General features: G+C 44.7%; 20 protein-coding genes and 3 long non-coding RNA genes across 57 annotated transcripts; 11 read left to right on the top strand and 12 right to left on the bottom strand.

The window, feature by feature from the left end:
• Window positions 1-1,485: 1,485 nt before the first annotated feature.
• On the bottom strand, window positions 1,486-6,799 carry Fip1 (Factor interacting with poly(A) polymerase 1). Its single transcript, XM_076425406.1, has 4 exons — window positions 6,538-6,799; window positions 5,182-6,093; window positions 4,708-5,051; window positions 1,486-4,613 (listed from the first exon to the last, which is right to left on the bottom strand). Exons 1-4 carry the CDS (start codon window positions 6,715-6,717, stop codon window positions 4,493-4,495), a joined length of 1,557 nt encoding a protein of 518 aa, XP_076281521.1. The 5' UTR covers window positions 6,718-6,799; the 3' UTR covers window positions 1,486-4,492.
• A 921-nt stretch (window positions 6,800-7,720) lies between these two features.
• LOC143209589 (glyoxalase domain-containing protein 4) lies at window positions 7,721-9,503 on the top strand. Its single transcript, XM_076425429.1, has 6 exons — window positions 7,721-8,090; window positions 8,180-8,229; window positions 8,315-8,580; window positions 8,643-8,798; window positions 8,876-9,051; window positions 9,124-9,503. The coding sequence occupies exons 1-6, from the start codon at window positions 8,001-8,003 to the stop codon at window positions 9,229-9,231; spliced, it is 846 nt and encodes a 281-aa protein (XP_076281544.1). The 5' UTR covers window positions 7,721-8,000; the 3' UTR covers window positions 9,232-9,503.
• Window position 9,504: 1 nt separating this feature from the next.
• LOC143209570 (uncharacterized) lies at window positions 9,505-19,353 on the top strand. 4 transcript variants are annotated; one of them, XM_076425379.1, is made up of 10 exons: window positions 9,505-9,644; window positions 9,707-9,789; window positions 9,917-10,174; window positions 10,292-10,369; window positions 10,443-10,523; window positions 10,596-10,694; window positions 10,767-12,243; window positions 12,463-12,877; window positions 13,838-14,080; window positions 18,802-19,353. In XM_076425379.1, exons 2-9 carry the CDS (start codon window positions 9,741-9,743, stop codon window positions 14,069-14,071), a joined length of 2,691 nt encoding a protein of 896 aa, XP_076281494.1. In that variant the 5' UTR covers window positions 9,505-9,644; window positions 9,707-9,740; the 3' UTR covers window positions 14,072-14,080; window positions 18,802-19,353. The 4 variants fall into 4 exon arrangements, with proteins under 4 accessions (XP_076281494.1, XP_076281492.1, XP_076281495.1 ...); XM_076425377.1 differs by having other exon boundaries at window positions 9,902-10,174; XM_076425380.1 differs by having other exon boundaries at window positions 9,605-9,789; window positions 9,902-10,072.
• Window positions 14,860-18,758, bottom strand: LOC143209598 (uncharacterized). Of its 5 annotated transcripts, none has more exons than XR_013009118.1 (5): window positions 18,516-18,758; window positions 18,201-18,353; window positions 17,553-17,694; window positions 16,833-17,444; window positions 14,860-16,748 (listed from the first exon to the last, which is right to left on the bottom strand). It is a non-coding gene; the product is annotated as an uncharacterized LOC143209598 (long non-coding RNA). The 5 variants fall into 5 exon arrangements; XR_013009117.1 differs by having other exon boundaries at window positions 16,833-16,897; window positions 18,516-18,701; XR_013009116.1 differs by having other exon boundaries at window positions 16,833-16,897; window positions 17,553-18,353; window positions 18,597-18,756.
• A 1,110-nt stretch (window positions 19,354-20,463) lies between the features above and the next one.
• Window positions 20,464-33,688, top strand: LOC143209577 (uncharacterized). 3 transcript variants are annotated; one of them, XM_076425401.1, is made up of 7 exons: window positions 21,120-21,254; window positions 22,375-22,402; window positions 24,575-24,688; window positions 27,090-27,185; window positions 27,920-28,844; window positions 32,012-32,441; window positions 32,922-33,688. In XM_076425401.1, exons 1-7 carry the CDS (start codon window positions 21,135-21,137, stop codon window positions 33,153-33,155), a joined length of 1,947 nt encoding a protein of 648 aa, XP_076281516.1. In that variant the 5' UTR covers window positions 21,120-21,134; the 3' UTR covers window positions 33,156-33,688. The 3 variants fall into 3 exon arrangements, with proteins under 3 accessions (XP_076281517.1, XP_076281516.1, XP_076281515.1); XM_076425400.1 differs by having other exon boundaries at window positions 21,120-21,344; XM_076425402.1 differs by lacking the exons at window positions 21,120-21,254; window positions 22,375-22,402 and adding an exon at window positions 20,464-20,662.
• Window positions 33,373-38,681, bottom strand: LOC143209575 (DNA mismatch repair protein MutL). The gene is made up of 7 exons (XM_076425390.1): window positions 37,684-38,681; window positions 37,362-37,625; window positions 37,136-37,297; window positions 35,438-36,473; window positions 35,020-35,123; window positions 34,775-34,898; window positions 33,373-34,681 (listed from the first exon to the last, which is right to left on the bottom strand). The coding sequence occupies exons 1-7, from the start codon at window positions 37,744-37,746 to the stop codon at window positions 34,332-34,334; spliced, it is 2,103 nt and encodes a 700-aa protein (XP_076281505.1). The 5' UTR covers window positions 37,747-38,681; the 3' UTR covers window positions 33,373-34,331.
• A 129-nt stretch (window positions 38,682-38,810) lies between these two features.
• Pnt (ETS transcription factor pointed) lies at window positions 38,811-201,197 on the bottom strand. Of its 8 annotated transcripts, XM_076425391.1 has the most exons (11): window positions 200,998-201,197; window positions 193,131-193,240; window positions 180,251-180,458; window positions 89,789-89,905; window positions 79,269-79,472; window positions 73,803-74,063; window positions 44,862-45,065; window positions 43,312-43,620; window positions 42,907-43,182; window positions 42,525-42,822; window positions 38,811-42,098 (listed from the first exon to the last, which is right to left on the bottom strand). In XM_076425391.1, exons 2-11 carry the CDS (start codon window positions 193,233-193,235, stop codon window positions 42,035-42,037), a joined length of 2,046 nt encoding a protein of 681 aa, XP_076281506.1. In that variant the 5' UTR covers window positions 193,236-193,240; window positions 200,998-201,197; the 3' UTR covers window positions 38,811-42,034. The 8 variants fall into 8 exon arrangements, with proteins under 8 accessions (XP_076281506.1, XP_076281507.1, XP_076281513.1 ...); XM_076425392.1 differs by lacking the exon at window positions 193,131-193,240; XM_076425398.1 differs by lacking the exon at window positions 73,803-74,063 and having other exon boundaries at window positions 200,998-201,196.
• Window positions 201,198-201,620: 423 nt separating this feature from the next.
• LOC143209594 (ATP synthase-coupling factor 6, mitochondrial) lies at window positions 201,621-202,715 on the top strand. The gene is made up of 4 exons (XM_076425439.1): window positions 201,621-201,773; window positions 202,109-202,256; window positions 202,357-202,487; window positions 202,558-202,715. The coding sequence occupies exons 2-4, from the start codon at window positions 202,114-202,116 to the stop codon at window positions 202,569-202,571; spliced, it is 288 nt and encodes a 95-aa protein (XP_076281554.1). The 5' UTR covers window positions 201,621-201,773; window positions 202,109-202,113; the 3' UTR covers window positions 202,572-202,715.
• Window positions 202,716-202,807: 92 nt separating this feature from the next.
• Window positions 202,808-211,222, bottom strand: Dnapol-epsilon255 (DNA polymerase epsilon catalytic subunit 1). Of its 4 annotated transcripts, XM_076425363.1 has the most exons (18): window positions 210,927-211,222; window positions 210,738-210,858; window positions 210,434-210,652; window positions 210,133-210,365; window positions 209,830-210,070; window positions 209,445-209,761; window positions 209,008-209,254; window positions 208,398-208,950; window positions 207,878-208,319; window positions 207,578-207,815; window positions 204,889-207,507; window positions 204,650-204,816; window positions 204,180-204,468; window positions 204,000-204,101; window positions 203,662-203,933; window positions 203,457-203,589; window positions 203,182-203,393; window positions 202,808-203,117 (listed from the first exon to the last, which is right to left on the bottom strand). In XM_076425363.1, the coding sequence occupies exons 1-18, from the start codon at window positions 211,010-211,012 to the stop codon at window positions 202,808-202,810; spliced, it is 6,801 nt and encodes a 2,266-aa protein (XP_076281478.1). In that variant the 5' UTR covers window positions 211,013-211,222. The 4 variants fall into 4 exon arrangements, with proteins under 4 accessions (XP_076281478.1, XP_076281479.1, XP_076281480.1 ...); XM_076425364.1 differs by lacking the exons at window positions 210,133-210,365; window positions 210,738-210,858; window positions 210,927-211,222 and having other exon boundaries at window positions 210,434-210,574; XM_076425365.1 differs by lacking the exons at window positions 210,133-210,365; window positions 210,434-210,652; window positions 210,738-210,858; window positions 210,927-211,222 and having other exon boundaries at window positions 209,445-209,741; window positions 209,830-209,973.
• A 1,134-nt stretch (window positions 211,223-212,356) lies between these two features.
• LOC143209597 (uncharacterized) lies at window positions 212,357-216,252 on the bottom strand. 4 transcript variants are annotated; one of them, XR_013009113.1, is made up of 5 exons: window positions 216,013-216,247; window positions 215,698-215,850; window positions 215,050-215,191; window positions 214,330-214,941; window positions 212,357-214,245 (listed from the first exon to the last, which is right to left on the bottom strand). It is a non-coding gene; the product is annotated as an uncharacterized LOC143209597 (long non-coding RNA). The 4 variants fall into 4 exon arrangements; XR_013009112.1 differs by having other exon boundaries at window positions 214,330-214,394; window positions 216,013-216,196; XR_013009111.1 differs by having other exon boundaries at window positions 214,330-214,394; window positions 215,050-215,850; window positions 216,094-216,252.
• A 169-nt stretch (window positions 216,253-216,421) lies between these two features.
• Pnn (desmosome associated protein-like protein pinnin) lies at window positions 216,422-219,122 on the top strand. 2 transcript variants are annotated; one of them, XM_076425425.1, is made up of 5 exons: window positions 216,422-216,701; window positions 217,027-217,222; window positions 217,290-217,463; window positions 217,531-217,825; window positions 218,225-219,122. In XM_076425425.1, exons 1-5 carry the CDS (start codon window positions 216,541-216,543, stop codon window positions 218,539-218,541), a joined length of 1,143 nt encoding a protein of 380 aa, XP_076281540.1. In that variant the 5' UTR covers window positions 216,422-216,540; the 3' UTR covers window positions 218,542-219,122. The 2 variants fall into 2 exon arrangements, with proteins under 2 accessions (XP_076281540.1, XP_076281539.1); XM_076425424.1 differs by having other exon boundaries at window positions 216,423-216,701; window positions 217,024-217,222; window positions 218,225-219,102.
• A 6,889-nt stretch (window positions 219,123-226,011) lies between these two features.
• On the bottom strand, window positions 226,012-237,142 carry LOC143209586 (uncharacterized). Its single transcript, XM_076425426.1, has 3 exons — window positions 236,924-237,142; window positions 227,461-228,111; window positions 226,012-226,615 (listed from the first exon to the last, which is right to left on the bottom strand). Exons 1-3 carry the CDS (start codon window positions 236,940-236,942, stop codon window positions 226,158-226,160), a joined length of 1,128 nt encoding a protein of 375 aa, XP_076281541.1. The 5' UTR covers window positions 236,943-237,142; the 3' UTR covers window positions 226,012-226,157.
• On the top strand, window positions 226,012-237,336 carry LOC143209593 (uncharacterized). Of its 2 annotated transcripts, XM_076425438.1 has the most exons (9): window positions 226,012-226,346; window positions 226,438-226,640; window positions 229,372-230,156; window positions 230,222-230,307; window positions 233,358-233,611; window positions 233,678-233,840; window positions 234,247-236,100; window positions 236,211-237,110; window positions 237,197-237,336. In XM_076425438.1, the coding sequence occupies exons 8-9, from the start codon at window positions 236,872-236,874 to the stop codon at window positions 237,210-237,212; spliced, it is 255 nt and encodes an 84-aa protein (XP_076281553.1). In that variant the 5' UTR covers window positions 226,012-226,346; window positions 226,438-226,640; window positions 229,372-230,156; window positions 230,222-230,307; window positions 233,358-233,611; window positions 233,678-233,840; window positions 234,247-236,100; window positions 236,211-236,871; the 3' UTR covers window positions 237,213-237,336. The 2 variants fall into 2 exon arrangements, with proteins under 2 accessions (XP_076281553.1, XP_076281552.1); XM_076425437.1 differs by having other exon boundaries at window positions 236,211-237,243.
• A 451-nt stretch (window positions 237,337-237,787) lies between these two features.
• On the top strand, window positions 237,788-240,095 carry LOC143209596 (uncharacterized). The gene is made up of 3 exons (XR_013009109.1): window positions 237,788-238,768; window positions 239,133-239,208; window positions 239,286-240,095. It is a non-coding gene; the product is annotated as an uncharacterized LOC143209596 (long non-coding RNA).
• Window positions 240,096-240,123: 28 nt separating this feature from the next.
• Pbp49 (proximal sequence element A Pbp49) lies at window positions 240,124-242,932 on the top strand. 2 transcript variants are annotated; one of them, XM_076425415.1, is made up of 6 exons: window positions 240,124-240,141; window positions 240,811-241,067; window positions 241,137-241,326; window positions 241,396-241,665; window positions 241,737-241,981; window positions 242,046-242,932. In XM_076425415.1, the coding sequence occupies exons 2-6, from the start codon at window positions 240,871-240,873 to the stop codon at window positions 242,314-242,316; spliced, it is 1,173 nt and encodes a 390-aa protein (XP_076281530.1). In that variant the 5' UTR covers window positions 240,124-240,141; window positions 240,811-240,870; the 3' UTR covers window positions 242,317-242,932. The 2 variants fall into 2 exon arrangements, with proteins under 2 accessions (XP_076281530.1, XP_076281531.1); XM_076425416.1 differs by lacking the exon at window positions 240,124-240,141 and having other exon boundaries at window positions 240,926-241,067; window positions 241,154-241,326.
• LOC143209574 (protein O-mannosyl-transferase Tmtc4) lies at window positions 242,351-246,035 on the bottom strand. Its single transcript, XM_076425389.1, has 11 exons — window positions 245,771-246,035; window positions 245,464-245,689; window positions 244,936-245,119; window positions 244,680-244,859; window positions 243,901-244,361; window positions 243,442-243,822; window positions 243,259-243,366; window positions 243,002-243,143; window positions 242,817-242,931; window positions 242,578-242,760; window positions 242,351-242,506 (listed from the first exon to the last, which is right to left on the bottom strand). Exons 1-11 carry the CDS (start codon window positions 245,799-245,801, stop codon window positions 242,370-242,372), a joined length of 2,148 nt encoding a protein of 715 aa, XP_076281504.1. The 5' UTR covers window positions 245,802-246,035; the 3' UTR covers window positions 242,351-242,369.
• Window positions 246,036-246,792: 757 nt separating this feature from the next.
• Window positions 246,793-324,909, bottom strand: LOC143209588 (protein FAM76A). Of its 2 annotated transcripts, XR_013009108.1 has the most exons (10): window positions 324,314-324,909; window positions 323,680-323,744; window positions 323,380-323,593; window positions 323,175-323,311; window positions 322,748-322,994; window positions 321,884-322,121; window positions 257,966-258,140; window positions 249,591-250,031; window positions 249,408-249,505; window positions 246,793-249,341 (listed from the first exon to the last, which is right to left on the bottom strand). XR_013009108.1 is itself a non-coding variant. In XM_076425428.1 (8 exons), the coding sequence occupies exons 2-7, from the start codon at window positions 324,407-324,409 to the stop codon at window positions 321,888-321,890; spliced, it is 993 nt and encodes a 330-aa protein (XP_076281543.1). In that variant the 5' UTR covers window positions 324,410-324,533; window positions 324,604-324,906; the 3' UTR covers window positions 320,454-321,243; window positions 321,884-321,887. The 2 variants fall into 2 exon arrangements, 1 of the variants encoding a protein (XP_076281543.1); XM_076425428.1 differs by lacking the exons at window positions 246,793-249,341; window positions 249,408-249,505; window positions 249,591-250,031; window positions 257,966-258,140 and adding an exon at window positions 320,454-321,243 and having other exon boundaries at window positions 324,314-324,533; window positions 324,604-324,906.
• Blimp-1 (PR domain zinc finger protein 1) lies at window positions 281,331-319,260 on the top strand. 4 transcript variants are annotated; one of them, XM_076425374.1, is made up of 8 exons: window positions 281,331-281,964; window positions 306,137-306,349; window positions 307,656-307,775; window positions 308,246-308,371; window positions 308,459-308,585; window positions 308,899-310,815; window positions 312,066-312,407; window positions 312,954-319,260. In XM_076425374.1, the coding sequence occupies exons 2-8, from the start codon at window positions 306,143-306,145 to the stop codon at window positions 313,112-313,114; spliced, it is 3,000 nt and encodes a 999-aa protein (XP_076281489.1). In that variant the 5' UTR covers window positions 281,331-281,964; window positions 306,137-306,142; the 3' UTR covers window positions 313,115-319,260. The 4 variants fall into 4 exon arrangements, with proteins under 4 accessions (XP_076281489.1, XP_076281488.1, XP_076281487.1 ...); XM_076425373.1 differs by lacking the exon at window positions 281,331-281,964 and adding an exon at window positions 302,999-305,986; XM_076425372.1 differs by lacking the exon at window positions 281,331-281,964 and adding an exon at window positions 303,000-304,481.
• Window positions 324,910-326,573: 1,664 nt separating the features above from the next.
• Ttv (exostosin glycosyltransferase 1 ttv) lies at window positions 326,574-336,086 on the top strand. Of its 4 annotated transcripts, none has more exons than XM_076425386.1 (9): window positions 326,574-327,487; window positions 328,925-329,987; window positions 330,064-330,265; window positions 330,340-330,459; window positions 330,651-330,881; window positions 330,955-331,221; window positions 331,308-331,558; window positions 331,882-332,011; window positions 335,865-336,086. In XM_076425386.1, the coding sequence occupies exons 2-9, from the start codon at window positions 329,104-329,106 to the stop codon at window positions 335,934-335,936; spliced, it is 2,157 nt and encodes a 718-aa protein (XP_076281501.1). In that variant the 5' UTR covers window positions 326,574-327,487; window positions 328,925-329,103; the 3' UTR covers window positions 335,937-336,086. The 4 variants fall into 4 exon arrangements, with proteins under 4 accessions (XP_076281501.1, XP_076281499.1, XP_076281503.1 ...); XM_076425384.1 differs by lacking the exon at window positions 326,574-327,487 and adding an exon at window positions 327,593-328,500; XM_076425387.1 differs by lacking the exon at window positions 326,574-327,487 and adding an exon at window positions 328,507-328,650.
• Window positions 336,087-336,265: 179 nt separating this feature from the next.
• Cda5 (Chitin deacetylase-like 5) lies at window positions 336,266-427,984 on the top strand. Of its 3 annotated transcripts, none has more exons than XM_076425383.1 (16): window positions 336,266-336,772; window positions 403,895-404,069; window positions 408,513-408,608; window positions 410,834-411,179; window positions 411,919-411,965; window positions 412,257-412,402; window positions 412,525-412,697; window positions 413,218-413,267; window positions 413,877-414,014; window positions 415,345-415,386; window positions 417,499-417,692; window positions 424,038-424,263; window positions 424,909-425,038; window positions 426,025-426,332; window positions 426,423-426,621; window positions 427,666-427,984. In XM_076425383.1, exons 1-16 carry the CDS (start codon window positions 336,721-336,723, stop codon window positions 427,828-427,830), a joined length of 2,487 nt encoding a protein of 828 aa, XP_076281498.1. In that variant the 5' UTR covers window positions 336,266-336,720; the 3' UTR covers window positions 427,831-427,984. The 3 variants fall into 3 exon arrangements, with proteins under 3 accessions (XP_076281498.1, XP_076281496.1, XP_076281497.1); XM_076425381.1 differs by having other exon boundaries at window positions 415,342-415,386; XM_076425382.1 differs by lacking the exon at window positions 424,038-424,263 and adding an exon at window positions 420,618-420,843 and having other exon boundaries at window positions 415,342-415,386.
• Window positions 427,985-429,434: 1,450 nt separating this feature from the next.
• LOC143209592 (uncharacterized) lies at window positions 429,435-430,187 on the bottom strand. Its single transcript, XM_076425436.1, has one exon. The coding sequence runs from the start codon at window positions 430,157-430,159 to the stop codon at window positions 429,599-429,601; it is 561 nt and encodes a 186-aa protein (XP_076281551.1). The 5' UTR covers window positions 430,160-430,187; the 3' UTR covers window positions 429,435-429,598.
• A 2,669-nt stretch (window positions 430,188-432,856) lies between these two features.
• LOC143209273 (uncharacterized) lies at window positions 432,857-446,725 on the bottom strand. The gene is made up of 17 exons (XM_076424688.1): window positions 446,615-446,725; window positions 443,848-444,138; window positions 443,283-443,433; window positions 442,467-442,610; window positions 442,198-442,404; window positions 441,774-442,048; window positions 440,257-440,537; window positions 440,030-440,164; window positions 439,301-439,453; window positions 438,983-439,221; window positions 437,705-437,900; window positions 437,472-437,645; window positions 437,215-437,406; window positions 436,159-436,400; window positions 435,847-436,097; window positions 434,359-434,479; window positions 432,857-433,156 (listed from the first exon to the last, which is right to left on the bottom strand). Exons 2-17 carry the CDS (start codon window positions 443,934-443,936, stop codon window positions 432,866-432,868), a joined length of 3,141 nt encoding a protein of 1,046 aa, XP_076280803.1. The 5' UTR covers window positions 443,937-444,138; window positions 446,615-446,725; the 3' UTR covers window positions 432,857-432,865.
• Window positions 446,726-456,104: 9,379 nt separating this feature from the next.
• Hb (hunchback) lies at window positions 456,105-461,483 on the bottom strand. Its single transcript, XM_076425308.1, has 2 exons — window positions 461,219-461,483; window positions 456,105-460,015 (listed from the first exon to the last, which is right to left on the bottom strand). Exons 1-2 carry the CDS (start codon window positions 461,389-461,391, stop codon window positions 458,140-458,142), a joined length of 2,049 nt encoding a protein of 682 aa, XP_076281423.1. The 5' UTR covers window positions 461,392-461,483; the 3' UTR covers window positions 456,105-458,139.
• Window positions 461,484-464,575: the final 3,092 nt, after the last annotated feature.

The following is a 464,575-nucleotide window of genomic DNA, read 5'->3' as shown; positions in this document are numbered from 1 at the left end:
TGCCCGTTGGTTCTCCAGGACCTGAAGGGCGGCCTCGAACAGGAAGTAGAGTTAACATCCACGGGAATGGTGCGCCCTGATATTAAGACTGATGTACAGTTGCGCGCTATTCTCATCGCGAGGTATCATCTCGTCATTTATATCCACCCCCGCGTCACACACACACACACACACAGAGCCATACATATACACATACAGAGACTCGGACAAATAGATAAAACATTTACACGAAAAAGAACAACATATGCAAACTCCTCGCGTACACGCAAACAGACAACCCTTCCGCACATTCGCCACAGCCACGGACATACACCACCACGGACTCGCAGGGCTAATTGAACATATATATATACACACATCGTATATATTTGTCAGATATATGTCATATATGTATGCGTACACACTCGTTCGTCACGCCGCACTGGCTCTTACCACCCTCGCACGCTCGTCGGACGATGATAATATTATATGAGATCTACACAATGTTTGATATACATATTAGAAAGAAAAAAAGAGATATATGGATCGGGACACGCGATCCGCCTCGCGGACGATTGATCGATCGATTTTCATTCTCTCGGAGAACGATTAAAGGAAAGGAAAAGGCGTCGCGTCGGGTAAATCGTAAGTTGTAATATATATGTAAGAGTGTAATAAGGTGTAATGTAAATTGTTTGACGTTGCGTTGTACTCGATACCGTTCGGAGGAGAGGCGTGAAATTACTTGTGATAAGTTCTGAGCGATTTTTTCTCGTTGCTTTTCTCTCATTTATTTGACGGTTTTAATTTCTTTTCCTTTTTTCTTTTTTTGGTTCCCGCGAGTTTTATCTTTTTCTTTTTTTTTTTTTGCATTTTTCGTTTTCGCAGCTTTCGCGGAAGGCTCTCTTCTCGTTCGCTTGCCTTTCTCTTCTGATCTCCTCTCACACGCGGCGGATAATAGTCGGTTTTTTTTTTCGTTTTCTTTTTATTTTTGGTTATTGGTTTTCTTTTCGGCGATCGAAGAGAGTTTCGAAGAGCCGCGGCCCTCGATCCGATCCGATCCGAGGAGAGTCCGAGGAGCCGCGGGCAAAATTTGTCGCGAGTCCGTGCGCGCGCGCGAGCAATGTACGAGCCGGTGATGCTTCTGGGACACACGGTAGATATCACAGAGGGATATAAAAGAGCAAGAAAAATGTATTCCATATTAGCGGATAAATTAGATAAGTGGGACGGACAGGCATACGGATTAAAGAAAAAAAAAACTAAAACTAAAAGAATTGCATAACTTGTATATTAGTGTATAGAACGTAGTAGAAACGATGAAATAGCCACGAAGAAGAATCATTTTCGACGATGTTTTTTACAAGCAGGCAGAACAGTGCGAGTAGATTAAAGAGACAAACAAATAATAATAATAATTAACAAAAAAAAGATGATTATAAGAAATGAAAAGAGACGAACAAGTAACAGACGTCATTGTACCATTTTAAAAAGAAAAACAAGCGAATGCTGAACGTTGAACAGGGAAAAGAAAAACAAATGAAAGAAAATACACACACACACATGCAAAGTGGAAAGGGTCAAAAAGTAACGAGAGAGAGAGCATGTCGGAAAACAAGAGGAAAAATCGAAACTGTTTATACAAAATTGAGATGCACCACGCAGAGAATAAAAAAATAACCCACCACCCCGAAAGAAAAGGAAAACCATTGTAATAAATAATAAGTAACGTCGTTTTATCCGCCAGCCCCCTTCCCCACGCGCCCCCCTTTACAGTTACGAGAAAAAAAAACAAAAGAGACAAGACAAGAGCGTAGATTTTTTTAAAATAGCCACGGACCTCGAGAAAACTCTCGTTTTCGAGGAGGAAAAAATACAAAAAAATTCGCCAGCGGACAAAAAACACTTTTTACGAGCATGCGCGCGCGCGCGCGAAAGCCAACCGGGAGATACAAGCTAACAAAAAACCAAAAAAAAAAACGCGAACGATTGTTGTTGATTTCGTGCTTCTCCCCGACGCCTCCCGAAACGTTCTCGTTTCTTTCGTTGCGATCGCGTTTTTCCGCCCTCCCACGCACGCCAGTCCCTGTTTTGATTTTTCTTTTTTCGTTTGCCGGTCTGATCGGGAGAGACAGAGAGATATATATTCGTTCGCGAACAAAGAAAACAGAGGAAAAGCAAAAAGAGAGATGTGTACACGCAACAGTTTTCTTTTCGACTCGTGGTGGTAGGCAGTTCACAGATTGCCCAGGTCCAAAGAGTTTTCCGTTTCTCCGGCTTCTACGTTTGTACGTTCTGTCGACGCCGACACGCGAGATGCGTTTTTTCCGCCAATTATATATGTATTGTAAAACTATTCCCAGGAACGATAACGCGTCGTTACGGTATTATTATATATACTAATTAGCGTCTTTGTCGATTGTATTTCATATTTTCTAGAACGTTAATAAAATGGATTTTTGAATCTGAGTATATAATGTGAAAAGGAGGATGTCTGAATAACTTATTACAATAAAACAAACAGAAACTCAAATAGAAATTAAACATACACACACACAAGCGTACATATACAGAAGAGACGGTGAATAGAAAAGTTCTATCACACCGTTCACACCGCCTCCTCTATTCGTTCTGTCTTCGCGTAAGCCTTTCGCTCTTTGGATCCATGCGCATTCTCGCTTCGCGGTACCATTTTTCATTCTCATCCCTTCTCGTCTCGTTCTTGGTGCTTCCCAAGCATTCTCACCACCCTTCTGCTTTTCTTTCGTTACTTGCGCCTTCAACACCCTTACGTACCTTTCCCAGGAACTATTAGCCCTGCGACGGCACGTTTCTGTTGGACATTGAATTCTCCATCGACTCGAACCTTCGGCAAAATTGTCATTTCATTACCCAGCTCTCGGCATTCGTTTGAACCGGTTCAGCTCGTAAATACAACTTAAGTTTTACCGAACCAATATGATCTATCAATCAAAGAAACAGCTGCATCTTACAAGTTCGTGCCCGATTTTCATAGACGTCGTAAATTGCGTACTGCGTATAAAAAAAGAAAATTAAATAGTCACCATTCTTCTCTAATCGTAGAAAACAATGGTGATTATGTAATTAATTAATAAAGCTGTATTCTTTAAAATTTAACCATTGAATTGTATTTCCAAATCGGGCACGGATAATAAAGTCGCCAATATCTAGGACCGTCGAGTCATTGCCGATTAAAATAATTGAACTAAGAAAAATATTTTAAAAAGTACATTGAAAAAATTGGTGAACGAAGCTGCGAATGGTTCCAGTATTAAATATTTCATAATCTGAGAAAACAGGGTGCCATTGCAGAGTTAATTGCAACGTTGCAGCCATTGGGCTTCACGCAAATCTGGAAACTAGAATCTCAAAGCTAAATCAGACTACAGGGTGATTCAATGTAACAGTCGTTGCTTCTGACCGTACACCGTTTATTTCGAGATATATATATAGTTGTTCCTTTTAATACAATTTAGCTCGTCGGTAGAGAAGTCTCCTACAGAAACTGTTGCACTAGTAACGAACAGTTTATTTAGCGGATAATTATACGTGTGCGAAAATAAGTCGCGTTTCATTTAACGAACCGCTAGTTGGCGAGCGTCTCGTGAATTATATATACCTTTCTGAATCGCCCTGTACATGGTAGTCGTTTCTGCAGCAGAGCTACCGCATACGTTTCATATTTTTAAGCTGTAATACCTGTAAACTTTCTTTGTCTTTTTTATGCATAAACGAAATACCTACCTTAGTTCTTATTTATTGCCACCTCCGACATCAGTTACGAGCGATCTATACGTTCTTTCGTTGATCGATGAAATCGGTGAACGAATCATCGGGAAGTCGGTTGCTGTACCAGAATACCAGATTCGTTTGTAGGCAGATCGAATGCATCGGGATCATACAACATCTCGCATACTCGAGCAAAAATTGCATAGCGACCTAAAGGTATTTACATAGTTTTAAATGTAACATTCGATGAGAGCAAATCGGCGACAGAATGGAAGTTTACGGAAACAAAAAGGAACCAGCACGAGCGAGCGTGCGTATCGATTGATACTTGGTTCGGCCGCGCAAATGACATCGGCATCGATCGAATGATTCACGAGCGATTTACCGATAAACTCCTATCACTTTTAATCATTACAATATACTGTTTCTGTAATAACATTACGATATAAATTTATTAATTGAATGGCAAGTCACGCTGCGGTGTTCGCTGATCCGTTCCCGATCTGTCGTTCGAAAGGAAAGCCAGACGTTGTCGGTTGTCGTTAAAGATAGAGTTTATTGTTGCTGTTTATGATCCATCTGTCGGCTAGAAACTGCACATACGATGTAAACGAAAAGATCGGAGGTAAATTGAAGGTAATCGTGTCGATGTGTGTCGCTCAGCTGCGACTGTGGGATTATTTTACATTAGTAGAATAATGTACATCCGATGATAAACACGCCAATATGGCAATCGATGTTTGTAAATTACAGAACTCCCGTTTTATTCGCTCTCCTCCTTGGAACGCTCTCTCTCAGAGCGTCGTGATTTCTTCTTGCGCCGACTCGGACTTCTGGATCGCGATTTATGCCTGCGAGATCGGGATCGCGATCGGTGTCGATGCCTGAAACGAGCAAAGTAAATGTATAAGTGAACAGCTGTTCGATCCGATCGCCAGACTCCTTATTTTACCGATACTAATACATTGGCGTTATTACCGGTCTTTGTGACGATACTGAGATCTCGATCTGTCGCGGTCTCTCTCCTCGTCCCGTGACATGGAGTCCCTTTCTCTGTCCCGTTCCCGGATCATTGAGTCCTTCTCCCTTTCACGGTCGCGATCCCTGTCCTTGTCCCGTTCCCTGTCCCTTCCCATCGAGTCCAATTCTCTCTCGCGGTCTCTTTCTCTCTCCCGATCTCTCTCGCGATCCCTAGAGTCCCTGGGCGGTATCAGTGGCGGAATATTCGTGGGTGGCACCATGGTAGGTATAGTTTTCGGACTGGTGTCCTTATCATCCTCCCCTTCTGTCATTGGAATGGCTAAATTCGTGGGCTGCCAAGTCTGGAATAACGAAAGTAAGGATCAGTTCGTCTTACAGCAATTCGTTAAAACGATACATTGTACAGGCAGTTGTTCTATATTTGAAGAACTTTAAATATTCCATCCTGTATGTGAGGTAAATTTTACGTACAGGGTCGTTGCCCCATTGGTTATCCTGTGTAGGCTCGTAGCTCTGATAATAAGGGTCCGTTTCTGGCATGTAGAAGGGAGCAGGTTCTCCAGGGTAACCGGGAGGAGGCATGTCGAACGCAGGAGGCATACCGGCTCCTGGGGGAGGCACGCTCATGTCTGGAAAGCCTGGTTTCCTAGAGTATTCTCTCCTATCCGCGGTCATGACTTGTATCACGTTTCCTTTAGGTGGTGATTTGTCAAGGTTCCTTCTAGAGGCCAAGCCCGAACTACCAATTACATCTATCGTTCCCGCCATCTTCCTTCCTGGAGGTGGCCCTGCTCTCTTAGGTCCCATTATACCCGAGTATTTGCTGTTGTCGTTGGTGATCGCCACCTGAGGTACCCTCATACCGCCTGGATTCCCACCACCTCCTCCTCCCGCGTTCAATATTAAACCTACGCCCGACTCGCTCCTCATTCTTTTCTGTCTCTCACAGTACGCCCTCCACGTTTCCTCGTTGAAACCGTAATTAAAATAATCTGTAATATCTGCTCCAGGTTGTCTCCAGGGCTTATCTTCTAATTGATCTAGATTGAATTCGTGAGCAGGCATGCCATTGATAACTCCTATCGTCTCGAACTCGTCTATGCTGAACTTCCCCGGCTGTTTGTTTAATTTGTCTGGTACTCCGGACGCGTTTGTAAGCAATCCTCCCCTTTTAATGTTAAGGCTACCATAGGCAGGGGTCGATTTGATGTCGCCGATGACGACGTGGACGTCGTCGTCAGAATCCGAATCGGTGGCTGCTTCCCCATCTTCTTGACTGGATGGTTCTCTGACTCCATTTTTTGTTACTTCTGCGTTGCTATCGTTTTGCGTATTGTCGGGAGAAGTTGATTCTTCCTCTTGCGGTTCTGCCTCCTCAAGTGCCTACGGAGCAATATTTATATTATCATTGTTGTTACATCAATTACACTGCTCAAAGTTACGATTATTCAAACAATACAAATGCAAATAATAATAATAATATATAAGAATAATGCATAGCGATTGCTCCTAGTGTCGTATTAATTTTATATATATGTGTATATATTCTCTGGTAGTTCGATTTTAAAATTGCTTCTCGTTACATTCAAATAAAATATATCCCAATTGTTTTGAGCGGTATAGTTTACATACACAGAAGGTTATGTCACTCAACAAATGACGCGTGTCAGATACCATGAGAAAAGTATGGTTCTTCCTCGAAAAGATAATAATTCTGAGCAGTGTGAGAGAGACTAGAGTGGTCCAGCGAGGTAGTCGTTGCCGATTCAGATTAGTGCAGTTAAATATGACAACAACAACTTGGCATATAGGTTAGAAAATACGTACCTCCGACGCTGGGTCGGGAGCAGGTTCTGTATTTTGATCTTCCACATTTTCGGACTTTTCCTCGGTCGCAACGGGTGTCGAATCATTTTCCTGACTCTCCGGTGGCACAGATATCGGCGTGTACTCTTTTCCATCCGTGGAGTCCCCGTACAACCATTGATCCTCATTCTCGTCCGCCATTTTTCCTACTCTCCCGCATGACAACTACGAAAACCCGCACTCGACACGCGTAAATAGACCATATGCAAATTGATAATCACCGACAAGTGTCTTAGGAATATGGACTTATAAACTATGAGGCTTCATTATATTATTTTCAGAAAATATACCTAGAGCATCTGAGTACAATAGTTCTTTAAGAAAGCAAGAGTACGACGCCGCTGAAAATATTAAATCAAATTTGTCCGTTTAGAATTGTGTAATTCCGAAAACGATACATATATAGGGCTGGAACAAACTTCCGAAAACATTGTTTATTAATTATTGATTATATAAATATATGTAAAATGTTTATAAGATTCATATAAACGAATCATTTACTAATTTCAGCTATCTGAAAATAGCGGCATTCGAACAGATTCTTGCCGGTTTTCTCATAAGACATAATGCACATTCCGGCAAGAATCATTTGCTCTGTTTAAATGTTCGTACAGCGCCATCCATGCAACGCCAAAACGATCAAACTGATACACAAATGTTATCGGCGTTCGATAACCGTTCTGTCTAAAGTAGTTTCCTGGATTTCAAGGTCAGCGCTACCTAGATTTTAAATATCTTTTACTAGTAGATTGAATGTTACAACAGTATTTATATTGAAACGATTAATCTCTCCAAGAGAAATACTTTCTTATAGTCAAATTTCTATGAGAAAGATGATAATATATTTAAAAAATTTCAAGTGCCAGGAAAGTTGAGCATAAAGGAATCAATTAAACAGCGTAATTAAAAATAAAGCTCCCAATGATTATTATTGCCAAAGTTTTTATTATTGCCATACTCTCCGCTGTTATTGCATAATCTTTATGTTATTAAAGTGATTGCACTGAAGTGGCAAACGCTAAAGCGATAAATCGTACGTAATGAGCATATTTTCTTTTGTCTTCTTTTATTTTTACGTAAATTGGCGCTTAAAATTTTAATTAAAAGAAATAAATAAATTCCTTTATTTAAAAGTTCAACAAGCTGATATTATTATATCTAACTAGAAAAATCGGGGTATATAAGGAATGGTCATGTCGCCTTGGATTAATTGCTCCGTGACAGCTGCCGGTGGGAATTCCATAAAAACGTCTATATATATATAGTCAGCGATCTTGAGTGATAACTATACCATTACGCGTATAGTTGCATTAGTGGGTGGAGTTTAGTGAAGCTATTGCCAGCTATTGCATTCGATCTGCAACTCACTGCAACTGCAAGAATTTTCTAGATCTAATTTATTTAAAAAAATAGGTTTGTTAAAAATGGTTACCGGGCGAGCTCTGCATTTTGTGTTCAAAATTCCGAATCGGAAATTGACGGCGAAATTTTATCGAGAAATTCTTGGAATGAAGGTTAGTCGGCATATATTTATTTAAATACATAAATATAAATATAGAATATCGTTGAAATCGGCATTCAGTAATCAAGAATATTTTTACAGGTATTACGACACGAAGAATTTGCTGATGGTTGTGATGCCGCCTGCAACGGGTTCGTAATTATTCTGTTTAAATCCCTAGAATTATAATTAAATTCAAAACTAAATATATATGTAGTATTTTGTATACACTTGTAGACCGTACGCAAATCGATGGAGCAAAACCATGATAGGATATGGTCCAGAGGATTCTCATTTTGTGATAGAACTGACGTATAATTATGGAATCAAGGAATACGAGAGTGGCAACGATTTTCGTGGAATAACAATTAAATCGAAAGAAGCTATTGAAAGAGCACGTTCGAATGGGTGGCCTATAAGCGAAGAAGATGGAAAATTTGTTCTAGAAGCACCGGGTGGATACAAGTACTATCTCATTAACGAGCCACAACCAAAGGATAAAGGTATAAAGAAAAACCAATTAAGCATTTTCTATATTTCTGCATAATCAATTTTTAAATCTTAGATCCAGTAGAGAAGGTAACTTTGTCCAGCTCTAATCTTCAAAAGACTACTACATACTGGAAAGATATTCTGGAATTAAAGGTATTCAATCAAGCAGAAAAAAGCGTATTGTTAGGCTATGGGGATGATCAGGCTAAACTTGAATTCCAAGATATTGGTAAGAGTTATAAGATAATTTTTTTTATATTGAATGCACTATGAGCATAGAAAATACAATTCATCTTGTGCTTTCAGGGACGAAGGTTGATCATGCTAAAGCCTATGGGCGTATAGCATTCTCTGTTCCGCATGAAGAGCAGCCAGAAATTCAGAGGAGGATCAAGGAGAGTGGAAATGTAATTTTAACAGACTTGATCACTTTAGATACACCAGGAAAGGCTTCTGTGAGGGTCATCATCCTTGCAGATCCAGTAAGTACAGTTAGATGCTGTTACATTTGATCTATCGCAACCAAGTTCTGATTGCACAATCGAATATTTTAGGATGGCCATGAGATTTGCTTCGTGGACGATGAAGGATTTCGTCAGTTGTCAGTTCCAGACTATCCCAGTGAAAGAATTTTGGACAGATATATCGCTAAAGAAGAATAAATTTTATACATGTCCTACGAATTACAGATTTCAGTATTTTCATAAATTTGTTGGCTGTGTTGATAGTAATTTACACATTCAAAGGTCTGTAGAGTATAGAAGGTGAAGGTTTGCATTATGAATTGGTTCTGATAATGTAAGGGATCAATTTTCAACGTTTTTAAAAACATTCTAAATATTTGTTACGTATTTCATAGTTTGTATATATTGCATAGTTTGTATCCATAGATTGGTGGAGGTTGTTATTTTGAATAAACACGATTTATTATGAATTACGTTTTCACGATTACACGAAACGATATCTCCGCGAGGTCATCAACGGTGACCCCGTGTCATGAGATGTATACATTACGAGTTCAGGGAAAACCGTGACGATAACATTATTCGTAGTAGTGCAACTCTGAAGAAAGAATGTAAGTTGATAATTTAAAGTGCACATACATGTATCCTGATCTCCGCATTCCGGTTTCAACAGTTTGTCGATCGTCACAGTACTACGCCCAGTAATTATGAGATTCCAGACATTTTTATTTTTACTTCTTACTCTCTCTGCCATTGGTAAGTACTACAAACAGTATCATTGTTATGACGTACCAATGCGTCTATTTAACGAAATAAAAATTGTATAATTGGTTTACCTGCGAATAATGATGAATATTATTTTCTGTAGGCACTATTGTTGCAGGGAAATCCCGTATCAGCTTTTCAAGTAGATCTCGAGGTTCTAGTTCTCGTGGTTCTAGTTCTCGTGGTTCTAGTTCTCGTGGTTCCAGTTCTCGAGGTTCTTATGGCAGTAGTTCCCACAGTACCAGCAGTTCTCATGGTTCCAGTGGTTCCTCTGGTAGTAGTACCCATATTGCCAGCAGTTCTCATGGTTCCAGTGGTTCCTATGGTGGTAGTTTCCATCCTGCCAGCAATTCTCAAGGTTCCAGCGGTTCTTACGGTAATAGTTCCCATAGTACTAGCAGTTCTCATGGTTTCAGTATTTTTCCCTACAGTGATCTGGGATCATTTTTATTTGATATTGGTTCTTTAACCCATAATAATTTCCATTTTTAAGGATCTACACCGGTACATACTGCGCCTACTAGCTTTGGGGTCCCCACGAGCGGAACGTCTGTGTCTCATCCATCATCTGGTATATTGTATACTATTTAGTTATATATATTATATAATTCATTAAAGATATTAATTCTTTTTCCCAATCTTAGGTGGTCATACACAGCGTCAGCAAAGTACAAACTCTAATACAAATTTCTTGAATGCTGAAGGTGGTGGAGCTACGCGACCAGGTAAATTCTATACACTTAAAATAGAGAATTCATTGCATAAATCATAAGCTTGAACATCATCCAATTTTCTAGCAGGATCACCAAATAGTAAACCAGGAACTGTAACAGAATCGAAACAAACTGCGTCACCTTATGCACCGTCTGCGCCAACACAGACAAACCCGAGTCAAGGTATACTCGACAGACATTACATTAACAAAACAAAATATTATAAAATACATAGCAATACATATTATGGTGCAGGTCTCATCCCTTCGCATCAAGCAACGAACAATCCTCCATGGAGCAATCCTCACTTTGGCACCAACCAACCGAACACCCCAAGCCAAATGCATCCTCTAGGAAGCAATCCTCATCCTGGTACCAACCAACCGAATGCCCCAAGCCAAACATATCCTCCATGGAGCAATCCTCACCTTGGTACCAACCAACCGAATGCCCCAAGCCAAATGCATCCTCTAGGGAGCAATCCTCATCCTGGTACCAACCAACCGACTGCCCCAAGCCAAACGTATCCTCCATGGAGCAATCCTCACCTTGGTACCAACCAACCGAATGCCCCAAGCCAAACCTATCCTCCATGGAGCAATCCTCACCTTGGTACAAACCAACCGAATGCCCCAAGCCAAACCTATCCTCCATGGAGCAATCCTCACCTTGGTACCAACCAACCTAATGCCCCAAGGCAAACCTATCCTCCATGGAGCAATCCTCACCTTGGAACCAACCAACCGAATACCCCAAGCCAAACCTATCCTCCATGGAGCAATCCTCACCTTGGTACTAACCAACCGAATGCCCCAAGGCAAACCTATCCTCCATGGAGCCATCCTCCTTCAACTGTTAATCATCCTACGCCGCAAGCTTCCGCAACTTCTCCCATTGGATTCAAAGAGCACGTGTATCCATCTTCAATTCCTCCAATTCATCAGCAAAATTCCATGCCTATGGGAAATCCGTACTCCCTGCATCCTTCCGGGAATATCCACGGTGCGTCCGGACCAACTTACTATCCACAACAGCCGCAAATGTTCGCGCAACCGGCGATGCAACCATTTGTACCCGGTCAAACCATGCTGGTGATGCAGCAGGATTCTGGTCGGGGTGTAGGACAGATGGTTAAAGAGGCGCTTGTCTATTCAACGATTAACGCAGGAGTGAATAGACTGATAAATCCTCATACTCACTATGTTGAAAGCCATCCAGCCAGCAGTCCAACGTCCACAACTCAGATCACGTACAACAATCACTATTCTAATACTCCATCTGGGACGGACAGTACAGCAGGTAGCTCTGTACCACAAAGAACCATTTCTAGTAACAATCCGTCGATTGCTCACGGAGGCTCCACTCCAGTAAGTGGAACTACTGCTAACGGTGGCGGTGCTACTGTTCACGGTGGCGGTGCTACTTCTAACGGTGGCGGTGCTACTGTTAACGGCGCTGATGTTCCTGCTCCTGCTGGAACCAGTACAAGTGGGCGCAGCTATCATCATTATCATGCAACGCAGTCTAATTCGACATCAACAAACCGAACTAACTCATCTGCTGATCCCAGCATCGTCAACAATTCTTTCTACAAAATTTCTGATAACGACATCTTCAAGATAACGGAAGACCTGTTCGCCATGTCGCTTGACATATCGAAATATATACAACTGGATTTGCAGATACGTTCCACGTCCAACACGACCAACGTGACCGACGAAGCTAGAAAACCGTAAGTCAAAATAATTATTAGACTGCGGATCTCTATGCATTCATAGCAAAAATAGGTGCGTGCAATTTCTACGGTGGTTTGAAAATCCCTACTTGGCTCCTACGCGTTGCAGTGAACGCAAACAATTTTTATTTTGCATAAAGATCCGCAATTTGTTAATTATCTATGCTAATTACCGTTCCGAATATCCGGTGACATGTATTGAATTTGATTTTACAGATTGTTCAAGATAGATCCGATTCTGTTGAACTACCCTTCGATTTATATAACGCATACTTTGTATGATAAGTACGAGCACGATTTTCGGAATAAGGTGAATCGCACACAGGAGATAAGAGAACATGAGAACCTTTTGATAGATACTTACCTGAATACGAACGTGATGGCGGCGGCTATGAATTGGCTAGGTGATCGAGGGTTTATCGATCCCGATGATTTCGAAAAAAAGGACGTGCTTCGACGCATCTGGTTCACGATCTTCAGCGGAAGCACATGCGGATTTGAACGCGTTTTCGAGTCAGAGAATTATGGAACAGCGATCATGGGCGTACAAGATTGGCTGTACTTTGCGAACAGAGAGTCCGCGGGGCGTATCAATTACATGAGCTACGTGGATCAAGTGAAGCTTGGAACTGTAAGCGATCGAGTAGACAATATTATTATACAGGATGGTACACCAGATATTACCACCTCGATTGTTGTCATTATTTTTATTCGTAGCGAAGAATGTTTATACAGGGTGTCTCACCCGATTTTGACATCTTGATTTCTTCGCTGCTGTTAGTCCTACCGTCCTATCGAAAAATGTTTCAGATAAGAATTGAATGGTGCCGAACGGGGCATAATTTGGTGTTATTTGTTTATTCGTGGGTGAACGCGTTAAGGTCATATGAAGGTCAACTTCGTTTTTTAAAATGGAATTATATACTTTTTTTTTAAACATCAATCGATGCAGTTGAACATTCTTTATAGAAAAGTATTAACCTATTTATGTTGAAAAATTAGTCGTTTAGGAGATATTTCGATTTAAATAAATTCTAAGATATCATTACTGTCACACTAAGACGTTTGCTTTTATTCCTTTCAGAAAAACGACAGTAATGATATAACTTAGTATTATTTAAATCGAAATATCTCCTAAACGACTGATTTTTCAATATATAAATAGGTTCATACTTTTCTATAAAGAACGTCCAACTGCATACATCGATTGATGTAATATATTAAAAAGTATATAATTCCATTTAGGAATTATTTTAGGAAATTATGTTCTACAAAAAAGTTCTAATCACTGAAACCGTAAAATAAATCGTGGGGCAATGGGTTAATATCGAAAAACCATTTAGTTGAGAAAATATTTTGATTTTAGTGTTGTTATGAAATACGATCCCATTTTAAAAAATACTGATGCCCTTCGTATCTCTTCTACGCGTCCACCTATAAAAAACTCACAACGCCAAAGTATGCAACTCTCTACGAATAATATTGTAATTATTGACGAAAATCGAGGTGGTAATATCTGGTGAACCGCCTTGCATGGAATGTAGAAATTGTCACTCTCTGATTTTATAAGTTATTGTAATTTATTTTTCAGACCGCCTCTCTACTGAAATTAAACTTCGAAATGGACGGAATCGCGAGACCAAACGCGACAATATTCGTGGGCACTATGCCCGAACTGGAAATGTCTTTGTATACTATATGCTTCTACGCGAGATCGAACGATGTATGCCCGATTTCGCTGGGTGGAACGAGATTCAACATTTACACCCATTCGTTTACGTATTTCGGAAACTTGGTAATGGATCTTGGTCTCCCGATTCTCTAAGATAAAACTAGTGATGGGCGCAATCGACTAAAAACTATCGATTTAGTCGATAGTAGCTGTTACTATTTTCAGTCGACTAGTTTTACTGAACTATCGACTGAATTTCGCAGTGGTGGGGGTTACTATTTTCAGTCGACTAGTTTTAGTAATTTCGCAGTGGTGGGGGTTACTATTTTCAGTCGACTAGTTTTAGTAATTTCGCAGTGGTAGGGGTTACTATTTTCAGTCGACTGTTTTACTGAACGACTGAATTTCGCAGTGGTAGAGGTTACTATTTTCAGTCGACTGCTTTCACTGATATATATATATATATATATACTGCTTTACTAAACCCAACTAAACCAGAGGTTACCTCTCTGATTGAATTATCAAATTAATTAATTAATTCATTAACCCCATCCGTCCCTCGGTGTCAAATTGACACAGTGGTAAAAAACCGATAAAATAACAAGCAGGTGATTAGTTATTTTTCGATGATTTTTAGTCAAATTGATGAGTTAAAATTTCGGTTATGTGTTTCGCATGAAAAAGATAAAAGTCACGAAGTCTCGGGCAAATTTATACCTATAAACAATTCGATATTTCGAGAAAACTGCCAGATTGACGGAATTCAATTGTTGTATGTACTACTAAATATTAATTATTACAAATATTCTCCGAAAATATGAATGATTTATGCATTTCATTTATGTTAATAAAATATTTATTACATTCAATACAAAATTGATATTTTATTATTATATTTATCCTATCCTATATATTATATGTAATATCGATAACACCAAAAGGATTATTTATTTATTTATTTATTATACATGTATAAATCTGAAGAAGCTAGGATTGTTGTATTCTAAATAATGATAGTACAAGTTCGTGGGAATGGAACTTTATTCGACAGATCAGGTATAGCGGATTTTTCTTCCAGGCCCGCGAGATACATACTTACCGTGGCCTTGTGTGGGCCCATCGGATCTTGGTCGGCGCGACCCTTCGGAAACTCGGGGGTTTATTATGTGCTATTGAGGCCTTTAGGCCGGCAACGAAAGATTCTAAGTAACGAGACATGCATATCATAAAACATCTAAATTGCACGCGCTAAAAATAGCTTCATTGTCGCTTGCTTCGTAAACCGACCCGACCATTTGCACGCCAAATGTTTTATTGTACGTGCCGGTGGCCGCTACAAACCCAATATGTATATATAGACTTAAATCAAATAAAAATATAAAAAAATTACAGTAACATAGCATGTATTAACAAATTAATCGCAATAGAGGAAATTATAGATAAACATTAACTTAAAATTAAACATTTCTTAGTGCCCTACATAAGAATTTCTTAAAGTAATCAATAGATCCATTGAAGAAATCAATCATATCAATAAATTTAATAAAACCTAATATTTTTAGACCAGCGTTTACAATATTATTACAGTGCTTTGAGAAATTTAATGTAGGTGTAACACAGACGACCAAGTCATTAGTTTCACTAATGTTTAATTATAAACTTATAAATAATATAAAATTGTAAAGTACTATATTTTTAGATAGTCTCTCCAAATTATAATAAATAGGAAAACTTATATGGTATGAAATATGATATTGTGGAACGAAAGAATCTTCACGTGCGACTTTTCTTGGATGTGAAACCACTGTGAATATACTTATAACTTTGACAATATAAACCGGCTTTCTAGCTAAGGATTGAGATTTTTCTCAACCACTCGAGTTCAGTAACGAAATAGATTTGAACGCGTCTGCAACAGCGAACACTTTTGCAAGCAAGGAAGCGAACGCTTGGTTTTCTATGAAATCAAATAGTTTAAACCATTTTTAATTTTAAAACTGCTCCCTGAATAATTTTAATGAACTGTGGCTGCTTTTTTGGCGCTGCCCTACGCTGCTGTTTTAGAAAACTTCTTATTTCCTTGCCATATTCCTTTCCTATTGTTGTCCATTCTGCGCGGGTCTGGTCAGTCCTGATATACATGTGGCGACCAGATCCACGGCCTCTCCTGTGTCTCTTCCAGGTATCTCTCGAACCTATTCGAGATTTACGGTCAGGCCCTGGCGAACGTTTCCTTTCTTTACGACATCCTCTCCTGCTTGCCTTCCTCTGCTCTTTCCGTTTTTTATAGCATCCTTCCGCGATTGCTTCTTTCCACGTGTCTTTACCTGTCTTTCCTCTTCTCCTAGATTTTCCTTACTTTCCTATCCTTAATTTCTTCTCCTTACTTTCCTCCCACTATTCGGGTTTCCACCTCTCTTCCATTTTTTCCTTTTCCTCGGGAGTTTCTATACGTTGACGAGTCACTTAGTCACAAGTCGTTGGTCTCTGGTCTCGCGTCGTACACCAAGTTTTCTCTTAAATAAACTCGTGTTGAGGAAACATTCTGAGTTCTAAAATAGTGTTTAGTAGTATACATAAGTTTTCATAGTGTATATATAATACAATATGTATAAACAAAAGCGCTCAATAGTGTGGCAATATTTTGAACAAAAGACACCAACGAGTGCCGTGTGTCGCTTATGTAAAAGAGAATACAAAAGTGCAAAAAACACATCCAATTTAAGTGACCATTTGAAGCGCAAACATTTCACAGTGCTGGAAGCCGATCGTCGCGTGCACGAAGAAGCAGAGTCGATAGACGTGGATGATCAACTTGCAAGTGCTACACCTGGAACATCAACGCAAGCACAAGGAATTACATCGGTGGCTTTCACTTCAAATGCAAATTTGGCAATCCAAAATGAAGACTTACCAGGTATGGTGCAGAGGTCTCGGGTTCATTTAAGGCAGCTAACATTGAGGACAACTTCAAATGATCTATCACAAACAAAAATTACAAAATTAAATAATCTGGTGGCAGCCATGATTTGTAAAGATTTGCAACCGCTAACTATTGTAGAAGACGAAGGCTTTAATGAGTTAATTAAGGAGCTTGAACCACGATATAAACTTCCCAGTCGAAGAACACTGGGACGGACCATCTTACCACAATTATACATTGACACTAAAAATATAATTTTAGAAAACTTGAAAAAAACAAGTCATGTTTCTATTACGACAGATATCTGGACCAATTTAAATATGCAATCCTTTTTAACGATCACTGCACATTATTTTATTGAAAATAAATTACGCTCAAACGTATTAGCCACTAATCTTTTAACAAATAGCCACACAAGTCAATATATTGCGCACTGTATTCAAGATATTTTATCGGAATGGCAAATCTCAAATAAAATTTGTGCTGTCGTGACAGATAATGGTGCAAATATTAAAGGAGCTGTACGTAACTTAGGCTATATGCATTTGCCATGTACAGCACACACGTTAAATTTAGTGGTAAACGATTCCATAAGTGGTGTGACTGAAATAATAAATTTATTAAAAATCTGCCGTTCATTAGTTGGGCACTTTAAAACAAGTGTTGTAGCAGCAGAGAAATTAAGAAGTATGCAAAAGCAAATGGGCTTACCAGAACTGAAGATAAAAAAAGATGTAGCAACACGCTGGAATTCTTGCCTCGTGATGCTGGAGAGACTGTTTGCAATAAAAGTGCCTTTGTCTGCTGTCATAGTTTCATTAAGCAGAAGTCCCACATCACTTACAGCTGAACACTGGGAAATCATAGAAGATATCATACCGTTATTGAAACCACTAGAATATGTTACAACTGATTTATCAGCAGAAAAATATCCCACAGCATCCAAAATTGTTCCTTTAATAAGAGGAATTCAAAATGCTATAAACATGATTACACCAGAAACCACAGCAGGACTACGTTTAAAAAATAATATTTTAAATAATATTGAAATAAGATTTAACTACATCGAACAGAATAATATTACTTTAATAGCCACACTATTAGATCCAAGGTTTAAAATAGCTGTATTTGAAGACAATAGGATTGCACAGACAGCACAGAATATATTAAAAGAAGAAATAAGTTCCTTGGCAAGAACAGCCAGTAGTCATGAAACGAATGCAAATAGAGCCATAGCAGAAGAACCATCTCAAAACAATGAATTTTGGAACTTTTTTGTATCAAAAGTGTCACAGTTAAATAACCAATCTACGCATATTGAAAATGTAACAACCATCATCCGTCAATACATAGATTTACCATATGAAAACATTAAGAGTTGTCCAGTCGCATTTTGGAACAAATATAATTGCACAATGCCACAGCTTTTCGAGATAGCAGATAAATATCTTTGTATTCCTGCAACCTCTGTACCCTCGGAGAGAATATTTTCAAAGGCTGGACAGATTATGTCTGAAAGAAGAAACAGACTTTCAGCGAAAAACTTAGACCAATTGATCTTTTTAAATGTCAACATTTAAAATATATGTATATATATATATAAATTTGGGTCAACTTCATAGTGGAGACCATAATCATTTAAGGTTAGATTAATTATAATTTTGGAATTTTTACCTTAATTTAATTTTATTACTAATTTCTACTACGACAAATGTAAAATATAAAATAACATTAAATATTTTTAATTTTAGGAACCTCTCTCTCTCTCTAATAAAGCTGAGCGTCATGAAAACCATCGAATATGGAGAGCAATGAACATGAACCAATAACGCAATTCAGTCAAATAAGCCAATTCAGTCGACTGAAAACTATCGACTAAATAGTCGATAGTATGTAGTTACTAAATAGTAACTAGTCGATAGTTGAATTTAGTCGATAGTGCCCATCACTAGATAAAACTGGTGTTGCATTCATGGATGTGCACCTTAACGAAACTCACAATATGTTGTATTTACAATTAAGTTATTATGGATAACAGTGAAAGTTCTCGAAGAACTTTGTAACATTAAATCTTATCATAAATGTTCTATATTAATATTTCCAAACGTAACAGTAACAGAAAGGTGTTTAAACAAAACAAGAGCGCTGCCAGTAATCTTCTTATTCGTTGATTCCAAGAGTATCTTCAAAATTTCCTGTTAGCGCGTGACTTCAATGATTTAAAATTTAATTTGTTCTGAAACATAAAACGAACAATTATACAGTTACAAAGGGTTCAAATGTCAGGTGATTGATAAACACGATCGATTATAATAGAGAATCCTTTTTAAACCGAAGTTTTGAAAGGTTGATCTCCCATTTCCAAAGGACATTAAAACGTTAAAATAACATCGAAGTATGCGGAAAGCACAGGAAAATATGTGCTGAAGTTTAATATCTATAATTATGGTCACAATATTGTATTTTTATATGTCATTTTTCATAAAATGAATTAAAAATTGAAAATGAGGAATCGAAAGGTCTCTTTATTAAAATTTTAATCTCGAATAATCTAGCGCGTGTCTAAACGTTAAAAATATGTAGTTGCTGTATTTCATGCAATACTTTCTCAAAGAGAATAAATGTTGGCAAAAACTATGCACACAAAAGTTAGAAATTTCGGTTTTCGAAACAGTTGTTCGCGATGAAGGTTCATCGCTGCGGACTTGATGAATTTATAACGAAAATGATGATTATTAGCATCATTATCGACTTATTAAAATAGAAAGGAATAGATGTATATGGAGTTCCCGCATCGTATGACGAATGCTGACAATTTTAATGTCGTTATCACAACGGCGTTCAAGCCTTGCACAAGTCCCTCTTGTTCTACGAATAATTCCCGCCGCTAGACCGCTTGGATCCCTACCACTCGACGACAGGGCAGAGATGCCAGATGCGGCCCCTTACGTTTCCGTCCCTCGCCACGATGCTCCGTTAAGCCTCGTAGGCTATATACTGTTATAATGAAATAAATTTATTCGTGTATTGTTAAATAAACACAAATTAAGGTTTGAAAAATGTATATTTGCGACCTGCTAATTACAATCACTGCTATTGCTTTCGCTAGTATTCTATTCTACCTAAAGGTATACCTTACGGAAACGTAAGGGGCCCAGTGCTTCGATTGAGACCAACTTTTCTCAAACATGCGCGGCGATTTCAGCCTCAGTAACGTGAGCTTCTCGATAAAATGGGGTTCCTTGAGCACACCGCAGAATTTTAAAAAATTTATATGATTTGATTCTAAAAAATGAATGTATAACAAGTGTATTTGTGTATATTTTGTAACTCGTAGGACACGTCTTGGAGTCTTTTTGTGCGGTAAGATTATTTCGGTACATTCCCGCCAATATAACTACTTCAGGGCTCTGGCTGCTCTGCTACCCATTTAGTAGATACATTACTGTTTTCTCGTGCCTGCGCGAGAAAATTTGGGCACAATCGAAGCACTGAAGGGGCCTGGCACGCTGTGCATCTGGCATCCCTGCTCGACGATCGCTATCGCGTCGAAGATCAATGCAAGGAGAAAGGCCTCAGACTGACGTTGCTATATCGAACGGAGTTGAAGCGCGTGTAGGAGTGAGCGTTTCCGGTTAGAAGCGTTTCAGTAACCGGCCAGCCATTGAACAGTCAGCATTGATCTTCGTGGAGATCCTACATCGCGTACAATCTGACAAGTGAGTCAACCAAAGGATACAGCTCGAATCAAGAAAACGCATAAGCACGCAACATGCGTCACAAGCTGCTGCTATTCACGGTGTTCGCGCTGATTTTGTTTGGTAAGTGGAAATCGAGTCAAAAATTATCTTTCCTTCTCGTAAACGATCCGCTCTGTGCGGGCGTTCGTATCTCCAATTTCCGACGATCGATTCGCGCGATCTACACTAATTATCTGTGGATCTATATCAGGCATCCGTCGCTTGTAATAAAAGAAGTTCGAGTCGACTCGCTGCTAGACGTGGAAACTTTCTTAAAAGAGAAATCCCCAACGGGATCGAGACTCGCTAAAATAAATCGACAAATCCTGTTTACACCGTATCAATGTTCCGCGTTGCTGGATACTTTAGTTTGTCCTATAATAAGAGTTTCGATGAGAAATTACTGATATATCACGGGCATGTGTAAATCGACCTTAATCGGTTTACAACGCGGAATTGCATCAAATAGTTCGTAACGAGAGTAGCGAAGGGAAAATTGCTCTCCGGTACTCGGACACCAACACGCGTGTGATTATTCACTTGTCTACGGTTAATGGGACTTGAGAAGCTGTGGTGTGTATGTCGCAGAAGCGACTCGCCGGTTCTAGAAAGTCGCGGCCATGTGGATGACATTGAGCTCCTAATGAATTTAAAGCGGTTCTCTGGAAACGCGGTATATGTACTGTTCCACAATAGTGCTTCGTCGGCAGAATTCATCGCGATGACGTGTTCTATGACTAACTCTCCACGAAATCGTGCCCGAGTAAACAAATACACAAAGCCGTATCGTGATGGATACTCCTAGACACGATTTTCGAGATTTCACGGTCTTACATTGCGGACTATTTTACATTACTGTATAAAAATAGCAAGAGTCTATCCCAATTTTGACATTTCCCATGGATGCATCTTTTACAATCGCAATTTAAAAATGTTAGAATCCGTTATTTTCACGGGTCCTGTAAACCACAGACTTCTGTCATTAAAACGAGTGAAAAATTACAGTGGGTGTACAAAGTATTCGTTCACCTTTTAGAAACTAACAACTTTTTCATAATTATACCAAACGACCTGATTTTTTATAAGCAATTAGAAGCATTAGTGTACGAAATGATATGTGTTGGAACATCTGCAAAATTAAGTCGAGTGTTGAAGGATACTAAGAGTGTCCCGGAATATTTTAACGGTCCTCGGGTCTTTGTCATTGACTCAGGTCAGAAGTGGAAGGTTACATGCAGAAATAAAAAAGGCATTTTTCAAAACTTTTTTATTTGGACCCTTAATGAAAATTTAAAATATATATGTTTTGTAAATCTATGTTGGTTATACACATGCTGAAAATTTCATCGAAATCGGTTGGCGCAGGAAAAAACGACACGCATCGAAATATGTACGATTCTGTGGACTTTAAGAAATTGATCATAAGTCGTGTAAAACTACGATTTTCACCATTTTTAACCGCTTGTAGCTCGTGTGTATGTTAATCGATTTCGATGCGATTTTCAGCATGTGTATAACTAACATAGATCTACAAAACATATATTTTAAATTTTCATTGAGGGCCCAAATAAGAAAGTTTTAAAAAATCTCTCTTTTTTTATTTTTGCATGTAACCTTGTAAATTATAATTTTTGGAAAATCTTTTTTGCATATCATTTCGTAAACCAATGCTTCTAATTGATTATAAAATATCAGGTCGTTTGGTACAATTATAAAAAGGTTATTAGTTTTTAAAAGGTGTACGAATACTTTGTACACCCACTGTATGTATTTCGAAATATTATTAAGCGAAGACACCGTTCCAAAAGAATTTTCTGTCAGGTAAAATTTTCAAAGTGAATTTGCTTTATCGGTAACGTCAACTCTTTGTCCTTGGGAATTTTTCTCGGAGCAGTATTTGTTCATTTAGTATTCACGGAAAATCGAAGCTCTACTTAAATGGGTTCTGGCATGAAGTTTTTAGATCTTGTCAGTACCGTCGTTCGAGTTTCTAACTGGATTTGCGAAGGATTATATAAAGTAGGCGTAAATCGCGTTTTAAATGGTCTGGGTTATTACGCTTCACTCAGCCAGCTGTTCATACTTAAGTATAATTACTAGACTGCGGATCTTCATGCGAAATAAAAATTGTCTGCATCGATTGCAAGAAATATGAACTAAATTGATTGTTATTTCTTCCCATAATGATGGTAACAGACGAGAAATCATGTATTGACATCTTCAATTTTGAAAATTCTTCAACATTTTCGAATTATATCTACCCAATTTTGCTGTAAATGCATAAAGATCCGCAGTGTCTGGTAATTACGTTGATTTTACATGAAGCTTGTACTGATTGTGAGTCGCGATAACCCGTTATAGTTTGACGCTGCGGGAAAAAATGGTTTATGCAACGTAATCTCCGTAACGTTCAAGCTAGAAAGAAGCTAAATGGCTTTCAATCATGGCGATAATTCGGAGAAATAGTTCGCTCCCCACTTCTATGTGCAGTATAACATTTTTAGAAGTAAACAGCTTTATCTAATCGTTCGATTGAAAGGTTTGGTACGGCAAATGTAATTTCTTGCCTATACTAAAATGTTTACGACTGTCCGTCATTAAAAACTACGTTTAAATAAATCCGGTCCGTTGTCCACCACCGTTGGATCTCGGAGCGGAAAAGCAAATCCTGTAGAGAATATAACGCATTATTATATAAAAGTGAAATCGTAGAGGCTGTTGCTTTTCGAACCAGTAATAGTATAACATAGACGGGCCTTGATGTCGTCATTGTAGTGTTATATGAAAAACTGAGGCGGTAGACTCGTTCCCAGGATTGCAAGGGTGTGGGATTCGCGTTCTCATTTCTCGATAATACAAAAATGGCAGTTTTCAGTAGTCAAAAACGCTAGATATAAGATCGATCTAAGGCGCTATCGCCCTCAAAAGTCCTATTTTTTCAGTTGAGAGACGTAATTTGCATTATTCGGAAGCATACAACTGCGCATGTAGCTACGATAATGCAAATTACGCATCTCAAACGAAAAAATAGGACTTTTGAAGGCGATAGCGCTCTATCGATCTCTATTGATCTTAGCGGATCGATCTTTTATCTAGCGTGTTTGACTACTGAAAAACCCCATTTTTGTATTATCTAGAAATGGGAACGCGAATCCCACACCCTTGCAATCCTGGAAAAAGGAGTCTGCTCCCTTAAAACACCTAGAAATCGTTTTTCGACTAAAATGGTGGGCTTGGTACACGTTGGTACGGCCATTGAAGATACTTATATTTGACTAGCTATAGAAAGCCGAGACCTAGGGTCAACAATGCACAGGAATAATAAAAAGATATCGCTATTTCCATCAGTTCGAGGACTGCGCGGATGGAGAACACGCTAGATGGAGATAACCGCGTTACCAGTATATCATTATTTTATTTAGCAGATTGTTAGAGATGGTTAGGACTCGGTATCACGATCAATCATGGAATGATCGGCGAGCCGAACGATCAGTGGGCAGAAGATTATGAAATATTTGCCGCGTGACTCGCAATTCCCGCGGTCTCGCGCTCTCCCGATCGCGAAAATCTCGCGTGTTCGTACTTATATGTGTACACGGTGTATAAAAAGTAATGGTCATCCGTTCTACGGGCAAATCTTCCTTTTGCAGGAAGTTTCCTTTTCAAATATTCACCGATCCAGAGGCCTAGATTCACCCCTAGGACAGATGACCAGTACTTTTTATACACCTTGTATGTACGTTCGTGTGCAACCACGGAGGGGCATTATCGTGGATTTCTTTGAAACGCATCGTGCAGTTCGCCGTTGATTATCGGGCGAATACGTAATCGTGGAAACGATTGCGTTCGGTGATACCATTCGTTTTACGGTTTGCTGGTTCTAGCGATCGGTAATTCCGTTCGCACGCGGATTCACCTCGCGTTTGAAAAATTGCTGCTTTGAAATATTCTGCAGAGCGAATCTTTAATTTGCGACGCTTTGTATGTTTTCAGCGAACGTTCTAGCCGGTAAATCGAGCAGGGGGCGAACAAGAACTTCCTCTGGATCATCATGGTCATCAAGAAGGACGTACTCTCCGTCCTCCACCAAGACCCGAACTCCTCAAAGTAATTAACGATTTTCTAACCACCTTGGACATTGACACGGTTTCCTCGTCCCGTTTGCTGCTATCTTTCACGCTTTTAACTTTAACATTAAACCTACCACGGTCGAATTGCCGGTTTTCTATTTCGCAGTTAGTGAAATTATAAATACGTTTCAATAAGAAGTGACTGAAATGATTTCTTCATTTCAGCACATATTGTAATAAAAACCATAAAAAGTTTAAGCAAATTCAATCTATCCACTTTCGATTTTGTATACAGTGACTCTCACTAGTATTCGGACACTGTTAAAAAGACGATAACTGTTTTAATATTGGACCATACGATTTTTGAACTTTTTTCAGAGGCAAGAACAATTGGTTTGCTACACAACGTGAACAAAAAAAGTTTTGGCAAAAATTGCAAGTTCTCGGAATTGCAGGGAAAATACTAAAAGTTGTATTTTGCAACTTTTTCATGTAGTCTTATATGGAAAATTTAGAAAACACGTTTCGTAAATCTGTATCACTTAGAGACATATTCTGCAAAATTTCATCAAAATCGGTTGACATCGCAATGAATTACAAATGTTTAAAGATGATAAAAATTACAGTGTTTCACGATCTTCGGCCTCCAACTGCAATAAATTTAAGTATTCTCACATCTTTCAATGTCTGCCGTTTTTTCCCGAATCCACCGATTTCGATGAAACTTTCACAGTGCATATAATCGACATAGATCTACAAAACGTATTGTTTAAATTTTCAATATTGGCCCATATAAAAAAGTTGTACAATGCAACTTCTAGTTTTTTTCTCGAGAATTCCAACCAATAGCAATTTTTGAAAAAATCTCTTCACATTGAATAGTGAACTAATTGGTCTAACTTCTCAAAAAAGTTCAAATCGTATAGTCCAATATTAAAAGAGTCATTATTTTTTTAGAGCGTTCAAATATTAATGGGAGTCACTATTTTGTGCGTGGTAGGTTTTTAGTGTTTAGTCGGTTGTAATCATCGCGTGCCCACAGCTCGGACGCGATTGCATCGCACAGCGGGCTCGATTGTCGATCGATCATCCGATATTGAGTTTCTCGATTGACCCAGACCAGTAGGTCGAGTCCTCGTGTCGGACAGCGAATTGTCTTGCTTGTTACAATTTTTTAATCGATTTACCGCGTTCGCAGTCCTGTCTCCCATATATGGGTCACAAAGAACGGTGAACATTTAAACTCATTAACCCTTTGCAGTCGGAGCTATTTTAACTTGAAAATTAAACATTCCTTCTGACCTAGAATAATTCCATCGTATGACTTTTTTCATATACTGAAATTTGTAGTAATTGATTGGATACTAGATACAAACATATTTAATAATGTAAATAATGTTATGAATGATGGTACAGTAATTTTTAGGGATGAATCTGAGTCACCCCTTGACTGCTAAGGGTTAATTAAGTAGCAACAGGAGGCAACGTAGCACAGTGGTCTGGAGACCGTTTTCGTGGCCAAAATTCAATTTTTCAACTTTAATACATTGAAAAATTTTTTTTCCCTATAAAGTAACCCTTCAAAGCTCCCAAATCCAAAATATTATTCATTTTAGATAATTCTGTGATGAGATACAGCGTTCTAAAGACGAAGTCAGAAAATTCGAAGTAAAATAAAACGTTTTAGATTTCAATCACCGAATATCAGAAAATAGATTTTAATTATGATTTTATATATGTTAGTAAGCGGATTTCAAATATTTAATCCATTTTTAAGCATTGTTTAGTCCGTACACGAATAGCGTAAATTAATAGCATTTCAAACTTTGAAAACAATTATACAAAAACGCTTAAGACCGCTAAACATCGGACTTGTTTTATATGAAAGCTTGAACATTTACTAAGAAGATCATGTAAATTTTAACTGCAATCTCCCGCAATCTTGAACTATAAACGGTTTTTAACAAATACGGGACCGCGGTTATTCGACGCCTGGTTACGTAGTTCCACTTGAATCTTGCATAGCAGCTTGGAATTACGATATATGTATATGTTTTTTCTGCGCCAGTCAGATTCCCCGAAAACCTCTCATTACTAGATTTCGTATGATTCCTATGAAGAATTCCATTTTAGCTACTTTTCCGCAATTTCTACACCATAGTATGCATTGTGAGAATTGTTAACAAGATTTTTCAAATATTTCCGATGATCTGACAAAAAAATGTCACCTCAATGTTTTAAATATTAACATATATTTTTTACTTCATAATATTCTAACTGGTATCAAGACGAATCCAACGACCTATAATAATATAACATTAAACCTTGAAATAACGCTACAATATTTTTGGCCACAAAAAGCGAGCTACCAGACCACTGTGCGTAGTTCAGAAACTAGCGAATACATGAATACATTAACGAATGATCGACAACTTCAGGTGCACCCAAACCTTCTGTCAAACCTTCTGCCCCTGTGAATGAGCACGCCTCCAAAACAAGTGCGTCGAACCAGCAGTCGTCGTACCAGCCTTCAGGTATTGTATTCAATTGTATTGCATTGTTCAACGTGAATTTTACGTTCCGATAGACTGTACAGGCCAACGTGAAACTCCAAGGTTTAAATTGCACCAACTCGTGCTTGTTACAAATATTTAAAGTCTACCTGTCCAATGAATGAACACTGAAGCTGCATGTCTGTTGAAATTAGTATTCGCAAATTATTATTTAATTTCCTAATGATTCTAAATATGTAAATTCAATATTGTCATTCTAAGACTAGAATCATTTCGACGAACTGCGCCGCGAACCGCGCATTTCGACGAACATTTCGACGAATGGCGATCGGAACGGATTTGTGCTATTTCCAGATTTTCTTGCGGAACAACTTATGGGAGCTGCAGCGGCGTATACTACACAAAGAAATACAGAAAATGTTGGCAGTTTATTGAGTTGAAATGTTCAGGTCTGTACGAAGCATTTTAAGGACATCAGATTCGAGATTAAATGACTTGAATTTTTGGAGCTGCCGCTGCAGCTCCCATAGTTGTTCCGCAAGAAAATCTGGAAATAGCACAAATCCGTTCCGATCGCCATTCGTCGAAATGTTCGTCGAAATGCTCTGGTCTGTGCGAGGCCTTATGAAGCAATACGAGTTGGTTTCAACAAATGTTTCCTTGCATTCCATAAAATGGCGCGTGCCATAAATGCATAAAGATCTTCTGGCTACTAATGATAAATACCTAGCGGCTAAATGGATGATCGTTTGCAGGTGGATACCCGCGCCAGCCACCCTCGAACCCTAACTACCCTGCTGGTCAAGCGTACCCGAGTCAAGGAGGGTACAACGCTCCAGCGGGCGCTGGTTACAACGCTCCAGCGGGCGCTGGTTACAACGCTCCAGTTGGTCATGGTTACAACGCTCCAGTCGGCCATGGTTACAACGCTCCTGTGGGCTCTGGTTACAACGCTCCAGTGGGTCACGGTTACAACGCTCCTGTGGGCCACGGTTATGGCGCTCCTGCGGGCCATGGTTACGGCGCTCCTGTGGGCCATGGTTACGGAGCTCCTGTGGGTGGTGTCGGACAGCCGTCCTACGGATCTGCGTTCGGTTCAGCACCTTCGCCTCAGCAGACAATCCTGCTGCAACAATCCTCGAAGCCAGGAATCGGGCAGCTGGCAAAGGAAGCATTCGTCTTCGCTGGAGTCAGCGCCGGCGTAAACGCTGCGGTGAATAGATTGATACCCGGAGGAATCTACGGCACCAGAGGAAGCAGCGAGGGCTCCCACAGTGGTGGTGCTGCTGGACAACCCGTCTCGAACACCCAAATCACTTACAACAATTACTATAACGGGACCGCGCAAGTTCCCGGAGAAGCGGCTGCTCCAGGTGCTGCTCCAGGTGCTGCTCCTGCTGCTGCACCTGCAGGCCAACCCGCACAACCTGCTGCCGACGCTCCACAGACTCAACAAAACAACCCCGGAACCAACAACTCCCCACCCGCGAACTCCAACTCTCAGGAATCCAGTCAGAACAACCCTAATCCGCTAGGATTCGTCACCTCGAACGACGACCTCAAAAAACTGACCGAGAGCTTGTATCAGAAGGAGAAGGACAACAACGCTTTCTCGCAGATCACTATGAATCTGCAGGGACAGAAGACGGACGAGAGCACCGCAGATTCTGCGTCCGAACCGTATGTATCGAGATGTTCGAATAACCTGGCTTTCCCGACCCTAGTAGCATTTACGGTTAGCGTTTCGTTGGGCCTACGTTGGCGGTAAGCGTTGGGCAACCGTTAGAGATGTCGCTCTTTTTTGCAGTTGGGCCAACGTTTAGCCAACGCTGCGCTAACGTCGGACCAACGGTAATACCCAACGTAGGGTCAACGATCGCGCACACGTAGGGCCAACAATCATACCCAACGTAGGGCCTACATTACTATAATACGAAAAGCCAACAAAAGGATTCTTTCTATATATATATATATATAGGGTCAATTAATTATACATATATATATATATAAATAAATAAATATATATACATATATGTATGTGTGTGTGTATTATAAGAGTATTTTATTCTTACATTCATATTACATATTACAATGGTACATTAGATACATATTTCTCACATACAACGAACAAACTACATATATTTACACTAATTTACTGTATCAATGAAAAATTTTAATATTTGGCGTAGCTGCATCCATGGCTGATGTTCTATCGAACGATGGTGCATCAGGAAAATCTGAAAAATGACATAAAAGTTAATCTTACAACAAGAAAAGCAAAAGGAAACAAAATTTTTAATTGCTATTAAACGCATGCATATGACTTACTAATACAATGTTGTTCGTCATTATCATACTCATCATTGTCATAAACAATTTTTCAAATTTTCCTATTTCTTCTCGATTCTCCCCGCTCTCCTTCCCACTTAGTTGCCACTTCTGACACACTTTCAGCCTGCCTACACTTCTCACGGGCTTTAGTCAAATCATCTGGAAAGAATATTGCGTTTATACTCTTGCCAATAGTGCATTACATATATTGTGATCGCAGCATATAAAAATCACTTATCTTATATAATCAATAAATATATCTCTACATGTTAACCATTCTGTGCGTACAACGTTGATGCCTCCACTACTGTCGTATGTTGAATTGAATTCCATCACTTTGTACATTATCAAAAGTTGAAACAAAGCACGCGACACAAAGAACGATTACTTCGACAGAAAGAACGATCACTTCGACAGTTCGACACAGCACAGAAGAATGAAATAGTGAATAACGATGACGAGATCGGCGCAACATCTTGAACGACGAGTAAATGCTCGTTCGTTGTGAAGAATCGTCTATGCGATCGTTGTGACGTGTCTACCCACTCCACTCGCAGGCGCGAGAAAACAGTAACGTCTCATGCGGACACAGTAATGTCCGCGTCTCTTTCTTTCCTATACGCTCTTCTTCGTTGAATTCGAAACTTTCATCGTCGATTAAACCACTACATATTGACCAAATTATATCGTGTTTGGTATCATTTTAATCAGAAAAATGCCAGAAATGAATTAGTGAAAGTCCCACAAACGCCTAATGGAAAATGAACAATTCCATCATTGCCATTACATACATTGTAAGAACTCGCGGACCTTTAAATTGTGCCGGCGACGGCGACACGTTTCGGTCACGCGATCCGTATTTCACTCTGTCCTTCTCTATGTTCGGCTCTCTATTGAAGTCTCGCTCGACGCGGTCGGCGTGTATCTAGACGCAGTCATAAATCAAAAATAGCTTCCCTATTCGGTCGTTGTGAACTCAAACCCCCGGACTTTTCACAACGAACGAGCATTTACTGTACAATGAAGTGTTTCAGCAATGCTACTAGCGTCGCTGACTGTAACGCTGGAGGACCCAAGTTCAAATCCATGCATATTATTTTATTCTTTTTTTCAACTACAAACCCATTTTTACTATATTACTACAAACTTAAAGAAATAAATAAATTCCAAGACTGCACACAATAAAACTTTGGTGTATCAACCATCGCACAAAAATAACAAATTATGAGAGTATATTCATAAATATATGAAAAAAAATCAATTTGGAATATACAGGGCGTTTACCTACAGGTGGGAGAAAATTTAAGGGTGGTTCTCGACGATAATATAAGACGAAAATGAAGAATAAAAAAAATTGCGATTTCGGTTTCGTTATTTAGTTATTAACAATTAAAAATCCGCCTAAAATGCTGCAACACTTCTAACAAAAGTGTACGTTGCGTGCGTCACACAGGCGCGCGACAGTCTCGTATCAAGTGACAAACGCATGCATACCTTGGTTCTCATTTGGGGCCCCAGCGAGGTGAAAATGTTTAATGACGTACATTTTTGTTAGAAGTGTTGCAGCATTTTAGGCGGATATTTAATTGTTAATAACTAAATAACGAAGCCGAAATCGCAATTTTTTTTATTCTTCGTTTTCGTCTTATATTATCGTCGAGAACCACCCCTTAAATTTTCTCCCCCCTGTAGGTAAACACCCTGTATATAAATATATATGACCAATTATAAATATATATATGTTATAACATGCTTTTAATTGCAGCAACATTTCTGGTGTCTGTTAGACGAAATATGTAAATGTTGGCAGATTTTCGTTAGGCCAATGTAGTATAATCGTTGTAAATTCCACGTTACTTAACAGACTATAATATCTGTAGGCCCAACATTAGGTATTCGTTGGCAAGTTGTCATCATTTTATCGTCGTTGGCCCTACGTTGGGTATTCGTCGGCAGATTGACATAATTTTTCGTCGTTGGCCCTACGTTGGGGATTTGTCGGCAAAACCACTAATCATGCCCCATCATTCCCCAACAAACTCCCAACCGTTGGCCACCGTTGGCCAACCGTAAATGCTACTAGGGGAGGCTTTAGCTGCTGATAGAAATGTAACGTATTATCTACCGACGATTATTTCATAAGTTTTGGAAGTCTATGGCCTATGGCTAAGGATTTTTGAATAGATCCTTCAACAAACTTCAATCATACACCAACAATTCGTCCCCAATATGGTAATTTATTTATTTATCCCCAATAACCTGACTTAGTTTGCGACTACTGTGTAAAAGAACATTTTTAAGCTTCCATTTGGGTGCAGAAAAATTGTTGAAGAACCTATTAACCCTTTGCACTCGAAGCTTTTAGGACTTCGGAACTCGGACGTTCCGAAATTGCTTCGAATTATAGTACAGTCATTTTTCGTAGTGCCTCAGAAGGTTTGATAGGCTGTCGGTAGATAAAGTGTTAACACATTCAAGCAGAAGGGTAGCAACACTGGTGATCGTGTCTGTTTCAGATTGTTGGACGTGAAAGCCGAGGCCTACGATCTCCCGACCGTGAAGGCAGTGATAGCCCTGCTCGATAACTACGAGCTGGATGTCAAAACGAAAGAGACTGTCACCTCTGAAGAGCGCCGCGAGGAATCTGAACTTCTCGACAAAATCGCGGACACCGACATCATCAAGTCTACCATGAAGTTCCTGGCAGACAAAGGATACATTCCGGACGATGAGTACGAGTTCAAGGACTCCATGAAGCGCATCTGGTTCTCTCAGTTCAAGAGGATCGACGGAGACGCGTCCAGTTCCGGTTTCGAAACCGTGTTTCTGGCGGAACAGTTCGACACGGATATCCTTGGACTGCACAATTGGATCTACTATGCCAAGCAGGAGGCTGCGAACAAGCTGAACTATCTTGGATACCTGAAGGAAGCCAAGCTAGGCGATGTAAGTTGTCTACTATCTTTTAATCCTTGCTCGAGTCTTGGTGTATTCTGACGCAGAGTATCAAAATCGTTATTTAATTACTGGACAGCGGATCTTTATGCAAAATAAAAATTATCTACCTGAACTGAAATAAACTGAAGCGATATAGAAATTTATTTTCTTTGTTAATATGTTTACTTGATTGAAAATAAATTTCATTTTCGTCATGAAGGCATAATATGTCTTCTAACGCTGTCTATTAATTAGACACAGTTTCTAGCGATTAAATGAAATGAATGGCTGAAGAATTTCTACAAGAAGTACCGCCAAAAGTGTGTTTTAAAATATTGGCAAATATCTTTAACTATAAAATTGTAAAAATGGTCCGCCGTTCGAGTGTTAATCGTTAAACATGTACGAAGTCCACTGACGGGTTCGTGTTCCTATTTGTAAGCTCATAGCTCGAGGATACTTTGTACTATAAATTAATAATGATTGCAGAAGGGAGCGATCGTGAAGCTGCGCTCGAGCCTGAACGGAATAGTGCAACCAGTGAGCACAGTATTCGTCGGCACGTCACCCGAATTGGAGTTCGCAATGTACACGATGTGCTTCTTCACCCGACCGAACAACCCTTGCCCGGTTTCACTCGGAGGAAAGGAGTTCACTATCTACGTGAGCAGAATCAACTACTTCGGGAAAGACATTTTGATTTCCGCGTATCCTGATATTTAGTTTACCCCTTTGAAATGGAATACTATGCATTAATTAAGTATATATATAACATATGTATGTATCTGTTAGATTGAGTGCATACATTATGGCTTTTGTAAAATAGTGTGCATATTAGATGTCTGCTATGTTCTAATGCGAGGGTGATGTAAGTGTTTCTATGTGATCGAGTTTCTGAAACGGAATGTGTAAAAGGCATGCTTGGAAATGTTCGAACAACTTTCTATGAAAAGAAGTATGTAATAGTAGTGTGTAAAGCATACTTGAGTGGTTTTCTTGCCCCATTTTTCGGACTCGGTGAGCTCCAGTATGGGCACTATGGATGGCCTCCCATGAGCGCAACGCGTCGGTGTTTTTGTCTTTCGCAACAGCGTCAGCAGCCAGTTGCATTCTTGCAGCGTTAGCGGATCCCCAAATTTGACAGCTCCTAAAATACTCCGTCGTTAGGTGATAGTAAATACGAAGCTCCATACGAACAAATGAGATTATTCTTGTACCGATATTTCCTACTAAAAAATATACTCTTTAAGTATTTACGTTTTCTATGCTGTGTACTTTACTCTGACCATATTCTACGATTCTATAACTTTTCTTTTTTGATAAGCTACAAAACCCCTATGAAATTATAAGCAACATGCAAATTGCTGTGCATGCTAACATTACAAGACTAACTTAGAATTTAGGGTTGACAATAAGGTGGAACATTTCTGAATTCAACTCTAAAGGTGCAAACAGTGAGATTCGAGGAATTTATGGATATACAGGATGACAAGAAATGACGGAGTTAATCATATCTTATTATAATTCTGTCAAATTGACGAATTTTGAAAAACCAAATAATAACAACCATAACATGGACCTTTAGTATTCATATATTTAAGAAGTTTCGAAATGGCCACCCTTTGCGCCGATACAGAGGCTCAAACTTGTCTTGAAATTTTCGGAAATGGGCCGCAGCTCTTCTGGCGTCATTCGCCAAACTTCTTAAATATATGAATACTGAAGGTCTATGTTATGGTTGTTATCATTTAGTTTATCAAAATTCGTCGATTCGACAGAATTGTAATAAGAAATGTTTAACTCCGTTATTTCTTGTCACCCTGCGTAAAGTAAAGGGCAAAATGCACCTATCGTATAGGGTGGAAAGTGGCAAATAACTTAAGTTAAGTAACCCAGAGCTTACGCACCGTGGCAAGCTTCCGCCGCAATTGCATTGTGAATGGTGACCGGCAGATCGATCGATTCCTGGCACCTATTGTTTTGAAATTTTCCTAGCATTTCGTTCAAGAGATTTTGTACGCTCAACTGCAGCTTGACGTCGTCGTAGCGGCATTTGTATTTCTTTAAACATTCTGGCACCGTGCGCACCACTATTTTGTTGTCATTTGTGATACTGAAACCTATTCCGAATCTTCTCAATTGCTTTCGATGTTTTAGAAGCAAACCACACTCTTCTGCGGGTAACTGTATAATAATGGGCTCTTGCAGTTTGATGGAGATCAGCTGGTTTCTAGATTGCGTCTTGTATACTGTAAATTAACACGCTATTGTTAGTACGAGGTCTCCCAGCTAACTCGATGGTCTGAAGCATCTTGCTTTGTCTTAGATGTCTTTATATTTACCGTGGAGCAAAGTCTCGTATCTTATTCTCTCGTGAATGGCATGCTGGTCCATCAACAGCAGCACTTTTTTATCATCCCGAACTGCTAATCCTACTATCAACTCGTTGTTCATCTGACCCAATATCTGAAAATGATATTACTTGGTAGTACAAGGGCACGTCTTTAAAATAATTAACACTAGATTCACGGGGCCAGTCAAAATTACGGGTTCTAATATTTTCCATTTACGATTATTGAGATTGTACTTTTACGAATTGTAGAAGGTCCTTCTTCAGCTTGAACTCGTGAAATCGTTGACTAGATTTGCATGGGCGTACATCTATTTCCTGGTGCAGCAATACATCTGAAACTGAAAGCATTTCAACTAATAATTGAGCAAACTATGTATCTTAACACATTACCGACCGGTGATTGTTGCATAATTTTGAAAAATCTATGGATAAACATTTTTTAACGGAACCTTCAATAGCAACAGCAATTTTCACTGTGAACTAACAAGTCATCCTCAATAATCTAATAGTTTCATTTAAGATTGCAATGTAAAAGAAAATGTCTATATTTTCTTTGGTACAGCACAATTATTGAGAATCCTATTAATAGGCTTCCGGTAGGTAAAGTGTTAATATAAACAGCAGTTACTGTGCAATTCAGATTTCAATTTACTGGTCAAATCGCTTCCATTCCATTCTTTCAGGACGTCGGTTCTCGTCAATTTCGTGTTGCCTCGTAAAAGTTTGTGCAATTTCTTTGGCAAGAAATCAAAGCGTTTATAAAATTGCACAGAGCCATCGAATTTCGTCGGTTCGTTCAACCTGTTTGATTTATTGTCGGGATAGGTCCAGTTGGACCACTCGGAAAGCGTCAATGCGATAGAACCAGGAGTAAACTTTTGAACATGGATTCCTTGACTCATTGTTATTTGACTTTGATTAATTTCGCACAGTGCTTTACTTTGTCCATTATCGTTATCGATATTTAGTGCATCGGAATAATACAGAGAATTCTGTGCATCGATCGTGGTTCCACGAAGGGATGGAACTATAATCTCCGTGGTTTCTTCTTGGACAATATGGCAGACTGAGCGCGGTATGCAATTTTTCTGGGGGAGTAGTTTGCAAGAAGTCGGCGTTCTTTCAAACAATGTAGCACCATTTTCGCCGTTTATACAACTGTATATCAAATGTTTAGGCTTTCTAACATTCTTCGCGAGACTATTAGAAAGAGGCATGGTATTGTTGAGAAATATATTCAGTATTTCATTTTGGATACCAAGGAATAAATTCTGTACAGAAGGCAAAATCAAGGTCCTCTTCTTGTTCTCCATAGTGAAAATGTACTCTCCGCACGAGATGAACAACAAAATAAAGACAGACTTCCTATTTGGTATTTGATGATGCGTTGCTTTAGCAAAACACCTTAATCTACTAACAAAGGCAGCTGAGATCATACGGATAATCAATGGACAATGGACAGGTCTGTTATTGAGGAAGATAGACTGCAGAGCATTTGATTTTGTGTTAGCTAGTCCAATGAATGCGCAGAACTTCACACGAGTTTCGCTCGTGTTTCGTATGTACCACAGATTATCCAATGATACTTGCCTACCATGTAGTTGTTGAAAAATTTCTATGGGTTCATGGGGCTTGGTGATTGCCATGATAACCCTCTGTCGTTGGTCATCTCTAATCGAGAATGATACCTGCACAAAAATATGAAGCATTTGAAGCAGATCACTTGTTGAATGATAAACATACAGTGACTCCCATTAATATTCGGACGCTCTAACGCGCGACCCGACATTCTTATTTCTTGCGGAATTTCGAATCCAAGGACACCTCGCAACCCTAACTCTTGGCCACCCCGGGGCGGGGTCAGGGGGTCCCCGACAGAACAGAAAATAATAACTAATAAACAATAATAAATAATAAGTAATAAATAAATAATAACTAATAAATAAATAATAAGTAATAAATAATAACCAATAAATAAATAATAAGTAATAAATAATAACTAATAAATAAATAATAAGTAATAAGTAATGACTAATAAATAAAATAAGATAAAAAAGAAATAACATGCGATCGGAATTTTCGAGAAGCTAGAATTTCGCAAGGTAAATTCGTCAAGCTCGAAAATTGTAGACCCTCAGCAAAGAAGTTTCACTTCGAAAGTTGCAAAATACAACTTTTAGTATTTTGTCACGTTGTATAGTAAACTAATTGTTCTAACTCCTCAAAAAAGTTCAAATTGTATGGTCCAACATCAAAAAAGTTATCGTCTTTTTAAGAGTGTCCGAATATTAGTGGGAGTCAGTGTATTAATGATAGAAAATTCCTTGCTATGAATGATGTTAATTTTTACGTGAGGATTAACTATGGCAATGTTTCCAACGATGAAGTACATCAACGGTACGTTCCACTTGTGAAATGTTAATTCGCGAAATCCGTATATGCTCACTGTCGTTCCACAGGATGGTCTTTTTTGAATTTCGACAATTTCTGGCGGGTGGCCCACTCTGAACACCTGGGAATATAAGAAGAATTTGAATATGCATTCAACGAGCGTAATGATTACAATATAATCATACCTTCATATATGTTCTAGAGGAATCTCGATGTCTGGAACTGATTATCATAACGTCGGACAGTCTACGGATACTTGCAAGCGTTTGCTTCCTGGTGTTGCAAATGTCTTGCACATTCCAACGAACGCTGCAATCATTATAATCTGCCAAAGCTGTCAATCTGTCTCTCGCGATTCCTGCACCGTTATCTACCACTACAATTTTCCGTTTCTCCGCGTGAAGCCTTATTGCGATCGCCGTTGTCTCGGCGTTTAACGAATTCATTACCTGAAGAATTCGAAACCAGAATAATCATTGTAATTACTTACAAATTTGATTCGCTTACCAATTCTAGTACACATTCTGGAAGATCGGTCACGTTCGACGCAGCAATTATTGAGGTTGTCATCTTTATCAACTTATTATTAATCTTTTTCGATATGCTCCTTACCGAGTTCGATCATAGACTATCCGTAACCAATCGCGCGTCTTGTTTCAAATCAGTAAATAGGCTGTCGCCTTGTAGATTACCGATCGTCGGTAAAGAAGATTTAACTTCCAAATGACTCATTATTTAATTGATTAATTTTTATGATCAAATTTACAATCTTTTCAATCGACGATCGAAGGTTTGCTTAGATCGTCTAGATCAAACAAGGCACGCGTTTTCATTAATATTTGTTTGTAAATATCGTCAACTATAGTTATTATGTTAAATATATGTATATATATATATATATATATACAGTACCGGCCAAAGGTAGGGATCACTTGCTGATTTTTGTAAAAATAGAATATATTGATAAATTTTGAAATGATCCATCGTTATAATATCGAATATTAACTAGTTGTATAATATTTCTTAACAGATTTCAGCATTTCCTTATGTCCATAATGTTCTTCTATAGTTTATATACCCAGTGTAAAAAAACAATGTTTGATTGCATTTTTCTAAAGGGACATCTTTGGCAACTTCTACAAGAAGCATGGAGAAATATCAATTAGAAACATTCGAAAAACTACTTGCCGGGATAGACTGAATATGTCAGGTTGTTATTAAAAATAAAGGCGGTTTTTTAATTAAAGAGCAATTTGAAGAAAAATACGCATTTCTCGATGAAAAAAATAATACAAAATGTAAAGCATACCGCCCGTAAGTTTTTTGACAAGTTAATCTTCCTTGGTTGTTCTAAAGACATTCAGTTTTTCTTATAAACCTTCTGTTTCTCTGAATTTATAAATTATATATAATAATATATTTACTAATAATTATATTATTATTAATAATAATTATCATATAATAATAGCAATAAAATATGTTACTTATATGTTACATATTAATGCTCAAATAATTCTTTCAACAATTATATCGAATATTTTCAATGAATTTATAAATAATCAATCTTCTTCAATCATGTTCGACAATGATTGGTCAAGAGGACGTAGAAAGCACAACGAGCCTCGTGTACGACGTATTTATAAAAATTTCTTTATTTTATTGCAACTACTGAAGAATTTTTCACATGTCGCGCTGTTGCAGCTTCGCATAAATCGTGGAAAACGATGATCGCATACTTTACACACATAATACGTGGGTTTTTATACGATAACGAGTTCTCTCAATGTTTCGTCTTTATCCGGCTAAGAGTATTCGAATATAATTTTACGAACGTTTGGTTGTGTGTGCACAGGACCTCGAATGATTAATGATGGCGTGTGTGTGTTCGTGTACGTGTAACGCGTGGTATCCTATTGACGCTCGTAGAAATTCGAAATGCATATACCGGTGATGACTTCTATTGATTTCGTTCGACGTTCGCGTCCGTGAGTCGCCTTCAAAATGATTACACTGTTGACCACGTCCCGATAATTAATAACAGGCGTGCCGAAATTATACTCCCGCCTTACGTGTAGAAAAACTTAACAATTGTAACGGGTATGTCAATATATCCGGCGTCGGTATAGTTAACACGTTCGCCGCCGTTCGTTTCTCAGCGTCGATCTCCTCTTTCAATTGCTCCCATTATTTAAATCGGAATTGGGCAACATTCAATGCAACCAATGATTAGCTATCACAATCGAATCATTTCATTATCAATTGCAATTAACGATTAAACTTCTAATTCAACTGATATGTAATCACAGTTACCTAAAGCAGGTACTTAATCATCAATTGCATTAATGATTATAAATTATACAAATTCGATGTATACATTTTGTTCGTCTATTCATACCATTCGACATCGATCGAGAATTTATGGTCACTGATTAACGAGTGATTTGTATGATCTCAATAATTGACGACTAAATTCATTCATTCATTTATGAATTACTCAAATGAAAAGTTTGAATCGATCAATGCCAAACTTCGATTTATATACATATTAAGAAAGGTTTCACAGCGACGGACGTGTTAACGAAATTTTCCTAATCAGCGCAGCTCGAATTACGGTTCCTGAGTTTGTCTTTTATCAGCACTTACCATCGAACGTCGTTTTACCATCGTTTCTAGATCATTCATATTTTCATGCGAACGTTCAACAAAACGCAACTAAAAAGGGAAGCTTAATTTACGTAGAAATACGTAGTTACATACGTACTCGCATTGGGGCACGTAACGCGCGTAAAAAATGTTTCCTCCCGGTCTCATTCGTCGTAACGTATCAATATAATCGATATTATTACAAATATTACGTCCAACAGAACAACGTTTTTACAATGTATAATTAAAAAGACAAAAAAGAAATATTAATAAAAATACGCTCGTTCAGATACGGAGAATCACGCAGAAAAGCTAACCAAGTTAACATTTACCTGCGGATAATTCCGTTTCTCTACACACACGCATCGACCAGTGTTCTACGCATCGGACGTGTACACATTATATATATACAATGAAGATCGCGAAAGTATCCCATCAAAACGTCTACTTTAGTTATTGCTGTGTCTCTCGGCTCACACTGTCGTGATACATGGAAGATTTGACGAATAACTTTCTTTTTTTCTCCTCGGAAAAGCAGACACTTCGTTCCTCGTGTGTACACGGTATCGCGAGCACTATGACGGTATTTCGAATACTAACCCTGGCAAAGCATACTTGTAACTCGTATATTCGGCGTGAAAAAATATTTCTGTCAACGGTAGAGACAAACAGGTGGATAAAACTCGTCATACGTAAATAAAATATTCGTACAAAAACTCCCAAGTCTCGAAGAAATCCTGTTAGCAATCTCTGTTGTGTCACACAACAGTGGACAATTATTTTATATTCGATAAAAGTACAAATTAATCGTTTCTTGAAGCTTTCCATTTATTTAATATATATATATATATTTTTTTAAGTAATTTCTGAAAGAATAGTTTCTCGGTGATATATTTTCTGCCAGGGTGAGTAGAAAATGGCGTCACCGATACCAAAACACTGTACCCACGAATGGGGCGCGTCACGCGAGTTGTCAGGAAAGAAATCTGTATAATTCACCGACAGTTTAATCATCACAGATGCACACGTGGTTCCGATTTTCTTTGTCGCGAATATGATTTTAGGCGCACGTGATCTTGAACACTGGTTGCACGTCGCCTTTTTCCCCCGAATTTGTTCACATTTTTTCTTGAATCGTTAGGAAATAATGGAGATCAACGAAACGATTTCGTTATGAAAGAAACACGCGACAGAACATACAACTCGCAGCAGAATTAACAGCATCGCTTTCTTCGCACCCGAGACGATCTTAATTATCCTAATTTCCTCGAACCTGGCTGATCCGGTCGCACATCAGACACATCGAGAAAGTAGTAGAGGAAAGAGAGAAAGAAAGAGAGGGAGAGAGAGAGAACAGTATAAACGAGTGTGTTCACGGTTGTTGTTGTTGTTGTTGCGGTTGCAGTGAGCTCGAAAAAACGGTACTCATAATACTAAAAAAAATAGAAGAACTTAGCGAGTAATATACACGTGGAAAAGCGTCGAAAATATCGGATTGAAAGCTCGCCGTCTAATAAAATGGTATTGATGGCTTTATTGTAGTAAAATTATAGTAATAACAATCACATATGGTGTCATCTATCAACGAGATATAACACGCACGTTTGAAATGATGGGGGGACATACATAAATAATTTAGACGTATCGTGTGGCTTGACGTAGTGCTTAGAAATCATGTAACATTAGAAATATATATATATACATATATATGTGTATATACATATATATACTCTATATATATATACTATATATGTATATATATATATACATATATATAATATGTATAAATTGTTGAGTTATTTCCTATAAATATCTTCTAAAATCTGGCTTGGCAAATGAATCACTTAGAAACAAATTCTCACAATTTTTTGTTGTTCATTATCTTTAGGCACCAATGGTATGCAGACCCTGTCTTTGGTACATACGACCGATTCGATTATTTTTTCTTATTATATCCTGAACGCGGAGAGAGAGAGAGAGAGAGAGAGAGAGCACGATCTCCGTGTTATCTCCCCGGAATACGTGTTCAAAGAATTGATTCGTCAGCGATGATATGCGCACTGTCTTGGTCTTGTTCCTCCATCGTTTGTTCGTTTTACACATTGTTCGTTACATGGTGAGTTTCGTCTTTGTTCCAGTCCGATATCCAGGAATCAATTGAGATATTCCTCGATCAACGATACAGTCCTTAAACAACATTCCCGGTAACAAAAACTCAGTCTTCTTCCTTTTTCTCTGGCTTCAGGTCCACCATTGCGTGGAGCTCCTCTGGACTGTATCTGCAAGTCGAATCGGGTTCTCGTTTAGTACATTCGCTCCATCGAAACCTCAACGATTCGACACAATAAGATTTCCTTATTTAGAATGAAATTTAACCTTTAACTACCCGCGCTGGTGTAAAAAGTACACCAATTTTCTTGTCCCAATACAATAATATATGCACTATCCAGAGCACGAGAGAAAACTAGCGGGAGAGGAACGGGGCAAGAGGAACGCAAAGGCAATCTGAATGGGCAGGTTTCTTCCCCGTTCCCTGCCCGTTAGTTTTCTCTCGTGCTCCGCACAGTACTCATTGTCAGTCACACAGTGATACATGTGGTGTACTGAATACACCGCACGGGTAGTTACGTGAAAATTCAGGGCGCGGGTAGTTAAAGGTTAATAAAAATATATAGCTTAACATTTAAGATCGAGTGCAGACTTACCCTAGCAGACTCTGAAGGTCGCAGACGAAACGGTAGACGTACCGCTTCCCAGAGGTCTTATGGATAATGTTTTTGTCGTAGTAGTAGCGGAGACCACGGCTCAGCTTCTCGTAGTTCATTTTAGGCTTGTTCTTGCGGATCCCCCAGCGACGAGCTACCTCGTCCGGGTCCGTCAGCTTGAACTCCCATCCGTCTCCAGTCCACGAGATGAACCCTTGGCAGGATTTGTCTGTTAACAGCTCTAACAGGAACTGCCACAGCTGGATGGGACCTGAACCGGTGAAGCAGGGTCCACTGTCTAGAAATTTACATCCAACTTCAACATCTATTCTATCATCTTAACCAAGAAGATTGGATAACAGCGTCAATTCTCAATACTCACTTGTATAACCAGCGATCATCGCGCTCTGCAAAAGAGGCTTCTGATCGGGGTTGTTGCCGATGGAGGAGGGATGATGGGGGTTAGAAGAGTCCCTGGGAGCCAGGCCCGCGAGGAACGCGGGATGATGGGACAGGTGTTCCCCGATGGGACCGACGCCCCATTGGTCCCCGCTGACGCCGCCAGCTCCACCGCCGCTTCCGCTTCCGGGAACCGTTTGGAATGGCGTTGCATCGTACTGTCCGTATCCACTCTCGCTGTACCCTTCGTGGTAGCGACCTGTTTGACAAATCAGCCAATCATTACGATTATTCTTCTGGCTTGGAGGAAGTCATTATTATACAGAGGACTTTATTTACAGTAAGTATATTTTTGCTAGAGGGAGTATCGCTTTGTGTAGATAATTACCGCGTGGATAGTTCTTGAATGGGGACGGCTGATACTTCGGCTCGAGCTGAATTCCACTGGTGCTGTAAAACTCTGGCGAGCCGTCTAGATTGTAGGGATGGGGCGGCTGATGATCCTGCGGCAGACTATGGTACTCGGAGGTCTCATCGTACCCGGAATAGTGGGCGGGTGTCATGTAGCTCTCCGTGGCGGCTTGGCTGACCCTGAGCTCGGTCTCGTTGGTCCCTGTGCCCGCGAGATCATTGCCGCTCGTCAATGCTGCGCCACCCCCTTGCAGGTGCTCCGTTATATGGTGATTGCTGTAGTTCGCTGCAAAATTCATCCATCGTTTCACAAAGCGTTCTGATCGAATCCCAACGCAAGAAGAAGACACACTGAACGACACAGATGGGCTCCACGTGAGAACACTCCTTTCAATCTTAGTCGTTCACAATGTTACATGCCTAACTGCGGACCTCGAGGCAACCGAAAGTTAAACACAGTAGTACAGTAAAGTCCCATTCTAAGTCCGGCGGAGGAGGCCGTTCTATGTCAGTTCGCCTACCCATTCCACTGGGGAGCACACCCCGCGAGGAGCCAAAAAGCTCGAGCTGCTTCGGTCGCCGAGCAGTGTAAACATCGGGTATATCGGTGTAAACCACAGTAAAACTTCTTTATTTTTCATTGTTTTTTATGGGACTTTCACGAACTTAATTGTGCCATTTTTCTGATTGAAATGGCACTAAACACGATATAATTTCAACTGTATTTAGTGGTTTAATTGACAGTATGGACTAACAGAAAGAGCTACAGCGACCGCGATGGTCGGCAAAAATTCAAAACTTATTGTATTGCTTAAAATACCAATGCGATGCTAACTAATTTTCAACTTTCTTCTTATACAACACTTCTCACGATATTTGTCACAATTTTCTGATTAAAACGAGCCGTTTAAAAACCTCCAACGCGCTGTAGCTCCGTCAACTTGCAAATTCTAGTCTAATTCTTTGAGAACATAATTTTCGCTATAATAGCAAATGTTAAATATATGATAAATTGTAAGTTATGCTTTATACATGTACAGCAGTAAATATGAGCCAATTTGTATCTTGTTCGGTGTCATTTTAATCAGAAAAATGTCGCAAATATATTGGTAAAATTTCATTAAGAATAAGTAAAAAATAAAGAAGTTTCAGTATTGCTCTAGTATTGTCTCACCGATACGCTATTTTTTAAGGCACGAAAATATGTATAGTGTCCGGTCCCGATCTACGTCACAACACAGAACTGAGAATTAACTTAGGGACTTTACTGTACTCAGTTGACACTTTATCTACCGGAAGCCTATTGATAGGCGTTTCAATAATCCCAAATTATTAGATTAGCTTATTGAGGTTTCTGTTACTGAAGGATCTATTAAAAAATCCTCAGCCATGGTGTCCAAAAATTATTCTTACTAAAAATTCAGTGTTCTCTATCGTTGTCTACTGAGTGAATTGCGAGAGGGGCTCTCGGTGTAAATTTAACCGATTGCATCCGCGTGTCATCCAGATTCTTTCCGGTATACTTACACTCCGTTTTGAGTTGATTCAAGTTCCGTAGATGGATGTACGCGTTGCTCGCGGTGTTGTTGTTATTGTTATTGTTGTTGCTGTTCGGCGTACTGGAATGAGAGTTCGGGGCTTGAGTGCTATGGCTATGCGGTGGCGGCGGTGAGGTCTCGTCTCTCTGGTTCTCGTCTTGGCACACGGGACTGCGTAAGTGGTTGTACCCTCCTGCAACAAAACATAATCATCCTTTAGCATCGCTTATTAAAACGAACAAGATCTTTGAATCTGTGGTGTGCGCTGTGGTCTCGTAATAGTTCTCCAATCTAACAACGCTCACCGGCACAGGCAGCTTTCAATTCATAATGCTATCGAATCAATTTACTCAATATTCTCCGTATAGCCCATTACGGACGTAATCGCTATACTGTTTAATCAAATCGATTTGATGTCGCTTTAATCCTTATGATCGTATATAAACACTGTAATTAGACGCTGGTTTAAGTGCCAATACTTTTCTTCGCGATCGTGTGCGCTTTATGCGAATTCAATGGACGTTTATAATGTTATGATGCACGTTAAGACTTCTTCTATATAAAAACGGGGAAATTAACGTTAGGATTAAGGGACGCGCGCTAATATTTTTAATTTATGGTTATTGAGATTGTAAAGATGCATCCACGGGGAATTATTCAACAAGTTTCTTTCGTTGGGTGTATATTATGAGAAAAATTTCTAAGAATTTGGAGATATACACGTTCTCGTTATTTTTATAAAGTAAGGTAAAATAGTAATTTTTTTGCCAACTCCTCCGATTTCTCGAAGCATTTGGACGGTCAACACGTTGACATTATAGTTTATATGCGTCTATCTCTTCGAGAAGACCCATGACTCTGTTTCGTTTCGGTGTGTCTGACTACGAGGATCATTCTACTGAACTAGAGGCGATTAGAGGCAAGAGCCTTCGTGGCTGCCGACGGCACAGACAGTACATGCTATACATATTGTCTATCGACGCGTCGGTACGCTGTCGAGGTCTTCCACTATTTTAATGGAGGTGATATTTCCAATTTTAGGGATTCCAGGGGGCGAGATCAGTGACGATCGGGCCGAGTATTGATCGCCGTCGGTGGACCAATGGCATCCGGAGGGCATCCATTGTGTTTCGGTGTCGGGGATTCAGGGAAAATCGTTCGAATGAAGTGCGGAGGATCGTGCGAGGCCACGGGAGGCCACCGGAGGCCACCGGAGGCCACGAGAGGCCACGGGAGGCACGGAGTCTGCAGGGAGGAACTGCTGACACGTGGGCGGCGCGCATCTCGACGATTGGCTCGAGCGAACTCCGCCTATCCTCGACTTCCTTTCCTCGAGCACGAGAAACAGCGTCGCGTAGCGTCGCGCCGACTCGCGCGTCCATTACGGAGGCTGCGATCGTTTCGTCCTCGATCGACCAACAACCGACAAACAACCGAGCAACAACCGAGCAAAGCGATTTCCTGCAGCGGCGACACGCTGGCGAACGCCTCCTCTCGATCGGTCCTCAAGAGAGTATTCAACCCGAGCCGTGATCAGCCAGCGATTCAACGCTGACACCACCCTAACCCTTTGCAGTCGGAGCTAGTTTAACTGGAAAATTAAACGTTTCTTCCGACATAGAATGATTCCATTGTGTATAATTTTCTTCACTTTATGGATATGAAATTGATACCTCGTACAATAGTGAAATGTGTTGTAATCGATTAGATACCAGCACATATTTAATAATGTAAACAATATTGTGAACAATGGTACAGCAATCTTTAGTGGTCACTCTGAGACACCCCTAAGGGTTAATCCTCATGTCAATAATCAAATTTTCCTACGATGTTCAACCATGTTACTTTAATCCATATATTTTTTATTTATTGTGCTCGCTAGATTGCGGGTTTATACGAGGTGTGTTAAAAAGTAACGGGAATTTTGTAATTTCGCGGATTGTATTAGTCCGATTCAAATCAGTTTTTTGAAAAGTGTCTGTATATTGGTTGTCGTATTCGATGTTCAGTTTATTGTCAGCTCGCGAAACAATTCATGGCTTTTGCGCCACGATAACAAACATGTTCACAGTTCATTGTTTGTTCGTGATATTTTGGCCAAAACCGACACTGTAACGGTGCCCCAGCCTCCATATTTGCTAGACATGGCCCGTGTGACTTTCGTTTGTTCCCAAAATGAAGAGAACCTTAAAGGGTCGTCGTTTTTCAAGCATAGACGAGATTGAAAGCTATCACAAAGATCGAGTTCCAGAAGTGTTTCGGGGATAGGAAAAAGCGCTGGCATAAGTGTGTAATATTAAATGGAGACTATTTTGAAGGGGATAACATTCACTACGTCGAATAAATAAAATTTTTATCCGAAATATGCATTCATATGCAAGTTTACATTTTCATACGTTATTTGATGAACATCGAGAAGTTTCCTTTCATAATTGGACAACTTCTGCTAGTTCTCGTTAACGCGTACGTTTCCTTGCATTCCACGAAGCTGCTCGTGTCGTAAACGCCTGAAGATCCGTAGCGATAAAAATTGTACGAATGTGTAGACACAGAGAAGAACGGCATAGAAACTTGCATAGAAATCTACAGACCCGCCCAATTGCACATTGGTATAGTTTCTATCAACTAGATCAGCATTTAAATACGTTTAAACAGTGTTCGAAGAGTGCGTGACACCGTAACGTGTCGACTTTGCAATTTTCCACTTAACTAGGAAAACCGATGATACATGGCAAAATCTAAGCACTCCAATTTGTGAACGAGCATTTCGATAACTCGCACGTTCACGTGCACGATTTAATCGTTTCACACGGCAGCCTGCCAACCGGGAAGAACAAGCGGACTCGTCATTTGTATTCGACCTCCTTTTTTAGCGGTTTTTACATTTACATAGCTTTTACTTGTTTTTCTAACCAGCCTCGCGTTAACGTGTCGTAATATCGTGAATATCAATTATGTTTACACGAGTCTCCATAAATCATAATATCCACAAATCACTCGACTAACAGGCTGCCGATTAGTTGCGGGAATTGTCTTTCGATCGATGAACGCTCGATCGGAGATGCTTATTTCATTTTTCCCTTGGAAATATTTTCAACAGTATTAACGCGTTGACTGCAATTTTGTGTATTTCACAGAACTCTTGCATATCTCATTCGTATAAACGAGCAGAGATATAAATAGTTATCATTAATTACTTTATAATGAAGTTTGAATCATGTACTATATGTAGACTAGTTCATTTCAGAACGAATAAATTGGTATTCAGTGCGACTAATTTAATGACGATCGCCACAGCGACCAACGCGCGCCAGTCAATGTGTCAAATTCATTCATATTTACTAAATAACTAATTTTCTACAAGTAAATTGCATCAGTTTCGTACATACAAATCGGAAGAAACGTTCGGTGTTCGAATGAAAATAATTCCGAGCGCAAAGGGTTAAGTAAGAACCGGTATTAAGACGTGAAGTTCGTAATCCTCGCGTATTACGTCAAAAGTCTTTCAATTTGAGATGATCACAGGGTATCGGTACCTTTAGATTACAGACTGGACAAGAGATCGTTCCGGCGATAGTCATCGCCGCTTATAATTCCGACAGATATTGCACCAGACTCCCCATGGGTCCGAAGTTCGATAAAACCGGCTGCTGTTCGTGCGATCAATGATCGTTGAAACGACACCATCGATCCGCGACTCCGTCGTAGACTGGCCAAAATATTCCGTACACAAAAGCGTATTAAAACGGCCTCCTCGATCGAATGTACGGCGCGTAGATAAGCGAGCGTGTGCACGCATCCTGTTTTGATTAGTCGCGGCAGATTTATATTTTTGTCGAAAGCCGATAAGATGCGGTGGAGATCCAGCCAAAACCGCCTTCGAGGCTTACGCGAACGGAAGTCGACGGAAATCGCTTAATCTTATCTGAAATTTCACCGTTAGCCGACGCGTCGCGAGGGAACGAGAGTGCTTGCGAGGAGGCCACTTATTCAAATTCAGGAGGCCGCGTTGTTTCCGTTCGAATCAATTTCCAACGCCTCGTTCAAACACCCCTATGCGACAACCCGTTCTTTCGTCTTCGCGCGCACAGCTGCGGTGACCGTCAACCAATCTTCGAGTTGCTTCAAATAGCTTGACTGTAGTCTACAACTTCGCTTCAAAGTGTGTTATTGCAGACTCTGCTCAAAATTCTTGTAATCATTTTAACCCTTACAGCCAAGGGGTGGCTCAGAGTCACCACTAAAAATTGCTGTACAAATACGTATGAAAAGTATGCCGGTATCTATTCAATTACTACACATTTCAGTATTGTATGAGGTATTATACACTGAGAAAAAAATCCTGTCGAAACAAAAGAAATATATGTTAATTCAATAAGATGTACTATTGAATAGTGCCAATATCATATGAACTTATTTTAATATTTAATACTATTGAATTTCAATAGCAAAACTGATTTCCGCCGATCATATAAGCGAATAGCTTGACATCAATGTTTTCAAAAAAAATAAGATATGGCCTCAAACCAATTCCAGTATGAATCAATACATTTCTCAAATTTTTTTAACGACATATCTGATTGAAGGAAAAAGAGAAATATTACGAATAATAATGTACGGTATCGAATCGAATAATATTTTCAATCATTTCATGATAGACAATTCAAATACATCACGATTTGCTTCTAAATTTCATGCTATTGCAAAGAATACATTGATATTCATCGAAGTAAAAAAGTTACAATAACACGCGTGTTATTGAAGTAACTACTTTTTTTTCTCAGTGTATCAATATTTCATATCTATAAAATGAAAAATAATAAACATACAATGGAGTTATTCTATTTTCATGTCAAAATAGCTCCGACTGCAAAGGGTTAAGAATGGTAGTGCATTGCATCTTCTCGTTCTCATTATTAATGTACTGTTTTCTCAATTTGTTATACGAGGAGGATCTGGTCATTGTCTTCGACCATGTCAAAGTCTGCGATCGTATATTGCTCTTTGAATGTACGTTTCTGGGTGATCATTCTGACCTACATTCTTCTGCTAGCCACGAATAAAATTCAGTATACTTTCGACACTGCAGATCGTTAAGGAAATTGTAATCTTGCACCTTTCGCGAGACGCCGAAGCTTTCGGAAACGCTGTCGACGACGACCGTGGTCTTAGCATCCCCAACTAACGAAGCGCGGGACAATGGCTTCCGCGGATTACCATAATCCATCGCCCAAGCGTTGCGTTGCGTTGCGTGAACGGTCGGAATTATAACGTACGTGATATGTGTGACCAGCCAACGTTCCCACACTTATCCGTCTGAACGGCGAGGAAAACAGGTGGCCCGGTAAAAGACACGACCCGTAACGAGCCGGTATCGTTAGCCTGGCCTCGCGACGCCTCGCGCGAGCCAGTCCTCATTTAGGGACGTTCAACATGGTGCAACCATGGCGAGTCGGTATCTTCTTTCCTCGAAAATTCTCTATCCTGTGAGAGGTCATCGTGCTATTCGCTTCCTAACACAGGTATTGGCATGTACCACTGCTTATTAATAGACTAACCATACACGCGATCTTCCATTGACACGTTAATTGCCGTGTCAGTCATTCATGTGAGTGACGCAATTTTGATTAGTACATTTCTATTGTGGTACATTCGAATATATCAATTCTTGTTAGGTCTGTTGAAGGTTACCGAAGGGCTCAGGAAATAATTCGTAGGTTAAATTTTCTGGTTTCAATTTCGTCGACGTAATCACTCTCTGATCTTGTGGGATATTTTTTAGCAGAGCAGAATTCCATTTATATGAACCTGTCGGGAGACAAGCTGGTTCACACGATTGTCTAAGTCCATCTGTTTCCCACGATTGACTATGATTTTTGGTCCATTTTTATTAACAAAATTTAGTTCGTGTAAACCGGGTTCCACTGTTGGAGGTGGTTGGAAATCCTCTCGTTTTTATTCCGAAGGAACTCTTCTTCGTTGATGGCGAGCATTGTATACATAAATCTGTATATGTTACAAGCGAGAGAAAAATGGCAGAATATTCTTTAATGTAAAATGAGTCGCGTGTTTTCGAAAGACTGGTCTAGCGAAGTGAAACTTCCCATTGTTTCCTTTAACCTGAGTTTCCAGGAGCTGAGGGAATCAGCATATTTATTCTAATCGTTAGTCAGAATCAAGGTAACCCTGACAAATCGGTCCGTTACCGAAATGTATTGTATTTGTTTCGCTCGTCTACACTCGTCCGATCAGAGATTGCGTTTAAAGCAGACTGATAATACTTCCCAGTTTTTCGAGATAATGCCTCCAGCGAGGCGCAATTAACCACGAGTTTGCTCGCGCACTGTTCTCAAGAATAAGTTCGCACGCGTTTCTAATTCAACGATTATCGTCGGAGCCCCGCGAGAGTTCCTTCCTTTGGTTGCGAAGGGTTGAAGAGTTAAGTGCGCTTTGCGCGAATTGCTTTCGTTTCCAGACGCTGTTTGCTTCAACAATACCTAAATATTAATTCTAACGGATTCGTGTGCCTCTGTGTGTGTGTTCTTCACCACTAATCCTGTCATCAGAGAATCCATTGCACTATGAACCTACTAAATGTGTATGTTATTTCCTTTAAATCGAACTACAATTCTATTTCTTTGTCATCGATGCTTAACCCTTGGAGAAAATACAGAGGCACGATGGATATCAATTTTCTTTTTGTTCTAGGAAACGTATGAACAACAAGATTTTCCATCTTGTCGAAGCTATTAAGAAGAGAATGACAATTTTATTTGGCTCTTATCTTTTACAATGATCACAGACAATTCTTATTTTGCATAAAAATCCGCGGTCTAGTTATGATGACACCCTAAGTAAGTAATGCTGGTTGGATAAAAGTGTACGGATGGAATTTATTTGTGATACTTCGGTGGCCGAAGAGGTGACCAGCTATGAGAAGACACTGTCGTAGGAAATTGAGTGAAAATGGAAATCGACAGAGGCCGAGCAAGACACAAGGGTTCATCCGGTAGGATAAAAAGCATAGTTCGAAGCGAGATAGAACGAGGAGTGGGAACGATAAAGGAGGAACGATCGCGGGTTCTCGATGTTCTCATACGGCCTGCTCGCGGCCCGTACGAGTTAATAGGGCCTAAGGGACGGACCCTTGCGCGTACACCACCTACACCTGCTTGGGCCGATGTGTGGCTGCACCTCGCACCCCATTTCATGGACGGTGAGCGTGGGAGTGCAGCTTCGGGCAGGCCCTCACGCACAAACACACTCCCGCCGACACAGACAAACACGCACGAACAGAAGGAGAACACGCACGTTCTCGCGAGCAAGCGAGCGGGCATATGCGAGGCTCCTCCGGCTACCTAAATGCACCCTCTTCTCTCGGCTTTGCGATCCGTCTCGTTTCGCCTCGCGTCGCGCGACTCCGAGACGACCGAGGCCGACAAACAACGGCCAAAAAGGAGAACGCGCGATCGCGGACAAACTATTCCGAAATTCCTGAGCATTCAGCCCACGCGTTTGTTCACACGGATGAACAATTGGACGCCGGACCAACCGGTCGAACCCCGCCCACCCCCTCGCTCTACACCCGCGACCCTTTCAAATCGGACCGGCTCCGGAATTTCGCGAGTCGGCCCTTTAAACGACCCGCTCCCATAGGTCACTCCCGACTCGCCCAGTTTTTCGAGAAGACCCCCGTCAGATTCGGTCTCGGACACGTAATGGCACTCGTCGCTTTTTTATTCGCCGGTGATGATCGATCAGGCTCCTATCGGGTTTTCATTGTTTCAAACCTGTCACCGGACTGAATATCGTGCTGTGATCAAATTGTTATCGGCGATCAGAAGTTGGTGCTATCACGCCTACTTGGATCAATCTACAGAGAAACGATTCAAAGTAGGATATAACGTGTTCTATCGTTGCTTTTATTATGAGATATATTCACATGGAAGATCTTGAAGTATTTGAGACAGTTATAGAGATTGCTCTTTAGAGCAGAGTTCTATTGGGTTGGCGAATAAGTTCGTTCGGTTTTTGTGATTTATTCCACTCTAAAAAACCGAACGAACTTATTTGCCAACCCAATAGCTCCGTCGAGAGCTACGAGAGCAACGGAACCACGCCTACTTGGATCAACCTACGGACAAACGAATCAAAGTGGGATGATGTTCTATCGTTGCTTTTATTATGGGATATATTCACATAGAAGATCATGAAGTACTTCAGACAGTTATGGAGATTGCTCTTTAGAGCAGAGTTCTAGCTCCGTCGAGAGCTACGAGAGCAACGGAACCACGCCTACTTGGATCAAGCTATGTAGTACAGACAAACGAATTAAAGTGGGATGATGTTCTATCGTTGCTTTTATCATGAAATGTATTGACGTGGAAGATTATGAAGTACTTGGGACAGTCATAGATACAGATTGCTCTAGAGCAGAGTTCTAGCTTCGTCGAGAGCTACGAGAGCAACAAAACCACGCCCACTTGGATCATTCTTCCTGTCTTTACCCTAACTGCTCCAGGAAGACTCAAACACGTTCCAAAGGCGAACAGCACTTCGAGACTGAATCGGTAAAGAATTTCAGGGAGTTTCTCGGGGAGAAAAGATCGCGCTCGGACTCGGGAGTTTTCGGGCGTCGACATGGCCCGTCGATGTAACAGCAGGAGTATTAATTGGCGTGGCAGTTGCGGTCGCAATTAGAACACGATCCGTTGACCAAGTTGTTAACCGAGGGAAGTAAAGCGTGATCGACTCGAAAGGAACGTCGCTGGAACGCAGGCTGGAGAGTAAGAAGGTTTCGAGCGGGCAGAAGTAGCCAGCCGCGTATCAGCTGTGGAACAGGTGCCGGGTTCTCGGGCTCGGACGGAGGAGTAACGGCGAAAGCGACCAACGAACGAAGAAACGGAACGAAACGAACACGACAAGAGAACCGGAGAGCGAAAGATAGAGAGAGAGAGAGAGTCGGAGACGATGCGGCCAGCAACGAGGCACGCGCCAAATCGAACGAAACACGCCAGTCGGCGTGCACAGCTGCTGCACAGGGCAACAGGAGCGGACCGACGGACCGGCGGCGGCCTCTTGAAAATTAAAACCTGCCCCACGAACACGCTTTCAACGCCGGAAGCCCATTATCCTTCTCTCCTTCTCCCTCTTTTACTCTCTTTCTTTCGCTGTTTCACCCGCCGCACCGAGTCCGGTCGATCCTGCGTCTTGCGGCTTCCTCTCGCTCCTGGCCCGTATCGGAATCGGGACGAACCGCTTCCTTCCGCGATCCATCGATCCTACGACCACCGATATTCATTCCTATCTTCTCGACATGCTTTCGAACCGGTTCGTGCGTCGCGCGAAATCGGGAATCGGAATGTGTGCTCGCCAGTTGCTAGCTTTTCATGGTCGAGGTAATGGATTTTGATGAAGAACCGTATCATCGATGTCTACGATAAATAAAGTGATCAGTGGTGTTTCGCAAGAATTACAAGACCGTGTTTATTGAGACTGTGCAGTAGTGTGCGCACAGACACACACACAGCGAGACGAACACTTTTGGAGCACGGTGTAGGGAAAAAAGGACAGAGACGAAAACGACTTCGCTTATCCAGAATCTTCTTTCAAGCCGAGGAGGCAGGTGTGTGTCCCGGTCGATCAGGCAAGTTTCCCGAATCGGTGGCTGGCACAATGAGAGAATCGCGGTGAGAAACACTCTAATCGTAGAGGTCGTGGTTAACGAATTAGCGAATCTCCGAGGTCTATTACACTGGGATCGTTCCGGGGTAGCGGAGACAGACGACAATGGACAATCAGCCGTCGGTCTATCTGACGGAAAAAAAATTCATCGGTGCTCGCCCGTCGAGCAAGCAGAAGAAAAAGACGGGCGAAGAAGAAGAAGAAGAAGAAGAAGAAGAAGAAGAACGAGAAGAGTAGAAGACAATGTCGCGGTAGAGGTGACGTCGGTGGAACGCGGCAATTGTGCGATACTCGCCGGTAAAAAAGTCGTCCACGAGACGGCAACGAAATCGCGCATTGTTCTGTAGACCGGTGACCTGCGAACTCTCCCACAGTCCACGGTCTGAGTGGATCGTTTCGATGGTCTGTGTGCGTGTATTTTTCAACGAAAACGCGAGCGCACAAGCCGGCGCACACGGCTTCGCACGCCGACAACGATACACCCATGGAAACGCGCGTGGAAAATTTATACGCACCGAGTTTCTGCAACGACGACGTTCGCCGACGCGATCCTCCGCCGGCCGATCATTTATTTAACACTCGAGACATTTACGCAGTCTACATTACACGGGAACGCGTGAATAAACGGATACATTATACGTCGGCGATCGATGCCATTTCTGCAACTGTAAGAAACCCTCCGTTTGCTAATTCATGGGAAATGAACGCTTCCGATATGATGCACCGTTTATGATGCGTCGATCAGTTCCTGCAATGAACTTTTTTTTGTACGGAACCGTATACAGGAGAGCTACATACACCTTTATTTCTTAACGATTTTAACGAGTCCGAAATAGTACGACATATTTTTAGATTCGCGTAATACTTTCACTATCTCGAACTTAATCTGGCCATTTCTGTCGTGAATCTGTGAAATCCTCCCCTAATTACGATTAACCGTGTCACATTGTCAATTGTCTCGACCAATTGTCTCATCACTAATCGAAACAAATAGTACCAACATAGATCATTAAAGAAACATACGTACGCACACATATGCAGGAGCTACATACACTTTCATTTCTTAATGATATTAACGAGTCCGAAATAGTACGACATATTTGGATTCTCGTAATATTTTCACTATCTCGAATTTTTGATCTAGCCATTTCTGTCGTGAATCCATAAAATCGCTAATTACGACCAACCATAAACAGCTACCGACCTAGATCATTAATAGAGGAGAAATTATACATTGACAAGTTCAATGTTTAAAATTTTCCAACAATTTTCCATTTCATCTACTCTATGTTGCTATAAATGCATAAAGATCCGCAAGTTTAATGATGAGAAAATGGACCGTGTATATTCAATGACCACGTTTATACGAGGCTTAATGATTTTCTCCCAGATAAGAATCTCAACTACTCGGATACCTTGTTGATTTACGAGGAAAATTCTTATCGCCATCGATCGATTTACTAAGAAAGTCACGGATGATTGATCTCCGATCGTCACGGCGATCTCGATCGGATTCAACTTTCCGGGAAAGGATGCCAATAGAATCACCAACCGGCAGAACTCGTTTCGCGCGGCTTATAAGTACAACAATATTTGGCCGGTGTCGCGAATCAGAGACGTTTGACTGTTATCACGATTCGCTGTTTGCTGCTTCGTCGTCCGAAATCTATCTGGTTCCCGTAATCTACTCGGTAGCGAACCACAATGTGGTCATCCTCGCGCGATTATTCATAACACGCGTTCTTATCATTTTCCCGCGCTTCCGCTCGCGATTTCTCGAGTTTCCTTGCTTCGACACCGCACAATGGCGGACTCGGGACGTGATCAATTTCGCGAGTAATTCAAACATTTTATACCGAGTCCGGAGAAATAAACGTGAATCTCTCAGGCCAGTTTCGAGCGATTTCGAGACGATAGAGCGCCTCATCGGGCATTAAGAGCTCAAAAGGAAAAAGTGCTGTACCAACGGACGACAATAGGCTGCACTTTCGCATATTCAGCACAAAAAAATTGGATGAATCTCGTGGCTATTCTAGCATTTCGCCGAAGCTTTCACTCGCATTATGCGTTATTAACAGACGGACCTTAATGCAAAATAAATATTGAGAGCAACAAACAGTAGCTTTAATCATCCTAATAAGCAGATGCAGCATTTGCAAGATACAAGTGCCAAATAAAAAATGTTTTCATTATCTAATTATCTTATTAAACTGAAACTAATACACTGATGTCCTTAAAGCTTTTTGATATGACCACTGCGCAATAGCCGCAGTCTACTAACAAGATGAAAATTATTGAAATGCGATGAAATTCCTATTTTTAAGTTTGTTAACGCGAACGCGTATCTTTATGTAATTTGTATTTCGCGCTATACTTGTTTTGTTTTCTCGTCACCTGTGATTGTTCTATTTAAATGTATATGTCAATCTGTATCTTGTATATTCTCGCTCTGTCTGTATTGTCCTCACTCGGGCAGTATATGTAGTTCGCACCTTCATAATAAACGGTTCTGTCCTCAACTTCTCAGTACATTCTCTCTCTTTGTCTGTTCACCTCGTGTAATAGTCTAACGTTAAAACTCAATCTTCTTGTCACTATCGGGCTTCAGGATTAAATATTATAACAAATCGCTCTCAACAAAGTTCTTTTAATCCTTGCACCAACACATTTTTCTCATAAATGCACAAAAACCGCAATGTAGATATTAAGTTCCAAGCTTGAAATAAAATAAATTCTGCTGTATGTATAAAGACTTTCCGAAGATTTTGTATAAACTTCCTAGAATCGTGTTAGGTGTGCAGGCTACGAGGCTCTGTTGTCCAAAGAATGTTATGTTTATAATTATTTTGCGGTACAATGCTCTACAATGCAGTAGCGGATTGTATAGGAAATGTTCCTGGAATCTGAGAAACCTATTCGCGCGGTCTCGTTTTATCGTGCTCATCGCGCAACTGCAGTGTTGCGCCATAAAAATGGCACTATTTTAACCCCAGACAATTATACGCGGGTCATTACGAAGCATTCGTGAAAACGATGGTGTTAATTAGAAACGGGAGAGACGGCATTAACGAGGGACACTTCTCCAAAGAAACAGGATGAGCGAAATTACGAAGTTGTATTTAGAATTTATTAACTGAAACGTGTGGGAAGATCGCCTAATATTGTGAGACTAAAAGCTGTAGTTTGTTCAGAATTTACTAACCCCGAGTCAGACTCCTGATGAACTCTTCAAACTATTAAATGTAGGTATTCTGCATTTCATTGTAATTTGTCGATTATTTGTAATCAGACTGCATTCTACTGTCAAAAACAATCTTCAGAATTTTCTGTGGAAGTTGGGTCTGGCGGGAACCCGAAAATCTATGACGTTTGAGTCTCCGAACAATAAAAAAATTTTCGGGAACCACCCACCCCTAGTATTTACTCCATCTTATAAATAATTACTGAATCATCGATTGATTGTGGGAGCCACGAATTAATTTGTACATCTAATAGAACAATTCAAGAAAATGCATACGCTGAATACTAGTGCATAAATCACAGAACTTTTGAATCGTCCTAATATATCGGGTTGTAACATAAGTTCGTAGAGGTTTTATTTTCGCTTTTGTTCTGAATCAATTTACCTACTTTCTTTTAAAATTATGTACACCATTCTGAAGTGCTTTTTCCGCTCTACAAGCGTGCTCCAATCGTTATCTTGAATAACGTAGTCTCGAGTAACATAACATAACCTAAAATGGAATTTCCGGGCGCCAAAAATCACAATTTTCGACATCTATTGTTCTTCGCTTTTCATCAAGGCCAGAACGTGTATGCAGAGGGCTTCATAGGAGAATCTACAGAGATGATTTGCATCACACATCGCTTCGGTCGACCTCCCAAGTGCGACGAGGACCGTCTTAAGACACTTTTGAAGGAGGACGGCCGTCAAACGTGCAGGGAACTGGCCAAGAAGATGGCCAGTACTGCTATGACAATCTCTCGCCACCTTCAAACAATGGTATTTGCTCAAAAACTTGAAGCATGTGTGAACTCAAAATATTCAATAAAAAGGATTAATAAAAAACCCCTACAAACTTATGTTACAACCCAATAAATGTTCGTTTCTCTTCTGCGCAATGACTAGGTCAGAGCACAAGTTCGTGCCTGATTTATCAAAATACAAGGAATTTCGCAAATGTAACATATTACGAATAAGGAAGATCTAATCATTGCAGCTGCGAAGAAATTCTCACGGAATGAATTGAAACGCGTGGTTTACGGAGCGAGAAGCTCGCCTAATATCGCAAGATCCAAAACAGATGGTCCTTTAGATTGACGATAGTCGAATCTGAAGCAAAGTAGAATCGTCCAGCGGTAGTCGGACTAGCATTCGCGTGCGCTATTTAGTGCGCAGACTAATTATATCGGTCGGCTGACCGTCATCTTTAGGCCGGGTGTGCGTAAATGCATTCCCCCCACTGCCCTTAAACAAAAAAAAGAAAAGGAAAAAAAGACTAATTTAACGATCGGTGTGTCAACGACCGTGGCCGCGCAACAAAGTTGAAATCTCGGATCGGCGAGATTGGTATCGAGGGAAAAACCGGCCAGAACTGCGATTCGAAGGATGCACCGGTACAGTCCGTCGGGCCCGACCTTGCACGGTACCATTTTATTGGCGATTTAGCGCGAAGCCACACCTTGCCGCGGGCGACGCGCATCGCGAACAAAAGGAGAGGTCCCCGCGTTAAAAGTAACGATGCGCGGTTACGGATCATTATGCGCGGCGGTGGCGAGAGGTCGGCGAGGGAGGAGGCGTTATTTTCAAGCGGAGCGGTGCGGAGCGGAGAGGATTACAGACAGAGAGAGAGAGAAGCGAAATTGCCAAGAGGAGCAAACCGTGTGGAACCGACTGGGGAAACAAACCTAGACACACCGATTTTCATGAAATGCATGTCGGAGGTGCATATTTATTCTTCGATAAATATTTGCTGAAGAAATACTTTCCGCACGGCTTCGTGCAACACGAGGTGTGGTAGAAAGGAACCAGACTCTGTCTAAAGTTTTATAGATTTAAATAAACCCTTCTGCATCAGTTTGTCAAATTTCGTCGAGCTGCGAATAGCTCAATACGTGTTATAACGTATTATCACAGGTGGACCCGTGACATTTCTTGTCAAATTACAGAGATCTGCTACAGAGACATTCAAACTGCTTCCTATTACAAAGAAAATGGAAATTGAATTCAAGTCGACTGGTTTCTTTCCATTGCTGGAACACATGGAACACGGTTCGACTTCGTTAACGCGAACGCGTAACCGTAAGTATTTTGTATTTCGCGCTATACTCTTCATGCGTTATGTTTACTCGTCACCTGAGTTCGCTCTATTTAAATGACGTCGATATATATCTTGTATGTTCTCTCTCTCTCTGTGTATTGTCCTCAGTCGAGTCGGTATATAATTCTCACCGTCAAAATAATCGGATCTGTCCTCAAGTAATCAGTGCGTTTCTTTCTCTGTTCAGCTCGTGTAAAAGACTATCGTTGAATCTATCTCCTCTTCACAATCGGGCTTCGAGATTAAAAACTGCAACCAATCGATCTCTACAGAGTTTTACTAAATTGCAAGTAGCACGCTATAATTGAATTGTAGGAAGTTCCGAAGCAAACGAAAGGGAGCACAACCGCAAACGGTTACTTGTCGCCAATGGTCAATAAAGAAAGACGTGTAAAATATTGTTCCAAGAACTATCCCCGGACAAGATCGGCGTTCTTTCATCAAAATCAGTATGTCCAGCAAACTTTTCAACTTGCCAAAATAGCGTCAATGACTGGGAAGATCGTGAAGATTGCGAGGATCGTTCGCGAGGCGAAGGTAACGCGACGCATAGATCCAGAGATCCCGACCCCTCGCCACCACCGCGAAAAATGTTACGCCGCGTCGCTGGCTGCGTGCACACACCGGTGATGCACTTTAATGCAATCGTAGACGATTGACCTTGGTCGAACGGCCAATTAGGCGCGCAACGTAATGGCACGCGTGCCAGCCGGCAACGGCAGACGAAGCTCTGCCTCCACCCGCGAGAAAACTTTGATCCCTGACCGATCCAGACCCAGACACGCTCCCTTCTTCTCCGTGATTTTCGCTGCGAATGTCAACAATTGACCGATCTGCCGATCCGTCACTCTTTATCACTGCTGTTCCGTCAGCTAAATATTCGTACCTTTGCCTCGCGCGAATCTTTACTTGCCTAGGCGATTTCTTAACAGTTTCATTGATAGCAAAAACTTGCATAAAATCGTCTTCCCTTTCCAATCGCAATTATTTGCCACGCTGCGATTCACATTCACTCGGTTTCGCTATGAATAACGCTGTAATAATAATACGTAGGAGGTTTTACGGTGCATAATAAACACAGCGAGAAGTCATTGCCTACTGGCAATTTTCGCGATCGTGCAACCACAATGCAAACAATTCGAGAACGCAGAATGACGCTTTGTTTCCAGGATAATCGCCGAAGACTCTACGATATAGAACGGTTGTACTTCCGAATGAAAATCTGCCTGTACAATGGAAATACACACGGTGATTTTGACGAAACCTACTCGATACATTGAAACGTAATTCACAGAAGAACGCGCAACACATGCTTTTCTTAGCAATGATTATTCGCGTTGTGGTGAAAATAACCACCAAGGCTGTAGATTAAAGACTCTAGAGCTTAAATCAAATCGAAGGTACTCTTCCTATAGAGTGAAAATGTAAGGATGAAATCGGTTTCCACGCACACTCAGAGTTGAAGATACTAACTTCGTCATCTCTAGTCTCCTAAACACTCAAGATTCGTATTGCGGAGGCGAAGGAAACCCTCGCGGACAAAATTAATGCTGAATTAATTACTGTCCAATTACTAACGCAGAAATTCAAAGATTCAGTCCTTTCTCAGTCCGAAGTTCAATAGACATCGAAGCATTGCATTCTGGGGGTGAAAGCAACGCTCGGAATAAGTAATCAAGTGTGCATAAAACTTGGAGCAGTGATTGAAACCAGCAAGAGACAACAAATACGCGTGGCGCGCGATCGAAAATCCGTGGGACGTCGAGGGACTGATCGATTGTGGCAACAGGCCGGTGGCACGATCGAAATGGAAGGCTGAGCCGGCTACACTGCGGCTCTGGTTGTCGCCGTCGAGAATCGCGATTGGGTGTACCTGGCGTGTGGGTGGTCGCGTCCAAGGAGACCGGCGGCATGCCGGTGTTCCTCGTGATCGCGTGCTGATGCGGATGCTGGTGGTGCGGATGCGTGAGAGGCTCCGCCTCCTGGTACGAGGGGTAGTCGGCGTAGAACGGTTCGTGGCCTGTCATCAGCGTGTCCAGCATCTGGAGCACCATCTCCGAAGACGCAGCGGCGCCGCTACTCGTCGTCGTCGTCTGACCGATATCGTTCCCGTAGCTGCCGACGATTATGGCCGGCGCCTGCCCCGAAGGCCGCGACGACGTCTCGACGCCCGCGACGCCCGCCGTGACGTCGTCCCCCTGGCTCGACGCTGCTTCTGCCCCGGCCCCCAGTTGCTCTTCGATTCACCGTTTGCGCGTTTTTGGTCGCAAGCGGCTGCTACTCGCGACCTGTGCCGATGCACGAGCGCATCCGCGCACTCGGCGCCTACACTCAGGCCGCTTCTAATACTTCTACCCTAACACACTGTCCCCGTGTTCTTCTGTCGTCGAGATCTCTGAAAGAGAGGTTCAACACGTTCTCGACAGGCGCGAATGTTCTTTGCTGCAGGCGTCTCGCGTCGGTGTCCTCGACTCGACCACGATTCTCATAGCTGATCGGACACTCCGTCTATGGATCGCGCGCGCGTTCAACCTCGCGGCACCACCGATCGACACACTCTCAGCTAGAATCGAGGATCTTCAAGGACCGAGCCTCCATCGAGCACACTCTCGGAACCGGAGAACACACTGGGTTCCTCGAGAGAAAAAGAGAGAGAGAGAGAGAGGAGCGAAGTTCTCCCCGGAGCAGAGTTCACTGATACGTTTCCATTCACTGTCGACACGGTGTTGTACCGCACAGATTTCGCGACGATAACCCACTCGAGAAACTCTATACCCCGAGAGAGAGAGCCAGGCTTCTTATCGCCAGAGACGCAACAGGTGTGTGTGTGTGTGTGCCCAGGGAGAGGGTGTCGGTCACCTTGCTGCGTTTCGAAGGGCTTCGACCGGGGGAAAGGTTTCCTCCGTTTCCGTACCGAGACACGATCACTGTTCGGCGACTCCGTGTGCACTTGTGTTATTCTACTTCCACGTAGGTCACGACTCGTGATGATCGACGATCGAGGAACCGTAGGATCGGGGAAACAGGCGCGAACAGAGAAGAAAAACCGAGCGAACGAATATCGTGTGTGCGTAGAAGAGAGCTTCCTCTCGCGTGCACTCTCCACTTGACGTGAGCGCGCGTGTCACTGTGACGAAGCGCCGCGCCGTTTCCGCTCTCCGGTCCTCCGGTTCTCCTCCCTCTCTTCCGTCCCGGTCTGTCCCCACCCCGATCGCGTCACCGTTTCCCCTTCCTCGCCCCGCCGCGACTACGATTCAACCAGCTGCGGACTCGGCTCTCGTTCGCCGTCGCACCGCTGCTGCCGTCGACATGGAGGTGGAGGGGTCCGTGGTAGGGGAAACTGTCCGCTGGTGAGGGAACCGATCGCTGGTAGGGGCTAGAGGAACATCGTGGAAGGGGTACTCGCGCCGTCGGAGGGGAGCCCGCATTCCGAGAGGGGTTCACGAACGCCCCCTCGAACCTTCAACCACCTGCTGCCACCAAGACGATGCGTTTTATACGCGATTCAACGGCCGATCCATCGCCGCGAGGATCTATGGATCTTCCTCGAGTGGCCACGAGTGTCTCGCAGCCCTTAACGATCCTGTCACGACGCTAACCGAACTTCCTCGTGCGTCGACACTCGAAAAAAGATGTTCCCGCGCGACAACCTCGTTTGCATAGATCTTTCAGCATGTTTCTGTGTACCGTTCTGGATCGCTAGCAACACAGAGCCTGCCTAAATGCTTCTTGGAGTCAAATTCTCGTTTCTACGACCGTGTCTTAACGCTAAACCTACCGAGTATTAAAAATGGCTAGCATGCACTGTCTCAAAAAGACTACGAGACTTATTATCTGGAAAAATCTGGAACCCATAGTGTTAAGAATCTGCTTTAATATACAAATGCATTAAACAATAATGCGTTGATGCATTATACAGATGCTGAAACCGAACTAAATTAAGCTCGAGTAACGACACAGTGAAACCTCGACTAACCAAATATCCTATGTCTGGCATCTCTATTAGATGAATGCAAGATTCACGGCGGAAAACAGTTCGATCTACGACGATTCGCTGTACAAATCCGCGCGGCACCGTAACCAAGTAATTGTTCCATTATCCCAACACTCCGTCGATCGGTTGCAGGGAAAACTGCGTGCACCCAGTTCCCTAATTACCGCGGTCGGTTCAGAGGTTGCAACGTGTAACGATTTGTAATCGAGTCAACGGGTTGCGTCTCGATGGTCGTGTAATTGGATCACATTTCGCTCGTTGACGAGTGCAGAGAGGAGGCACACGATGTATCAGAGGCCGCGATGGAAAGCGTTACATCATCATCGGTCAAAAATAGCCACGGTGCCGTCCACTTTCCGGCTCTCGTTAGAACAATGTTCGACACGGTGACCGTTTCTGTGGAAAAGCGGGCGCACCTGCACTCGCGAGCCGTTTACTGCATCTAGAGGGAGAGAGTGAGAGAGAGAGAGAGAGAGAGAGAAAGAAAGGGAAAAAGAAGGAGGGGAGGGGGAGAAGCGACCACAGCGCGCAGGATTAGTGCAACCGTGTGCTGGCGGCGAAGGTGAACGCGCAAACATAATTACACCGTGCGCGGCGCAACGTTAGATAATTAAGCGGCGTGCAAAGAACACCGGGACGTTGCCGGCGCCGCTCGTTGCTCCTGCTGTTCCTCTTAATGACAACAACAGAACAACAGCGCAACGGGCCCCGTCGCTGTGGGGCACACAAAGCCAAGAGTAGTCCCTTGGCCGTTCTTCCCGTCGGAGTCCGCTTAACGCCCGACTGTATACATCTCTGTCTCTTGCTTTCTTATGCCGGTGCACCGACTGCGCCTCTAATTACGTCGACCGGTTAATTGAATTTTAATCCCACGTTTCCTTGTTATTACCCTTTCCGCGGGAACGGCGGTTTAACGCGAGGCGACGCGCGACGTGGGAAACGCGGAATTCAGGGATCCAGACTCAACCCTCTCCGAATCTCCGATTTTCGGAACCCTGAACGACTGTAGAGTTGGCGAGAAAAATTGAGATGGTATTAATGATGCAGCGCGATGTTCAGAGTGCGCTAGCTGAACGAGGAGGGTTCTTTTTTTTGTGGAAAATTTGGAGGAAACAAGCGGAGGGCAGCGGTAACGATGCGCGCGCGCGCGCCCATGGCACAGTACGCTTATAATACTCGGTCGCAGCCTCGAAGGGCCTAGCCTATTTTTGAGAGGGGGACGACTGGGGAGGCGCGGAGAGAGACCGGATGCGAAGAGAGGCGAGGCAACGGGGGTTTCTCTGTTCGGCGGGCTCGCACGTGATGCAGAGGGGACCGGAAGCGCTCACTCCCCTACGCCTCGTGCCTCTCTCGCTCGCTTCGTATAGTCCGCCGGCAATAGTAATGGGACTTACGAAGCGACGCACAATAAGGACACGAGTTCGATGCGCCTTCTGGCTGCCTGGCTCGCTGCCTTCGTTTCTTCGCGCACGCTTTTACCGTTCTACCGTGCGGTCTCTGTCGTTGTTGCGTCGATCCTCGATTGCTCGCTTTTTCCCTCCATGCAAGTCTGGCCACCTCCCACTTTCATTCTGCCCTTGGCAAGCTCCCGTTTCGCCTTGCGTCGCGACGCTTGCCCTATTGTCCTCTCCCGAGATCGGGCCTCGATCCAGCAGTCGATCGCTTGTGAGATAGAGACTCGCTCCTCCTCCTGGGAGAGGCCAGGCTTCAGCTATAGTTAACCCTGCCGGTGGAACCAGCTTCCACTGGGGTGGAACTTCGATCGCTGGCTCTGTCGCGCTCGATAGCGGACGCCATTCTTGCAGATAATGCATTGTTAACTTCGGCGAGGAGTCCTTCGGTCCACGCGTATCGGGGAGCAAACGCTTCTGTTCCACGCAGTTTAATCTTTCCGGTGGCTAGACTGCGGATCTTCATGCAAAATGAAAGTTGTCTGCGTCGATTGCAAGTGAAACAAACATTTCATTCTAACTTTAGTGATTTCAACAAGCTGGAAATAATGAAATTGAGATGCTTCTTGAAAAACGTCCGACGAATGTGGATTGAAAGAAACGAACTTCTTTTTTTTTTACCATAAAGGAAAACTAACATGTGATACGTTATTTGGTGCTTAAAGGAGTCTCGTTACAAGGATGAGAAAACAAATGTTTTAGAAGATGCATTCTCAAATCATTTTATCCCCTCTCTACTGTTTCGAGTTGCATCTACTCATTTCTGCCATAAATCCGTGAAATCGATCAAAATAGAGGAACAGGCCCCGTCATGAAGGACCCGATGCTGCAATCCCTTCATCGAACGTGTCGTTGCACAGCTAACTGAAGTAACCAGCTGTTTACATCGGATTCAATGAAGGGATCGATGCGGATTTCGAAGAAGCACGTTCGAGAGTATCGCGAAAGGGAATGGTAAGTATACCGCCACGAAATCGTCAGAATTGAGCCCGCCTTCCGAGGGTTGCTCCACGAAGAGAAAGTTGCATTCAGACCTCCGCACGTTCGCCGTCCGGATATCTAAGTTTGAACTTATAAGAAAGGCATCATACTTCATTGGCGTTGCTATTACGATGGCTCACAGATATTTCTATCGTCGATCGCTCGATGCACGTTTCGATGAGCCCAGGATTTCAGTAGAAATATGGACGGAGAAAGGAGGAATGTCGCGGGTCCCGAAGAGTTTTTTGAAGTGGCGCGTAAAAAAATCGCGATGGAGGTCACCGTAACGTATTTCGGTTGGCAAAAGCGGTCGTGCAAGATCCGCTGGCGTCCGCATCTGTTCACCAGTCTCTCCGCGGAGCTGTTTCGTCGAAGTGAGCAACAATACGGTCACGGGCAAGTCTGCGAAGGGTGCATTTACGGGTGCATTAAGGGAGGAGCACTCGAGGACATTATAAAACTATCTTGCTCGCCGGGATATTGGGGTAGGACTCCTCCCTCCCTTTTCTCCTGGCTGCCTCGGCTTCCGGTTGTAACGTGAGCTTCGACCACGCTCTCTCCCTCTCGCTCGTTCTTTCATCTTTTCCCTTCTTCGGCTCGTGCTCGTTTCCACCTATCTGCGGCGTTCCCTTCGCCGATGAGCACCAATCACGAAAACCCGCGAGAGAGAGTCGAGGACTGCGTCTCTGACGACGACTACGATGTCGAGGGTCGACGTATGTACACGGACAGGAAGAAGGGACGAAAAAAAACACACATACACGACGCGCGCGGTCGTGTCGTGAGTTCTGAATGAGCGAGAGGCTTTGTAGGCCCCCGAGGCGGTGTACGAACTATGAATGAACGAGTGAATGAATACAACCTGCGCCAACCATAGCCCCCTCTCGCTTGTACACCCCGTGTCCACGGCAGCGTACGCCTTTTCCCTTCAAGGCCCTTCGCCCGGGTTTCATCCCCCGTATATATGAACCCACCTTTCCAATCTTTCATCCCTCTTCACGGCATTTGTTCCGCGAGCTTGCACAATTGTACAAGCCACTCCTGCCTCCATATGTTCGGCCTGTTGCTGCTTCAGATAGACGATCCTTGCACCGCTTTCTCCGGCCGGGCTTTCTACCCTGACAAACCCTCTAATTGACGGGCTCTACCAGCCAGCGTCAACCCATTTCTCTTTATCGAACCGTGCGTTGTCTTCGGAGAGGTCCGCGGTTGCGCAACGGAAGCTGATTGGATACCCCTCATCTATATACTCGTTTCGTTGGTCTATTTCTCTTATGGAACGGGGAAGAGGAGCTAATTGCGAGCTCCTTCGTTCTTTAGCTTGACAATTTAATCCTTCTCCTTTCTCTCTTGGTCGAACGATCCTTTATCTTTGAACCAGATGATGAAAGAAGACCCTAGATCGTCTCGTACTGTCGGTCGATGGAATTTTTCTGAAAATCGTTTCGCCAACATTCGGCACGGAATCTACGGTCGCTTTCGAAGCGGGAGACACGCGTGCCGAGCTTCTGCGAGGCGTACGAAAAAGGCTCGGAGAAGGACTCTCGAAAGGATCCCGAGGCCGAAAAAATCGTAGCTCGATCAAAATGCCGCGTGGCCAGCGACGGTTGGTTTACCGGCGCGGCAGTTGCTTAACAAATGATCATTGTGCTCATTGTCGGCACGATTGACTAACCTCTCCATAAAGGTAGATCGAATGGCGTCACACGATGGCCGATCCTTTTTTGGCCGGGCGTCGCCGGCCAAAACGTAGGGACCCGCTGCTTTTGCGCACGCTGGATTCTGCCTCCTCTAATTTATGCACGCGACTCGTGTGGCCGTCCCGACGCGGCTCCGCTCGGCTCGGCTCCGCTTCGGCATCGGTTTGTGCACGCGCGACGAACATACGTGACACGGACAACCTCGCCGCCGATCGAACATATCCTCGAGACTGTCGATCGTGCCCGTTCACCACGGAATCCACCGCGAATATTCAGTTACCATCGTTTATTCGGCATTCAACCGACGTCCGGTTTCGACAGAGCGGCTCGCGGAAGTCGAGGATGTGGCTTCCACGCATGTGCCCCGCGGAAATCGGGAATCAGGAGTCTTTTGCACACCGGTTGTCCCTTATGCATTGCCATCTTCCGTTCGACTTTCGATTGTTCCGAGCGGAAGAAATCTCGGCCGAAGAATCGCCGACACGTTTCGATCGAGAACAGTTGTTCCGGTACTACGATCGAACAACGGATTTTTACGCGAAATAAAAACTGTCCGAGTTAGTTGCATGGAACGGAAGCTCCATAAAAATGAGGCAGAATTTTTATCGTTGTTCTTGGAAGAAATTATCCGTGTACTGTATTTGCATCCAGTGTTAACAGTCTGTTTCATTATTAACACAAGTTCCATAAATATTGAAATATTACGACGCGCGATCCTGATTAAATTTAGTACATGGAATATATTAGTGTGGAAATTAATTTCCGAATCTGGACACATCATTCCGTCTCGCATTTTTTGATAAATGCAATTATCAAAAGGGTTAATAGGATTTTCTCAGGGCTTCGGAGTCGGAGTTTGGGAGTAATTGCTGATCACTGGAGTCGGAGCCGGATTAAGAAAAAGCTATATATCGACCCCCGGAGTCGGAGTCAGAGTCGGAAAAAATATGTCGACTCCGACTCCAAGTCTGACTCTTTTGTTTATAAATCATTAATAGATTTATGCATACAATTGCTAATATTCGATCTACAGTACAGACGTATTGTATATGTATATACCTCGGTGCTATGTAGAGAAGAAACAGTTAAAGTTATGGTTAGTTCACTGCCAAAAAGAGAAAAGACAGCCGTAAAAGCAACAAGTGTCTCGTGTCTCTATGAAATATTAGAGATTATATTAATTTTCGAAAACGGAAACTTTATCTTTAGTATTTCTCAAACTGATACGTATTTTCTAACTATTTCCTGAAAATGGGAAAGTAACAGTCGTGTTGTGTTGTATCAGAGTTATCTGTTCCACATTCTTGGACTTTAATATACTTTAATACAAATATTTAAACTATTTATGCAGTTTTATTACAACTCTTAATTATTTTGAGTACATATTTTTTCAAGTTGGAGAGTCGGAGTCGGATTCGGAGTCGGAGATAAAAAAAGAGATGGATTGGAGTCGGAGTTATGAATTTTGTCTACCGACTCCGAAGCCCTGGATTTTCTATACTTGTGCCGTGCCAAAAGGAACCTCGTTGATAGGCGATTAGATGGCGAGCTAGCAGACCATTGCCTTTGTCCCTATGCTGTTCAGTTTGTAGATGTTCTGCACATGATCTCTGTGAACTGCCGCTAGGATTTGGATCGCATAAGAAATCGGTGAGCGCCAGAAGCGTTCGCAATTAATCTTGCGATCCCCCGTTCCGTAATTCTATAGCGGTTGTGAAAATATTCCGGTGAGAATCGGGTCGATGGCGGTATTCGGCAGAGTCAGTCCACCGGCTGGAAAAGTTGGAGAGCGAGCAGACTGGCAAAGCCACCGCGTGCAGCACGGGAGCAACGTAACGCATCGGTTCCAAGAGGAGGAGGTCGAAAGCGAGGATAAGCGAGAGTCGAACCAGAGACCTCGAAGAGCCGCGATACATAACGTAACAGTGCTCCGGCAAGCAGAAATAATGAGTCTATTATACGGTCGTCTGTGTTGGTCGTCTTGCAACGACACGTTCTATGAGCGCACGAATCGTGATACAGTTCGCCAAGTCTTATGCAAAAAGTCAAGCGCGATGTAAATTCGGACGTGGACTCGGAACTGGAATCTCCAGTCCCTAATATTTCCTCGATCCCTTGTCCTGTCATTTATTTTACCAGTAGAAGGATTACAACATCTGCGGTTTTCAGAATTTCATGGAACAAAAGTTTCCAACTATTTTTCAATATCGTATGTCTAGCGACCGGATAATATAAGGGTTGAGTGGATAATTCTTCTCAGGGCTTCTAGAATTTCTACAACGATATCGTATAAGAATCTCGCAAAGACTATCGGGGACTCTTGCAACTTCGGTAAACCGTACAATTCTGTCTGTAAATTAAAGTGTTCCAATTCCTTTTTAAAGGTTTCAGAATTTCCGTCATAATCTTGAAAGGACCAAAGCGTCTCTCTTTGTCAAAGCGTCTGCTATACATATCTTTAATCATCGTCTGCCACGACTCTACCATTGGAGGAGATGATCGGTAAAGATTCTAGTTTTAGCAAATGTATGAGATTTCTGGTCGGAAGGGATTGCTCGACAGCGAGACCCGGGCATCGCGTAAGTTTTTTCTCGAACTGAACGCGAGGATGCCGCGAGAGGCAACGGAACCCGGCGTCGTCTCCATTGTCCGCGGCGAAGCGTGCAGAGGGCCCGACTTTCCCTCGTTCACCCACGGTCACTGCTGCAATGACGTAAGGCCCCCGGCTAGGTAATTGTTATCTACGCTACAAACGCTCGCTTCATAATGTTCTCCTCCGTTCCGTTCTATCCGAGCTGGCTCCGATCCGTTCGGCGACCGTTCGCGTGTGCCCGCACTCCTGTTTAGGGGACCGCGGCGAGCCTAGATCCCCGATCACTACCGTCTCCGACGGATTCCAACTACCCCGAGCAACTATCAAAGGTGTAAGTGCACATATCGAATTAGATCTCACATTTCTTATCTAGCCAGAGGATTGTGCCGTCAGGTTTGAAGAAGTCGAGAGATTGATTAGTTGAAAGCTTGGGCATTCAGATTTGCAGGGGTCGAGAAATTCGAACGCCGTTAGAGGCTCCGAAGGATCATAGAGGTTCGCAGGTTTCGTAGGATCGTGGATGTACGAAGGCCCCGAAAGATCGCAGGGGTTTGAGCGATCCTGAGGCGTCGGGAGTTGGTTTGCAGGATCGGTTCTCGGCTAAGCGTTTTCCCAGGGCCGGTGTTAACCGTGGCGATAAGCATCGGGGCAACGGGGGGAAAAAATCCAGGACAACAAATTGCTCGGCCGGATGAATGGGATGATCCACTCCCAGCGTGGCCCGCGTTTCCCATTGTTCGTCGCTGGAACGCCGGAGTCCTTCGGCTGAATGAGTTGCGTCACGGAGAGTTCAGCGATGAAAACGCCGCGGAATAAGGTGAACAAGGTGAATCACGGGGCACGAATCGCGGCCGACCGAGAGATATTGCAACTCGATGGAGAGCTCTAGGCTGGCGGGGTTAGGCCAGCATGATCCGCCGCCATCGTTCTCTTTAGCGACCGTCAGACCGGAGGACGCTCGATTTCTAGAGACGGTGTGGGCTCTCGTGGAACAGTGAAATCGGGGATTGTCGTTCCCCGATGACGACGAAACGGTTAAACGAGAGAGGCGAGCCAGCGACGATAATGAGAGACCTGTGGCAACACGTGCAAACGCGCCGAGCCGAGAGATGCTATCAGCTTGCCGGGCCTGACGTAACAATGAGAAACTCCTCCGCCGCAACGCGACTCGCAACGCTTTCGTTCTGGCCGCGCGCGCGCGCGCGGCTGCAATCGGAGGAAATAAATAAACCGGCTTGTCGCGCCGTTTCGCGGCTAGAACACAAGCCCTTTGCCCTGCGATCAGCAATTCCCAACCTACAACTTTCCCTCCTTGGGAATAAAAGAGACGTGGAGACAAGGATGGAAAGAGATAAAGGCAGTGATGAATGATCCGAAAGAAATGAGAGAAGAGTGGGAAAAGGAAAGGGAAAAGGACAGAAAATCGCTGAAGGAAATAGAAGAGAGAATAAAGAAGATAGAGATAAGAGGGAAAATAGAGGATAAAATAGAAGAAAGGCTAGAAGAGATAGAGAATAAGAGAGGAAAAGAACATGAGGAAAGGAAAAGTGGAGAAGTGGAACGTAGGCTGAAGGCGCTGCAGATGAAGTGGGAAAGAAAGGAAAGGGAGATAAGGAAAAGGAATATAATAATAAAGGGTATAGAAATGAAAGATAGTGGAGATGGACAAGAAGAAGTACGGAACTTAATAGGGGTGATAGAAGAGAAGATCGAAATTGAAGAAGTCAGGAGAGGGGGCAGAAAGGGGATAGGAAAGGGAGAATGGGCGGTGGTAAAAATAGCGACAATGGAACAGAAAAGAAGAATAATGGCAGAAAAAAAGAGATTGGCAGGGAGAAAAGAAAGGATAGAAGACGACCTCACATGGGAAGAAAGAAGAGTGCAATGGAGGTTAAGACAGGTAACGGAGAAGGAAAGAGGAAAGGGGAAAATAGTCAAAACAGGATATATGAAATTATGGATAGAAGGGAAGGTGTGGAAGTGGGACGAGAAAGAAGAAGTACTGACGGACAGAGAAGGAAACGTATGGAGAGAGAAGGAGAAGGAATGGGAGGGGGAGATGAAAAAGATAATAAAAATAAAAAAAAGAGATGAAGACATTAGAAGAGAGATGTAGGCAAAAGGAAGAAAAGCAGATTCTCTGGGAGGCAGCAGAAAAGATAGGAAAAGACGATGGACCCTGGAAAGATCTAGGAAGAAGGAATTCAATGACACTGGTGGAGACGTGTGGATATAAGTAAAATTAGGAGAAGAACAAGGGAGGGATAGGAAGGTGGGATGTGTGTGTGTGTGTGTGTGTGGGTGGTGAGAGAGAGAGAGAGAGAGAAAGAGAGAGAGAGAGAGTAGTGTGAAAGAAAAGAAGATTATATATATTTTGTACAGAGAGAGATAAATAGAGTAATTGTAATCGAAACATTATTTGTAAAGGGAACGGGATCTCCTTGTAACCCGTAAGGGAACAAGAAATAAATATACAAAAAATATACACCTTTCCCTCCTCAAACCCTCATCCGAACGCTGCAAACTCCGTGTCACCCTCTTCGCAACTACACCTCGCACTGCCACTAGCAAGAGTGGCTACTCTTAGGTGGACTCCTAGTTTAAGACTGCTGCTTGAACTCTGAATAAAGATTATAGCGGAGGTTTCGAACGAGTTGGGAGACGCTGCGCATCGCGTCGAGTCCGCGAGGAAGACGTCTACCTATCCCCTCGGGTGCATTAATCCTTATCCGCGGGTAGGCAGGAGGCGTTCGATCCGCTCTGTCGACACTATAATGTCGGGAGGTGTTTCGCGAGCTGGTCAGACGCGAGACAGGGGAGTCGCGGGCGTCCGGATTTATGTCCTCGCGAGGACGTCCGGAAGAGGAGCGTGGGACCTGTATGTGCCGAAGATCGTGGTAGACCATGCCTCGCCGAGGAAATTTGCATGGTCCGCTCTGACAGTTCATCGATCGCATCCTCGAGCGGAGAACACTTCGTTTCCACTTGAGAGCAAGCGACAACGCGGCCGCTATCGGAGAGTTAGGCTGTGGCAAACTAACCAGACCCTAAAACGACGTTGCTCGCCGACAGTCAGTCTCGACACAGTGTCAACTCGCGAGAATTCGTACTCTCTGACACGTAGCTTTGGAGAAGTAAGAACGATCGGAGGGCTTTGAGAGAGGGTCGAGGGAGGAACCGTCAGGATAGTGAAAAGAGACACTTACCATCGTTATGATACTGTCTCGAGGGTAGAGAAACTGCGGCGGAGGGCGGTTGCAGCGTGGACGACGCCGGCTGACTGCGAGTCCCGGTTCGAGGGCCCGAGGTGTTCGAGGTGACGGAACTCGAGGAGGGCGTCGCTGGACTCTTGTGCTCTGGCGTAGCAGCCGGCTGGTATCCCAAGAAATCGCCTAAATCTGGCACGCATACGCTTTCGTACATGCTGCTCGGCGCGTTCTCCAGCGAGGCCTTCGCCGCGTCGACATCTGAATGGAAAATGCAACAGATCCTGAGTCGCGGGTCGATCCAGGGTTCGAGAGTTTCGAGGCGGAAGTAGCCTCGCTGAGAAGGGTACCATCGCGATCGGGACCTAACTTTTCAACTCGGAGGATCGCCTATTTAAATTATTAACGCTGAAGAGAAAATCGTGTGGGAGGGGGAAACTCCTAACACGAATTCAGGGGGTTCAATGTTTAAATTTCACCACGCAAGTTTTAGCAATGCGACCGAAGAAGGTCACCCGCGATAATTAAGGCTCCGCGATTATGAGAGTCCATCGTCGTCGTTGGAATGAAATTCAATTAGGTAGCTCGAACGCGCGAAGTCGGCCCGCGCCTCTGCCGCAACAATAGCACCGCGCGGCCGTAATCGTGATCAACGATCTAGCCTAGGTGCTCCATTATTCCCGCCATTATTGCGAAGGAGACGTGATTCATCGGCAATGACCGTTTCTGCGTCTGTTGCGAGGAGTTTGCGCGAAACGGAAGTCGAACGCGGTCCCCGGAAAAAATTCCGTGACTCGTCCACAAACCAACCCGAGAACACGTTCCGGACTCGATTCCGATGTTCGGGGAACGCGTTACCGGTTGCGGCAACGCGTTTGCCGGCACATGCGACAAAATTCGCGAGCGAAACCGTCTGTTCGCGGATACCCGCGTAGTTTCACCGTGAATCGATCGGTGCCGTGCGCCGGCGAACGGGAGGATGCAGCTTTTTAGTTTCTACTTTTTTTCTTTTTTTTTTTACGGCGCAGCAGAGTTTCCTAATATCCGTTCTCGTTCGCGGAATCAAAGCGATTACCCACGCCATGTCGCGTACGAACACGCTAGGCTTCGGCCGCGCGGTGAATTACGATTCGCCCGGAGATCAGGAGCTCTCCATTGTTCCGCGATTAAACGGGCTTGGCCGCGGCAATTAGCCGGCCAATCGGATGTCTCCGATACTTTCGACGATCGAACCGATTTCCGTTTTTCCACGGAATACCTCTGCGATTCTTCCGCGTTGCCCTGCTCCCTGGAAAAGGTGTGCTTTTCAGTCTGCGTACCTAATCCAAACTTATTCTCTTCACTCTCGGACAATTTTCTATGATTTTATGCTTTCCTTGTACACGTGATTTTGCATTGTATTTATGTAGTAACGGAGAGCAGCCGATCGGAATACAAACACCAGTTGGATGCAATTTGCAACTCGTAGTTAGGCTGCGGATTTATAATGAAAATGAGTGCACAATGAAACACGAGATAGATAAAAGGAACTTAAATGTGTCGATATTATACGATCATCAAATTATTAAAATTGTTAGAGGAAGAAACAAATTTTCATTTAATTCCAGTTCCTCATAATTAAAACATGGTATGGTTATGATAAACATTGTTTGTCGCCATCTATTAGGATAGCACGAGCGTGTATTAGAATGTAAAGTGCATTTTAATTATTTCCGACCTGACCTAATAATGCGTGCACGATAGAATAATTCAATCACTTTCCCCGGAAGCACGTTTATAATCGTTACAAGGAATCTAAAATCAGAATCGTGAAAAACAGTTTTTCAAGGGGCGGGGAGATTTACAGATAGAAAATGGCGGCTTTGTTTCGCAGGAGCATCGGATTCACGCATTGATTCGGAGTCGATCGATCGAATCGCAGTTTCTCCGTTGCGAATAATCGATAGGGAAGTACGGGCTTTTTACTTAACGGGAGTTAAATCATGGGTGAACCTCCGCTTCCTGCCCGGATCATTTCATACCTTGTCTCACCCGTCTCTCTCTCTCTCTTTCTCTCGCTCTCTCGGCCGTCCCCATCCGCCCGTTTCTCTCGCTCGCGCCCTTCCTGTCTTCTCAGCCGAGCAAGTACAAGTTCCAGGGAAACTTCCTCCGGCGAATGATATACGATACGAGCGATGCACGCCTCGTAAATAATAAACCGGAGCACGGGCGTTCGATCAATGGCGTTCTCATCTAATTAGAAAATAATGTGACTCCCGCGTGCCTTCGAACAACGCCGCTCCGAAATTATCCACTTCGCTCCCTCGAGGAGAACTTTCCATGGGGAAGAAAGGACAATTTTCCTCGTTAACACATTATCTACCGGCGATTATTCCATAATTGTTGAAAGCCTATGGTCCATAGCTGAGGATTTTTTAAAAGAACCCTCGATAGCAACGGCAACTTTAATCATAAACCAACAACTCACCCTCAATCAGAGTTGTGCTAATTCAATTAAAATGTATTTTATAATTGTGCTCCATTGCAATTACGAATTACATTGTAATTTAATTGAATGAAGATCTGAATTATAAATTACAATATAACTGAATTACGATGTAATTCAATTACCCCGTAATTATATAATTCTGGAGTAATTCAATTGTAATTCTGCACAACTCTGCCCTCAATACCATTAAGCTTTCGTTCGGTATAGTACAATTAATGAAGAAAAGCCTATCAATAGGCTACCGGTAGATCAGACAATCTAAACTAGATGTTCTATCGAGGGTTGGATGATACCTTAAAGAAGTTCAATCTCTCTGATCCAAACAGTTTTCCGCGTCGGATTTTCAAAGATCTCGAGCTTCTCCGATTTATTTTCCGATAGTAAAGCGAACTGCTCTAGTTTCCCGAACGAGGACCGGCATCGATCCGGTAGGATCTATCTCGCTAAGGATCTCGTAATCGAAGTGGATATTGTCGGGGGTGATAAACGGCCGAAAAACCAGCTAAGTGGCCGAGGCAATGGCACGGGACCATTCTGGTGGCACAGGATATCCGGAGTGGGAGTTTCTATGGCGTGCGCGGTTGCGGCTGCTCTCTTTTCCCCCATTCTCTCCTTGGTTTCCGAATAAAAAGTGCCGATTCAACGCTTCGAAACGCTGAAAACACGAGCCTCGGGGGCCAACGGGGGTACGAGGGGTGAAGGGGAGAGAGGGAGAGAGAGAAGAGAAGGAGGAGGAAGAGAACGAGGCGCGTCTCGCCTCCTCGATCTCTCTTCATTGTTCGTGGCCGGTCTCCGGTCTCGGTGTACCTGCCGTGACATCGCGATTTTACGGAAATTCGATATCTGTTTTTGTCGACACGCCGATTCTCGATGTCGGCGCGAAGCTACTCTTCCGGTGGCAACCTGCTTTTCCTCGCGAATCTCCTGGAAACAACCCCCACCTATACTCTACCTAGCCGATTGTCCGTCATCATCTTCGGCTCGTATGTCCGTCGAACTTAAGGCAACAGGTACACGAAGGCCGCGCCCACCGATCCACCGGAAATCGGCGAATTCTGGGCTGCTTCTCTGTTCTATTAATAGGGAGGCTTTCTACCCTGGAAACGTCCTCACGGAGATCTCGATTGTCTGCTTAGAACGGGCACGTCTTTGTATTATTCAGGCCCGCGTCCAGATCGAATTCTGCCTCGAGTGTAATTTCTCTAATCGAACGTTCTACTGAGACGCGATTCCTCCCGGAACAGAGATCTCGCGTGCACCAATTTTTAGCGTCTGATCAGTTGACCTCTGATCTGATCAAATGCTCGAGCTCGTAGATGATCGCGTTGTCGAGGATCAAATGATTAGATCCACCGAGAATTCATTACATATACTCATTCGATAAACAGCTATACTGCTTACATTTTTATACGCGTCCCCTCGTGAAACTTTTATGGGGAGGAAGGTCAACCAAGGAATTTCTTCGGAAAGTGTTCTCATGTCACAGACAGGCATTTCAGAGTCCGTATAGTAAAAGTTCCAATAAAATCGAGTCATTTCAGAACGGTTATTAGGTACTAAATAAATAACGACTGTGACGATTATTAAATCTTTTTCTAGTGTCATTAATTAAATGATATTTGTAGCGAAGATTGGGTTTTAATACCCACGAACGAAACCTGTCGTGCCTGCCGCTGAAAAATGTTAATACATTTCCGATTTTATAGGTCTCGTTCTGGCTACGACTTTTACTTTCAAGAGCACACCGTTATCTGTTCTCACCGAAGCTTCTAATGTGAGAACGTCATTCTAAAAAGTTTTCCACGGTTCATGTTTCGAATAGAAATTAGAATGCTACACTTTTATTTACATATTGACTGTTTTAGTTTTACGGCTGACGCAAGTCGGCCATGTTATGCGATGTTATTGTTCACGCGGTTCGTGCCACGTGTGCCACGAAATGCATCATTTTACGTGAACTCGCTTATTGTATAGTAGTGAGGCTGACCATTGTACACATTCAAATTCGTATCTTTTATTTTTAACCTTCCAGTGCACGGGTTAGAAATATCCATTTTCGCACAATGCTGTTTATTGCTGTATTGCATAAAGCTGCTCTGAATAAAACAGGAATTTATCGAGGCATTTCAAGATCATTTCAAGAAAGTTTAACACTAAACCTACCGAGCTCTTAAAATGACTGGCATGCGTCGCCTTATAAAAATGACATCATCGAATATATATAGAAACAATGAGAATATACATATATTTTTTGTAACTGTGTGGTTGTATTTATATTCTGTCAAAATTCTGTTAAATTTTTTATGAACATGTTAAGCGTCTGTCTTGCCTTTCTTTCCGTTTAGCCTGCGATATCCGAGATTTCACCGAATTTAATAGAACACATTAAAATTTTGTTTGCAAATTATTAGGTTTTAAATACATTCGTGATATGATCCCGAAATTTATTAAAAGAATGCAATGTTCTTAATTTAATTTAATTACGGAAAGTCCAAACGGAAAGTTCAGTATCAGTCACCGGTGTTAATATTTTTATTTATCAAAAATCGTAACATGGTATGAAACTTTGAAATTTCATGCACTTCCAAGTTCCCTTCGTTCCTTCGAATCCTTCGAATCTTCGGAGAGTCGAAGCTTCGAAAAAGTAACAGCCCTAGCACGAGCCCGAGTACCACTGTGGTGGTACACGCCGACATGTTTATTTAACACGCTAAAAACATATATTTTATTACAAGTTCAAGTCTGTGGAATATATGCCCACTAAAAGAAGGTGGCATTATAAAAAAATGCAGTATAGAACAAAGCTCCCAAGTTTGTGTAATTGTCGAGCAAAAACGGCTCGGCCCGGAACGTGTTAAGCAATTTATCTTCAGTTGACTACGGGGTAAGGGCGTAGATGAAGCACATTTACCAGGGAAAAGTGCGTTCTATAAAGAAACAAACCTGGTCGATGTGGGAACTAGAAGAGAGTCACGTACCTTTCTGGAGGATCTCGAGGTGTTCCCAGAGGATGTCGCCCATGAAAGCGGGCGCGCGTGCCAAAAAGGACTCCTTGCCCATGGCACAGATCTGTTTGCCGGTCATGTGTTGCCAGGGCTGCATCGCCACACCCTCGAGCGAGAACTCGCCGATCGCCCAGTGCAGCCAGTGGGCGACAGCTGCTTCCGACCATTGCCTCGGGTCTGAAAAGTATAAAATCACCGTGAACGCTTGAACCGTGTCGCGCGAACCATTGTCCTATCTCAATTAAATCCTCTCTCGCCGCTTTCCTTTTTCCGAAACATTTTGCGCGTTTAAACGGATAGCGTGCAAGCCTGCAAATAAACAAAGATCGGCTCTCCCCACGGTTTGCCAGGTTCGACACGAGGCTCTCGATTTCTATAATTATCCGCCGGTTTAATAGCGGATTCGGTAGAGTGTGAAAATTGCATTTAATCTCCGCGATCCGGAGCGGCGATCCTCTTTCCGCGTTAAATTATCCTCCGCGCCACCATTAAAGTAATATTTTTCCTGTAATAACTGGTTTTCCCCGGGAGCGAACCACGGATGAGAGAAAAAAAAAAGAAGAGAGGAACGCGGCAGACAGCGAAAAAATTGGATCGCGCGGGGTTTCCGTATATCACGCGATCGCCGAGCAAATGCCATGTTTGACACAACAGAGCGCATAATTGACCGCGTTAACGACTCCACTTCGCTCGGGCTCGGGCTCGCGACAAGTAAAAAGCAACCGCACACCGCCGGCGATTATTCAAATCGAATCGGTGACTAATAACGTTCCCGGTGCTTTCCAACGGGAAACGATCGGTATCTATTCTAATCTGCCGAACGGTGCTTCTCTAAGCGATTCGCGATCTTTCCATCCCGGCATGTCACGCTGCAAACTATATCAAACTATTCTCTGCATCTATTTCTATTTCTGGGGTCAAGGTTCATCGAAAGTTCATTTTTACTGTTCCGCAAAATGAAAAATATCTTTTCCGCACGATGGGCAGTCTTGTTTATTACTCTTTCATGCTAGCAAGTATATCGTATTGTCTTCCTCCATTTTTTATTTCTGACGTGAAGGTTCGCCGAATGTTAATTTTTAGGTGGGAAGACTTGTTTATTAACATTATATACCCTAGCAAGTGTATATTATATTATTCTTTTCATTCATTTTTAGTTCTGGGGTCGAAGTTCATCCAAAGTTCATTTTTACTGTTCCATAAAATGAGAAATGTTTCTTCCGCTCCGCGGGCAGTCTTGTTTATTAATATTTTACGCTAGCAAGTATATTATATTATCCTTTTTTAAATGCATTTTTTATTTCTATGATCAAGGTTCGTCGAAAGTTCAATTTCTTCCTGTACCGTTCGAACGCTCGTTTGTAAAAGAATTCATTGCATCGGGAATTATACAGATAGAATTTCGTATTACACTGCAAAAAGATCTTTCTTTTGTGCAGCTCGAATGAAACAATCTCGGCGATAATCCCGGACGAATAATGCATGAGAATTAGAGATAATTGTTAGCCTTTGGATCTTTATGCGTACGACACATCTGTGAATACAGGAGATACTAGAAAACGTGTGTACCGTAACAATAGTTAACAGTACCGCGTGGTCGCAAAGCGATCTATGAAAAATAAGCATTTGCATAAAGATCCGCAGTCTAATCGTAACATGTTTCAACGATCGACTGAGCGTCGAATATTAATCGCATGGAAATCGACGAGAGTCAGAACGAGCAGAAAACTGGTTCGTCTAGGTTTCCATACGAATGAATTTCAATCTAATAGGAAAAGTGCTGGGTACACCAAGTTGTTGAACTAATTCTTACAAGAAGATTAATTTAGAGCGTAATTTTCTTCCATGATTGCGATCGTAGGGCAAGAGAATCACAAGGAATAGTTTACAATTTATAGGTACATTGGAAATACATGGTAGGTTACCGATAGAATACGTTCGATGTTATATCGAGAAAGGGTTCGAGTTAGAAGACAGACGTTGAGAAGCACGAATGGGCGGGTGACGCAAGGCTTTTCGAAGCGAGGAGATATTGTGTCGGGTTGACGACATGATCGGTGCTCGTGCCCGGCCATCTTTGGTGGAAGCAATACCGAGAAACATTGGAATGTCCCATTTGAGGTGCGCGCCCATATTTGCACGCGTGTCTTGCATTGTTTCGCGGTATCTTCCCGCGTAAAAGTACAGTTCGGCTCATCATGCAAACAGAAATTACGAGCTGGCCTAACGAGGCTCTGCGCCATCGGGCGGCGAACAATTCTTTGAAACGCGCGCAAACCGATCCTCTCGAGTCCTAGGAACTTTCGGGGAAAATCCTGTGCGTCCAACGAATCCGTGTTCGCTTTTCTCCTTGGGAGATATCTCTTTCTCTCTCGAGTCAACGCGAGGTCCGAGGACAAGGACGGAGAGCAACTATTTTTGTAAATTCATTGCGTGTAAACCGATCTTTCCTGGAGTCCCAGGAATTTTCAGGGACGAATCCTTTGCTTTCGACCCGTTTTTTGCTGGATCTTTTGTGAATCACTATGGTTCGAGGATCGAGGAAACAAACGTCGGGTTTGCCTCGAAGAGTTGGCTAAGAAACTACGATTTCTCAAATTTTGCGTAAGATGAAAACTTTTGGTCGTCTGAGCGATTGGAACATATGAACAACAATGTACCAGTTTTATTTTCATTGAAGGTATGTGAAGACTTTTGTAGTGCTCATTTTTCTATTCGCCCGTTTCTGAAATGTCGCTCGGTTATTAATTTTTCCTTTTACGGACACATTTTAGGAACTTTCACGTTCTTATTGTTTGCCTGTTTAAAATTATTCAAGTTTGAAGAGATGACCGGACAAAAGATACATATATCCCAATACGAAAAATTATAAAACCTTTTTTTCTTAATGAAAAATGATTACATATTGTTGTAGCTGACGTCAAGACAAATATCCAATGACTCACTACATACACTGTGCATGCAAGTCCTAAAATAATGCTGAACCAGTTTCGGTCAAGTTTTCGGGGTAAATACGGCGCGTCGAGACGATTCCCCGCCGGATGAAAGGACAGGACGGAGACCGAGAAAGGAAGAAACCGTCGTAAACGTAAATAGGTGGTTGATCCGTCTCTGAAAGTTCATTATGCAAAGCAGTTCGCGTGCTTCCCGATCGAGAGACGCTACTCCCCGAGCCGGTCACGTAAAAATCGGGAGTGCAATTTGTTACGACGCTAATCTGTTTTCCTAATTAAGTTGGATCGCATGTCGCGCGCGGGACGGGGGAGTCGGGAAAAGGAAACGAACCGACCGCAACTGACTCTTCTTGTTAGACCTTTTCTCTCCTCTCTCTCTCTCTCGTCTCCGATAATCTGGTTCTGCAGGCAGATCGCGCAACGATCTGCATATTTCTCTCTGCGGGCGATGATAATGCACGGAGGAGAGTAATCTAATGTAATACGGCACTTTTAACTCCCACCCGACCGTTTCCACCTTATCTGGCCGGCTGATTACGTCGTAGGAAACTAATTGCCTAGATTAGTCTATTGCGGCGCGGTTGATTAAAAGCTGTGGTCAGCGAATCAGAGGCTGACTCGTCCAGAGCAACGATAGCGAGCCGGTGAGATCGCGTTTATGCGTTTCCGTGCCGCGTTTTCCTCGATTCGACACCTTTCTGATCTCAGAGTATACATCTTTTATTGCTAACCAACTTCGATAGTCTCCTGGATCGTGATTTTTATGCCAACTAATTAGCGTTCGATTGAGAAGATCCCCAGTCTAGTAATCACCCACTCTTTCGTCGATCGAACAATGTGGAGACGCTCGAAGAGGAACAAAAAGGAACCATCCGGAAAGAAGACGAAAAGACGCAGAAGAAGTGTAAAATTCTTCATCCAATTGTCATTATCTTTTCGATCGAATAATGTGGAGACGCTCAAAGAGGAACAAAAAGGAACCATCCAGAAAGAAGACGAAGAAGCAGAAGTGTAAAATGCTTCATCCAATTGTCATCATCTTTTCGATCGAACAATGTGGAGACGCTCGAAGAGAAACAAAAAAGAACCATCGAGAAAGAAGACGAAGACGCAGAAGAAGTGTAAAATGCTTCATCCAATTGTCATCATCTTTTCGATCGAACAATGTGGAGACGCTCGAAGAGAAACAAAAAGGAACCATCGAGAAAGAAGACGAGGAAGCAGAAGAAGTGTAAAATGCTTCATCCAATTGTCATCATCTTTTCGATCGAACAATGTGGAGATGCTCGAAGAGGAACAAAAAGGAACCATCCAGAAAGAAGACGAAGACGCAGAAGAAGTGTAAAATGCTTCATCCAATTGTCATCATCTTTTCGATCGAACAATGTGGAGATGCTCGAAGAGGAACAAAAAGGAACCATCCAGAAAGAAGACGAAGACGCAGAAGAAGTGTAAAATGCTTCATCCAATGCTTCTCGATCGAACAATGAGGAGACACTCGAAGAGAAACAAAAAGGAACCATCCAGAAAGAAGACGAAAAGACGCAGAAGAAGTGTAAAATACTTCATCCAATTGTCATCATCTTTTCGATCGAACAATGTGGAGACGCTCGAAGCGAAAGAAAGAGCAGAGATCGAGAAAGAAGATGAAGGAGAAGAAAAGACGATGGTGGAGGGGTTCACGCGCCGCTGGCAGTGAGAGCGAGAGCCCGGATCGAGAGAGGGAGAGCTGGCGAGTCTGTTAACAGTGCTGACAAGGAATAAGTTCGGCAAACATCGGCGCGATCCTCAAATATCGGCGGCCGCTTTGATCGTGCCGTGCCGTTAGACACTTCGTGTGGCGCGCTGTGTTGTCCTCTTTGCTCTCACCTTTTCTCTATTTATGCATTATCGCCGCGGAGCGCGCCGCACCGACGTCGATCCGCTCCGACAATACACGCGTGTACGTAAGGTACGTATGTATCCTCGAGTTTCCCCGAACGCGATACCCCGTCCCCTTCGTTTCATTCATAAAAAGGACCTTACTCTCGCGAGTCACGTAGCCGATGCGCGCGGCGACCATCGCGAGATCGGACTCCCGCCGATTTCGATATGCCCATTCAAGGACTCCGGTTTTTCAACCTCTCGAAGACGAACGACACCGGGATCCTGCTCTCTGCCAACTAAATCACTGTCCACAGGAGAATCCTGTGTCCTCGGCGCTCTGTCATTGGAAACACTGACACGTGGAACTACTGAAATGCTTGGATTCAATGATAGGGCTGCCAACGATGGATTTAATGATCTTGACGTACATAAATACACGTCTCAGATACGTCGCGCATTCCTGGCGCCATTGTACACGCTCAAGTAAAATATTTGTTAACCCTGACTAGAACATTGGATGTTTGTGTCGGGTCCAATAAGAACGTCAACGTTGTTCTTGAAGAAATAGTCGACGTAAAGCAACATTGCCCTGCGATCAACAACCCCAAAATGAAAAGATTGAAACGAGAAATAGGAGGCAAGTAGTATATTCTTTCTTCCTCTAATGATTTTAACATTAAACCCATAAAATAACCAATAAAATTATACAGCTACTTCCATGGGAAATGTTTGAATAAATAGTAAGGTTGCTCAAGTCGTGCCCCTCAAGAAAAAAACCGTATAAAACTTGGGATTTATCAAATAAACAGAAATTAAATGTGTTATCCAAAACTTGTGTTAATATTGTTGTCATTTATTATAACGAAATTAGAAAATCTATATGCTTTCACGTAAAATAAACTAAATCTTGAAACACTTACATCGGTACGTAAAGGAACCGATTTCCTAAGTCGTACCTAAGAATTCAGTTAAGCAACGATAATAATCGAAACGTATTTTTCATTAATCTGTTTACATGACACATAGGTACATTCAGTTAGCATAAGCATCACATACAAATTTTTTTGTTCTTTTGTCAACTCCATCGCATACATCGTGCAATTCGTGCACCCATGATTTGCATTTCAAGCATTGAATCATGTTTTCCTCCCGATCGTCTCCACAAATAAAACAAAACCAATCGCTATTCTTATACTTAATTTTTAATGCCAATTCCTTTTTATTAATTACTGCGTTCCTTTTATTTGCCACATTTTTATGTTTTCTTTATTCTGTGTTGACGTTGTTTCGACTGACGAGATAATATGACTTAGGAATCTCATATGGGTACGACTTAAGACACGGCACAAGTTAAATTTAAAAAGTACACATAACCTAACTGAATAAAATTAATACGATTCCGTTTCGACCAAACGATTATGTAAATTCTACTGAATTTATATTTAATAAGGAACATAATTTTATCAATAATTTACTTGCTAGATTAACTACCAAACATATGCAGATAATTATGAGAACATTGAAATAAACTTACTTCATGACAGGATTTATAATGAGGCTGATTTATGGCAGAAAATAATACGTAAAGCAACTTGGTTGACTCAGATGTATATTTGGTTGCCGTTGTGCGTGCTGTTGTCGCCGTAGATCGTTCAAAATTCAAGTGATACGACTTGAGCAACCTTGCCCTAAATACAGTTTTGTCATTTTTGTAATATTTTAATCGATTTTACTGCTCGGTAGGTTTTAATGTTAATAGATTCAAAAGAGTATATCGCCACCCTAATAAATGTGATTGTTCCGAGCCACGGCTGCCATGAAATCGAAAGCATTCGCCTCGCTAGGGTTAACATGAACAGGGAATCGCGCGTCGCGACCTGCTCGGAAATTGCGCGACGCTGACAAGGGAGAATTGTATTACGGGATGGTGAAGAATGTCCGAATATTACGAAGCGAGCGGATTACCGCTATCGGCACCGGTATCCTGCGAAGATCAGGCGCGTGCTGCAGCAGCGGAGAAGCACCTGCCGCAACTTGAGGCGCGGCGTGCATTCGCGATCGTGCCGTAGGACGTCAGAACCCTCTGACGCATTCGTTATTATGATTTATTCAGAATCTACCTTTCTTATGAATAATAAGCGTCGCCAAGGATATGAAGAAGTTCTTTGTTGCGTCGCAGATAGGCGACGAGCACGCGCCAAACGCTGTCCGTCGAACTCGGGACCCTTTCCTATTACGAATCGGTGACCGATCGTTGCGACGCGAATAAGTACGAGAATATAGTGGAGCGGCGAGGTGAGCGTAGCGTAGAGGAGAGTTAAGACACGCGATAGTGTGTCTGTACCTTTGGTGAGCGAGCCTAATTCGCGACATACGGAAAACACGAACATTTTCTTTCAAAATGTACACTTTCTCCCGGGAGGACTGGGAGAGGGTTCGGGAGAGGAAAAGTGGAGCGAGACGAAGCGATTCGTTGCGAACCTTGATCGCGGGTTCGTCCAGATCGTAAATCAATGCCGGAGGAACGAGGCGGTGGCACACGTTTCCTAGTCCCGAGTGATTTACACTGAATGGAGTTCGCATGCAACCGCGGAGAACGCTTCGTAACGTGGCAGCGCTTCGGTTGTAACGGGAGGAACATGTACACAGCTTTCGAACCCGAGGAGTATTCATAATAAAACAGTTTCTCGCCTCTGCTGTGGCAACCACGTGGCGCGCGCTGAAGAGGGAGAGAGTGAGAGAGAACTCGAGTTTTCTTGGCGTTAAATAGAATGTCGAGAATAATTCATGTCGAAGTAATCTGATCTACCGAGTTACGCGGAAAGCGAAAGGATGCGCTGAATATTACACGCGAGACGAGGCAACCTCCTTTCCTGCGAAATCCTTCTCTACTGTTAGGAAAAACATTCAGCAACTCCGGCCTCCGCAACTCGAAACCCGTTCGATGATCATTCACCATAAGACTCTCATGCCTCGTGCATCCTTTGTGTCAATTTCACACATTTTTTTCACTTATGTATCTCATTTTATCGTATATTCTTGATGTATTTTATGATATTCGTTGCCCAAGACGGAATCTTCAAAGTCAATTATTCGTCTCTTGTCTGTCCGCTAATTAATAGGTCCGTCAAAACGCTCGACAATCGTAATCTCGACATCGGCCGTCCTGGGCCTCCTGCAAAAATCGAGAGGAAGAAAGAAAGAAATTGGCGTCCACCTGTGCAACGCGGCGAAATTTATCACTGGCCGGCAGGTACATACAACTCGGCTCTCCTAAACCAACCGACCGAAATCACAGTCGGCGTTTCGATTATTGCTTGAGAAAGGTTGGCTGCGCGTGGCACCTGCGGCCACCTACGTCTACCTTTCATCCTCTCACCCTCTGTTTGAGGATCGTTGGGGGCTCGATCGTCTTTATCGCTGCTTTTACACACCTCTCGAGGCTTTCGCTCGATCTGTCGCCTCAGAACCGTACGAAAATTCGCCGAGGAACTACCTTCGTCTTCTCTTTTCAGTTTACGCTCTTTGCTCTTTTATCCCTCCTCTTACAAGGGACATTACCTAGTGTAACACGCCGATTTTAATGAAATTTGTAAAAGATATAGTTTGTTGAAAAATCAAACTTGGGGGTGAAAACCCTATTTTTGCTAATATGTATCTCGGAAACTAGAAGGTCTCGGACAACGATTTTTTTTCTAATTTCTATATTTCTTATTAATTGTTTGTCGATATTTACGTAACTTTGTGTACGTAGTCTATGAACTAAAACAGGGAGTACGTATTTTTTGGCATTTAATCATAATGATTACATATACATACAACATTTTCCGACCACACAGGGGCAAGTATTTTAACCCCCTGAACATGAATGTCAGCAGCTAAAAAAAAATATTTTTCAACAAACTATATCCTGTATTTTCATGAATAAAGGCTCGTTACAGATGGGTAAGGGCCCTTGTTCGAACGCTTCGCCACTGTGGAATAATTTGATGTTCCAATGTATCATGTTGTCTTTCGCTTTCTAGTGTTGTCACGTGGGCAGAGTCGAAGAGGTGGTCCCTTGGGGATAGACTATAGACTGTCCGCTAACGAGAACACGTATAGAAGAAGGTACTCGGTCGAGGAGGGTGCAAGGGGTTACCCTGCTCGAAGAGAGTATGACACCGGGAGAGGTCCACGGTCCACCGATTCCACCTGGGTGACCGAGCCCGAACTCTGGCTGGTCGCGCCGCTAGAAACGAGTATGCGAGCGTAGACAATGGCGGGCGAGAAGGTCGAAGAGACAATGAAACGGGCGAGCGACCAGCAGCCGGAGAAAAGAAGAAAGAAGGAAACAGGGACACAGATTAAATAGAGAGGGAAGAGAGGGAGGGACGCGAGGGGCTGTGGGACAAGAGAGGGAATAGACGAGAATCGGCGCGAGACTCCTCGCCGGCTTCGAGCGGTGCGGAGCGGAGCGCGCGAGGTTGCTCGTTAGGTTCACGGAGGTCAGACTGTAGGTGATCTGGCCCCGGAGGGTACGAACCCGGGGCATGTAGACCGGAAGTAACGTCACACCCGCGTGGCTCTGAATGCGCATACCGGATGCGTGGCATCGGCTCCCCATCAGAGAACTATCAACATCACATTCACAATTCCTGCACATCGCCGCCTCGTCGCACATCACATCACATCGCATCGCATCGCATCGCGCATAACCCGCGTCTCCACGCTCGCGTACTCACGCACCCGTTTCTCTGTCCCCTCCCTGCCCCTATACCCGAACCCTGGCCGAGAGAGCGCCGTTCTCCTCTCGTCGCCGATTTTTCGACAAATTTCTCTTACCGAGATCGCTCGACCGTGTCCTGTGCGCAACCAGTCGAGAAGCTGCCTTCTGACCATCGAGATTCTGCTCTGCGATTCTCTTTTTTAACTGTTCCCTTTGTACGATAGATAGTTCTCGTCCCTTTCTCTCTCTCTCTCTCCCGTTTGTTGCGACTCGGTTCTGCTATTTGTTAATTGCTGATCACGTAACGCTATCCAACCCGCAGCTCTTTAGATTTCTACAAGAAAAACGGCCCGTAATTATAATTTAAAGACCGGTGGCGGATTTAGAGATCGGCGCGTTGCTCTGCAAACGCGATGCGGGATTCGTAATCGGAGAATGCAACAAACTGGCGGTGGCTTTTCCCCGTAAGCGGCGGTCGTTACTCTCGTATGCATCTCTGCACGCATTAAGATCCTCGGACGCGCATCGAGAAAGCCCCCCCCCGCCGCTCCCGGTTATAATTTCCGTGGCAGCGCGGTAACGAGTTGCGCCAGCGCTAATAACTCTCGATAAAAGGAATCGAACGGTCAGCGTTACTCGTTACGCGCGATTATCGGGCGTCTCGTTATCATTAACACCGAGGTCGAACGATCGCGAGGTAATGGAGCCGTTTCCTCGGAGGACGATATCAAAACGTTAAGAACCCCGGCGCATCGATGCGCACCGCGCCGGGGCGTTCGTTCGCGGTCTTTCGAAGCCGCCGCGCATTCTCGAATCGCAACATCTCGATACTGTAATTAGAAGTCGTTGAAGACCTTGTACGATACGCGGGATATGACCGGTCCGTACGAACGGGAAAAGATAGAGACCGGGAGAGACGGGGTCTTCCGCTAGCAATTAGAGGTATGGCGGCATGTACTACCGACCTTTGGTGATGTTCAGGCGAACTCGTTCCTTCTCCCACGAAGCGAAAGAGGCCTCTAGGGCCTCGGTCATCTTCTTGTTGGTCCCAGGTGTTAACGGCGGCACTTGCGCCGGGATATCTGTAACAGCGAACGGGAGAATCTCGATTAGTCCGGAGTTAGTAGCATCGCGATTTCCTATCAGGCATTCGGACTTCTGATTTCCTAAGACACGTTCCAATCCTGCCGAGAACTTGGAACTCTCAGGTATTCACCCATTGCAGTCGGAGCTATTTCATTGTCACAATTAAACATTTTTTCCGACCCGGAATAATTCCATCGTATATGATGTTGTTCATTTTATGGATATGAAATTGATATAATACCTCTTAAACGACTTAAATGTGTGGTAATCGATTAGATACCAACATATTTAATAATGTAAACAATATTGTGAACGGTGTGTACAACAATATTTAGTGGTGACTCCGATTGCTAAGGGTTAAGTCAGTGTAAAACTTCGTGCCTGATTTCGCAGTGACGTATACAAGATCTAATGTGACCGATGCACATACTCAAGGTTGACCATATCTCTATCTGTTACAATTCGCTGCAGTCCCTTCGAGAATCTAGAACTCTCGCCTGAATGGAATACTCAAGGTAGTTAATTTCGTACGTCGCTAGAACTCGCCGCCATCTCTTCTTGTAATCCGCAACGAAGTATGACCGGTGCACGGAATACCCAAGGTTGCTATGTCTCTAGAGCCCGCTGGCATCCCTCGAGAAGCTCCCCGGTCGCCATAAAATTCCTCATGCGAGAAGCCCCAAAATTCCTGCTCGTTGAAGCAGTCGGGTAGCCGGTAGGTGTCAGCGATCGACACGAAACGAGGTCTATCCGTAGAAACGGAGGGGCGGGTGGATGTGTGAGAAGGCAGGTTAATGGTACTTCTCACAAAGCGGCGTACAGGCAGGGAGCACGCGCGCGCTAGCTTCGCTGGTACGAGAGGAGAGATATAGAAAGGGAGAGATATAGAAAGGGAGAGAACGAGGGAGAACGAGAGAGCTAGAGAAAGAGAGACAGAGAAAAAGGAGCGTCAGGTGTCGCGGCGGCGGCGGCGGTGTCGGCAGGAGCAACGAAAGCGAACAGGCGAGGGGGGCATGCACACCATCCTAGATAGCATCGTCGTAAAGAGGGGTGCAACTGCCGAGCAGGTGCAGGTGCATCGTCGTTGTAGGTACGCTTGCTCTATGCCGTGCACACCGCACTCTCTCTCTCTCCCTCTGTACACCTTATGGCGCTCACGCGAAATGCTTCTCTCTTATTCTCCTCTCTTCGTCTTTCTCTTCTTCTTCTCCCGTGCCCCTTCACTCCCGATCACCCCGTCCCCTTTTCTGGAACACTTTTTTACCCCGGCCGACCGTTTTACGATCGCATAATTCGAGGGAGATCGAACCGCTCGACGTGCTCGTCCTACTCGGAAAATCAACAGTCATCGACTCTCTCTCCATTAGGGAGCGTAGCTTCCATTAAGCTCCCTTCAAAACTTTTTTTTTCGCCGTCGTTATATCATTCGTGAATTTTGTTTCACCTTGCTCTTTCGAAATGTCTTCGATAAAACAGTTTTGAAACACGATTACTTTTTTCCACGTTTTTGTTAGCTCGCTTTCTCGTTTGTCTGTCTGTTCGGTAAAAATTTTGCAATTGATTTTACACTAACTTCCCGATGAGCTGGAGACTTGAAATTTTATTCTCGCCTGCAGTCGCGAAGGCTGCAAGACCTGTCACCAAGTCCTACATCGCAGTGGTCCTTTGTTTCGACACGCCAGCCGGCGTATATCTTATCAAGCACGCTGTTGAGTCGCGTTTCTTCCGTTTACGATATAAACGGGAGTCACTTCGAGCAGACTGTTTTTCCACAGGGAACCGAGACCAGGCTTTTCAATATTCACCATCGAGGTCCGCGGACGTTGCGAGGAACGAGAGCGAGCAGAATCGTTGTCCGCGGTGACCGCGAGCAAGAGGCTCGCGCGAAAGCACGATAAAAAATGTATGGGCGTAGATTCAATGCGATCGTTACGGTGCCGAGGAACTTGGGTGTAGTGCTCGACTCGAGGACACCGTGACTCGATACAAATCATGTGCCTCGACGAACCCGGAGATGTCTGCACAGCTGGATTTGCATGGCCGTAGCCAGCGAGGGGTTCGCAACCGGGCTCCGGCGAGAACACATTGTTTCCCAGGACCAAATTCGGTCCAATTTTTCATACGAAGTTCCAGGAAGTATACAGGACAATCCAGTCCTCGAAATAATGAAGAGAAAGTTTCCTTTCGTCGATACAGTGACCGATCAATTCAATCTTTCCTCCATTCAATCGTCCCTCAACTATTTTCAGCAGCATGTATATCAAGGAATAGTGTAGCTAGTACTTCCAGCCAGAAAGATACAACCGTGTCTATCAGAGATCTGCAATCTGTAACGCTATTATCTATACCTATTTCATTTACTACCAGTTGTCAGTCACCGTAATGGAGTTTGTAGAAAAGTGTCTGTACATTCGTTGTCGTATTCAATGTTTAGTCTACTGTCAGCTTTCGAGAAGGTTACATGTGTTTTTCAATCAATTCGTCGCTTTTGCACCACAATAATGCACAAAACGAACACTGTAACGATGACCCAGTCTCCATATTCACCAGTGACGGCTTTATGTGACTTTCTTTACCACGCTTATATTAGCTTGGCGAGTTGTCGTTGTCGTTGTATGCGTCAAATCTTGTAATCAAATTTTAAATCACTTCCCGATGAGCTAGAGGCTTGAAACTTTAAACATAGCTCAGAACTGGACGACAATGCAATATTAAAAAACAAATTATAAAAAAAAAACTGTGCGTTCAGGAGAAAAAAGTTTTAATATTAACCGTCACACATCGTTGCGCAACACTCGGTAGTACGTGATCGCGTTCAGCGATCCCCACTCCGCGCGCCAGCGCTCCCTACTTCGCTACGCGTTTTCACTCCGACTCATCCCCACTCCCCTCCATTCCGCACCGACGGAGCTCAGTCAGTGTGGTGTTCCGTTCATTCAGTTCCATTTCGGACTCCATCAATACACGTCGTCTCTCGTAGTCATCTCCTCATTGTATCTCGCGTATTTCCATATCTTACTATTTCATACCAGTATTGCTATCATGCGTTCCATTTAAAATGCACTAAAAAGGAGAAAATTTGTTTAGACATTAGTGACTATAAATAAAAGCGTGGAGTAGCGCTAAACTATATTGACGTAATCTTCGTAGGCGCTCCACGCTTTTGTGTATAGTCACTAATGTCTAAAAAAAATTATTGTCTCCTTTTTAGTGCATTTTAATATAAGCGTGGTTTTTAAAAAGTTTTTTTTTATATACTTTTTATATTTGTTCCCAAAAATAAGGAGAACCTCACAGAGTTCGTTTTCCAAGCATAGATGAGATTAAAAGCTATCCCAAAGATCGGGTTCCACTATTTTGAAGGGGATAACATTCAAGTCGACGAATAAATAACATTTTTTCCGAGAAATGAAAACTCCCGTTGTTTTCTCAACACGCCTCGTATTCAAAGAAATAGATTCACTGAATAATTTCTCTTTATCTCTGCAGTCCGAATCAATTTTTACTTAACAATTTACGAAGCGTCTGCTAGAAGGAGCAAGGTTGTAAGAAGTGGCTATTTTTTCCTAGCTACCGAAGCTCCGGGGTCTCACCCGGCGCGCGTTAATTGCTCGAGTGTCTGTGTCGGTGTTAATTTCGAAAATGGCTACGAGACATCGCTAGCTACGAGTTCTTCGTGGACGACGCTCCGCCGAAAGTCCATTAAGTATGTATGGCGTGCACGCACGGTAAGTCTCCCGTAACTCATAAGCACCTTTGTCTCAACTCGCACGGGCACACGCGCGCACGCCAGCCACTGTAGGGCCACGCATTCACACGCACTCGCACGCAGTGAACACGCGCGTGAGCACGAATTTGCATACGAGCCGAGCTGCACGACTGCGAACGTATGTATGTACAAAGTATCGATGCATCCTTCCGAACCGAAGACGACCGCGTAGCGACTACTCGACTGTCTCCGTGACGATCTACGCGAGAGGATTTAGGGCCAATTTTATCCGTCAATGACCTTTATTCCTTTTCCTCCCACTTCCTTCACAATAAATCTAGTGGAAATCTTTTTTGGAAAGTTAACTTGCTCAACTTGTCCTTATCAACGTTCCAATCGTCTATTGGGACAAATCAATATAAGTTAAATGACGTATACTGAATTATCTAGACACTAGGGACAAAGAGCGTTGAAAACATTTTCGTCGTGCCACATTAAGTTGAATTTTATGAAGTCGTGTAGGCTCGGCGAGAGTCGGAAGACTTGTAAGGCCGCGATAAATTCGAACATTTCGGTTGCAGTTTCATTAACCGAATTAATTTAATCTTCTGGGATATTCCAGGATTGCGGTTCGGTAATGAACGCGTTAATTAAAGCAACCAGCTTGCTCGTTCCTGATAAGGAAGAACAGAATGAAAACGGATGGACGCGAGACGCTGATCGTTCCCGAAATAGTCCGAGATTACCAACAGGTTGCTCGTCGAGTTTGAAGTCAGCTCAGGGAGGATTCCGCGGCGCGGGTGCGAAGTGTATCAGCGACGTTGCGGAATTATTCATCGCAGGCCGAGCGACGCGGAGGAGCGTGTAATTGCAAACGGGAAGGTAGAAAGGCATAGAAAGGTGGATAGGAAGGAAGGAAGGAACGTCGAAGGCAGAAAGAACGCAGTCGCCGAGTCGGCTGGCTCCCGGTGGAGTCGAATGGAAACCCCACGTGCCACGGCGCAACGCGTCGCCGTGGACGGAATCTCAATCGGCGAACTTTTGCGGGAACGACGCCTGTGGTTCTGGCTCGTTGCGAATGCGCCGTACGATCGGCCGAGCCGAGGCGTGCGTAATATAAGCGATCCCGAGGATTTCGCGGACCGAGGATCGACCGTTTCGATCGCGGACTTGTCCCTCGGACCTCCCTGATCGAGGAATCCTCTGCGATACACGCGATGGTCGCTGTTTGCGATCTGGAATTACTTCAATCGCACCGCGGGGCACCTTCGCGGGAGACAAATTTAATATCTCTGTCCGGACTCTCTCGATATTACCTGGAGAGGGCGTGACTTCTTTGCCCTTGGCTTTGACGGGGCTCTGATCGCCCCGGGACTGAGCCCTGGAAGGCAATTCTTGCCCAGAGATGTCTCACGAGCTTCTACGTCTCTATACTTTCGAATAGGAATGGTAAAAGGCTATTTTGATTTTTCTTGCACGTAAATTGGCCCGAGTAGGTGTGGCCTAGTTGCTCTCGACTCCGACAGAGCAGAGCTAGTGCTGCATAGAGCAATCTCGACTCTGCAAATAACAAGATCGCCCTGGGGACGATGCCTCGAAGCAAAAGATGCCAGAGAAAAAGACAAAGGACTATTTATTTTGTTCTCTCTGTGTTGTGCAAGCATTGAGTGGGCGTGGCCTCGTAGTCACAGAGAGATTTCAACGCAGCGAGGGGAGTGTCCCATGAGAGAACATGTGCTCTTGCCTGGGGAAAACTTGCGGAAAATATCGAAATTTCTTTCTCCGAAATACATTCTAGATGTTTGAAGAGCGATTAAAAAAGAAAGAGAATTTTGGATTCGAGCGTCGATGAACTTCGGGGCCAAGGGCGCAGGTGCGCGGAGACAGTTGATTTTTTCTGTTGACAAAATTCGATATCAACCGATCGAAGCCTCGCCGTGAACGCGGCGGCCATTGCTTAATCGAATGGAAATGCAAATAGGAGACGACCCGCGACCCAGCCGACGACACTTGACCCATCTCGTTCAACATAAATTTGCATAGGCTGCGTTATTTGCGGTCTGCTTACCGTCCACCGTCTCTACCTACCCTCGTACCAATTGTACACGTCCGACAGAGAAATATTTCCTTCGCCCGATAACCTTAATTGTCTTAAAAAACACATTTCTATGCCGAAACAAGATCCATCGTTCGGTAGTTAATACACAAACGGCCCTTTGGCCGTGTCGTGTCGAGAAGCCTCGAATTCATTATCGTTTCCCGCCGGGTCCTCCCTGGGAACTGGGACCGATTAAAGGCTGTTTACATTCGAGATCGTATCTTCGTAATTAGAATTTTCTTCGAGCCAGAAATTGGGACGCTCGACGCCGAGCGGCGTTCAAGAATCTATCGAGAGCCGCGAAATCGTTTTCGAGGGAAAAACCGTCGATCCGCGGCCGATATCGCTATGAGCGTCTTTCCCGGAACGATGAAACAATGGGAACGATTAAACGGCGTTTCGACGGGGCCAGTTTCACGGGATCGTTCGCCGTTCGCCAATTATCCGCAATAGAAAGCTCGGTTCGACGCGATCTCTCGGCCGTTTCCGCGGTTTCTTTCGCTCGAGAAATTAAATATCGGGGCGAGCGCGCCGGCGATTTGGTATGCTAAAGGCTCGCGATCTGCATTTTTCGCCGGCCGGCGTACACAGTCACGCGGTGAGAAAATGCAGCGGCGGCTGTTTTCCATTGCAAAGTACGCCGTCATCGCCGCGAACGAACGTCGAGCGATCATCCTCGTTCCCGACGCGACGAGGAAAACAAAAGTCTTCCAGACGGTTTGACCGTTCGGTGGAAAACATCGACGGAGTTCGTTCCGTCGACTCGACGACTATTTAGGGAAGAACGACAGGGCTCGAAAGAAATTTCCCTGGCGACATTGCAGAAAAAAAAACCCCGATCGAGCAGCTCCACCGGCTGTGCTCACGGGGTCGTAATTTTTTCCCTCCACGTGGAACACGCCGGAGAATTCGTTTGTAGATGAGTTTAACGGACACGGGGCACGTGCTGGCAACGTCTTCTGGCTTATCCCTCTTTCCACGGCGACTCTGGAATATACTCAGCAGCCAAACAACTGCGGCAGCTGTCCTGAACAAACTACTAGCCGCTGCGCCGCGTCGCCCTGCCTCGCGTACACCGTGCTTCCAAAATCTTCTCGCTCCGCCGTTTTTTCGACGTTACAAACATTTTTCCGGCCGCGGCTGCCCGACGAAATCGTGCGCGAGATAATTAACGAGTTTGCCGTTTAGCCCTTGACCTTTAGACTGCCGGCGTGACGATGGATGAAGTCTACTAATATAATCAGGATAATCAGGAATATTAATCCCCTAGAAAATTTTAGCTCCGTCCCCTGCCGGCTGGGCGTCGATCTGAACCAGCTAAAATCTGGAGTACTCCATGCGATATAATTAGCCGATTTATGTAGCAATATTCCGGAAAAAGATATTATGCTTTTTAGTGGAGAAATGCTGGCAGTTGAAGGGTTAAACAATCGCTGAGAATTATACTCATTCCGATAGAATGTCTAATTGTTGCGCGGGACATTTCACTTATAGCACATAAGAATTTATGAAATACAAGAAGGGCAAATCGTTATGAGTTGACTGTAGATATATTGATGCAAACTTTTATTTTACAATGATGAGGATAGTGGTAGAACATTTGTATCGACTGGAGAGCAGTTATGTTGACGAACATCGATGATGCAAACATTTCGTTTTCTTTTTCAGTCCTTTCATAAGTTAGAGAGGAATTTCCAACTCTTAAGACGAAAGAATCAATTCTATAAAAAGTGATGTGGCAAATCAGCCACATCCTTTCGTCTTAATAGTTAGAGATTCCTCTCTAACTTATGAAAGGACGTGGCTGATTTGCCACGTTACATTTTGTAGAAGTGGAAGGCTTCTGCAGAGACGATCGAAACGAAATAACTAATTTCCGTTGAGCCTCCGTCCATTCCTCATTTTTTCAGCCTAATCAAAAATCAATATGACGGAAGGATGAATAATGAACTTGTACATGGCGTCTTTCAAATAAAATTTTTATGAAATAGTGTCTTATCCATAGAGAGGACAAAAAGGGGATACCGTGTTCGATAGAATCCTTCGTACACGCAGAAGAACTTTCAATAGTCTAAATAAATTTTTCCCTGTGCTTCTCGTCTAGAAAAATTCGCATAAATAGCCACGGTAACAGCATTTAGGAGACAATGCCGGGGGGATAGTATGGTCTCGGCGGCCCGGTTTCGCGCAAAGGGTTTACAGAAGCGGCACAATGGCTGGGAAAGCGTGCATGATGGCGTCTGAACCGGCGCGGATACACCCACAACCCCTTTCCCGAGTTCGACAGTAGAAGAGAGACGGTCGATCGCGTTTCGCACGCAAGAAATTCGCCGTCAGTCAGTCATTCGCGGGGCCGTCAATCCACGGTTGGCAACATCAGGGTTTCCTTCTCTTTTCCTCATCGAGAGTCGATCCGCGAGAAACGTTCGTGATCCGAACCGGCACTCACGACTCCCGATAATTAAGTTGCAGCGTGTCGCAACCCTGGGGACAATTTTCTCCCGGGATTGGAAAGTGTCTGGGCGATTTTCCTCGCTGGAGTAGAAAACACGGAGCGATTTTGTTGAGCGACGTGTCCATCGATCGCTGGATTCGATAGTTCAATGAAACACGCAGCAGTGTTTCGGGCGCGTGGTCGGCCTGCACGTGACCGGTACACCTGTTGCTCTCGGAGCAGCGTTCTGTCGAGGGGGAGAACACCCTTGGGAAGGGAGGAGACCGTTTACCCTGAACGGCGTGTAAATTCGGCCGGAACGAGGGATGGCCCGCCCCTCGACTATATTTAACCACATCGAACACGTACCAGAGAGCAGCAACCAACAGAAACGGCGACAAGCAGCAAATCTCCCGGGAACATTTCCCCGAAAATACTGAAAAACCGGTGGCTGCCGGGTATTCTCGGGTGACTAGAAGCGGGAACGTGGATGGGATATGTTTATCGCTCGTTTCCTAAACCTCCACGCGAACATCCTGTGCCCAGCGGTTTTCCCCGAAAGGACTGACCAGGACTATCCGGCTTCTGCCAGATAAACCTTATCTAGCCGACGCGGCACCAGCTTGTTTACCCGCGGCGTATTGCGATTCTAATGGACTTTCCAGCCACGCCTCTCGCTTCAACGTCGCGGAACAATAACACTCTTCGAAACTCGCTGATCGATCTCTCGGGAGGCTTGGTCGAGAGAGTCCTAGACCCTTAGGTAGCTTGTTCCCAGAGGATTTCTGGGACTTTAGAACTTCAGAAACTGTCTTTGCAACATGTTGACTGCCAAACACTCATCCCACAAAAATCCCACATGAACAAAGCAATTCAATCATTGTAGTCTGAATTGAATGGTAATTTGATTTTGTAGAATTTTTTGAACTATTCCTTCGAATTAGTATGGTGCACGAACGTCGTCGGCCAAGGATTAATGACTGAAAAATTTTCAGTCGGAACCCGGCCTCGCGTTTTGGAAGGCCCCGCGGTCTACGAAAACTTATCAGACATTTTGCAGGGCCTCCTGTATAGTAGATTGAATAGGGTGTGTGCAGAAAATGCAATCGCATAATCCACTAATCGATGACAACTTGCTGCACACTGACACGAGTGCAACATTTTCTCTCCTCTCTTTGCATTCAAATAATTCGTTGCAGCGTGTTGCAGACGTTGATATTAAATTAGACAAATTTTCAGACCAAATTTGAAATCAGCGTGAAAAAATCTACGGGAAATGATATATAGCACGTTACAAAAAAAACAAATTTTGTCGCCCGTGGTAACGGAGAAACCACATTTTCTTGAAATTGTGCAAGTTTAACGAATTTTCCCAAGGTTAAAAACCGTTTGTACCGTGATCTCCCTATTTTTCCCATATTCTGCAAGGTTTCAGCTTTAATTAAAAAAACAATTCATCGCTCTACCTCATTTGTATCGAAAGTTCTTTGATTTTAAATCGAGTTAAGTCAAATTTACCCACTGTGCGCCGGCCCTGCTGGAATGACTTACAAATTTGTTTTCTTTCAGAATATGTTTAACAGGTTGAAAATAATACAACGGTATTTTTTTAATTATTACGGATACCGATGGCTGAACGATCGAACGAGTGAGAGTCTCAGTTTCCACGACCGGAAGGAGTAACACGGTTGGAACAAGATTGTTGGGAGGAGTTCGGTTTGATCGTCGACCGGAAGCGACCGCGAGATATCGAAACGTTCGCGGATTCCCCGACCGCGATTTATCAATCTCGTGCAGGATCAACGATGGTTTCAGAAAGAAAAGCCGAAGATCGGAGACCAGGGTAATTCCCCGGTTGCGGCGTCGCGGGCGATCGGTCGGCCTGATAAGTGCCCGCGAGGAGGAGCGAGCGATCCTTGCTCCACTACCGACTCGATAACGCGATGTTAACAAGCGACGGCAACATTGTCGAGCCGTGATTATCGCGGAGCCGTGTGTCTCGGCCAGATAAGGGCGGACACCGGGCACGTTGCGGTTAATTATTGCTCCCGTCCGATCGGCGAAAGTATGAGACTCGACGTGTTAATACGCTCTCGGCTTGGCTCGGTTCAGCGTGGCGGGATCGGTGCCTTGCGCTCGTTAAATCGGCTGAATGGACACCGAGCGGAAACAAGGAAAATACTATGATCCGCGGCCGGATTAGCGGCTGGGAGACAGAGCAACCAGCCACCGTGGTACACGCGGTTCCCTGGCCCGATCCGAATGAGACAGGAGCTGTGGGAAGCGGGCAACCAGCCGCTCGCATTCCTCTTATTGTGCTCTATATACGAGCTCTCTGTACCACATACAAATCACGACCAACATTTCTTCGAGTCTTTCTCCTGGGTTCGGAACAGCGTACAGTACAATTCAGGAACCACATCAGAGCACGTCATACCGATTTTGATGAATATTTAATTATAGAGGGTTAAAGTACGAATGATGTATGTGTACGTGTGTGTATTAACAGACAAACCTACGTATAGGTAAATTTATAAAATTAGAGAATCACAAAGAACAGAAGAATTGTAAAAATTACAATCGCCGACGAATTGTAAAAAGAAGGCAGATCGAAACGAGCGCCCGCGACAAACACGTCTGTCAACGATTGGTTGGTTATCCGTGCGTCTTACGGTTTTACAAATAAATACGGCTTATTCCGTACAAGATCATAGTGGAGCGGCGAGGTGATTTTTGCTTCTATCTGCACTGCTTCGCTATGCATTTAATCACGGTCAAACCTGTTCTTGTGCGGTAGATAGGGACCGCATAAAAAATATATCCACAAAACTCCATAAATAGCTATAACAAATAATTTTTCACAACGTATTAAAGAAAAATTTTTTTATGCGGTGGAGAGGGACCGCATAAAAAAAGCCTCACTTAGATAATATGTGAAAGCTTTACGAAATAGCGAGGAAGTGCTTTCCAAGCAAGATAAATAATTAAATTACACGTGGAAGCAATTAAAAGAATTTTAATTTCCCATTTTAAAACATGGAGAAATTTTCAAAATGTACATAATTCAATACATATACAGGGTGTCCTGCTGAAATGAGAACAGCAGGACATCTCGGAAGACGTTGTCGTTATCAAAAAAGTATTCCTACTAAAGTTGTTTGGTATGACGGGCTACATTACGTAGTATTAATTGTTTTCTTGTGGGTGGAGTGGTAGAGGACATTTCAAGGTCACCATATACCATAGATCGATAGAGTATCAAATTCTGAGTATAAAAGTGTCGACCTCCATATGTCCTAAACCCAATATAGTTAACGAGATATTATCGAAACAATTTTCTTTTTACTTTGGATGTTCTTTGGAACATCGTGGTGAACTCACATATGACGAACAGAATCTCGATATTCATATACCGGATAAAAAAAACGCACAAAAAGAATCGCATAAAAACAGGTTCGACTGTACATTGGTTTGATTTTGCCACGATGTTCACCTCGTTGCTATCCTCGATCTTCGCCGCTCCACTATACCGGTACCCTAAGGGTACATTTACGGTACACTTTCGTGTCATTCGCATTTCCGAATTTGAACATGGCTATGAGTAATACGAAAAAGTTTCAATCACCGGCAGATTACGACGGACAGCAGAGGGCCGACGAGCTGCGCATTTACAGCAAAATCGTTAGCGAAATGGTATAAATATCCCGATGAAGCGGGACGCAGCCAGGGACACTGCAGATAGGGTATCAACGTCGCGGAACGATAAAGAACCAGGAAGATTTTCAGCCGGCTTGTCAGCAACAAGTGGCAGCGGAGCATTGTTAGCCGGCGATTATCAAGGAGCCGCGTGTTTCACCGAGATAACTCGCAAGCCGACGTGTGCGTCCCGCGATAATGTCGACGGCATGCCTGCCCAACTTCCTGAGGCGCTGCGACCACGACGGATCCGTCGACGGATAGCTCCATCCAAATGAAAACCGCTTCAATTCTGTTCGACGATCACCTAAAATCTTCGCAAAAGTCAAGATCATTCCGGAAAATTGCAAATACCGGTTCGCACAACTTCCTCTCACACTTTGAGTACTCGCTCAGCGGTTTCAAAAATACTCTCGCATTTTGCAGTTCCCACCTAGACTCGCTACACGAAAATTCCTTTACCGAACGAACAATTGCGTCTCCCATTTTTGAAAGACACGAAGATGTTAGTGTTTAACGAAGTCTAGAGAGCGACGTTATAGTGAAAGAGGGGGGATCAGGGAAAATGTTTTAACGAGTTGGTAGATTGCGTTGAGAGCGTTTTACGGGCATAATCCGAGAGAGGGACTGTTTGAATTGTGGCGAGGTTTCTGCGGTTCGATAGGTTCGAGGTAAATCGACGGCGCCGACAGCGACGAGGCAGGATCGCGCGTCTCATGGTCCAATTATCGTACCGCGGCTGATTAGCCAGAGCTGGTGGCTCTCTCTCTCGTTGGTCGTGGCAGATAAAGCGGCCGATTACGGTGAATCGGTTATCGTCCTGGCGCGTTTCGTTGCAAGGCCGCGCCGCAGTTTTTCCACCGAGAGAAAACTCGCCGCTTCTGCTGGGAGAACCTCGAATATTATTAAACGTGCCGCTAATTAACGAAGACGATTGCCCTGCCCCCTCCCTCGTCCCGATCCTGGCGTACCCCGCGAAGATAATGAACCGATCGAGACACGACCACCGTTTCACGGCTCGATTACGAGGCGGATTTCGAGAACGTTACGTTTCGGTGGGCGTGGTGGCTCGTAATTGGCCGAGATCGATTGCCGATAATAGATCGGAGCTCTCGATCCTTGAGCTCGAGCTCGCTTGGGTCCGTTGAGTCTCGGCTTGGGTCGCGAATGGACCCCCTTTATCGATCGGTGGTTCGATTTTCTTCGATTATTTGCGCATGATAAACCGAATTCTGTCGATCCGCAACGACCGACTCGATTCCCCGATTCCATATTTGTATTTGCCATTTTATTCCCCACAAGCGAAAAACAAAGAGCTCCTCCTTTGAAGATGTAAAACTGGGGCAAGATCAATTCGACGGCGGATTTTATGCACTTATGAGAAATATCAGTAGATCAGATGCAAGACAATGGTCGCATTGTTTAGGTTGCATTATTCCAACTCGTTAAGATTATTAACACATTCGTACCGGAGGATGTACACGCGTTTTTAGATTCTTCGAACTTCTGCCTTCAAATACATGGTTTGTACGTTGTAAATGGTTCAGTTGATCTTCGAATATGTTGTAACAGATGTTTCGAATTATAGTATTTCGTTTATAGTAGGAAGGGTATCAAAAATGACCCGATGTGTTACGGAAGGAAATAAATGTCTCTATAGTTCTTGTACCTTGGAATCGATGCACAGGCAATTTTTATTATGCATGAAAATCTAGTGAGTCTAGTGAGCGATCTGACGCAAAGTTCAAAGTTCCTCCATTGAAAAATAGAAACTAGGGCAAGGTGAACGAATGTCACCGAAGTTCGGGAAGAACCGACGATTCCCGAGCTTCCCCGATCGTTTCGCCGTCGTGATAAATAACGGGTTGACATTGATGATCGGAGAAGAGCGCGAGTGTCAAAGAGATCTGGACCACGACCGATCTCTTTGGTAAACGCGAGGCTCTGCCAGGCCCTCGAAATAGCGTCGCGAGTCTCGGAACTCGGAAACCGAGAGGTTCCGTGAAAGAGATCGATCGCGACCAGCTCTCGGTGCCGGACTCTTTGGTCCGAGCGATCGATTTGATTGACCGACTTCGACGCCGCGCGCCGTAACGATTATTAATAGAAAGCGGCGATATATTGTTCCAGGACCTCGGCCGGCTACGGGAAAGGTGAAATTGCCAGGGGAGATTGCACGAACGTTCGATTTCTTCTAGCTTATCTACACGGTTCTCGATCCCCACCAGAACCGCGGCAATCAAAGCGAATCGACCCGACTTCATCCGCGGGGAAATTGCGATGAAATAAACATCTGCGGACCAATGATTGCGGGTCGACTGTTTCTCGCGAGGCATCTTCGTGATTCCACGAAAAAAGAAAACCTGTAAAATCCTTTGGAGGTCACTTCACTCGAAAGATTTTAAATTTTCTCGTCTCGAAGCTCTTCGACACTCTTTTTGCTCGCTCGCTTGGCAATAATTATTGCTACGTAAAAGACGTAAAATTCAAAAACTGCTTAGTTCAGAAAGTGTTTACTTTGCTTCTCTGTTTCCGCAAAGGTCAATGATGGAAGAGAGAGAGAGAGAGATTTAAAGGGCGTCGGCTCGAAAAATTTCAGGACGAGCTCTAAGAAGGCACCCGATGTTCGGGAGCAGGATAAAAAACTGCAGAGTTATTAAAGATCGGGCAAGGGCGGCCGCTACCGGTTTCTCGAACTTACTTATCGAAATGCTACCTTGCTGTTGCCGGCTACGGGCAGTTGCACGCCGCTCTACCGCGCCGGCAAGCATCGTCGCTCTCTCGTTTGGAGCTGTTATTAATTCGCGAGGTCGCCGGGGCGGTTTTCGTGGTCGGGAGACGGCGGTAATCGACCGAGGGGAATTACACGCGAGCACACGTTCTCCCTATATTTCCTCTCTCTCTCTCCCTCTCCTCCCCTCGACCTCCGATCCCCGGTTTCTCCTTATCCGCGATCAGATCGAAATTGCTCCGGCCGAAACCGCAATTAGCGCGGTGAATTTCGACGCGAGAACGCCTTTCCCGAAAAATCGCAATCGGGGCCCGGCGACGACACGGTGTGTCCCGGGTCTCTGTAATTTCGCGGCCGATCGATCGTTCGTTCCGCTCTGGGATCGCGATCGAGATCGAATAGGAGATCCAACGTCGATCGGGGAGAGAACCTGACTGGCTCCGGCTTGCCGGGACTCTCGGTTCAGGAAAGAGAGCTCGACGCGCGAATCACCCTTCGGCTCGGTGATATCTACATGAACAAAACGGATCGAGCCATTCGCTGGAACCGGTTGCCAGGAAGAGCCGCATCGTCGGATAGCTCTTCTCCGCTCGAGATATATCCCCTACTTAGGCCGCGTATATGCTCGCTCTCTATCTCCCTCTGTTTCTCTCTTATACCGCTGTAATCCACCCGTGAGATTTATCATTAACCCGCGTTTCAGCAGATGCACTCCGAGCAAAACTCGCGGTGGAAATGACCGGGCACGCACCGACCCGATATCAACGATGCCGAGAAACGAATCGTGGCTCTCGTTGGTCGACGAGCAGAATTATTCAATTTGTGCGTTCCCTACGCGGCCACGATAAATACCGGGCTTGTTAGCGAGTAAGTAAACTACACCCTGCTCCGCTCCTCAGGAAAAACCAGCTGAATTCGGAGCATTGCCTAGGCCGGAGATCTAATGTTGCACAATTCGTAGAAAATTCAGGCAGTTTATGCGAAGAAAAAGTACAGCAGTTTGTTAGACGCTGAAATCGTTTAAAATGGTGGTAACCATGTGTATAATTGTTTAATAAAACTATAGAATTCAACAGCTTGTGGCTCTTTTCCAATCAGACAGATAATTGTCTTTTCAAAGATATAATAGCTAAAGCAGACCCAAAACGCAATTGGTGATCGACTAATAGCATTGATGAACGTTCAAATAAATCGAGAATCAATACTGTTGTCGATGCATAGTAGATAAAAGAGGAAACATCATGTAGCAGCTGCGTCCAAGTTAGAAATCCACGCGGTAACACGATTTTCACGGGCGCAGGGTTCTCTCCAGTCGACAAGCAATCATTACTGCGATCTTAATGAGCAGACTACATATCCGTACGCTAATTCCTACCTTCATAAATCACTCGATACAAATAAGAAAAACCGTGACAACTTTTCCCGTCGACTCGGAAACATCTTGCCGTAAAGATACACAAGAAAAAGCTGTTCATTTTCGCCAGCGAATATGTTCTCCTGCACCTCGGCTTGCAAGTGTCGCAAACTCACGAAGTAGATTTAATCAACTAAGCTGAAAATCTGGAGACGTTCAGGCAGAGGCGCTTCCGTTATTTAAGGAACCGTGTTTTCTAGAATCGAGCGAACAGAGGGAGTGGAGTCTGACGCCGAAGAACCGGGAGCGTGTCAGGGTCAGAGGTCGACCCCACCATCGTCGAAGAGTCCCTGCAACTGCAGGAAGCGCGCGTGCAGCCGGGACGCAGGTTGCCGTTGCACTCCTGCGGCGTCGACCACATCTGCCGCGATCTGTCGCCGTCCGAGTCACGTAAACTGGTCTTCGAGCTAATCCGCAGATACCGAAAGTCAGGGCTAGTCCTTGGCGTGAAGCGTGCCACGGGGATTAGTGAGATTCATCGAGGAAATCCTCACTCGCGATCACTCTAACAGCTCGAAGACCGTGTACCAAAACTGTATCCTAATTAAATGTCACGCGACGACAGAATCGTTGTTGTCCGGTATATTGCTCAACACGAAAAAAGAGACAAACGTAGCACTGTCTGTGGTCCTGTTCGAATTGGGAACGATTACGTAGCTGAAAGATGTCCAGTTAGGGCCTAAAGTGAGGTCTTGACAAATTGGAAGAACAAGGGTTGGAAAACTAAAGTAGACCCCTTAAACCTGGAAAACTCCATTAGACCAAATGATACGAACGTAGAAGAGTACCTGAAAATTCTGTCGCATTTCGTTCAAAGCACCTATTAATTATTGCCGTTGGACAGAAGACTCTATCATACGCGTACAACTGACGCGACAGGGAACGCGCTAGATCGCCGTGTCTCCGGAGCATCCGAGGTATCCGGAACACGTCGGCAATGTTCGTATTCGATGAATCCGAGCCGGGCCGGCCGGCCGAGCGGAATAGCTCAAGTTCCTCGGGTCGGGAAAGTATGTCTCAAGCTAGACGTCGACGAATTCGACAAAGAAGGGAGTTCCTAAGTGTATGTACTACCGTTCCTCCTAGCATCGGACAAAAGGTAACGCGCGCGTCGTCGTCGCGGTAACACGCTCGGGTGAGGCTCTTCGGCCGGGAAAGAAAGAAAGGGGACTCGGTGGGGCTGGTGCGAGGTGGGTTCCGTACCTCTGGGCCTGGCAAAGGACTTCATGGCCTTGATTCCCATTCCGGCATAAGCGTCGCCGCCGTAGTCAACGTACATGAGTGCTGTCCTCGCGTGCTCGCTGTACATGCACGACGGATCCCCAGGCTCGCTGTCATTCGCTCGATCCCGCGCACACAGGTCGCGCGTCACTGTGGTCGCGGTCGCGTGGATCCGCGATGGACGGTGCTCACCGGTCGTCAGGACATTGCGAGAGGATCCACGTGAGTTTCCGGCAGCAGGCAGAAGTGAGAGGACACGTACGATCTTCTATCCCATGCTCGAGGTTGCTTGTCAAGGATACCGGAGAGGCCTCTGCTCTGCCATCGAGCTGAATCGATCACCGACGACACACACCGACGTTGATTCGAAGCACTGTGGATCGTTACGGGAGACGATGGAGAGAGATCTATCGACGGTCTACGACACTGGCTTCCGGTGGTCCAGAGTATAAATCCGCGACACTGTCGATCGCGCTCCGCGAGACGATCTCTTGCGTATCGACGCTTCGACGGTCGAGGAACGGTTCCGGAGAGGAGCAGGTGAAACGATCCGCGAAGAAACTGGTCCGGGAGTCCGAGCTGGACGCGCGAGGGAGAGCACGAGGCCGAGAGGCGCGTGTTGCCGCGAGAGGAAGCCGGTCCCCGCGCGCGCCGTGTCCACCATGTGTTTGCTATCAATTCATAACCGCGACCCGCGGGCTATTTCCGAATACCTGCTTGCGCAACCGGCGCGCAAACGGCTCATACGGCGAGGGAGGACAAGGGGGGGGCCCGGCGAGAGGAACCAGAGGAGAGCGAGAGGAGAGAGCGCGCCTTCAGGAGAGAGAGGCGAGGGGACCACCGTCGAGGATGAGGATGAAGAGGTGGTGGTAGAGGAGTGGCGGGGGGAGGGGAGCAGAGAGAGAGAGAGAGGAGAAGTTTCACGCGGGTGTAATAACGCGGCCGAGCTCCGAAAATACGAGGACGCGTCGCTCCGGGATACGCTCCAGTTTGTCCGCAGCGAGGGCGCCGCTTCTGCTCGCTTTTGCCCGCTTTCGTCGTTTCTCGGGTTCGAGGGATCTCGGGTGGCACTGGCACACACGTTGCTCTGCACGCACGTATACACACAACCGAGTTATAACGAAAAACGTCGGATGAGAAAAACGGAGCACACGCGCGACGATCGAGATGAAGAGACTCGCTCTCGGTTCAGCTCGGGCCGCGAAAGCTCGCGCGGCGAGATATACACCGTTTGCGGCCGCGCCGGTGGATTTTTCGGAGCGGTTCGGATCGGATCGAGGGATCGAACGATCGAGAGCGAGAGAGAGTCGGCTTCTTCGGGCGAAGCGCCACCGTCGAGCACGTACGACCGCGTTCCGCAGGTAAGTGCGTACGCAAGGAGAGAGGAGACGAAGGGCAGGAACTCGCGGGAAGCAAGAAGAGGTAGCCGAGTGAGAGAAAGAGAGAGAGGAGGTAGTAGAGGAAGAGTTCGCGAACGCGAGCCTCTTGTTCTCTGTCTCTCTTTCCCGACGAACGAGGAGGAGGAGGAGGAGGAGGAGGATCGGCTGATCGCGTGGTGGAGGAAAAGAACAAGAGAGGAAGACGCGCGACGCCGCGCCGCGCTGTGCGGCACGAGAGGGGAGCAACCAGAGTTTACTCGAGCCGACAAGGTGGGGCACGCACGCCCGGCGGAGGTAGACGCGCACTTATTTCTCGTCCTTCGTCGAGCTGAATCAACCAGATTCCCCGCGATTCCCCTGTTCGACCGGAATCGGCTCGAACAACTCCCCGCGAACAAAGATGCTCCCTTTCGAAGACACGATCGTTCCCCGGAAACTCGAGACGAAGCGGCACCGATCGCTGCGCGGTGAGATCGCACTGGATCGCACCGAAGGAGCTCGAACGATCCCGATTCCAAAAAGTCGGCGAAACCGACGAATCGGAAGACAGAGCAGCACCACCGGACACCGGTCGAAGACAAAGAGGCGATCGGTTGAATCGAAAGGGTGAACCCGGAGCGGGGAGGTAACATAGAGAAGAGAAGAGAGAAGAGAGCGGCGAGAGCCACGGTCGTCTCTCGGAATCCCCACCAATCGCGGTGTACGCTTGCTTGCCTAGCCTCGCTCCTCGCTTAGTTTTATGAATGAATACTCTCCCGTCGACGCGGCAAACTCACACTGGCGTCAGCACGCTGGCGCGCGACTCGTCTCTCTCTCCTACCATAATCGGCCGGTCTCTCTCTCTCTCTCTCTCTCTCTTGCCCTGATCTCTCTCCTCGTCAATCGTCTTTCCTCGTTCCGCGAGGTTCTCGCGTCTCTATCGATCGCTCGGCCGCTCCGCACCGCTCCGTTCCCGTTCCACCGCTCGCCCCTATAAGTCTGTCCTCGTCGTGGCTCTCCTTCGCTCGTTGGCTCCGCGATATCGCACGCATACGTCGTCTGTCGTCGTCCAACCGCTTACCCGGCCATTCATCTTATTCGCTCGGCCACAGAGAAGGAGCAAAGAGCAGAAAAGCAGGAGCAAGAGAGCCAGGCTTCTCCGTTCTCGCCGTGTTTCGTCTCCGTCCGCTTCCACCCGCTCGCGGAACACGGTTGTGTGAGTACGAGGTCTCTCGCACGCACGCGCCACACTCGCGCACCATAGCCCGCTCGCTCCTTCATTCGGTCCGCTCTCGGTTCATTCATGCCGCGCGTCTCAACCGGCTAACCTCCTCTCTCACCCTCTCTCTCTCTGTCTCTCTTACAGGTCCCCCTCCCTCAGACATTCTCCTCTAGTCGTCGCTGACGTCGCGACGCCCGCCAACAAAAATACTGCACCCCAGCATCCAAATCGCGACATCGATTCTCCGCGCAGGTTTACCTTTGAAATGCAGTCTCTCTGTGCAATCTACGGTGTGAGACTGCTGTCGGTTTTGATATCCTGTTTGATTTTTGCTGATAGTAAGCTGGTGTAGATCGACACGGTCTCCCTAGATCGAGAGAGACTTGGTTAGATCCCTCTTCATAGGGCTCTTGCGGTACTTCGAGCGGAAGTTTCAAGACGATCGATCGGGAAGGATCTAGAACGTCTCGGGCAAAATTTCTTTTTGTATAGCTTCTCTACCGAGTCTAAATAGCGGGCTCGGGACGAAACAATCATTTCCCTGAAGTATTAATGCCCTGTACTATAATGTCAAGGCTTATCTTACGTTGGAACCGAGTGTCATACACCGACAAAACACATCCCCGCTCGTGTAATTTGACGTGAAAGTTTTTTTTCTGGGAGACGTGGGGCTCGACGCGTGAATTGAGAAAATCGCAGAAAATCGAAGAGAGAAGTGTTAAAGAAACCGGCACGGCAGTTTTTTTTGCGGCGGAGCGTAGATTCGCGTAGAATACGAAGGGTTTTATTAACGGCGGGTCACGCTCGAGCGACGAACAAGTTTTCCAGCAGCGTGGCCGGCGGGTTACGCAACGAGTGTTATTTCGCGTCTCGTTGCGGACCGTTTTCCCAAGAGAGCAGCCCGATAGAGATCGTTGGAAGAAGTTTCATTCAGGTTTCCGAGCGAAGCGCACGGAAGTGGCCGCGTAATATCACGCAGCCCCGTTTCAGCGGGAATAATCGACGAGAACACGTAGCATTCGGCGGAGAGGCAGCGAGACGTAATTACGTGCAACGCTCGAACGCAAACACTATTTAACAACGTCGGTAATTCCTGGCTGTCCCTACTCTCGTTCGTCTCTCTCTTTCTCCTCCCTCTGTCTATCTCTCTCTCTCTCGGTTCTCCTCCCACTCTCTCGCCCGGCGGCGTTGAAACGCGCCGGGGCCGAGAGGATGCTGACGGCCGAGTGTGATTAATGTGAAACTTCTTGCTCCCAGGCAAGGCTAAAAATTTCTTACGGGACGCATTTCCGGCAGACCGGAGGACCATTCATAAACTCACCTCGATAACGCTTGCCTGCTGGCTCGATACTTCTAGGCTACCTTCCGCCTCTCTCCGAGGGACACGCGATTCGATCGCGATATCGATCCTCTGGCTACCGATCTACCCGTTGCATTCAAATTTCTCGCGAGATCGTCACCGATAGGCTGCCAGACATCTCAAGAATTTATGGAACGTCTTCGAGCGCCTGATCGCGAACTGCTCTGTGGTGCACCGAGGCCACGCCCACTCACAGCGCTCTACGCAGAGACAGCGTGATAAAACATATTTTCTATCACTACCTTTTTTTGATGTAACATGTAGAAACGATGGAGATTGAGAGGTAAATATTGCCCCTTGTGGGCCATTATTCTAGCTCCAAGAGCAACAATGCCACGCCTCCTAAGAACAACGGGGTAAACGTCTTTCTGTCATTTTCTCTGACCTTATTTGATTTGCAGTACACATGGGCACGGATTTCCACGTGGGGAACTCTCCCGGCTCCGTTAAAGTCGGGAGCTCCGAAGCCACGCCCACTCCAAGCTACAGCGTTCGCTCGAGAAGCTTCGGAGTTGAAAGATCCGCGCAAAGTTGATAGAATCCGCCGTATTTGAATAGATCAAGAAGGATTTCGTCGGGTCGATGCCCGCGGAAAGTTTCCGCGAAGGGGGCGTGGCCGTTACCTCGCGGAGTAGCCAATTAACGATCCGGAACGGTCGCCTCCCATCAGAAAATTCTCGGATTAAAAAGCGACGCTGTCGATTATCGTCGCAATTAGGTTTTACTGCGTTCTACAAAGTTGTGTTAGAATCGGAATCACGGTTCTAGAGCCTCTCCTCCCGGCGTATTCAAGCAACCGGTTACGCGACGTTCGCATCGATAAATTTAATGGTAAGTTCGTCCGCGCGAGCTGGATCCCGCTTCCTAATCACGGGCAACAGGTGCGATTCGCTCCGAAGACGATAAATTCGCGGCTCGGAGGCAAGTATACGGGCAACGAGCTTCTTCGCTCTCGGATCGGTCCATCTACGAATGATCTTCCTCGAAGAGACGCGAATTCAGTGGCTCGCAGTTCGTAAATCGTTGTCGGAAGCATGGATTCGAGCCAGTCGAGAGCTGCTCGAGTTCTGCGAGAGACGGAGAGACTGCCGATGCTGTATTATTAAACGGGCAGCGACAAGTTGATCCGATTTCTTTTATTCCGCGATCGAACTGGTTCTATGTTTACACTATCTGCCGTGGGAACGAATTCGACCGAGATACTTACTACCCACGCGGAATTTCTTCCAGGGCGCTAATCGTACGCGATACTGTGAAATCCGATTAAAAACGAACGCCTACTTTCCGCTCTCGAATTTACTCGCGAACTTAGTCAACGGGAACCGCGAGCCACTTGGCGTTCTACGTGTGCATTCGAGGAAGTTTCAAGCAGCGTACAGACCTTTTGCAGGGCACAACAATTTACGACGCTGTTATACACGATCAAAAATGTAACGGTGACGCTTGAGGGGTTACGCCACCCTGATGCGACCGAAATAACATCAATGTTTACGAATTTTTTCCTCCAAAAGTATGAATGTGACAATTTTTTTATGATGATATATGGTTAAGGCATACATTGAAGGTCATTCTGTAAATATTTCACAAAAAAATATTAAAAAACGTGTAGACGTTGTCACGGATTGCGATGCCCAGGGTTGTCTGAAATTTAAAAACTCATGATTTTCTTGTTCCTAGATAAATTATCTATCGTGTAGCATAGGATTTTTTTGATACGATATCCCAATTCTTTATAACAGTCGCATAAATATTGATTTTTTTGGTAAAAATTGGATTTTCATTCTCATTTTCCTCGACTTTGTACAAAAATGTTTTCTTCTTTAAAAAACCCTGTGCTACACGATAGATAATTTATCTAGGAACAAGAAAATCACAAGTTTCTTAATTTCAGATAACCCTGGTCATCATAATCCGTGACACCGTCTACACGTGTTTTGACGGAGGAACTATGCAAGAAAACGAATAACCTAGCCATTTTTAAATATTTTTTGGTGAAATTTTTACAGAATAACCTTCAATGTATGCCCTAGCCATATATCATCATTAAAAAATTGTCACATTCATACTTTTGGAGAAGAAATTCGTAAACTTTGATGTCATTTCGGCCGCCTCAGGGTGGCGTACCCCTTGAGGAAGATTTTCGCGAATTTATTCGGCGGGAACCGTAAGCTCGGACTACTTGGCGTTCTACATGTGCATTCTAGGGAGTTTCAAGTAACTTACAGAATTTCCGCAAGACCGAAACCTCGCGACTCTGCGACACACGACGAAAAATGAGCAAAACAGAGGCGCATGAAGGAAAAATTACCTGCGATTTTTGGATCTCTAGAGCTCCGGTAGTTGCGAATTTAGTCACGACAGGTCCCAAGAGTGAGTGCTCGCGATTCAGAGCTATGAGGAAATGCGGGGAATTCGAGTTTTCGAGCCGTGGCGGGTATGCCCCGTTAAAGTTCCCCGCGGAAATAGCCTGCCGGTGCGAGTTCCGGCGGGTTGTTCGAGAACGCCGCGTGTACCTGGTCCGGAGCGGTGGCGCGGATATATTATTCGCCCGCGGATGACCGAGAACCCGGAAGGCAGCGCGCGAGAAAATCGTAACCGTCGATCAAGAGCCGTGGATATTAATAAAGGCGGAAGGGCGAGGAACGAGGAGGAACGAGAACGGGCGAGCGAACGAGCGAAAACGAGAGAGAGAGAGAGAGGGCGGAAGAGGAGCAACAAGAAAGATCAACGACTAGCCGGGCCGGCTTCTCTACGGAGAAACACCGGGATTACCGAGAATAATAAGTCGGGAGGTGTACGAACAGGGAAGAAACGACACCGGATGGTAAAGAAGGACAAGCGGGGGGAACGTAGAGATTCGCGAGAGGTACCCGGGTAAAGAGAGCGAGAGAGAGGATGGCCGCGAGGAGGAAGGAAGCTGTGCTTGCCACCAGGCTTGTCCGGCCAACACCTATGCTGATCGAGAGAAAGGGGAGAGAAACCAAGAGAAAAGAGAAAGAGGAAGGGAGAGGGAGAGAGAAGGGAGACCGCGAGAGGGAAACAGTCTGTGCTCGGATGGAAGCGCTGATACAGAGCAGAAGCTGCTGCTGTTGCTGCTGCTGCTGCTCGGTGCTGTACGCTTCGCCGAAGGCTGGGCAGGTTTTTGCCCCGCTTTTTACGCCGTTTATTATAACTAGGAAGCTGCTGTCGGACAAGATACGCTCCGATCCGCTCGGCCCACAATCCATCGCGCAGTTGCTCCCGATTTTCGGGCGGCCTACTATCCAGGTGTCTCGCGACACTTCTCAGACACATAAAGTTACCCAGTGCGAGCCGCAGAGCGATAGGAGATCCTGCCAGGTTCAGATCTTCAGCTTCTTAATCTGAAGACGATTTGTGGAGGTTTCGATCATGACTACCAATAGACCGCGAATACTTATGCAAAATAAAAGTTTTTTCCAATTGTGAGATTCCGAACAAAAATGTATCTCCCGTCTACTAATCGAACTAAGTCGAAAACAAGGGTTGCAAGGGGAAGTAGTATAGGTTGAAATCTTCAGTCTCTTAACATGAGGCGATTAGTGAAGGCTTCGCAATAAAATATAAAAATTTTCCAATTGTGAGAAACTGAACAAATATAATATGTATCCCCTTTTGAGCTAACAAGGAGGGGTCACGGTGGTGGGGTCAGATATTTTCTGGATATCATAAAATTAAATGTTGATTATCGCGATAAATAATGAGAATTTTCAAAAACGCTCGGACATGGGTCAGCTGTAGACGCACCAGAAAAAGATTTAATTAAAATCGACGACCCCGCCACTGTGGCGTCTCGTAAGTCGGAAACAAGGGTTGCGAGGGAAAACTGGGTAATAATTCTAGGGGAAGATGAGGGAAGGCAAAAGGACGATAAGAGAAGGAAACGAGAAGGAACAACGGAAGACGCCTCCTAGCGAGAACAGCTATCGGGTTACGAGCCCGTGAAAAAAGGGAGACGAGTGTTTGAAAGAGGCGCGCGACCGAGAGCAGAGCGTGTAGTTAACGGAGGCGGGATGGATAGCGTGAGAACGCATAAACTTATAAGGCACGAAAGAGAGACCGAGGACGGGAGGATACGGAGGATATATACCGAGGAAAGGAGGGAGAGGCATGCTGACTCCTTTCCTCGCCGGTGGAAACTGCTCCTTAGGTGAACCGTAGGATAGCCGCCTATCCGTAACACGCCGCTTCCTCCCGTAGAGAGAGCCTTTATACCTATCTTTTTCGCTCATTTATCTCGCGTTTTTGGTTTTGCTCTTTTTTCGAACAGCCGCGCCGCGCCGCGAGATCGGCCTTTTCCCGAAGACCTGCCTGCCGGAGCTGCTCAACCGAGAACAGAAATCATCCCAGAATTCAATACCGTCCACGCAACTTGGAATTAATCCTCCGTCATTTTTCACAGACCCCAGGAATCTCGTACGTGTGTCCAGCCGCGATTTCCCCTGGTCAACTTCCGTGTTCCAGTCAGCAATATTGTTGTAACGCATCTGTTACAGCCGAACAAGTTTGGTACAGTCGTACCTTGTGCTGTATTGTTCGGTTGTTCAACGCGGAAGATCGAGATATCGGTGAATAAATCGACGAACGCGTCGGCTTGAGCCTCGGCAGCAAAAATGCAGCGGCAATTGATCGATACCTTTTCACTTATTACTTGTATCTGGCAAGAAGATTAAACGTTTAAATGGTAGGCTTTTTATTTGTACTGGTAGCGGCCTTCAGAGTTGTGGTACTTTATGAGATGCATTCATCCTCTGACAAAGTGTCAAGATAATTTATCAATGACGATTCACCGGTTTTCTGAATAATTCCGGTATACGTGACAGCTGGACTACGGATCTTAATGCAAAATAAAAATTGTACCGATTACAATGAACAGCAGCCAAGAGGAAATTTCATTGCTCCTTTAATCATATTAATCACAGCTGGGACTTATATACATTGGAGCTCTTAAATTCTGTTGATCCGTCTCCTGTTTTAACACTACACCTATCACCGTCGGTCAAATAACCCATTATAGATTTTCTATTTTGCAATTATTGAAATTATAAAGGTGTTTTTATAATTTATATAAAAATTATCTCTCGGCTGAAGGGAGGCCAGCTAAATATTTCCTTTATTTTTAATGGCACAAAAAATATCTATGGCATAATTTAAATGGTATCGAAGGAGGAATATCACAGAAGAATAATTTCTTTTGTCCGGTTATATTTTTTCACAGTTTTTTCAAGGTCATCGTTATTTTTTTATCGGGAAAACTTACCTTTTTTCTTCCATCTTGTTAATGACTTAAGCATATTTAAATGTATTTTTTCAGCCGCTATAAGATGGAATAAACAAAAATAAGTTTTGCCGATAAAAAAATAACGATGACCTTGAAAAAACTATGAAAAAATAACCTGGCAAAAAATATTGTTCTTCTCTGATATTCCTCCTTCGATACCATTTATAAATTATGCCATAAATATTTTTATTGTGCCATTAAAAATAAAGGAGATATTTAGGTGGCCTCCTTCAGCTGAGACACCCTGTATATTGTGAGAAAAATCGCACAATTATATTTATTTTTATAATACTATACAAATCAGTCACTTTTGACGGTCGGTAGGCTTAGTGTTAGATTGAACCTACTCGGTTTTATTAGAAATGTGAAAAAATCCGCTGTCTAGTGAAAGAATTAAAAAACAATGTTCAGGTGTAAAACTGTAAAGTTCGCCTGAAATTGAAATGAGTAAGACGATCGTAGAGTTTCGGAGGAAGGAATTGGGAGCAGGTTGGCTCGAAAGCGAGAGAAGAAAAGAAAATTGGTTAGCGAGTCGAGCGACTGGTTTCTAGAAGAGCAAACGGACCGAGCGGTGTAATTTCGGGCCTGAGTCGGTTACGGTCGAGTCCCGGGCCTTTTCGATTAATTAAAAGAAGAAGGAGCCGCGACCGAGAGCTCGGCTGGTTCGTGAGCCGGAGAGTTTGGCCGGGCAGAAATCACGGTCCCCACGAAATCGTGCAGAAAACCGGAGCGGAAGCATTAACGAGAAGAAGTCACGGTTACGTGGCCGTGGGCCATGCGCTCTCGCGCTCGGGGTTACCGGAAGTCGAGTGACCGTAGCGGGGCAGGTGAGCTGCTCGATCCCTCGATCCTCCTCCCGTCATTCTCTCTCTCTCACTCTCTCCCTCTCTCCCTCTGTGCGCGCTGCGAAAGAAAGAAAAATGGAAGGAGGTCCGTAAAGGAAGTGACGTCGCAGCGAGTGAGCGAGCAAACGAGCTAGCAAGCGAGAAGCGAGACTCGTTCACTCTGCAATGGGAGAAGGTGGTGTGGTGCGCGCTCCACCTTCTATCACCTAGGAAAACAGGCCGTAACTCTTTCCTGTACCGCCGCTTCTCGCGTCCGACAATGGAGACTGCGCGCGAATCGATGGGATCCACCGTGCTCCACTTCGATCGAGATACCACCTCGATTCTTAGCGGAATATCGATCTTCCCGCTGGCGGACTCTTCTGCGTGCTCTGATCGACGATCGAGATGCTCGGGGCTAAATCTCCCGTGGCTGAGAGCGCTCTCGCGAACGCGGCAAGGTTTTTTCTACGATGCGTCGCTATGTGATAGCAAACAGGCGAATTTAGTATCTTTGTATAGGATCAAAATTTTGTAAATCTTATCTCATCTGTATATTAAATGCTCGAGCTTCGTGCCACGATCCCACAGCTGAGAATTTCAAGCAGATACAGCCGCTCGTGGTAAAGATTTCATTTCGGAACAGAGATTGTTTCAACGAAGGCGATATATCGCAGGGACTCTTGAAGAAGCGCGAAATATTCGCGAAAAGTGTGACGCGTGAAATCACCGAAGAACGCCCTTTATACAGGATCAGAATTTTGTAAATCTTATCTCATCTGTGTATTAAATTCTCGAGCTTCATGCCTCGATCCCACAGCTGAGAATTTGAAGAACGTCTTCTTCAGTCGCTCCACTTTACGAAGATTTCATTTCGTAACAGAGATCGTTTCAGCGAAGGCGGCAGATCGCAGGGACTCTTGAAGAAGCGCGAAACATTCGCGAAACGGTCGCGTAACATTCGCGGGAGGTGTAACGCGTGAAATCACCGAAGGACGCTCGCTTTCTCGCCGAGACTTTCGGCGGGATTGTGCGAGGGACGATCGGGCCGGGGCTCGGGCGCAGTCAAACGATTGTCCTAACGACAACGACAGTTTTCTCTCGCAACTCAGCCGATTATTGCGGCACATCGGTACGCGGATCGTTGCGTGAAAGTCCACCGTCCGTCCGCCCGTGCAAACGAAAGAGAACGAGTGTGAGAGGGAGAACCGAGAGAAGAGGAGTCGGGAACGAGAGGGAGGACAGAGAGCGAGAGAGAGATGTGGTGGAGGAGGAGGAGAAAAGGGAGGACGTCGAGGGAGAGGAAAGGAGAGAAGAGGCGACAGTTTCCGGTCTCCCTGAACGCTCGTTCACTCCGTGGCCTCTATCCTCGTGTGCTCGCCGCGAGCATTTGGCAAGCCACTTTTCCAATGCCCTTTCCGATCGACTGACCATCCGTGATTAGCCTGTCGCGCCGTCCTCGGCGACGACGCTTCCGAATTCGCTTGAAATTGGCTCAGCATTGTTCGAAATTGTCTTGACATTGTTTTGAAATTCTGCCTCGGGTTAAACCCCGTCAAAACAAAAATAATTAATTCGAGGGGCGTTTCCAAAATTTGCCTGTATTGTGTCGTGTGTTTCCTTTGCTTTGTACGGTTACAGTGATCAAAACTTCTCAGTCGTTCACAATCTCAAGCGGACATTATCGTGTGATTCTAGTAGCTTGACGAACACTCTTCGGATGAACTCATAAGTTTGTAACAGTACTGTGGCAAACTCATTTCACGAGACAAAAAACGAGACTTCCTCGTATCGACTTCCATAAAAACGACTGAATAATTATAAACCTCGCCGAGTTCCTGTTACGTTCCTGTTACTCCGAGTTTCGTAATTAAGTTCTGCTAATTTTCGTTGATGCACGAGTACCAGTGTTTGTAACTATTCTGCGAGCACAGTCTATTAATAATGTCCGCTCGGAGTAAAGAGAACGATGCTCGAGCAAACCGCGGTAATGAAAATTAAAGTGACCCGTTCCCGATCGTTAACCGTAAACCGCGGAGGGAGTAGGATCGTAGGAAAGTCGTAAAGAAGGTATTCGAACGAATTAGACGGAGAATATATGATTCCGCGATTACGCTCGTTTCCTGGAACCTACTCGCCGATGTTCCCGCTGAAATACCGTCGCGGTGCAGGGCGGCGCAAGCCGGTAAAACGAGAGGTGTTCGAAGTGCCGCGGTACAGGGAGTCAGTGTACATAGAGTCGCGCGATGAATAATGCACAGAAGCGGATTATCCTCGAAACGAGTTCTCCGCTTAACTCCCACGCGCCTCGGCTACCTTGAGACAGGTGTTCTATGCGTGCGCCCGATAACCGATAAAGCTCGTTGGCTTCGCGGCTATCGCGACGAATACGAGAAAGGTGTCACGGAACGCTCCCACGGACGCTTCTTCGAGTTCCGACTTCCGGTTCCGAAATCGATCGATTTCGCAAGGAGAAAACGAACAGAGAGAGAAGAGAGAGATGGAGGGAATTGCGTAGGATGATATTGCGGGATTCGAAAGCGTAAAAGGGCGACCAGCAGGGCCCCGCTAAATGCCACGAGCAATTAAACCATTCTGTCGATTAATTAGCGCCGATTGGATTCGACGAACCCGCATGATTGATCGACTTTATCGGTGCGCGACAAATGAGTCGACGCTTTGTCCCTATGTTCCAGGATCCTGTCTACCCAGGATGAATCCCTTCTTCTTCTTCTTCTTCTTCTCCTCCCTTATCTCCCTTGTCGATCATCGAAAGCGAGATCCACCGGACGGACAATCGCGCCGCGTCTTTATTCGTTTCTTTCACCGACGCGGAACGTCGCGTCGCCGACCATCATTTCCTAATCGAATCCGACGCGACTTTCGTGCGATTAAACGTTGCGCAACCTGCAGCAACACGCGAAAGGAAAAGCGACCCGATTTCAGAAATTTTCCGCCGAAGTGCACCGGCCATTTTTTAACACTAAACACATTCAAATGACCGGCTTTACATTTTGGAATATTTCATAAATGAGGTAGGTCGCATTGAATAAACTTTTTAATTATTGAGAGAAAGGTTGTACGATATTCATCCTCGTTTAATTTTGACGCGATATTATGCGCGGTAGAAGGTTAATAATATTGTTTAAACATCGACCGACCTACTGTGTCATTTTGATAGACGTACCGTGCTATTGTTCCTCCTTTCGACGAGGGGATGAGCATGCGTACGTTCGATGGATATATTTTCTGAATATTGCTGAACGTTCTGTTGAATTTTGATGGACAAACGATGCCGTTCTCCCTTTTTTGTAACGAGGGGATGAGAACGCGTCAATCAGTCAACACATTTTCTAAACACCGTTCGTCGTTCTACACTATTATCACGGGTAAACGATGCCATTCTCCCTTTATTTAAATGAGGGGTTCAGAACGCATACTATCAGTCAACATATTTTCTAAATACCGTTCGTCGTTCTATATGATTATGACGAGCGATGCCAATCTCCCTTCTAACAAAGGGACGAGAATACAGGTATGCATAAGCATCATGTACAATGCCTCTTGTATGTCTCATTAGTAGACTGCGAATGCAAAATGAAACTTGCCTGTATTAATTGCAAGCCACCGAAGCTACGTAGACATTTCCTTTCCGACTTGAAAGCAACAGCATTTTTAACACTACACCCACCACGCTCAAATAACCGGTTTTAAATATTTTCCAATTATCGAAATGGTAAAAATCCGTTTACGGAAAATAATGGAATAAATTTCCTTGTGCAAGCATCCATTATAATGAAAATGGCAGACCTCAGTAAAAATTTAGTGTTGCCATTTTTATAAGGCAATATTTACCAGATACCTTTAATGCTTGGTAGGTTTAGTGTTAAATTCTTCAGATATTTTTACTGTTCTGCATTCGATTCGCTCATTTTTCCTCGGGAAAGCATACATACAATTCGCTGTCCATTGATCAGCGATTTTAATGACGCTCTTTTATAGAAAGGGCCAACAATTCCCACGATCCAGCTGAAAATCTCGTCGCCGAGAACCTCGATCTTCGAATCTTGTAAATTAGTACGAGGAATCGACGACGGGTCGACGAGGCAAACGGCGCCGTCTCGTTTTAATTTCGGGACCAAAGTCTCGGGAGAACGAGCCAAGAAAAAGAAAGAGGCGAGGGAGAGAGGGGGCCAGCGCAAGAGTGTAGAGGGAGAGAGAAAGAGAGGGAGAAGGGAACCGCAGAAGGGGGAAGGGAGGGGGCACGTAGTAAGCGTAGTAAGACACGACCGGAAGTTCGAAAGGGGAAGCCCCTCGTGGAGGCCGGGGAACCGGAAACGGCCGAATGCTCGTCACGAGCCTCGCCGACCGGCCCGAAGAAAACCAGCCAGAAAGAAACAGCAACCGAAGGGAGAGCAACCGAGAGACAGACAGAGAGATAGAGAGAGAGGAGGACTGGCCTCGGAGCGGTGCTCGAGGGAGAGAAAACGAGCAAACGAGAAAACGAAAGGATTTTACGGGCAGAGGCTGCTAAACGAGCTGCGGATCAAAGGGCGGCGTATTAATTGATATTAATTGCTGCTCGGCCTCTTCGCTCTGCTCGTTCAACGTTTCTGCTCTATCTCTCTCTCTCTCTTTCTCTCTCTCTCTCGATCTCCTGCTTTTCTGGAAAGATTGTGCATCGTCTCTGTCGAAAATAGCTCCCGCAGCGATCTACATTCTTCGATTTTTCATCTTGGGAGATCGTCGTAAATTCGCGGGACGAGTGGATCGTTTTCGATTCTCCGAGCGGATTGGAAATAATAGACGATCGATGTTCTCGGGCCAGGGGTCCGGTCGATAAATCGTGGAGGAGTCGCGCGCGCGTGTCCGCCGGCTACACGAATACGGGCCGTGTACGACACGATCAATTAACAATCCCTGGACACGGTCGCGGCGGTCCGTCATAAAAAAGAAGCAAGCACAAAGAGGAAAAAGACGAAGGAGACGGAGGAGGAAGAAAAAGTCCTGCACGCCTCCGAAATATGTAACCGACACTTCGGGAAGACGTTGTGTTCCGCAGCGCGACGAAGACACTGTACACCGACAAACTCTCTCTCACACACGCACACACATACATATCGGCCGTGTACACGCGTCGTTCGACAAAAGCCCGTGGAGAGAACACGATCGTGTGGCCAACACGGTGGGAGTATGTCCAAGAATGAGTAATACGGAGCCGGAGAAAGAGAGATAGGGTATGCGCGAGAGCAAGAGAGACAGTGAAGGAGACACAAAGGGCCCAGGGACCGAGGGAGAAGGAACACTAATGAATGACTACAAAAGGAACAGGTACAGAAGAGTGAGAGAGAGAGAGAAAGAAGAGTGAGAAGGATGGTCGCGGACAGAGACGGAAGCAGTGAATGAACGCCGAGGAGAGAGAGAACGTGCGCTATACGTCGAGGAGAGACAGAGAGATGGAACGTCGACGGTAGCACGCACGCCAAAGGGGATAAGGGACGTCACACGAGGGTGAGCCAGCACGGAGAGGAGAGTTATTTTGGTGCGTGTATCGAAATCAGAATGCAACAAGTGACACATGCGTGCCTCTACTGTCGTGGCCAGAAACATTGCTTAAATCTCCAGCCCGATTCTCCCCTACGCCCCGTACAGCGAACATACGCTTCTAACTTTAGATCCGCCATCGGGAACTTGACAGACCCGGTGGGAGCTTTGACACGCTTCCATCCCCGCCTTCCCCAGTCGCTAACGAGATTTCTGAGAACGACCGAGCTGTCTCCAACGGAACCGTCGATCGCCATCCACTCTCGATCATCGCGACAATCTCGCCCAAAATCCTGTCGAACTCTTCGATTTCATGCGAAATGTATAGCTCGTCGCTTCAACCCTTAACCCTTATGTAGCCAACCAAAATGTGTCAATTATTTAAGACCTTTTCTATTTAACATATAAACACAAATTCTCATTTTGTAATATTTTTAGAGGAACATTGACAAGTTGTTGAAAGAAATGCTGGAAATAGGATTAATGTGTACCCAATGTGAATAGCTTTTGCATGTAATCTTAGCAATTGCAATTTTTTCAAAATCTTTTCTGCGCGTTATTTCGTAAGCCATTTCTTCTAACTTCTCGAAAAAAGTCAGGTCGTTTGGTCCGATTTTTAAAAAGTTTCGAAAGTCGTTCGGAAAGGTTCGTCCGCAGCTGTATATACTTTTAAACTTCGCGATAAGTATTCGAGTCTGAAAGTGCGATTTGTCGGGATTCCGAGAGCAATTCCGGATCGCGTTGATTCCGTGCTGCGATTGAAATTCGACGAAAGGATGAAATAAACGCGAGAGAGAGGATGATCGATTGCCGTGGAGGTGTTCCCCGTCCCGAAACGCGATGTTCCACGAAGACGAGGCACAGTTAGCGAGAACGAAGCATTCGTATGCAGCGTGCCGGCCGTGTAGACGGATAGGCGATCGTGCCTCGCCTGGCCGGTTCGTCCCGTTCATTCACTAACTCGCTTCGTACTCCAGTACATTATTGTTAGACAACTGCCCGTTTCCGGCGCTATCACTTCTACGTGTTTGTCATATTTTTGTCGGCCATTATGGGACGACCGGCGCGAACGAAACGCGGCTCCTTCCTTTTTCCTCTTTCCTCTTCCCTTCAAGGATCTCGCGAATTTTCGAAAAGAAGTTGCGTCTTCTGAATTTCTCAAAGATTTTCTCCGAATCCGGTGAAAGAACTGTAGTTTCTACTTTCGATGTATGCACCCGAGACAGAACTATTGAGATAGTCACTAAGAGAAGGAAAATGCCTCTGTTGTAATTAGATCATTAACTATATGCCTTTTTACAAGTTTAAACCATTTGGTCATTAATGACCTCGCTGTTAACGCGACCACGTTAAAATAAACTGTAAATAAATAAATGATAATATTATCAGGGCAATATTTCGTAATTTCTCTTCGAACAGAACATTTCAACATTTCTCTGAAAAGCTGTCTATTAATAGGATCATTCCAGGTTGAATTCCGCGCAATAGTCGAGCGTAAAAAGTTCGTCTATCGTTTACGCCTTTCATAATTATTCAATGACAAACGCAGAACCAGTTCATTATCTCTTATTCGTAGCTCGAGAGCGTACACCTGATGCAGATAACGAATATACCCACGGTGGCTCGTAGTGTTCGCCGATATTCAATTAGTCCGTTCCCCTGTAATTTGTTTCGTCATTGTATCGATTAGAAAATTACACTTCGATTGAACATCGATATCATAGGTATCGTAGGTACATTTTTCAGCTCTATAAATAGTATAAATGACGGTTTTACGTTACAGGAACTGAACGGTATTTAATTACAAGACTGCAGATTTTGTGCATGTGTCACGAAAATGAGTAGGCACAATGTAGAGCAGTAGACAAATTAACAGAATGTAAGAACTTCAATGTACCAAGCTCGGCTTATTAAATTTATGAATAGAAAAACGAAACTTCTATTTGCCTTCTGTTTCTTGCAGTGGACGCGGACAATTTTTATTTTGCACAGACATCCACAGTGTATTAACACTAAACTTACCACTGTCGGTCAAACGGCCGGTTTTATATTTTTCATTATAGAATTACGAGATTGCTGACATGGACATTGCAATAAAAATTGCACGGAATCTAAATAAACGGAGCCTTGTCATTTTTATCAGCTAAAACATTTTAATCGCTTCCGGTGCTCGGTAGGTGTAGTTTTAATTACTGCAGATGGTTCGTGCCACGCAAATTTTTTCAAAAAATATAGAAACAATTACTGAATTAGGTTATGGCATTACGAGGCAAGGAAATGGTCAGACTATACAAGTGTTTGAGCCTGTTATGGTGGCCAAACTTGGAGCGGAAGTAGACGGACGCTTTGTAAAAGCTCGAAGCTCGAGGGTATCACGTAGGAATCGGTACGTGACCGTTCTAGTTGGTGGACGATCGGCTCCGCGTTAAATTCGCCCCAGAATCGGGATCAGGATCGGGATCACGGGGACCCTGGTTTTCGCGATCCACGAAGCTCGACATTACGATGTCGATCTCACACCTGAGCAGGAGAGCGTGCATTTCGTGTCGCGCGGTAACAGATCGTTTCCGGTGGCCGCGGAGCCTCCACGCCGGAAGAATTATTCAATGGCGTACTCGCTAACTGCGACTACTCGATAGATCGCTCTGCGCCGATACCGGCTGCCGAGCCGAGCGGAGTCGAGCCGAGCCGAGCAAAGCTGAGCAGAGCTGAGCTGATGAGACACCATCTAACGGAACGGAACCACGAGCCGAAAACCTCCGATGCAAATGAAATCGCGAGGAATGCCGACGATCAGCCGCCTCTCCAGTTTTGCGTCTATTCAAATTTCCTTCGTTCAATGACCATGGACTTTCGAACTTCCTCCGCGTGGCCGAGCTATAGTTGGCACAACTTTCTCACGATTTTCAGAATCGCGACCACGGTCGTGATTTTAACTTCATTCACGCAGCGATCGTGATTTCTTAATTTAGAGCTAATTTGCGTGCTCACTGTCGTTCTAATCCCCAATGACTTTATTTATTATTCCTTACTGTTCCTCATTATTCCTTTTCTTTGTGCGGTGTAACTCGCAACTTTGTTTTGATGTCGTTCATATAAAACATACGGGTTATATCTCTGTAACTCGCGCGAGGAACAGTTATGCTCTCCGCCGATCAGAAGCGATTACGAAAATCACGAATCACGAACGAACGTACGCCATCCCTAATTGTCACACATTTTTTTTGGTAACCCTTCTGCGGGTGTGAAAGAATTTCTGTTGCCCAGAGTTTCTAAATGTCAGGCTCTAGGTACAAATTAACACTGGAATTGGAAAGTGATGGGGAAATGACCCACTTTAAATTACTGGGATTTTATAATCGTCAATGACACGAAAGAGCCTCCGTGCAAATTTATTCAGGCGCATCGATTCCTTTATGCACATACTGCCGTAACAATCAGTTGGAATCTCGGTAACTTCGTTTCTGTAAGTCATGTAATAATGTCAAATCTAGTCGCCTTGATCTCTCGGTGAGATACTAGCTAACCATCCGTCTCGCTCCAACTATCGGTGCAGTGCGATGTTAGCAACTTGTGCAGTAGGTTAGTTCACGATACGATTGTGGCAACAATGGATATTCGACTAGGTTCAAATGTACCGTCAACGTTGCCAATTAATTTACAATTTAAAGCGTGACTGAATCTACTCGGACGTGTGAAACAAGAGGTTACAATGGCGACACATGACTCTCGTGGTTACAAAGCCTCGAAAGAATCAGAGAACTATCGATCTACGCGACGCACAGTGATCGATTCCTCGATTCTAGGTGGACAAAATGGTAAATTTGATCAACTTCAGATATCTTCGCTGCCGTTCTATTTTGTTCGCGAACATTAATTTATTCGATATATAACGTAATATTTCCATTGCATTTTTCATTGTATTTTTCACCCGTTTTGGCCCGTTAGTCATTTATATCACTTTTTAGAAAAGACACGGAGTATGCCACTATTTCATGTGGTATTGAAATTGAGGATGGAAAGTTTACAGAATATGCACTACAGACTGCGAGAATTACATATGACAATTATAATTTATAATAATTTAGAATATCCACCTTTGTCATGCACATTCCTTATTATAATTTTGTAATTTTGTATTATACTTTTGTAGAACTTTATCTAATTTTTAAATATGAGTTAAGATTAATTCTTTCCCTTTTTGTGTATTGTTTATTCACGTATTTAAACAAAAACTATAAAATATTTCATTTATGTTATTTTCACAAACGTTACAATTAATTGTTATATTTGTCCCCATTTTAAATAAATGATATATAATTCGTTTAAATTCATGTAGTTTTTATACACTTGTCATGATTTCTGAGAAATAAAGCGTTATTACTACAAGAGAACACAAAAATTTGAATTCTGTCCACCTAGAATCGAGGAATCGATCACTATGCGACGTCGAGTTTAGTGAAGTTAAAGGGGCTGTCATCGGTATCTCGTGTTCCATCTGGTCGAAACTTTCGTCCGGTGGTGTATTAATTAAATTCTCGTTAGCCGATAATCTTCGACGCGGGATCTCCGCGGAGCGTTTAGCGTCTGGGAATCGCACGAATTCGAGGAATCGTTACACAACGAGAGATACCAAGGATGGAAATAGAGTGTTGTCTAATTTCGGTTTCTCCGAAGATGGCTATAAAGTCGTCGGATTTGCATAAGCTTCCGCAGTCTGGCGGCAAGTGATGCATATCGGGTAGCATTGCCTCGCGCGATCCGACAGATCACCGATCTCGGATCTTCTTCGGAGATCGATCGAGTCTCGCGGAGGGTTCGAAATGTTCCGGAAGGGTGCGTTCTTCTTTCCTTGACGGGTTGAGGGTCGCTCGAAGGCTCCAAGGTTTGTTGAGGTATCGTGCACGGCAACGCGTGTCTCTTCTCGGCCAGCAAGTACACACAGTCCGAAGGACTCTCTCTCTCTCTCTCTCTCTCTCTCTCTCTCTCTCTCTCTCTGTCTCTCTCTCCTGCTTCTCTCCCCGAGGGAAGAAGAAACGTGGTCACAGAATACAACAAGGTGGAGGCAGGAGGCGGTGAACAACCACGAGGAGGTGGAGGTGGAGGAGGACGAAGAGGAGGAGGAGAGGGAGGCAGGGAACGAGGAGGCACGGAGGGAGTTCGCAGAGTTCTGGCTGGGTGAGCACACGTCCGGTCATTATCGGAGCTTATCTACATGAGCACACCTCAAACGTACCCAACCAAACCCGGCCGTTCGCTCGCTCGCGAGTACGTACCGAGACTCGCGCGTTACCATTGTGCTCGTGTTTAGAAACCGCGTCTCTGTCTCCTTTCTGGCCCAACGGAAAAATTACGTTTCTCGGACTGGCCCCGAACACCTATACTCCTCGAGCCGGCGGGGAACACCATAGTCCGTAGTCGAAGTACATATATGTCCAAGTAACACTTACCTGGAACAGAAAGAGAACGATTTTGTTAGAAAATGATGTTACTTCGAGAGATTGTAGAGTTCTATAGTACATTCCAATATATTTTGCTGTTCTTATCTTGTTATGTGTTTCCGCAATTAGGTTCTTGAAGTTAACAGATACGTTTACTCGAAACATGCGCTTCTCGTGTTAACAGATGTTTCATATTACTTTAATGTACACATCTGATAAAGTAATAAAATATCCTGTGTTACATAAAAGCCATCTCTAGAAATATCTATGGAACTGATTTTCAGCGTCAGTGTGTCTAGGCTGACGTGTGTCTCCGATCTAAATCCGCCGCTTTCGAGGCGTTTCCGCTCGGTTTCGGAATATTTCAGGTGCGATGAGAAGGCGAGAGGTTCGGGGAATAATGGAGGGGTCTCGCTGGACAAAAGAGAGGATGCAAGGTCTAATTTCGGCGAGAGACGGGAGTTTCGTCATCGCCGACGGGTCAGGTCGCGTCGGGGCGAGGGGCAATAGTGCTCCGCGAGCAAGTGGAACGACGACGGACCGTTTTCGAGGCTCGGAGGCACAGAGGTCAGCGACGACCTGTGCGAAGAGGGCAGCAGCGAGAGGTGGAAGCACGCTTCGGTGCTCCCGGCCGTAGCGACGAGTCGAGTCGAGTAGAATCGAGTCGAGAAACGACCTCGGCGACTCTTCTGCCCGAGGATTGGACAGGGGACCGATTAAACGGTAGATTCGGAGTCTCTCGATTATCGGCGATCTCCCGTGCCGATACGAACGCTTATTACGGGCCAAAGGGCTGCTCGAACCCTTCACCCATTTAATCGGTTCGCTTTGATATTTGCAGATACTGCTTGCACCCGGAACGAATCTCCCACCGCGATCGTCCAACTTAATTGCACCTTGGCAACTGTGTTTCGTTGCGGTTACACCGTCGAGTCGGGTTTTGTACTCTTTTTCCACACAGGAATCTCTCTCTCTCTCTCCCCCTTTCGAATCTATTATGTACAGGGGTTGGACAAATAACGAGGCACCTGGCATATGTATTAAGAAGAGCTGATTAATAGCACGCGGAAACACCTTCGGTATTGCTTGTACTCTCTCTCCTGGACGCGGAACAGTTCCAGTCGGAGGTCGCAATCGGTACTTGACGATCTCAAAAATTAATCGACTCTGGTAGGTTTCAAGCTTTGAAAAGCTTGCTTGTTGGCGAACGTAATTTATCAAGCAAATCGGATCGAATTTTAACAAATGAATCGGCCAATGCGCGTCATCTGCCGACCCTTGTACCCAACCAAAAGTTTCGACGGTTCAAGCAACGAGATCGGTCGAAAAACGCAACGAGCAGTCTCGTCACGCAACAGAGTAGCAATTTGCGATAGGTACAGCGTGTATGCTCGACGCAAATGGGCCTTTTTATCTTGGATCGCGGCTGAGGGCTGGTGAAAAATCGCCGGTGGCCGGCGATGCGTGAACTCGAAACGGCCAGGGAACACGGGCAAAAGAGGATGAAGCTCCGCAACCTCGCCGAAATGCACGAGCTGTGTTTGCTATCCGGCATTGTCTTCCACCTCCACCTTTTACCTTCTCCTCCTCCTCTTCCACCTCTTCGTCCTCCTACTCCTCTTCCCTCGTCACGATGTATTCTCGCTGTACTCTCGGCTACGCTCGCCGGAGACGCTCCTCGCGCGCTTTAATTAACGATCGATCTTTGTCCCTCTTTGTCGCGCTCGCGTATTTGACTGATCCCCGACTTTGATCTCCTCTACTCCCTATTTTCCCGTTCGCCGTAAGACTCGAACGCATGCAAATACGCTGATTAACGTTCCTTGTACGATGACGACGACGATGTTTCCATTTTTCTGATAGAGCTCCGCAGAAATCAAGGTAGGGAACGTCGCTCGAGGCTGACTCGACTGCCTGCTAATTGTTACCAGTCCGGTGGATTGTGTTCGTTTGCCAACGTTTGCATAAAACGGTAGAAACTTGGGAACAATTGAAGAATGCTGTTACATTGTCCTCAACTTTAGATAAACACGAAACCGCGAAGCCGTTAGAAGAACTTGGTATACACGATTCGACTGTGAACGTCGAGTCATGACGAAAATTTCGAACAGAATCTACTAAGTATATATTAGGTTGTCCCAAAAGTTTCTTCCGGAATGTGATCCTTTAATATTGCTAAATAAATATTAGGTTGTCCCAAAGGTTGGTTTTCGATGCATGCACATAATGGAAATTCATATTAAGAAGTACTAAAATATTAACATAAACATTATCGTATTGTTTGTATTTATTTAGCGACATTAAAGGAACACATTCCGGAAGAAACTTTTGGGGGACAACCTAATACAATTAAAATAAAATTCTATTTTCTCGTTGTCGACCCCATCATTGTCCACTGGTAAATTGTTTTAGTATTTCGTAAAGCTGGTGCATCGTATATGATAAAACATTTTAATAGCGAAGGTAAGCACAAAATAAATACATACATGTACGTTGGTAGCGCACGCGTTCGAGCGATGTTTAACACGTTAAATGCTGTGTTTAATAGAATGGCTTGTCGGTGCCATTTACAAATGGTTTCCGAGGTTGCATCTGTTATACAATGTCATACAAATGTTAGACCGAGTACTATTCTTGCGACAGTGGGAGGACGATTAGGTATCAAACGATTCCGCGGCCGTCTCGATGGAAAGACGTCGAATGGATTTGCACGTCCGGTGCTGGGCGGATCGAGAGCAACGAAGATCGGATGATCGAGCTCGGGCTAAGGAGACCGGATCCTTACACGATCTCGCGAGTTGAAGGAAATCTTTCCCTTTCGACGCAACGACTCATTGAAATCGTCGGGTAACGAGCACGCGACAAAAAGCGGCCGGAAAGTCGACCTTAATCGTTTCTCCCGCGATCGAGCGTCGCTTCCGGCGCCATCGATCATCCCGCGACTTTCCTCTGGACTTGAGGAGAGCGAGGAGAGCGGGACTGTCTCCTCTCTGCTCGGTCGGAGCGCGATCGTCAGTGGGGTCTGGCGTGGTTTTTCTGCGGCGAGGCGCGGCGCGGAACGGAGCGGCGCGGTGCGGCGGAGAGGAAACAAGCGTACGCGCGGCCGCGAATTAAAAAGCTAATGGCCGTTCGCGGTGTTGCTGTTACTCGCTGTACCGAACGGTGAATTGGATCGACTCGCCTGTGGCTCGGCGCGGCGTGGCTCGGCGCGGCGGTGTGAAAAGGGAAACGGGGCTGGTTCGCTCAGCTCAATGAAAACGCGCGAGCGCGCTTACGCTCTTGCGCAACCGCCACACCGATTCCAGCGGATAAAAAAACCGGAACGCTTGCAGATAAGATTCAGGATAACTGAAAATGCATTAACACCGGCTGACGCGCGATAAAGAGAGCACGGAGATAGAGAGAAAGAGAGATAGCTTGCGTTTTTCCCTCGATACAGGTTCTCCGCGGACTGGAAACCGTGAGATCCTGGCGTCGGCGGCTCGACGGCTCTGCGGCGTGACGCACGAAAAATCGACGGCCGATCGCCGGTCTCGCGAAACCGTGTCACGATCGAGCCCGAGAAACGAGATCATTAATGGAGCGTGAATATGAAAGGATCGACCTTACGTTTCATTGACGTTAAACGAGATACCTGCTCGCCGAACACGGGGAAAAGGTTGAATCGTCGTCGAGCGAGGCAAAACGTCGCGTCGCGGTCGTGCGACCGATCAAAAGGGATTGAAACGGATCGACGAGCGCGGGCGTGCGTGCGCGCGCGCGGCTGCGGGTGCGATCGAGGGGATCGAGAGAGGACCGGTGGCTGCGCCTCGAAGAAGGAACAGACTATCTCGCGCGCCATCAACGCCAATAAACGAGGCAGCGAATACGGGAGACAGGGCGAAACTGGGGACTAATGATAGCTTCGGGCGACGATTAGCGCCTCCGTCGATGCCGGGACCGACTGTCTTCGATGCCTGACGGCGACGAACCTTCTAAAGGCTTATTTGCTTCGGTTTAATTAATTGCCCCTCGGCCTATCCTTTCTGCGAGCGAGCTACCGCCCGTTTCGTTCCGTTCCGTTCTCTGCTCTTGCCGTACCCACCGAACACACACCGAAAATCGGCTCCTGCGAACCCGCCTATCGTCAGGAACGAGTTTCTCGTTTATTTCGTGTAGAGCCGTCCGCGAATCTTGGTTCATCGCTTCACGGTGCCCCGACTCTCTCTCTCTCTCTCTCCCTTTCTCTCTTCCTCTCTTTCCCTTTCTCGTTCAATCGATATCTTAATCGCGTAGCCGAAGCGTCGTGAATTCTGCCTCTAATTATCATTCTTCCGATACTCTTATCTAGAAGCAGCCGCTTTAAAACGCTCGGAACGCTTTATTGCTGGTCAGAAACGGGCACAGTTTTAATTGGCCGATTACGACGATTATTGGCCGATCAGCCTCGTACGTTCCTCGGGTGTAGATTCATCCATTTCGTGGTTCTAGATACTGTTAAATGTTTGACGGTGTTGTAAATCGGTGTAGTGGTCGCCGACTGACGGCGAGTTAAAATGAATCACTGACTGTTTCTACCGATCTACCGCAGACTAGTCCAAATATCTTATTCCTATAAGCCACGCAATTCAACACACCAAACCTACCAAGCACTAAAATCGATTAAAACGTTTTACCTGACAAATATGATAAAACTGTATTTACTTGGATCGTGTATAATTTTTATCATAGTGTATGTGCCGGATTAAAGAAATTTATTGAAACATTTCCCATGGAAGTAACTACTATATCATTTTCATAGTTGCAAACTAAAAAATATGAAAACGGTTATTTTATCGGCAGTGGTAGGTTTAGTGTTAAATCAATCGCTGCGCCGAGTATGTGAATTTACGTAAATGTGAAAATTGAAAACCTGTTGATTATTCTGTAAACAGATGCTGTTGGTTCGTTTTCCAGGCTCTTTGAGAAACGCGACGATCCACGAAAGATTTTTTTGTGTACCGGGGCACCTGGAGAGGCTCCGTAGATCGCGGGATCGTCGAGATCGACAGGCTCGGCAGGGTGTGCGAAGCGAGGAGACTCGAGAAAGGGGTTAAAGCACGGAAAATTGTTGCGAGGGCGACGTCGGGCGCGAAAGAACGAAGCCAGACCGGTAGGTAGGTAGGTAAATGACGTATAGATGCGTATCACGCACAATGCAGGCTCGTGGGAGCCTGCGTGCGCTCGCTCCCACGCCGGTTTTGTCTGGACGACCGACCCAGACCAGCCCTCTGTCGCTCCTCGAACTGCTACAAAGGATTCTCATCGCTCACCTGCGAGAGCCGTTCGCCAATCTAGTTTCTCGCGGTCGAGCGAGACAGTTTAACCTGTCAACTGGGAGGATGAGCTAGCTTCGCCGCCTTTTCTACACCACTGTTCCACCTTGGCCGCGTATCGACGGGTTTCTCAATTTCCATTCGATCCTGACGCGGATTTTATGCCTTTGTCGCGAAAAGAAGGAATGATCATTTTATTTGGCTCCTGTTTCTTAGAACCGATGCTACCAATTTCTACTTTGCATGAATATCCGCAGTCTAGATGAATTTCCGCAACGAAAGATGCGAGACGGAAAGTATTTTTGATAAGGCTGTGCTGGTCCGACGGTCCAGTTTTATTTCGAACCGGAAACAACGATTGGAATTAGTTCAATCACGAATAGCTGTGAGTCGAACAGAGAGCGATAGCGTCGCGGTTATCGTTAGCATCGAGCCCTCGTTTTTCGATGCTTATCGAATTATAGTAGGCAAGGGTGGTAGAGACGACATCGGTTCCTAAATCGGGGAAAGGATCGCGGGATTTTGCGCAAGGGATCGTTACGCGGCCCCATAAAACGCGATTCCTCGGCGAGGTGTTTCGTGGAGACGCGACGAGGCGGATCGAGTCGATTGCGAAAATCGTTAACTGCAAAAGGTCGGCGATCAGACGGTTTTTCGCCGGCCTTCGGCGAGTTTGGAGCCGCGCGCGGCGGAACGCGCCTTTTCGATCGAGCAGAAACGCTACCGGCAATAAAACGGTCCGCGCGGTCGTCCCGACACGCAAGCCATTAATTAATCCATTAGGCCAGTTACGTTGGCCACAGTTCTCTCTCCTGTTTCGCGTGCAAATCCTCTCACACTCCCTTTCTCTCTCCCTCCCACGTGCGTTCCGAAGACGCCGGCAAACCGTTCGGATAATTAATCCCTGTGAAATAAGAAACGAATATTGCGTTGCGAATTCCACTTTATTGTCGGTGCACGCCGGCTATTCTTCGGTTTCGCGGGCATCCAGAGAGAACCGGTGCTACCGGCGGCTACCGTGCTCCGCCGTTCTCCTCTTTTATATTTTTAACCCTGCCGCGACGAGCCTCGACGTTTATGCCCTCTGTAAACCACCCGGACAGGCCGAGCCTCGTTCTTTCCAATACCTCCTCTGCCTCTAAATCCGCTCCAAGGCCCTTCCACGATATTTCGCCTTCGAAACTTTCGACTATGCCGATTCGCAGCCACCATATTTTGCGAGCAAAAGATGGCAGTTTTGGTGCCAAGACATGTTTGGTACAGGATTTGGTCCTCTTATTTGTTCTGAATCTGCAGATCAAATCCTGTCGTCAAATACCGAGCCTAATGAGGAAACAGATGGGTCGATATTTGGGGCCAAATTCATACTAAATCAAGAACAGATTGCTTACTGGGTATTTGCGTCCGTCCCATCGCACCGAAAACGTTTCTTTAATCAGGCTAGTAACTGTCTTTCTCATTCGGCAATCTAGCCGAAAGTTATTAAAGCTGTGCCGCTAGTTTCTCACGCGACATGCGTGTTTAGCATTTTGAGTGCCCCACTGGTTATGTACACGGATTTTTATGCGAAATAAAAATGTGCAAAGTCAATTCGCAGAGACAGAAATTATATGAAAATGGAAATCAATTTTTAGTAACGATCTATTAACATTCATCAATTTAGAAATATTTTAAAGTGTCAATATGTGGTACGGACGCCGTCTCTGAACGGTTAAATAGTATGAGTTTTGATTTTACGTGTTAATCGAGACATTCACAAATGATGGAGATTCGTCATTCCCGAGGACTCGCGTATTCATGGAGAAAAAATCAACCGAGACGTTTTTGCGCGAATCTACTCTAGGCGTAACCATCTGTTACTTTCTCAGACTATATAAACGGCTGGATCCTTATTCGAATTATCTCTAGAATGTGAATACCGTAAACAGTATCGATTCGATGCAAAAGTAATGGACACTTCTACTAGTCACATCCGACTCACCTCTTACACGGCGGGGAACGTGTTAACTAAAACTACTGAGCACTGAAAGCGATAAAATGACAAGACTCTATTTATTTGGATTTCGTGCAATTTTTGTTGCAATATGTGCTTGGATAAAGAAATTTATCGAATCAATTTCCATGTGAGCAACGTCATAATTTCATTAATTATATAATTAAAAATGTAAGACCGGACATTTGGCCGGCAGTGGTAGGTTTAGCTGGCACGATCTGGCTGGACAAAATTCAATTTTGATTATTAGACTGCGGATTTTATGCATTTATGACAAAAATGGGTAAGCACCATTTAAAGCAGTGGACATATTTTAAAAATTTAAAGGCGTATTGGATTCAGTTTGATTAGATAATTAAACGAAGAAAGAAATGTTTATTTCGCTCTTGTGTCTTGCAATCAATGCAAACCATTTTTATTTTGCATAAAGATTCGCAGTCTACTGATAATGATCGATGAATATACAATAATATATAATGATTAGACAGCGGATTTTATGCATTTATGACAAAAATGAGTAGGTGTAATTGAAAATCGTAAAAACTTTAGAAGAATTTTTAAAAATATGTACTGTTATATTATTTTCAACCTATTGAACGCATTAAGATAGAAAATAAATTTCTATTTGACTCCAGTTCGTTGCAATTTAGGTAGAACATTTTTATTTTGCATAAAGATCCGCTGTCTACTAATGATATATTAATAGTATCTAAAAATGTAGTTCATTTCGATTATTCTTGTGGTCCAGTATTATGGCTATCAAAAATTCTCTTTACTTGCGTTGTACCGTATCTAACAATGCTATTTAAAAAATATTTATTGTTGTCTTGCACTATTGAACATTATGTTTCATTAATCTTTCAAGCCTCCATAATAGTTAACATGTAATTTAATCTCTATTCCGAACTTTAACTAGACTTATAACACATTCTACCACTATATACACTGATAAATTTTATCTCAATTGAAAGCTGGAGTAATTTGTGACAAATTATGAGATCCATTGTTTTTCTGAGGTCCATTGTTGTAGTCTTTACATATTCTCTTTAATCGGACATTTCCAATAATCTGACAAAAAAAAACCGTTTCGAACAAAAATTAAATTGATATTCAGTCGTCTATAAATAGAAAAAATTAGAAACATTTTTGTTCCAATAAAACATTATGGTTTTTATATGCAACTACATATGTATTTTTTTACGTCTTATTGTAGTTAACGTCAAAACGAATCCAATGACCTACTTTACTATGACTTCGAATCTTAACCCTTGGCAGTCGAGACGTCACTCGGAGTCACCACTAAAAATTGCTGTATCATTATTCACAACATTGTTTACATGATTAAATATGCTGGTATCTAATCAAATACCAACATTTAAGTATAGTATGAGGTATTATATTAATTTCATATCCACATATTAAATGAAAAAAATCATACACAATGGAATTATTCTAGGTCGGAAGAAATGTTTAATTTTCAAGTTAAAATTGCTCCGACATAGTTTTGACCCGCTAGATTGACATTTTCGTCCACTTTGCGCCGTTAGAATTCCTCGTGAAAAGCCTTGTAAGAACTACGCTCGCCTGCGACATCACAATAAGTGCAATTATCGTTTCGCGCGCGTTGCGCTGAGTTTCTCTCCTCATTGGCCTCGAGATTGTCTCGAGATCTTGACATCTCGTAAATGAAGCCACCCTGAGGAAAAGTTCTTTCTACGAATCGGATGAGACCGAGGTCACTGACGACGATCGAGAAGAGGACCTGGAATGGTCAGGGCGAAGGTGTTCGATCGGGTCCGATTCGATTGGCCGGGTCGTTTACCCGAGGATTGTAGGACGCGGTGCTCGAGGGCAAGGTAAACGGGGTCCGAAATTAATTTCCAGCCGACCGTTGGCGCAATTGACACCCTTCTGCGCGAACCGCTCTCCATTATTAAAAAGCAGGCCGAGTCGTGTGGGAAATTGGAAACGTTGGGGTTGGCTACTGGCCGGTACGGGCCGGCGTTACAGGTGTTCGACGGACGAACACGTGAGAATGTGTCGCAGGTGCTGCGCCGGCCCCGCGCGCTCTATCCGAAGGGCCGGTGCTCCCTTATATTATTGTTTCGCATCGTAAATGGTTATTATAGTTCTGCGGGGCAGTTTAGGAGGTCGGGGAGGAGGAAGGGGTGGTTGCGTGCCCTCGGCGAACCTACCCCGCACTTCACATTCGCAACACAATGTTACGAATATACATATATTCAAGCTGCGCGCGTGAACGTCGATTCCGCGTCGAGGATTCCCCCATCAAACATTCATCCGCGAGTCAAATGTCGCCAGTCTAAGGGTGGATTTATAGTGGAGCAGCGAGGTGAGCTGTGCGGTGAAAAAAACAATGAAAATACATATGTACTTTTTCATTGGTATGTGTCGAAATGTTGTCACGCATGTTGGTTTGTTTTCACCGCGCCGCTATCATCGATGCTCGCAGCTCCACTATAAATCCACACTTAGGGTGCAGATATAGTAGAGCGGCGAAGATCGAGGATGGCAACGAGGTGAACATTGCTGCAAAATCAGACCAATGTAATTATAGTGCACGTAGAAACAAAATTCACCGCACCGCTCTGCTCTACGCTACGCTCACCTCGCTGCTCCACTATATTCTCGTACTAAATCGCGTAATTTTGTCGTTCAACCGAGAGGCTCGATCGCAATTTCTCCCTCGTGAAAACTGCGTTATCGTCGGGCAGAGATACGTTCGCGTTTTTTGCTGTTGCGTTGGCATCGCGTATTCGGAACAAAGCGACGTTGCCCCTTCAGCGAAGCGTGACACCTAGAGGGGGACAAAGGGGGGCAGGTCGGGGGCCCCCGAGAGGCAACGTCTGCCGAAATGCCGTTCGAATGGCGGCCATGTTAATGCGCCAGGCGAAAGACAATTGCTTTCCCGTGTTCCCTGGAAAGTGCGTTCTCTTTCTGCGCCGGAGAGCCGCGCCATGAATTCCTCGCAGCAGCGTTCCTCGCAGATAACAGCCACAGGCTAACGTTAATGGCGGAACAGGTGGCCGCCGAGGCGTGACACGGTGACGTCATTGGTTCCCTCGTGCCACCGACTCCTCCGCCGCCAGATACGATACGAAACTCCTCGGCCATAACGTCGGCCTCCTCTCGTACTCTCCTCGTCTACCCTCGCCTCCTGAATACATTTTCGGCCGCTCTAGCCCGTGACATTCTACGAAACCGCCGCGCGCTACCGAGTATCGCCGAATCTTCTTCTCCTTCACCCTCTGTTAATATTCGCATAATTAGACCGCCTACAACACGAGCGCCGGCAAGCAAGACGAAATTCCACACGATCCAAACCCTGTAAAAATCTCCGTGGGAGACACAGAAACCGTCGCTTTTGCTATCTTTGTGCACCGGGTGGGCGTGGGCTCGTTGCTCGTGGGATTTACAGAGCCGAGACGGTGCCTGAGGGGGCAGTTGGTTGATTTTGGGGCAGGAAGTATCTTCTCCTCTCTGTGCAACATTCTGACCCGGCATAGCCTAATTTTTTTCAATTTCCAAGGAGCCAGAACGCTGAAGACCATGACAACCTTTTAGTTAAAATAGTTTAGCTCCTCCACGCGCACCGAGGGGGCGTTGCTAAATGGCTCCCGGCTTGAGAACAGTACGCTAAAGGACAATTTCCCATATTCGACAAACAAATTTCCAGAAATAGAACGTTGCGGGGAATTTACGAGTGGTGTCGAGGAATTCGGGATTGGCCGATCCGATATTCCCCTCGTTCCTCGTGTAAAAGCGTAGCGACTTCCTCGACTGGAAAGCGTATCGCGCGAAGAACGATACCGACAGCCGCGATAGAGCGGTGCCCCTTGAGTCGCCGCTCGACCAACACGGCCGAGGTTATCCCGTGCTAATTGTTTTTCATAAATTTTCCTTTTACATGCTCCGTTGGACGCGACAAGTGTGGCGTGCGTTATCGCGGTGCTCGCTGCTCGGAGCCGCTTCAAGCCGTTGCCACAGCCGTCGCGCCGCCAGCAGCAACAGCAGCAGCTCGGGGTTCCATCTAGTCGTTTACTAATCTCCGCGTGAATTTACTAGGTGTCCGTCATCGTTACTCAACAGCCGAATAGCACGCGAATGAAACGCGATACGGTATAAAACGCGTCTGGAGAACTTTCACGATAAATATCTCGTAAATCGTTTAACCGCGCTGAAACCCATGTGTAGCTTCGGGATACGAAGCTGGCTAATCGACTGTGCTCGACGGAAATCGAATTCAAGATCTCGCTCTGCATCGACCACGCCGAAGCTGTCCGATTCGACGACAGGACAAATCGCGGTGGAAGCGGAAACCACGGTCGCGTGACCACGGAAAAAGCTCGGGGTCTGTTCTCTCTAATCTCAAATCCGAGGCGATCCCGAGGACTGTTTACATCTGCGACAGGTGCAATTTCGGTGGGGAGCGAGCGACAATCTGGAGGCCATGTCCACAACGATCCCTTTGTAACTGACAACACGGAGATCTGTGGAGATAAGGGCGCGCGGTATCGAGCCGGTATCTCGGTGATCGTGGTAACCTGCCGCGGCAAAAATGCCGTCGCGTTTTTCGAGATAATCCAGCGCGAGTGCAGCGGTTCTGGCCGAGCATCCAGCGATCTAGTCGCGGCCCAAGGTCGCCTCTTCTCCCGATCCCCTTCGCGAAGTCAAGAAAATGAGAAGAGAAGAGAGCGCAAGCAGAATTCTTTTTGCGCGGCGAACGAGCCTCGCCGGGACGAAAAACGCGAGCGGAGAGGCGGGGAGAGAGCGCGGAGAGTCCGGAGACGAGAGGCGCACTGAGAGAAATAGACGGAAAGAGAGAGAGAGAGAGAAAGAGAGATTGGAGAAGGGCAAACGGCGAAGGAGAGAAGCGCGGAGACCAGAGAGGAGACCAGAGAGAAAGAGAGGAACAGGATCATCGAGGATTGGACAAACGAAACTCCTCCCGCGTTATCTGCGTCCAACCTGCACCCACGCATCAATTCACCGCGGCAACGGACAAAGAGAGAGAGGAGAGCCCGCGAGAGAACGAGAGAGACGTGGAGCAGAGCAGAGCTCGAGAGAGGGAAAACCCGATCCTCCACCATGCCACCGATCTTTACTACCGCTACCACTGCTACCATCGCTACCACCAGGGCAAGCCGGCAGCCATGACCTCGTACCAACGGGCTCAGGCTACTCGGACCGCGAATTCGTCGCTACCAATCACCTGGACGATCGCTTTTCGACTATTATTTCCTCCGGCTCCTCCTATTCGAGCTCTCCGATTCCTCTTGCCGAGCGATTACGCTCGGTGACGGACGACTCGACCAAAGCCAGTTTCAACTGGCGAGACCGTAGCCGTGGTTTAGCGAGATTAAAGGAAAACCATGTTTTCCTACTCGATAGTGTCCACGACGATTGTAACAATTCGTTCCGATCGTTCCTCGGTGGGGACTGCGGATCTTTACATGACCATAGCGTTCGTAACCTTGTGAAATGCACGAAAACGTCAATACCGATTAATAGTAGGTGTAGTAAAAATTAGTTTTAGGTTTAGTAATAAATTGTTCATACACGACTGACATAGCAAGCGTTCAGTAACTTAAAGCAATGGATCGACAAGAACAGTGGAGTATTAACTATTGCTAGGTGATGCGTTGATCGGAAATATTCGCAAACGAAATTGCGATTCTCTGGGATGCACAGACCTCGAGTAAACTGCCGCGTCGGGCCGTTACGACCGCCGGAATTTTCTATAAATTCCGTGGAATCGGACAGCGACGAGCGCGCGCCGCGGTAGGGACACAAATCCCGTCGGAATAAGATTCAGCAGGCCTGGCCGAGAGAGTTAACAAGGATGATTCGAGGTTGCCCACGTTAAAAGCCGGCTAATTGATTGAATTTATGTGAGCGGCGGATAGAGAGCTGCTACCGAGAGACGACGGGCCGGCTGGTCGACCAGCTTCCGTAAATTCAATAAATCCTACCCCGCGTTCTCCGCTCCCGCCGCTTTTATTTGCCGTCTCGCGTCGCGAAATTGACAGGGCCTGGTCGGCGAGCCTTTTTGCTAGAGGCTAACGCGATTTCTCCGGCCTTCTTATAAACCGAAACCCTCGCGTGTACTTCGAGACCGTGTTTTTCGTTGCCTTGACTTCATTCTGTTGATGCGGTCGCCACTGACTTCGCAGTTCATGCGACCACGTTGAAGTAAACTATGAATGAAGAAAAGTGACCATCTTTTGGGAGTTGACACGGAGGCGGTAGAAAAATATAGGAGCCAGTCCAAAATGGTTCGAGTCGTCCCTGAACAAGCCAGTCCCTTTGCTGTCTTTGATACTGAGTGGTCAATACACGTGTGAGTAGACTTCTGTGAGAGGAAGTTTCTGCTAAATATTTTGGAGCAATCACAGACTATACTAAACCCAATTTGATTCCAGTTCAATCCTAATTTGATCTATCCGGCGGAGCAGTCAATTCCTCGCTCGATTCGCCAGTGGAAGGAATGTCCCATCGGAAAGAATTCCTCGAGGTGGCTGGTAGACCGATGGCGGCGAGGCATTGAATGCAGATGAACACGGAGCGGAAGAGTAGTGGGTGTCCAGAAATCAGTGCTCGATTTATAGCTCATTGAATGATACTTTTCCAAGGGGGGGCATCCTTGCGCGCTCGATCCGAAGCGAACGGAACGGAAAAGTCGAGAGACTCGGTGTCTTGATGGCAAACATCGTGTGCCGGTACCGTTACATGTGCCCCCGGGCAATCGGCTACAATCCGATTGTGCCTCTTGTTTTTCCTGCACGTTGCTCGTTGCTCGGCCAGTTCCTCGGCAACCTCGAACCTGTTTCACGAGTGCTTCTGCCTGTATACAACCTCTCCGACGAGCCTAGCCGCGATCCTGCGGGGCCTCGCCTCGCCTCGCACACTCATCTTGCCTCATCCCGCGTTTTCACCGAGAATCCGACGACTTTGCCGCTCCGGGCTCCGCCAGGAATTTCTGCTCCGTTTCTGATTGGACTCGCGACTCTTCCTCACCCCGAATAACCACCACACTTTCGATCCTTTATTGTCTTTATTACGGCGAGACGAGATTCGAGATCCGAGCGACTCGTATTTATATGATTAACGCAATTTCATATGTATTGTTCTATCACTAGGTAATCGGGGTTTCACTGTTTACTTCAGCGCGAAAAGTGCAAATTAAAAGCAAAAATCCTTGGATCAACGGAACCAGTAAATTCCGTCGACCTTGCCCTGCTTCTGATCATTTTTGACAAAGTCACTTGAGAATTTCAATAACACGACTAATCTCTTTTAGGACCTGTGGAGGTGGCTCGTGAACACCTCGCGAACAAATTTAACGGATGGTAGCAGCGATGTCGGGATTATTCGCGTGTTCTTGTCCGCGAGACTGGTTCGTTCTTCACCACTGTGCCTAATCGGCCGAATCCTAATCTCGGGGTCCACGGCGAACAGAAACCCATCGACGAGTTCTCGTGGCTCTGCTGGCCCTGCTTCGTCTCGCCTCGCCTCGCCTCGAGATTCTAGCCGAGGCCGCAGTCCACCTGGATTATTGCACCACTAAATTGCGCGTAACTGTATCGACCGCGCACCACCCAGATTATACGCATTAAGATCCTCCGTATTAGATTACCCGGCGAGCGTATCTCGAGAACAAGATCAAGGTTGCTGTTATATTCCTCGGAAAAACGTAATTGCGAGCCAGCCGCATAACTCATCGGCCCCGCAACCCTTTTTCTCCTTTTCTCTCCCTTTTTTTGTCTACCGATGCACAGTGGAGTATTTGTCTCGAACAGTTGGCCAAAATACGATTTTTCGAATCTTGTATAAGACGAAAAAGTTTGGTTGTCTGGGCTAGTCGAATATATGAACAACAGGGTACGTATCAGTTTTTACCTCGCTTTTATTAGCTCGCTTTCTTGTCTGTCTGTATGTCTGTTTGTCCGTTCGGTGCAGATGTTGCAATTGAATTTATTTATTTTATTTATGTATACTCATGTAGCGTTGATATGAATTGAAAGCAAAGAAGGAGAGACTATTTTGCAGTACTCATTTTTCTCTTCGCCCGTTTTTGAAATATCGCTCGGCTATTTTTTCTTTACAGACACTTTTCAGACAAGTATACATTATAATTTTCAACAATTTCCACTTCCTTATTGTTTTTCTGTTTAAAATTATTCTAGTTCGAAGATGACCTGTTACTTCCTGCGATATTCCGCATTTGTGGAATTTTTAAGAAAGAAATTTTCAGGCTTGCAAGTGAGTCCCGATGTTCTTTGTTGCGCCATTGGAAACTGTAAAGGTTTCTGTCCACAATGCAACAAGAATTGTATGCAACTATTTTGGATAAAAGGTAATCGATATTCATTCATCTATATCTTACACATTATATCTACGTATTATTTATCTCCATAAATCCCAATACAAAAACTTATAAAACATTTTTTTTAATCAAATATCATGGTCAACTTAATTTTTTAAATGCCACTGCGTATTTTTGATTACATATTGTTGTAGCTGACGTCAAGATGAATCCAATGACTATGCATGCACTATGCATGCAAGTCTTAAAATAATGCTAAAATGGTTTTGGCCATTTTTTCGCGGCGAATATGTACTTTATTGTACGATGTTCCAACAACGTTCTCCGCGATAATTCCAGTCCTGAATGATTTTTTGGTCAAAACTTCTCGAATCGTCCCGGGCCACGAACGGCCACGACCGTCGTTTCATTCAGGACCGAATCGAACCGATTCCTTGAACCAGCCGAACTTCGAAGTTGGCTTTCCGAGAAGGAACCGTGGACATTTTCGAAACACCTTCTACCGGCCAAGCCGTAATTACCCAGCACCGGGGCAAGAACGATCGGGGTAGCGAATCGTTGATGAGGCACCGAAACCGCGGCCGCCGCCGATCCTCCGGTTTTAATTAGCTTTTCTCGAAATCGAGCGTCCTTAAGGGAGCGCAGACACGCGAACCCTCGCGTGGCCCTCGTGGGATCTCGTCCCGAAACTCGTAAACCAAATCTCCGTCGATGGCCTCCGCTTCTCTGCCAGTTTTTATTGACGACAAAGCCTACGTGATCGGTTAATCGTAACGCTCTCTCTCGATGACTCGTTGCGAGATGATCGGAGCAGAACCGGTCCGGATTGCAACCGGAGTTGAACGAAATGGCCCACTAACTGCAATAGCCTGCATAGATCAGGCTCGTGGATCGGTAATAATTGAACTGCGGAATTTATGCGCTTATCGCGCGAATTAGTTGCTGAAACACAATATAACAAAAGGACGAATTTAATGTTACTGGTGCATTATTTACAGCCTATTCAAATTATTCAGAGAAGGACGCAATTTCTGTGTACGTGTAGATTCTTGCGATCGTGCAGAAAATGGTTATTTTGAAATCCGCAGTGTAGTAATAATGATACTGTAGATCTCTTTATGCGAAATAAAAATTATTCGTATCAGTTATATAAATAGACTTCGGATTTTATGCATTTATGACAAAAATTGGCACGTACAATTTACAGCAGTGAACGAATTAGGAAGATTTAAGGACATCTGTGTATTAATTTCAGCTTAATAAGACGATTAAAAGAAGAAGGAAATTTCTATTTGACTCCTGTGTCTTGCAACCAATGCAAACAATTTTCATTTCGCACACGAGTCAGAAATTCCTTTTTTCGGTAAAGCGATTTTAATACGTTGGTATTCTTACACGATTCTACTCGGCTGGAACTAATACAGTGATGTTGTTAAATGATTTCACCGTGCCGAAACTACTACATTGCCGTTCTTAAATTTTTCCAATGTCCCCTACATTAAATCGCAACCTATTCCATTTCCGCATAAAACCCGCGGTCTAGTAATAAACGCGAGAAATCGGCGGGCCGGTTATAGCAGCCTGTTCAATAGCAACGTTGTCTCCGTAGAGCGGAGAAGCCGCGGCACGACAGCGAACGTGTTAACGGAGATGTAACTCGCGATCGAATCGACACACCGCATTTCAATCGAGTTCGGTACCGTGTAATCGGATTACACTCCGCCCAGCTGCGATTGTAACGTTAACCGGTAAGAAATTGCACGAAGAAAAAGAAGAGATATCGGCGTGGCGAGAGAGCCGTTCCGAGCACGGCGAAGCAAGCACGAAGCCTGCAGGAAACAAGGAACGCGTTAACAGCCGGCGGTGGACCAGTCCCCGAGAGTGAGCGCAAGGGAATAAACAAGGTGGCAGTGTCGTCCGCGCGGTTGTATTTTATAATGCGACCGGGATAAGAGTTTTCGTGTTACACGTGTTGCACGGGGAATAACACCGACACGTAGGGCGCGCGAGGCCCCGTCAGGGTCCCACAAGGCCCCACAGGGGGGCCGGGGGCCTGGTGAATGGCCTAGAACGCTCTGCTCCGCTGCTCCTACGATAAATTTCCACCCGTGCCGATTTCCGGTTTCGACCGGGAAACCAACGACTCCGTGGGACCCGGACCACCGACTGTTTAGCAACAGGTTGCCGGGGACACAAGCTTACACCTTCGTTTCTCGTTCTCCAACTGTTTGCTGGTCGTCGCCACCGAAACGATCTATCATGACCGAGCTTCGAACCAGATTCGAAGACACCGGAATAGACTGTAGTTATAGTGTGGTAATTGCACGGAATCCGACGAGAAGATACACCTGTCGTCGCATTGAAAGAGAGAAACGTCATCAAACGTTCGCAATTCGTATAGGAATGTTTGCAGAGTATTAGAACCGCAGACTTTAGAATGAAGATACACCTGTCGTTGCATTTAAAAAGATTTCGTTCTCTTTGAGACTCGTCAACGTGTATATCGAAGACGACGAGCTTTCAATCGATTCTTGAGAGACAGCAAAACATTCGCAATTCGTATAGGAATATTTGCCGATTATTATCGTATATTATTACAGCCAGAGGCTATCCAAATTGCATAATTACAAATTGCTGGCTGCAGAACAACAATCTGCGCGTTTCCGGGAGACAACAGCACCGTTCCAGAGGAAATTGGGCTTTCCCTTTTCCGGACAGCGACGTTTCTGTATCTCTCGTGTGTTTCTGGTAGTAGCAGCGCGAGGAGGGGTTATAGGACATAAGGGGGACGTAAGGTATCGCGGACAGGTGAATCGACGCATAAAGCCGCGGTGTTCTAGGACACGTTGACGATCGCGGCACAGCGGTCGCTCGATCGGAAACAAGCTGCTCTGCTCTGCTCTGCTCTGCTCTGCTCTGCACTCCGTGCGTCAGGTGCTAAAAATCGACCACATTCTTGGGAAGTCTGCGAGCGGTGGTTGGTGCAGTTGGTGCAGCGGCTGCGGGCGACTGCAGGCGGTGGCGGCGGCGGCGGCGGCGGCTGCAGTGGAGAGCGCAGCCTCTCTCCCTCCCAGCCTCTGACGCAATAGAGTCCGAGAGCGACTTTTCGATACATATCCCGGTATCCGCGGTGGTATGCGAGAGCGAGGGACTAGAACGACGTAGATACTCGCCGTTCCGTGCGGCAATCGTCCAATGAATGGCGCTTCTAGCAGAGCGGAGCGGAGACCAAGCCGGCAACGATTCAGTAAACACTCGACAACGCGATATTTAATCGCGATATATACGCCCGGTTCCGTGAATAAGAGGAGCGATCCCCCGCGCGATACTGCGCCAGGCCTCTCCCTCTACCAACCTTCTAATTGATTCTACTTACCGGCCGATTTCTACTACTTGTCCCGATCGTACGATCTCTCGGGAATCGGATCGTTCGACCGTCGATCGAACGAGCTACCTCTCCCAACGTATCCACAATTTGCGGTGTCCTAATGCCGTAACTAGTCCCGCTGCTACACGACTCGAATCGCACGCTATCAGAAATATTACACGCAATCCAGAGTGTCTTACGACAGACGTTTCTCGTCGGAAAAGCACGAAGACTCTGAAGAAATTACCTGCACCAGAAATGAGCATCAAGTACCCGATCCGCGCATGATTATTACGCAGGTGGAACCACCTGACGCGGCTAACGTTAAATTATTCCGTTGTTAATCCCTCGATTTGCAATCGCGTTCGTTGCACTTTGAAATTCTCACCGCGAGTCCGACCCGGTGTAATAAGGGAGACGAGGACCGGTTATGAAACAAATTCTCGTTTTCCGAGCAACAGTGTTCGAGATCTTTCAGATTGCATTTATATTGTAATTCATGTTGCTAGCCCAGGAAAGGAGCGCTAGAGCTTGCACAAGGATCCTCGAAATAACACAAGTTGGAAAAGCGAAGGTAGGGGCTCCGCGGTTTAAGACGTCACCAGGAATATGTCCATGGAATTGTTGTGTGTACAGAGTTGCAACGAATTAACCAATCGATCGCAATCGCAAATTGTGAAGATGAAGCGCTCGGTTCTCTCGCGTCTTAATATAAATCACGAGCGCTTTGTGGTTCGAGTCGCGTTTGTGGGCGAGTTGCGCAACCTCTCGATAAAATTTCCAAATCTCTGGCAGCGGGCACCGTGGCTGAGACCCACCCCGTTTGGCAACCAGCCGCTGCCAAATTGACGTCTGGCAGCGCGCGAACAAAATAATCGACCGCGACCACCGATGGACCGGGACATTTGGCGGGTCGGGGGGATGGCATCTGGCACGCTTCTATTTATAATTGTCATTCATACGGTTTCGAGCCCGCTCTATGAAGTCCCGCGAAGTATTAATAAAGAGCCGAGGAGGCGGAATATACGATGACGGAACGGGAAGAAGATTATTCCGAGTGACCGAGAGGAATCCAACCTCGGAACTTCACCCTTAAGTGGTCCAGCGAGGCTGCCGCAACCTTGGTCGAATCTGTGCTGATAATAATTCAACTTCCGTCAGCTGTGTCAAATCGCTATTTTATTATTATTATTATTATTATTTATTATGCACGGACCGAGGTCCATTTACAATAGAATAAAGACTTAACATAAATTACTAAGAAAGGACATGCATAAAAGAAAAAAAAACTATTGGTATAAAGGTACTGATATTACGAGTTAATCCTGCGTAGTTTTTTTTTGAAAGTTTGTAACGACCCATTAAAATAGTCAATACTATTATATAGAGTGTTGGAATTCGCAATAATTCGATTTATAGGATTTGTTAATCCATATGTGGATTTGCATTTACGTGTTTGAAAACCTGCTCGAGATCTCGAGAAGCACGTTCAGGTGCGTAAAAATTGATTTGCATAAGGAGAGAGGTACAATCTATATGGTTATTAATTAAATTAAAAATAAAACTCTGGTCGGATACTCTTCTGCGAGCAGACAATGTTTCCAGGTTGACTATGGTTAATACTGTGGAGTAATCGTGATCAAAGATTGACATAGGATTATTAATCTTATGAGAACAAAACCTGAAAAATGTATGCTGCACTCTCTCTAGCATGATTTCATAATTTAAGCTATTCGGAGACCATATAACTGAAGCATATTCCAATTGGGGACGGACAAGGGCAATTGTATAGCAATCTAATTGTGCGTATTGAGTGAAAATCAGTAGAAAAGCGTAGTATAAACCCGAGTGTTCTTGATGCGGAATTATTTTATTACGAGATCACAGATTTGAATGCATTTATTACCGAAATGAGAGAGAATAGATATTTAGAAAAGTGTAAAGATCAAAAGAATTTAAAGATGTCGATGAATTAGTTTCAGCTTATTAAAGTTGGTCCCCGTTTCGTGCAATCGATGTGGATATTCTTTATTTTGCAGAAAGATCGGCAGTTATTGCACGTTCGTCGGTAGTCTGTGACGTCGATCTTCTCCGTAAACAATTATCTCTGATATAATATTGCATGTCCAACGAGTCCAATGCACATTCTCTGTACTACAAGAAAATAATTTTGTCTCCAGGGACTTTTTACAAGGATTACAAGTTTCCGGCACAGTGTAAAATATGTGCTAGTTGCAGGATCTGTTCTGATTAAAGTGTGTCTCTCATGCGCACTGTGCAATCGACGAATGAAGAACCATATACCCGCATTCTGCATTAGTATTACCGCGCAATAACATGTAATTCTGGCGAAGAAACTAAGAAACAGGTAGACAAACTTTTACCTTCCGCGAAGCAAAACCGACGTCCATTTACTTCTCGCGTCCATTTACGGGTTAACAGATAGCAGCGGTCGCGCGTGTCTTTTTCCGCGGACAAATTGCCGGCGACAAAGTATCGCGAATCGGTGGCGATCTTTCTTACTCTCGAGCAACCTGAACGATTACCTCGCCAACAGCGTGAACATCGAGGGTTTCGGAACGATCGTTGTAGGAAATCGGTGAAAAAGTCGAGGAAGAAGCGAGATAGCCGAGGCGGAGTATTAGAATTAGCGAGGACGGCGAAGCGGTAAAGCGGCAACGAGAGGAACTAGCTCTCGGTGAAGGTGGCCCGGCAGATGCAGAGGCGCCGAGGAGCAAGCAGATAGCAAGCAGAGAGAGCAGAGAGCAACAGGGAACCAGTAGGAAGAGGTTTCGCGGTAGAGAGGCGAGGAGAGGAGGACGCGAGTGAGCCTAAGCTCGTCGACTTATAAATAAATCTCGATCGCGTGGCTCTCCCCTCCAGGCGGCTCCCCTCGATACTCGCTCTCTCTCCTTTCACCGTCTCCCGTCCTTCTCTCTCTCTTACATTCCCCTTCCCCGTCGTTCCACCCTTTTTCTTCCTCCTTTTTCTCCCTTTTCTGCATCCCCCGCGCGCCCCGAAGCCCGCTCTCGCCCAACTCGCCTCGTTTCTACTCTCGCCGCTTTTTGCCCTTCCAGGCCTTTCTCTCTCTCTCTCTTCCTTTCTCTCCGTCTCGCCCCCGTCGTTGTTCCGCGCCGCGTTCTTCTTCCCGTCCCCTACGCCGCGATCTCGTTCCTTGTCCTACCTTAACGCCCGGATGCCGAGGCCGCTTCTCGACATCGGGATCGGGATCAGAATCAGCTCGCGCGCCACTATACCATTATTTCCGTGAGCCACGCATGCGAACAGGGGCGCAAAGTCCGCCGCGTTTCCGCGTTTCGACGCACCTGGACACCGCGGAATACCTGTTCTCCTGTGACCGCGTCTCAAACGCCTCGTATCTTCGCGAGACCCTGACCAATAGTCCGTCCAAAATGAAATTCTACATTTTTGTACAGTATGAACATGTTCGTCAAATCATTTATAAAATAAACAAGCTATGGTGGAAGGATTTACATACTCCCGCACAAACAAACGAGTAGAAGATCGAAAGACCAGTGTGAGGTACTTGATCGCGGGGCGTAAAGAGTGCCATAAGCGCTCGGCCCCGAGGACAGAAACGAGCCGGAGTTGGTTCGCGCGAGTCACCGTGTTCGAGATCGATCATCGGTCGTTTCTATTACTCGGACGACGATAATTGGAGAGCTTGGAGAAAGAGGGAGAGAGAGAGAGAGAGGGAGGAAGCTTGAAGAAAGAGGAACGACCGGTTGGCAGCCGCGGGGACAGGCGACAAAGCGTTACAAGCGGCCCGACGAATAAATTGAAAGCGTCTCTCTGTTGCGGCCGATAACGAATCGCGAGATGCTGGTATCGGTGGCCCTCGGAGAGTTCGCTCGGCGCAACACCTTAAGCACAATCATTTGCATCCTGCCGTTATCGCAACAAATCGCCGCGAAAAACCCGTTCCCGGCTGGTCCGTGGCGCGCGGCTCGCGATCCGCGTTTCAGACCTCGAGAAGAAGAAGTAGAGGAAGAGGAGGTGAGTGAGGTGATCTCGCTCGCGTTCTCTCCGTCTCCGTCCGTGCACCGGCGACGACCTTACAACGCTTCTTCGGGCAGAAACCTGTTCGGCTTCCTCTGTGCTCGTTGCGACGCCTCCCGGCGGAATCAATTATTTATTTCGTTGTTTTATTTGTTTAACGTTGTTCGCGTTGCGCGCTAATCAACGCCGTTCCTCCCGTTCTACCGAGCGTTCTCTCGGGGATCGGGACCGATCTCTCGCGGCGCCACAATGACACAACCGGGCCCATCATCTTCTTCGTCTTCCTCCTCTTCCCTCCTCCTTTGCTCTCCTTCTCTGCTGATCCTGCTCGCGTCTCTCGTTTGTCCCTTTTTTTTCCTGCTCCGCTCTTCCCGTTGCTCGTGATTCTTCGCTTAAATACACGAGCACCACCCCCCGACGCGATTTATTTCCGACTACCGGGAGCACGGTCCGCGCAAATTGCCGACACGACGCTGCAGCATCTCGCCCCTATTCCCATTCGAATTAATGGCGAACCGTTCAACGTTCTCCCGGTTCTTTACCTTTTGCACCGGGATATATGTGTACAAGCTGGGCATCCCTCTGTCCTCACTGTCCATGAGTTATCGCTACTATCATTTGTTCGCAGATGATAGCGTAAAGATCCTCTTAAGGTCCCTCGTTTCTATCCTTTTCGAACCGAGAGCCGCGAACGATAACAAGGATTACGCGAGCGCGCGCGCGCGGCTCGCGTGCAACGCGATTCTCCGCGCTCTTCTCGGCATCCTCGCAGGCGAAAGCACGGTTGTGCTTGTTCGTTTACCGACTCGTCGGAAGAGGATCACTCGTAGTCTCGTTTCCCTGAACTTTCTCCCCGAACTTTCATCGATCCGGAGGTGTTGTAAACATTTGAATAGCTGCTCGTCTACTCTCTGTGTCTCGAATGATTTCTGAAAGTGATCCTCTTCGATCAAAACGAGACGTAAACGACATCTCCCCACTTGCACCGTAATTGTACGGGTACAGCGATTAGAGAACTTCTTTGCCGTTTATGTTTATTGTATGAATTTACAATTTTGATTTTCCAGAAAGCTCCGCGGTCTATGAATAACATACATATTTAGTAGTAGAACCTGTTCGAAATTTTCATCGGCAGTCTGACTTATAGTGCAAGGGGTTAACGCTGCTTCTAAAAGAAGGCACTATTTTCCTTTATATTCAAACGTGTATATAATATGCAAATAGAATGACAACAGGTGTTTTGCTTGGAGAAAGAGTCTTCTGCGAGCTATTTGAGACCTGGCAGGGGAAGGAGGCTAGGTGCAGACTAGCTCGCTAATCAAGCATGTGTGAACTCGGTTTCTTTTTGGTAGAACCGAGGAGTGAGGCGAGGAGGAAACGCGAAGGAGATCGCCTAGAAGAGGCCAAGGAGGGTCGTCGAAGAATCCTCGCGAGGAAAAGGGACGAGTACGGAGCCAGCTGGCGGAGGACGATAGCCGGAGCAGGAGCGGAAGGGAGAAGAAAAGGACGAGTCGCGAGTCCGAGGAGAAAGAGAAAGAGAAAGATAGAGGGATGGAGAGTGGGGGTAAAAAAGGAAACGACTGGTCCAGAGCGGCTTCGAGAACGACCTGAGGCTAACTGGTGCGTGCCGGTCGTGTGGCTCGTCCGAGCAAAACCTGGTGGCAGAGGGGAAACGCGAAGAGAAGTGGACGGATGGGTCCTCGAGCCGCTGTCAACTGGTTTACTCGGCCACTCCTACGCATCAGCTGCCCGGCCGATCTCCTCGAAACAGCCTCTCCTCTTACATAAGAGAAGATCCGTGAGGATCGCGCGATCCCCTCGCGACTCCCGGACCTTCTTGTCCTCTTCTCGTCCTCGTTCTCCGTGAAATTTATCGCCCCGGACCCCTTTGATCTGTTCACGCTCGAGTTTCCGCGCGGTCCTCTTCTTCTCGCCTCTAGCCTCCGATCGCTCGTCTTTCGGGGATCGAGCAGAACGGAGATCGAGGATTTCCGCGAGAGACTCGGACAGGCTCTCGAGGCTTGCCGATCGACGCGATGGAGCAGTAGCCGCCCTGGTTTATCGTTTCTGCGGCGTAACTCGCGATAATAAAGCAGGAAGTCGCTGTACGAAGAATCGGTAGATCGGACGAGACAATTAAAACGATAGTCACGACCGTGTTCGTGTTTTTCCGAACGGCGACTAATGAAGAGCGCCTCGAAACTTGATGACTTGTTAGCCGCTTTGCCGATAACGAAGTAGAAAGCTGGTTTACGAACGGGGCCAAAACCGGCCCGGCTAAAAAGAATAATTGCGAGCCATTCCGCGCGCGCGGAAGGATTAAGAAACATCGCGGCTGTCGACAAGAAACGACTCTGGCCGTGTCTCGGTCTCATCGAGAGGAGACACATTAACCCTCTCTCGCGCGCGCAAAAACCGACGCGCCGGCGCTGCTCACGAAGAACGTCCATTAGGCAGGAAACGGAATTATCGCAAAAACCTCGATTCCCGAGGATTCCGGAAAAAATAGGAAGATGACTAGCGGCGAGGGTCGTGTGGATGCAAGGATCAACCGATTGGTTCTTAAGGGGTGTGTGAGAGAGAGAGAGGGAGAGTTTAACGAACTTTTCCGAGAAACTCAGAAGAGGTTCCCGGCGAGATGAATCGCATAATCTCGCGGACGTGAGTGTCTCGCGCGCGTCAACCCAACGGAAACAACCCAGCAAATTCATCGTCGTCCTGTTCGAGGAGGCGAGATTCATCGCGCCTCCTCGAACGGATGCGGTCTCGCGAACGAGATCCAGAAATCACCACGATTTCCGTCGATCCGAGACCGCGCTCTTATCTCTGCCGATAACGATCGACCGCAAAGGAAACGGTTGAAGACGCAACACGCGTTATCTTAGAACGCTCGTTAAAGAATACAACTAATAGCTAAACAATGTTTAATTGGGCTTTTTTAGGGCTCATAACCCTTAGGAATTCACCAAGATTACCGTGTGTCGTGACCTTCAACGCCCTTAAGAATTATCACCCTTCTGCATTCCTTGGATCCTCTGAAATTGTAATCCCTTAGAGGAACCCTTACAAAATTCGCATGACCCTGACTCTTTACATTGTCATGACCCTCGCGATCCTTTCTACTCCCAAAGCACCCTTGGATATTTGCTGCCCTTTGTACTCTCGATAACCCTTGACGTTCTCAAAAGCGTTTGTTTACTTGTTGCCCTTTGTACTCGAGAGCGACCTTGGAACATCGACCTCGAAGAATCCTGAAGGTGGCCATGACATTCGACCACCACGACGGCACCAAGGAAATGAAGAGTGATCTTTGTAGGTATTAACTATTGAGATACACTAATCGGAACTCGAGGTTTGGTGCTTCACTTGAATTACCAATCGAGCAGTGAGACAACTTTCGGTATACCAACGACAACTTCCTGTATTCTTAGCAATTATTCATTAGTCATCTTGTTTCTGTTAATTGCGATCCTCGGTTCGTTTACAAGCAGATTTCCTGTCGATTTGTTTCGAAGATGTTTTCGTAGCACGAGGACGACCAAGGCGGGAGGAGATGGTATTCTATCATCGAACGAGACCCGGAACACAGTGATTCGCTGACAAGCAGCATTAATTTATGCAAATCGAATGGTGGCCTGCTATCGATCCGCGATCGACGCGAACACGTCAACGACTCCTCGCCGCGCGCCGTTCCCGTCCCCCATCGATTCCTCTTCCTTCCACGCTGCGATGCATGTTCCACCCTGTTCGAGGCCTACGCGTTTATGATATTGGAAACTCGACACACTGCATACCAATTTGTTCCGACAGCCGGGAAAAGAGCAGGGACGCGATGGGAAACGAGCTCGACGAGGCGACTTCGAGAGCCCAGCCGAGTAGTTCAACGAAGAAAGAAAAACTCTTATCGATTTCGCAATTCCTGTCATTTCGTAGGCCCCGACAAAATTAGTTTTAACGACACAAGAACTCTCGTGAGACGACAAAGGGGCAAAGTGGATCCTCGCTCGCAACCAATGGTTAGGCTTTGACGTCGCACACTTTAGGCAATAATTCGGCTAGAACCGAAAGTGCAAATGGAATGAATCCAATCGGTCGTCTTGCTGCCGCATTCTTTACGAATTCTTGTCAGGAGACTCCTTGCGAGGCACGCACGGAGTACCTGTGTCAATTTCGCCGCACGGCCGTAATCAAACATTTTCTCGGCGGAGAAAATCGGTTCAAGGAACAAATCGTTACACGCTCGTCGATAGCGGTCGAATGGCGAGCATTTCTCACGCACGAAATTATCCTCGACGGAGAGTGCGTAATCTGCGCGCCCCGTTTTCTCCCTCCGGATGAAGGATTGCACGCCCGGGAAAAAAAAATCGAGACCCGCGAACGGAAAAGCCTGGCTAATGGCGACTCCTCGATGAAAAAGATCCGCAAGATTAAGCGTGATTGCCGCTCGAACGAAACGAGTCCGTCGATTTTTCTCCGCTCGTCCTCTTTCTCTCTCTCTCTCTCACCCGGGAAGCACATTCAGCTTCCCGCTCGATAAATTTAACGCGACGACGAGCACGACGAAACGGCGGAATCCGTTTCGAGGAATCGAAAAAGCGCCAGAAATCGTGCCAAACACGTTTTTGAGAGTCCGGCCGGTCAAATAACAATTCCGAAGAGCATGCTCGCGGAAGAAACATCAGGGTCTTCCTTCTTTACCCTCCCCACGTTTCGCGTTCTCGTTCTACCGCGAAGATCGCACGAAAAATTCTGGCAAAAAGACTAACCGAGCAATTATCGTGATCACCCCTATATATCTGACCGGGCGAAATTATCCAGAGCGTGTAATTTTCTGTGTCGAGGGGCTAGCACGAGGATCGGCGCCGGTAGCGACGGCCTTTCCATTCTCTTCGATGCGAAAAATTCAATTCGACAGTCCCTGGATCCTCCAGCGGGTCGCAGGACTCGATAAAATCAAATTGATCAACAAAATTATATAATTCATTTATACATATTATATATAACGTGTGCCTAACTCTCGTGATTAACGACGAATGGTGACAAACGCAGGGAAAACGTAGAAGTAGACGCTGGACGGAAATGAAGGTTATTTTGGTGCGATGCGGTTGGAGCTCTGAGATGACTGTTGGAACTGTGGCCTAGCGAGGTTCGCCATACGTCTCTGTAGACTTTAGACAGTGATCGAAGATTGATCGCAGTGAAGTGACGGGTCCGCGAGTTGGGCAGATGTTGCTCGAGTTGTGAGCGATTCGTGGCCATCGCTAGGCGATCGGGCGAGCGCATGAAATAAAGGAGCCGGTTCGATTCAGGAGCAGCTGAAAATTAATATGTAATTACAGCCGCGAGAAAGGGTACGGGAGATCGATATTGGGAAACGCCGCGTGAATTCCAGCGAAATATCGAGCGCCAATCGGCTCCGGTACCAGATATACGCGCAGAGACAGGAACGGGAACGGAACTGGTTCGTCGGGGGGCCAGGGAAAAATTCGTGGCGCGACTCTAATCGCGAGTTAGTCACCCTAAGTAATATGGAAATTATCGGGTCCGGCGATACGTGAATCATTCTGCTCGCCTCGATCCCGAACGCGGAGAAACACAACACGCGAGAGACCAACGAAACAAGCTCGAACCGTGAATGGAGCCTATTTCGCCGAGAGAATTTTCCCGCAAGAACGACCGGTTATTAGCGTTCGACCGTGCGATATGTTCCGTAGAACGAGAACGAGACCGCGATCGAACCGGCCGATTGCGCCGAGGCCGATCCGAATCACCGACGAGGTATTTAAACGGCTGAGAACCTGCCGACGAGACCGGCCGCAAAGCCACGCGCGTTTCAACAACCCTATCTACTAAATCCAGTGGAAAAAGAGCTTCGCCCTGCAGCCTTGATCCTCGTGCAATCCGTACTGAACACTACACGGGCGAATAATTGCTGGAAAAATTCTGGTACCGCGAATATCTCGATAGTTTACTCTTGCAAGAATTTTGCCGGAGCTGGAGACGATATCTCAGTCCAGTTGAGAGAAGCGGAGCAGAGTGGCGAGAGGTCAAGCGCCGCACAGGTGGCTGCGAAACGAAATCATTGCCGGTCGAGATTAATTTCTACGAGCGATCGAGTCGATCCGGTCCCGACTCACCGGTCGCTCCTTCTGGACGATCCGCGCGAGAGGATGCGAGGCAAAGAGACGCGATGGATCGAGAAGAAGAGAAAGAAAGAAAGAAAGAAAGAATGAGTGAGTGAGAGCAAGAGAGAGAAGCGGACGGCGCACTTCCGAGCCGGCTCGCGAGAGTCGGTGAGGTTTTATACGGTGTGTATCTGCCTTATGGGATACGGTGCCGGTATATTATGGTTAAGTTGTTGCCGGTCGAGGCTTCTATTGGAGCGCAGCTTCTGGTCTCGCGAGAGATTATAGAGATAATGGGGCCCGGATAGCAGCATTGCTCGGTCCTCGCTCCCAACAAATTGCGGGGTTCATTCATCCTCCGCGATAGAGAGAAAAACTAGCCGCGCTGCCTCTCCGCGCGTTGCTCCGCTTGCTCTCGCACCATCGCGCGCACAGGATACATACTCCCTTCTCCTTCGCCTTCCTCCTCTTCTTCTTCTTCTTCTTCTTCTTCTTCGCCCCGTTCCTTTTCCTCTCCTCCTTGTCCGTTGCTCCTTGCTCTCCTTCCTTCTTCTCCGTGAACGCGGATCCGCTGCTCGCGCGCGCGTACATGCGTGGAACTCGCCTTTCCTCGCGTGCCCGTCCTTACGTGGTCTCGAGAGAACGTTCCCCGACTACCCTGAAATTACCATTTTGCCGGACGATGCTCGTCGCTGTGTCCTTGGAGCCCGATCCTCGAGCGACGCGCTCCCTGACGCACCGTTCGTCGGCACTCTCTCCTCCGTCGATACTCTATCAACCGAGCTCTCTCTCTCTTTCTTTCTTTTTATCTTTCTCTGTGCACCGACTCGTACAATAAACGGGACGCGTTCTGTCTGATGCAAATGGCCTCGAACGACCCAACAACTCGGAAGGCATATTCCGGCCTCGACATGGAAACAGTGAAGCCACAGATCAAGACTTTTCTACCACTCTACCTCGAGTATCCCCCCCGCTTCTGCCAAAGGACCGGTCACGTGATGCATTTCGTCTCCGTCGTGCACGTGTCACAATGTCACGTGACTAATCCGGTAATGACAGAGAGTGGGTAACACTGTTCTCCCCTCAATTTCCCCTGTCTGACTACACCGTATGGAAGAGGGCAACTATACATGTTCGGGCTTCTCCGAGCAGAGGAGATCCTCTTCCTCTGGGTCTTCTTCTTCCCCTCGATATTCTTTACAAGCGCTTTGGAGAGCACGCTAAGCGAGGCCACGGCACAGCGGAGAGAAAAAAGAGGGGAAAAGGAGCACCCGATTCCGCCGTATAATTTGCGGGTATAGAGAAACGCAACGAGCCGCGCGCGGGCTTAGATCGCCACGGATGGATTTAAGAGGATAGGCCAGCAGGCTCGTAACGTATAAAGGGGCGCAAGATAATCAATTACCCCAGCTACCGACTTCCCGCGAGAGCAATAACATCGGGGCCGGCCGCGCTGCCGGAGAGAGCAGGTCGAGTACCTGTTGCAACCGCGTATATTTAATGGCACCCCTAATCGTCCACGCCCGGTCGTTCCGAGGCCTCTTTATACTTTTCCAGGAGGGGCTGGCGAGCTCTCCTCGTTCCTCCAACCCCGTCGAATGCCGCACCGAACCACCGGGGAACCACGGGGAGCCCCATAAAAATTCACCGCTTCTTCGATATCCTACGCAACCACCCTTTAACCAATTTTTTTTTCAAGATTCTATTAACCCTGCGGGAACGACGACCGATTCCCTCTTTGCTGCCGTAATTCGTCGATGATTCGATCCTTTTTGGTAGTTTTTCTGTCTTCACCTTTTACGGGACCGGTGCTTTTCTTGCTGAAATGTTAGGTGCTGGTATTGCGCTGACCGAACATCATAAATCAATTGAACATCGACAGTTTGTACGCATGCCAACACTTTAGTTGCCGACGATTTTGTAATAGTCTTGTTGCAGGAGTCGAGAGTTTCTCAATAAATTGTTCAGAAGCAACTTCGTTCACAGGTCAAGATATTTGTACGATTAATATAACGTAATAACCTTTCAATTTTGCCTGACAGTCATCATCTGATGGATCCGCCAAATTATCTCACCAACTGATCAAAACAAGTCCCCTGTCCGAAGTTCTTGAAGGATCCCGTCGATGTTGAAGCATCGGTAAGCGCGGCTTTGGAAGAGGATAGACTAGCATCCCGACATATTGAGGCCCGATGCTCGGCGGACGTTAAGAGGCTCGAAATGGTGAATAAACGTTCGCTCGTAAAACGCGCGGCGAGCCGTATCTTCTAGGAGTAATGGCGCGTATGATACGCACCGCGTAGAGGGTCTGCGTCCCTCCCTTCGTCTCGTCCCGATCTTACTCTCGTCCTCGTTCGTTCTAGCCTGTTTCTCCTCTCCTCGGAGCCGATCCTGCCCAGAGCTGTTCTTTCCGCTGAAGGATCTTTCGCGCCACTCCCTCTGGTCGCTTTAATGCGTTCGATTTGTTAATTGAGAAAAAGTCCGCAGGAACGAGCAGACCGCTTTGTCGGTCGTCTTCGCGCGCGTGAATGAACGAGACCAGGCCGACAGCCACTCTTCTCGAAAGTTTTTACAAGCGACGCCGATTCTGTGCTCCCTTTTACCTTTACCGAGGATCCTCCCACCCTTTTTTACGCCGCTCGATTTCCTTCGGCCATCTTCTACCGGCCATCGTTAGCGTCGCTCGTTGATAGAGAGCCACGGGTATCGGGGCACGCTCCGCTTAATTGCAAATCGCTTTCAATTAATCCTCCATCGGAGCGGTGTTTCGGTCGCCTCGTGTCGCGAATCGAGTCCCAATCATCGAGAAAGAGGAAAGGAAGAGAATAACTCGACTTCTGCCCAAGAAGGAAGACGGAGAGAAAGAGAGAAAGAGGACTCTCCTCGGCAGGGCCCGATGACGAGCCGCAATTATGTCTCCGCCGGCTGCCGACCGTGTAGAGGTCGTCGTGTACAGTAGTCCACGAAAGTTCCCATTTGTCACTGATCTCCATCGCGCGACTCGACACCTGGCTATCCCCGGGACCAGCGCTTTCTCGATTAAATAATCGACTTTTATCGCAGCTCTCAGCTGCGCAGCGGCACACGAAGGCTTGTTTTGCTGTTTTTCGGTTCGCAAGGGGGACGGTCCGCGTGCCTAGACGAGTCTCATTCCTACTTGAATCATTTCAACAAGCTGAATAATAAATCATTTTATCCTCATTTTAGCCGTAACTCGGTAAATTCGATGCGTAGTAGTATTGTCGAGATTTGCAAGCTCTTGGAATACCCGTGATGTTAGAAGATCTTGCGTGGAACGGTACAGGGATTTATCAATAATTTGCATATTTCCGCGGTTCGTAAAGTAAAGAGTGACCGCCTCGACACCGAATTCCGTTCTTCGGCTGTCACTGACCTATAATACCGATCAGAGCACCGGTGTCATCGATAATTCACTTTCACGGTCCAGGAGCGCTATCCCGGATCGAAACGAAGCGATCCGGTGATTATCTTTCGATAGGTTCCTCTCTCCGTCGTTTCGCCTCTGTCTTTCTTCTCGAGGCGATCGAGAGAGAGCCGAATCTCCGATCGGGATCTTTCTATTTGCATCGTTAATGGCTCGGCCCGGGAGCTAAATCATTTTTCTTCGACACACAATGCCCAACCTCGCAACCTGGCGAGTTACGCCGAGTGGTAACGCAACACCTGGCCGGCAGCAGCGCGAGATATGGATCTGCTCTTTCTGCGTGGACGTCGGGCCCTATAAACGGGCAGTTAACGTCGAACTCGGTTGTTACAGCGTAACAACGACGGCACGCTAACCGGCCGTCATTTCTCCAATTTATTCCCGTTCGCGAGCAACGGATCTCGGACGCCCGGAGCGTGCGAGAGACCCGACTCGATCGAAACTGTCGCCGCAGTGGTCTGGGCGGCCGATCTAGCAGTTCATTCAGATTTTAACATTATTTGGAAATTTAAGGGTATAACAATGTAGGTCGTCGGATTTGTTTTGACATCAGCGAATTTCGACATAGTACGCGAAGTCAGAAATATATATTGATCTTTAGAAATTAAAGATGACCTTGATTGTTTAGAGAATAAACTTTTTGATCAACTTTTGTTTGAAACATATTTTTGTTTCATTACCGGAACTGCCGGAAAGATCATGTTCAATTTTAAAATAAACGATAATTCTATCACACAACTTTTAATAAATCTTATTAATATACTCGTTTTCGAAGGTGATGGAGATTTAGAAAGCAATATACATTTTCGATAAGCATCAATATCCACTGAAGTATCTGTGACAGTTTAAAGAATAAATCCCGAAGAAGGACGAAAGTCGAAATGCTGCTTGCAGAATAACTTACGGGTTACTACAAAGTGTTTAAAAACTTGATTTACCATTTGATTTGATGTACCAACGAAGTTTATTCAGAAGCGAGAAAGGCACGAGCGAAACACGTCTTTACAGTCTGAAAGGAACTCGTCAAGTGAGGATCGCTCGGGCCAGAAAATTGAGGGACGATCACGTGAACAAGCAAAGAACGGTTCATTTTCTGTGTAATAATAGATTCATTCTGTTTGCCACGTATGAAATACATTTCAATATTTAGCTTGACTGACTTGACTCGTTGGGCGAAGCATAGCTTTCGGAGTGCCGAGCAACCTAACGAACGGTATCTACCTCGATAGCCGCGGTTAACAGCGTCGATACAAGCAGATCCATTTCCACAGCAACATTGTAACATACGAGCAACTCGAAGGCGTTATCCTGTTGCAAGCTGTGTGCTGGAAACTAGTTTCTGGATCTAGTTTGAGCGTCGTTTATTTTCGAGCCTCTAAACCCCTATTAACCGGGTGGTTAACCAGAAACCATCCTCCGAGGAAAAAACCTACGACGCGATTTATCTTCTGGTGAGGATAGTTAGAATGTTGCCGAGCATCAGCACCCGGCTAGCTACTCGTTTTACTCGGTGGTAACCGTTCGCTGCCACGTCGGACGTATGTGGGTGACCTTCGGCCATCTTCGGAGATTCATTTCTATTGTAACATGTCCGTTTTTCGGAAAATTTCTTTGTTATCGTAATGTGTTTATAATAATCAGCTTTTATTAGGATTTGTTTCTTAGAATCTGAATAGTTTAACCATAATCTCTGGTTGACTGGGATGTCTGTAGCACCCTATGAGTCTCTTTAATCTTCACTCTGCGTACATATATTCCAATGTTAACACCCCATGCATGTTTTCAGTGCAAAACGTAAAGAAAAAACGTCGTCTGCATAAGCATTTGTGAAATTATCTTGATTTTCGTGACGGTAGGTATGAGAAGATCAGAAAATTTAATTGAATATATAAAAATTCTCGATGAATAAAGATAATACATATTTTTAATCATGTGTGAGAAATATGTCACAGATAGCACACTTAAAAGAACTTTTCATGTACATTTTTATTAGTCTGGGATGTGTTTACACCCCGTACGATATCGTAGTTAAATCCATTATTAAACTGCGGATCCTCGTGCAAACAAAAACGGTCTGAGTAGAAGGAAACGGGTGTTTAACGAAAAGTCTGGCGGCCGAAGCTCGGAAATTCGGCGGTCCGGAGGTGACAGCAGCACAAAGCAGAAAATTACAAGGTCGTTCGCGTGGAATCGGGCCGATTTGTGGCGCCGGTCCCGTAATCAAGGGGGGTAGCCGCAGGAAGCGTCGAGGCTCGTTCGCAACCGGATTACGAAACGAGCGTCCCAGGTAAGCAAGCGAGGCTGGCGAGGCAGGCAAGCAGTCAGTCAGGCTCCGATCGAGCCTTTCTTTCACCATTTCCTTCCTCGTCGTGCGTCACTGCGTGAACGCGTTAACCTTTTCCGAAATTTCGCAACGCGGGAGGAAGTCATCGCTAGGCGATCGATCCTATGGAAAATCGGGGACGAGAATCGTTGGATGATCTCGAGCAGTGGACGAGCTTGGTGTTAGGCAACATCAGATGTTGCGAGGCATCCTTATGAAACAGCCTCAATTGACGACTGCCTGAATCCTGTTGCCTCTGCAAGTCCTTCGGTATCGGTATTGCAAGGATGCGAAGCAGCAGGAGGCATCAGTTGACGTAAGGGAATCGTGATATTTGCACCCAGCGCAAATGTAGCAAGCGACAGACAGCAAGGTATCCTTCACGTCGAAAAGCCGGTAACCTCCTCGCGCAGGATAATAGCTTCGCAATGTCTGGTCACAGGTTGCCTCAGGGGATCCTCGGAGAAGGGTAGAAGGAAGCGGAGGAGACCGAAGGCGACGGCTAGCTGTTTATCCGGCGAGAAACAGAGTAACAAGGAAGAACCAAAAGTGCAAACGGAAGAGGGAACAAGCTCTAATGGGAGATGATGAGGCGAGCCGACGGAAAAACGCAGGAAGAGACGACGATCGCAGACCGCTCGAGGTACCGTTCCCAGGTGTAGTCCGGGGGAACTGTAAATTAATCGGCACGTCTTATCGAACCCAGGGCGCGTCTCGATCAATGACAGATAAATAGAGAACTGCTCTGTCAGATCAGAAGATCAAGAGGGAAGAGGGCGAGAAATCAAGGGGAGGATCCGGACGTTCGCGATAAACGAAATCAAGTCTCCGGGGCGACGAAACATCGCGGCCGGCAAGAGATCGAGCGGACCGGAGAGGCAAATACAAAAACCAGGCTACAAGGCGAACGTATCAAAGACCCGGCATAGACGAGGAGAACCAAGCGCGAGATGGACACTGGCGAGAGAGAGAGAGAGAATCAGGGAGAGCAAAAGAGAGAGAAAGACGGCCGAGGACGGCGAAGAGAAAGCAGGGAGGTGCACAGAGGGGCAAGAGGGAGCCGAAGGAGCCGGAGGATGGGGTAAAACGGACCCACCGTGAGCCGCGTTCCCACGATCTCATGAATGAACTCGCGTGGCTGCGAGCCACGTGGTGGGGAGAGTACTCTCCTTTCCCCACTATCCCTCCCCACCTTTCCCCTCCGGGCTCCCTTGTCCGTTCCCTTCACCGTTCCCCTCCGTTTCCCTCCGTTTCCCTCCGTTTCCTCGACGAGCCGGCAGTGCTTCTCTTTCTACGGCGAACTAAGCGGCTCCCGTCCTCGGGGGTAAGGAACTCGGGGTCATCCTGGACCTCGAAAGGATACGTAATAATAATTCGTCTTGATTGCACGCTCGTCGTCGGAACACCACTACCAACGCCGATGAAAAATAACATAGTCCCGCGGCGAGTTCGCATCGTTCAAACCACCGGAATCGCACTGCTTTTATCGATCTAATTCTCTAAAGCTTTCTTGAATGTTGCAAGCCTTGTGTTAGATCCAGATAGATCGCGGATCTCTATGCAAATTATCATTTGCGTAGACAATATGTTGCAAAAGCCAGAATGAATCGATTACTAAGCTGCCTGTGAGTAACGTTCTTATCAAGCATTCGAGAAAATGGCAACGTTCATCGTGGAAGCTGTTGAACAGACATGTTCGATAGAAAAAAAATGAACGAACGATTTGGTCTTTTATCAGAACCTCACAAGAGCGAACCGAACTTTCATACGACTCGATAGAAATTTCTGCAGCATGTACAGTTTTTGTGGGTTTCGCTGCTCGAACCGCAAAATTAGCTGTCTTATCCCGGAAGATTGAGAGCTCAGACTCGCGGCTTTGAATTGTAGCGAGCGAACAAAGGTGGTCATTGTTTGCGAGATTGAAATGAGCGAACAGCCATTCACAATGAGATGAAGGCTGAACCGTTGGCTAATTTTCTGGGGAATTGTCAAAAATTGTCCCGGGAAGTGACCTCCCAGGGAAATTCTGGGCCACTTCGATTACTATAGAGAGCTGGGCTAGGATATCGAGCGCGAATCAAGTGGTTGATTCATGGAGCCTGGAGATAACTGGACCGGTCCTCCTATACTACTCTGTCTTTCTGGCCAGGAACAGTTTATCCGGTGGATAGAAAGTTGGTTAATGGACGAACACGAACAGAAGCTTGTTGCTGGTCCGCAACGGCTGGCTCGAGATCTCTCGGGTCCATTGAATGGAGCAATATTTCCTTTTCAATGAGGAAGTCTTGGCTTTCAATGGATCTCGCGAGTATATTGTAACATTTTTATCGACGGTTAATATCGCGTTACCGATACGGGACCGGAAATAGTTGGGAACGATAAACTGCCGGGTAAACGAGCAACGTATCGATCGGCGTCGATCGATCTGGTTCGAGAAGAGTTCACGAAATTTCGATCGTTTCGCGGGATCGGATCGTTTCAACGATTACACTAGTAAAGATGTAGACGGTAGCTGAACGGCCGTGCTCGTGTAATCTAGATTAAATGCCCTTGGCGGAAGAAACTGAGCAGGTTTTATCTAACTGCCTGTGTTGGAAATTATAAACGCAGAGTCGCGAGCGCGCGGAAGGAAACAGGGTAATTTAACGCGGCAACGTTCGCCGAGTTATCCCGCGAGTTCTCCCGAGGAACCGAGAGATTTATTTCGAAATGATCGAGAAACTGGACCCACGGCGCCACACGCTCGATTCCACGGATCCGGATAGGAAATCCTCGATTGCTTCCTTATAAATTAAACGACCGATCCGTTCATCGATAAATGTTTCTCCTGTTCGGGGTGAAACCAAACGTTTCAATGCTGAAATAAACGCGTCCTGTGGCTGGAGAGCCTTAACACTTACATCCGCGAGGGTCACCGTAATAGTTGAACGTGTGGAACGTTTCCCGCATTCTACAGGTGACTATAATTAAGCATAAAAATGCCGCATTCCTCAACACTAATTGAGTTTACGATGAAAATTCGATTGTCCGACGACGCGGCAGGTTGGTTTCGCCATTCGTCCCGCGTGTGTCGAAAGACGGGACAAGAACCCGACGACGATTCGCGAGAAAACAACGAACGCCGCGGAAAACCGTCTTGTAACGAGTGGATTAAAAAGCGACCGGTATTCTAGTTAAGTTAACGAACCCCGGTGTATTGAAAACGCTCTTCCGAGCGGATCGAATCGGGCCACGGAGTGATTTACCCGAGCCGAATCACCGTGAAACCATACAGCGTCGAACCAGAGGGCGTGCCTCGTATATCGTCGGATGCGCGAAAAAGGGTTACAATGACCGTGGAGGCTCGCCGATGCGAGGAGGAAAGAAGAGAGGAGGAGGAGAGGAGAGAATGGATGAGAGGGAGCGCGAATAACGGAGCAAGAAAAGGCAGGATGAATTTCGTGGAATGATATACGACCGTTCCGGTCGGAATCCTCGAAAGGATTCGGGAGCGAGAACGCGTCGGAAATCGGCCTTCGAATTAAAAACTGTTCGATTCAAGAGGAGAGGAGAGGAGAGGAGAGCAGGTTGGGAAGTCGGTGCTGACTGCCGCGGAAGGGCTCTCGTTTTAACGACATCCGTAATAACGCGCGGCGATCGTGGTTAATGCTCGTCCCGCGTATCGATCCAGAGATCGGGGATCGGGCTCGGATTCGAGGCGAATTAAACCGTTACGGGCTACTAATTGCCGGGCCGGGTCGTTTCGTGGCCGTCCGGCAGATAAACCGGCTTGTCGAATCACGTGAGAAAACACGAACGAGAAGGCACTGCGGAGCGGCGGCGTTATTAGTTCCTGGTCCACCCTCCTGCAGCCTGCAGCATGCAGCCTGGCTGCAGCCTGTTGCAGCTTCCTCTCTTTCTCTCTCTATCATTCTCTCTTGCACTCTGTCTCTCTCTCTCTCTCTCTCTCTCTCTCTCTCTCTTTATCCCTGCTCGCCGGCACTCGGAGCAGGGCCGAGCCGAGTCGAACCGTGCCGCGGTGAATGAAGCTGAGTCGCGTGGCGCCTCGTGACGTCACAACCTGTTGCTACCTGTTTCTCTCCTCTTCTCCCTTTATTCCCTTCGTCCTCCTATCTCCTCCTTATCGGACGGCCTATGTCGCGGCGGTCGCCTTTCAGCTGCCCCGCGGGCTCTTTGACCACGATTTCCGGAGACCGCGCTATTTTCCAACTCAATTATGATATCCGATACCACAATCCTCCCTGTCGTTATCCCATTCATTCGATCCAGAAAAATCTCCGTCCGATTTCTGGCTTTATTCGTTTACCTCTTCGGGCGACAGCTTTTTGTTATCTAGAGAACCGATCGACAAGCTATCCTGCGCGATTATGGGATGTAGTCTGCCTTTAGTAAGAAGCTACAATAATCTATGAATTGCTAAAGTTTCAATATCCGAAGTGGATAAGACTGCCATCATGTGTGAATCCAGGTCTTCTATCTCCAAGTGTACAGGTTGCGCTCTGTTATCGGCGAAGAAGTCCGGAGCAACGAAACCACACCCCTTTAGAGTATTTTGAACGGTGGAAACTCGACTACTCTAATGGAAAGAAAAATATTCAAAATACGGAGCCACTGTGGTCTTCCGATCTTGGATGGAGGATCTAGGCCAGTCTCAGGAGTGCGAATTGCATTTAGGAGCCCTATTCTAGCTCCGAAGAGATCCAGAGCAACGAAGCCACGCCTACTCGAAGCACTCTATACAGAGGAAGCAGAACAGGCGTACATATTGGGTACATTCCAGTGTTTTGAGAGTGAGGAATTCACGTGGGAAGCTCTGGAACGAATCAATGCCGTTTGATTGCGCATCTCGAACCTGTCGGAACTTTCTCTGCGGATATCCCTCCTCGCGGCTCGCGACTTGCGGTTCAATTCCACGAAATGAATGGGAGAGCCTATCTGAAAGAACGACTCTATGAATGGAAACACTCACCGGTACTAGATCGGAACTGAATCGAGCGGCCGTTCATTCAAGGTAACGCGCGCGCCGCTCGCGATTTTCAAGGATCCTCGTGAATGAAGAGGATTCCTACTTTACCGGTGGCGGGTACTCCCGATGAATGTCGCGCCACCTGCGAGAAAACGGTCAAAGCTGATCGGAAACTACGTCGAGGAGGGAGACCGTCAGAGGTAGACACTCTCCGGTCTTGATCTGTCGTCCGGCCGCTGTAGATCGGTGACGCGCGACGTGCCGGGGCGACACGCGGTTGCATTTTTCACGAGCTAAACTATCTTTAAATCCCGCTGAATAAGGCATCGAAGAGAAAGGTTCGTTTCTATCGAACGCCTCCGACCGATGCCCCTGGCAACGACTATTTAAGGCGACGTAACACGACGTAACTCCGACGGGGGACACCGCGCTCTCGCGTTCTCGTTCTCTCGCGATTTCAGCGAAAGATCGGCTTTGTCGATCGGCGTCGATCTCGCTCGGACGCTTATCGGCCCGACAACGATCTACCGAGAACGGTCCCGGAGATCTCGTTCCTCGAATCGAATTGCGAGACAGACACGCACCGCGAGAACGAACCGGGATTTTTCGGAGCGAACCGGAACGAAACAGAATGGTGTGGGGAGCGATCGATCGATCCGTCTCTTCGTCGCCGAGGATGCAATCGACGAGACGAAACCACCGCGACAAGCTGAATCGACGCTTTAAGAATTCACAGCTCCCCGAGAATAGATTTATCGATGCGTCGGATTACTCGGTTCGAAGAACCAGCCGCCGCATAAATTAGTCTAGTGGCAGCTGTCACTTGCCGACAGTACAATAACCGCTTCGGGAGAGGTCGTCAATTATTAAGCGAACAAGGTAACGGGCCAAGCCTGAAAATAAGCGGAGGTCGTGATCCGATACTTACTCTAGGTATGCTTTCGAGGATTCTCCGCAAAATCAACTTTAACTTTCTCATTCTTCCCGATTTTACCAAGTTTCTTTTTTGGCGAGATAGAAAGGCCCTTACTCAGTAGAGCAATCTTTTTCGTAGACAGAAACCAATGAGATAACGGTCCACAAGATACATTTACTTAAACATATATATATGCAATATATATAAATATGTAGGTAAACTTAAAGAATGTTCTTAGTGGGCAGACTGCGAAGATTCCAGCCAAATAAAAATTCGAATCACGAGAGGGACGGCTTGTTGTTTGTTTGGAGAGTTTGCCAGCTGATCGGAGACTTCAACGGAGGAGCCTGAGAACGCGGAGCTCTCCGAAGCGTGCAGGCTACGGGCCGGGGCAATTTGAAAATCTTCAAATTTCGTCTCTCGGACGCAGCATCTGTCCGAGCGAAGAAGAAGAACAGGCGAGAGGGGGAGGGGGGTTAACAGAGGGCCGATGAGAAGAAGAGAGGAGAGACAGAGAAGAAAGAGAAGGCGGAGGGTTTGTTTGAAACTGTAAATCGTCGTCTCCGGGGATCGAGGACGTGAGAACTGTATCTGCGTCTGGTCGCCGGTAAGTAAGCAAACCGGGCTGAAGGAGAGACAATGAGAGAGCCGTGGAGGAGAGCGAGAGCGGAGACCGAGAGAGGACCGTCGAGGTGACGCGTGGAGGAGAAAGGGGAGGTTTCTCGACCGCACGTACAGCTGCGGTTACGCATTTCGCGCAATGCTGCGTGCACCGTCTCACCTCGCCTTGCCTCGCTTCGCCTCCGAGAGAACGGTCCACGCCTGAGATCGATTCCCATCGATGATAAACGCCCGTTTCGTTCGAGTGGGAACTAACACGAAAAACCTCGTCGCTCGAGTATAATTACGCGAGAAGGTATTTCCAGACACCGGTTACCCTTGCTTTCTTCTCGAGACAATGATCGGGAACACTTGTTCGTGCGATCCTCCGCGAATGGCCTCTGAAAAATCTCTAGCTGTCGGTGCAACGTCAATGTTTCTGCGAATTCCGAATTTTCGGGACTCAATTCTCTAATTAATGCTATTCTTTAATCCTTACTAGTCGAGCGGTGATTCAGAGTTACCACTAAAAATTTCCGTTCCATTTTATTCACGATATTGTCTACATTATTAAATATGTTGACGTCTTAACAATTACTGTACATTTAAATATTGTATGAGGTATTATATCGATTTCATATCCATCAACTGAGAAAAATCATACATAATGGAATTATTCTAGGTCGGAAGAAATGTTTAATTTTCAAGTTAAAATATAGCTCCAACTGCAAAGGGATAACTTTTTGATGTTTACTTCATGCAATTAATGCTAGATTTGATTTTACGGAATTTTCGAGGGTGCCGATGTCTCTCGGATGGTTCTGCAGTTTGGTGTATTTGTTTAAATTATTTCCGAGGAACGTGCAACGCGATGGGATTGTACACTGCAATCGCAGTTACCAGAGGATCGATCATGCTAGAAGTGTAAACAGTCCGCGGTTATCAGATAACAATGTTGCCAGTTCGTTCGCAAGACCAACTTCGTTCGCCGTGACATTTGCAGAGAGCAAGAACGGCAATCTGATTGCGTTACCGATAATTCGGTTCGGTAATTTTGTAAGGCAAACAACTTCGTCTGCACGTCAGGCAAGTTCGAACTTTCCGTGAAATTTCCATGGAAAGAACGGCGAGTGATCTCGAAAACATTGAACGATATCGAAGCGTGGGACCGGTGGACGCGGCCCATCGGTTCACGTTTCCCTTCCACGGTCGTTCGACGAGCGTGCGCGCACTGCACCCTCTCCCGTCGCGTCGGCCAGAGTCCAGAGCTCGTCCCCACGGTCCCATAACGCATTCTCATGCACTCGTCGGGCTTCGACCGCATTTTTTTCACCGTTTTCCCATCCCGTTGCCGTGTCCCATCGCGGTGTCCCGCCGCACAACGGCCTCCACACGTCCTCTCTGATTTTCAGCGAAGCCTTTGATCTCGAGCGATTCGAGGAATCGCGGCTCGTAAACAGAATTAACTGCCTCCAATCTTCACCCCCGACCCGGCTCTGCCACGGATTTCTAAAGCCGTCGTTGGTCGCCTTGCGCCGATCTTCGTTTCTACAACTAGAAACTGCCTCCGTAAGCATCCTCCTATCGAATATACTACTCTGCTCCCACTCTTCATTCTTGCAGTATACACTTCACTTTTCTATCGCGAATAATTATACGTGCAACTTTTATCCACGTTTCTCCCTTTAACACATCACGGATCAAATTGTTTGTCATACATAGTAAATGCTACCTTGTCATATGTACACAATGAGCAACTGGAACTTCTTCCACAAAAATTCGACGAAATCCGAGCAACCACAGAGTTGAAATGCAACGCAAGAAGATGGTTAAGCTGGGAAATCACATTTTTTTCGAGATAGATAAAAAATTATGTCTCCCCACGCATCGCCGACGCGACAGTCGCCGTGTTAACGACAGAGATGATTCATAAATTGGTTCCTTATTGCAACAAGTGCCTGCGGACGAAGAAGCTGCGTCGATGGAGAAGTAGTAGCCGAGTGTACGCTAGCAATTTGATGAAAAGAACTCTATCAGTTTAGTTCATCAACCAAGAATAGAACCAGCTCGGTTCTCAAACCTGATGTCCGAATATCGTTCTCCTCGCGATAAAGAGAGACCTTCAAGAAACAGATCACGATTCGTCGCAACACGGTGCTCGTTTCCCGGCGACTTCCGGCGCGACCCAGGGTTGAGAAAAACGCGGATTTCGTGGTACGAAACGCCGCCGAATAAATTTGCTTCTAGTCGAGAGGCGTCCACGGCCGCAATCGTTCGTCGATATGCAGAATCGTCTGCAACCCGGTTGTCGCCGCGTTGGATAAAATGCAAAAAAGATCTGTGATCGAGTGTCTCGCCATCTTCGGAGCTTCGGTGTATCTTTCTCTGCCTCGCTGCCTTGCCGTGTAGATACGTGACCGGACTGTTGTCCGCTCGGCTACCGGCGAATCTTCTGTCAATCACTCGGAAACGCAGACGCATATTTCTCTATCGGATCCTCGTTGGAATGGCGGTCCTCTCGCCTCGCGAGACACGCGACACCGTCCCGTGCGCGCCATTTAAAAAATTTTAATCGACCGACCGTCGGCATCCTTCGACAATGCCAACGCCTTCCTCTTGGCTACCGTTCTCTTCGCTGCCTTGGATCTGCGTCGATTTACTTTTATATCCGTTTTATCCGTTCGCCTTCGCCATCAAACAGCGGAGTTGCAAAGAGGTAAAGAAAGAAGAATCTCTATTCGGAGCTTCTAGCAACCGACACGGAAATATTTGACTTCGCCTGAAGATCCGCAGTAAAAATGTGTCTCCCCCGCAGTAAAATGCAAAGTGAAAAGGTATAATACGACCCTGGCTACCTCGCACCTCGACCATAACGAGCGAGATGGGATCGGGGAGACCCGAAAAGAAAACAAAGCAGCTAGTCTGCAGCACCATATTGCCTAAAATTAACAGCTGCGGAACTCCGGTAAAACTCATGTAAAATTCTGGGAGCCTGTACACATGGGGTTATAGTCTGAGCCTGCAAGATCTATAGACCCTAAATTATACGATCTCCTTTCTTTTCGAGGGAACTGGCATCGGCTCTGGGCAATCTTTCGGGCCCATTCTCGGGACCTAGTCTTGCTAATCCCATCGAACGAGCAATAGACCTTTTGGACAGATTGCAGGGGCGAGTGTGCGCCACGTGGGCTCGAGGTTAGGTGGCCCATGGGTTATGGGTGTCGAAAGGGCCACGTGACCAGCAGAACTCGCAGAATTCTGCCCGAGGATACAGGAAGTCGCGCGAGGCGACCGGATACGTTCGGACGCGAACAGCCTGATCGATCTCAGCGGGCTTTCTTTTTGCTGGATTGCGTGAAAGGGACGTGTCGCAAACGTAGCCTGCACGAAACGGGCCCCACGTCCTTCGGGATACCGTAACGCGATTGTCCACAGGTGGAGTGGTCCCATTGCACCGCCAGCTAAACGGCTCGGTTTCTCCGGAAAAATCCCTGACGTTTATTGTATTTATGATAATCGCGCACGATATATGTTCTCATGAAAATATGTCTGTACATTCCACGTCTTTGGCTATTCTGAAGTTGCAGTTGATGTGCAATAAAGAAAAATATAAACGTTGTGAGAAAAGAGATTGTACTGTCCGTTCGGATAGAAAAGCTCCGACACACAGACGAATTATTATTGCGATGCGTTTTACTACAAGCAGTTCAGAATGCACTAAAAAATATAAAGCCTACAATTTTATTCTTTCTTCATAAAGTATGTATCCATACAATCTCGCACGGGCCCAATTTCACTTTGAACACTTTGACTGTTTCTAACGCTACACCACTTTGTACGAAACGATGCGTTACTCTTTACTTTCATGGATAAGTGTGTTTAAATGGCCGGCATGTGATCCGAGAAAAGTCGCCGAGTGCAAAGGGTTAACCATATTATTCGATCGATCTTAACCCTTCGTGACCCTATGTCAAGCCTGACTCGACATTGACCTTCACATCAATGGTTGTTTATTTTACTGAGTTGCACTGTGTTCAAAGTAATGATTACATGGTATGTAAGAACAATTACAGCATTTCTCGACTGTTCCGAACAGATTGCCACAGTTATACAGTCTATGAGAGTAGGTACAATTGAATTAATGCTTGAGAGGTACATGTTTATAACATTCTGTATATTAAGACAAGTTTAGGCATTCAATTTAAGACTGAGAGCCTGAAATATTCCAAAGGAATGGAAGACATTTCGTACTTGCAATTATCGTGCAGTACAGTAGTGAAAAGCGTACAGAAATTTGGTTGGGACCCCAGAATAACAGGGTCGGATGATGCAGCAAATTCTGTCATATAAAGTAGAAGGAACACTTCGAACCTGGAGGGTTAAATAATGATTTTTTTTCGATTTTCGTGTGCACCTTCGCTGCACTGGTGAGTTTCACGCCCCTTCCACTCGCCAGGCTAACAAAGGACAGCGGCAGCGACGAGAAGGAGAAAGAGAGAACGAAAGCAAAAACGAAAGAGAAAGAGGGGGGAAGAAAGAGAGAGCAGAGAGTCCGAGATTGCACGTTGGACAACAGCAGACGGCGTCACGCTCGGCGTCTCGGTTTCCTCGACGACGGAGCCCAAGAGAGCAAGGGAAGCTCCCAATTTACTCGCGAGCAGAGCTCGGATAGCACGACGACAACACATGGTCGAGGCATGGCGAAACGACGACTCTCTGGGCCCAGGCCCATGGTCCGATCCCCGAGCCCTTCGCCACGCAGGGCACGTAAAGCCTCTCCGACAGCCATGCTCATCCGGTGCGAGCTACCTGGCTGCGGAATAAATTGGATATATATAAACACGTAGACCCGTGACTCTCGACATCGCTTCTCGGAATGACAAATTGACTGCGCGATCGACAGGCCGCCACCTTACCCGGGATCCTCCCAGCTTTCGAAACAGGCGTCGGGCTGCTCACGATACCAACAACACCGCTCCCGACACAAACAAGAGCTTCCGAGCCGATTGCCCTAACCAACAACCTTTCAAAATCTTCGTGACACGCTAAATCCTGTATGGACATGTGTGGTGAGAATAAAAAAGAAACATAATAAGTGAATTTGGTTGAATGAAATAAAGAAACGAGTGTGTATGAACATCGTTTGTGTTACACATTATGTTTTGTTAAATACATGGATCGTTTATAAACATTGATAATTCCATCTACTGCTTGAATAGACCCCCCCCCCCATAATGCGATCAAAAACGGTTCAAAAAGACTGTGTATACCTTTTTTGTTAAGCTTTTTAAATTTCTGAGATTCATTTCATGCGAATAAGTAGATTCCACAGAAATGCTAGCCGAAGGGGCAGATCGGAATCGTTCTTTGAAATCGATGTATAGATTGAACGACGAAAAGGAAGCTGTACGCTGTTCTGTATCGCGTAGTGCATCTCGATGCAAGTGAGGGGAAGATTTGGCAGGTTGGAACGGCTTCGTGTTAGTCTTGAAAACTCCGAAGCTAAACGGAGAATTAGCTGGAGCAATTGCGGCCAGCTCCGGGATTAGTCGCGGGACTAATCCGGTGTAAGAAGCAGCCTCGGTTAATTAACTCGAAAGCCCGGAGTCGCGATTGCAACGGTGGCGAGGTGACGAGTTCGTACGCAATTTTCTCATTAGAGAGACAGACGAGTGCTAGAGTACAAAGCACGCGGGTTGCGCGCGTTTCTTTTTTTCACGGGAGGAAACGCGAAAGAAACAAATTTTCCTCGCGATCGGTCGTTCGCGCCGGGCAATGTCGCCGAGGACAATGGCTATTTGCATAAAACATTACGGCCACCGACTGTCATCGGCGTCTCCTATCAGGTGGCAGGGGTGTGTAGGTGATCGAATAACAATGGCGCGCAGACGGTTGTTACGGCAAAGCTCGAAGGAAACTTGCATTATTCAATGGCCTCCCCGCGACCATCGAGAAAATGCGAACGGCTTCCAGAGCAGTCGCTTCTCTAGTTTTCCGAATAGAAACACGCGACCGATGTAGGTCGGTTATGCAGCTCGGTTTTCGTCGACGCATCGCAAAAATTAGAACGAGCCTCTCCATGATCCTCTAAGGAGGTAACAGGACTGCGTTAAACGAGTTAGTGTGTGCCGGGGATCGCTGGGTTTCGAGAAATTCGAGGAAACATCTTCGATCCCTGTGATTTGCCAATCCGCGATCTCGACTCTTGCGGCACCAACTTCGACGAACAATGAGCCACTGTTAAGGTTGCCCAACGGACCTGTTTATTTTCTTTGCAAATTGAGTTCTGAAGCGGGCAGATTCGATCGGCTGAACGATGCCAGAGGTTCGATTAACACGTTCTTAACAATGTCAAACTAATCTCGCGCGTCTCCTTATTTTCAGCTGCAACGCATGGTACCGTAAAGTCTTCTAACTATTTTGAATTTCATCAACTCAATTTTACTATAAATCCATCACGTCCGCAGTCTAATGATTTCGCTCATTCAAAGTGGACGAAATATACTACTCCAAAATCAACAGAATAACAGAATAATCAACAGAATTGAATATAACTCCGAATCACGACTTGATCGATTGAATAAAATTGTTAGAAGCGATAGGAAACGGAGTTCCCAGGGACAACCGGATCGGGAAAGCGAGATCGATGAAAGAATTAGCGAAGTCTCGAATGGCGAGATAGCTAGTTCGATGTGCTGGAGGTTAGCTAGCAGATGAGTGGGTGGACACGTCGCAACGACGAATATACCACTCGCAGCAGTCGCAGAGAGGATCGTGCGTTGCGCTGCGTACACGCGCACGTACACACGCCACTGAAGGAGAATGGAAGGCGGGGGCGTTCAGTGGGGGGGCCTTAATGAGGATGCTGCTGATTATCCAATTCGTAAATTCTCGCTACATTTTGATCGTGCCGAGCCGAACCGCGAGTAACAAGAATTACTGCCTCCGATTTCTATGCCGGCCGATCTAGCCCTGCTATGCGCCGATTTATCGGTCGATCGAGATACTCAATCCTACAATTCTTATTCGAATCGATACTTATCTCGCGGAGAGAGTCAAAATATTGGTTTCACTCGTTGCTCTTTCGAGATTCGAAGAGTTTCGACCGACCTCGGCTGTGTATTCATATATACTCTTAATAATATTTTTAAAACCTTCATAATGTTGTAACTCCATTGCTATAGCAGCAGTGACAGAAATTGTACTGCGGAGAGAAAGATTTTCCTGTGACGGAGGCGAAGGGATCGTAAATCGATATTTTCGCGAACAATTTCGAAGAGGAAGCCCGAGTGCACGGTGCATATTAATTGCCGGTCCGACGACGCGTGCATTGACGCAACTGCACGACCGTCCGAGTGCTCATTGCCAAGGTGATCGCAGTGCTCCTTTCTTCGGTCGGCACGGCATCGCCTTCGTCGTGTCGCGTAGCGTCCCGTCTCGTCTCGTCGCGTTGGGTCGAGACAATAGCGGTGTGCTATAATAAAATACTGCAAACGTGGGCTGTCTGTGCAACCCATCTCGCATCGGAATCCTTTTTAACGCATCGGGCGTCACCTTGCCCACATACGGGCACCACGGACACCTTTTCTCGCAAGGACGTAATTTTACGTCGATGGATGGCGTACGCGTTCATCGATCATTGCGGCCGCATAAATCGGTCGACTGCACGCTCTTGCTCAACCCGCATCTTTCGATATAATTGAGTCGTTCGCACCGGAGCGATTAAAACGCCTCGCCGAGACGAACGACTTGTTCAAAACGAATACGCATTAGGTCAGTGCAACAAGTTTTGCTCGATTTCGTATTAAAGTACAACCTGAAATCCGGTACTAATTTTTCCACTGAAGTAATTAAACGATTTGGGAAATTAGTGGCTCCATCCTCGGTCTGGAAATTTTTATATTAACGCGCTATAGTTATATTTACTAGTGGCTGTTTGAGACGTGACACTCTGCGGAGTAAATCAGCCAGTCAACAGGTTAAGGGATCGACGATCCCGTGCGTCCAAGATCCGCCCAAGTCGCGGCCCACAACTAATTGTCACCGGTGGAAAGGCGTTAATTAGCGGCAACAGAGTCTGGTACGCGCGTCGGATCCAATTAGAGAGGACGATGGTTCGCGACGAGTCGCGTTTCCACGTCGCGGAATTGCGAGCGTGATCGAACAGCACGTGGACACTGGCGGCATAGGTTTCCTACGGAACGATTCCGATTCGATCGTACTTCTTGTTCCTTGTCTCTATAGGTCACCGCACAAAAGCTAGCGCCCATGGAATTTCTTCTCGGCGTGTCTCTCTCCCTCTCTCTTCCTCTCTCTTTCTCTCCGGTTCTGTTCGTAGCAGCGTCTCGAGTTTCGAGAGAATTGTATGCAAATCGGCCGGAGCAATTTTTCGCGAGTCTTTATGCGGTCCGGATCGATTACCGTTCGGTAATTTACGATCGACCGGCCCTTCGGAACTTCTAGGAAGATTTTACGCTACAGTTGTCCAGCTTCTGAGATATTTCGTATCACGAGATAAATAAACAATTGAACTTAAAAATTAAATAATTCATTACTCTTAATACGAATGAAACAACATGGTGATGAGTACAACATTTTTGGGAGACTCTGCATAATATAAAACAAAATCGTAGAATTATGACGGAAAGAAGAGAAGAGACTTAATTTCCTGATAAGGATCATTAATTACGGTCGTAAGAAACACTGCACTATTATATTATAGAATTATAATGGCGTAATTTCGTTTATTTTTCAATAATTTAACTAATTCTTTGAGTGTCACTCAAAGGGTTATTTGCAACCCCAACCCCTAAGAAAATAAATTTTATTCCTATCCTTCATAATTTGCTCACAATTGTGTAAACAATATATGAAATGCACGGAATAAGTTCGAGGACTTTTGAAAAAGATAAAGTTTAGGATGTTTACCCTCATATTACCCTTAAATGAGGAGTTAGCGATTTAAAATTTGGAGGATTATCTATCAACCAGAAACCATTGTTTCGCACACGAAATCAATAAAAATTGTCTCGTGAGGGTCGGTGGACCATCCTTATCCTGCTAGACCCAACCCTTCTCACTCGACTGTCCCCTCTGAGGCACCAGCACAAGTAACTATGCTATCATTGAAAACAATTCCCACTCAAATAATGACATGTTTGAACTGTTTTAATTGCCCTACACCTTAAATACACCTTTCACGTGGGAATAGTAACAAAACTATTCTAGACCAGACGAAATGTCCGAATTCTAGAATTCTAGGATCAAATAGCTTCGAGCGCATAGTGTTAAAATTGCGGCTGCAGAGCACGCAACGCCCCGTGCGAGCCGGCCTGCCTGCCCGATCTAATCGGACAAGTTATACACGAGTTAGTGCTTATGCAGCCAGCGCTCATATTATGCAAGCGTCACTCGATGTAAGTGCACTTTTTAGTGTCACAATCCCAACGGTTAACAGGACGCTACATCGGCCGGCCGCGCGCGCGCGCGCGCCGTGGATCGATCGTGTTTCAACTGTGCTCGCAAAAAGCTGACACTAGAATTTTTTCCGAGTCGTCATTTCTTTCCCGCGATAAAGAACTCGCTTCTGAAGTTGAAGTTTCTCGCGTAAACATGTTATTCCTTCAACCTAAAATATTTCCGCGAGGTCTCTGTCTCGATCTGACTTGTGCTTATTAGGAATCACAAATCGTGAGACACAGACGTTGCAACTCGAAAGGGGGAGAGGAACATTCTACAAGGCGTTTTACACTAATAAACAGAGGGATCAGAATTACACGGTGTCGCCCGGAAATCTGTTACGTGTTCGTGGCGCGTAATCAGCCCGGGACAAGGGTAAAAACGGTAGACGGGCTGCGGGAAATTCAGCGGGCTGTGTCGGGGCATGGTGTGTGTCCCCCTTCTCTGGTTCGGTGGTAAAACGCGCGATGAATTAAAGCAATCGAAAACGAACAAGAGCGTGAGCGGGTGTAAGTGGGGACAGGAGGGGGCACAGGCCTCGAAACGAGCCCCCTCGTCGCTCACAATAGGTATCTCGTAGCGCGCTAAAACTACAATGGCCGCGAACGCGGCTAATTGAAACATTTGCCTCGGCGATTGCTAGACCCCGGCCGGACCGGGTAAACACACGCGGGACCATGCAATTTTCTCACGCCAACACTCGATGCCGCGGCCAATGGCAACGCTGCCATCTACGAGCCGAGCTGTTTCGATAAACATGCGATTCTCGGGCCTAGACGCCTCGCCAGCGCGCGGAAAACAGCTGGAAATCACCGACGAAGTTCTATTTCTGCAATCCGAAACGGCGTTTAGCTGTAACTACGGGCACGGGCGAAATAATGGAATTTTCTGAACGACCCTTCCAACAGAGAGGTCGCAAGAAAGATTGAAATCAAAGTCGAAGGAAAAGGATACTGTGAATCGAAGGGACGCCTTTGCAAGAAGAGATCGATAGCGCGGATCGAGGGTCTAACGAGCAAGAACACCGGCATCGACACTTAGCAAATTTACGAGCGGTGATCTCCAGCGAACCGTTCGCTCGCGACGCGCCTCGCCACGTTCCCGAACAACCGAAGTCGTAAGTTGAATAAAAACTCACCCAGGGAGCTCTCGGGATCGGACAAGTCGGAGAGAGAGGGCACCTTCCGCATCGAGGTGAACCTGCCGGAGAGGGCAGGCACCAGACCCTCTTCCTCCGCGTCGGAGGCCAGCTCCTGTTTCATCAGCTTCGCCATAACCGTCAACATGCCGCCGCCGTCGTTAATGCCGCCGCCTCCCAGATAGCTGCCCACGCCTCTAGCATCGCGCTGAAACAAAACCACCAACTTTTAATCCAGTCCGTTCCTCCTTTGCATCGGGGGGACGAAAACCTCGATCATATGCCACTGCGAGATTCTCGGGGGCCAACTAGTTCAACTTTTCAGGTGAACGCACTGCGATCGTTCGAGTCCAAGGCTTCTCGGCTATGTATTAGGTTCCAAATGTGTCCATACAACTGAATACCAATGTATAACTTGGTCAATGTTTGATTTGATCAATTTGTAACTTGGTCTATCTGAAGCTTGGTGAATTTTTGATTTGATCAATTCGTAAAGTAGTGAATTAACTTGATCAGTATTTAAATAATTTTCGATTTGGTTTCAAGCCAGAAAGTCTTTACTTACGCGCAAAGACAACTTGTATAGAACAATACTTCCTTTCGGAAATAAATGAACAAATAAGATTCGAAATACTGATTTACCCGGAAATTGTCCAAGGAAAGCCTGTCTCGTCAAGTTTAGAGGCACGATCCTACCGTGGGAAGAGACGCGTTCCTACAGCGACCGACAATTACAAGTAAATCTTCGTGGACCGACCGTGAACGCATCGGGTATTCGAAAATAGATTTTCTTGTTCGCGAAACCGAGCAGCAGTCGCAATAAGATCGCGTCAATTGAGCGGATCGGGGAGCACCGGTTGGAATCCCGGCAGCCGGTGAACGGGTGCCGATAAAGATCGGTGGATCGAAGCCGAGGGAGGAGGTCGCGATCTCACCGAGAGCTAGATCAAAGAGTCGCGAGGAGGACGCGGTCTCTGCGGAGGCATGAATGGACGGTGAACCTGTTGAAGTTGACGTGCCGGAAGGGGAGAACAGCGGAAAAAGAGCAGCGGGGGGAACGAGGAGAATGGCCACTGGAGCGACAAAGGGGGTGAACCCTGGTGAACGTGAAAGAGTCGAGCGAGACCGTGGACGACAAGGCGGAGGTGGGACAAGGAGGAACGAAATCGGTGAATAAGAAACGGAGAAGGAGAACAGAGAGGGGAAGAGAGAGAGAGAGGTCGCGAGAGCGAGAGAAAGAGGTCCGTCGGGCAAGATAGAGACGGAGGAAAGCCGTGACGGATGACCGGTGGGATCTCGGAGGAAGGGGGCAGGCTACGGGGTACAAAGACGCTGAAGAAAGCGGACGACGGTGGACGGAGAGCAAAGAAACCGCAAACGTGATCGAGGCGAAATCAAAGTCGAGCGAACGGCGCAGGCTCCCTTCGAGAATTGCTCGAGAAATCAAAATGTCTCTGTGAAAAGAAGCAATAATTTCTACGGACGACTTTTGGCGCAATCGCGCAACGAAAAGTGAAAAGAAAGGGGAGAAGCGATCGCGGGATGCACCGAGCCGGCGCAGAGCGACAGGCAACGACGACCGCTTGACCTTCGCGCGACGGACTCCAAGTTGAATGAAACGCTGCACAAGAGAGTGACGCAACGGTACGCAATGCAACGACAGCGACGCGATGAAACGTTCTAACCTCGCCGTACCTACGCTCTACTCTCCTCTCCTCCTCTCACCGCCTCGACGACTCGCACTATCGTTCTCCTTCTCTCTCGCTCTCTCCCTCGTTCTTTCCGACTCATTTTCTTTCTCTCCCACACAACTTCTCGTGCCGTCCCTTTTACGCACTCGGCTCTCCTACTCTTTCTCGTCCCGCTGTTTCCCCTCTAATTCATTCCATTCTACGGTCGCCCCGCTGCCTAACCAGTCCACCCTTCCTTCTCCGTCAACCTAACCCAGAGACACTCGTGAATCGAAGATAGACGACTCCGTATCCGTCACTTTACGACCCCGACGTGGAATCTGGAAGACAGCGAAATCCTCCATCGACGATCCGCGGATCGAGGCAGTCGATGTCCCGAGGAAACGGATAAAACCACCAGTGCTCGATCTTTCGTTTTGGCCTGTCAATTTTATTCATCGATGATATCTTGATTAGATCGCGCGTGTTATGCGAAATAAAAATTGTTTGCATTCATTGCACGATACAGGATGTATTTACATAAACATTTGATTCTTTTCTAAAAGCCCATGGTCCGTGGCTAAAGAATTTTGAGTGGATCCTTCAACAGCAACAACAATGTGAATTGTGAATCAACAAGTTACTTCCAGCAACGTCATCGAAGAATTTCCGATTATAATGTAAAAGAAAATTTGGAAATGGTACAATTTGCTGAACATTGAAATGATTTCACTGTTCTGCATTCGATCTGCTCGTTTTTATCATAGATGTATAAGATCCGCAGTCTCTATTGATTATACATTCGCTAGTATTCGCACCGTGTTGCCGTTTGTCGGTGGCTTGGGAGCGATGAGTCATTAAGATGATAAATGCATCACCGCTAGTTACTTCTCGGAAAAATTATTTATGACACGATCTAATATATTTGGTCGACTACGAGTGTTCTCGTTTTCCAGTATGCACCTACATACATGCAACGTGGTTTTTGTGCGTATTTAAGAAAATTCAATGACCATGTTGATGAACCTGTAACTTGTTGTTGTATGATCCTGATGAAATTTTGTTTCGACGATCTTTATGTCTTCGCGGAGAAAATAGACTGTTTTAAAATAAAGAAAACAGAAACAATGTTAAGGTAATCCCTATTGATCGGGAAAAACACTACATACTTCCTTATCTTCTGCTAAAACTAGAACTATTAACTCACTTGCACGAATTCCTATCATGTTAACCGTGAAGATCGATTTCGTGTTAGAAGCGCAGCGATTCGAGCAACTTCCCAGAGCCTCGTCGAGGATCGATCGGCAAGATCGTTGCGCAGATCCGAAGTGGTCGATCGACTGATACGTGGGAGCAATTCTGAATGAACCGTACGATTTGATTCAGCAATTATCCCCTCGATCGTTGGTGAAACTATTTCCATTAGCTCGTGGCTCCGTAAAGTAGACGGAAGAGATCGCGAGAGACCAAAAGTGAAAATAAAAGAAGCGATTTCTCGCGAACCGAGTGGAGAAGGCGTAGGGCCGATTAAATCTCGTGGCGAACAACGGGCCCTCTGTGTTCCACGATAATTATTTTCCCCTCCGTGGTTGCGCTACACCAGCGTACTGCATGCAACACGTGTATGCAGATAACCGGGCCGGGTCGCGATGCTTGTCACGCGTTCTTTCGTCGTCTTTCTCCTCGCGCATCTAATCTGTTTACCTATCTCTTCCTCTTTCATCATCGGCATTCGAACGATACAACACGGCCGAGAGAGGCGGTTCTTCGTTCCGAGGCGCAGAGCGTTCGGCTACGTGATCGAACGTCCGAGAGAGTTCGCTACCCAAGGGACACACAATCGATACACGAAAACTACGATCAAACATAACGATGAAAAATACTCGACACGCGCTCTTCCGCTCTTCGCCCACGTTCCCGTCCGACACACAGTGGGGCCGCGGTCCCGAAAACCTGGCAGAAACTCGAAATATGAATATGCAAGAATTCATAATTATCGGTCGATAAAATATAACGATGTCGAAAGGCAAAGTTCGGTGTCGTCCGAATTCAAAATTAGTCATTGCTACGGTGTTTACTTATGGAATGAAAAATAGATGTTCTAATGAGTATATTTTTACATGTACTCGATGATGTTTGCCAACAAATTTAATATGGCTTGTGCTTACAGTAGTGGACAAAGGATTAAGGACGCTCTAAAAAAGACGATAACTATTTTAATATTGTACTACAGGATGTGAAACGAAATTTTTTCAAAAATACTAATAATGTGGGACTATATTGAAAATTTAAAAAATACGTTTTGTAGGTGATGGTGATCGAGGATCGTACGCGAAAGAATCGAAAAGAAGATCGCCCACGCAGGGACGGCGAATTCAGCTCGGCGACGATCGATTGCGTTGCATCGTGTACACGCAACTCGCGCCTATATAAATTAATCGTCGTACGAATTGCCTGTGATGCAACCCGGTAATGATTTCTCGGAAAGCCACGCTACTCGCCGGTTTCGTTTCTCGCTCACCTTCTTCCTCTTCGCCAGAGAGCCAAACTCTCGAAATAGCCCGGTGTGCTCTTTTGTCCTTACGCGCTCGCACTTCGGAATGGATATCGAAGTGTCTGCACGAGAGACCGGATTTCATTAAATTCGACTCGACGCGACACGGGAACGTTTCGCGGAAAATCCGCGGAGAGACCACGAGAACACGCCTCTATCTTTAGCTGTCGCGAACACACCGTCGCGGAAAAGATCGATAGCTGTTCAATTTTATCTCCGAGCGACACAGAGCATTCTTGTGTACGATCCTAGAAACGGCGCCGCTCGGGCGTGATCCAGGTATGGCAGAGGAACGAGCTTCGCGAAGCTGGTCGCCTAACTGAATCGGAAACATTCAGTTTTCTTTTCGCAGTAGATGAATGGTACGTTCGGGAAACTTTGTTTGAATAAATTGAAAATAAATACTTCCGATCGGTGTTTCACTGATTCATTTTAGCCATAAATGCATAAAATCCGACATACTGAAAATCAGGCTCCCACCTTTGTGTGTTTGACATAACAGATACTAAGAACGGCATAGTCGATAAGGTACAATTATTAATAGATCGCGGAACTTCCTGGAATAGAAATTGTTTGCGTCAATTGCAACGTGCGAAGATTAGATTATAATTGAAAGTTCAAGATAGAAATTCTACTTGTAATAATTGTAGTCAGTTGATTCTGAAGTAACATTTTAAGACGTCCTCCAATATCAGTATTCTCGAAGTCATTCTCGATGTATCAGTATTTTCGTTCTGGCGTTAATGTTAGTGTGTAAAATGCGTAGTCCAGTGAAAAACGAAGTTCAAATGCCTGAACGGCGAGCATTATCGAGCCCGAGACACCTAACAGACGCGTTCCCGAGAAGCGTAGGCTCGCAGAGGAGTAACCCGAGCGGAGAAGAAAGAGAAGAAGTTGAAATCGAGATTAAATTCGATTCGAGCGCGCGCTAGCGCCAGGTCTCGAAGAAGACACCTCCGGAGGAATCGAATTTGCTTTTTCAAGATGTCACGGTTAGCGGTTTCTCTCTCGATAGGTTCTAGATAAGACACTCTCAGTATTCACCGGAGCCAGGAATAATTTTGCCTTCCGCGCGAAGCAAGGAGCTCGGAAGATCGCTCGAACCTCGATCTGCAACGGACGATTAATGCCAAAAACGCGAGAGAGCGAAATGTCGAGCTCCCATTTATTATTCGTCGAGTCGAGCCATCGACGACCCGGTTCGTATAAGAACCGGCATTATGCTCGTTCGGAACGGACTAGGCTCTCTTGCAAGTCGGCCCCGAGAGCCGCTTCTCTGAATGAATGAGTAACAGGCCCGCCGAGGAGAGGCGGCGGGGAGAGGAGAGGAGAGAGAGAATCGTCAAAAGAGACGAGAGAACAGCGAGACGAAGAGACGAGACCGGAGCAACAAGCGTCCGAGAGAGAACATTCTCGAAAACGCCCTTGAAAGGAAGAAACGAAAAGAAGCTATTAGCACGTTTTCTCATGACCGGCACAATTCGTTGCTATTTTTACCCCCGTTCCTTTCTAAGGTCCCCTCGATTATGCTCGTTCTGCCCCGGAGCACCTTATCTCGCCGCGATTTCGTTCCCAGTAGTCCACAATCTCGCCGGCGACTTTCCATTCCACCGAATCTCTCGCCCAATGCTATTCAGAAACCCTTTAGCTCTCGGGCGTTCACTATAGCTATCTAACCCCCACAGGATTTCATTTTGACACATTCGATAAAGCAATATCGTCAGGTAATTATGGTAAAAATGAGTGAGCGCGAGAGGTAGATTAAAAGAATTTAAGTTTATCAAAATTATTATTTTCATTTTGCAACACAGCTGAATGAAACGGATAATTGCAATTGATGCAGACGATTTTGATTTTGCATGATGATTCGCTGTCTACTTATTAAATATTATACCGAGATAGAGAAACGATCGTGGATTCCAGAACGGTAATTACAAATTGAAGAGACGGTAACGTTGTCGATCGGCAGGAAACGATTGATCGAGAATTCCAATAGATGTCTGTTCCTTGTCGAACCGGTGAAAAAAAAAAGCGAAGAACAGCTCCCGCGTGTCTCAGAGGTTGACGGCGCGATATCGATCGCGGATGATCGATTTTCCGATAGCGGTTCGCGCGTCGGAGCATGCGGGATTGGTTTTAACGCTTAGAACCATGAATGAACGTAAAGCCGATGTTTTCTTAGACCGAATGTCGCCCGATGCACGTGCGCGCACACACACACAAATGTACGAAGAAATGCCTCGTCGATAAGATAAACCCGACGACGACGAGGAGGAGGAGGAGGAGGAAGAGGAGGAGGAGGTAAATACATATACTGATCGTTGCAATTCTCGCGATCGCCGGAACACGCTCGACGAGCCGATTAATCGGCGTGTTTATCAGGCGCAGCGTGCGTCCCGAGCTTGGAACGTTGTCGAGGGAAAATCACGAGACAACCGCCATCGGGAAACCGAACGTTGTCTTACATTAATGAACCAGCGGCGGGTCGTGAGTCTATTCTGACCTACAGTATCAAAAACGTCATTTAACTCCCTTTCAATTCCTTTTTGAAACTTCTTTAACCCATTTGCGCGTTGTAAGATACAAAAAAAATACTTTTTAAAAACCACGCTTATATTAAAATGCACTAAAAAGGAGAAAATAATTTTGTTAGACATTGGTGGGTATAAATAAAAGCGTGGAGCGCTAAACTATATTGACGTAATCTTCGTGGGCGCTCCAAACTTTTATTTATAGTCACTAATGCCTAAAAAAACGATTTTCTCCTTTTTAGTGCATTTCAATATAAGCGTGGTTTTTAAAAAGATTTCTTTTTGTAACTTACAACGCGAATGGGTTAAAGAAGTTTCAAAAAGAAGTTGAAAGGGAGTTAAATGACGTTTTTGATACTGTGGATCAGAATACACCCACGCCCGAATTGTTCTTTTTAAATAGTCTTCTTCATAATGCAAATGGGTTAATATTTGAAAAGAAAAAATTCGAACAGTGAAAAGATATTTCCTCATTAGCACAGCAGAAAGACTGACCATAAAAATTACGTCCAAAAATATATTTCAAAGGATTGATAAATCAAGCAGCGACATATTCCCAGATATCATAAATTATACATAAGGATGGTCCGCCGTCCGAGCGTTAATAAACCAGCGTTCGCGTTATCCGTTTCCGATGGAAGACGAATATAATCCTTTAATATTCGCGGATGTCTGTGTCCATCTGCACGATCGCTGATCAATTCTGCAACGATTCCCGGTTGTCTCTCTTCGTTCATTGTTTTGTCCGGGGATCCATTCTGTCGAGGATCCACGGACGAAACCGACAAACTTCCCCGGCGACACAACAACCGATCGATGGACACGGCTATGAATACGCGATCGCCGCCATTCATCGCTCCCCGACTATTTATACGCAGGATCATTTTTATCCCCGAATGAATGACAGAAGACACGCGTGATTAAACATTTTTCCGCTAGATCGGCCGGCCCACGATATAAATAAATGCCCGGCGGATTTATTGGACACACAGTGAGAACGCAAAGGTTATCAACGCGGTGCCTCGTGAACCGTGTTCCTTCGGGATCAATGGATCGATCGATCGCCAGACAATAATATGAGGTTCTGAAAAACTCGAGATTTATAACAATCCTTTTTAAATAGTTCCATAGCGCCAGTCACCGGTGACCACCATTGCCCGGCAACGTGTTCATAGAAATGATGTGATACTTAATGAATTTTTCGGCAGTGACGTTCTCGAGGCGGAAACAAGGAAATTATTAAATCACTCTTCGCCAGTTAAGAGACAGTTCTCTAATGTTTCTTCCATTAGCTCGACTCACTCCGAAAGATTAATGCCACTTCTCTTAAAACCAATTCAAGCAGAATTTTCCTTTAAACTCATTCAGAACGGAGATTTAGAAAATTCTCAATTGCTTCGAAACATGTTCTAATTTGATCAAGCAAAAAAGTGTTACAAAGACGAAGCCAGAAATATTTTCTATTTTTGAATAAATTCGTAATTTGGTTTACTTCATCACAGTGCAATTCCCCACTAAAAACGAGAGCAACATTGCAAAATTTTCTATGGTACGAAACAAGATTTATTTACGATCTCTTAACAACGTTAAATCGATAAAAATCTCGGTAAAGAATACTATGGATACCAACGACGAAAAGGATGGAAGCGGTGGACCCGATTTTTGAAATAATGGAAGAGAATGCATCTCCGCAGGAAATCAAAGGAATCTGAATATCCCAGGCGAAGAAGGGATCGTTTTTCGGCGAGTTCTGCGGAGGACTTCCGGTGGAGGAACGACCGGCCAAGTGGCCAGTTCCTGCGCGCGGCGAACAACAGCTGCCCTGCTTTCCTCTTATTAATATTCATCGACAGATGGCCGAGAGAAAAGCAAAGAGGCTGGTCTTACGGTAAAATTCGGTAAAATTCGGTGACTAGTCGCCGGAGGTCGGAACTCGCGTTAACTATCGCGCTCCAATCATCGCATGATAATACCGAGGTATCAACACTTGAACTATAAAGTGTGTGCCATTGTACTTTCTCCAATTATTCCTGTTTTATCCACTGAAACAAATCAGAGACAATGAGCTCAACACTTAAGCCATTTTCAATTTTTATTGTCGAATTTATTCTTTTGCCGTTTCGTCAACTGAAGCAAATCTTGATAAAATCAATTCTCGTGGGTGGATATTTAAATATAGAGGCCCGCAGACGTGAAAAAATACAGAAGAACAAAATAGAAATCCTTGTAAAAACATTCTTTAATGCTCCAGCCATGTGGCAAAGTTTCATTAAAATCTGCGCGCGGTATGTACAACGATAAATCCATAAACTTTAAGTTAAAAATAAAGTTTTATAGATCGCTCTGTGTCAACAAGATCACAAATGAATATCCCGACCACAGGACGCGAAAGAATCCGGGCAAATAGCGCAATTTCGAGCGTGAAATGTACCTTTCTCCGCCGTTGGTCTGCACCGGAGCAGTGCATCGGCGCGAAGTGGACCCGAACGATTGCATCGCGTGCACGTGGAATTTTACGAGCCAAGACACGAAGGGAGACTCGTCCGCGACGATGGCAACTAATTTGTAAATCGATCGCGAACACTCTCGAAGACGGTCCGATAAATCGATGGTGGTCACGGCGATCGAATCGGCGAACGACCACCACGGTCACGGGAAAACGAGCGTGATCGGTATGCCGCGGGAACCTAGGAAAGGAAACGGATGCACCGCGCCCGAATCGTTTAATCCTGAATCGATGGTGAACCAAGCCGCCATTTCAATCCCTAATTGCTTCGGACCTGGCCCCTCTCTGTCATCAATCAGCCTCGAAATTGCTTCTATTACTCCCTCCTTCCTACCACGCGCACAGCTTTTCTACAAACAGATGACCGTTGTTCTAACATTTAAATTTTCCTCCGCGACGAATTCATGCATCATAGTTTGATACCATCATCACAAAAAGAACTGTGGATTTTGAGTATTTATAACACAAGTGGACCGGTCACGTACAAAACTATGAAGACATCAGATGAATTGAATGAGATGATATAATTTCGTCTTGCTGAAATTAATATTAAAAGAGATTCGTTTAACTTCTGTTTCGTAAAATTGACTTGGAATATTTTTATCTTGCACAAAGATCCGCAGTCTATTTATAATAGACCAATGTATGAGCATGTCGCTACGTGAATAACGTTGCGTATCTGCATACGTACATCTTATGTAATTCAATTATTTGCACAACAGACTGACGTTGAATGAAATTTACATTTCTAGAAGTATTATTAGACTTACAAACGAAGTGAATCATCGTCTGTTTCTAATGAAATTAGTTTCTTCTATACATAGGCTGCGATAGTAGAAGCAATGGATAAGTGTTCATAAAAAAAAAACAGAGTATGGAAATTGCTTCGAAACGAACATAATAACTAGACTGCGGATTTTATGCATTTACGACAAAAATGGGTACGTACAATTTAAAACAGCGGAGGTATTAAAAAGATTTAAGGCCACCAGTGTACTAGTTTCACCTCAATAAGATAATTAAAAGAAGAACGATATTTTTATTTGCCTTCTGTGTCTTGCAATCAATGCAAACATTTTTTTTATTTTGCATAAAGACCCGCAGTCTAGTAATAACGTTTTAGAAAGAAAAATCGGGGTATACTAAAGGGAGCAGGTTGCTCTGGAAATGGATCAAAGTCCTCGACTTTCGGCGGAGCTTCGTCTCCAAGAACCGTGCTTCATTCAATAACGCGTAACGCAATCTGTGGCGTGTTTCTTCCGCAATTTCGCATAGCTCCAACGTGAACGTCGAATGAGAGAGACTCGCTGGTATACGCGGACCTAAAAACTCGATTTTGTCGGGCAATGTTCGAGGTTCTTTAGTTCAATTAACGCATACCCATCGGCGATCGCGTACCAGATTATATAACGACGTTATTCCCCTATCAACCCTCCCGGTTAATGAAAAGGAGCGAAGCGAGTCGTAAAGGGCAGAAGAGAGAGAGAGAGAAAGAAGAGGAGAAGCGGTGTGTTAAGAAGTAGAGTGCGTGTGACGTAGGTGAGGCAACGGTGCATCCGACTAGAACGAGCGACGCATGCAGAAGCTCGGAGACCGCTTCACGCGAGAAGGCATGCTATTTCTGGCGACTTAGATTTCTCCTTTCACCCCTCCCCCGATTCGACCGAACCAACGGCTGCCGTGCACACGCGTGCCCTCTTCTTTTCCTCCCTGCTGATGCTACTGCTGCTGCTGCTCTCCTCTCCTCTAGCTCTCTGCTACTGTGTGCATCCCGCTCCTCTTCAACGCGAGCCTCGACTTTCCGTTTCTCTTCGATGTCCCTTTCGCTTTCGAACAATATCGCGTTATACCTTCCCTTTTATTGCATTCACTACCCGATGGTTCTACACGCTTGCATTACACTTGTACGGATCCAGACCCATTCGCAGATCTTCTAACCCTTCCGAGATGACATCTGTGCGATGTGTTGATCTTCTCTCTATCCAAAAGTTATTTTTGTTAATATTCAAATGTTCTTGCATTTCATGTAGTACTCGCATCGTATTTGTAAGTGGACAGCTAAAAGTGCGAGGAACCCTCGGAGGGAAGAAAGCAAGATGGCGACGAACCCAGGCCAGGAAGGCTGAGACAACATTCTGATACATATTCGTGGAGACTCAAAATAGAGAAAAGATATCCTTCGTCCGATCGCAGAGTTGCGTGTCGGCCGAGTTGATAGACGTTATCGTCGCTGGTCGTTTCTGTCCATTATCTATTACGATTAGAGGAGCGTTTCGCTGTTCTCCGGAGCGAAAGAGTCACGAAATGCAGGAGGGAGGGGCCGCGTAAAGCAACAAGAGCAAAGACGAGGGGAGGAGGAGGAGGAAGAGGAAGAGGAGAGAGAGAGAGAGGAGAGCGAGAGAAGCGAACAAAGAGGAGGAACGGATGGACCGAGGCGAGGGAGTGAAACCAAAAGGAACAAAAGGACGCGCACGGAGAAGCGTGCGAGAAAGAAGGGTGAGAACGAGAGAAAGAGGAACGGAGAGAGGGCGTTAGGAGCGTTAGACAAGTTAGGTGACCACGCGAGGTCAGAGGGGAACCGAGGGAACGGTGAATGAGCCGCTGGCTCTACGTTCATTCATGAGGCGAAGTCGGAGAGCACACAGCAGAACGAATTGTTACTGGCACTCGTACAATCCGAGCACTGCCAACGGCGGCGGCGGCGACGGTGGCTGCCAACGTCACCTATCGCCGCGAAAATAGAGAAGGATTGGCCTATTTCGAACGGAACAGAACGGAACGGTCCACACCGGACCGGACCGTACCGGCTTCCCTCGCTAACGGATCACCGCGCCGCGCCGGTCAGGGTTAATTAACGATTTCTAAAACGAAAAGGTGTACGGAGCGGTGACCCTGATTCGACCGTCTTCAGACAATTCGGAATACGTTGGCGTGCAAGTGAAAGGATCTCTAGATTTTCGTTCAAAAATTGTCCGCGTTCAAAGTGTTGTAACTTCGTGAGAAAACGTCGTAGAATACTCATTCTGATCTCATTTTAACGAACCATTTTGCACTCCGCAACGGGTGAAAAAGTCGACAAACCTTATGATTCTTTAATATTACACGCCAGTGTAAAAGCGAATCGTGATCCAAATGTCACAAAGTAACGAGCCGCGAATATCCAATTATAAATAGTTGTTCTTTGTTTACGAACACCGACTGTACACTCTCGAGCAGCGGACGTTTTTAGGTGATTCTCGTTGATTCGCACCTCGTGATATCTAAGAATATACATATGAAACCATTTAGCCGAACACCTGAGTTCTAAAACAAACGTTCCGCCGGCCAAAAATTGCCGGTCGCCTGCCGATTGATGTTCTCGCTAAAATTGTATGGCGTGTGAGACATATTCGAAATAAATATATGATATCGAAAAGCTGACAGAAGGAACTCCGCGGGGACGGGCACTTTTCGCCGAGAAAACTGCTATTTCGAAATGGCCCGAACCCGCTTCAAAATTAGAGCCAGTGTGAATTACGTTTCACCTGTGGGAACGATTAAATTTAACTTCGGACGGTCGTGCGCGTCTTCCTTCCGCCTGCTCCGCCGAGGAACGATTAAAGGGTGTCTAACCACTGACCTTGATGGATCTGTGATCGATCGGGTAGCCCTTCCTGGTGCCGGGACTCTCCTCGTAGAAGTCCTGTTCCTCGTCCCCGTAGTCGTACAGGGATTCCATATCCATTTCGGCTGCAACGGAAGCGAGGCGGTCAGTCGAAAAATCAAAAAGCAGGCCAAGCTGGAATTTATGCCGAGACGAATCCAAAACCATGCGGCAGAAACCGGGCAAGTCCATTTTTTACGTACTGCACTTCTTAAAAGCTTTAGATATTCTCATATATCGCGGACTGTTGGGTGAAAGCATTAAATAATTTTCAGAATCTAGACTTAACCCGATTTTTGCGAGGTCTTTGATTACACTCCCTCTGTCCCCTATTATGGTATACATTTCATCTTAATTTTATATGATTCGCAGTTGCTTGTAATCAAATTCTTTTTATCTAACAACAAAAATATTACACCTTACACAGAAACGAGATTTGAATAGCTTCCTTGACGGCTGATGAATAGTCTCTCAAAAATGTATACCATAACGTAGGAGAGAATTGGATCTTTTTAACAGAAAAAGTTTGCAGCAGGGCAATTCGGAAGCCGCAGACGAAGGCCAGCAAAATCTCGATTTGGAAATGAACGCGTCAGGAATTGAATCCCCTGCCAATTAGTCTTCCCCGTGCTGGTTCCCGCCCGGTTCCTAAATAAATTCCCTTATGGCCGATCGTGCGAGTTGGTTTATTGCGCGGCTCGGTTCGCGATTCGGACAATTCGTTTGGACTGGCTCGTGTAAATTTCTTATTTAGGCGGTGGCCGCATGTGAAAAGCATAACTTTCCACGCGGACGGTTAACTGGGGTCGCTTTAAAAACAGACGTTCAACGAACCGCGTTTCTGAGCAGGTCTGGAGATGCTAAATCACCGGCGTTCCCTTTTTATTTGCAACCTGCACACTAAATTCTCCCGCACATGACGTCGAACGAGCACCTCCCCCTCTTTTTCGAAAAGCGTGAAACATCGCGCGACCCTCGATTTCTCCAAATGGACAAGGGAAGCTTCGAAGGGGAGCCTTGCTAATTCTACATTAACATCCCCAATTTATTAATAATTCTTGGTATTGAGAGTCTGATTTTATGCACTTATTTCGAATAAAGAGAGAAACACATTTCAAATAAAAATTGTACGACATGAACCAGGTCATGTGGTGCAATATAATCAATTCCTTCCCCTCAGAGAATAATGTCTTGATTGTCGCGAGAAGAGAGCACGGAAATTTTCCAACGAAAATAGATCGACCGTAGCAAATATTATATCCACGGAACGCGCAGACGCGATTTTGCTAAGGTTCACGTGTAAGGGGATGCGAATCGCAGGCACCATAGCGTACGTAGGAGGTTTTCGAACCCTGGTTTCTACCAAGATCAGGTTACTCCGGCTGGAGAAGCCCAAACGACAGATGGTAGGTGGAAAAGTGCTCGAGAGCACCGTGCCATCGACTCTCACGGCTCTTTAGACGCGAGCAAAATCTGCTCCCCAGTATACAAAGCGTTTCAAAATTCTGGTTTTTAACCCTGTCGGTCGACGCAAGGTGTCCGTGTCTATGAGAAACCGATATATCCCTATTCTATCGACTGGATTCAATGGATATCCTCGAACCGACTGCTCCTGAGAGCCTTGTCGAGAAATAACGGGTCACGTCCGCGATTCTTCGATTCGGAAGAGCGCGGTAAACTTTCAATTCTCGGGAATCGTATGTATCGATAAGCATCGAAGATTTCCGATCGAAAACACGAAGCCAGAGATCGCGGTTCCGCTCCCCCGTGGCTCCGTCGTTTCTTTTTTGGCCGGAGCGCATTAATAATAATTGAAGCTTTAACATGATAACAATCCATATCGGCGAGCAGACGGCTGCTATCGATCCATCGTGACAAAGGAGTCGCGGTTTGCTTATCTGTCTGGTTTTCTAAAGTGCGAGTCGCAATGGCCCGGCGAAATAACGAACGCTCGATCGAATTCCATCGAAGGAAACACCGATGAATTTCTTGACGATTAAAAATAATACAGACACAACCTGACGACCGATTTTGATATCGCGATACCCGTCTCCGCGACCGCAACGACACAGTTTATTGATCGTCGCAAACTTGAAGACCGATAAACCAATTTATTGCGCGGGAAAATCCCGGCAACGGCGGTTTCGTAGCCGACTGACGCATATTACGAATATACCACACCGATTCGACCCTCCACGGTTTCTTCATCGACGAGCAATCTAGATGATAAAGCATTTCGCGCTCGCCGACAACTGTACTCGAATATGCTCGTTTATCTCGCGACTAGCACGTGTTCGAGGTAATCCGTACTACCATACATATTATAAAAACTTTCGACAACAAGAATCGCCAGTGATAAGATATCAAAACGAAAAGTTACTAAGGTGGAACGCAACGATACTCGAGCTTTCACGCCGGTGTTAACCCTTTCAAGGCGGTATCTTTCTAGAAAGTTATTATTAGACTGCGGATCGTTTTGCAAGATTAGCATGGTATATCGATCCCGAGCAGAGATACTTCTAGAAAAATTGATTCTAGTACGATGAAAATTAGAAATAAAATCCGCAGTATAACTTGGTATCGCACAAATTGTGCTTGTAGGTCGAAGATGCGGTGCATGCACGGAATAGCATTTGCACATGGTTCTAACATGCGTCAAATTCTAAACCTCTACACTTGCAGATATTTAGACCTTGGAACGCAGAACATTGAAGTTTTCAGCAATTTGAATACAGTAGAACCTCGAGTACCCGTGCTAATCAGTGGAACATGATTGTTCGAATAATACAACAATTACTTAGTGTCAATGCCGAACTAAATCTTTATTGAAATGTGCAATAAATTCAGACATCGGAGGCACGGATAATCGAAGTTCTACTGTATGAACAGATTGAACAATGTGAAAATTGTGCAGAGGGTTAACATTTGGTTTTGGGTGGATATGAGACTGGCAGATGCAAGTGCGAGGAGTCTCGGAAGAGTTGAGGGACGGGAAAACTCTCATTTCTCAATAATACAGAGATGAGTGTTTCCAGTAGTGAAAAGCACTAGGTAAAAGATCAATCTAGGCCGCAATCGTCCTCAAAAGTCCTATTTTTACGTTTACGAGGCGTAATTTGCATTATTCGACAGCACGTAGCTGTCGCAGCTTTATGAAAATAGCTACATGCACAGCTTTATGCTTCCGAATAATGCAATTACGCCTCGTAAACTAGATTAATCTTGTATCTAAGGCCCTCGACTACTGAAAAACATTATCAAGAAATGAGAAGGTGCATCCCGCACCCTTGCAATCGAGAGTCTACCCCCTTAAGGTGTTGTTTTCGACCGGTCGGTTTTCACGCGTGTTTCCGCTTTATCTTGGAATCTGTAGGCTTTAGGTCCGGCAGGACACGATCGGCGTTTAAAGTGTCCGGTCGGCTTCCGCGCAAACACAACGATGCGATTTCCACTCGGATGCGTCTACCTGCGTTCCGGAGCAGCAACGAAAGCGAAAGAAAAGATCGCTTGATACGGTGGGTAAAGTCGGTAACACGCTCCTGATTTTGTTTCACTCGGCGAAGCTTTCCCGACCGGAATACCGAGGAGACGCTGCAACGAGACGAACAACATTAGACGAGTAATAGTGGCCTCGAACGGTTTTACATTTTCCGACCATAAATTTGAGGGACGAGACAGGTCCCGGGGCCAAACAGGGGACGCGCAAGAAAGTACAGATGTCTCGGGCACATACTCGATGCATAAAAACGCTGCAACGGTGCAATAAAAACGCTGACTTCCAACCTCTCGTCATTATCGAACTATAAACTTGATATTACTGTAACCCACGCGAGAATCAACAAGTATACAATGAATATTTTTTAAAAATTAATTTAGCAACTAACGCTCTCTTGTATTGTTACTCTCGTTATTTGAAACCCTCCGTGACGTTCATTCAGTGGTTCTCAATATACAAGATACTTCTGAGGGTTCTCCTTGATTTTCTACACAAAATGGCAGATTTCATTTGACTTGTTTACCAAAACACAATTATTACTTATTATGAAACCCTCGTCCTACGATTTATATTTTACAGTTACAGTGATTAGAATAATTTCGTAACTATATATCGATAACAACAAAATAGTTATAAATAGTAACAAAATAATTTTGCACACACACACAATGATAAAGTGTATACTAATATTATCTAAACAAAATAGTTTTTAGGAATACCTTGAGAACAGCCGAGCTAACCTATAATTACAAAAATAAAACGCAGAGTATATTATGCTTTATTATACGCAGGCCACCTTCTATTATTATTATTATTATCGATTACTGTTATTGTTTGCAACCTTTCATAACCTCTACGCACAATAAACTTTCATGGTCGGTCAAAATTGACCCGATCTCCGCAGTCGGTGCAGCTACTGTACTACCTAACCTATAATTAACCCTGACAGGGTCCTCTCGGTGAAATATATGGTTGAAAACTGTGAAATAGAGCTAAAGGAAAATGCTGGAATACCATAGTTCAGGAAGTGTCCTGTTCCAGAGGTAGGAAGGAAGGGTGTCGGGTTGGTTTTTCAGGGATACCGGGTAGAGACGGGCCTGTCCTTCGAGGAGTTCAAGTGTCTATTGTTTCAAGTCTGCCAAGAGGAGCGATATAATATCTCTGGAGTTTCTGCCGTTGGGTTTCCAGATGCGGGCAGACGTTCCTGCAGGTCACGGGACGCCTGGACCCCTATACGAGGCCCGGGCACCCACGACGAGCCCATATGGGGAAAAATCTCGATGTGCCCTTGACTCTCGAACTCGTTTAAACTGACTACCTCCTTTTTCTAAACAGTAATTTCGTCGAGCTCCTCTTGCCGTTAAAAAGTAACGGGCGAGTTCAAACTTTAGGAAAGAATTCTTTCGATTACCGAAACACAAAGAATTCGATACTGTTATCGATGGATTACATTGAACGGTTCGCGCACAGATGAGAGGGTGATCGATCGAGAAACTAACCTCCAATTTCGACTTTGGGAAAGGATTCTTTCGGTTATCGAAACACAACTGATTTGATACACACGCATCGATCGATTACCGTATCATCGAACAGTTCGCACAGATGAAGGGGTGATCGATCGAGAAACTAACCTCCAATTTCGACTTTAGGAAAGGATTCTTTCGATTATCGAAACACGCATCGATCAATTACCGAACAGTTCGCAAAGACAAAGGGGTATAATCGATCTAGAAACTAAGTTATTTCGACTTGTTTTGGTAAAAATGTTTAACGCAAAAATGATCGACGATTATGCTCCCTGTCTCTCTCACGCGTCCCCGTCTCTATTTGTGGTAAACTTGTCGAAACGTTATTTCCTCACGGATTTTGATGAAATTGAAATATATATATATTGCCAAGTTCATCATTCTAAACGACTTTTTCCTATACATATAATAGAGGTCTCTTTTAGTTTTTTGAATATTCGCAAGAATATTTGTTGAGTTAAGTCTGGCTTAGGTTTAATATAAAAAATAAACTGCAGTTTTTAATACATATTCTCAATTAATATTAATAGAAACTGGAAAAAAAACTATTCATGCATTGTCGTCGAAATAAAAATTTAAACTACAGGTAAATACCCACTGCTGCGAATTCTGCCCTTTTTAATTGCGTGAACACGTGTTTTAGGGCGGGGGAGGAACGGAGTCTTTTCTCCCTGTACCTGCCCCACCATAAACCGAACCCAGGCCTAGCCATAGTTCGTTTATGGCGGAATTCGCCATAATCGAATTTATAGTTTTTCGTAAATATCTAAAAAAGCTAAAATAAACCGCCTATTCTTTGTATAGGGAAAAGTTGTTCAGAATGTCGAGATTTAGAACATATTTCAATTTCATAAAAATTCGATAAGTAACGTTTCGACAAGTTTACCCTATCTGTTTCTGTTCCTCTCGTTGCTGCTCGCATCATCCCGAATCCCGATTCGAGAAGTTTCGCGCGCATCTTTGTCATAGCGGTATGTCTTCTGGCCTTTGATATTTGTCGCGTCTTTGGCAGAGAAGAAACAGCCGAGAAGACAAACGAGGGAAGCATGGTAGGTCGCGACGTTGCCATGCCGTGCTCCTCGAGATCCGAGAAAGTGTACAAAAACCATTCGACCCACCAACACCGAGGGCATCGCGTTCCTTTTTTAAATTGCCAGGCTAGCCATCCCATCCCCTCGTGTACACGCTTAACTTACACACTGTCCGACGCACCGTGTCCCTCTCGCTTCAACGCATCGCACACCCGCACCGCCCTCTCTCTCTCCCTCCCTCACCATGTCTCTCTCTCTCTCTCTCTCACTCTTGTCTTCACTTCGTACGCGTTTCAAATGCTGCTCGACGGAAATATTACCTACGCGCGTTACCGGCGAAATATGTTACGCAGACGTCGTATAAAAACTTAATCCAGACTCGACAGAAACTGTTTACCCGAGCCGTAAAATATGTTCAAATAAATTTGAAAACACAATCTCGTCCAGCCGCCATTTTGACCGCGGATTTTTATTGCCCTCAATCAGTCCCCAACTACATATACAGTCTTGTGTATGTTTCTCTAAGCCCTTTCCGGCCTACAATCCCCTTTCCAAAAATTTCCTTGTAAGTGTTGTTGATAATGACCCCCCTACCTTCTCCTCGATGCCTAATTTGGAAAATATGTACATGACTTTTTCTAAATTTTCATTCGTTTTACTCAGAACCGGTCACTACTGGTATTCTATCTGCGAGCACGCGAAAGATTGTCATGAAAACTCGTTATCTAAGGATTACGTAGCACGCTCTTTCATTAATCATACAGCAGAACTCCCGTACATACAATGTTTCGCATTGTTCTCGATCGTTAAATGCGACGAATTCGACCCCTCAATCTTTGTGCAAGAAAAATAATGTTCATCACTTACTTGGAACGAGAAGCGGCCGTTAAAAAAATTCTGCGAAACACGTCTATACGTCGAAACGACAAATCGAAATTGTACGTGACGCAAGATGAGATATGATTATCGCGAGCGTCGCGATATTTACGATCGATACGGGATCGATACCTGGAGAGAGGAAACTAATCTTCGACACGTTTTTATAAAGGAAATCCGCGGCCTCCACTTCGTTGCGAACGAGCCTTGTTCAAAGTACACACAATATCCATAAACACCGATCCTTGAATAGACTGAAATCACACCCTCTAGAAGAGTTGTGTAATCTATTTTTCTCGATGATGTATATTTAACATCGACTGGAGATATAATCACAGATGTCATGACCAAGATAAACTTCAGAATGCTTATAGAAAACGTTACGATTGTTTGTGAACACTGTATACTCTATGTAACTGCAGTGCTTGAAAAATAGTTTGTGTTATTAGTCAGTCTCGGAAGAAAATAGTCCGAAAGAGCGGATTAACGCGAGGGACAGAGCGATACACAGTGAAAACACAATTTTCTTGAACACGGTAGCCGGTAGAAACGCGTTATCGTAAAGATCTGGACTTGTCAAACGATGCGCGCAACAGATGTGTGTCTGCGTGCATGAATTCTAGATTATTGTATTCGTCTTGTCAGCGTATCCGATTGCTCGTGGGATGCAAAGTAGCCAGTGAACGCTCCGTCAAAACAAATATAGGCCTGTCCGCACGTAGGCGTACACTTTTCTCGTGACGATACGCTCTGGCCTTTCGGAAATGACAGCGGCGACTTTTCGTTTCGTTCTCTCGTCGCTTACTTATCAGGAAATCGTAAATCAAACGATTCGGTTTGTTCAAAAGTTTCGAAGATTCGCGTTCGCGCGCTACGTGCACACGAAGAGCGCGCAGGTTAACACGCTCGCTTACCTGTTTCCCGACGTAAAATCCAATGGGGAATGCAACAGTGTCAACCGGTCGAATAATGCACAGGAAAAACACAAAAAGTGAACCGAACACAAAACAAGAATCACGTGTACAACTGTGAGGGGCACGCACATCGGCACCACTAACGCGGTGTACCCGTACACAATACAGATTACAAATGTATTATGGCTGCAGTCCAAGCGTTCATGAATGAAACCAAGAGCGGGATCCTCCTCCCCACCGCCCCGCGGTAACGTGGTGTTGACCAATCGGTAGACAGCGTGATCATCGCGTGTCGTGATTGGTCGGTGTACGCCGTTCCTTCCGCTGGAACGACACTTCGGTCGATGTTCGTCAATAGATAGATGAGAAAATTGTGCCTTTATCACGAAACGTACCTGCAGAGAAGAAACTCTTGTTGGAACCTTCGATATCAGTGACTCGCGTTTCCAAAAAAATTGAAAGACCTCAATACACACAATTTAATTGATTGAATATTGTTCAAAAAGTTATCGTCGATGATTCAAACCCGCGGGAATAAACTGTGTATGTTTTTTGTAACAAACAACGGGAATTTTTTAAAAAAGTAATACGAAATTAGAACATACATATATATATAGGTTATACAGATTTTAAGTTTGACCAATTAGACAGAGGCATAGAGATTATCCTTTTCATGCGACTGGTATAATAGAAGTGAGAAGCCACTCTACAATTTATTACGTGTTCTAAGGTAATCATCATCGACGAGTGATCTCGAGCAGTACGTAATATAAAAGGTAAGAATAATGTATTATCTTGAATGATTTGAACTAGGATTTGTGTGTGTGATCGGTTTATAACATTTATTCGAATATTACATGTCATAATTTTATAATTCTTGAATAGAATCTTTAGTGAAATGAACATAACCTCCATATTCATTCTAAAGTAATTTATTACGTAAGAGAAACTGAATAATTCTATTATAATATATTATGTATTTGGTGGTTTCATTTTATTGTTGCATGAAAAGGGTATTATTCTATAAGTTAATTAGTGTTATCGTTTATGTCATTTGATACTTGTCACTTGTCAACGAGGTTCTTCACACATTTATACATGGCTTTTTAAGGCACAATGCTTACCAAACGCTTAGCCACCAGTGTACCAAAGGTTTTTAAACGCAACATTGGCATTGTTGCACCTGCATTGCAGAAGGCAAGCGACCCAATTCAACAATTGTTTCTCGATAAACTCCGTGAATATAAATCGAAGAGCACGTAAGTAGATTTTCTTTTTCTTATAAAATTAACTTTATTACCAATAAAATATCAATGAATATATGTTAGTATTCTTATGGTGTTAAATTAATTGGTCCAGCGGTGGAAAATTGGTCGACCCTACTCCTGAAATCGAAAAGGAAAAGAAGACTGAACTAGAAAGGCTTGCTAAACAGTTTGGCAGTTCTGACAGACGTGTCATGGAAGAATTTCCCAAGATCACTTTCGAAGGTAGGTGATCTTTAAAAAAGAACTATAAACTTACTTTATTCGGGATGTGTAAACTTTAACTCATTTTCAGATCCAAAATTATAAAAAGGGTAGAGAATTGGTACTATACGAAGTACATGAATTAGAACAGCCGCATTAAAATGGTTATATTTAATTTTAAGTATTCAGTTGTAAAAATACATACATGATATTGTAAATGTAAGTATATTAAATTTCATCTTCCTTTAATACACGTATTTATGTTCGAAATCATTAAAAACAAAATAAATAGTCATAATTTACAACATTTATTCATAATAGAAAAATATAAAGTCTCGAAATTATGTCGCACCTATAAAAAGTTTCGAGTTTTCGACTATTTCCATTAATGTTTCCATGTTACACTTCCTGGCAACAGATTTGCATATTTTCACAAACTTTACTATTTCATTTTTGGGGACCAAAGTCTTGAAATTCCCGGAACAGGAGCAGAGTTCGTTCATGTTTTCTCTTTTAATTTCCTTGCATTTGCAGCATTGTAAGTCTTGCAACATGTAGCCCATACTTTTGCGATTTAATACATCTATAAGAAGGAATTCTATTTCATCGTTATCGTATGTCATTTTGCAAAGAGGACATTTCCATAGGTATCTACAATAAATATAAATGTATATTGAATTTAACATTTCAGAATTACTTCCACAATGCTACATACCTGTTGTTTTCCATAACGCAATAGTTATCTTTGCACAGATCAATGTCTCTCGTATGATTACAGGCTTTGCAAATGATTTCCGGCAAAATCAACGAAATACATGGATCCTTCCATTCAACTGAATCACTAAAACTGCCGATTCTGACCAATCGTAGCATATTCGTTTGCAAATGATATACTTCCGTGTCGATTTCCTTATCCAGGGATAAAACCTGAAATGAATTTAGTCATCGATTACAACAAAGTCGGATACGATTAAATACATGCACAAGTACCTTGCAAACTGCTTTGATTAACTCCAAAGCTGGATTGATCTTTCTACTCTCTTTACCATCTAGGTCCAAGTTTGGATATTCTTGAATAGTTAATTCCTTCTCCGGAAGCTTTTTGTATATTTTCTGTACAATTCTACAATATATTTCGATTAGATGTTGGGCGCAATTCTTATTTATTGAATCAAATAGTGAAAGAGGGGCTTACTGAAATAGTTTCTGGGACATGTCTCCCGAAATAAGCTTCTTAGCAAAGTCTGCAGTATTCTCCAGTGCTCCCAATCCTAGCTGCGCCGACAAACTTTGGCTCATACTAATGGATTTCCTTCTAGGCCTTATAGTACAATTTAGCTGTTCGTTTTCAACCATGAATTGGTAAATAGCGTTTATGTATCCCGCTATTATGGCATTAAAACTTGACTGACACGCAGCTTCTTTTGGCAGGCACTCCATCAAATTCCATTTCATTACGATTTCGGGCTAAGTAGAACGAAACGGTTAGCAGCAGTCTTTTAAAACAATGATGTACAAAAATGTAAAACTTACAGTATCATCATCGTCGTCCTCATTCTCGTCGTCAAGAGTATTCGCTTCAGTATTATCCTCCTTATCTTTTGGCAATTTTCCTTTCACGCCAGCGTGATTATGCTGTTGATTAAAAATAATTTTGTAAATGGTTAACCGAGAAATATTTATTAGTTTCATGTTGAAGTTAGTTATCCTTACAACATCAAGCCATATTAAATACTCCCAGCACTGTTCAAACGTGATTTCAATACTATGAAAAATCTCCTTGTTACGTATCGTTTGAACAACAAATTCCATGTAACCCAATGCGTCGCTGACTGTTCTTTTCTTGGTGCATACAATGATCTTATTAAAATTCGCGAAAATGATAATGGAACCCAACGTTTTGAACTCGGCCAACAACTGTATAAATAATTTTTTCATGTAACTGTGCAAGGTTCTTCTCAAAGCTGGATCGTAAAGCAACGCGTTAGATGAACGCAACCATCTGGAAACATAGTGGTCATTACATTTGCTATATTGGTCAAGGTCACGCGAAGGTCATGATATTATAGGAGGCGCTATATTTATCTTAACCTTGGATATTACATAACGGTAATAAAAATATATAGCTCCATTAAAAAAAAGGGTATTGTTCGTTTTTCTGTTGTCATGATAGATTAAATTACCTATAGAAGTGAATAATTTGGTAATCCGCAAATACGTTCTTGTAAACTGAAACATCTAATAGCCACGCGTTAACCATACTCCGCAATGCTCTGAAAGCAGGACTGCAAAGCGCAGTTTCATCGTAGCTGGGGATTATATTTGCCATGGGATCACCCGTTGCTAGTTCCTGTAAAACAAGCAACCAAATTAGCTTTGTATCTTGCACGATTAGTCTTTTCTATATATAAATTGTACTCACTTGAACAGACGCCATTTGTTGATTATGAAAAGCGACGAAGGAACTTGTCCCATCGATATCATGAATATGATGATACTGTAGCAAGGTGTTTACTGCTAAACTGTCTACTTCCAGTTCAATGCATACACTGGAATAAGTACCGGGGTTGTTGGCAGTACAATGGGAGCTCTCTTCGAAGTCTGTCAATAATCTATTATCATCGTTCTCGCTACCCCCTAAATCCGGTTTCTCTGTGGTTGAACACCATAACACGAAGTTTTGTTTTTGCAAGTGCCTAGCGAAGAACAGATCTGCACCAAAGAGCGTGGCATCTGCAGGAATGTTTCCAATGGGTGCATGGAAGAATCTGCACTGTTCTGCCATTAGATCGAGAATTTGCTGACTCTTGAAATAATGCCGGATCATCATTTTTGCGCCGACTTTCTGCCACTCGATTGTGTTGTACAAATTCTCAATATCTTGGACATGGGTGTTGATCAACGGAAAATCGTTAAGCAATGGCATCTGAGTTGTCAGCGCTGTTTTGTCTAGAGCAGTTTGAGTGACAAATATCGTTGCACCGTGTACTTCGTTTTTGTACGCTGTTATGGCCGCTTGTAGAATACGACAGACCTGCTGGAAACTTGTCTCAAACCTCAGAACAAACTGCAGCGCTTCTGGAAAGGTTTTCATCTTGTCTATTCCGTTCATGGATACAACAGTTTGTCGTTCTTGGCTGTACAGTGTATTCATATTAGGCATCTGATTCGACGAAACGGAGTCCAAGACAAATATGTGAACCCTTTTACTCGCATTTAAAAAAAGTCCCCAGAGTGCTCTCTGATGATTGGAGCTCCAGTGATGGTACAGGAAAACATAATTGATTTTCTGAACATTTGGGAGGTACGGTTGCACAGCGATACTTTTGAACTCCAATTGATTCAAGTTAAAGGTGTCCGCGCCATCGACCATGCTCCTCGCTGTCTTCGGGTCCACTGTGCATACGCAACCTAACTGGAGAATCGCTCTAAATTCCAATGACATTTGCGTCTCGTATATTCCCTCGATTTCCGGTTTACTCAAATCTTCCAACAACTCTTGACTGTGCATTTGATACAGTGCTTCCGGGACACAGTAACGATACAAGTTATGTATCGGCCGCGATCGAGGCAGAACTTTCGAACTCTTTGTCCAGGATACCTTCTTACCAGATTCTGGATCAGGCTTCGGTTTCCGCGTGTTCACATAAAATATGCGAGGTATTACGAGACGCAACGGGTGAAGTTCATGGTCGACCAACACCCACATCCTGAACAAACCGGGTTCATTGGTTGGGGATATTTGAATGATCTGCCAGGCCGAGGTGAGCAATTTTTTCTGTGCTTTTCTTAAGAAACCACCCAAAGTGTTCGTTTCGGTGTTTCTTGCAACACCCCAGCTGATTTGTTCCTTATCGTTCATGGACATTTTACTCTTCTTACTCTTTTGATGCTCACCCCTTTGCTTCGCTTGGTAGGCCCATTTCTGTTTATGAAACTCTAACCATTTCATCCTCTCCTCCTTCGTTGTTCCCATAGGTGGTGGCGTACCCAGGACTTCCTTCCAACTTTTATTCTTATCTTGTTCCTCCTCGCTATCCGATTGTCTTTTCCTTTTATGCACTATCGGCAGTGGTCGCTTGAACGGATGGTCTCCACCAGCCAGATCTTCGATATCCCGTGGTTCAGATGGTCCTGCTTCTTCGTCGTCCTCGTCATCTTCCTCCACGGTTCTTGGTACCGCTGAAAATATATCCGTAATCTTCCTCTGCCTGTGCGTCGCGCTCTTTTCCATTATCTTCTTGTGCAGCCAGTCTGGATGTTTCACTCTGGGCACCGGATTGGAAACCCCTTGCATCGCAGCCGGAATGGTAATGATCTTCTGAATAGCACTGCCAAGCCTCTCTATGTAATAACCCCAGTCCAAGATTTGTCTAATGTTATCGGTTTGCAAACCTGGATCCTTCAACCACTTGCGCAAATAATGCCTTCTGATTGCTGGTTCTGATTGAAAGATTGCCAATGGTATTGCACGTTCAGTGACCGGTGCACCTTGGGGCTTATTAGCGATAATGTATTTACATGCTAGCCCGGCATCCTTCACCATTTGATCACCTAGAAACTCGGCCAGCCTCTTAGCAGTAGATATAGAGGTGGACTTTTGTTGCCCGTAATCCTCCAATTTCCGTGACATCGATTTATTTTCGGATATCAGCTCGAACAATTCCGAGTCCGGCATGTCGGCGCATTTGCTGTAAAGAATGTCGAGCCAATAATCCGCGTCTTTAGCTACGGACGCGTAGCACTCCTCCAATGTGTTCCCTTTCAGGAAGGATTCGAAAACGGAGGTCTGAAAGATTTTAATCAATTGAAGTTCACCTCTTCGTTTCACTTCGAACCCTTTCAATTCGGCCAAAGAACCGTCGAAATTGAAGACAGCGTATCGCTTTTTCAATCTCTTGCCCTCTTCCTTTGCCGCGGGCAATACCATAGCCAAATACGGTCCGTCCACTTCGAAGAAGATAGAATTCTCGCTTCTGACTTTGTAAGTTAGACTTCCGGGGCTCTCAAGTTCGTGGTACGCGTCGTTAGTGAATTGGTCCTACACATACGATACATAATATTGGAGGATTCATAGTAAAATGATTAAAAAGCACTTGAGTAAGACTTACTTTCACCATAAAGTTCAGAACAGCGTTGGGATAAGATAGCGTAACCTTCGACTTTTTCGGATGAGTGGTGTGTACCACCACGTTGTCGGGAAAAGACGCGGGTAGCAAGCACCAAATTCCGTCGGTATCCAATTCCAAGGGCCGCCCAACTTTTTCTATAATTTCTCTGGCTTTCATGATAATGTGTGCCCCTGTGTAACATACTATACCTCCCATCTCCATGCTGAACCATCGGGACCTGCAGTAAAGACAATGTTAATACTCCAAATCGCAAGAAAGAGACGTCAAATAAATATCTACCCTTTTCTCATAACGTATCCGTAGAAAGAATTTAAGATACATTTGTGAGCGAGTTGCAACGAATCGTAGAGTACTTCTCGATTTTTAGCAGACTTAATATCACCCGCATCTCCTTTCGCTACCGCTGCTGCTACTTGTTGTTTGGCAACTTTAGTGAGCGCTTTGTATTCGTATCTTCTATCTCTAAATGCTCTGACAGTATCGACGTAAAACGAGTTCTCCTTTTGGCAAATTGTTTGCGTCCTTTCCTCCAATCGCGTCACTTTAACTTTCTTGTAGGCCTTTCTACAATATTCCGTAAGTCGCTTCTTCTCGAATGCTGCTTGTTCTTGCTTCGATAGTTCGTGATAAGCTCGTCGTACACCGCCAGGAAACTGCGAAGGAAATTTCTCGGTTTCCAGTTGCTGCTGCATTCTCTGGTACTCGCTTAAACTCGCAGCCACTGATATTAAGAAACGCAGTCGTGTAGAATTAATAGAGAGTTACTACTTCGGTCTTTGAATGCTCTTTTTCTACTTACGATATTCTCCTCTCCACATCCACTGCATATTTCTTTGGCAAAGAGCCCCTGGTTTATTGTAATCGCACGCGGCGCAAATCGTTTCGTCCACCATCGCGGACGGCTGAAGACGATTTGTTAGAATAATATTTGGATACATGGCGCCGACGTCCAAGTGATAAATTACAGGATTTTCTAATCTCAGCGGCTGATTTCTCATAGATTCCAGCTTCCCCTTGATCTCCTGAACTACTTCGTCAAAATTTGTGACCATCTCCATCGGAACTTTTTCTTCTTCCTGTAGAGCATACGTTAGGGCATTTTCAATGCCGTTTATTAGCTCGTCCACCGCGCTCGGTACTATTTTGAAACGACAAGGAATATCGGCTCTGAACACGCCAGATTCGAGCGCTTCGACGTGTCCTCCGACGTAGGTTTCCGTATCCAATAGATGACCGTCCTTTGTGAATTTGCTTAGCTCTGATTCTTGCTTGTTAGGGAATATAATGTTAGCTTGGAACGCTTGCACCATCAAAAGGGATTCGCACAATGTTCCCGATCCTTTCCTAAGCACCTATAGACAAATAGCTGTAGTTGGTGAATGTAATTGGTTATGCATCGAAGAACTTACTTCGTCCGGTTCCATGGGGATGATGGTGCACAAGGCAAATATGAAAGGATGAACATATTTATGGTACAGATAATATGTAGCAACCGCATCAGAAACCGAATAATTTGCAAGAGTCTCTGGCTCTTCGGATGCCAATCTGCACATGTCTTCAGGATCTATCTCCACGGGATCATATCTGAGCTTTGCTTTTGCAACAGCCTTCAGACCTTGAGAGCCTACAGGTAAGTATGAGTCGCGTCTTACCCAGCTATACATTACACCAAATATAAAATCAGGAATAACATTCTATGTAATATTACAGTCAACGCTCCTATAACGCGATAAATTTGCACCATGTTATAAAAAACTCAGAATTAATACAAATTAAATTAAATTCGATACAAATCTGCGTTATTGGAGGGTCTACTACTTCGATCAAACTATCAATTGCGCAATACCATAAGCAATCCATATGCATGGCTGGTCTACTGCAATAAACTCCGTCACGACTTTTCGAAAAACCAATTCTGTCTTTCATCTCCATATTATGAAAAGCTGCTCTAGTTTCTACAAATGGCCAGTCAAAAAAATCTCCGTTATATGTGACGAATATATGTGGCCGAATGTCGTTTACATGGTCAAAGAATTTTTTGATCGTAGCTTTTTCGTTTGGCTCGTTGTAAACAGTGAATAAACCCTCGAATTCTGGCTTTGGAGTGTACTCGAAGTCCTCGATATCTTTCGAAATAATTTCTCTGTTCGTTATTAAGTATCCCTAAAAATGAACACATAGTCTGATATAGAGCAAAACGTTGTAAGAAATACTTAGTAAAAGAAACGTACTTGTCCATCTATCATATAGGATATCATCATGATTTGGTCGGTGTTTGCATCTGGAAATTTCAAAGGCAGCTTTGTAGTTTCAATATCATATGCTAGCACAATTGGCTCGATCGTTTCAATGATATCCTCTCTTCTAGTTATAATTGGCAACTCGTTTCCTCTTGTTTTTACAGAATACCAATTACCACAAAAGACTTTCATGTCTATAGATACTCTTACATGATGCGGTACATCGTATTCTCTGTACAAAGAATGCAAATATATATATTATCATACGCAAGATGTAATGTTCAGAATGTATACCTAATATCAAGAACATTATCTGTGAAGTCTATAATTTGTTTTTTGACATTTGCGGTCTCCAGATCTCTATTCAACACGCTCGACAACATATCTGTATAATAAGTATTACTTTTTTCCCTTTCCTTATTAACTTTCACAGCTTTCATTAAATCGCGTCTAACTTTAATCAAGTCCACTGTGTTCAAGAAAGACAGTTTGAGGTATTTTTGTTTTAAACCAACTAAATGATTTGGCTATAAAAGAAATATAAAAATATAATGTTATGTTTTTCACATGTTTCATGTTTTCATGTTGATCTTACTAAATCAAGATCTTCTTTGTAAAGTGTTTCCACTTTATGTAACAGCCCGCTGTATTTTTTATTCAATCCGGTGGATACTTCTACGTACGTATCCTTTCTGCATAGGATATAAAAATATGGACAATACGGATAAGAAATTTTAAATCTAGTGCAGTCATCTTCGAGGAAGTAGTAGTCTACTCCACTGAGCAATCGTTTATCGTCTTCTATGATTTCTGTCTACGAGAAAAAGTAACACGTGTTGGAAATAATGCAGCAAAATTATTAAAGTAATAGATAACAGATTATTCGCGATGCAACTTACTGCGTGCATATTGATAAGAAATCCTACTCTTTCTTTATTGTCTGTCACTCTGTGAAATCCATATAATCCATCCACTCTGATATTTTCATTAGCTTCTTTCAACCTTCCTCCTGAAGCCTCCCTATAAAAGGGTATGATAAAAATTTACAAAATATACACCATTTTATAAGTGATAAATAAAAACAATACCCTGATGGATTTCCTTCTTGATTTTGATCATTCTTGAAGTTGAATCTCTCTGCCCGGAATCTCCCGGTATTTTGCAAACTTGCCATGTTGTATAATTTTTAGTCGCATAAAGTAGAAATAAGATAATATCACACTTTCAATAGAAACATTAAAATATAAATGAAAAAAGGAATTGTTATTCGTAAAGGCACTGTAGCGTTCGAACACAATGTCCAACAATGTCACACAATGTGTACAGCAGTGTAAAGTACAGGTTGTAAGTTGTAATTTGCCCGCCAATAGATCTTTGACGGGAACATAGAGGGTGTCTGTGCATGTCTGTGTATACACAAATTCATCATTATTTCGATTAATAAACGGTGTGAATGAAGAAGTGAAAAACAAAACGGCCACTATTACTTTCTAATCCTATATTATCCTGTAAAAATATGTATATAACAACAATAAGCCAATATATTATCAATTTTGCTACTGCTTCAGTTTCACAATTTGAATGTAGCGCCATTCTAAAATCGTACCAGGTGGGCCATCTACATTTAATGCGACGAATTAAACATTAAGGTCAATTCATAACAAATCGATTCAAATTCGTGTAGTGATGGGCGCAATCGACTAAAAACTATCGATTTAGTCGATAGTAGCTGTTACTATTTTCAGTCGACTAGTTTTACTGAACTATCGACTGAATTTCGCAGTGGTGGGGGTTACTATTTTCAGTCGACTAGTTTTAGTAAAACGACTGAATTTCGCAGTGGTGGGGGTTACTATTTTCAGTCGACTAGTTTTAGTAATTTCGCAGTGGTGGGGGTTACTATTTTCAGTCGACTAGTTTTAGTAATTTCGCAGTGGTAGGGGTTACTATTTTCAGTCGACTGTTTTACTGAACGACTGAATTTCGCAGTGGTAGAGGTTACTATTTTCAGTCGACTGCTTTCACTGATATATATATATATATATATACTGCTTTACTAAACCCAACTAAACCAGAGGTTACCTCTCTGATTGAATTATCAAATTAATTAATTAATTCATTAACCCCATCCGTCCCTCGGTGTCAAATTGACACAGTGGTAAAAAACCGATAAAATAACAAGCAGGTGATTAGTTATTTTTCGATGATTTTTAGTCAAATTGATGAGTTAAAATTTCGGTTATGTGTTTCGCATGAAAAAGATAAAAGTCACGAAGTCTCGGGCAAATTTATACCTATAAACAATTCGATATTTCGAGAAAACTGCCAGATTGACGGAATTCAATTGTTGTATGTACTACTAAATATTAATTATTACAAATATTCTCCGAAAATATGAATGATTTATGCATTTCATTTATGTTAATAAAATATTTATTACATTCAATACAAAATTGATATTTTATTATTATATTTATCCTATCCTATATATTATATGTAATATCGATAACACCAAAAGGATTATTTATTTATTTATTTATTATACATGTATAAATCTGAAGAAGCTAGGATTGTTGTATTCTAAATAATGATAGTACAAGTTCGTGGGAATGGAACTTTATTCGACAGATCAGGTATAGCGGATTTTTCTTCCAGGCCCGCGAGATACATACTTACCGTGGCCTTGTGTGGGCCCATCGGATCTTGGTCGGCGCGACCCTTCGGAAACTCGGGGGTTTATTATGTGCTATTGAGGCCTTTAGGCCGGCAACGAAAGATTCTAAGTAACGAGACATGCATATCATAAAACATCTAAATTGCACGCGCTAAAAATAGCTTCATTGTCGCTTGCTTCGTAAACCGACCCGACCATTTGCACGCCAAATGTTTTATTGTACGTGCCGGTGGCCGCTACAAACCCAATATGTATATATAGACTTAAATCAAATAAAAATATAAAAAAATTACAGTAACATAGCATGTATTAACAAATTAATCGCAATAGAGGAAATTATAGATAAACATTAACTTAAAATTAAACATTTCTTAGTGCCCTACATAAGAATTTCTTAAAGTAATCAATAGATCCATTGAAGAAATCAATCATATCAATAAATTTAATAAAACCTAATATTTTTAGACCAGCGTTTACAATATTATTACAGTGCTTTGAGAAATTTAATGTAGGTGTAACACAGACGACCAAGTCATTAGTTTCACTAATGTTTAATTATAAACTTATAAATAATATAAAATTGTAAAGTACTATATTTTTAGATAGTCTCTCCAAATTATAATAAATAGGAAAACTTATATGGTATGAAATATGATATTGTGGAACGAAAGAATCTTCACGTGCGACTTTTCTTGGATGTGAAACCACTGTGAATATACTTATAACTTTGACAATATAAACCGGCTTTCTAGCTAAGGATTGAGATTTTTCTCAACCACTCGAGTTCAGTAACGAAATAGATTTGAACGCGTCTGCAACAGCGAACACTTTTGCAAGCAAGGAAGCGAACGCTTGGTTTTCTATGAAATCAAATAGTTTAAACCATTTTTAATTTTAAAACTGCTCCCTGAATAATTTTAATGAACTGTGGCTGCTTTTTTGGCGCTGCCCTACGCTGCTGTTTTAGAAAACTTCTTATTTCCTTGCCATATTCCTTTCCTATTGTTGTCCATTCTGCGCGGGTCTGGTCAGTCCTGATATACATGTGGCGACCAGATCCACGGCCTCTCCTGTGTCTCTTCCAGGTATCTCTCGAACCTATTCGAGATTTACGGTCAGGCCCTGGCGAACGTTTCCTTTCTTTACGACATCCTCTCCTGCTTGCCTTCCTCTGCTCTTTCCGTTTTTTATAGCATCCTTCCGCGATTGCTTCTTTCCACGTGTCTTTACCTGTCTTTCCTCTTCTCCTAGATTTTCCTTACTTTCCTATCCTTAATTTCTTCTCCTTACTTTCCTCCCACTATTCGGGTTTCCACCTCTCTTCCATTTTTTCCTTTTCCTCGGGAGTTTCTATACGTTGACGAGTCACTTAGTCACAAGTCGTTGGTCTCTGGTCTCGCGTCGTACACCAAGTTTTCTCTTAAATAAACTCGTGTTGAGGAAACATTCTGAGTTCTAAAATAGTGTTTAGTAGTATACATAAGTTTTCATAGTGTATATATAATACAATATGTATAAACAAAAGCGCTCAATAGTGTGGCAATATTTTGAACAAAAGACACCAACGAGTGCCGTGTGTCGCTTATGTAAAAGAGAATACAAAAGTGCAAAAAACACATCCAATTTAAGTGACCATTTGAAGCGCAAACATTTCACAGTGCTGGAAGCCGATCGTCGCGTGCACGAAGAAGCAGAGTCGATAGACGTGGATGATCAACTTGCAAGTGCTACACCTGGAACATCAACGCAAGCACAAGGAATTACATCGGTGGCTTTCACTTCAAATGCAAATTTGGCAATCCAAAATGAAGACTTACCAGGTATGGTGCAGAGGTCTCGGGTTCATTTAAGGCAGCTAACATTGAGGACAACTTCAAATGATCTATCACAAACAAAAATTACAAAATTAAATAATCTGGTGGCAGCCATGATTTGTAAAGATTTGCAACCGCTAACTATTGTAGAAGACGAAGGCTTTAATGAGTTAATTAAGGAGCTTGAACCACGATATAAACTTCCCAGTCGAAGAACACTGGGACGGACCATCTTACCACAATTATACATTGACACTAAAAATATAATTTTAGAAAACTTGAAAAAAACAAGTCATGTTTCTATTACGACAGATATCTGGACCAATTTAAATATGCAATCCTTTTTAACGATCACTGCACATTATTTTATTGAAAATAAATTACGCTCAAACGTATTAGCCACTAATCTTTTAACAAATAGCCACACAAGTCAATATATTGCGCACTGTATTCAAGATATTTTATCGGAATGGCAAATCTCAAATAAAATTTGTGCTGTCGTGACAGATAATGGTGCAAATATTAAAGGAGCTGTACGTAACTTAGGCTATATGCATTTGCCATGTACAGCACACACGTTAAATTTAGTGGTAAACGATTCCATAAGTGGTGTGACTGAAATAATAAATTTATTAAAAATCTGCCGTTCATTAGTTGGGCACTTTAAAACAAGTGTTGTAGCAGCAGAGAAATTAAGAAGTATGCAAAAGCAAATGGGCTTACCAGAACTGAAGATAAAAAAAGATGTAGCAACACGCTGGAATTCTTGCCTCGTGATGCTGGAGAGACTGTTTGCAATAAAAGTGCCTTTGTCTGCTGTCATAGTTTCATTAAGCAGAAGTCCCACATCACTTACAGCTGAACACTGGGAAATCATAGAAGATATCATACCGTTATTGAAACCACTAGAATATGTTACAACTGATTTATCAGCAGAAAAATATCCCACAGCATCCAAAATTGTTCCTTTAATAAGAGGAATTCAAAATGCTATAAACATGATTACACCAGAAACCACAGCAGGACTACGTTTAAAAAATAATATTTTAAATAATATTGAAATAAGATTTAACTACATCGAACAGAATAATATTACTTTAATAGCCACACTATTAGATCCAAGGTTTAAAATAGCTGTATTTGAAGACAATAGGATTGCACAGACAGCACAGAATATATTAAAAGAAGAAATAAGTTCCTTGGCAAGAACAGCCAGTAGTCATGAAACGAATGCAAATAGAGCCATAGCAGAAGAACCATCTCAAAACAATGAATTTTGGAACTTTTTTGTATCAAAAGTGTCACAGTTAAATAACCAATCTACGCATATTGAAAATGTAACAACCATCATCCGTCAATACATAGATTTACCATATGAAAACATTAAGAGTTGTCCAGTCGCATTTTGGAACAAATATAATTGCACAATGCCACAGCTTTTCGAGATAGCAGATAAATATCTTTGTATTCCTGCAACCTCTGTACCCTCGGAGAGAATATTTTCAAAGGCTGGACAGATTATGTCTGAAAGAAGAAACAGACTTTCAGCGAAAAACTTAGACCAATTGATCTTTTTAAATGTCAACATTTAAAATATATGTATATATATATATAAATTTGGGTCAACTTCATAGTGGAGACCATAATCATTTAAGGTTAGATTAATTATAATTTTGGAATTTTTACCTTAATTTAATTTTATTACTAATTTCTACTACGACAAATGTAAAATATAAAATAACATTAAATATTTTTAATTTTAGGAACCTCTCTCTCTCTCTAATAAAGCTGAGCGTCATGAAAACCATCGAATATGGAGAGCAATGAACATGAACCAATAACGCAATTCAGTCAAATAAGCCAATTCAGTCGACTGAAAACTATCGACTAAATAGTCGATAGTATGTAGTTACTAAATAGTAACTAGTCGATAGTTGAATTTAGTCGATAGTGCCCATCACTAAATTCGTGTGATTTGGTGTGGTAACACAACAATGCAATGATTTACTATTGGAATTGGTCTGGCTCTATCGGAAAGTTACTAAATCTCCGATCTACGGGTACAAGAAAAATCCCAAGGTTTATCGATTAGGAAAAAGGGAACGACATTGTAGGTGGCTCCAGCAGCGACAGTGATGCGGTTCGACAACAATCGTTGTGGCTTGTTAAATAAATTGGTTTTGTGGTCTCAGTGAATGTGGCGAAATTAAATAGATGAGAAAATTAGATGCACAAGAGGCCTGGGGCGCCGATAAATTAGAAGCGCAGTTAGAAGCCGCCAGGGATGGTCTTCGAGGACTCGATCGGAGTATCCGGAAGATCCTTGGCCGGGATCTTCCCGACGGAGAAAATGGTCCAATACAACCGCCTCCCAGGTTCGATTCAGCGAAATACTCAGCGAAACATTCCCTAAAATGATCGCGAAATCGTACTCACTCCAAACAAAATGATTTATTCGATAATTCATTGATCATACAATAAAACACTGTTGTCTACAAACATAACCTATCTTTCCCACTCGAGGTTTCTACTTATATAGAGCTATTTGATCAACTTCATGTCATTCTTTTGCATTTAATCTTTTCATGAATCCCAATGTTATGCAATGCTAATGTCGCCATTCGTATTGCACAAGACTATAAATAAACGGTTTCATTGTTTTGCTGTATAATGTATTTATTTGCAATGCATTTTCAGTAGGCTATCACAAAAGAGACCACTGCAAGAGGACAGACGGCGTGTTGTATCGGATTTTGTTAATAATGAAGTACCTGGTGGTGGAAAACGTCGATGGCAGGGATCTAATGGAGAACCAAAGACAGTTTTCAGTCGTTTAAGTGCTCGAGTTCCTTCCAATGCTGACGATAGTGCAGATGAAGATGATACTGTTATCAAGGTAGTGCCACATACAATGCGGCAAGCAATATATTATTCATTTGTAGATTAATTAATGTTTATTTCAGCCGGCTGTGTCTTCAAGAGTAATAGCAACCCCTAGGGAAATTCCATCTAGACAGGAAGTAATTAGAAGGGAAAGAATAGATGAAAGAAGTAGACAAAGGAATAAGAGGATGTTCGGTGCTCTTTTAGGCACTCTACAGAAATTTCGGCAGGAGGAAACCAAACTTAAAGCAAAAGTACACTTTCTGTTAGTATTGCATATGTGTTCTGTAATATAATTTTAAATGCTATGTATTTTTGTAGGAAGATAAAAAAGCAGAAGTGGAGGCAAGAGTAGAAGAGGCTCGAAGAAGGGAAAAGGAAGAACTACGAAGGGAGAGGCAACAGTTGTTCTTGTCGCGTAAACGACAATTAGCAGAAGTACGAGCGTTGGAAGCGAAGTTGGCACGCAGTCGGCAGTTCCAGGACTGGCGTGCTGCACAGTTGCCGCTTGCATCGTTCATTAAAACTCGAGCTCAGCCTCCTATCTATTATGCACCGAAACGCAAACATCCACAAACTGACATTCTTCTGGCTCAATCTGCAAAAGAACTTCATGGTACACACTGGGGTCTTTCAGAGTCCCGTAACATTTTCTGTGCTTTTACTGGGTTAACCCTTTGCCTCCTTTGTCGAGTGTGACTCGACATCAGAGAACGAAAAATGTAACTGAAATGGGTTTTTATATGTATTTGGTTCTTCCTTTATTTATTTAATTTCTTATTTTTTAGTTAAAAACAAATATAAATTACAACAAAGTTTGAGAGTTATATTTAATATAATTGGTAAACAAGATTGTTTAAAAGAAGTAGCAGTCAAGGAACTGTCCTTTGAACTAGATTTCAAATAAAACATTTAAAATAGTAGAGACTTGTTGGCAATAAAATTGAAAAATAATTCGGAGTGCAAAGGGTTAATAAATTGTCTTCCCCCATTAACTACGTATTCTATTTGACAGAGGAAATCGAGAGACGGGAGAAAGCATTGGTCGAGGAGTTGGAATTGATAGAAGTACAAGTAGGCCTCGGAAAACACCAACAGAACTTTGATGGATCCACGTCGCTGATCGCGACGGCAGAAGTACAGCAATCCGCGGAAGAAGGAGAGGAGAATCGCGATCCGAATCCGGAAAAGAACTCTGAATCCGAGAATAACGAAACGGCGGACGTTTCGGTGAAATCCGAGAAGGATGAGAATTACGATAATAACTCTAACGAACTTGAGAAGAAGGAGGAAGTACAAGTAGAGGAAGCAAAGGACGAAAATAATGGCTAGTATTAAATGTACTTACGATGCTTGTACATATTACGTACATTGGATGGTCCAACGAAGAAAACGATGGAGTCTTTCTTACTTCATATTTGACGCGTGTGGATAAATTTTACAATTTTTCGAAAGAATTATCACTTTCTACTTGTTCTCACATGGTATATAAATTCATTCCCCATCATCGGATTGCATACTCATTTTTTCATGTTGCGTCGACGAGTCCCGTTCAAATTATCCCGTAGACATAAGAGAGTAGATGCAGTTGATCAGAATCCAATATTTTTTAAATGTTACATATTTCTATTATGACTATTCGTAGCGTATCACTTAAGTAATAATCACATTTCAAAGTAGAACGGAGTAATTCGGTGGAAGAATAAGTATGTCCACAAAATACGGTAAAATTAAGTAAGTCGGAACATTTTTAGAATGGAAAAATTATGTATAATAATACGCTCATTTTTTCCTTTGTAACACAGTGTCTGTCTTTTAATACGTATGCGACGAAGAGAAGCGTTAAATAAAAACAATTTAATGCTTTACACGTGTATGGTGGAATAAAATGTATGAATTCAAACATCTCCCACTGATGTAACACAGTTTCAGTTTCAATGCGAGTTTGTACATTTCCGACTGTGCGGTTACTATATTTTTCTTTTCAAATAGCAATATTAAGAATAAGTACTCGAGTTACATTCTGTCTTAGGCTTGGACCATTTATCTTTATTTTTCGCTCCGTCGACAATATCGAGAAGACTAAGCAGAATTTAATGAGCGCGCTGAAATAAGTTCAAAAGAACATTCTTCTATGTACATGATTATTTGAAATTTGTTTAATTTTATTTCAGAAATATTTTTACCAAGTTTACGTACTATTAATAAAGCTTATCAGTAAGTTGAACGCTAATTAATTCGTGGAATTACAATTTCCTGAAATTTCAACTGGACATGGAATCTATTTCAGGTGGTAGCCATCTTTCAGACGTTTCTCGCACATTCTTCCGACGATCATGGCACGAGCACGGTGCGAAATGACTTCAATTACTCGGTGCTCATCGCCAAATTCCTTACACATCATTGTACATCGCGCTATTCAATGACCGTTTCCGCTAGCGATGGGATTAATCCACGACTGCCCACGTGCCCATGATCAATTTCATTTTCGCGGGTTCGATGTTCTCAAACTGTAGCTCTCGATCGATAAATCGATAGCTGTTTCGAAGATCGGTCTAGCAGGGGGCGCGCTGCGTACATTAAAATCTCAGACGCATAAATGTAAGCAATGAAAACATAGTAGGCCAAATCATTATACATTGCGCCACATATAATGACTGTTTCCGCTAGTGATGGAATTAAATAGTAGCGTTTCTCGCAAGAATAGAATTTGTAATCTTCGATCGATAAATCGATGGGTGTTTCGAGAATCGGACTAATAGGGGACGCACTTCGTTGCATTAAAATTTCGGATGCTCAACTACGTAATTAACTGTTATATTAGAATGATCTTTTTTTTCATTTTGGAGTGGGAGGATCTCGTTGCCAGTTGATCTAGCAATGGAAAAAGAAGGGGCAGGGAGGAGTATGATTAAACGCGGCAATTTATTAAGCAATTTACACGTGTAACGCGGTTTCGAAGCATCCTCGGCAGATTCGCCGAGAGTTTCTATCTTCTCGGTAATATTCGAGGGCAGGAGGGGATGGCATGAAAGGGGCGTTCCGCCATGCAACCTCGGAATATGGCTAATGCGTCTCTGCGCCGTCGTCTCTATCCTTCGTTCTTCTCTTTCTCGAGAACTCCGGCGAAATAGACACTCGGAATGGTAAATAGTCATCTTTTTACGGAAGCTGCGCCTAAATACGATTCGGAATTGCCCGCTGCATCTGTAACGCGTAAACCTCCAACTAAAATTGCATACGATTTTTCTTCCAGAATTCCACCAAATACTTCATCTCGTTCCAATCGTCTTATCCCACAGAGTACTACGATTTATTCATCATCATCCACCGGCATACAACCAGGAGATCCAGAATAAAGAATTAGAAATTCTTTAGGTATTTTATTATATTTTCAATCCAATGCGAAATTTGCCATTCGAAAATTTCGATAATAAAGAGTCATGAATAGATTGCGGATTTTAAGCATTTACGACAATAATGAGTAGATCAGATACTATCATTCTATATTCTACGGTTATTCTAAAATCATGTTTATTTTACATAGAAATCCGCAGTCTGGCCATAAATATAATAACAAAAATATATTCGATGAAGATATAAAATAATCATCGTTCATTTTACAGATAAATATTGATATTAGAATGGAAATTATTTATGACTAGATCTAGCAGTTTACCTGAAGAGAATGCTTTGGATATGGAACATTGAAAAATGAACGGAAACTATATGGATATGACGTTGAATGGAATCGGATCGGTTCCCCGGAGAGCTAGAAATAAATCGATCGTTAGGCAGACGATTCTTATTAGCAGAAGGCTTCGAAATGGGAATAGAAAGAGATTAAAAGTGGGACCGACAAGGCTCGGCATCGAGTAGCGCGGAAGCGTGAAGCGTGCGACGCGACGCGTCGCGACGTAGAGCGTCGCGGAGACATGAGAGAAGCCGACAGAGGTCGGGGGTATCCGAGCTATTTGTACACCGAATGGAAAACGCGGACCGACTCGCCTCCAGACGAAAGGAACGGGACGCTTTCTTAATTACTACGCATCACCCCGCTTTCATGTTCCTATCTTCCTCCGTACTTGCTGTCTTTCCTTCGATCACTATTGTTTCGGTACTCCAGAGTAACTAACCTAAGCCTTCTGGAAACCGGTAGGTTCACTAAATCCTCTTTTGATCAATTGTCTTTCCCATGTCACCAAATACTTCACTGACCAATAGTGAATAAACTAATTATAGATTATTGATTGAATGTCGAACAATGTTTCAGAGTCGGAGATGGCCCGCGGACCAAAATGGCCGACAATCTTTGTCCAGAATGCAGCTGTATTTCTCGTTAATTCAAAGTTGAATAGCGATCATTTCTCGTCGAGTAAGACACGGCTCCCGTTGCCAAGTTCCACACGGAATAACGAAACCACTTCCGTCGCAATGGATTTGGATCCTCGGAAGAAAGTCTCCGGCTACAGTGGAGCTCTTTCAGAGGTTTTCGAGTGTAGCAAAAGTGCATTCGTCAGGATGATCGCTGGCCCTCGTTCTCAGGAAATCGAGCATTCTGTGGTCGACGTTTGACGCTCGGGCTGGAAAGCCGTAGGAGCTCTCGGTCCATTAATCGCGCGTACACTTCTAATACATTCTATTCTATTCTAAGCGAGCCAGATACGCGCGGAACTGTTCCCTTTCTTCGCCGGGTTTATTTACCCGTTAATTTATTAGCGCATCTTGGTCGTGGCGGAGTTTGTAATGGAGCGCGACGGAGTTCACGAGACCCGCGTGCCGAAACACCGCACGCTACCCGTACAAGTCGCCATATTTTAACCCTGGAGCGAGTAACGGGGCCGCCGTCACTTTTTCTCTTATGCTTGAAAACTTCATAAAACTATTTATTGCCGCTTCAACCTTCAAAATCACTATTAAAATACTGATTTTAATTCAACGATGATAGTATTAAGAATATAGACCTTTTAATCTTTTAAGTATCGGTCCGAGGGTTTGCAATTATTTCTCATAAAAGAATTAAATCAACAGAAATTTTGGAGTCTGGCCTTTATTTTACAAGTCTTAAGGAACATTTTTATATTTTTCTTTTTGTTCTTGCTTACAAAACGGCTAGACTGGATCCCTCTTGATGTAGCACGAATTTGAACGACCCTCTCGGCGATAATGGCGTAGATTGAGCTGAAAAAAGAAAGAGATACTTGCAGTTTCTACAGAATATTTAAATTAAAGAAAAATACACAAGATACACTACTTAAGACTTCTATTGTACCATGTATAGTAAAAGCTACAGTTAAAATTTTCTTTCGACCCAACGCCTTAACTTATGCATCCGTGCGCAACAAATGTTAACGCGCAACTCTGATATTAGAAGAAAAAATCCTTTGTCGAAACCTAAAGTGATCCCAAACGTTTTAAACAGTTTCTAGGTGTTCCTTACCTCTAAAGGGCACTTCCTCCACAGTTTGTCGGGAGAAAGAAATTCCCACCAATTTTTCCCTTTGGTTCCCATTGGTTAATAAGAGGGGCGCGCGGTTAATGAGACCGAAGAAAGGCGACACTGAACGATTTCCAAAGAAGTAGCTCTTGCGGGCAGGTTTTGTCGCTCCTTTGACTAGAGTAATAGAGTCACGGGGCGGGCTATCTTACCGCAGAGTAGAAAGGGGATATTCGTATTTCAAAGGGACGGCCCGTCACGCCGCAACGGTCCTCATTATGTTATGCGCTCCTAAATGTCAGAAGAAAAACACGATCGCGCCTACATGTCGAAAGCTGGACCGACAGTCGAGGGACTTTTACGCGGAAACGGCTCGTGAACGTCGCCCACCGAGTACGTTCTTTTTCGAGATCATTCCGTCACTTCAGAGGGCATGGTATCGTTCCTCGAAGTCCATAGACTTGAAGAAATCCTCTGATCGAACGGTCCAAGACATTTTCTCCAAAACAAAGACGCAACGTGCACAGTCATTAACCTTTTGACTATAATGGACGAGATATCTCGTTTCCACGATGTCGAAGAAACGATGTTACGAACGAGATATCTCGTCCACGGTAGAGAAAGCGTTAATGTCTAGGTCTTGTCTCCATTTTTCTAGACAATATTTAGCCATTAGCGTAATGTAGATGGACCACTTAGTTGAGTCAGTATGAGTCAGTATAACAGGTCTACAACAAATACAAATTTTTCTTTCGTTTAAGGAAAAATTGTCTAAAGGAAATTGCGAATGATAAAGCTGTGGAAGAGATCGTACGGCAAAGGATTAAAAGGAGCAGAAGTTGAAGAAATGGGTGAAGAATTTGAAAAGATGGATCAAGAGATATGGATCCAGACACCGCAACCCGAGGATCGAATCCCGAGGGAGTTTGCGAGAGTCTCTACGATCTTCCATTGGAAAAACTATCATTGGTTATTGTGGCCAAGACCCGTGAAGATGGGAACGTCGAGTGGGTGTCTAATTTCGTCGGAGAGGAGGGATTTCACGCTCGATCAACGCTGATTGGGCAGCGCCGGGCCGTTTGCTTTTATAACTTGGATTGCGCGCGCGCTAAGGGCGACTCCTCTTGCTGTTTTCGCAACGAACCGTGCTCCACAGTTTCTACAGGAAAGGTAAAGCGATTGGCAGATAATAATTCGAACGAAGGAGGACAGCTTCATGTTCGATTCGTTTTATCGAGCAATTGTCTAGCGGTACCCGCAACGAGAGTACTTTACCCCGAACTTAAATGTTTAACTGCGTTGTTTTTCGTAGAGCATCGTTTCTCTGGAAAAACAAGAGAGGACAAGATTAATTTCGTTGCAATCGCGAACGCATTAAGAACGATATCGCAGCTCATTAAACGTTGCACGCGCATTATCATCGATTACGCAGAAGGGGCTTCGATTACTCGAAATGGAAGCATCAATCACGCAGCTCGCGCTCTATCGGTTGTTACGCGGGCATCTTACAAGTCGCAGTCGACAAGCGATCGAGGGGAACCGCGTCTGAAGTCAACAAACGCCAATTACGATGGGAAAAGTTAAAGGAATCCGTGGAAAGACATCCGGATATGTAAGGCTTTCCGGAAATCGCAGCTGGTTCGTTAACAAGTCGAAGATGCGCCTGCATCAGGAAATCCCTAACAAATCTCGTTTGAAGGATGCAACATGCGAAAGCCTCGAAGAATCGCCGTAGAAAGAAAATGGTGGTCTCTGAGGGCTTCCACCGTCCACGTTCAAACGTCTAATCAAAATGAATACACAGCTTGTGCGCGCCAATCGATCGCGAACTCGTTTGCGAAGGCACGCACAACTAAATCCCGATGGCCCCGACAGTTCTTCGATCGCGGCTTCTAAAACTTCCCTCTCGGCTCGCGGAAGTCTCGGCAATTAAACAGATCGCAATGAGAGATTGACTTTGGCTGCAACTATTGTAGGCTATCGCGGTCCTCATCGGATCTGTCCTAATACGGTGGTCTCATAGAACTCTTAACATATTATCCGCCGGCAATTATTTCATAATTTTTGAAAGTCTATTAAGATTATTAGAAAGATTGTTCTATGTATAAACTATGACTTTTAACGAGATATCTCGTCCATAGCATTCTATGACGAAATCATGATGACTCGTCCGTTGCATCGTTTCTTCGACATCGTGAAAGGGTTAACAGGCTTCCGCTAGATAAAGTGTTAAGATGGAGCACACTTTCTACGGAACCAACAGAAACGATTGCGAATTAAATGTTTAGCTTTTCGACTCGCGGTTCCCCAAGGTTTCGTGGACACGCAAATCGAGATTTTCAACTTCCTGCTAAGGGAACAATGGGTCTTTCGATGGAGGGCCATTTGGACGGTTCGTGGCCCTAGAGAACTGTAGCCGAAGGTACCGCGTGGCGTGCCAAGATGTAAATACCGGAATCGCGAGGAATCTAAAGCACCGCTGTATTCGCTCGAGCTCTTCAGCGTGCCAACTGAGCCGTGAGCTAGGAAGCAGATTAATGTCGGACCCGGAAAAATTTCGGTTTAATTATAGTGGCGGTGCAGCGCGAGCTAGAGACGTTCCCGAGACGCATCGTTACCATCTAATTCTTCGGTCGTTCCGAAGTAATTTGATGCTAATCCTTTATTAAATTTATTCTGTTAATTGCAGCCACGCTCGATACAAACTTGATCGACTTACCTGACGACTGTCCCGGACAGTGTGATTAGCTCGCTGCCAGGCGTTGAAGGAGTAAAAGGAACGCTCTGCCAGTTAACTCGATGGAAAATATATATTTCCCAATGGCAAAAGTTACATTTCATAAAAAAAAGCATGACAGAGGATTACAGTCACGTAATCGCGAAACGATCGGCACTCGTCCGTCGCTCGAATAACATCGATATACATGTATGTATAACATAGTTCTTTTAGGGTGATTCGCGCGTCGATCACTGTCTTTCTCGAGAACATACAACGCTCCCGTGTTAACAATTATCTCATGAAATCCATGCAAATTATCGGAGAAACATGATTAAAAATACGCGCGTTAACAGCGACAAACCGTGAACAGCGTGTGAACCTTTCTGAAAGTTTCGACAACGTTTGCACCACTGTCTCTTCGCATACACGGTCAATTACAATATATGTACAATATCATGTAGTAGTTTCTTTATGGCACTCGCAAAAGGCATTATTGGCGTTTAATCAATGGCAATCAACGACGATCAAAACATATAATACTGGTGATGATACAGTTCATCGTTCGAGACACCGATCAACTATAATAACGTTCTCTGATCGTCGCGTCGGTCTCACAGTCACTCGAAGCGATTCTGCTGTTTTATCCTTCGTTTCCAGAGTCAATGGTCGGAAACGATCGATCGTGGATATATCGCGTCGTTGCACTCGCACCACTCACAGAGCGCTTCAATTTTCCTATCGTTCGTAAGGTGAGTCTATGAAACTTCTTTCGATGGCACTGTCAAAACCGTCTCAGTTGCAGGGACTAGCGGGCTGACTACTCGCCGCGGAGGACTGCATCATGATGGACTGGACGGCGAGGACCGGCGAGGCTGTGACCACTGGCGTCACGGTGTCCCCGTGATGGTGGTGATGATGATGATGGTAGAGAGCGGACGCGTAATACTGCTGATGATGATGGTGATGGTGATGCGGATGATGGTAACCCTCCTCTTCATTGTTGTTGTTGTTGTTACCCGCAACGTTCTCGTTGCTCTGATGGTGATGATGATTGTTGTTGACCGACACGCAGAGCGGCGACGTCGGCGACGAAGAGGACGGCGAATTGGTCAGATTGCAGCTGGTTGCGAGAATGTCGTGGACCGTGTGCGGACTAGGCCAGTGAAGGCTGCCCGTGGTGGTCGGCTGATGGCCAGCGTGGATTGAGCTTGGCGACGAAGGCGACAGCTTGCTCGGCGTCGTCGGCCCAACTGGAAACGCACCGGTACCGAATTGGTAGGAACGTGGTTCTTGGTATTCGACATTCGCTAAGCACCGCTCGGTATCACGATGGAAGGAACAGACCCGACTGTTGCCTGATATCCCGCGAGCTCGCTGCTAAAACTGAACGCACGCACAACGTCAACTCGCGCCAGTCGTCGTCGAACGGAGCTTGATTTTAGTATCGTGTCGCGAACCAGCGGAGATGGCACCCGATTCCTCTGACAGCAACCGATATACCATTCGCGTACGAATAATTCGATTCAGTTGGCATCAGTCTTTCCGTGTGATGCCCGGCTCCGGCTGCGCGACGGTAGCTTATCGCTTCGAGCATCGAGTTTGCCGGGAGATCGCGTGCGAGCGACTCGCGCAAAATTCCTGCTCGAAACCGACGCACAGTGGCGAACATCGCAGAAATCCTGTCCAAAATTCACGTGGCATTAAAGCCGTCCGAGTACCTATCGTGCATGGAAGTCTCGCGAACACCAACTACAACAAATAAATTCGTGGAGTCCATCTTTTCGCGTCGACACTCTTCACCAGGATATTCGCCACTATGCGACGCACGTTGGATTAACACTAGGTTTACGGAGCACTAAAAGCGACTGTTGTACATTGTTTTGTTGAGATAACGAGAATGTATCTACCCGGAGGTTTAGTCGTTATACATACTCAAAGAAACAAATGTTAGAACGCGTCCCGTAAACTTAATGATAAAATGCAGTTTCAGCCGAGTTCTAACTAATCGAGAAGGCTGAATTTTGCTCGGCTGGAATCGCACGTTGGACCAGCATACGGCGCTCGCGAGGAAAGGGAGGAATTTCGAGCTACCAACCTTGGTGGTGGTGATGATGATGATGATGCGTAACCGGCGGCGGCGTCGCGTGATAAGGCGTCGGCGGGTAAGGGACAGGGCAAAGCGCGGCCCCCGCGGCAGCCGCGGCCGCGTACAAATGATGATGATGGTGATGATGCGCTGGATGATGGGGATGATGATGGATCGCAGTCGCCGCGCCGACCTTGTTCCTCAATATCCTGGAAATGCTGCTCACCGATGGGACGTTGTACTTGTCGCAGACACCGTCGGAGAGCAGTCGGTCCCTGATCTCCCAGGCGAAGATCCCTGGATCTTTCAGCTTCAACTGCTTGATGTATTGGACTACCTTCGGGGTGGTCACCCGGGGCTTGCTGCCGCCGATCGCGCCCGGCAGTATGCTGCCCGTCTCGTGGTACCGGGCCAAGATTTTGCTGACACAACCATGACTGACCCGCAGCTGCCGCGAGATGTCGCACGGCCTGATGCCCAGCTGTGCAAGCTCCACTATTCGCAACCTGACCGCGTTCGGCAAGGGTCGACCGTTCACGAACACACCCCCCAACTGGTTCACCTCGCCGTACTGCTGCTGTTGCTGTTGGTGCTGGTGCTGGGACTGCTGTTGTTGCTGCTGCTGGTGCTGATCGCCACCCAATTCGGACGCGTTGCTCTCTAGTTCCCGAAACAGAGGAGAAAAACCATCGTTAACCCTTGAAAGACCGACCAATTTTGTAACTGTAGAATTGACGATGCTCGAGATCCACGTAAAAGTTTATTTAGCAATTTTTCAAGTATATCTTTGCAAGTACTTCTTGCAGACCCATTAGTCTCTCTGTCGTTTCTAATGTAACCATTTGATTTGCAGGGCAGTACTGTTTTAAGAAAAAAATATTCTCTACCATTTCGTTACGCGACGACCACAAGAAATAGTATTGTTAAACCTTCTGTGGACAATCGGATGTTTAAGTATCCATTTCTATATCTTGCAATTGAATATACTTCAAATTATTATTGCATCATTTTATTTGTAGAATTGGCCTCGTAGAGCAGTGGTCTGTGCGGTAGCCTATAAAAGTATCTGGAGTAGCTTTTAATCAAGCTAGCCTTTTATTATGGCGACCGGTGGCTAAGGTGGACCCCAATATACTCAAGTCCAATTTGAATATGATCTCTTACCGCCGCGAAAAGAGCAACACAATTTCGATTACTGGGTCCGAAATACGAAGGGGTCCGAGCAATCTAGCATCGATTCGGCGAGCCGCCGAAATAACGCAACGATAATATAGACCGCATCGGGGCTTACACCTGGCGCCGGGGTTCGTTTTAACGAGATGCAGATGTACACGGTGGTGGAGTGCCGCGTGCCTCGCTCTCCTGTCCGCTCGAGCCAGCGTGTAACAACCCTTAATTAGCGAAGCGATGCCCTAGGAATTGCCCCCAACTGCATTCCAAACCCACCGGGATTCCGTACACGCGAGTAACCGAACATAACAACCCGTTACAAGCATAATAAGATCGGCTATCTTTAACCGGGAGACAGGCGGAACGAAGTTACACTTTCGACCATCACCGACGAGGGCTCGAAGCCGACTGGAATCCACCTACGCGTCCTATCTTTCAATTATCCCCGAAACAAATTGTCAGGCCAATTGGCGCGTTTCTTCCGTGTTTCGTGACATAGGGCCACTTATAACAGGGTGCTACAGCGACACGCTGTTCGAACATTCTTGACCGTCTCTGTAGCTGGTCCTAATTTGCTCGGCGCTAAATTTAAGCGGGTTCACCATGTAACGTAATTGATTTATTTTTCTGCATCTTGATTTCGTGGCAAATTTTCTAGAGTACCGTCTTTAAACGATGAGACTGCTCGGTAGATATACCGATGTGAGAACAATTCGTTTCTTTTTTTAATAAAATCGTTATAAATTCTAGGGTTGGAGGCGGGCGGATTCCCGCAGCCCTAACGGGCGACTCCTCTTCCGGCCGCGAGAGGGACGCCGCGGAAAAGAAATTTATACGGCCCTCTTCGTTCTCCCTTTGGTTCTGTTTCTGCGCACCGAGCGAGCCCGTGGAAGTACTGCGGAGAAAAAGAGAGCAGCAAAGAAGAAAACCGCACGGCGGAAAGGAGGGCCCTGCGATTCCTGGAACAAGAGTTTCGTCGACGCTGCGACGCCGCCACGCCGACCTCAGAGACGCGTTTTTGCGCGCACCCACCGTCCACCATTTTTTTCACCATCTTTCTCCGCATCCCTGTGAATCGCCTCCTAACGCCGAATTTCTTTGCGGAGGCGCGAAACGTCGTTCGCGACCTTCGTCGATGGACAGAATATCTTTTGAAGGAAAAGAAGAGGAGGGAAGGAAATGGCGCCTGTTCGAAGATCTCGCATACGCTTTATGGAATGATCGAAGCTTTCAGACAGCTCCGAGGTCAGATGAACCTTCAACCGATCCAACGTGTTTAATCCAAGGTTCGATCGGCGAGAGGGTTTTCGGGGAAAGAACCCGCCGCGGGGATGAGTTGCCGAGCGGCTCGCAGATTCGTGGAACGACCCCGACGTGGCCCGTTAAACTCCAGCGATTTGGACTTAATGAGCCGCGTTACATTAAAGGCCCTGTCTTTTTGCCAACGATCGTTCGATCGCGAGGGAGCTGCGGTCGTTAAACTGGAGGGACAAGCCTCGTGGTTTATACGTTGCTCCGTTGGCTCTCGCTGGTAGGTGAGTAATTAATGAGGGGATAAACCGCTCGTCCGATGGATTTATAAGTACGACGAATTTTCCAGGAGGACGATGTTTCTGTCAACGCCGTCTCCGAAAATTGCGAGGAGGATGCCGCGGTTTCGGCAGAGGACCAACCAGCGAGAGATCAGTATGTACGGGAAACATTCAGTATGTTGTTCTTACGTCTCTTTCACAACATCATTCCGAACCACTGTTATTCCTGTCCCTCGCAACATCGGTCTCTTGTGCACGGAAACCTCGACTTCGAGAAATTCTATACGGGTCAGCAGTAAACGCCTGGTCGCATAAAGCTAAGTCCGCACTTTCGAACCACAAGCAACTAAATCATTCGGAGATCAACCTGTTAACCGCGGAAGATGAATTCACTCCTCGTTCGGTAAATTTTCATCTATCTCCCAATTCAAAAAATAATTGTGAATTATCGTGAACACGGAGGAAAATGATCTACAATGTACTGCCGTTGATTGCGGTGAAACATTTGCCGTAACAAATTATTTGTTAAATTGAGGGATACCTGAAATTTCGAGGGTTTAGGATTGAAAGATTGCCCGGTTAGCGCAGGTGGACCGAGTGTTTCGGTGTGTCGTGTCGTCTGATCTTAAAAACCGAATTACCAGGCAGCGAATTGGCGGGATGATTGGGCGCCGAGGACGAATTAGCGAAAAGTAAGAGTTCCGATGTTCCAGCAGGAATCCTCCTTGTGCGTAGCATGTGCGAGAAGACGGGACACGCACACGCGCTCACCAGCCCGGTCTCCTCGGTCTTAAATACGTGTATTACACGCGTGTAAAATGACTACACAAGTCGGGCCCTTTGATCTCGGCCATTCATCACGGTGCGCGCTCCGAGAAAAAGTCTCATAATATTGCGTGCACGGCGACGTTCACGCGTGTGCGTGCGTGAAATGCTGTTCCACGCGACGATCCGCAGATCTATGCACCCACTCGATCTTCCGGCAACGATTTATTCCTCCCCGATTCGCGGGATCAGCCGTGGAAACTCGAGAAAGAGACGGCCCCGGTCCCCGAAACGAAAGGAAGAGGAACAGCTTCGCTTTCCGAGCGGATTCAACAGCGGGCTCATTGTGAGACGATCACCGGCGAACTCCCCGTCACAGACGGTGAATTATGTTCGCGAAATAGCGGGAGTCGGCGCGGTGCTCGCGATCCAGATTGATTGCGGTAGTTTCACCGTGACGGTAATTGATAACGTTCGGCCCGTGATGTTGCGAGACGTTTAGCGCACTTTATGACGAGCGCGTCCCTTTGAGACCGCTGAATCCGCGGAGATCTGCGAAAATTTAAAGCGACAGCTCATGCAGTTATGTACTCTCCTCGTTTCTCTCTCGAACGTCTTTCCAATCTGGACCGAACGAATGGTGGAGCGGAATAAAGGCGCGAAACGTCAAAGGCGCGATCTCGCGAATTTTTATTATTCGAAACGCGATTGAACGTCATCGAGTAACAAGGTTGATGCGCCTCTACCGTGAATCGGCTAATTCAGTGGCTGAAAATTCGCGAAAACGATACCGAGGCGAGGGGCGAAACAAATTGTCGCAGGCAAACGGACGAGCGGGAAGGGCCCGGATATAAGTAGAAGAGTGAACGGCAAGGCATCGTCCGAGACGTGGGCGTGCACGAAACGAGTGATGGATGTCAGTGTCACCCTCGAAAACACGTGTTTCACTTACGTAGATGCTCCGAACGCGACCAGTGTTTGTCTACCATTCTCACTCGCTAATTATCGACCCCTCGGGCACCGTCCCCTTTGTCGGCCTCCTCGCTACTATAGAAACGGATCTTTAATTTAATTTCCGCGGCACCGCGCACATGTCAGTGATTAGTTTGCCAAGGCGTCGCCGCGTCAGAAATTAAACATTCTTAATTCCTCGGCGCGAACGAGGACTCGGAAGCTAAACGATTCCGGGAACGATCGAGACTAATGTAGCGTTAAACAAAACGCCGTGTGCAACATATATTCGGGATGAAAAGGTTGATTTTTTGTTACAACCGTAGGCGCCCGGCACTCGATAATTTAATTTTGCGAAGTAGCTTTATAGCGTGCACGAACGTCCTACGAATTGTTCGAATTTTTGGGGAAACGGTCACTTTGCTTGGTAGAAGCTGCGGTTACATGGAACGTCTATGAAAGAACGGTATCGGTAGCAGAAGACTCTGCTATGGATTTGTGCCACGTGTATCCACGGCTTCGAAATAGTCCTGTCAAGCTTCATCATTATTTCCAGTAGCTTAGTAAACCTGGGCCCCGGCCAAACCGCGTTATCTTCCGTCGAAAAGGATTCTTGGCAGCCGGTCGCGATTTTTGAACGTTCGCGGCTAAAATCGGTTGGAGCCGAAGCTCTCCGAGATTGTGTTATCGCGTGGCCCGACAATGCGCGCGCCCCGAGCGAAAACCCATAATTAATATAATGTATTTCCTTGCACTGGTTCGAAGAAACTGCCCGCGAGACTCCGACGATATCGTGGAAAGTGTGGACGTCTGCCTTTTTCACTAGATCTCCGTAGGATGTATTTATAGCTGCGAAATTTATGCAACTTGACGCAAGAGGAAATTAATTATACGCTAATCGCGCTACATTTTTCACGATAACCGTCTGACCTCGTTCAATTTCATCGCAACTTCGCCACTTTCCAGACGCGCCTACGAGCGGTTCTGTCGCGACCGAATCTTATTCTACTTCTCCGGATATCTGTATTTTTCTTTCTCGTCGATTTTCTTTTTCAATCTTTCACAATGTTGTTCGCGACATGCAAGCGTCCGCTTTCCGAAAGAAAGCTCGATCGATTTGTTGCGCGCTCGAGTCGCACAACGCCTCCCGAGCTTTCACCAGCTCGGCCCTCTAATTCTTTCCCCCTTTTTCATCCCCGCGGGCCGCACCTTTCTTCGTGCACCTAAAATACATCCGCGCAAAATTTATCTCGCGCGTATGTGCAGAAGAGCGCGCGCGAGCCCGCTCACATCTGGAATACGCGATGACAGTGGGACCGAAATATATCCGATCGACGAACAAAAAACTCGCACCGGCGTAAGCGTGCTTCTGTTCTTTTTTCCTTTTCGATCCCGGCGAACGACTGTCCCAGCGTCTCGCGAAAGGGCGAAAATCAAAAGCAGAAGCCGATACGAACACGAGTGGTAATAATAGAATCGATCTTGCAGTTCGGGACGCTCGCGAACTTCCGCTTAGGAGGATGGTTCCGGATGAACCAACGTTTCCTGTCCCATCCAAAGAAGAACAAACGCTCCGACGACACGGAAGATCGCAAAATTCTTCGCAAGCTTGCAACTCCTGGAAAGCGGGGATCTAAAGAGCTCCGGAACTTTATTTAAAAGGTCCTATTTCAAACGTGAACCTTTCTGAACACCGTCCTCGCATCATGAGTTCCGATGGGAACAGATCGAGTCAGATTCTTGTAAGTAAAATTACAATAAAACTGACGAAACAGACCCAAAAAATTATTTACAAAAAATGTCCACAGGTGCAGACACGCTTTGAAGTACGAACTTCCCGAACTCAGATGTTTTGGACACGTGATTTCGGTCGGTTCACCTTAGGAGCAGCGATATAATCCCGAATTTTTGGGACGGTTTATTAGAAGGTATCCCGATGGCGGTCCGCCAGGTTTCCCAGTCACGGGACAGGTATGCAGAACTCTACCTCCAAATCGTGCAAGTAATAACTTGTCGACAATACATCTCGGAATCGTCTCGCCGTAGGATCGTTGCCTGTAGACGAAATAGTCCATGCGATACGTTCCACCCTGTCGCGATCCTCAGCCAACTTCTGTCACGCGATCTCACGCGATTCAACCGCGATTTTCGAAATATCTTCTGCCAGAATATCCTGTACGGCTTCCAGATCGGGACTGATTTACAGCGCGCAGGCGGTCGAAGCCGCCGATAACGTTGCAGATATTTTTCTTTAAAGTGCACGACGATTCGAGCCTGGGGATCAAGTTCGTCAACTGTTCCTTCTTTTCGTGAGACCAGTCTGCCTCGAGATCAATCATCTCATCTCATAGTTTTCACATATGTTCTCTTCTTGCAGGAGCAAACTCCAGACTTCGGACATTGTTGGAGGAAAGAAGAAATATTTGGAAAACCTTCCGGAATAATTAGTAGCTTTCAAATTTATTTAACAAGAGGGCAAAGTTACTGTCGAAGAACACGGTCCACTCTCCGAGAGATTAACAAAATTAGCGACAGCGAATTGTCCTGGACCCTTTTAAAGTTTCGAGAGCTTGTTGGTACATAACATGGTGAAGAGGAGCGGCGGGCAAACGACCCGTAGGTAGCCCGAGACTCGAGAGAGAACTCCAGAAGCTAATACAACTATTTGCGCAGTCCTTTGTCAACCAGACCCTTTAAAAGCCGACCACCTTGTTTAACTGGAACAAACGCTACTAATTGAACGCTAATGAATCTATAACTGCACATTTCCCGCCACTGTCAACATCGCCTTGTCTGTAACTTCTAGCCGAGAACAATCTGATTTTCGACTTAAACCGACGGGACAAACGGTAACAAACCAATAGCCCTATTGGATTAACAAGTCACAAAGGCCCAATGCCAATTATACCATCCTCGTGTACGAGTGGCCTCTGCCATTTTACAGTTCGCGTCTCGTTCGCGATCGTCGCCATTCCAGGCCGGTTCGTGCAAAATAATGCAGAAACATTAACGTTAATCGGTCCGTTACAATGTGTCGTGACAAATTTTTATTGTCGAGCGTATCTCCCGCTGGAAGAGTACGATCGGACGGGTTTATCTCGGTGTGTACGTTTCCAATGTATCGCGTTCACATATCAAGGTCTTGAACCGTGCACGGTTACGGCTGTATTGGTGTCAATGACTCCGAGGGATGTCAACGTCATCCGAGGGGAATAAAAGAAGTGGAAGAGAGCTCGGACGCGGGCCCGAGATAACGCGAGGCGCGTTTTAAATCGTGAGCGTATTATTTTCACGCGTAACTTACATCGTTCCGCAAAAGTTAATCGGACCACCACGCTACCGAACGTTCAGTCCCGGACAAAGTTCGGCCGTCCGTTTTATTTGGACGATAACAGGTCGTTCAGAATTTCTGGAAAGATTATCTGTTCCCGCTCGGGTTCAAGGTTCCCGTGCTTTGACTTTTTTCGTCATCGCGCCGACACTCGAAGAGACCCGCTGGATTTCGAATAATTCGCGGCGGCGACGCGTGTCCGTCGTCCGATTAAGCGTGGCAAAACCACCGAGAGATTGCCGCTGGGATGACGTTAGATCTGGGTCATCGGCAACGTTTCACGCGTCACAACAAACGTGGCACATCTTCGTGATTAATGATCGCGTTACCAAAATGTAGGTCATGATACGGACTTGCTCCGGCATCGTCGATCGGTACCGCCATTCGTCAATTAACGATAGCGCGTTCCCCTTCGTGGGGTGGAACGAGAAATCCAAAACTCGCGAGCCTTTGGGCAGCCGAACGGATCAAGGAATATCAAGAAAGAATTCGAACAAGTTTTACCGTAAGATGTATCCAGGTTCTACGTAAATGTACTGCGCCCTGCACTCCTCGCTTTCGGAAGTATCGGCGCGCCGAAACCTTCAGGAAGAGTATAAATACTTTGTTGGCTGGATGCGGACCGGTGTCCGGCGCATAGATCACACGAACGAGCGTTCTCATCGGAAGGCAGCTATGAAACAGGCTCGTTAGACCGGTCAGTTTCGATTTTCGTGCGGCTGACATAATTATTAAACGATGATCGTTCGGCTGGCCGCGCGGTATCGACGTGACGGTACGGGTCTCGTACGGTAGCACGGTCTTGTCGAGAGTTTCAAGAAAAAAAGAAGACGTAAAGCCGGGCGATAAGGGGCGAGAGGGCAGCCGAGACCCAACGAGGCCAAAGGTTGCCGGAGAAATGTGAGTGCAGTCGAAACGCTGTCGATTTTCTATGAATGGGAACTGTGCCCACGCGTAGGCATAACCCGCGCGATAAACGATCGGCTTTCCTAACTGTTTTTCTGCCGCAGGTTAACCTTCGATTCCGGTTGAGAGCTGTCACGGTACGCAAAAGGCTTACTGGCGTTCAATGAATATTCAAACCAGGAAATTGACGCGCGATGCACGCCGGAGAGACTTTAATGAGACGGTTTATTACATGTTTATTGCGCGTTCGTCGCGCAGAAGGCCGCCGCGGTACGTTCTGTTAATCGGAAACAAGAAACGGAGAGAAAACGAGCGTGCAGTTCCTCCGCTGTTCCCATCGATGGTCCGTGTCGGTTGATAATAATTGCGCCAGCCTATCCCATTATCGTGCTACGCGAAATTAATAAGTGTGACCGGCCGACGGCGCCACGAGATACATACATCCGATCACCGCGTCTCATTTAATTATAAATTCAATTAGGTCGAAGTTGATTGACACGTACATACACCGCGCGAACGCGCGACGATTTAATCTATCTCCGTAGAAAACGCTCCGAGCAAAAAGTAGAAGCTATAATACTCCGGAGACGCTGCCGCGAGAGATAAACGGGTAACCGTTCGATCGTTGTTCATGCTGCGAGGCCCTTCGAGTACCTTAGATGTCTGTTATTCAACAGTTTCGACAACGCTCGCAACCAGAATCAGCCGCGACGATCTCCGCCAGTGAATTCGCAGTCGCGTTACATAATCAGGCATCGCTGCAAAATGTGCGGCATTTACATGGTCGCGTTTCAATCGGGGGAGGAGGATCGCTCACCTAGCACCAAAGGATCCATCGGGAAGAGCAAGCTCGCAGCCGACGGCTACACGCAACGTTCCCTCGTGATTCCGCGGACCTCGAGCTGCTCGATCCCTTCGGCGGAGCTTGCGATCCAGGAAGATCTTCTATCGAAGCTGGATCGAATCCCCAAGTGTCCGGGCAGCCGTTGTATCGCACCGAGCAGGTCTTCGTGTCCTCTACACAGTTCTCACGTGGCACCACCGTGTTCCCTCGCGCGCCGCCACCCCCTAACTTTACATTTTTCCGTAGGAGGTGTCGGGCATGATCGTCGGTTCACAATCGCGACGGCGATCTAACGATAACAGAATCGACGACGTCGCGTCGCGTCCGCAAGAAGGATGTGTACAACGATCGGAAGAGCGCTCCGGAGCCACTCGACCGGTCAACGCGGAAGAAGTCGAGACGCAACCACCAACCAATCCTTCATGCAGCCGGAACGGAACTGTTCTCACACGGAATCGCGTTAACTCGCGGGACACTTGACGAAAGGATGACTAGCGTGGAATAGTTGGGGATTCACGCGATCAGCGTTCATTCAGGCGCGCTGATGAGAGCCACTCGAGGGTGAAACGCGACAATGAAGCGCGATAGTAAATAACCGGTGCAAACGGGGTGCGGTACCGTGTCCGTGTACACCGTCTCGTGCTTCTGTAGCGGAGACGGAAAGAAGGAAAGAGAGACGTCTGCAGCGTGGGTCGGAGAGAGAAGGAAAAATAGAGGGAGAGAGGAGGAACGGCAAACAACCGGGTAGCGAGAGTGGCGTTTCTAGAGGAGACGAAAAAAGAAGCACGGACACGGTCAATGGTGCGCGGCTCGCCCTTCGCTGCCTCACTGACTGGGGCGACAGATTTACCAGAGCAGAAATAAGAAATCTCCTCTCCGGCTAGCGTGGCCTTAGAACGCGGCCCCCGCCCGTTCTTTGTGGTAGTCGCTTCTTCCCGTCGTGCGTGAGACACACGTACATGCGGCCAGAGAGAGCCTATCTCTAGCGAGTGACGGTGTATGCGTGAAAGAGGACGCACGAGTGCCCACCTACTTGCTCCGGCAAGAGTGTGACGGTGGAACGAGAGGAGAATGGGAATCATTGAGGACCGAGCAAGACGGAGGAGAAGAGTCGATCCGACGAGAGAGGAATTGGCTGAAAGAGGACAGACGATTCGACGCAGAGGAGAATAAGCGAGAAGATCCCAGCCAGAGAGGAACAGCGCCAGCTCGTCTCTCGGGAGGGCTGCAAGTGGTCGAGTCGACCAATCCATAGACCCGGTCACATCGACACGTCGCGCACACTTCTCTGCGCACTTCTAGCGTAAGCCTCCGTCCTCGCCTCCTAGGCCATGGATGCTGCGAGCGTGTGCGTGGGTGTACACTTTGCTGCGCACGCTCGACCAAGCGCGGCTGACAATCACGATATCACCACCAAGGGGGAAAACTGGCCACGCTTAAGAGGCGGAGCCCCGCGGTCGCACGGACCATTGGCGAGACCACCGCACCGTGAGCCACCGTAGTTTACGCCTCTTCATTGTGCCCTCGTGTCGCCCGATCATTGTTTTATTCTACTACTGTCGGGTGCACTGCGCACTGTGCACTCTTCTCGCAAGGCAGAGTCAGAGGTGCACCGCGCGCCACACCGCACCGTTTACGCGGTGTAGTCGGCTCTTACGGACTTATTATTAGCAATAAGAGTCTGTAAATTGTTTTGTTACGGTAGACAGTAAGTGCTCGTTGCATTGTCCGCTGTTTCTTTTAGCCATGCATGGTCTTTCAAACCATTTACGGATTCGACGTCTTGCTTGAAGAGATTTCAAGTATTTCATTAGTAATGTAAGTAAGGCATAGGAATGTAGATTTAGTATACACTGGGGAGCTAATCTTGAGGTCACAATTTTCTAAACTAGGGGATGAAAAATTGAAAAATGAAATCAGAACTTTGTCAGCATTAAATTTTATCACTAGATTGCGGATTTCATGCATTTATCACAAAAATAGATAAGAGGAGCACGAGCATCATACTGTGTTCAACTTATTGAACCGATTAAGAAAGGAATTCAATTTTTATTTTGCTCCAGTTCGTTGCAATGAAGTAGAGAATTTTTATTCTAAATAATAAGTTGCCTCGAATGACCTCAGGAATCACCCCTTTTGAAGGAAGTACAACATTTTTTGAACACCCTGTATATTTTTGCAGTTCCTCCCGTGATGTAAAGGTTTACCTGCTCCTTTCTTCTTATTACAAGTCAATTCGTCTACAGATGGTTGTAATGGTGAATTACACACTGTTTTAAGTCTTTGTTATTGTTTATTATGTATTTTTTGTTCTTTATTATATCAAAATTCCCAGTCTGCCATGCCTGCTCCGAGCAGAAATCAAGCACAGCCTACCGCGCAGATGGCGGGTATTATCCTGACCGAAGGACACCCTGCCAGCAGCAAGCGCTACCTGTGCTGACGCAGCTGCCTTCCATCTACCCGGCTACAGCTTCTGCCGGGTAGATGGAAGGCAGTTCGGTCCTAGATTCTGCCTCGTCGTAAGAAGGCAGCACGGCTATACAGGGCAGGTCGCGCTAATACTAGTGCCACCGATGAGAATACCTCGTCTATGTTAATGCGACCAGGCAGAATCTAGGACCGAGCTGCCTTTCATCTACCCGGCAGCTACTGCCGGCTACTGTCTTTCTGCCGGCAGCAAGCGTTGCCTCTGTTGACGCAGCTGCCCGGCAAAAACCGAGCATTTTGCTTACTGGGAACAGTGTGCCCAGACGGGATACGTTTTTTCGCGCATGCGCGTCCAAAACAGTAACGTATCTATGATGTGGCGATGATGTAGCAAAGCCCTGAGGCAGCTATATCGGCGGGAATGTACTGGTATAATTGACGGGACGCACAGTGGTCCAAATGGACGAGTTAGGAGTGCAAAACTCAAAGAACCAAACTTGTAGTAGGCTCCATGGAGATCATATCAATTTCTTAAAATTCTGCATGGCGCTCAAGGTGCCACATTTCCTCGAGAAGCATACTTTACTGAGGCTGAAAACGCCGCGCATGTGCGAAAAAACGTATCCCGTCTGAACACAGCAGAATAAGAATCGGTGTTTTCAACATAACGTGATCGTTGTCGTGTTTATTAAAAATTAAGCTGAAAACAATATAAACAATTGGTAATTTCACCTATTTGTTATCTGATTCATAAAACAAAGGTAAGCATTCGATGCACAGAATGGATAGATGTACAAGATATTCGGTAATTTTCTCTGAATCAACATTGTTCTGACATCTGTTAGTTTCATAAAGAAGTATGCTTTCGATCATTTCTGTCGGTAAAACAGAGTACATATCCAATCAGTTAATTCTAATTATTTCTCAAAAAGTTTTCAATTTTAATTTGATCTTATTGTTCAACTATTTCTTTCGTAATGTACTTGTTTTCAAATATCGTGTATATAATGCTTTATTGGTCGATCCTAAAGTCTAAAGCATAAGATCATAAAAGGAACCAACCAACGAAATGAAAAACGTTTTGTTTATATGTTTTTACATCTGTTCGTGTCTATAAATATGACAACTTTTAATTGAATTTAATTAGTATGATATGCTAATGAAACTATCGGTCAAACTGTATTTACAGTTTTACATTGTACAAACGCGATTCTAAAACATAGAAAGTGATAAACAGTTCATCGAATAGTTCGGACACTTCGGACACTTTGCTTCGGACGAAGTAAATACATGGTGAACTATCGTGTCTCGCGATACAAATAAAGTATATCAACAAAAGAGTGTCATTGATTCTCGAATTATATAGCAACAACGCAGTGTATTTCTCGCTCTGTAATAACAATATGACGTAAATACATTGTTTTAAATAGCATCCTGTACAATTTGCAATTGTACGTTGTACGAGTTACTGGAATTCGAAAACAATAACAATGGAAGACATATACAAACTTTATAACAGCAGTGCTTCTCCGAAGGTTCATATAAAAGAATATTTCAACAAATATGTTAACGTGATCGAGTCCACAGAAGGCGTTATGTCGCTTAAGAAAAATGACTCGGATTTTATGGCTCTAATGGGTGTCCAGCTTGGAGAGGAAGAAATGTCTATGCTGGAAAATTATTGCAGGTATCTCCCTTAATTAAATAAAATGTATATACAAACATGTAAAACATAAAATACATATTTTGTTATTAGTACTGACAATTTGACAGTTGAAGGAGAGATGCCAAAGTTTGAAGACAGTAGAAAGCTGAGGAAAAAGGAGACGTTCGGTCCTACGGAACCACCAGATGTGGAATTGCAAACCATCCAAAATCTCAAGAGAAGATTGAAGCACGACAACAAGCAGCAGAGTGTTTACAAGTACCAAAGCGAATTATTTATAGTAAATGTCTATCCAATATGACACTTTTGTAGAAAGAACCATTCTACACGTGCAACTATTCTGTTTCAGAATTACAAGAAGGATAAAGAAATAGGTGGCGAGATTGCTACTCCTGGACACGATATTTTGGTCTTGGTCAGGACTTATCATCCTTTCACGCAACGTCAAAAAAATCCTCTAAAGCAATGCCTTTCGATACTCCAATTAAATACTATTATAACTGTGCTGGGTTCTCAGACTCTGGCACATTTGCGTGACAAAATATCTTGCATAGCCGATTGTACCATTTCTAAAGAATGCAGCGAAGATTTAGATAACGCAATAGGACCGATGGCAAAAGTAATTCATAACTGTGTTTATGCTAAACCTTTTTAGTTGTACTTGTAATTAATTCTTTCTCGTTCTTCTAGGATGTGTACAAATCCGGTTTCTTTTTTATAGAGGACACTTTTTACAATGACTCTAGGTGTTCTCAAAACATTGATTACAGTACAGTGATCATCGAGTGGGCACAAAGGCGAGCGAATTTAGGGCCTTTCAAAACTGCCATAATGGAGGAGTGTAGAATAGATTCCTTGCTCTTAAGATTCGGTTTCCCATGGGTATATAAGCACCAAGGCGGCTGTGAACATTTGATCGTGTTTAGCGATGCAAGGTAATTTTATTGAATCGATAATAGGTACCTGAATGAATGAATTCGATCATTTTAATGGTTTTAGATTGATCAATAACGACGATACTTTGGCTGTAGCCGCATATCCACGAATTGTGAGACTAAGACCCTTGTCTTCCAAGTATTGCTTGATATGTGGCATGTACAACGCACAATGGATCACTATGGAACACGAAAGGATTCCGCATAATCCTTGCTACTTTTGTAATAATTGTTTTAAGTCCTACAATTACATCAACGGGAAAAAAGTCGGGAATTTCAAAGCGTTCGCGTATCCGCGTAATGTCGAATTAGGAGGAAAAGTAACAAATAAATAAAATAGTAATTTCATTTTCACAGTACATACGACACTTTTGTATCATAATATTAATTATTTTATTGATGACTTTAAAGTGTACAATTTTCTCAAATTCTCCCTGGCACTATTAAATTCTGGTTTGATATCTAATGCTTTCTTGTACATATACTCCGCATCGTTCAGTTTATTCCACCGATGGTACAGTACTCCTGTAATTATCAAATTTAATTTTACACTTGATGATAAACCTTGAACACTTGGCTTAAAACAAAATATTCACCCAAGTTCGTATAAAACATCGAATTGGTAGAATCTTTTGATATCGCTTTCTTGAAATACATTTCTGCTTCCACAAAATTTCCAACTTTGCCCAATATATTGGCAATGTTAAAGTGGATTGAAGCGTCATCGGGTAAAAACTCTAAAGCTCGATACGCTACTTTAAGCGCATCGTCGCGTTTACCTAAAATACAAATGATTATACTATACGCTGACATGGTGTTGTCTATTACCACGTACCCAAATCATCCAGCAGCAGAATCGTGTTTGTCCACGCTCTTCTATGGTTCCGTCTCTGTTTGGTAGCAGAGTCCCAAGCTTTGAGAGCTCTGTCATAATCTTTTTGTTCCAGGTACTGCAATCGATAAATTGTTTGATTTGGTATGGACAGTTTCACTTTTATAATTCAGTAGCAAGTTACCGACCAAAAGACCTAGATTATAGAGACAATCGGGATACTTGGATCTATGAGACAGTGCCCTCAAGTAACTTTTCTCAGATTCGTCGTATTTCTTCAGAGCCGACAGGACAATACCTAAATTCATCCATACTGTAGCAAAGTCGTCCCTAAAACTCACAACTCAGTGATATTATGTTTCTAATTGGGAAGTATCAAACATGATTCATTCACTCTTCCATTTTTCACATTGCATCTTAAATAGTCGGTTGTAAACAGACTTACTGGAGCTCTATAGCCCGTTTAAACAATGTCTCTGCTTCTATATACTTTCCTTGATCTTTGAGCAAGTTACCAAGGTTGTTCATCGCTTGAGCATAGTTGGGATTCAGTCTATTAAAAAAAGTCATTAAAATTAAATTAATCAACGCAATTGTAGTTCCCAGGTATTTTCAACGGTTTTTATACCTTAGGGCTTCTTTGTATTCGTATAGCGCTAACGTAATATTCCCGACATCAGCGGCGTTCTTGGCAATATTATAGTGAACTTTTGCATTCAGCGGACAAACGTACAACGCTGATCGGAAAAGCGTAGTTTCGGTTTTCCACTGCTCGCTCCTCATCCAAGATCTTGCGAAGAATAACGAAACGAGAACTACGTAAGCTAATAGGATAGATTGCACGGAAACACGATTACAAAGCTTTTGTAATCCTATGACGAACAAGAGGCAATAGCCAGCAGAGGGAATGTATAGAGTTCTTTCTGCTAAGACAAACCCAACAGTAAAAAAGACGTTGCTAGCTGGTAGAAATGGAATGATCAGTAACGCTAGTCCCATAATCGAGGATCTAAAACCAGAAAGAAAATTTATATAGAAGGGTTTCGCAGCTGTAAGTCAATGCTATTGTATAGGCCAGTGCTATTACCTTAAAAACATGTCTTCACGGTGGATAAAGGTATGTACAATCATTGCACTAAGTATCAACCAAAAGATAATTACAATAAGTATCCTACTGTCGTAACTGGTAATCAGAGGCACGCAACCCATGGACCAATCAAAGCACAACCATTCTGGACATATTAGCAACCATATGGTTAAACAATAAATATAACTATAATTCAGTAGTCGTAAGAATATATTATCCATGAACGATGCTGGGTTATCCACAGATTGAAAAGTTGGTGCTTTAAATCCCATAACACTGAATCTTAGAACTATTAGCAATAAGCCAGATACCAGAAGTATAGAGAGTCTAGTTATGAGCTTTTGTTTTAACTTGATGAATTCTTTTGTCTCTACGTAAGAGAACTTTGTCTTCATGAATCTGATTACGTCGGATGGGAATATTTTATTTACCACTATGAGATCATATATACTGCAAATTCCCTGTAAAAAAATTCAATTAATATATGTACATAAAAGAATTAGAGGAGTATGCTCTTATTAACACGCTCCGTGCCGTTTTTGCTAGATTTTTTATTCAGGCCATTTACTTTGTTCTATATTGCGTTTTTTACAATCATTACCCACATTCTTTTGGTGGGAATATATTCTACAGTCTTAAACTTGTTACAAAGTATATTTTTTTAGCGCATTAAATCAATATGTCATTGTGCACCACCAATGGTACTAAACTTTAGACCGTGTGTACCATTGGTGGTACACATGGCACGGAATGTGTTAAAATTGTATTATGTTCCTTACAATTGCAGTGATGCCTGTCTCTTTGCACAACATTGCAGTTGCAATAGACGCAATGCAACCACACATGCTGCACCATCTATAGAATAGTCTGCTCGCATTGATCGATTGATGATATAAAAGAATGGATAGCCACATAAATAGAGCACATAACAATTCTGCTCTACCTACAATGCCTGAAACCTGAGATCCAAAAAATTATTAGAGTCGATTAGCTACGTTAGATGCAAAGAATAATTTTGTTGCGTGTACAACGTACAGCTTCTGCGTGTATGGGATGAACAGCAAACAGTGCTGTTGCATAAAATGCAGTGTTTGTTTCTTTTGAGCCCAAAATTACAATAAATACAGCCAGTAAGAGAATGCTGACAATTGTATGTAGAATAATATTGATTAAATGATAGTCTTGGGCAACCAGACTACCACGAAACCAGAAATTCAATCTAAAAACAAAATTCAGTAATTAATAATAATGTATGAATATACAGTCGAACCTTGACAACTCGAATCTCAAGAGAAGAACTAAAATCTTCAAGTAAAAGAGGTTTAGCCTACGAAAATTCGACTTACAGGAGGTTTGTATGAGAGTGAATAATTTGCTGATTCAAATAGTTTTAAAAAAAGGAAAGTTCAATTTTTGGAGATGAGTTATTTATTACATACATATAGTAAATATAATCTACTAGGCTCTTACATATTAATGAAACCTGTGACCTTTTCGTCTTATAGAGGTTTTCGAGTTATCGAGGTTTGACTGTACTATTTTTGTTCAGTAAAAAATACTTACCTGAAAGTTAAAATTGTGATTGGTCTGTACGATCTGTGACTTTGTTTGTTGGTTAATTTAGCACCCCAAAAATCATTTTCAAATACATTTTTTAACGGAGTACTTTGGACATCTTCGTTATTGACGACTGCTTCAGAATCATCAAATACGAAATCACCATTATAACTATTTGCGAAACACAGTGACAATAAAGTAATTATAAATAAAGAAAGTCGCAGTGGAACAGCTGCAAGTGTAAAATTATTCGTTGAAAAGTTATTCCTGTAAATTCACAACAATATGTTGCAACAGAAATGAATTTATTTACCGGGCAATTCAGAAGTTGTTTTCGATAACATAATTTTGTCTTGAGTAAACAATGTAATTGAATGTTTACACTGTACTTTCACATGTTTTATATATCGCAGTTTAACCGAACACACTTACAAGTCGGACATTTAAACAATTTATTGCTGTAGTGTACATTTTTATATAATGAAAGCGAAAGTTTCTTTCGTTTGAAATAAATAGAACTGCCGGCTTACACCATTCCAGGAACAAATTAGCTGGAATTTGATATATTCGAACAGCTGAAGGGTGGACTGGTTTTCTTACGCCCTCTAGGATATGTTATCACAGACGAGGTACATATAAGAATAGACCAATCAGCATATGGGGTCATATGGGGTTTCGTGTCTCACACAATAACAACTGGTTTTCTTACGCTCTCTACAGCTCTCTATTACGCTGGCGAACGATAAATGTTGGAACTCTGTCTATATCTCGTCGATGGTTGCAGTTTTCAGTGTTTTGACGTCTGACTTTCTCTGTGCTTTTGATTTTTTCGGAAACACTAGTGCTTCACCAAGTCGATCGTCGTTAGCATGGACTACAACCCAGTTGTCTACATTAGCAGAGACTAGAACCCATTGGCTTCTATGATGTATGAGATGTTTCTCTCACAGACGGAGTATAGGACACAAACAAGATTAGTACAGACATTGTATCATTTCGGTATACATTTTTTATGTATGAATCTACATATAATGAATAAATAAAGACAATGTAATAAAGAAGCGATCTGCGTATATATTTATTGAACCACCAAATTTTCCCGAACGTCCGACTTGTCGTGGAGTTGTATTACTGAATTTCGTGCCACCTTCTTCGATATCATGTTCTTCTCCTAATACAAACTCAATTTTCGGCCGTCTGACTTTTCGTTGAGTGGTACTACTGAATTTCGTGCCACCTCCTTCGCCATGTTCTCCTAATACAAAAGTAAATTTTTCGAAAACCTCGAAAATTGAGAAAGTATTAGGAGCATATGGTATCGAAGGAGGTGGCACGAAATTCAGTAGTGCAACTCAACGACAAGTCAGACGGTCGAAAATTTTCGAAAATCTCGAAAATTTAGAAAGTACTAGGAGCACATGATATCGATTTAACGATGTGTGTGTGTGCCACCACACTCTTGCACGGGCACGTCGGTGGTAATTCAGAACAGTAGACGAACCCTATCGGTAACTAGATGCTGTACTTGAGTACAGCTTGTGTGCTGTTCCACGGATGGAGTCACCTGTCTACGTTGTGGGTTTTACGAATGAAATATTTCTGGCCGGTGTTTATACGGTTTTAAATGACCACAAGGCATTTTTACATACAGACGTTAAAACTATATATTTTTAATTGAACGATTTCTTTCACGCAGAAAGGAACGATACAGATCATGGAACAATATTTAAACCCTTTAGAATTAGATTAACTCGTTTAAAACAACGTGAAGGAAGAACGTAACATTTGAAACTTAAATGTATAGGTCTGAACGGAGGAAACTTTAATCCTATTTATAGATATTCATCAAAGATAGCATTCGAATTCTGCGATGCAAGGTCGTTCATATTGTCGAAGGTCTTTCACAGGTGTCAGGTCGACGGCCTCGAAGTGTCACCGATTGTAAGAGAAACCATAACCGAGGTCTATGAAGTTCTATCGGCGCTGTCCGTCTGCAGATCCTCCGAGTTTACAGCTGCTCACGGTCGGGGGCAGGAAGAAAGGGAACGATAGGCGAAGTAATTGTCGAAAAGCGTGCACGACCAGCTAACGAGGCTGTTACGACCGAATATGATCGTACAGGTCGCTTGTCGGGGGAGCAGGGGGAGACGAACACGTAACAGTTACTTCCAGAAAAATTCCACTTGGTATGTTTTCGTCCGGTGCACCAGGCGAACGCAGTCGCTTAATTAAAACTCGTGTAAATCGACTAGCAGCGCGAGCGCCAGCCATCGCTACGCCAATTAACTTTATACCGGAACAGGCGAAGAGTGTGAGAGAGAGAGGGAGAGAGAGAGAGAGAGAGAGAGAGAGAGAAAGAGGAACCAAGTGAAAAATAAGCGGACGCGAGCTCAAGGGAATGACTATTCCGCGAAAAACCGTGCTGGCAAATTGGTCCGCTCTTCAGGCTTCTGGACCGCGACGCGTCGAAAACGTTTCAATTACCGTCGGTGACCGAGTCGCGTTCTCCGTGATTTTTCTCCGTGATCGAACAGTTTCTGCTGCACAAGACAGAGAAAGCTGTGGGTCAACGCTCGCGGAAGAGAGTCGAACGATCGATCGATCGAAGGCGATTGTTTGACTTACTTCTCGCGCGGGTCTCGAAGGTTTATCCCTTTCTCAAAATGAATTTTTCAGTTGGTAAAAGCGTTGTGCGAGCCTTTACTCGAAGCTCCCGTAAAACGCGACGTTTCAAGAGAGATATCTTCATCCTTGAGGCTCCGCGTCAATGAAAATTTCAGAGATAGAAATTACGTGGCCTCCGATATATGGAATTAAACGCAACCTTGAATCGTCCTACATATCCGTGGACGATATGTCAATAATCACGTGACAGCTGGACGGATTCTCGAGTGGGAATTTAATATTCGAGTTCGATGCGGTACGCGGATTACATTCCGAGAGAGGTACGAGTATGCAAGGGTTAAAGGCTGGACAGAGGCAACATAATTTTCTGCTTCCTCTTTCAGCGGATTTCCAGCGAAAAAGTGGCACGGTTCCTGTTACCTTGCCGACAGTCTTGGCTGGAATACAAACTCTATCTAATCTCCCCTCTCTCTGGGTTCTTGGGATTCAGACGATACAATTTCCCTTCTGGTTCGTCGAGGGATTTCGAGATGGGTTGAGGGACTTCCGACAGAATTAACTAAGAATCTTGGCTTGTTAATTCGCCGTGTGGTTGTTAGAACGAAAGATGTTTCGCGGTTAGAAAAATCCAGAAGAAATACCGTTGGATGGGCGAAAGGGGATTGGGGGTTCGCGATCGGTGCGGAAAGAAAACGATCGGGGAGACTCGGCATCTCGCGAGCGCTCACACGCGCTCACAAGCACACGCACGCCGGACGAGGTGAAGCGAGGTCGATGGAAAGTGGCATAATCGCGGATGTGGATCGGCTCAAGGAGAGCAGAAGAGGAGATCTTTTACCTTACTTATGTAACGAGTGGCCGGTCTGTGTCTCGTGTCTTCGACCGTCTCCCGAACACGCACAGACCCTTTCTCGACCGTATTCCCCTACCTCATCCCCCTTTGGGAACGTTCTCTCTCTCTCTCTCTCTCTCTCTCTCCGTCTCCCCTCTCTCTCTGTTTCTCTTCCGTTCTGCAGCAACTCGCAACAGCTAACCCGGTGTCCCTGAAAATCCCTCGGTCTTATTGGGTCGCCGGCCTCGAATCACCCCCGTTTCTTCGTTCACCACCTTTCGCCTCAAGCCAACGGTGGTTCGTGCACCATGGACCCGGGGATAATGACCCTCGATCGCTTCTTTCTTCGCACAACTCGCAGATTGTGTTTCCCAAGTTGCAGATCGAACTTCGCCGTGTTAACCCTCTTCCTATCTCGATTCTAAGACTACATAAGACGAAGGGTAATCGATACGCGTTGCCCTATAAAAGCGATAAGATCGAATTCACTTACGCTAGTCTCGTGAACTTCATTCGTCGGCTGGTGTCCACTCCACAAAACGTTGAAGAATCGATAGAATGGGAAGATGACCGCTTGAATTTGTAAATCTCCTTTTGAAAGTAAACAGATATAGATAGGACGGGGGTTGAAGAAATAAAATGTTGAAATGTTAAAAAGGAAGATTTTCATACGAACATTGAAACGGTTGACACCGCGGTGTTTTTTTGTACCGTCACTGGTCAGAGACCATTGTCTCGTGGCAATGACTCACAGAATCGAAGAAAACGTTCCGCTCTGGGTGCCATCGCCCGACATCCGTCATCGAATTCGTCGCGTCGGCGAGACCCACCCAGAATCCTCGAAACATAACGTTACATCTTTCCCAGCGGCCGCTGCTCCGAAGATCCTGGCCCTGTTCCCGCTCGGACTTCGTTCCCTCTCGCTCCATCCCTAGACCGGGTGTTCCCTGGCACCGGCCGGAAATCGTTCAACGACCATCTTCGCGCGGCCGAGTGGTGATTCGGTGACTAAGCGGGTTTACCGGTGCACGTGTGAACCGTTTCTTGGGAAACTCGAATCCATACGTCATCCCGCGACGTCTGCTTCCCGACAGATCGCTCCGCGAACCTCCGCCACCTGCAGAATAACAGTAACAATCAATATCGAACCTGTATATCGCTATCGGTATCGAACGAACGTTCATTCCAGTTGTTTTCTAAGGTGTACAATCGCCTGAAATTAGAGGTTGAAGAACCAATTGTTAACCCTCATCCGTCCCTCATTTCACGAACTGAATCATCTGCCTCGGTGTCAAATTGACACAGTGATAAAAGATTGATCAAATAACAAGGTAAATCGTTATTTTTCGGTGTCTTTTGCCACGCTTATATTAGCTTGCCGAGTTGCCGATGTTGTCGTTGTCGTAGTATGCTTCAAACCTTGTAATCGAATTTTAAATCACTTCCCGATAAACTAGAGACTTGAAACTTTAAACATAGCTCAGAACTGAATGACAATGCAATATTAAAAAACAAATTTAAAAAACCTGTGCGTCTAGGAGAAAAAAAATGTTTAATATTAACCGTCACACCTCGCCGTGCGACACTCGGTACATAGTACGTCATCACGTTCAGCGATCCCCACTCCGCGCGCCAGCGCTCCCTACTCCACTACGCGTTCCCACTCCACTGACCTACTTCACACCAAAGGAGATGAGTGTGGTTTTCCGTACATTCAGTTCCATTTCGGACAATTTCGGACTCCGATATCAAGAGACCTCGTCCTTCGTTAATAACTCCTTAACATAGCCGCGGACGCTATTTTTGCAAAGGAAAATGTTGCTTCAAATGATCTCGGGAACCTCCCATTTCCGGTTTGTTGAAGGAATTTTTAGACACCCTGTAGTAAATATAATACAAGGCTCTTACATATTACATATTAGATCGTTGCATAAGTTCGTGGCCGATTTTCATAAATGTCGCAAACTATACTGCACGGCGGAGTGTTAATAAAAGAATTATATGTATAGTCACCATTCTTTTCTACTCGTACAAATTGATTGATTAATAAAGCTGTATTCTTTAAAATTTAACCATTAAATTTTATCTTCAACCAACTGACATTAAAGAAATCTGTGATTTTACTCCGTGTTAATGAATTAACAGAACTGTTGGTCGATGTGGTGTTTTCAACGGTAACCAAAGCAGAGAATACATATTCTTCAATATCATCGCATCTTTCTAAGAAAACGACGACGGCCTTGAAAGCTCGGAAAATATGACCTAGAGAAAAAAACTCCGTCACAATAATTGTCTTACTGAACCAAACATTTTTTCGTATTACTACAAACATATTTTCGGTGGGCGTTTTAGGCACCTCGGCCTGAATATTCCAATAGAAATCGCACAAATTCTAACCAAATTCAGTCTCGTTATTTTTGTAACACAATACATATTAGCCAGTTTGAATGCTCGGCAGTGTTGAATGTCAGAATGAATGTTAAATGTAGGAATTGAGTTTTCGTATTTTCGAGGAGGATTTCGATGGCGCAGCGGAGGGTTAATCGAGTCGGATCTCGTTTTCTTAGGAACCGCGAGTCTCTGGCTGCATTCCAGCGACGGAGGGTCCAGCTCCCTTCGACGGGCTTCCTTTTTTCGCGCGTCGGAACAAGCTGGAAAGCTCAGGTGGCCAGAAGAGGAGAATCATTTAACGGCGGCTCGTAAAAGTCAGAAGCACGGGGCCGTAAAGGCGTTATTCCGGCGCACCGGTGATTTCGACACCGAAAACCAAGGAGGGGAGCTGTTGTTGTCGGAGGTCATTCGTCGGTTCAACGTTCGGGCCGTTTACCTGGCAGCGACGCGGAGCGGAGCGGCGCGGAGCGGCGCGGAGCCAGCCTACGAAACCTTGGCCATTGAAGTTCCGCCACGCGTCTAATTACCATTTGTCCGGGGACATCGATGTTCGAGGCGCTTCCGCGAGTCCTCTCGTTTCTCGTCTTCGATGCTCGTCGCCTCCGGTGAAAGAGAGAACTAAGAGAGGTGACAAGATCGATCGACCATCGCATCGGGGAACCATGTTTCGGAATTAATCGCGTTCGTTTCGGAGGAGGAGAGGTTGTCCGCGCGGACACCTGAACAGCCGACCGGCGAAGAGTGCCTTGACCCTGACAGAGAATTCCGCAGCGGCGAAGAAAAGTGCGAAGGAACCGATGACTCGGTCCGAGCCGCGATTCGGGTCGAGTCACCTTCGCAACCGGCGGAAGCGAGCTACGGAGGAGGAACAAGCGACAGTGACGTAACTTTTCAGCGTCGAGCCCTCCACAGGCTCCTCCCGTGTCTCGTTCGAACCCGCAAAATTGACCGTGACCAAAACGGCGACCTGAAAACGAATATGGTTTCAGGCTCTTCGGCTCGGATCATTCTCGAAAGCATACAGGGTCTGTCCGGAAAGTAATGCGACCACATTAAAAAAAAATCTATTAAACATATGGGTACAAACCTTTAAATTTCTTCAAAGTAGGATCCTTGGGCGTTGACACATTTTTTCCAGCGCGATTTTCATGCTTCGTATGCTCCCTGGAAGGCGTTTTTTGGAACCTCTCGTAGTACCCTCGTCACAGCCTCTTTGACCCGCTCCACGCTTTCAAAATGGCATCCTTTTAGCACATTTTTAATTTTTGGAAACAAGAAGAAGTCGGCGGGAGACAAGTCAGGCCTGTACGGGGGTTGGAGAAGTGTTGTGATCCAACTAAGAAGTACCGTTTACTGTTTTCCCCGTAATCTACGGAAAAGTGTTGGTTGGAAGTGCTCGACGAGGCTGCGACGAGAGTACTACGAGAGGCTCCAGATAACGCCTTTCAGGGAGCACAAAAAATGTGTCGACGCTCAAGGATCCTACTTTGAAGAATTTTAAAGATTTGTACTCATATATTCAATAGATTTAAAAAATGTGGTCGCATTTCTTTCCGCACAGACCCTGTACTACAGATTTGTTCTTGTGGGGCAAACTGTCAGCATACTGACCGTCGAGTGTTTCACACAATCATTACACTCATTTCATTCGTAGAAACGATCAAATTTATTAACCCTTTGCACTCGTTCATCGAGTGTGACTCGACATCAGGGAAAGAGAAACGTAAATAAAACCGGTTTTTATATGTACTTGGTAAAAAGCAAGTATAAATTACAACAAAGCTAGAGAACTATATTTAAGTAGCAGTGGATGAACTGTCCTTCCAAGTAAATTTCGAACAAAACATTTAAAACAGTATGGAGTTGTCGGCAATAAAATTGAAAAATAATTCGGTATGCAGAGGGTTAACGATTACTACTAATCCTTAGCACTCGAGTGGAGACTCAGAGTCGCCATGTTGGAATCTAAGCTTCAACTGCGAAGAGTTAATTGCTTGATGAAGAAGTCTGCACCTTACACTATAATTCAGTTTATTTCAGAACGAGTAAACTGACATATTCTCGACTACTAATATTATGACTAGATTGCGGATTTCTATGCAAAATAAAAATGTTCTGCATTGATCGTGGGCAGCAGAAGTGAAATAAAAATTGATTTCATCCCTTAATGATCTCGTCGCATTAAAAACGACGTTAGAACATTCTTCAATTTTCCTATTCTGTTATTGTTTTCTATTTCACCCAGCCAATTTCTTCATAACTGCATAAAGATCCGTAGTCTAATTATGACAATCAGCAATTGGAGGCCGATCACTGATGACCACCACGGCAGTCGTCGTGTCAGGCTTCTGTACATACAGTAAGGAGCATAACTGATTCCACACACTTTAAATCAGAACAACTTTTTTATGAATGGATCAAACGACTTCTATTTCTCTGTAAGGCTAGAAGAATTAGTTTAGTAAACGATGTGTAAAAAATATGTTGAAAAAATGCATTTGGCCGGAATTGTGAAAAACAATAGTAAAAATTGATTTTCACAACTTTTTTAGCTGGGCCAATAACGAAAATTCAAAAGATGTGTGCGATTAACTGGTATAAATTACATACGCTCTGAAAATTTCATTGAAATTGGTTAATTGGTTACGAGTTGTAAACGAACAAAAGTGGTAAAAATTGCAATTTCTAAGATTTTTGGCATTTTTACCACTTTTGATCGATTATAACTCGTAAACCAATTAACCAATTTCAATGAAATTGTCAGAGCGTATATAATTTATACCAGTTGACAAAACACATTTTTTAAATTTTCGTTATTGGGCTAGCTAAAAAAAGTTGTAAAGTATCAATTTTTAGTAAACACTTTTTAGTAAAAAAAGAAATCACTGAACTAATTCTTCCAGCCTTACAGAGAAATCGAAGTCGTTTGGTCCATTCATATAAAAGTAATTCTGATTTAAAGTGTGTGGAATCAGTTATGCTCCTTACTATAGTTGCAGTAGGTCGTGATCACGTGTTTCTATTTCACTTTAGACAAATATGAAAGGAATTTACGAGATGATCCATCGATGGTGTCACCGATAAGCGCGAGAGAAGGGAATGGATATTTTCGGCAGGTTCGACGAGCAGTTCTCTGAATGGATTGAAAACATCATCCGGCACTAGGAGAGATCAAAGACCGCACCCCTGAAGAAAGAGAAAGAGAGGATAAGAGGAGGGAAGAGAGGAGGAGGCAGGCAGACGAGAGCGTCGTCGTCGAGGTTACGACTTATCGACGAGCGACTCGGAACCATTTCCCTTTTCCTGGATCCCCGTTATAATAGCCCGTTCGAGGGCCGATCGAGCGGGCTCCGGCCGATTCGATCGGCTTTCGGAATTCGAATAAGTCACGCCAATGAAAGAAGCGTCCTCGGCTCCGGAGTAGGGGCCTCGAGGAATGGCGAATGGGAATGGGGAATGGGGAATGGGGAATGGGGGGAATGGCAGGGAACGGGGATGTGCCGAAGAAGGAGAAAAGTCGAAGCAGCGGGTGGGGATCGGATCGCGGTGGAGGTGGCGAGCCGAGGACGACGGAGCCAGAAACGAAACGAGAAGAACGAGACGGTGTGCGGTGGTGGTAAAACTGTGGCTGTGGTTGTGGCCGTGGCTGTGGCTCGGACCGGCATGGCAGGGGAGAACGTAGAGGTGGGTAGAGGTGGCAGGAAGAAGGACGAAGGAGACGAGGAAGGAGAACCGAAGGGAGACGACCGAAGCGGCGAGCCGAACGAAGACACAAGTTCATATCCAAGGAGATGTAGGACGATGGCCCGGAGTAACCTCCATCAAGGATGGACTTCCATCCACCGACGACCGGGACGTACTATACATCCAGGCCTTTCCTCGCCAGTTATGCGAGCCTGGATAATCATCCTGTAGCGAGCGGCCCCGATCCTCTTCGTGCCTCCTCGCCGCGCAACCAGCGCCGAACGACCGCGAAAACGCGATTCAAATCGTTTTCTACCTTTTCCGCGCGTTTTCCCTTGATGTAATCTTTTTCGGAAAAGACTCTCGATTTTCTTCCTCGGTCAAGGCCCCTACGAGACCTACGCGAAATACGTACGAGAGTGTAGTTAGGTTCGTTTAGCGCACACACGAATTCCTTGCTATTAGTTCTATTTAGAAGATTCATACTGCGGAAGGTTCTTTCGGAGAGCAACAGGAAGCGCACGGTTCCGCGGCGGAAATATAGGACGGAATAGGTCGAAGAGCTATTTATTCTCGCGCGGGATCGGTTTCTTTTTTCAAGACAGTTTGGTAAGGAGACCAGGATTATTGGACCTGAAAATGATCGTCGATCGTCGCCGACGAGGGAACCGGTGCGCGGCGCGGGCTGCGGAGCATGGTCGATTAATAATTCGTTTGTCGGCGAACGGGAGCCGCGCGCGATGGACAACGCGCGTTGCAACATGCGGGGTCGACGACCGTCGAGAAAAAAGTATTGTTGTTTTCTTTCGACGGCCACGGCCGCCTCCGGCGAGAAATGACGCTCGCACGCTCGCACGCTCGCTCGCGCGAAATCTGGAACAGGAATCGCGGAACAGAAAACGAGGGAAATTCTCTCGTTTAATCTTTAGACCACCGATCCGTGATCGCTCGTTCCAAATTTGCCGAGCGTTTGCTCTCGCCTGGATCGCAAGGCTGAGCCATGTGAACACACGTTCCCCCGGACCACCGACCAAATTTTTGGTGGCTCTGTTACGGCACACCGTCACCGGTATCAGGAACGAAAGTGTTTCGGCGCGGCACGAGCAGGCGAGGAGACAAGGATGGACATCGTGTGCCTAATGATTCACGAGGAGTCGGCCCAGCAGCCACCGCTCCTCGCCGAAATGCCACCTCGATCTAACTTTCGCTAATTGCGATCGGGATGTCAAAGGCTCCGCTTCGGACCACCGCTTCAACGTTTGCTCTTTGGCTCGCTTCGAGCTCCACTGCTCTCGCGACCGTGCCCAACCACTTCGTGGTTTCGATCGCTCGCGGACGCGTCGCGAGATATTTCTACGAGGCCACGAACACCACCGAAACGGTGGTATAATATCGAGGCTGGCTCTTATTCTTCTTCTTCTTCTTATTATTATTATATACGGACCGAGGTCCTTTTATACAAATGTGTACAGTTTTGACAGTATAACTGGTATAACAAAAAGAAGATATGACAAAAAATCCTGACATAAAATCGTAACCTAAGTCTTAACTAAAATTTACATAAAAATGGACCGTGCGAAACTAAACAAATACAGGTACGATTAACATATAGTATTGCGCAATTTTGTTTTGAATGTCTGTAACGTGCCATTAAAAAGATCGATATTGTTATAAAATATGTTGGAGCAAGCAATAATGCGATTTAATGGATTTCTTATTCCATATGAGGATTTGGATTTCATTGTTTGAAATCCTGCTCTCGTACTCAAAACACGTTCAAGTACGTAGAAATTGATTTGCCTAAGGAGTGCGGGACAGTCTATATTGTTATTAATTAAATGGAAGATAAAGCTCTGGTCAGAAACTGTTCTACGATCGGATAATGTTTCAAGGTTGACTGTGTTTAATATTATTGAGTAATTATGATCAAAGAATGACATTGGGTTGTTTATTCTTCCGACTACGATCGGAATGGAACTTAATTTGTTCGTTGTCGATTTTCAGCCATCTTAGCCATCAGATATACATTTTCTGCGGCACAATCCTAGAAAAATAGGAGCCAAATAAAAGGTTCTTTCACCCTTGAATTGATTCATGTGCTGAATTTAATAAATACCCATTTTTGTCATAAAAATGCAAAATAACCTAAGACAGTCTACTCAAAATGTATGGATTGAACATCGCGTAGAAACGCGAACGGGTGAAAAGGACTGAAAGAACGCGTCGTGGTTAAATTGAAACTTTATTGTTTGATTTGCGACGGTGTCGGGTAGAAATAAAATGGCCTGTTCCGCCTACGACGCTCTTTAATACGAAAGTAATGTTAATCTTTCGTCCGGGTAATACTTAGAACGTCTAGATCGTTCACTTAGCGCAAACGGCCGTCTCGAGGAGATTAAAAGATGGCCGATCGGCTGGCAAGGCGCAGAGGTATAAAGCGTCGAATAAGAAGCTTCCGGAAGACCTAGTCCGAAACGAAAAGAGCATAAATCGCGTTCTCGGGGGGGCATCGAACGCCGGAGGAAAGGCGATCCCGGTAAAAAGCTACGCGTCCTAGTAGAGAAGACGGTCGCTGAAGAAGGAAATCGTGACAAGTCGGAACAATTCCGAGGCATTCCGCGAGATGGTCAGGCCGACGAACTCTGTGCGCTTGTCTGTGCGGTGCTCGATGCGACTCGATTCGACGGGACTCGACTCGCGCGATTCGCAAACGTGAACGCGAACTCGAACGCATACGCGTGAAAGTAATGGTCCGTGGCTGGTGTGCGTTGCAAAGCGCGTGTGTGTATGCACTCCGTGTTGCGTGTTGCGCGTTGCGCACGACTCGCTCGCTCACTCGTTCTGTGTGCCTGCACCGCGTCGCGTCACATGACTTCGCCTTAACCCAGTGCCGGTGGCAGTGCCCATGGAACGAGCGGTTTTTGGGTCTAGGTCTATCGAGGGCGTTCACCCTGCTTACGTTGTTAACACACTTACCATGCTGCCTCGCTCGACGAACCGAGCCTCGTCGCTGCCACTGCCACTGCCACCAGACCGAGAGAGTAACGTCTGCCTCCGTCGCTATGACCTCCGGCCACGTGGTCAAGAGGCTTCACTTTTAATCGTGCTCCGCTCGGACGAACTCCATCCTATGCCGGTTCGGCTGCTGCGTCTGAAAACCAAAACACCGACGTTCAACGCGTCCGTTATGCGATCTCTTCCTGTAGATCGTATCGTAGATTGTAGCACGGCCCGTTGACTAACGCGATCGAAATTCATGGCTGCGACTCGTTTCGCGCGCCTTCGAGACGCTAAACAACTATATCCTGTTTTCAGAAACAACTCCTCGACTCGGCGCGTTTGACTTCGACCATTTGCGATTCTGCGTCCAACTAGACGTTGGCTTTACCGTCAACAGTTCCTTATTTCATCTTATCATTAATAATGTCGTAATTAGCGTTGGTGCCTCACAAGGAGCCCGCGAAAACAGAAAATGCACGGAGGGTGGTACGTATGTACGTGAAATTCTAGTGTTCCTTACTTAAATATAAAAGTTTTGTGCATTCATTTTAAGAAGGAGGGGCCACGCGCGTAAAAAATTTTTTCATCCTTTGATAATTTTAACACGTTGAAAGTACGTAGTAAGTTTATGTTTCTAATTTTTCTGAATCTTTATTCTATTTTTAAATTGTATCTACCCATTTTTGCCATAATTCCATAAAATCCGCAGTCTAGTAATAAGCAAGTTAAGCCTTTGCACTCGGAGCTATTTTAACTCGAAAATTAAACATTTCTTCCGACCTGGAATATCTTTAAAAATTTTATGGATATGAAATTCGTATAATACCTCGCACAACATCTAAATGTTTAGTAATTGATTGGATACCGACATATTTAATAATGTAAACAGTATTTTGAACAATGGTACGGCAATTTCGAGTGCTAAGGGTTACTAGAGCTACCAATGGAAATATAATTGAACTATGTCATTTTGTAGCAAGTTCTAACGTGAAGAAGAGAGAACACATGTTGGATCGCGAAGGGTTTAATGCTAAGAACGCCATCCGTTGCAATAGCTGTTCATCCTACGGGAACATTATAAATGTAGTTGAAGGCTCGAATGCCTCTTCCGCGAATACATGAAAAGATCGCAGGCAATTATAGGGTATGCACCTTAACAATTAGCACTGCCTTCTCTTTCGATTAAGAGCACAGAAATGGAAGTATGTTCGGATAGGAAATAACGGAAGATAACGACTCTAGAGCAGCTCTTCGCAGCTAATCTACGCGCCCCTGCTCTACAATGGAATAAAGAAATCTCGATCTCGTTGCTATTCTCCGGCGTTTTGTTTGGAAAACAAGTTCCGCGCCGGTTGAAACAGCTTTCGGTCGCGTCGCCCCGCTCTCAAAGGGTTAATTTCCGGCCGTTAGTTTAGTTATCGGTTTTTCCGACGACAGACGATTCTCGACGAGGCCGCCGACATTGCGGAAGAGCAGAGTCGCGTCGGGCTCGTGGAATTTTTCTGGTGCTCCGATCGCGGCACAACACGATGCGAAAGACAACCGATGACACGGTTCCGCGGCTAAGCGCGTCCGAAGTAGATCGGTGAAAAGCGAACGGCGTCCGTCAAATTTGATGGGGTCGTTGTCCCGGGACGATCGCCAGATCGGAAGCGCGTGCTCCTCCCGTTGGTATTGTGATCTAAGCGGCAACGCGTTCGTCTTCGCGACAGACGGAAAAATTCGTCTGCCCACGCTCCCAGGACTCGGGAATCTGTCGCCGTTCCTGCTTGTCGGGATCCCACATGCGTCGCACAAAAATTTCATGCCATGAAAATTATATAAGGTGGAGCGGGTAAGTCCGTTAATTGGTTATTTTTAATACAATATGAACGAAATTTCTCTAGCTTGTATTTATTAATGTAGTATAAGTTAGTATGAACTATTCTACATAGATGTCGCTCAAGAATAAAGGCGTTTTCCTCGCTTAAATCAACCAATGCTAAACAGTCACGTGCGGGGTACACGTACAACTTCGAGGTTACCCTGAACGTGCAATAGTTTACAAGTTATTAATATATTCTGTGTTGTTACTTTAGGTAAGTACAACAAATATTGATGTTACATTAAATAAACCGTTTTTATTGCATTTTTTTAAATTTATTGAGAAAAACACTAAGATGATCTTGCCCCGGAGGTGTTTAAAGAAGGATATCTCTAAAACAATGAGATAGAAACAAAAATTTCTTTGGTATCGTATATGAGCCCCATTTTACCATTCAACTTTGTCCTCAAGACAGTTAATGTATCTTTGAAAACAACAAAAATGTTTGAGGTACAAACGTTAGGTGACTCACCCTCTGTAAACAGCTAATTAAAATCATATTCCGAATCAACAAGCAAATTTTTTGATGTTATTTAAAATTTGTATGGTAAAACACGTTCAAAGGTAGTTTTACGAGGATTGTTATCTATTCAAGTAAAATATAATATCAGAACCAGACTCCACGAGTTAAAGAATCCCTAAACCGTCCTCTTCGTAATAGATACTGCATAATTCAGGGAGATATGAATTTTGTCCACGTGTTTTATGATCCTGACTCCTTCAGCGTCGCCTCGAGATGATTCATGGCTTTCGGCGAGTTCGTGAATCGTCAGTGTTATTCGATGACTGGACCTTTCCTCGAAAAATAGTACTTCCCCGATCGTTTCCAGGACCGAATCGCAGGAGAAGACCGGGAGCGGACTGAAGAGCGCAGATGGGGTGGTCGAGTGTCCTTCCTCGGCGCCCATACTCGCGGATGGCTCGCAGATGTTGGCCATTCGGGAAAAGGAAACTTCGCTGCTACACTTTTCGAAGGAGAGACTTCCACTTACAGACATGTGGCCTCTTTTTCTTTGTGATATTTGTTGACCCAAGTCTTAGCTTTTGTCTCGGTTATTCGAACTACACCGTCGATTCCACATGGCGAACACTCGAAACTTTCCCTTCGTCCCTTGAACGTGTTGCCCAGCTTGATCCCCGACCTGGGTTCTTACCTACCTACTAGGTAAGGACCACTAACCTCCTGTTGTACGATTTGTCGCTTTTCTTATAGTCCTTCTCTTTAACAGTTATTGGTACTCTTGTAGACGTTAATACAGTAATTAGCAAATTCCACGGAACAGATACATACAACAAAACGACGAATTTGCACGAACGTTCTCAGTTGGTAGGATGTTGTGTCGAGATTAACCTTCTTTCTGTGCATAGGGTTCAAGTGTATCCCAGGCTGAGATTGATCTTCTATCTAGCGCTTTTGTTTACTGAAGAACATCCTAGAAACGAATCTACCTGCTTAAATACGACAAATATTTTTAATAACGCAGGCCTCTAAAGCAGTTTTTAACCGACTTCAAAAAAGTATGTGCCTTTTTTCGCTTCTTTTTTCTATGTATGTTCACCGATTACGCCGAGATGGATCTTGAAGAGTATGTCCCCGGGATGGTCCCGTGAAAAAGAAATTTTGCATTTTTGCATTCCTTACGAAAAATCGTAAAATATCGCAAATAAAAATTTGCGAAAAATGAATTATTAATTTCATGTATGTTCACCGATTACTCCGAGATGGATGGAACTAATCAGGACGGAATTTTTATTGCAAATAACCAATAAGACCGAAAAACCATCGAACGGTGTTCTACAAATTCTGCTCGTTCCACTAAAAAGTGTGAAATAAAAAAACTTTACAAAAAAAATGCAGTAAAAAGTATGAAATAATTTCCATTTAATGTATGTGAATACACACGAACTTAAATACCATACAATCTTTTCGGAGGCGGCGCAAAATTGAGAATTTTCGACACTGGAAATTAAGAAAATACTTAAATTTTTCTACATGATTTCACATATTAATGTATATTTTCTTCCCACCTACTGATTTTGACAAGTCCATCATATTCCAATGAAATCATAATCAGCAACATCTGTCATTTGGAAAATTTTCAATTTTGCGCCGCCTCCGAAAAGATTGCGTTGTATTTAAGTTCGTGTGTACACAGATAAATGAAATGGATATTATTTCATACTTTTTAGTGCGTTTTCTCGGAGTCGGTTTAATTTTTTTTATAAAATTTTTCTCGTAAGTGCCAAGTCGGCGTTTCGCAATAAAACAAAACGATGACTCTTTCGCGGCGGTCACATTCAGACACGTTGAAATACGTACACAATAGAGGACATTGATCGACCAACACGGCATCACCTTCGCTTCGAGAAGCGGTTCACGGCGCGCATCTTTTCGATGTAAATGCGACTCGGTGGGTTCGGGTGACGAAATTCACTCTCCCGTTCGGTCGGACTGAAACGGGCCGGGGCCCGGGCCCACTACTTTCGTTGACGGGCGAGTGGAAAAGTTTCCTAAACACGATCCGGTCGAAATGTCGCTGCGTTACCGTTAGTCCTGTCAGCAATGGGCGAACCTACACAGCGATAATCTACAATCTACAGTATGTCTTCACAGAGCTCTAGGGACTCGATGGTGGGGAAAGATCGAAAGCCCTACTAGAAGGTTCGTGAAGAATGGATGGAACCCACCTCGGGGACCGTTATCGTTATCGCCACCGAACTACGGAAGTTGGATGCAGCTCCGAGGACAGCTCGTGCTCGAGTAAACGAAAGGAACTTTCAAATCCGCGTGCGAGCGCGCGGCGATTCGTAATCGATAACCGTCTTTGACCGGTTAACTGGGCAACGTTTCCAGCCTGGATGCTCGGCCGATCGTAATTAACCAGGTAATTAATCGAAACGATGTATTCCGTTTCGCTCGGCGAGGAACGATAGTCGGCCTTTGCCAAAGCGTTTCGTTTTCGCGATGTAGTCGCTGCTCGCCAAATAAATCTACCTTTCTGCACACGGAGTTGAAGATACTAATTACTAGACTGCGGATCTTCATTAATTTATGGCTTCTGAAAAAATGTTCAAAAAATACTAGAATATTAAATTCTTATTCGTTTTACGTCTATAAAGGCTATTACCATTGAAGATCAGATTTTATTTCTGCGATTTCATTTGAGCATCGACGAATTCGCGTGCGAACTTTCCGGACAGCGAAGGAGCCTGTTTCCCGGGATTGGTGCGTAAGATTTCTATTGTACTCTGCGTCAGGGCTTCGGAGTCGGTAGACAAAATTCATAACTCCGACTCCGACTCCAATCCATCTCTTTTTTTATCTCCGACTCCGACTCCGACTCCGACTCTCCAACTTGAAAAAATATATACTCAAAATAATTAAGAGTTGTAATAAAACTGCATAAATAGTTTAAATATTTGTATTAAAGTATTAAAGTCCAAGAATGTGGAACAGATAACTCTGATACAACACAACACGACTGTTACTTTCTCATTTTCAGGAAATAGTTAGAAAATACGTATCAGTTCGAGAAATACTAAAGATAAAGTTTCCATTTTCGAAAATTAATATAATCTCTAATATTTCATAGAGACACGAGACACTTGTTGCTTTTACGGCTGTCTTTTCTCTTTTTGGCAGTGAACTAACCATAACTTTAACTGTTTCTTCTCTATATAGCACCGAGGTATATACATATACAATACGTCTGTACTGTAGATCGAATATTAGCAATTGTATACATAAATCTATTAATGATTTATAAACAAAAGAGTCAGAGTTGGAGTCGGCGTCGACATATATTTTCCGACTCTGACTCCGACTCCGGGGGTCGATTGTATAGCTATTTCTTAATCCGGCTCCGACTCCACGACTCCAACTCCGAAGCCCTGCTTTGCGTAAAGATCTACAGATTGCCATTATTTCGGAACAGAGCGCAGAAACTCGTCAACCAGACCGGCGTGTCTCGCGGAAGCGCGAGTACAATCGAAATCTCGAACGTTCGAAATTTCACGAGTTCGATCGCGAGGAGGAAGGCGTCGAGCGAACACGTCGTCGTGCCAGCGCGGCGACCATCGTCGTGCTCTCCCGATCGAATATGCGTGCCGCGTACGCGGTGCCCGGTGCTCGATGCACATGCACAACCGTGCACGCACACGCACACCCCGGCACGTATACGCAGAAGCGCACGTAGACGAACGCTCGCTCCGTTCAGGAACTGCGATGCGTGACCTAGTGCCGTTGCAAGCGTTCTACCTTCGAACTAGGTCTTCCTCGTTCCCAACTAAGTCCGCGCGCGCGCGTGCGTTTCGCACACATACACACACACACACACCCTCGAGCTTCTGTACACCGATCGAAGAGGCCAACCGGCGCGTACGAAGACGACGAGAATGCACCGGCGCCGAGCCCGCGATCCTCTCGAATCGAATCCGCGGACGCACCTGCGGTCAACGGACGCGTCTCGGCGACGATCGATCCATCCGATCGACCGAGCGAGGAAATTGCAGTCTCCAGCGATTTCCGCGACTTTGAGCGCTATCCCGTGGAAAAGACGCGACCAGGATCCTGTTCATTTAGGCCAGGCACCGAGCAACCGGAGCTTCGTGCCCTGAGAGAGCCACCGATTGCCCCCGGGAGCGACGCTTAGGGCAAATCGCGCCAAAGGGACGGAACAGACTGTCTATCGTTCGGAGCTTGGCAGTTGGCACAGTCCGTGATTGGTCCTGAGTATTAGGAACGATCATGGTGCACGTAGACTTCAGCCGACGTAATTGAATTTACGAATTGAAACGTTTGGCCGATCGTTCGATATTGCAAGAAGGCTCCGATCATCGTTGCGGAAGGCTAGATACCTAGTGTAGGGGCAATTGTGGACAATTGTGACGACGACTGTACGATATCAACAAACAGTTGTAGAGGGAAATGGAAGGAACACAATTTTTAACTTTGGGTCTTTTTCCGTACTAGTTACCCTTTTTCGGTTTTCCGCTTATATCTCGGAAACTATGCGTCCTAGCGATAAGACCATTCCATACAAAATTAAAGCTGACAAAATGTGCTACAAGATAGATTGGATTCAGTTTTTCGCTATCTCGCATAGTTTCCGAGATATCCGCGCTCAAAGTTCACTAATTGTGCTGAAGAGTGAGCTAGTCAAATAAGGCAAAAAACGGAAACTGTGCGATATAGCGAAAAACTGAATGCAGTCAATCTTATGGCACATTCTGTCAGCTTTAATTTTGTATAGAATGGTCTTATCGCTAGGAGGCATAGTTTTCGAGATATAAGCGGAAAAGGGGACCTTCTACGTGCCCCCTGCAGTCCGTTCATCTCCTTGGAATAGGGACTTTTAGTATGTTTATCTCTTAACTATTCCAAACAAAGTCCCAAAGTTAATTGTGTTCCTTGCATTTCCCTCTACACCCCCCTTATGAGCATTCATTGACTGAACTAATAGTTCTTCTTGATATGTTCTTACACTACCTTGAAGAATTGTCAATGTAAAGTTGCATAAGGCCCCTGCACCCTAAACAGGCAACCAAGACCGAAAATCCGAGATGCTGTCAATTGACAGTCGAAGGGAAAATATGAGATAAGGATTAACGACTGATTCTTTCAACTGAGGGTTCCCACAACAAACTAGGAGCGAATAGTCTCTTCTAAGCGCAATCCTGAGTAGCCAGTTCGGTTTGACGAGCAAGGACAACGACCCATGGGGCAATCTATTCCCGCGCCTGATTTAGACGATAGGGCTTCGAATCGATCGTCCTCGACAAAGCAACCGGTCCTCCTTCCATCGATATGTCGAGCGATGACTCGCCGAAAACGCGTAACATCTTCTGACGTCATCCTCTTACTCTGCCGGGTCCTCGTTCATATGTAATAACACAACCGAACTTGAGAACGACGTTCGCGAACAGACAAGCGTCTGGCTTCGGAGAATCGAGAATGGATTAACCCTCTGCTCGCCAAAGGGGTTTGGGTTAGGTGGCAGCTTTCAGCGCCCGATGACAAGCTTCGTCGAGTTTACTATTCCACTAGCAATATTAACAGTGGCTTCGACTCGGGCTACGCTATGCTCGACTTCGGACTCGCAGAAAAAGAGCACCGTTATTTCTCTGAATAGAATTTCTGCAAAAATTCAACACCTTGCAGCAAAAATCCGAGATCTCGCGGCGATAAGTTGGACGAAACATTGCGCAACATTTTGCAGGTCCGTTACGAGCAATGCATTTTCAAGATTTTCCGAAAAGAAGATTAGCAAAATTAAATTTGCAAATGTCCACCGGTTTGTTGTACTAGGTGTGCCGAGTTAGCGGGTCACTGAGAGAATCGGTTGTTATCTGTTACTCGATGTCCATGGTTGGTTCCAAGTTTGGGACCATTTTTAGAACGAACGAATTTGTTGGTATGTTTTTATGGGAGTTTTGTTACGTCAAATCCAAGTTTAAAGAGTGTACTTTAAGCTGTGGAAATTGAAATTCGAAGAAAATTGCGTTGATGTTCCAAAATTAGCTTCATCAACCCATTCAAACCTTAAAGGATAAAGTTATGTCGTGTTTGAGAGTTGGATCTGTGACTCTCGGTTGAATGGCACCGAGCGGGGGCCAGAATTCTCCAGAAAACTCCATTTCTTCGGGACTTTCTCGCGTTGGGCCTGGCCGGACGGGGGGACCGACGAATTCCGGCCTGGTACCGCAAGCGGTCGCGCCGAAATCGGCGATTACGTAAGATCGGCTCTTACGTTGTCCTGTATTCGCCGAGCGGAACGCTATCGAAACGTTTTCGGGGCCCGTTAGACGCAGATTTGTTTACGCCGGGAGGAACAGGTACGGACACCTGCGCCGCAGAGGCGGAAATCGGGAGCTGAAGAGGAAGAGCAAGATCAGAGAAAGAAAGATAGAAAGAGGGGGAGAGAAGAGAGAAGCGGGCGCGATTCCATAGGAGCGTGGCGAGGTGCGACGAAACCCGGCACAGCTGGGTCAATGCCTCGTATACAGAGCAGCATACGACTCGCCGACTCGCCGACTTTCCGTATATGCCCAGAAACCTCTGCAGAGATTCGCGGCCGTGCCGGCCGGCTCGATAAAAACGAATGTGTCACGGGAGAATTCCCTTTTCAAAGCGGAATCGTTCGCGCCGCGCCGTGCAACGCGATTCGCGAACCGTTCCTACTCGCTCCCGTTCTCATCCAGAAACCGTGCCGGAACACTCGCCGCGCTAATTCATTTTCACACGACCCATTAAGCATCGGTCTTCCACTCCCTGGCGGTTTTCTCACCATCGCACTGCGGTGAAAATCGTCAAAAAACTGCACGAAGGGTTTCAATTAAGCGAATATACTTGGTGCGACTAGTTTGTTACACTGATTGTCTGTCGACCAGCAATCGATGGATCTTGAGAAATCACTGGCTAGGCTGCAGGTTTCTGTTCTGAATTGTTCAAGGCAATCGGGACCGATATTTCTTACGCTTTTCTGCCAAAACCTCTTTCCTTAATAATTAGGTTTTACACTTTAATAATTCATCCTTTGTTATTAACACTAAACGTATCACCGTCGGTCAAAATGACCGGTTCCTGATTATTTATTTTACAATTATTGAAACAATAAATCTAAATAGAATCAATCTGGTCAGTTTTATAAGGGAACATGTATCAGCTATTTTTAAGGCTCGGTAGGTTTAGTGTTGATACCATTAAAAGAACTTTTAAACATGAACATGCACTGATACCGCGATGTTCTCTGCTTTGAATACTGTTAAATGAAAATGTACTCCTTCTTTTGGTAGATTAACCCTTTGACTCCGAAGCGACCGAACACAAGACGTGCTAACGAAGTGGTACAGCGAACGCAACAATCGTCACGATTGGACTGTGGATCCTTATGCGAAATAAAAAATGTTTTCATTGATTGCAAGACTTTCTTCTTTTAATTATCTGATTAAGCTGAAACCAATACGATGATTTGTTTAAATCTTTTTAATGCGTCCACTGTTTTAAATTGTGCTGACCCATTTTTTAATAATAATAATATAGAATAACGTATTAACTATGGAAGAGCAGCTTCGTTTTTACCTATACCTTGGACGACGAAAGAGACCAACCAAATCTTTAAAGAAATCTACAGTTACCTCTTAACGTTCGAACGATAATTGCTAACCCCAACATTCAAGCTCGTCAATATTTTTGTACCTCCAACTCCTTACAACTATTTGACCAAGTCGATCCAAGTGTTCAACCAATCAGCAAGGCTTTGTGAACACTTCTGCACAGCTAATTAAATTTCGAACCTACAAACGCTTCAATAAAAAGAAAACGGTTCGAGGCAACCACCTAAGAAACAAGCTTTTGCAACTCTCCCGAGAGAGTTTGTGAATCTTCTGTTTAATTTTTCTGCGTTGCAGTCGACCCGACGATGCTGATCAAAATAAGAACGTTCTTTCTTCCCGCGAATTTTCTCGCGCGTCGAAGAACGTTCGCGATCGCGGACGCTATTCTGGGTCAGCGGAGTTTCCGTTGCACCGGTCGCCGATTTACGAAGTCGCTAAGCGAGAGCAATTGCCTTTCCCTGATTTATCGTGGTTGAAAATTTCGATCTGCATCATGGAGCCGGATCGCGGTGCCTTGCTGGTGAATTACGAAACAGTTTGACGATCCAACGATCGTAGATTCGAGATAAACGGAGGCTTAGTCACGAGCTGGCCACGGCTACGAATTCGACAGGTTGGAAGTTTCAGGGTCGGCCGTTTAACCTCGAACGTTGAACCCTCCACGCGAAAAAAGCCTCGGTCCTGGATAATAGAACCGAACGACGCCTCGCTGTGCTCTTTCTCGTGGGTGAAGACGTAGTTCTGCTAGAGATTTGAGGGAATCGAAGAAGACACGTGCCGTCCATGGGTTTTCCAGCGTGATGCTATCGTTAGACAGCGGGTCTTTGTCGGATCAACTACAAGACATAGTATTTAAAAGCTCCTTTAACACGTTCCGTGCCGCTTTTGCTTGACTTTTCATTCAGACCATTTGCTTCGTTCTGCACTGCATTTTAGTGGGAATATATTCTACAGCAGGCATGTCAAACACGCGGCCCGCGATCAAAAACTTTGAAACATATATAACACATGTATAACTATAATTTCATAATCTATCGGAAGTATTATTCTGTAAATAGTGACGAATTTAATCAAGAAAGTGCTTAAAACCTACCATGCAGTTCTGATTTCCAAGATTCGAGTACTACTTGCGAAAGATTTGATTCCTTTCAACATCGAAGTAATTATAAGTATGTATCTTTTCGAAACTTGTAAGTACTCATTCCGAGGTTCGGTATCAGTTTGTATAAAATGTATAACATATTTGTATAAGTTTGTATAACATATTTGTATAAAACTTTTCAAATATAATCATTTTGAAAATGGACACGGTCAATGTAAAGCAGTGGACGAATTAAGAAGATTTAAGGACATCAGTGTATTAATTTCAGCTCGATAGGATAATTAAAAGAAGAATCGAATATTTATTCGGCTTCTGTGTCCTGCAGTCAATGCAAACATTTTCTATTTTGCATAAACATCCGCAGTCTAATAATCATTGAAACATTATTGCTTTTAAGTAGTAATCGAAACCCATGAAATGAAACTTGGTTATTGAAATTGACTTGGATTCGTGAGTACATATTAAACTTGATCCCATCCCTACTCCCTACCTCTACAGGGTTTCATCCCTACTTTTTCGCCGAGTGGGGGGAACTAAAATCTAGGTGCTTGAAGCGGGCCCAAGGATACGCCAAGGCCGCACATGTGGCGACCAAACCTTGAGGTTTTCCAGCCACCAGGAAACCAGACATGTTGTAGCTCCAAGCACCCGCCGCGCTGAGCCCTAGAGACGACGATTTTAGGCGTATTATCGAAACACAGGCCCAACGCCGACGTAGCCAAACTAAAAAAAGTCACGTATCGGGCCCAGTACAGAATAGCGATGTCGCTGGCATAATACGTCGCCCAGCGCAAGCCTCCAGAGATTTAGATTAAAAGATTCAGTCTTCTAACTACAGCATTGTATCGATAATTGTCCCAGAACTACCCTGCGGGGTGTACCCCCTTGAGGGGCCAAGAAGATCGCCGAGAAGTATGACATCATACGGCTCGGGTATATCGGTGAGACCACACTAATCCAATAACAAAACTTTTGTATTCTTCATTATTTTTTAATGGGATTTTGACCAACATATTCGTGGCATTTTTTAAATGAAAATGATACCAAATATGATACAATTCGGATAATATTTACAATGAATATAAGAATATTTACAAGGAAGAACAACGTATGGGAGGTTCTTTGAACTGTGCCGGCGCGCTGCGACTCTCCGGGTCTCTTTCTTTCCCATACTCTGTCCTTCTTTGCGTCGAAAACTTTCATCGTTCATTACACAAGCAAATATAATTGGAATTATATCATAATTGGTATCATTTTCATCAGAAAAATGCCACGAATATGTTGATTAAAGTCTCACCAATAAATAATGAAAAGTAAAGAAGTTTTGTCATTGAATTAGTTATGTTTACACTTCTCGGCGTGAAAGGCCTCTCGATCTCCACTGTCCTTTTCTACGTTCGGCAAAAGTCAAGGAATAGTATCCCTGGCGGATAATTGTCCCTGAGCAGACCCGTGTTGGGGACAATTATCGATAAAATACTGTATTCTGAATTACACCAACGCATGTTTTGCCATGAACGCAGGAACTCCGCTGTTATCATACATTTCCCTGTACTATGTGTAATTGGATCTATCATCGCTATCTCGAATTATAAATAAAGACAGAAGTGATTTGAATAGCGAGCAATCAGAGTTGTAAACAAGTGCGAGATTTTGACCGATTTTGTCTCTACTCATGGTTTGCACGCGGCGTTTAGCGTCGAGTGATTATAGTTCCTGTTAATCACGCGAGAGTTCTGCATACAATGCGGAGGTACCGGTTGGGCAAAACGCAAAAAGAAAGGGGGATCTTCATGTGGTGGCTTTTTTGCTTTTCGACTGACCGCTTCCAGATTTTTAATCTTATAAATATCAAGGTTACGAAGGTGCTTTCATGGGAATTGCGTGATTCTACTCAAAATCGCATAGAATCTGTTTTATTAGGTGAAACATTCCAGTCAGTTTTAATGCTCGGTAGATAACGCGTCGGGGATTCTTGGACACACGAATCAAATTCATTGACCCAACGCAGCGGCGCGGCGTTCGACGAGCCGGCAACGAGTTTCCAGTGACGCGAATTGAGACGACCAACGGGGCACGAGCCGGCAAAAAAGGTGGAAGGACAAAGGAGCGAGCGATCGGCTCGCAAAGGTTTCAGGGTCGAGGAGATCACGGAGAAAGGGAGGAGAGGGTAGGAATCGCTTGCGGAGGAGAACAGTGACGGGAGGATCGCCGACATTTGGTGATTCCGTTCGAGGAAAACGCACGAGCCCGAGGAATCCGGTAAATATGTCGCGACTCGATGTTGTCGGGCATCCTTGACGGGTTCGTTGGTGAATCGCGGGCCGAAAATCGGCAAAAATAACCGCGGAAGAAGCGGAGCCTTCGGGCCGGCGAAAAAAATCCCGTTGGATGGCCCGGGAGGACTCGGTCCGGCTCCGAGAGCAGCCACATTCGCGCGGTTTCTCGAGAGGAGAGTCGATACCGTTCGGTTCGCGGTCGAAGCCATCGCTAGGGACAGCCTCGAGGAAGCAGAGCGGTCGTCGACCCCTGAAAATACTCTTACGCATTGTGTGCCACTTCACTTCTGAGCGGTCTCGAGGCGAGCGAGGACGATGAACGAGCGAGCGTCGACACCGACCGAGGACGAACCTCGATGTTTCCGACTCGGTGTTACATTATAGCTCAACGTACGATTCCTCAAGGCCCCCCGTCCCACATCTAATATGCCAGTTGCGCAAAATTAGGCTTATTTTGTCCCTGTCCGTCACTCGCATTCTACTCGTTTCTACAGTGGATCCAAAATATATTCACCGAATCACCAATGTTTAAACTGTGACAACTTCGTTAAAAAAAGAAATAGTACTGCAATAAACCTGGACTCATTACGAAGCTTAAAGCCTCTACTTTCGTAACCCATCGTTCATTCTCGCCTAGGAAACTTTTACACGTTGTTGTAGGTGATAAACCGAAGACCCGAAAATGCACGTGTTTACAAATACTTTTTTAGTTTTATCCGGCTAGAGCCGCATTTTATACCGCGTTCTCCTCCCTTTCTTTCCTCTTTTTCTTCGTGCTGTTCTTCTCTCGGTGTTCTCGTTCCTCTTCGTCGGGCCTTCTCTCGTTCTATTATTCCTCGTCGTGTGTTACTCGTTCTGGCTCTCGAGCGGGGCCGGCTCAGGGCTCTCGGCTTCGCTCGGGCCCCAAAGCTAACAGTACTCCCGTGCCTAGCCTAGCCAGACATTGCGACCGTCAGGGACGTACCGCTCGGATTTCTGGACCCCAAATGAAAACGAACAACTGGCTGCCACGGGAGAAGTAACGTTACCGCGCGCTCAACCCCGGTCGCCCTTCGAGCAACGCGAACCGTTCCAGTCCGACGCATTTTTCCCTTTCTTTCGAGACCTGTCTCGGGACAACCGGAATTCTACGGACCCCGACAGAGGCCTCATCAGAATGCGTCCTAGACAATGCCTAGGCCAGATACGCGGCCAACTATTTTTCGAAACTGTATCTCCGTGGACTCGACCCTTTACTGGATATCGTAATTTTCTCTGCGTCACATCCTCAATGAGCCCTGGATATTTAGGACTCATCGGGACCAGTAGGCGCTTCCTCCTTTGGCCCATTAGGCGAAGAGAACCATCTTCGATGAGGTTTTGTTCTTAGTACTTTGCCCTAAATAAATACACTGTCTAATTACAGTACTGCGGAACGCATTCCTCCAGTACACTGACATTCCGTTCAAAATGTGATGTAATAATATTATTGCTAGCTGAGCTCGCCGGCATTCAAATGAATATTAATGACTAGACTGTGAACCTCTGTACAAAATAAGAGTGTTCAAACCAATTGCAACACACAGGAACAACATCAGCGTTTCGTTCTTCCTCCAATCATTTTAATAAGTTGTAAATAATGGATACTCGTGGAAAGTATGTTCAAATCAATTGCAACACAGAGGAACAACATCAACGTTTCGTTCTTCCTTCAATCATTTTAATAAGTTGTAAATAATGGATACTCGTGGAAAGTATGTTCAAACCAATTGCAACACACTGGAACAACATCAACATTTTCTTCTTGCTTCAATCATGTTAATAAGTTGTAAAGAATGGATACTCTTGAAATCTTTTAACATTTCCACAGTTTTAAATCGTGGCTACCCATTTTCGTAAAAAATGCATACAATCCGCAGTTTATTAAATGACACTATCGTTGGTTCAACGGGTAACTAAACGAATAAAAATTCTGTTCGGTGTTTCATAGACATACCAGCCGAATTAAAAGAAGGAGGAACGGCTGAAGACTCGAACGAATTGCGACAGAAGAACTCGCAAGCCTGGCGAGCACCACCGTGAATTCACGAGCGCGCGCCGACTTTGGACGAGGAAGGTCGAGCTGACGAAATTGCTGAGCAGCTAGGCACGGGAACGTTTCAAGGACGAAGTCTTCTATTCGCCGTTCAAGGACCTCGCAGGTTGTTGGACCTTGGTTCTACGGGAGCGAAGTCGAATTTTTACTTTTTTTTACTCTTAAAACTTTCGCATTAGGAGTTACGCGCAGAAGATATGGGAGGAGCACGAATAAATTAATCATTAATATTTATAATAGTTCATGCAAATTTTTGGTATGGGCGGATGAAGTATCGGAGTTATTGGGTTTTCTAGATAAGGATTCTTGATTTCTTGTGACAGTTAACGATTTTCGCGCAGCACGTCATCAAAGTATAGTCCTTAACGAACATTTAAAAAAAAATACCAATTGAATCGATGAAAAACTGAGTTGTCGGCAGATTTTTGTCCAAAAAGATCAGTTTCTCGCCCACTGTGCGTCGTTTACCATGATCGTTGGCCCACCTGCATAAAGCGGCGACATTTCTAATACTGCAACCAATACTGCAACGAAGTAGCAACAAAATTCTAACCATAAATGCTACTAGGGTACAGGCTGTACGAACTCGAAACGATAGCTCCCATCGATGTAACAGAGGCATCGAAACGGAAGCCGGAACGGAGCGTGTTCCAGGAAACGAGGTCCCATGGAAACATCCATGGTGCTGGCTATGGTCTTAGGATGGAAGGCATCGAACGCCCCGTAGACACGCGAGTCCGCCGCAAATCTCTGGGTCTGTCCATCTAATCACGCTAATCACCAGCCGTTCTTATCTCGCGCGGCCGGGAGCGTCGACGTCTGCCGACCGTAATTACTCGTCGCGGGGAAACGAGACGCGTCTTCGCAATGTAGGTGAAGTAGCTTTTCCACCTAACGGCTCGGAATCAAGAGGAATACTTTCTTTCTCGCCTCTCGAACTCGAACGTTCGTCCTGCCGCGATACAGGAATTCCTGCGGACCGGGCGAACTCTCGTTCATCGATAAGTATTATGCAGCCTGACGGGTGCACGGGAGTTTCGTTTTTCGACTAATTAGCCGCTCGACTCTCGCGAACAGGGCGAGTCCGATTTACGGCGGAGTTTCTCCCGCGTTCCTCCCTCTTGCTTCCTCAAAAATGTTCTAAGCGACTGTAAACCCTAGTAGCATTTATGGTTGGCCAACGGTTGCGATATGATTGGTGATTTTGTGTACAAATCCCCAACATAGAGCCTACAATTATTATAGTTGGTTAACTAACGAGAAATTCACGCATGATAATACTACATTGGCACAACCAATGTTTACCAAACTTGAACTAAAAGCTTATTAATTACTATTAGACTGTGGATCTTTATGTATTTACCAAGAAATTGATTGGATGAAATATAAAACAGTAAGAGATTAGAGAAAAAGGACGCTGTAACGTTACCTTTAATGTAACAAAATCATCAAGGAATGACATCATTTTTATTTTATTCCTACTTCCCACAATGCAGAATATTTTTATTTTGCATAAAGATCTGCAGTCTAATTATTATATTCAAAATTGATTTTCTGTTTTCTTATTTATAGATACATATTCGCAATTCGTTACTGTCGCGCAATGGTTGGCCCACTAAAGTTTTAGGCAAGCAGCAGGCAAAGGGGTAGTCGTCACATGTAGTATAAGAAGACCCTTTTGGGTTTCTTTAGAATGGGTCTTTGTTTTTTAGATACTTTGATTTTGTCGACGTATCTAGTAGCCCAGATGATAGCATCTTCGCGTGCGAGACACCTGTGTAGGTTCAGCGGTGGGGCATCAGCTTACTACGGTCGGGTTTAAGTCCGACGTGGGTATTAAGCTTTTTAGGGAAACAATCATCCCGAAATGTTGAGATCAAGCGAAGATCGGTGCAGAAATTTCTGAAGGAAACAAGGAGAATATTCTGAAGGGAATGTAGCAAATCGATGAGAAACTGCTGAAGGGATCGCGAGAAGATTCCAAGGTGGGAATGGAAAAATCGGCGCCGAAGCGGTTCCGCTGTACCGTAAAGTATGATTTTATTCGCTCGATCACGGTTCGGTCGATCGTTGGCCGCGAGGCAGAGACCTTTCGCGATCGGCCGAGATGTAGGTGAAGTTTCTAATGGCGAAGTACCGGCGAAGTCTGCTGGTGTCGTCAGGTACGCTGCACGTAGTATCTAGGTGTAGATGCCTCCGCTCCGACTTTGGCTTCGGGTCTGGCTCGTCGTCGCTCGGCAAAACCACCTCCACGACACGGAAAGAAGTAAACTAGTGCATCTCTCGGTGCACCAAGCACGCAACCACGACGCAAGAGAGTATTTTCAGGGGTTAACGAACTCGCCGCGGACATCTCTCGCGCCGGTCGTGTCATACTTAGCGCTTCTCTCAGCTCCCGCCGCGCCGCCGTCGCGATCAAAAGTAGACGGCCGAGCCGAGCCACGGGGAAATCGCCGTTGTGATTTTTCTACCGATTCCGCGAACGTGATTTTCGAGCTCGAGAACTCCGTTCGAAAGTTTATCGCGCGGACAAGCAACAACCGTCGAGTCTCGCTTCTCGGTCATCTCCTTTTCGATTTCGCGGTTATTTTCCGCGAAAAGCCAATGGATGTAACCAACTTGTACCTTAATTGTTCAACACGTTCGGTGCCGGCAATTTTTCATGGCTCGGATTCATTGTTCAAATGTATTATATATGAAATGTTCCTCCAACGTTCCTCCTTCATAAAACATTGGAACAGTTTAACAGAAGAGTTATCTACTAATGAAACTTACTACTGAATAAAAACTAAGTTAAACATATTGAAAATAGTACATTGACGTTTCTAATTGTCATATTTGAAATTGTGCCTATTCTAGTCGTAAGATCCCTGAACTCACTATGACTTCCAATAGATCAGTGGATGAAAAGGAACGTTCGACGAGGGGTTAAGGTTGATCAGCATCGATTCTAGATGTTCCCGAAGACGCAAAGGTTATCTCAAACGGAAAAGGAAGCTTTGTTTTGTTCCTAATAATGACGTAATTCGTCCCGACGCTCTGCGGATGCGTCGATTACAGCGCTGCACGCCCGCGCTTAGAGACTGTGCACCGTTTGCAGCGCAAAAATGCGATCTCGCCGGAAACGAATACATAAATAAATAAATAATAAATAAAGCTCTCGGAGCGGAGGCGGAGAGTGGAAGGATGATTAACGCGCGTTTCAATTAAAAATAGGAAAGTACCGTGGGGCGGGGTGAGCGGATCGAGAGGAGGGGTTGGTGGGGGCGTCGCAGACGAAAGGAAGCAAGAAGCGAGTTCTCTGAACGCCGCTCCGGCTGTCTATGACACAGATTGCAGTATGCACTTCCGGTAGACACGCGAAACACGCTATTGGCCTTCCGTCGTCTCGGTGAGCGGAAGCGGCGACGGAGGGGTGGGAGACGTTAGGAGGTAGGCGGATAGGCAGCAGGCGCAAGGTGAAGGTAAAGGTAACGCTGTAACGCCGTAATGCTAGAACGTCGAAGCTACGCCGAGAAAAGTGGCGATTTAGCGTGATCGCGCGAGAGAAGGCGAGCTCGCGGGCTCGGTAACGACGAGCCGGAGCCTAAGTAGTGCAAGCGTAAGAGTGCTCGATGCTAGAGGTCAGTAACCACTCGCGAACGCTCGGCTCCGCTCCGTTCCGTTCCGGTTACCCGCTCCGCGAGGCTCAGCGGCTCAACCGATCGTTCTCCTCCTCGTCCTCCGCGTCCGTCTCTAGCTCGCGTCTCGATCAATTCGTTTCCTCGTCTAGTAGGCTTTATCCGCGAACAGCAAATCCGAGAACGTTCCGATTTTCCGTCGCGTTTCTCGCTTTTTCGCGTCGCGCTCGCTCGCGGAATCCAGTTTCCCTTTCCTCGTCGCTTGGACACGCGGCTCCTCTCCCAGTTTTTCCCACGAAAAATATTACCATCGGAATTTACGATAAGCGCCCCAGCGGCCGGGGAAAACACGATCGCAGATTCCCCGCGTGCACGTTCGCGGGATCGAATATCTTGATCGACGATCTCGCAACGCGGCCCTAACGACGCAGTACGTTTCAACGCGTTGACTTATCTCGACGCGGAACGATCCTCCCCCTCCTCCTCCGTCTTCGTCCCTCGGCCCCTCCTCGAGACACCTTACACGTTCGAATTCAAAGATCGTTTGCCGAAGTGGAAAAATCGGTAATTCGATGGGATACGCTCGACCGAGTGTGGACGCGCGACATTATGCAAAAGAAGCGGTCGCACGTCCCTTTGCTCGTATCTCGATTCTCGCGAGCCCCCCCCCCCCGGATTCGACCCCGGGAACGAACGCGATCCGCCACGGAAAATAAAATTCGTTCGCAGAGAGACTCGCCAAGGTTGCCGGGCCGCGTTACTTTCGATCGACTTTCAAATTTACGATTCGCACGCGTCCGAGGGGACATTGGCGAGACTCGCCTTGACTGTGTATTATTCGACCAAGGACCTCTTACGCAACCGCTCAAGGCGCGATAAATCGACAGCAGCGGCCCGAGAGAGCCTCGTGTGCGCGCCACATAGCTCGGAGATCTCGGAGACTTTAACGCCCGCAACAGCCGGTTCACGGTGAACGCTCGCTACGCGCCAATCCCTTCGCCGCGCACCGTCTTCGACGCGCTCCTCCTGGCGTTACATTATTTTAATTAATTATCTCACCTCGTTTCGCGGCGCTCAACCCGCTCGCCGGCTACCGTTCTCTCCGAAACGCTCCGGAGCTACGAGAAAATTCTAGTCCTCCGGAATACCAATCTTCAATACTCGGAAGGCGGATTGTTTCGAGGATATTTCAGGTGGCAATTTTAGATTCCATTTGTAACAGCCGTTCGTCAATTATTTTAAGCATACTTTTAGTGGTATTTTAACTGGCGTTACGTATATAAATGCGTCAAAAGAAACTAAATGGCGATGCCTTCCTCCTGGACCTCTGGCAAGCAATTTCATACATTAGTCATTTATCTTGAACCCAACGAGGGGATCAACGTTAGGCTCAACGATGCGTGAAATAATTCACCCTTGAATGACCTTGTTTGTAGATGTACCATTCATTACGTTGCCGTGTAAAAGTACAGTTTAGAAAGTACTGTAATAACTGTAACGAAAATGAATGATTTCAATCATCTTTGGCACTCTTATTAGGGAAAATCATTGGACAGAAAATGGATGATTTCAATCACTGTCACTCTTATCAGGGAAAATCATTGGATAGAAAAGTATCAATCGAACGCTTCGACAACGAAATGTAAAGTAAAATGAGAATGCGGTTCCGAAAATACATGGTGAATAAATTTCGTCAGACTCTCTCCTCCCGAAGCGAGAAATGATTTAGTTGCTCGGAACGTTTATATGCATGCTTTTACGCTGAAGACAGGTAGGTAGAACGAAGGAACGGAACTGCCGGTGGAAGGTTCGAGGCGACGTAAATATTTTGCGGGTGTCGATCGAAAGCTCGCGTTAATGGTTACACTCTCGGTACCAGCAAGATCGCCTTCTCGGCCGCTAACGGTAGCGACTCCTCGCCCGACGATAATCATCGTGGAAAGGAAGACGCGAAATCGATCCTCGAGTTTTTCCGTCGCCACCAACACCAGATTCCCCGTCGTCGCTTCTCGGCCGTTAAGAACGAGAGCCCGAAGAAGCACGAAAAGAAATCGAGTGCCGGCCAATAGCTCGGATTTCCGAAGGTCAGTAACCAGATGCAAGAAACGCGGAAGCGGCACGGCCGGCCCGCAGAAAAACGGCGCGCCGATTAAAATTATATAATTACTTGCCGCCGCGGCCGTTGCGTTAGCTGGCAAAATTCTCCTCTTTTTGCACCGGTCGATTCATGGTTCGACTGATGCCGAGGAGGATGCTGGGACATCGAGAAATCAATTAACAGGTTCACTGCCGCGTAGATCATTCGTGGGTGACAGGTAGATATGTTCGTAGTGACAACTAATTTTAACAATAAAAATTTAAGAATACAGCTATCCCAGCATTATAAGTAGACAGCGGATTTTATACATTTATGACGCAACATGAGTAGGTGTAATTTATAACATTCAAAATATTCAAGGAATTTAAAAATACTTTTACATTATTTTCAACGTATCGAACATATTACGAGAGAAAATAAATGTCTAGGTCACTCCAGTTTGTTGCGATTGTAATGGTGTACGAAACTAACAAGTTTTTACTCAAACCTTGTACCATTTTTATTATCATACGAGTTTGAGTGGGAAAGGATATCTTCATGATTGCAATAATTATAAAATAAAATATTTGGGATCGGTCATTTGGCCGAGAGAGGTCAAAGAAAATTCCATTGATTTCGTGGGATTCTTCGGAGTTGTTCGGCAATCAACGTGGTAAAAAGTGAAAGAGGAGGAGGAAGAAAATTTCTTGAATTTTCGCGTTGGGAATGAATAGTGAAAGAAGAAGAAGAGGAGGAGGAAGACATTTTTAATTATCACGTTGAAACCCCGGGGGTTTGTTTGGAAAGCGAAAGAAGAGGAAGAGAATTTCCTGGCTTTCCGCGTTGGAAGGTCGGGAAACCAAATGAAAAGTGAAAGAGGAGAAATAGAGGAAGAAGAAGAAGAAGAAGAAGAAGAAGAGGCGGAGGAGGAGAAGGAGAAGGAAGAAGACGGCGGTACGGTGAACTCGAGGGGACGGCGCGGGCTAGATCCCCGGCTCGGAGGGGTCTACAAACGGCTGGGTCCTTCGACTCGTATTTTCGGAGGTCAGTAACCAGAGGAGCGCGGAAGACACGGTGGCGAGCGGTCGAGGAGGGAGACGGAAGAAGAAGCGAGCGCGTGTAGTCCCAAGAAAAACAGAGAGCAAAACAGGGAGGCCGGAGGAAGCCTGTTGTCGAGGGAAAGGGACACGAGGAGAAGGCCCGGGGTTAGGTTCCGTTGGACGGACAGAGAGAGAGAGAGAGACATAGTGAGGAGGAGCAATCGAGTTGTAGACGTACAAGAAGAAGGAGCGAGAAAGAGGAGGAGAAGCAAAAGCGGAAGGAGGGCGAGGAAGAGGAGGTGGAGGAGGATGAGGTGGTGGAGGAGGCGGTAGCCTTCTCGTCGAGGAGAACTCGAAGTCGAGCGAGCCGTAGGGGGTGGGGAAGAGTACCGTTGCTTCTGTCGATGGGGAATACTGAACCGAACACACCGAACAGAGACTGAACACACCGAACCAAGCTGAACAGAGCCGAGCCGAGAAGAGAAGAGCGAGCGAACGAGAACGAAACGTAGCCGTCTCTGCTCGCAACAACATCGTCTTCTGTGCTCGCGTCGTAACGTCGCTGGAGGATCGCGGATCGCGCGCGCGTCAGTCCGAGAGAATCCGACAGGGAGCGAAAGAAAGGAGAGAAAGGAGAGAACGAGGAAAAGAGTCCAGGCCGGACGAAGAGGGAACTTGTCGAGGGATCAAGAGGAAGGACCGTCTCTCCTCGGGGTTCTCGCCGTGTGTCGAACACGCTCCGTGCTCGCCGCGGAAACGGACAGAGAGAACGGAGAGTAGGGGGCCCCTGGAGAACGACGCCAGAGGAGAAGAGAGGAGCAGGAGCAGGAGAAGTAGGAGAAGAAGAAGACGAGAGAAGAGAGTAGAGACGAGGGAAGACAAGAGAAAAGAAGAGAATCGAATCGAGGGGAAGAGAAAAAGAAGCTCGTAGCTCGCCGAGAGGACCGAGAGGGCCGAGCCGAGCCGAGCCGAGTCGAGCCGCGCGGAGGAGCAGGCCGGGGCCTCCTCTTCCTTCCTCGCGCCCTCCACCAGTCCTCCCGGCAACGCACACTAACGCGCCCACGGTGTACCGCGGTTACGTTGGTGCGTACACGCGCGCACACCGCGGCCCATACACAACGAGACACCTAGACTCACCTTACCCGCCGTGCTCGTCAGTTCGAACCACGCGGCTTCGCACGGTGTACACGACCGTACGTCAAGGACGAGCCAGTCCTCCGAAACAGACGAGTTAGAGGACCTACGCGCGCGATACCGATCGGAACCGATAACCGCGCTTCTCGTTTCCCTTCCGCTTTTGCCAAGAGCATCAAGGATTCGCGAGAGACAAAACTACAGATCGGGGACCGATCAACCAACCCTGCGACACATCGTTCAACTACCACCAGGAACCGAGACCGCGATCGAGAACCCAGGATCGAGCGGAGTGCGACACGTTGTTCCCGGTGACGTGCCTTGCCGCGCCGGGATCCGACACAACACGCTCTCGACTCGAGGCTCAGGGAAATTTCTTGCTCGCTCGTTCCCCGCGAGGTTCCTCGTTCGAGACACGCGCCAACAGGAAGCGACGTTCAGTGCCCCCGGGAGCTCGCTTGGAACTCGATCGTTTTCCAGCCCCATTCGTTCGATGACACTGAATCCGTTCGACCTCCTCGACGAATCAACGAAGCTGCCGCGCGTGCTCGCGACTCGACACTGTCGGGGGTTGAAGATATGTCAGTGACTGTTGCTTGTGAACTTTGACGGTTGGTTTGTCGTGGTGGTGACAGGATTCGCCGGCTGGCTTCCAGGGACACATCTAAAGGTGAGTGAGAGATCAGACCCGCGTGTACGGACACCTGTCCACTCGAGATCGTCATATCGTCGTCTCCGTACTCGAACGATCCCGACAATCGTCGCGGAACAGATCGAGAATTTTCTACGGTGTTCCGGAAAACACTCGGACGACCTGACACGGTTCCAATAGGAAACGGCGTAAACTACGGGGAAAGTTCCGCTCGTAACTTTCGTTGGCGGAGAATGTTCGTTGAAGTCTGTAAGTGCGGAAGGGTAGTTTCGGTCTAGGAAACGCGATACCAGCAGACGTAGGGGGTCCAAGGTTCTTCGAATCGGTTAAAGAGACTTCGAGGGACGGTCGAACGGCGCGACAGCAGGAACAGGATGTTGTTCGAACGGTCGAGGCCCTTAGGTGCGCGGGTTACGTCATAGAATGTGCTCGTCGAATACAGAAAGTGTTTGCTCGCGCTGTTCGAGGGCCCCCGTGCTCCTAACGGTACCAGAACCAAAGTCAAAGCCTGGAGAAAGAAAGGGAACGGTAAAGGCAACACCGCCGAGCCGTGTATCGTCGCCTCGATCACTCGGAGATCTTTAACCCCTTGCGCTACCATTCGACGACGAAAATTTTTATCATTTGTATTCGTACATTTTCGAATTTGACTTTAGTTTAGTAGTTTGACTCGATCCCAAGGGGTCGAGGAATGTTCGAGAACGAACACTGAAAATATTCGATCGACGGCCCCGTCAAGCGTGAAAGAATGCAAGAAGCGCCGACGGTTGAACGAACGTTTATCAGGAACGGAAAAATTTGTTTTCGTGGCCATTGTCGAATACACGGTGAACGATTGAGGCGGAGAGCGAATCGCCTATGGAGAAACACCGTTAAACGCGCGTATTTCCTAATATGACATAACGGTGCACCGTTGGCCCCACTCCCTCCACGCTAGCCCCTTCGAAAATCTCGGATCGCGATCCCTCGGGAACACATGGAGAGAACGCGAGTATCCGTTTTTTTCCCCTCTTTAACTGAAACCGCTACGTTTTTTCTCGAGAATGGGAGTCGCGAAGGAAAGCGAAAAAGAAGATCGTGGGAGGATGGTGTTTCTTTTATCATCCTCTGGTTTTTTTTTCTAAACGGGAATCGGATGCTCGCAAGATGAAATTCTTTCCTCGATGAGTACGGGAGGAACGGAAGGAATGGCCGTTAACCCATTTGCATCGTTAGCGCGTGTGCACCCGCTGTTTTCATCCTGGTTGCTATCGCCGCAGCGCGTTGTTCTCTTAGACGGTACATTGCAGTCTTTACTATCACTACAACTTACTGAAGTGTGAAATTCTTTTCTCCACATTCCGAAATTTTTCTGTTTGACAGTAGATTTGCGGTACCCGTCTCGATTATAAAATTTTGATTTATTTACCTTGTAAATTTTTGTCCTTCGGTACAAAACAGACACATGAAAATGGTAATTTTTAGTGCTCCGTAAAGCCTATTGCTAAGAGAAGAGAACAAATTGGTGATGAAGGCATTGTCATTTTTGCTGACGATGCAAATGGGCGTTTAGAGTAGTTTTAGAATAATTTTTGGAAATAATTGGAAAGGACGCGGCGGAGAATCGATGATTGCCGAGTTACGGGCTTAAGCGGTTTTCGATTTTGAGAATGGCACGCCGTGGGAGAGGATAATGACGCCTGCAGGTGCCTACCAATGTGACATAACGGGATCCGCAGACCGCGGCTCGTAGCCACGGTCATTGCGAACTCGCATTCGCGTGTATGTAATCATTTCGGGGTGGGGGACGGGGGCGGTCGATTTATTGGAACGGTCGTTGCACTTTTCAAACGGGCCACTCGCCGATGGGGTCGTCGTCGCCGGTCGTACGTTTCCGTGATCGGGAAAGATGAAGATTGAAGCGACTGGGCAAGTCGATCCTTCTCGACGATCATCGGCGCACGGTCCAACGATTTTTTACGACGGTGCCCTTGATTCCTCCTCCCTCGATCCTCCATCCTCCACCCAAACAATCGATAGAAAGTTTTTTCGATCGTCTTCTTAATATAACATGCAGTCAGATTTTGGCAAAGATTTCAGACAGTAATTTTGTTTCAGAACAGAAAGAGAAATGTTATCATTTTTGTTACGATATACGGTTCTACAAATGCATAGAAAATTCTAATCATCGGACTGCGGATTTGATGCATTTATGACGAAATGGGGGAGGTCGAATTTTAAATGGCAAAAAGATTGAAGGAACTTAAGAATGGCTGTGCATACTTTTCAATCGATTAAAACCATTACAGAAGAAATGCAGACAGTTTTTATCTTACATAAAGATCCGCAGTCTACTAATTATAGAAGCTTTGGAGTAAATTGTGCAGGAAATGGAAATGGTCATTTAGGAAAGGTCCGTCGGTTAACAGGAAACAACATTGCCCAAAGAAATGATAAATTAGAGGTGTCAATTGTGTCAGGGTTGGATCGTCGACGCATAGGAGTTCGTCGGATTAGAAATCAATCGACTCTTCGATCCTGTCATAATTCAATTAGCAGGATGCGGAGAGGCAGCGCGTCGCTTTCTCCGTCTTTGAAAAAGAGAAAAACGAAGGAAACGAAAGAACGAAGGGTGGTCGATGACCGTGTCGCTCGTAGGCCTAGCCTAGATTCGTGCGCTGCGCACCGCGCGCCGCATGCCGCGAGCAAACGGCGAGGCTGAAAGTACCGTAGCAGCATTTTCCATGCAAAAATTGCGCTTGTCCTGCGATTCCGCGATAATACATACGCCGAACCGTAAAGTATTACGCGCTACCGTAACGATGACCGTCCGGTATATACACGGTGTCCCGTTTCGTACGAGGAGACGTTTGCTCTTACGTTGATGTCGCGACGAACGCGATCGTTTGTCCTCCTTAGAACGATCGTTTGCCGTGCGATTGTGTGCAGAAGTTTTATGCCGTATTTAATCGAGGCGAATATTAAAGTTAATAACACCGGCCTAGAATTATACCGAAGTATAATTTTTCGGATCTTGATAATATTGGTACATAGCTACGTCGAATCATTTCCAACGATGACTTAAAGCATTCGCACCCGATGACTCATATTCGAGTCTTTGGGGTTTCCTTCCAAAATAAAATGGACAAGACGCGATGTACTGGTTTCAGATTCTTTCTAGAAATTTGTACGGCAGAAATTGCAGGAATTATTAAAGAAATGTTTGATCTCTTATAAAGCAATCTATGAAATTTAGAAATTGCATAAAGATCCGCAGTCTGGATGTGACACGCAGTTATCGGAAAATCGATCGGTAGGGTCACGGCAGGTAAAGCGTCGAAACTTGTGTGCAGTATATGTCTAATAAACAATTGCAAAGCAAGTGGACGAATAGGAGAAGGGGCAGTCGATGGTTAGACGACAATGCAGAGTATTTCAAGACGGGAAAGAAGAAATGCGTTCCGCATTTTTCGCTAGGCGATAGACCAGTCCCCGAAGTATTACATGGTACCATAACCCCGATTACGATACTGGCTCGGTTAGACCAACTCGAACTACCGGGCGTCGAGCGATCGAGAGAGTAAAGGAGAGGAGAAGAGAGGTGAGAGCCCACTTCTCGTTTCGGGTCGTGAAGAATTTAACGTGCTCGTAAACCTCCACGAATTTGCTGCGGGCCAGGCTCGATTAATTGGCATCGTATCGTAGCCGAACGACGGATGCCTGATAATTATCAGCGTGATTATTTTTCTCGTAGTCGTGGCGGTTATTATAATCGCGAGAGCCGGCTCGCGCTGGCTCGCGCTGTCTCTCGAGCGCAGGACCGGTTAAAAGAGCGAGTGCTGCGGCTGCGGCGCGATCGTCCGCGTGGATGCGCCCCGCTATAAAGGCCATTATACTCACTTCCTCATTCTCACTTACCCCGTTCCTACCTGCGCGAGAATTCCGCGGCGATAAAAGTTCGCGGTTGCGCGTAAATCTTCCATAAAAATATCGTAAAATTCCTGGTTCGCCGGATTCCAAGGTCGACCGGCAAAAACCGAAGGAACACGTTCGTATTCCGCGGCCGAAACGCCATTAACACGAACCACGTACCAGTTTATATCTCGCAAGAATACGTGTTCATTCTGCGGCGTTTTATCGCCGCGCCGCCGCGGAGAAGATTTTGTCCAGCAGCCTGATATCGGTCGGACCGAGCCGAGAGAGAGAGAGAGAGAAACAGCAGGGAAAGGCAAAAAGAGAGAACCCGAGAAAAATTACGGTGCACCGAAAAAGCCTGAAGTATCACGGGCCCGTCGTAGCAGCGCGCCATGTACCGGGTGGCTAATTTTCGAGGCGAGCTCGCGAGAAACGTACGCGGCTAGGGGCCGCGAGTCTAGCGCAACGAGCCAATAACCGTCCTACATCGGCACTCTGTTATCCACCAAATAACAAGCTCCGTGCCTCGAACCTTCGAAACGCTAATCGACTCGCGTCGATTCGCACGTACAAGCTTTATCCCCGGTGATCGTTCAACCCTCGTGCACCGATCTGACCCGAAGCTGAACCTTTCCTCTCGTTTTTGTATGTCCCGTTACGGAGATTTATAAATTGGTTTAACACCTAGTAGGCGGACAGTTTTGCTGATTATAAATCATTAAACTCCATTCAGGCAGTTGTTCGTCAATTTTTTAAACGTATTTTCAATGGTAGTGTTAGATTATGTACTAAAATAAACCGCATATTATATATCAATTAAATCAACAGAATTTATTCAACAACGAGGAAAGCTCAAGTTAAACACGTCTTCACGATTTGAAAGTAACTCGTCAAGTGAGGAAATTGAACAATACTACGAACAAACAACCAACGGTTTTATAAACAAACTGAAATTGAACCGATCTTTCCTTCTGTAGAATAATCTATTTTCTTATTAAACTCAATTAATTAATTTAATCACCAGGGACTGAGTAGGCGATGACTCTGACAATTCCGGGGCAGAGTAATTATGATCGACTCGCAGGGAAATCTTTTCTTTCCGATTTCATTTTTTCCTATGAGGAAAGGAAAATTCATTGTTTGTTTACTCTTACTCGAATACTTGGACGGTTTGGAAGGAACGAGCATATTATAGGACAAGGGGTTAAAGCACTCTGGTGTGACTCTCCGGAGCCTGGCAGGACGCGTACGTCCCAGGTCAAGTTTCAAAAATTCTGATGGCACCTTCGAGGCACGGTAAAACGTCTGGGTGGTACAGTCTTTTATGCGCTATGCTGTCCCCTCCTTCGACTCTAGGTAATTCTAGGAGAAGGTGTACATCCGCTCGAAAGCGTGAAGACCACCCGAATGTGTCATTTGGTATTCTTCGATTCGGGACTAATTATTCCGAGAACCTGCTGGGCCGAGATAGTGCAGGATTTCACAATAACATTCTGTGAACAGGTGCATAGAACGGGCACAATCGAGGAACTGTTGCTCGGCTAATCGACCAATACGACAGGGAACAAATAAATATCAACGATGACCATTTTGTCGCTTTGCGACACTCAATTAGGACATAGAGAGTTAAAAAGCTATGATTAGAATGCGGATTTTATGGATTTATTGTAAGACGATGCGCAGTAGTGAAAAAGTAAAAGAATTTCGAAATATCAATAAATTGCTTTTAACCTATTAAAATTATTGAAGAAAAAAGGAAATTCTTAAGTGGCTCCGGGTTCTTGCAACGGACGCGGAAAATATTTATTTTACACGAAGATCCCAGTCTAACTATGGTAGTCGATCTGCGAGTCCGTTAATGGACAGAATTCGGTCGGAAAGTCCGCGAAAGAAGGAGAAATAGAGGATCTCGACGAGATCGGAGAGCTCGGAAGCGCGACGATCAGAGGAGAAATAAATAAACGCGACAAAAAGGAGCGGATTCGATGATCGCGGCGACGAACATCGAACGGCGAAGTATCACGAGGAACGGCAAAGCACGTAGAGCCACGTACCGGGTGTCCGAATAGCAGGGAGTTGCGACCGACCGAGTCGCTCGGAGAAGGAGGAAGACTTGAAGCTCGTGCTCGCACGTATATAGGAGCCTCGGCTCGGCTCGTCGGCGAGCAAACGAGTCGAACCGAGTCGAGCCGAGCCGAGCGCTGGGAGTCAATGACCGTTCTACATTGACGCGTTGCGCCGGCCCGAGTGCCGGCTGAGTCGAGTAAAGTCACGGCCAGCCATCAGCCGTGAGATTCCCTCCCTTCGCTTCACTTCGCTTCGCTGTAGCCTTGCTCTACCTGTCGACGGCCGCGAGCGACGCTAGAGTACGATCAAACGAGCTTTTCCTCGCGAGGATCCAAGATCGAGGCATCAATCCTCTGCTATGCAACGAATCGAACTCGTTCGTATGACAGATAGATGCCTAACGTTGACACATTCAACACGCATTATTAACACTTCGAGTGCCACGTACTCAAGAATAGAAGACGAAGATATAATAGTACTCTCAGTATCATACATCTCAACTTCTCAATTTTGATTTCGCTGAGTTACTTCGATTTTATGTAACTTTGAAGCTGCTGCTTGGGCATTCAGAGGGTTCAATGAAAGAGGTGCAGCCTATTATCGAAAATCTTGAGCAAGAAGCGTACGAAGATAAGAGATGAAAGGCAGGTAGAGAGACTGAGCAGTCGTCAAGCTTTTGCTACGAAGAGAATGTCTCAGCTTTATCCGATTACCTATCGAAACGAATATCTTGTACCGAGTGCTTGTAGGTGCTAGTCAAACGAATAACGGCACAGCATCGACGCTCTTTCTTATTGCTTTTCTCTCGTTTGGACTGGTATGAACGATGACATTAACACTTTACTTACGGGGATCCTGTCAATAGAATTTTCAATAGTTATGCCAAAAGGAAGCTTAGAAATGTCCTTTTATATTCTAATCGGAAACGAAATTCATAAACGCTGCTAGAGGTTCACTATCGAAATATGTACCGAAATTAGCCATGGACCATGGGTCTTTAAAAATTACGAAAACCAACGACGAGGGGCAACAAATAGCTCTTCAAGTATCTCGGCAAGTCAGAACCATTTAGAGTAAGAAAGGATCCTCTCTGGATCGCGAGAAGTCTGGATACCAGGAAGGGATACGTTCCTTCGGAGAGTACTTGGTCACCGTCGTCAGGGGGAACATCGTCGCAGGGGGGTCGAGATCGCAGCGACACGATTCTGCCCGTTTCCTGGATCACTTTTTCCAACGGCGGCACCTGGCCAACACTGCAATTACGCATCGAGGCTAAATTTAGTGTCGGAGGCCTACTGTCGTTTACTCTCTCCACGGCAATAAACGCGTTTTACTATCCTCTCGACAGCCAGAGAAGAAGTACACTTACCTAGAAAAGATGCTACGCGGAATTTCCATTTTCTCGAGTACCCGCGAACACCGGGTTTGAACATAACGCGGCGAGCGTGTCGCGACTCCAACGAAACGCATAGCATGGTTTTTGATCTGGTCTGGTCTCGCGCTCGAAACTTTTCCTAGCTGAAATCGATCGTTCTCGGGCCGAGGAACATCGGCTCGCTCTTCTTCCGTTCGAACGCGAAACTAACGCGATCGAGCATATTCGGAGCCGGCCTCGGATTATCGGTGCGAGTTGAAGCGTTCGTCAAGTTGGTCGGAAGCGAGAGCCGGCTGCGCGGTGACTCCGTTCGCTCGCTCGTTCGTTATATAAGGTGAAAGGGCGACTGACATTGACATTGAGGTTCGTGCTATTCAACGCGGAAACCGGCGAACTCCGTTATTTAATCTCTTTCACAACGATTACGAGGGAACGCTTTATCGGGCGAAGGTATCGAGCGGAAGCGCAAATGCGCATTACGTGTTCCGTGTTCCGCCGAACGAGTCCGGTCTCCCCGCGAAGCGCATTCGATCCCGCGATAATTACGAGTGGAGAATCCTGTCCCTCCTTCTCCCGATCGTTTTCCACCGACGCGAGCGTAAGAATGGAGCCGTGGAAAGTCTAGGCTGTATGAGTGAAATAAAGGAATGAGAGATGAATGAACATATCCAGAAGAATGGTACAGGCATATTGTAATTGAGAATTGTCCATAATTGGATCGTCGGGGGAAACGGCAGAGAAAACGGGTAAACGAACGCGCTCGGAAAAACGGTTTTACGAGGCCCGTCGAAGCCCGCTGCCGGAGCAGACTGCGATCGATGCGCCGCCACTTTCGTTCGACGAACTGGAACACCGAATTTCCCTTTGACCCTCTAAAATGTAGGAGGCCGGCCGAGATATAGGAGTGTGCCTGACCTGCCTTACGCCGCGCTGCGCCTCGCCTTGCCTCGTCCCACCGCGCAGCACAATGCCCGAATAACCGTGGGCTCTTATCTCGCCGCAACAATTATTTCTCCATGGCGCAGGTCGGCGCACGCAGCACACACCACGCGTGCTCCACGCTTATCAGCCCCCGGAACCCTGTAATCCGTGTGCTCTCGCAATTTACCCTCGCCTCTCCACCCTTCCCCACCTGCTCAACACCATGTCGCGCGGAATTTATTTCGCCGAACGTCCCCAAATCGATTTTCACTTTTCCACCGCTCGATTCTCTACCCTATTCGCGATAGCATCGACGTCTCGCTCACCGGACCGTTGTAATTCTTGACCCTTTGTGCGCGGGAAACCATTATGTTACTTCCGAAAGGAAGCCGATAACATCTGAAAAGTTGTCTTAATACATTCGCCGTTTTTATCCCGTTGGTTTCCCTGTTGCACGCCGAAATTCTACCCTTTGTTTCTCTCGGTTTATTCGGATTTAAAGTGAATGGCTGGAGGTCCTTCAACTCGTATGTGTACCGTGATACGCTGAGGAAAGTCTAGAAAGGCGGAGATAAGAAAGACGCGTACATGAAAGTGTGTTCCATGGAATGGTTTCCAAAAATTGAATGCACTTTCTGTCAACACTGGAGCTACCGTGACCGTCGAAATGGCGGATCTCAGATATTTTCTTTTACAATTTGCGAAGTTGTACAACTAGAATATGTTTGAAAGACCACGTTCAGGCGAAAGAACTTGCAGAAATTCAAAGTTAGGGAAGCCAACGCGGAGGACGAATTAAGAACCAGAGGCTGAGCTCGCGCTCTAATTTCGACCATTGTCCCGAGAAGGTTGCGACGTGGCGACGAGGAATCGCGAGGCGAATCAGTATGCCATAGGGGAGAGGCTGTTCGAGAAAGGGAGAAATGGGTTACGCGGCGAAGGGAGAAAGGCGAATTTTCGAAACGGCGCGAGAGCGGTTCCCGAATCTACGAAACGCAAACTGATTGGCTATTCGTTTGCGTAACCCATTGAGAAATAACGCGAATTCTGGGAATCGAAAGAGCAGACGGTGTCTCTTGCTTTGAACTCTGTTCCCGTTTGCGTGTCGGCTCGCGCAGGAAGATAGGCAATCGGTATGCGGGTGTTTGCGCAGGTCGAAGACCGGCCGAGTAGCAAGGACAATGCCGCGCAACCCATTTCGTAATGGAAACTGCGGGTTCGGGACAGGTTGTGCCCGGTCGTTGCAAAATGGGTTGCGCCGCTACATCGAATGTCAAGTTCATTGACCGCTGTGCACCGCGCCGGATAAAATGGAAATGCGCGTTTCTTTCGATCGGGCGAAACGCGGTTGCACGCTGTGGAAGGCCAGTTCGGGAAGGAACAGACCAGAAGAGAGCATCATACAGTAGAAGAGAGGCGAAGAGAATCAGCCGAGAAAGAAGCAACTAACAGTAAAACGCGGGCTCGCCGTGAGTCGAAACGTTCATTGAATCCCTGGGAAAGCGAACCGTGTCTCGGTCTGTAACGCGGCAGCCGAGGCCGCGGTCTCGAAGTGTGCTGTTACAAAATGGGTTATGCAGCGCGCGAAGAGAGTCAAGTTCAATAACCGACGAGAATGGAAATCTGCGACCTAGCACAAATTCATTTCACTGGCGCCCGGAAAAATCGACGCGATTTCGTTCCACGCTCTAGCAACTTCTCTAGCTGGCCATGAACAAGACTGTCGAATCGGCAACCGTGAAACGAGAGGAGAACAAATCGGGAGACGATTCGAGGAACGACTACGAAGAGATCGAGAACGACCTAGGGACTGTTCTCGGAAATGTTGGCCGATTTTCGAAACCGAATCGATGTCACGTTGTACACTCGAATCGACCAGATCGGTAGTTGACGGCGATTGTTAACACATTACCTACCGGAAGTCTATTAATAGGCTCCTCAATTACCACCGTTCCACGTCAAAAAGGAACGGCGAAAATCGTTTTCTAGAAACTAACCCCGAAAGCAACGGTTGGACTACATTCTTCAAGATGGCTTGTTGGTTCATGACCAAAATCGCCACTGCTGTCGAAGACGGATACCGGCATGTATGTCGCGTCGGTTCGAAGTAGATCGATAGAGAAAAATTGCAAAGTTGCCGAGCACCGTAGCTGCGACTCTCTGGTGAAGACTTTTGTGCGTTGGACGAGGAAGAGGAAGATTTCGAAGACGAAGACAGGTACCAGTTCGAAGTAGATCGATCCGGAATTCGTAAGAGTAAAAATGGCGAAGTTGGCGACCGTAGAACTTGCTGCGATTTTCCGGTGATGATTGCGACTTGTGTGCTGGACGAAGGGAGGGATTAGAATTGTAAGGAATAGACGAGGGTCGATTTCGAAGACGAAGACAGGTAGGAGTTCGAAGTAGATCGATCCGGTATCGGTAAGTGGAAAAAATGGCAAAGTTGGCGGCGACCGTGGAACTCCCCGATAAAAATAGGGAGTTCTCCGCAGTGGGCGAAGGAGCTAGAGACTGCAGAGAGTAGGCATGGTCGATTTCGGAGGCGAAGACGAAGACGAGGAAGGAGACGGAGACGGAGACGGATACCGGTACGCCGGTGTGCCGCGCCGGTTCGAAGTGTGCTATTACAAAATGGGTTATGCAGCGCGCGAAGAGAGTCGGGTTCAACAACCGAGGGGAACGGTGAACCGAGGCGCGCAGGCCGGTAGCGAAAATGATATAGCGGTCGTCCGTGACTCTGCGGCGCGGTGCGGAGAGCTCCGCGTACAGCGTATAGGAGGTATAGGAGGTCCTCGGCCGAGAACAGAAGGAACGGAAAGAGAGAGGGAACACCGGCGAACCAGCCGGTCGACCTCCACCACTGCCGTACTCTGCCGATCACGTGTCCCCATTGAAAGCGGCAAAGCGGACGGCCACGTACGGCCAGACGTCGACCAGAACCACTCGAGAACCAGCGTTCCAACGCGGCCGACCGGACACCCTCCGTTTCCACTTAAACTCGTGCTTATACTCTCTGAGCCTAAGCCGCGACTCCTGCGTTTCAACCCCCTTTTACCACCCCTGTCACCGTCGTCACTACACCGAGGATCTTTATGCAAAACAAAAGCTACACAAACAATTTCGCTCTACTCTTAACCCTCCGTCTGCGACCTGGCTCGCTCATTGTCTGCAGCGAAATTTCACTCTTGAATTACTTTCCTTCCAATATTGATTTTTTATTTGTATATTAAAAAACAAGGACTCTCCAGTACGTGTTCCAACTTTTTTTTAGACTAACCATATTATTCCAGAAAATAAAAGAATCTCCAAACGTTCATCAGAAAGGGATAAAGCAAAGTTCGACGGATCTTTGAACTGCTGTAACATTTTTTGCGGGAGAAAATCGCACGATAATCTACCCAGGCTCGTTCTAAAGGGTGAAGCCTCTACTTTTACGTGCCGGAATTACATTTTTCAAAGACTCTTTGAAAAACATATTCCGCGAATCTTTTTTACGTATCCTCTCGTATCTACAGACGATTTTTTCCCCACAATGTTACAGCGGTTCAAAGACAAGTGTATTTTTCCAAAGTGAAAAAGCGTTCTCGGTGTTACAGCTTCAGCGATTTTATCCTCTTTATCTCGCGCTCGTGCTTCTCGAAAATCCGTAGAACCCGTAGATTTCTCCGTCTGGATGTAGGTTACCGTTTTCGTCGAACAGCATATCCTGACTGGCAGTTTGCAACGGTCTGAGTGAGTCTCGAATGCCGCGAATCGGCGAGGAATCGAATCGGCCACGAGAAAAGCCTTGATTCGGTCACGGTTGGTTCGTGACTTCGCCGACTATGAAGAACAATCCCGGGCGCCCTCGACTGTCATTGTCCTGTCGAGATCGATGAAAAGATACCGAGAATTCAGGGCCGCCCGGTTCGATCGGCTAATCACGATCCGCGGGAACGTTTTACGCTTCGGCCGTTGAATCCTCTTGTTTGGACCCGAGGTTCGAGGTCCTGAACCTCGAGAACACGGCCAGGACGATGTCTCTGACCTGACGGCAAACTCGATTCGTCTCTCGCCTCACGATTACATAACTGCTGGAGGATGCCGGCGTTACCTTTTACGGCGTGCGCTCGGGCGGTCTCGCACTCTCGCCACGTTAATGCACGCTATTAGCCAAATTATCGATCGCCCTCGTCCTCGTTGCCCGCGGAAAATTTGATTCTCAGTGGCGACGACCACTTACCAACTCGTTTCCCTCCGAAGACGCATTTTCCTCGTAGCACACGATTAGCCTATTCACGGCGTCGAGGTCCCGAGGCGACAAACTTGAAGACTCTGCAAACGGGGAAATAACGTACGAGAGAGTCGACACGCACACAGTATTCCTTTAATCTATCGTTCGGCACGGATCGTTAACAAGAAAAATATTTTTATGAAAATACTTCACTTGCTATTGAATGTACGAGTTGCAAAATTTAGCCGATAATTTTTTCTATCGTCATTCTCACGAGAGATTAAATGAACTTGCAACATTTCATCGTACGCCCGTGATCGATTTCGAATTCGGAGTTTTTCTTCCATTAAACAAATTTCTCGGACTTCGTGGTACTGTTTAGATGGCCACGAGTTCGGCTCGTCGGAGAAACAACTGGACTCTGTTATCGCAAACGAATTGAACGGAGGATGACAGAAAAATATTAATCGGGAAGAGAGAGGGAGAGAGAGAGAGAAAAAAAAAGCAAAGGTGAACGCAATGTACGGGAGGAAAAGTGAAGGAAGGAGAGGTGAAGGAAGGCACGGCCTGGTGGACTCCTACCGAAAACGAATTCGGTTTTACTTTTGGCCGCGCCTTGGCCGCACGGCCGGGGCAACGGTGCTTTTACGCACCTGTGGTACACGCATAGACGACGACGTGACGCCGACGACGACGACCCACAACGACAACGACGAACAGTCGCGGAGCGACGACAACACGCGTGCATATAGTGGCCCACGTGTAAACCTCTTCACGTATTCATGGTTTTACGACCGTTTGGTCGCGTCCTACCTGTACGGTACCTCGGTATACACAAGCCGTATGTACAGTTAGGCGAGTGACGCGGTTTGGTTTCGACGCTGCACCGCTCCTGTCCGCTCCGCGTCGGAACGCTCGACGATACGCAGGGGCGGTGGATCGAGCGACGTCTCCTTTGCTTCTCAACCGATTTTTTTCCCCCCTCTTCGCCGAAAAAAGTCCTCTCGCGTCGAGTCACGCTATTTTTTTGCCAGATTTCGATCAACCAATCCGAAACGCCGCAGAAAAAGCTGAACGAGATCGGCGACTTAATTAATTGCACGTCACGGCTCCCGAAAGGCAGAAAGAGAGCGCGGAATCGCGTTGCGGTCACCACTTGAATAACGTCTCCGGTATTACGAATTCGCAGCAGTTGCAAAATTCTGAAAAGAGGGACCCTCTTTTGTACGTTGAACTTGTCGACGATGACTTGCTTTTCGTAGCTTCCACTGGTTGAGCATTTTCAGAAACTCTTTTTGAAGAACTGCCACTGACATGATTCTGCTGTTGGCGTTGACAAATTGGACAAAATTAATCCTGAGAAACGTAGATTTTGGACCGGTTGCCATCGGTTCAAATCTATATAAGAAGTGAACTTAAAACGGTGGAAACATCAGAACAATTTAAGGATATCATAGAAATATTATCAATCAATTGTTGCAATCGATGCACAAGATTTTGCATAAAGATCCACAGTGTTAATACCAACAATAACTTTAACTTTCATACGTTGTTTTCAAGTTTTCGTTGCTCTAGAACGTTCTCGAAGGATTCAGAAAGTATTCAATGATGCGAACAACGACTATGCATATTTTTCCTAGTTTTCAAACAACTATCAAAGGGTTCTGGAAACATAGAGCTCTGAATCTTAGAGAAGAAAGTGGGAGGAGATGATCGGGGGAAGAGAAGGGCGCCCGTTTAGGAAGATTTTCGCAGAAGCAAGAGCTCGAGCATGAGCGCGGTGCGTTTAAAGTTCGTTCACCGCTGGAGAACACTGTCCCCGTCCGTCCCTGTCTCGGTTCGCGAACGGTCGCGTACGTGTTGCGTATAGAATATATAGACGTAAAAGGGGGTCCCCTATGGGGGTATCGGAACCTCGTTACTCAGCGCACCATGCCTATGGTGTGGTCCAAGTCTAAGTCCAAGTAGACCTCCAAGTGGGACAATGACCGGCAGAGACCTTCTTTCAGATCCGTGGCGAGAGAGAATGGAAGGTGGCCGGTGAACGAGGAGAGAAACAAGGACGAAGCGGCCGAGCGAGCGAGCGAGTAAGCGAGCAAGCGAGGAGGAGACGGCTGCGGCACAGAAAACCGCTGAGAGGGGAATGGAGGGGCGATCGCGAACTCACTTCGCTAATTCACTTGCTCGTTGCTTTTCCGGTTTACATTTTGCTACCAGCCGAGAGTACGTCGGCCTTTAAAGACCAGCTCTAGCCGCCGCCGCCGCCGCCGCCGCCGCCGCGCCGTGGCTCTAGGCCTCTGGTTCGTGAAACGCCGTCAAACGGGACTTTGATTTTCAAGGGGGGTCCAGTCGTCCGCGTCTCGACTGACCGATCTCGATGCCGATACCAATGCGTGCTCCACACTTCAGGGTGAACTAGCCCCTTGCAATTTCATTCCACACTGAAACTTGTCTACCATTTCATGATTAGCACCTTCGCTAACACTCGCATTGCAGTTCACTTAAAGACAGTCAAATTAGTTTTATACTTTTTTTTTTAATCATAGAACACAGTATAATGTTCGGCGAAATCTTGATTTTATAAAAATAGTCAGCGAAACAAATGCTGCGAACGTACTAAAATAGTCAAGCTCGGTATTCGAAAGCCCCGACGTCACCGCAACGTCACTTTAAGTCGAGGGGGTATCCTTCACCGAAAGAGTTTTCTCGGCGGACGGCGTATTGAAATATTCGAGGACCGTCGTCGATCCATACTCGGTCGAAGAAGAACTGGTTTCCGAAGTTCTCAGAAGCAGCGAGCGCTGCGCAAATTATTTTCGGCCAGGGTGGTTCGCTCATGAAAATTCAAATCGGCTAACGGAACGGACTGGCTTCTCCGCGTTCGTTTCTCTCTTTTTGCTCGACAGCAGCAAGAGCGCGCGCTCGCGCGCGTAAGAAAATTAGTGGTGGTTTTTTGTCGTCGTCGTCGTGGAAACAATGATCGTAGTCGCGCGACGTTAACGCGAGTAACGCAGACAGCGCTTTCTACAAAAACGCTGGAAACGCAACATGTCCCGGTTCAAAGTCTTAAGGTCGTCGACTCCGCTGGCTCGGCGAACCGTCGACCTTCTTACGGGCGCGTCCAGACCTTTCTTAACCGATATTCGACCGTTTTTCGGCCTTTCCCTATTTAACGTCGCCACTCGGAGACAAAGTTTACGCTGGAAAATTCGTGGATTGGCAAGAATCCGCGGGATTCCGAGGACTTTGGGAGAGCTGGAAGCGGAGTTCGTTGAACCGTCGAAAATTCCTAGGCGTGACGATGAAATTCGCAAACATCCCTGGATGCCTGTTTCGGCCATCCGTGGTGGCCACCGTTTTAGACAAATTTCAGCCCGTTACTACCGAGAACTGGTGTCGTGTTCTACGGCCGTTCGTGTGTGCGTCTGTGTGTACACGCAATCGCATGCAGGCGTGCGAGAGAACGTTCGCCTGGCCCGTTATCCTCTAAAGTAACAGTTACGAGAGTGTGGCCGCGAGAGAGGTAAAGCACCTTGCGTACACCATGGAGCGGTTCGATTCGAATGGGTTCCATGGAAACGGTATTTCCGGTTCACATTCGGTTTTCTATTCGCGGACGGTGTTACGCGCCGCGTCTGATTAGAAACTTCACGGCCCTTGCCGCGCGCGCGCGCGCGCCCGCGCTCCGGCGTTATTCCGCTTTTATTCCGCGCGTTGATGGCCCGCAGCACCGGCGCGACGTTCACCAAGGATCGCCGAGCTTTAATTTCCCTTTCGTCGGGACGAAAAAGCCACTCGACGCAGGCAGATCGATAAAACGACGGAGAGCGTCGCACGCCACCCAACCCCCTCGGACGTTGTTTCGATCGGGGGAAACCTCGGCTAAACTCGTTCCTGCCGGATTCACGAAATCGATTAACCATTCGATACGAATCGGGTCGAATTTTTCACTCGTCTTTGCCCCTGTTCCAACCCCTCGCCTTTCGATTTCTTTCGGTAACGGTTTACTCTAAATTATTTGCTCCGGGAAAGAGGAACAACAGCTTCCGAGTCTCCGACACTTTTCTCGAACCTCCTACCGGCATACAATGCTATGATGTAACGGTGGAAATGATTGCATGAATGAACTCTTTAAACAACATTTGGCAGGAAGTCAGCAATCTTCTCTTGGCCTCTCAAAAGTGACTAGCAAGGTTAACTAATAGACTGTTGATCTTTACGCATTTAAAACAGTAGAAGGATAAAAAGAATTTAATAATGCCGACACATTATTGTCGACTTACTAACATCATCAAAGAATTAAACAATCTTCTGCATGGCTACTGTGTTCCTTGCAATTGGAGGAAACCATTTTTATTTGATTAAGAAGTTAATTTTCTTTCATATTCCGTTTAATCGAAAATAATGTAACATATCTTTAGATTCTTCTAATATTATCACTGTTTTAAATTACACTTGTGCTGGCGAAGTGTTGAAGATTTCTCCGGTCTACATCTCTAAAAAATGTCTAACCTATCCATCAACTCCGTATAATATCGTTTTAAGACAATGAGATGTTCGCTCGGATTTGAGAACATGCAAGGAGCAGATCGACCCGATGAAATTCGCGGTGTGTCGTTGACGTGACACGAAGGGACACGCCGAAAATCTCGGCGAGAATCTCCCGCGAGGAGCGCTCGAACCGAAGGAAATTAATATATCTGGTACAGTCGTTCCTCCGAGGAGGGAAAAGATCGACGACCCGGGGAACGTATCTGGGTTAGTAGTCGTCGGCGATTCACGCGGTAACTTCTTTCGCTAGGAGGCCTCGACGGCGTGGAAATCCGCGAGAGGTGAATCGCTGTGAATCGGTGTGTACGACCGAGCGAGCGTGTGTCCCTCGAAAAGTGAAATTTCGGCCGAGCCGGGAGTCGGGCCGGGCCGGGCCACGCCGCATAGAGACGAAATTTCGTCACACGGTTTCGGTCGGGTCGTCGACCTCGCCCACATAGCGGGTCCACTCTCTTTCGGTGGTCGTATCGCGAAATCCCGGAGAGCTCTCGGAGAGCCGTGGCCAATGCGCAAAAAGGCTTTCCGCCGATTGAAAATATTTTGTAAATTTTCGTTTCTCGAGTCCAAATCGCGTGCAAATTGAATTATTTCTGGATTTCGGGGGAAAGTAGTCGCCCCGGTTGGATTAAAAGCAACCCGCCGTTAAATTTTGCAGGCGCGGCGGGATTAAACGAAATTATTTTATTCCCGACGGTGCGACAACGCGGCGAGAAGGAGGCGGGACACGCGAACAGAGGCTGGCCACCGATAAAGCGCAATTACCACTATAAATTTGATTCCACCGGCGGAGGCATTTCCATGGAATTACGAATAAATCACCGCTCCGGCCCCGTGATATTCTATTAATTTCAGGAACACCGCCCAGTGAATTATTGAGAGTCGATACACACCGATCCCGGCCGTGTCGCCACATCGCGTCGCATCCCAAACGAGTCCCAACGAATATTGCTCCGGTTCGAATAGTATCGCGACCTGTCGCTCGCAGTAAATATTTTTCTCGGGTCATCGAACGCGCCGTTGAAAATTTCCATGGTACGCACATCTTGTTCCACTTCCGTCGGTCTATCATTTTTTTTTCTTTCATTGCTGCGAGGGCTGATCCACGTTTCTTTCGAGAAGGAACTCTTACTCGGGCACAACAAGCGCGAATAAACGCGGAGACGTATTTTATTCGTTTGTCAAATCAAATTAGACTGCGGATTTTTATGCAAAATTGTCTGCACCAATCGTAAGAAACACAAACCAAAATTGTCATTCTTCCTTTAATAATTTCAACGAGATGGGAATAATAAATTCTCAAAATTATTGAATCTTCTTATTTTAAATTGTATCTACTCAGTCTTATAATTAGACTGTGGATTTTTATGCGAAATAAAGATTGCCTGCATTCATTAAAAGATACAGAGAAGCTACATATACACTTATTTTATTTTAAATAAGTGTTGTATTAAAGAAATAAAGATGTGCAAGGTTGAAAAAGATCCAATGAACAGAGCTGGAGGGGGATCGCAAGAATTGTGTATAGACAAGTTCCGAGAAATTGCACTAATCTCGTATACTATCGAATTCATTCAATTCCATCGATTCTTGCACGTTTTGAAAGGTTTCAAAGATCTTTACACGCTTCGGACAATCGTCGCTGGAAATAAATGTTGCCTCGAATCACCCTCACCGATTAAACGCTCGCACTATAATCTAGGATACGGATAAATTTCAAAAAGTGACATCTATCGATATTTTCTAGTTTCCAAACGTCAACAGGTACATAGTATTTAGCAGATTCTAGTTGAAATTTCTACGGGTCTGACTGGATGTTATAAGTAGACTGTAAATCTCCATGCAAAATAAACATTTCTCTTCTTGGGCTTAGTTCTATATTCTTCTAGCGCTCACACGGTTTCACGGTCTCGCACATATATTTTTATTATAAACGCGTAAAATCCGCAGTCTAGTTACAAGACAAGGGGTTGAAGGTACTCACACAGAGAACAGTCTCGCAGCGAACGGCGGAGTGGTGGTATTATCTCGAGACGGGAATCGGTGGTTAACGCGCGTGCGCGAGGCAGATTTCGTTCACGTAACCTTGCAGATGGAATCGAGACCGGTCTTCGGGATTAGGATCCGAGTAGGTTCGTCGACCCGCGTCGGTCGACTGATTGCGAGAGAGGAGCCGCGTCTAGGTGGACGAAAAAAAGAGTCTCGCGCATCGATCGGCATTTTCGCCGTTTTGTTTGGCGAAGGTTACCGATCTCGGGCCTCTCTGGTCCGAGTTCGATTGCACGGTCGATTCCGTGGACTGGGTGTTCCCCAAACAAAAGAAACAATTGTCGAGCGGTGAGGGGGGAACGGCAGGGCAGCCCTACTCGTTGAAAAGCGATGAGATTCGCGGAAGAACGTAACGAGAGAGAGTTTTTATTATAGCGACTATTCTTATTGGATTATCGGCTCGACTCGGCCCGAGAATCGGCGCCTATTGTCGCCGGCGGTTTACGCGCCGAAGGGGAAAAACGTTTTGGAAAGAAAATCGTTAGAGCTTTAGATTCCAGACCAGTCTGGATCGATTTCGGCCGATTTACATTCACGCGGCTCGTACGTGATCGGTGTATGCACCGACCCGTGAATGGGAAGAGAGCGTGTCGGGGGTGGGCAAAGGGTGGCGCTGGGGTTAAATGCACGTCCCCGTAAAGGGGTTGCTGGAGGACAACGGACGACGGACGAGGAGAGACCGTACGGGAGGGACGTGCCATAGAAAAACCGCTCGCTCGAGCACACGGCAAACAAGGACGGGAGAAAAACACCGTAGGATTTTTGTAGACGGTCGTCTGGCTTGCAAATTTACCAGACCAGAAGGGATTGCACTTCGATCCCGCAAACGATCGCTTCGCTGACGCGATCGAGCTTCCACGAAGCGTGCGATTTCAATTTTCGAAAACGTTAACGCGTCAACCCTTTGTACGCGAGGCGATTAAACTTGCAACATTCGCGCGGCCGTTGCAGCTTTCGAGTGCGAAGGGTTGCTAGAAAATGCCATCTCGTTCGGTTGTCTCTCGAGAACGCTGGCCTGCTCTTCGATCGCGCACGAGGCTCCGTCGGTTCTTAGATCATTCGCCCACTCTCGCTCGCCGTATCGATTACCGAGCGTTACATAAACCACCCCGACGCGTTACAAAACCGAATCCTCTTACGGATCCATTCGAATTCTCCTCGGATCGGGGATGTACGCAGACGAAAGGAGCCGTGGCGAATCGTTACAGGAACAGGACCAACGGGACGGGACGAGACGCGTCGCGACGTCGAGCGCCGGTAGACGATGGATCCGGATCTGTGGTGCACGTAGATCCGCGCGTCTTGTGTTTCATTTGGGACTCATCGGGGCGAGCAAGTGTTATGTCGCGAGAGAGAAGTTATCCGAAGAATTAAACTTAGCAGCAGCGATCGGCGCATGCACCCTGTCGGCATCGACGAACAGAAACACAGAGCCGACAGAATGGAAAATCCGAGGACGAGGGAAAAAGCGAGAGACCGAGAGAGGGAGGGAGGGTAACGATAGACAGATAGGGAAAAGAAGCGGCAGTCCGAGGGAAAAGAAGAGAAGAAAGAAAGCGAGAGAGAGAAAGAGGAAGAGATACGGTTGCACGCGCTGGAGTAGAGTTGGAGGGGTTGAAAGAGGAGTAACGAGAGCGTGTTCGACGAAGAGGGGAAGAAACGCGCGCGGTGAACTGAGCAGGACGGAAGAGGGAAATGCACGAGAGAGGCACGGCGGGCAAAGGAGGGTGGGAGGACAAAGAGGAACAAAGATAGAACGGGAAGGGGAACGAGGGCGGAATGATCGAACGGAGAAAGGGAACGACGGAGAAAGAAGGAGAAAGAGACCGGGGCAGCAGAGAGTGATAGAGAGAGAGAGAGAGGGTGGTTGGAGCGGAAGAGAAGGAAAAGACCGAGAGCGGTAGCACAGCAGGGTGGGTAAGGGAGGGTGGGTGAATGAGAGGGGCAGGGGGAGGGAGAACCTCTGGCAACGGGTCGATCGAAAGCGCAGCGCAGAGAAATGCACCACCTCTGCTCTGGTCTGGCAGCTTTGCTGGCACACCACCGCGTCCGCGTTCGAGAGAGAGAGAGAGAGAGAGAGAGAGAGAACGAGCGCGAGAGAAACGGAGAACGATGCAGCGGAGAGGGAGCGAGAGAGAGAGAGAGAAAGAGGGATAGCCAGCGACCAATACCGACGCAGGGGGAGGACGAGCCAAGCCGACTCGCGTTGGGCTAGGTCAGGTCTACCCGAGTTCCACACACTGCTCTCTGCGTGTGCCATCCAAAGAGAGACCCCGAAGGCGGAGACCACCCTCGAAAAAAGGGTTGAAACGCGACGGTACTCACGGGGAAAACGCGTGTCCGGTTGTCCTCGTCGGTTCGGTATTGTGCACGCCGGTTCCGCGAAGTAATTCTGTTCTGGTGCTCGACGGAAATCCTCGTCGCGAGCGAGTTTTGTCCGGCGTTATCGGCGCAAAGCGTGGCGTGTGCTCTCGCGAGATCTCGCTCTCGCCCTCGACATCGCGAGAGATATCGTCGTAGTTCCGTCTCCCGGTCAACGAGAAACAGTGGTAGTCGATAGTCAACCGAGAGACTGACCACGACTACCGATTTACCCCGTTTCCGGTAGTTCGCGATACTCGTGCGACGCGTTCGTGAACCCGATCGACCGGCTCACCCCCGTCCGAGTTCGAGCAGTTTCCCGTCCCGGTTGTTACACCTGGGAAAGTAAAATAGGACCGGAAGAGGGGGTGCGAAAAGGAAAGAGGTGAAGCACGTCCAAGTGGTTGGTTCTCTCGCGCGTGTGTGCGCGAGTGTGTGCATTCGAGAGAAAAAAAAGAAGAGTAGTGAGAGGAAGAAGATCTTCGACGATCTTCATACGATCTCGACCGGAGTCGCGAGAGTCGTGTCGAAGAAAGCGCCGACACGAAGGAAAGACTCGCGGAGAATAGGATCGAGAAGGGGTGCGATCGCCGCGAGTCCTTCCGAGCATAGTTGTTGACAAACAACGAGAACGGGGAGAGCGCGAGTGGTTGCTCGAGAGTCGGGTGCAACGGCAGCACCGATCCCAACAACTTCTTTTCCTCGATGTCCTGATAATCGATAAGCGTCGTATAGGTGGCAGAGGACCGCCTAGGTCGGCAGCGTTCGGCCTTATCGACGTCGAGAGAGATTTCGCCTTGGCTTCGGACATTTTCAAATAAATGTTGAACAACACCGGCGCGTTTCGTCCCTCGACGCGAGGCCGCTGCTACTCCAGGCTCCCGAGTCTGCACAGAGTCGTCGGGATGCCGATCTCCCTTAAGAATCACAGGATCACGTAAAGATACCGGGCGCCAGGAGTGTCTAGCCTCTCCTCTATACTAAGCGGCACATCGTTTCGAGCAAGAACCGAAACGCGACAAGAGCACAGCACAGCATAGGTTCCAGGCCAGAGATTGCAGGGGATTCGTCGACTTTCGCAGGTCGCGAACCGATGCGTCAAAAGGCGTGAGTACTGTGCGTAACTGTGCACCGCACTCTCCGTCTACCGGGAACCACCGTGATGATTTCTTCCTGAAATCGCATTCGACAGAACCTCGGTAGAACGCGCGAGGGATCGTGTGCCTTCGAATTCGATCTCGAGGCAACGATTCTCCGGGCTGTACCGAATTTTCCTCGGGAAAACGGGTTGGGTCGTTCACCATAAAAGTTGGTGCAACGTTCGCCGCGTTACAGGGATTCCGAACGGCTCGATCGTCGCCGAGCAGGAACATTGATCGGTGGAACACCGTCGATGCGTTTTGCAAAGACCCGAGAAAGAAAGGGAACGCGTCCTAAGGGCAAAGTGAACGAGGGAGTAAGAGAGTGGGAGAAAACGAGAGAGAGAGAGAGAGAGAGAGAGAGAGAGAGGGAGAGAGAGAGAGAGAGAAAGAGGAACGACGCTTCTCGTCGTTCGCGGAAAGAACGTCGAGACTCTAGAGAGCGAAGGGAAAAAGATCCGTTGTGCGAAAGGGTTGAAACGACCGGGTCGGGTGCGGGGGGCGGAGGCACGAGGAGGCAAAAAGTTACGCGGAAAGTTAACGAATAGTGAACGGGCTGATAGTGCGCGATTTCCACGGAAATGGAAATTCAACGAGTATAGCGAAAACCCCCGACCGCGCGGGCGTGCGGGGTCGCGCGAGGGATTGAAAGGGGGTGAAACGGGGTGAAAGGAGGCGTCGGGTGGCGGGGGCGGGGGCGGTCTTCGGAGTTTATGCCCCGTCCCGGCCCCCTCCCTCTCACCCCTGCAGTCGATCAATGCGTGGACGGGTTTCACTTTCGCGGTGTTAAAGTGTTGCACCGCCGCCGATTCAGGGAAGGAAAAAAATGCGATTTTCGCGCAGCACGTGACTACATCTCAATGGGACACGATCCGTGGACTGTTTTTCGAGAGAGCGCGACGTTCCCCGATGCGTTTCTTCTTTTTTTGGTAAATGACGATCATCGGGAACGCGCATTATCAACCGGGAGACACATTCGAAACGTTCCGAGGATTATCGATCGCATCGATTCACTGGGGGAATCGAAACTATTTATAACGGGCAGCGTTCACGCCGGCCGTCATTACGCGCGGTACCTTCTAATAATACGTCGCAATTTCCGCGATCCTTTTATGCCGCGCGATAATCGACGTCGACACACTACCGCGATGGCTACTGTCGGCGACCCTCGCAAACAAAGCTCGCAAATCCGCAAAACGGCGTCTTTCTCTCTCTCTCTCTCTCACACACACTCTCCAATCTATGCGTACCAATCGCGTTGTTCGTCGGAACAAGCGAGAAAGTCGATCGAAGACGCTCGCGCCGGGACTAGAACATAACGGTGCCTGGATATGTGCTAAACTTTTAGTAAACAACTCGCGGTTATAACGGTACCTAGATGCGTATCGAATCGCCAGGTTCCTGAGGTGTACGATCGAACAACTGCGCCGGTCGATCACGAACTTTGCTCGGAACACCGCCGCTTCACAAAGAGTATATATATATATATATACATACATACAGGCATGCATGCATGCATACACCGTTTCTTTGCTCGTTTCTTCTGTTTTTACCCAGCGTGTAGCCATGAGTCCAACGAACCCAAACTAACGTCACCTTTTTCTTGTGTGTTTCTCTGTGCAGTGAAGGATGGAGGCCAGCGAGTGGGATCACGCGACCTTGAGGGAAGAGGAATTCGAGCAGCATGCCGTGTATTTGGTACCGGACGTGGGGGCGTCGCCAGGTGACGCGAACCGCGCGGAAGCGTCCCTGCCGAGAAATTTGGTCCTCAAGCCTTCTCAGGCCCTCCACGATGTACGTTCCTCCGCCAAAGAATCATTTCTCGAGACCTCCTCGGTGAGAGTCGCGAGACCCTCTACACACTCACACACAGAATCTCCCTTTTCTCGATCGATTTAGGCTCGATTACGAGACGCGTCCAACGGAAACCCTCGGGAAATTGTTTTGCTCGCGTCACGCTGCGCCGCGCGTCGCTTCGGTCAAGTTGAACGATTCGAATACCGATCCGGCTGGCTGTCGAACTAATTAACTTAGCGAGCGTCGTGACCTACAGTCCAAGTCAATCGTCACACTTTCCTCGGTGACAGCGATCGAGCGAGAAAGAGAGAGGAAGATAGCTGCACGATTGTCGCACATATCTGGCTCGGCTGTAACTGATACGCTCCCGATACGCGCTATCAAAGTATCCAATCGTTTCGCGGAAACGCGATTTTCCAGTCGATAGTTCACTTTACACAGGCGTTTCTCCAGTTTCATTACTTTCTCACGCAAACGGCGAATATTTTCCAAATTTTCTACGCGTTAAACGAACGTTCTTCGAACCGGAAGAAGGTGTAACAGTTTGATGGAGTCCTTCGTACCTTTCTCCCCGCTTTGGATTTCCCGTAGGCGCGAACAATCCTCCGCGCCGCGGATATAGACGGTCCCGGTTTCTAAAAATATTCCTCGGTTAAAACTGTTGAATATGACGTCTATTCCGACGACGAACCGAATTGACGATCGTTCCTCGCGTGTATTTCGGTTCGATAGTCTGCTGGAAGCTCGACGTTTCAAGCTCGGGAGAAAGCATTCTGTTTTTATCCGACCGTCCGGATTATTATTAACTTCCCGAAGGCGGACGTTTTTGACAACTTTATGGTAGCCGGTGGCCAAGCCCATTCAGATCCTTGCTTATCAATCCTTCGGGGTCTATTCTAGAGCTATTCCGGGATGCATCGATCCCCTCGTTACACCCTATACACAGCGACGACCGTCGATATTTTATCATCGAACGGCGCGGACGGTATCCGGTCCCGTGAGGATCAGACGAAAGATTCGTACGCGAGAATCCGAGGTTGCGGTCCTTACAAATCGAAACGAATCCGACGCTACGAAAAATTGATCCTTGCGTCGATACTCAAAATTGTCTACGACTAACAGCGTTGTACGCCGTGCAACAATTTTGCGAATCATCGATAAGAAGGTGATTTCAAGGACAACTCGAATACGGATACCCAGGTACCATAGAGTGTCGACGCAGGGGTTGAATAATTGAATAGCGTTTCGTAGTTCCGCGAGTTGCCCAAAGTCCATTTTCGCGAGCAAAATGAGATTCTCGTAGCTTGTCGACCAAAGCTAAACGAAAGGTTCCGTGTGTACGCAGGTGTTGGGAGTTTGGAGCACAAGTTACATACCGAAGGGGACCCGGTTCGGTCCGCTGGTGGGCCAAGTGTACACCAAGGACTCGGTGCCGGCCGATGCGAACCGGAAATACTTCTGGAGGGTAAGGATCAACTTTGTCCGGACATGAAAATTCTCGGTGATCCGAGGACGAGAGCGCACCTGGGTAGTTATCGGTGGTCGGGGCCGGTCTCTTGCGGGATCGGTAATCGGGAAAAAGCGCAGAGGGAACGGAAAGGGAAACGGGGAGGATAGAGAGAGAGAGGAAGAAGCCAGCAAAGACCCCAGAAACTGGTTTCAACCGATCTAAGCGAGCCTTAAAGCGAAACCCGCGAAGCCATTGATGCCTCGTAACGAATTGATGAGTTACGATAGAGAACTCGGATTCCCTCTCGATCCTCCCTGCTAAATCGTCGACATTTCACAGCCGCGTTGCTCTGCGATAACCAACGCGAGAATCGACTTCGATCGCTGCGTGTTTGCACCGAGCAATACACCTCGTTACGCGTCGCGTTCGTGGACCCATAAAACCATGGAATATAGTCTCTGACAGTGGCTGCTTTTCGTCGACAGGTGTACAAGAACAACGAGCTGTTCTATTACATCGACGGTTATGACGTCCAGAAATCAAATTGGATGCGTTACGTAAACCCGGCTTATTCGTCCGAATCGCAGAACCTAATAGCATGCCAGTATAAGGTGAGTCGGATCACGCTCCGTTGTCCTGATGAATCTACGTTGCTGTCGCGAAGACGATACTGAAGGCCTTGTTCTTTCCCGTTGCAGATGAACATTTATTTTTACACGATCAAGCCGATACTACCAAACCAAGAGCTGTTGGTCTGGTACTGCAGAGAGTTCGCGGAGAGGCTGAATTACCCGTTAACGGGCGAGCTGATGCTTCAAAGAATACGTGAGTATGCTCGAGGAATTGTTACCGACGTACAGGTTCCATACTCCAAATCAATCCTTTTGTAAGTCTTATTCGCCCATTTGCAACTCAAGTTTTTCTACAAATTTGTTCTCCTGAGCTACTTCAACAAAGTGTGTCCTATGTGAAGTTATTATCCGAAAGACAATCTTTATTGCACATGGGACCGCAAAGTAACTACAAATAAATTTGCAACAGGTGAATATAAGACCTGCGAAAGGATTAAATTCGGGTGCAAAGACTGTGCAAGAGTATCTCGCGGAGAATGATACGACACGATCTTTCCCGGTTCCAGGACAACAAGTACAACAATCGGCGTTGCCGAACGAGCTGCCGCCGAGCGTGGACTCGGTCTCGCCGCTGAAGGACCCGTCGATCTACGAGAGACGGTCGCAGATGACGCCGACCGATGGATCGGTGCGATCCGACGAGGGCTACCACTCGAACGGTTACCACGACGAGGTGCTCACGCCGCCGGAGGAGAGCAGCGAGTCCGACTCGGAGAACAACTACGTGCTGGACTTCAGCAAGAACTCGAAGACGTCGGTGTGCAGCAACGAGGTGCTCGACAAGCAGGACAACGCGGCCGCGAAGAACGAGTACAGGAAGGTCAAGATCAAGATCACCAAGACCTACGGGAATTTCCAGGCGTCGAAGACTGGGCTGGACGGCGCCGGCAAGGACAAGGACCAGCAGGAGTTGGCGAGCAGAGCGGTGACGCCCGAGCGGCAGAAATCGGTGACGCCACCGATGCTGTTGCAGAAGAACGCGGTGGTGCTGTCGACGGTGAACGAGGACGAGATCCACGAGAAGAACGTGAAACCCTTCTACGAGCCCGAGGTCAAGGGCAACATGCCCGGCTCCGGGAGGCCGGCTTACCTGGCCAGCCCCAGCAGTTCCATCCTCGAGAACATCCTGCTGCGCAGCAGCACCGACAACAACAACAACAACAGCCACAGCCACGGGCATCACCATAACGGCGCGGCCCTGCAGCATCACCAGCAGCAGCAACAACAACAGCAGCAACAGCAACAGCAGCAACAACACCATCATCAGATCCACCATCAAACCCACGTCGACTCGGTGACCCCGCCACCGTCCAGCCCAACGGAGATGGCCTACTCGTACAAGAAGTCCCATCGTTACGGAAACATTCTGCCGTGCAGCCCGGACTCAAGCTCGAACCTGCCGATGCAAGCGGACACGTGCGTGAACTCGACCACCAGCGGGAACAGCGCGCTGCCGATGCAGAGTCCGACGAGCAACTTGCACTCGAGCACCGGTCCGGGGAACGCGGGCCTGCAGTCCCATCCGGGCAGCATTCATTCGTCCAGCAACGCGAGCAATCACCACTCGAGTGGGAGCGTGTTGTCCTCGAGCACGATACTGACGTCGAGCACCGGCATACACTCGTCCCCGGCGACCAGTAGCGGCGGCGCCGGTGGAGGTGGTAGCTGTCCGACCAAGAGAAAGAGCAAATCTCCTTCGCCATCGGGGACGGGCCAGGGCGCCGCGACGACCTCCACGATCCTCTACTCGAGCTCCGGTGGCTGTCAGATCGAGTCGAGCCCGGTCTACCCGAACTCCGCCGCCAACGCCAACCAGAGCGTGTCCATCTCGCCGATTCAGTCGCCGTCCTCCTACCCGTACGGCATCTACCACCAGAACAGCTCGTTGCATCACAACGTCGCCCCGTTGTCGATCAACTGCACCGCCTACTCGCCGACCCCGAGTGGGAACGTCGTCTACGAGAGGTCGGATGGCAGGAGGCTCGAGGCAGTGACCAGTAGTCATCAGCTACCAACCTCCTCCACCATGCAGATCGACACCAATCAGGCGTTGATCGCCGGCACGCACAACCTACACCTCGGACACCATCCCGGCCTCACCATACACGCGAACTCCTCCTCGTTGAACCGGTACTCGCCAGCGAGCTCACTGTCCCCGGACGACCACGGCTGCTCACAGAGCGGCTCCCTCAGCCCAAACTCCCAGGGCTCCAGGGGATATAGATCCTTACCCTACCCGCTCAAGAAGAAGGACGGCAAGATGCACTACGAGTGCAACGTATGCTGCAAGACCTTCGGCCAGCTGTCCAACCTCAAGGTACACCTGAGGACGCACTCCGGCGAAAGGCCGTTCAAGTGCAACGTCTGCACCAAAAGCTTCACACAACTGGCGCATCTGCAGAAACACCATCTCGTCCACACCGGTAAGTCTTCCAAACGATGATATTTTGCTACTTTAGCCGTGCCTGCTGCTGTGTGTCTGAGCTGTTGTTGTGGAAGAAAGGGTTCTGGACCTGTACGCGCACTATAGTTGTCGTAGAAAGTTGTGACAACGATGAAATAGAATTACCGCGTATGAGGTAGAATTTCCTTGCAAGAAAAAGCCTAATATGGACTTGTTGATTAAATGTTGTGCTTTGCGCAGGGTGTCCCAAAAATGTCGTTCAACCTTGAAGGGAGTGGGTCCTGAGGTTATTTGAAGTGACATTTTCAGTTGCAAAACATCCGCCTCCGGCTTTGTTAAGGAGTTATTAACAAAAAACACTGATCAATCGGAGCACGGCTGCTGAGCGTAGCGTTGGTGTCGCGCCGCGGTGAAACAGTGAACAAGAGTAATAGTAGAAATTAATTTATTAATTAATTTAAATGCATTTACTGCTTCGTGCTGTAATTCACTGAGCCATTCGGAGACGAACTGAACGAAAGGTAAAAGACATACGGTCTAGTCAACGAACTGCACAGCTGGTGGTAGATAGGTATACAACAACCTAAGGGATGAGCGGTGAAGTCAACCATCTGGACTTTCACATTCACTCTCACTTTCACTTTCTTATCGATAAACTAATCGTATGTTTACTTCACACAGATGCGATCACATAGATTTCGCGATCATTGTTCACATTTTCCAACACGTAGTTATGTACTAATAACACAAATCACAACAATCGGGTAATGTGATCATTAGACTGCTGCTTTTATTTCATGTACTAAAACTTAGTAGGTTCATTTGTGTGAAATCTTTTATCGATAAGAAAGTGAAAGAGAAAGTGAAAATGAAAGTCTGGATTGTTGACTTGGCCGCACATCCCTTAGGTTGTCGTATACCTACTATCTACGTGCATCTCTTAGCTATTGGCCCCGAATACCCCAGTGACACTCATTTCGAAACAGCAAGGCTGAATAAATGAGTTTTATTTAAATCAATTTTTGCTCTCTTTCTTGTTCACTGCTTCACCGCGGCTCGGCACCAACGCCACGCTCAGTGGCACCTGCCGTCGAGCCGGAATTTCTGATTGATCCGTGTTTTCCGTTAGTAACTCCTTAGGAACATCAAATCAAATGACCTCAGGAACCGCCTCTTTCAAGGTTGGATGACATTACGAGTAGCTCAATATGGTAGAATATCTACGAGAAAAGAAATTTAATGATTTAATGACGAACATTGTAATCGCAGGTGAAAAACCGCACCAATGCGAGATCTGCAAGAAGAGGTTCAGCTCTACCTCGAACCTGAAGACGCACCTGAGATTGCACTCGGGCCAAAAGCCGTACGCCTGCGACCTATGCCCCGCGAAATTCACTCAATTCGTTCACCTGAAGCTGCATAAGAGGTTACACACGAACGAGAGGCCCTACACCTGCCAGGGCTGCGACAAGAAGTACATTAGCGCGAGCGGCCTTAGGACCCACTGGAAGACGACCAGCTGCAGGCCGAACAACATCGAGGACGAGCTCGCTCTGGCCGCGGCCGTTGGCTCGCCGACCTACTACGAGTACGGGCCTGACATGAATGTTGGTGAGTGAGCGGGACATAATGAAACCCACAAATATTAATCCCAAAAATTGCCGATTTTGTTCAGTGGTCAACGAAATTGGCTTCTCTTCGTAACAACGTTTCTATTCCTCTTTTTAATGAAACTGTTTGTTCGCTTCTGGTATGAAACCAGAGTTTCAACTCACTTACGATGTCTCGTCGACGCTAAACTGGTAGACCTGATGAATGATTGCTAGGTTAAATGGGATCAGGGGTCGTTTATTAAGTTCTCCGTGAAACAAGCTTTCGTCCAAGCATACGCAAGCTCGCTTTCATATCCCTGTAACTTTCTCGGTAAGCTGATAGAGCGTCGCATCGATCGACGGGACGGTTAACAGTTTGGTTAGAGAAGGTCCCGTACGATCGGTAGATTCGCAGACGATGAAAGAAAAATGTGAAAGGGACAGCGATTGCTGGTGATTTTGAGCCTCGTTTAGAGTCGTCGCTACGGTCCCCCAAGGTGTTAGCTGCAGAGGAAAACAGAGGCTAGTTTGATAGGGGAACACGTTGGTTCGTTTTCGGTTGCAGGAAACATGCCGAAGGAATGCGAACTGGAGCACATCGAGAACTACGAGAGGCACGGATCGACGCACGGGCCGCACTCCACGTCCCTCCACAACCTGGAGAACTCCGTGGGCAGACCGAGCGTCATAGAGACCTCCCAGCCTCACATAATCGAGTGCACCTAAGAACGGGGGTATGAGCCCTTTCGCTCCAGCGCAGAACCTAGCCGTGGAATAGTAAACGAGTTGCTCACGACAGACGAAACGTACTCGTACCCCTGCTTCCCTTTCGAGAGCTATTCCCGGGACTGTAATAATTTCCAGAAATTTCATTCGTCGTAAGCAGCAGCGTGTGTAATGATCACGAACTCTGTGTGTATAAAGAACGGTGGGGGTGGGGGGTGGGAATTTTTGTGGGGGGTGTACGAGAGAAACACCGTAGGACGTAGGAGAATATCGTGTGGGAGAAACGCTTCGAAATCGAGAGGGAGAGAGAGAGAGAGAGAGAGAGAGAGAGAGAGAGAGAGAGAGAGAACGAGCGGTGTTCACGCGTACGGAGAAGCGACCCGAGATTGTTGAATATACATTGTTGCTTGAATCGAAGCTTTTAGTAGACACACTGCATTCTCGAAAGCTGATTATACTTTGTCGGTGGGACGGCGTTGTCTTATTCGGGTAGGACGAGTCGACGGGATTCCCATCTACATACACGAGCGTAACAAAGTTCCTTCCTTGTAAATACTCGTTTCTATATTTTTTCTATGGTAGCGCCCGACCAACGAACACGAATCTGAATCCGAATCCGATTCATGACGAACGCGGTATAGGGGGTCGACACGGAAAAGAACCGATGTAGGATAGTTGAGCGCGAATTCGAATATGCTCGACACGTTGCACGCTGCCATTCGCGGGACAAAATCGAGAAAGAGAAAGAGAGAGAGAGAGAAACGGAAAGAGAGAAGGGAAATGAATGCGCCAAAGTCGTTCGAGCTTCTCGATTATCCTTCCACGGACCATGCTTCAGCGATGCATAGAAAAGGGTACCGTATCCGCAAGGATGAATCCGTGCCGTTCCCTTTTTCTACTTGTATACAAATACAAATCGCTACGCTTCCACGAATACTTCCGTTGTCCAGCCGAAACTCGATTTTGGAATCGCTCGACCACGAGAAAATCGAGCATTCTCGAGACTCTACAAATTTTCACCCTCGATGCCGATACGCTCCTCGAAAACACTCTCGATCTCACCTCGCGCGCAATTCACCGGAATAATCGATCGGAGCGATTCCAAAGTTTCGGACGCCGGCAATCGAGTCGGCAAACCCCTTTCCACATCTCTGAGACCCGATGCACGCGATCATGCATCGTTCACGCTGCGCGATGCTATCTCTGCGATGGGGCCATTTTGTTGATACTTTCAGTCCGATTAGATGGTCCGATTCTTCAACATTTTTTTCATCATTTTTATCTTGAAGCTCGGCTCGAGGCGTCGAAGCTGTGCTGAATGTGTCAACGGAACGGGACCTATGTATCGGAAAATTCAAGCATAAGTCGTGTCGTTTCCGACGCTAACATGCTTCCATGTACCAATCAATTTTTTGATTCTGAATTTGGAGACAGGTTCTCCGCATACATTACTAGATTGTGGAGTTTTATGCAAAATAAGAATCGTCTGCATTTATTGCCAGACGGAGGAGCTACATGCATCTCTTTCCTTAATCATTTGATCCGGTTGAAAAGAATGCCATAGTATTTTTACATTAATGTGCACACTTTCGTTACGAATGCATAAAATCCGCAGTCTATGCATTACAAACATTTCCATACGTTACAAATGCAAATTTCAGACTGCCAAAAGGGTGTACCTCGAAACGAATAGGAAGAAGTTCCTACGAACATAATACAAATTTAAAAAAACGACACGACGTATGACTCAATGAAGACTATCCTAATCGCGCAGCGTCACGACGCGAGACCGCGCGTACTGTTGGTGGCCGAGAAAATGGCAGGCAGCCGTGATTGGCTCAAGTTCAGTAGAGCAAGCTTCGAGGACAGAGACGAAATAAAACTCGCGCGCTCCTCTATTGGGGAAAGGGCGGTGGGAAGGCGGGGCGAGCGCGGAATGATCTCTCTCTCTCGCCCCCCGTAACGTCTTGACTGCGAATTTCTCGGCTCTGAATGGCACAGGCGGGGTCCGAGCCGCGTTATCGCGACGAGGGACGCGATGGTCCAGATGATCGAAACCGGCCTCCGTCCTCGTCGTCGGTCGATAACGCGACGCACCAATTATTTCTCCCGACGCGACGTCTTCGATCCGACGGCGTGACGGTACCATTTTCTACGCGTCCCGTGCTAGAAAACGGCGGCGGACTTGGTCGGCGTCCGCTCGCCAGAGAAAATTCAAGAACCACAACGAGCGAGAGCGACGCGACGATCGAACGAACAGCAACCAGTGACGACACGACTGCAAACTATACGAGACCTGTACCTGTATATACTAACATTACTATTAATTATTCGATCTAATTTAAAAGGTAAATTATAAGGAGCTCTAATTTATGAATACCTTTATATAATTATGTATATGTATACATCGTCGTCGCTTGGCGGGAAACGGTAGGCTGCGCTCTACGACACCCTCGATACGGAACGGGGACGGAACAATCCTCTTTCTCGGACACGTTCGATCATATTTATCTCTCGCGCAAAACGTTTCGGTACAAGACACATACAAGGAAAACAAGCTTTCGGTGATCGAGTACTCTTATACACCTGTATTTATACGCGCTCGTATACATATATTATACACGCATGCATATATATATATATATATACATATATATTTTTTAGGCGTCCTTTTGTCGTGGAATTTTCGCAAACGGGAAGCACCGATATTTTCATTTCCGTAAACACCCCTGGCGTCTTGTTCGCGCGGCAATCAACGCTCGGCACGTATCGATTAGAAATCGCGGTTTTGAACGTATACTAAAATACACGTGGTACACGTGAACCGTGTAGTACGAATTTAAGGACCCGCGGATACGAATCCGTGTACACGGTTCGAAAAAGAATTCGATCGAAAAACTATAACGATTCAGTTGTCAGACTCGAACGTGCCGAACGGATCGGTATTCACGGATCCTTAAATTCTTACCACACGGTTCACGTACCACGTGTATTTATATACACATGAAATAGAGATCTCTAGTATCGATCGATTGTTTCGAACAAACCCGGACCCGTCTTTCCCGTCTCTCCTCGTCGTTGAAAACGTAGAAACCATTGACCAAGAATCGAGGATTTTAATCGGCTCACGGGCGTCGAACGGTTCTTCGCGTTATCTGTCCCGTGATCTTTTTTTTTTTTATCGTGATCGCGCGCACAAACAATACCCCCGATCAACGAGCAACGATCAACGATGATTCACGATCGTTGGGCGGTTTTTCTTCGTTCTCCTCGAATTTCCTCGTCCGGGGCGAAGACTCGGCGACGGTCTCCCTAATCGGGAACAAATCGAAAGCGCACATTAACACGGGTAGCACATTCTCTCGCGACACGAGAGAGTCGATTGAAACGATCGCGTCTAACCAAGGGCGGGAGGAAAAATTCTAGTCAAAAAGAAACGAACGCACCGTTGCGTCCCGCGGTTATTTCGTAACGTAATTTAAACGAGATCGTGCCGAACCTTCCCTCGCACGCCGGATTCGAAACGATCGGGTTGGATCAAGAAAAGCAATACGAGGAGAATCATCTATCGGTTAAGAATTGTCCCCGTTGTTTTCCCTTGTTCTTCTCATCTTCCATTGGTTTCGCGGGAACAGTTCGTCGTCGCGTTCTCGGTACTTCCACTCTTGATTTGTCGCGCGCCGAGAAAGCGCAGCCTACCATTAAATGCGAAACGATAATGGTCGTCGTCGGTCGGTGATTCAAGCGCGCGCGCGCGCGCCTTCCAAGCGGGATTTTTATCGGAACGAAACACTGACCGATCGTGACAGCACATCACGATGTATCGCAGACTGATATACGCACGGTTATCGATTGTCTACGAGTGCGAGAGCGAGAGCGAGAGAGAGAGAGAGAGAAAGAGAACGAATGTACGAGCGAGAGACTAAGCGTGTGCGAAAGAGAGAGGAAGAAAGAGAGAGACAGAGGGAGAGAGTGTTTTAGCGAAATTACGTGCATCACGTTTCAAATTCCAAGAGCGAACGGACCTGATAAACAGGAACGAGAGAGAGAGAGAAGATCTCGAATACATAGACACCTGACACCGCGTTCCAGGAACGTTTCTTCCGTTTATTAAAACTCTTCAGTTTCTTGACGATCAAAGCCTCGTAAAGCTCCCGTTCGTCGGCCGATCGCAAATCGGTAACGTGCACACGCATCCATCGTCTATCCGTTTAGCTTGGAACGCGACAATTCCAATGGTTCCTGCAAATGTTCATGGTGCTCGTTGTAAGATTTCTAACAGACAGGGGAACTGAAATATCGCGTTTAGTTGTGGTCTCTTCCGTTTTGTTGCGCCCCTCTTCACCGCTTTCGCGCGAGCCCCTATCGGGAAACGATACTTCGCCGGCGTCGTACGTTTGAAGCAGCTTTAAACCGAGCAAAGGAGAGCGATTTTTTCATTACACACCGCGGCAGCAGGTAGTGTGAAAAGATCCGACGAGAAATGGGAAGAGGAGATAGGAAATCGAACACGATACGGTTCGCAAGGCCTTCACGCTGATCTTTCCGCGGACACGTTCAACAGACAACCTGGAAGATTTTACCTAACTGTATTCGTCGCTCAAGAGGGAGAGAGAGAGAGAGAGATGCGCGAGATGCTATAAACTACCGCGTTGCCACTGTGACGGACAACTTCGTAGTCTCCATCTTCGTCGAAGACAATTTTCAAACTCCACGTGCATTTACCAAATTCGAAGCATCGCGAAGTCATGGAATTTATTACATCAATCAGAGTCAATCCATTCATTTTATCCGAAATTTGGTGGATGCACGTTGTAAAAATGTTCGACGACGACGACTGCTAATCTTGAGGTCGTCACACACGCGCCATCTTGTCGTCCCGTTTGCTTGCGCAGTAGTGTTGCAATGCAGAACAGATTGTGTACGCGGTGAAATTGTCCGCTTCAGCGTGTGCGTTTCGTAAATTGTCCGACATGAACGCAATCACGATGCTGGCTTTTTTCCCATCCTGCGCTGCAACTTATGACTGGTCAGCAAGAGGGACGACAAGACGGGGCGTGCGCGGCGGCCTCCAAATAAGCAAGAACTCGAAGCGATCGTGTCACTTCCGGTAGGCGAGTCTGCGAGCCCTGCATGAGAGCTCTGCGCCGCGAAAACGACACTGGAAACGCGGACCTGCGGGACGACAGGAAATTGGACAGTTCGTTCGTACGATGCACAATCGCGCCCAGCAACGCATTCGTTTTTTCTACCGGTCGTGAGTAACAGACGTAGCACAGCGAGACAGATTAGACGGGAATTTTCCAACGGTCGAGCTTGAATGCTTTCCCGCGAGCCGAAACCGAAACCGAAACTGAAACCGAAACCGAAATCGAAACCGAAACCGAAACCGAACCACACTGGCGTCGCCGAGACGAACGTCGTCAATCGAAAGCGTTGAACGACCGGATCGATCGACGCCGAATATATTTTTTTATAACACTATTTGCAATCTGGAATCGCGGGCGATAGTTTCCAGTGACGTTTCGTCGATCGACATTCCGTACGTTGCCTCGATTCCCTACCTTGCCTGCATCAAACGCACTTTATTAAAGATAACGAGACGAAGAGATCGCGTAAGAAAAACAATGAAAGAGAACGAGTGAAAGAGAGATTGAGAGAGAAAGCGAGCGTATGTGCGAGTATACGTGGCAATAAGAGAGAACGGGTGAAAGAAAGAGAGAGAATGAGTTACACCTAGCAAGTAAGAATTAAACTGCGAAGGAAAGAACAGAAAAAAGAACGAAGAGTAACGGTGTAGAGAAAGGGAGAAGAGGGGTAAAACCAGAGAGAGAGGGGAGAAGATCGTGTAAATACCGCTGAAAGTAGAATGATCGAAGGAAGCAAGTGACTAACCGCCTCGACAACAAACAACAAGCAATATTTAGTTCTTACCATCTCGTAATAATTAAACGATAACTCCAAACTCTGTACTGTACACGCGTGTACAACGCTCGTAAACGTATTTAAACGACTATAAATTAAATGTTAATTATCCTTACACTTCGTATATAGTAAAATTGTTACGCATTTATTATCATTACAATTATTGAATAGGTAATGCTCAATTAGCATTTGTTTCTTAAAATAAAGAATAAATATATGGCTGTTGGATATTTATATTGCACATATCACTACCTATCATTTCGCACCTCGCCGCGGCGACACGCGGCCCCGTAGAACACGTACACGGTTTTCATTTCGATTTTCAAAACCAGTTGCTTTCTACGAAACCCGTTTATGTTCGGCGACCATTCGCGAAACGATGGGACGGGAGATCCAGGGGTACGACACGTTTCTGGTCGAACATCTGCCTGTCTGTTAAGGAGGTACGGGACTATTGGATTGCAAAAATCAATGGCGCCATTCGAGTTCGATCACTTTGCTGATATTTTCATATAGATATGACAGAATGTTGAAACTTCTAAGAAACATGGAAGGATGAAGCTCAGCTTCACTTCACTCCATGGAAAATAGTGCTTTCGACATTTGCAATCAACGTTTCAACTGAAAGTCCAGTTTCGGGATAAACAGCTGGGGGTAGAATCGTTTTTCCAGGATTGCAAGGGTGCGAAATGCGCGTTCTCATTTCTCGATAATACAAAGGTGAGGCTTTTCAGTAGGCAAAAGCGGTAGATTCGCGATCGCCCTGAAAAGTCCAATTTTTACGTTTACAAGGCGTGATTTACATTATTCGAAAGCATAAAGCTGCAAACTCCGCCTCGTCAACGTAAAAATAGGACTTTTGAGGCCGATCGCGGCCTAGATCGATCTTTGATCTAGTGCTTTTGATTACTGAAAAACCGCATCTGTGCATTATCAAGAATTGAGAAGACGCATCCCACAACCTTCCAACCCTGGAAGAACGAGTCTACCCCCCTTAAAGTTTGCAGCGATAATTTTTCCAAGATATAACTTAAAAAATCTGTAGATGATTTTTAAACGACTCCTGGTCTACGAAAAACTTTCTTCAGCTGCGCAACCTCGTCCATCTTCATTTCTCTTATCTCTCACGAGACCTAATCCAGTGTATACATAGCTGCCATCCTATGTATAACTTTCGTAACTATTCAAATATTGTTATGGTTTTCTACCTGAACACTCGCGGAGAATGAAGTCTCGAAAATCGATTTCTCCGAGTCTCAATAGTCCTGTGCACCCTTAAACGCGACAACGTTGTCCTCGCGTCTATCCGCATTATCGTGATAAAACGAGAACGATAACGCGGACAGAGGAAACGGAATCCCACTGGCAGGATGTGAGTCCAAGGATATGTTTCAAACTTAGAAGGCGAGGCATGTCGTTTTCAACCTTTTATTGTAAATTGATCTACAATCACCATTCGTTTACATCTTCATCGTTTATAAATAGGACAAAAAAAAAATGAATGACATGTTACAGCAGCACTATTGCTCAATTATCATAGTGTGTGTATGTTCGTGTACGTGTCGTGACCTGACGTGTGCTGAAAGCACACAAACAAGTCTGTTTGTCTGCCTCACGGATGTCGAGGTTCGTTTCCGTAAGTTTTCAGTCGATAAAATTTTGTCACTCACACAGACTTGTCATCAAATTAATTATTATTCATTTTCGAATTGAATGGTATGATCACCGATTCTTAGTTTATTGTACAATTCATAGGATTACGCGCGGCTTCCTTTCGTGGTCGACACTTTGAAGCAAATTTCCTCGGTTGCTCGCGGCCCGTGGAAATCAAGACGAATCGCGAGTTGAATCGAAACGGAACGAAACGAAACGAAACAGCGGGGATACTGGGAGAAGCTACCTATCTTACGAGTGAGTTAGCGGTTAGTGTGTGTTTTTTTTTCGTTTTTCCTTGTACGGTTTGCTTTTTCTTTTGTTTTCTCTGTTTGTTTTCTCATCCACTCGCATCCTCATCCCCCGGACGTAAGAAAAATGCGTAAGATCACACGTCTACACGCGTTGAGAACAATATACATATTCCTATATTAATTAGAAAAATAATACAGATTTTGCCTTGTTAATGGAAACAATTAGCTATACGTAATGTACCACATGATTTATGCGGGTATGGACATTCGAGTATGTTGTCACAGCTAACCAAGTCCCTGAAAACAATTTTAAGAAAGTCTTTCATCTCCCGGACAAATCTCACACGTTCATCAACTGTCTACTTTTTTGTCGTGTCTCGTTATTTTCTGATAGGAACAGACACACGTTTAGAATATGCGCCGCGCGCGCGCGCGATCTCCTCAAGCGGAGAATCGCGAAGCACCGATAACGAGGAAGAAAGACAGAGACTAATAAAGCTGGAACCCGAACCAAACTTTCGAAAACCACTTTGACGCTCGCGGATCGCTGTCGCTTTCACCGAAAACTTCGAAAGGACTCGTCCCTTCCGAAGAGAATATAGCATCGAGGTAGTAAAAATAATATATATAGGTAATAATACGTTACGTACGCGTACTTAACAACGCTGGATCGCGACTGAAAGCAGAACAAAACTACAACGGAATCGTTCTCTTTTTTACTCCGAAACGAAAGATTGTCTAGTCAAGAACACCGAATCGCAAATCAAATACCATACGTCAAACGCTAAATACTCGTACAAGTCGATTGAAGAACATTTTATTATTATCGTTAAGGATATGTTAGGGCGATCAATTAGAAAATGATAAATGTATAATAGACATCGTTCGGACATTAATCGACGAACGAATAAATGAGGATTGTGAAATAATGTCCTACCTTATCAAGGTACAGGACTGTCTGTTCCGCTTCCGCTGTTGGTCCCAGCTTCCGTTTTCGTTGCGGCCACTCTGTCACCTCGCTTTGAACTCTTCGACAAGGAAGCGACTTCTTTCAATAAGCTAGAAATCTTGAGCTGCATCGTCGAGATTTTCGTCTCGTACTCTTTCTCCGTCCCCTTCATCTTGTTGCGCAGCTCCGTCTCCGACGTGAAGTTCTTCGCCTTCAACTCGGTAATCTGCCGACAGAAACGGTTCGTCTTATTATTTTCCAGAGGCTGACTTCGCGAAAAGATCATATTACAGTTTTATAAAGACGTCATCTAGAAAACGGTTCCCGAGTTTATCTTTCCTTTTAGTTTCAAGACATTAGCGTTTGAAGGCAATCTTCCAAAAATATGAATGGAAATTCACATTACTTACACAATGATCTTACAAACCTCACTGTTGAGGCTTTCAGGTATAAACTGTGTCCTTTAGGAATTATTTTCCGAACGTTTCGATGGATCAGTGTATCTTTCAACCAAAAATAGCTCCAAAAGGACCGACTTGCATCTTAATCCTTTGCACTCTGAATTATTTTTCGATTTTGTTGCCAAAAACTCCCTATTATTGTAAGTGTTCTATTTGAAATTTACTTCAAAAGGCAGTTCCTTGACTGCTACTTATTTTACACAATGTTGTTTACTAATTATATTAAATATAGCTCTCAAATTTTGTTGTAATTTATATTTATTTTTAACTAAAAAATAAGACAATTAAATACATAAAGGAAGAACCAAATACATATAAAAACCCGTTTTATTTGCAGTTTTCCTTCTCTGGAGTGCAAAGGGTTAATATATTTTATGAAGGATCAAATTACCTGTCTATCCTTGGCGAGTAGTTGGCTATCTTTAATGGAGATTTGCTTCTGGAGGTGGGCTATCTTCTCTTTGAGTTGCGTAACCGCGACCACGTGATCCGAGCTGTTTGGATCATGGGGATCGTGCACGCCGACCATCCTGGCAGCTTTGACCGGCGCGGGTCCATTCGTATCGCCGCCCTCGGACTGAGGCGGTGGAAGCTTCGTCACGTCTACTCTGTGCGGTCTCTTATTGTGACCTTTCAGTCTAAAGCAGAACGAACGAAATAAGCGCGCTGGAATTAAGCAGAGTCAAGAGGTTCGCACATGGAAACGTTACCGGTTCTTTGCTTTTCATCGAAGAGATACTGAAATTGTGCAGAAACACAATTAAAACTACTAAGCACAAAGTTACCTTGTCACACGCAGTATGAATATGGATAATTACTTTTGTTCTTTGTGCTTCGCTGCCCGCTGCTGCGCCAGTTTCAAATGCGCCCTCCTTTCCGCGTCCGACTGTTTTGTTTTCGCCAGTGCTCTTTTGTAAGACAATGTGCACAGCCAACATAATAATTTTCCATCGACCTTGAACAAAATCATGACTCAGTTATCTTAGATAAGTGAATAGAGATTATTGCTTTCTTTCGCATCACCTTTTTATCTTCGTCCTGTCTATCAAAGGCACACTTCTGTTTGCATTGCTCGCAAGTAACCGGTGGTCCATAACGTTTCTCGGAATTGGTACATCGTTGGCATTTGCTGCCAATAAACGCAGCTATCGTGTTGCAGTATTCGCAGGCCGATGGCTTACCGTAGGATTTCACGTTCTGCTCGCATTTTTTACATATAGTGCTGGTATTACCCTTTCTGCAAAAAGAGAAACAAAGTTATTCGAGGCTAACGCACCGATCCGATTGTAATAAATACAAAGCAAAAGTTAAAAGAGTGCTTACATTGTTTGCTGGAATTCTGACCTACAATACGTACATTTCACCACTGGAAATGCACCTCTGCACTCCTAAATAAGCAACACAATATAGAGAAAGTTTCTAAAGAAAATGTACACATAAAAATCTCGGTGTTCGCACAGTGTGTGCGTGCTATTATACAAAATGCATAGCGAAAAGGAAGATAGATCGAGAAAACCGTGTTTGAGAAATTTAATTGTGACAGAGAGTGTATGTAAACAATGAACAGACTACAGAATTTACGTGCTTGTAGTGTAGACATAAATCTCTACAGCGAATTAAATGAAAACGATACTTGTGTGTGAGATGCACAAAATTCGAGCGGAGTACGCGACGCGTTCACAAAGCGAACGAATTTCCGGTTCCTGCAAATTAGTCCCGGAATGTACGTTCCATGCTCGGTCCGGCGATTAATAAGAATTCCCAGGACTAATTTCTTTTTCAGAGTTTCGAACGTGACGGAAAGAGCATCGGTTACGGGCGAAACGCGCGTTTCAATTGAAAGTTCTATTATTAGCGTGGTGTCTCGCGAGCGAGAGAAACGACGCTCGCGGGGGAAACTGTTGGTGTATCGTGTAAAGAAAATTTCTCGGTTGGGGAAAAACACGGGAAACGATACCTTGCACAACTGCTGTCCCGGGGATAGCTCCTCGAACGGATGCCTCGAAAAGCATCTGGAGCACGCGAACATCGCCTGCACATTGTTCGCGCTCATCGTCGTGCGTCGACTCGTGTTTGGCTTCGGCACTCCAAAAAACTGTACGTCACCGATGAGATAAATATCGATTTGTGAAATTCTCGCAGCCAGAAACCGAGCGGACGGTTTTTCGTTTTCGATGCTAACGAAGGAACAAAAAGGAACGGAAAATTTGAAGGCGACGTCGGCACTGACAGGTAACAACTCCTTACATGTTTCAGGAAGTTTTGCGCGTTCGACGCGATTGTTTTGCGTACATAACCGCGTCACTTCACTCTCGTTCACCTGCACCGGTTGTTGATTTCAGACGGCTATCCGTGACTTCTTACGGGAGAAACGTTTTTAGCTGGTGACCGACACCGACCAGATGTCGCTTCCGTTCGCGTCCAGTGATGGTCCAGTGCAACGATACACGCGCCGCAAACCAATCGGCATTTTTCAAACCGGAAGAATCGAGCGACAATTGGTTAAACCGTTATCGCCGCTACGACACCGGGAGTGTTCGTAGAACTTGTCCTTTTTGACCTTTACAGGTTGCCACCGGCCAATCAGCGCTCGTCGTTCGCCGACTCGTTCAAAGAACCTCCGCCACGGAATATTCTTATAAAGGCGAAACTCTCAAGACCGGTTTTTTCAATTGTAGCAAAAGTATATATATATGTATACAAGATGCCCCACAATAGTTGTACTTTTTTGCAAGGGGTGATTCGTGAGGTCATTCGATGTACATATCATTTTCCTTTGTGAAAATGATCTCCACGGCTTCATAAAGAAAAACACAGAGACCAATTAGAGTGCGGCTACAATGACTCGCGCCAACCCTGGTGTTGCCGTTGGCATTGGCCGAGTCGGAATCTGTCCGCCGTTCCCGTGCTCTGATTGGTCCGTGTTTTCCTAGGATTCACCTTTTTTAAAAGTATACTACATTTTTGGTATATCCTGTATACATATAATATAATATCCAGAAAAAGGAATGTTCTCTGTATGTATGTGTATATATATATATATATATATATATATTGATATATATATAGGATTTCAAGGTGTTCCAGTGTTCCAATTTGGAGACACCAAGATGAAAAGTGAAGGGTAGGTGTCGTGCCTACTATACATATAATAGTTTATGATTCTGAAATCTCGATCGTATACGTGAAAAAGTGCACGCGTGACGCGTCTTGTATTTACATAGCTTTTTAGCAACGCGAATATAAATATAACCTCAAACGTTACCGTGTCAACATATATAGGTACTTTGTTAAAATGCGAACATTCTCGATGTCGTTTGAAAATTAAAACGTGACTATAGAGAAGGAAAAGTTCAGTTGAATATTGAAAAATGCGGTTGAAGAAATTCCAGGCGAAACAACGGGTGAAACAGAGAACCCTTTATGTTCGTCTGCCACACGTGATACGAACGGAACAAGATGTAGCAAAGTTATTTACCGGTGAATTCAAAGTGCAGCTTTGTCGACAATCTACCAGACATTGCTACGTAATATTTCCTACAGTCGATGAGCAATTGAAAAATTTGAAAGCTGTAAAAAATAAAAAAATAAATGGTAAACGCGTGGTTGTAGCACCCGCGATAATAAAAACTGAGACGGACCATCCGAAGCTGTCGAAAAAGAAAATAGTTATACCTGAAATAAAAGCAGAAACGATAGTGACGAAAACGTAACTATTTCCGCGTTTCTATTGTTGTTTCTGATTTTTTGAATGCATTAAAAATGATCTTTTTCTTACAGGTTGTTCGTATCGAATATCAAACCTGGAACCAAGCTCCAAGACTTAAAGGCAGCTATACCTGGAAGTGTCTCTGGTAAATTGTTGAGCGCTACTTCAAAGAAATCCAGGTATCCCCTGTTTTACATCTATATTATAACAAAAGATTTATTTACAAGAACAGTATACGACTTTTTAATTACATGTTCAGGTGCGCGATGATTAAAATGGAAAGTGCTCAGATAGCAGCAGAATACTTGAGAAAGCTTAGACCACGACCGATCTTGGGAGGAAAGAAATTGAGATTTAATCCTGACACTAGAAAAAGAGTAAAGATAAGACGTGGTCCTCTAAAGATTTATGATGGAGAAACTGAAATAACAGATGTATTTAGTAACATAAAATCCAACAACAATGCTCTAGATCATATTGTACTCGAGAAGGAAGTGTAAATGACACATATATATATCTTATTAAATGATAAATATATATATTAGATTTTATAGATTACACAACTAGATGTTGGAAAATTCTGTATGTAAATAGTCTATTTTTACTCCATAAATACCGTGACATTAATGACAGATTGTGTCAACTTGTTAGTAAGTTTCTAAGCTATAATGAGGCATATGATTGCTAAAGAATACATTATACTTTTTATGAACGCTGTAACCTATTCATAGAACGTTTCTGCCACCTCTTTGATGCATTACTGAAAAAAATTTTATAATACGTTACCATAAATAATGTATACACGAGCGATTCGTCTATTGCAAAAAATTAAATAGATTCGACATTCAAGCATTATTATGCTTGGGCACGATTCGTTCCCGATTAACGAACATAATGCTATTGTAACTATTTTAAACGTTGTAGTTTGGTGGAACTGTCTTTGGTTACATAAAGAAGAGAATTACAGAAATGGGTTGAACATGATTGACAAATTAACTGATCCTTTCCGGTTAACAGGTGGTAAACGTATGCAATCGTTTTTCTTAAAGATTGCGCAATTTCTAGTCGACTGCAAATCTACATAGAAAAACGCTTCTCGTAGAAAGCGCAGCATGGATATTCGCAGAAAAACGGTCATGAGATCAGCGATCAAGGTGAAGTCGCCGCGTTTTTATAATAGCGAGATAATATTTACAGCGTAAACAGCACATCATCAATTTGCTGTAACGAGCGAATCAGTATCAATCAGTATGAAGAACGTTCTCGTGGAAGAAGGTGCTTTGAACAGCAGAGACATATCAGGAATTTTCTCAGTTTTAAAATCGAAACAAAACCTGTGTCTTTTATTTATTACAAATTTTGTATTCCTGCAAAAAAATTGTTGAATAAAAATCTCAGGTTCACGAAAGAAGAGGATACAAAGTGAGTGTATTCGCTGCAAAGCACATTTCGTTTGATAGACGCGTTGAAAGTTGAAAGGTTCAGTTTGATAAAGACATCATCGAAGAAAAGGCGATAACACGCTCGATATAGAACCAATATCGCGTAAGGCTCGTGGTAAGCTACGCGGCTTCCTTTTAGAGTATTGATTTGCAATAAAAAAAATGTGTGTGCTTTTAATAAATTTAATCGAAGCGGGAGAAACGGCTCGGAAGCTTTATCGGTCGACCGCTAGGTAGCAGAATAACCTTGATCGGTAGTTTTGTTTAGATTTGCAGAAGTGTGTGGGCGCACACACGACGGTGGCTCATGCAGGGAGTCTGTGTCGTCGCACGTCGCACAGACACAAAAGCGCACGAAACGTCCCTCGAGAGTCGAGAGGTTGGCATGAAGTAACCAATAAGCGATTTGGTAGTCTAATCGTTCCAACGTCATTGCATAACTCGCGTTGCTTTTTAAACCAATTATTTAATGCGCTGCGTGCAATGATTTTGCACTTGGAGGCGTTTACCGATCGATGTCACGCGCGTGTGGTCACGCCGACTGAAAATGCGTATGGGCGTAATAACGCCGGCGAGTTCTGCGAATCCGATGTACGTCAGAACTAACCTAAACGGAAAAAGTTGGTTCGCTGTGCGGTGTTCCGATCGGGAAAAAATATTGTCCTGAACAAGTATGAGCCATCGTTCGTCCCCGTCTCATCGAACTTTAACTTCGAGTTCGACATGTCCGATGTTGTTTGCTCCGTTGTGCAACGTCCGAGATAAGTCGCGTATAGGTTAACTTCCCTCGACAGGCGTCCATCGACCGTTTACAATCTGTCATTTAGGTTTTGACATGTTGTAAGTCCTAATGTAACATGTAACCGTATCGATAGAAATATAGAAGTCAACCTCCTCGTGGATGTGTTACGTCTTTTGTCATGTGTTTTATAATGATCGAACCGCTTGAAACGTTCCTGTTCATTGGCAATATCGAGTCAGCCAAATTCGAAGGTAACTGAACACTTTCGAAATTTATCTGGCCTCTTATCGTTATTATTTCTGTGATTCGGTTATCGTACAGTTAATAAAGAAATTATAGTGACATTGAGTGATTCAACGGGATGTTAGCGCGATAATCGCGTGGATATTGGTGGTTATCAGGTGAAACATTATAAGAGTCAACTTTTACAAATAATTCAATTCATACTTTGCATTGAAATTACTTTTATTTTTTGAAAACGCATTGAAATTACTTTTATTTTTTGAAAACGCATTGAAATTACTTTTATTTTTTGAGAACCAGCATGCAAGGAAGGTAAAGTCCAAAGTTTACTAGACATATACTTTGCACTGTTTTGCCCTCCAACCACAAAAAGTTGCTCTCCTAATTTGTTAATCTGATGGATACTGAAACTTGATGTTTATTTTGTTTCAGCAATTTTTAGGAATGAAATCAATTCCATTTGGGAGTAAGTTTTGATTTCTCCGTCTCTGAAAGCGAACAACCAGGAAATTCTTAACGATGCATTTACGATCGAATGCATGCCCTGTAAACGCATGAGAAATAATGTGTAGCGTTGGTATATATTTGTGTATAACCTGATTGCATAGAAAATGCAAGCCAAGAAGCGCTATTTATTATTATTCGTAACATGCGCGTTTCTTGGTTACTGTTACTTCGGCGGATACCGGTTAAAAAGCGAAAAGCTGACAGGCAGATCTCAGTTGCCTTACGAGCGATTGCCTTCATATTTAAGTATAAACGAGGAGTACTACGACAAGGATTTAAGGACATCAAATGGATATTCTCTTATGTCGCAACGCACCAAACAATGTCGTATGGAGACTTGCTTCGACTACACCAGATGCAAGAATGGTTTCACCGTGTACGTGTATCCGATCGAGGATGTGATAAGCCCGCTATACCAAAAAATTTTAAACGTTATCACGGAATCGAGATACTACACGTCAGACCCGACTAGAGCATGTATATTTGTGTTAGCTCTGGATACATTGGACAGAGACCCGTTATCGACGGAATTTGTACACAATCTTCCTGCGAAATTGTTGCGTTTACCTTACTGGAACAACGGCAGAAATCATTTGATATTTAATTTATATTCTGGGACATGGCCCGACTACGCGGAGGATTCTCTGACCTTCGATCTAGGTTTTGCCATGCTCGCAAAAGCCAGTATGTCCATCTTCAGGCACAGACCGAACTTCGACGTGTCGATACCGTTGTTTGGCAAACAACATCCGGAACGCGGCGGTGAGCCGGGTCAAGCACCGGAGAACAACTTTCCAAATAACAAGAAATACGTCGCGGCTTTCAAGGGAAAAAGATACGTGCACGGTATAGGGTCCGAGACCAGAAACACTCTCTATCATTTGCACAACGGCAAGGACTTGGTATTTGTCACGACCTGCCGACACGGCAAAGCATGGAGAGAATTCCAAGACGAACATTGTCAACAGGATAATCAGGAATACGATATGTTAGTACGAACCTTTTCTAGATTCACATTTATTGTACTTGTTGGAAAAACCTGATTGCATTGTTCGCCTTGTTAGGTACGATTATGAAATATTGTTGATGAACGCTACCTTTTGCCTGGTACCACGAGGAAGGAGACTCGGTAGTTTTCGTTTTTTAGAAGCTTTAAGGGCTGGGTGCATTCCAGTTATTCTAAGCAATGGCTGGGCGCTTCCTTTTCACGAACGCATTGATTGGACGCAAGCCGCTATATTTTCTGACGAAAGACTGCTACTTCAAGTAAGCGAAATACATATATTATACGATTATAAAAAGAAACGGACAAGTGGCATTTTCTGTTTTTATATTTCCAGATTCCAGATATAGTGCGATCTGTGTCCAATGTACAGATACTTAAATTACGGCAGCAGACACAATTCCTTTGGGAGAGATACTTCTCATCGATAGAAAAAATTGTATTTACCGTGTTCGAGGTGATTAACTCTTTTGGTATTCATGTCGAGCAGCTTAACAACAATTGAGCGCATGGTGCTATCAGAATTGAATAAACATCAAAGCGGAGAACGCTTCAAGTGTTTTATTTAATTGGGTCAATTGAGATGATTAAACGTTCGCCGATACTTGCATGTAGGTCGTCGAGTTATCAGCCAATTATCTTTTTCAGAACATACGGGAACGTTTGCCATGGGAAGGTACTCGAGAGAAACTCGTTTGGAATACTAGTCCTGGCGCATTAGCGATATTACCGCAATTTGCCGACAGTCAGCAGGAACTTCCGTTTTCGAAGAGCAATCCGGGTAACACTTTTACTGCCATCATTTACTCGCAGTTAGGGTCTACTGCCGTACTTTATCGTCTGCTTAAAAGCGTCGCGAAAAGCAAATACCTAGATAGGGTGAGTAACATAAGCAGAATTTCATTGAATCGTCTCGCTTCGGTCATTTGAATTATTTGGTATCTCGTTTTAGATTATATTAATGTGGAATTCGGATATTCCGCTACCGAGGAGGCCGCGTTGGCAAGGGATCAAAGCGACGATACACATCGTCACGGTCGACGGTATATCCCAACGTTTCTATCCTCATCCGTTAATCAAAACTAGTGCTATATTATCGCTAGACGAAGATGCCACACTCAACACTGACGAAATTGATTTTGCATTTACGGTTTGGAAATCGTTTCCCGATCGAATCGTCGGCTACCCAGCCAGATCGCATTACTGGGACGACTCAAAGGTAACGAAAGCTCTAAAGACATCGGTCGCTATCATTTGTTACCGCTGTGCAGCACCTATGTACTTTATCTTTTCCCCCTTTGGTAGCGGTCGTGGGGCTACACAAGCAAGTGGACGAACGATTATAGTATAATACTAACTGGTGCCGCTTTTTACCATCGTTATTACAATACGTTGTACACCGAATTGCTGAGCTCGACGCTTCACAAGACTGTCGAGCAGTCGCAGAACTGCGAGGACATACTTATGAATTTTTTAGTAAGTCACGTCACTCGGAGACCACCGATCAAAGTGACGCAACGGAAATTGTATAAAGATACTACAGTGGCTGGAATTAGGTATGTTGTTTCTGTTCATTTCCTAGCTGTTTCACGCATAGCCTATCGGCAGTTATTTCACTCCTTGCACTCGGAAGATTATCTCGAGTCTATTGAAATTATTGTTTCAAATATATTCGTCAACGTCAATACGTTGATCGTTCACAACAAAACTAAATACGAAAACACTTGAAACGTGACTGGGTAGAATTTTTAATCGCATAAAAAAACTGAATGAACGTAAAATCTGTGAAGAATTGAGCATGGAGAGTTATTTTGCTTGGTTATGGCAGTGAACGCTTTCGAATTAAGGATTGGAGGATTATCAGTATTGTGATTTTCAGATCTCCCTGGAACGATCCAGATCATTTTATACAACGGCAGACGTGCATGAATACGTTCGTGGCCGTTTTCGGCTACATGCCGTTGTTACGATCCAATATGAGGCTCGACCCTGTTCTGTTTAAAGACTCTGTAAGCAACTTGCGCAAGAAGTATAGGCAAATTGAATTAGTTAGTAATTAGAATTATACAAGATATTTTATCAGTTACGCAGTTATCCACCCTCGAGAACGAGGACGATTGTCTCGAGCATTTCGACATGATAGCGGCTCAATGATTGCTGTTAGAGCGGAGCACTCGCTCGCTCGCTCGCTCGCTCGCCTGCGCGCTAACGCGGGTAGCTAATTCCAAATGTATAGGGAACACTTTGGCAGCGTTGTAAGGTTTAGAGAGTTGTCGGGCAGCGAATCAAGATGGTCTTTCATTCGCATAGAATGGCGACGTCCCGGCGCTTTTACGTATTCGCAAATGAATTTTGTACAAAATATTGATAGGATACCTTACGATATTGTTCGAATTCGAATCAGGCGCGCGATGTTTGGTCGCGTGATCGCCGTGTTCAATTGATGTACATACGAATCGTTCCATAGTTATTAAATAAAAAAAAAGAAGAGCATAACGAGCAAAGTATAAAAACGAACAAATAAACAAAAAATGTTGTCCGAGTTGTTCGAGCGTGTTTTTGGAAAAACCGGTCTTTTGAAGCTATTCAAAAATTCCACCGGACGCTTACTTTGTCTCTGTCGTTGAAACGGATATTTTGTACAAGTCTCAGGGACAGAGATACCAGTTCGCGCGAAAAACGAAAGAAAAATCGATGAAGCTCGGCTCGCTATCCTGTACTATCGTCTGAGAGCTTTCGAGGATCGTTTCTTTATACTTTCCACGTCGACTTTTACACTCTCTTGATTACGCTGATTGTACAGTTTGAAATATTTCGTAGCATAAGACACGCATACCCGGTTACTAACGCTACCCCTGCCAGAAAATATTCGATCGCAGTCATGAATTGTTATTCGTCGACGGAATTATTTGCGCGCACGCTGACGCTTTACTCGCAGGCGCGGCGGAGGGCTTTCCAATTAATTGTTTGATAACAATTCAATTCGAGAACCAAGAAAAATTCCATACAATTTATAATATTTCCAAAATATTATAAATCAAAATATCACAAAATATCGACCGGCTTCCGCTAGGGAAAGTATTAGCCGCGAAAAATAGTGCACGTAACAATTCACTGTCTATCGCTAAGGGAATTATAAAGAGAGTAGCATGACTAAACGTTAGAACCATTTTTAATGCTTCTCACCCTGTACCTTATGAAATTGTTTTAATTATAATATATTTTATTATATATAACGAGTTTTATCATTGTATTTATCTTTATCGTTAACGAGAATGTTTTCCACGTTAAATTTATGAATGGTTATAACGACGAAAGGTTGGTCTACTCGATCGAATGCTTTTTGCGAGGGGTAGTATCGCTTTACCTATCGACGACTAATTAACGCATTCGTACCGGATGACGCACGTATATGCGCTTTTAGATCCTTCAAACTTCTGTCTTATAATTCATTGTTCGATTTATCTAGAGATATGTTATAATAGACGTTCCAAAAGTTGCAGTAGTTTCTTTAAAGTGACTTTGTGAAGCGTTTAGGAACTGTGTCTGACCCGGTGCGAGTGTGTTAATGCTCTGTTGAAAATCAACGATCGAGTGCCAAGGATTGCTCAGTGTATTTTTCTGTGGCAGCAAGTCGTTCGGGGAAATATAGTTGACCCGTTTGTTTGAGTCGTTGAGAATCTAAACGATAGTCTTCCGGTAGGTAAAGTGGTATTATTGGACGCGCGAGTTTTGGAAAGAGCGAAAAAGAGGTTCGTCTGGTTTGCGGTAAACGCGGGTCCACTCGTCGCAGATGTCTCGTTTGTTTCTCCGACGTGCGTGCGTCGTGCCATGCGTAGTTTCGCCATGTATTCGGGGCACATACTATTCGTAAGTTGTAATCATGTACGTAGAAGGTATTCCAAGGTTTTACGTATCGCTGCACTCGACGCGGTTCCGTTCGCGTTGATCTTGTTCTGTTCGCTCTCTCTCTCTCTCTCGCGTTCCGTTCCGTTGGAACGCGCGTGCACCGCGATCGATCTTGTAGATTTCGTCGGTTCCGTTTCGCATTTTAACGAGCTCTCGGGAGACCTTTAAGAGGAAGTCAGAAATTACTTGTGACAATATCGCAAGTACGTCTAGTCGTTCACGTTCATTTACATTGGTACGGCCGAAGGGAAAGCAAATGATTCGCCTAGGTAAACTCGATGCATCGTACGTTTGTGTTCCCCGCAACCAAACAGCACGGTGATGTACATATATATACGCGTGTATGTGATACGTTCGTAATTATCATGTGATATATTCGTAATCATCGGAGAAAGGATTCAAAAGGACTTTGTAATTTCGTCAACGGCATTTTCGGCGGCCCGCGCGAGCCGCGTTTTTATCGACTGTACGAAAAGAAGGTCGGCTTACGTTTTCTCTGTTAGATTACAACTCTGATCTTCCAAATCATTACCGTTATATTATCCACACGATCTTAACCCTTTGCGATCCGAAGTGTTTTTTCTGTTTTATTTCAGAACTTGCTTTATCATCAATGCAGTTATATTCATGTAGAACAGCTGAGAAATACTACAATTGTTATTATAAATGATTAACGATGAATCTATCGTAAATCAGTGAAGTAACTATATTGGTGCAAAAGTTAGGACCGGAAAGGGTTAATGCAAACTTGGTAGCTGTAGCTCACGCTTGGAAAAACTCTGTTGCTCACCTGTACGAATACTCGTAGACGACCGAAACGGTTTCTGTGTTGAAATCGCGGTTCCGGCGCGGCCGACTTTCTTTCCGCACACCCAATAATATAATCGATGTTACGTGAAATCTTCTATTTTTTATCGTACCCCCGATTTCGTATCATGTCCGAAGGGTCAGCAGGAACGAAGAATCGCTCTCTTTTTCAATCGAATGTTTTACCCCCGCTGGAACGCGAGGGGTCATGTATATAATTATTTTTTCACTGTCCACCGTGCGATATTTTTTATTCACGACCAGCGAACATCGATACGGAACGCAACGCAACGCAGCGCGCTTGCCTCTCTTTTTTCCTGCGTATTCTTCGCCACCACGAATTTAATTAGGTACGGGACTGTGCAAAACCGAAGAACGCTTCTCCTCCGAACAAAGGTATTACGCGCGCGAAAGAAGAGAAAGAGAAGGGTACCAAATCGTACGACTCAAGGGGTTGGGCCATCTCGCGTTCGATCCGTGCAATCTCCTGCGATCTTTTCCTATGAAAGAACAATAAAGAGAACTTGGCGTATGGCTTTTATCGTTAAACTTTACAGATTATTTACGTTCTCTCGTCTTTTTACAAAATGTCTGTACCTCGAGGCTATCATAACGAAGGCAATATTCAAAATTTTTCGGAGAAAAAGGATTGCAAAGGATTGCCGTGAATTTAACATGCTCGGGGTGATTTGGCTCCCTGATTCGAACAGAATGGTATTTTAAACGTTAAGCATAGACAGTTGGATATTACTTAACGAATCTATGGTTTTTCATTCGTTCGAAGCTGATCGTCGATGTATAATCATGTTGCGTCAGACTAACGTGTATTTGAACAAATATTGATGATTTTATATGGCCGAAGAAACAAAAAAAAAATAAAGTTTTTATACAAACCTGGGACATAATCCGTTTGTGTGACGAAGGCATTCAACCATATTTTCCGATTCGCCGTGTAGTAAACAGGACGACCCTGCAGCACCGCATACGTAGAACGTCTACTTTACGAAACGTCGTGGCTCGTTTGAACGCGGAGTACAGCTGTTAGGAGACTCTTGAAGGGAATAGGTTGGGCATAATTCAGCGTATTTTACGAGGCTTTTATCATAGACGACGACAACTAACCCTTCGGATGTGTTTGGTTCGCAGAGGCAGAGGGGGAGCGGGGGCTTTCCTCCGGTTAGTGCGAGGCGAGGTGAGGCAAAGAGAGGCGAGGCGTAAGCCGAGAACGGTTTCAGGGTTACCGATACGAGAAACGGGAAACTGGAAAAAGTTTGATCGAAGGAAGGCGGATTTGGTCGGTGGAAGGCGAGCGGATCGGTGCACACGATTGCTACCACCACCATCGGTAACAAGAACCACCACCATTAGGCAGCCGGGACCACCACCACCGTTCGGTGATCGGGGAACGCGAGAATGGTGGTGGCCGCGAGGTATACCGAGCCAACACTCCCTTCTTCTTTGTTGCTGGTTTGCTAGAAAGGTGACTATGCCAAGAAGACAGGAGGTATTGAGCACGCCTTGCGTATACCCAGTCACCTTTCTCTCTTCGTGACCGTAGCATATGTTTTGCGACGTCGATGGAGCTCTCGCGGCTTTGAACGGCGCTAACATCCGAGGCTGCTGCTGCTGCTACTCTGTCTAACCGTCCTTCCCCGTTCTGACGCTGCTTTTCTCGTTGGATTTTCCCCGAATTCGCCGGCGAGCTGATCCCGAAGAGAAGGCGTGAACAGGAGGCCGCGAACAGGAGAGTCCGTCGTCAGTGTTCGCTGGGCCGGGATCGGGCTCGGTAGCAAAGCTCAATCGAGGAACAACAAACGAAGGGTTCGTCGGTTCCGTTGGTTCACGCTTATGCGTATGTGCGCCGCGCGCCCTTCACCCTGCTGCCCTTCAACCGTCGACGACTAGACCAGAGCCGGCACCTTCGATCGGAACATTTTCATCGTCGCATCGGTACAACAAGACCCGTCGAGTCGGTGCGATTCTAGCCAGAAGAGGAACAATCATGATCATCGTGAACAGCTTTTTGCTCCTGCTGGCGGTCACGTCCAGAGTGGGTGAGTGCTCTCAATATTTTTCTCCCCACCTGTTTCTCTTCGTTCTTTACGTTCGTACACTCTGCTGCCTACATGGAAACTTTCGTTTGCACCGCGAGCGATCGCCGCTCTCAAACGAGTTCTCAAAATCGCTGTATATACTTCGCCGCCGCCGTTGCGTCACCGAATGCATAAGCGTGACATTTTCACCGACTCGTTTTTCCCTTTTCATGCACGCCGCGCGGCCTCGATTGTCCGCAGTACGTTTCGCGCGCAAACCGCTCGGCACAACGGCGTTTTCGCTTTGTCCGGTTTTCGATGTCCGAACGGGACCGATTACCCAACCGTGCAATGTCCTTTTTCGACTCAGCCCGCGATCCCTTTAGTATTCATCTTTGATCAACGCCGCCGGTACTCGTTTGTCCACCGGACAAAAAGAGTCTAACTGCAGCGCGAATACACACTGGAAAGTAACTCGCTACGTTTTCTTGCGAGCAACTCGCAGAAGTATGTACACTTGTTCGCGGACTGTATGCGTTTATGACAAAAACGACTTGGTGCAATTTAAAACATATCATTAAAAGAGTTTAAGACTTCCGAGATATTATCTTCAGCTTATTCAGATTGTTCAGGGAAAAAAGGAAGGTCTGTGTCGTTGCTGTTTCTTGTGATCGATACAACTATCCCGAGTGTTCACACGTGTCACGAGAGTCGCGCACGCAAAAACTGTCACAAGTTATTCCATGTTATGTTCGTTAAGTGCACCGCCACGACGCGAAATCGAAATTACGCGATCAGGGAGGGTCGTCTTTGAATCGCTCGAGTCGTTCGAAGGTCGAAGAGGAAAATCGATCGCAGCGGTGAACGGCGTGTTTAAATGTCTCGAATAATTCGCGGATTGCGTAACGTCGCGCGCGCCTGATATTTTACACGCCTCTTTGCGCGAACCTTGGAAAGAAATGGCGCGGTGGCGCGAGTAGGGTCTAAAAACTGTTCGAAGAAGCGATTTGCACTCCGGTGAAGGAATAGCGGGCGAATTAGCATAAGCGATTAGCCGCGGCGCATTCCGCGGCGCTCTCGTACAAAACGATGCTCGTTATCCGGATCGGAGATTGCGCAAGCAGAAGTCGTCGAAACAGTGATTTTGTCACTGAACTCGGGATCGGAGTCGCTGACTCGCCGGTTAATTCGCTGGCCTGCTAGTTCACATTAGCCGCTGAAATGTCAGTTTACGTAACGCGTCGGGTCGTTGGATAACTGGTACACGCGGAAACCAAGCAAATCGCCTGTGGTCCCCGAGGGTGTGCCCCAAGGGTGCGCGGCGGGCCCCTCGTTTTTTCTCTTTCTCTCGACACAGCACGGCGCGGTTCTCTTCTCGGTGGGCCCCAAATACGGTGACATGCTCTAAAACGCTTCCTCGAACGGCCGGATCGGCTTAATTCGCTTGGAACCGCTTTCGGAAAAATCCGCTGCTCGTTAGCGGCTCTTATCGAGAGGCGTCGGGAATACTTGATATCGCTTTGAATAGAGCCCCCGGTCCGTTTAAGGGAATTTCGCTCGCCTCACCGTCGCGATATTTAACAATCCGCTGGGACAAAGCTGACACAATGAAGCAACGTCAATTCCCCATTTGCTTTACAGCGAGCATAAAGCTTTTCAGAATCGGTAATTATGTACAAGGTGTTTCCGATCTGGCGGTAGAGAAAGAAGCAAATCGAAAGTGTAGAATCAAACTTCAAACAAGACTCTTCTTCCGAGAAAATCGGCTTTGAAAATTCACAGTCAGACAGTAAGTAGAATAGGCCGGTCATGATCAGACGCGCCTCATGATCGGAATCTTGAAATGCGATTCTCCCGAAAACGAAACCTCGGGTAAGCAAATTCGATTCCACTCTACCTGCCGACTATGCACTCTTCTTCCGATTGTACCGCCAATGTATAAAATACGGAAAGAAAGTCACCATAGAAATTCTAGAAGTATTAATACGTTGAACGCCATTGCTATTGAATTTATCAAGATGAGAACTTGATTTAATCCACTAAATAACAATTGTTCGTAATGGAACCGACTAAAAGTTCTGTCTTATTCCACGTCCCTTGATTCCCCAAGGAAGGGCTGTCAATTGATCGAGCTGCCTCGATTAGACGACGCGCGGCTACCGTAGCATGATTTCGCAAAACCTCTCGTTTCGCATGCGAGAACCACCCACCGTGTTGCTCGGTTGCGACAGATCCTCCCCGTCGTGCATCGATTCGATCCTCGAGAGCAGAATGGTCGATGGAAACCGCCCGCGATCCCGCGAGCAAATCGACAGGGAACTGTTTTCGAAATTGCTCATCCTCGCGCTAATTGAACGTGCGCGCGCGGCCGAAGGTCTTCGAGTTCTCTGGGAGGGACCTTGAACGGATAGAGATGGTCTCAAAGCAGCGTTCGTCTTTATTACGCGGTGGAATGCGTGTATCGTCGGTTGCCTCGCGGATTAAATATAAAATGCAAGGAACGTTACGCGAGGCAATGCGAAAAACAGACTCGAGATGCGTAAAGACAGATAACTTGCCCCGTGGAACGAGCGTTCGCGGAAGATTAGCCGGACCAAGATGCAGCGGATAGAGGGAACTGCAACGAGTAGATGTGCTCTTTTGCGAACGCGGATGATAGTGTATATATATATATACATTCAACATTGTTACGAGAACGGTACGCGTTACGAATAAGGAGAGGATAAAACGGACGTGGGATCCTCGTTTGGCGAGATCGCGAATGCGAAGGACGATCGAGCACGCTGTTAAAGGGCTGTCCCGTTGATCGTTCGACGAACAAGCGATCCTCGACGCGGATTCCCAGCCGGAAAATCGAGGCACCGACGCGACTCGTACTACGTGAAAAATAGGACCGGTTCCGAGAGATTTCCTCGAGCCGCGCCCTGCGCCACCCAAATGTAATCTCGGTAATATTTCCAGCCGAGAGTCCTTGACGCCGCTCGCGGACCGCGGTCTGGATCGGGGGCGGATAAATTACGGGGCGTAAACCGCGTCCCGGCCGTAAATTAACTCGATAGCGGCGCGCGGACCGTGATACGAAGGATCGCCTACGCGCCAATTCGCCTAGGATTCGCAGATCCGCAGGATCTACCAGCTCGATCAGGACAACGCACCGTCCCGCGTTCCTCAATCGTTTCAGACCCACGGGCCTCTGCCAAAAATCCAGTTGGAAATTGCCGAGAGGCGCCACGCTTCTTTTGTTTCCCGTCGATAAATGTTAAAGCTGCGTGTCCATCTGAGAGTAAAATTAGCGGAGAACCGCACGAAAAACTCTTGGAGAGCGAACAGTAAGTTGAAACTCGCAAATGGACATGTTAAATTTTTCCCTCGGCGAGCAACTATCTTTGTCTCTTCTGGTTAGTTATCTCTGCCATGATATATGTACATATATTCACATATGTGAATACGACGTAGAAGTCAGAGAATCCTCAATTTAAAGATTTTCCAATTTTTATTAAAAAAACAATTAATCAATTATAGAAAAAATTAGACTCCAGGAGTAGTGTTATTGTTTGTACAGCATACACATTAGTTAGATCCAACCGGAAGCACTGTCCATGGTTCAGTCCAGCATTTTCTCCTTCTCGGTTTCTGTCTCCTTATTAAGTATATTGCAACGCTTGCAGCAAACTTTGGCGCATCCATTTTGTTCACAAGTATTCTGATAGCTAGACTGCGTATCTTTATGCATTTGTGGTTTTTGAAAATTTTCAAAAAAAAGGGTAGAATATAAAATTCGACAGAATTTCGTACAATTTTTATTTACTTCAGATCTGCAGAGGTTTCTACCACTGGAAATAAAATTCTATCTCACTCCACTTTCTTAAAATTCGTCTGCAAAAATTGAAAATTGCTACATAGCTACATGCATGAAATTCAAATGGCTAGATATCTGAGAGGACTTTCCGAGAACGTCATTCTCCGAGAGAAAAATATTTCTGAAGTACTCCCAAATGCACGCGCAAGTTGAGAGTACTCTGGAGAGCAACTATATCGACAGAAACTCTGAAATGGAAACGTACCTTAGACATCGTGACGACGCTTTCTCAGTTCATAATCGATGCTGTAAATGATATACACAGCATGCAAATTTCCATGGAATATATTTGAATCCAATGTCCCAAGTATCAAGTTGAAAGAGCAGACTGTGAAATAGTCAACGTAGTGCAAGAGAATCCTGTGTTGCCCGCCGCATTCCCTACGGTACACGTATTCAAATTCATCCGGGATTTATGTATGTCGGAGGCTTGTCGCGTGCAAGGCATCCGATCGATTTCAATACCCGTTGCGCGGCCACGTGGCCCGCTCACAATCAGCTGTTCTCACGGATAACGTCTTCGTCATACGCGCTTCCACCACCTCGGTGAAAAAAATATACTGCGACCACTATCGAAGGTCGGATTCCTTTGGCACCCGCGCATTCTACCGCATCGTGCTCGTCTCGAAGGCGAAGAGAATGGTGGCGGTGTCTGTGCAACACGTAATCCCTCCCATCTCGTTGCAATAACAACATTCGATTAAACGGTGTATGAGCGTTATGAGGCGTAATCGTCTCGGCTCCGGGCATTCGCAGGAAGTGTTGGGCCCGGTTAGATCTCGCGGAGGAATGGTTTGCTGCGTTTGCGGCACAGCGTGCCGCGGCGAGTCGTGGCTCGCTCGATCGTTTCTAAACGCAACCGTTTATTTCCCAACCCGTTGTATAATTTAATATCGTTCTGCCTATCAAAGGCTCTCGCCAGCGAAATCGCGGAACGTGGACGGCCGGGCGGATGTGCACGTTCCCCCGTGACCCGATGGGAACGGATTGCTGATCCTATCCGCAGCCCCGAACGATTTCGCAAAAGGACGCTGCACCGTTGCTGTGCCTTGTTGCATCGGCCTTGTTACCCAAATGTATTACAATGCTGTTTACATTCCCTCTTCTTTGTCCGCCCGTCTCTCTTTCCCTTTCTCTGTCTCTCTCGGCTCGTTCCGCTTTCGATACGAACCGTGGATCGAACCCGACACGAGTGTTGCTCGATCTACATACGGCGCGATCGGTTCGCCTCTTATCGTCTTCCGTGTGCCCCGCAAGTACAGGGCGCAACAAAAGCCCCGGTCTTGCAAATCGTTATATATTATACTTGACTATTTTTATATTTTGAGGATTATACATTCCAAATTCGTACACCCGACTCTTCGAAATTCTGTTCTGCGAGATTCCGTCATGGAAGAGCAAGCCGACCGCGAGGATTTCGTAAAAATTCGTCTCACTATCAGGCGGCCAGGTTTCGAGCGAAAGTGAAATCAACTTGGCTGATCGGTCCAATTATCTGGTATAAAAGCTGTCTCCTCGGCAGCCCGACGAAACCCTGCTTGGAAATGAATTGTTACTGTTGCGGGCAAGTTTCTCGACCGGACACGATCTCGTCCGTGATTTCAACACTCTGGGTCTAGTTTGACCCAGTGTATCGAAATCGTCGTTCAATTACTCGGTTTTTGACGGATTCGTTGAATGAACAGCTAGGAAAAGCAGGATGGAGAGTGGGAATGGGAGAGGGAGAAAATGGATGGGGAAGGATGAAAGTGTGAGAGTGAAGGAATTAGAAAGACGAAAGGATGAAAATAAAGAAAAGAATTGTAAAGGGAACGGGATCGCTTTGTATCCCTTAAGGGAACAAATATATACATACATACATTAAATGAACAGCTGCTATATATGCATGTCGAAAAATGAATTACTTCAGCAGATACTTTTACTTAAATATTGTAAAGGGTACAGGGTGGTCAAATCTTGTTCGCAGGGCGCAGTAAAAGCCAGACATCCCTGTTTCACGTATCCACATTTTAATTCGTGATACACTTTCGAATTTTTTAATTATTAAAGTAGATACAAAAATTAATTCGATAACCGCTCCCATTAAAAAAATGGAATCAACTGAACCTCTAGTGCAGTGGTTCTTAACCATTTTGAAGTCAGGGAACACTTGTGATTATACGGAAAATTTGCGGAACGGCCAAAATTAATGATCCAAAAAACAAACAGAAACATCCCCGGTAGAAATAAATATATTATTAGACACTTGCTAAAAGCTCGCGGAACGCCCGTTAACAACCAGTGCTCTAGTGTATTAGAGAAGGTAGATAAGTAAATATCAATGTTTTAAAAATTATACGAATAGATATGAGGATGCATTAATAAACGTGTATTTAAATATACACGTTCAAAACCGCAGTGCCTAGTAAAAACAAAAACCAATTTGTAGACACTACCCGCGTGGAAATACGATCCCCGGCAGAATTGGACGCGACTCCAGTCGTTATCCTGCCCTTGGCATGCAATTATCATTGGAAACGAACGCTGTCTCACCCTCCGCGCTAAAAGTCGCGGTAACGCTCGCGTTATGTACACAAATGCGCGCGAAGAACGATCATTGCGGACGACTTAGCGCACGCCGATCACTGTTATTTGCCGGGCCGAATACGGTCGGACTGTTGGTCGATCGAGCCCTCGAGCCTTTTAAAAATGATAGTCGGTTCGCCGCGCGTATTATTACCGCTCTTTCTCGAGAAGAAAGATCGCGTCTTATTGTGCCGACCGTTTTACGAGGCGAACGCAGACAAGCATTACCACGTCGCTCGTAATAGGCAACGAACCGCGTTAATCCCATCCGGTGGTCTCGCGCGCGAAATGCTCCTGCAAATTCTAGGCTTCGCACGCCTAAACAAACATTGTTACTACGTGGTGCTCTCCTAACATCCTAGAAAAGCAGTCTCGTTCCTCTCCTTCCAACGATTATTCGATACAGTTCTTCGACATCTACGAAGAAGATGCCTTAATCCTTTTTGAAATTGTAAAGTTTTTTTTTATGGGAATTTATTGAATATATATTTTGACTCTAGTATATATTATGGTAAAAATCGCACAAAATATAAATAAAAATCTAGTTATTTTTATAACACTATACACATCAGTCACTTTTGATGATCGGTAGGTTCAGTGTTAATAGTTGTAAAATAAAAAATATGAAACCGGTCATTTGAACGACAGTTGTAATTCAATTAATATAATCAAGTTATATTAAATACGGTGATTAACCGCTTGCCCTACAATATCGTGACAGACTCGTGCTGAAGATTCTGAACAGAGTCTAATAAATACGTATGTTATTAATTTCCTTTAAACCGAGATGAAATTCTATTTCGGTTTCGTTAATGTATAATTATCGGAGAACATGTAGGCATATAACAGATATAAATTTTCTCCTGTTTCAGGGAATTACGAACTACAAAGAAAGTTCTAATCACTAAAACCTTAAAATAAATCGTAGGTCAAGGGGTTAATAAGAACGTCATGTCATCGCGACACTCGTTTCGATGTTCTTAGCAACCGAGCTCGGTCTCGACACCTTTCTAAGTCGTTTCTCCCCGAGTCTCGAGCGTATTGTGTTCCTCTGCGTTCAAACTCGATGTCAGCGATTTGATTTCAATCGCCTCGATCGAGGATTCGGAATCGCGGAAGCGTAGGACGACGGTGGCTGTGTGGTCGCGGTTTTCTCTGGTCTAGGTTTTATTTTCTTGCGGCGCGGAGGTTCGCCGTTGTTCTTGTCGTTGGCGGTGTTGTTGTTATTGCGCGGATGGCCGTGGAACCAGTTGGCGGTCCAAGGATCATGGACGCCGGAGTCGAGGTACTGATATCCGGTGCATTGGCCACGGTAAATTCCCCGGGTAATTGGCGAGCAGCGAGGAGCTCATAGCACGGCACAACACAACAGAATAGAACGCAACACAGAAAAGCGCAAGACAGTGTTGTAGAGGGGTATACGGCTCGGCTCGGCACAGCACGCTGCTCCGCGCGGACATCGATGGATAACGCGGCTCGGGAAACGTAATAGGCGACAACACGCCGCTACGCTCGTGGCATAACCTATGTACGCCGCGGTAAATTCTTCTGGTAATTGCGAACGAGCGCCGGAGAGTGTGGGTGCTAATGGAATCCCGAGGGAAGGATAATGGCCGGCGACACAAAGCGGCGAGACAAGACCACTCAGCTATCCGCGGACGAACAAGCGGATCCACCGAGTCTACACCGAGCGGACAATACACCTCGGCGATATTCAATATCCACCGACAACATTTTCCGCTCGCAGCATCTCTCCGAGAGCCTTGCAGCCGAGGGCCGTTTACTACCCCTGAAAAATGCATCCTTATCTTTTAAGAGACGTGGTCTCCCGAGACCCGTTTCAAACATTTAAAATGCTCCGTCATTTTTTCCACTTGCCGCTTTTCTTTCCAAAGTACATAGAATCGTAAACGTGGAGTTTGTGCTAAAAGCTCTGTTAAATTCGAACTTTATACCATACTTTCTGACCATTTTTATAATCGAACCTACTCGTGTCATTGTGCTCGCGGGACGATGACAATTTTTGATTGAGAGAGGGTATTTCCATTCAGTCGGATCAGTCTACGCCCCGTTCGGGTGTTCCATCGTCGTCGTATAATTCCACCATTACCAAAAAATATCGAAACGTTACTTCTCATCGTCGGAAACCACTCGACCGTTCGGAATTCCCCGTAGAAGGCTGAGACGATCGATAAGGGATCCGCTCAAACGCCTTTTCTATATTTGGCGATGCAGGGGGCGGTGTTTTCATTACTTAAACACGATTATCCATGACATCGCGGATAACTATCTCCGCCGTCGTCATTATCAAATGTCAGGCTTGTCGGGGACTCCTCTCGATCGGCGTCAGTCGTTGCCTTTTTCGTCCGTACGGCCGTACGAGGCATCATTGTCCGTTGCCTCGAGCCACGCGTGTTCGTTATAATAGTACACGCGCGCGATTAACCGCTCTCTGCGATTTCGGAGAGTCTCTCCACACAATACTCTCTCTCTCTCTCTTTCTCTCTCTCTTTCTTGACCAACGAGAGTATGCGAAACCCTAGACCTATCGCGGTCGCGCATTACCCATAAATAAACGAAGGGACGAGGATCCTTGGCGCGATGAGTTAGAGCCTGTGCGTGTACCTCGTTAAATCTGAAGCTGGAGGAACGCGCACGGCGAGGGTTCCCGGGGTGGTCGGTGTCTTAGGTCAGTGAATTTTTTCGCGGCGGAAACGACGCCCACGCGCACGTGAGTCGTTGCGTCGGGACGTCGAAGAAACGCGCCCGATATGATTTACGATACCGGGCCGATTGTCTCTGCCTACGTCGCGAACCAGATCCCGCGGCGTTATCTCGAAATCTGCCGGAGTGGCGTAATGCGCCCGCTCCATCAGTCGGCCAGAGATATTGTCGCGCGATTTCATACACCGTTAGTCGCCATTGTTTTTCCGCCGCGCCGGGCGTTGTTCAACCTTCCCGCCCGTGAACGCCGAGCACAATAACGCCCCGATGAAATTGTTACCGTTGATCTGGAACACGCGCGCGAAACCCCACAGTTCTTCCAGAGGAAATTCCACGGGGAAGGAGAACCGGTGATCTAATCACGGTGGTGGTAGTGTCAGCTTCAACCCTCGGACAACGGACGATTTCTGTTGCTATATAATAGACGATGCTTAGGACCGTTCACAGCTCTACTTAATAATTTTTTAAAATCTAATTTTGATGATATTTCGTGTAAACACATTAGTCTTTCCGATATTCCCAATGCAACAGCTATTCACTTAGCGTAATTGGCACAAATTGAGTACTTCAATGTGTCAATTTCTTCTGTCGGAGAGTTAACCCTCGGACTCTTTAATTATCAATTTTATAATATAGATATTTTCGGAGATATTTCTCGTAGGCCCAATTAGTCTTGCTGATATATTCCTAATATAACATTTTATTCATTCAATTCAATCGGCAGAAATTGAGTAATTAAATGCCGATTTAAACTCTTGGCACTTTGAGGTGCCATATTTTGTACACTTTCGCTCTGCGTGTATCTAAAGTGTATCTAAAGACCCACGATAGTCCCAAATGCTTCTTCATTTTATAATAAATAGGAAAGGGAGCCTTATAATATTATTTATTTAGCTGGACTCTGCTCTAGACAAAGTGCTGTGTGCGGGCGTGGCTTCGCTGCTCCTAATTCCGACGAAGCCAGGACAGTGCACCGCAGGGCAATCTATGTACAGCTTCTAATGCTGCTCCAAATTATTTAGCTCTATGTGTATGTGAAGTGCATAGAGTGTGACCGCGGCTCTTTCGCTCGCGATTTCAATTTTGTACATTTTTAAATTTGTTTATATTTAACATGTCTCTTCCAGTTATGAATGCAAAAATATTCCAAGTTGGAAGAAACGTTTGCTCAAGGCTGGCCCAAGTGGTTAATAATCCGGGTCAAAATAGACGATGTCTCCTTGTTCATCTGGCATGCACCTGGCAGACGTAGTCGTTAAACGATCGCTCGAGCATCCGCGTCTCGTGCCCTCGAAACATTCCGCGCGTCGTGGATCGAGGTTTCACCTTCTCTTCGACCGACTCGCGTTTACGATCCGCGGCTGTCCGCGTTTTCGTTTCACCGGCAACGAATCGAACAGCGATGCCACGACCGTGCGAGTCAAATATCCTCTGGCACGGTTCTCCTGCAATTACCTGGCGCGATGCACCTGGCCAAGCATCATCGAGTCTTTCCGGCTTCCCCTGTCTTCGAAAATCGCGCGGATCGCCGGGAATTCTTGATTCGCCGCGGCGCGGAGGCGTTCACCGTCGACGGCCGAGCACAACCCGTCGACCCCGAGGAACAGGATAAACGCGGCAGCGGAACGAGAACAATGGGTCACGCGGCTGGTCGCGTAATTCGTTACGATAACGTGGGACGTGGGACGTGGATGTCGTGGATATCGTGGAGCTGCCAACGTACGCTGCTTGCCCCCGGGGCCACTCTTCGGAGCAAATGTCGCTGGAGAAACGATCTATCTTGCTCTGCATGGAAATTGCTTTGAGCGGGCGTGGCTTCGTTGCTCCTAATAGGAGTCAAACTGTTTCTCCTCCTACCTTGAATTACCTCAGAGTCTCCTGCGATTTTTAAAGTTTATAGCCAATAAAACGATAAAAGATTACTCTGTCTCTATATAAAGTACTTCGTGTGGGCGTGTCTTCGTTGCTCTTGACTTGGAACCGATGCAGTACCCTGCGGAGCAAACTGTGGCTCCTCCTACCTTAAATTACCTGAGAGTCTCCTGCAATTTTATATTTTATAACCAGTAGAACCAATGATAAAAGATTACTCTGCCTCTAAACATATAAAGTACTTCGTGTGGGCGTGGCCTCGTTGCTCTTGACTTGGAATCAACACACTACCCTACGTGGCAAGCTGTGACTTCTCGTACCTTGAATTACCTCAGAGTCTCCTGCGATTTTATATTTTATAGTCAATAGAACGATCAAAGATTACTCTGTCTCTATATGAAGATACTTTGTGTGGGCGTGGCTTCGATGATCTTGACTTGGAACTAATACAGTACCCTACAAGGCAGCCTGTGGTCCCGCCTACCCCTCACAGGTTACCTCAAGATCTCCTGCAGTTCTATATTTTATAATAAATAGAACTAGAGAAAAGAGACTAGCACGCTGTGGGCATGGCTTCGTGGCTTTCGATTTCGACGTAGCCAGAACATTGCACCGCAAGGCAATTTGTAGCTTCAGCATTCCCAATCTCTCTTGATTTTATAGTGAATAGGATACATATTTAGCTCTGCCTGTATATAAAGTGCACAGTGTGGACGTGGCTTCGTCGCTCTCGATTCCGATGAACCCACGATACTGCTTTGCAGGGAGATTTCTAGCTTCAGAGTCTCCAATGCTCCTTCATTTTATAATAAATAGAAAAAGTAGCCATATAATATTATTTATTTAGCTGTGCTGTGCTCTGTGTGGGCATGGCTTCTGATGCTTCTCCATTTCACAGTGAACAGAAAAAGTAGCGACGAAATCATTTAGCCGATGCGAGCAGCGTGGGCGTGGCTCCGTCGCTATCGATTTCAATCGAGTGCAGCGCTGTACAGAGTAATGGGTACTCGTGGGGGAGCTAACGAGCGAATTTGAAACGGCATTTTGAGCCAAAGGAGCGATTAACGTGGCACGCTCGCCTCGCGACCTGAAAAAGAACCGTTTCTCGGCGTTTCACTCGGTGGTCGCGCCAATGTCCGAGCCAAGGAACGCGCGACGATCCCGAGGAGATCTCGAGAGCCGCGAGAGCCAGCGAAATCCGAGTCGCGGCACTTTCGCACGCGCACGTGCGCGCTCCATTCTCAACGATAGCGAGAACGCCGCGCGGCGATGATGCTCGATTACGCAGCGCGCGCTGTGAGAAACTCTTTTTCAGCGTGCACGCAAGCACGGTTCTCGTTCATTATCCCCGGTGTCGTTCCACCCAGTTCGCTGCAAACGACCGCGCATAATTGCACAGTGTGCCAGTGTCACCTGTTGCGTTTACCTTGGAATTCGTCCGTTCGAATCCGCCATCGATTTCCTTATTACGCTTCCACGAAGGAATTCCCATAATATTCGATCGCCGAGCGAATCGGAACGCTTGAGAGCGGCGCGCTCGAAGGATATTGCAATTCCTCGGGGGAAATTAGGAGAGACTTAATAATCGGTGGCAGAAGAATTTTCAATCGAGCACGTCAATCGCCGTGGATCATTGGTTTTCGGGACACCTAGTCTCCCGCGTTCCTCGCCGTTCCTCGCGGCAAATGGAGAATTTAATTCAGTAGTAATAGCCCGTTACTCCGCCGCACCGCACCGCACCGCACCGCACCGTACCGCGCCACGACGCGGCGTATTAATAAAATTGTGCAACCGGATAATCGTTTCGCGGCTCCGATCGTACGAACCGGTCGCCGACGGCGGCGGCTGGGACTGCCTGGGGATCGAACTGCACGTAGTAAATGCAGTCGCGATCTTGCGGTTTGAAACTCTTCCTCGAGCTGGGGCACCGTAATTACTGGCGCGGCGAGAAGTCGATTCGCGTTACACGTAAAGTTACGGATAATCACAGGCCGTCGTTGGATGCCCTATTACATAAGCCGGTAATCTTCGGGCTCTCCAAGAGCCGAGATAGATTACGGGCCCGAATCGTTATCGAGACAATCGAGTCACCCGTTAAGACCGTGCTCCACCGGTTCGCCATTGAACCGTGGAGGAAACGACTGATCCCTGTGCTCCCCGAGCTAGGGAAGCGCGGAGGAATCACAAACAGGAGAAAGGTCGTGGAAAATTACCGTGCCACGGTGTTTGACCGACGATTCGCCGTTCGCTAGCCAGCTTCGCGAAAACCAAGAACACGCTTGTTGATCCGAGGCGGACGCAATCGTTCCGGGACGGTTAGGTGGTTGTGGGATCGCTTTCGTCTCCGTAAACAAAAGTCTCGTCCCCGCGCGCGCAGACAGCGTGTGATCATCGAGCCGCGAGCGCTCACGTTTGCTCGCGTTGCGTGGTCTAATTAATTAAAGAATCCGTGAAAAAGAATTGAACGCGATTCCCAGCCGAGATTGCCGACCCGGCCGCCGCGACTGCGCTTCTCAACCGTTAACACACACTGTCTCCGGCATTTTTCTCCTCGTTCTGCTCCGCCAGAACTTCCTCGTGCGCGTTTTCGAGCCTTTAAAAAGACTGCTTTCTCGACGCGTCTCTTGCATCTTTACGGCTAAGAAGCCGACGAGTCGCTAACGACCGTGAGATCGATTATATTCGATAAAAACGAACGCGCTCGAAAGTTTGTTAGCGAATGATCATGTAATTCCAATCGAACGTCGACGAGCTCGTCTACGAATTTTTCCTTACACACTACAATTTAGTTCATTCCAGAACGAATTAATCGATATATTCAGCGCTACTAATTTTACAACAATCATCTTCAACATTAAGCTTCCAGATTGTTTATCTTACACTTATTGAGATTATAAAGACGCTTCCGTCAAAAATGATCATCACACGAACCGGCCAAAGTAAAAATAAATTGAATTCTATCACTTTTATAAGGCAACCTTCAAGGCTAGGTTTAGTGTTAATGAAATGAATGGTCACCGGTGACCATCGTGGCAGCCAACGTGTTAAAATCTGCAAGTGTGATCGTCGGTAGAGCACACCCAGTCCAGCTGGTCCTTTTTTCTTCACGCCTCTTCACAAAAGTTGTTTTCTTCGGACCGGCAACGATCCGCTCGGAATCTAACAATAAGTCGGCCAACCGCAAAAAGGTGGTGTTCGTAAAACTCGGTGGCGTCAACGAACGATCATTTCTGCTCGGTTCTCGTTCCCCGCAGCGATTGGAGACACTCGAGTCGTGTTTTTCGCAACGTTCACCTAAAAAAGCAAGAAGGTTCCGCGGACGATCGTTACCGCGACCGGGTTCCGCCTTCGGAGCCGCGATCCTCGGATCGGCGTGCCCGCGGTCTTGCTCGAGGCATTCCCAGCGTGTTGGTCGGAGGGGTTTGGCGCCGCTATAAATATTGCAGAATGCTCGTCAGGCATCGCGGGGATTCGATGGAATGTGGAGTATGCGATAGTATGCGTATTGTGGAGCGCGCGACACGTTTTCCCTTCTCTCGGCATTCCTGTGATTTTCGGCTGATGCACGCGCGAAGCCCGCTATTAAAGGATCCGGTTTCTTTCGAAAGCGACTCCAAAAAGACCGTCTAGGGGACCTTCTCTCTCCCTTGTTCTCCCACTCTTTACCTCTCTGCTCGCGCAAAAGCGGGTGCGCTAGCAACGAGCAGGATTTACGTTGCTCCCTCGTCGGCCAACACCTTTTCCTTTCTTTCGCGCTATTTTCTGCGGATGAAAAAAACCACGCCGGAGTCTGCGGAGTCTCTCAAGGTCGACGTCTTGTTGTCCGCTCCCTCGGAGTCCTCGTAAACAGCTGAGAGAGAAAGGGTGGTCGCGGTGTACGTGCTCGTGCCCGTGCTCGTGCTCGCGAGGACTTCCAAGTCACCTAAAAATATCTTGAACCCGGAGATCGCCTCGTCCTTGCCGGCTTCCTTTGTCGTTCCCGCGAATGTTCCGGCCTGATAACGCGAACGAATGTCCCGTCGCCGTGCCTCGCCTCGCCTCGATTAATTTTATAAATGGTCCGCCTCCGCACCGGATCATGTAGACTGTAGACCTTGCCACTGCTCCGAGGTTCAGAGTTCATGAAATCGCAGGCACAGGTTCTTGTATATGCAAACTAAGCTCTGGAACTATCATAATCTTTTTCGGGAGCCTTGAAACAGAGAATGGGTGCCTTAGAAGATCACATTTCTTGCTGAAATTGCTCTACTATGTTTCCTTGCATCTAGTGACGCAGGGTTGACGAGTGGCCCTTTCACTGCTACCGGAAACCTTTTGAAGAGCCTTCCAACAGCGAGACAATAAATGTCTTAAATGATCAGATGTTGTGTTGAAACAGTTCGCTTAAATCCAGCTACTCAGGGTTGAAGGGTCAAGCCCTTTCACTGTGTACAGTGCTGTGAATAATTATAAACTCAACCATATTTTTATGTTTTTTATAGTACTGAAACAAAAATTGAAGAAACCGTTTATGTATTTTTATATTCCAGTTCAAAACAAAAGTGAGCAAAGTAAAAATAATAGTTTTGTTCCTCACATCACTCAATTGCTGTTCGAATTGTTTCAAAGATCCTTCAAAAAATGCTTCTAGAGACTCGCTGTAATATTACTGTCACTAAGAAGATCTGACAAAACTTCAGAAACGTTCTGAATGAGGTATGAACAGCGACTGAATTTATAAATATTCACAGCTCAAATCTCCTTTTTTTTTAAAGATACAGCTACTACATTGCACGAATTAGAGATAGCAAGAAACTGTTAACATAGAAAAGGTCGTACTGCCTCATCATAAATGTAGTAAAACTTACTTAGTGGATTCTTGGAAATAATAACGAAAAAATACAGGAAATAAGTGTGAGTTTTTAATTATTCACAGCACTAAATACGTAAAAAAAGAGGATAGCTGTACATTAATAATCCTTTAGGAAATGGTTGATATTCGACACGGAATTTTCACGAAATCACGAAGCCTGCTATCGCGTCTATCAATGTTGTACAGATGAATGTGATCTGCGCGGATTTTTACGGATCCTGGCTACCGTGCGCCGCTTCGTCGGCGGTCCGTGACAGCATTGGTCACGAATTTCCATTCGGTAGCGAAAGTTATTTGAATAATCCGTAGTTTATCGAGGGGAACCCCGTAGAAGCTCCTTTTGCGGATCCGGCGCGACACCGTAGAGCGCTAACTTATCGTAATTTTTTTCCAGCAACAGGATTTCTAAATCTCCTTTTCCTTTTGGTTTCGAAGAAAAGTCGATTCCCCGGCATTCCTCGCGGTGGTCCTTCGCCAAGATCGTGCAGGATCCATTCGAACGTCGATTCTTCCCGCGGACTCCCGGGGCGAGATCGATACATTGGAAAGAAGTGTTGCTCGAGAATTCGACCTTCGTTTACGAAACCGAGGAACCGGTCTCGTTTCCGGGCAGCCTGGGGCTACGAACAATTTTTCGATCGCACAACAAGCTCGACCCGGAGATACGATCTCGCGGTTCCTCGGTGTCTATGAAGAACGTTTGGCGCTCCCGTGCGCTGCCGGACAATCGAACCATTCGACACGGTGACCTCGATCGATGGGCGTAGTCGAATTTGACGATCGACCGCGCGCTTTTAACTTTCGAAGCGAGCGGATCCGCGTCCGAGGGTCGCCGAGGCGGATTTCGTCACGGAAGAAAACCAATCCCATCGGCCCCCACGTTTCCACAAAGTTCATCGATACATTCATAAACTGCACAGTCCTACGACTGATATCCTCATAATCGTTTGGAGCTCGTAGCAATGTGGACAAATTTTCGTTTTTTATGTAAGCTTGCACACACCTCCAAGCGAGGTCTACACAACTGAACGTAATTTACATTGTATCGCAGAATACGATTTGAATGGCGCTATTATTTAGCATATCTGGTTATGTCGATGATGTATTTAGCATGTCTCTGTAACCAACACGGAACCAGTAAAACGTATTTCAAAAGTCGTAAAAACCGATCTCCGCTATATTCGTTGCGATTCCGAACAAAATTAGGCAATTTCGCCAAACAGAATGTTGTGTATCGTCAAGTAAATTAATCCTTCCAGCCTCGCATGAAAACTAGAGTCGTTCGGTCTAGCTTTTAGAACGTTGATGTCTCGTTGATGTTTTGATGAAATGCATAAAATCCGCAGTCTGTATTCTAAAGGGTTTCCGATTGCTCGAGTCACGATGTTTACAACAAGGCCGTCGCGCGACGATCAGTCTGGGAATCGAAGTCCGGGAGCCAGTTTCCTTCGATTTATCGGCGGTATCGCGATCGCCGATCGAAGGTGACTCGATGGAAACGGGAACGAACGGCGGAAGCGTGAAACCACCCCGTCGCCCCACGGGAAAGTCCTTCGATCAGCTGCCCACGAAGCTTGCGCAAGCCAATTACGAAAAACAAAGCAACGACGTTCAAAGACGTGGCGACCCGCCGAGATCTTATCAGCCGCGCGATCTCCCGACAATAGGCGCGATACCGGCAGACGGAAAAAAAGGTGCGAACGAGCGGAACGGAGAGTGAGAGAGAGAGAGAGATAGTTAGATAGATAGAGTGAGAGAGTGAGAGTGAGAGGGGAGGGGGCTGTTCCTTTCTCGAGTGGCTGCTGCGATCGGTAACGTAAAACCTTGATCGATCCGTGGGACCGATCCCGCGCACTCCCACGGAAATCCGACGGTAACCGTATACAGTATTAAGAAACACGCGTGGCACGTAACCGTCCCGTGTTAACACGCACCGTGTAGAAACGAGTCGGGGGATTTTCCGACAGCTGTGATCTACTTTGGTTTTCTCCGGTTCTGACGCAGCTCCGACTTCCGTTCTCCGAGCCAAAAGTATCGCTCGGAGGAAGGAAGTGCCGCAATATACCTGGTCTCTCTCTGCCATTTCCATAACTAAATGGGCATAGCTGTGAATAAAATTAAAGCACCACTCTTATTAGCAATTATCAGATAGCTCATTCGACAGCTCGACTTAACATTTCAAATGAATTTAAGATCGTTCCCAAGATAATACGAAGTACACATTCTCCTCGCGTGCAATTCTGCCTTGAGTGGATGTTATTCTAAAATTCGATAGTCTTGGATAATAGATACATGTAAATACTTGAAGAATGCATACGCACGCAGGAAAACAAAAATAATAGCAAGAGCGATTTAGCTGGTTGGAATCGCAGCCCCGAGCGGGCCGTTTGCGTAACGCGGTTACCGAACGGAACGAAACGATGCGCGACGTCTTTCGCCTAAGCGATAAGCTTTAACGGCGACCAGCAATTTCGATTACGAGTCTCCGCGTTAGATCACAGTCGCTTGTGGGGAACGGGTAGGACGTGGATCGTGGAAAACGAGGAAATCGCGGCGGAACGAGCAATTTCCGAGCGCGCGACCAACGCGCCGCGGACTTTGAACGCGATCCGAGATCCTTCCGGTTTCGATTCCGAGCGTGTTTTCTACACATGCTCTTGCCTCGAGATTGCCAGGGGAAAGTAATTACGATTACACGGCAACGCGTGCGCGTTATCGGCCTCGTATCTGTGGGACGCGAATTCTCCGCGTTCCGAGCTGGGGCCATTCCGTTTGCCAGCGTTGCCTCGCATAGTACAGGTCTTCTCATCCTTGACATTTGCTTTCCATTGTAGTCATTTTCAGAACGTTTTACTACTTTCCAGGATCGTAAATTGAAGCAATTCCAGCAATTGCTGCAATTTATAAATCGATTGGCCCGAGCCTCTCACAATAAACCAATGCAACGGTTCAGCCATTCGGTCGACTATGCTTCTCTGAACTAGACTGCGGTTGTTACCGATCAATGACAAAATCAAAGGATTTTGGCTTGACTATGGTTTCTGAGAATTGCAATCGACGGGAACAATTATTACAATTTACTCCGCAACTGTATGTATGTATTTATTTGTTCCCTTACGGGTTACAAAGAGATCCCGTTCCCTTTACAATATATTGTCCGTTTACATTTGTGTTTTTTGCTGTACAAAAGCTAAATTCTAAAATCAAATATCTTTCTTTTTCTTTTCGCATTCTCTCTACTCCGCAAACTGTTGCACTGCCATTGGTGCGAGTTGTTGCACTCGAGGAGTAACCATATACATACATATAAATACACGTCTTCTTCGTTCATATTCTTCTATAGCAGCAATCAATTCGAACTAGTTCAACCGACGAAATGGAAAATGGAAAAGTTAAGATCCTTTACCGTTGTTATCCCATAAATTGCAACAAACGGTGACACACGTCGGCCGCGTCGCAAAAAATCCGTGCAGCTGGACAAAGCGTCGCCCATTCTCGCGTGGACAGCGACCACGTAATAGCTCATTTCCACACCGAGGGACTGTCCAGCTAGATCGACGACGATTTCAGCGTGCGTCTCTCTTCAGCGGCGCGTGATATAACCTTCGTAGGCGAAATGAGATCTCAAGGAAAATGGCTCGAGCGGAGCCTTGAAACGGCATGCCGGAGCCCGGTAATCGGTTCACCGAATTGCCAGAACGTAGGTAGTCGAACGAGCGAGCAAACGAACGAACGAGTGCGGAGAAAGTTCTATCCCCGAGCGAACACGCGCGTCATGATCGTTACCGGTTACCTCCGTCATTCGTTTTTCTTCTTTTCTTAATTCCCGCGCTCTCGTTCTCGACCGTATCCCGTGACTTGTCGACAGAGCACCAGCTGCTGTACGACGATGTAACGATTGGTTTCGCGGAGGTAACGAGCCGTCGAGACGGCACGCGAGCTACCGTTGCTACCGGATTGCGTCCCGCGATCCCGTATGTGTCAAATTGATCGGGACACGAACTATACTCTCTGTCGATCCTCTCGCGGACTACTCGGCTCCTTTAGTTCGACAGGCAATTGTCCAGAGACAACCTGCAGATCACCGAGTTAACACGTCGGATACACGGGTAACATAATTCTTCGCGTATCCTGAAAAATTACTGTTGCTCGAGCCGAACCTCATTTGTATTAGATGATTGCGTAAGTTCGTGTCCGATTTCAAAATGAAATTCAATGGTTAAATCTGAAAGAATACAGCTTTGTTAATCAATCATATAGTCACCATTCTGGTCTGATCGTAGAAAGATGATGAATTGTTGAAAAGAGAATGGTGACTATATAATTTTGATTTTTAATCGGGCACGAACTTATGCAATCATCTGATACGATCTGAAACAGTTCAAGAAGTAACCCCAATTTTAATACTGCACCTTTGATCACAATGACTCTGCTTTGACATTGTGAGATCTTTCAGGGACGATTGAATACGATTAAGTCATCACTCATACGCATCACTACTCGCGAAACAAAGAGTAGAGAAAATTGATGAAACGGTACAGTGTTACGTCTAATTACGAAGTGAACTTGTATCAAAAGGAAAAAGGTGTAGAGTCGATCAAGTCGACAGTAAAATGTACAAAAAGGTTAGAGAGGTGATTAATCGCATTTGTCCGACTCATATTCTGTTTCTTGCAAACATGTGAACAAATGATTACTCTTTTTTTTTACGAGAGCGTGTTTCTTGCCACATAGAGCTTGCCATTGCTCAACGCCGTATGGAATACATATGTTGCAAATTAATAATAGGGGTTTAGAGCGTGGATAACAGAATGCACGATTTCATTGCCTTCCAATGCGTTACGTTTCTGTTTTTCTGGAAAGCTGCAGGACTTGTCCGAATGCAGACCCGTCTGCAGATAATGCCCGTCAGTCTACGCCAGTCTCGAAGCGGAGAGGCGTCCGATGGAAAAACAACTGGGTTAGCATGCTCGTAGGAAATTGCGTCAATTTTCTTGCCCCGGCGATTCATCTTGGTCGGCACGCGGCACGGCTTGAATCCGCTCGGCGTGCGCCGACGTTAATAACGGCCGGCGAGCCTAATCCCTCGGCTCTCCCGCACGCGCGACAGAAGACGTCGACGTGACAGCTCACGATTCCGTTTTTGCATATCAGAGCGCGCTGGAAGGACGACTTTCGTGAGATATGTGTCGCAACCGGGTAAAAATCGTGCGGATCCCAAGAGCCCGGAGAGCGAGCGAGCGTGTAAAGGGAGAACGTTGGTGCCGGTCACGTCGACGATACGTATCTCGCGAACGAATTTCTCGCGTCTGGAAAGCCTCCGGATCCACCGCTGACCCTCCTGTTTCTCGTCACGCTATCGAGAGGACGTATCTCCGTGTCTCGGGCGAAATATATCGAAGAGAGCCGCGCCGCGTTGCTTGATGCACGCCTCTATCTCCTTCTTTCTCTCTCTCTCGCCTCGCATCATCCGATCCGCCGAGCACCATCAGCTAGCCGTAACTCGTTTCCTCTGGCTGCCACCCCGCGAATCGCGAACCGCCCGACAGATATACGATTGCGCGAAACTTGGGGCGCCGACATTATTTATGCGCCGCCTTACTAACTTATCGCTCGCCGGGAATGCTCTTCTAGCGCTGCAAGCGCGGCCCTCTATGCTTTATAGAAGACTATTATAAAAATGGAGAAATAATGGTCGAGAGGTCAGCGAGGTCCTCTCGGATCGGGGGTGATCGCCGGTGGGTCCGCCCTCTTGAATCAACGCGAAATTTTCTACTCACAACTATCGTTGGGAGCGTTGGAGTTAACAGAGAGACGGTGTGTTTAACTAATAGTTAGAATTTCAGTCAAAATCAAAATTGATTTAGTTTTTTAATATGTTCAAAACGTTGAAAATAATGTAAGGGTAATTCTAAATTCTTGTAATGATTTTACCTTCTCGCGTTTCTACTAAACATTTTTGACAAAAACGCATGAAGATCTTACTGATAATGCTTGATCAATAAGGTGAGTACAGGTAGCAATTTTTTACAACCAATCGCAGACGGTGCCTCGGAGAGACTGATAGTATTTTTTTTAAATTTATTTCTACAGGTCGTATCAATATGTAGGTTATTAGCGACCACTAGAATTTATGCATACATATGGAAATCAGAGAAATCAGTTCGCAGTTGCTACTACCATAATTACAGAGCGTGGTAAATATTTGTGGATCTTAGAAATAGGATAACTTGGGTGATATTCTTATCGTTATTGAGGCATTCACTTAAATTGCTAAGGATAGCTAAGCGACGTCTTTGAAAGAGAGTGGATATTAATATCTTTCAATATTCTGTAGTGCGAGAGATGTGATAATTAGAGTATGTGATCATTAGACTGCGGATGTTTATGCAATTTTCAATTTTTGTAGGCAAATTTTGAGAAAGTGGAATCAAATGAAATTTTATTTTCTGTGGTGGTGGCCTTTTTAAATCTGAGATAAATTAAAATCGTACTAAATTCTGTCATATTTTATATCATAGCATTTTTTGACAATTTTCAAAAGCGATAATTGCATAAAGAACCGCAGTCTATTGATAATATTTTGTATACGTTAAAATTCTGTTTTCCGCAAAAGAAATCCGGGATCCCTCTCGCGTGTGAACGCAGCTACAATTCAATTTGCACGGTGATACGCGAGGCAACGGAGCGCATTGGCCGCGGCCGGTCCGCGCGAGAGGAAAGTTTCCGCGGCACCTGGGACCGCGTCCTTTCCAGTCGAACTCGTAAACCGCAATTATATCGTGTTCGTTTTTGTTCTGAATCGCGGAGACGCAAGGATATCGTGTTCCTTTCCCGATCCGTGTCCCTGTCGACGAGACAATTCTCTCGGTCGCGAGTTCGATTTTCGGTCGTCGGACAGTGGAGTATTTGCCTCGAAAAGTTGGCCAATATAAAAATTTTGATTGTCTGGGCTATTGGAATATATGAACAACATTTGTACCAGTTTGTTATGCATTCAAAGTAAAGATTTTTGTTGTACTCATTTTTCTTTTCGCTTGTTTCTGAGATATCATTGTAGTTTTCAGCAATTTTCACTTCCTTATTGTTTGTCTGTTTAAAATGGTTCAGGTTGAAGATGACTTATTACTAGACTGCGGATTTTATGCATTTATGTTAGAGATGAGTAGGTGTAATTTAAAATAGCAAAAATATTAAAAAAAGTTACACATACTATTATATTATGTCATTCTTAACCTACTAAACATAATAAGGAAAAAACTACATTTCTATGTCATTCCTTTTGTTGCAAATCAGCTAAGAAATTTTTATTTTGCATAAAGATCCGCAGTCTACTTACTGGTTACTGCGATATTTCGCATTTGTAAAATTTTCAAGGAGATTTTTAGGCTTCCAAGTGAGTCTCGATGTTCTTTTTGCGTCATTGTCAACTGTAAAGGTTTCTGTTGTCGATGCAAGAACAATTGGCTGCCAAAATGTGCCAATACAGCTGTTACATTACTTTTTGTAACAATGAAAATGCCCAATAGTTACCAAGCTTTTTCAGGCGCAGCCGATAAAAATGAGATTTTATTATAGATTTTTAAATTCAAGCTCTGCTTAATGCTAAAATACAAAAACAAACACTCGATCAACTGATCATTCTCTTTCATTTCTCCGTGTTGTCTCCGCGGGCTTCGGGATCATACGCCGACCTCATCAGTAATTCCATTACTATAATAATCCTTACATGTATGATTAGTCAGTTAATAATACAATACATCAACTCAGATCACTGAGATAATTATTTAAAAATGTCGCAAAATTTATCTCGTATACCGAACAGAAGCCGAGTAAAATTTGTCATGTCCAAGCAAGACGTATTCCGAATTGGACGTACTCCGAAACAGACGTATTCCGAGGTTCCACTATATACGCTTCGGCATCCTTTGTTAGATTGATCCTTCAGGGATGGTCGTTCGCCATCACGCAACAGGTTTCCGCGTGATAATTCAGCCGGATAGTCTATCGCGGATAAGCGAGCGTAGATCGGAGCCGATATATCGCGAGCAAGCTCGCCGTATCTAGGTGCTGTATCTCTCCCCAGGATCAGCATATAGGCATACGTGCGCGAGCATAGGGGAACGCGCGCCCGTATAACGTATCACGAGTTCAAGCTTGGTGGTAACGCCTCTCGCATCTGTACAGCCTTGAGACTCGTTTCCAAGCCGGTGCAGCCTTTTCCAACCGGTATATCCAACCTCGCCGTGCGTTACTTCGGATACATGCCACTCGCGAACCTAACAGACCTCGCGTAGACCCTGCAAATCGAATTTCGTCGGTCGTTCAGCCGATTAGCAAAGCCTCCCCGGAACGGGAAACCTCGTTATCTCGTGAAAGAGATACATATCTAACCTTCCTCGGCGTTATTGCAATTTGCGGATCTTGCACCTTGTCCCTCTTTATCCGGTAATCGATCTTACACCGCCATTTTGTTTTATCAAGCGTTTTAAATCTGAAATGAGATTCATTTCTGTAATTACACCGATATTTCGAATAGTCGAGACCTCGAGGGAAAATACAGCCGGCCAATTAATTTAATTAATGTACTTAATCCCCCGAATTCCTCTGCATCTCGAAATCCGCGGTTTCTTCTTTGGCGAGGATCGCGAGTAGATGCAACGACGTCAAATTGCGTTCGAGGCCGGGCCCCATTACGAAGCAGAAACTAACCGCGTGGCATATTGCACCACCCGATCGGCCCACGATGTCGAGGATCGAAACCGACGCGGCGCCGCCACGCCACAAACCGATCGGCCACAACTGTCATCTAATTACTCGAATTATCTGGAGAACAAGCGTATCTCGGCTATGATCTGCCGTGGATTAATCGAGTTAGATTCCTCCACGGTTTGAGCCCGTCATTTTCTTCAGAGGAATTTGAAGGAAGGGTCGGCGGGGCTCGGGAGAAAAAGTCGCGTTCAACGATGCGTTCGAACGCTCATTGTGATCGACAACCAATCGCATCGTTGTCTCAGAGACTAAACCAGGCTGACCGGATGGCGATCAATGAAACTAGTGAATCTTCCTTGAAATCCTTCCTTGGATTTTTTGGGGATCGTTTCTTCTATTCCTGTTGTTTGCGACGTGTATAATGATCAGACTGTGCATCTTTATACACAATAACAATCCTGTGGACATTTCATTCTTTGTTTAACAATTTTAACCAGTTGAGAATAGTACACCGATACACTTGAATTATTATAATCTTTCTACTGTTTTCAATTACTACTCATTTTCGTTGTAAATGCATGAAATCCGCAGTCTAGTTTTCAACCACGATCGTGTAAAATGGAAAGTACTGTGTCGGATAAATGTGTGAGGGCTCGAAATTAAATACACGTGAAAATTGAGGGCATTGAGACATCGAAGCAGAGATAGGGAAAAATCCGGGAGAATAATGACGTCTCCATCCTGAACCGATTGAAGTACCAAGGCAGTCGAATGCCATATGGTTGCTCGAAACGAGCGCAAGGATACGCGCGAAGCGGAAGCGGATGCTCGAATGGTCCCCGTTTGATCTCGTTAGAAAGATCGTCTGACGTCAAAAGAAATTCGAAATGGGCAGGGACGACTAGCAGAGACTCGATTTCCCAATCGATCGACCGAGAGCGCAGGAGGGTCTCGCAACGTTGTTCCAGCAGGTCTCCTCGGTTCCGCGAGTGAACGTGCGCGCATAGCGTTCCGTGAACGCGATAAGAAGTCGGGCAACGCCTGCGCAGGTATCTCGGCAGCCTTGAGACACGCGTTTCCAGCCTTTCCCTGGATCCCAGCGCCAATTCCAATTGGCGATCGTCGCCGAATTCTGCCTCCTCTGACCCCGGTAGCCGTCGCGCTCTCGTGAAAGTGAAATCGTTGCGTCGATTCAACGCCACCGCTGAATCGGATCGAATCGGATCGGGTCGGTTCGCTCTCGGACCTTCCAACCGTTCGCGATCGCCCTATTTTCAGGGACAACCGTTCCGAACCCGCAGCCTCCAAAGAGCGTGTCTGTCGTTCGACAACCTGTCCTCCGCCCCCCCCCCATTTAAATTCCGACGTAATTGCTAGCAGCTCTTGGTCACACAGTTTCAAATGACCACTGTGCTGCGTTTCTTTTTTATTGCAAAAAATCTCATGAGAGATTGATTTCAACATAATACAGAATTCAATATAAGGATTATAAACAAGAGGACATTTTTACAGAATAAGAATACACAAATACATAAACATTAATATGAAAACATGTATACTGGACACAGTGTAGACGATCAGATACTTATATGGGAACACTTATATGTATACTGAGTCCGTAGCGTTTAAAAAGTGACAACATGTAAAGGCAAGCCTTGATATCGGGCTTGGCTATTAGCAGTGAAACATCGATAGGTAGCTGATAGTTGATTTTACGGAGCTTTTCAAAGGAGGAAGCCTCTTTTGCTAAGAGGTCAGCTCCTTCGTTACCGTCAATCCCAATATGAGACGGAATCCAGCAGAATTTCATGAAGCTGTGCGCATTATCATGGAAGAAAATGTTGAATTTCTTTTTAATATTGAAGATAAAGGAGTTCACTTTGACATCCATGTATGTAGTCGCATAACGCGTCAGTGTGCTGTGTTGCTCGAAGCCTTTTTCGATTTTGAAAGCGTCTTTGGCAAATCAGAGCAGGAGTAGCAGACTCTTCAGGAACGTACTGCCGTCTTCATAGTACTTTCATGAAGTGGAAATTTCTTACAGACAAATCACTTCTTTATAATGAAAGTAGACACGTCAAGCATTCAAATGAGACTAGGTTCGTTGTCATACGATTCTTTTCCATGAAGTTATAACAGCTTAAAAATCAGCAATTGCTCAAACATTGTCTGCATCGTAAGAAGTGGGAACCAAACAGAAATTTCATTCTTTCTGTAACAATTCTAGTAAGATCCAACCAATGGATCGTGCTATGGAGATTTAATCCCTTTATTGTTTTAAGTTTCCCTTGCTCGTACAATCAGAGCCGCGATGCAAATGGTTATGAGAAGTAGGGATCGATAGAGTATTTCAGGAAGGCGTTCCCACAACGGAAGCGAAATTCTCGAGCGTTTCGAGGAACCGGTGTTCCCGCGGCGGCTCTGAAATTTGCTCCTGGGGCATTGTGTCGGTTTCGTAAGATCGCGCGTAACACGCTCGCCGATCCAATTAAGACGCGGTAACGCCGGTGACGCGTGTCAATAACGATATGATAATGAACTCTCTCGGCGCCCGTCAGTTGCGCTGGAAAGTTGCGTTGCTCGGCACGAAAGCGGCTCGTCGAAGGCTTTCAACCGTCGAACGAGAGGCCGGCCGGCTTTTGTTCGCTGAATCGCTGAATCGCTACGCGACGAATAGCGCCGAAGGTCGTCCGCCGATTTGGAAACGCGAGCAGGATCGCGAACATGAGCGCGATCGCCGCCGCTCGCATGACTTTGATCCATTTCGCGGTGCACGATCGCTGGCTCGCGGATTGCGTCATCGACGAGGCCTTTTGTGTCGTCGTTGTCGTCGTCGGCACCGCCGCCGCCGCCTGCACGCTCTGCTTAATCGCTGCAAAACTGCGAACGATTCCGTGCGCCGAGCTCTTTCGATTGCGCAACGAAGAACCTGCAAGACTTTTCATCGCTTATGCAGATATCGAGCCGAACCGAGCCGGGAACAAAAAACGGGAATGAAAATTGCGAATGTCCCCGGCGTCACGGTGATCTGATCTCCGACAACGATAACGAAGAAATAGCCCGGGACTTGCGCCACTCCGTCGGAGAAAATCTAGTGCCTTTCATATTTGTGTTTTGTCCCCTTGGAAAACCGTAACTCGCGCGAATGGAACGCAGAACCAGTCGCATCCCCGTCGCTGAAAATTTACATAACGCTTGCGCAATTATCATTCGGCGATCGCGAGATGCACGGCTTTCCTTTTCCCGCGATCCGGTGTCCTTAACATTAACGCCACCGCTTCGCACGATCGCGCAGAGGAGGTTTAAACATTAAACTTCATGATGTTCCGTAAAATGCGAAGTATACAACTTTCGGTTCCTTCTATTCTGAATAGAATGTGCCAACTGTATTTTCAGGGGCTACAATTCAGACATCGAGGATAGAAAAATAGAATTTTATTCCGGATTTAAAGGAAATTAATGACACGTTTAATTAACTCTGTTCAGAAATCTTCACCGCGAGTCTCACTTTTGACGCTTGCAGTTTGGAGAAAGCCAAAATCTGTACGGAAAGGCACCTTCTTTTCGAAAACAGACTTGCCGTCGGACTCCTCGTTGCGAAACGACGCGGGGGATTGTGATGGCTTCCGGCGACAGGAGATCGGTTCGTTGGTGGTCGTCGAAATCGACGATCTGTCGTCGCTCGGACCGAGCCCAGCTGGAACAGAGAGACGATTGTTTCAGCGGAGCGGTTCGTGTACGCGATTTCGTTGCGCAATCGCGCACCGTTTCTGCGAGCACTGCCTTTCCGGGAGCTGTGTACGCAGAGAGCGACGAAGAGAAAACTGTCGCTTTGCATTCGCGAGAGATAATGCGATTATCCGGGCACGTTCTGCCTCGGTTAATCTCGGATTACGGGTAAACGATACACGGGAGAGCAGGTACATACGTGTACGCACACTCCGATCCTCGTTGAAACCCGGTTTTTAAGGAGGCCGAGGCAGAGCGAGGCTCTCCAGTTACGTAAAAATAATAAGTTAGCGTTAATGCCTCCAAGTCGTTGCGAAGGGAGCCCGCGTACAGCCACGTTCATTCGGGGAAAACTGTACTCTTTAGCCCTTTCGAACGATAATCTGAATGTATCCACTGCAAATCAAACATTGGTATTGCTCATTATTAGAATGCGGATCTTTATGCAAAATAGAAAATGTTTGCATTGATTCGAAGACACAGGAGCCAAATAAAAATTTCACTCTTCTTTTAATTATCTTGTTAAAGTGAAACGAATGCACTGGTGGCCTTAAATCTTTTTAATACCTCCACTGTTTTAAATTGTGCGTACCTATTTTTGTTATAAATGCATAAAATCCGCAGTCTTCTCATTATTAGCCTGGATATCTTCATGCATTTATAGTGTTCGCAGTCTTTTAAAATACAAGAACGTATGTATAGTAACAAATGTTAACTCTTCGCACGTGTAAATAAAACGAGTTTTTATATGTATTTGGTACTTTCTTCGTGTATTTTTTAGTTAAAAACAAATATAAATTACAACAACGTTTGAGAGCTATAGCTAATATAATTAGTACACAAAATTGTTGAAAATAAGTAGCAGTCAAGGAACTGTCCTTTGAAGTACGTTTTGAAATAAAACACTTCAAACAGTAGGCAGTTGTTGGCAACAAAATTGAAAAATAATTCGGAGTGTAAAGGGTTAATGGCATCTCTACTCTGTGCTTGCTCTAAGAAATGTTTTAGTTGATAAATTGAGATCGTTCCTGATTTTTATAAAATAATTTGCATAAAGATCCGCAGTCTATTCATTGCACTACTGAGTAATAATATGCAGGGTGTCTGAGCTGAAAGAGGCCACCTAAATATCTCCTTTATTTTTAATGGCACAAAAAATATTTATGGCATAATTGAAACGGTATTGAAGGAGGAATATCATAGAAGAACAATTTCTTTTGTCTGGCTATTTTTTCCATAGTCTTTTCAACGTCATCGTTATTTTTTTCTCGGGTAAACTTATCTTTTTTATTCCATCTTATAGCGGCTGAAAAAATACGTTTGAATATGCTTAAGTCCCGATAGAAAAATAACGACGACACTGAAAAAACTATTAAAAAATAACCGGACAAAAAAATTGTTCTATGATATTCCCCTCTTTCGATACCATTTATAAATTATACCATAAACATTTGTTTTGTGCCATGAAAAATAAAGGAGACATTTAGGTGGCCTCCTTCAGCTGAGAAACCCTGTATAGTATACTAATAATATTTAATGTTTTTCATTTTCCCACTATTCTTTCGTTCTTTTGACTCACAAACACACATGCACACGACACTTCGAAGTATTATTACTAGACAGCGGATCTTTATGCAGAATAAAAACGTTTTACCTGAATTATCACAAACTGGAGTGCAATAGAAATGTATTTGCTTTGTCATCATGGATAAAAGGTTGAGAATAATATGACAGAATTTTTGAATTCTTCCGATGTTTTCACTGTTTTAATTTCACCTACTCATTTTTCTTATAAATGCATAAAGATCCGCTGTCTAATTATTACTATGCATAGAATGCAAAATTCGGAAATTTTCTATGGTGCCCTAAGCACCAGCACTGATTTTAAATAAACCCGGACAGGAGATGCCTGTGCAAAAGAATGTCCGTTCTGGGCGCAGTGCAGGATTCAGGATGCAACGAAACAGCGTAGCCGGAGTACATACAGTGCACGTTAGCGTTCGAGGAGCTCGTGAAAGGAGGATCGCTGACAGTTGGCGCGTGTCAGAGAAGAAGCTACCGGAGAAGAAAGATTATGGGGATCTGGTTCCCGTCCCGGACGCAACGGGACCGTGGCGATAATGGTTACGTGGCGCGCGGCAAGTTTCGTCGCTCGTAACACTAGGATGATCTCGAATTCCTGCGGTGTCTTCTCGCGAGACAGCGGCTGTCCCGCGAGGAAAACAAAGGGGACTTTCTATGGAAAGCGGTTCTAGCTGAGAAGTCTGCTAGAGCACGCGCGCGCCGCGCCGCTCCAGTCCCGGCCACGTACCGATGGAAACGAACTGTTGCGCGTTGGGGACGGTGATTAGAGTGACTGGATCATAAGTATTACGTTGGTTCTCGCGATTAATGGCACCGGTGGACTAAACAACGAGACCGTATCGCGTTATTCAGCTAACGCTTGCCGCGGATTCGTTCGTTTCTGAGAGTCAGCTCGCTAGAAATCGGTGAACGAGGCTATCGCGGCCACCGATCGACGTATGTATTCGTTCTTTCTCTGCCCCCGTGTTCTCCGGCATGCACAACCGTTCACGGGTAGACCAATCGATTCCATCGATCTATTATACATCTATCTTTCGTCCCGATTAATTTTCGGCACGCGCAACACGCTCATTGTGTTCAAAAGCTGTGAAGGCCGGGAGAGCGTTCGCGAGCCGTCGCGAGTTGGCCAACAGTCATCCTCCGTGCTGCAGGTGAGGCAACCGATGCCTCGTAGATCGCTGGATCGAACGCAGCCACGCATCCGCCAGAGATATATCGCGTCCTAGGACGCCATCCCCCCGGATCCCCACTAAATCTTCTGCACGCTTCGCGACTCTCTTGAGGTACGTGTCCATCTGATTGCCCATTTGAGAACTTCTTCAGAAATTTGTTGTTTTTGGAGATTGACGTGAGAGTCAACTCTCGGAAAGTCCTCACAGGTATGTGGCCATTTGAATTTCATCCGTGGTACAGTGAATCACAGTAATATTCGGACACTTTTCAAAGAACGATAACATTTTTAATATCAGATGATACGACCTGGATATTGTTCGAGAATTTAGAGCAATTACTTTACCAGAAGACGTGAAAAGAATTTTAGAAAAAATTGCACTTGGTCGTAATTACAGAAAAAATATTAGAAGTTGTTGTTTAAAATTGCAATTTTTCACGATTTTTGGCCTACAGTGGGTGTACACAGTATTCGTACACATTTTAAAAACTAATAACCTTTTTGTAATCGTACCAAACGACCTGATTTTTTATGATCAATTAGAAGCATTGGTTTACGAAATGATGTGAAAAAAGATTTTGCAAAAATTATAATTTACAAGGTTACATGCAAAAATAAAAAATGCATTTTTAAAAACTTTTATTGGGGTTCTTAATGGAAATTTAAAACATATGTTTTGTAGATCTAGAAAACATATATTTTAAATGTTGATTGAGGGCCCATAAAAAAAGTTGAAAAAAATCCCTTTCTTATTTTTGCATGTAACCTTGTAAATTATAATTTTTTGAAAATCTTTTCTGCATATCATTTCGTAAACCAATGCTTCTACAATTGATTATAAAAAATCAGGTCGTTTGGTACAATTATAAAAAAGTTATTAGTTTTTTAAAAGTATACGAATACTTTGTACACTCACTGTATAACCGAAATAAATCTGAGGACATTCACACAAAATAAATAATTTACACAAATTTACAAAACGTATTTTTAAAATTTTCAATATTAGCCCACATAAAAAAGTCGTAGACCACAACTTTTATTATTTTCCTTGTAATTCCGACCAATTGCAATTTCTTCAAAATTTCTTTTTCGTAGTAAACGTCATGTAGTCAAGTCGTACGATCTGTAAAAAAAGCCAACGTTCTTTTAACCCTCATACGCTCCTCAAGAATAGTTGCATAAAAGAGACTAGGCTAATAACTCACCCATGTTTGCTCTACACGTGAAATCAACAAATTATGTTCCATCTGTAGCGTCACATTTTCAAGAAATACATCTCACAACATAGACATAAAGGGATCAATGATTGTACAGTATATGAAAATAGTAAATGGGTGAATTGTTTACCCTGAGGATCGTATAAGGGTTACAAGCGTTCGAATATTACTGTGTTATTCACTGTAAGTTGTAGGTGGTTGATCGAGTGTCAAACGCGCAATTCCATTGATTGAGTACATAGCAACAGTACTGTCAGATTCAGGCAGTTCCCCCAAAGTTAAAGGAGCCCCGTGGTTTCGATAGCTCTCACGCAACCGTTCACCTCATTACGTATCCCACACCCGCGTGTTCCAATCCGTCGAACGTTTACGTGGGTGTGCAGCGTAGCGTGTCGGACATTGAGCGCGAAAAAGACGACGGTATGCCGGGATCGTGATACCGAACGAAAGACAGTAAGAGAGAGAGGGAGAGAAGTAAGAAAGAAGGCGCGAGAGACAGAAAGGAGAAAGAAAGAGAAAGAGCGCACGCTTTCGAAACATTGGACGCGGGAATATTCCCATGGAAAATACTCCCCGGTTACTTAGGCTAACGCGGCTCTAACGCGTCGCGCGTAGAATCGATAATCGACTGTCGTGCGGCTCGATCCTCGTTCGGGAACTGGAACAAAGTCCCTCGGCCCTGAATGCGTTCCTACTTCGGTCTTTCTTTCTTTCGATTGGGCAGAGGGAGTGGGAGAAGGAGAAATCTCACGTAAATCCGATGACGCGACGAGCAAACGCGTGTCGCAACCCGGTGTAAATCGGGACTGTTTACTGTTTGCTGTTCGCTGTTTGCAAACGGGCTGCTCGTGCGAGAGGTCCACCGTCTGATCGGCACCGTCCTATTCCACTTAGGCGGCCGCGGCGTTCCCAGCCGTTTATCCTTCCTTCCCCTCGACGCGACTCGCAACATGCGACGCACGGGTTCGCGGAACAACGACCCGAGACAACGGAACCCTGCAAAGGTTACACGCGATTCGACGCCCACTACCACAACCATTGCACAATTTTGTCGAAATAGGTTGGCAAACTTTGCCCCGATCTGGAAACTGGAATACTTGATAGTCGTCGAAAGACTTTCGACGAGAACGAGCTCGGAAATCTACTCTTCTACTTGTGTCGTGCAATTAGGAACTTCGGTGGCTCAGAGGAGGAAATGCATTTGTATTGTTAGCTTCAATTGTTGTTAAAAATTTTTAAGAATCACACCTGCCCCAAAAAAGAAACTTAAGGATGTCAATGCAATTGAATATTAAGATAAATGTACAATACATTATTAAGATTGTTGAAGCAGAAAATAATGTTCTACATGATGATTGTTCCTTGCAATCGATGCTAACAATTTTTATTTTGCATAAAGATCCGTATTCCAGCAACACTACCTATCTAACTGGAAGATATTAACTCCGTGAAATATAAAACAGTGGAAAAAAGACTATTAAGGGGTAAAATAAATTTTTATTTTGCATATACAGTTAGGAGCAAAACTGATAGCACACACTTTAAATCAGAATAACTTTTTTATGAATGAGTCAAAGGACTTCAGTTTCTTTCTAAGGCTAGAGGAATTAGTTTAGTAAATGAAGTGTAAAAAATATGTTAAAATTGATTCTTACAACTTTTTTAGCTGCGCCAATAACGAAAATTTAAAAGATGTGTTTGATCAACTCGTACGAATTATATACGTTCCGAAAATTTCATTGAAATTGGTTAATTGGTTTACGAGTTATAAACGATCAAATGTGGTAAATCTTGAAAATAATCTGGCGAAATTGCAATTTTTACCACTTTTGATCGTTTATAACTCGTAAACCAATTAACCAATTTCAATGAAATTTTCGGAGCGTATATAGTTTGTACGAGTTGACCAAACACATCTTTTAAATTTTCATTATTGGCCCAGCTAAAAAACTCGTAAAAATCAATTTTTACTATTGTTTTTCACAATTCCGACCGAATGCATTTTTACAACATATTCTTTAGACGTCATTTACTAAATTAATTCTTCCAGGCTTACAGATAAATTGAAGTCGTTTGGTGCATCCATAAAAAAGTTATTCAGATTTAAAGTGTGTGCGATCAGCCTTGCTCCTAACTATACAGGATATACATTCGCAGTCTAGTAACCATAGACACACACGATTCCCAACCGTGCCAATACAACGGAGCAATAAGAGAGGAGCAAAGTGACTCGGAGCAAGCACTGGGTTCTGTAATAGCAAGGCATAAAATCACAGAGCACCGAACAGACAATAATAATAAGAAGAATGAATGATACTGTCCGGGATAATGTCTAATTAATAATGTTGTCAGGGTAGGATGTACCACCTTCCACTCTTTCAGCATCGTTCCCAACCGAGCAAACGAGGCTTTCGAATTTACGAGCAATTTCCTGGAAGATTTACACCGATACCTCTCTTTGTTCAGCATATTGTTCGCCAGATGGAAGTACCCGGTATATCGTGGTTCCCGATCGATATTCACACAGAGATCTGAAGTCGAGCCGAGCAGGGCCGAGCCGCGAGGATTATCGAGTGCCGACGACGACGTTAGAGCCTAGCAGAGATACCGGCGAATTTATGCAAATCGTTTCGCGAGAAGTTGCCACTCGTTGCGCGGTCTCTTGCGCGATATACGCTTTGTTTCGAATCGAAAATTGGAGTGCCGCTGTTGGGAACGACCTGGGAATAATGGGCTGCTTCGGGAAATTTTGAAACGTTCTACTTGTCCTGTAACCCCCTCGAACAACCGCCGCCTTTCTAACTTGCGGACTGCACGCGGAACGAAATAGCAAAGGTTAGCAACGCTGCACGCTGCACACGCTGCACACCCCTGCGACTCTGCGTAACCTTCACCGCCTTCGTCGGTACATTTCCACGCTTGTCGACTCGCTGGAATCGAGATCGATGGATATAGCAGAGCTCGCTTATTCCACAACGAACACACGAATTTTTCAATTGCAAAAGTTTCGAATACTGTGTGCAATTAAACATGCTTTGACAGTAGGTCTACCGAGCATTGAAACTTGTTGGAAATGTTTAATAGACAGCGCACAGACGGGAAAAATGCTAATCTAGCGTTTAAAGCCATTGTAAAGTAGGTCATTGGATTCGTCTTGACGTTAGCTACAATAATGCATAATAGAAAATATATAGTGGCATTTAAAAAATTAAGGTTCTAGTGAGGTTTATTGACGAGTGGATATGAGACATCTGGATGATTATTGAAATTGAATTTTATCCGGGTAGATGGTGGAAGTAGCCGACTGTGCAACGGTTGAAGCGAGATCTGTTATTATTAGACTAGCGTAAATCGAAAAGCTAAAATGCGCACGATTTAGTCGGTTGGTTAAGTAATAGACTGGGGAGTTTACGCATTTATGGAGACATGGTGTAGATATTTCAAAAATCTGGGGATATCAATAATTATTTCAATAGTTATTTCCGAGAACTTAAAACTCTTTTTCTGAGAACTTGAAAGTTGAGAAGTACAGTGAACCGGTCGTTTAATTTTCTTTATTGAACAGTTGATACTTTACCTTTGTATCCTTGCGTCGTATCTTCCTGCCTGTGGCGTATAGGAAATCATAAATATAGTTTCTACATTGCAGTATTTCCTCTCTATATCTCGATCGCGATTTCAATCTACAGCAGCAGCCTTTATCTCGGAACATCGTACCTAATCTGAGAGATAGAAGCGTTCGCTTCCAGACACAGAGGTCTAGGGTTTGAATGTTCTCCGACTTAGATAAGCGATTTTATAAATGGCAACCCCAGTTTCGATAATCCCACTAAAGCTTTCTGACACATAATGGGGTATCGTGGGACCGCGGCACCGTCGGCGAACGACGAATTGATTTGTTGGAAACGTGACTTGCGCCATTCCTAGCCGCACTTTCGATGTGAGAATATGTGTCCGTACAATAACGCCGTTCCTTCGGCCTGCCACGCCGCGCGCCGCCCGTTTACATGGAAATTCTAATTCCACTTTTACTTGGTATTTCGAGCTACTCGATATCGCGAATATCCGTTCTCCGATTCGGTATCGGTGACAGGGCCGATGGAAAAACCTCGTCGCGTTTGTTCGCGGGAAATATACTCACTTTTTTCTAAATTCCGACTCGCGAGTACATAAAGAAATTCCGAAGAAAAAAGTAAGAACAACTTAAGAAATTTAAAATGCAGCATTATTCCTAACTCGTTTAAATTATTCAGCAAAGAAATAAACGTTTACCCTGGGCATTTTGTAATTTTACATACACGTTTTCTTCGCTATTCTTAATTCCCTCCAGCGGGCACATCGACACATCAGCAAGAAAACTTAATAAATAAAATGCCAGGTAGTAGATTCATTCATGGCGTTTAAAAAAGCCATCGCATATTGTTTGCGACTCGTTCGAATTATTCAGCAAAGAAATAAACGTTTGCTCTCGTCGTCTTTCAATTTTAGATGCAGGTTTTCTTCGTTATTTTGAATTTTTCTCTCGCGAGTACACCGAAACATCCACAAGAAAAGTTAATAAATAAAATGCCAGACAGTAGAAACATCTATGGCGTTTAAAAATGCCGTCGCATATTGTTTGCGACTCGTTCCAATTATTCAGCAAAGAAATAAACGTTTACCCTCGTCGTTTTAAAATTTTAAAAATGCACGTTTTCTTCGCTATTCTTAATTCCCTCTCGCGAGTACATCAACATATCCACAAGAAAAAATTAATAAATCGAGTGCTATGTAGTATAGAAACGTTCATGTCGTTTAAAAAAGTCGTCGCAAATCATTTGCGACTCGTTATATATTGTTGAGCAAAGAAATCTGAGAAATCTATTCGAGGAAGAAATCTGTATCCCCGCGGTATTCTGAAATGAATGCAGTCTAGTCTTAGTTTGCATAAAAATCCGCAAGCAATGGTTTTCCGCGTCGATAACATCGATTCACGCGGCCGCATAAATACGAGTTTACCGAATTTGGAATGTAGAGCTCGGCGAAACGGCTGCGCGGAAAATAATTGGAACAATCGGCGCGGCCTATCGTTCCGACACGTCCGAGCCCGCTTATTTATCCGGTATTTACTTATCGTTTCGTTTTTCTTTTGTTAATTGCCGCGGCCGAGCCACGTGCGCCGCATTGAAAGCAGTTCTGGGTCAGAGTTTTTGCGACTAATTGTAAGAGGCGCGTTGAAACTAATTGTGAGACGAGCCCGGACACTCGCCAGTTTTCCACGGGGGAAAATTTCGCACAACGCGTTTTCGTACTTCGCTGATCGCTGCTTCCTCCCCCACCGTCGACCGACTTCTTCGTCCTTGTTTGAAACGAGGTATACTAGAAAGCGTTGTCCACATTTTTAGACGAGAAATGTCAGTACTGGAAAAATAGAACTTTGCTGCAGACGATATCTGAATGCTCGATAGAATCTAATCGAGACAATATTCGAGACATATTTGAATATACAGTGGAACCATTGTCCTTGACCTCGAATTTTTTGCGGCAACTTTTTTTAACAGATCTTGACCGATCATGAGGTGTAGGATCACGTTATGGTGGTCGTGACATATCATTTTTATACAGCTTTTGTACAAGAATATACTAGGTTAAACTAGAATATACTTGAATATACTATGTAGATTTTTTAAAATTAAAATATACTAGATTACACTAGAATGTACTTGAATACATAGAAGTGGTAATAAACAGATCGCGGATCTTTATGCAAATGAAAAAAGATCTGCATCGATTCCAAGACACAGAAGCTGAATAAAAATGTCTTTCTTCTTTTAATTGTTTTATTAAACTGGAAGTAATACGTTGATGTTCTTAAATTTTTTAAATATGTCCACTGCTTGAAATTGTCTGGTGATAAAATAAATTCTGCTCGGCTAGGCATACTAAGTTGGCGTGCTGACACGTTTCGTGTTGTCGGATCGTTGCCCAATTGTCCGCGCGAGGACAAAGACGATCACGCCCCTTTCTTTCCCTGACCCCGCCCCCGCCGCCGCGTTCAATCGCGAAGCTCTCCTATCGGTATGCAAAGTTTCATTAGCGTTGGATGCGCGCCGGCTCTAACCATACTTGCGCAATCGCTTCGTTATTCACCTCTGCGTTCACGGGAAGACGAGGAAAACTCTTGCACGCTGGTGCGTACGCCCTTGTTGCGCAAACAGTCCACGATGCAATTAGAAAATACGGAATCAACCGGTGACATTGCTAATGAAAACACGGAGCACCAGCTGTCTTCGCGCAGCCGATTTTTACCCGAACGCGCGGAGAATTCGATGTACGCCGCCGTTGAAAAATACATTTCAACCCGTTGCGATAGCTGCGGTTTCGAGGAAAAGAGAAACTCGACCATTTGTTTGTGTTCCGATCAAAGTACCGAGTTCGTTTGGTACAAAAGAATTTTCAAGAACTGCGTTTAGAACGTTTATCTCGTTCAATTTATACAGTTTATAAGAATTCCCATGATTACAGATAAATAAACGCATAATATCTCTCGAAGGCAAGAGCATTCATTACAGATGCTTACACCGTGCATTTGCTTAACGATCTAATCTCCTATTCCACGCGTTAGACTGTGTTAATTGCAACAGAAGTTGAAACAAAGGCGTATCTCTTCAGGTTGCAATAATGGTAAAGACTATTAACGATACTTAAGATTACTACGATTTCAAAGCGTGCGTTGCATAAATCTTCCAACGTGTTTTATATTCTAGTATATTCTCTCGTATTTATTTTCGCCGCTTTTTCACTTGTTTTCGTTGTAAGCGCGATAGTTGCAGCTTTCATTGCTGGAAATGGTCCCTCTGTATTCATAATTTACTTGCTAAATATATCAATAAGATGGTGAAAAGTGCCCCCAAACAAAGTTAACCCTTAACACTCGAGTCACCACTAAAAGTTGCTGTACCATTATTCACAATATTGTTTACATTATTAAATAAGTTGGTATCTAATCAATTACTACACATTTAACTATTGTTTGAGGTATTACATGAATTTCATGTCCATAAAATGAAAAAAAAATCATATACAATGGAATTAATCTAGGTCGGAAGAAATGTTTATTTTTCGAGTTAAATTTTGGTTAACACCATTCGATGGGGCTGCCAAAGAACACGAGGGTGTTTACAGGGTGAGCACGGTTTAACGAGTTATTTCTCCGTGCAACAAAAAATTACGAAACCATTCATAAACATTCTACTGAATAGCACACACGACAGTGGATTATTTTAGAATTTTTTGTCGCAAAATCGATTTTAAAAAAAAACCCGGAAGCGTAAAGTCCTTTCCGGTGGAAAGGTACGATTAAGAATCGTTCATTTTTCATTTTTCTGCGGCGTAACCGCGTTCGAAACGAACGTGCGTCGCTGGGAAGGAAAGGCTCGCGTAACAACGCGGCGTGCTACCGTCGTCGTTGATCGCCGGGAATGCGACTAATTAGATCAGGACTGGTCGATCGAACGCGCGAGCTGTTTCGCAACGTTGACGCACACCCTCGATCCTAATCGCTCGGGGAACAAAGACCCGTCCGTCTCCTCTGGAATTAGTTAGTTTTCGCGACACACGGGCGGCTCCGATTTTCCTCGGAAAATTTTCTGTCTGTTTCGTGGATGAAGTTGTTCCCGGTACTCGATGCTCGCGATACGAAGTCATGCGTGGCAAGGGTTCGACGCGCGCCGGAGATTTTCTTTGACCGGCATCGCAAAAACCAGTGGCCTGGTTTATTACCGCGACGGTACTTTCTATCGGCGCGGGTATGGCGAGGCGATTCAACACGGGTTCGCAACGCGAACGCGAACGGGCGCAGGCGGTTGAACAGGTACATCGCGTTAATTGAAATTATGCGGAATCGCGGAACCGGCTCCGGGATTAACATGCAACCTCGGCAAAGTCAAACTGCCGATCTACTTCGCGCGATAGCAAAATCGTTGGGAAAAGGACCAAGATGAAACGGTTCACCCCTTCATCGAGTCGAGACTCGTGAGATTTCAAACATAATCTACCAAACACGATGACTCACGCACGGTTTATTCACCTGCACAATTAAAAAGTCTCTCTTCTGATTGGTAAGCAATGAACCGCGACACAAGCTACCTATATTGACCTATATTGCTACACATGCGACTATATTCTGTGGATTGCATGCATTTACGACTGGAACAAGCTGGAGCAATTTCGAGTAGAGCAATTTTATTTACAAATGTCTACCGATCCAGAGATTTATGTAATGTAACTGTACAGTGGTATGTCCTGTAGGCGTGTGTCGCACGATAGTTTCAAACAATAGCTGTAGAAAGTCAATTAGAAAAATAAATTCGAATAAATTTAATTAAAGACGCGTGGTCGAGAGAAGTGAGGGTATTCCTTGAGAATGCCTCCGATCGAGCAAACATTTTCCCATGCATGCTCTAGCAGCTTATATCTCAATAACGATTTGTTTGCGACGTATGGTTCCTTTTAAACTTTTCCTCTTCTCGATGAGTAGAAGATGTGGATGTAAACACAAACTTTGACAACCATTTTGCGGCAAGTTTCTCTTACGAATGTCCACCGATCCAGAGCTGTAGATTGACCTCTAGCACGAACCACCATTACTTTTCGTACACACTGTACAGTGTCTAAACGGAAAAGCGAGTAGCTCGGGCAACCGAAGCATGCGCCAGGCCGGTTACAACGGTTACAACGGTTACAATAGCGTAATCGTTTCGCGGTAACGCGCCGAATGAAATCTTCCCCGTGGATGGCTTTATTGTCGACGATAATGAGACCGCGGGCGGAGGCCTCGTTCCCCGTTCCCCGAGTAATACCGTGTTCTCACATTTCTGCAACATTCAATAAGGCGGAATGGTGTAACTTTACATCCACGATCCGTGCGCCGCGGCTCGGCGAGCGTTGTCGCTTATTCGTTTATTAGCTCGGTCGCTCGCTCGCTCGTTCGTTCGCTCGTTCTCGGCCACCCCCTCCCGCCGCGGCATGTGAAAATTCAACGAGTATCTCTCTCACAAAAAGACTCTCCACCGAAAACCACAGAGCTCCGTTGCGAAAGCACCGACAACTCACCGCCGCGCTGCGCCGTTCAACGAGTTTTGTAATTTTTCATAACAATGAGCGCGCGACCGCCGCGCCGCGCCGCTCCTCGTTTGTACCCGTCGTTATCAAGATTTCGAGGGTGCATACCGCGAACCACGCTGCCTCGCGGGAAACAATGCCGCGCGATGTTCCAGCCAATACTCGTTAACTCCTCTGGTTCGTTGAGATTTGGCTTCCTGTGGACACACGATTTCATTTTTTCTTTTCATTTCAAATCTCAACTGAGATCTATGTGTTTCTGCTGCTCTAACAAGGGAAGGACCCCAAGTGTCCGACTTCGATTTTGATAATCTTTATGGATCCCTAATGATGTCTGTAAAATATTCGGTGTAGTGACTCAATAGTTTTAAAGATATAAACGACTGAACTTTCGCGCAACCTGCTTACACGGCTAATGGAACTTCGAAAACTTGAGCTTGAATTGTTTATATCTTTAAAACTATCGAGTAACTACACCTAATATTTTGCAGACATCATTAGGGACCCATATACCATCGTTTCACAAAAAATTATCAAAATCGAAGTCGGACACTTGGGGCCCTTCCCTTGTCAAAGTGACCACTCGAGTGCTAAGGGTAATTGAATGTAGAGTTACGATTGGAATGCGGAGAGTTGAAAATCCGACTGCGTCTTCAAGTCCTGGTCCCGATCAAATTTCGCTGCGACAAACGTGGATCGTGCGGGACAAAGACACCGGTATTTTTGAGTGCACGATCACACATCCACAATTTCTTTATTACGGGGGATGAAGAAAGTTCGTCGAGAAAGAGAACGCAAGGCGAAATTGAGCGGTGCAACGAACGAGAGTAGCAGTATCGGAGGCGTGTCCGGGGACGATCGGCATTTACTCGGTATTTATCTGGCAGAGTGTGCGATCTCGATCCCATTTGCCAGGTGCCGGCGTTCCATGATCCGTGAAATCGTTGCTAGAAGAATGCCGCGTGGTTCTTCGCAGGGAAACGCGCGTCTTTCGCGCTGTTATCGACAAAGACCAGAGAGAGAGAAAGAGAGACAGAGAGAGACGATACCGATCGCACACGGGCGGGCTCTCTCGCGTTTCGTCTGACATTTAATCGAGCTAGGCTGCATTCACGGTGGCTCGCCTTTCTAGAACGAACGCCTCTGAAACTCCTCTCGTCATCGGCCGTGACGCTCCATCGCATTACACTTTACGCGATAGCAGAGCAAAATGTCAGCTCGCGCGGAGGGATCCGCAAAGGAGGTCCATTACCGGCGAGGATGTGCAACGAGAAATCGATTATTGGCCGACGCATGGCTCGAGGAATGCAATTTTCTCCCGAGTTGCCGATGCTGCGTGATTCACACGCGGCTCGGACAACCATGGAAACCTCCGTGTACGGCTGCATACGCAGGTTCATCGATTTGTTGTGACATTTTCGCGTAACCTTAATGTACGTGTCCATCCGAGAACGAAACTGTCGCGTTTAACCATCGCACAGTGGAGTATTTGCCTCGAACAGTTGGCCAAAACACGACTTTTCAAATCTTGCGTAAGATTTATGAACGTAAACATAAAGATAAACATAACATTGAGTTGTCTGTGAATGCGAAATGGAAGAAACACGGATAAAAAATGAAAGATGTATTTCACATTAAGCATATAATTTCACGTTATATTGTATTTCAATTACATTTTATTAAAATTACATTTCATTTCGATCATACTCGTGATTCGTGTAATTAGCAATTAAATTAAGTGAAAGGTTCGAATTATGTAATGCAATTATGTACAATGTAATTCAAATACTGTGTATATAAAGTACAATGTAATTAAATTACGTAATTCAATTACAATGTATTTAAATGAGCACAACTCTAAAATGCGTAATAGTTACCACGAATTTTCAGGCACAGCCGATAAAATCTGACAAATATGTTTTGGAAAAAAAGTCAACCGATATTCAGTCGTGTATATAATGCATAAAAGGTCCCACCTCATCGGTTTCAATGATTTTTTAATATGTTGTCAGAGTGTGAAGATTCTGAACAACCTTTTCGTACACATGTAGTCTCAGCCTTAGTTTTTTGAGATATTTCCGAAAAAACTGCAGCTATTGGGTTGGCAAGAAAGTAATTTCGGTATTTCAAGGTGAAATAAAAACGAATTTCTTTATTCAAGCGATGAACTTTAATGAACTTTAATGAATAAAACATTTTCTTGTTGATTCTTTTTGGCAAAAGATCATCGATTGAAAGGGAGAATATCTTATTCGTTAAAGTTAATTGCTTGAATAAAAAGATTGGGTTCTATTTCACCTTAAAATACCGAAATTACTTCCTTTTTAAAACTTTTTAAAACATATGATGACGAAGAATGAGTACATATTACGACGACACCACACAGTGTTTCTGAGAAGAAACGTCTAACGACTGTGGATAACAATCGAAAAGTATTCACTAATGACTATTTTGCTATGACTAACATTCAAAAAGACTTAGTCATTTTTAAATATTAGTTGATTATTGCCCAACTCTGCTCACTCCAGTATGCATGCAAGTCTTAAAATAATGCTGAAACAGTTTTGGCCAACTTTTCGAGGCAAATAGTCCACTGTGCATCGGAGAGGACATATTCTCGAATTTGCTAGGTGGACGCAATGCGAGAGTAATCTCGAGAGAAACTCTGAAACGGACACACTTTACGATTACTTCATCTGTCTCTATTATGCTATGCAACCGTCTACTCTGGCCGAACGCAAGGCACCGACGAGCAGTGTCGCGTGCGACCGAAAATCGCATCCGGTATGACCGCAGCCTGGAGGAACGTTTACGTCGGGCTGCGATAAACAATCGACGACGAGACCGAGCGTGGAAGGAGTACATTCTGTTGCTTCATAATGGAAGCGTTTACGTGCAAGCAGCGAGCAGAGCCGTGCTCGCTAAATGACCATCTAATGACCAGCTTTTGTCGGCGATCCGATCGACGATCTCGCGGCTCGAACATAAGCGTACCCTTAGATGGGCGATCGCGCTGAAAATCGCACGCCTTCGGACAGTTCCCGAGAAACGGCGAAGCCGCCAGGAAATCAATCTACGAGAGAAAAGAGAGCCGAGAGCGCCTGTATCGAATCGTGCACCGGTGTGGTGGTTGCGCAACGGGGAAGTCTGGCAATGAAACTGCAAACAAATCGGACCCGACCGCGTTCCCAGTGTTCGAACGGGCCCCGGCGAACGCGTTTGCGCTCGCGATTGCCGATTGCCGATTGCGAAACGTTTGCCTCGTTGCGCGATGGATCCGAGAAAACTGTATCAGCTCAGTCGGAGAGAGAAATTCGTGCAGTCCGATGGGGATCGGCGGAATCGGATGAAAATTGAATCGGGCTGCGAGCTTCCGCGTAGAAATCGACGCCGAGCAACGCCGTTTCGTTAATTATGTTCGATTCGTATGCGGTGCATTTTTATTAATGGGATTGTACGTTTACAGGGTGATTTACGAGCGCCGTTGCGTTCACGCTCGATATTTCTCGCGCGACAGCTCTGCCGTGTCGCTCCAAACAAGGACCGTTTCCGTCCACTCGCGGTAGTCCCGTTTCCCTTTTCACGGTTCTTCAACAAACGATTTCAGCCGAGTAAAATTGTCTTCACTGCTATTTATTCCTGGCTGATTTTGACGTCGGCGAGCAAGAAGAATTCGGAGCACAGAAGCTGAAAACAGAGAAGCTTGGGGGGGAATACGATATCGCCATTACGGTTCTGAATGTTCACTGGAGCGTCGATTGACTTATGGGTAAACTCGCAATTGGTCGATAATATTCCAGAAAGGTGTCGATTCATGTATTGTTTTAAACTTGTTATGATTTCAGCTTTCAATTGAGACAGAAACAAACAGTGTATTAAGTGGTATAACGTGTTAAAAGTTTAGTTAAATTTCGGAATAGAGGTGTTAACTATTTTATGGAGGTTTAAAATCTATTCAATAGTGGAAGAGAACAATACATATTTTTTAAATAGCATTGTCCGGTACGGTACAGGACCACAAGAGTAAACGAAGTGAACTTTAGTTTTAGATACTATTGATATATCATTATAGATTGTATTTTGCAATGATTTTTATATTTACTGGCTAAATGGACATTCTACTATCGAATTATAAATTCATTCAAAATTGAATTTCGTCCAACTAGATCGTGGAAATAGCCTATGGTGCGCCAGAGCGATACCGCTTTCACCGAACCGTCGATTCGACGTCGCGACCTGGTAGCTTCCAGGTAGTTGCGCGGTTTCAAGGTCCCGGTTCGTGTTTGACGAGACAAAAGAATCGTAAATTTACCGAGCGTAACCCGGCCAGAAAAACCAACGGGATTACCTTGCCTCGAGAGATCTATAATAATTACGCGCGTTTCCTTTGCGTAATTGGACAGAGCTGGCTCCCGACCGCCGACCGGTCCGAAACGAAACGAAACCGGCTCGCTCGTAATCGCTCTCGCGCGGTTAATTTCGACCGCGTCTAGTCCTCCGGGGCCGGTAACAGGCAATCAAATTGTTCCGCGATTGCGTCCCGAATTGCCTTCGCGGACCGTCTCGAAACACGAGCCACGAGCCGCGAGTCAGACGAGACGGAATGCCGCACACGAAATTAGCGACGTTTTGGCAACTTTTGGGACGGCGAACGCAAATGTAACCAGGAGACGACCTGGTTGGAGTGCCAGCCGCGTGGATATCGTCTCGCGTAATCTCTCCCGCGGTCCAGAGTTGATTTTGCGGGCTCGACGTGACTCCGCTCCGGGCCTCGCCGCGCTGTATTACCGCATTACCGCATTCCCCGGCGCACGCGGACGTGATTCGCGATTCAGTATCGTTCGGCGGAGTTTCGCCCGCCGACGAATTACATTTCATTTGCCCGACGTACTAACTAACCCGCGAGAAACCTCTAGTAGAAGACCCTTGCATCGACCAGTGCCTGATAATATAGCTTTGCACTACAAATTCACCCTTTCGCGAGTCAAATTCAACCTTTTGCTTTAATTATTCCTTTATTTCGATTAATTATATTTACGTGTCATTACGTTTTAACTTTTATTAATCGGAAAATGGCTACAATGAATATACATATCTACACTCGGTTTTCATACATTACAAAGTTAATGAATTGGTAATTACTTTTAAACATGTATTTCTACTTTTAAAAATACTTTATTTTCGAACAGTTGAATTTGATTTGCGAAAGGGTGTGTTTGGCTTGCAAAAAGGTGAATTTCGTGTGGAAAACCAGTATCCTATGTGCTTCGACCAACGAGTCGAGCCAGTAACGACAAACAAAATAGTAGCCAGTCGAGTGCTACAGAGTCGAAGTTACATCTCCTTGATAGTTAGCAAAGGACGCATGCTGGTCTCGTGGAAGCCTATATGTAGAGACGTTGCTGTGTAATCATTATGATTCTCGCTGATCGTAAAAAGATGACAGCGTGATTTATTAACACTCCGTAGGCGGATGGTTTTGATGAGTGTACAGACGACGATCTTCGATTCCGTTCGGACAGTTGTTCATCAATTTTTATGTAGATCTAATGGGCTTCTTGTTGCACACAATTGCACAACGTTGGATTGGAACTCATCATCAGACAATTTTAAATAGTTAGGTGACGCCATTTAAATACTGGGTTTAAATGAACCCGAGTTTCGCCGTCCAAGTGTTAATTTCAATGTTCCTCGATTAGACTCCAGATCTTTATACAAATTCTGAAATTCGTGAATTATAGTCAACATCCACGTTTGAATCCCCAGCTTCGTGAATTATTGTACAACATCCACGTTTGAATTCCCAGCTTCGTGAATTATTGTACAACATCAACGCTTGAATTCTCATCTTCGTGAATCATTGTACAACATCCACGTAGTATATTGATCAATCTAAACAACTGGAGAATGTCGCAAATGCGCAAGAATCCATGATCTACAGTAGACCATACGATTTGAACTTTCTTAAAAAGTATAAACGATTGGTTTGCTACACAAGGTGAAAACAAATTTTGGAAGAAAATGCAGGTTGTCGGAATTGCAGAGAAAATTCTAATAGTATATTGCAACTTTTTCATGTGGGCTTATATGGAACATTTAGAAAATTTCGTCAAACTCGGTCAACGTAGCAATGAGTCACAAACGTTTGAAGCTGATAAAAATTTCATCCGAATATTAATGGGAGTCACCGTACGTATGACAGTCGGCCATCATTACTATTCAGTTGTCCGTGTAAATTATTCTTAACCATTTGCGTGCATCCCGAAAACAGCGTAGGTTGTCGTTATGGAGAAAATAATCGATCCGGGGCACAGCCGATCGCTTTCGACCGGAAACCGTCTGTGGCCTGCCCAATTTCCTGACCTCAAACGTTAACCAAATTCCTAGGCGATACATTCGCCTAGAAATCGGCCGTGCAGGGTGGACACGCGCCTTAAACCGTTCAAGCTGGCCGATATTATGCAAGCCGTGTTCCAGTTTTAAAGCCCCGCTTCGGTATTCCAGCTCACTTTCACTCATTCACTCGCGAGCTCTTTTATCATCGCCCTCCTCTTGTCCCTCTCTCTCTCTGCTGGTTCAGGCTGTTGCTCGGGCTCCGCGTCTCTTTCTCCGAGCGTGGTTCCCTCTTTGCCATTCGCATGACTTTCACTTCTCTCAGCTTCGCGAGTCGTTGGTTCCTCGCCCCGCGCGTCCTTCCTCGCAAACTTCCAGCGAGGAGTACGCCTTAGAAAACCGCAGTCCCATGATTTATAGAGTATGTAGCTGGCTCGTTGGTTCGGAAGTGTGGACGAGCGTGCTGCCTCGCCGACGAGAGAGCCGCGGCTTCCTGTTCCGCGACCGCGAAAATTTCGCGCACGTCTTTTTTCCTTCAGGCTGCCAATCGTCTCGAAGGATCCGTCGCGAGTTCGTCGATCGAACGTTTTCGCGATCGTCCACGAGGCCGCGTAATTCACGATTAGCCGTTGGCGTGTTCTGCGAGGAAAAACCTCGCTCCCGCGGACATTTTGTCCCGTCACCGTTGCGCGTTCCCTTCGCGAGACCCGAGTTCTCGTTACACGCCGACAGCCTCGATTTTCCACGCGTAAAACTACTAATCAGCCGTTTCGAGCCTGAACGATCTCGTGATTTACGGCCGGGCGAGTCGATTACTCGAGGCGTTGATCGTTAACGCGACGTACCCAGCTGGCTGCTCGCGTCGACACTACGCGTACCGAGAAACGATCGTCCAAATCTCGCGTCAGCAGGAATTCCGCGAAACCAGACCACGTTTTACGAGTTCAGGTATACGTTTAGGCGCGTTTAGACGAGTTTAGGCCCGTTCCCGTCGGCTTTGCCGCATCGAATTACGTCGGGACCGGTTCAAACTGATTTTCTGGCAAATTACCAAGCCCTTATTAACTCCCGAATAACGTTTCCCACGCGTCATGCAACTCTCGGAGCGAGTCTTGTCCACGCTAGACCCATCGATCGATCCTATGGTGGCGGAATCCGCCGAGCGATTTAACATTTTCCGCTGTCCTGTTACGGATAAGTCGCCTGCACGTCTCTCGATCGAGGAATCTCGATCGCGAACAAGCGGAAACAATGGACGTTGATTGATGGAGCGAGCGGCCGGCTTAAATCACGGATACCTTGTTACACCGGGGGCCGGTCGATTATCTCGGTTACGTGTGCGGATCGAGCGAGAGATTGCCGCTTTGGTCACGGAGAAACGTCGAACCGGAGCTATCCGACCGCTATTGGTATCATCGTGCATCATTTTTCATGGATACACGCGATTCGCACGCTATGCACGCTCGCCGTTTCAACTGTTTAACCTGCCGACCGGCTATCAGTTTTTCATTCGAAACACTTACTTACCAACACTTTCAGACAGCATATTTTTGCTTCCTCGAAGAGTTCATTACGTAATAATCAATACTTTATAAGAACCCTAGAATGATCTGCAGTCTTTCACAACAGGTTATGCCAGTACGGCTACCGTAGTACGGTGAAATGAAAAAGTCATTGATTAACACGTTCACTGACAAACGATCACCATCGATAAATCCCAATAAATAATTTAGACATTGTAATCGAACCTGCAGAGTCATGGTTTACCACTAGACTGCGGATTTCTGTGCATTCACAGCAAACACGTGTACGTGCAGTTTAACCCTTGTGTAGCCAACCGGGTGCCCGTTTACTGCATTTCTTCCAACAACTTGTTAATGTTCCTCTAAAAGTGTTACAAAATTTCTCTGAATGTCCATTCCTTGCTCGCCCATATATTTATTTATAATCTTAAAGTGGGAATTTGTGCAAATATGTTGAATACAAAAGATTTTAAATAATCTATACATTTTGGTTGACTGCTTTCTTTTTTCACAAAATTTCTCTGAATATCCATTCCTTGCTCGCTAATATATGTATTTATTTATAGTCTTAAAGTGGGAATTTGTGCAAATATGTTGAATACAAGAGATTTTAAATAATCTATACATTTTGTTTGGCTACTTTCTTCTTCCTCTACGATATTCTGAACGATGACGAATATCTAATCACTAGAACCAGAAAATAATGTAAGGAAAAGCTGTATGGAAAAAAGAGTTTATTAACAAAATTGGGCACACGGATAACCAGAAGTGTTAATGTACACACATACATAAATACGCTGTTCGTACTTAAACTCTATAGTTATATACAATACAGTTCTATATACAGCTAAATTTATAAAGATAGAACATCAGGAATGACAGAAGAATTGTGAAATTACGATCGCCAACAGATTACAAAAAAGAAGACAGATTGAAACGGGCGCCCACGACAAACACGTCGGTCGTTAATTTCTGGTTATCCGTGTGCCCAATTTTGTTGATAAACCCGTTTTTCCTTACGGCTTTTCCTTACAATAATTAGTAGTACAAGGCGTTAAAACTGACTGTTCTGGATTGTTTTATGAAAATAGCAAGAATATATTCAGTCTTTTAGGGGCTTTTACGTGAATCCAGTGTTAACGCTAAATCTACCGAGCTGAAAAGATGGCTGGCATGTGTAGCCTTATGAAAAAGACATCAAGGAATTTATATAGATTTTCTGTGCTTTTCAATACAAAAATGCGTATAATCATTTCCAGTGAAAGCATCATTATAATTTTAATAATTGTGAAATGAAAAACCAGAGACCGGTGATTTGTTCAGCGGTGGTAGGTTACTGTTAAGCAACAGTATTATGAAAAGATGAAACTTTCGCAAATTCGCGGCACCGTTGCATCAGTCGAGAGCGAGAACCCTTTCCCTTGGATCGCGGTCGCGCTGCGGATAGAGAGGACGAGCAAGAAGAAGCCGTTCTTCCCGTTGACATTGAGAGCGTCGACTAAGGCCGGCCGCAAGGCCAGCAGGAAAAATCGAAATCGAGGAAAGTGAGGCTCCAAGCGGGACTCGCTCGGCCTTCGAGGAATATGGAACACAAAACGATCGTTTAGACCGAAGATCCTGGTACCGTTCTCCGGCTCGACCTTCCCTCGAACGACCTTGGGACCGCGGCAAGGTTCACGGCCCCGTCCCCATGAGGCATTCCTAAAATTCCTCGGCTCGGAGCGGAACTCGTTCGATCGTCGCTTGAGCAAATGATTCCGATAAGCTCGCGACGCTGCGACTAGGAGAACGGTCGACAGCTGAACGTGGGATTTCCTGAACGCGTCATATCGCTGCGGTTTGTGATTTTCTTGCCACTCGTGGAAACTTCATCGAAAGTGATCGCATGGGTCTAATTTCGCGATACTCATTCCTCTTTCCTCTCTAGTTAAATCGCATTGTGCGAACGCGAAATAAAATTGAATTTAGGCGATACTGCCTTAAGGATGTGGTCACACAAAATGCGATTCTTGATTATAGTCAAGAACATATTGTAGAGATTCCTATTTCACGTGTATGTAAACACGCGTGTTACATGAACCGTGTAGTAAGGATTTAAAGATCCGTGAATACGAATCCTTATGGATCTGCGAATACGGCAGAGTTGGGCATTAATCGATTGAAATTTTAATCATGGTTAATTGATTAATCTGTTCGATTAAAAAAGAAATCATCGTAAAATCGACGATTGATTCAATCGATTGTAGAAGTTAATCGTCAATCGTTGATTAAAAGAAGAAATAATCGAAAAATCGACGATTGGATCAATCGATTGATGAAGTTAATCGTCAATCGTTGATTAGAAAAAGAAATCATCGAAAAATCGACGATTGGTTCAATCGATTGATGAAGTAAATCGTCAATTTTTGCCTAACTCTGGAATACGGGTCGGCACGTTCAAGTCCGACAACTGATGCGTTATTGTTTTTCGATCGAATTGAATCTCTAAATATATTTACGTTACATTGCTTGATAGCGTTCGGACGAATAAAATGATTGTGAAGCCGAACCCAAATACTAAAACTTGATGCGACGAAAAATAATTAAAAAGAAAAGAATCGACCAACATAGACGATCGTTTGTTTAGCTAAATATGTTGTCATACGAAGCAAAAATCGTATCCGGTAGCGTAAAGCGGCCGATCTTGCGCAATGGACCGCGATTAGGAGCCCGCTTTCACGGAATCCCGTAAATACCGATGATTTATAGGACTCATTCGATACGCTTCCAATCGCGGGCAAAGTACCGCGCCGGAAAAGGAACATCAAAATCAGTGATCGAACCGCACGAGGTGTCCCGCAACGAGCTATAAAATCGCGTCCGAATCGATAAGTTAAGAGGAAAATCGTTTCCGGATCGGTGCAGTGGGAAGCACGACGAGCGTCTGTTCTCGGTAACGGTTTTTAACTTTCTTCGCGTGACTTCGGGAATCGATTGCGACTCGAAGTAGAGCATCGAGTCGTAACCGCCACCGGTTACCGTAATCCTAACGTTCGTGCGTTTACCCGTTGCGTCGACACCGAACAACGATCGTCCGTCCGGTTCTTTCAACGTCGAAAACTTTCGTGGAGAAAGCCTCGCATTGTAACCATCGTAACCGCCTGATCAGGGGAATTCACTCGAGTTCAGGGGAAAAAGTTACCCCCCCCCTCTCTCTCTCTCTCTCTCTCTCTCTCTGGATTAATCGCGTAGAGTGGGGAGACAAATCTTAAACTGGCGACTCTGACTCATAACTTTTTTAATATCAGATCAGACTTGGATATTTTTTGAGAAGTTACAGCAATTAGGTTACTGCAAGACGTGAAAAAATCGCAATTCGTCGAAATTACAGAGAAAACACTAGAAGTTGTTGTTTACAACTTTTTTATGGGGGCCTGTACTGAAAATTTAAAAAATACATCGATCAACGTTGCAATATGAATGAAAATTGCAGTTTTTCATGATTTTCAGTCTCTATAATCATCGATTCAATGCCTGTAGTTTTCTCCCGCATCTACCGATTTTGATGAAATCTTCAGAATATGCATAATTGACAATTTCTTCTCCACGTCACGTAGTAAATTAATTGTTCTAATTTCCAAGTCGTATGATCTGATATTAAAACAGTTATTGTTCTTTTAAAAGTGTCCGAATATGACAATGGTTTACTGTTGTTAGCGAACGTACATTTCGTCGAGGAGTGAGCGTAACATTTGATACTCCGTCATGTAACATGAGTGACAAGAAACAAGACGATCGCGACACTGCAGAAATCGGTAACTGTGAAAATAACATGGCCGTGTTATCACTTTACATACCGGAAGCCTATTAATAGGATCCTCTCGGTGAATATGTTTTATACCGAGAAAAAGTTCACAAGCAATCTTCTAGGTGACGATCTCGAGGAAAATTATTAGATTATGTTATCGAAACCGACTGAAGTCCTCGACTGTAAATCGTCGAATTTTTAGATATACATATCTGGTATCTAGTGAATGACGCATCATGACTAGACAGCGGATTTTATGCAATTATAACAAAAACGAGTAGATGTCATTTAAAACGTTAAAAACATTAGGCGAATTTTAAAATACTGTTATATTATTTTCAACCCGTTGAATATGTTCAGAGAGAGAAAATAAATTTCTATGTCACTCCAATTGGTTCTAAATCAGGTAGAAAATTTTTATTTTGTATTTTTAACCCGTTGAATATGTTCAGAGAGAGAAAATAAATTTCTACGTCCTTCCAATCGGTTGCAAATCAGATAGAAAATTTCTATTTTGTATTTTCAACCCGTTGAATATATGTTCAGAGAGAAAATAAAATTCTACGTCCTTCCAATCGGTTGCAAATCAGGTAGAAAATTTCTATTTTGTATTTTCAATCCGTTGGATATGTTCAGAGAGAGAAAATAAATTTCTATGTCACTCCAATTGGTTGCAAATTAGGTAGAAACTTTTTATTTTGTATTTTCAACCCGTTAAATATGTTCAGAGAGAAAATAAATTTCTATGTCACTCCAATTGGTTACAAATGAGGTAGAAAATTTCTATTTTGTATTTTAAATCCGTTGAATATGTTCAGAGAGAAAATAAATTTCTATGTCACTCGAATTGGTTGAAAATCAGGTAGAAAATTTCTATTTTGTATTTTCAACCCGTTGAATATATGTTCAGAGAGAAAATAAAATTCTACGTCCTTCCAATCGGTTGCAAATCAGATATAAAATTTCTATTTTGTATTTGAACCCGTTGAATATGTTCAGAGAGAGAAAATAAATTTCTATGTCACTCCAATTGGTTGCAAATCAGGTAGAAAATTTCTATTTTGTATTTTCAACCCGTTGAATATATGTTCAGAGAGAAAATAAAATTCTACGTCCTTCCAATCGGTTGCAAATCAGATATGAAATTTCTATTTTGTATTTGAACCCGTTGAATATGTTCAGAGAGAGAAAATAAATTTCTATGTCACTCCAATTGGTTGCAAATCAGGTAGAAAATTTTTATTTTGTATAAAGTTCCGCTGTCTGCATATCCGCCATCAGCATAATTCCAACGGTAGGATAGATCGAGGTAGCGACGATGAACGACAATATGTGATTACTCCGGCGTGCAAAAAAGATTCATGGATTCGCGTATCTAGAAAGGATGGCAGATTAGGATCTAGGATTGGGCAAGAGGCGACGATGGACCTTTCGCGTTCTTAAGCGACGAAGAACGACCTCGCTGGGTCAGGGAGAGGCTTCTCACAGGTGCGAACGGAGAGATGAGCATCGAGCTGTATCTCCGCGTGCGCGCGAGATCAGCGTTGCACACACTAAATAATCGGAGGATGCGTAATAATTTTGCGCAACGGTTATTCCGTCTAGCGTTCGGTTTTGGAGAGAATCGAAGGTGTCGGTGCGCTCGAGAGTGAAAGGTACAAGTTCGCGCACGTTGAAAGCTCGGGACGACACTGGACGACGCCTCTGGAACCGAGTCGCAATCGCGAAATTTCGCGAATACGTATCGCAGCCACGCAATTAAAACCGTAATCCGAGTTTCGCAATGCTCGCCGTTTCGCAGGCGCGGAGGATACGTGACAGCCGCGAGTAACGCGCGACCCAGTTCCCGACTCGCGTGGACCGATTAATTACGCTCGCCGTGGAAAACTTTCTTTAGGGATTTCTCTCGAAAGCGATACACGAGCAATCATCGGGCAGGCGTTGGTCTGGCCCGAGTAACGCGTTTTTGTCGACGGGCCCTTGCGTGGTCGTCGCGTCGCACAGTGCTCCGGACGGGCAATTAGAATGAAATCTATTGACAAAATCAAAGAACTTTCGGTGAAATTAAAGCTGAAACTCTTTGCAGACTATGGGAAAAATAGAGAGATTATGGTACGAACGTTTTTCAACCTTGAAATATTCGTTGAACTTGCACAATTTCAAGAGAATTCTGGGTTTTCCCATACCACGCGCGGAATTTCTTTTTACCATGCTATACATCATTTCGCGTAGATTTTTCCACGCTGATTTCAAATCTGGTCTCAAAATTTGTCTACGAGCTCAGGACTTTGCAAAAAATTGATTTTTGCGAACAAAACTAATGTAATCATTTTTTTGTTGAAATGATTTGAGTGACCCACTAGTTTGAAGGTATATTGTATTCTCATGTATGAAACACAATCAGAATAAATATAACGAAGCATTTGAACGGTTACTTGTATGTATATGCATTGTGAACATTTCATCGAAATCGGTTGAAAACATTGTTCTTGTCTCGTTATCGGAACTGCCTGAAAAATCATGTTCAGTTTTAACATAAACAATAATCCATAATATTATTTATAAAACGTTGATTTTTAAATGCGTGTACAATTTTTAATGAGCCTTATTAATTTAATCGTTTTTGAAGGTGATGGACATTTAGAAAGCAATATACATTCGATAAACATCAATGTCCACTGAATTATCTGTGACACTTAAATGATTGTTGCACAGCACAAGGAAAAGTATACTAAAAATATTCCAATTTATAGAAAGATGCGGAACTATTTGGAACACAATAGATAATCCATGTGAAAGGGAAATAACTACGGCACTTTCATAAGTCCATCAAGAATTGCATTGTTTCCTCGATAATTGTCCAAAACACGGGTCAGGGACAATTGTCGACCAGGTATACTATTCTTTGACCTCTGCCGAACGTACAAAAGGACAACGAAGCTCGAGAGGACTCGGTCGCCGAGAAGTGTGAACATAACTGACCCAATAACAAAACATGTTTATTTTTCATTATTTTTTTATGGAACTTTGATGAACATAGTCGTGGCATTTTTCTAATGGAAATGATACAAAATATGAAATAATTCCAACTATATTTATTTGTGTAATGAACGATGAAAGTTTTGAACGCAAAGAAGGACAGCGTATAGGAAAGAAAGAGACGCGGAGTTCTTCCTTGTTCCTGTTTTTCCTTGCGTCCGAAACATTCATCGTTCATTTGATATGAACGAAACCTAGAAATTTGATAATATATGTAGGATTCTAGCGACTTCGAGATTCTCTATGACGTCACCCACGAAACCCTCCACTTTGACCAATCTCCAGTATTTATTATTATATGAGGAGTCCTGACCAATAAAAATAAAATGGAGTCATATTGATTTTCCGAATTCAGTGTAACTGGAAACTCAGTTCTTTGCAAAACGTGAAAATACCGAGTCCGCCTGTCGGAACATTGTGCGATGCGAAAAGAAACCTCGAATCCTCGCGCAGGATCTCGCCCGGAGAAAATCGAGGCTTGATCGAGGCTCGATCGAGGCCCCTCGGTGCACCGCGGACTTTCTTTCGGGTCCTTGTCCCGTCGTTGAGTCACGGCTCGACGATCCCGAATTAGAAACTGACACGATCCAGCGGCTGCTTACCGAGACGCGAACGTGGTTCGCCGAAGCGTTCGTCGACCGCACAGGATCTCGATACGCAAACGAACGTAATATATTTTATGTACACGAAGAAAATGTACACCCGGTGTATTGTATATCTTCGAACATGACAAAAGTCCTAGAACGTGTGGCACGAAGTAGCGTCGCGTTTGTGGAAACGGTTTTCTAGCGCGACCCAGGGGATTCCCTGACAGGATCGGCCGCGACCATCCTCAGGTGAAAGAGGCTCCGCAAGGCCGCCTCGTTCGGATTCTCGGTCGAGCGAGTCAGCCTTTCCGATCCGAAGACACCGATCGTTTGACCAGATTACTCGCGTGCCGCGAATGCATCGACAGCTTGCAAAAGTTCGTCGAACAAGTGAAACTTGCAGCGATAGTTCTGCACTTTCGCAGAGCAATTTTTGAACCCGTCGCACAGTGGTTCAGAATCGGCGAAACGTGGCCGAAATTTCTGCCAACAGGTTCTTAAATGTACAGACTAAGTTTTCGCATAAATATGAATTGCTATAAGTCGCACATTCTCTTTTGAGAGAAGTTTGAAAACAAGCAAAAATGCAAGTCAGAGTGATCGCACTTCTTCCTGAAATTGGCAAACGTAGTTTGCCTCATCATACTTTTTTATGAGTAATCATTCCAGCAAAACTAGTAGTATAATAATATTTTTAAACTTTGACAATTGTCTTTTTTCCGAAACACCTATTTTCCTGACGTATTGTTCATTAATGACGATTACAAAGCGAAGTTCACGAGAGGTCACGATGAATTTTGCATAGAAATATTTGTTAGAGCCTCCCTAAGATGGCCGCATAAAAGTTTCGTGCAGATACTTGCAAATGTAAAAGTTACAACGATAAATAGTCAACGCGTTGGTAACGACCCGAATCACCATAACATGGCCAAACGCAAGGAATACTCTAATTTATTTAACAATTAATAAATCCGTCGATTTCGGATCGATGAATATTGAATCCGCCATTCTGGTTTCTGAAATTTTGAAATGAAATTCATATTCAGCGACTCAAAAAATACGGGAATACCAGATTTGCAATTTTTATTTCGCTCCTGTGTCCTGCAATCAATGCAAACATTTTTTTATTTTGCATAAACATCCGCAGTCTACTAATAATCGTTACCAATTAGTTGATAATGAAGTTTATGTACAATAAGATTTCCGAGTCGCTGTCTGAGCGTTGGTCTGGTACACTTAGGCGTGGTCTTTGTGTCATTTACTTTTACGATTCCAACGGATTTATTTTTACCGAATCGTAACAATAGCAGCACGAACAAGGAATACGCAATCAGCGGAAGATTTGTATGGCTCCGATCCTAATGTAGGTCACTGGAACGACTACATTCGTGCATCACGAACCTGGAGGAACTGCTGCTGAATCAATAGACGCGTCGGACAATAGGGAAAGTGATAATCTTGAGAACTTGCAACACGCCACGAACCTTCTAAATATGACAAAACGAAATAACGAGACGTAGTCCTAGCCAAATTGCATAGTTCCTAGAATTCTTCATTCTTCAATTTGTTTACGAGTATTCTACTTTAAGTTTCACCTTCACACAGTTTTGCCATAAATATATAAAATCGGCTACGAATCCACGGTCCATTCAATACCTCATAATAAACATATTACAGGTAGAAACCTAACACAGGGTGGTACCCCTTGACGCTGGTTTAATTACACAAAGTAGGGCAAACCTTAATGTTTAAGGTTTAAACCCTCGCAGAGAGTGTCTATCTTGACCTAAAGTATGAAAAGCAAATTGAAAGAGTTCGGGGAAAGAGTTTATGACGCATTCTGTAGGAGCGCAATTTTGAACTCGAACGTGAATTGCAGCAATAAAAACCCGTACAAAGACATTTTACCCAGTTTGTTTCATTGAATGTTAAAGCAAATCAGTTCTTCATGCGCTCCCATAAAACTGGAAAAACCTGACATAGGCCCTTCTTCCAGACACCCATTCACTTATTGAAATTCTGGCGATTCAATTCGACGAATCCAAGTCCAAGGTTTAAGGATGTTCTGGAGGTAGAATGAGAGACAAAAGTACAAGAAATTCGAAATCCATCAATATATTGGCAATGAAAGCCATTCACGAGTATATTTTTGTTTTCGAGTGTATTTTTTTCGTGGAGTTTCTAGTTACGTTTTCTCAAGGTTTAAATAGGGTTTGAATTGATTAATTAATTATTTATTTATTGATGCCGTAAACCTAAATAGGGTTTGAAGTGGAATTTTATGAATTCTCCATAAGAGAAGACGTGTTAAAATGTGCAAACCTTAAATAGCTATAATTCTTAAACGGTGCAGTGAATCGGACCCAAACTTTGATAATTGCATTAATTTACTAAGAATTATATCTCGTCAAACTTTCAAAAATTTTGTTGCTTTTTTATATACCTCCAGAACATCTTTAAGAATAACAAGGACTCTTTCGTGTGGCTGTATCGATTCGATCGAGTCCCGCGTCGACTCGATCTACCTGGAATTCGAGTAAACGAGCACTAAACGAGTAAACAGGTAAACACGCAGCAGAGCTGCGGCGCGATCGGCAGCTGACACGTGTAACGGTGTCGAGAGTCTATCGTGTGACGACCTTAAAAGCGAAGAGGCTCGTCCAGCGAATGAGAGACAGCGACGACTCGAGGTCATCCTCGTAGCTTGGAGACGAAGACGCGCGCGTTTCCTCGAACGGGACAATCGGGACGAACGGAACAGCAAACGGTGTTCGATCGCGCAGCTCCTCGTATCGAATACCGGAACGTAAATCTATCGAGTATATAGACACGTGAGCTCGGTTTCGTAACTAGCGGGGCGAGGGCGACACGATAAAGCGGCGCGCGCTGAGGCTCGATCATAATTTCGAGGCACGGCTACGTGGTCGAGAGCGGACTTTCGCCGTTCGTCGAGTCGGCATACGAAAGAGTCCAGATCTCGCAACCGCGCGCATTAATTGCCGGCCATCGGAGGATGATAATTAGGATCGTTTAGAGACAGAGGCCCGACAGGCCAACAATGAGGGGCGAGCTCGAGATTTCCGCCGGTGCCCGCTGGCCGGTGTACGCGGCGCGACAGCTAATTGACAAGCCGGTGTGTACTTTTGATCGAGACAAGACTATCGTCTCGTGAAAGCTCGCGGTTTCGGAGCTCCTCTATTAACTATATACCCGACTCTCGTTTCTCTGCGGCGCGGCGCGCGCGTAATCGTTCGAGCGTCGAGGTTCCCACGTGCGAACCGAGCAATTAGAGCGCCGCGTTATCGAACTGAGAGCCGGCGCGGAGCTCGTCCGGATTCAAAGTTATAAACGATGCGACGTAACCGAGGGAACGTGACACACACGCGTTTCTTTCGTCGATAGAAAATTTTCCGAACACGATCCACTACTGAAGGGACGCGGCCGTGGGACTGTCGAACCAGCGTCTGCCCGCGTACCCTTTTAACTGTGATTAATCGCTGGTTTACGAGAAAGACGGATCCGGGAGATCGCAGTCTATTCGCGAGGCTACTCATGAGCCTTGTTCACCTCGTTCACCTGGTTCACCGATACTCGCGAGGAAAGGCGAAGAGAGGCTAGGCGAACGAGAGGTCCCCGCGCAACCAGTGAACGCCCCTCGATCGCGCTCTGCACCCTGCGGATCACCTGGGAACACCCACTCACGATCCACCGGGTCCCTGAATATTACTAAAGCCACCTCGACCTCCTCGGCATTCGTACCGCGATCCCACGATCCGCTCTATCTCTCTCTCTCTCTCTCTCTCTCCCCCCTCGTCCCGAGTCTCGAGAATTGTCCTAGAAGATCCCGGAGACGTCTCCGCGAATCCTGCGTGATTAGAACGTCTCGATCTAACCGTCTTCTCAAACCCAGGTCTTTTATAATGCTAGCCGATAATATTGTGATCATTGGGCAGCCGATCACTATGCAAAATAATAATCGTGTCCGTCAATTGCAAGGCATTCGAGCCAAATAATCCTTCTTTAATCATTTCAAGATGTTGAAAATTACATGTTGACATCCTCTACAGGTTTTGCAATCAAAATTCACCCCTTTGCAAATCAATTTCACCCTTTTGCAAATTAAATTCGACCTTTTGCAAATGAAGTGGTTTTAAGTAAGTTTTGTAAATGCGTCGTTAAGAAATTCAAAATTTTATTAACTGCAAAGATATGCGGTAATTTGCAAAATTGCTTTTAAATATCAAATGATCGAACCAGTGCGCCGATAGCATTAATACAGGTTTTATCATTCAAATAATGTATGGAAACTGTGCGTAGATATGTATATTCATTGTAGCCATTTTCTGATTATATATGTACATATGTACAATCAATTTAAAAAGTGAAAGTACATATGTATTTATTGAAGCTATGTGTCCCTCGCAGTAATGACACCGTTCACGTGTGTCTAAATAAATATATAATTTAATCTAAATACATAGATAATTAATTTTAAATATTCTTAATGGGTGAAATTGATTTACAAGAAGGTGAAATTGTTTTGCACAAGGTTGAATTTGACTTGCAAAAGGGTGAATGTGGAGTGCAAAACCTATAATATTCTTCTAATCTTTTTACAGTTTTAAACTTCAACTAGTTCTTAAACTAGTAATCGTTATATAGGCTGTCCCAAAAATGTTGTACTTCCTTGAAAGAGGCAATTCCTGAGATCATTTGAAGCAACGTCTCCATGGGATTCTACAAAATTCACTTTGACATTTGTAGAGGATTAAAGTCGACCAGTCCAACTAAAATTCAGATTGTAGTCTGTCGAAGAGCTAATTCCTGAGATCATTTGAAGCAACGTCTCCATGGGATTCTACAAAATTCACTTTGGCATTAGTAAAGGATTAAAGTCGACCAGTCCAACTAAAATTCAGATTGTAGTCTGTCGAAGAGCTACTTCCTGAGATCATTTGAAGCAACGTCTCCATGGGATTCTACAAAATTCACTTTGGCATTAGTAAAGGATTAAAGTCGACCAGTCCAACTAAAATTCAGATTGTAGTCTGTCGAAGAGCTAATTCCTGAGATCATTTGAAGCAACGTCTCCATGGGATTCTACAAAATTCACTTTGGCATTAGTAAAGGATTAAAGTCGACCAGTCCAACTAAAATTCAGATTGTAGTCTGTCGAAGAGCTACTTCCTGAGATCATTTGAAGCAACGTCTCCATGGGATTCTACAAAATTCACTTTGGCATTAGTAAAGGATTAAAGTCGACCAGTCCAACTAAAATTCAGATTGTAGTCTGTCGAAGAGCTAATTCCTGAGATCATTTGAAGCAACGTCTCCATGGGATTCTACAAAATTCACTTTGGCATTAGTAAGGAATTAAAGTCGACCAGTCCAACTAAAATTCAGATTGTAGTCTGTCGAAGAGCTAATTCCTGAGATCATTTGAAGCAACGTCTCCATGAGATTCTAAAAAATTCATTTTGGCATTAGTAAAGAATTAAAGTCGATCAGTCCAACTAAAATTCAGAGAAAAATTTAGTCTGTAGTTTGTCCAACGAGACGAAGCTGTGAAGGTAATCAGATCCTTACACTTCTCGGATAGTCAGCAGAGAACGCACACTGGTGCTTGGCTGTCTCGTTGGACGGACTATAGTAACTCTTTGAATCATGCATGCGAAAATAGACAGGCCGAGGGGTATGCAGTGGGTGCTGCCGTACTCTCGACAGGTCCTTAACCTTCCGATCGACCGATCGGCCGAGATCCCATCGTGAAAGTAGTCTCGCGTCGCGAGGAAGAGGAAAGCTCGATGATGTATGCAAATGCGTGACTAAGGTTTTCGAGAGCGTTAACGAGGTGGGCGTGTCGGCGGATTAAAACTACGTGCCGAATTCGACTCGATTAGGTGGAATCGGAGAAATGTCAGCGGAATGCTTGTAGATCTGGCGTCTTGACGATTGAGTAAGATCTAGGCGAACGTTATACACGGAAGACCGCGTACTATCGTGTACATATAATCGATGGCCGGGCGGTGCCTTTCGTTTAATTAGAGGCCTCCCGAGCGTTCTCACATCGTGTTAATTATGTGTATAATCGAGTAGCATCTAAATTGCATAAAAGGAATAATGGCCATGTCGAAAACGGGCATTACACAGCCTGATACACGGAGAGTCGTTTCGAACGGTGAACGCTAGCTGAACGAAACTCGAAATTTAAGTTGAAAAACAGTTGCTAATCGTGTTTGCTCATCAGGGAACGAGTCCTTAATGAACTCGATTCTTTCGTGAAGCCGTTCGATGGAAACTTTAAAAATATATAAAGTATGTATGCATAGTACTATCAACTTATTAGAATTATTAAAGAGGAAGAGAACATTTTTTCTTTCGTTCGAGTACCTTATAATTAATGCAGAAAATTTTTATTTTGCGTAAACATCCACAGTGTACTTATGATACGATGTAGAAAAGACTGGAACGTTTAACAATAAACCTACCAAGCATTAAAAACGTCGGTAAATGTCGTCTCATAAAAATGCTACCAATTTATCAAGATTTTCTGTTTAATAGATACTTGGACAAGGAAATTTATAATAATTAATAATAATTTTCCATAAATGAATTTTATATTTTGAATAATAATTGATCGTGGTAGGTTTAGTGTTAAGCATTGAACAGGATGAAGAGGTCAATCGATGATTGCAGCAACATGAAATTTAAGTTGAAAAACAGTTGCTGATCGTGTTTGCTCATCAGGGAACGTGTCTTTAATGAACTCGATTCTATCGTGAAGCTGCTCGATGGAGACTTAAGAAAAGTAGATTTACGTCAAAATATTTCTTTAGAATTTTTGTAAATTTCTTGAATTAAATTCAATTTAAAATATTTAGAATATCCCATCGCGGTTGCCATAGAAGTTTCATTCTCTTCTACTACATCCTGTCTATACCTTAATATCTAAACTAGTGATCTTCACGCAAAGTATAAAGGAATTTGTGCGACAATTCCCAGATGCATGAGCTAACTAAAAATTGATTTTGCTCATTAATAATTTTAATGTATTGTAAAAAATATATATCAATACCCTTAAACTCTTTTAATGTTTGTATACATACCGCATCCACTTCGCCACTAACCCGTTGCACTCCTTTGTCGCGTGTGACTCGACGTCGGAGAAAGGAAAATGTATTTTGGCTCTTCCTTTCATTATTTAAGTCGTATTTTTTAGTTAAAAACAAATATAAGTTCCACAGATTTAAATTACAACAAAGTTATTTAATATGATTAGTAAACAAGATTGTTTAAAAAAAGTGGCAGTCAAGTCCTTTGTCCTTTGAAGTAAATTTCAAATGAAACACTTAAAATAAACCTACCGCTGCCGGTCACATGACCGGTTTTATATGTTTCATCTTGCAATTATTGAAATTACGAAGTTGCTTACATGGAAATCGATTCGATAAATTTGTTTATCCAAGCACATACTGCAATAAAAATTGCACGTAATCTAAATAAGTAGAGCCTTGTCATTTTTGTATGCTAAAACATTGTAGTCGCGTTTAGTGCTCGGTAGATTTAGTGTTCATGCGTCAAATCCGCAGTCAAGAAACATGGAGATGTTATCAAGGTAGATCTTCTCTTTGTTTCGGGGCATTTTGTTGTCCTCGGTCGCGAGAACAGGCCGATTTGTAGGAGGACAGGTGTGAATCTCGGCGCGCGATCTTTGACCTCCCGTTTCGGCCGAGGGAACCGGCAGCGGGAGAACGCAGAAACTCGGTCGCCGGTGTATTAGGCACGATTGTGCTCCGTTCCGAACGAGCACGCGATTAATTACCGTGCCAGGAGATCGGTATCGGCTTTCGTTGCATCAGACGAAACAATTCGGCGAACAACCGCGCGCGGAGAGAGTCCCCAAAGAAAGCGGCGAATACAAAGGAGCGTTACCGTGGCGTGAGTGCCGGAGACTTCCGTTAAACGCGAAGACATCGGTGCTGAAAGATCACTGCCTCGACGTGAAGACTATTGGATGGTAACGAACCATAGAACCATTAGGTATTTTACGATTCTGGCGAACGTGCTGCTGAGAACCATACTTGATTAAATTTGTTACATGTTCAACCCCTTGCAGTACAACATCGAGTCGGACTCGTGATTCACACAGAATCTACTAAACATGTTATTCATTCCTTTAATGTAAAAGCGGTGTGTCCGGTTTGACACCACTCCTTAAGGGTTTAATCATCATGAAATACATTAATTGCAATGTAATCTTAGTGTAGCTTGCACAAGACCAACGTAACATCCTTTAACCCCTTGCACTACACTAGAATATCGTGTCTGACTCGTGATGAAGATATTAAAAAAATTTAAGAACATCAACGTATTAGTTTCAGTTCAATAAAATAATTAAAAGAAGAAAGAAATTTTTACGTAACTTCTGAGTCTTGGAATCGACGTAGACATTTTTTATTTTGCATAAAGATCCGCAGTCTACTAATAACAGAGTTGGGCATTAATCGATTGAAATTTTAATCCTGATTGATTGATTGATTAATGTGTACGATTAAATAAAGGAATCATCGGAAAATCGACGATTGATTCAATCGATTGATGAAGTTAATCGTGAATCGTTGATTAAAAAAAGAAATCATGGAAGAAAAACTTTTCACATCCTTTAGTAAACTAATTGCTCTAGCTTCCAAAAAAAGTTTAAATCGTATAATACAATATTAAAAAAAGTTATCGTCTTCTTTAGAGCGGTCTTAAAACTTTTGTCCGCTACTGTATATGCACAAAGTAGAATTGGTTGATCATGGTCAGTCGCGTCAGACGATTCCTGTGCAATGGCACGTGCATTCGCTGCATTTTCAAACTCGATTCTCTCGAAAACGAAGGGTGAAACAAAAAAATTTTATTCCTTTTTTCGACTTATTTTTACATGTAGTATCACCCCCTGCTCGGTTACCCGTCCGGTCACACTCTATAATAGGAATGTGATAGGTATAAATGTTCTCCTTTCTCAGGAAACCACAAACTACAAGAAAGATCTAATCACTGAAACCGTAAAATAACTCGTAGTGCACTGCGGATCTCCATGCATCTCTGTCAACAATAAGCAGGTGTGATTTGAAACACTAAACAAAAGGAAATCAATTCCTACTTGGTTCTGATATCTTCCAGTTAAAGCAAACAACTTTACTTCAGAAGATTTGCAGTCTTTTTAATCCAAATAAAATGTTATTGGTGCCAATATACAGTTATAAGTAGACTGTGGATTTTACGCATTTATGACAAAAATACGTCCGTACAATTTAAAGCAGTGGACATGCTAAAAACATTTCAGGTCATCAATGTATTAGTTTCAGTTTAATGGGATAATTAACAGAAAAATACACTTTTTAATTGGCTCCTATGTTCTGCAATCAATGCGAACATTTTTTTATTTTGCGTCAAGATCCGCAGTGTAGTTATAAGAGAGCGTCCCGGCGCCGTTCAGGCGGATGCGCGATCGCTCGACGACTCGTGTCCGAGTTTCTCGGCAACGCACCGCGCAAGGTCGACCAAAAATCCGGTTATTTATTCTCGGTTGCGCAATCCGCCGTCTTCGTACACCGGTCACGTTTCATTGCGGCCGTTTTGTGCACCGATACACCAGCCGCACGAAACGCGGCCGTTAATAACTCGCCTAACGTCCACTTAACCCCTCAACTGCGGCGGATAAGAACCCGTGACACCCTCGGAATAGCAAATTCGAGACTTTCACGGGCCGCGTCGTCGCGCTTCTTCTCACTGCCAACTGCTCTGACCGTGCCCTTTACCACGATGTCCCGTTAGCGATTATGTCCACTCCCATTTGTAGCATTTATTGTACTGCAGCGGCTTCGCTCGGTTGACAACGTGCGGAATAATTGAATCACAATTGGACTGCAACTGTGAAATCGATGTTTATCGCTGTGCTGCGGATTTTCTGCATTCAACAACAAAAATTGGTAGATCAAATGCAAGAAGAATCGTTTAAAGCGTTTCGAAATGCTATTGTACCATTATCAACCGTTTACAATGATCAAGGAGAGCAATCAATGTCTATGTCACTTCTGTATCTTGCGATGGAATCAAACAATTTTCATTGTGCATACAAATTTGTAATTTCACTGTGCATTTTTACGAGGAGTAAGCACAATTCTTTTCGAATCCTGAACCCAGGCAATGTTCATTGTGCATAAAAATTCGAAATCAATCACAGTTCGATGTATGTAAGTTGCGATAGATTAATTGGAAGGATCACGAATCGCGTCTCTATCTATGATTGTAAATCTTCACGCTTCCGCGGAGATTGCGAAGACGTGAACGACATTTCTGCGGTGTTTTCCTTCTATAAGTAGACGAGTTTGTCCGTTGTTCTGTAAAACAATTCATGAGAATGGGAATCCGAGTAAAGATCCGCGTTCCGCTTATGAGAATGCGTGCGCTAACGCGGAATGACACTGTGTCTCTTGCAGGATGCCAGCGAAACATCCCGAGAAGCGCCAGAGCGAGCAGAAACGAGGCAGCTTTGGAATTCGAGTGCCCGGAAGAGTTCGGATACTATCCTCATCCTCGCGACTGCACGCAATACTATGTCTGCGTGTTCGGCGGCGCGCTGCTCGAATCCTGCACGGGCGGTTTGATGTACAGGTGAGTTCATTGCACGATCCTTAGAGAATTAATCCTTGGACAATTAATCCTGAAAATTAAAAATCTTGTATTATAAAGATCTCCACAGGTCTCGAACCTGTACCATTTCAATAATAATTATTCAGCCATTTTATATACAAGTGGTGTAAATGAATATTTGACTGTCTGTCTGTTGATGCAAAATAAAAAATGTTCGCATCGATTGCATGACACAGGAGCCAAATAAAAATTGTATGCTTCTCTTAATTCGTTGATGTCCTTAAATACTTTTAACATGTCCATCTTCTTTAATTATCCTATTCAGCTGAAACTAACACATTGATGACGTTAAATATGTGTAACATGTTCACTGCTTTAAATTACACGTATCCAGTTTTGTCATAAATGCATGAAATCCACAGTCTAATCATCATTAAATAAAATAATTGCAATATTTAGTGTGGCCTGCACAAGACGCAAGATGTGTGGGTGTAATTTGAATTATTATTTGCATCATAACAGTTTAAGCCAATCAACAGGCTTCTTACAACTGCATAAAACCGCAAGAAATCGATTCTTGCTTGGTTCTCACATCTTGCAATTAGAGGAAACAATTTTTATTTTAGAAAAGATCCGTAGTCTATTTATTATCCGATGGCTGACTGTTTCGATTCGCACAATTTCTCCGTCAAACGGCTCAATTGTACAACAGAAAAGCTGGAACCTGTCATTTTTACGCAAAAATCGGAGAGATCGTGGTAGCAGAATTTTGTAGAAAACCAATCAGAACCCGTTCCCCCATTTCCTGGAACTCCGGGGAGTAGGAGAAGCGTGTATCTCGAAATAAAGAGCTAATTTGTCGGCGGACAATCAAGCGGGGTATTTAATCGTGGCGTAATTTACTATCCTGTTATAAAGTCCCGGGGACTCGTTTTTAAACACGCCGCAAGAAGATAGAGATCTCTTCTGGGACAGGAACAGTCCTCGCGAAGTACCGTTGCGTCGCGACAACGCGTTCGACCGTTCTCCGGATAAGTGGATAATCGATCGGGAAGACAAAACGACTAGACTTCTCGGGCAGTTCGCCTCGCGTCGATACGTGGAAACGATTCAGAAACAAGCGACTAATATGGTCGGAAATTAGCAGAGAGCGCGCGGGGGATTGAAACGCGTCCGAACTATACCGCGCGGCTTTCAATCGAAAGGGAAACGAAACGCAACAAGCCATTGTCGTCCAGATATAGACAGCTTTAATGGATGCGCTCTCCCCGATTCCCAGGGACCTTGCAACAAGAGATTCCGCAAAGAGGTTTCTACATAAGAGGAGAATGAAATTCCTTCGAAACCACTGAATTCGTAAATCCCGTCCACCCCAATCCTTCCGGTTATAAAATATTGGGTTGGAAAGAAAGTTCGTAGTGTTTTCAAATTAAGAATCGGAGATAAAATTAAGGTATTTATTCATATGTTTATCCCATAACACGAAAAATTACCTCGAAAGTGGCAAAAAGTAATAAAACAGAATGGAAATTATGTTATTGAATAAATCTATGAATATATATCTGAATTTTAGCTTTCAATTTTAATTTGCCAACGCTACGAACTTCCGTTCCAACTCGATACGTTACATTAATCCTTGTAATATGATTGTATCTATTTAAGTACCATAGTTTTACCTTTTATCTTCACGAGGAGTTCACACAATTCTTTTCAAGTCGAACAGATGTACAATTGTTTCATCAATTTCGATCTTTTGATCATGTTAGAAAGAAGTTAGAAAGAGGTTATCCCAAATATGTGTTTTACTTCCTTGAAAGGATTCCTGAGGTCATTTGAAGTAAATCTTTACATTTTGTTAAACAGTTATTAACCCCTTGCCTTGCAATATCGTGTCAGACTCGTGACGAAGATTCTGAACAGAGTCTAAATAAATATGTATATTATTAATTTCTTTTAATCCGAAATAAAATTCTACTTTGGTTTTGCTAATGTACAGCTATTGGAGAAAATTGTGGACAGCGTTATTAAACGATATTTTAACTTACTTTTGGCACACCAAATTTTGTATATTTAGTATAGAAAGATCACTGTCTTGATAAATCTTCAGATCACTGTGATTATCGTGATAAATTTTGTTTTCAACATTACCATTAAATATGTAATCAACTTGTTTATTTTCATAAGTGAATAAATATTACTGTTATCGTGATTTCATTATTGAAAATATGAGTGTTAACTTACTTTTGTTATCCACTGTAGACAGCATATCCCAGCGGTGAAGATCCGCTGGGTCCCCACGTGGACACTGCCGGGTTAATAACCTCGGAGAACATTTTCGTAAGGGAAAAAGTTACTCTAAATGACATCACGACTCTGGAATCAATGCTTTCAAGGCAGTACAACCTTTTTAGGACAGCCTGTATAACATATGCATCGATCGATACAATTGCCTGCGAAGAGATATTTGAAATTCACTTTTAAACACCGCACCCACATATGGACTATGGACTGGTTAAAAATCTTGCGGATGGCTACCTTTCTGGAATTCCCGGTGACGAGAACGATCATAGAAACCTGTTCCGAACCTCCGTGGGCGAATAAGCGGAAAGATCGTCGAAAGTGGGAATAATGAGATTTGAGCGGGTCACGCGAGTTAACGATCGAGAGGGGATTTACGCGATCGTGGATACGTCGTGGGTTCAACAGCCGACGCGTCGCGTCGCCGGTACACGGTTTCGCGATTAACGATCGAGAGATAATATCTAGGAACGCGTCTCGACGACGAATACCTCTTAAATAACGACGACCTCGTCGCGCGGATCGAGTAGATTCGGGAGTGATACGAGTTGCCGATCACGGTGACGCGTCTCGATTTCTGTGTTAGCGTGTTAGGTCTGGGTTGCTCGAGACGGAGAATGGAGAACGGGGGGCGTTATTACGATCCTGACGCGCTTTCGATCTGGAAACCGCGCGACCGGCGAGGTAAAAGGGGGTCGTACGCATAACCCTCGAGAAAAAATCGGGCTGCCACACCTCCTAGAGACACGACGCGACGGGACTCGCGAGTCACAACTCGCGGCGACACACGCACCGTGCAAAACAGTAAACAAGTTCGCTGGAAAACCGGCCCGCGCGCCGAGTCGCCTAAACCTATCCGATGCTAACGCCGTGTCCAATTAAGGACGCTCGTAAACTCTACTTGTAACACGATGCCAAATTCAACCGATCTTCGTAAAATCCTCGCCGATCCACGAACCGGTATATACACGGTTTTGATCCACCGCAGCGATACACGCGATCCGCGATCTCCACATCGATACACCTCCGCGCCACTCGCTTGGATCGATCCTTTCGTTCCTCGCGGTGGTACACGCTCGATTCTTTGATTTCAGAAACTAGGAAAGTAATTGCTTATACATTGACCCTTTTCAAGCGTGAAATAAACTACGAAGCTTCTGACTAGATGTTATGCAAAAGAACAAGTGAAACATACAATGAGAGACACGTAAAAGGACATTGAGAGTGATAATATATTACTAGACTGCGGATCTTTATACATTTAGTAGGAAAATTAAACATTATTTTTGAGGAAATAACATTCTACTTGGTTTCCATTTGTTGCATCGATGCAGATAATTTCCATTTCGCATAAACATCCGCAGTCTATGTAGTACTATGTATCAAACTTATTAGAATTATTAAAGAGGAAGAAAACAATTTTTATTTCGTTCCAGACCTTATAATTAGACTGCGGATGTCCACGCAATTTTCAATTTTTGTAGAGAAATTTTAAGAAAGCGACATGAAATAAAATTCTATTTTTAATGGGAACAGTCTTTCTAGATCCAAAACAAATGAAAATTTTACTAAATTCTATCGAATTTTATATTGTGGTATTTCTCGAACGTTTTCATAAGCCATAAATGCATAAAGATCCGCAGTCTACTTATAATTAATGCAGAACATTTTTATTTTGCATGAAGATCCACAGTGTACTTATGACGCGATAAAGACAAGCGTTGACAAAGTCCTGATGGCCTGGAACGTTTAACAATAAACCTACCAAGCATTAAAAATGTCGGTAAATGTTGTCTGTGATAAAAATGCTAACAATTTATCAAGATATTTTATATAATGGATGCTTGGACAAGGAATTTTAATCAAAGTTATTTGAATAATTAATCTTGGTAGGTTTAACGTTCAGTATCGAACAGGAAGAGGTGAATCGATGATTGCATCAAGGTTGATCGTTTCCCCGTTGATTCGCTTCCTTAACGAATCGTCCTCTAATTCGCAAGGACCCGCGAGAAAAAGTAATAGTTCGAGGAGGTTTATCGAACTGCGAGCCTCGCGTTCGACCGGAAGCGGTCGAAGCGCAGCCCGGTTGAAAATAGTCGCGGAGTCGGCCAGACGATAATAATGATCGGTGCCGGGAGAAGTTACGTTTTGCTTTCGTTTCCGCAGCCACGAATTACAGACGTGCGACTGGCCACGTAACGTGGGCTGTCCCGGAGGCGGATCCGCCAGCAAGGAAAGCGAGGAGGATCCTCTGTTTGAAAGGTGAGTTTTCAACGTTCCAGCTCTTTGTTCGCGCGACGTTGTTTTGAAAGCTTCTAGCTTGAGAGACCTTGGAAAGCCGCGAGAGAGAATCGTCCAACGAAACATCGGGAGAGCAATTCGATCCGAGCCGTTGCTGACTCGGTGAAATGAGCCGGATCGATCGCCGGACGTCCGTCGATTGCGGAACATTTCGGGTTGTTCGATTGCGAAACCGTATCGACAGACCGTTCTCGATGGGAGTTCACCCGCGCTCTTGTAATGTCGAAAGAAAACGCGGCGAGAGGGCGGAGAGAAAAAGGAAACGGCGATCGAGATCGAAACGACCGGCCTCTCGATCGGCCTTTTTTTTCGACCCGACAGCTCGTTGCGAAGCCACGGATCGATCAACGATCCTGCTGCACGCGAGGCCACGCCGAGAAAATAGCACCGATGACGTCAAGAAATCGAACAATAAATGCGACCCCGATCGCGGCCGATTAAACGACTCCGTTACGACTTACTCCGGCTCCGCTGCGCCTTTGCTTTCCACGCAACCACTTTCCTTGGGAAACCGATCCGATCGGATCGAATCGGTTCGGTTCGAGTCGGATCGAATCGAACAGCCAGGACCTTTCGATCCAGAGATAGACACATCGACGCGTTTAACCCCTTGCCCTGAGTCGGGCTCGTCACGAGGACTTCCCGCAAAATCTGCTGGATGTGTTCGTTGTTCCTTTCTCTTCAATCGAAATAAAGTTGCATTGCCATTAGAGTAAAATGTAGGTAAAATTATGGACAACAAAGAAGTTCTAATCGGTGCAATCATAAAATAAATCGTAGAGCCATATCCACATTGTTTTCAAATTTTTCAAAAGTTCCCTGCTATGAAAACATTGCATTTGTTTAACAGAATTGCGAAATAAATGGTGAAAAAACGTTTTTAGTAGATAAGCTCGTAAAAATTCATTTTCATCGGTTTGTTAGTCGCAGTCTCAAAATTTATTGTGAAACAGGGGTGACACTTTTTTTTACACGTCTGTGAAATCAACAATTATTTTCATTGGTAACTAAAGACTACAACATATTCAAATTTGAACAAAATCCGAGACACTACTCCAAAATCTTGTATTTGAAACTTTGTGTGCTTATCGTAGAATAAGCGAGTTCTGTTTGTATCCATCGATCTCGATGCTGCGATCAACGGAAATTTCAAACGACCAAAAAGTCCTAATCATTGTGTCAGATGATTGCACAAGTTCGTGAAGTGTAAGAAAACGATTATTCCAGGAAAGAATGGTGACTATATAATTGATCAATAAAGCTGCATCCTCGAAAACTTAACTAATTGAACTTTATTTTCAAATCGGACACGAACTTACAAGAATGACAAGAATCAAAAGCGAGTGGAAAGCAGATTTTCCTGCAGGAATTTTTATATAACCGCGACAAATGAAAATTGAGTTCCCTAGAAGCGATTAGCTGTAGTCGTAGAAAGAAGGAAGTATTCAAATGGCTGACAATTTCTTCACCAAGGAGACACATTGGCTGGCAGCATGTGTTGTGTAAGCCGCCTACTTCCGAAACAGAAATTTGCATAGAGATTCGTAGTCCGGTTGCTATATTTGACGGGAGATCATCGAACCGCGCGATCGTAACATTGAATCCGCTTACGGGACTCGAGACCGATTACGACTGGCAAACAGTTTTTCGCGCGATCCCCGTACGGCTGTTAAATGACCGTTTAATTGCCCGACGTTGTTCTCGAGAGTCCGACGACGGAAGGTTCCCATTGCTCGCCAAAAACGCCGGACGGAAACGCGGCGAATACGTTGTATAACGGTGGAGCGGTCCTCTGCAATGAATTGTTGCTCTTTCTCTTTCACTGACTCACGCTGAAGAGAGAACACGGCAGTTCGGAACCGGGAACCGAGTCTCTTTGTGCAAGGCGCAGTTAAGCAACGAGTTGCCGGTCGCTCATTAACGTATTGTGCGCGAGTAATCCGTGGAAAGAGGTCGTTACCCAACAGTTTCCGATTCTATTCGTGTGTACGCGCGGTCCAGGCCCGGGCCCGATGTCTTTGCCGATTTCGGAGAAACTAGAGATCCGCGATTTTTCCGCGTTCGCCAAACGAAATCGAAAGAAAATCGCCTTCTCGGTCCATCTCGCAGTTGGAGAGACCGCGAAACCTTTCCGAGGTCTGAATAGCAATTGCTACGATCGAAGCTGATCGATCCTGTCTCAACAGATCGGCGAAGATCGAGAGCCTGCAGGACCAACAACACCAGCACCAGCACCAACAGCAACAGGCACCGCTTCAGCGATCCCAGCCGCAACCGAGACGCGAGCAACATCATCAACAACGTCCTGTACAGAGACAACCTATACCTATCACCACCACACCCACGCCCATTCCCCAGATCACCGAGAAACAGATCAGGCAGAGGCAACAGGCCAGGAATTATCATGAAGACGAGTACGAGCCCGCTTCCGAGATCGAGAGCGATAGGCAGCAACGCGTCTACAGGGGTCAACCTTCTACCATTGGACAGGTGCAACGAGATAGGGACGGTCTTCGCAGGAATGTCATCGCGGTGTGTATATACAATGTTGATTTATATCTACCTTTCCAGTTCAAGCAATGTTACACGGAATGTTAGGCAACAGTTCCATTCTATTACAATTTAGATAAATGATGGTTCATATTGCTTTAGTCCTGTCCACTTATTGTTCTTCGAAAATTAAATCGAAGGCTTTGAAGAGCGTGAATGTAAATAAACATGTTTACTATCGCAATACTGATGATACGTTACGGTTTGAGAAATCCCGATCAGTTTTAATTTATCCATCAGTGTATCGACGTGTATGTATTCATTTACGGAAAAGCTGATCATTGTTTAAGGTTAATTTAAACTTTAACTTTCGAAGAAATATGCCACGAATATGTCGGCCAGAGTCCCATAAAAAAATCATGAAAAATAAAGAAGTTTTGTTATTGTATTAGTAGTAAATAGGTTTTACCCTTGTGTAACCCTTGATATTGAAGATAAAGGAGTTAGTTTTGACATCCATCTTTGTAACGAGCTATGAAGACATTCGAATCACTGTAATCGTAAAATAAATCGTAGAGCAGGGGTTGTTCCCCAGTCCACTGAAGAATGGAACTGTTGAACTATGTACTTGCAGTCTCATTCCACTGATAAAATTCAATGATAAATCAGGAACGTAGTTTTCTCTAGTGTTTTATGGATCTCATATTGTCTAATGGAAGTGTCCTAATAGTTCCTGGACTGTTTATCGCGCCTGATACTAATATCGTCGTCTGTCCCACAGGAGCGAGAGAAGGAGAGCACGCGCGCTCAAACGGAGGCCCACTACAGGTGCGTAAAGATCGCTCGAAAAACGTATTGTCTTTTTTCTTCGATTTCTCTTTCGTGGACCCGTTTAATTCGCTCAATTGCTGTCTCGCGCTCGCGTAACACCTATCCGAGGTTTTTTCGATCCTGACAGCACGACTCGGCAATGTTCAGATTTCCGTGTTCCGCGTTGATCCTATTTATTCTCGGGACTCGGGAAAACCAGAGACAGATCAACCCTTTGCTCTCCTTTGTCGAGTGTGACTCGACATCAGAGAAAGATCGATTCTCGACAAAGCTTGTTTGACATCGCAGGACGCAGGTGCCATCCTCGGAGTCGCCGAGAGTCGCCAAGATACTCGCGTCCACCGTTTCCTCGAAGACATACTACGACTCTGACCAGAGCTACCCGTACTTCACGATCTATGAGGACGACGTGCCGTCCATTTTCAAGGATGAAGGTGAGTGTCGCGGCGGAGCGGAGCTGAGATGTTCCCGGGGAAATCGGATCTTTACAGAGATTCGAAGCACTCTCGGCGTTTCTTTCGCGTTTAACGCATTCGATTCGTCATTTCTTGGACAGATTACAACCAGTACACCGTGAACCAATCGGTGCCGGTTCAGCCGAGCGTCAAGGTCAGCGATGTGAACCAGAGGCAGTACCAGAAGCCGAAGAAAGTGGCGGTGAACGAAGCTGACAAGTACAATTTGAATCACGACGACAACGTGCAGGACTACGACATCTACGAGAACCAGGTACGCGCGATTCGATCCCCGAACGGTTCTCCGCTCCAATTAACCACTCGAGTGGTGACAAAGAGTCAAAATTGCTGCACCATGATTCAAAATATAGTTTACACTATTAAATATCTTGGTATCGAATCAATTATTATACGTTTTATATCAATTTTTTTTATTATTCATCAAATGAAAGAAATCATATACAACGGATTTATTCCAAGTCGGAAGAAATGTTTGATCTTCGAGTTGAAATAACTCCGACTGCAAACGATTAATCTGCGGGGTTCGTTGTACATTCCACAATTTCTTTTAGTTTACAATTACTCAGATTGTGAAGACACTTTAAATAATTCACTCAATTAATTCGTTCCAACGAGAGAACTGTTTAGACAGGAATTTATATAAAGATCCACACAGTCCCGTGCCCATTGCCCGATCACCAGAGAATTTGCGCCAGAACCGTCCCACGAATTACAATATCTTTTTCTGTTCTTTTTTCGGTTTTCCGTTCCGTTTCGCGCGGCGTCACCCGCAGGCTCAGGTGAACAAGAACAAGTTCCGCATCAACGAGGGCCAGTCGTTCAGGTAAGAGGTTTCTTATTAATCGAGAAAGGACCACCGCCGGTCCTCCGGCGGACCTCGATAGTCCAGGAAGAAAGGAACGCGGCGCGGTGTCGCGTCGCCGAGCGTGAACCTCTGCTCGTTCCGCGAGACAAGAAAATTGCCGGGGCGCGATCGTGCACGCGTTATCGCCTCGAGCTTTCCTCGGCCGCCTTTCAGCCCGGCTATTCTCGTCAATTACGTCCCGGGGAAACGGACGATGCGTCGATGCATCCTCGCGGATCTACAGACACCGTGTCCCGACGCTGCATCGCTCGATCCACGGCGAAAATGCACGCGCTTACGTAAACCTTCGTAAACAGCGTGGATTTATCGATCGGCGATCGGAGTTAAAAATAGTCTCGACTCGCACTTGTCCGGCGGGTCTCTCTCTCTTTCTCTCTCGCCAGCTGATTCTGAAAGCACGCCGTTCGATTCCGACGATTTCTTCTTTTCTTACTGGCGACGCACGCTGAAATTTCACCCGGTCCCGCTCGCTGCGGAATTTATGAATTCATTCTGCGAGACGCGTGCAAAGGAAATCGTTACGATATGAATACATAATTTGTTAAACGAGAGTCGCGGTGTTCACAGGCCCAACGTGCTCAACCATCCCGGTGTCCATGTCACCACGCCGAACGCCATCGTCGACACGTTCATTCCGTTGACGACCACCACTCAACCGCCGCCGTCCACCACCAACAGGCCTTACACGGTCAACGCACCCGTCAGGTACGCTGCCCGATCTTTTTGTCTCTGTTTTCGCGGTTGCGCAACCCGTTAGGTGCCAGATCCGCGGAACGAACTACAGATCGCAGGTTTCAATGTGTACTAAAATACACGTGTTCGCGGATGTTCGCTTACATTCTTACTGAATACAGTAAAGTCGCGATAGCTGTCAACGACCGGGTACGCGATAGCTGTCAGCCAAGGGAGGACAGCGTATAGGAAAGAAAGAGACGCGGACAGTCGCCGTCGCCGGCACAGTTCAAACGCCCGCGTGTTCTCTTTGATCCGTATGTACTTACATGCTGTCCTTCTCTGCATGTTCCTTTTTATATCGATCGTATAATTGTTAATAATTCTCACGCCGTTACACAAGCCACCGAGGCAAACGTGAATCCAATTGAAACGAACCAATCAGATCATCGATCGACATATGAACCAATCGATATTTGGCGGTTTCAAACCGTGAAAAGTCAGATCACAAGTTTTAATTTCTTGTATACCAAGATGTCATGGTAATATTAAATTAACGTCAATTTTGACCAATTTGTGAAACATTTCTGTTTGCAAATGATTACATTTAGGTGTTACTGCAAGTGGTGAAGCCACCGGATAATAAAATTGATCGAACCTGTGCGCCGATATCATCACACTTTGATTATCAAAATTACGATCGAGAAACATATTGAATTTATATAATAAAATTGTTTGAAAAAAATAATTTTATCCTTCTCTACGTTCGGCTTTCGATTGAACTCTCGGCCGGTCGGCGCGGTAGACACAGTCGTAAAGAAATAATGTCGGTATGCGATAGTTGTCCGTGCAGAACACAGGCTGGTTAACAAGAATCGCGACTTTACTGTACACGAGTCACGTACCACGTGTATTTATACATATACACGTGAAATCGGGATCTTTAGAACGAACGCGTTCGAAAGAGACACTTTACATCTGCTCTATATTCTTATTAATATAAAAAACGTAATCATCTCACGCGTTCTCACACGTTCAAGAGACGAACGAAGAAAGCGGGAGATGAATGGGTTAATCGTGTACGCGATTGCTTTTATTCGACTTCCGGTCCGGAGCCCCGGCCTTGCAGTGCGTCGTCTTCGCCGACCAAGACCCGATTTCGCTGCTCTTCGTATTCCGTAAAACGAAACCGACTCGCTTTCTCCAGCATCTAACGCAGGAGGACATTTTCCCTTTGCTTCCCGCCGGAAACGGCGTCGATTTTTCGTTTCTCGTTCCCCACCTCGCGTTTCCTCTCGAGATATATCTATCGGCGATCTCTACGGTCGTCGCCATCTTTAATTCTTTCCTGTTGTTCCAGCAGCCGAGGACGCCCGCAACAGATCCACCGCGGCACCGCCCCTCCGTAAGTACAACTTTCAATTACACACACTCGTTCTCTCGGGAACGGAGACGATTATTCTAATTGCGAGAACAAATATACATATGTATGGATCACGATCGGGGCTTATCTTCGCGGAGAGCCGCTAGAAAGTGGAACCAAGTTTCTGCCGGTTCGTTCGGGACGGGATCGAGAGCGCCTCGTCGTTATCTCCCTTTGTAATCAGTAGACAGCGGATCTTTATGCATTTATAGTAAAATTGAGTAGATTAAATTCAAAATTGTTGAAGAATTGTTAAATTTCAAGATGTTAATATACGATTTCTCCTCTATTGAAATCATTGAAGGACGGAATAACATTCAATTTGGTTTTTCTATCTCTTGCAATCGATGCAGACAATTTTTATTTTGCCTAGTAATCGGTGAATTAATCTAGCTAGGAAGCAGTCTATCCGAACGTCTTCGAATTCTTTTTCTCGCCGCTACCGTATCGGACGATCTGTCTAGCGCAGCGAATGTCGCGTCGAAAGGTGAACGAACGTTACCCGTCGAATTAATGCAGCTAGAAAGTTAATTGCGCGCGTGCCAACGGACCGAACGCTCTGGGACTCGTCGAGCGATGATCCGTCATCGATCGGGCAACACGGAATCACTGGACCGAGTAGATTATCGGATATTGCTGTCTCCATCGACACCGATGCGAGAAGATTGTGATCTTAAAGCTGGCTCCACACTGCAGCAACGTGGAGCAACGTCGAACAAATTTTTGTCGTCTCTAAGCAACAAGTGGGGAGAAAAAGGTGCTCGATGTTGCTTCGCTGTGGTCCGAATTTGACCTTGGTCGAGCGCCAGTGTGGTGGTACCCTCACACAACGCTAGACATTGTATACGTACACGAGGTTGCAAGGGTTCCGTACTTTTCAAACATTTGGGGCCCCTACGTAGTCACAATCGATAGATAAAAGACCCACCAATTGCGGTCAGCTCCAAAAAATGGCCTACTTTTGGCAAATATTGGGCGGCGCGACAGTGCTGCCACAGTCAAGACGCATACATTTTCTTAAATATCGAGAGATTTAGGGTTTCTATAGAAAAAAATGAAGCTGGCCGCATATTCAGGGACACATACAATGTCAATGCAACCTTTATTATGTTAAACTATACGTGTTTAAACACACAGTATGAAAACTACGAAGTACGATGGAACTACACCCCTAAACGGAGGGTTTCGGCACAAGTATCAGTTCCATGGCATTTTTAGCTAGGATCGCTAGTGTATTACTGAAGTTTTACTCCCTGTTTTACCGATTCAGTCACTGTATCGGGGGCGAATTTCACCCGGCTATTTTCTTTTTCATAGTTAGTGAACTTTGAGCGCGGATATCTCGCAAACTATGCGAGACAGCGAAAAACTGAATCGAATCAAATTTGTGGCACACTTTGCCAGCTTTAATTTTGTACAGAATGGTCTTATCGCTGGGACGCATAGTTTCCGAGATATAAGCGGAAAACCGAAAAAGGGGACCTTCTACGTGCCCCCCTGCACCTCCTAGGAGTGGGGACTTTTAGTATGTTTACCTCCTAACTAGTCCAAATACAGACCCAAAGTTAAAAATTGTGTTCCTTCCATTTCCCTCTACACCCCCCCTCTAGTGGTCTTCAAAGTCTTCGAATAATTTTACGAATAAAACCACTAGACACAGTCCAAATTCTATCGAGTTTAGTGTCATTTTAAATTGGAAGAACGCCACGAACTAGCTGGCGCCACTTCCATGAATAAGTTATGAAAAATAAACAAGTTGTGCATTGAATTACGGTGTTTATTGTACCACGGCTACCGACGCCTTCGTTGGCCTGGCAGAAAATTATTCGAAGGATTTATTCGACGACTTTCCACGAGTAATTTTACGAATAAACCCACTTTATTCGAAATTTGTATTTAAATAAAATGTTTGCCCATCTCTGCTGTACATCATATGAAATGCAGTATACTATATCGTAATATACTGTATAGCATATGAGATTTCATATAATATAGTATAACATTTAATATAATATAGTATAGCGTATGAAATACAGCATATTATAACGTAATATACTGTACAGCAAATGAAATAAATGAAATTGTGGGTTCCAGGCGATCACGGCCGACGTTGAAGCCGTCGACGGAGTTCGTGCCTAAGGCGCAGGAGTTTGTCGACATCTACAGGCACCCGCCGACCAGGCCATCGCCGATATACCCGACCCCGCAGGTCGACAAACCCGCGGCCAAGTGTCGCAAGGACGTCTGCCTGCTTCCGGATTGCAGCTGCGGCGGCATCGACATTCCAGGTGAGCAACCGTCGTAGCTTCGAGCGATCCATTTTCGCCTCGATTCGGCCGAGGAGCTTTAGAAACCGCGACGATTCCGTTTAGGACCGGCACGGAAACGCGGAAAGGACGCGCGACGCCCAGGGTGACGCAAGCGAGAGACTCGCGTCGCGAATGTTAAGTTCGAGCGATCGCGAACGGTCCGCGTCGCGCCACTTTCTCCGATTCTAACGTTACACGCGCGACAGTGAAACAGATCCGCTTTGCCGGTGGCGATTTCGCGCGTACGCTCGTCGAAATCGAAAGCTCCGCCCGTGACGCGAATCGAAAGAGCCGAGCGTTTCCGGTCGACGCGCCGCGTGACGACACCTCGCCTCGTATATTCGCCTTCCCTGCTCTGCCAGGTCTACCGGAAAGTTTCATTCGGTTTTTACTTTCATCGTACCTTTTTCACGCGGTAACTTTCATCAACAATCTTTCATCTGGTAACATTGAATCTCCGTGATGCAATGATTTCGAAATCGATCCGATACGTGGGCTGACACACCCAGTCAGCAAAATCTGTTCGAGCAGATTAAGACGGTACATTCGTTTCCAGAAGTGCAAGAATGCGCGATTCGCGTTCTCATTTCTCGATAATACAAAAATGGGGGTTTTCAGCGGTCAAAAGCGCTAGATAAAAGATCGATTTAGGCCGCTATCGCCCTCAAAAGTCCCATTTTTTCGTTTACGAGGCGTAATTTGCATTGTTCGGCAGCGTGTAGCTATGAAAATAGTTACGTGCGCAGTTGTATGCTTCGGAATAATGCAAATTACGCCTCGTAAGCGAAAAAATAGATAAACTGGAACTATACATTCATAAATACACCGAAATATACAACTATACTATTCATTAAAGTTACGTTTGCACAAAATTTTCGGGTTTGAGGTTATTTCATGGTTTGAGAGTATATGCAACTTCATCGATTAGTGCAGGAAAAAAAATACGACGCCATTTAAAAAAATACTGATGACAAAGTATGGATCTCTCGAAACCATTCAACCTCATATAAACATTCTTCGTTACGAATAATAATAACGACGAGAATCGATTTTAAAAAATATTTAAAAAAAATTAATGCACAACTGTCTGAATCAACTGTACAATAAAAAATTTCTGTATCATCAATACGAGATAATCAAGCTATAATAGAAAGAAATCAGGACGTCGTATAAAAACAAGAATACATTAAACGGTAAAAACATTTTACAAAGTAGCAGGGTACAAGAAACGGAGAAGCTAGACTAGGTATTGAATCTATTAATTGAAGGATGAATCATCTTCGGGATTCGAATGTTCGGCGGTGTTACAGCGGATACCGCGTGGAATAATATAGCAGTAACTCGTTGCCTAGATTTCGTAGCTCGAGGCTCGAAAGTTTCACTTCAACGAGTAGATTATATTTCGATAGGGTTTCCGGTAGATCTAATAATTCTCGCCGCGTGTTCGCCGATTCGCGCGAGCCTCGAATATGCCCACCTGCGCGTTCGATCGCCCACGCAAGGTTGTGGAAGCGGAGGATCGTAATGGGTTACCGGTAACGCGCATATTCAATTAGGATGAACGGCGCGGTGCGAGACGAGTCACGATAATAGTATTTCCCGCGGGCGAGAGCCGTGTAAGCTTCTTCTTAACCGGCTGGTCCTGCGTCTGGGAAGGATTGTGCAAGCGTACATAGATCATCCGGAAGATGCTGTCCGTCTCTCGGACGACTCTGCCTGCGTTTCGGATTCGATTGAGCAATGGATCTGTGCCGTCGCGTCTAGTCGTTTGTTTTCGCGCGTACATCCCTCATTGCACAGTGAAGTATTTGCCCCGAAAAGTTGGCCAAAACTGTCTTAGCATTATCTTAAGCCTTGCGTGCATAGTGCAGTGAGCAGCTACCCTAACTGTTATAACCAAAAAGAAACAAAGTCATGGAATAACAAGTATTTCATCGACTAAAATCGTATTGGTTACAAATAACGATTATAAGTAAACGGAAATTCTTTCTCTTGTTGGTGAGTGTTATCGTTGAGAGAAATTCATTTCGATCAGTTATAACTAGACTGCGGAAGTTTATGCACGATAAATATGCAAAATGCATATGACATTTATGCTCGAGAAACATGCAAATATGCTCGAAACATATGCAAATTTTTCCGATATTAATTATATATTACATTAAGTGTTAGGTATAATACTGAGTATTAACAGACATTTCACAGTTATACCGGAGCATTTCGATTTATTTTCGGCAATAAATCGTGAAAATCTGCAATTTTTACCATCTTTAAACGTTTGTAGCTCATTGCAACGTCGAGAATTTTGACGAAATTTTCAGAATATATTTCATTGACACAGATCTACAACGTATTTTTTAAATTTTCAATATAGGCCTGCATAAAAAAGTTGTGAAATAGATCTTTTAGTATTTTCTCTACAATTCCGACCAATTGCAATTTCCGAAAAATATTTCTTTTTCACATCCTGTAGTGAACTAAGTGCTCTAGCTTCCGAAAAAAGTTTGAATCGTATAGAATAAAGTGTCCGAATATTAATGGAGTCACTGTGTAGGTGTATGTTAGAATAATATAATAAAAACATAAAACAGCGGTATTCTTTGCTTTGCCCACCAAACCCAGTTGCGCCGGTGGCGGGCGCCTCTTTCGCCACACCATCGTTACGGCACTGTTCCAATAGCTCAGACAATCAAAATGTTTCATCTTACGCAAGATTTAAAAGATCGTATTTTGGAAAACGTTTCGAGGCTATTACTCCACTGTGCGTTGCCGGAAATCCTCGGCATTCCGCGACGATACGAAAATGCAGCTCGAGAGGTTTCCGGACAACCAGGCATAATCGACGGGTCTGGGTTAGGTAACCGCGATCGACGCCGGTTGATCGCAACGATCTCGTGTATCCAGGTGGAATCCCGGCGGAACAGACGCCGCAGATCGTTCTGCTGACGTTCGACGACGCCGTGAACGATCTGAACAAACAGTTGTACGCCGATCTCTTCGAGAACGGCCGTAAGAATCCGAACGGATGCCCGATCGCGGCCACGTTCTACGTGTCGCACGAGTGGACCGATTATAGCCAGGTGCAAAACCTGTACGCGGACGGCCACGAAATGGCATCACACACCGTCTCGTAAGTGTCAACGTTCACTCGCCGAGGAACGGCGAACATCTGTGTCTTTTCTACGTTTACTATACGCAATCAGCAATCAACACCCCGCCGCTAATGCTCGTTCGTTGCGCGCGAACATTAGGTCATCGATCGTCATCGCCTGCGCATACATCGCCGACTAACGTTCTCCATCTGAACGCACCACCGATTTCCGCTGTTTCTACCGCGCGCGCGCGTTCTTCTTTCGAAAGCTAAGCCCGTCGAAAAATTGCATCGAAATCGCCGACAAACATCGGCAAACGGTTAAGGATGTGCTGGAGGTATATAAAAAGGCAACAAAATTTTTGAAAATTTAACAAGATATAATTCTTACTAAATCAATGCAATTACCAATGTTTCGGTTCGATTCACTGCACCGTTTAAGAATTATAGCAACTTAAGGTTTGCACATTTTAACACGTCTTCTTATGGAGAATTCGTAAGATTCCACTTGAAACCCTACACTGAGAAAAAAATCCTGTCGAAACAAAAAGAATATATGTTGATTCAATAAGATGTACTATTGAATAGTGCCAATATCATATGAACTTATTTTAATATTTAATACTATTGAATTTCAATAGCAAAACTCATTTCCGCCGATCATATAAGCGAATAGCTTGACATCAATGTTTTCAAAAAAATAAGATATCGCCTCAAACCAATTACAGTATAAATCAATACATTTCTAAAATTTTTTTAACAACATATCTGATTGAAGGAAAAAGAGAAATATTACGAATAATAATGTACGGTATCGAATCGAATAATATTTTCAATCATTTCGTGATAGACAATTTAAATACATCACGATTTGCTTCTAAATTTCATACTATTGAAAAGAATACATTGATATTCATTGAAGTAAAAAAATTGCAATAACACGCGTGTTATTGAAGTAACTACTTTTTTTTTCTCAGTGTATTTAAACCTTGAAGAAACGCAACTAGAAACTCCAGTTTTTTTTAATATGTAGTAAAAATTATGTAATTAATTATGTTCAAAATTTATTAGAATTCACTAAACAGTTACAGAGCAAACAAATTATAAACTGTCACAAAACGTCAAATTTATCGTGTTGTCTCTGACTAGCATGGAAACGCGACAAGTGTAGACCACTGAACATAGCTACAGAGGGTACAGTATTCGGAAAAGTTTAATGCAAAGTATACTCATAAATGGCTTTCATTGCCATGTATCGATGGATTTCGAATTTCTTGTACTTTTGTCTCCCATTGTACCTCCAGAACATCCTTAACTCCTTGTTGTACAATATCGGGTCACGCTCGTGACGAGAATTGAAAACAAAATTTGATAGGAATGGATGTTATTCTAAATTTTTCTCCCAAGTCTTTATTAATCGCGGCTGCGACGGAAATCGTAGAGCACAGAGTTAAACAATATTAACCACCCCTACCGGAAATTATTTTACCCTTAACGGTCCCAGAAGAGTGTTTCAAGTTTACTTACCGCTGGGTTCAATTTGTATATCGAGTATACAAGGTTGACCACGAAGCGTGATCAGTAGACTGCGGATTTTATGCATTTATGACGAAAATGGAAATTTTCAATTTGGACAATTTAAAGCAGTGGACGAATTAGGAAGATTTAAGGACATCAGTGTATTAATTTCAGCTTGATAGGATCATTAAAAGAAGAATACAATTTGTATTCGGCTCCTGTGTCCTGCAATCAATGCAAACATTTTTTATTTTGCAAAAAGATCCGCAGTCTAGTGATCAGCTTAGATTATTGTGCTGTTAGTGGTTCGATCGGATACGTTTTTAGCTAAAATAACGTGGTTCAAGCTTTAAAACGGTTGTATACCAAATTTCTTGTCAACCCTTTTCTCCCCAGAGTTATGAATAGACCGCGGACCTTTATGCAAAGTAAAAAATGTTTGCATTGATTGCAATACACGGGAGCCAAATAATAATTTCATTGTTTTTTTAATTATCTCATTAAGGTGAAACTAACTGGTGGCCTTAAATCTTTTTAATCTGTTTAATACTGTTTTAAATTGTACAAGCCCATTTTTGTCATAAATGCATAAAATCCGCAGTCTAGTTATCAAGGTCACGTTCAGTTTTTTATAGTTAAGTATTCTTTTACACCCATCTTTTAGAGGATACCGAGACCCTGTAGAACAAAAGCAATGATAAAAATAATGAAATGATGTTCTTCTATATTTTCGCCGCAATAACGTGAATATCAAAAATCAATTGTTTAAAGTGTAAGATTTCTTCGATGAAATGTTAAGCACCAGATGCATTTCACTCGGAGTGAAACGGCGCTTAGCGGATGACTGGAGTATCGTGCGGCATCGATGCAACCGTTTTTCGAGAGCGAAGAGGCCTCGGCGATCCTCCGATTCCGCGTGGCGCGGAATATAAGTATCTCGCGGGAAAAGTCGCGCGGAAGGTGGAATATCGAACTGATCTCAAAGTAAAATTCATCGCGTCCCGATGCATTGTTCTCGCGCCGCTGAGAACTTCGCTCGACTGGTCGAAGAAAGGAGATCAGATGGTATCTCGCGGCCGTCTCGAGCGTCTAGTTTGTCGCGCATCGGAGCGTTCGCAGAAGCGACGCGTAGTTTCCGGAACAAATTGCACCGCTTCCGTTCCGTCGAGAACGGTACGTAGGCCACGCGCAATTAGAGAGAACGCCGAGGATCGTGATAAAATAGTAATTGCGCGTCGCGCGGCTGGTGAAACGAGGCCTGGCGATCGGAGATGAACGATGACACGGGTCGCGAGGCGGTTTCACCAGCCGCGTGCCGCCTGCCGCACCTGTGCCGTATACTAATGGCGCCTACTAACCGCAACTTTTCTCTTTTCTCTCTCTCTCTCTCTCTCTCTCTTTGCCTCTCTGCCTCACTATCACTCTCACTATCTCTCTGACACACTCTCGGCTCTCTCTTTCACTCGGTCACTCTGCCTTCGCATCACTCGATCATCCCTCGCATTCCCATCACACGCGCCACACTCTAATCCATCGACACGAAACACTGCAAAACCCGAAAAACTCTTGACCGATTACGACTACGAACAAAACCTGGACACACGAAAACACGGAAATCCAAACACGAACAACATCGGTAACACATTTCCCACGCATTCCCCCCTTCTGTGTCCCTGCCATCCGGAAACGATCCCGCCAAAAAAAAAACCACGCAGGTGACTATCTACCGGAGGAGATACCGCAAATCGTTCTACTGACGTTCGACGACTCGGTCAACGACCTGAACAAGGGTCTGTACACCGATCTGTTCGAGAAGGGACGCAAAAACCCGAACGGATGTCCCATCTCGGCGACCTTCTACGTCTCTCACGAGTGGACCGACTACAGCCAGGTTCAGAATCTGTACGCCGGCGGCCATGAGATCGCCTCCCACACGGTCTCGTAAGTACCGACTCGCCCTCGCGACAGCTTTCGGTCTAGGAAAAACGTCTCGAAACGGGAACAAACAATCTCTCGACATCCCGAATCGATTCAAATCGGGCGCGCTCTCCTCGACGATCATTAAATCACCGTTCCATTTATCATTGAGCAATCGCTTAATTACCGGTCCATCACAATCGTTCACGCTCCGCGCCGCTGCCGCCGATCAATCGGCAACTAATGCAAGCTTGGCTAAAGTCGACTCGATCGAGGCACCGGCAGCTTGATCGATCGAATGTCGCCGCTTCAGCACCTCGCTATGCGGGCCAGAACACGGCGAACTGTCCGGGGAAACCGGTTACGCGGACACGAGAAAAATCGACGACGTTATTAATCGAAGAAGCCGCTCGCGGATTTCTGCTCGGATCATAGCCACGCGATCGCGGCACGGTTCTAGAAACTGCGAGAACGTTTGCGCAAGTTTGTTTCGCGTGGTCGTTCGCAACCGGTTCAGATCGTTGAACGAAGAGACATCGGTTTTCCGAACATTAAGGATTTCTACCGGTGTTCCCAAGCTTCGCGACTTCTGGCCCTGCAATCGCTTGAAAATAGATTAGAGTGTAAGTCAGACGTGACGATGAGATGAACGTTCGGTGCTGCGAACAGGCACAGCTTCGGCGAGCAGTTCTCCCAGAGGAAGTGGTCCAGAGAAGTTGCAGGCCAACGAGAAATCCTCTCGGCCTATGGAGGCGTCAAGCTGGAAGATGTCAGGGGAATGAGAGCTCCTTTCCTCTCGGTAAGTTCGAATCCCGCGATCGACTTAACCCTTTGCACTCCGAATTATTTTGCAATTTTATTGCCAACAACTACCTGCTATTTTAGGCGTTTCAAAGTGTTTGTGTTTGAAATTTACTTCACAGGAGAGTTTCTTGATTGCTTCAATTTCAATTCCAATTCCAATTCAAATTTCAATTCAGATTTCAATTTCACTTTCAATTCCAATTTTCATTTCAACTTCAATTCCAATTGCCATTCCAATTCCAATTTCAATTCCAAATTGCAATTTCAATTCCAATTCCAATTCCAATTCAAATTTCAATTCAGATTTCAATTTCACTTTCAATTCCAATTTTCATTCCAATTTCAATTCCAAATGGCAATTTCAATTCCAATTCCAATTCCAATTCCAATTTTAATTTTTATTGTGATGTTAATTGTAATTTTAGTTTTTGTTATTTTTATTGTGATTTTAATTGCAATTGTTAAAAATATGAACTTTTATAGGAATGGAAATAATTGAAGGAAAGTCTTTTGATTATGACTAAACACAAAGAATCAAAAGTTTTTCCTTCAAATATTCCCATTTCTATAAAATTTCATGTTTTTTGCAACTTCAACGTCAATGTGGCACGTTTTCCCCTTATCCGATCAACTTCATCTTTTGCAAGAATTATTGTCTGACCCAATGGGGGGTGGGGGGGACGTGAAAAAATCTGGCAAAAAAATTTCACCTCTGAGCTCCACCCTAATGTGGCACACCTTCCCGACGTCCGATCGATCTAAAACTTTGGATATATCATTTTTTCATGAAATGGAACATTGAGGGAGGGGTGCCGAAAATTTCATGGTCGATAAATAATGTCCACCCTCTACTGTACATATAAAACCCGTTTCATTAAGATTTGTCTTTCTCTGATGTCGAGTCACACTCGACAAACGAGTGCAAACGGTTAATCCCGCAACGTCACTTCTGTTTATCTAATTTTCATCTGCATTAATTAGGTCGGAGGGAACAACATGTTCAAGATGCTCTGGGACACGAACTTCACCTACGACTCGTCCATGCCGATCTACGAGAACCGTCCGCCCAGCTGGCCCTACACCCTCGACTACAAGCTCTTCCACGACTGCATGATTCCTCCGTGTCCCACCAGATCCTATCCTGGTCTGTGGGAAGTTCCTATGGTGATGTGGCAGGACTTGAACGGCGGCAGGTGCTCCATGGGAGACGCTTGCAGCAATCCACCGACTGCCGACGGCGTCTACAAAATGCTGATCAAGAACTTCGAGAGACATTACACCACCAACAGGTCGGTTCCCATAGAACCTAGAAGTTTGCATCAGCTAGCACATCTTCTAAAAGTTGGAGAATCGATTACAATGATTCGTTGTCCTTGCAGATCACCGTTCGGACTTTTCTACCACGCTGCCTGGTTCACTCAGCCTCATCACAAAGAAGGTTTCATCTCGTTCCTGGATACGATAGTCGCGATGGACGACGTGTGGATCGTAACGAACTGGCAGGCGATCCAATGGGTCCGAAACCCTACGCCTCTACCGTTGATGCACACTTTCGAACCCTTTGGGTGCAACTATCAAGTACGTAGGAAACCAACACGCAGTTTTGATAGCACTGTCCAACACCAAATTTCTTCCACAATTACTGTTGGGTGGTTCTTAAAGAGTTTTTAAAAAACGTCGACGATCCAAACTTGGAAGGGTGATATCTCAGGATAAAAGTCTGCTCTATCGCGTGGTATAGTTCGATTTTCTGCTGGACCCTTATTTTTTTTAGACAAATTGAAAGATATCCTCAGAAATTGGCGCAAAAGCGGTGTCTCTCCGTCTTTAATCATTGTTTAAACAATCATAATGTATTAATATTGGATATCACTGTATTCGGGAAAGTCTACAGAATCTTCTGCTGTAAAGAACAATTCAATATCTTTCATGATAACATCAAAATATTTGTTTAAAGTTGAAAAATATGTTTTTTCTTCAACTTCAGTGGTGGTGAACCTATTACACGCGGATCAGATACTGACCCACGAAGGCTTTGTAATATTGACCTGCAAAAATTAAAGTAATATATCAAAAAGGAAACTAAAACCTTTTCTTGATTATTTCAAAAGTGAGAACCGAAAAGATTCAACTGTCAACTTTATCTTTTAACAAAATGTTTGATGTTTCCAAATAATTGGCACCCTCCCCCCCCCTCTAATTGAAGCCACTGATTTCTGACCCACGGGCTAGTATTCGAAAAGAAATAAAAATAATTGACCCACTCTTCAAAAAGTTTTGCCATCACTGGTCTGGGAGAAAAATTAAGGAAAGATTAGGAATCACAGCGCAAAAAACTGTATAAGAACCACCCAACAGTAATTAGGAAACATAAACAAGGTTGAAATTTGTTGGACAGTGTAGTTAGCCGGAAGAGTTCTTCCAAAGACGGATTTATGGACCTTCAACGCGTACGCGGAGTGTTTCAAATTCATCGTTCCTTGCATACCAAATAGTTTTTGTAAAGGGAATCTTTTTATAAACGAAACACCCTGTAGATCGTCTTTGAGCAAAATATCTCTCTGTAGTCTTGTTTCTTCTTGTTTATTCTCGTTTGAATAATGAAACGTTTGCGTAACGCAGGGTCGACCGAAGAAATGCAACAACCCGCGGGTCTGCAATCTGTGGCACAAGAGCGGCGTCAGGTACATGAAGACGTGTCAGGCGTGTCCGGACATTTATCCATGGACGGGCAAGACCGGCATACGAAGCAGTCGCATCGACAACGACGTGGATTCGCACGAATGAGCCGGACCGGCATTGACGTTCCGTGCGATCGAGGCCCAGCCAACCGAGAGAACAAGCGCCACCGGAGGAGACGAAAACGTTTCTACCACCGATTCGGTCAAAAGCCCCGTCACCGTTCCTCTGCAGCATCCCAACGTCCACCAAACGGGCCGAGTACGCCAATGAAATTGAAATCGAATCGCAACCCTTTCTCTTTCTCTCCCCCTATAGAAGGAACGAACGAGTCGCGCGACGGAACACGGTTGGGTCCTCGAGTTTCCACCGAGAAGAGGAGCTTCGACGTCTTTGATCTCGAAGACGAGAGACGAGTTCGTCTGCGTAGCACCATTGGCGAAAGGAAAATGTATAATTCGACGTGAATCGCGGCAACCGGCCGTATATTATATTAATGTACGCCGGCGCGGCGGCTTGTTACGGTATATATATGTATACACATATATATGATAGAGACTATCGGAACGATTCGGCGGTGTTAGGGTGCAAGTAAATTGCAGATGCGATACAAATAGAATGTATACTTTTATATTGGAAGAGAGAGAGCTACGCTTAGCAATGTTCTGTAGAGATTCCTATTCCACGTGTATAGAAATGCACGTGGTGCGTGAACGCGTAGTTAATCCGTGTAGATCCGTATTCTCGGATGCTTAAATTCATACTACACGGTTCACGCATCACGTGTACACGTGTATCTCAAGTACACGTTCAAAAAAAAAAAACCGCGATCTCTAGTATTTCGTAGCTAGCGTCGCAGCTTCAATGTGCTCGTACCGTAACTCGATCGACGCGCGAGCCAATTAGCGCCGCGCGATCCGCCCACCGGTCAAAGGAAACTCTGCCCGACGATTGACTATACTCTTCTCACGGAACAAGCATTTCGTTGAAACGTCCTCGTCCGGTCGAACCTGCGCGCCGGCTCGTTTGCTCGCGCCTCGAACGAGAACTATTCGTCCGTTCTCGAACAAATTCACACCGATTCGACAACTTGACCAGCCAAAACGAAGACGAGCATCGTTTCGATACGCGATGCGAGATGTGGGGTCGCGGTAGAAGCGCAGATCGACGTACTCCTTTGATCCTGCGACGAGCGGAACGAGAAGTTTTTCGGCCGATCCTAGCGCGGAAAGGATCGACCGATGGAAAGTCTCCTCTCCTCCCCGTATCCTCTATCCTTCCTTTTCCCTTGAAGCTTCCCTTCCTTTCGTTTCCCATCCCGCTCAACGAATTTTCTTCCGCGCGTGTCCTTGGCGTACTCGGCCACGTCCGATAGAGCAATTAATTAATCGAAACGTATAAATGTATATCGCGAATGCGCACAACGAAAAGTAACCGGAATATCGTCGGTCGCGAGAGGTTTCCTAACAAAATCGATCTGGAGGTTCAGGAGGTCGCCTTGCAGACGAGAAGGAATTACGAGAGCCGAGGGAACGTACATGTTCGCTTTAACGAACTATCGTGCACACGAGAGGACTGTCGTGTATACCTTTTAGAACCTGAAACTGTAATACGCCTTTAATCAATAAATATTTCGCTACAATTCCTAAACGACGTTCCTCGCGTTTCTTACGAGCTACTTACAATGCTGAACAATTCACTTTGGACACCTGTTTGTTCCTCGACTACCTAAGGCAGGCAGGTCCAACCTATTCCCCTCCGACAACTGCAAGGTCCCCCACCATCGAACCTCTTTACAATATCGCGCGGCTCTCGTGGTGGGAGCTTCCCACTACTATACAATTATAACGATGAAGTCTAAGAGTGGGGGAAGAACCTAAGCGGAGAAGGTGGCTCGAATAGCTCCGGAGCTACACGTTGGAACTGCCTGACCTAAGGTATGAATGCTGTCGGAAACGATCGAATAAATTAACTGAGAAATCGCGAAGCGATTGTTTCGGCTGGCAGTTCTGTCGTTACATAATGAAATCCGGGCTCGGAAGGGGATACAAGATCGTCGACCAAGCCTTTGTGTCAAAGCTCGCGATCTCCTGCCAGCGAATCTCGCCGTGTAAACCCATATGCTCCATCCAATACTGCGCCATATTGTTGAAACTTTCTTTCCAAGTCTGCAACGAAAAATCATCGATGAATAGAGGATCAAGATCGACCGGTTTCTCCGTACCCGTTTGTTCTGCAATACCCAGGCCTGCAGCATCTCGTTCCCCTGATGCACCGCGATTTTCTTCGCTCGGCGCAAGTGCTGCAACGACGCTGCTTTCCGACCTCGCACGAGAAACATGTACGCCTTCATCATTTCCATAAACGGCTTGATGAACGCAGCATTCTTCCGTACTCTGTGAATATTCTCCATCAACGTGTTCGTGAACTGCAGCATATCTATTATGTCGTTTGATCTCTTGATGTTGATTCGACGGGTCATTACGAGCAGGTAGCACTCCAAGCCCTGAATACGGAAAGAAAAATTTTATTATTCTGATTCATTGCATCGCGCGTCGAACGGTCCGCTACAAATATCCGGTTTTTTCACGTGCGGCGACCGTGCGGCAACGGAATTGCGGTTCAGCTGATAGGCGTCCACTTGCGTTTGTTTAAGGGAGCAGACTCCTTTTTCCAGGACTGCAAGGGTGCGGCATTCGCGTTCTTATTTCTCGATAATACGATAATGGGGATTTTCAGTAGTGCAAAAACACTACATAAAAGATCGATCTATCCGATTCGGCAGCGTAATTTGCATTATTCGGAAGCATACAACTGCGCATGTAGCTAAATATTTTCATAGCTAGCCGAATAAGAAAAAAATAGGACTTTTAAGGGAGATAATGCCTAGATGGATCTTTTATCTAGCGTTTTTGACTACTGAAAACCCCCATTTTTCCATCTAAGGCGCTGTCTCAGTCAAAAGTCCTATTTTTTCGATTACGAGGCGTAATTTGCATTATTCGGCAGCATGCGGCTATGAAAATAGCTACATGCGTAGTTGTATGCTTCCGAATAATGCAAATTACGCTGCCGAATCGGATAGATCGATCTTTTATGTAGCGATTTTGACTACTGGAAAACCCCGTGTTTGTATCATATTATCGAGAAAGGAGAAGACGAATCCCGCACCCTTGCAATCCTGGAAAAAGGAGTCTACCCGCTTTTCATTGCGTTTTCTACTACTATCGACGATGTTGATTACGCCGACGCGACGCACAGTGGGCCAAACCGACGAAATCTGTGTCAAAATCAAAGAACTTTCGATAGAAATGAGGTAGAGCGATGAAATTTTTTAAAAATTAAAGCTGAAACTTTGCAGAATATGGAAAAAATAGGGAGATTATGGTACGAACGTTTTTTAACCTTGAGAAAATTCGTTAAACATGTAGAATTTCAAGAAATCGATTTTGCAATATCCCGAGGTCGTAGACAAATTTTGAAACCAGATTTTTGAAATCGGCGTGCAAAAATCTACGAGAAATGATGTGTCGCATCAAGAAACCACGATTTTCTTGAAGTTGTGCAAGTTTAACGAATTCTGTCAAGGTTAAAAAAACGTTCGCACCACGATCTCCATGATTATCCCATATTCTGCAAAGATTAAGCTTTTAATTTAAAAAAATTTTATCGTTCTATCGAAAAAGTTCTTTGATTTTGACACAGATTTCGTCGGTTTAGCCCACTGTGCGCCGCATCTACGGTTCAAACAAATGTGCAGCGCAGCGCCTGATTGAATCCATAGTTAAAACCACGAATGTATGTAGCGGGCCGTACAGTTAGATGAGCGCACCTTGATGCAGTTGTAGAGCTGAGAGTATTTGTGGTATTGTAAGTCTTTAATATAATCCTCGACGTCCAGAATGAGATCGTCCGTCAACGGCATCGCCCTGCAAATGAATATCAGTCTGACGAACAAAAAGATGGCGGGTGTGATACTCACATTCTCAGTTCCCAGATGACCAGACAAGTAATCAGGCGGGTCAAGCTCTGAGGATCCCGGGAAACGCAGGCATTATGCTTGCGAACTGTTCGTAAAAATCAAATATTTTTCTCTCGCACCTTTTTCAGACACGTATCGCGAGCAGTGCCGGATTAAGATCATTACAGGCCCTCGGCACTTGAGAAATTTTATTGGTTAATCCAGCTCCGATCGCGAGCATAAGAATGACCAAAAGAGAAAAGCCAAGTTGTGAGAAAGAACAACAAACCTGACGTCTTGTAAGATATCGCGGATCCTTCCTTGTTTCCGTACGTGCAAGCCACTATATGTAATACATTAATTTTCTTTATTATATTATGGTATGAAAACTTGATGCCTAAGCAAATAACAGTTAAGCTGTTTCTACTAGTTTGGGATGACAAAAATGTCCCACCTACTCGAACCTACTTCTAGTTTGTGTCGTACCGAAAGAGGTTCAAATTAGAGATCGCGGTTTTGAACGTGTACTAAAATACACGCGCGTACACGTGAGTATGTGAACCGCGTACGAATTTAAAGATCCGCGAATTCTTTTCGACTGTTGATGTTAGAAGTGGAACAATAATAAAGTCGCTATTAATTGTTCGGGGTTACATCACTGTATATTAAAATACGCGTGTAAAATAAATACACGAGTATTTGTGAAATGAAAGTACACGGGTACCTGTGTATGTAGTGTTACATGGATGAAAATTCGGATTCGTTTATTGCACGTAAAATGGGGACCTCTATTAGATTTGATTCTTAGAGCGAGTAGCACAAAAGGAAAGAGATACTGAATAAATTAGCGGAAATAGCCCACGAAATAAAACAGCTGTTAGAAGAGCGACAATACAAAGAATTGCTATTTCCGCTAATTTATTCGGTATCTCTTTCCTTTTGCGCTATCCGCTTCCAGAATCACATCTAATAGAGGTTCTCATTTTAATCCATGTAATACTAATTACTAGACTGCGGATCTTTACGCAAAATAAAAATTTCTTACCTGGATTGCAGCAAGCTGGAGTGAAATAGAAATTTATTTTCTTCCCTATTATGTTTAGTAGGTTGAAACTAATATAGTGGTATGTTTAAATTTTTCAAATATTTTTGCTATTTTTAAATTACGCCTACTCATTTTTGTTATAAATGTTGACGGATCCTTATATTCTTACTACGTGGCTCACGTACACGTGAAATAATAAGGGTCTCAAGTTCAAATGTTCTACAGACATTAACGAAGAGCTTACTCGCGATGGTCGAGTAGTACGTGTGACAAGCTTCGTAGGACTCGATGAACATGCCAGCGTCCAGGAGCATCTCCAAACAAAGGGCGTAGTACCAGGTCAGCGCAGATTTGTCGACATCCTCTTCGGACAGATAATACAGTTCCATCAGCAAATCGATCGCCCCCTTCAAATTTTTGGTCCACACCTGAAACAGCAGCGCGCTCGCACGAATCACGGAACCATGACTTAAGGGGGGATAAGTTCGATTCAATTTTAACTAACAAGCAATTTTGCAAATTTTTAAATCATTCTCAACGTTTCGATCCGGATATGGATCCTTTTCAAGAGAACTTGCATCTGTAAAAGACTGTATATTGTAATGTATGTTTAACTGAATAGGGTAACAGCTATTATGCCGAGGAAAATTCCGTACTTGCTGTGTGAAAACAATTTCTTTAAATTAATTATTGAAATTTAGAAATAATAGTAACTGAACTACATGTTGGTTATTCAGTTAAACATACATTACAATCTACAGTCTTTTACAGATGCGAGTTCTCTTGAAAAGGATTCATATCCGGATCGAAACGTTGAGAATGATTTAAAAATTTGCAAAATTGCTTGTTAGTTAAAATTGGATCGAACCTATGCGCCGAGAACATTAATGAAAAGTTTATTCAGTAAGCTACGATCGACAGAGAGGAATTTCTACTTAAGGGAGGAATCTTGTGTAAAATGAAATTTTTGAGCATTTTGTTTTTGCTTAAATCGACAGGAAATTTCCTGAGGAATACGATAAGAAAAGTTAGCAAATGATCAGAGATGTTCTTGCACGTTATTTTCAATTTAAAGTGAACGGTTCTATCGGACGCTCGGCCCTTCGGTGCCCTTTTTAATCTGACTGTGTTAAAACCTCTATGACCTATAGTAATGTACGGGCTGTAACAAAATTTAGTGTCATGGTTTCGGCAGATCGTCGTACACTTTCGGATCGGTGGAGATTTGTTAAGTAAAATTACCGCAAAATTGACGTAGACCTTGAAACTCAAGGTCAAATTTTTTATGCTTGTATCGCATTCTACTCACCATGGGGACCAAACTTGAAATCCAGACCAAGCATGAAATACAAGCATAATGACCTTGAATTTTAAGGTCAAAGTCAATTTCGCGGCAAATTTTATTTAACAAATCTTCACCGATCCGAAGGTGTACAACCATCTGTCAAAACCATGACACTAAATTTTGTTACACCCTGTACAGAGGAAGACAGTCATTCAGACCATAGACAATTTATAAGAAATCTTTTTCAAATTTTAAATCACAATCTACGCATTACATTTTTCGAAAAAATTCTTGAGAAACAGGCCATTTACATAAGGTTCCCCCGTTACGGGACCAATATTTTACCATGGCCTCTATCAAACAGGGCAACACGGCGATCTTCACTTTGTTGTAACAGAATTGGCTGCAGATCTTCATCAGATTGATCCCCAACTTGACGCACTCGTTCAATGCGCCGTCCACAAACCTTTCGTTAGGGAACGGGTTATCGGTAGAGGATCTTTGTGCAAAACTAGACTGCACAACACAACACTTTCTAAATAATAACTAGACTGCGGATTTTTTTGCAAAATAAGAATTGTTCGCAAGACACAAGAGCTAAATAGGACTATCTTTCTTTAGTTAATGATTTTAATCAGCAGAAATTAAATTCTTCAGAACTGAATAAATCCACAGTCTATTTATTAGAAAGCTCCATATGTGATCCGTGGAGCAGCTTTGATAGCAATAAGCCAGAGTTGGGCAAACGCTAGTCACAATTATGATTATTGACTAATAACTTCATAAGCTCTACAAAACTGACTAATAATTCATGACTAAGTCAATACTTGAGCGTGACTATGAGTAATGACTACATAAGTATTTGAGGGTAATGACTAAATTTTTATTAAGAATGACTATTGAATTCTGACCATAATGGCATAACTAATGACTAAATACGCAATCAGAATTTCACTATGACTAATGACTAAAAATGGTTATAAGTTAAAATAAGGACATAATAATAACAAAAAAATAGCCTATTAGTTTATAGACATATAAAATGCAGATTATGACACGTTTGGTCACCGCAAATTCCGATATACATAGTTTAAGTATACATATTGATGTATGTTAATCGCACAATAGTGACTGATGACTGATCATTTAAACTAACTAATGATTAATCATAAACCATAATCATAAATGAAACGTAAACTAACGATTACTTAGAGTTGTGACTAACTAGTGCCATGTAGTTATGACTAACTAATCAAAAAGTTATAACTAACTTTTTTAAGTTTTGACTAACAATCAATCAGACTATTTGTCATTTCTAATTATTAGTTGATTTTTGCCCAACTCTGTAATGGGTCCCATGGAAATCACCGACACAAATTTCCCCGGCACGGTTTTCACCGACTCCAGATTTAACCGACAATAACTTTGGCCGACAACGAATTTGACCGACAATAAGTTCGGCCGACAACAAATTTAATCGACAACGAATTTGATTCACAATGACTTGAAACGACCACAGTATGTATTATCATTATTATATTATCATACTGTGGTCGTCTCAAGTCGTTCTGGATCAAATTCGTTGTCGATTAAATTTGTTGTCGGCCAAAGTTATTGTCGATCAAATTCGTTGTCGGTTAAAGGCGTTGTCGGCCAAAGTTATTGTCGGTGAAAACCGTATGATAATACATACTGTGGTCGTTTAAAGTCATTGTGAATCAAATTCGTTGTCGATTAAATTTGTTGTCGGCCAAAGTTATTGTCGGTCAAATCTGGAGTCGGTGAATTGTTGTCGGTGATTTCCATGGGACCCCTCTGTAATAAGCTAGTCACCTGTTCTCGAAGAACACGCGATACACGTCTGCAAGCATGATCACCTCCGCCAAGGAGTTCCAACTGATTTTCTCCTCGGTGGCTTGCATCATTGGCTTCTCCAGATACCGTAGGTAACCGTGATCGCATCGAAAGATGGTCACCGCGGTCAGATAGATCCTCCCCTTCTCCAGAAAGCCTCCCAAGACCCTGAAAGCGGCGTCGAAGCTCTGAACGATTATCGATTTCGACAGTTTCGTCTCCTGTTCCAGCTGCGAAGTAAGTGTTTTCATCAGCGACACGATCGAATGACGGATCGATCTCCGATCTAACCATCATCACGGTGGCCAATCGCTGTAAACGCATCGCCAGAGTCAAATTTATAACCGCCGCTTGACCACTGACACGGTACAGAATGTATTTGGGCAAGCTCCGGAACTTCTGTTGCAGCTTTCGCCTGATCACGTCCAAGCAAACGGACTTGGAAGCCGCGAGAGTACCGTTTCGCAGATTCACCGCCTCCATGTAGAACCTCTTCGCTTGCCCGTAATTCCCGTAGGCAATGTACGCGTCCCCTAAAAAAATACATCCTTTGGCGACCCAAAACGGAATACAGTAAATCCTCTATAGACGCGACAGCCTCGGGGGGATTTGGTCGCATCTATTGTATAGGCTAGCTAGCTATTTTACTACGTTTTTATTAGCTTGCTTTCTTGTCTGTCTGTCTGTTTGTTCGGTACAAATTTTGCAATTGATTTTCAACTAATTTCCCGACAAGCAATATTTAAAAAACAAATTTTAAAAAAGCCTATGCGTTTAGGAGATATAAACTATTAAAAATTTAACCGTTACACCTCCCCGTGGCACGCTCGGTAGTACCCACTCGGTGTTCCCACTCTGACCTACCCCCACTCCACTGACCCGCTTCGCACCGAAGGAGCTCATTGTCCGTGTGTGTTTTAGCTCCGTGCGGTGTTTACAAAGTTACTACCTATTATTATACTATAATGTTTGTTTACCAAGCGAAAGAACAGTTGCACCGAAATTCTCCGTCGAACCTTTATCTTTGACATTTTACCACGTCTAAGAAGTACATGTCTCTGTTATAATCTCATCAAAATGTTTAAAATCGTTTGAAAAATTTCACACACACACACACAAGACTAAAAAGCAAAACATAATTATTTAAATGAAAATAAATTTTTACACAAATACCACGTTTCTAAAACGGACTAAAAGGTATAAAATAATTTTTCCTAGTCCCATACACATTCCTAACCCCGTACGCAGATAGTCCTGAAAATTTGTGATTGTGAATTTGGAATAGCTATGAAAATACTTGTGAGAAGATTTAAAACGAAAAAACGTATTCGCGAGAGACGCTGCTACCTATCAGAAGCAACGTGATCTCTTTGTTGTCTTCCTCGTCCATGATGTCGACGTGCAGCTGCTCCTTGGCCTTGGTGAGCCCGATTCTCGCAGTGGTGTCCGAAAGGAACTTGGTCGCGAAGATCGGCTGCGCCGTCGCTATTAAACCGGCGCTGTAATCCAGCATGAACTTCGTCAGCTTCTCGACGTCCACTGAAACCTCACCCACTGAGATTGAAACGTCGAGTCTGTTCCATCGATTCGAGTTTCGACCTTACCACTGTTCTCGATATGGAACAGCATCCTACTGTAGAGATAGTCGACTACGTCAACGCATCGACAATTCCGATGGTCCAGGTAGTTCAGGTGTTTCAGCCGATTTTCCCAAGGGATGTCCAGCTTCTTCGATCCTCCCGTCGCTTGTTTCTCGGACGACTTTGCCACGACCTCGTCTGGAGCGGAGTTTCGTGTCGGACGAGTACGTTTCCTTGATCAGGATTTCGAGGCTTACCTTCGTTCTCGACGTTATCATGTAACGAAGGCAGTATCGAGATTCTACGTGTGTTGTCTCTCGACTTCCTCTCCGTATCGCTTACACCGTTGGTGAGCATCAGAACATTTCGTTTCGTCTCTCCTCTGTCCATCAGACGACTTTGCGTCCTGCGCCTCTGGATCGAGAGGATCGACGCCGCTGGAGTCTCTTCGTTCTGTCGTGGTTAAAACATTATTGAACTCTTCGATGGTACAGGGTGGGCCATCTAACGTTTGGAATTTGAATCGGCTATAAAAAAAAAACTAATGAATATTTTTTCAAAGTTATGAGTTTATTAGAAAGATTGAACCTTTCCATTTAGGAATGGAAGACAACATCATTCCAATGACTGCCACGGCTAGCCTTACAATACCCCATTCGATCAGTCCAATTTTTCAGTACATTTTCGATTGTTTGGGCCTCTCATTTCCACCACGGAGGATACGTCAATAAGCAAAATTGTCTTTATCTGGAGCTCAGAAAATTCACACGTCATCGTGGAGAAACCAATGCATCCACAACGAGTGACTGTCTGTTGCGGATTTGGTCTGGCGGCATTATTGGGCCATTTTTCTACGAAAATGAGCAAGGAAACGCCGTTACAGTGAACGGCGATCGCTACCGCGCCATGCTAAGCGATTTTTTGTTTCCCAAAATTGAAGAGGATGACGTAGACGACATTTGGTTTCAACAGGACGGCGCAACGTGCCACACAGCCAACGTAACAATCGGTCTTTTGCGCATTGCTTTCGAAAATCGCATAATCAGCCGAAATGCTGATGTCAATTGGCCACCTCGAAGCTGCGATTTGACTCCGTTGGACTTTTTTTTTGTGGGGAGCCATTAAGAACAAGTGTTACGCTAACCATCCAGCGACGATTGACGACTTGAAACACGAAATCGAAGTTGCCATTGACGAAATAAAGGTCCAAACAATCGAAAATGTACTGAAAAATTGGACTGATCGAATGGGGTATTGTAAGGCCAGCCGTGGCAGTCATTTGAATGATGTTGTCTTCCATTCCTAAATGGAAAGGTTCAATCTTTCTAATAAACTCATAACTTTGACAAAATATTCATCAGTTTTTTTTTTATAGCCGATTCAAATTCCAAATCTTAAATGGCCCACCCTTTATTTAATCGCTAGGATTGTCACTCGTGTGGTAACATAGACGAGAGAGAGAGAGAGAGAGATCAGATTATCAGGAGGAGAAGGAAAGAAGCTGGGCAAGGTTTCTACAGAAAGGAAAACCAGACCAACGTCTCCGGCGGTTCCTGCGGTACGTCCTCTTTCGAGAAAATTTCGAGGAACTTGCCACCACCGCAAGTGTTGCACCTGTGGGCCTCCCGCTCCAAGAGATTCGCTATTTTCGTGTGGAAGTCTTTCTTCTCGTGCCCCAGCAATATAGAGTAGAATAGCTTGCGATACGCCGGTATCGTGAACTCCAGATACTGGCAGTGGGCGTACTGTGGTAAAGACTTCGGCGCGAACATTCCTGTAATCGGAATCCTCGATTACGAGATTCAAAGCTTACGAAGCTGTTCGAGGATCGATAAGAGCACGGCTCGACTAACGAGTGGGTTGGCAGTGGCAGGTTATCACGTGGTGCATGTTGCTGAAGGTTTTCCGTCTCTTGTACAGGAAGGACATCGACTCGTCGATGTGGAAGTGCCTTCTCTGGATCATCGCGCACTCGAGGATTCTCAATCGTATCATCTCTGCCACAGCTGAAGAAGAGAGACAGCGTTCTTGCACCAAGATATCTAGATATTACTACAGATCCGAATGTATACTAATACTATAGGGACAGGGCAGGGCCAGCCTTCTCTGTAAAGGGGCCTGGGTGCAAGAAACCATTTGGGGACCCATATTTTTTGTAAAGTAAAAAAAATGTTACAAACACGAACATACAGGGTGAATTCGAAGAGAGAGAAACAGAACACCTAAATATCTCCGTTACTCTTTCCGTTGTACATACAAAAAAGAAATTCCTAGGACAAAGTTACACTGTTTGAAGGGCCACATATAACGGTGTAAGGGAAAAAATTTTCAAGGTCATTTTTTTTTAACAAGATCTCAAGGTCATTGATATTTTTTTAAATGGAATGAGGTATTTTTTTAATACATTTTTAATACAAAAAGTACTAACCCATATATGTCGGAAAGTTAGTAGTTCAAGAGATATTTCAATTTAAAAAACCCTAAAACACCATTACTGTCGTACTAAAACGTTAGCGTTTACTTGCTAGTGTAAATTGAAGAGTTGACTATTGAAATTGAAATTGAAAAATGCTTTCCTTTGCACGTGTAGAGCGGCGCGGCGTTGATCATCACGGCAGCGACCTTGCTGCGCGAGAAAACTGAGCCCAACGTGGTCACGCACTTCATGAAGTCTTGCTCGTAGGAGTTCATCCTGTTGTATATGTCGATCCTCAAACCTAATCGCAACAGAGGCAAGCGGTGAGAATACTCAACGTATCCTTCAAGATTGTTTTCAACGCCAGGTTCTGTTTTAATATTTTTAATTGACCCGTAACGTCGCGATTGATCTCGACGGTTCCTCTGTGCTGCCAGGACGGCACGCAAACGTTCACGGTGCTCATTTGCGTCCAATTCAAAGGCGGTGCCACCTCCTCCGGTGTCATGTTCACGGGTATCTTCGCTACGAGGGCGCTTTCCGGGAAAACGAGCTCGTGAACTCTGTGGTCCATCGGCGTGAAGTTGACGAACTCGAGTGCCCCGATCTGCAAGGTGGACGTCAGGAACGCCTCGCACCAGGCGATCGAATTCTTGCCGCGTTTCTGAAGCGTCCTGCACGAAACGACTCATTAGCGGGGTAGCCTTCTCATTTCAGTAGTCAAAAGAGCTAGATAAAAGGCCAATCTAGGCCGCAATCGCACCTTGAAAGTCCTATTTTTATTTTTATTTCTATTTTTAGTTTCTTTTCCTATTTTTATTTCATTATTCAGCAGTATGTAGCTGTCACAGATTTATAGAAATAGCTACAGTGGGTGTACAAAGTATTCGTAATTCGTGCAACTTTCAAAAACTAATCACTTTTTTATGATTGTACCGAACCACCTGATTTTTTATAATCAATTAGAAGCATTGGTTCACGAAATGATACGAAAAGAAGATTCTCCAAAAAATACAATTTACAAGGTTACGTGCAAAAATAAGAAAGGCGTTTCTTAAAACATTTTTCTTTGGCCCCTTAAAGAAAATTTAAAATATACGTTTTGTAGATCTATAGTAGTTACTCACATGCTGAACATTTCATCGAAATTGATTAACATACATACGAGCTACAAGCGGTTAAAAATGGTGAAAATCGTAGTTTTACTCGACTTTTGAATCCACAGAATCGTACACCTTTCGACGCGTGTCGTTTTCACCTGCGTCAACGGATTTCGATGAAACATATATGTTAAATTTTCATTAAGGACCCAAATAAAAGAGGTTTTAAAAAATGCCTTTTTCATTTTTGCATGTAACCTATAATTTTTGGAAAATCTTTTCTGCATATCATTTCGTAAACCAATGCTTCCAATTCATCCTAAAAAATCAGGACGTTTGATACAATTATAAAAAAGTTATTCCGTTTTAAAGGGCGAATACATTCTACACCCACTGTACACGAGCAGCTGTATGCTTCCGAATAATGCAAATTACGCCTCGTAAACGTAAAAGTAGAACTTTTGAGGGCGATCGCGGCCTAAATTGATCTTTTATCTAGCGCTTTTGTCTACTGAAAACCCCCATCTTTGCATTATCGAGAAATCAGAAGGCGCATCCCACACCCTTGCAATCCTGAATACGTGAGTCTACCCCAGTAGCGTGTTATAACTAGTTGGGGCCTTGGGCAAAGTAGAATTTCGGGGCCCTTAACCCTAACTAAATAACTTGGATCAATCTTGGATCTTAGTTTGTGTTCTCTCTCTCTCTCTCTCGGGGCCCCCTTTTGCCCAAGTTGCCCATAGGGTAACGCTTATAGGGTTTATCTCGACCCGTTCGGTATTAAATATTCTCTAATCGCGTTCGACTCGCCTGTCGAGAATCTTCGGGATCGCGAGAACGTTCAAGAACTGACAGGCGAACGCCGTGATGTACTGTGGCTCCAATTCCTGCAGCGACCTGTTCATCAGCCTCTTGTCCTGGCAAATGGCCTGCTGCACTTGAGACATATTGTCCCAGGACTGAGGCTCGACCACCGTCATCGCTATGATCACGTTGTCATTCTCCATGGCGGCGGCGAGAAACTTCCAGGAGAGCACGTCCATGTTGTGCACGTCGTCGAGCAGGATACAGATGTTTTTCTCCATCTGCGACGCAATCGAAATATCTAGTAACGAAACTAGAACGACCGGATTTCACAGATGTTTTTCTCCATCTGCGACGCAATCGAAATATCTAGTAACGAAACTAAAACGACCGGATTTCATGGCGGAGTTCGGATAAACGAGGCTCTCACCTTCTTCAAGATTGTCTTGAAGATTTCGATGGTCTTCGTGTGACGCTCCCAATCCGAGTAGCTGCAGTAGTCTTGCGAGAGAGGAAACTGAACCTTCATCATGGGGTTCAGGTAACAGTATTGGCTGGGGAGTATCAGACCGATTAACGCGTTCGATGTGATCCTCTCGCGTTCCTGTATCGTCGTGCAGTACGACCCGCCGAACAGCTGTACAACACCTTCTTTAAAACGATCGTATGAATCGAGTAAATCTAGTGGAAGTCAATTACCTGTAGAAGCAGCTGGTACAGCACCGAGAACTCTTTCTCCGCGTATAATTCGCTCAAGGTCAGCTTCAGCACAGTCAGTTGTCGATTCTGGGCGACAGTGGCGAACGCGTCGAGGAGTCTCGACTTGCCCGATCTCTCGGCCCCCTAAATTAAGATTTCAAACTGTCGGATAATAGAATTCTGTTAAGGCCTGCCGTACACATCCGTTTTCTATACATAATTACGGTCTGAAGTAGGGCTGCTACTTTTCCGAAGATTCGAAAGATTCGAAGGAACGAAGGGAACTTCGAAGTTACGAAGTGCACGAAATTCCGAAGTCTTCGAAACGTATGAAGTTGTAACTTATGCGTTTCATACCATGTCACGATTTTTGAGAAATAAAAATATTAACACGTTAAGCGCCACGTGTCAGCCACCGGTGACTGACACTCAACTTTCCGTTTGGACATTTCGTAATTAAATTAAATTTAAAAAATTGCATTCTATTAATAAATTGCGGGATCATATCACGCGCGAATGTACCTAAAAAATAATACTTCGCAAACAAAATTTTAATGAGTTGGGATTTTAAAGTGAAACAGAGTCGAATTTTATTATTCAAGCAATGAACTTTAATGAATGAGATATATTTTCCCCTCTGTTCGATGATCTTTTGCCAAAAAGAATAATTAAGAAAATATTTTATTGATTAATATATCGGTCAATGCACAAATCCGTCATTTCGTTAAAAATTTTTAGTTCCGGCAATGAAAAAGTACCGTACGTGAAAAAACTGATGTATATGGTCAGTCTGAAATTTCTAAGCTTTTTAATAACCTCGATGAGCATCCCCGAGTAGCTTTTCTCCGACACTCCGATGTCGTCCAAGATATCCTTGAACAACTCCACGTCTTTCGTTCGTCCCAGCATCGGGTAGACGTAGTTAGTGGTCGATAGCTGATCCTCGGACACGCTCCAGGGTGAAGTTCTTAATTTTCATGAAAAATTATTTGTCAATCGAACGAATGATTAATAAAAAATTTGTTTATATCGATCGTATTCTTGTTAACAAACGTTGAATGATATCGGCGCTACGGTTCGATCGTTAAATACAAAAATATATAAATTTTTAACTAAGCAGTTTTGCTATTTTTCAAAAAAATCGACGTTTCGGTCCTTGATTTGGACCATTTTCAAGATTGAATTGAATTGCGTCTGTAAGAAAATAAAGTAATTTTCATATAATAACATACAATTTTCGACGGAAAATTTTTTTGAAAAATAGCAAAACTGCTTAGTTAAAAATTTATATTTTTTTTGTATTTAACGATCGAACCGTAGCGCCGATATCATTCAACGTTTGTGAACGAATGATTATATCGAAAATCGTATTTTTACTGACGTATCCGTGTCGAGGATCTCGTAGACGTGCGCCATGCCGATTCCTTTGAGCATCTTCATCCCCCGCGATCGGAACGTGTCCGACGTCATGGAACTGTACCGGAGGGTGTCGTAGTCGCAGGATATCTGCGACAGGCATTACTGTGCGAACGAATTCAAAGCGATCGGAGAGAACGGCCGAATACCTTGCCGAAAGACACCGACATCAACGCCAAAGCCTTGTCCACCGGTGTCCCGAAGACCATGTACTCCTTTCTGACTGTGTGTCCGACGACTCCGCAAAAAGCCATTCCTGAACAAATCGTGTGCTGTAGAGTTCTACTCTGTCGTATATTTTAGAACTCGAATTCAGCGATTAACGAGCTCCCAGTCAGCAAAATCTGTTCCAGCAGATTAAAAGGGTAGACTCGTTTCTCCAGGATTGCAAGGGTGCGATTGCAAAACGAAAGTCGCAACTTTCGGTGCTCGTTTCTACTTAAATTAGTTATAACTCTGCAATATGGAAAAATCTGGAACCAATTCTTTTTGGACTATGATCGCAAACCTTTATCGAACGTAATGGTTAGACTGCGGATTTTATACATTTATGATAAAAATGGACACGTGCAATTTAAAGCAGTGGACATGTTCAATATGTTTAAGGACATCAACATATTAGTTTCAGCTTAATAGGGATAATTAAAAGAAGAATACAGTTTTTATTTGGCTCCTGTGTCCTGCAATCAATGCAAACATTTTTTATTTTTTATGCAAAGATCCGCAGTCTAGTAATAGTACAAGAAAAAGTGTATAGTATAGTAAAAAAAAAAACTTACAGAATGATTGGCAATGTTCAAATATTAATAACAATACTAATTTAGATGATAACAGAATGAAACTGAACTACCTGAACTCTGTACATCGTACTCGAAGCATTTCATTATCATTACTTTTCAAGAGTTTGGACAATCTGCCGACAAGATATTTCGAATAAAAGTTGAACAGTACTTAAACACGTACAAAATACTACATTTAAAAATTCGAAAAAAATTTTTTTCCCACAAAAAATAAAAATTATCTTGATTTTCTAAATGTTAAAATACATTTTTTATCCAACGTATGATAGTATGATAATATCCAGTATGATAATGCATACTGTGGTCGTCTTAAGTCGTTGTGGATCGAATTCGTTGTCGATCAAACTCGTTGTCGGTTAAAGGCGTTGTCGGCCAAAGCTATTGTCGGACAAATCTGGAGTCGGAGAAATGTTGTCGGCGAAAACTGTGTCGGAGAAATCTGTGTCGGTGATATCCATGGGACCCTTATACAGGGTGATTCACGTTATGCAAACAATAAAAATACGTTATAAGAAATGTTTAGAATGTAATGGAGAAGCGTTTGATTTTTTGAAAATATCTCGAGATCTAATAATTTTTTGCCATGTGTACCCTAATCATTTTTTACGTAGAATGAACAGAAGAATCGATCTGTCTAGAAAACAATATGCATTTCTATTTAAAGTAATGATGCAATCGTTAATTGCACATGCACTGCTGCATCTAAAAAACATTTAAAGGCCTACAGATGTAGTTCTCTTCGAACCATTTATCTTTCTCCTTTGGCATTTTTTTGTAAATGCAATAATAACGGAGTTATGACTTGTAACAATTGCGTGAATCACCCTGTAGAGAAGGCCGGCCCTGGGCACAGTCGGCCCGGCGCGCCAACTGTCGATTGGCCGACTGTGCCAACTCGCGTCAAGGTCGCGCTCTGATTGGTCCGTGGTTTTTCGTTAATAACTCCTAAACAAAGCCGCGGATAACATTTCTGCAAAGGAAAATGTCGCTTCAAATGGTCTCAGGAACCTCCCATTTCCGGGATGTTCAGGAATTTTGGGACACCCTGTAGGTGTGCAAGTTGCGTGAACCACCCTGTATGTATTTAGAGTCCATTTTCATTAACGCACATTCCCTTTCAACTTTACAGTTGTTATTATCCTCCGACAATACACCTTTACCGTTCGAGGTGTATTTATTTAATTTTACAAGTTACGAGGCAACGGCACCACGACCCTATCCTAAATACATTGTGACGACCCGGTGATGAAAGAGACGTCGGCTAGTTCACGTGTATTCCTCGGTTCACGCATACCTGCCTAACCTTCGGCTCGTAACACCATAAACCAGCGACAGCGACATGCTGACGAATAATGCAAATTACGCCTCGTAAACGTAAAAATATCGAGAAATGAAAAGCCGCATCCCGCATTCTTGCAATCCTGGAAACGAGTCTACGCCTATAAGACTAAATGTCTGCAATCGTACTTTACGAGCAAAAGGCGGTCATTTTGTAACAGGATTACAAATACTAACAAGGAGAACCCCCGCTCTGTCCCTCACGGATTTTGTTCAGACTTTACAGAGTTATAGATCTCGTTCCCCTGATTACGAAAGTACCCCATTATAGGGGCAGACACTCAATAGTTTTCGAGATATTTGCAATTAAAGTTTCATAATCGTAAAATATCAATTTGGTTCAGATTTTTACCAAGCAGGCCCGGGTTCGAATCCCTTCATGGTAAATTATTTTTTATTCTGTTTTTTTCATGGAAAATGTATTTTCAATGTTAAATAAATTTTAAATAAAATATTTTTATTCGCTAAAGGACTAATTAAAAATGATACTTATTATTTTGTAGAAGAAACACTAGATCTATTACTACATATACAAAAGATAATAATTATATATATATATATAAATAATATAAATTAATAATAATTATAAATTACCGGTTGAGACGCCGATGAAGATAGTCTTGACGCCTACCACGCGTTTCGCCTCGTTCAGGATCTGCGGAGCAGCCAGCACTCCACCTTTCGCGGTGGATTCGCTATCTGAATTCCCGTAGCCGTCCAGCCCGTACACGATTTCGAAAAGTATGTCTCTGGTGTACATGTTCGTCGAGCAGATGCACCCCGCGTACTTGCTAATTATGCTTGAATATGGTTATAGTGCAATGTTTACCAGCCACAAGAAACGTTGTTCATCGTGCACATGATCGCACCACGCAGCTGGGACAAGATACAACTGTCCTAGGCATATCCCAAATTGTCAATCATATTCCAAAAAATTTGGAACCACTTGCTGATTTATAATAAAGACGGTTCTTTAACGAAAGCGCAATTTCAAGAAAAATACGCATTCCTTGATAAAAATGAAATAATAGAAAATATAAAACATACTACAGTAAATCCTCTATAAACGCATCAAAGATGTAGCAGATATCGGTGTGAACCACTACTAATGCAACGCGGAGAGTCGCAGTCGTCGGCACAGTTCAAAGGCCCGTGCGTCCTCACAATGTAACACCAATATTTAAACTTTTTTATTATTACTTATTTTTTTATGAAACTTTCATCAACATATTCGTGGCATTTTTCTGATTAAAAAAAGACCAAACACGATATAATTTCAACTGTATTTAGTGGTTTAATCGGGCGGGTGTCAAGGAAGGATAGTGTATTGGAAAGAAAGAGATGCGGTGAGTCGCAGTCAGCGTATGGAAAGGAAAGAGACGCGGAGAGTCGCACAGTCCTGCCCTTCTCTACGTTCGGCTCGGCCTTTCAAGCTCAAAACAATAGCTACCCGTCTCAGATAAACGCATACAGATCCCCCGAGGCTTATGCGTTTATGGTGGCATTACTATAGCCGTAAGTTTTTTACCAAATAAATCTTCCTCGGTTGTTCCAAAGGCATTCAACTTTTCTTATAAATACCCCGTTTCTCTGAATTTACGCAGTGATGTGAAACTTTCGACCGGTAGTGTCCCGTGGACAAAGTCTCCTTGTCCGAGCTGCGCGGAGCGTCCCTTGTGCTCCAAAAAAGTACTTTAACAAAACCGTGAACAACTCGTCGACCAACGAAATTAGTTCGTGCACGGAACACCGGCTCGGTATAATGTTCACGGACATCACGGTGAGTCGCTTCACTTTTGTGAGCTGCTGCAAGGGTGCTTCTTTCTTGATCTGCGAACAAGTGGATCGAAATTCAGATTCATTTTTATCTGTTCAAAGTCGATACCGCATTGTGTCTCTTCTGCTATTTTTTTTATCTGTTATTACTCAATCATATTTTACTTAAGTTTATATATACAGTGTGGTCCACGCAACTTGCACACCTATACAGGGTGTCCCAAAATTCGTGAAAATCCCGAAAGGGGGTGGTTCCTGAGACCATTTCAAGCGACATTTTCCTTTGCAAAAATGTTATCCGCGGCTTTGTTTAGGAGTTATTAATGAAAAACACGGACCAATCAGAGCGCGACCTAGACGCGAGTTGCCATACTCGGCCAATAGACATGAATAGACATTGGGCGCGCCGGGCCGACTGTGGCAACTCGCGTCTACGTCGCGCTCTGATTGGTCCGTGTTTTTCATTAATAACTCCTAAACAAAGCCGCGGATAACATTTTTGCAAAGGAAAATGTCGCTTGAAATGGTCTCAGGAACCACCCCTTTCCGGGATTTTCACGAATTTTGGGACACCCTGTATAACTTCCAAAGTATGCGTTGCACGAAAATGTTTTGTATACAGAAGTTGCATGGTCTGAAGAGGTACATTATGTAGTGTATTTATATTTTTTACAGGTGGAAGCGTTTCGGAGATTTGAAGGTCGATTTGTTTTTATTTAAATAGAATACTATATTTTTTATACCAAAATATATGGAAGAATGTCGAATTCTGAGTAAAAAAGTATTGACCTTCATTAGCCTTAAACCTAATAATTAACGAGTAAAGAGTTTTCAGTAAATAAAGTGAAATTACTCGTTAATTATTAGGTTTAGGGCTAATGAAGGTCAATAGATTTTTACTCAGAATTCGACATTCTTCCATATTGTGGTATAAGAAAATATAGTATTCCATTTAAAAAAACAAAGTCGATCTTCAAATCTCCGAAACGCTTCCACCCGTAAAAAAAAATAAATACACTAAATAATGTACCCCTTCAGACCATGCAACTTCTGTACACAAAACTTTTTCGTACAACGCATTCTTTGGAAGTTATATAGGTGTGCAAGTTGCGTGGACCACACTGTATAATTAATGTTTAATTATACATCTAATTAAAATAAAATAAAATATTGTAAATACATATATATATAATTAATATTAATTATTTAATTATACATATATACATAAATTAAAGTTCCACATAAATTATCAAGCCCCCAGTTATTATATCGAGGAACAATTTAGCAAGAACTTGCTAAAGGATTTATCGTGTTAGCTTGGTGATAGTTTTGTGAGCGGGCGGACATTCAAATTCTAATTATGTCACCACCGAATCCAGCACTAGCAGGACAACTAGAAAAGTTCAACGCTGGTGCTACCTGCGCCCACCATCCATTGACATCAAAACTAGCTTGAACATTTGTCAAAAAGCAGCGGGTGCTTCAGGTGCACCGAGAAAGATTGATGAAGACGAGTTAGAGGAATTGCTCAACAAAAATCCGACCAAGGCGCAAGAAAAATTGGCACGAAGATTGGGTGTCACCAGACAAGATTTTATTACATAAAATGTGAATTTGGAGAAAAAGGAGAAATAACTTATTTGCACACCAAATATTTCAAATTCTATTTTACCCAGCTCTGTGAAAAATAAATATCGTCTGATAACAATCAACTATATGTATAGTACACAAATTTCAACGATAAGTGTCCATATACTTTTCAGCGGGGGTGTACACCCCTGTACACGGTTAACGTTAAAATCGTAGCACACAGAACGAAGGTTAAGTAACAAGTACCGATCCGAAATTAATCTAATAGATAATAATACAAATTAATAAATATATAAATACCTGGGTCAACACCGGCTTCGCCATGTACGTCTCCAAATGTTTGCCCAGGCGTTGCTTTAGCGCTTCGATCATCGAGACTCTCGCCGCTGGAAACGTTCAACCGGTTACTGTGCAAGGTTAACACATTCCGTGCTACGTGTACCACCGATGGTATCCATTCAGGCCGCGTGTACCACTGGTGGTAAATGGTGACACATATACGCCAAAAACATATGTTTTATAACAAGTTCAACACTGTAGAACACATTGGGTTGGCAAGAAAGTAATTTCGGTATTTTAAGATGAAATAAGACCCAATTTTTCTATTCAAGCAATGAACTTTAATCTGTAAAATATTTTCCATTTTGTTCGACGATGTTTTGCCGTCTTTCTGATAGCTTCATAATTCCACGCACATAAAACTTTAACACTTTACCTATCGGAAGCCTATTAATAGGATTTTCAATAATTGTGCTGTACCAAAAGAAAGCATAGAAATTTTCTTTCACATTGCAATCATAAATCGAACTATTAGATGACTTTGTTGAGGGTGACTTGTTAGTTCACAATGAAAATTGCTGTTGCTAGATTTTTCAAAATTATGCAATAATCACCGATCGGTAATGTGTTAAAATTTTGCCAAAATTGGGTTTATTTTCACCTCAAAATACCGAAATTACTCTCTTGCCAACCCAATACATCCAGCAAAAGAAGGGTGTCATTATAAACAATGTATTGTACAGAATAAAACACATAAGTTTGCTCAATTGTCGAGCAGAAACGGCTCGGCAAGGAACGTGTTAACGAAGGAATCTACAATACCAGACTAAGATTAGAAGGAGGAAACAGACCTTGCAAACGACCGTTACTCTCCGTCGAATGTCGAGACCTGGCGGAGATGGATGAAAATTGATCCCATTTGTCCTCCGCATTGTTATCGGGTCTATCGTTCTCCGCAGAAGCATCCCCATCACTATCGGCCTTGCTCAAATAAGCGGCCTTGCTCAAATAAGCGGCCTTGCTCGGATAATCGATCCCGCCCGAAGAATCCGAGGTTGCCATTTTCTGGTGAAAAGATTTCCTTCGTATCGTCGTAGATATCGATCCCATCTGTATACCGAGCACCCTGATGATCTATTATACAAATGTGATCATCGTGGAGGTGCGTCTTTTACATTATGTCAGCTCAGTGCAAAATTTCGTGCCCGAATTTCTTGTTGCATTTGAAACTTTCACGCACCGAAATTATTCTTCAATCTTGTTGCCAACAACTTTCTACTATTTTAAGTGTTTCATTTGAAATTTACTTCAAAGGACAGTTCGTTGACTGCTACTTATTTCAAACAATTTTGTGTACTAATTATATTAAATACAGCTCCCGCACTTTGTCGTAATTTATTGCGATGTAAATGGTTAATACGAAATCGGACACGAACTTTTGCACTAACACAATAATTAAAGTAACAAGATTGTTGGTACCTTCACGTTACTCGAGTCCTTGATCACGTACTCGTACTGGTTAGGAGCGCAATGTTCCCACGCGCTCGAAGCCAGGATCAAATCACCAGAAAGACATATCCTTTTGGCGAATTTCAGGTCCGTCACCGGCGAGCCACCGATCACGAAATCTCTGGCCTTATCGTGGCCGATCACGGAGAATATTATCTCGCCTGCGGAGACTACTATGTCGACTATCGAAATATTATACAGAACAGTATTAGCGGTCATCGGAGGCAACGAAGCTAAGAGTTCCAAAATTTCTTTTACGGCATTCTCCAGAGTTATTCCGAATAATACAAAACAAATCTGTGGAAAGTTTGAGCTCGATGATTGTCGGTTCATTTTACAAGACTTCTCTATATGTATATAAACAGAGTAATTATAAAACCTTAACCCTTGAGAAAGTGGAACTCAAAAATTTTTAAGATTTTGAACATAAATATAAATTACAAATATTATAAAATAAATACAAATTAAACATGAAACGTAATAAGATATAAACCGCGTCAAAATTGACAATCGTTCAGGATGAGGCGGTAACCGCGCGCAGCAGAGTTGGGCAGTATTTAAATAATTTTCGCCTCGGCTCTACAACGCCATCTCTGTACTACGATATGGAGTAACGAATAAACCATTAACCAACCATTAAAATTATTTAAATACCGATTGGAATTGGAATTCGTTATTCGACTTTTATTTAAATAACTTTGTACTCGCCGAGAATGTATTCGGTGAATAATAGTTAGAAATTGTATTCGAAGCTACGAATACATCCACTTCGAATACAATTTGTAACTATTATTCATCGAATACATTCTCGGCGAATACAAGATTATTTAAATAAAATAAAAGTCGCATAAAAGATATTTTTGTATTCGTACCTTCGAATAACGAATACAAAGTTTGTATAGTTTATTCGTTATTCGAAATTTGTATTTCAATACAATTTAAAGACAATGTATTTAAATACGATTGTATTTAAATAAAATTTTTGCCCAACACTGCCACGCGGACATGCAGGAGAGGGGCAAAGTTCTAGCTGGTTCTAGCTCAGTACGAAGATGGAAATCGCGCGGATTTGATTTCCTGCGGTTTCTGCCGTGTCTGAACGGGCTCTTAGTATTGCTGTGACCACAGACTTTGAAACAGTAGGAAATAATTGTTGATAGATGACGCGATGACGAAAGACGTACTCTTCGGCACGGGTATTAAGGTCTTGAGTGCCTCGACGACTGTCTGGATCCTCTGCGCGTACAGGATCACGTGGTTCACCATGCTGGAGTAGAAGTCGTTTTTGCCGATCCTCCACAACACTATCAGACCTTCTACTGCTCGAAGAAAACATACTATGTAATAACTAGGCTGCAATAATTTTCATTTTACAGTAAATGCACCTTCGTTGTTCAAAAGCCGTGGTTTGCACGAACAACGATCGTGCCCGGACACCACTTTTGATTTATCACTGCGTCTAGATATTGCGCCGACCGCGCCGAACAAGACTTCAGTAGAGAGCCGGACACAGAGAAGTACAGAATGAAATACGGATCGCGTGGCCGAACCGTGTCGCCAGCACAGTTCAAAGAATGTCCCATGAAATTATTTAATGTCCCATTAGATTAGACCGCTAAATACAGTTGAAATTATACCGTGTTTGGTGTCATTTTAATCAGAGAAATGCCAGAATCAAGTTACTGAAAGTCGCATAAAAAAATAATGAAAATTAAGACGTTTGAAAATTCGATTCATTCGAGTCAATGTTGTGGTGTTCGCACCGATATACCTGAGCCGACATCAATCATCGCCGATCGTGCCCACGATCCCGAACAACAAGGAGAATTTACTATACAATAACTAAGGAGGAAGGGGTGGTGCCCACTGGAGAACTTGAAAACGTCGCCCCCGCTGTAGTAGACTTCCTCGATGATACAGCCGATGATGATGTTCAGCATCTCGATCAGCATGTAGCTGCCGCCATTTTCGGCGCTCATGAACTTCTCGTAGAGGCCGAAGATCCGAGAGACGTCGATCATTGCCAACACCGCGTTGATCTTCCGAAAGTTCTTCCTGGAGATGTCCGTCTCGTAGATCAGCTCATCAGGAACGAAAGTAGCCAGATTCCGGATGCACTTGTCGCTTTGATGGGTGAACAGCACCTGACACCAAAATCGTGCGAACACGTCAGTAGGACGTTGTCAGCGAAACGAGGATGTTCGATGCGAAAAAAAAATTAACCTCTCTCAATCCAACAGCGCTGTTCTTGAAAATAGGGCCGATCAGATCCGGCTCCCACGCGACTTCCTTTTCTTCCTTGGTTGTGTACTGCCATTCCGAAGTGCCTGCAGAATAATTCAGCATCTTTGCTGACGGACAGTCCACCTTTTCTCGGTGAAATTCTATATCTGCCAGCGACAAAAGAAATCGCGACGCGTGCCAGCGTCAAACGAGAGTTAATTACCGACCGATGCAATCGCGCCGCTCGGTAACGACAGTCGCACGATTTTCTCCGCTTGTATTTTGATTCTTAGAAAGTAATCGTTCGAAATGGGAAGCTGTACAGGGTGTCTCGTTTATCTGAAAACGGGAATATCTCGTGACGCACTGAAGTTACGAATAAAATTTGATCACAAGTCCCGAATGGTGGGGAGAGGAATTTCAAAGTCAAATTAATTTTTTGAAATGAAACTATGGGGAGGAAAATTAGGAATTACATTATAAATTTGTAACTTCTTAAGTAAGTAATGGTATATATGATAGTATCTGGTTATTAGTAGTGACTAATTAGTTTGTAGTCGCTGTAAACAAAGATCGATTTTCTTATGTCTTCTTAAGCTTCTTAAGTTGCCGAAATAAATAAAGCAATTAAATTGCTCTGTTCATTAATTAAATAATTTCATTATTTTTTTTTGCGCTTATATCAATGTTTCATTTAAGAAAAAGAATTATCCTTCTACGCGTCCACCATTGTTCATAATGCATTTTTATACCCGTTTTAAAAGTTCCGTCTCGGCATCTCTTAACATTTTTTCCGACTCTTCGAAACAAATGAGAAGAATGCTATTATTGGTTAATAATTAATAAGCTATTGTAGGAAATGACTCTAGATGGAACGTTATGGGCAGTGGCGTGTTACCCTATGGGCAACTTGGGCCCCAAGCAAAAGGGGGCCCTGAACAGAAACCAAGATCCAAAAGATCCAAATTCTACGTTTTTCTCATAAAGTTATTTAGTTGGGATTGGGGGCCCGGAAATTCTACTTTGCCCAAGGCCCCAACTAGTTATAACGCGGTACTGGTTATGGGAGAAAGGATAACTGGTGTGGGCGTTCAATGATAACAGCTACTGACGGTGAAGCTGTCCGCCAAACAGTGCGATTTATTAAGAAGCATGACCTTGACACTCCGAGCGTCACTGGAAGAGTGATCGCTCAAGTAAACTCTAGTCCTAAGGACGCCTTGTTGCCAGCGTGTTCGCCATCTGCACCCTTAGGTGCTCTGGGGTTTTCCCTGGACTGTCCACTCTCGACGTTCGCTAATTCGATATTTCTTACCATTGTTACCTAATAGCCGATAACCAGATACTACTATAATTTTTTTTTCTTTTTTTTTTGTCCTAGCAGTTAGTCCCCCAATTGTTGTTGTGTTGACAGTTGTGCTAAGTTTGTGCTACATTGTGCTCGAATATTAAAACTATAATATAAAAAATAAGGCGAAAAATGTTTAAAAACTCGATTTTTTTTAATTCTATCGTGCCAGGTTGTGCCAAGATTGTGCTAAAGTATTATTTAAAAAAATAATAAATAAAGGAGTTATGGTAAATAATAGTTTTGGACATGCAATTAATGTTTACGATAGTAACAGTTATCCAAACAGCATATAATCATATTTCTGAGTTGTGCTAGCCTAGCACAAGTCAGCACAACTGCTAGTTTCTCCAGCACAACGATATGAACACAATTTCATCAATTCACCACGCAAAGCGGGCAATTTTTCCAGATTCGTGCTTCAGAGTCGCTTTCAGAATCGCGAAACGATTAATAATATTATATAATTATGACTTACCTGCTACATGTCTCACGACAGCTGGCGCCTAATTTTTTCCTCCGCTCTCTACCAACAGTATGCAAAAGTCGCGATTAAGGGGGTAGACTCCTTTCTCCAGGATTGCAAGGGTGCGGGAGATTCGCGTTCTCATTTCTCGACAATAAAAAAATGGGATTTCTCAGTAGTCCAAAACGCTAGATAGAAGATCAATTTAGGCCGCGATCGCCCAAAAATCCCATTTTAGCACATTCTTACCGCAACTTACAATTAGCACAACAGGGCACAATAGGGAACATTAATAAAAATTAAAGGCGGAGGACTACCAAATAAAATCGTTTTCTTTTTAATTTTTTATCTTATTTTTCATAATATAGTTCTAATATTCGAAATTGTTTAATTCAATAAGTGGGGGTTAACTTCTAGGAGGCGGAACATTACTAACCGTACCACGACCGGTTTCATATTTTGTATTTTTTAATTATTGAAATTATAAAGATGCTTCCATCAAGAATTATTTAATAAATTTCTCTATTTAATCACGTATTGTTATAAAAATTGTGAGAAATCTAAATAAATTCAATCTTGTAATTTTTATAAAACAATATATATATATATATATATATATATATGTATGTCCGACGCATCTTGTAACCGGTACGGTTAGTGTTAAGAAGTTAATCTGTGATGGAACGAGTGGTAGGAAAGAACGTTGAAAGAGGAAGTATGTACTTAGATAAATAATTTCTGTATTTTGCAAGATTGTAGTTACATACATCTTTATCTAAATACTTAAAATATAGTATACAAATAGGAATGTGTAATGGATACACTACTAAAGCTAAACTATATCCTATCCTATGCTACAATTAGGAGAACCACATTTTGATCGATTTGCTCGATCGTGGAAGGCAAATGGTGACAAATGGTGACAAATGCCTTTCCCTTCGAAAATCAAAAAATACAAAAAAAGACAAAGAATGATTGGCAATTGCGCCGAAACTTTGACCAATCGACCGAACGTTACACAAACGAAACTCTCAGATTTTTCCACTCGCCCGTGGAAATGGTAACGAAGAAACGCATTCGCTGTCGGCGTGCGAAAAAATCAAGAAAATGAACATAGAATACGTGGTGCTCCACGTTATTGCGCGTAGGAGATTCCGGCATTATGGAAACGCTCGTATTCAAAAAATATAGTCGTTCAGTATATACTATTTATATAATAATTGACATTTTCATTCTTTTTGTTCTCCTTTGTCTTTTCAACATTTTCTTTTCCTGTTTTTTTTTTTTATATATAACTTTTTCTTTTTCTTTCTCTTTTTCTCTTTCCAGAAATTCTCGTGGACGCGAGCACGAGTTTGAAGCTCGATATTGAAGGATCGATCGATCCCTCGTAAAAAATCGGAACTGCCTATCGCCGCGTTACAATACAAGCCGCATTACAATATAGCCGCGTTACAAGCTAAATCCCACAGGTGGGGATCTAATAAAGACGCGGTATAAGACATCGCGGTGAACGCCGAACGGGTCGACGGATAAGAAGAAGCAAAGTAAGATGTTTAAAATGAATCGATAAATCACCGACGAACTTCCAACGCCGTACACTTCTCGTCAGTGAGGGAATGGGGGGGGGGGGTGCAAATCAAAATAATAAAACATAAAAGAAGAAAAGAGAGAAAAAAATGAGAACGAAAAACTCCTGAAAGGGTCAGGAGGCTGAGAAATGTGCCGAATAGCTTGGGCTACCGGAGTGAGTGAACTTAAAAAATCTAGGAAAGCTACAAAGGCACCGAGTGACCGGCGACAACGTCAACTGGGGTGAAAAAGCTAAGAATTCGTTTTCGAAGTTTCGCGTTGAAAACCGCTCTCGGGACCGACTCTTCTGTCCGCTCACGTTCCGCTAAGATCGGAAAGAGTTGCAAGCAAAATGCAGCTTGAAAAGGAGGAGCGCGCGTGGACACGCGACAGCTAAGCACATTCGTTACACATCTCATCGCACCACCGTGTTTTTTGCACAGCTCTAGTTTGATTGCACACACACCGAGATCGCCGCCACACAGCGTCTCTCCCTACTCCAATGCTTCTGACTAGAATCAAACGCACGTCTTATTTTCTGAACTCTCCGCGTCGATCCTCTATCAGCAATCTCTCTGGACTGTCGTCGCGTCCCCCTTTATCTCATTCGTCAGAAAAACCGCCGTACATCGTGACTAACTCGCAATCAATGCGCATCACATCAGAATCCGCGTTCTGGAACGAGAGTCTCTTGCCTCGATAAAAAATAAAAATCTGATCAACCGACCCCGGAGCCGAGCAAGACAATACTCTACTCCCTTTTTTTCTACCATGCATATAGAAAAGATTCTATATAAAAATAATAGAAGAACAATGGAGAAACAATTAAATGACAGTTTAGTTTGCTCGACTCTGCGACCTGTTAAAAGCTGCCGTTTCGACTCTCGTTCCAGCCCGCCTCCACCGAGTATCATCAACAGCTCTCGACCCCGTTCAGACACGGCGGAAACCGCGCGATCTGCCTTTTCGATTGTTGGTCAGCGCGCGCTCAGCTGTGAACCAATATGAAGGCGGCTAATGTAAATTAGCCTTGCGCGGTTGATCTTGCGCGTGGTTTCCATCCGCGCGCGGTCTCCGTCGTGTCTAAACGGGGTCTATATCACAGTATCTATATGTACATATATCAAAATATATATATATCTATGTGTGTATATGTAAATATAAATATCTTTCTCTATCTGCATAGTACAAATGAATACGTACGAGTGTGTACAAATTTTTAGATCTGATCGAGGCAGAATAGAATACTCACGTCCCTCGAAGGAGCAAACGATGTACTACAGGTAGAAACGTTCTCGAGGAACACGCCCAGATCTTCTATAACTTCCAGAACGACCAGGTTCCATCCGATTTGGGCTACGTATGCTTAGACCTGGCAATGTGCATAAAAAAAGATACTTTTTCAGGACACTTCAGGCCACACATTTTGCAGGTGTGGGGATCGCTGAGATCGTGGTACTCCATGTGGGCGGTATACATCACGATATTTGCGAACCCAATTTCGCAGTACTTGCAGTAGTAATCAGTAGGGTCTTCGGGATCGTTGTCGCCGTTCTCCGTTGCACCGCTGGAGCTCGGACCGCTCGAACGTGAACCGGAAGAACTTGCACCGTTGGAAGTTGCACCGTTGAAAGATGCACCGTTGGAAGTTGCACCGTTGGAAGTTGCACCGCTGAAACTTGCACCGCTGCAGCCTGCACCGTTGGAGCTAGACCCGCTGTAGCTTGGACCGCTGGAAGAGGACGGCTCAGAATTCGATGGCCCTTGTCGCGTCTGCTGCACTGTTTGCATTAGCTGGGGTGATCTCAGCTGCTGTTCCTCGTCAGTGTCCTCTTCGATCATTCTACGATCCAGCTTCACTGCTTTGCCTTTGCGCCGACTGGTCCCCGTGGCTCTGACAGCGATTGCAGGCGCCGGTTTGTTCTGAGCTCGGCTGAAAATGGAAGACTTGCTCAGATCCAGCGGGACCGTCTTCACCTCTAAATTCAGCACCTCGGTCTGCTCTGACGGCGAATAGAGCATCCCATTGGCTGTTGAAACCTCCTTGCACTTGATAATTAGGTTCTGAGGCAACTCTTCGTTGCCGGTGGACTTGGCGTAGTCCACCAACGCTGCGGGCTTCAGTTGCCCGAGCTGATTCTCAGCGGAGGTTGAGAACTGAGCCGGAGGAAATTGCGAGTACAATTTGTTATACTGGTACGATATCATCTGACGATTTGTAACGACTCCGTTCAGACCTCCGATTGAATTTATACCGTTCAGACCACCGATCGGTTTTATGCCGTTCAGACCTGCGATCGATTTTATACCGTTCATACCTCCAATTGGGTTTATTACGTTCAGACCTCCGATTGGATTCATGCTATTCATCGAACTTATAGCATTAATGGCGTTAATGGCACTCATCCCGTTTATAGGGTTCATACCGTTAGTTGTGGTATTTATGGTATTTATTATACCAGTTATACCGTTCATCGAAGTGTTGGGCAAGTTGTCTACCATAGGCGATGTAGAAACACCTTGCCAAATGGTGTTGGTCGCCACTGTGCTTGTCTGGCCGAACTCCTGCTTCTGCTGCTTCGGTTTGGTCGGCTTTTGTTTCGGTCCTCGTCGCGTCCCGTAGACGTCGATTATAGGCAACGGATTTGGCGAACCGTCCGCGTTCAACACCATCGCCGGCTGGTGCGTGTACTTTCGCAGATGGAGCTTCAACGAATGGCAGTACTTGGTCGCGTACGAGCAATCCGCGCACCTGTACTGGTAGACGTTCGAGTGGGATTTAAGATGGCTGTTCAGCATCGACTTGTTCACGCACGTGTAACTGCAAAGGTCGCACTTGAACGGCTTCGAACCGAAATGATTCCTCAGATGATACTCAAGGTGGTGCTTGTACTCGGTGACGAACGGACACTTCGGGCAAATGAGCCTCTTCTCTATGGGAATGTGGATGCGGCTATGCTCCCAGAACTCCATCTTGGTTGTCGCCTCATGGCCACATTGTTTGCACCGGTGTAATTTCACTTTGCCCTGCGAGTTCACGCGGGGCACGCGAAGTCCCGGCTCTTCCGTTTCCTCGTGCTCATGCTCGGGACGTTTGCCCTGGGTTGGGGACGAACTGGTACCCGGCTGCTGTAGTTCCGGTTTCATCAGCTGCTCGAGCACTTTCATCATAAATTCGGGCCCGTCGCGTTTGTTCGTGCAGTGCATGGCCAGATGCTCGCTGAATTGCAATCTGAAAATAGAAACAAGTCCGATTATTACAAACGTACGAGGTGGAGGGATTGCGATACATCATTTTTTTTAACTATCAAATTTATAGATGCTTTCGGCGTTACCGTTTCGGTCAATTACTAATATAGCAATTTTGCAAAAAATTTTTCTTCTTTCCTGACGTTTCGGTTCCGTTTTGAACCTTTATCAAAGGTGGAAATTTGCTTCTAAACGAAAATATATATATATAAATATAAATTTCAATGATAAGCACTGAATTTGTGGTCATATTTGGTCTTGATACGTACTTGCTATAATAACTTTATAATGTAAAAATTAACATTGAAAATTGATGTTTGCCAGTTGCTGGTTTGAAACATACTAAAGTCAAAGTGAGTTAATTTTTACATTATAAAGTTGTTATAGCAAGTACGTATCAAGACCAAATATGATCACAAATTCAGTGCTCATCATTGAAATTTATATTTATATATATATTTTTGTTTAGAAGCAAATTTCCACCTTTGATTAAGGTTCAAAACGGAACCGAAACGTCAAGAAGGAAGAAAAATTTTTTGCAAAATTGCTATATTAGTAATTGATCGAAACGGTAACGCCGAAAGCATCTATAAATTTGATAGTCAACATTGGAATTAGTTCATCATTTTTTTTTTACTGCTCTTATTAATAATATTTGATCATAACATTTGTTCCTTTATTTTATATTTGTATTAGGTTGTCCCAAAAGTTCCTTCCGGAATGTGTTCCTTTAATGTCGCTAAATAAATACAAACAATACGATAATCTTTATGTTAATATTTTAGTACTTCTTAATATGAATTTGCATTATGTGCATGCATCGAAAACCAACTTTTGGGACAACCTAATATTTATTTAGCAATATTAAGGGATCACATTCCGGAAGGAACTTTTGGGACAACCTAATACTTAACAGAATTGTTTATATTTTTATAGTTTATTACTTTTTCTATAAAAACTAATAAATATGGCAAAGAAAGGAAGTGTGTTTTTTGTACCTTCCTGAAAATTCCTTATACAACGTTTAGAAAAATACCGAATACCGGTATTGCGAACCCTAACGAGATGTGATCACTGTAAAAAATTCTGTCGACGAATTCTTGAACTTTGAACTACTCATTTTACTCGATGTTGGCGATTTTCTTTACATCCACAACGATTTTTCTAGTGCTTTATCGATAGTTACCTGGTTGTCGTGATGACCGCGCAGATAGGACATTTCATGATGTGCTCTTCCAACATTAAATCTTCGGAGCATGACTTTGCCGTGCTAGAGACAACGTCCATCGCCTGATCGGGCGGAGAGGCGTAGTTCTTGAACACAGTCTGCGGGGAATAGTCGAACGTGTTGCACTGCATCGTGGTTGAGTCTTGCGAGGTAATGCTACTCGGCGAGAAGCTGCTGTTCGCCGTCGAGCTCGTATAATGATCAGGTGACACACCTGAATCGTTGTTCTTATCTTCCATTGTCTCCTCTTTCTGCAATAAAACATATTCACGGTCAGATGATTGATTTTTCGGCTCTTCCACAGTTGAACAAAAAAAAAGATATCATTCGGTATGCATAGTTACTGAAAGTAGACTGCTGATACTTTGCCTTTATGATACTAAAGGAGTAGGCGAAATTTTAAGAGGTACACTGGTTTAAAATACGCAACAGTTTCAATATATTATTCTCTACTTATTAAAATAATTAAAATCTTGAAAGTACACTGATTCAAAAAACGCAACAGTTTCGATGTATTATTCTCTACTTATGAAAATAATTGAAACCTCGAAATTACACTGGTTTAAAAGATGAAATAGTTTCAATGTATTATTCTTTACTCATTAAAATAATTGAAATCTTGAAAGTACACTGGTTTAAAAAAGATGGAAACAGTTTCAATGTATTATTCTCTACTTATTAAAATAATTGAAATCTTGAAATTGATGCTTTATTTCACGAGTAGGCGAATAGAACAGGTGAAGAGAGAACAGTGTCTCGCAACTCTAGAGATGGAAAAGACTATCGAGATGTAGCACGGGTCCATTGAACCAACAGAAACGCGACATTTTGTCGATGGCGGAAGGGGATGAACGAGAGGCTGGCGAAACTTCGGCGCACATGGGGATCAAAAGGAAAAAAAGAGGAGACAACGAGAGCGCGAGGGTGGCCCGAGGGTGAGATGCAAACAGAGAGTGAGAGAGAGCGAGAGAGAGAGAGAAAGAGAGGGGTGAATAAAGTCGGGAGTAGGCGAGAAAGGGAGAGAAAACGAGCGGCGATTCGATCGGAGAGGGGTTGAAACGATTACTCACCATGCTTCTATCAGCGATACCCCAAGCGGGCGTGGTTGTGGCCAAGTAGAGGGGTTGACGTCGCTCTTCGTCAATGGTTTGTTGCTGCTGCTGTTGTTGTTGCTGCTGCTGTTGCTGTATCTGACTCAGATTTTGTACGAGAGGTCTCGCCATATCCCACTTCCCTCGCATTTTGAAGCTCTGTTCACAGAAAAACGAGACAACAATTAAATGAATGTTCATAGTCTTCGAAAGGACATAGAAAGTACATACTTGGTAGAATCGAAAATATTTGTTCTGAACGATCTGTATCAATAAAATTGAATGCTAAACCAATTCTCCAAGTTAAGCACAATTGCGTGTGTCTCATTTCCGAGTATCGCAAGAGAAATAAAATAATTACATGGGATTTCCACGGAGATTATTGTTCGAAGAACTATTGTCGAAACAAACGAGGAACCGCGCCGGCGGATGGTGAAGTACCGTTGGTGACCAGATGGTAAAATGTCGGGGGTGGCAATGTCGAAAAATTTGAATACCGTAAGAGGACAGGTGAAAAGCTGGGACACAATGAGAGTGTAAAGGGTTGGGCATTTACGAAGATTGTAAGAGTTTCCGCGAAGAAGGGACTGCGACAAATAACCCTGTCTCTATCTCTCTCTCTCGTTCGTACCGTTCTGCCTGCTCGTAGGTAACGCGCCGCGTTCTAAAGCAAATTCCCGGTAAAATCATTCGACAATGTTTGTCTGTTACCCTCGACTCGTCATTTCGCCTTGAACGCCCTACAAGAACAAATCATTCCTGCGTGCGAGAATGGCTAGGCCAATTTATTCAAGAGGGGCAACAAATAATAGTGGGAATTGTTTCGCTCGGCTCGAAGTCATTCAAGGGAACACGCGTCTTTGGTATCGTTCGAATCGAGTCGCTGGTTTTTATTTGAATATTCGTTACCATCACGACTTTGAATGTTGCGACAACAGAAACAAACAATACTTTCATTAATTTATGCGATCCCGGCATATCTCTTTGAAAATTATTGTTTCGATACATTAAACAACCCTTTTTGAATCGTTTAACATTATCGATAGAATTTACTGAATATTAATTTCCTTTGGGAACTGAAATACAATTTTCCTATGTTATATCGATACTTGGCCGTTATAGAAAATATACAGTGACTTGTTTTTCTTCTAGGAATAGAAATCACATAACTGTAACAGAATATCGAGTCTGATTCTCAAGAGAGAGAGAGAGTTTAAACGATAAGCTAAAGTAGAATTCTTATTTCATTTTCCTATGCATTTCAGGAAAAGATGACCGACGCCGAGATTTTTAACGAGCGGTTAAAGTTACACTAACATGATTAGCAAAAAGCAGCGAAGTATTTAATTAATTCAATTTGCTAGATTCGTCTATCAAAAGAAGGAAGTTTACGTAAAAACTAGCAGAGAGTGTCGACAATAATTCTTTGACCTGACAAAGTAAAATTTTCGGAGCGAGTGCGTTTCGTCACCACGGCGTTCCAATAACGAGTAAACGATAATTTATGGTGGTCAGTAGTTTCGGAGAATGTTTCTACAATTGTTTCGGCGATTACCCGGCTCGAGGGTCCAACGGTACCACGGTTCAGGGCCGGTTAAGGGCCGGTTAAGGCCTTCGCTGATTTATTCAAGTAGAGCACACGGTTTGAAGGCCCGTCGACAGGAGACCGGGTTGCTTGGGAGATTCCGCTTTTGACTTCCGAACAAAATTTCATTGTACCGTCTACCCCGTAAGACGACGGGTCGTAAATAAAATTCGATGCAGCCGCGCGCCTGTTTTACGAGTGACCGAGCCGAAAACAAACAACCCTTGCAGAAACCGAAGGCTTCCCGCTGGATCCTGAGACGCAATTATCCGTCCACCGCGAGCAAATCTGCTTACCATGACCTCCGAAAGCGAAAGCCAAACACGGAAAAAGAAAGAAACGGAGCTTTCCCGATTTTCCTATTTTCCTCTTCGTTTAGCGAACAACTGGATCGCGGTGAAGAACGTTCTCGATCGGCGAGCTTTAAGAATCGAGACTGCGAAATTCTTTCGGCGCGGCAGGCACGTTCGCGAGAGCTCGCATTCCGTAGTAAGGACGTTTACGAGTCGATTAAAGCGTGCCACCTTCTCCCGTCTTCGGTCGAACAAGGAGAAAAAAGACTTTGGCAAAGGTCGAAGCGAAGCCCGTCTTTCGAAATTCCAATCACGATCACAACAGTAAATAGAAAAGCGGCGGGGC

The sequence above is a fragment of the Lasioglossum baleicum genome, chromosome 6, assembly GCF_051020765.1.
Source record: "Lasioglossum baleicum chromosome 6, iyLasBale1, whole genome shotgun sequence".
NCBI classification, from domain to species: Eukaryota; Metazoa; Arthropoda; class Insecta; order Hymenoptera; family Halictidae; genus Lasioglossum; species Lasioglossum baleicum.
This window is presented reverse-complemented; position numbering and strand designations above follow the sequence as displayed.

Bases quoted from the DNA above. Each gene is read 5' to 3' on its own strand.
- Fip1 (XM_076425406.1), bottom strand. From the start codon at position 6,717: ATGGCGGACGAGAATGAGGATCAATGGTTGTACGGGGACTCCACGGAT. The intron at 5,052-5,181 runs GTACGTAAAATT...TCGTTATTCCAG, and splicing joins ACCAATGGGGCAACGACCCT to ACTTGGCAGCCCACGAATTT. The intron at 4,614-4,707 runs GTAATAACGCCA...TGCTCGTTTCAG, and splicing joins CAGTATCGTCACAAAGACCG to GCATCGACACCGATCGCGAT.
- LOC143209589 (XM_076425429.1), top strand. From the start codon at position 8,001: ATGGTTACCGGGCGAGCTCTGCATTTTGTGTTCAAAATTCCGAATCGG. The intron at 8,091-8,179 runs GTTAGTCGGCAT...ATATTTTTACAG, and splicing joins GAGAAATTCTTGGAATGAAG to GTATTACGACACGAAGAATT. The intron at 8,799-8,875 runs GTAAGAGTTATA...TTGTGCTTTCAG, and splicing joins ACTTGAATTCCAAGATATTG to GGACGAAGGTTGATCATGCT.
- LOC143209570 (XM_076425377.1), top strand. From the start codon at position 9,741: ATGAGATTCCAGACATTTTTATTTTTACTTCTTACTCTCTCTGCCATT. The intron at 10,370-10,442 runs GTATATTGTATA...TCCCAATCTTAG, and splicing joins TGTGTCTCATCCATCATCTG to GTGGTCATACACAGCGTCAG. The intron at 12,878-13,837 runs GTAAGCGATCGA...TTTATTTTTCAG, and splicing joins ATCAAGTGAAGCTTGGAACT to ACCGCCTCTCTACTGAAATT.
- LOC143209577 (XM_076425400.1), top strand. From the start codon at position 21,135: ATGGGACTTGAGAAGCTGTGGTGTGTATGTCGCAGAAGCGACTCGCCG. The intron at 27,186-27,919 runs GTATTGTATTCA...GATCGTTTGCAG, and splicing joins GTCGTCGTACCAGCCTTCAG to GTGGATACCCGCGCCAGCCA. The intron at 28,845-32,011 runs GTATGTATCGAG...TGTCTGTTTCAG, and splicing joins GCAGATTCTGCGTCCGAACC to ATTGTTGGACGTGAAAGCCG.
- LOC143209575 (XM_076425390.1), bottom strand. From the start codon at position 37,746: ATGACAACCTCAATAATTGCTGCGTCGAACGTGACCGATCTTCCAGAA. The intron at 37,626-37,683 runs GTAAGCGAATCA...CGAATTCTTCAG, and splicing joins CAGAATGTGTACTAGAATTG to GTAATGAATTCGTTAAACGC. The intron at 34,682-34,774 runs GTAAATATAAAG...GTTAATTTACAG, and splicing joins ATACGAGACTTTGCTCCACG to TATACAAGACGCAATCTAGA.
- Pnt (XM_076425391.1), bottom strand. From the start codon at position 193,235: ATGGATATGGAATCCCTGTACGACTACGGGGACGAGGAACAGGACTTC. The intron at 180,459-193,130 runs GTCAGTGGTTAG...GTTTTGTTTCAG, and splicing joins TCGATCACAGATCCATCAAG to CGCGATGCTAGAGGCGTGGG. The intron at 43,183-43,311 runs GTAATTATCTAC...TTTGTCAAACAG, and splicing joins ATTCAAGAACTATCCACGCG to GTCGCTACCACGAAGGGTAC.
- LOC143209594 (XM_076425439.1), top strand. From the start codon at position 202,114: ATGCTTACCAAACGCTTAGCCACCAGTGTACCAAAGGTTTTTAAACGC. The intron at 202,257-202,356 runs GTAAGTAGATTT...TAATTGGTCCAG, and splicing joins GAATATAAATCGAAGAGCAC to CGGTGGAAAATTGGTCGACC.
- Dnapol-epsilon255 (XM_076425363.1), bottom strand. From the start codon at position 211,012: ATGGCAAGTTTGCAAAATACCGGGAGATTCCGGGCAGAGAGATTCAAC. The intron at 210,071-210,132 runs GTATACATTCTG...TTCTTTGTACAG, and splicing joins GATAATGTTCTTGATATTAG to AGAATACGATGTACCGCATC. The intron at 204,469-204,649 runs GTAATTTAATCT...CTATGTTTCCAG, and splicing joins CAAATTATTCACTTCTATAG to ATGGTTGCGTTCATCTAACG.
- Pnn (XM_076425424.1), top strand. From the start codon at position 216,541: ATGAGAAAATTAGATGCACAAGAGGCCTGGGGCGCCGATAAATTAGAA. The intron at 216,702-217,023 runs GTTCGATTCAGC...ATGCATTTTCAG, and splicing joins CCAATACAACCGCCTCCCAG to TAGGCTATCACAAAAGAGAC. The intron at 217,826-218,224 runs GTACACACTGGG...TCTATTTGACAG, and splicing joins ATCTGCAAAAGAACTTCATG to AGGAAATCGAGAGACGGGAG.
- LOC143209593 (XM_076425437.1), top strand. From the start codon at position 236,872: ATGTGCGGCATTTACATGGTCGCGTTTCAATCGGGGGAGGAGGATCGC.
- LOC143209586 (XM_076425426.1), bottom strand. The intron at 226,616-227,460 runs GTTGGTAGCTCG...GTGCGTTTCCAG, and splicing joins TCATCATCACCACCACCAAG to TTGGGCCGACGACGCCGAGC.
- Pbp49 (XM_076425415.1), top strand. From the start codon at position 240,871: ATGGAAGACATATACAAACTTTATAACAGCAGTGCTTCTCCGAAGGTT. The intron at 241,666-241,736 runs GTAATTCATAAC...TCGTTCTTCTAG, and splicing joins CAATAGGACCGATGGCAAAA to GATGTGTACAAATCCGGTTT. The intron at 241,982-242,045 runs GTAATTTTATTG...TAATGGTTTTAG, and splicing joins ATCGTGTTTAGCGATGCAAG to ATTGATCAATAACGACGATA.
- LOC143209574 (XM_076425389.1), bottom strand. From the start codon at position 245,801: ATGTTATCGAAAACAACTTCTGAATTGCCCG. The intron at 243,823-243,900 runs GTAATAGCACTG...TTCTGGTTTTAG, and splicing joins CGTGAAGACATGTTTTTAAG to ATCCTCGATTATGGGACTAG. The intron at 242,507-242,577 runs GTGAATATTTTG...TGATAATTACAG, and splicing joins GATGTTTTATACGAACTTGG to GAGTACTGTACCATCGGTGG.
- Blimp-1 (XM_076425374.1), top strand. From the start codon at position 306,143: ATGGAGGCCAGCGAGTGGGATCACGCGACCTTGAGGGAAGAGGAATTC. The intron at 308,372-308,458 runs GTGAGTCGGATC...TTCCCGTTGCAG, and splicing joins TAATAGCATGCCAGTATAAG to ATGAACATTTATTTTTACAC. The intron at 308,586-308,898 runs GTGAGTATGCTC...TCCCGGTTCCAG, and splicing joins GCTGATGCTTCAAAGAATAC to GACAACAAGTACAACAATCG.
- LOC143209588 (XM_076425428.1), bottom strand. From the start codon at position 324,409: ATGAGCGCGAACAATGTGCAGGCGATGTTCGCGTGCTCCAGATGCTTT. The intron at 323,594-323,679 runs GTAAGCACTCTT...CTCTTTTTGCAG, and splicing joins TCAGAATTCCAGCAAACAAT to AAAGGGTAATACCAGCACTA. The intron at 323,312-323,379 runs GTGATGCGAAAG...ATTTTGTTCAAG, and splicing joins GACAGGACGAAGATAAAAAG to GTCGATGGAAAATTATTATG.
- Ttv (XM_076425386.1), top strand. From the start codon at position 329,104: ATGCAAGCCAAGAAGCGCTATTTATTATTATTCGTAACATGCGCGTTT. The intron at 330,460-330,650 runs GTGATTAACTCT...TATCTTTTTCAG, and splicing joins TTGTATTTACCGTGTTCGAG to AACATACGGGAACGTTTGCC. The intron at 331,559-331,881 runs GTATGTTGTTTC...TGTGATTTTCAG, and splicing joins ACTACAGTGGCTGGAATTAG to ATCTCCCTGGAACGATCCAG.
- Cda5 (XM_076425381.1), top strand. From the start codon at position 336,721: ATGATCATCGTGAACAGCTTTTTGCTCCTGCTGGCGGTCACGTCCAGA. The intron at 411,966-412,256 runs GTGCGTAAAGAT...TTGACATCGCAG, and splicing joins CAAACGGAGGCCCACTACAG to GACGCAGGTGCCATCCTCGG. The intron at 417,693-424,037 runs GTGAGCAACCGT...AAAACCACGCAG, and splicing joins CGGCGGCATCGACATTCCAG to GTGACTATCTACCGGAGGAG.
- LOC143209592 (XM_076425436.1), bottom strand. From the start codon at position 430,159: ATGCTGCAGTTCACGAACACGTTGATGGAGAATATTCACAGAGTACGG.
- LOC143209273 (XM_076424688.1), bottom strand. From the start codon at position 443,936: ATGACGTCGGACACGTTCCGATCGCGGGGGATGAAGATGCTCAAAGGA. The intron at 436,401-437,214 runs GTAGCAGCGTCT...GTATTTTTTTAG, and splicing joins GATCACGTTGCTTCTGATAG to GGGACGCGTACATTGCCTAC. The intron at 433,157-434,358 runs GTAAAATATTGG...CTGCTGTTTCAG, and splicing joins CCTGTTTGATAGAGGCCATG to GTGTGGACCAAAAATTTGAA.
- Hb (XM_076425308.1), bottom strand. From the start codon at position 461,391: ATGCAGTGCAACACGTTCGACTATTCCCCGCAGACTGTGTTCAAGAAC. The intron at 460,016-461,218 runs GTAACTATCGAT...TTCTATTTTCAG, and splicing joins GCGGTCATCACGACAACCAG to ATTGCAATTCAGCGAGCATC.